General features: G+C 48.9%; 37 protein-coding genes, 1 long non-coding RNA gene and 9 other non-coding genes across 85 annotated transcripts in view; 26 read left to right on the top strand and 21 right to left on the bottom strand.

Moving 5' to 3' along the window:
- The window catches only part of lrrc4ba (leucine rich repeat containing 4Ba), a 44942-nt gene extending 18727 nt beyond the window's left edge, over positions 1-26215 (top strand). Inside the window, exons 3-4 of the mRNA XM_053851004.1 lie at positions 3150-3646; positions 6224-26215. Coding sequence (XP_053706979.1) covers positions 3398-3646; positions 6224-8158 — 2184 coding nt within the window. The 5' untranslated portion in view covers positions 3150-3397 and the 3' untranslated portion in view covers positions 8159-26215. The remainder of the gene's footprint in view (positions 1-3149; positions 3647-6223) is intronic.
- Positions 26216-30398: 4183 nt separating this feature from the next.
- On the bottom strand, positions 30399-47425 carry mybpc2a (myosin binding protein Ca). 2 transcript variants are annotated; one of them, XM_053850968.1, is made up of 26 exons: positions 46835-47425; positions 45952-46100; positions 45409-45526; positions 45169-45217; positions 40979-41035; positions 39787-39953; positions 38997-39129; positions 38476-38600; positions 37854-37959; positions 37094-37263; positions 36183-36348; positions 35966-36072; positions 35862-35891; positions 35102-35241; positions 34884-35043; positions 34702-34806; positions 34462-34650; positions 34263-34397; positions 34035-34202; positions 33884-33972; positions 33617-33812; positions 32807-32946; positions 31591-31750; positions 31272-31408; positions 31020-31206; positions 30399-30505 (listed from the first exon to the last, which is right to left on the bottom strand). In XM_053850968.1, the coding sequence occupies exons 1-26, from the start codon at positions 46956-46958 to the stop codon at positions 30471-30473; spliced, it is 3342 nt and encodes a 1113-aa protein (XP_053706943.1). In that variant the 5' UTR covers positions 46959-47425; the 3' UTR covers positions 30399-30470. The 2 variants fall into 2 exon arrangements, with proteins under 2 accessions (XP_053706943.1, XP_053706944.1); XM_053850969.1 differs by having other exon boundaries at positions 33899-33972.
- A 16627-nt stretch (positions 47426-64052) lies between these two features.
- On the top strand, positions 64053-66742 carry emc10 (ER membrane protein complex subunit 10). 2 transcript variants are annotated; one of them, XM_053851157.1, is made up of 8 exons: positions 64053-64187; positions 64311-64377; positions 64626-64738; positions 64817-64930; positions 64999-65183; positions 65254-65347; positions 65640-65737; positions 66504-66662. In XM_053851157.1, exons 1-7 carry the CDS (start codon positions 64095-64097, stop codon positions 65724-65726), a joined length of 753 nt encoding a protein of 250 aa, XP_053707132.1. In that variant the 5' UTR covers positions 64053-64094; the 3' UTR covers positions 65727-65737; positions 66504-66662. The 2 variants fall into 2 exon arrangements, with proteins under 2 accessions (XP_053707132.1, XP_053707131.1); XM_053851156.1 differs by lacking the exon at positions 65640-65737 and having other exon boundaries at positions 66504-66742.
- Positions 66743-71463: 4721 nt separating this feature from the next.
- zgc:195001 (uncharacterized protein LOC567531 homolog) lies at positions 71464-75963 on the top strand. Its single transcript, XM_053851147.1, has 5 exons — positions 71464-71746; positions 74553-74579; positions 74667-74729; positions 75062-75201; positions 75519-75963. The coding sequence occupies exons 1-5, from the start codon at positions 71518-71520 to the stop codon at positions 75915-75917; spliced, it is 858 nt and encodes a 285-aa protein (XP_053707122.1). The 5' UTR covers positions 71464-71517; the 3' UTR covers positions 75918-75963.
- Positions 75964-77021: 1058 nt separating this feature from the next.
- On the bottom strand, positions 77022-80002 carry akt1s1 (AKT1 substrate 1 (proline-rich)). Its single transcript, XM_053851127.1, has 7 exons — positions 79846-80002; positions 79267-79314; positions 78777-79195; positions 78458-78710; positions 78317-78400; positions 78074-78249; positions 77022-78015 (listed from the first exon to the last, which is right to left on the bottom strand). Exons 3-7 carry the CDS (start codon positions 79155-79157, stop codon positions 77878-77880), a joined length of 1032 nt encoding a protein of 343 aa, XP_053707102.1. The 5' UTR covers positions 79158-79195; positions 79267-79314; positions 79846-80002; the 3' UTR covers positions 77022-77877.
- A 934-nt stretch (positions 80003-80936) lies between these two features.
- tbc1d17 (TBC1 domain family, member 17) lies at positions 80937-86187 on the top strand. The gene is made up of 18 exons (XM_053851015.1): positions 80937-81103; positions 81403-81455; positions 82714-82809; positions 82879-82956; positions 83042-83153; positions 83224-83407; positions 83477-83588; positions 83674-83859; positions 83936-84061; positions 84125-84228; positions 84309-84403; positions 84472-84588; positions 84654-84754; positions 84957-85056; positions 85117-85214; positions 85292-85408; positions 85470-85556; positions 85632-86187. The coding sequence occupies exons 1-18, from the start codon at positions 81064-81066 to the stop codon at positions 85797-85799; spliced, it is 1974 nt and encodes a 657-aa protein (XP_053706990.1). The 5' UTR covers positions 80937-81063; the 3' UTR covers positions 85800-86187.
- ccndx (cyclin Dx) lies at positions 86043-100006 on the top strand. Of its 11 annotated transcripts, none has more exons than XR_008413176.1 (14): positions 86043-86190; positions 86274-86389; positions 86918-91335; positions 91398-91565; positions 91643-91939; positions 92004-92909; positions 92983-93196; positions 93276-93381; positions 93447-93768; positions 93832-94012; positions 94071-94176; positions 94236-94635; positions 94699-94789; positions 97955-98330. XR_008413176.1 is itself a non-coding variant. In XM_053850975.1 (12 exons), the coding sequence occupies exons 2-11, from the start codon at positions 91113-91115 to the stop codon at positions 94629-94631; spliced, it is 2919 nt and encodes a 972-aa protein (XP_053706950.1). In that variant the 5' UTR covers positions 86250-86389; positions 86918-91112; the 3' UTR covers positions 94632-94635; positions 94699-98330. The 11 variants fall into 11 exon arrangements, 3 of the variants coding, with proteins under 3 accessions (XP_053706950.1, XP_053706951.1, XP_053706952.1); XR_008413180.1 differs by lacking the exon at positions 86043-86190 and having other exon boundaries at positions 86250-86389; positions 92004-92324; positions 92388-92909; XR_008413178.1 differs by lacking the exons at positions 86043-86190; positions 97955-98330 and adding an exon at positions 98498-98627 and having other exon boundaries at positions 86250-86389.
- Positions 87028-90488, bottom strand: LOC128750635 (uncharacterized). 2 transcript variants are annotated; one of them, XM_053850983.1, is made up of 11 exons: positions 90322-90488; positions 89746-90250; positions 89381-89686; positions 89059-89323; positions 88811-88916; positions 88342-88741; positions 88018-88285; positions 87852-87957; positions 87541-87785; positions 87322-87480; positions 87028-87260 (listed from the first exon to the last, which is right to left on the bottom strand). In XM_053850983.1, exons 1-11 carry the CDS (start codon positions 90391-90393, stop codon positions 87128-87130), a joined length of 2565 nt encoding a protein of 854 aa, XP_053706958.1. In that variant the 5' UTR covers positions 90394-90488; the 3' UTR covers positions 87028-87127. The 2 variants fall into 2 exon arrangements, with proteins under 2 accessions (XP_053706958.1, XP_053706957.1); XM_053850982.1 differs by having other exon boundaries at positions 87028-87480.
- Positions 100007-100176: 170 nt separating the features above from the next.
- Positions 100177-104501, top strand: nucb1 (nucleobindin 1). Of its 3 annotated transcripts, none has more exons than XM_053851062.1 (13): positions 100177-100276; positions 101055-101169; positions 101413-101520; positions 101600-101732; positions 101915-102018; positions 102330-102515; positions 102581-102671; positions 102733-102791; positions 103058-103150; positions 103222-103311; positions 103653-103823; positions 103887-103995; positions 104061-104501. In XM_053851062.1, exons 2-13 carry the CDS (start codon positions 101059-101061, stop codon positions 104144-104146), a joined length of 1341 nt encoding a protein of 446 aa, XP_053707037.1. In that variant the 5' UTR covers positions 100177-100276; positions 101055-101058; the 3' UTR covers positions 104147-104501. The 3 variants fall into 3 exon arrangements, with proteins under 3 accessions (XP_053707037.1, XP_053707038.1, XP_053707036.1); XM_053851063.1 differs by having other exon boundaries at positions 100189-100286; XM_053851061.1 differs by having other exon boundaries at positions 100252-100389.
- A 1587-nt stretch (positions 104502-106088) lies between these two features.
- On the top strand, positions 106089-126599 carry ppfia3 (PTPRF interacting protein alpha 3). 4 transcript variants are annotated; one of them, XR_008413172.1, is made up of 32 exons: positions 106089-106248; positions 107485-107993; positions 108520-108621; positions 108692-108931; positions 108999-109058; positions 109421-109549; positions 110013-110105; positions 110491-110543; positions 110612-110705; positions 110767-110901; positions 113376-113459; positions 113542-113673; positions 113907-113969; positions 114053-114132; positions 115021-115189; positions 115706-115899; positions 116765-117005; positions 117370-117500; positions 117716-117870; positions 117940-118039; positions 118110-118191; positions 118305-118505; positions 118752-118817; positions 119153-119179; positions 119257-119432; positions 120264-120361; positions 121376-121554; positions 121710-121778; positions 121849-122011; positions 122674-122741; positions 123098-123496; positions 123753-126599. XR_008413172.1 is itself a non-coding variant. In XM_053850955.1 (31 exons), the coding sequence occupies exons 2-30, from the start codon at positions 107646-107648 to the stop codon at positions 122724-122726; spliced, it is 3717 nt and encodes a 1238-aa protein (XP_053706930.1). In that variant the 5' UTR covers positions 106089-106248; positions 107485-107645; the 3' UTR covers positions 122727-122741; positions 123098-126596. The 4 variants fall into 4 exon arrangements, 3 of the variants coding, with proteins under 3 accessions (XP_053706930.1, XP_053706932.1, XP_053706931.1); XM_053850955.1 differs by having other exon boundaries at positions 123098-126596; XM_053850957.1 differs by having other exon boundaries at positions 121379-121554; positions 123098-126594.
- On the bottom strand, positions 124385-135089 carry LOC128750688 (neurotrophin-3). 2 transcript variants are annotated; one of them, XM_053851113.1, is made up of 2 exons: positions 134722-135089; positions 124385-127566 (listed from the first exon to the last, which is right to left on the bottom strand). In XM_053851113.1, the coding sequence occupies exon 2, from the start codon at positions 127545-127547 to the stop codon at positions 126444-126446; it is 1104 nt and encodes a 367-aa protein (XP_053707088.1). In that variant the 5' UTR covers positions 127548-127566; positions 134722-135089; the 3' UTR covers positions 124385-126443. The 2 variants fall into 2 exon arrangements, with proteins under 2 accessions (XP_053707088.1, XP_053707089.1); XM_053851114.1 differs by lacking the exon at positions 134722-135089 and adding an exon at positions 133247-133346.
- Positions 127647-134270, top strand: LOC128750737 (uncharacterized). Its single transcript, XR_008413195.1, has 3 exons — positions 127647-128696; positions 132050-132105; positions 132420-134270. It is a non-coding gene; the product is annotated as an uncharacterized LOC128750737 (long non-coding RNA).
- Positions 134701-158487, top strand: slc1a9 (solute carrier family 1 member 9). 4 transcript variants are annotated; one of them, XM_053851005.1, is made up of 13 exons: positions 134701-134728; positions 141518-141599; positions 142696-142798; positions 149873-150028; positions 150208-150360; positions 150819-151072; positions 151586-151691; positions 151763-151889; positions 153048-153281; positions 153530-153724; positions 155038-155172; positions 155243-155675; positions 156084-158487. In XM_053851005.1, the coding sequence occupies exons 2-13, from the start codon at positions 141582-141584 to the stop codon at positions 156258-156260; spliced, it is 2091 nt and encodes a 696-aa protein (XP_053706980.1). In that variant the 5' UTR covers positions 134701-134728; positions 141518-141581; the 3' UTR covers positions 156261-158487. The 4 variants fall into 4 exon arrangements, with proteins under 4 accessions (XP_053706980.1, XP_053706982.1, XP_053706981.1 ...); XM_053851007.1 differs by lacking the exons at positions 134701-134728; positions 141518-141599 and adding an exon at positions 142932-143047 and having other exon boundaries at positions 142762-142798; positions 156084-158486; XM_053851006.1 differs by lacking the exons at positions 134701-134728; positions 141518-141599; positions 142696-142798 and adding an exon at positions 143239-147845 and having other exon boundaries at positions 156084-158486.
- A 980-nt stretch (positions 158488-159467) lies between these two features.
- Positions 159468-164754, bottom strand: kcna7 (potassium voltage-gated channel, shaker-related subfamily, member 7). The gene is made up of 3 exons (XM_053850703.1): positions 164652-164754; positions 163147-163856; positions 159468-160382 (listed from the first exon to the last, which is right to left on the bottom strand). Exons 2-3 carry the CDS (start codon positions 163834-163836, stop codon positions 159468-159470), a joined length of 1605 nt encoding a protein of 534 aa, XP_053706678.1. The 5' UTR covers positions 163837-163856; positions 164652-164754.
- A 226-nt stretch (positions 164755-164980) lies between these two features.
- On the top strand, positions 164981-170809 carry hsd17b14 (hydroxysteroid (17-beta) dehydrogenase 14). 2 transcript variants are annotated; one of them, XM_053851149.1, is made up of 9 exons: positions 164985-165837; positions 165916-165954; positions 166219-166316; positions 166411-166477; positions 167092-167183; positions 167263-167367; positions 167425-167492; positions 168397-168493; positions 169357-170809. In XM_053851149.1, the coding sequence occupies exons 1-9, from the start codon at positions 165756-165758 to the stop codon at positions 169507-169509; spliced, it is 801 nt and encodes a 266-aa protein (XP_053707124.1). In that variant the 5' UTR covers positions 164985-165755; the 3' UTR covers positions 169510-170809. The 2 variants fall into 2 exon arrangements, with proteins under 2 accessions (XP_053707125.1, XP_053707124.1); XM_053851150.1 differs by lacking the exon at positions 165916-165954 and having other exon boundaries at positions 164981-165837.
- Positions 170810-171416: 607 nt separating this feature from the next.
- bcat2 (branched chain amino-acid transaminase 2, mitochondrial) lies at positions 171417-177244 on the top strand. Of its 8 annotated transcripts, XM_053851081.1 has the most exons (12): positions 171611-172959; positions 173060-173194; positions 173263-173300; positions 173482-173682; positions 173745-173855; positions 174870-174989; positions 175051-175214; positions 175277-175419; positions 175494-175579; positions 176406-176546; positions 176621-176695; positions 176770-177244. In XM_053851081.1, the coding sequence occupies exons 1-12, from the start codon at positions 172938-172940 to the stop codon at positions 176809-176811; spliced, it is 1278 nt and encodes a 425-aa protein (XP_053707056.1). In that variant the 5' UTR covers positions 171611-172937; the 3' UTR covers positions 176812-177244. The 8 variants fall into 8 exon arrangements, with proteins under 8 accessions (XP_053707060.1, XP_053707056.1, XP_053707063.1 ...); XM_053851085.1 differs by lacking the exons at positions 171611-172959; positions 173263-173300 and adding an exon at positions 171417-171566 and having other exon boundaries at positions 173123-173194; XM_053851088.1 differs by lacking the exon at positions 173263-173300 and having other exon boundaries at positions 171611-172364; positions 173123-173194.
- On the bottom strand, positions 175070-180262 carry ifi35 (interferon-induced protein 35). Its single transcript, XM_053851089.1, has 9 exons — positions 180045-180262; positions 179896-179973; positions 178767-178925; positions 178570-178686; positions 178359-178503; positions 178188-178297; positions 177936-178119; positions 177582-177691; positions 175070-177519 (listed from the first exon to the last, which is right to left on the bottom strand). The coding sequence occupies exons 1-9, from the start codon at positions 180210-180212 to the stop codon at positions 177325-177327; spliced, it is 1266 nt and encodes a 421-aa protein (XP_053707064.1). The 5' UTR covers positions 180213-180262; the 3' UTR covers positions 175070-177324.
- Positions 180263-180733: 471 nt separating this feature from the next.
- Positions 180734-184765, bottom strand: rpl27 (ribosomal protein L27). Its single transcript, XM_053851178.1, has 5 exons — positions 184707-184765; positions 184147-184229; positions 181764-181933; positions 180894-181004; positions 180734-180820 (listed from the first exon to the last, which is right to left on the bottom strand). The coding sequence occupies exons 2-5, from the start codon at positions 184225-184227 to the stop codon at positions 180772-180774; spliced, it is 411 nt and encodes a 136-aa protein (XP_053707153.1). The 5' UTR covers positions 184228-184229; positions 184707-184765; the 3' UTR covers positions 180734-180771.
- A 2986-nt stretch (positions 184766-187751) lies between these two features.
- Positions 187752-212068, top strand: cacng2a (calcium channel, voltage-dependent, gamma subunit 2a). The gene is made up of 4 exons (XM_053851140.1): positions 187752-189007; positions 199513-199596; positions 207958-208098; positions 209423-212068. Exons 1-4 carry the CDS (start codon positions 188782-188784, stop codon positions 209953-209955), a joined length of 984 nt encoding a protein of 327 aa, XP_053707115.1. The 5' UTR covers positions 187752-188781; the 3' UTR covers positions 209956-212068.
- A 1950-nt stretch (positions 212069-214018) lies between these two features.
- On the bottom strand, positions 214019-217182 carry rpl3 (ribosomal protein L3). Its single transcript, XM_053851095.1, has 10 exons — positions 217098-217182; positions 216504-216696; positions 216150-216318; positions 215704-215839; positions 215233-215419; positions 214891-215051; positions 214728-214829; positions 214553-214648; positions 214331-214450; positions 214019-214122 (listed from the first exon to the last, which is right to left on the bottom strand). The coding sequence occupies exons 1-10, from the start codon at positions 217098-217100 to the stop codon at positions 214078-214080; spliced, it is 1212 nt and encodes a 403-aa protein (XP_053707070.1). The 5' UTR covers positions 217101-217182; the 3' UTR covers positions 214019-214077.
- Positions 214170-214302, bottom strand: LOC128751702 (small nucleolar RNA SNORA54). The gene has a single exon (XR_008413279.1). It is a non-coding gene; the product is annotated as a small nucleolar RNA SNORA54 (small nucleolar RNA).
- Positions 215482-215577, bottom strand: LOC128751703 (small nucleolar RNA U83B). The gene has a single exon (XR_008413280.1). It is a non-coding gene; the product is annotated as a small nucleolar RNA U83B (small nucleolar RNA).
- Positions 217183-217495: 313 nt separating the features above from the next.
- trnac-gca (transfer RNA cysteine (anticodon GCA)) lies at positions 217496-217567 on the top strand. Its single transcript has one exon. It is a non-coding gene; the product is annotated as a tRNA-Cys (tRNA).
- A 218-nt stretch (positions 217568-217785) lies between these two features.
- Positions 217786-222914, bottom strand: slc25a39 (solute carrier family 25 member 39). The gene is made up of 12 exons (XM_053851118.1): positions 222731-222914; positions 221231-221328; positions 221099-221158; positions 220975-221025; positions 219955-220064; positions 219818-219885; positions 219615-219739; positions 219386-219559; positions 219212-219321; positions 219065-219146; positions 218916-218996; positions 217786-218855 (listed from the first exon to the last, which is right to left on the bottom strand). Exons 2-12 carry the CDS (start codon positions 221325-221327, stop codon positions 218737-218739), a joined length of 1077 nt encoding a protein of 358 aa, XP_053707093.1. The 5' UTR covers position 221328; positions 222731-222914; the 3' UTR covers positions 217786-218736.
- An 870-nt stretch (positions 222915-223784) lies between these two features.
- On the top strand, positions 223785-226340 carry dcaf7 (ddb1 and cul4 associated factor 7). The gene is made up of 7 exons (XM_053851128.1): positions 223785-224132; positions 224531-224689; positions 224785-224896; positions 224975-225093; positions 225164-225373; positions 225466-225583; positions 225656-226340. The coding sequence occupies exons 1-7, from the start codon at positions 223995-223997 to the stop codon at positions 225826-225828; spliced, it is 1029 nt and encodes a 342-aa protein (XP_053707103.1). The 5' UTR covers positions 223785-223994; the 3' UTR covers positions 225829-226340.
- A 712-nt stretch (positions 226341-227052) lies between these two features.
- On the bottom strand, positions 227053-243834 carry kcnh6a (potassium voltage-gated channel, subfamily H (eag-related), member 6a). The gene is made up of 16 exons (XM_053850958.1): positions 243471-243834; positions 241394-241624; positions 240158-240307; positions 239981-240084; positions 238942-239248; positions 238546-238748; positions 234377-234799; positions 233518-233935; positions 232695-232894; positions 231191-231443; positions 230474-230667; positions 229881-229980; positions 229544-229822; positions 229296-229479; positions 228544-228742; positions 227053-228484 (listed from the first exon to the last, which is right to left on the bottom strand). Exons 1-16 carry the CDS (start codon positions 243544-243546, stop codon positions 228200-228202), a joined length of 3606 nt encoding a protein of 1201 aa, XP_053706933.1. The 5' UTR covers positions 243547-243834; the 3' UTR covers positions 227053-228199.
- trnac-gca (transfer RNA cysteine (anticodon GCA)) lies at positions 229191-229262 on the top strand. Its single transcript has one exon. It is a non-coding gene; the product is annotated as a tRNA-Cys (tRNA).
- On the top strand, positions 232459-232530 carry trnac-gca (transfer RNA cysteine (anticodon GCA)). Its single transcript has one exon. It is a non-coding gene; the product is annotated as a tRNA-Cys (tRNA).
- trnas-uga (transfer RNA serine (anticodon UGA)) lies at positions 235766-235847 on the bottom strand. The gene has a single exon. It is a non-coding gene; the product is annotated as a tRNA-Ser (tRNA).
- Positions 239306-239377, top strand: trnac-gca (transfer RNA cysteine (anticodon GCA)). Its single transcript has one exon. It is a non-coding gene; the product is annotated as a tRNA-Cys (tRNA).
- trnac-gca (transfer RNA cysteine (anticodon GCA)) lies at positions 239777-239848 on the top strand. The gene has a single exon. It is a non-coding gene; the product is annotated as a tRNA-Cys (tRNA).
- trnac-gca (transfer RNA cysteine (anticodon GCA)) lies at positions 240356-240427 on the top strand. Its single transcript has one exon. It is a non-coding gene; the product is annotated as a tRNA-Cys (tRNA).
- A 2734-nt stretch (positions 243835-246568) lies between the features above and the next one.
- gfap (glial fibrillary acidic protein) lies at positions 246569-250865 on the bottom strand. The gene is made up of 9 exons (XM_053851070.1): positions 250175-250865; positions 249315-249375; positions 249138-249233; positions 248910-249071; positions 248700-248825; positions 248411-248631; positions 248300-248343; positions 248092-248174; positions 246569-247984 (listed from the first exon to the last, which is right to left on the bottom strand). The coding sequence occupies exons 1-9, from the start codon at positions 250684-250686 to the stop codon at positions 247943-247945; spliced, it is 1347 nt and encodes a 448-aa protein (XP_053707045.1). The 5' UTR covers positions 250687-250865; the 3' UTR covers positions 246569-247942.
- Positions 250866-252113: 1248 nt separating this feature from the next.
- On the bottom strand, positions 252114-262030 carry map3k3 (mitogen-activated protein kinase kinase kinase 3). The gene is made up of 18 exons (XM_053851017.1): positions 261184-262030; positions 259459-259507; positions 259179-259300; positions 258704-258744; positions 258546-258645; positions 258370-258474; positions 258110-258230; positions 257455-257588; positions 257268-257341; positions 256633-256700; positions 256362-256457; positions 255630-255791; positions 255403-255551; positions 255208-255339; positions 255011-255140; positions 254770-254950; positions 254473-254697; positions 252114-252301 (listed from the first exon to the last, which is right to left on the bottom strand). The coding sequence occupies exons 2-18, from the start codon at positions 259460-259462 to the stop codon at positions 252259-252261; spliced, it is 1887 nt and encodes a 628-aa protein (XP_053706992.1). The 5' UTR covers positions 259463-259507; positions 261184-262030; the 3' UTR covers positions 252114-252258.
- A 440-nt stretch (positions 262031-262470) lies between these two features.
- Positions 262471-271867, bottom strand: limd2 (LIM domain containing 2). The gene is made up of 4 exons (XM_053851183.1): positions 271648-271867; positions 264770-264811; positions 264562-264698; positions 262471-264356 (listed from the first exon to the last, which is right to left on the bottom strand). Exons 1-4 carry the CDS (start codon positions 271648-271650, stop codon positions 264203-264205), a joined length of 336 nt encoding a protein of 111 aa, XP_053707158.1. The 5' UTR covers positions 271651-271867; the 3' UTR covers positions 262471-264202.
- A 443-nt stretch (positions 271868-272310) lies between these two features.
- Positions 272311-278823, bottom strand: ddx42 (DEAD (Asp-Glu-Ala-Asp) box helicase 42). 3 transcript variants are annotated; one of them, XM_053850979.1, is made up of 18 exons: positions 278678-278823; positions 277838-278056; positions 277614-277764; positions 277471-277526; positions 277077-277113; positions 276082-276234; positions 275858-275962; positions 275681-275800; positions 275434-275610; positions 274769-274897; positions 274594-274693; positions 274484-274531; positions 274315-274412; positions 273964-274240; positions 273671-273897; positions 273494-273604; positions 273294-273401; positions 272312-273221 (listed from the first exon to the last, which is right to left on the bottom strand). In XM_053850979.1, exons 2-18 carry the CDS (start codon positions 278047-278049, stop codon positions 272655-272657), a joined length of 2676 nt encoding a protein of 891 aa, XP_053706954.1. In that variant the 5' UTR covers positions 278050-278056; positions 278678-278823; the 3' UTR covers positions 272312-272654. The 3 variants fall into 3 exon arrangements, with proteins under 3 accessions (XP_053706956.1, XP_053706954.1, XP_053706955.1); XM_053850980.1 differs by having other exon boundaries at positions 278663-278746; XM_053850981.1 differs by lacking the exons at positions 277077-277113; positions 277838-278056; positions 278678-278823 and having other exon boundaries at positions 272311-273221; positions 277614-277700.
- strada (STE20 related adaptor alpha) lies at positions 278419-283899 on the top strand. 4 transcript variants are annotated; one of them, XM_053851078.1, is made up of 14 exons: positions 278419-278642; positions 278744-278890; positions 279297-279353; positions 279679-279736; positions 280376-280404; positions 281508-281610; positions 281914-282035; positions 282107-282215; positions 282280-282403; positions 282471-282630; positions 282704-282808; positions 282927-283183; positions 283252-283294; positions 283364-283899. In XM_053851078.1, exons 3-14 carry the CDS (start codon positions 279342-279344, stop codon positions 283517-283519), a joined length of 1278 nt encoding a protein of 425 aa, XP_053707053.1. In that variant the 5' UTR covers positions 278419-278642; positions 278744-278890; positions 279297-279341; the 3' UTR covers positions 283520-283899. The 4 variants fall into 4 exon arrangements, with proteins under 4 accessions (XP_053707053.1, XP_053707051.1, XP_053707054.1 ...); XM_053851076.1 differs by having other exon boundaries at positions 278422-278642; positions 282471-282642; XM_053851079.1 differs by lacking the exon at positions 280376-280404 and having other exon boundaries at positions 278426-278642; positions 282471-282642.
- Positions 283900-284546: 647 nt separating this feature from the next.
- Positions 284547-286513, bottom strand: rnf113a (ring finger protein 113A). Its single transcript, XM_053851139.1, has 10 exons — positions 286377-286513; positions 286119-286201; positions 285950-286045; positions 285763-285870; positions 285541-285650; positions 285290-285396; positions 285093-285182; positions 284929-285022; positions 284755-284861; positions 284547-284689 (listed from the first exon to the last, which is right to left on the bottom strand). Exons 1-10 carry the CDS (start codon positions 286501-286503, stop codon positions 284625-284627), a joined length of 987 nt encoding a protein of 328 aa, XP_053707114.1. The 5' UTR covers positions 286504-286513; the 3' UTR covers positions 284547-284624.
- On the top strand, positions 285969-294236 carry LOC128750666 (RUN domain-containing protein 3A-like). Of its 2 annotated transcripts, XM_053851068.1 has the most exons (12): positions 285972-286236; positions 286702-286950; positions 291895-292010; positions 292074-292207; positions 292267-292352; positions 292422-292511; positions 292794-292874; positions 292937-293102; positions 293160-293317; positions 293373-293486; positions 293654-293760; positions 293821-294236. In XM_053851068.1, exons 2-12 carry the CDS (start codon positions 286844-286846, stop codon positions 293961-293963), a joined length of 1302 nt encoding a protein of 433 aa, XP_053707043.1. In that variant the 5' UTR covers positions 285972-286236; positions 286702-286843; the 3' UTR covers positions 293964-294236. The 2 variants fall into 2 exon arrangements, with proteins under 2 accessions (XP_053707042.1, XP_053707043.1); XM_053851067.1 differs by having other exon boundaries at positions 285969-286236; positions 291895-292207.
- Positions 294237-295775: 1539 nt separating this feature from the next.
- fam117aa (family with sequence similarity 117 member Aa) lies at positions 295776-300995 on the top strand. 2 transcript variants are annotated; one of them, XM_053851108.1, is made up of 8 exons: positions 295776-296119; positions 297344-297489; positions 298853-298948; positions 299213-299323; positions 299488-299598; positions 299711-299930; positions 299991-300126; positions 300196-300995. In XM_053851108.1, the coding sequence occupies exons 1-8, from the start codon at positions 296008-296010 to the stop codon at positions 300407-300409; spliced, it is 1146 nt and encodes a 381-aa protein (XP_053707083.1). In that variant the 5' UTR covers positions 295776-296007; the 3' UTR covers positions 300410-300995. The 2 variants fall into 2 exon arrangements, with proteins under 2 accessions (XP_053707083.1, XP_053707082.1); XM_053851107.1 differs by having other exon boundaries at positions 297341-297489.
- Positions 300996-301445: 450 nt separating this feature from the next.
- slc35b1 (solute carrier family 35 member B1) lies at positions 301446-304880 on the top strand. The gene is made up of 9 exons (XM_053851138.1): positions 301446-301936; positions 302495-302598; positions 302708-302838; positions 302918-302948; positions 303029-303189; positions 303247-303373; positions 303928-304034; positions 304095-304248; positions 304424-304880. The coding sequence occupies exons 1-9, from the start codon at positions 301812-301814 to the stop codon at positions 304474-304476; spliced, it is 993 nt and encodes a 330-aa protein (XP_053707113.1). The 5' UTR covers positions 301446-301811; the 3' UTR covers positions 304477-304880.
- Positions 304881-304999: 119 nt separating this feature from the next.
- On the top strand, positions 305000-308754 carry LOC128750736 (cytochrome c oxidase subunit NDUFA4-like). The gene is made up of 4 exons (XM_053851186.1): positions 305000-305168; positions 305710-305798; positions 307127-307187; positions 308516-308754. The coding sequence occupies exons 1-4, from the start codon at positions 305127-305129 to the stop codon at positions 308570-308572; spliced, it is 249 nt and encodes an 82-aa protein (XP_053707161.1). The 5' UTR covers positions 305000-305126; the 3' UTR covers positions 308573-308754.
- Positions 308755-451581: 142827 nt separating this feature from the next.
- LOC128750708 (neurexophilin-1) lies at positions 451582-470283 on the bottom strand. The gene is made up of 2 exons (XM_053851148.1): positions 469920-470283; positions 451582-455421 (listed from the first exon to the last, which is right to left on the bottom strand). The coding sequence occupies exons 1-2, from the start codon at positions 469974-469976 to the stop codon at positions 454654-454656; spliced, it is 825 nt and encodes a 274-aa protein (XP_053707123.1). The 5' UTR covers positions 469977-470283; the 3' UTR covers positions 451582-454653.
- Positions 470284-509499: 39216 nt separating this feature from the next.
- Positions 509500-530711, bottom strand: ngfra (nerve growth factor receptor a (TNFR superfamily, member 16)). Of its 2 annotated transcripts, none has more exons than XM_053851125.1 (6): positions 530563-530711; positions 528282-528444; positions 522838-523200; positions 515624-515861; positions 514732-514913; positions 509500-512190 (listed from the first exon to the last, which is right to left on the bottom strand). In XM_053851125.1, exons 1-6 carry the CDS (start codon positions 530599-530601, stop codon positions 512138-512140), a joined length of 1038 nt encoding a protein of 345 aa, XP_053707100.1. In that variant the 5' UTR covers positions 530602-530711; the 3' UTR covers positions 509500-512137. The 2 variants fall into 2 exon arrangements, with proteins under 2 accessions (XP_053707100.1, XP_053707101.1); XM_053851126.1 differs by lacking the exon at positions 530563-530711 and adding an exon at positions 530422-530488.
- A 13416-nt stretch (positions 530712-544127) lies between these two features.
- On the bottom strand, positions 544128-547887 carry LOC128750522 (GTPase IMAP family member 8-like). Its single transcript, XM_053850702.1, has 5 exons — positions 547863-547887; positions 546996-547655; positions 546215-546910; positions 545592-546143; positions 544128-544717 (listed from the first exon to the last, which is right to left on the bottom strand). The coding sequence occupies exons 1-5, from the start codon at positions 547885-547887 to the stop codon at positions 544128-544130; spliced, it is 2523 nt and encodes an 840-aa protein (XP_053706677.1).
- Positions 547888-550306: 2419 nt separating this feature from the next.
- LOC128751188 (migration and invasion enhancer 1-like) lies at positions 550307-552859 on the top strand. Its single transcript, XM_053852056.1, has 4 exons — positions 550307-550466; positions 550644-550741; positions 551881-551957; positions 552305-552859. Exons 1-4 carry the CDS (start codon positions 550438-550440, stop codon positions 552386-552388), a joined length of 288 nt encoding a protein of 95 aa, XP_053708031.1. The 5' UTR covers positions 550307-550437; the 3' UTR covers positions 552389-552859.
- Positions 552860-554250: 1391 nt separating this feature from the next.
- slc4a1a (solute carrier family 4 member 1a (Diego blood group)) overlaps positions 554251-556825 on the top strand; it is a 6920-nt gene continuing 4345 nt past the window's right edge. The window contains exons 1-7 of the mRNA XM_053851261.1: positions 554251-554372; positions 555010-555076; positions 555141-555190; positions 556178-556284; positions 556354-556400; positions 556468-556633; positions 556702-556825. The exon at positions 556702-556825 is cut by the window's right edge and continues 12 nt beyond it. Coding sequence (XP_053707236.1) covers positions 555050-555076; positions 555141-555190; positions 556178-556284; positions 556354-556400; positions 556468-556633; positions 556702-556825 — 521 coding nt within the window. The 5' untranslated portion in view covers positions 554251-554372; positions 555010-555049. The remainder of the gene's footprint in view (positions 554373-555009; positions 555077-555140; positions 555191-556177; positions 556285-556353; positions 556401-556467; positions 556634-556701) is intronic.

The raw sequence follows: 556825 nt of genomic DNA, 5'->3' as shown, positions 1-556825 counted from the left end.
AGACTGGGCCACTGAGAGGCCCCAGGCCACGTTTGACCGGCCACGCTGAGGTCTGTTTGGAAATCATGCTTTCAGTTGTTGCTGCAGCTTTTTATTGGATGAATCACTCGTGAGTCATTTCAGTTGGACTCAAAACGTCTTGTAGGTGTCCTCAGTGAGGGCACGTGGCTCACTGGGGATCTACCAACCTCAGACCTGCTCATCTGTTGGGCTTTCCATTTCCACTGATGCCAGGAGGGTGTGTGCGAATCTGTTGTGGGGCTCACTGTCGTTGGACTCACTGTCGTTGGACTCACTGTCGTGGGACTCACTGTCGTGGGACTCACTGTCGTTGGACTCACTGTCGTGGGACTCACTGTCGTGGGACTCACTGTTGTGGGCCTCACTGTTGTGGGACTCACTGTCGTGGGACTCACTGTCGTGGGACTCACTGTTGTGGGCCTCACTGTTGTGGGACTCACTGTCGTGGGACTCACTGTTGTGGGCCTCACTGTTGTGGGACTCACTGTGGTGGGACTCACTGTCGTTGGACTCACTGTCGTTTGACTCACTGTTGTGGGACTCAGAGAGCTTGACAGATCTGTGCTGGTTCCTGTTCCTGTTTGCAATTTTGGTTGCCTCCAGAAGGTCTCTGAGCCAGTACCCTTCATGAGCCCGGCTGAAAGCCGACTGGAGCCCATCGGTGGAGCACAGAAGGCTCCACTCTCCTGTGGATCAGCCCCGGTCACGATGTTACGACTGTTTGTTGTCACCTCCGTTTGAGATTTGTGATAGCAAAGACGTGTAAGACGGAGGAGAAGTTTGATCAATAATCTCATTGATCGTATTTCAGTGACACCGGAGCGCGACAGAACACAGCGATAAATCAAGTCGTCGCCAGCAGGGGGCCGTGTGGGAGACCGGGTGCTATTTTTACTCCCACCTTTTCATGGATTCTGACACTTTTTTCAATCGCCAAAGCTATTTCAGGAATCAGAGCCGAGGTGTGAAGTAACAGCTAAAGGGATGTGGGGGGCGGGGACTCCTTGCAGGAGACCAGTTGGATCTGACACTCGTGCTCGCCTCACTAAAGTCCACATGTTCCAGCTCTGCTCCTGACATTGTCTGTCCGCGTCCTCTTTTAACGTACGACACGCTGGGCTTCCAGACTTCCAGGAACTTCACAAACAGACCAAGGATCTCGAAGATATTGAATGTGGTGAACTTTCTGATGAACTTCTTAAACCTCAGACACGCCAGCAGTTTGAAATGGTATGTCTGATGATCCAGACGTAAGTGTCGAGCTCTTAAACGTAGCCACTAGCATGACTATGCTCACCGACTCATGCGACACTAGGTTCCTCTTCTTATTGAATGAGATGCAGAGATTTCTAGGCAACTCTCTTTACTCCATCCAACTCACCGGCGCCCCCCCCGACCTGCCTTTATTCCTGTGACCTCAGTTTGATCAACCCTCCACCGTGTATTAACCCGTTCACCCTCTCATTCTGCTGCATCACAAGCCCACTGCGGCGCCTCCCTCCCCTCCTTCGCTTCGTTCACCGCATTTAAATCTTGGCCTGGTGGGTTACCATGGTTACCTATTCACCGCTCCGTCCAGCTGTATCCCTCCAATCCAACGTCCTCCTCCGTCATTAGGAGCCTGGACACTCGCTCCCTCACTAACATGAATGGCATCAACGCTCCCTAAAAGCGGCGGGAGATTCTGGACAAAGGCACCACGTGTGACCTGAAGATGAGGAGTCATGATGGGTCTCTGACCTGATCCTGTCATCTGAGATGTCAAGAGCATCGGACCGCGTGCTTTAACTCCTGCCAGTGATGGTTGAGAGTAGATGGCTGGCTGCCTAGCTCTACTCCAAGTCTCTGGATGACTCAGCTCCTCGTCTGTCTAGGACATGACAGCACTTACATGCTTGTCACTGTGTAATGAAGTCATTATTACACTTGGCAATATCATTCTCCCCGAACTTCTCAATATGGCCGCCGTACCCGCTGCCCCACTGCTCTGCCTACACTGTTATGAGACTCCACCCAGAGCCCCTTTTGAGTGTGTTTGTCAGGGTTTGGTTCTTCTTGCTGGTTTTTGATAAATGGTCTGTCTTGTTGTGTCCGTTTCCATGTGATATTAGTTTTCCTGATGTGACCAGGCACTTGCTTTTCTACTCCATTTTTTTAATGTCAAGATTTTAGCGAGATTTAACTTCTTCATTTTGCTCACATTTGTTCTGTTATTTCTCTCTATTTGTACAATATTTTACTGAAGAATATTGTATATATTTTCAAGACCTCTGGGCCTAGACTGCGTTTTTTTTTCTTTTTTTTTGTATAGTGTATCTTCATTTCACGTTGAAAAAGTCCTCAAGTTTGACACATTATATTTAATTAGAACTATTTTCTGTTTAATGTTGACATGAAATCCGACTGCTTTTTTACTGGTGTGTTGGTTAAGATTTAATCTTTTGTTTTCCTTTTTCCTTGGTTTTAAATTTTATTTTTGTCATTGTGGGTCCTGCATTTTAGCAGTTACTTTTTGCCCTTTTGCTTTTCAGGATATATATTTTTTTTGCTGTTCTTTTCATTCTGCCGGCTGATGTTCGGTCCCACTGTGGACTATTATTTAGCGGGTGACTGTTTTCTGTCGTTGACTCGTTCATGTTCATTTCATACCTCTGACTCGCGCGTGATTTCCTGATGTGGAGGGAGAACACTTTCCAGCTGTTTGCTGGAGGTCCAGTGTCTGCCTGCAGACCCGAATGTCCATGTGGTGTGACCACATCCTGAGAGCTCCAGGACCTCCTCAGGCCCCCGAGTGATAACCACAAACTCTGATCTCAGCTAGAAATATTTCTCCTGGTAATATTCCTGATGTGGCGCCAGTGAGTCAGAATATTTGTCAGCAGCCGCTTCCACCGTTAATTACAGGAATCCACCTGCTTGGATCTGATTCCTGACAGAAGCGCCTGCTCGGGGATTACGTGGGATTTGATGTGAGCGGAACCGTGGAAGTTCTAATGCAGATTTTTGACAATCCCTCCCATGATGTGCAGAAGTGTTTGCTCTGCTCGTTCTCGGCTGATGGAAAAACACTCTTTAATATCCGTCTCTCTCTCTGTCTGTCTGTCTGTCTGTCTGTTCTTCCTCCGCAGTGACTCCTGGCTCCGTCTCACTTCACACGCATCAAGTCCCAAATCGCAGATGAAAGAGGAACCGCATCTTCCATCCGCATGTTTCTATGTTCTCACGGCGAGGAGCAGAAACGTGGCTGGGATCCGACGGTGAAGTAGAACCAAGAAATTGAGCTGGCGGGAATCGAACCCTGGCTGTCAGATCCACCAGCGTGGAGTCCGCTCACCTGCACCTCCAGATTAATCAACAGGGTCATGTCCCAGTTGCCATGCGCATCGCCACGCTGACCTGCCTCCGCGGCCCCTCCCCCTTCCTCTTTCTGCTGGCCCAGCTGATTCTGCCTCTCCTCCTGCTCGGGCCGGAGCTGGTGGGGGCCGCCTCCTCCTCCTGCCCCTCCCTCTGCACCTGCTCCAACCAGGCCAGCCGGGTCATCTGCACCAGGCAGAACCTGGACACGGTGCCTGAAAGCATCTCGGTCAACACACGATACCTCAACCTGCAGGAGAACTCAATCCAGGTAACTCTTGATCTGTCGTTGCTCACATGGTCACTGGAGCTCTGGATTCAGTCCACCAATCGTCCACCCACCTATGGAGCGGAAGGCATCTCACTTCCACATCCCACCTTCACCACTCTTCCAGTTGTTATTGTTGCGCCTTGTTTTCCTGTGTCGATCCGAAGCAAGTGTAACGAAGACGCACCTCATGTCGCTGCCAGAACATTGGGTCACTCAGGTCCTCTGTGTCATGTCCCGGGTCTTAACACTGGTGAGGAGGATCATGACCTGCATCCGGGTCGGTACCACCGGCCTTTGGACAGCATGGACAGAGAGGGCGAGTGTATCTCAGGACAGTGAATAGCAGTTATGATGATGTCAGTCTTTGAGGCAGGAGCACGGTATGATTTGACCTCTGATCTTTTTTGCAGACCCTGATCTTTTGACCCATGAAAACGGAGCTTCATTAGCTCTTATGGTTGCCTGAGAAAGGTTCGGCTGGTGCTGAAAACCAGTGCAGTAGATTTGCCCCATGTGTGCATACATACATACACACACGCACACACACACACGCTTTTATTATCCTCTATTCTATCTTCCTTGTGGGGACATTGTGAGGTCTGACATTGCCACAACCCTAATCGTCCAAAACACATGGTTAACCTCAACCAGGACTCACCTGAAACCCATTTTAATGAGCCAGTTATTTAAGTCTTCATCCTCAAATTGAGGCTTAACCTCGTGGGCTCCAGCCAAATGTCCCCACAATGTCATCACAAGGATCGTGTTTTGTCAAGAGTTGGTCCCCACAAAGTAGGGTAAACAAGCCAGCACACACGCAAGTCCGGCCTTAAAACAATGGTTCCCTGGCTTTGCTTTACCAAAACCCTGGATGATTCTGGTCATGATAAAAAAGTCGATTAACATGTTTATGTGGCTTTTATATTCTTCTTATTCATTAGCAGCACAATCCTGACCAATATTCACTCAGACACGTCTTGCTTGAGCTAATGGAGATTGACACCCTGCTTATTCTTTTTCTCTTTCATCTCATCTGTCTTAGCGAGTCCTTGGGTTCCACTCATAGCTTTCCTTTCTATGCTCCAGTCCAAACTGAGGTTTGACTCCTGGCTGCTCCGGTGCTGTTGGATCAGAGAGGGCGTTTGTCTGGGCGGCTGCCTGTGTGAAACTGGGATGCTTCGGTGATGGAGGTGTTTTGTTATGAGAAACATCTGTGAGAAATCGCGCTCCGTAATGAGAGCGAGGGCCACTTAGAGCCGCACAGGACTCTGGGAAAGTGTGATAAATGGAAAGGAAGGAATATTTCCATGACTCCGCGCCGACTTTTGTATGCGTTGACGATTTATCTCCGGTCCCTCGCCGGTGTTTTGTGGCCTCACAGCTGCGGGAGGAGATCATTTAACCAGCCAACGTCGATACAGACTCACAGGCTGCACATTTACTCACAGAGCAGTGGAGTGATCACGGAGACTCTTCTCGCTGTCGGAGGTTTCATCTGTGCGTGGAAATGTCTTTGTTAAGTTCTGTTTTCTGGAGATGAGAGGATGTAGGTCGGATGAGATGAAGGGCTGGTAATGATGGAGGCCTCAGGAGACGGATGGATGTGGAGACTGCGCAGATCAATGGAGATTTATAATGGGTGGCTGGACAGACGGACTGACGGATGGATGAATAGAGGAATGGATGGAGGAACTCATGGGTGATTTGATGGATTTCACTTGATCAGAGAACCAAACGTTGTGGTTTGACTGACGCTTGTTTTGTTGCATCCTGCTGCCTCCACTCCAAATGATGAAAAGTCTAAAAATGTTGGAACACCTGCAGGCATCCAACATTCTTATTTTGTCCTCTGCTGAGCTCCCTCAGAGGAAAGCCTTGACAGCCCCCCCCACCGTGAGCTTCTTCTCTAACCACCCCCCACCCCCCGGTGCTCCATATTCAGAGTCGACGGTGGCCTGACTCCAGGACTTCCTGTGTCTCCACCGTCACACACAACACGCCGACTGTGTTTTGACTTCTGACAAAGAACATCATCTCTGTGGAGCCATGAGCTCAAAAACAACCTTAACCCTCCGCTGCCTGAAAACACAGCAGAACCAGACTACAAGACACAATCTGACTGATTATTGTCAGTCTTTTGAAGAGCAGGAAGCAGGAGAACTGCACCAGACCTCGACACATCACTTGTTACTGTGTTTCATCCAATTTTCCAGTGTGCGGCCGTTGCATTTGTGTGCAATATTTACGGCTAACTGCTGCTGCTGAATGATCTGTTGACATGTCTGTTAGTCCGAAGACTTGTTTCAGCAATTAGACCGGGCTATGTTGTTGTGTATTTCATGAAAGTCTTACTTTCAGTTTCCTCTAATTTGGCCAAAATCAATTTTAACATGGTAAGTAAGCCGAGGAGCCTCGTGGATGGCCCCGCGGGGAGATTTCCGTGTCCTACCTGGGTTCAAATGAGGACGTGATTTTCTGCTTTTGTTTCTTTGTGTTGCTCATGTTTTCACCTCCACATCATAGAAATATTGTCACGATTCGGCTCCTTGATGACACTTCCCTCCTGTGTCTCATCAGGTGATCAAGTCAGACACCTTCAAGCACCTGAGACACCTGGAGATCCTTCAGCTGTCCAAGAATCAGATCCGTCAGATTGAGGTCGGAGCGTTCAATGGCCTCCCGAACCTCAACACGCTGGAGCTCTTCGACAACCGCCTCACACTGGTGCCATCTCACGCCTTCGAGTACCTCAGTAAACTGCGGGAGCTGTGGCTGCGGAACAACCCGATCGAGACCCTGCCGGGCTACGCTTTTCACCGGGTGCCCTCCTTGCGACGACTCGACCTCGGCGAGCTCAAGAAGTTGGATTTTATATCTGACGCCGCCTTTGTGGGCCTCATCAATCTGCGGTACCTGAACTTGGGCATGTGCGGCCTGAAGGACATTCCTAAATTGACTGCTCTCGTGCGTTTGGAGGAGCTGGAGTTGTCCGGGAATCGGCTGGAGATCATCAGACCCGGCTCCTTCCAGGGCCTGGTCTCTCTGAGAAAGCTGTGGCTGATGCATTCGCAGGTCTCGGTCATCGAACGCAACGCGTTTGACGACCTTAAGAACCTGGAGGAGCTGAACCTGTCACACAACTCCCTGCACTCTTTACCTCACGACCTCTTTACCCCCCTGCACCAGCTGGAGAGGGTCCACCTGAACCACAACCCGTGGGTGTGCAACTGTGACGTGCTTTGGCTGAGTTGGTGGTTGAAAGAGACGGTGCCCAGCAACACCACCTGCTGCGCCCGCTGCCATGCCCCCCCCTTCTTGAAGGGCAAGTACATAGGCGAACTTGACCAGAGCCACTTCACCTGCTTTGCGCCGGTCATCGTTGAGCCGCCGACCGATCTCAATGTGACGGAGGGAATGGCTGCCGAGCTGAAGTGTCGCACGAGCACCTCCACGACCTCTGTGAACTGGATTACTCCCAATGGTACCCTCATGACTCACGGCTCTTACCGGGTCAGGATATCAGTTCTGCACGATGGTACGCTCAACTTTACCAACGTCACCCTGCGTGACACCGGCCAGTACACCTGCATGGTGACCAACGCTGCCGGCAACACCACGGCCACCGCTGTCCTCAATGTTACCGCGGCTGACACCAGCGTCAACTACACCTACTTCTCGACCGTCACTGTGGAAACTGTTGAAACAGCAGGAGTGGAAGAAGAGTCGGCGTTGGTCGCCATCAACGAGACCTTCATCCGTGTCCACGCAGATCCCACTCCCTCAGGCCACCTGTGGCCAGATGGCGTTACCACGCCTTCTTCTCTTTCCATTGGCGGCAATTCCTCCACTCCCCGGACGACGCGACCGACCCTCACTGTGCCCATCACTGAACCGGGCTTCTCTGGCCTGGATGACGTGATGAAGACCACCAAGATCATCATCGGCTGCTTCGTAGCCATCACCTTCATGGCGGCGGTGATGCTCGTGGTGTTCTACAAGCTGAGGAAACAGCACCAGCTGCACAAACACCACGGTCCAGCTCGAGCCATCGAGATCATCAATGTGGAGGACGAGCTCGCGGCCGGCAACGGCAGCCGAAGCGGCGGGATCTCAGGAGCGGCGGCTGTGACCCAAAGTGGCTGTAGCGGATTAGTGGGCGGGCAAAGTCTCAGGTTGCACCACCCGGAAATAGTCAACCTACCGAACCTGGCGCGATCGGATCACCTCAACCACTACTACAAGTCCCACCACTTCAACAACAACATGATGGGTCTGGGCACCGGCATGGGCCTCAACAACAACAACAACCCGTGTTCGCAGTCCATATCCTGCTCCCAGGTCCCGACCACCACAAGTGGAGGGCTGCCCACCAGTGGGAGCCTCCCCACGCCCGTGCCCCTGCCCCAGCTGAGTCTCCACAGTTCCTTGAAAGGCCTGATGGGTAAAGGTCAAAACGAGCCGCTGCTGTTTAAGAGCGGCTCCAAGGAAAACGTGCAGGAGACTCAGATTTGAATGGCAAGAGACGCGGTGGGACCATGATCACCGGACTGATTGTAGCCAAACTGTCCAGGAAGAAACTAACAGCACTGGCCCCACGAATAGCACCTGCGAGCGACACACATCCAGAATATTCACAATAGTCTCTTGCCAAAGTCCAAAATCATGAAAACACAAGTGCAATGAACCTCTCTGGGTTTTATACAGATTGGTTTGTACATTTCAAGACACGCTCAGTGTATATATAGAGAGGGAGCTCTGATGTTGGCCAATGAACATGTTGTCGGATTAGCATTTTGGCACAGATGCTGACAAACAAACAGTGTTTCGGGGTGTGGAGCAGTCCCAGGTCTCCAGGACGCACTAGAACACAGGAAGTGGAAATTAGAGCAGTGACTACGAACCAGGACTTCACAGGAAACAACGTCTGTTTGGTTCTCGCTTTTCCTGGCAGTTTCCTAACAGAGTTTTAGGAGGAAGGACGACGAGAGAGTTGAGACTGAAAGTACATATTATATACGTAAATATATTTTCATTCAAAGAAGTAAATTATAAAAAGAGTCTTTATCAACCTTAAGACTCTGAAGAGTATATTTAAAAGAGGCCACCTTTCGGGACGTGGGTCAAGATGGCCGACTCAGCCGCTTGAATTTGAGTGGCTGAAAACTCCTGTGATTTGTTTTGACTTTTTCGTAGCCACAGTTTCCGCTGTCAACAGGGTCATCGGGGGTTTGTCCACAGTATTAATAATAATGATCATAACGATAGTAATGATGACGTCATGTCCGATTCCGACAAAGCTGCTACTTTTAGTTCACGAAAAAAAAAACTGAGGCGGAGATTCGACATATCAGTTGTTATTGTGTTGTCATTATTATCATGCTATGACTATTATTATCACTACTTGTGCCTACCAATAGCAGAGAAGTACATTGTTTTGTTCCATTTGTGTGCGACGCTGGAGTTGTGTTGTGACTTTGGGACGACCGCAACAGAAGGAGTTTAAAAAAAAAACAAAAAACAAAAGGACAGCCCTCAGATTGACTCCACAGACTTTTGAAGACTGCTTCAGTGGATTATTTCACAACTGTATCTCAGTGTTGTCGCGTTTGAGTGGATTGTACGGCAGCCGGACGACAAAGGTAAGACGAGCTCGCTGGGTGACGGACACACAAGAGCAGTGGCGGGAATATTTTTCAACAACAAGGACATATAACTGAAAAAAAAAGATAATACCTTATCAATCTCTTTTAAGAAAAAAAAGTCATTATGATACGTGTTTTTGAGTTGAGTTTTTATCTAGTTTCATTTCTGTTTGTTTTTTTAAACCGAGTGTTCTCTTTATTGTAATATTGTTATTGTTATTATAATTAGACGATTACACTGGTCATAATTATAAGAGATGTTCTGTTAGCAGAGGTCACTTTGAAAATTAAAAAACCTGGCACATAAAAGGGACTTTCAGGGTCTTTTTTTTTCTTTTCCCATCATTCTTGCTGTGTGTCGCCACGTTGCTTTTGGGAGAAATTCCTCCGTTTCTTTTTTTATAGGTTCTTTAACACAACTATTGAATAGTCTTAATAGAATCGCCCTCAGTTTACTGTACTAGCAGATGATTTGGGTGGTCCCTGGTTTTTACCAGTGTTTTGGGCTACTCAACGTGGACATCAAGCAGGCCACGGAATGTTTTGTGGTGGGCTACAAATGGCCTGCAAGCCATGAGTTTGAGATCAGATGCTTCTCTATTATCTACTATCATCCTCCCACCTCCCCTGTGGTCGCTCTCCTCGCTGCTACACTGAGCAAACATTTACATTGAGTTGGAACCAGTTTATGAGCCGAGGTCCCACCGGGTAGGACATGATTCTGGTGCGATGCTTAAAGGTGCTCAATGCTCATGCTTTTGTTTATAACAACAATTCAATTCAATTCAACAAGAATCTGAGCAAATGAATTTACGACAGAAAACTTGAGGAAGGCCGTCATCACCACTGGCCAACAAGGGCCTTGAGAGGACGTGTGGAGCAGAACGAGCAGGGTGGTCCAGAAGACATCACGGGTGAGTGTGACGCGTTCCTAACACCGCGGCTCAGCTCTGCCCCGACATCACTGCTGTGTTTTGGATGGGTTCTGATGCACACCGACGCAGGAGCGGCCATTTGTGTGTGGCTCAAAGGTTGTAGTGTGTGTTTTGATTTCAAGACTTTCAGGACTTGAACTTCATGACGTCATCACATCATGCTGGCAGCGGGCGCCAGCGTGTGAATGACCAACTGAAGTTCAAAAAGATCTGGAGACAAATGATGTTTACATTCACCGAGTGTGGCCCCAGCACCTTGTGCACCTTCATGGCCCTGAGAACCTCAATAGCTGTCCTTCTCTTCTTCCGTCCCTCACTGTCTCCCCTCGTCACACTTCTACTGAACAAGTGCAGCATTTCACTCTCTTTGTTTGGGCTCAAAGCCGGACAAACATCATAAGGATTACACGGCCAGCTCATCGGAACATCTCGTTGCCATAACAACTCTCTCTGTCTTGGCTGTTAGGAATGAATCTTGGCGCACTCCCATCTCGCTCGAGTTTTCCAAATCAACCTGAGCGTTGTCCTCTTCTCTGGCTGCATCCTGCCGGCAGGTTGCCCTGGCAACTGTTGCCGCTGCGACAGCCCTTATCAGCGTGTCTTGATTCTGAATGCTAAACACTGACAGCCGACGTTTTCTGCTCCATTTGGTCTGGATGTGTGGACTTGTGCTGAACATGTATGTTTGTCAGATGTTAACACTGGTCATATGATTTCATGCTGCCATGGCAGTCAGCCATCTTGACGTAGGTTTGGATCATTTAACGCCTGATGCTCACGTTATGATTTTGGAAAACAGAAATGAATACATGCTGCTGGAGTCCAGTCATGTTAGTGGTGCGTCCTCTGTCTCTGAAATGAAGCTTCACTTGTGACGAGTGAGTGAGTTTGACTACGAAGGGGTGCCACATGGAATCTGGAGGATGCCGACGGCATTGGAGTTGGACTGGAAAGTGAAAAGAGCCCTAGTCTGTTGTGCCATGTTTGTGTGTCTAGTTGTCGTTTTAAGTGGTCAGGAACTCTGGGCGCACGGTGCGCGGCTATGACTTATGCCCTCGGAGGAGCCGCGACATGCCGCAGAAACGCCGGCATTTATTAATCCTTGAATAAATACTGCAGCTAGTGTTGTGTGTTACTGAGTGTTGTGGGTCAATTTTGGCATTTTTCGGCTACTCAAAAGTATCCATAGGAATGTGATCAAAAACGTGGACAAATTATTTTCATCGTCAAAATGTGCGGTGATATTTCCCGGTACAGTGAAGGCATTGACTGGACATGTGCTGTGCTGCCCTATCAGGAACCCTGGCTGGCCTCACGAGGGTTTGCGCTTCCCGACAAACATGGCGCTAGTTTTCGTTCACATTCCACCAGAGCTGCAGTCAAACTCAGGTGGTCATAATGTGGATTGCACCGAGCTCAGAAGTCAACGATGCTAGTTGTCCTGTGGAGCATCCTCATCATCATCCTCACCTGAAGAAGAAGACGCCTCCTCAGCTTGTATCCCCTGAAACACGGCGATGTTTCCTCGCGCGGCAAATGAAAGGATGTGTTGTTGAGACTCGGGTGTGAGCCACACAGTCACACTGCAGCAGTGTGTGAGTCAGAGCGCACCACACTGCCACTATAATGGAAGTGCTGTGTTTCCACGTCGGGCTTGTTCTGACTCAGATTTGGGCAATAAAAGCCTTCATGTCTTTCAGGTCTGATTGTAAAGTCTGAGGAGGCACTGGATCGCACCTTTGCTTCCCGTCGTAAATCCCTGTTTCTTCATCTCGATCAATTAAACATGTCTTCCTCTTGTCAGCTTCGAGTGCCACAGGTCTCCTGTTTTTTCAGGTTTTTTTTGGACATCTCCAACTGCAAATGTGAATGTATTCGCTGTTAATGGGCTTCTCACTGGCAAATTCATGATGTTGTCGGAGGGTGTGTTTTGGAAGCTTCTTTTGCCCGGTGTGTGGATCCTCCCTGGAGCTGCTCCGACAGAAGCTGCAGGAGCCGAGTCGCTTCGGTAAATGGTGCCCCGCCTGCTGGACAGCACTGGTACAGGAGGGGTGCCTGCCTCTACGACGTCGTCAGACGTTGCTAGCTGATGCTATGAGATACTTGTATAAGTATCTCTGAGCACGGTGTCGCGCACTGTCTCAGCCAAAGTCAAACCGTCAGAACAGACTGTGCTTCTAAAGTGGCTGATGCTAGCACGGCTAGGACTTCTGCGGCACTGGGAATTAGCGGCTTGTGTTAGTCAGTATTCGCCCTAATGATAAAGGAACAGCAGCGCCGACCGCTCAGCTGACAGTAGCGTGACGAAGCCGTGGAATCTTTGCACGAAGTGAAACTGCGAATGGCTTTTCAGCGGAATCTTTGTCCGTCTTGTTGCCCGCACACGGCATAGTTCTCTTTTTTTCATGAAAGGATGGAGATCCCACAGTCTGAAAGTGATCCAGCATGGAAGGATGACAGCATGGAGTCAGTCACCTTCTGCGGGGTCAGGCTGAGAGGCGCCTGGGACGGTTGCCATGATGTAAAAGTAGGTCCACGGCGGCTGCACGCCTCATCCAGGCAGACCTCCCGACGTGAAAACCAAAGAGACAAGGCGGAAATTCAAGAGGAGTTAGCGTTTGACCGAACTGCTACCGCAGAAAAGATTAAAGAGAGAGACAGCAGATAATTGGACAGTTTTGAGCTTCAAGGTTGTTTTCCTCAGCTGTAGCGCGCGGAACACCATCCACCACTGTCCACGCGCGGCGCAGACCCCCAGGGTGGTGTTTCACACTGCTTCCCTCCGCCCCTACAAGCCCTCTCCCCGCTCCACACGGCTTAATTTCCTCCCTGTCAGCCCTCCTCCTTTAAATATAGCAGTCTAGTGACAGCAGAGCTCCATGCATTATTGATACGCTGTCAATGATGCATGCTCTGCAGCGCTGGTGCTAATTCTCTCCCGATGGCTGAGGCCAAAACCATCCGACCTCTGTCATTTATACGCATCATTATTGCCCTTATTTGTCACGTGGCCGTCAGGATGGCAGCTTGTGGGAATCTGTTGCCTGCACCACTGTGTCACCCGGATTCCGCCGGTCCCGCTCGCCTCGCTGTTTCCCTCCTAAACCAGATCATTGCTGCGCCTCCGAAGCCGACCTCCCTTTATTGGATTTAATCCAGATGTATTATTTAGCTGGTTCTCATTTCCAAGTCCTGGATTTGTACTAGCCGCCTGGCGAGGACGGCCTTTTCTGAAGTGTGGCCGAGCAGCTCCTCAGGTCCTCAGACCTGCGAGCTGTCCTTAATTTGACTTGAGCACGGACGTCTGCGCCTGTCTCCGGATGGCCCGGGGAAGCCTGCTGTTGACGTCTTCCTTGCTCAAGTCGGGCGCTTTGAGACCCGCGCGGCCGTTCGCTTGTCAGAGTGTGTGTGTGGGCCGCGACGTGAGCGTGATGAGCGGCGCCTCCTCTCGGGCGACCGACTCCCCCGCGACGCTCGGCGGCCTCCGAGGAGAATTCCCCTGAAACAGTCAAAGCAGCGGCGGCGGGTTGAAACCTGGATTAATGGGAAGAGCTGCGGCGGAGCTGCTTAACATAGACTCCTTATCAATGCTTTATGGAGGGGGATGTGAGTGTGACGCACCTCGTAACTCCTCTGTTGAACACCGGCGGAGTTTGAACGCTCGGCGCTTCATGCTTGTGAAAGCCCTCAGACGTCCTGTGGGAAACTTAGGAAAAAAAGATGGGCTGAGGGGAAGCTGTTTTTCTTCCTTCCTATGAGCATTTGAAGAGACCTCGCTGACATTTGGAGTTGCATAACAGGCATGACTGTCATTACAGCATCGTTCTGTGTGGAGGTGACCGCGGCCGGCCAGTTTGAAGTCTCACTCAGAGTGAAGTTCTGTGAAGCCGTCTTCATCAGAGCAGTCGCATCAAAGGACAACTTTATGGTGAGGATGTGGAAATGACTGAGGATAAATGAACTCAGCGATGTTCTGGTCCTCAACACACGAGCAGTGTGTTCATAGAAGAAGCTGAAGTCATCAAACTTCAGGGAGACACCGCCTGTAGTGCCAGTTTTGGGGACACACAGGCCATAGATGCAGCTAACCATGGCAAGGTTTGGGGCGAGTCGACCTCTCAGATTGTCCTTGCCGCGGCCATAGTCGGCCACCTCTCTCCCTGACGGCCAGTCTTCATAGCCAGGTTCACCTTCTGCTGCAGGGTGTAGTCCCTCGTGGCTGGTCTGCAGTTCGCTGAGAATGGAGCAGGTCTTTGACCTCCACTGTGAAGGCCCTCAGACGACCAAGTGAAGTGACTGACGTCCCTAAGACATGGGACAACACTTGATGACGTCATGTCACCGTCAAGCATTTGGCTCGCTAACGTGTGAAAGTCAACAAAGAGAAGAGTGCTCCTGGCTACTAACATGTCCCTGTTGTCCTGTCCAACATTGTTTTGAAACGAAGTCCTTTGGTCTCCTGGACATCTCTCCACACTTCATCTTCCCACCTGGTTTCAAGTCAGCTCCGGAGCTCCCTGGGTTTGAAGGGATCATTTCCAGTGGTGAGCGGCCAGTGAGGAGGACTGGGACACACCACACTGACACGTGACGCTCAGAGCCCAGTGTTAAGGGTGAGAAATGGGACATGAGCCTTTGTCTTGGACTCACCTTCACCTGACTGGCTCAGTTGCCTTCACGGTCTACCAACATGAAGTGAGTGCTGAGGTGAGGTGGACACTCTGACCAGTGAGGAAAGCCCTCTTGCAGTCTCGTGTGTGTGTGAGCGCGTGCGTGCGTGTGTGTGTGTGTGAGAGTGTGCTGGGACTTGAATCTCCTGGAGCATCTGTAACTATTATAGGAAGCGCTGACCCAGCAGCTCCGCTCCTCTGAGAGGAAGCGTTCACAGTTTAAAAGCACATTTCTCTCTCTATCGACAGAATCCCGGCCCAGATTTACTTTACGGCCACCTTGGCTCGGCATCATAATCACAGTCTGCTGCGCATGATGTTCGCTGGAGGCTGGGCGGGCAGGCGGGCACTATAGGACTTTGAAGTGTAAATCCCAGCCTTCGAGAAGTCAGTCAGACGACCGCGGTGGATGGGAGCCGTTATTGGACGTGAGAGCCGGCTGGAGGACGGCGGGTCCATCCCGCGGCGCACGCCGTCTCCGCATCAGGAAGCGGTTGTAAACAGTCATCAGTGGGGAATAAACTTGCACTGGCGCTATCGATTTCTCTGCACCTTCATTGTCTCCGCCCACACAGCCAGGCAGAGCCGTCGCTGCTGATTTATTTATCTTCTTTGGGCTACAGTTGAATCACCCTGAAGTAAAAAGGGGTTCAAGTGAATCACAAAAACTCCACATTTGATGATTCAGCCGCGGCTAGAACCAGAACTGTGGTCTTCAGACTCTCCGCTCTGAGAGCAGTTGAAACTACAAACAACTCCTCTGCACCTTCACGTGTGTGGCGCTTTCCCACGCAACGACTTATGTCGCCCGGGGAGTCCCCACCTCCCGGGCCCGGAGAGTGACGGGGAAGGCCCGAAATAGAGGAGGACTGCGGAGGAAGATTGAAGAGAAACATGGCTGACAGGAGGAGAGATGGCACCGAGAGACTCGCTGTCACTGCTGATCCGTCTGTGTGGTGTGTGTGCACGTGTGCGTCACATTTGCATGAGTGGCGTAAGTGTGCATAATGATGCACATGTCCCAGTGAGTGGAGTGGGCCTTCGTGTCGGCGTGCGTTGCTTATATGTCACCCAGCGCCCGCGGGGTGATGACTCCTCACTGTCCCTGGCTCAGGAGACGCAGGGGAGGAGGTGCACGGCAGACTTCTCCAGCTCCTCTGCCTTTTTTCTGGCCCTGCGCCGCAGAAGAGGCTGCAGTTCAGTTCCCCTCTTCTCAGTGACACACCGCTCGGCGCTGTGGCTGCTTACCTCCTCGCTCACTCCTCCCACGGCCTCCTCCTGCCACGTTCACCCCCCGCAGAGATGCCTGAGTCGCTCTTCACCCCCTCACATTCAAACGCACATTATTTTGGACTTTTTGCGTCAACACACCCTGTGACAGACTCCATTTACCGTGGCTTCCATCTCTGGCATTCACAGTCCGAGCTGAACACTGGGTCCCGAAAAAACTCAACTTTATGGAACTGCAAGTTCAAAGAAATCATTATTTGTGTTCACACACAAGGCCAACAGTATGTAACGGATGACTCGAAATGAGAGTAATATTTTGGCAATTATCAGCTCACAACGGTGATGGACAGACTGATGTTCATGGTGTGGTCCATGATGTTCACTGATGATATAGTGATTCACTGTTTTGCAGAAGCTTTGTGGAACCGTGCAGGAATACAGCGGAAATGAAGGCCGAAGAACATTCACTCAGAGCTGTGTGTGTCTGTCGTGAGTCGGCTGGTGTCATGTTCATCGGTCGAACAGAGCCTTCCAGATGTTGAGCAGCAAGCTCTCGAGTCTTCCCGTGAAGTGGACGAGTCACTAGGATGCATCATCTGTTTCACCATCTTTTTCAGCATTTAAAACAATGTGATGTGAAAAGCAGTTCATCATTTTTGTTTCATAAGGCCTGATAAACCATACGTAAAGTTTTTCAACACCTCAAATATGCCATCATTGTTTGTAGCCTCCGCGATTCTCTCTCCATCTTATGAGAAGTGCACGGTTTTACAAAAATGCTGATTCAGTTTTTCGCATGAATCAGCAGGACAGCGAACAAGTGTCGGTTTAATGCTCTTTTCCCCGTCTGTTTTCCGCAGCAGTGTGGTGTGCGTTGTGGACTCAGTGTGTCAGTGTGTCAAACCTGCTTGACACCGAGCCTGTGGGCCGGCTGGCTGGAGGGTGTTAGTGATGACCCGAGCTGCTGACCCACGCCTGCGCCTTGCACTTGAGTGTGATCATGAGGCTGCGCTGGTGTTTCTGGAGAGATGCGTGTTGTTTGACGGTCATGTTGAGCGCCACATTTAGGAGCATCCTCTCTGCTTCTGAAGAGGATTCCAACTTCTGACATGCTGTCATCCTCTTCTTCCTTCAACAAATGTGGTTCATATTTTGGTTCCTGATGTGATGCGCCTCTGGTCAAAATTACAGCTCAGGTTCAGAGATAAACAAGGGTCTGATGTGAGTGTAGCAGGAAGTGCTAACGGTGTGAACAGCTGCAGGGATGAATTGAAATGCTGTGAGGTATTGGTGGGGTTTTTTTTGGGAGGTAGGTGGCGTGGTCAAGGCGGGGATCCGTTCCTTGAAATGTATTGTGACATTGTGCTCAAACAATCGAAGCTCTTGTTCCGCCTTTCGTGGCATGTCTTGACGCTGTGGGCAGCGCATCATGAGAGAAAGAAAGACGGCGGTTGGGGTTATATGTCACTTGTTTTTTATGGCCCCTCAAATGGCCACCTTCTGACATCCCATTAAACTCAGTGGGGAGAGCGCCTCCTCCTTTGAGATGACGCGGGAGGCTGCCTTTAGCGTCAGCATGTTACGCAAAAGTCCTCTTTCCCAAGGCCAATACGTGACGCCATGGTGGTGAGGATGGGTTGGCTGAAAAAGCAAGGTGGAATAAAGGCAGAGCTCTTGTTCGTCTGGGATAGAAAAGTCAAGCGCTCGCCCAATCCTGGCTGGCGCTGATGTCTTTCCTGAGCAGCAGCCAGGAAGCCGTGAGGTCCGAAGCCCCTCCTGCCTGCAAGCAGCCGCGGAACCATGCTGTTTTCAGAGGGAAGCACGCTGCAATTTGGTTGCACTCCTCCCAATATTTAAATCGCTCTCCTCAGACGTGGGAAGACTCCTCCAGTCATTGTGCAGCTAAGAAGCTTTTTTTTTTTTTAAACTGGTCTTCTGGCTTTTCTATTTTCATCGGCGATGTTGTGTAATCTGATTATTGTAATCCAGTTATACACACATGTATCTGACTCCCGCAGCCTTGACGTGGGTGCCGACATGAAACCGGCTCCGGCTCTTTCTCCTGACCCCGAACGGCTGGCATTAGCATACACAGAGGTGAGAGACGTGCCTGCACCGTGGGATGGGAAGTCTTTGGCAGTCGGCTGATGTGCCGCGGCCTCTCTGCTGTCACGCTACATAGATGACGCTAAAGCAGCCAGCCATTGTCATTTCCATATGATATCATGGCTTCATGAACGGAGGGTTATATGCACATGTATTTCATATCACTCTGTCCACCAGAGGGCATCGACTCAGCGTGTCACTCACACTAGAGTCCAGTCCAGGTGAATGCTGGACGCTGGACTGAGCTCATGCCAGTATCGCACCGACAACTCCACCGAGGGAAGACCCAGTGCCAGACCCTTGACCTGGACTGGCACCTTCTTGCTGTCTCAGCTGAAACATTCAACAGAGTCAGATGTCTCACTTGACCACGGTCATCGAAGTGGCGGGGCCGAAGCCAGTCGGAGGTGCTGTTCAGGAAGTGCTTCTGACGCGCTAACCTGGAGGCAGACTCTGGGCTGTACATGCCCCAACTGGTCGCTGCTGGGGGTGAAGTGGGGAGGCCAAGGATGGCACCGTGCCTGGACGTGAAGGTTCGCGAGCCGACACAGGTGCTTCTGTCGCTTTTAATTTCATCTGCTGTGATGAAGGACCCGTGTCAGCGCTCCTCAGCTCCCGCCACAGCTTCCCTCCACCTCGCTGCTGGGACACAGTTGTACAGCGTAACCTTGGAGACGCGGCTAATCCTCCAACCCCTCCCTCCGACTGACCGTCTTCCTCAACTCTCCTCCACTTCATGAGGTTTACAGTGTTTTCTCAATTATCCAGCGACTTCTTTACCTCCCCTCCTTTGTTTGTCCTGTGGAAGGACGTTTGTTTTCCTGTGGGGGGGAGGTAAATCGACATGGAGAGATGAGTTATCGATTAGCCAGCAGGACGCAGGCGAGTGCTAATGCCACTGGAGAGAGAGAGAGCGAACGAGAGAAGATGCAGCGACAGGTCCTGCATGATGTCCAGGCCTGTGCACGCCACCACTGTGACACGCTTGTGACATGCTACAATATTCTTTACCTTCCAGTCACTTGGCCCAGTCGGAATTATCGGAGGTTTTACAGCGATCGTTGGTGTTTGCTTTGCCAGAGAAGATTAACTCTCGGACCATTAGAGCGACTCCCAGGATCCATGAAATATTCTGCTGTTTAGATTCCAGACCACTATCTTCTCTCACTGTGAAGGCTGAATCATGGTATTCATCCACTGACTTCAGCGCCGGCCTTGGAGGCTCCACAAAGGCTGTGACGACACGAGTGTTCGACTGGAAACACGCCAGAGTGGAGCTTAAAACTGGCTCGAGGTTATGAGATAACAACGTACGGCAAGGTAAGCTCTTCCCCAAGTATGTTGGGGTCTTGTTCTGGAGTGAGGGAAGGGTGGCGATGGAGAGAAAGATTGGCACAGTGTCTTCAGTTTGAGGACCACTGCTTTGTAGAGAGGACTCTCAGTTATAGCTCAGGCATCCAGGAGAGACTCGGAGTAGAACCACTGCTCAGTTAAGGTGGCGTCTTGCAAAGATGTCTGCTGCAATAGTGGTATGGTCTTCAACGGATGGATCTTGATTCAACCTCAAGTAACTCTATAGAACTATTCTGAAGTTCACAAGTCCGTTGGCGGCTGGCTCTTTTGTTTCAGTGGCTTTGGCTTCATGTTGCTAAACTCACTGTGAACTTCCCAGATTCTGCTGAATGGAGCAGATTTTCGAAGCGGGAGATGACTGAAGCGCTGCGAAGAGAAGTGTTGACAAACAGGTGTGTAATCTTGTTTCATTTCAAATCCACGACTCTCTGGGAGAGAAGGAGACTGGAATCAGCCGAGGCTTGTGCCGAACTTTGTCTAAGCCACTTAGGATGGCGCGTCCTCATTGGCTGGCTCGTGAGCTGCCGGGTCCAATCGATTTGCGGCGGGAGTTTTGGGGATTATGGTCTTCAGGAGAACACACATGTTGTGTTTTTCGGAAGGCAGCGGGAAAGGAAGCACTCTTGCTAGCGATCCACGTGTTCCTCCGACTTCCCCGGAGAACAGCGATAAAATCCAAGGTGCCGTTTATGACAAGGATTTATCCAGGGACACCATTTCACGCACGGCTGTCCGTGAAGAGACGTCTTCACTCAGGCAGCGTTCTCTCCGACACCAGCCCGGTGCAGTCGTGGCGACGGGTTGACGTGATCTGCAGGAGCCATTTTGAAAAGCACCATAAGTGTTTGTGGCAGACCGGAGATGATTGACATGCACAGCACCCTCTGGGATCGAGCCGAGTCAGCGTGCACCTCCCTCCCTCCCTCAGCTTTCCTCCCAGAGCCTCCCTCTCTCTGGCTGTCTTCGTGCCGTTACGTAATGGTTTGTTTCCCCCAAGGTGAATCGACCGGCTCAGCGCTGCACCCCAGAGTTGATTGTTGAACGTTTTCAAGTGTGTGTGTACGATGCACTACGTGCAGCCCTGGTGAGCCGGTGTCGCCGCAGCAACCCCCCCTCCACCACCACCCCTCGCCGCAGCAGAAGTCGTTGCAGTAATGAGCGAAGGTGAATCTGACTTGACTGTCTTCAATCCATGGATTAGCAGCGATGAGGTCTGACTGCCGCAGCAGAGCTCTGCACGTGTGTGTCTCTCCAGCCGGGCAGAATGAAAGCGTTATTTACTCCTCGACCTGCTTTATTGAGTCCACCGGACTCTGAGTCAGCTGCCTACAAGTCTGACACCTCCGCTCCTACGACGTCGCTAATTTCCAAAACTGGTGCGGCGCTGCCTGCTAGCTGCTCCCATCTGGCTCGGTGGAAAAACCACAAGATCTAAAGACGGAAACTGGAGGAGCCCAAGGAGCTGGGGACGAGGTGGTTGACATGTGACACCGACCAGGTCAGGCTCACATCACCAGCCGTTTTGTTTACCATCTATCACTTATTATTCCTGTCAAGAGGGTCCGGGGGGCCTCACTCCATCTCCGATAACCACCCACAATGTAGAGTCAGCAATTCCCCTCTGAGGAAAACACATTCACCTCCCTCAAACACAAACCCAACACGCTCAGTTGTTTTGCAGCATCAAAATGTCGACCATTTTTTTCACCCATAGGGGGCGGAGTTTTCTTGTCTTGAGTCGAGAATGTATTTCCAAAAATCCAAAAATTAATGTTTGAGTCTCAGGGAAGTCGTGTCTGTGGGAGAGTGTTAAGCACTACCCTTCACCACAGAAGCTACAGCGCACTCCACGCTTCCAAGTCACCTCACCAACCCTCTAAAGTCAGCACTAGCGTGTACGGGCTGGAGTTCAGTTGTATCTCCTTCATCCACAGGTCCGCTGACTGTCGCTGTGGTCGCACCACCATGTCACCTCTGAGTCTCAAGGAAGTCGTGTCTGTGGGAGCACTACCCTTCACCACAGAAGTTACAGCACACTGGACCCTTCCAAGTCACCTGACTAGTCCTCTAGGGTGGGAGCGACCGTGTCCTCAGTTCAGTTGTGTAGCGTCTCCTTCATCCACAGGTCAGCTGACTGTCGCTGTGGTCGCACCACCGTGTCACCTCTGAGTCTGGGGAACAGGATGGATGGACTCATCGGCACACGCCGACTCGCTGGAATAGCGCTCCATCCTGGCGTATCTTGCCTAATGACCCAAGAACAATAACAATGGCCGCGGCATGCGGCGATTCAGTCTTAGCGGCACGGAGAGCACGGAGGAGCGGCGAGTGACGAGGATGGAAAGAGACGGATGCAAATGAAAGGAGGCAAACAAATGTGGAGCGGAGGGAAAAACACACAATCGATGATCAGCTAAGTAGCATTAGCATTGTTCACACATGCCCAGCCTCGCCGGCCCACACCCACTCACCCAGCCAACCCCTTCCTCTCGCGGCCTCTCGCTCTGTCTTGCTGCAGCGTTGCCGTGGTGATGGAGAAATGTGGGAATACCTCTGTCCTTCAGAGAGAGAGCGAGCGAGCGAGAGAGAGGAGGCAAGACAAAGGGCAGGAGGAAGGCATCGAGGAAGAGACATCAGTCATCGGCTGAACATTAATAAAAGCCTTGTTAGCTCTCAGAGGAGCCGCCAAAGTATGAGACACCGGCGCTGCACACAAACAAATGTGCGTCAGAGTCAGCGCCCCGCTAATGCATTCAGCCCTGCTCCCTCGCTTCCACGAAAGAGAGTCAGTGGAAAGTGTTTGGACGAGTTAGCGTGCACACGCACCTCGGCTCACCGACACACGCAGACGTGATTGCGGTGGCACACATGTTAATCAGCGGCCAGCCGAGCGCCTATGTATTTAACTGGGCTCCTCTCTGTGTTGTGAGGCCAGTTACCATGACAACACATCCAGACTGAAATAGCCTCATTGCCTTTTACTTTCCATTAAGAGTTGCGAGCTCGCCGCCGAGTAGCCAGAGCACTGGCGGATATGTGCGATCGAACCATTCATCCGTAAGCTGCTGCTGCCTTATGTTTGCGATGCAGCCACCGAAGGTGCAGAAACGACACATATATGGATAGATATACATACATACTGTATGTTGACATTGGGAAAGTGGACGTCCCATGCTGACGCCAAAGTCAGGCTTTCGCGTTGCATGTTCGGCCACCCGTGGCATATCCCGAGCCCATGGGCTTAAAAGAAGATCGAGGGTTGGTGTCAGGGTTTACCATGGGATGGCGCTCCGCTCACTCTGCACGTGGTAATGTGTCACTTGGTATATATGTAACAAGTATGTTCTACTATGTGTGAAGTTCGTCAAAACTCCTTCTGTTGCTGTTGTTTTTCTCTTTTTGTTTTGGGGAGCTATTACTTTATTCATTAGGCTCTATTGGATTTTGCTCGAGGACTTTGATTTTGAAGGGCAAAGCTCTGCGTTATGACGAAGTTCAGCAGTTTGCCCCCTTTTTCGCTGGACTCAGTCAGTGGGTAGGTGAAACACACCGCTCTGCTGAAAATCAACGTCGAAACCAGTCACTTTAAGTGAAGACAAGAACTCTATTGTTAGTATAAGCACCATGAGATTTCGGTTTTGTGACCAACTGCTTCATGGAGTTGTCGTCATGTTGGGGAAAAGAGTGCTAAACTGTTAGCACCGTGGATGTGCGTGCTTCACTGTGACTGTGTATTTTAATGTGTAGGTGAGCAGCGGGTTTGTGGACTCGAGACCCCAACCCGGTGTGACTTGTGTGTGTGACTCGGTCTTTTCTTTTGTCCAGTCCAGTTACATATACAAGGCCTCAAAATACTTGGACACTCCACCAGTGAGGATGGAGTCAGCATGCGACGCGGAAGGCTGACTTGTGAGTTGGCATGGGACGCTGAAGAATGGGTCAAGGGTCAACACTGGATCGCCATGACCGCATTCCTTCCTCCTAAACAGTCCGTCATGTCTTTCCATCTGGTCTATCCCACCAATCGGTATTTGAGCCGAGGTCATTCGCCGCTCCTCCTAGTCTGGCTGTTTTCTAGATAGACCTTGATGCTGACTGGTCTCTTCTCTCGCTGCGGTCAGAGGGCAACATTAGGTGGTAAAGTATGGGAGACCAAGGCACTGTCCCACCCTGCCTCATGGCCAGGCACTGCCCACGTGAGACAGGCTCTGTCTGGAGGTCTTTTTTAAAAGCTGACAAGAGACCGGAAAATGACTCCTATCGAATTAGATGACCAGGAACTACTCCTCTGGGGGGCGCTGCCCATGACAAGATGTCGCTGGTGTATCAACATCTCACTGACGGTGTCTGAGAATCTCTGTCCACAGTTTGTGCTTCATTTCCCAGACAAGGTTTGTGCGATGTCGAGTGCTGACAGGCCCCAAGACTGTGAGCAGCTGTCGGCCTTCAGGTTGGAGCGGCCGGCGGAAGCCGTGTGCGTCAGGTCCGGCTATAAATGTAGCGTCCACGTCGCAATTATTTCATCTCAAGAGCCTCGGTGGTGATGTTTTAATCCCCCCTTTTTTTTTCAAGCAGCTGTTGGTGCAGTATCCAAGTACCCCCCTCCACAGTCCTTGTCCCCGTCGTCCTCCCCTCCCACATCGCCCTCACCTTCCTGCCAACCTGCTGCACAAATCCTGCTCAAATTCATTTTATTGGCAGCTAGCATTTCCATGGAAACATCTCGAAACCATGGCAACTATTTGAATGAAGCGTTTCAAAACCGCAGCTCTGTCTCCCTCCACTTCCCTCGTCGACGTCCTCACGTCCGTGCGGGAACGTGGCTCACTCTTCAGGCCCTGTGTTGCTGTTCAACACACACAGATGGTGAGTCTTCCTTCACCTCGTGCTCTCATGAGCTGAAGTGTCTGGTGCTGCCATCAAACTTCCGTCTCCCCCTCGCTGAGCAGTCTGATCCCCCTCTCCTGACTGGACTGGCTGGACCCTCCTGATGCTTCAGGCCTCTGTTGCTCACTTGTTTGTCAGAGTGGCACCGTTTCAGAGGTGAGCCTTGAGGATAAGAGCTTTCATTTAACATTGCTGTCGTTGCCATAGTGACTCTTGAGAGGCCAGATGATGTCACTGAAGCAGCATTTGAACAAGTATGAGAGAGTCTGATGGTAAGCCACGCGTCTTAGCTTGAACACCGCTGCTTCCTGTTTCAGAATAAGAGTCTGACCATCTTCTAAGGTCCATTTGTGCTCCCTTTTTCAAACATTGTCCCCGTCACTGACCACATGCTTCCATGCGTTCTGGTGTAGTGCAGCTGTGTCAGGTCAGGTCACCACAGGCTCTCAGATGACACAAATATACCAGCAAGTCCATGTTCACCAGAGGGTTTCCTCCACCGTCACCTGTCCTGATCACCCTCGACTCACTCCTTCATCTGTTCATTTACCCGTGAACCTCACCTCATCTTGTCTTCCTCCTCTCTCCACATGTCAAAACCATCTGCCCTCCCTGCTTCTTCTTCTCTTTCTTCCTTGGCCTTCTCCCTTCAGGGGTGGCCACAGCTGATCCTCTTCCTCCATCTCACCCTGTCCTCTGCTTCCTCTTCTCTCAAACCGACAAACTTGATGTTCTCCTTCACCTCATCCATAAATCTCCTGTTTGGCCTTCTTCTCCACCGTCTGATGTTCTCATCATCTCCCCCTCAGGATCTCCTCTAACTTCCTGCCTTCATGTGATCAGCAGGTGGTAAGCAGATCTCCTAAATGACCAGTCTGCCTACATTCCTCTGTTCTCCTGCGGTCACTGAAGTGACAGTGAGAAGTTTCACGAATGGAGCAGAGGTCTGATAAACCCTTTAAGGATATTAAGGACTTTGTGGTGGCAGTTTTGTCGGAGCAACTGTCATCAGGAACACCGGCCCAGCAGGGAGCCCATCGATCACATTGGCTGCCCTCTGAGATGTTGTGAGGTCATCCATTCAGGTCATCCTTGAAGGAATGAGATCAGGCAGATACGTCTCAAAGGAGAGGGAGCGAAGGTGAGGTCTGGCACATTGCTGCCCTCGGACAGGCTGAAGATAATGGCATGGTGGAGTCTTTTGGAGACCATACCGGCTGAAGCCTCGGGGGTCTGGCATGTGTCGGAGCAGGTACTCTTGACACAGCATTCTTTGTCTCCTTGAGAATAAAGGTCAGCCGTCCCGGCGCTGTGGTCGCCGCTAACCCAGCCATTGTTCACCGAGACGCAACATTTAGCCGGAGAAGTGAATATATTGTTCGGGGGACAGATGAAGATCCGTTTACATCGGCGAGGAGCAGAAAGCAAAGACGTTTTTGCCTCAGATGTCTTCCAGCGCAGACACAATGTAGCCACATACATTTAGAGCCTCATTTAGCAGCCCAGAGAAATTCTGCCTCAGATGGATGGAGACGGCGGCGAGGGAAAGGTCTGACGGGGAGGACGAGGAAGTGGATCTCGCCATGGAATTGAGCAGTTTTTAAGAGAAGAGCGGCGTCGCTGGACGTGATCTCGGAGCTATTAAAAGTTGTTTACTTCTCTTTTTCCAGAGTGGTTCCTTTGATCGCTGACAGCTCTGACGGAGACCAAAACATTCCTGCAGAACTTGCATGACTTCACTTTTGTGCCAGGGAAGTGGAGAGACGGGGGGAGGGGCGTGGTGGCTGCGGCGGCGGCGGCGGTGGGGGGGGGGGCGAGCTTTAACTGTGAAATTGAATCTGTCCTATTTTAGATCCATCTGCAATAATTGATATCTCGGCTGCCGCTCTCAAGCTTTGATTCTTATCTGACTGATCTCATTGTTTAGCGGAGGTCCAACAAGCGCGCGCAGACTAATAGCATCACTCCAAAAACAGCTCAGATGAAAGGATCAAGTCGGTGTTAATGTTCCCCATGCGAGGGCTCAGTGGTGGCTGTTCCCAAACAAGACAGCTGCCGTCGTCCTGACGCTGGCCCCGGAGAGGTGAGGGGCCCAAAACTCCTCAACCCCACGTGGTTTGTCTCGGGGTCCCACTCTCCAGAGATGCTTGATCCAAGAGCCCCAGCGGGGAGCTCTTGTTTCAACATGACCTCTTTAGCAGGTGATGCTTGAGCGTCATGACTGTCTCCTTCACCTGGTCCTTGAAGGGTTGCACTTTCTCTCTTCTCATTCAACACTGGGTGCTTTTCCTTGTGACATTTGGCTCAGGTTTGTTTGAAGATGCCACAGAGGCTGCCACCTGGAATCATATTCAAATTGTCAGTAGTTGGGTTACAGTTCTTGAGGAACCACACTACGAGACTTGAAGATGCGGGACCACGTCGGTGATTCAGGTCACTCTAGTCTGAGTCTGCCTGCTCCTCTGCTGGTCGTAATGACAGAGTGGTCAGCTGCCTGGTGAACCTTTGATGGCGGGATCATGCTTGTGTTCACCTCCTGGCATTTGTTGGCAGCTCAAAGTCAAAGTGACTTGCCTCCAGTGGGTGCAGTTGGGAATACCACTGATTCATTTCTGCTTCTGCTCCCTCCGACTCTCCTCCTGCATTGTTGATGTCCCGAACGTAACAAGTGCTTCAGAGACGTTTTCGGAGGAGGCAGCACTTAGTGTCGTAGTCACAGCTAATGAGCATCTCGGGCGTCAGAAGCTGCTCGCCGAGCGACGCCGCGTTTCATCCTCATGCTTTTGAGACTTTCGTGAGTCGAGGTGCCGGGGCGGCTCTCGGCGTGCAGAAGGGTTTCCTGGTCGACCTTGTAGAGCGGCGGGGTGTTGGGGGCGGCGGAAGCCTCTCAGGTTTGGATGATTCATCTCCGGCTGGGAGCGTTTGATCATCGAGTCCTCACCTCTGCTGGCAGCTCATCTGCCAGTCCTGTAGCAAGTTCGTCTCAGTCAGAGACGCAGGCGGCTGCACCTTCTGCCTGGCAGTTCCAACATCTCAACATCTTCATCTACCAATGTACTGGCTCTCTCTCTCTCCTCTGTACATGTCCAAACCATCTCCATCCAGCCTCTCTGACTTGGTCTCCTAAACACCTGAGCACATGTGCTGTCCCTCTGATCCTATCACCATCCTGCTCTCACTCCCAGAGAGAAGCTCGGCATCTTCATCTCTGCTACCTCCAGAACGCCCGGTGTTTACCTGGAGTAATTCTCCTGAGCACCCAGCTGGACGGCGAGTCTTTTTGCTCGCCGTTTGTGGCGCCAACAAAGACTCGAAATGACTCCAGATTGCAGCGTTGAGTCAGTGCCTCACAAGGAAGTCTGGACCTGGTCTCGCTGAAATCCTGTGGCCGACAAAGCCGACCATCCGGTAGCAGCTTTTATTTGCTTCAGAACTGTGGTGAATCTAACACACACACACACACAGACGTTTGCAGTGGAGCAGCAGAAACTGGCACTTCGAGCGAGTAATCTCTGCACTTTGGGAGTTTTTCTTGTGCAACAGAAATCCCTGGCTGCTGAATTAGATTTGCTTCCTGGTCCTCGCTCGTCTTCAAAGCCTGCGATAACTGAATACACCTTTTATTCATTTCATGCTTCTGTAATTGTTTTTCCCTCCACCGAGCAAATCCCCGGCCGCTCTTTGTGGAGTCTGGGCTCCTGGTGACGCCGACACTTTCATCTGCATTTGTCTTATAGCGTTATTATTTTGAAAGTCTTGCAGCGTGTTCGCTCCCACCTCTGTTTATGTTATATATGTTGGGCCACTTCTCCGCGAGCCTCCAGGTGAGAGGACTCATCTGCTCGCACGCGCCGGAGAAAGCAGTCGAAGAAGACGAAAGCCCTTGGGTGGTTTTCATTAGAGCAATTACGCTGATAGCTCTTCACTTCAGAGCTCAGTTTCATCTCCGCCAAATATGTTTCTAGAAAAATGGCTTCATAATTCTGAGTATTTTAGAATGCTTCTTTACAATGGTTAAAAAAAAACAAACCATGGGAAAATGATCCAGTCTTTAGTAATATTTCTGTAGTTTTAAAATGAATAACCTGTTGTGCCGTACAAGTACATTTGATATTTCTTCTATTAGTTATACTATGCTTTGTGAAGTGAAAAATATAAAGTGTTTTGAAGTGGAGAATATTTAAAAAAGGACAAATTGAGGAACAACTCATCTAGAGGGCGGTCTAATATGTGAATTCATAATAAAAGGTGAAGTGGACGCAGTGTTCAGGTGAGAAGCCTGTCACGTCCTCCTCGCCGTCCGCTTCATTCCGCCGGTCGTCTGGGAGAGTGGGCGGGGCTTGCTGATGACCGACATTCACTTCTCGCTCCGAATGTTGGCAGCTGACTCGGCCGCACATGCCAGAGCCTCCCAGGTTCCGAAGCCCTCCACGGTCTCTCCAGGTTTCTGTGCCACTTGCTCTCGATGTGAGGGTCCCAACATGTTCCCAAGCCAGAGCGACGCCTCACAGAAGGGGCGGGGCCTCCACGATCAGCCCCATCAGCTAAATGTGATCTGTGGCGGTGCACATTTCCCTCCATTTGTGGTTGTGTTGACCTTCCAAACGTCCAAACTTTGCTGGGTGCTGTGCACGTGGTGACCAGCAGGGGGCGGCTCGACGCCGACCTCTGCCCTGGTGCCGCTGTAATTACCCGGATGGGACTCAACTCAAGGCGTCTTCCCTCCGGAGCTCTTTCTTCCCGCTTCACTCAAACTGCGAGTGATTTCATGTATAATTACTCTCATGATTGCGGCTGCTTCCGTCCCGCTGATCCCGGACTGTTCGCCGTCTGTCTCCTCCGCGTCTCTTTCCGCGGCAGAGCCCGGCTCTCTGCGGCCCGGATTGTTCTAATATTGAAGTACAGGAGCAGACTTCAGCGCCTTCTCATCAATTATGCATCGCCGAACGTGAAGCGCCTCCAGGTGGCGCCTGTGCAGAGCCCCAACAAAAGGCTTCTTATTTTTCTGGGCTCATAATAAGGACGAGGCAAGTGCTCAAATGAAAAGTTTCTTCTGGAAGGAGCCTGCAGACACAATTAGTCAGATTGCTCGGCAACACGAGCGAGGCGTCAGGTATCGAGGTTACACGCTGTTCCTGTAGCGCGGCACGTCTGCGGCGCCGCTTTCATCCGTCAATCAGCCGCTGAGATCACATGGTGGCAAACAGAAGCCAGAGTCCTTCACGGCTCACCGGGGTTCAGCCCGGGAGCCTCGGCGCCGCGCTGCAGGTCCACTGTGCGACCAATCCTGACCCACTTTCCATGCGCCACAGCGGGTTGATGCCGCTGCTCGAGTCTGACTCGACAGGCCGCGATGGAAACATGTCACTTTGTGTTCATGGCAGCTGAGGTGAGCGAACACAACCTAAAACTAGTGAAGCCTCACAGTTCCCTTCCCAACAACTCGACCCAACAATGAACCCCAAGCCTCACAGTTCAAGCCGCGGTCCAGCCCTCTCTCACCCCCTCTAGTGGTCGCTACTCTCCGGGGCAGCTCTGCGTGAAACGGTGGTGCTACATGTGATGCCGAAGCCAGTTTGCGGCACATCGCAGAGGCTTTAATTCACGTCTCTCTCTCTCTCCCAGCAGAGTCGGCGCTGTGTTTGTTTTGCGGGTGTGTGAATTAGCGGTAATTCGTTTGCTCAGTAATGACGTGGGAGAGCTAATTAGGGCAGCGTCGATGGGTGCGTTAATTAGTCTCTCGTGCGCGATGCTAATGAGACCCCGGTTCTGTGTGTGCGTTTGCAGGAGTGTGTCTTTCTGTTACGGGCCGATGAGCGCGGGTGGAGACAGGAGCGGGGATCGGTCACTTCGCTGCGACCTGGCGGCGAGCATGAATTCTAACACATGGGACTCCGGGACTGGATTCCAGGACTCCTTTATTTTTAAGGGTCACTTCTCTAGCGTGGTGTTCCCCTGTCGGAGTGTTAACTTCATCCAGGGCGGGGCTTTGGCTGTGGTTTCACTTCTTTGCTTCCTCACCCTTTTCCTGGGCAACTGCAGAGAGACATTCAGGTCAGACCAGCAGTCGTCCCTGAACATGTGTCCACTTGTGGCTGTTAGCGTAAGCTTTTAGCGGTTTGTTGTATTAGAACAATGGTGAAAACACGCTTGTACTTTCTTTAACGTCAGTTCAGTTTGTAAATGTTTTTGTTTGAATCAACCAAAATATTTACACAGAGTTGGAACACAACTTAAGCTAGCGACACTGACCAAACATCCTTAGTATCTGACCTAGTAGTTGTGTCGTTGCTGTCACACTTTTGTCTGCAAAAGAATCTGAGCTAGGCTAGCATCCAAACAAGGTTGTATTTTCGTTAGCATTAAAGGCAGACAACCACAGAGAAGGATGGACAGAATTCAACCAGTAATTTTGTTGCGTTAGCCTTTCCGCCAGGCTAGCTTTTTTGCAAACGTTCATCTGCATCATGTCAGGTGAGAGGACTCCACTCATGCGTCTGATGGTGTCTGTCTTCAGGAAAAATGGCCATGAATGTCAGTGTATTCGTACCTCGGACCTCCAGGCGACACTCGACCTCGTCCTGGCCAAGGTCGTTGACGGCTCTGCAGGTGTATTTACCACCATCAAACAGACTCGGCTTGCGGATGTTGAGCGTCAGAACTCCCTGATTATTCTGCATCAGGAACTTGGGGTCTTCACCAATGACCATGCTGTTTTTCATCCAGATGATCTTGGGCTGCGACGACAGGGAGGAGCGGTTCAGGTCAGACAGAAGCTGTTCCCTCATGCTGGGGTGGGTACCTTGGGGTAACCGCGGACGGCGCAGCTGATGGCAGTTGCATATCCTGCAACCACTGATCTGTCCACCAGGGGTGCGGTGAACTTGGGGGAGGTGCTCATGTCAGCCTCTTTGAAGGGTGGAGGGGCGTAGTTCAGGTCTGGAAGACATGAGGTTCTAGAGAGGGTTTCTGCAGTTGAAACCTTGCCACCATCTTATCGGTCCGATGACTTTTTAGGTGCCATTCATGTCAAGGGAAACCGGTGGTCATAATGTTCTGGCTGAGTGGCGTGCACTTCTGTTTGATGCAGCGACGATGTCTTGGTGTGGTCTGCGGGTCACCTGTCTTGCTGATGAGGGCTGTGTTCTGGCTGACTCCCGGGTCCTCGCTCAGGCCGCAGATGTTCTCGCTGTAGACTCTGAATGAGTACTGGTTCCCCATGACCAGGTCCGACACGGTGCAGCCGGGCCGCCGGTTGTGTTCCAGCACTGTGAACCACTCCTGCCCAGAGAGAGCAGGTGAGTGGGGACATGTTTTCACGTACAGAACAGAAGCTTCTTTGTTGTATCTTCAACATTTCAGTCACCTTCATATTTATTATTTTTACTTTTGAACATTTTGCAATTCTCATTAAATACTGAAAGACTTGTTTGAAACATGGGTGAAACTATTTTTATGGAGGCAAGATTTAAATTTTCTTTATAAGGTTTTGAGGGTCCACTAAACTAATTTGAAACGGGACTATGGCGGTCAACAAATGTGGATTATGCCACTGCTGCCATGCTCTCAATGTGGAATCCTTCCATGATCATTTATTAAAGATCTCTGTTTTAAATGAAAAGGCCTGTGTCATGACTCTGCTCCTGTTCTGTCCCTTCAGTCATGTTTTGGTTTCTTCCGCCTCTCTTTCCTGGTTCCGATGTGTTCGACTGCCATTGTTTCCTTTCCTGAGATTTGGCCTCCTCTCGTTCCCTGTGGTAACTGCTGGTTCTCGTGGCTCTGCTTGTTTGTTTCTCTCGCTCCGTGCACTAGCTAGCTAATTTTGATTCCTCTGTGTTAAAGTTGAGTGTTTTGTCTCTTCGTGTTTCCTGGTGTGTTTCTTGACTATCTTGGTTCATTGTGTTTTCGTCTCCTCTAGTTCCATGTGATTTAAGTTAGTTTTCTCCCGGTTCAGTGACGTTTTCTGTTTGGACTTCTTAACTCATGTTTGTGGACTTCTGCCAGTTTAGTTTCTCCCTTTGGACATTTAGATTTTGCTCTGTTTTCCCCCGGTTCGGTGACGCTTTCAGTTGTGATTCTGTTGTTTGTGTAATTATTAAATATTATTTCTAACTGGCTCCTGCCTAACTCTAACCTTCACCACTCGCACTTGGGTCCAGTTCCACGTCCTCAACACGTGGCATTCGCTCCTCGTTCCCTTTGACTCGTGACAGCCTGGTTTGTTTCTCTCGATAGAATATTTATCGTATATGAATGTCATCAATTGCCTTCTATTAATTTATTTTCAAGAGTAGAGTCAGTGGTCACATGATTTATCATCGACAGCACCGTGCCCACCTTGGTCTTCATGTCGGCCTTCTGCACTGTGTAGCCAATGATCTCGCAGTTCCCGTCGTCTTTCGGCGGCTTCCACTCCAGCGCGGCGTTAAATCCCCAGACGTCTGCGACCCGCACTGCGATGGGAGGCCCGGGCTTCTCTGAGGGGAGGAGAGAGTTTGAAGCTTTTTCAGAGAAATGGGAACAAATCAGAGGGTCAATGATGGAGGATTTTGTCTCGACGCAGAACATTGGTACGTCATTGTTTTATCACAGAAGAAAGTAAAGTAGAATTAAAGCAAAAAGAACACTCATGGAAACGCGACAGTGCGTTTGATTCTATGACCACTTGGAAGAGCCCGTTGCGACCTGGAAGGTCATGGGTTGGACCTGCCAGATGTGTCTGAACAGTCGATAATCCCTCTTGTATGTCCCTGAGTGGAGAAAGTGCAGCGACAGCCAAGCCGATGGGACAGGAGGGGGCGGCAGAGATCAGAGCCGACGCGCCGCCTCATTAGCTCAAGCTTCCCGGCTGAGGAAGTAACAGAGTAGCCGTCAAAATCACAACCTAATCCCAGTCCGGATGCGAATAATCCATGTGGAGCTCTGCGGAATAATCCGGCGGCGTTTTGACCCTGGAGGATGACGAGTGAGCTGGCGGTCACGAGGCCGGCGGGTCCGGGATTAAACCGGCAGGAGCGACGAGTCGGCGCTTTGATGCCACTTTGAGCCTTTGGTGTGCAGGACTTATCCTGACGGACTGACAGCGGCAGCGTCCAACAGGTGATTAGTGAGCGCTAATGCTAACCCAATCATCCGAGTGCGACTCACCCACAATCTGTATGTGGATATGGGCGCTGTCCGACATGTTCTCAATCTGGACCGTCAGCGTGTACTTCCCGGAGTGGGCTCTGTCTGCTGAGCGGATGAAGAGGATGGTGTCGATGTCGCTGGTGCGACTTCCCACTGACTTGTCTTCCAGCAGGACGTCGTCCTTGAACCAGGTGACGACCGGACGTGGTTTCCCCTGCAGGAGGATGAAGGTCGCAGAGCAGATGTGTCCGTCAAAGACTCTAATATGCTCGGATTGAAGCCGACCTGAAAAGGGATCACCAGGTTGACCTTCTCGCCAACCTCCCTGACAAGTTTGGTTCTCAGATGGCGGGGAAGTCGGATCTTCGGATGCTCTGTCAAAGACAAAATAATGTCAGTCTACGCACCATCTTGCGTCGGTCGTCATCAAACTCACCCATGATCTCTCTGATGGTAACGGCCTGTGGCAGCGAGGCTGGAGGGCTACGTCCTGCTAGGTTGACCGCCACCACTCTGAACAGCACTTTCTCTCCCGTTGGAAGATCTCTCACTTTGAACTGGTTCTTTTCCACCAGGCCCTCGTGGGCTGGTACCCACTGGTCACCTGACAGACGATCGACATCTCAGACATCCGCGGAAGACGGATATATTGAAGAATACTCACATCCTTCTTTGCAGTACTCAATGATGTACCCATCGATGCCGCCAGCACCGATCTTCTCTGGTGGACGCCACTTGAGGGCACACGTTGTATCGGTCACATCGTCAACAGTGAGGCGGATGGGTTCACTGGTGGGAGCTGAGAGAGAAGACCGCTGGTCAACTCCGGATTCACCACCAGGTGGAGACAAATTCAGACCCACCAATAGGCATGAAGGGTTTGGAGGTGGCGCTGGGCAGTGAGATGCCGGTGCCGTTGACTGCAAACACCCTCATCTCGTAAAGAACGCCCTCGATCATCTTCTTGGCCTCGTAGGTGGTGGACTCGTACATGTCAAAGTTGAGCTTGGTCCATCTGGACGAGCCGATCTTCTTCCTTTCTATCAGGTAACCTGGAACAGTTGGTCATTAGAGAGGCAAAGTCAGGGGTGGTGGGAGGTTACCTTTGACTGGCACGCCGCCGTCAAATGAGGGCGGGTCCCATGTGATGCTGGCGCAGTCCTCTCCCACTGATGTGCACTTGACGTTCTCAGGAGGGTTGGGAACATCTGGAGAGCGAGCGAGGGAGGGTATGTGAGGCCCGGTGAGGACGTCGATGTCTCAGCCGAGCCATGAGACCACTGACCCACGATCTTGACGAAAAGTTCTGCCTTGTCCTCCCCAGCCGGGTTGGTCACGGTGATGGAGTAGTGGCCCTCGTCCTGCTTCTCCGCCCCCTCGATCACGAAGCTGCTCAGGGTCTTTCTGGTCTCCACACGCACCCGTCCCTCCGCCTCCAGCACCACCTAGCACACACCCAGTTCCTCACTCGTGCCGTCAGAGGTCGAAACACTCAACTCTCACTTTATCGCCCTTCATCCAGCACACGGTGGGGGCAGGGTCTCCAGACACTTCCACGTCCAGGCGCAGCTTGTTCCCGGCCACCACCACAATGGTGTTCTTGCTGCCGGTGCCGCTGGTGTCCAGGTGGATTTTGGGAGGATCTTTCATGTACAAAACACAGAGGTTAGGCTCATTGTATTGAACTGCCCATGGTCCTATCGCCTCTGTGCTGTCGGCGTCCTACAGTACGTCCGATCACGAGTTGGCTTCAGGCTGACACCCATCTCTGCGCCTTCGTCGTTGAGTCCCACTCCAAAAACTTCCAGAGTGGAAACACATTCAGTATTGAAATCCTTTGAAAACGTTCTCTGTCAGTGTGGGGCCTCTCCTGCTTGGGGAACGGAGCCTGGATACTGAGTTCCTCTCATCGAGAATTTCTTCTTCTTGAGTTTCTCATGCGAATTACAACTTTAATTGACGTATATGTGATGTTTGCGTGTTGAGAAATAAGGCTGAATGAGGCTAACAACAGGAAGGTTAGCGACATAGAATTCTATAGGTTGTTTTGACTGTGATGAGAGATGTAACTCCATTGTCTTGTTATGCTAATGGCTACATTGAAGAAACATTTTTCTCCATTCACTTCTCTTCCTCTTATTCGCGGTCAGGTGGCGGGGAAGCTTAGTATGTCAAACTAATTGTGTGTGTTTTTGCTGGTTTGATCGCTGAAGAAAGTATATTTTTCAACTTGTTCCCACCGAAGCGTCCGTGACAGACTCACCTTGACGTGGAACATAATCAATCTTGATCTCTGCAGGGAGGAAGGAGGAAGTAAGGACGGAGAATCACGTTAACTCGAAGACTCCTGACAAGTTGTCTTCTCACCCAGGAAGTTGAGTTTAGCCGACAGAGAGAGCGCGTATCCGTTGGGCACAAAGGTGTAGTCGCCGGCGTCTGACGGCTTCACGTCGTTGATCGTCAGCTTGTGCGTCCTGAGGAAGTGTTAGTGACAGGTTTCCATGGAGATGCACAAGTTCCCACTTTCTGTCATTTGGATTTGAGTCGACGACACAAGTGAGTCAAGATGATGGAGCTACGAGACCTTCCTATGTGCGTCATCTTGATCCGCTCGCTGGCCTGGACCTCCACGCCGTCCTTGAACCACGTCCCCGTCACGTTCTCGTCAGACACCTCGCACTTGAAGACGGCCTGCTCTGTGGCCTTCACCGTCAGGTCAGCGATGCTCTGAAGAACCTGCAGCTCCTTGTCTGGACACAAGAGGAGACACGTGATGAAGGTGATGAGGAAGACCACAAGAACGCATTAAAGGAGAGACCTCGAGGGCATGAGCCTCACTGGTTGTCCTTCCCTTGTCCATCTTCTGCGTCCTGGGTCCAACACTCTCTTGTGTCCACCCTAACTTGGTCTCCAAACATCTGCACATGACCCTCTGATATACTTTAGCTTCATCTCTGACTCTTCTGAGTCTCTAAAGATTCCCTTTCACTGGTGCTGCCCAATCGCAGTCCTCTCCACCTGGCCTGCACGCTCTTCTTCACCTCCCCTTGTCTCTGTTCATTGCTGGTGATAAGGCCGAATTTGGCAATAAGGAAGAAAACAAACATGAGGACGACAAAGTCGATCAAGCTGAAGAAGTGAAGAGGAAGACGACAGAGATGTGGTGATGACTCTTGAAGAAAAGAGGAAACTAAAGAGGAGGGGCGGAGGAGGTGGGAGTGAAGCTCAGGTACGCTGCGTGTGGGCCGGACCGGCGCTGCCCGGCGGGGCCTCATCTGCTCAATAATTCTGGTGTCGACGCAGATATCCGTGACAAATAACGAGCGATTCCGAGATGAGCGGAAACGGGTTCATTATGACTCCACTAATTTGTTGCCGGTCGCGCTTGTCAGAACGTCGAACGTCACCGTGAGCCGAATTTTTCCGGAGCTTGTAATGACGGCACAGAACTTTCCTGCGGAAGAAAACAGGTCTGGACTCTGGGAGAGAACCAACCTTCCACCTCCAGCTCGGCCTTGGACTGGCCCCCGTTGGTGACGGCAGAGTAGGTCCCCAGGTCCTCCTTGGTGACGTCGTTGATGATCAGGACGTGCCTCTTCCCGTCTTTCTTGAACCTGTACTTTGATCCCGCCGTGTCTTTGCTCAGCTCCTCTCCGTCCTTCATCCTGGAGCAGCAGAGCAGATTTACAGCTGTCAGGGATCGGGTACTTTTTTGAGAGGCGATCAGGCGGCGATCGATGAGAACTGAAATACTGAAGTACTTTTGTCCTGAATTGACATCCAGCACTTTTTGATGATTTGTTAAACAAGAGCAGACAGAAGCAGAGTAGAAAGTTAACGCAAAGCAGAAACAGATGAAGAAGACAGAGAAGGTTTGAGAATGAAAGAATGCAAAGCAGGTATGGAATAAAGCCTGGAAGCAGAGATGAGGAAAGCTGAGGAGATGTTGAAGAAGGAATGAAACATGAAGGAGCAAAAATGCAAGGGCCAAGTAGAAAAGAAGCAGGAAAGGGAGTAAAAGAAAGGGGCATGAAGTGGAAGAAGAAAACAAGAAGACTGTCGAGGGAGGCAGAAAGGATCACTCAGGAGGGAAGCAACAAGAAGAGGAAAAGAAAAAGGCAGAGAAGAATGTGAAAAAGGACCAGAAGAAAGCAGAGAATTCGACACGTGATAGAAGAAGAGACAACTATAAGAAGAAACATGAAGACGTGGTGAAGGACGTTTGGTGGCAGAAGTGAAGTCTTCAGGTCCTCACCATTTGACGTGCGCGCCTTCCTCCGACACCTCCACCTCGAACTCCACCTTCTCGCCCACCACTGTGTGGACGTCGTCCAGCAGCTTGGTGATGGTGACTGGAGGCTCTGAGGGGAGGAGCATCTGTCAGTGAGTGCAATGCTTGAGGTCATCGCAGCTGGTGACCTCGGGTGAGAGGAGAGCTGGCTCATGGCTCAGCTCTTTTTTTTCCTGAGGTAGTCCTCCGCAGCAATGTGTGGTTTAAACATCACAGGCCGCGTCTTTGTTTCCTCCTCTCACGAGGTTATCCGCCAGGAGCTCATCTTTTTTTAACAAGCCCCGACTCCACCAGACGAGAGTGAAGTCTTCACTCCTCCACTGCTCGGTGACACTCTTTATTAATACTTCATGGCATTCAAATAGATCTTCAGAAGCAAAGCAAACACAACAGCAAGACAATAAACAGAACATAAACATGTGAGGGGCGGCCATTAAAAATGAGCGAGCCGACAACAGAGCGCAGCGTGGGGCTGCGAGGCATCAAAGCCGCGAGACGGCAAAGACGCAGGCGACGAGGGAAGCGAGCCGTCAACCGGAGACGGCAGAAGAAAGAAGGCTTCCTCCGACGACAGTGACTCATCTACCTTTGACAAAAACCTCGGTGAAGCACTTCTCCTCGCCCACCACGCACTCGTACGCCGCGTCATCCGACAGGTTGCACTTGTTGATGGTGAGCGTCCGCTTGTTGCCCACGCTCTCAAAGACGTACCTGGAAGATGACATTGGTGAGAAATGGCATCCTGAGTGAACCTGAAGGCCTGAGTGAGTCACACACACACACACACACACACACGCGGTGACGGAGCATCAGGCACATGAGAAGCATCTCCATGGAAACCAGCTGCAGGTCTTCACCTCAGTGAGCCGTCAACCGATTGTGATGAAAACAAGGACGTTTCAGACCAGATGAGGATTTTCATGCCTGTTAGCGTGTGTGAGGAGGAACATGGGACACGATTTAACCGCTGTCTGATTCAGCGCTGCCGCGACGATAAAGCTAATCCAGTAGTGAAGCATCTGGGACAAGTGCTTCGTCCAGGAGGATCGTGGGTTTGTTACCCTCAAAACTCTCATGCGATCCGCAGTCACGCAAACTCCAACTCACTTGGCCGACGGTTTGATCTCCTGCCCGTTCTTCAGCCATGTGATCGGAGCGCTGGGGTCGGCCACCTCCACTGAGAGCTGGATCTTCTTGCCTTTGTCCACCGAGTAGGCGGACTCCAGCTTCATCAGGAACGCTACCAAAACAGCACCACATTCTCATCACTGTCCAATTTTTCATCATATGTAGGAGCAGCAAGGGCCGCGAGAAGACGCCAGCTCACTCCCCGGGGAGCGCCACACCGAGCTGGTATTTACCGCCACACGCCCAGCTCCTCAATTAGTCTGCCTCCAGGGACGAGTCCTGGCGAGCAGTTGAGATGAGGAGACTCCTCTAATTCTACTCGCTGCTGCAGTTAATGTGATACATATTTAGTATTTTCACTGTGAACCTGCAGAAGATGCTGCAGATGAATCTTTTGGATCTAAAGTTGAGGTGCAATGATGCTCCAATGAGGTCCAGCTGAAGTTCTCGAGTCATGACTGAAGTTCACGTTTGTTAGTAGGAGCCAAGAGGTTTGGCTCCTTCAGAAGGAGCAGAGTCTGCGTCATCTGCTGTGAAGAGGAGGCTGAGTGGCCTGCTGCTCCTCTGGGTCAGGCTCGTCTGGTAAAGGCCGCCACTCTGCTGCGTGCCGACACGCCGGCGCTGACGCACACTCGCCCTGGCGTGCGGGAAGCTGCTCTGCTTAACTTGACCTCATCACACGCTCGACCTCAGACTCTCAGTGACTCCAGTCACGTCGGGTCAGCATCTGACGTCAGCGCTGCTTCTGCTGGAGGGGTCGGTCTCCTACCGTCGCTCTTCTTCGTCTCCATCTTCATCTTCTTCAGCCTCTTCAACATGCCCCTCAGGTCGGTGATGCCGTACTGGAAGGCGATCTTCTCGTAGTCGCAGGGCTTCGCCGCCTTCAGGATCTCCCAGACATCCACCTCCTCCTTGGGCCCCTCCTGCTTCTTCTCCCTGAGCGTGAGCAGAGTCCTCGTCACTTCCAGAACCTCAGGCTGCGCTTGCTTTAATTACTCAAGAACATGGGCTTCTTGACCCTCATAAAGAGGCCCCCGAGTGGGGGCTGGGGGGCCACAAGCAGACAAGTCTGAAAGTAATCACTGGCAGCGGAGCGGAGCTGACCTTTATGTGAAAACATCTGCTTCATAAAGAGTCAAACCGAGCCAGATCAGGTTCTTCAGTGGTCTTCCTGGTGAAACTAGGAGCTGTCAGAGCTGAAGATGGCCCTTTTCAATCATGACACCTGATGCAAGGTAGCTATAGAGATATAGTCAGCCAATGGCGCGAGCGTCAAACCTGCGGGTCGGAATCTGCCCGTACCATTTGAGACCTGAGATTTGGCCACAACTTCAGCTTGACACATGACTTGGGAACCTTTGCGCCATGGAGCCTGTCTAAACTCCAAAAACACATGACCCTTCAACTGCCATTGTTTAGAGAGTCGACACAGGACTCTTGAACGATCCAAGATTCAAGACTCCTCCCTCCTGGCGCCTTGGTTTCCGCCCACAAAAACGTGTTCAGGTTTGGTGGTTGGCCTGTGTGTTCCTACCTGCTGCGGCTTGTCGTGCGACTTAGTCCTGGATAGACGCCGCTCCATATCCACCAAAGCGACTTTCCCACACCCCTTAAATCACGTTAAAAACGTGGGTCAATCTGCTGGGGGGGCGGAGCTAAAGTTAGCGGACAGTCAGAATTGTAGCCCTTAATTTACTGTGGTGGTCTATGGACAGATCTGGGTCCCGGTTTGTGGCACGTGTGTTTGGTGTCGTCGTCCCTCTGCGAACACCGTGAATGACTTCAGGAGACACAGTGAGTCTCATCCTTAGACTGGAGCGCTTCCGGCAAGAATTTAGGTCAAATTCAAAATTGCCCATTTCGCTCGACTTCAGCCCATCTCAACTGACATTTCACTAGATATCAGTTCAGCAGCGTTTAAAACAGGTCTCCTTTGAAGGCTGAATGGAGAAGGGCTTTACCTTTTCTTGAGCAGAGCGCTGAAGTCCAGGTCCCCCGCGTCCTCGCCAGCGTCGCCGCTGCAAGTGAATATCAGGACAGTTACAGCTGTCACAGCCTCCAATGACTCGGACAGAGCTTTAGGAAATATAATCACCCACTAGGAGGCAGCGAAAAAATAGAATAATATCAGAAAATGAAAAGCATTGAGATCCAGCAAAACAACAGCGGTGTTACTCCAAGATGCTGCTGCATTCATGCAAAAATAGACAGAGATTTGTTGAGCGTGAGCCGTAATGCCAGCGTTAATATTGGAGCTTCGTGAGTTATTCCTGACTGTGTCGGTGAAGTTGTTAAAATTTCAATTTATGGAGGGAGATTTAGTGGGTCACTAAAACCGGTTCATAAATAACTGGAGACAGAATCCTGCTCTTTTGTGAGCAAATGTTCGCTACAGTTGTGGGCAGGGATTAGCACCACCAGGAGTCGCACTTATCCTCGGTGGATTAGGACGCGTCGCCAAACTGTCGCCCAAGCAAAGTACCACGAGGAGAGAAGCAGCGCAAAACTCACTGATTTAGGTTTTTCTTTTCTGTGGTTGACCTTGGTGTTTTTTCATATTTAATGCCAGTCTTATTTGCATTATTTTCACAGTAAAAGATTTAATGTAACCATTTTTAATGTCCACCCTCATTTTTTTATGTCCTCAGTTATTTTATTTCTACAGTAATTATTTTTCACTGTCCTGTTATTTTTTTCAAGAGTGTTTTTATTTTCACCACAATCAAACGTGTCCTCTTTTTGTCAACACTTTTTTTTTCTTTTTTAAATTTCTACTCTTGTTTCTACCATTATCATGTTTTCCACCAATAAATTCCTTCACCCTTTTTTCAATTCTCCAACCAAATATTTCAATCAAATAATCACTTCTATAGTCAATTTTTTTGAGATCTTTCTTTTGACCATCCTTGTGTGTGTATATATATATCTATATATATTCACTAGGCCAAATCAAGATTGTAGGCTTTTCTCAGCAATGTTTGTTTTATTATTATTAGTTTTTATTTTCAAGTTTCCAGAGTTTTGTTTTTTTTTCTCCTCACGTCAGTTTTATTTGCTGCTGCCGTTCCTTTTGCGACTGACACATGTTGTATTCAATATATTGGTTCATTGTGTCTGAAGCTGAGTCTGTCTAAACTTGGCTGCTTCGTTGCTGCATCTTTGACTCGCTCTCCAGACTCCAGTGTAGCATCATCACCCTTCCAAGATTATTCAACTGCCTGGAAAGTGATGCGCGACGTCGGCTGATAAATATGTGCCAGCACCTCTGATGCGAACGCATCTGGCAGCAGCTTCACCGCGTGGCCTTTTTTTTTCTGACCAAACAGGGCTGATAACTTCCCAGTCCCTTGCTGTGATCGTCTTCCCCCGGTGGGTGAGTGGTTCATCCGAGGACACCATCCTTAAGCCCTAGCCATGGCAGCCACTGCTCCCGCGGTGGTGATGTTCTCATTTACAGGACACACCAAATCAAAGAATGGACGCGTGAGCACGTCAGTGAAGCTAATCTGGTGAAGCCGCGCGCCTGTCGTGTCAGACCTCCATCAAAGAGAACGGCACCTCGCTGGATGGGCGCGCGTGCAGGGTTTTAATCAGCCGCCCAGTCATGATTTTACTTGTCATGTTTGGAGCACCAGCATCTGCTTCATTAAAATATAATGCAGCCCACTAAAAATGTGCAGGAAGAGTGGGAGCCAGCTGAAGCGTGGAGTTTCTGGATTCTCCCAAAATCCGGAGGAAACGCCAGCCACGCACCAGCGCCCCCGCGAGTTTGACTCCAGAGAGTGAAATGGAGAAGCCGGACGTGACGTGAACATATGACGACTTGATTTTACTTGATCAGCGTCTAGTGCCTCAGTCCTCCAGCCTTTGGATCTTCAAGTGTTTCGCTCTGCAAGTCTTATGGTCCACGAGTGCTTAAGTCTACAAGTCTATTGATCCACAAGTGCACAAGTCTACAAGTCTTTTGATCCGCGTGTGTTCTTGGAACACAAGTCTTTTGGTCCGCAAGTCCCTTGGACTGCATGTGTATTGGTTTTTGTTGCTTAAGTCTGCAAGTCTTTTGGTCCAAGTGTGCTCTTGGTCCGCGAGTGCCTTGGAATACAAGTGGTTTGGTCCACAATTGCCTTGTTTCATGAGTCTTTTGGTGCATGAGTGCCACAGTCTTTGGTCCACAAGTGTCTTCGTTTACCAGTCTTTTGGTCCTCAAGTGTCTTGGTCTGCAAGTCTATTGGTCCACGAGCGCCTGCCTCAGGAGCCGTCAGAAAGGTGCAGCAAGTTGCGTCGCTTCAAAGTGGGCGTGTCTGTGGGCGGAGACTCGTAGCAAGGCTAACAAGAAGTGGCTGCCTGCCCGGCAGTCTGGTAACAGCCTGTTCAAACGACAAGCTAATAATCGCTCATGGAGCTCAGTGCAGGAGCGCCAGTCTTTGAACCTCCTCATCGCTGATGTTTTGCCAAGTCTTACTGCCAGTGTGAATGAAAGGGTGAAACACAATCCAATTCCAGCTTCTCTTTGAAGATGTGAAGTCTTGTAAAATCCATAATTTAGCGTTGATCACACCTCCTCAGCCTTTGTGCGGCAGCCGCAACAAAACCGTGACCCACATTGAAATCACTCACTGACAGACGTGTGAATGAATGAGGTATGGTGTGGTCGCCACGCGGCGCCCGCATGCTAGCACTCTCTTTACTGTGGCCTGGCATGTGAGGACGGGTTCCACCTCATCACGAATGCTGGCTTGACGTGTGTCCAAGTGTGGCGCCGGCCCATTTGATGACAATCAACATGGACTGCAACGTGATGTTTGCGAGATGAAAAGAAACAGGTTTTTTTTTTCCACTTCTGCAGAGCTATTTATGATCAGTGATGGCGACAACACCCGCTGTGACCTGATTAGGAAATGCACCGCCGACACAGTTCTGCACTTGGACGGCAGTGACTGCAGAACCTTCAGAGCCTCTCGTGTTTGTGGATGATGCAGTGATCTGAGGAGGAGGAGGTGGAGGAGAGGAATGGTGGGCGTGAGAGGGAGGAGCAAGAGTGAAGGTGAGGGAGTGAAAAAGGTATTGGAGCAAGGTGAAGAAGGGAGTGCAGGCAGGGTGGAGATGTTTGACAAGTCAACGACAAGAGCCAAGTATGGGAGGAGTAGCAAACACCAGGGCTGTTTTGGGGGCTCCTTCAACTAACCCCTCGTACAGCGGTCACTTCTCAGCCGACTTGTTCCCGTCTCTCCACCCCTTCCTTGGCCTGTCGCTTCTCCAGCTCCTCTCAGTCTGATGAAAAACATCAGATGTTAGCCGCAGGAGCACATTGTGGGCGTAAGTCAATAATTGGACCCTTTGCTGTGACTAACAGGATTACGAAAGGAATATTTAATGAGCAACATGTGTTCTGAAGGAGCTTCTCCTTCAGAACCAGGTCAAGAGGTAAGATGCTGCTGAACGTTAGCAAGAATTCATGTCTTCATTTCTACCACCGAAGCCGGCAGGAAAGTAGGATGCGCGTGTCTTGGAACGTTGGCGGTCCCTGGCCCTACAGACAAGCCCCACCCACTATCGCGTCGTGACGGATGGCGTGGCGGCGCCGACGTCTTCAGCTAATTGGATTCTCCACACCTCCTCTGAAAGTTGATCTCCATGACCTCCACATCTTCCATGTTCTAACGCACTCCTCCATTATCTCTCCGGGAACATGTTTGACAAACTTTTCCCACCCCTCCTCCCACGTCCTCAAGCTCTCGCTGACAGGCTTCGTCCTCACTTCAAGAGAGTTGAAAGACGGTGCCTCCTTTCGGAATGGGAAATAACAAAAGTTTTCAGGGTTTAGACTTGTGTCTGGACGTGAGGTGGGACGGGTTGTTCTGCTCAGAACAATGGTGGACCCCGGCACTCCCTCTGTAAACCCCAGTCCCTCTCAAACAGGAATATGTTAGCTGCTTCACAGAAGTCAGTAGATGACAGGACGTGCAGAAGGAACACTGGAGCCATGCTGGTGGTTGGAACCAAAGACACGACAGAGACTTGAGCTGAGCAACAGACAGACCCTCAGACAAAGAAACTGGTTGAGAGTGACACATGCCCAGAGGCAGAGATGGAAAGCCGAGTGCATGGCTGACACTTTTGACAGGTGACACGCCGAGCCGCTGACACTCACGATCGTTTAAACGCCTCCAAGATGTTGTCCTGCTGCTCCTCTTGTGCCGCTGCAGCCAGACAGAAGAGACTGGTGAGGCGGTGGAGGAATTACAGGCTGATGACCCCGGCAGGCTGAGATATGATCGGACCTAATGTGCGTGGCGCTCGCTGAGTTATTGGCTGACAAAGCCAGTTACATGCTAATGGGGCGTCCTATGAATGGAGGATGACAATGCCGTGATGAAGGGGGCCGACTCACCCTGCACCGACACCTCAAACGTGCAGCTGTCGCACTTGTCTTTGGAGGTGACCTCGCAGCGGTAGCCACCCGCGTCTCCGTCCACCACTTTGATGATGCTCATCTCGTAGGTGTAGACCTGGCGAGGCCACATGGAACAACATTTACATTCAGTGAGGAGAACTGTTCCGACGTCACTGTCTAACCTCGGAGCTCAGTATCTGGCTGTTCTCTTTGAAATGGCTTTTGTAGGATTTACGACGGGCCAATTGCTGGTTTATGTTGGCAGTAACCAGGGCGCTGAACACTTTTATGGTGAGAGGTATTTCGCCAATCGTGGCACAAACGAGAGCGGAGCCACAGCTGAGAGGGCTCATCTCACAGCTGTCTCTGATGTTTTAAATCTCACTCGTAACAGGATCTAAACGTGGCCGATAAAAAGTCCCAAAATAATGTGCTAACTTGGGTGTAAAGTGGACTGGTTTTCGTCTTTCAAAAGTTGGAGCTGTTGTGGACGTGTAGCCTCTCGGGCCGTGACCTTGAGGTGGAAGCAGCCCCACCCACCTTTGTGTTCCGGTCGTAGGTCTCTTTGAACTGCAGGTGTTTCCCGGCTTTGCTTCCCAGGTCCAGCCACTTCCCCTTCAACCATTTCATGCTCGGCTTCCGCGTCAGACTGGAGGAGTCCACCTTGGCCACGAATGTGATGTCCTTCCCTGCGTGACGATAAAACACCACCCGTTTGAGCAAATCCGCCTGAAGAAATGAGGCAGTGCCACCGTGCCTAGTGTCAGGCAGTGTTTTGGACTCAATATGAGTCATGGCCCTATCAAGCTGGATCACATATCTGAATCTTCTCTTGGTGATTTTTGATCTCAATAAAGAGGCCGGGTGACCGAGTCCAGGTTAAGGCTGCACAAACTAAACTTGGCAGTGACCCTCTCTTATCCTGCAGCGTTGAGTGCCTCCCGGCTGACAGCCCAACATGGATCTGCCCATTTGCTAGGGGGTCACAAAGGTTGAGGGATGGGGTAGAGACCTCGGCGGTACGACGACCACGTTCCTACTTTGATTCTCCTAGTTGAGATGAGGTGGGCACCTTGGCTCTCTCTCCTAGAAGAGGTTTTTGGGGGACAGTCTGGGCATCTCTGCTTCAGCCTTCCTCGGACAAGCAGTGTAAAATAAATGGATTGTCGCCATGCTTGCCATTGTTTGATGGAAATGAGTCCTGGGCTGTTGCTTAGCTTCCTACTAGTCAGATGGTTTTGCTTTGAATCAAATGCCAAAAATGGATCTGGTCCACCATGCTGCTGTTGGACTCCATATTTTGCTCTTTGGTTCATAAAACTTGATCTTTTTTTTCTTCCCCAGGCTCGTTGTTGTGTAATTTGTCGGCAGACTTGGATTAATTTGGCTTTCATTTTACGCTGGGTGATTCCGCAGACAGGACCTTTTGTTGCAGTCACACTTTCAGGCTTCAGCACGAAGAGGCCGGTCAGTTGGGACAGCTGAGGATCCTCTCCTGGGACGTGTTCTGCCAACAACAATACAAGAATTAGAAAGGTTGTAAACATGAGCAGGGAACTGCTGAAGCCTGTGGATTGGATATAACCCTGCTGTAGTCTGATGCAGAAGTTGGATCTGGACTTCAGCGCAGACTACCACCTTTGCCCGCTCACACTCAAGATGCAGCCACCTCATCCTCATTTATGATCATAGAAACCACGTTGTTGGTCTTGTTACAGCTTTGTAGTCACACCACAGCTGTCACTCAACACTTATTGGGTGCAGGCCATTTCAAGAGCGAAACAACCGAGGTCAGCGAGACCTAGAAAACCACCAAACCACCAGAATCTTCAACCTTCCATGTGGCAAACGATGGAGCCTTTTCCTTGACGGGCAAAGTTGACTCCTTGAAGACACTTCAGTAGAGGCCGCCCAAAATAGTGGCAGCTCAGTAGCTTGGATGGTATCTGTCTGCCTACTGTGGAGACTGTTGTGGTTTCTTGAGCGATGTTAAAGAAAAACACAGCTCCGTACATGTCAGCCAGTCACAAAATGCTAAACACTACGCATGAAATCCTTGATTTCAATTTACTCTGCCTCATTAAAACATAAAAAAAATATATATCGTTTTTGCCGGATGTGACGTCATCACTCCGCGGCAGGTCGGACACATTTGGTACCCACACAGGATCAACATCACGAGACCATTTTAAAGAAGTGCCATCTTGAAAGGACAAGTCCTGAGCTTTACGGCGATGCTGATGCCTTGTTTTCTTACCGTCAGGAGGCAACTCTGTCGCAGGCGAGGAGGGAAGACGGTTGAACATTAACGGACACAGTGACAAATGTTGGCTTCAGGGGGGAACGTTTACAAGTTAAATCATCGTCCAGAAACATGTCCTCTTTCATTTTTGAAACCATTAATGAGTTATGTAGAAGTCACTCCCAAATGTGGCAGAAGATGTTAAATACTTTCCAAAACAAACGTCAAGCGGGAAAGTCCAGTTCACATGATGCGTCATGATGAATACCGCAAGCAAGGGAAACCCTCCAAACTGGCCCAGACCTCAACAGCACAGCAGACCTCTACGCGTCTTCAAACATTCACATCATCTCGTCTCCATTACTTGCACGTCCCGCAAGTAATACACAACACAACACAGGTGTTATATTGACCGCATTCAGTCACGTCTGTTCATTTCCACCTGCAGTAACCAGGTGAAACCACTGTGCGGCGACGGTGAATGTACAACTCTGCCATTGTTTGCAATGCAACAAACATGACGCTTCTTTGTGTTTCAGAGCAAGACGACACCTTCGCACTCATGCCCAGTCTTCGTCCGGATGCTCTGTAGCCCTGTGTCCTCCTGCCTCTGAGAGGAATGGCGTCTCTGCTCACTCACTGTCAGGTACGCCGAGCCGATCACACAGAAGACCCCCGCAGGGGGAGCCATCAGACCAGCCTGGATCCAGGGTCATCAGTCCACTGAGGTCATGCACCAATCCAGCGCTGCCTCCCCCTCCCCCTCTTTGCCTGATTTTATGGGCTCAGTTCATTTCATCTTTTAATCAGAAGTGGCCCCGAGGGCGGATCCGAGTTCACATGTTCTTCTCAGCGATGCTGCGATGTCTCACGAGACATATTTGTGCTTGTGCTTAAACGTGTGCTGGACAGATGGGCTGGTGTTTGTGGAGCACTGCGAGAGTCTTTTGGGCCAAAGGGGCCAACTGGGGTCTGTAAGGCAAGGACTGGATTTGCACCATCTGAACCTGGACTTGGCCTGGCTGAGCTGAGACTTTGGCCCACTGAACTGGGGCTTACATTTGAGTCTGACTGAAGCTGGATCTGTGCCTCGACACTGGCTATTGGAACAGGGACTTCAGACGTGTGCTGCCTGACCCAGGTCTCTCTTGCCCGGAGACTAGTCAGACAGAGGCGCGGCTGTTTCTTATGGCAGTGAGACTGTCGCCTCAGAGCCAAGCCGGTGCCAGAATCAGGGCTGAGAGACGATGGTAGTGAAAGAGAAATGAAGTGTGGTCGGCTTCCAGACATGTGAAGGTGAAACAACTGTTTTGTTGTCCACTGTTATGATTTCTTTATTTGGACAACATCGGGAGGAGTGATGGACGGGGTCAGTGGAGGGGGTTCTACCGTCCATGCAGCCAGTGATGGTTATCGCCGTAGCAACCGTGGGCTTCAGGGAGGAGCCATCACTCTGAGTGACAGGCACTCATGTCCACTAACACACAAGGTCAATGACACACAACAAGCGCCCGGTAAATCATTCTTACCGTCCCGCGGCTCACTGTCAGCTGGATGAAAACAGAACAGCGTGAGGACAACATTCCCCTTCACAAAGTCCAAAGTGCGCCGCACTGTCGCCTTAACGGTTATTGAATGTTTGGAGTTTAAAAAGCAGCGATGAAGAGAGAGCGAAGCGCTTACCAACAGCAGGCTGGACATCTGTTAATGAAGAGTGAGAAGATGAGGTTCAGCAATGAAGCGTCATTGACACAGCAGCTTTGAAAACTAGACACCTTATGTAACGTTTCTACCTGTAAGTTAGGAACATCTCCTCCTCACACCTCCTCTCATCTACATCCTCCTCACTCTCAATAAAGGTCACTATATCATGAGGAAACATCATGGTTCTTGGAGACTCCTGCCTCACTTCATCCTCATCTTCTCTCACTGTGGTAGCACATCATCCCCGTCCTCATACGTGTGCTGCACCAATCCTCACTTCCTGTCCAGGATCTCGAGAGTGCGACTCCACCTCATGTCATGTCATGTTGGTGACTGAGACATAAAATGTAACAAAAAATCTGAACTGCACCAACAACAATCTCGAGTTCACAACACAACAGCCTCATGTAACTCAAGCCTTATCTCTACCACAAATTTGAATGTTTTCTCATATGTGGATTCTAAAATGAGCTGCATTACACGAGCGACGACCTACGCGTCATTTCCTATTTCCAATGGCTGTGGTAAAAATATACATTTATAATGTGCATATAATCCAACAAATCCCCTCTTTGTTCTGACTCAAGTCAATTAGCGTCTTTCCGCCGCCGCGCACTAAATAATCCGTACATCATTTATGGAAAGTAGCCGCCGTCGTGGCGCTAGCTCGCGCGCACCAACGTTCATCATCCTTTATTCTGGATTGGATCTGAAAGGCCAGGATTTCCAGCAACACACTGAACTGAAATGATAAGCCATTTTCAATCTGACTCACAACGTTTTCCACACAAACAGTATCACTTCCAAATCCACAGCACCCTGAGCACGCCGTGTGTGTGCCATGTCACGTCATCGAAAACAATTCAAGTGTTGATGACATGCGGAAGAGAGCTGTTCATATTCAGTGTTGATTGCAGGATCCCTCAAGTGCTAAATGATCAATGATATTACGCCAAAATAACAAAGTTAGCACAGTAGCTAACAGCATTTCCTCCATTATAAACTACGCTTATGACGACAGTGAAGCTAATGAAGCTAACCGCTAACAGCATCAGATTTGCTTGATGGGGTGCGAACGCAACAATTCTGTGATAGCTCGACTGTACAACCATTTATATGGTAATTCAAAACATTTGTTCGTGTTGTCAAGGTGAAATCCAAGGACGTTATTTGAGGTTTTAATAAGCAACTCCTGACGTAAACCCGTCTCAACTCAGACCTGCTCAAAGCCTCAGGGACTTTGCTAACAGGACATTTTCACTGAGGCACCTGAAGGACGCATGAAAGATTTATTCTCATGTGCTGCACCTCGGAATTAAGCAAAAAGGCTAAAACAGGAAAGTGAAACACACACACACACAGCTCCAGTCTACCTTTGCTTTTAACAACCATTTTCCAAGGGTGTTGGCGACAGACACAAAATAGGCTTTTACATCATTCAAAGACGTCTGTGTCGTGTACAGTCTGACGCATTAACGATCAATTTTACGACCTATAATTTTGGACAAATCTTCCTTAAAGTCACTCCATGCGTTTTGGTTTGTGGCCCTTCCTCAAAAACATCCGTGCCGAGTGTTGCAGCCGACAAGCACGCCACTGCCGGCACCCACCACGGAGCCCATAGCATGGACACGTCAACTGTAAAGAAGATTTCGACATGTCAAGTCAACCCAAGTGGTCCGGACATTGACTGGTGTCTGAGACAACGTGGCTGAGATTGTGTCCAGGAGTGTGTGGGGTCATGCCTCCACGCTCCACCACAGACGCTTCTGTGCTTGTTACGCCTGCCTTACCTTCGCCCTCCGCTGGCAGGTCTGAGTAGGAGAACAGATCGTACGGCCAGGATGAGGACGGTGAAGCTTACGGTTGCCGCGTGCTTCTCTTACCCTTGTCTGCTGGGAGAGAGCAGAGGAACAAACTAAACGCTCTTTACGTAGCTAAATCGCCTCTTCATTGACTAATGGCCAATTACTGTAAGCGTCATATAAATTGGATTTTTTCTCACCAGCAGGGGCTGCTGCAGCCTTATCGCCCGCGGCTCCTGCAATTACACAACAATTATGTGATTCATTTGTGGTTCTCATTACTTCGTATCAAACCTCAGCTGCAGCATGTTGAGAACAGCTCTTCAGATCGAAACCTCGGGAGCTTAAACCTCCTGCGTGCGGCCCCCGGGATGGTTCACCAGGGGCGTCGCTACGTTTCTGTCGGTAATTTGTTCCAAACACTTGGACTGCTTTGGACCTTCCACCTGGGTTTGTCCCATGGACCCTGAAGTGACTGACACTGCCAGAAACCCAACACCATATAAACCAGACCTGGGCAAAGTGCGGCCCGGGGGCCATATGCGGCCTCATGTCTGTATTTTCACGGCCCTTTTAACTGATATGTTGTGATTTTTCTGCCTTTTTTTGTTCTTTCTCTTTTCATCATCACCACCACTTATAGCACGTTCTTGTGTGAAGACCACAATTCTCTTCTTTTCATTGGCCATTTTTGTGTTTGAGGAATATTGAAAATATATTTTGAAATAAACTGCCTTTTTATCTTGAATGCCTGGTCCATAGTTGATTTATAGTCAAATCAAATGCAGCTAAAACTCAGTATTTCAATAGGTTTCATGGTATATTACTTCTTAATATCCTTATTTATATTCAATCTTTTTACTTTTATTTTGTCCTTGTTATTTAAGTATTTATTTTGGATGTTTTTCCGTCATGTTTTGTCGTCATTGCTGTCTGTCTATTGACGATGGCCCCTCACAACAGTTACAGTTTCTCAAACCTGTTCATCTGCCAGTTGAGTCGGAAACGTCCGCACTTGCTGGGAACACAAACCAGACTTAATGAAGGGAGGGTCTGAATTTAGTTTAACTGGCCCAGAGGGCAACACTTGAGACCAGCAGACAGGTGCGACTCGGACTCGCACGCCTCCTCTAATGAGGGGAACATTAAAAAGCAACGTCACATCTCCACTGAGCTGAATATTTGGTTGGCAGGATGTTTCCGGGCGTCACTCTACCCGGAAGGATTAGAGCCGGCAGACCGCAGTCATGAATGAGGATTCCGTTTTTACAGCCCAGTGAGAACAAGCGTCCCGTGAGAGTCTTTAGCGGCTCCGACGTATCAGTGTTGAGCTTTGATATCAGTCGCCGGAGCTCAGGACTGCGCTCGGAGGAGGGAGGGCAACACTTCTATTTTGGATAAGGTTTGTTTCTCAGCCATCTAATACCTCCCTCTGCACACCCATCTTACCGCGGCAGCTTCCTAAATGCTGACTAATTCCACGTCTAATTCACTGCGATTTAATATCTGACTCATCTGATATGAGAGAAACGCTCCCGAAGACACAACTGGGGCATGAATTAAATGTCATAAAATGGGCACGGAGACCGCCTGCTGCTTGGTGTGACGAATGATGCGACTGTATTTCTGTTCGCCCTGAACTGTAAAGTCCCTGCTGAAGAGCCAAGGCCCCGTCAAACTGCTGCTGTTTTTAAATGACAGTACTGTCATGGACGGCAGATCGAGAACAGGCATCCACCAGAGACTCGGAGTGGAGCAGCTGCTGCGTCTCTGGAAGCAGGTGCGGTTTGGACTGCCCTGAGTTTGAGCTAGAGAAGGAACATCCTTGCTGGCCGAGAAACCAAGGCTTTGGAATTTGCTTCTGTTTCATTTGACATCTTTTTATGTTGTCGTAACTTGATTGCATTAACTCCTGCGTTCTAGTGTTCTAGTTATAATGCTAAGCTAATCGATGAACTGATGCTATGCTAATTGCTCAACTAACTGAATTCATTTTCCTGGATTCTATCATTCTTTCAGCTGTTAATGTTGTCAACATTTTCTTTACTAACTTGCTCTTGAGAGCACGAAAACGTTTCCGATGATCGATAGTCGGACTGGTCAGCTATCTGGTTCCAGTAACCTCAGAAGTGGGAAGTTGGAGCTGCGAATACCATCACAGATGCGTTCCACGCTTTCCAGTTATCCAAATGGGAAAAGAAAGTTTGCGACGTCCACAGAAGCTATTTTCACTCCTTCCTGTTTACGTCCGGGGAAGCCATCTTGGATACACACACAGCACTTGGTGAGGATTCTCCTACTTTCCTTACATCAGGTGATGTCACCAGGAGGGTGGTAATTGGGAATTTCCTAGTTTTAAAGGAGTAGAAGAAGCCCTTTTAATGTTGTTTATATTTTCAACTCTAATGAGATCTAGTTGCAGTTTACGCCATAGTATTGTTTGACACCTTTGTAAATGTTTTCATCATAAACGTGTGCCTTGTGTTTCATCACAGTATTTTAGAATTGGACCTATCTTACATGCGACTAAGGATTTTCTAATGTGTTATTTTGTGTCGTACAACTGTGCTTTATGTCGAGTGAGAAAAAAGTCAGTGCTGACCTCCTGGTTTCCCGTTCATCTAAAGCCATCGTGTTTGTCGAGCTTCACACCGGCGTCGTCCCGGATTTGCCGAGACCTTCCTCAGAACGAGACGCCGGGAATACAAATAACGACAACATTTCAAAGGTCGACTTGAAAACAAGCGCAGGAGGCGTGAGCGGCGTTGACCTGGCGGCTCCGACTCTCCCTCCATTACTTCCAGCAACAGTTCACTAAATTGACTTTTCCTCGTTGACAGTGAAGGTCAGCTCTTCCACGGATGATTACACCGACGCCATTGGACTCATCCATTCATATCTAATTCATAAAGTGTTTAACACCTACCGCTGTGCTTTTGTGTGGTTCGTAGTGAGAGAGGGGGGGGGAATGAGAGGAAGGAGGAAGGGTTTGGTGCAGATCGGCTGGAGACGAATGAGGTGAAGAAGAGAGTGCAGGCAGGGCGGAGCCCGTAGGACAGGAGAGACTCCGGAAGCTAGAAGAGTGATGCCACTCGACCTTCACTCGCCTCACCACCCGACCATGCAGGAGGTCATAATGTTATGGCTGATTACCCGAACAGTGTGACGCGGCGCGCGGCGATAAAAAGACGCTGCATCATCACTCCCTCCTCAACACTCACTCTCAAGATAACAACGGTTTTCTTAATTAACCACGGTTTCCTACCACGTTCCCACGATAAGAACTCAAGTGGCTCACCGCACACGAGCAAGTGTGACATCGCAGCGCTGACCTACTTTAGATGCAAATGTGTGTGGTTGTGGTCGTCCAGATATCGGATCATCTCGCGCTCGCTCCAAAGTGCTGAGCTCGGCGTCCCTCTGTTTCCTACTTCTAATCTCATCGCCGTTTCATTCAGACGCCGCTCGGAGGTCACCCGAGGTCAAGGAGGGTGTAAAGCCCGAATTTAAGAACTGGCGTTTCACTGACTTCACTCGCACATCGCAGACAGTATTTTTAAATAAAGTTTAGTAGAGGGTTCATTTCATCAGATTTCACTGGCGACTTCCATTTCTCCCCTCATATAAATAAATGCAGCTGCCTCAGTACTGCCTTGGCATTCCACTCCGAGTACTGCTACCACGACTTCTCCCACTATAGTGTCTCTACCGCTGTCACCACTTCTTCATTGTTGTGATTGTTATTGTCATAATGCAATGCAGTATAATATCATACAACTGTTAATACACATAACACATACCACTACAACTGAATTAGCTCTCAGTACTGCTACCACTCTCACACCTTTACCAGGAGAAAACAACTTCGAGTGACACTTTCTGTTTTGAATACTTCGACTTCAGTTAGTACTATACAAGTGCTGGGGGTGTGCTCAGAGTTCACCTGCTACTGTAACCTTTTCCCGTGTGTTTCCACGTGGCATGTTTGTGAGCCGGTTGAAGGCCTCACTCGTCCAGCAGATGACCCCGTCTCTTGGAGGAGCAGTGCTTCTGCCCGGGGTCTCTCCTGGAGCAAGAGCCTCTCGTGTTTTTGGACTGCAGGTGAGAGGAGAAAGCCACTGTCTTTTGCTTCAGCTCTTTCCTCTCCACCCTCCCTCACTTGTGAACCAGACCAAAGATGCTGGAACTCTTTCACTCGTTTACTACTAGGAATAAGTGATGCCAAGACCTGAGGAGGTGGCACTAACATGCCCTGAAGACCTGCTGTAGGACTTGAATAAACCAACTTGATGAGTCATGGGATTTGAATTTCACGGCCCATTAAATCCTGCGGGTCTAATTATATACAGTGATATATACATCGCTCTCGATGACAACAATTTCACACTGCGTCCTGCCTCCATGCCATGTTCAGAAATAAATGATGACGTGTTGCGCGAGCAACAATTCACTTGTGTTTGTGTGGATGTCAGATTCAATGGAAGTCAACAAGACCAGCACTGTGAGCAGCGTGTGTTGGCTCGACGGGATCAGGAGGGCGAACCTCCGAAGCTCCACCGCCGCACTTTTCCCTTCCAGCCCTGAGCGCCATAAAAAAGTCTGTTTTAAAAAGCGATAACTGGTAAGAGACCTGAATTATGGAGAGAATTCCTCCCCACAGGGGAACCTCTTGTTTCTTAAATGGTGCCTCATTCAATTATCATCACACGACGGCGAAGCCGTGACTTTTGTATTTGCATAATGTTCAAATATACATCAGGATATGTGGAAGGATGGAGCGAGGATTAATATTCACCACTCCAGAATCAATAGTGTCGATGGCACTTGGCGGGAGTGTGACTGATGGAGTGCGAGCGTTTTGCGGCGCTGTCGGCGGGACGGGCGACACCTGAGCCAGCGCGCTTCGTTTCTGATGATGTGATTTTTTTGGTGTTATAAAAAGACGTGGGGGGAGGACGATACACTGAGGGGTGATGGAGTAAAAGTGTGACATGTAGATCAGAGGCTTGTACAGTGAACCTCAGAGGGAAGTAATTATCGTGACGCGATTTCACTGTAATCTAGTGTTGCAGTGTGTGAATGTACTGAATATATCACAGGGACAGCTAGGAACCATCTGCTCCGATCTCCTTCCAAAATGAGACAATCACCCCAAGACAAACTTCACGGTGGACACCGAAACCAACGTGCTCGGCGCCCCTTGGCTGCAGTACCATCTCTGGCCACAGGGGGAACTAGAGCACCTTGCTGGGCGGGTCTGGATTCTTCCAGGAGCCTCATTTTATTTTAGACTAGCATGAGTTTCCTCCCAAACACGGCTTACATATGATGGGTCCGAATTCTATCTACTCATGCTGATGTTTTCAACTGCGCAACGGAGGTGGCCTCTGGAAGATCTGCCAATGATCTAACGCAGCCAGTGCTCACCACGTCTGCTCGGAGAGTGAAAGAATGAGATCTGAAATAGTCTTCCACTTGTAGCTAACTTGCCACGTCTTCTGCCTTTCACAAGGCGACCACAGACTGAAGCTAAAGCGATTCCCCAAGTGTTCCCAGTGTCTCGGCTGAAAAGTGCCAGGTGAAGACCAGAGAGGAGCGGTCGTGCTTGCGTCTTGTTGCAGCACAAAGACCTGGTTCAGAGCATCGGGCAGCTCTTTATTTCAGACTTTTAAACACAGAGTGGAACCGAGGAGATTTAGATTGACCTACTTTTTGGGGCTGAAAGAAGTGGGTCAACTCTTCTGTATAAGTTTTGGTCCAAGGCGTAGTGTGCTTACTGTTTGTTGTGATGAAATAGAATGTAAATACACTTTTGCTGGGGTTTGTTTTTCAGAAGTCGCTTCAGCTTTGACTCCCAAGTCATCACCAGGCCAGAGTGGAGATGTCACGATTAACTGCTGTGGTTTGAGCGCGACAAACAAGGAGCTCCACTCCATCGTGCTCATGGTCGCGGGACTTTCTCCCAGGCTGATCCTCGCCCCGCGTGCTTCACACTCGAGTCCATCCAGACGACTGAAAGATGATCAGAGTGTGTGCATCACTCTCCACCATGTCTATTGCAGAGCTCCACTCACGTTGTCCACCCACTAGCATCGAGCTACATCACTCCACTCCCTGTTCCTGCAGCAGGAAAATTGCATTCTTCATAGTAAGTCATTTATTATTTATTTATTCATTTGCTAAAATCAACTTTAAAGCAAGAAACTTGTCAGAAAATGTATGTAACTTCTGGAATTAGCATTCAGATTATCCTTGTTTTTTTTTAAATTGTCCATTTTCCTACAATAACCTCAAAACGTTTTTCTCCAAATTTTCAATAGTTTTTTTGACTTTAATTCAAACATTTCAGCAATTCTAAAGTCATTTTCCAAATTAATGAAATGTCTATTAAATATACTAAATTTTGCACTGAGTTTACCATTTTTTCTGTCCTTTTTTCTAAATGTAGCAAAATTGACTTCCTTCCTGTAAACATTCAGGTTTAATAAAATTCACGTCATTTTCATCAAGACGACAGGCCGAGTTTTACAGTGAGGCTTGGAGCTTTGCAACGTGAGCAGGATGTTGAGGTGCGACACATAGTTTGAGTCTTGTTCGCTCGAGCGCTCCAAACCCACATTGACGGTTGAGCTCTCAAAACAAATGCTCTCAAAGCTTTAAATAAAGTGCTAATCTGTCATCCATGTTGGCTTGCCACTCATCTCCTTTTGTCTTCCAGCTCCAAATCTCTCCAATGAAGATCTCGCAGTCCTGGGGGACGGCGGAAGGCTCATGACATGTCCGCCTTTAATCCATCACATACCTGCGGGAACCTGATGATGCCGATGGAATGAGGTGAGGCTAAACTGTGGATGGAAGACGGCGGCCTGGTGCAACCTCGGAGCCCGAGGAGGTGAAAGGTTTGATCTTCTGCTGTACAGGCGTGTGGGAGGAGCCGGCAGCCATGTTGCTGCTGCGTTTTCCACTAATGGGTTATTTCTGCTCGCTGGTGGAGCGGCGCCAGGCAACCCGCGCAGCCTGACAAGTGACTTCTCAACAGTTTACAGTGCAATTCCTGAAGCGTTTCCTTTTGAACACCAAGTGGAGGATTCAGACGAAGAGCCTGTCCAGTATAGCAGGGAGGAGCGGATCCTTCCCTTGGTGGAGATGCTCACCTATCCAGGGGTCTTGTTCATGAGTGAGAGAAAGATGGACAGGATGTTGTGATAGAACCTCAGCCATCCAGGAGAGATTCAGGGTCAAACCGTTGTTGTCCTGAGAGAAGGTGGCCATTGTTAGATGTGTCCTGGACTCGTCCTCAAATGGGTGGAGGCCTTGGTCAGACCCAGGAGGAGTTTGGACTCTATTCAGATGACTTCGAGGCATGACCTTCTGAGGCTCTCAGCTGACCTTGGAATGCCCTGGTGCTGGCTCAGAAGAGCGTGAGGAGCTTGAACGAGGGTGCAGCCTTGGGCTACGATCTTCCGATCCGTTTAGTCGACCTTACAAACAAGAGCTCGAGCAAACTTCTCAAATGGTTGCCAGAAACAAATGAGCTTGTGGCTCCTCCATGAAATATGAGGAAACACATAACAACCGAGTATCAGAGTGAGGATCATGGCATGAGGTGGAGTTAAAAAGGACCTTAAAGAGTCAGAGTCACTTCAGTCTGGGGTCAACAAGGGGCGAACCAAGTGCAGCCCCTTCCTCCTCCCGACTCGTCTCTCACTTCATAACCCCAGCGTCACCTATCCGGTCCGTCTCAAACTATTCCTGTGACTGTTTATTGGGGTGCATGATCTCCCCCCCCCACAGTCAGTCCGACCCCAACGTGGAGATGGGGAGACGCCGAGAGCGTCACATGAGCCGCAACAAGCGGATGGACAGACGGCGGGGGCCGGGGGTCGGACACTGAGGAGGTTCAACCTGGGCGGGATGGATGGAAGGACAAGAAGAAGATGTGATGTGGTGTGAGAAACCAGATCCAGGCGACACATGGTTCAGACTCATGAATTGTGAGAGTAGAGTTACCTACTGATGTGAGGTATAAAAGTAAAGGGTGCAAAGTCATCACCAAATGTTTCATGGTCATTTTAGATCTTCAGAAGTTCAAGACCTTTTGAATCCGAGAGCAAGGGAGTCCTGAATTGGCTCAGAGGACACGCCCAATGCGCCACCCACCTTTGTTTTGAAGAATAGAATCCCAGTTTTCCAAGCGTCGTGTGGTGACTTCCTTCGGACTTGCTCCTCAGCAGAAACTCTTAGAGCTATTCTGAAGGACATCATCTCTCCAGGGTGTCCCAGGGCCTCCTCCAATTATTGGGGAGGAAGAGTGGTTCTATTCTGAGGCTCTCCTGGATGACTGAGTTTCTCCAGAGAGAGAAAACTGTGGCAACCTCATGTGAGAGTAGAAGTCCTCTGGTCAATGGAGAGCTTTGATGGTGGATCCTGGTTGAAGATGACATCTCCATGAACTTTCACCCGTGAGCAAGACTCCAACTTTGATTTTTGAACACCAAAGTTGGATATCAGCCCGGAACATTTTCACAAATCTGAGTCAGCAGCTGAGGATCGGATGCTTGGAATCGAACCAACAACCTTCCAGACTCAGGCAAGTCACTGGATCAGCAGCAACAAGGTCGATCCAAACAAACAGCGCGACCCGGGCCAGGCAGATGACGAGGTGGTTCCACCTGACTTGGCAAAATGTCTGTCGAACAAATGCTCCTCCAATGCACCCCATCCCTCCACCGCCCCCCCACCAACACCATTCATCTCTCAGGTTTCAGCGTCTGATTTACAGTTCTTTGAGGTCGATGTTGACAAAAGCAGCAGGGAATACTTCAGAGTGTGACAGATACAAACACATCTGCGTGTGCGCTCGCGTGCATGTGTCTTAATGTCACAGCATATCGATGGCCCGTTAATAATTCAGAGCTACAAGTTATTGAAGGTGTCACATACAGTCTGAGGAGAGCTGCTGTTGCCAGGAGGGATTCTAACAGCAGATCACAGCTGTTTACTGACTGATGCTGGTGTTTGGCTGCCAATTTATGAAATGAACGATAAAAATAAACAGAAGAAAAGTCAGAATTCAATAAACCTAAATAAAAAAGTTACATTTTTTTAAATAATGTTTATAAATATCTGATTTTAAAAGTCAAGATATTGTGCTATTTTTGTCGTAAATTTTAAGGAAAAACAAAATGTATTTTGTGAAAGACAATATCATAAAAATGACATTTTCTTTGATAAAACACAAGAAAAATGATCAATTCGTTTAATAAAAGTTTCATTATTAATCAGTTATGTGTGGTATCAAATTGGCTTCCCGAAATAGACAAACATTGCTGCATTTTAAAGTATCCTTCATCATGGCGTCACAACAGTGTCGTCCGCAAACCAACTTACCTGTCGTCTTTGGTTCCGGCATCTCTGAAAGTTTGGACCTTCGTCGGTAGATCTGTCCACATCCGCTCCTTGGTTCTCTTTTATCATGTTGGTCCCCTCCCCCCTCCCCTGCGGACCCATCCTCGGAACAAGGACGGAGCAGACACTTGAAACTCTTGGCAGCACCTTCAGAGCAGATCAGGCACAGGTCGGACCCAGTTGAGGAACTCTGGGATCCAGAAATGTCAAACCTGATGAAGGACTTTTACAAATCAGATTAAATAGAGAAAAGAAACCCTTAAATTTAGATTGACTTTTAATGAAATAAATCAGAACATACTTTAGTGAAATGATATTGCTCAATAAAAGTATCCCAAATAATTGATGCCTAAAATGAAATACTACAGTGGAACATTTTGAGAAAATTATCTTCAACAAATTAATAAAGAATTTGAAATAAAAAATACATTTTGCCACGATCAGTGAGCACACTTTAAATTTACATTAAATATTAATGACATAAAGTGGTTAAATAAAAGTATAATAAATAATACATAATATACAATAGTATAATAAAAATACGTGAATTGCAATAAACTAAATAAGATCATCCATGTTTCTGAAATGCAAAAAAACTTTATTTATATTAAGTGTTCTCAATAACTATAATAAAGAAAAATGAAAGAGATAAAAGATGTCAGCTGGAATTTAAAAGGTAATCCATCCATCCATCCAAAACAGTAAATCGAGTACATCGATCAATAAATCCGGCGCACATCATTCTTCTCTGTGTACTCCACATCAAGTTCATGATCCCCTGCAGGGAGGGGACCCGGAAGGTCACAGACAGCGGTGGGTCGTCATGGCTTCCGGGAGGGTTCAAACCCAGCAGAGAGATGAGCGTTTCATCCTGGACTCACCTGCTGGTCATGACCCCTGCGCAGTCACATTCACACAGAGAGCGCTGCACTTCAGCTGCACGGGAGCTGATGGCTCACGATGGCTGCTTCCTTCACGACTGCTCCATATAAATAAACAGAGTTTCATATTTGCCCAAGAATAGTAAGGTGACACCGTTGCTGAGAGCCGCTGACAAAGAGTAATGAGCCGCCCCAGAGAGGCGGGGGGGACTACAAAGAGCGAGCACGGGGGAGTCACTTCAAGCAGTCACCATATGCTCGGAGCTCAACGGCCGACTTGAAGCTCGCCGAAAAATATGTTGTTGGTTTTTACAGAAAACATTGTTTAAGAGAAAAAAAAGAGTTAAAAAAAAAAAGTGAAGGATGCTAAACTCAAAAATGAACATTCTGAGTCACAGTGATGCAATTCAAAATCCAAATGTTGAGCCCGGAAAATGATGGAAATGATGAGATTAAAAGTGAAAGTGAAGTGAGTTATTATGCATCAAAATGGTGAGAATAAATATCGCACTGATGAGATTAAAATTCTGAATTTGTTAAAGTGAAAATTATGAAACTAAATGTAAAGTCAAAATACGGAGTTCAGAGGTTATTGTTAACTCATCACAGTTTTAAATCCAAAATGATGAAGTCAAAAGCCATTGTGTTGAGTTCCACACCCAGAATGGTGCGTTCAAAGATCGAAATGTTGAGTTAGCATTTCAAAATGATGAGGTTTAGGATGGTGAACGTGAAAGCCAAGCTAGTCAGCAACAAGTTAGTCGGAATTTGGAGTTGACGGGTCAAGTTGTCAAAGAAACTTTTGATGTCAAAATGATGAGTGGAAAAGTGCAATGTTCGAATCCCACTGCTGTGAGATCAAAAATTCAGCAACAAGTGAGTTAAAATGTTGAAAACTGGTTTGCCGGAATGATGAGATTAAAAGCAAAAATAAAGAGCTCTACTGGAAGGAAAAGAAGTTCAAAGGTCAAAATCGTGACTTTCCTGGTTGTGTAAACGCAGACAAACGTGACTCAAACACAACGATGAGACGTCACAAAGGGAACAGGATGCATGTCTGGGGTCAAACGTGAGAATGAATATCCGCTCCCTCCGTGTTCCTCACCTGCCTTCTCACGGTTCAGCAGCTCCGGAGGAGGATTATCGCTGAAACGCTCAAAACTAGAAGTTGAGAATGATGGATGTGTCTCTCTTGTGTCTCGTCAGCAGAACTTTTCATCCAGTTCTGAGCACTCAAAAATAAATCACATCAATCACATTTGTCAGGATCACAGAGCCGCAGCTTCCTTCTTCTCCCACTCTGATGTTTCCATTATTTTTTGGGTTCACCCTCCAAATCCTCCTCAGATCAACCCTGACTGTTTGAAACTCAGACCCACAGAGAGACTGGGCGCCTCTGCGCATCTTCAGGGCTGATGATGACGAGGAAGAGGAAGCAGAGGGGGTTGCGGCAGGTTGACCTGGTTGAGGTTCTAGTGGATGTTTCTAACTCTGAGGCCCCAATCTGAAGAGGAACCCTTTGGTGCCCCCCTAGTGGCTTCTTCTCTGTTCACAACTGACTTGCAATTTTCCTCAAGAAGTCGGAGTCATTTTTGCAATAATGTGCTTGACCCCTTTTAACCTCTGCAGCGTCCCCGCCATCTTGCTCAGCAAGAAGTGACTGTAGAAACAGATCTGTGTGTGATTTAGGTGAGAAGTGATGTGGAGACACTTAGCAGAGAATGATGTCATCTGATGAAATGTATTGGACGTGTGATGCAATAGGGAAAAAGACGTGGTGTTGTTGAGGAGGCGAGTGTTTCCTGCCTCGACTGCAGCGTTGAAGACAGAGGGTTGGATCACACTGTGTAGAGGAAGTCGACAACAACAAGTGTCTCGTTCGGGAGAAAGTGCTGTTGATCGTGAACTCAAACGTTTAGGAGACGTCAATGGGGAGGCGAAGCAGAGGTGTCCTGGGCAACACCCACTGCTTCCTGTTGGACAGGAAGTGTCATTCTTTTGTCGTGCTTTGGCCAAAATATACAAATCTACCCTATAAATAAGTTTGATTTCTATCACAAAACGTAATATTTAAGAAACGAAATGGGGACGTTTGAATACAGAACGTTTGCGTGAAGTGAAAAAAAATCAAAACGTGCAGCACACTCATTAGCTGAAAATAAATAAATAACCAAAAACGACCCACCGTTATCTGAAGCCATGGCAGTTCATTTCATTTAACAGTTTGTAGTCCTATAGCGCCCTCTACAGGTTATTGTTGGTCGACTCCAAATACCGTGTGTTTTATATATATATATATATATATATATATATATATATATATATATATATATATATATATATATATATATATATATATATATATATGCGTTTAAACAACGCAGATTATTGATCGTTTTATTTATATTTGTTGAATTTCAGATAATTCTAATGGTAGTTAGCAATACTTTCGAGTCGCCAGACTTAGATACAAATACTATATAAAATAATTAAATAGCTCCATTACACAGAAGCTGTTACTGTAGTCATAGCAATAATATTTTCCGTCCACCATATCAATGAGAGCACACAAACACCGTTCTTTTACTTTGAAAAGTTGATCCGGAAGTGCTAGGCCTGACTGACCTGCTTCTCCTTTTTGAAATGGCTCGTCCCTTATCGCTTCGTTGTCTTTCCATAGCCACCGTTTTTGTTTTCTGTTTTGTTCACATAGTGTCCCCCAACAATGGCCGAAGGGTGAGTGAATGTGTTTTGGAATCTGCAGCGGTGTTGTGTTTAGCTGAGGCGGAAGTTGCGCCTGGTAGCTGCGCGTTAGCCGGTTAGCTCACGCGTCTCGCTTCTCCTCTTTGTGATTCTCAGGTCGGAGATACTTTGGAGACGGAATTGAGTGGCTTCTCTGTGCCACTCGAACATTCATTTGAAGTTGGTAAGGCTTTTTGGGGTTTAATTCCTTGAGTTTACGTTGGAATTCGTTGATATTCTACCGTGGTCAGCTAACGAGTAACGAAATGCTCTGGGCAAGTACCTGCTTTCTGCGCCTCCAACATCCTTGGTGCAACTCTGCCTCCCCTCCCCTCCCCTCCCCTCCACTCCACCTTCCCCGTGCGACCGCTCCTTCACCTGCCTGTCAACATTGTTTTCGACTTCTGTTGACTGACTGAGATTTGTCCTCAGATGATGTGGCGAAGTTCAGCCTTCGTGGCTCGCTGCTGCTGAAAGCTGGCCGAGAGCCTGGGGTGTCACTGAGCCAGAGCCAGCTTTCTGAGGAGGACCGGGTCAAGCTGAAGGTGGGCAGTGGCGTCACGGGCCAGAGAACACTGTGACCTGCTGGACAGCGCGCTCAGTGTTGTGTGCTTGCTCTGCAGGAAGTTGCTGCAGTGGACGGACTCTACAGGATCCGGGTGCCCCGGGTCTTCTTGCAAGCCGAGCGTCAGACAGAGCGACAGTTGGAGGGTCACCTGACGGCTTTTGTCAGAGCCGTAAGTACCCGTGACTTTGAGGTGTCTCATGTCAGACGATGATATGAGCCCACTGAAAATATGCTCAGTGTGCGATGGTGGAGTCTCACCTGAGCGACGTCATCACCCTCCACACCGACGTCTCCGGCTACTTGATCGGCGTCTCCATTGTGACGCACCCCGGAGCCTGCCGAGGCACCGAGGTTGAGGACGAGGTGGATCTGGAGGTTTTTAACACCACGCTCAGCGTCGTGGCTCCCGTCAACGCACCCGGGTGAGTCCCAGCTGGAGCCCTCCACTGGTGGACCATATGGATCCTCCTCTGACTTTCGTGTTCCCCTCAGACCAGAAACCGCCTTCTTCCTGGAACGGATGGAAATGGAAACTGAGAAGAAAGGAAAGAATCCACAAGAGCAGAAGTCTTTCTTTGCAAAATATGTGAGTACTTAAGATTCTCTTTTTATTCACCTTTTTGTGCATTGTCTGACTGAAACGTGTCCTGGTGACTGCCTCCTCTGTATCTCATCTGAGCTGTGAAGTCATTTAAACTTGATCAACACCAGAGGTTTTTTTTTTACTTTACTTGAGGCATTTTGGACAGCAATATTGTTTCAGAGATGATCACAGAGTCTTTCCACTTAAGTGCCTCACTCGTCTTCCACCTACGTCGATCTGTTCAGTTCTATGTGTGTGTGTGCGCGCGCGCTGACCCGGCTCTGCTGTGTTCCAGTGGTATTTGATTCTGGGAGGTGCCATCTTCCTCATGGCTACCAGTTCGTCACAGCCCCCAGCAGGGGGCGGCAGAGAGCAGAGCTGAATCCTACTGAAGTACTGTTTTCTCTGTTTCTGTCCCGCTTGTTTGTTTTACACGAAGCCCCTTTCTGCCTGGAGATGAGTCTTGAGTCTGTGAAGTAGCCAACTATGACCCACATGACCATATCGTGACAGGGCAGATCATTTACATCAACGTTGTTAGCTGATTGTCCTGAGTCAAAAAAAAGCCATACATGTTTCTCCTCATTTACATCAACGGTTTTTGAAATTGTCATCTTATAGTTCACCATGATTATTTTACTGCTCACTTATTGTAGGAAAACAATGTTCGTTTCACTTCTCGAAGTTAATATTTGAAGCCTTTTGAACATTTATTTGGTGTAATGAAGCAATTATTGAGCTGTTTTGTCAGTTTACTTTCTTCTCACAAAATACTTTCACTCATCATATCCAGTTCACGTCTGAGGCCATGTAGAAGGCTGTTTCCTTGCGAGGGGTGCAGATTTCTCTCTCTCTTCTGGGCAGAAGAGGGTTTCTCCATCTTCTCTCCTCCTGCTGCTGCTGCTGCCACCACTAGAGGGATAATGAATCTAACACATCCCACTTTCTCCCTCCTTCCTGCACTCTTCAAGGTTCACTGCCAAATCAGACGTCCGACATGACGCCAACATTTTCAATTGTTGATTCTTCCTCTCGTAGAAAATAACTTCATCTAATCCTGGACGACCCAATCTGGAGTTCTTAACCCGATTGTAAACTTGATCCGTTGTCCACACTCAGTTCTGCGCGCTCATCCACTGCGTGTGTTTGTTCTTTGCAGTGGATGTACATCGTCCCCCTCGTTCTCTTCCTGATGATGTCCGGCGCTCAGGATCAGTCGGCTGGTGGCGCCGGAGGCGGAGCGTCCAACGGCGGCGGCCGATGATCAGCGTACTCACACGTGGATGAGTTTTAACTGCTGTAAATATAGTATTTAAGAGAGCGATCATGTGACCTGCAGGGGACTGCTGTTTTAATATCAAACTGTGAAAATAAAGTATTTATTACTTGGAAGCACTTTTTTTTAATGACCGGGCGAGGTAGCGTTTTCTCAAGCCGTGTTGAACGGATCCATAACAAACCATTTCATTTCCCTTCTGGATTGTCGCAGCAGCTGAGTGGTTTTTCTGGACCCAAGCCTTATTGTCAGTGGCTGGTTTACTTTCACGCTCAGACAGGTAAGTTTGACCTTTACTCTCGCTGGTCCTCATTAAGAATAAAGCCTGTGTTCTGGATTCAGACCTCTCATTGATTCCAATGGAATGCTTGTTGACAGAAGTGAAATGCCATGTTGCGGGAGCTGTTCAGACCACGCCTAGTCAGCTTGTGTTTCTTTGTTTATTTGGAATCACTCTGGACAACAACAAACCCAATGTTGTGCTTGTCATCCTGCCTGTTTTTAGTCCGGCTGAGGACTATCCTCGTATTCCAAGCAGCGAGCCTCAACACCTCCGTTGTCTGTGGCCTCCTGGAGTCAGCAGGCGGGACCTTCTGAGAAGAGCACGGCGCTCGACCTTGCCGTCCCTGGCTGCACGACACGAGGGAGAGCGGAGTTTCAGACAAGGTGAGCTTGGCTCGCGGGTCTGTAAGTGGATCTGGTTCTGCTGGGGATCAGAGTGAAGCCGGGGATCAGTCATATTATCATCAGCAAGATAAGCTGCAAATGCATATGTTTAAATTGTTTCCTATGGATCTGCTGGGGTCTTGTTTCCAGCTCCGTACACTCCAGATCAGCACAAACCCAGGTGCATGATGCGCCGTCTATCAGCATGCAGAGTGATATACGATCGTGTACAGAGAAAGCCGACTTGCTGTGATCTGGTGAGTGGAACTCTATACGTTGGTGGTTACGTTGAGGCCTAAAGAGAACGTATGCTGCTTTCACCACGTCAGTAACTCATCGCGAGGTCGAACACACAAGTGGATAACCTCATGCGAGCAGCCCGCATGTTTACATAAGCATGTTTATCACTTTACATTACGACCACCTTATCAAAGACCACGTCAGTAATGCGCCGTCTATCGCCTTCTACTTGCTCACATCGAGGACAAACCGCAGTCGCTATTGACTCCGGCTTGTCCTAGATCCTTGTGGCCAGAGTTGGGGGTCACCCTGGATGGGTCGCAAGACCATCTCGTTTTTGCAATAGATTTAGCTTCCAAATGTCGCTCAACAAAATCTGATGGCGAAGTATGATGCACGACAAGGTAAGTCTGTATCTTGGATCTCAAATCCCAATTGGGTGCATCGTCGGTGCATCGTTCACAAACGTTCGATGAGATTAAGTGCATGAATTTTTGGAGCTGTTTTTCAAGGCTGAGGAAAGAATGGAGAAGGTGGGTGTGAAGAACGTAAGTGCTGAACTGAAGACTGGGGTCAAGTGAGGTTCTGATCAAAACAGCTCCAAGGCATTGGTGCAAGAGGTCTGTCACACAGTAGCACACGTGCAACAGACTGAGACGACCCAGCTCAAAGACTGAGCGCCACAGGAGCTCCTTTCCCCCTGTGGCAGTAAAAACGTACAATTCATCTCTGAAAAAATCACAATGAAGGATTCTTCTTGAACTGCATTTTCTTGCACATGGTTCACATGGTTTCTAAGCTCTTTAGTATAGCTTTGTTTTTGCACGTTATCATATTGTTTCTTTTTAATTTGTTGTGATATGTGTATGAGTACAGAGCATGTTACGAACACAATTTCCCTTGGGATTAGTTTTTCTGATTGTTCGTGGACTTTCCCAGCGAGATAGACTGAAGGATCAGGATAAATGGTGCAATGGAAAACATGCTCTGGTCATTTAGTTCCAACTGCAACCAGATGCTAAGTGACATGAATGTTCATACACATAACTTCAGGATCATACTCCACTTCAGTGACTCTGCTTTGTATTTCCAACTCAAGATGTTGAGTGGTACCGAACAGGAACTCAGAGACTCGACCGTGCTTCATTTTTAAAAACGGCTCTTTGGAACTGTACCATGTTTTGACCCAACACTACAAGTATTTCCTGACCTGTTATGTCCTGGATAGCAACATTGATCTTCAACAGAAGCACATAGAAGACTAAAACTGATCCGTCTCAGAGAGAGCCAAAGCAGAAATGTGGTCGGAGAGATCTGAAGCCCGACTACAGTCACAGCAGTGACCCATAAATCTCCTCTTCATGTGTCCTCAGCCAAACATCGGCATGGCACCATGTGTTGCCCTGTAGGATGACACCCGGTGATTTAGGAGGAGCTGTGAGGTTTGCGTTGCAGCAAAGCTCCCGGGGTCAGATGAGTCTAGCCTGTCGTTTACACTCTGTAAATCTGAACACCTGAGAACGCCAGACACGTAGCTGAAGTTGAGGCTTTACGAGCGGCTTCTTGTTCACCACCGATTGGCAGCGATTATGTTGTCAACATTGGCTGAAGCCTTTTTATGGAATACTTGCTTAAATGGCCATTGAAGTGGATGGTCAACGCTCAGGTCCAACAGGGAACTGTGGGAGGGACGGTTCTGTCTCCTGTGACTTTGAGTGCGAGCTTCCTTGTTTCTCCACTAATGTTGAGGGTTTGGACTTATTCCGCAGGGCAAGGTCAAAGCGGTTCCTCTGTGCTTTGTTCGACTTTCTGTTGAGGTCTTCATGTCTAAAATGCTGCTGAAGTTTGGGAGGCAATTCCATTGGTATTGCTTTTGAAGAACCCCGTTTTTGCTCTCAACATTCGTCGTTGACCTTTCTGATTTCAGCCCATTCAAGGTACAGAACTGATTCATTGCATTACATTACATGAATCTGCTCACACATAAACAAACCATAAACCTTGTGAACTGAAATGAAACCATTGTGACCATATTTGTCATTGAAAAGTCCAACCAGCAGCATAATCATCAGATTTACTAAAGAAAAAAAAATACACTTGATGCAAACTGTTGAGAAAATTGGAAAAACTGAATAAAATTCTGAATAAAGTAAATCAAATAAAAACATGTCTAAATATCATAATAAAAATAATATTTTATTTAAACTTCAAAGAAGATATAAGTAGTAGTAAGTGTAAATGAAAGTATCAAGTATAAAATGTTCCAATTCATTTTCAAAACTGCTTCAACAGATGCTTTCCTGAACGGTTTTTACTGTTGGAGAGGAGAAGTTATTTTCAAGATCTTCTCCATAGTCGTTGACTATCACAGATGTGCAGCTGTCAAGTCAGTTCAGAGACTCACTACTGTTTAGACTTGTAATCAGAATTAGAATAGCAGGAATGCTAGTTAGCTGAAGATGCTAGCAGCGTATGGCACAGCGTATGCCGCATTTTCAATTCCCAGAAGTCGCTGCCAACAGTGGAATAATGTGTTTGGCCAGGGTCCCACAAGATGCAGCTCAACTTTTAATGGCCACTACCAACGTAACCCCCAGCCCCCTCTGCCTCATGCTTGAACTGATATGGCTGGAGCTTGTGAAGTGCCAACAAGCTGCCTTCGTGTGCAAAAAGCAGTACAGCACTTCTCATTCTGAGACCGCGATATATAATGTACAGCTTATTAGACGTGATCGGCATATTGTCCCGCCCACCTGTCCGTCATCTCCCACTTGTAAATATGGCGTGACACTGGACTCGGAAGACAAATGTCCGGAGCCTTTTTCGAGGGCCTCAGTCCAAATCTGGTGAGTGCGGCTCACACGTGTGGACGCACCTGCCAACTGTCCGTCACAGCCTGAGAACTGCAAGTGGAAGTTTGGGGTCTCGCCCCCCCACCTTGCTTCCCCATTCGCACCGCACGTAAATGTCATGTTAACGTGTAATGAAGCAACTTGATCGTGCGTTTCACAGCCCAGCTGCGGCGCCCGTAAACACTCGACGGCGCGGCGGGCCGCCCCTGGCCGCGGCCAAAGGTCAAGGCACAATACTATTTAAGCAGGCTGACTGACAGCGATAAGCAGCAGGTGCTGAAGTCGGTTTTCATGAGCACATCTGGGATTAGAAGAGTGGCCGCTGAGCGGGACGTTACACTCCATTAAAATTCTTCCTCTAATAGCGGCGCAGCTCCAAAATCCACTGCCACCTTTTCACTTTCTCGTGACAGGAAGTTATTTTCTGATTAAGTCAGGGGATCAAAGGGAGTCCTGCATGCAGACCATGACGCTGGAGGTTCATCCACAACCTCCAGCCTTCCAAGATATTCCTGAGTCGCATGGGAACCAAGCGCGTCTCCGGTCCCTCGTACTTCGTCCAACCGCTCGGTCCAGTTTGAGTCATCATTTTGCATTGGACAGCTTTGTTAGTTGAGAATCTCAAATTTGTTCGCATGAAAGACAAACGCAGACCTCATACTTTTTGTGAAGCTCTTATGGGCTGCTGTCACTTGGCTGGCTTCGACCACTAAACTTTCTCGGCCGTTGTAGCCACATAAGCTCACGCATTTGACTGTTGCCACATGAAGGGGGGGTTACAGTGCCCCCTAGTGGCTGGCAGATCTATGATAATAGCTGTGATGTTGATATGGATCAACATGTCAGTATTAAAATATGAGCAACAGATACTTAAACCTGAGTGTTTCTCTGAATTGTTTGAATGAGCTGCAGCATTCTGGGTCTATTACATCAGAAGACGGGTAAAACTGAATTGTTATTCTGGAGACCAATGTGCAGGTAATCTGTTTGTCTCCATTGCAATCCCAACAGAATTCTCCTCCACTGAAAGTCAGGCTGTTTTTAAATCGCAGGGGTCAAAGGTCAGCGCTGCAGGGAAACAAAACAAGTCAGAAATACTCGACCATTACGGAGCGACGTCCTCCACACATGCTCAGTCCATGTGTGCGACGCACTGGTCTCATCCCTGGAAGGATCCAGAGTCTCATGTGACAGCAGCATCCCAGCGGGCGACTTCCAACCAAAACCTGCTCAGATTCCCTCCCCAGCTGGCTCCGCCCCCCCGCTGCCGACTTGATAAGATCGTTGAAGCGGAGGCGACACACAGGACGTGCGAGTTTGATACCCATCAGCCCACAGGAGCCAACATGCCAGTGCCCCGGAAAGCAGGTACCAAACTCGCCAACACACCCGTCTGCTGCTCATGAACTTAATATGAAGATTTATGATGTTTGGAATCGATCATTTGGCAATTATTGCACATTATTTTTGAGTGTATATCCAAAGCAGTATCACTTATTGAAATGATTTAGAGTGCTAATAATGTGATGTGCCTTTTATGTGAGAGGAATTATTCTTTCTTTGACCGTATGCAGCTCTGTATATCATTTGTATTTAGGTTGTTCAGTGTCCTGAAGCGCGAGCTTGTAAATCTGTTCCGCTTCCTGTCTTCACTTTTCTGCGCTCAGTAAATCAAGTCTACCTCCTGCGGGGCGTTTAGTGTTTCCACGGCACCTTTCTCAATCCTCCACATTTCACAGCTCCAGTTTCTCTTTGCCAGCACACGTCTCTCACCACACTGCAACAATCATCAAGAACATGTCACAAATGTTGAACTAATATGTGAATACACAGATTCAAGGGTTGGAAAATAACAATGTTTCTGTTCTCGTCTTTGTAATGAGTATATTTATCACATACAGAGAAGCGGGTCTGAAGCCACTGAGGCCCTCATGACAGTCTGGATGCCTGAACAGTGTTGCTCTTTGGACCATTATGATAATCTGATAATATAATATGGAACAAACATTGACCTAGGACATTTCAAAAAGCTTTAAAAAAAACAAAAGACAAACTTGTACCGATGTGAAAGGAGACCCAGTGGTGTGGACCCGCCACAGACTGGCCTCCAGAAAATGCCACCGCGGCGCTGACCTTCTATCCGCGCTCTGAAAGAAATCCGGCTGCTCATCACTTTTACTTCTCATTTTCCTTCTTGGAAATCTCATAAGATCATCTGGCATTCCCAACCGGCTCATGGAGCCGTTTTAATATCGGTGTCAAGCTCGAATATAATCCCTCCCACTGTGTCCAGTCCACGTCTGACCTGCAGTGATGAGGAGTCATCAGTCTCTCTGGGTATCCGCTCACCTCTGCGGGTGATTTCAGGCCAGTCCGGCTCCATTTGGACTCCTGCAGGGTGGCGCATCTCCAGTCCTGGGACATTTCGGCGCATCCCGCCGCGCGCCAACCAAGACAGAGCCTAGCATCCCTGCTGCGTAAAACTCCAGAAGAAATGTTGATGGTTGAAATCATCCTCTTCATGTGTCCGTGACCTTTCCGAAGCCTCCGCTCCAATTCCCGACTGCTGCGGCAAACTTCCCTTCACAGTCGTATTTAGACACGCTAATGCCACCTTAAGGTTCCTGCATTCTCCCATTAATTAGCAGATCGTTTGGTCTTATGGGCTTTGAGTGGGGAAAATAGTTGGCAGCTAAATGGATGTGTAATTCCAGCGCAGAGCAACGGAGTGCGGAGTCTGGAAAAACGGCACAAGATGGCCTACTCTCCGGCACATGAACCGAAGGAGGGCAATGCTTGTTGGCGCGAGCCCTCATAGTGGAGTCCAGCACTCTTGGGTCAACCCCCCCCCCATAGCGCCCCGTTTCCCAAGACATTCCTCAGAAATGCACGACTCTTGTTCAGGTGTATCCTGGACCCAGGGAACCACACTGCCCCCTCCAGTTCAGTAAGTTGCACCTGTATTTGTTACCAACGGAGACATCCAGAGTCAATCTAGGGATCAAGAGCTCAGAGGTGCAGCCTGGTGCCTTTTGAAGTGCTGAATAGCTGTGCCCATCCAGATCCAGTGACTTAAATCTCAGTGGGGTGGTGCGTGCCCAGCGCTTGGGGGAGCACTATTTGTGTTGCCGTGTCATCGCCTAAACAGGTTTGTTTGTTTTGCACCCTTGTTCTGCTGAAAGTCCAAGGGTTCATGTTTGTTGTCCTTCTGTCTTTGTATGAGGTGCCCACCATGGGATGACAGGGGCTTTTTTCTGGTGACACAAGTCAGGCGGATTTGGAGTCTTCGAAGGGCCGCTGACGGGAGCCTTTGGGTCAGAGGCTCCCAAGACTCCCCTTGGTTCCAGTACTCTCCAGAAAAATGAAATCTCTTGGGCTGGTGTATTACCGTTAACAGACACAGTCCAGGTCGGGTATTTGTGGAGCTGAAGCAGCGGTGAGAGGTGCACACAAGGGAACCTTCTGTACGTTCCAACAGGACCACGCTCATGCATGCCAGAGGACACACGCTTCTGCAGGGATGTAAACATGGCGATGTAAAATCCTGGAAGCTGAAGATGAAGGATGAGGCATCATGCGAAATCCGAGACTCTAAGTTTAGCAGACGGAAGGTGGTGGCTCATCAGCATCGGCTTTCGCAGAATCTCAGAACTCAACAACTGGAGGGCCGGCGCACACATGACGACATCTCCCAGAATGTTCGGAGCCCCCTGCTGTCGGAGGGCCGCGGTGCGCGTCCTCACTCTGGGGTCCTCCCAGGCGGAAACCTAAACTGGGCAGCTTCATGAATCAGTGTTTGGACACCGCGGTGGACGTTCTTCCCTGACAGGTTTGGAAGGTTGAGAGCTGCTGTTATTCAACGGACGAGGGACCCTGAAGGAAAGATGAGGAGGTTTGAAAGTGATGGATAGAAATTCCTGGTCCTGATGGATGAAGAATTCCTGAGAGGTTGTCAAAGAGCAACGCCTCCCTCTGGCTCCTCAGCGCTGCTGCTTGTTGGTCTGTCATGACTTCAGACCTGCACTTTTCCTTCAATTTCAAACACATCTGTCCGTGTGTGTGAGAAAGAATCATCAGCTTCCAGGCTCAGATGTTGAAACATGCTTTATAAATCAACAGTACTCCTCACTCTCTTCCCTGTCAATGCTAATGAAGCCCTTGTCTTGTGTCACAGGAAGAAAGAGCAATGCAGGAGTCGAAGGTAAACAACAACAACAACAACAACAACACTGGCGCGTGTTGAGCCTATTCCTGATGATAATCTCTCACTTCTCTTCTCCCACCTCAGAGAAGTTGCCCCCTTACGAGCCCAACATCCCAGAACCTACGACCCGATCTGACTTCATGAGCCGTGAGTCAGTTTCTCATGTTGTTCGACTCAAAACGGAGGTGGAGAATAAACATCAAATACATAAACTGCCATCTGTTTTGGTTGTAAACAATGGTCTGAATCATGTTGCTTTTCTAAATGTAACGTTTGATGGCTTCTTTCCTGCTTCTATTCATTTTATTGGTCTATCTCATTTGTATTTCTGATAATGTATTATTTTATGTTGTCAAATTGCATATTGTTTTCAGAAATATACTGCTATCTGTCTTTATCACAGTTTTTTTAATGGCCCTGTTAGAGGGGCACCTAATACACTCCCGAGTTTCGTTTGACTCTGGTTGCTTCATCCTCAGATTGGTTCCCGCTCACCCTTGATGACAAAACTGCACAGAAGCTTCTGTGGATTTCGGAGGGAGGGTCGAAGGTGGCTCGATCTGCCGACGCTGTCTGTCCATACCCCAACAGGCCCGAGAGATACGAGCACTCCCCGCAGGTGAGCCCAACGTCTGGATGAGCTAGCATAGCATAGCATGAGCAACGCTGGCTTGTTCCACCAGACATCACAAGTAAATGACGTTTTTTCAAGATTGTAAAAGAATTGAAGACGTACTGAAGAAAATTAAAACGTAATTATTCACTTTAAAAAATGGTAACGATGATAAAAAAAAATGACACATTTTTTCACCGCATGCAGTGCAAGTAGACGGCCATAAGCAAACAGGAGCTCAAAAGCATCTTGCAGCGCAGCAAGCTTCACCCTGGCTCTCGTGCGCATGTGAAACCCGTCACTCTGCTCCCTCTCTGGTCCAGGTCCTGTGTAAGGAGGGGCTGCTCGGGTGTCGTGGTTACTGGGAGGTGAACTTCGAGGGCTGGGTGGTGGTCGGGGTGGTGGCCGAGAGCGCACCCCGGAAGGGCAACGAGGGCCCGTCCGGCCTGGGCGAGAACGACCGCTCCTGGGGCGTGGGCTGGTCCGGCTCCTGCTACCAGGTGTGGCACAACAGCGAGAACACGGACATCCTTCTCCCGCTCACCCCCGTCATCGGCGTCTACGTGGACCAGCCGGCCGGCATCATCAAGTTCCTCCTGGTGGAGGAGGATGGCGAGATGCGGCTGCTGCACAAGTTCAAGGTCAACGTCCAGGACAAGCTCTTCCCCGGGGTCTGGGTCGGCGCCAACTCGAACTGTGTTCTTCGGAAAAAGGAACAGTGACTCACTCAGTAGGTGGCACTGCACAGTTAAGGTGTCAGCTGGGAGATCTGGGGGGAACAAGGACGTCCCGACATCTTTGTAGACTGGCGTGACTTTACTCTGTATTTATTTTCTATTTACTGATGTGTTGATCGGCGTGACATTTTTACTCGCTTGTGGAGCTTGTGCATGAACCAGTGTTTTTTAACTGTAGCTAATAAAAACTGTGGTGAAAACACTTGTTTAGTCATTGACTCATCATAAAAGGGGCACCACTGGGATCGACCCTCGGGCCTTCGTAGTTCACCTTCAGTCTAAAATGTGTTTTTCAGTGCAGCTTTTTTTGTTGATGGGACATGTATTAGTGTGGTAGTCCAGGTGGGGCACCATCATTCAATGACCAAAACACAGACGTGTTTATTGCATACGGGAGGTTTCTCCAGTAGTTTGTTCTGTATTCGGTTTCATCTCATTCTTGGTCTGGAGCCACAGTTTCAGTGGTGGGCTTGCTCAACTGTTCCCACTCCAAGCACCAAAACAGGTCACGTTAGTTGGTTGTCACAAATTACAACCAGCTCAAACCTTCAGAAAATTTGCAAACCTCTGGCAGTGTCACTCAAGCGTTTGTCCTGGATTAGAATGGAGGTTGTCAGTGTGGGGAAACAACCCTCAAGAGAGACCAGGCGTGTGATCTTAGCAACAGGTTCAGAACCAAGGAACTTGCTCCGCTCCAATCAAGTCGTCACCGCAGCTTTGGGTTGAACTTCTAACCAATATAAACTACTGCTAGAACACCTTGGAATCCACTGCAGTCAGAAATATAATCATTCAAGCAAGCCAGGGCGTGATATTCCTTTGACGAATGCGTCAACTTTTTTTTTTTTTTTTTTTGCAGGTCCGAAGCCTCGACCGTTCAACTGGAGCCCGACTGAGCTCTGTCTCCCTCTGCAGGCCACCTGAGGTACTGCATCCCACAAGTAAGCAACTGCACTATTGGTTCATATTAGATTTCCACTTCTTGTTTGACTAGAATGGTCTGGTCAGTTTCCATCAGCTGCCCCTCAGATCCTCTTCTGGGGTAAAACAGTTAATCCAAGTCTTTAAGGACTGACACAGAGACAGCTGTACTTGACGTTGCTCCTTTTATTTAAAACAATTTTCAGTTTAACAACTTTTTCTTATCCAATTTGCTTTCTTTACATCATGCGGTCACATGGAGATTTAGGAGCCAAAAAGAAAGTCAATTCTACAATCATTCCATCAGTCATATACCAAAAGCTAACAGGCATGTTCATGTGCTGGTGGTTCAAAATGTCTCGGCCACAAAATGCTATCGTCTGGAGAGTCGATGGCGGAAAGAAAGAGCCGCTCTAGTGCGGCACGCTAGCGCTTCAGCTAATGTCATTCGCAAATCTCAAAAACCTGTGTACTTGGTGTTGAGTGAACTTAAATTTGGGGGCAATTTCTTTCAGGTGAGTGAATGCCTTGGTGTTTCAAATCAGTTGTGAAAAAGAAAACAAAAAGGTGCTCCAGATTTAACTATCAGGGGTTTAACAATGCTGGTGAGCATCGCCAGAAGGCGCGTAAAACAATTAAAACGTCAGATAAAAGCGGAGGCATCGACATGGTGTTGTACCGTCAAAATTAAAAGGTAGAACTCTTGGACATTTGGAATTTAGGGTGGTGTGAATGCTATGGTGGAGGTTTAGCGCCAGCTCCAGAGTGGCTTGACAGGTAAAGCGCCAGTACGCAGCACTAGAGCAGCCCTTCAGGGCAGCTTTGATTCAACTTGCAGGTCACATTTGTCTTAGTGTTTGATGTGGCGCATTAGTGTTGTTTTTGGTCAGTGAGTCGTGTTAATTTTGGTTAGTTTATAACGCAGGGAAAAAAAAGATAAAATAAAAATGGAGGTACTAGTATTTGCCCGGCCTTCACTGCTCACCAAAACCGTGACTAGCCTCAACTCGACAGCTGCCTGGTCTCAGTGTTTGAGGGAGAAATCCCCGGTGTTGAGACGTGGCCGAGGTAAAGCCCCGAACATCTCCGTCCCGTCCGTAGCGCCGGGGACGATCAGAGCCTTCATGCTGGCGGCGATGTGCTCCAGGTCAGCACAGCCCACCTGAGGGGACAACGTCAGCGCACTCGTCCAACAGCCAGCTCCACTGAATTCAGCTCACCCTTTCGCCGCTGTTGCCGTCGCCGACCGGAGTGTGGTTCCCTTTGCAACCCCACCCCGGAACAGACACTGGAAGAGAGCGAGCCATGGCCATGGCGTTGGTGTGGCGGGACGAGTGAGTCGGCTGGCCGACGGCCATGCTGCGTAGAGGAGGAGGCGCCTCCTCGCTCAACGACCCTGGAGCAAACACGAGTGAGGGACCGATCTGCCGCTGAACATGGCGTCCTCAAGAATCCAGACTCACCATCCGTGCTCTCCTCCTCGCCGTCGGACTCGAAGAAGGGCTCACAGTCGCGGGACAGCGAGTCCTCGTCCATGGAGAAGACTCCTGACAAACGCTTTGATTTAGTGCCTCTCAAGAGCTGAACCAAGAGCAGTGACCCACCGGCACTTTCATTCCCGTCGGGCCTCCTCTCATCCATGTCGTCCTCCTCTTCCTCATCCTCGCACTCTTCTTCCACGTCCACAATGCCAGACCTCTGTCGCCCCCTCTTGGTCGCCTCCAACGCAGCCTTTTCCCGTTCCCGGTCTCCATTCTGCTCACCACCCGGGCCCGTGGTTGCCCCCGTGCTGTAGATCGATGGGTAGCTTTGGGAATACAGTTTTCCACTGGGGCTGACTCCATCACTCGTTGGGTTCTGGAACAATAACTCACATGGTTAAACGTGAGCAAGCTACGTGGGAAGCTCAAGGAGGAGACCTACCCTGTGAGCTGGGTCCGTGTTCGAGTCCGGCACTCCGACCCCACCGCTCTGCCGCGTGTGCCTCTGGGCCGTTAGCATAGTTGTCGAGTGCAACACCCCGATATCTTCTACGTAGCGGCGTGCCGACTCCGCCAGGAACCCTTGACCCCACACGCTGTAGACGAAATCGCAGTCTTTCCGAAAGGCACTGCTGCTGCTCACCCGCTTCTTCATGCCGTCCCCGCCTCCCGCTGAAGAGCGAAACTTCTTGCAGGCTGTTAGGATGGCGAGGTCGCAGCCGGACTTTTGGCAATACGCTTCCGCCGCCGAGAGCAGCGCCAGCCAGCTCTCTTTGTGGTTATCGGGGATTTCAGGCTCAGATGAATGGACGATGGAGGCCATGGTGGTTCAAGGTAGTGTTTGTGCAGCAAGCTGATGGACTGGTGGCGAGGACAGGCAGAAGTTAGTGCACCTGTGGGACCAGTTGGCATTTACCTACAAGGATTCTCACACGTGAAAGCCAAGGGGAGAGAAGATGTTCACAAGATGCTGGTGATACCTGGAACAGAGAGACATGTCAGTGGCAGACCCTGGCAAAATGGGACACGAACATCACACCCAGGTCAAGACGTCAGGCACGATCGTGCTTGGTAACCAGGTGAATATCATCACATATCTACTGCTCCAACACACGTCACTAGTCGATACGCGCTTGACTCGACAGCCAGTGCACGAGCTCAAAACCTCAAGCCAGGTGCAAGGACAGCGGGCGTGACGAACGAGAGGGTCGCATGTCTCAGTGATCTGTTTAGCAAGGAGCTCCGAGCACGGTGGGCTGCACAGTGGGCGCCCCAGCGGTGACAGCGTCCGCCAGCACTGCTGCACGGCAGACACGTGTAGCAGCCACTTCCCTCCACACGCTCCTACAGTCAAGTTCTGTTCGTGCACCGTTACTGTCCAACTGTTGTTGTTGTTGTTGTTGTTGTTGTTGACCTGCCTGTGTGCTCTGTTGTCTGCAGCCCTGACACACTCACCTCCACAGCTCAGCGACAGCAGACGCGGCGCGCGCAGCGGCTCAGGTGTCACCTACCTGTTCGCCTTCTGAAACCCGCGTTGCTCGATGTTCTGACTTCTTTTTTGGATCCAACGCGTTCAGCCCTTTCCCAGTGGTTCTCTCCCCTTGCTAGGCTGCTCAACAGCGGCAAGCGAGCAGTGCTGTCTTTTATAGCGTCCTGACGAACCTTTCAAATTAAGCATAATTATGCTCAGCTTTTCAGCCTCTTGGTCCCGTAAAATTGCAAGATCGCTTCTCTTTATTGAATAATGGCTTCAGATTTACCTAGAGAACGAAACGCCTCTTTGTATTAAAGGCGCGCGTGTTCGTGGAAGCGCTTGTTGGAATTTGTGTGCTTTTATTGTGAAGGGTCAGATTGTTCGTTCCGCTGGGATGTAACTCCGCCCGGCTTCACCAAGCTCTGACGTTAGCTGTTTACTGCCTTCCCAACGAACGCACGTTGTGCACGTGACCCAGGCGGGCACGTCCTCGCAGTGCCTCGTGCACGTGTACGCCCCGATCGCGCCCCCACGTCTGGACCGCTCAGCTGTTGCGTTTCATGATTGCTCCGTGACGCCGGTCATCGGCCCTTAACGAGCGCCAGCTGCGGATTATACCTTTATTGAGCCAGATCAATGAAATATAACAGTCACCAAAAGGTGATGAACCAGGAGCACACACACACAATCACACGTATTTACAAGTTGTCTTTTGTAGTCACAGTTCCGCTGATAGGTGGCGAGTTTAAGACGATACTTTATTGAAATATAATCTGAATGTGTGTTGACTGTTTTGTGTGCTTGATAAAGCCATAAGTCACCAACTGGCATCACTGTAAACAAACACAGGAGACACCTGGGCCTCTCCTGACGCTGCTCCTGCCACCTGACCTGGGGTCACTCGAAGAAAGTCAGCAGGGGCCAAAAGTGAACTCATATGAAGCACAAAGTTCTAACGTGAGAACGTCGAGGTCTCGGGTTCCAAAGTCATCTTGGACTCTCAATGATTTACAGGGATCGATCTGTGAGGCTCAAGAGCACAAAATCAAGTGCTCTTGGCTGTGTCATGTGACTCTCTTGACCCAAATAAACACTCTTGCTCGCTTCTTTGTATGAAAGGTAACAGAGGTGAGAAGGAAATATTGACCAAATAAAGGCCATAAAACGAGGTTCCGTTCGACCTGTTTTCAATACATATCTTAGGTTTGGCAGCAAAAATGTAAGAGAAACAAGCGCACACATGTGATCACTGGGAATGGAGAGTGGAGTGCAGAAGTGTTCCCTCGCCAGAGGGGGTAAGTGATCCTGAAGGAAACATTATTCTGACCTGAATCGCGATTGAAGCATTTTGACGCCGCCATCGAAACCTGGACGTTTGTACCGAATTTATCCCGACAATGCGCGGATTCTGCTACACGACTCAGCCAAAAGAAGAAGCTAAACACGGCAAAGAGAAAGTCTTGTATTTATGTGTTGCAATTATTCATCGTATTATGATGAAAATATGAAACGATTTGTTCCGTCGACCCCGCCCCCTCGTGACGTCAGTCTCATCAAGCAGGAAGTGTGACGTAACATTTGTTTTGGAACACAGACGGAGAGGTTCACATCGGCGCAAGAATGCAGCAAAACCATGGGGATTATAAGGTATTTATGTCGTTGGACTGCGCCTTCTGTCCCGCTTACTCGGTTTCTTTATTCTAAAGTTAACGTCGGACTGAGTTGCGGTGTTTTGGTGGAATTAAACGGGCGTCCAGTGCTGGAGTTAGCTACTGTTCGCCAGCTAGCATTTTCACTGGCGTCACTGTAACATCTGGATTCTTCCAGACGACCTGTTCCTGCCTCAATGTTCTCTGTTAACATCACTGAAAACACAGCGGCACACGGTGTCTGACAGCTCCACAGTGAAATGTCTTGTCACCAACATGTCATTGAAATTCAGCGTCATTGTGCTTTCTCAAAGTCATGTGACCTACTTCGGTCGTTTATAATTAGCCTCCTGCTCAACCCTTGACTACTTGCTCCATTAAACTACGTGGAAGCCAACCCACCAAGTCATGGGGAAACATTGATGACTCTGTCTTTATAGGTCCACTCTATAAAGGTCTTAATATTCTACCATTGAAACACAAAGAAACCATAGTGTCTGTTTAGTATGTTTAGTAATATGTGTGCATCATTAATTGCCATCTGTAAATGGATCATCTTAGGCGACAGTTTCGAAGGTACTGGATTACCTGGAAAGTCCCCTCAAGGTGAGGTCGGACAAGAGTGCCCAACCTGCCAGAGCTGGTTCTCCTGCTTGGCTCTAGTGTGGATGTTTAAAGCAGAAGCTGAAATATATGAAGTTTCCAAACATATTTCTGATGAGTTTCACTTCAGCTCTGAATCTGCCAAATCAAGGGAGCGGTTCTTGCTGCTGATACTTCCTCTGTAGCGAGCCACTCCAGCCACATCAGTAAGAGTTACTTGGTCTCAGCTTCGCCAAGAACCAGTCTGACTTCCTTCCCGAGCACAACACCTGGTCACACACCTTTAAATCTATCCTGTAGTACTCGGCAAACACACCGGTCAGTCTGTTCCGAATCTCTTGGATTTGACATCCCACAGTCTCTAGAATCAAGGGCTGAACCTGACCATGGGTGGTCACTGGTAACCTACAACAGCCTGTCATGGAGTAGAAACATGGAACTGTTGAATGTATTGAATTTGATGCCCTTTTTCAAATCGTGTAAATGGTGCTACAATTGGGCATTCTGGCTTCATCTGTTTGTATTCACTTAATTTTGAAACCTAATCTTCTGAATCAAATCCGCATCAGCTCTCCTTTGAGATCACCTCGCACCTTTTGTAACATCACGCATGTCATACCTCAGGACTAAGTTTTGCTTTTGACCATCCACAGCTGATATTTGAGAAGGAGGGGGTGTATCTGCACACAAACGCCAAGAGGAGCAACCAGGACACCAGCATTCCAGGCTTCATCCGCATCGTGGAGCGGGTAAGAGAGTCATCTGTGGTCGCGCACCGTCAGTCCATTGCGCTGTTTATGATTCGTGAATGTATTTAGGCTGGAGTGCCTGCGTTGGAGTGGTGCCCTCTGGAGGACGCGGGAAGCAGCGCGCCTGCTGTTTTATACTCGAAGAAGGTGAGAGGGTTCGCAGACCTGGCGTCTCGCTTCCACGTTTGTTGTTCCCCTGGACAAGTTCTATTCAGTCTGTTTTGTTATTCAGGATGGAGAAGGAGGGGTGGAGGACACAAAGTTTGATCCGGGATATGAACCAGACTGGGCAGTAATCAGCACCGTGAAGAAGGACCGGGAACATGTTCCGGCAAAGCAGTCTGGTGACACATTAGAGTGTAGTGAGAGCAGCATCTAGAGAAGCATGACTGAAGTGTCTCGCTCCTTCCACAGGTCAGTGGTCCTTCTCTCTGCCGCTCTCAGAGCTGTACTCCCTGCGAAGGGCGCGCTTCTCCTTGGGTCGAAACTTCCTGGTGTTGACCAGTCGCGGCGGTCACCCGCTTCCTCCTCTGCACTTCCACCGAGGAGGAACCAGCGACTTGCTGCGGGCGCTGCACATGTACATCACCCTGGACCCGTGAGTTTGCTGAAGTCGCGTCGATCTGTGTTTGCTAAAATGAAACCTGGCTGCACGCGCGCCTCACAGGTCACCAGTGGACGGACGGCTCTTCCTCGCTTATCCTCTGGACCCTCGCGATTCTGCTCAGGCCTTTGACAAGATGAGCCTGCTGGATGACAGCAGCGCAGATTTTGTCACAGTAAACATCTCTTTTGTTATTCATTTTGGAAGCTTTGGGTTCGGTCTTGTACAGGCACTGATCTCTCCATCTGTCTGTTGAACAGAGACTGATCCATGACCCGTATGCAACCACATTCGGAGGATTCTCCAAAGTCACCAACTTCTTCAGGGCAGCCCTTCGCCCGCCAGATTCCCCCAACCACCACAGCCACCAGCACACTCGCCCCCCACGGGATCCCAGTCTCCCCCCACAGTCTGAAGAGGAGCCTGGCTTTGAGCTCATCACCTGTGTAAGGAACCTGTTGGTGGTGTGTTCGCTGGCTTCCTTTTTTAGCCTGCGAGGTCCAATGGCGTCTCTGTATGAAGGGGGTGGAGCTTGGCCCGAGACCAGACGTGAGCAGGGGCCCGCCTCTGGATAAATGGCAGGAGTTTCTGGACCCAGAGGGCCGTGTGACTAACCCGGAGAAGATCAAGGAGCTTGTGTTCAGAGGGGTAGGCTGCTCAGTGTGGTCCACCCTGAGTGTCGCATCTTCACACTGTCCGTCTTGACATCAGGGAATTGAACCCTCGTTCAGGAAAGAGGCCTGGAAGTTCCTGCTTGGCTTTTATCCGTGGAACAGCACCAGTGAAGAAAGAGAGGACATCCTGCGGGTCAAAACGTGAGTGTTGTTGGTGCAGATCCATCAACGTGATCGGGATTCCTGGAGAAACCACGTTGACTCCAGGTGTGTGTCTCCAGGGACGAGTACTTCAGAATGAAGGTGCAGTGGAAGTCAGTGAGCGAGGAGCAGGAGATGAGAAACACCCTCCTCAGAGGATACAGGAATCTGATTGGTCAGTCGGCCTGTTTATCTCAGTCAGCCGAAGATCCCGGCGTCTAAACGTCTGTCGTGCTTTGTCAGAGAGAGACGTCAACCGGACAGACAGACACAACACCTTCTTCTCTGGGGACGGCAACCCGGGCCTGACGCTTCTTCACGACGTTCTGATGACGTACTGCATGTACAACTTTGATCTGGGTAGGCTTTAGTGACTTTCCTCCACCTCCGTGGGATTTGGAAAACTGAAGCATGGCTCGGTCCAGGTTACGTCCAGGGCATGAGCGACCTCCTGGCTCCTTTGCTGTTCGTCACCCAGAATGAAGTGGAGTCGTTCTGGTGCCTGAAAGGCTTCATGGAGCTGGTGGTGAGTGGCCATTGCACTGCGTCTTCATCTGGTTCATTTCCATCATTTTAGGGGGGAGGCAAGTAGTTCAGCAATAGCTTATAACTTCTAGCAATATATAAAATGGACACTGGATGGCGCTATTCGGCAGCGTGCGTCTGCGTTTAGCGCTGTACGGAGCCACACAAACCCGTGATGGAATAACTCCTTGTTGTGTTTCCAGCATCACAACTTCGAAGAGTCTCAGGAGGCCATGAAGAGTCAGCTGTTGGATCTCAGTGTCCTGCTCAAAGCTCTGGACCCAGAACTTTGTGACTTCCTGGGTACGAGTGCACGTTTCTGAAGATGATGATGGGACGTCACAGACCTTCTCTGTGTTGCAGAGTCTCAGGACAGCGGCTCGCTCTGCTTCTGCTTCCGTTGGCTGCTCATCTGGTTCAAGAGAGAGTTCTCCTTCGAGGACATTCTGATCTTGTGGGAGGTGAGTTGTTTACGTGTGGCTTGTTCACACCGCAGAGACCGGATGAGTCATGTCATCGCACCATTGCCCCGGCTCAGGTTCTCTGGACTCGACTTCCGTGTGACAACTTCCACCTGCTGATCGCCTGCTCCATCCTGCAGTCGCAGAGAGGAGAGCTGATCGGCTCGGACCACGACTTCAACACCATTCTCAAGGTGAGTGTGTTTGGATGTGTTGCTTTGTGAGATCATGCCTCAAACCGTCCCTTCCCTGCAGCACATCAACGAGTTGACGATGAAGCTGGACCTGCAGAGCATTTTATGTGGCGCTGAGGCCATTTACCTGCAGCTGGTGCAGTGTAAGGTACGACTTCGTGCGACACAACAACAGCTTGGTGTGAATGAACTCTTGAGCCAGCAGGTGTCTTCCTCTCCTCAGGAGCTTCCCCTGAAGGTGCAGCAGGTCCTTGGCCTCTACGTCCCCGCCAGCTCCTCTGACGCGAGTCCCGACTCGCAGGCCGACGAGACCGAGCCTTTGCTCAACGGCTCCCAGGCAGGAGCCTCAGCGTGCAGTGCCCCGCCTGGTCCTGCTCCCTCCTGCCCCTGAATACAGTTTGTTGTGGAGCCACAAGGAAATGAAGGAGACTCTTCTCTATGTCAAAGCTCTATATTGTGTTAACGATCAAATTTTAGCGCGCTGTGGCGGCCAGTGGGGTGGAGGTGTTTGAAGGATTACATTTAATTTAACTTTGTCCCGTGCGTGTATGTGTTTTTCATCACACCTCTGTTTGATGCTGCTCCTTGTTTTCTACTTTTTCCACTGTGAGTCACTTAACAGTTTTATTTTCCCGCCTCCCCGCCACTGTATCCAAAGAGGGAAGTCCGAAGACGCCGCAGCTTCTGACCTATGCAATTGTTTTTTGCATGCTTGTTTATCTCTTTACAGATACTTTACCGTTGTAACATTTTCAACCAAATAAACGGTTCACACCCGACAGGTTCTGCTGCTTTTCTTTCCATCTTCATTTCATCCCCATCATCCATTAACTTCCACATGTTTTGCTCATTCTCTCCTTGGCAGTCTCTTTCCTGGAGGGCGGCACAGTGATGAGAGTGACTTGTCCGCCTCACCTGGGTGTCTCAGCAGCAGCTCTACTCCTGGTCTGTGGAGTCTTCACTTTCGACAGTGACAACAAGGTACGTTTTTGATAGAGCTCTCTGAAGTGTAAACAACACAGGTCTACATTGTAAACGTGACTTGCCAAGTTCAAGCATGTCACCTTCAAGTCAACACAAGAGTCCTATTCCTAGAAGCGCCGATGAGCTTTCCCCATCATTCAGCATCTTCTCTTCCATCTGTGTTTTTGCGTTTTGCGCTCTGCTCCAAAATGTCTAGCCGAGCCTTGCATTTAACACACATGGTTAAAGCTCTTCCAGATAAACCTTGCTTCTCTCTTGTCTTAATTTACTTGAATGTCTTTTGCTCTGTACCTGGTCCAGTTATTGTTGAGAATTTGATGCGACAAATCCCTCTTATTGCTTACGAGCTGACTTGAACTTGCTGTGATGTTTTGGCAAGTCTCTGTCAAAGCTTACGTAAGCGATGCCATCACTGAATCTAGGAAGTGAACCGCCATGTGAGGAACGTGCACCGATAAGTGGTGCCCAAGCACCGGCTGGAAAAAGTGCCCTTTTTGCTGAAGCTGTTTTCTCTTCATCCTACAGAAAAAGATGGACTTTCTTTGCACCCAAATGTATTTTGGTATTCGACGCAGTAAGGAATGGCCTTGAAGGGTTTTCTTCACCATGGCGGTGGATGACTTGGGACACTTGAAAAACACGAGCACTGAGATGTTTATTGTGTGGAAGGACAAGGAAAGAATCGAAGCCGTGTGTTTGTTGTGTACTGTATCACACAAAACAATGAAAGCATGCTCATCGTCTCCACAAAATCTTAGTGAGGACTTGGTCCAGCTGAGGCTTGTCTTTGTAGGGGACAATCTTGACCCACAAGTCTCGACACCGCCGTGGAGGATCCAGACGCCGGAGCATCTCCCGTCCATGGATTCTGATCAGAAACATGTCTACAGTGAAATAGAACATGAAAAATGAAAGGAGCAGTTACTGACCTGACTTCAGCGGCGCCATCTATGGCCATTTTACTGACCGCTCGGAGATATCGCTCTGCAACCATGTTCTCTGCTGTCAAGATGAACTCCTCACCCACGATGTCGGCCAGCTGGTGCAGGTGTTTGGCTGTACTGATTCGCACCGTCGGACACCAGTGACTGCGGGAGGAGGATGTTTTTTCACGCTGCGTTGAAGCGAGTGCAAAGAAGTGGTTTTACCTGAGTCCGGGGCTGACCAGGGAGCTCAGGACTTTGGCTGGACTGCAGCCCTTCACCAGTGCTTCCAGAGCAAGGTTGACCTGCAGATGGATGAGCTTGTTGTTGGTGTGTGCCAGCTTCATGAGCAGGGTGCGGCCGGTCATCTCTGCCTCCTGGTCCATGGCCTTCCCCAGGTGCCGATGCAGCGCAGCGATGGTGTTTATGGCCTCGCAGGCCACTATGGAGTGAAGTTGCAGTTTCCCCACCTGAGATAACACTAGTTAAACTCCATAACATCACCATGTGTTCAAGATGGCAGACGGAACACGAACCTCTTCCCCGAGGACTCGACACACTTGATGCAGCTTTGCCTGCAGGATGCCAGGATGCCGTCTTGCTAGCGCCTTCATGGTTTTCAGCCCCTGTAGTTTCTTATTCCTGGATGACAACAGAATCGTTTCCTCACCTGCCCGTGGAACCTCGAGCACATCATCTCACCAGTCATCTGAGCTGAGCTGCTGGAAGAAAAGCGCGAGGTTTTGAGAAGGACTTCCAGCTTGCTGGGCCTTCCGAGACCGACTGCCGCCCTTCTGAAACTGGCGGTTCCTTCCGTGACGTGGTCCTCTTTTCTTCGACGGAGCTTCCCCGTAAGCAAGGACGGGCCTGCCACAGTTCTTTGCCTGGTTCTTTTTGGGAGCATTTGTGGGTTTAAGAGGCGGATGGTGTTTCAGTGGAAGCCCCTTGTCATCCCCTGGCCGTTTACCTCCTGTAAAGCAATCACTTGAGTTTGGTGCTTTGATATCGTACATGTGACTCACTTACTCGTCTTCATTTGAACTTGAACTGTGTGTTGTGCAGATGGGGGCGTTCTTGTCGGAGGTTCCGTTTCTTTAGGACTTGCTCTCGGAGAATCTCCGCCCAGTGCTTTGGCGGTGCAGGTCCTCGATGCACTGCTGCAGGGTTTTGAGCGCACATCTGCCCGACTGGGACACGACTCTCCGTCGGCCTCAGTGTTGTCAGGCTCAACCACAGAGTGGTCCGTCACTGCATCAGCCGCGGGCTCCTCCTGCTGCTGGACGATCTTGTTGGTGATTTGGGCACACTTCATCAACAAGGAGAGACACTTGCTCTCGGTGTCACGGTCCATAGCTCTGCCCAGGCCTTCGTGGAGCGCAGAAATCGTGTCTATCGCCTCACAGGCCACCGTGGAATGTTTGTTCACCTGCGTTTCAAATGGACGTGCAATTAGACATGCCACTGGTGGAGACCCCAACAAAAGAGCAGACATCACCTCTTCTCCAAGGACCTGAAATACTTCATGCAGCTTGGACTGCAGGAGATTTGGGTCCTCTCTTGCCATTGCTTTAATATTCCGTAGGCCTTGAAGTTTCTCTTTCCTAAATGGAGAACCAACATCACTGAATTTGGCAAAAAGGTTGGTGCAGGAAGATCCAGAAGTGAGACAGGAAATGCAGATAGTATTTACATGGCAGTGACAGCGGGTGTTCTTAAAGAAGAAGCAGGAGTGGTGTTTCATACCAGTTGTCCGAACGGAGCTGCAGGAAACACTTTGAGATGCTCTGCGAAGGGTCAGAGAACTCATCCAGCTCATTGCTACAAGACCTTCGGACCACCTCCTGGAATGGATGGACTTGTAAGGGATGTGGTGTTCCTCCTTTCGTGGGTGCCGTCGAAGTCAAGGGCGCCACCACAGTGCTCCTTTTCGGAGCCACGGGAGGTTTTGGGAAGGTATGAGGAACAAGTGGGAATTCTGTCAGTCTTCCTGCTTCCCCTTCTCCTTCCCCTGCAAACACAGTTGGGTTCAGGACCAAATTTGTGGACTTGCTTGTTATGTACTTACAGGAGTTGAACAGGATTTGTGAGCGACTCCTGCTTATTGTCTGTGAAGAACACGGTGATGTGGTTGAGGTTTGCTGGGAGTAAAGAAGCGAGAGGGCTCTCAGCTCACTGGGAGTGTGAGTGTCCACGCTGCTGAGACTTGTATCGGGCCTCTGGTGGGAAGTCATGACAGGCTCCCGACTGGTCATCTGCTGTCTTCCCTCCCTGGCAGGTCTTTTTCTCTTAGCAGCCATTGGATGCCAGTGGAAGGTTTGGGTGATGATTGGTAGTTCTGAAGAACCCCTGGCATCAGTGTCGTCTTTTTTTCCTTCGATCAAGAGAATGTAAGCTGCGGTTACCGTCGCAAAGAACTGAGGAGTGACTTACTCAGGTTCGAATGGATTCGGGCGCTCCTTGTTGATGAAGCTAGTGTTGGAGATGAGCAAGCCGTTTTTGGAGACATTGGAGTTGCTCTTGAAGAAGAAATCGTCGATTGTGCCATCAACTCATTGATCAGCAAGGTGTCGAGAGGTTGAGGGCTGGTTTCTGAGATGGCTTTCATCGTGGCCAGCTCACTGGCTGCCATTCTCAGTGGACCTTCAGTGGGCAACTTCTCCTTTTGTTTCTCCATGGCATTAGAGCATTGCCTCCTCAGGACCCGGAGCCTCGTGTCCAGGTTGTGAGGAGGGTACCTACCGATCAAACCTGATGGATGCGGCGAGACACGCCAGTGCATCGCGTACCCGGATGCTTTCTGCACAAAGTCCTCATAAGTCTTCCGGACACTTGACACTATTTCCTGACGTCTCAGATGCGAGGCCCGTTCAGTCCTTCGGATTCTGAGGAGTTCCAGAATTCTCTGCTTGTCGAGTCCATGACATTGACTCCCCAGCTGCCAAATGATTGAAAATAGTTCAACTACATTTGAATTGTCTTTATTATTTTGAAGACTTTACAACCTACCTCAGCTCTGATGCCACCTCCACTGTCCATGTTGAGTTCATCCACTGGACCATCACTGACACCACTCCGCATTGACCAAGGAATGATCCAGGAGGTCACTACCCGGACAGGCCACCTGCGGGTCTGAACGCTGAAGCCCCTTGAGCACACGTTATGTATCCAAGAGGCTTGGTTGCCTCATGGTCGTGGCTTTTTTCACAATGCCATTGATTGCTTTGAAACTTCATCTGCAGAAGCCAGATGGCTGTATGACACTCCACCACGGTGAGAACACAGGAATGCCTTGGCTTTTAATATGAAACAGTTGGCAGAGGATTCAGTCATCCTTGACTATGGGTCCAAAATCCATGAGCTGATATACTTACTTCTGATCTTATCCAATATTCTCCTCTACCCCTCCTGCACTCTCTTCTTCACATCCCCTCATCTCTGTCTGTTCCAGAACCTGTTTAGGATCTCCGAACCCTGTCCTCTTTTGGAAAACGGATGAAGCTGCCTGTCTCGTATGGTTTCATCAGCAGGTTGTGTCTCTCAACTGAGGCACAAGGACCGGATTGTTACCCCTTCATTATGCTTCTGTTAAGAGTCTAAATACAAAGATTCTCATTACACGATGGTTTTATTGAGGGTGCAAACACGACGATGAGTTTGTGCTACTACGATGTCAGAAGGCCTGACGTTGTTTGGAGCATGAGCCACCAGGTGTCAAATCCCAGATCAAAGGTCTGAGGAGCCCTGACTCACCAGCACTGTAAAGAAGTGAAAAGCGTTCCCTGAAGAATCTGTTGAAGATGTCGGTGAATACACAATTCAGCAGGCTGTCGTGCTCAGAGGAGTATTTACACTGCAGCCACAGTCAGTTGGAGGGCTTGGCCCTTTTTCCTTCCTCTGAGGCGGTGGTGTCCTCCCTTGGAGAGCTTCCCTCTTATCTCAAAAGGCTTCCGTCTTCCTTGATACCCCAGCCTCCTCTGTCTAGATCAACAAATGCATCTCCTTCTCGAACCCCCAAATCACGTAAGAGACCAAATGCCTGATTTTTTTTTAGTTGGCCTTAACTGGTTTTATCACTTTTCCAGGGAAGAAAGATGAAAACAAGGTTCACCCAAAGCCAAATCCAATGACGGCAACATTTTCTCCTCCACGATGTCAGTCCCCAAAGAAAAGTGAATCTCTGACAGACAGAGCGGATTTCCGACCTGCCGTGCCTTTAGCCAGGGGAATTTCTCGAATCCCGTATTTATCAAGTAAACAATCCTAAGCATTTAAAGCCAGCATCAGTGTGAGCTCCTAGAATGTGAAACATGTCTCTTCTCTATTTCAGGATCGAAGGACATAAAGGTGACTCAAAGTCTGGAGGAACAGTGCACCATCTCAGATCTTCCCAGATCCTCCTACTATGCCGTCTCTGTTCCAACATCACCTCAGCTGTCATTGACTTCTTCTTCTCAAAAAGTATCGGTGGCTTCAAGCGAGTGCATAAAACCCAGGAAGCTGAGAGAACCTTCACTTGTCACCAGTCTTCCCCCTCATTGCTCAGTGGAATCGAAGCGAAGCCCATCCAAGATCCCTCGTGCTTCTCCGTCGATCAGTAGACTTTCCCGATTTCGTCTGCTCCCGGGTAAGTTCCTGCCCTTATTAATGATGGCAACACTGGACCACAACCTATTTCTTTGAATGTTTAGGAGAATCTGAGAGAAGAAAGACTGAGCCCACAAAGCACAGAGAAAACTCTCAGAAGAGAAGGACCAGCTCTGCCAGTCCTTCACCATCAAGCAAGCTGTGGAACATGGCGACATTTCACATTCGGAGAGAAGACCCAGCTCTCTCCAGATCCAGCTTGTCTCCGACGGCTGTATCACTACCTCTAGCAACGTCCGGGTGGATGTCAGATCTGGACACGCCGTTCTGTGGGAATACTGTGACCGCAGAGATCAAATCTCGGCCGAAGAGAGCTGTGAGGTCTTCAAGCTCAAAGAGGCTGTTGGGAACATTTACCAAGTCAAGTGAGCTTTTGTTGATAAAGTTAATGCTGTTTAAGCTTCCACAAATGTGTTGTTATCTTTCAGAAGGCAACGATGCAGGAGATGAGTCTGGAATGCTGGAAGAGGTATCACTGCAGCCACAGATGACCAAGAGTGGGACATTAAGCAGGACTCCAGGGAAAGGGCTTCTGCCTCATATCAGAGCTGAGACAACTTCAATAGAAACACCATCTTCTCCAAGGATGTTGCCATCTCCAGAGAAGGGTGCTGTTCATCCAAGGGTGTGTGCATTTTCTCCAATGGTTCCTCCGCTTATATCCTACAGCTGTCTTCAAGAAGAGTCACAGACTCCAGCTTTGTCATCTTCAAAGTCCGCCCCATCTTCTTTCATGCCAGCAGTGACGTTTCCCAGAACGGCTCCCACTTCTACCCTTACAGCTGCGTCTTCTCTCATTTGTGCTCCTCCTTCCCCTGGAGGCGCTCCACTCGGCTCCCCTCCGACCTCTCCCAGGTCATTCAGTACAGCTCCATCATCCTCAATAACCTCCCCATATTCCCCTGCTGCCACACCGCATCGGACCCGTTCGCCAATCCTGACTGCCTCAGGTTTGCCAAGCTTTGAAATGCCAATGAGTTGCTAACAAGCAGAAATGTGTTGGTGTAATTGGAATTTGAATAGTTGCAGGAGTGGCAGAAGCCATCGACCAGGAGGGACAACTACTAGTTCCCATTCCTCCAACTAAAGAACCTCTGGCCTCCAATGCCCCACTGAGAAGAGAAGGACCTCTGTTTGGACGGAACCTTCGATTCCCACATGGTGGCAATGGCTCATGCGCCAAAGACCCTGCTGAAAACATGTCCCACCTCTACCATCAGCTCCGCACTGACAACTGGTATCGCACTTCACGTTGTCCTCCCGCTCCAGACAAGCAGACCTCTTCACCCTCTTCAACGTCTTCTCTCCTGGCTTAGGAATGTGAGACTGATGGGGTTGAAGGGCATCCAAACTTTGGCATGGCACAATCCGCATTACCTGCAACCGGAACTGGAGGAAGTCTGTAAAGTCCTGGCAGACGAGGTGCGGTCCGGCCTTCGTGCTTGTCGGGAACAGGAAGGATCTAACCAGTATGAATTCTTCTGCAGGTGAACAACCTGTGTCCCTTGGCATGTGAAGCCATTGACACCATGGCTTCTCTCTGTCTGCACCTCGGTAAAGCAATGGATGGCACAGCGGGCAGAATGTGTCTGGATGTGCTCCTCAAGCTTTCTCAGACCACCAACAAGTTCATTCTTCAGAAGGACGTGTCCTTTCAGGAACTGCTGGTGGATCCCAGTGTGGAGGGGACATTGTCAAGAGAGAAAAACGGTTTCACAGAGCCAGTCTCAGAGCTCATCTCCAGTGATCGGAGAGCAGAGGCTCTCCCTCTCATAGATCCCGTGTCCTGCCGTGTTCCGGAGAGTCTAGGTAGGCTGCTGTAGACCATCAAGGTAATAGAGGCAGGAACTTTCATGTTCATTTTCCCCGTAGATGGCGACAGTGGAGGGAATTTTCTTGAATATTCTGCCCACCCTGATCCTCACCTGCCTGTAGACCTCCAAAGGAACAAGACAGCAGAGTCTGACATTGTGTTGACGACAACCTCCAGCTCTGATCAAGACGTTGCCACTAATCTCTATGTCTTCTTTCGGCACATCCGCTCAGACCAGTGGTGAGTGCTGAACACCGCAGTCGCTTTCTCCTCGTCTAAGGTCTGTATCTTAAAACAGGAGTGAGAAACTCAAAGGTCTGAGGTCTCTTCAAGCAGCTGCTCACCTGGACTCTGATCTCTTGCAGTCACGGCTGCTTGAAGTCTTCCGCATCCTTGAAGAAGAGGTCTCTTCACTTTTCGCTGTTGAATCGGCAGCTTATTTGAAAGCTCTGTTCATTTGTAGGTGAACAGCCAACACTGCATCGTGGTCTGTGAAGCCATCAACACCCTCGCTGTGCTCCACCTTCACCTGGCTAAGGCCATGACCTACGAGGAAGTGCAGACCTGTCTTTCCTTGCTGCTGAAGTACGCACAGATGACCAACAAGTTCATCTACCAGCGAGAGCACTTTGTTTTCGACATCCTGATGGACCCCTCTTTTGAGGAGAAGTTGCGTGAGGGGAGTCAACTCGCCGTGGCTGCTTGCCAAGAGGCAGAAGTGAACACGGTTTGCGTGAGTCCAGGCGACGGCACTGAAGCTGTCCCCCACAGGAGTAAAGGAAGGTCCACATTCACCATCAAAGAAGCTTCAGTCTGTCCTGGACTCCCCCTGTCAGCCAGGGGTCTGATCCTGATCTAGTCCGGTAAGTGACAGATCATTATGACCGTGGTAAAAAAATCAAACGTGATGCATGTATTACATTCAGGGTCTGGCTCAGTCGCCGTGTATATGAAGGCTGCCAATGAACTGGGCAAGGTAGTCCGTCACCTCCTGACAGCTGACCTGGGCCAAGAAAGGTGAGATTCATAACTCCATTCCTCCATCTATCACCATTATCCTATGACTTGTGTTGTGACCGAGCTGCTCTGAGTTCAGATGTTCTCCTCCTGCTGGTTTCCTCTGGGCACTCTGGTTTCCTCCCAAAGGGTTAACTGATGACATTTCACCGAGTGTGAGTGCTAATCTCTCAGGAGACCTGTCCACTGTGTCTCCTGCTTCTCACCTCCTGTAGCTGGGAGCAAGACACACAGATGACTGAATTAACTGTCCGAAACTAGTTTACTTTGACTGAAATTGTTTTGATGAGGAATTGGTGCCACACAGGCAGAATTACTGTCACGACCGTCGCACGGAAACATCCCAGTTTCTGAATAATTTGGACTCGTATGTGGATCTTAAATGGCCCAGGAGTGATCTGAATTATTGTCGATGTAGCGGGTGGAACAAGCCTGAAGCCAGTCTGAAGTTGCGCTCAGTGGAGCAGGCTTCGTTGCTGTGACACCGCAGCACTGAGCAGACTCTACCCATCCACTCGAGTCACTTACTCCTCTCCTTCTCTGGAAGTCGTAATGAGCCTTGTCAACTTCACTTGTGAACTGGTTAAACTTCGCCCTCCCGCCGCCCCTCCCCCCGGCAGCCAGCAGGTGTCTGCATGAGCAAGAGAAAATAGGACCTCTGTTCTCCACTGTGCCGGGAAATGAGCTGGAAAATGAGGGGCGGAGAACCACGCCCCCTTCTCAGGACCCGCTGCACTCCTCCTGGGCCCGTCGCTGTCTCGGTCCCCCTCCGTGGTTGGTGTTTGAATACAGCTGCGATGTTTTGAATTTAGTAGCCGCCTTAAACAGGCGGGCGATCTGTCACGGTGACCCGTCGTCACCTCCCTCCTCCATCACACTGTCCGTCCACCCCGACCTGACCTCACTTGACCAGGGCACTGACTCCTTCATTCTCTCTCAAGCTGCTTCCTCTCCATTCCCTCTTCATGTAAGAGCTGCGGATGAGAGGAGGCAGGAGCGAAGCCTCGAAGCTCCGCTCGTCACAAATCTCAATCTTCACCTCAGAACCAGCAACAAACTAGTCATCCTCTCTTAATGCTCCTGTTGTTGGCATCAGCAGCAGTAGTTGAGGAACTTCTACTGCCTCTACTGCAACTACTGATACTTTTTTAAACTACCGCAAACAATTGCTCCTGCTACACTATTGTAACTAATACCACTGATACTTGTAATATTGTCACTAATACTTCTGCTACTACTTGTAGTACCATGCACTACTGCTACTACTGTTTTTTCTTCTGCGACCAATGCTATTTGCACGGATGCTACTGCATTTACTAATATTACTAGTACTCTTCTTCTCACTACTAATACTACTAATACTACTATTACTAGTACTACTATCACTACTATCACTACACTACAACCAGTACTTCCACCACTTCCATAATGTTGACTGCTATAACGATTCTAAAACTGTATAGTACTAGTATGACCATAATAGTACTGGTACTACTTCAACTGCTGCTGATACCATTGGTCTCTATTACTCATAATAACTTTTTGGTATCTACCAATTTAAAGAACACAATAATCGTCATCAAACTTCAAACTGTGCTATGACTTACAAGTATTTTATGTCAGACATATTATACTTAACTTCTCTAATGGCCAGTACTTCGTACCTCATTTGGTACTGCCTTGATTAAGTCCGGTTCCTATATAGATTAAGTTTGCAGTTTTTCAATGCTTTCATTTCAAGAATTGCCATCACTGAAATCTGAGGGCGTCATGGACTGTGTTTACTACTAGTACTCCTGCAACATCGGTCACAGTAACAGCTGCTAAGTAAACCGAGTCAACTTCAGAGGTTTGAGTTGCTCTTCACGTACTGCTTCTGCTGCAGCAGAGTGAAGTGATTAATGCTGAGTATGAATTATTGATGCTCCACTTGGGTCACATGACCACAGCACGTCCATTTAACTCTCATTTGAAACGTGAGTCTCCATTGAAAGTGTAAAACGTGTGAAAGCCACCTGTAATGACTGTGTCAAATACAATCTGTATCCTCGCTGGAGGGAGTGCGACCCCTTTGTGACACCGGCCGCGGGCTCCCGGGGGAGCGTGTGAGAAGTGTGTGCGTGCGTGTGTGTGTGTGGGGCAGCAGGCAGAAGGCCAGAGGCTGCTGTCTGACACAGATTTGTAAAGAGAGACAATACGGCTCATTGACCTGCTGGGCTCCACTGTCTGTTGCACATACCTCGACCGGCCCTCCCCGCTGGCCCTGCGCTCTTTAAACACGAGCAGCAGATTGCCTGGAGGCCTGGGAGGAGCCCCGACGTTGCTTTGACAATGAGCATCCTCTGAGAGGACCGGCGGCCAGGCCCGAGCCCAAACTTTGATCTGTGATGGATCAGGGGATTCGTCTTCTGTCTTCACCTGAGGAGCCCCGAGATGTTCCTCGGCAGGACCTAACCTTTACATCGTGCTCCATCACCGGTTCTCCACTACTTTTACAGTTTATATTTACTGATTATCAGGTTCATATTTCATGTTCCAGCAGAACAGTAGTGATCAGATATATTCCAGGAAGGTCTCAGGCTTGACCCCATTGCTCATTTAGAGTTGGCTGAGGGGGGTTCCTCTGGAAACTCTGATGGTTTACTGAACTTCTGATCAAAATGAGACACAAAAGTTGAGTGAAGTTGTCTAGCAGGAGAGGAATGTGAAGGATGACTGCTGCAGTGCTGTACAGTCTTTTATCATAATAATTTATCATTCAAGCTCTAATCTGTGTCACAACTTTTTTAACTTATTATTGTCAAAATTACAATGTTATGATTTTGTGTGTTGAAACATTGTCATTCATTCATTCATTCATTTCATTTCAAATGAACATTTTAATGTCAAGAATGTGGATAAATATTAAAGTAATACCAGTTAAGTATTTTTAAACGGAATTGTTTTTTGGCCTGTACATGATTTTATATTTAAAAGTCAATCAGAAGTTTGGCAAATATTCAGGAGGTTTTGATTCCCACTCGTGTGTCCCTCAGCGCTGCGGGTCTGTAACTCGGGTCGTAAACAAACACCCTCCTCCTATTGTCTTTCATTCCCATTGTCAGAGTTTGGAGATGACCTTTTCTCTCTTCGCACTCTTTTCTTTTCCTCTTTTCTCTCTTTCAGTGTCGAGCACAAGCTGTTGCTGCGTCCCTGCGGGCCCCTCCCTCTCTTGTCTGCCGCCCCCCGCCCCTCGCATTCTCCCACCTGTTGAATTCATTATTATTCCTGCCTGTCCGTCACCCGGGTCTCCGCCTTTCCATCACGCCCCCTTCCTCGGGGTATAAGACCTGAGCGGGGCAGTGAGGTGTGAGTTGAGACTTGGACTTAAAGCGCTGCACGAATGGACATGCCGGTGTCTCTGTGGTGCACTGAGGTGGAGGAGACGGAGCTGCTCTGCACTCCGGGGACCACAGCGCCGTCAGGGGGCCACGGTGGATCTGTCAAAGCGGCCTTCGACCCCACAATGTCAGGACACCGTGTGATCCAGAGTCTCCTCCACCTGGAGGAGCGCTACCTGCCCTCCATGCTGTACATCTCACTCATCCAGCGGGACCCGGAGCGCAGGGAGGAGCTGGCCAAGTGGTCCCTGGAGGTGCGACTCCCTTGGGCCCCTCATGTTCCTCCTCGTCACCATGCCGACGCTCACCTTCTCTCCTCTGTCCTCAGGTCTGCAGCGAGAGCGGCTGTGACGAGGCTGTCTTCCCTCTGTCGGTGTCCCTGCTGGACCGCTTCCTGTCGGCCTCGCTGTCGCTGCCCGTCTCGCCGTACTGCCTGGCCGCCGCCTGCATCCTCATCGCCTCCAAACTCTCAGAGTGCGACAACCTCACGGCCGACACGCTCTGTGCTGCTGCTGAGTACAGTTTCCAGCCATCCAACCTGCGGGTGAGTTCCACCCTCCAGCTTTACCAAAACAACTCATGGAAAAACAACTGCTTTTTTTCTATTTCACTTGCATAATTTGATTTAAAAAAATTAATGCACTATAACACTGTTGTCCTTTGAAAGTTTGAAAGGAGAAACACTTTCTTTTTCTTCTAAAATATTGATGTTTCTCCTTGTTTTTCTACTTACTATATTCTACTACTACTATATTAACGTGTTGTTCCTCATCCTCACCAGGAGATGGAGCGTGTTGTCCTTGCCACCCTCCGGTGGGATACAGCCGCAGTGACTCCTCAGGACTTCCTCCCTCACATCCTGTCCCACATGGTGGAGCACGACGAGGAGCTTGCGGCGACTCTGCGGCGCCACAGCGACACTCTCGCCGCCATGTGTGTGTGTGACTCCCGTTTCCTGGGAGCGATGCCGTCACTTGTTGCCGCGGCGTCGCTGAACTGTGCCCTGAGAGGACTCTGCAACAAGGACCCTCACCAGCTGACTGGAGTCCTGGCGGAGCTGTGTCACACTGACCCGGTGAGTTGCCCTTCACCTGTCTCATCCTCTTCACTTTTATTTGTGTGTTATTGCTTGGTTTCTCCTCATCTTCTTGATCTTCATCGCTTTTATCCTTCTCTCTTTCCTCCTTTTTCTTATCATTGATCCTGGTCATGTCTATCTTCCTCTTTGTTCTTGCCTTCTTTCATTTATATGACTTTTTAAAAATTAAAACACAACTGTTACATGATTTGTTCTGGTCTTGTTTTTTTTCTTTTCTTTCAATCCTCTATTTCAACACACTTGTTTTTCGCCGGACTTAAACCGACGTTTGTCACCCTTCTGACTGCAGGTGGTCCTGGAGGCCTACAGCGACATGATCGAGCACGTGCTGCAGCAGAGGCTGAGGACGGCTCAGCCGGGCGCCCTGCAGAAGGGGGACGAGGTGGAGGACGAGAGAGCCGGCACGCCCACCGACATGAGAGAGATTGATTTGTGAACACTCGAATCTGACTTTGGTGCCTGTGGTGACTCAATCAGCTGTTTCTGCTCATCAGTCAAACTGATGTAAATGACCTCCAAGATCTTAAATGTATTTAATTTATTTCTTTATTTATTTATTTGAGAGCCGTTTTGTAAGTTTCTCCCAGACGCCATATTCTATTATTTTATTGCATACTATTTATACATCTTTAATTTATTGTCATGTGCAATTGCCAATGTTAATTTATTCCATTCCGCCATAACTTTGTGTTTTTGTACTGGTGACGCTACAAAAATCTATTTTTCGAAGTTAATAAAAAAAACGTTGTAATAGTTACGAACGTCAAGTCTCTTTTCTTCCAATATATACCTGTGTAGCTTGTGTTTACGCGAGCATTCGTTATTTATGACAGAAAGTGGGTTTCATTAATCATCTTATTTTAAAGCGTCAGTTATTTCGTTTCCTGCGAAAATGTTTCCAACGGTCCCTGAACGCATCGCGACACATGGCTTCTTCCTGACGCCGTTACGTTAGTTAAATCACGCCGATCCAGCTACGTGAAGCGGCGGACGCTTGAAACACCTGCGGTGAGACGAGGCGCGTTTTGGCATGATGTCGTTGTGAAGATGATTCCTGATGTTCTCGAGTTCTTTGTCAGTTTCTTGGGTTACATCAAGAGAAGCGGAAAGGTGCTTCCTCTGTGAGTGGAGGTGATGGCGTCTGGCTAGTTAGCCGCATGCTAAAAACACTGAATGCACTGCCTTTTCTCGCCTGAAATCGTCCCGTGTGGACGTAAAATCGCGAGCCCCGGTAGAGCACACACAGTCAGAGTAGCAGAGAATTTGTTCCTCTTCAAAACATTCGGCTTAAAATGTGGAAATGTGTTGGGTGAATCAGCCTCCCAGCCAAACTCCTGTTAGAAAACGGCTCAAACAACATCGATGCTCGTCTCTGTCTTTACATTATGTCACAAATGATCAGTTTCATTAAACTGGTGGTTGAACAATCGATGAGGAATAATTCGGAGGACATTAAAACGCGCTCTGTTGTTTTAAAGGATAACTTTGCCAGGTGCCTGTCAGCTACTTTAAGTCAAACAGCAATTCACCAATTTATCCACGTGATTCTCTAAGCTTGAATTAACGCAACGTGACTCCGTCTTCTGATCCTCCTGTTAAACTCGTTTCTGAAAATTCAGAGTGGGTCGAAATAAAGTGGTTTGGCGTCTGTAGGCATGAGACTGTGCAGTCAAACCTCATGCACATTCGTGGTGTCTGGGCCCACCCACACTCAGTGTTTGCTTTGTTGTTGTTGTTGGACCGAGCCGTTCATAACACTCTCTTGCGGCTGCATCTCTTGTTGAAGGAGGATGAACTTGAGAGCTGCCTGGCTGCTGCTGCTTCTGTCCGTCTCTGCCGGAGTCTGGTCGGTGCCCATCGATCGCAATGAGGTCAAAGAAGAAGGGCTGGAGGAGAACATGGTGAGAGTCGCCGGTGTGAGGGGATGTTTTTGGTATGGCATTATAAATAGATCACAAGAGTGCTCGGCGCGGTGTCACTTTGCATGCTGGGAGTCCAGCCAGGAGAAGGTGGCACCAACCCGAGACGCCGGCTCCGCTTTTACTTCTGGTTTTCATGCCTCACATCTGATTCTTGGCATGAACGCATGTGTGCAGCGCCAACTCTGAAAGATGCTCTCTCTAAAATGTGTTGCCTTCAATCAGGACACGGGTCTCTATTACGACCGTTACCTCCGAGAGGTGATCGAGGTGCTGGAGACAGACCCCCACTTCAGAGAGAAGCTTCAAACCGCCAACGCCGATGACATCAAGGTGATCCCTTGACTTGACCTGTCACCCCCCGGACGGTCTGTGGTGCTGTGTGTCTGACTCACCTGTGTGTGCGTGTCAGAACGGCCGTCTCAGTAAAGAGCTGGACCTGGTCAGCCACAACGTCCGAACGCGTCTGGATGAGCTGAAGCGGCAGGAAGTTTCTCGCCTCCGGATGCTGCTGAAGGCCAAACTGGACAGCACCAACACACAGAGTAAGCCTCCGAGCTCAAGCACGGTGTAAACGCAAGGCAGCTGTTTGGAGTTTCTACAGGAAAGTTTTCAGTCTGCTGTGAGCAGATGGCTGCAGCGTACTGAACGTTGCTGATAATTCCATGTGACACCTGAATGCAGCGCATCAGAACCTGCGCTGGTCTGACTCGGCTCTGTCTGGCAGGTCTGCAGATGGACCACGCGTCTCTGCTGAAGCAGTTTGAACATCTGGATCCTCACAATCAGAACACGTTTGAGGCCAAAGACCTGGAGCTGCTCATCACCACGGTGCAGCCTCACTCACACATTCCAGCCTTTTACATGGATGAAACTAAAGATGTTGAGAGGTTTAAGGATGGAATATTTCCCCAAAGTTTTCTTTGATTTTTGTAAACATTCTTGTATGATTCAAATAGTAATTCTGTATTAATATTTTGAATTGTTCTGATAATGTAATAAGAAAACAGGTCTTTCAAACACACAATCAATGTTACTGCCAAGCAAAATTTAAATCAGGCAAAACAATACCTTTTGGTTTCAACTACTCAAGTGAAATGTCCACGGATGGACGCGTGTGGAGTGAAATTCTGCTCCGGCAGGCCACCAAAGACCTGGAGAACTACGATGCCGAGCGGCACGAGGAGTTCAAGCGCTACGAGATGCTGAAGGAGCACGAGAGGAGGGAGTACCTGAAGGGGCTGGACCAGGAGAAGAGGGAGAAGGAGGAGAAGAGGCTGCAGGAGCTGAAGGAGAAACATCAGAAGCATCCCAAAGTCAACGCTCCGGTAGGGAAAGAGTGGAGGGGATGCAGGAAACACTGACGTGATCACATGAGAATGTTCCCTTCCAGGGAAGCGTGGCTCAGCTCCGGGAAGTCTGGGAGGAGACCGACGGTCTGGACCCCAAAGAGTTCAACCCCAAAACCTTCTTCAAACTCCACGGTGACTCGTCCACAAGCTTCTGCTCTGGCCAAGGTTCTGATTTGTCAACGTGTCCCCTCAGATACCAATGGAGACGGAGTTCTGGACGAGCAGGAGCTGGAAGCGCTCTTCACCAAAGAGGTCACCACTGTGACACTGCGATCGAGATATATATAGATATAGATATATAGATAGACATGTTATTATATTATTATGTATATTATTGTTATTATTTTTTTAGTTTATTTTTTTATGAATTCTGAATGATCAACTTTAGTTCCAAACTGTTTTTTTCGATTTGTTTTTATAATACGTTTTTAACTTCTGCGTTTGGAGCTGCGGCAGCTGTGGCCTGTCAGTTGAGGTTTGAGGTCTCACCGCTCCCACATCTGCTCTCCCTCCTGCAGCTGGAGAAGGTGTACGACCCGAAGAACGAGGAGGACGACATGATGGAGATGGAGGAGGAGCGGCTGAGGATGAGGGAGTACGTGATGAAGAGTGTGAGTCCTGCTCTCGCCTCCGCACCTCCAGCTCCTGTGACGCGTCAGGTTGAGTCAAGGTGTCGTTGCAGGTGGACACGAACAAGGACCGGCTCGTCACCATGGAGGAGTTCCTCAAGTCCACAGAGAAGAAGGAGTTCAACAACCCCAAAGAGTGGGAGGTAACATTGCGGTCGAATCACATGATCTAACATGTTCATGAGGTTTTCAGATCATCTTCCCTTCACACACTTCAAGTTATACCTGGTCAGCACTCGGAGCAGTTCGAGTCGCATGTGTCGCAGAACTCATGAGTTGGATTCACTTGGCTTCAGATTGCCTGAGTCACAGTAGCTCAGTCGAATGTGTGTGATCCAGAGAGTTGAATTCCACGTTTCTGTCCCGCTGCTTGGGTCACACCTTGGTCATGTGACATTGGTGGTCCAGGGCGCCTTCTTGCGGATACTGAAGTCACTGCGTCTAAGAAACATTGTGACAAACTGCGTGAGGTTTGTGTTGTCAGACTCTGGACATGAAACCCGTCTACTCAGAGGAGGAGCTGCAGAGGTTTGAGGCAGAGCTCCGCGACAAAGAGGAGGAGCTGAAGAGGAGAGCGGAAACTCTGCGTCAGGAGCAAGAGCTGCTGACGGAGCGAGGCAAAGCTCTGGAGGCTCAGAAGAGGGAGTACCAGCAGGTACTTGGCACCTCGTTGTGATGCTGTGATGCCAGTCATGACAAACGTGTTGAACCCCGTCAGGCCGTGATGGAGATGTCCAAGAGACAACAGGAGCCTGTGGCTGCTGCACCGCCTCCTGCTGGCCCGCACGGAGAGCTGCAGTTCCAGCCAGAGGCCAAGAAACTGGAAGGTGAAATGCACAGCCATCTTGGACCGGAACTGAGAGGGAGTTGCTCATTTCTCTTTCTGTTTCAGAAGCGAAAGCTGCTGAGGAACACGAAGCTCAAGTGCAGAACAGCCTTCCTGCCGAGCCGCCGCAGAATCAGCCTGTACACAACTAGACGCACTCCTCAACACACACACGTCAAACACACTCGCTTCATTACTGTAATACAGCAACAAAACACAAACCTACGTACAGCGCAACATGAAAACACACCACCCAAATTCATGATTCACAACACACACTTCACATTCATGCAGAAACATCAGATCAAAACACACACAAAGGGACATATGTTAACTCACTCGCTCTGGTTTGCACTGACACAGAGGTCCAGAAGGTTCTGAGACTCGGTCATGTGATCTGTGTTTGTTTTTAGAGAAATGTTTTGTGGTGCTTTTTGGTTTTTATGATGTTATGGCTTGAACTTGTTGCAACACACAAACGAAAAATAAATGCTTTTATTTAAACAACTTCTTCTTCTCCTCCTTCACTTGAACTGTTCTCACTCCTCCTCCCCTCTCTGTCACATCTTCCTTCTTGCTACTGCTTTACTTTAAACGTCGCTTTCCAGTGGAGAGCAAAATAGCATGAGAACGTCGAGCTGTCCGCTCAGACTGTGGTGCGCTCGCCACTCCAGGAAGTGTGAGCCACACTCTTATTTGAGTTGTCAATAGCTTCAGCCAAAAAAACCTGTGTATCTTTATTATTTATGATTCCTAATTCTCTTTTTATTCTATTTCATTTCAAGTCTCAAGTCACATCTTAAAATATATTTTTATTGTTTGTACATTTTTATTTGTTTTATAGTTATCCATGGTTTTAAATTATGTGTTGTTTGGGTTTATTTATTTATTTTTTAATTTTACTCAATACTTTTTTTTGCCGTTTTCTGTTTTGTCAATCTGGTCTGTAGCCATTGATTATGTTTACCTGCTTTTAAAAAACTCCAATATTGAATTTCAAGAATTCTTGTCGTTTATATTTCATTTTATATTTTTCTAAACACCTTGCTATCAAACGTTATTAATTACTCCCTTGCTTTTATTTGTTTTTCCTTCTTTATTATTTACTTTACTTTTTTTCTTCAGTGAGGGGACCGGCTGTTCATTGGCCTTCGCTAATTTAAAACCAAAAGTGTTCATGTCAACGACCTCAAATGGCGCATCCTCATCGGCGCCCCTTCTGTCTCCTCACATTCTTGTGTCCCCCAGAGATCCACTTCCTCATTGTCCGTCAAGATGCTTTTCTGACCCACCGAGGACATTCCAGGCGAAATTCCTCCAACCAGCTGACCTCTTGTGACCCCGCATGGCCCCGCCTCCCCCGGTGCTGCGGCAGCTGCCTCCTGTCAATCAAGGTTGTCATGACAGCGGGATGAGAGAAGAGTTTATTTGTACAGTTTCCGTTCCCATGTCGTCACCCTCGAGTGGCATGAACCCACGACGTGTGCTGTGATGTAATGCGCTTATATTCTGATGAGCCGTCATTTATATGGGGTTTCATTTGTTCTACATTTTGCTTCTCCACTGGTCAAACATGGGTGTATTAAGTTAGGTTTACTGAATTAGTTTCACTGTAGAACTATATTTTTATTGAACACACTGTTGTAATTTTATGCTGCTGTGGCGAGCAAGGACATTACGTCACCGCCTTTCCCAAGCCCCGCCTCTTCCTTGCACTGATTGGAGAGACTGTTCGCAGTCACTGCCAATCAGACTATTTTGACTACTTTGACGATTGCTCGTCCGGTTGACCCGATTTAAACCTTTGCTGCGTGATGACCCTGATAACTGAGCACTCTCACCAACATTGCCAGTCAGAAATATACATTTTAAAAGCTGTGTCATGTTGCGGGAATGAAGAGTTATTTTTTTGTATTCTTTCAGTAAGAAAATGAAATAAAAAGAAAAATAACATGAAAGAATGTTTATTTTTTGAAAGCACTTTTCCAAAAAGTCGCCCAATAAGTGAATTTAATTCCAATGAACTTCAATTAATTCCAATGACAAGCTTCCGCTTGGGCCATTGTTCTGAAAGTCTTCGCAGGATGTGGCTCGTGTGCAGCGCGTGCGCGGTGACGCAGCGGAGGGAGGGGATGGAGTTCGGCTGGTAACCGGGTTGTTCACGGGGATAACCTGCACCTGCCTGCGGCGCTCCGATGGAGTGAACCGGGCACCGATGCGCCTTCCCTCCCCGCCTCTGTCGACCATGGACACGGTAAGACGCCGCCGCTCTCCTGCGGTCGAACCCGCGGTGACATCCAGCTGTTTTCCTGGGTGGGGGAGCAGGGTGGAGGGGGGAGGCTGGGAGGGGGGGCAGACGGTTCCGTTCCAGCCTCCCGTCTCGGCAATCATCCTTGAAAACACGGTCTTGTTGGCGGTTGGAAGCTCGTAATTGGGCCTGTTTCACGTCGGACCGGTGGCACCTCCCTCCGTGATGAGAGAGCGGTTCGACAGATGCACTCCGCTCGTCCGAGGCCTCTCCATGATGCCACCTCTGGTTCTGCTGTTCGCTCCACATTCCCCTCCAACTGATTCATGGTCTTCTACATGTGAGGCAGCGCCGAGGCCTGCGAGAGCGCGTGTTCGTGCGCGCGCCGGTGCCGCCGAGGTGAAGGGGGCCACTCGGGCTCATTTCCGTACATCACGCGCGTTCATTATTCCCATGATGACCACTTGGTGCTGGCTACGTCAGGGTCCAGACACGAGCCGCTGATGGATGATGGACTCAAGTATCGCGATGACAGACCGCGAGGGCGAGGCCCCCGCCCGAGCCTCCGGGAGTTCCTCGGAAACTCCCCGTACCTCCGAGATGACTGACAGCACGGGAGCCTCGGAGGGTGTCTTCCTCCGTGAAGTGCCAGCGCGACTTTGCAGGTGCACCGCTTGACAGTCTGGTCCCACAAGAGACTGTTCGGGCGCTGAATAGCAGTTGAAGCGTCGGACACACACACCATGTCGAGTGAGTGAGTCGGTTTGGTTTGGGAGCCACCGAGCCGAGATAAGCTGCCGAGGCTTCAGCTAGCTGTCGCCCAAGACTGACCGCTCGTCTGTTTCATGAACCCAACATATCTTCAAGTCTTCTCTGCTGGCGTCCAGCAAACCTCAATTCTAGTCATGTATCTGGGCACTTCACCTCCAAGTTTCAAGGCCTTTTCGAGTCAGCGGTAAGCTCCATACCACCATTAACTTTCTCCCGCCTGAACAGTCGAATGTTCGAGTCATCTCCAGAAACGTCTCTCCTTAGCGTCCTAGTCCAAGTCAGGTAGCCAGAGCGAAGTTAGGACTTGGAATTGGATCGGTACCAACTCGCCCACCTCTCGGTGGTGGTGTTGCTCATAGGCACATCAATAGTAGACCCAGTATTATGGATTTGAACCGCTGACCACTTTAGCGATCTGGGAATTAAAGTTGAACCAGCAACCTCTCCTGATCAAGCGCTTCTCTCTTTCAGGTTACCTCCTGGTCTCAGTAAGTCCTGGACGAAGGGTCAGAGGTGGTCTACCTACCTGCGCTCCTCCCTCTGACCCGTGTGTCCCGCCCCTCCCCCCTCGTGTCCCCCACCCCTCTCTTATCTGACGGCATCAAGACCGCTTCCCAAATCCAGCCTTCACCATGATGTGCGAGGTGATGCCCACCATCTCCGAGGACGGCCGCGGCGGAGGCCCCGGCTCGTCCTCTCCAGCCGGTCCCGGCACCGGAATGGGCGGCGGAGTGATGGGAGGAATGGGCGGCTACGGAACCCGGGACCCCCGCGCCGGCGGAGGAGGAGTCGCCGGAGATGAAGGTGGAAGCACGGGAAACCTGGAGTCTTTGATGGTCAACATGCTGACGGAGAGGGAGCGCCTGCTAGAGAGTCTGAGGGAGACTCAGGAGAGTCTGGGCACGGCTCACCTCCGCCTCCGGGAGCTGGGCCACGAGAAGGAGTCTCTGCAGAGACAGCTCTCCATCGCCCTGCCGCAGGTACGACGCCCAGATGTCAGATAGACTCCAGTTGGAGGAGTTAAAGAGGCAGACAGTGACTGAGTGAGTCACTGTAGATCGAAGTCTGATGGATCTAATGATGTGTGGAGGTTTGAGGACCACGTTGCCATGGAGGCCAAACTCTCACTCATGATTGGTGAATCTGACCAATGATTGGACTCGACACTGTTGGCATGCCGCTATGCTGGATTGAAGACGAACCACCAACCTTTAAAAAATATATGTGATGCTCATTTGGACTGTGAAGATACACCTCTGTTTTCAGAGGAATTTCTCTTTTCAATATATTTAATGAGCTTCGATACAAAATTAGTTTAAAAATTCAATATGAAATAGGCAAAAATGACACTGAATTTTAAATGTATTTGACTATAAATTGTTTGTATTAGTTGAAATATATTTAGGAATTAGTATTTATGATGTGAACTGATCTTAAATGGAAAAATAAATAGCTTGTTAAAATAATTTCACCAACAACCTTGTTAACTCTCCTCTGGTGCTGCAGGAGTTTGCGGTCCTGACCAAGGAGCTCAACCTCTGTCGTGAGCAGCTGCTGGAGCGCGAGGAGGAGATCGCCGAGCTGAAGGCCGAGCGGAACAACACTCGGGTGAGTTGTGCCGCCGAGCTCAGAGCTCGGCGTCTTCAGCTCTGATTTGTCTGTGTGTGCGCGAGCACAGCTGCTGCTGGAACATCTGGAGTGCCTGGTGTCCCGACACGAGCGCAGCCTCAGGATGACGGTGGTCAAGCGGCAGGCCCAGTCCCCGGCCGGGGTCTCCAGCGAGGTGGAGGTCCTCAAAGCCCTCAAGTCCCTGTTTGAGCACCACAAAGCTCTGGACGAGAAGGTCCGGGAGAGACTGCGGGTGGCGCTGGAGCGGGTGGCGGTTCTGGAGGAAGAGCTGCAGTCCTCCTCTCAGGAGGTGAGCTGGCAGAGGTTCTGAGCTCCACCTCAGCTGCTGCTCATGGTTCTGGTCCCCTCTCCTACAGGTTGTGTCCTTGAGGGATCAGATCAAAAGGCGGCAGCAGGGACTGGACTCCGGCAAAGAGGTGAAGCAACACGCCGACAAATCACCCGTCTATCGGTTCATAGTTGTGAAGTGCAGTTCTCCAGAAGGCCACAAGATGGTGACAGAACGACGCTGCAATATTGAAGGCTGGGGGCCCGCAAAGTCTCGAGGAGCCTCTTCCAATCTTGGAAGCTGCGCTTTGAGTCTCTCACGGACGACATAGCTATTGAGTCAGAGTTCATCACTATTTTTTTTCACTTAAGACGAACTGGTGAAACTGGAAGTACTAACACATTTAACACTGAAACTGACAATAAATGTTGAGTCACTACTGTAGAGTGAAGTCAGTGATTATGACTGCCTGTATGTACAGCAAATGAACTTATGACTTGTGATTCACAGCGACTCCCAAACGGACCGTCCTCCATCTTGGACGATGGCGAAATCGACCGGCAGAGAGAGGGAGAGATCGAGCGCCAGCGGTCTGAGCTGGGTCAGCTGAAGGAGAGACTGGCCCTCATGTGCAGACAGGTACGACTCACGTTAAAATCTGCTGAATATACAGGGAGAATTCCTGTGAGAATGTCTCATGTTTTTGAGGTAAGTTTCTTCTATAGTCAGAGTTCAGCCAGGGTGGGTACAAACCACGTCTTGAGGGCCATTTCTGAGCCTTTTTATTGGGCTGTTGCCAGTGACTCGCAATCCTTCACTCCTTGCAACAATATTTTTTTATTTTCTTATTTTCCATGCAATGAATGCATTCCGTCACTAGATGGCAGGCTTGTTGGGGTGGTGCTCTGTTTCACCCTTTATTTCTGGGCACCAAAGAATCGGGAAAGGTGAAAGTGATTGTTGAGATTTCATGAATGAAGTCGGCCTCTGAAAATGTCATGGTTATCTGTGTTATGTGTCTGCTGATCCCTCGCTTGATGTTTGGGGCTTTTCCTGTGGATCTAGTGGAGTGAGTTTCATGTAGGGTTTTGTCCTGGCTCAGGTCGGAGAGATCGAGGAACAGCTGACGTCGGCTCGCAGGGAACTGGCCCGTTCAGAGGAGGCCAACCAGAAGCTGCAGAGAGACGTGAAAGAGGTACAGACAACAGTGGTTTTGTGCTCTGGTATTATGACATTGTGAGTCGACATGAGGTGCTACATTGCTGACCTCCATGTCTGTTGAGTTGTTTCAAAGTTGTGGTGACAGGACCACCAGCTGAGCTGCCCTTCATGGTTATTAGATTTGATGAAATACTGTCGTGTGATCATGAGGGTTAGCTCGCCCACCCTCCGCACACCCTACCACCCTCCTCTCGGCCTCTTGTGTAACTTAAGTGTCTGTTCCTGACGTCTGTCAACAACCATTAACTGGTGATTTTCATTCTTCAGCTAATAGCTGTGCGAGTCAAGTGTGCTCCGTTTGAACCTGACACTTGTCCACCGCAGCTTTCTCCTACACGTTTCTGTTCTTCATCTTTCAGGCGCTCTGTCAGCGGGAGGACATGGAGGAGCGGATCACCACGCTGGAGCGCAGGTCCTTCTTCGCTCGGGAGATTTCGCTTTGAGCTTCTTTTAGGCTTCATGCTCATGTCGTCAGTGCAGGTACCTGAGCGCCCAGAGGGAGGCGACGTCTCTCCACGACATCAAGGACAAGCTGGAGAACGAGTTGGCCAGCAAAGACTCACTCTACAGACAGGTGAGACCTCCAGGATGCCTGTGCGTGCACGCATGCGCTCATCCTCGTTCCTTCCCTGCAGAGCGAGGAGAAGAATCGGCAGCTGCAGGAGCGTCTGGACGACGCCAAGCAGAAGCTGCAGCAGACTCTGCAGCGAGCGGAGACGCTGCCGGAGATCGAAGCTCAGCTCGCACAGAGAGTGGCGGCGCTCAACAAGGTGTGTGTGCTGCTTCAGGCGGCCTCCGCACTCCTCCTCTGCTCTAGAACACAGCGTGCGTGAGGCTCACCTCTGTCGTCATCAGCCCGCCACCTCTCCTTTCCTCAATCAGGCTCGCTCCGTGTTAACAATGCACTCCGATTACAAAGCTGGAATTTCTTGATTCCACAAATCTTTACGTACATTTAAATTGCTCTGATTTAAATCACAATTATGTTGTCGCTACTGAGTCTGCCCGGACAGGTATTGAGCTGGAGAAGTTCTCAAACAGACAGGCTTATGAAACGCTTTACAAACACCCTTGTTTTCCCAGGATTTGATTCCATTGCTTCAGTTGCGCTCAGCTTTAGTCACTCTCAATACGATCCTCAAAACTTTACTGAACAGGAGCAGCTGTAGTTGCTTGGTTAGAATTTACAAAGTTTTTTTTTTTTTAATGTAGCCTGGAATAAACTTGTTAACATGGTAAAATCCGGTTAGCATCACTTTAACAGCCCTGTTTGTTGTCCACTATGTCGCTAACTCACAGTGGTACTTGTGAGGTCAGCCTGACATCCAATCCATCAGAATGTGAGACTTGAGTTCCATGACTAACGGACCTCAGTCATTATGATGTTTTTTTTTGGTATTTTTCCGTTAGAAACATGCTGAAAACTTCATCTTCATGTCCTCCTCCATGATGCGTTGTATGTTGTCTGCTTGTTTTGATGTTTCCACTTCATTTTAATACGCTCAATCACGTGCGGTTTCCGTCAATTTTCTCAAGTAGTGGCATCTCTCATTTCAGCCGTGGCAGTACGTTTTGATCACTGATATGAAATTTTCATCCTGTGACATCCCTAAATGTACCACGCTTCTTCTTCTTTGAAGCGTTTACAGAATTAGCTTGTCAGCTACAGGAAGTCAAGTATGATTGTAATCTGGTGGAGGTGCACGTGTTCGACTTGTCCTGTCTCGACATAAGCTTAGCATGTTTGAGAAGGCTTGTCCGTTGTTTTAGTCCAGCTGAAACCACTCACTCACAAATGTTGCATGAGTGACTCCCTGCTGAAACCGAACAGAGGGGCTTAGAACTCACTGATCTGAGCACTGGGCTCGGCTGTTGTCTTTCCTCTCCGGCAGTCATTTAAAGCATCCTCTAAATGGCTTCCATGTTTGTCAGTTCATTGTCGAGTTCACAGGAAAAACACGATGACCTCACACCACTCACGCTAAATCCACAGTTATTGTTCAGTACAACAACATTGGATCTGACAACAGTGTTTGTTTGCGGATGACAATGGAGCCGCTCCTTCACCTTCTCCTCAACTGTCAACAAACTGCTCCAGCTGGTTTGAAGATGTCACCTGTTGTGATGTTATTGTTCCTCCCATGTGAGTCGATCACCGGGGTCCGTCCATCAACAGGCTTCCTTTAGCTCCTCCTTCCAAGGATGTGGAGGAACAGATTGTTGCTTAGGTAGACCAATAGACGATTCGGTTGAGTGCTAGTGAGGGTCAGGTCAATGTATTATTAGTAGAAGCAAAAATACTCAATGCAAATATCTACTCTGGTTCATCAGTGCTGTGGTTAGAGTCTCCACAGACCATGATGTTTATTGATGATGTGGTGATCTGTCGTGAGAGTATGACTGTCAGTAGTGTGAGTGACAGGGGTGAAGAAGAGAGTGCAGGCCGGGTGTAGACGATTGTGAAGCTTTGTTGGCCAATCACTGCCATGATGTTTGGTTTCAAGAATGTTCCAGAAGAAACTCTGAAACCAAGAGAATTTAGTGCTACAGTTGCATGCGCTAATAAAAGCAGTGTGTGGTGCCAAAGAACTCGCTGCTTCACTCGTCAGCCTGAGACTTCAAATGCTATTCAGAGTAAACAAAGTAATTGATGGTCGAGAAGTAATCAAATAATTGCAGTTAAAAGTTGCCTGTGCTTAATTACTTTGACTCCACCGATGACATCACTTGGTTTCCACTTCAGCGAGTTATAGTCTTTTCACTTGTGCTTGTCTGCTGCCCGAGCGTGTGTGTGTGTGTGTGCGTGGGTGGGTGTGCGTGGGTGTGTGTGCGTTTGTGTAACTCCGTGTCTGCGCCTTCACGCTTGATCGCAGCTGAATATCAGACGTCATGACAAGTGCCAACAATTTCTCAGCGATGCAGATGAAAACATTCGGATCTTCGCTGCCTCTTTCACCTCCAGTGTCGACTTCAGACACTGCCAAGGAAAACGTGTTGGACGGGTGTTGTGATATCAGAGGCATCTGCTAGCATGAAGTGATGGAGGAAATCATTCCTGAAGCAGCCTGACAAGTCGTTTCCAAGGCTTCATTGCAGCCCATCTTCTCCTAGCTGTCTTCATAATCCTCTCGTCACACCTTCATGTCCTTCTCTATTATGATCGTCATCGATTCTTCTTCTTGGTACAACACGGTCTCCTCTGTACGTGTCTCTCGATTCACTTCTGTTGGTCTCCACCGTCCAGGCTGAGGAGCGTCACGGGAACTTCGAGGAGCGACTGCGCCAGATGGAGGCGCAGCTGGAGGAGAAGAACCAAGAGCTGCAGAGGGTGACACGTCTCTTTCCCTCATCTTGTTATGCTCCCTGAACTTGTCTTCACTCTTCTCTCATCCTGCCTCATGTCCCCCCAGGCGAGGCAGAGGGAGAGGATGAACGATGAGCACAACAAGCGTCTCTCTGACACGGTGGACAAACTGCTGTCCGAGTCCAACGAACGGCTGCAGCTCCACCTAAAGGAGAGGATGGCTGCGCTGGAGGAGAAGGTACCATGAACGTCCACAGCATTCCCAAAGATGTAGGCTACATTAGATCTTTAAATAAAGATAAAGGATTACACTAGTGACCTATTAATGACCTCTTCATGAATATTATTATTATTTTATATATAATAATGAATATTTCACCTCATTCCTGAAGTGGTAATTTTGCATAGGAATCACTTAGCATTAGAGTTTTAGCAGTGCTAGTCGTCTCTAACCCGCTTGTCTTGGTCCAGAACGCTCTCTCAGAAGAGCTGTCCAACATGAAGAAGCTGCAGGACGACCTACTGACCAACAAGGTAACAGCTCTGCAGCGTGTGACTCTCCCCCTGACGCGTTGCTCACCAGCTCTGCCTCGCCTCCTCACTCCCACCGACCTCAGGACCAGCTGATCGCGGAGCTTGAGCGGCTTCAGCTGGAACTGGACCAGCTCCGAGCCAGGCCCGGCAGATCCTACTCCAGGTTGGTTCAAAAGACTTCATTCATCTGCATGTCCCAACTCCTCCGTCAGACAGGAACCGGCTGTGTCACGTTTGATGCCCTTCTTTATTATACCATGCTGATTGATTCAAACGTTCATCACTGCTTTTCTTCTTCTGCGTTCCTTCCGGCTAATCCTTCCGTGCTAAAAACCTGCTGCTGGGGTGGTTCGTTAAACGTTGTTGTTGATGGCTTTATGATAATTAAAAACAATCTAGAGCTCGAGTGTCATGTTTAACGTAGATCCCCAAATTCCTATTGATGCCTCAGGGTCGCCTTGAACCCACTCAGCTCTTTGACCTGAGACCCCATCCCTAGGTGTCTTGGAGGCTCCAATTAATAACGGAGCACTTGGAAGTTTTGGGGTCTTCCAGAGTGAAATGAAGGAGGCGAAGAAGAGTGCATGCAGGGTGGAGACAACTGTGACTCTAGAATAGCAGCAGGAGAGTATAGCAATCAGATTTGGAAGAGTCAGAGATGAAGATACTGAGGTCCTTTTTTAGGGGTGACTGGGAAATACAAAATCAGAGGTGAGCATATCAGAAGTAGAAGTTTGGAGACGGCGTAAGGCACTTGAAGGTGGGAGGATGATGAAGGAGGGGGAAGGTGGAGCTGGCCCCTGATGGATTGTGTCACTCCAGTTTGTGTACAGTAGTAGAGAAAAATACTTTCGTTTATGACGTTTGAGAACTCTGAAACCTGAACTGGCTCACTCGTCTTCAGACAGTTGTTTGGCACCATCCACCGTGTTTGTTTAGCAACATGTCAGGTGTGTGCGCTGCTCGCTGCTGTGTGTGGCTGGAGCTCCTCTGCACCTCAGGGCTTCTTCGTGTCTCGTCTCATCTGCTGCCATCTCATCTGTCGTTTCAGCCGCTCGCTGCCGGGAAGCGCTCTGGAGTTGAGATATTCCCACGGAGGCGGGTCCCTCCCAACGGGCTCCACCACTCACCTGGACCCCTTTGGTACCGGCTCCTCCGGGGGCGTGGTGAGGCGGAGTCACCGAGCTCGCTGGAGCTCGGCCCGCGAGGATTCCAGCAAGGTAGATGGAGTTCATGCAAAGCTCACCAGCATGGACACCATTCTTGTTCTACTGATTCTTTTATTTACTGACTTGAAATCCTTTTCATCGTTTGCACCTTTTGGTGCGAACACACTTGAACCTTAGACCAAAACCTCTAACTTTTGATCCTTCATAACATATCTGAGATATTCACACTACTGACACTGTTTGTAACAGTGTTATTTGGAAGTCCTTCACACTGTCCTTCAGCGCCTCAACCAATCAGAGCCCAGGCTCTATGGTGACAATGCTGAGAGGGAAAATTTGTTAGTGTAGCTATGGAGGAAAACCTAAGGTTCAGCAACTTTGGTGGGATACTTGGTCATGATCCACCCTGAAGCAGATGACCTGCTTTTGAAGAGTGAAGCAACCATATGGCAGTGAACACTAGGACGCTGCATGACAAGCGACACCAGTTCACTCAGTATCCTGGTTCTCCTAGACAAGCTTTGAAGTTTGACATCCGATTTGTGACATTCTTCTCCTATTCCTCAGTATCCAGACTGGGAAAGCGGGGCTCTGTTAGGGACCGGGTTCGAGCCTAGCATGGACGTGGGTTGCTCTGACGACGAGGACGATGGTGACCACCGCTTCGGCTCGGAGCTGCTCTCGCCAAGCGGACAGACAGACGTACAGACCCTGGCCATTATGCTGCAGGAACAGCTTGAGGCCATCAACAAGGAGATCAAGTGAGGATGGGAACAATGGCGGGAGCGGCTTGTTACTGTGTTTGTACAACCACTGCTTCCAATGTCTTCCTCTGCTGACTTTGAGCTGTGCATTATTTTAAATATTGTGTGTAGGAAAACTTTTTTTATTCACGCTCAACATGCCTGAACATGAGCGCAGTAGTGAAGAGCTTCTCACTCGCAAACTGACCACCTGCAGAACAAAGTGGGCACGAGTCACTTCTCAGCTCAACACACAGCAGCAATATGAAGTTATGTGAGATCCTGTAGTTGTATCACCGGGCCAGTTGCTCCTCACTAGCTCCAGCTTATCTCTCATTCTTCTGTCATGAGCCAAGTTTTCTCTTAAGCGATGTGTTAAATCCTCCTGAGACGCTCATAAGTGATGCCTGATGTGACAGCTTTCCCTGCGGATGCCCATCCTTCGGTAATTTTCCTGGTTGCTATGAAGGCTTGCTAACATCCTGTAAACATCCTGTTGTTAGATCAAGTGTGAACACGAGATGCTTGGTGTTAACTGCCCAGCTTTACTGTCGCCCGTAGCTTTTACTCCCATACCGTTTCCCCACAGGTGACTCACAACTGAGGCTTTACCGGTTTTGCACTGAGACGTGAAGATGAGGAGAAGCAGATTGAGTTATGAATTATTGAAATAAAATTGTTATTATTATTAATCTGCAATTTTATAACAATACAAAATAGCATTTTGTGTAATGTTGTTTTGAGCAAAGAAGTTACTTCTAAATTATAATCTGAATGCAATGGAAAATAACAATAGAGATGCAGAATCAACATGTAGTAAAGAACAAAAGCGCTCTCCAGACTTGGACACTCTAGGGTTTCTGAGCGTGTTTTTCCGCTCCAGGCTGATCCAGGAGGAGAAGGAGAACACGGAGCTGCGGGCGGAGGAGATCGAGAGTCGGGTCAGTAGCATCGCCTTGGACAGTCCGCCCATCCCACCGTCCTCATTAGGGAGGGACAATACCGGACGGAGCTACATGACCTCTTCCATCACCTCCTCCACCCTGGCCTCCCCGTCACCCCCGAGCTCTGGACACTCCACGCCACGCCTGCCTCATTCTCCTGCCCGGGAGAACGACCGACAGGTAATGCAGACCACCCTTCTCTTCTTCTGTACTGTCCTAAATTCTGGAGCCAAGTGGACCTTCAGAGAGTTGCAGCTGCTCCGTCTTCTTAGACTGTTGAGTGGCTTCGACTCATTAAGATTGTTGCTGGCTTTACCTGAACTTGTTCCAGAAATGAAGAGGCCAGTTGTGTGTTTCAGGCCACAGTCATCAACCAATCGGGGTTAAGATAATGTTAGCTTCGTGCAAGAGCTGCTCCCTCTACAGGGCTATCTTTAACTCGCGCTACGTTGAGAGGGCAAACAAATGCTGGAATTTAGAATCAGGAGCGACCTGACAAACATCAGGAGCGACCTGACAAACACATGAATTCTGCCTGCTCTAGAACCAAGGTGACGAGCGCTCCCTAGCTCTCTTGGACGCCACGCCTCCCCCGACGCCACGAGCTCTGCGACTGGACCGAATGGCCCTGACTCACCCCGGGGCAATGCTGGACGACCCCCGGGAGTTCCGCAGGTAAACACCCCCCCGGATACATAGTGTGTTTCTGATTGTGTACCGCGACAGGCTGATGAAGTTTTGTGACGCCTCAGTTTTTGAGCCACCTGCAGGGAACTTTCTGCTCGAGAATATGGATCCTCACATCATATTTTTATCCCTAGAGCACCACCTACTGAGCCCTGAAAATGTGAGCGTATTAAGCTTTAGTGAGACGAGGATATCTGTTTCAGTCTCTCTGCAGACGGTAGCAGCACCAACAGCAGCCAGGACTCTCTCCACAAGTCCAGCAAGAAGAAAAGCATCAAGTCTTCCATCGGACGGCTGTTTGGGAAGAAAGAGAAGGGCCGCATGGGGCAGCCCGGACGCGACGGGTCTACCTCGCTCGGTAAGCAGACCATGGAGCTCTCCAGCCATTGGTTCTTGTCTTGAGTGTTTCCTTCTGTGACTCCTCCAGCGTCCACGCCCTCTGAAGACCTGGCCTCGGGTGACTCCATGGGAATAAACAAGACAGGAACTTTAGGTCCGGCAGACAAAGACCGCCGCAGCAAGAAGAAGTGAGCAACAGTCATGTTTCCATTCTGTCTGTTTCTCCTTCGTCTGGTCAAAGACGTCTCCCTCTGTCAGACACGAACTCCTGGAAGAAGCCTGTCGCCAAGGTCTCCCCTTCGCCTCCTGGGACGGACCCACTGTGGTCTCCTGGCTGGAGGTACGAGTCTTAGTCACCATAGCATCACCTAGGAAAACAACTTCATCGTGAGCTATGTGGTCTTTGAGAGAAAAATGGGACACACTGGAAAAGGTTTCCATTTCTGCTGGCAGCTGTGGGTGGGGATGCCGGCCTGGTACGTCGCTGCCTGTCGTGCCAATGTGAAGAGCGGCGCCATCATGGCCAACCTGTCCGACACCGAGATCCAGAGGGAGATCGGCATCAGCAATCCGCTGCACCGCCTGAAGCTACGGCTGGCCATCCAGGAGATGGTGTCCCTCACCAGCCCGTCAGCCCCGGCCAGCACCCGCTCCGTGAGTCCAGCCTGTTCAGTGTGCTTGTGATGGGGTGTGCTGACATGACTTGTATTGTCTTCGCTGATGAATAAACCAGCGAATGACTTGAGACTCGGTTACGTTAGCTGGCTTTAGATGAGAAATGGGTGAAAATCTTCAGCAAGCTGGAGAGTCAGTTCCGAGCAGCACCCAAAAGGATCTGGGATCCAGCTCTCTTCAGTCAACGTCTGAATCCTCATTTTCTCTCTGTGATGTTGTCCTCAGTCCACCAGTAATGTGTGGATGACCCACGCTGAGATGGAGTCCTTAAACGCCGCCAACAAACCTCCGGTCAGTCTGCTGTCTTGACTTACCACTTTTAATTTCACTTTTCAGTATGTTGATGTCTCTCTCCCCCTCCTCCTCCTCCTCCTCCTCCTCCTCCTTCCTCTCCCTCGTCTTTGTTCTGTCTTTATATCGATTGATCTCTCTCTGTGGACTCAGACCAGACAGTGGAGCTTCACGCTCCCCCTGGTTGCTGCTTCAGTGTTTCCGACTAATAACCCGTTCACTAACACACTGTTCCTCCCTTCTGTCCCTCTCTCCTCACCTCTGCTCCTCATTCCTCTGCTGCTCCTCCATCTCCTGCTCCGCCTCCACACGCTGCATCTTTTCTTCGCTCTCAGGAGCTGAAGGAGTTCAGCTGGGATCAGGTAAGGACCCCATGGGTTTTTCAATGCTCTGAGTCATCACAGTCTGATGTGAATCAAGCCCTCTTGACGGCTTCCAGATTCTGGCCTACGGTGACATGAATCACGAGTGGGTGGGCAACGACTGGCTGCCCAGTCTCGGTCTGCCGCAGTACCGCAGCTACTTCATGGAGTCGCTGGTGGATGCTCGCATGCTGGACCACCTGACCAAGAAGGAGTTGCGAGGACAGCTTAAAATGGTTGACAGCTTCCACAGGTAGACCCAAGTCCTTCTGATTCGACAATGAGTCATGAGAAGACTCCTTATTGTTTTTAACAAGTTCAATCATCCACTTCCTGAGGGTTCACGCCGTACTTGAATCTCTCTAGCTTAATCGGATGTTGATGATTTTAGCGATTCCTTAGATGTGACTCACTTCCTGTTTAGTTTGGCAAGTCTGCGAGGAAGACATGTTTAAAGTAGAGTTTGGTGACTCACTTCCTGTCAGTCCACAAGTGAGAGCTGAGCCACTAAATGGAAGATTCACTTCCTACTGAAACCATTAGTTGGTCGCGAAGAGTTCGGAGAGCGCCTGAGTCAGATCAACTTCCTGTCCAGTCAGTTATAGCTGTTTCGACGCAGCTCCTTTTTGTACATTGGAGCCCTTTCGTTGACACTACGTTGTTAAATTTGATCCCAAACTGGTTTGATTTGACGTAGTGACTGGGACGAAACAATTGTGGGATCAAAACAAGATTTTTTTGTTCCTACTGGAGGCTAAAAGGAACACACCTGTAGGACAATCCCAGACCTCCATGACTCGTAGCCAGCAAGCGCCAGCACACATTCAAGCGAGTCACCGCACAGTGTATTCCAACTATTCAGCGGTGAAAGCAGGTCCGAATTCTCGGGCGCAGGTCCAGAACTGTCCCGCCAGAGGAGATGTGCACCCCTGCGTCGTGTCTCTTCTTGACAAATATGAACGTGTAACTCGACACATGTAGGAAACACTTGTCAGGTGTGTGTCTCCAGGCTCCGGTGTTTTCTCTGCCGGAGCAGGTGAGCGTGGAACCCGCCTAACCCCTCTGCCTCTCTGACCTCTCCCAGGGTCAGCATGCATTACGGCATCATGTGCCTGAAGCGCCTGAATTATGACCGCAAGGAGCTGGAGCGCAGGAGGGAGGAGAGCGTGCACCAGAACAAAGGTGAGTCTGCTTCACACCTTCAGTACCTCGGGTGTGGTCGCCTTTTGCTCTTTAATGACCCTCCATCCATCACTGGCGGCCATGATGGTTCCCACCACCACATTCTACCGCAGCTCCTCAGATATCCCTTGAAATTAAACCTGTATGACTCTGTGGGAGGAAACCAGAGTTCTCTGAGGAATTGTGAAAAATCGTAAATCGTGACCTTCTTTCTGCAGCACTGACCTCAGACAAACTTTTTTCAAACTGGTTTTCAGTACGTTATAAACATCTGCAGACAATAACTGCACAAACATCTGTCGGTAGTTGACGGCGAGGAAACGTCCATCCTACGTCGTAAACCATCACCGCCACTTGAGCTGTTTCTGCTCTGGCTTTGGCACAAACAAACTGGGTAAGGTAAACAAAGACTTGGTTTATTTACACGGTACCACATTTCTGGACAAGGATGTCGACCACCTCGTGTGATCTTGTTTCCCCCTGCTGATCCTAAGAAACCATGGCAGACCGCAGCAATTACACAAATGTCAACACTCTGGAGCTGATGCTTTCTCAGCTTGGCACCCTCGCAGTCATCGTTGTACACCCCCATACACTCAGCCGGAAAGTGATAAGCTCCGTGATGCAAATCATCCCCGTAGTGATGCGTCACAGATTATCTAACCTGAGCTCCTTCAAATATTTTGATAGTAATTGTTTATCACGAAAAGTGTAATTTGTATAAAAGTTGAAAAAAAACGTTACTATTAGATTTCCATATTGACAGTATATTTTGAATTGTGGTATGTAGTTGAAATTGTAAAATGATTGAATTTTTCATTTTTACAAAGTCCACAACGTTCAGTTTAATTTTCTTTTCAATGAATCTTTGTGAGAAATCTTCCTCTGGACTGGTGGGCTGAGGAGTTTCCCAACTAAATTAAATCACCAGGAACATTTCTTGCACCACCCTGATAAGAAACTCCTCCACACCAAGGAATTCCTGAGGGACTAAGACTGGCGATTTCTGACCAGCAGATGTGATGGTGTGGTCGAACGAGCGCGTCATGTGTTGGGTCCAGTCCATCGGGCTGAAGGAGTACGCCGACAACCTCCGAGAGAGCGGCGTCCACGGAGCTCTGCTGGCACTGGATGACACGTTCGACTACACTGACCTGGCGCTCCTGCTGCAGGTCCCCAACCAGAACACGCAGGTATTTACGACTCATGAGACCAGACTGAGTCTTTGTCAGTCATCCTGAGTGAGGTGCAATGGTGAAGAAGAGAGTGCAGACAGGGTGGAGACGACTGTGACGACGACATTAGTAGCAAACGATTAAAGCGTTGTGACTCTCAATTCTTTCCTCAGGCTCGGCAGCAGCTGGAGCAAGAGTACAACTCCCTCATCTCCATGGGAACCGAACGACGACCAGACGAGGTCAGCGTGTCGCGTCACAGCAGCTATTCGCCACCTCCTCCCCTCTCACTGTGTCTCTCCGTCCACCCAGGATGGAACCAAGACCTTCACCCGCTCACCTTCCTGGAGGAAGATGTTTCGGGAGAAAGACCTCCGGGGCGTGACCTCCGACTCTGCCGAGACCCTGCCTGCTAACTTCCGTGCCTCAGCCATCTCCACTCCCTCCGTTACCCTGAGAAAAGTTCAGAGCGAAGGTGAGTCGACCCCTGACACGCTCACGGCCTTGAAGTCTCGATTTAGACGTTGCTGCTACTGGCGCTGGTGTCGGTCACATGAGGGGAATGACAAGAATTAGGGTCGGAGGATTGTCGGATCGTCGACCCTGGAGTGGCGTCTGTGAGTCTGGCTGAGTCACATCTGAAGGTGATGTGGAGGACAAGCTCCTCTCAGGCCTGTCTTCGCCCATGGTGGACTCCAGATACTGAGGGCTTTCATGACGAGCCTGTGAAACTGTGTAAGGTCGTGTGTCGTCCCAACGCGGCGGGTTGAGACTGTCAGTTAGCAAACTCAAAAACATTTGAGAGACAAACTGGAGCGGGAGTTGAAGGTTCCACGTAAACACGAAGCTGGAAGAAGCTTCTTCATCAAATCTCAGCACCGAATGTTTCAGCAATGAGTCAGCTAAAAAAATATTTACAACCCATTTCTGACCTTCAGGTTCTGACTCACCTTCTCACACACACACACACACACACACACACACATTGTAAAAACTAAAACCCAGCTATTATCCGGAGTGGAATTTTCATTTTCCGCCAGTTTCAAAGAAGAAGATCATTATCCCTCATTCCGTGTAGACGAGAGGAGAGTCCTGCGGAGAGTCAGGGCTAATAACGGCGTCTGTTCTCTACCACAGCCACCTCTGGAGCCCGCGGTGAATCTGCCTCCGTGAGGACGTACTCCTGTTGAGGAGCGGCGCTGACGGTGAGCAGCATTCACACATGTGGCCCGCACACTCATGTCCGTTTTTTTTCAATCATTTATTCATTAGTATCCAATTGCACATCTGCCCTTGATCCTTTTTCAAATGACGTTTTGGCTCATTTATTAACTGTATTAACTATACAGGAGATTATGATGTTAATATATAGCAATGTATAGCATGTTAAATATTAATTTAATTATCATATCTGGAAGTAATTTTTTTTACATAACAGAATTCTTCAAAATTGAAATCTTTATTTCCTGATTACTTTATCATTTTATTTTCACACGTGCTCATCAAAAGACTAGAAAGGCTACGGCCACAGCGGCGCCTGACTGTAAGTTTGCCCCTGCAGGACCGGAGCGGGACCACAACTCTCAGCCACAGAGGAAAACAGACTCACACCCACAATTGAATCCAACCGGTCTGCAATAACCAGAAGACTGAAGAATGTAGGAAAGAGGTTGAGGTCAGCCGTTTTCTCGCTCTGTCTCTCTGAGGTGAGGTTACTCCAGGTCAACGTCCCCGGCACGGGATCGCCACGTCGACAGCAATACTCCCAACGCTGACTCTGACTAGGCAATATTCCGGTCACTCACCTGTGCGCGTTAGCAATAATCCTCGTGAAAACACAAACTTGTGTGAAGCTTCGACTGTTCCGCGTCACGTGATGCACAGATGGACCGAGGATTGACCCCTGAGGAGCACCACAGGGACAGTTGGTAGAGAGATGGCAATTACAGGAAACAAACTGGTAAATATTTATGTATTTCTGTTCATAATATTCTTCATTTTAATCTCAACATCAGAATACTTATTTTAAATTTTTGCAAAAACAGATATTTATTGATTTATATCTTATTTATCCTGAAGAATTTTGCTTTAATAACGCTGGTAATAAGTTCAGGACTAAATGAACTGAGCTGTATATGGGTCAACGTTCAGAAAATGGCGTCTTGCTCGATGTTTTCTCTTAAGACGACTCATTTTCCTCGTCTTTCACGTTCCAGCGCCTGAAAGCTGATGACACAGAAGTCACAGTTGTAGAGATGAAAGTCGTGGTGCCACTTCACGACGAAAGATGCCGTTCACAGAAGGTCAGGAATGACTATTCTTCAAGCACATTAGTCAAGATGAGCTCTTCTTCTGAAACTGTAAAAACGGTATTTCCATCACTGATCTCAAATAACAATATAAACAATTGGGGTCCATGGGATTAGATTTACTCGAGCATCTGTGTGTCCACGCTATTTCAAAGGACCCTCCATGCAAAGTCTGTCGGTCGCATGTCCTCGCCCTCAGGCTCGTGTCAGGTAGCCAAAGTAGTGACTTGGTTGTCGTGCGAGCTCGGCAGGGCTTTTCTGAGTGAGAGTCCTCAGCGCTTGACGCGGCGCTGCCTCGCTCTGCACTCTACCTCCAGCACCGTCCATATGAGACCCCTGCAACGACACATGACAGGTGCCCGTACTTGGATTCCAACCCACAACAATGCATGAGATGAAAAAGGCGGTGCCCTCCAGCTCATAAAAAAAGAGCAAATCCAAACTGAACTGAGCTCAAGCTTTGGCGCGATCCGCGAAACCAGTGGCCAATTCCGTGCCTACGGTGGCCGGAAGGTCCAAACACATGAAAGAGTCCGAGTGAAGAACTGTTGCTGCTGAAGACCTGTAATCATCATCGAGGAGAGACAGAGAGACAGAACCAGAACCTGGACATTTCACTGCTCACACAAGCCATACCTGAACCCGGAGCTCTGTGGGGGGGGTGCGAGACCCGCTGGGACGTCCAGGAAACAAAACCTTTAGTGTTTACGATGCATGTCCAACAAACGACCTAATCTCCTTTGGTGGTGAAGCTATGAGGTGTCGTTTGAAAATATCTATCTGTATGATAAACGAGGACGGGGCGGGAGGGGTGGGGACAGCCTGGGGGATCAATTTGTATAACGTGTGTATTTTTTTCAGTTTTTTATTTTCTACGATGAATATTTTCTTTAGGTCTGTATTGGATAATCGTACGTACACGTCCTGGTCCTTCTTGATTCGTTCGACAAGTGCGACTTCTGTGTGTGAACATTCGAAAAACCTCTCGACAGATTTCCATCTTTAAAGTGAAAATATCATACAGAGATTAACAATAACAATTATTGACAATGGTGATGTAAACGGAAAAAAGAAATAAAGCGGTCCAGCTGCTGACTGTCGCACTCCTTCGGCCTCTTCTGTCGGCCGATGCTCGATCGCTGCTCGTCGCTGTTTCTGTAAATGATTTTGCTCGTTTTGAGTTGAGAAGTGAACGCAACAACATAGCAACTAGCACCTTGGTGAATGGACAACTACAACCTACTTGTAGTGTTCAGGGGAAAATCACTGGACACAACAAATCGGAAGACAACACATTGCACACGAGTAGGGCTGCAACCACTGGTCAACAGAGTCGACTGTAAACAGCCATTACTAGTCATGATGCCATCATTCTCTTCCACCGTAAGAAGAGAAAAGCCTGAGGCTCTGGGACCACTGTGATCCAAAACAATGTTAACAAAGGACACGTCAAAGGACTCATGCCTTTCATGACACATTGGAGCAATTCAAATTCAACTATGAAGTTCCAAAAAAGATTTAACACTACACAGGTCAACACAACATTTTACATACATTTTTTTATTAGATCATATGAGATTTGTCCCACAGTGCAGTACTTCATTTATATTTCACTGTATTTGCAACACTGCGACCAGCCACGTGGGCGTGTTCGTCCACCCGTGCACTTCGTACAGCAACTCGTCGACTAACTGTCATCACCGGCGGTGACTAGTCGACGACCAAAATAATCGCTAGCTGCAGCCGTACTCAGTAAACACAACAACAGGTCAGTTAACACAAGAGCAACGCAGCGATCAGAAACGGCAATCACTTAACACAAAAGAAAACCACTCAGTAGTAATGGACGCACACAAAGTCTGTGCAGGATAAACTACTAAACAGTGACTCGAAAACAAAGCAAGAAAACTGAAGGGTGAACTGAAACCAGTGAGCGCAACAGCAAGTTTGTAAAAGCCAAAATGCTCGACAATATGAACCAATATGCCACAATAGAACAAGCTCAACCTCCTCAAACAACAAATAGCCCACCGCACAACACACAAACAGACAGATACACAAGCTGTTCCTGTATAACTGCACAATAAAAAACTATGAGGTAGCATCACACCAAGACTGCAGTTTGGTGTTCAGTGTTGTGTAGGCGTCACAAATCACCAGCTGAAAAAGTGCCGAGTACAAAGACGTTTATTACCGGTTTGGCGTTTACAGACCTCATGCTTTCATGAACAGTAACGACATCATCATCGTCATCATCAGCTGCTGCTGCTGCGTTTGTGAGGGAACAGTGTGCAGCATTAACGAGGAGCCTCAGCTGGGGGCGCCGCGTCCTCTCAGACCTGCGGCAGGCTGGAATTATCATCAGACACTGGAGACAGCTTCCAGCCACGTGTCTATAAATACACACAGATATACATAGCTGCATACATGAACGTATACTGGTGTCACATTTATATCACAGAATATATTAATATCATACATGCTTACGTACTAGTCAAATAACTTATGAGTAGAAAACCTTTGAAAAATCTAGATATGAAATCGTCCCTAAGATCTGGAGTTGAGGTCTTGGTGTTTTATTAAGAGAAATAGCATTGCTTAGCCCCTCCCCCTCCTGGTCAAGACCTCCCTCGCCGGCGTGCGATTGGCTCTGGACAGCAGCACGCAAACACAGGACGAGTCGATGCGGATCCACCGCCAGCCGACCCGGTTGTTGGCGTCTTTGGTCAGCGCTCTGACAAACGAGTGCTTCTCCTTGCACTGGCTCACCCACTGCTTCTTGTCCACGCCCAGGCAGCCGGCGCCAGCCACGCCCATTTCCGGCGATCTGGCAGCGGCCGCCACCCTGTTCCCGTCGCCTGCCGGTTGTGCTTGTCGGCAGCGAGTCTCAAAAAAGTATTGGTTTATCTGACCTGTTTGAGTTTGGATTTTCTTCAAGATGGTGACGTTTTGGCCGTAAGAGTCCGTGGCCGTCACCTTGTCAGTGACCCAGCCGCTTTCCGAATCACACACTGACCGCTCCCCTCGCCGCCTGTCTATCTCTGAGCGTTTGTCCCTCCTGAGAGCGCGGGAGCTCTCCGCCCAACCAGTCCGATCCGTGGCCCGGTCCCCGTGACCCTCGATGTGTCCATCTATATCCTCGCCGTCTTCCTCCAGGAGGCCGGATTCCAACATTAGCAGGAGTGGAGGGTGCTTGGGGGGCGACGGAGACGGCGAAAACAGGACTCGAGGATGAGCGTCCAGAAACATCCCTCCTCCTTCAAGGATAGTATTGTCCAACCAGAGCCCGTCGTCCATCGTTCTGGGGTCTGAGATTGGCTCAGCTTGAGCGCCAGCAGCAGGAATTGCAGTACTTTTGCTTTGGGTTGCGGGACTCGCCAAAGACTCTCTCCAGTCCTCAGTGTGGCCTTGTGGGTCCCTCGAGTTTAAATCCAGAAACATATTTCCTTCGGAGGTGCTCCTAAGCGCTCCTGGATTCTCTGAACCGTCGTCCCGGAGTTTCTCCGCCGGGTCGTAATCCGTCTGCGAGGTGGCGCCGCGGGAGAGCTCGCTGGAAGGTCGCTCCATGAGGCTGCTGGCCCGGTCATGACGGCGCTCTACGAAGCCAGGCTCTGTCGTGGCGGCGGCGATCCTGGACACGGGGCTTTGAGGGAAGGGCAGAGCCGAGGCGATCACCATGGCAACCAGGGGAAGCCAGTGCATCACTCCCAAGACGTATCAGCTGCAGGAAGGAGGACAGGAAGTTAGTTTTATACGATCAGAGAGCTCAATTAAAGGCCAGCGCAGAGTTTTACTGCCGGCTCTCAGATCTTGGCAGCACTTGTGGAAAACTTGCAGCCTGGTCACTCTTCTTCATCTGGGTACAAACACTGACCTTCAAACGGATGCACTGACAAGTTGGTATGTATGCAGAGGCAGAAACTTTACAGCCCAAAGCTCACTCCCTTAAAAACGCCCCCGGTTTCCGACGGGTTCTGTCGACCCGGAGCCCAGCTCTTTTGTTCTCGAGCAAATCGTCCGTAACAAATCAAGGAGAGGAGTGTAATGAGCACAATAAGTCAAGGCTAGCAACATCCGACGATGAAGTTCTGAGCAGGAATTTAACCTCTCGGTTGGCAACAATACGTTTGTAAACAAAGCATCAGCAAGAACACAATTCAAACAGTGAATCACTTCGCATGATGGAGCACAACCACCATGACGTTTATGGACTGTAAAACTTTATTAGCACCGCAAACACAATGCTGTTTAGCAGGAAATTGCGATGTATTGTTCTGCATGTCTGCCTTTTCCACTCTGTTGCGTTTGAGCCTGGACTCCAGAGCTACTCCCCACTCTGGTTAGTCAACAGTTCAGGCATCCCAATCTGTAGTTTCTATCTTTCGAAGGAAACATTGTTGCGCTGAAATGGCAGCAGCATTTTTGTCCAGAAGAACAGGTGCAAAGCTCTGCAGACACTTGGCAGGTTGGAGCGTCCCCCAGTAGCCAGGGCAAACAGGAAGTTGCTCTGATGTGATTTATCGACACGCCTGAAGCGCGCGCATGATTGACAAGCAATGACTGCGGCATTGTGTCCAGGGTGCGGCCCTCACACCTGAACAGCCCTGGTCTTCGTTCCCACACGGCATCAAACAAACACGCTGACTTATTTCGGTTCCCTGCAGGAGGAAGCGGGAGGAGCCCCGCCAGTAGAGCGGCATCTCTGGCATTCTCCTCATTCCACCGACTTTAACACTTTCCAAGTGACCTCCTCCCTTCCTTCAAACGCTGACACGCAGACGTCTGACACGCCACGCCACCGTGCAACGCCGCATGGACGCATGACTGGCATAGCTGCAGAGTTAGTCACAGGTGAGCCTCTTTTTTTTACCCGGTGAATCACCCCGGCCCACGTGACGTCACAACGTGTCGCAGGATCATCTTTGACTCGTGTCCAGTTCCTGCCGAGTAACGGTTACCGCACTGCCTGTGGTGGGAAGTCAATTATCAGAGACAAATTGCTGAGCCTCCAGTGATGTCACCTTTTACGAGGCGACTGGGGCCTGTTTTCGTGGGTACGATCGTCCTCAGGTCGAAGGCGGCACTTAGCTAGCGCCTAACTAGTCTGTGCTTGCTCACATGTCGAAGGGAAAAAATCCCTTCATTCTGCCGACAAAATGGTCTCAAATGCAGTTCAAAAAAATCGATTTTTTTATTGTGTCGTCCCAAACAAAATAGTGAGACAAATAAGTAAAAAGGCAATTGGCAGAAAATATATGACTATTATTGGAACTATTAAGACAAATGCTGAAACATGCTTAAACGGAATGAGTAAATATGAAGCTCAACACAAAAAAATTGAAAAGGAAAATGTGAACCAACAAAAAATAAAATGAATATCTGCTTATTGTTTAAAATTTGGCAAACACTTTTTTAAAATCCATGAAGAAAAACAAAATGAACAAACAAATTGTCATGAATGCAACAGATTTTTTACGCCATCATTATTAGCAGGGTTTTGTTCCCATGGTAACTCAAGACGTTTCTAAAACAAGGCAACCTTCTTGTATCACTGCAGTGTGGCTTTGCTCCATTAGCCTCAATGACACGCATCATTTATGCGGCTGGCAGACGCCTGAGACCACCCTCTCCACCTGCCCGGCACCATACTGACAAAGAGTCTCCCCAAAGTGCCGGCAACAAACCAGAGCTCCAAACATGGAAGGGTTTCCTCTGAGTTTCTGCCTCATTTAGCATTCGTGAATATCTTGCTGATGAATCACAGAGCGTTTCGGAGAGTCTGGGAACAAACTCGGCTGACGCTCAGAGTGAAGTGTTCTAAAATTGAGAATGTCACTGGTGGCTCTGGGAACTCTTGATGCTTGCTGCTGCACAACTGTGGTTGTCAAGGAAGTGAACAGCTGGACTGAAGAGCGCACGGGCCAGATGCTAACACTTAGCATTGCTCGCAACATCAATGACCAGTAACACAGAAACAACTCAATGTATCCATTTCAATAGTTACAAAATGTAAATGAAGCAGAAAAAAACCTTGACATTTCTGAAGAAATAGACGTTTGAAAATGGGAAACGATCAATGAAAGCAAATCAAAAGGTCTCGAGGGCAGGAAAAGAGTGTGAGAAAAGTTGCATAAACTTATGAAAGTAACGTAGACAGAAAGCTGAGTGAAAGCGGTCACTCTGGCTCAGGCATGTGTGGAACACCTACACCAACATTTGTCTTTGCTCAGCCGGCTCCACGCAAAATGGAGACCGGACGTGCTCGGACTCTGAAACGAGTCCTCGAGTGTCCTCTCCTGACTTGTTAACAAGACGACACACTCCCAGTCAACACAAGTTGCGGCTGATTTTCAAGTTTGACGTGCGTTCCGCTGGCGTTTCCTCGTTAACCAGGACGACGCGCTTCCCGCGGGTCCCACTTCTGAGCCTCTGCGCGAGGAGTCCTGGTCGGAACTTCCACGATTAAGCCATTTGCCACTCGAAACATCAAAGTGAAGCCAAACGAATGCTGTGTTGGTGATCGTGCGACAGCTCTAATAAAAGGCAGAAGGACACGTTCTTTTAATCGCTCTGGTCTTTGTCTGAGTTTTATTAGCACCGCTAATGCGACGCGTCTGTTTCATGTCCGACAGAGCAGAGTCATCGCTTTGTTCTGCCTCCAGTCGTCGCTGCTCTGCAGACATCGATTAGAAGAGACACTCCATACGTTATTACCTTGACCTACTGAGCCCCGTGATCCAGCATTTGTAATAATGGCGGGGTCGCCTGGGACAACTTGTGTTTCGGGCAAGTCGACCTTTACTCCCACCTTCTTGTGTCGATTCACTAGACTCTGTTCAATCACCCATGAGTCACATCCTTTCCTCCGACTCAGGTCACCTGTTTGTTATGAAGTTTCATATGGAGCTGAAAACAGCTGAGTCAGCATCTTCTGATGACTCAACAGGAAGTGCCTGTCACTCATTGCAGTGAGTCATGATGACTTGAGTTGCGAGAGTGCAGTGACTAGTCAAGGTGGACTCCAGTTCTAGGAGCATCCCTCGAGTCAGTGGGCTCAAAGGTGTCACCTGCTGTCCATTTATTCAAGGTCTTGGGAACCATCAGAGCGGGCAGACCTTTTGACCTTGACTAGTTCCTCACAGGTTCACGGTGCCGGCTAACTTGTCACCCGTCACCGGGGGTCCTCGCTTCCTTGCCAAACCAACACCACCCCAACAGATGCAGCGTTAACAAGGCCCCTCTCCTCGAACACACACACACACACACGGGAAAGAAACAATAAAGTCCAAGTATTTGAGGGCTAAATCTGGCACCTGGCAAATTGGACTGACTTCTGTACAGAGGAACCACAGGGGTCTAATCCCTGAGAGACGGTGAGTGAAAGAGGAATCAAGGGGGACTTATGGAGCCGAGGGGCCTCTGGCTGCGAGACCCTCCCCAGGAAACAGATGCAATAAAGCAGGCCCACACCTGGCGGTGGCTACTGTGCTATTAGCTTGTTAACTCAGTCGCCCCCCTGCCCTTCCGTGTGGGGCGCACGTCTGGGGTCCATCTGACAGGGAGATAATGTGCTCTGTGTTAGCGTTAGGACCCGTCTCGTCCTGATCCGGCCCCATTCATGGCGGCCAGACGGAAGAGTAACTCAGATTGTGTTACCAAACACATGCTAGCTTGTGACTGACTTCAGGCTCCGGAGCGTGTTCTGAAAGAACCACGCACTGGCCAAGCCTTGGAGAGTAGGAGACTTTAGAAGTTCACTTGGGCTGCTTCTCACTGTAGCGCCGACCACCAACCCTAATCCTGACCCTGGAACTCGACACCTAACCTTTGTGACTGGCAGATTCCTAAACAATCTGCTGGAGCTCTAAATTTAAAACAACAGTCATGGAAAACATCCATTCCCCGAGGTTGAGTCGTCAGGGCAGCAGCTGGAGTGAAGACACCAGGTTCACCGTGTTCACAGGTCGACTGAGAGACATCATCTCTCCCATGGGGCCTCCTGACAAGAGCCACCTCTGCTGCCTTCTCTTGGTGGAGCAGTGGTTCTACTCTGAGTCTCTCCTGCATGACTGAGCTTCTATCTCCAAAAGAGAGTCCTGACGTCCTTGTTCTTTCTTGGTTACCACAGGTGATGAAGAAATCCACCAGTCAGTGGAGAGCTTTGTCTTTCGGCTCACCTGAGACGGTCTCTATTTCTATGACAGTATCTACCGCCACTCACCAACCACAATCATCCTGAGAGTGTGAGGCTGTCAGACAGGTGAGTCCACTGTTGGGTCCAGATGAGTCCTTCATGGTGACTCAAGTCATGGCGCGGCATACTGTCCAAGCCGTCTGCATCTGTACGCAAGCTGTTAGAGGGACCTATAAGGCCAAATGCAAACCCCTTGCTCCGAAATGTGTCCAACCAACAAGAGCATTTTGTCGGTTGGATCTCCATTGTGGCAGTTGCTGACCTGCATCAGAAGCTTGTTTTCTCTAGAGATTTCCAAAGAATCCCGCTCGCTGCCTTTTTTCCTGTCAACAAACATCGGTAAAACAAGTTTGTGTTTTTTTTTTCATGACGCACTGGAGGTGGATTCAAGGAATTGGCAGCCCAAAGCAAGGACCCAGGCGCGGCCCGTTGAACTGGGAACACGCGAAGAACAAACTAGTCGTGTGTTAAAACACAGGAACGTACGCAGATCTGATGTGGAATGATGAAAGTGATTGATCTAAGGGAGGAGACGCCTTGAAAAACACCTGTCGCCAGAAGCGACCAGCTAAGTACCTGACCTCTGACCCCTTTTAATTGCTCTCTTGCGCTAATCGCTTCAGAATTGACCAAAGCATTTCGCAGCTTGCCGCGTCCCTCGACTCAACGTTGAAACGTTGACCACTGAAGGTTTCTGGCAGGTGTTAGCATCAACCCAGGTTTTCTCAGTTTTCACTTGCGCGCTCCGGTTGCAATGCAAAGCACCCCAGCGCTCACGACAGGAGTGCTCCAAATCTCCAAAATACCTTATGATGAACCGCACCAGGAACACATGCGGCCACCTTGCCTGAGACCTGTTGATACTCACTGCAAGCCAGGATGGCATTTTCCTCCTTCAGTGCAAGCTTGCCCGTACGATACCAGGCTAAAAAAGTCCCTGTTCAACAAGACACTCTACACATTGTGCTCCCCTCTTTGGGGATAACATGCCTCTTCCAATGCCCTCTTGGCTTGGTACTCACAAAAGGCTCCGTCAAACTGAAGGACACCCTGGAAAGCTGTGAAAGTTGCGTAATCGCAAACCTCCAGCCTGAAAAAGTCCCGCGTCCTTCTGTCCTAGTTTTGAACCTTTACGACCAGCGTGTGTGGCACGGTGCCAACTACACTCTAGTTTTTCTGATTAGACGAATAATAAAACTCTCATTACCGATGTGAATCTGGTTTCCCTCGTAAACCTGGTGGCGACGGAGGCAAAGCTGCTCCGAGGTGAAGTGAAATCACGCTGCAGATGCTTTCTCATGAATTCCACGAAACTTGTAATGATTTATCTGCGACCGGAGCGCAGGGTAGTAAACAGAGCCAGATATTTGCCCTCCCACCCATTACCCCGTCACCCCTCCCCCCCCCACCCCCACCCCGTACAGTAAAAGCTTTTATTCTACATGTGCTCATTTACAACCTCGCTGTCCCACTGAGCAAACACGCCATTAATTCCAGCCCTGTGATTGTTTCATTCCGCTCAGCTACGAGACTCGAGCAGACCCAGTGAAATGCTCTCATGTCATTAGAAGCTAGCGTGGCGTGACACGGCGCGCGCTGATGCTTTCATTAACAGATATAATTGCAGGCTGCGTCCGGCTCGTTATCTTCCAGGATATGAAATTACAGCTGCGAGCTTCGCTCTGATCTACCTGCTCAGGATTGCGAGCGCTCACCTCACCTGACTGCCAACAACAACTCCAGCTACAAGCTTGCGTTCGCCAAGGAAAACATCGGCGTGATTGAAATGACTTGCAGTTGTGCAACCTGAGGGAAGAGGAGTCAGCACACTGAACATGAAAGGTCACAAGGTTGCCTCGCTCATGTTTGTAAATCGTATTATTGGGAAGGAACAGATGAAGTTTAGAGGTACATTCACACACCCAAAATAAACCCTGGCATTTCAGCAATATTTAGACGAATCTTAAAACACATCTACACAAATATTTTTAATAGCAATATGCAATACACTAGAAATTTTAATAAATAATTCCATGTTAGATCATTGATTAAATATGCAATAATATTGCTTCATTAAATGTGAAAATGTGATGATAAAAATAAATATAATTGAGCATATTTTTAATAGAATGTACATGTGAAAAATAAATTATAATTATTAATATAATTTTATGAATATTAATACATGAGATTAAGCCCCAAAAATGACAATGTATTTAAAAAAATATATAAATAACCGTGGTCTATTATTAATGAGAGTAATGATGAAAAATCTGTATTTAAATCAAAACACTGAAATAATGTTAATTATTATCGAGGACTTATTACATAAACATGTGATATATGTTGGAGAGGTTTGGTGAATATCCGACTTCCGTTTAATGCTCTGTAGTGTTCAAATTAAATAAACAGAAGTTGCGATTTAAGAGCAGATAAAAACACAGTTAACTGCTCCTGTCACTCGTGCACATTTGAATAAACAGTGTGACATCGTTTGGAGTAAAAACAGGCTACAGATGCGTGTGTTGCGTTTGCCAGGTAAACAAACAAACCGTAAATGTCGAGGAACCAGAGCGACTGAAGTGTGTTTGGAAGTGGTTGCTTCAGCAGAGCCGCTCGCCTCAGCGCTTCAGAGCAGTGAAGGTGTGTGCTGGCGCTGCTGAGCGGATGAAGGACTCCTACCGTTTAGGTGAGATCCGGACCCCGCGTCCTTCCAGCTGACACCACATTGATTCCACAGTGCTGTCGCTCAACTGCTTTGACTCAAAACACCTTCGCTCGGCGGCCACGCGACGACGGTCTTTCTTCGTCTTCTGTCACAGCGTGACATGACGGGGACACTTTCCCATTAGAAGTGAGCAGATCCGACGTGAAGTGGCGCGAGCGCCATGAACCAGGGCAGGGAAGTGAGCGCTTGGATCAAGTATCCCACTGTCGTTAGCGGCCCATTCGTTCAGAGGAAGGCTGGTAACTCAGTTCCAACTGTGGGGTGAGGAGGTGAAGAAGTTTGTTTTAAGACCTGAACTCCGCCTGAAACGCGTAAAAGTCGGTCGAGTGTCAAGTTAAAGATGGAGACAAGAGCGTGCACCAGTAGCTCCTTCAAAATAAAACGGAATTACGGAACAGTTACCATAAACATTAGCCACGTTTTCGCTACGTTATTTTTCTGGATTTTAAAATGATATGCTGGTGTTCAGAAACATGAAAGGTGGAAATCACTTGCAACGCGTGACCGCTAAATCAGGGGGTTGTTTTACAACAAATGCCGCTCGGGCGACTTCCGGTAGAGCTCGCAGTGTGCTTGACTAGTGAACTCCTCCGGTTTCTCCGTGAAGAGCTCGGACAAGTTCTCCTCCCTCGAGAGGTCAATCCTCCCTCCACAAGCTACATCTGCTCTCTCACGCACACATGTGGACAACGCGAAGCAGGAGCCCAGACTGCACACATGCTGCGTTCAAGTACCGCCGTAACTGGCATTCTTCCTGCCAGTCCTTGTGAAAACGACGTGAGGAGTCGCAGATAGCGCGGCCTGGTTCCGAGTCCAAGCCAGTTCTCGTTCTCCTCTCCTAAATGGTTTCAGAGGATCTGTCAGAGATGCAGCTCGACCCGCTTGGCTCCGTCAGACCTGGAGCCGTCACCTGGTGCTCCGTGCCAAGTCTTCGCTCACTCTCGTTTCGTGGAAAGCCCGACCTTCTCTCTCTGACAGACTAATGACACCTACGCGTTTGTTTCATCGGCGCAAATGTGTCGAGCGACGAGACGCGCCGGTGTTTCAGTGTTGCTGCTGCTGCTGTTGACGTGATGGAGATGAGTTGTAATCCGACGTCTGACTTTCACTTGGCCATCGTTGTGCAGTGAAGATTTCATATCTCTGGAAATATAAATAACGTGCGCATGGGAAAAAAAGAAAATATATGGCCAAACAAAAAAATCCGGAAAATCAAAGTTGATGTTAAAAATGATTCAACAAAAATTTGTTAGGACGGAAAAAAGTGTGGAAAAAATAGAACTGCTTGAAAATAGATTAAAAATATGAATCTTGGATTTTGGAAAAAAAAATGTAAACAGAATTATAAAAACATCAACAACATTAAAAAAAAAACAATTTTAGAAGCATCACAAATACAAAATTAGTATTGTCACAAACTGCTGGAAAGTAAATAGAAATGGAAAAAATATGAAAGAAAAAACAGCCGTTGACTATAATTGGATCAGCAGGTGATGGAGGTTCATCTCCTTGTTGACTCGTGTTCTCCATCACCCAGTCCACGTGGACGTCGGTCGAAGTTGGTCAGGAGTCTCTGACAATAAATCATATTCCGTGGATGAATCACGTCATAAATGAGTGTTTGACTTGTCAGGGAAGCCTCGTCCAGTCCGCTCCTTTATTAGCCTGCTCAGTGCTTCAGTGCCGCTGATGGTTATCGCCGTGTTGACTTAAGTTTATTGTTTACAGCGTTTATCACAGAGTCACATCCGCAGCTGCAGTCCAGTCATTTCCACACCAGAGAGGCTTTATCTCTGTAATTAAAGCAAACAGGCCGGAATATTGCGTCTGCTCTTCCACTGTGACGAGACTGTTGCCGCGCATGATGGGCCTTCATCATGATCTGAGTGGTTGTCTTCCTCCTCTTCCTCTCCACGTGTCCCAACCACCTGACCTCCCTTAGCATCCAAACATGAGCAGTCCTCCTTGGTCCCCTCCCTTCACCCTGGTCCATTACTCTGGACCAACGAGCCGTAGTGCTTTTTCGTCCCTCGTCGCCACTCATCCCTCTCTTATTCACATTTGTATTCCGACTTTAGTTCTTCTTCTCCCCTCACACATCCTCCTCTCCAGCTTCCTCTCTGCCTCCTACAAATCACTATATCATCCGCCAACGTCATGTTTTCTCTGAGCAAGCTGACGTCTTTCATTGTATAACCAACGTCTCAAAGGTTGCCTCATTCATTGGCACTTCTTCAAAACATGGAGTTTTCACTGCAGAACCGTGCTCAAGCAACGTCTCTCTGAGCTCATGTGGCATGTAAGAATCTGAATTCCTGAAGAGCGCAGCCAGATAAGAAACACTTTCGGGACAGTTTGGGACAGTGAAACAGTTTCACGCTTCCTTTCACACGTAATGTTCTCATGCAAAGGACGCGGTGCACCTCCGACGCAACTCTGCAAAGACACGTCTTCTCCAGACGTGATATTGTCTGCCATTGTAAACGAAAAGTCCGTCCAGCTTGTCTGGACTCGCCCAGATACCTACACATCGACTGGCTGCGGGGAGGCTAATGGGCAGAAACGTTAGCTGGCGGCTGGCAGGTTTTCGGCAGAAACCGAGCAAGGTCCCTGGTGAGACATAATGGGGGTCGACGGAGAACAAACAGGCCGACAGACAGGTCAACGGGTCCTTGGCGTAGATAAGTCGTCTCTTTACACTCCAGATGAGGGGCTCGCTGCTATTGACCCGCGAGAACAGCACGTCCACTGAGCCTCCCCACCTTGAATGGTCTTGTTGAAAGGGAGCGCCATAAACCGGTGGATGAGCACAAGAAGGGGGGATTGACTGGACTTCCCCTCCCTCCTCCGCCAGCCCGTCCCCCCTCTCTCTCGCTGTCTCACATGCTATCTCTTTCTTTCCTTTACCAAGTCGTGGTTTCCATCTCACCAGACCCTCTTTGCCCCCTGAATGTTTAAAGAGATGAAAGGATAAGAAAAAGAATGGAGACAAAAGAGGGGAGGTTTGTGTTACAACCCTGCCCCTGTGAGACTGCTCATGAAAGAGTTTAGGGATGGGAGAGATAGGGACCAGAGAGGAGAGACAGAAAAGAGGGGGATCATGAAAAGAGGTTTTTCAAAACCCCAAGCCAGTGAAACGGGTCACTTCTCTATAGAGTCAGACCAAAGTGCAGTCTTGACTGGAGACATTTAACACTGCGATCAGAGTCGCTGCACCCGCTGACACACACACACACACACTTACACACTTAATGATACAGTCAATTGCAGCCTCTTCAGCATTCCTCCCATTAAGTGTCACTTGAAATCCGTAAAACCCTCCACCGTCCTCCAACATCCCTGCCTGAACTTGCCCCGCGTGCACTTAAATATTTCTGCCCTCAGGTGCGTCAGTGAGAGTAGGAAAGCCAGGGAGTCGGAGAAAGTTGTCAGCTAAGCGTGGACCGGAGTGACGGCGCAACAAAGACGCCAAATCGAAAGGCCTTTGTTTCCGCCGGTTGCCCTCCCGACCCTTCTCTTTCAAACATCTGAGGAGCCTTAAGAGGTTTATTAGAGGCAGCCATTCAGGGTTCCGCCTTTTGATACACTCAGTGCACACACACATCTTGTTAAAATAGTTCTTAAATCCCTGAGTCACCACAAGCTTTGCTGTATCGATGGCCCAATACTTCGGTGGTTTTCCTGTCTTCTTTGGCTTTGAGGATTTGTATTTTTTTATGAACCGCAACAGATTTTCTCATGACTTTGGTTGCTTATTGACTTTAGCACATTGGTTGGTCCAGATGTCTCTCCTGCCTTTGCTGGCATCGGACGTCCTCCGTCACCAGGGATCTCACTGTAATCAGAAGGTGGCTATTATGGCAATTATTTCTAATGGCCCAGCAGACGGGGCGAAGCCGTCTGTCGAGCTGAGTTACAAATGTGCGACCTACATGATGCACCCGGAGGAGTTCTGTACTTTCCTGCGCTCTGAGTGTGGAGATGCAAATGCGGTCCTGGGTTTGCCCCTTGGCCTCCTCCCATGTGAGCATGAAGCTACCTCACTCTGCCCTCTCTGTCCAACCTTTCCGCCCCACTTTGCTCCACCTCCCAAGGTAGAAGCTTGATCACCAATCTCTTAACTCCTAGCTACTAATACAGTGGCACCTGCTTTGGTCTCAGGTCCACCCTGCCCTTCACTTGCTCTACTGATGCGCCCTTCCACACCAATGCTATTGGAATGGTGCTTCTTCTGAGGTACTCTAATGTAATCCTACGATGAGCTGAGTGTTTCCGGGTCTGCAACTAATGGGGTGAGTTCTTTTCTGTGGTCAAATTGCCGAGTTACGAACGTCCAACCTATGATGCAGATAAAGCCAGGTACCATTATAGCATTGGTGAGCTATTTCATAGTCCTTAAAGTGAAAGTAGGAAATCTTTGTTGGGTGGTTAGACGCGTACACGTGAACGTGTACGTAGCGAGAACTCTGGAAAAGACTGTCTGAAAGTGTAATTGGATGGTGGCTATTATGGCAATTATTGTCAATAGCGAGTCAGGGCAAAGTCATCCGTCTGTCTGCTACATTCTTGAATATAAATGTTCACCCTCCACCTGGCGGTTATCCTTCACCACCTTCTATCTCTTTTTACTGCTGTTGGAGGACATTTTTGTTGTCTGTCCTCACCTCATCCACCATCTCTGGCGTCTGTCCTGAGAGTCACCGCCATCACGGAGCACACACTGTGGCGTATTGTGGCATGTGTTTCCAATTCTCTCCTCGCTGCAATCTAACCCAATTACCTCCTGGAAATACCCCAACCTGTTTGCCAAGCGGTGGCACAGAGGTAAAGGGTCAAAGGTGACTTCATTCGCCTCAGGGGTCAAACGCCGGGATGGATGCGTCACTTCCCCAGCCTGTGCCAGCAGCATACCTGGCTGCCGAACTTCCCCACGGAGACATTCGGCCCAGCCGGAGGATCCAGCGGCGGCCGCTGGGGCTTGAAAAGAAATTTCACAGTTTACTAAAGGTCAAAGGCACGGTCTGCCGCCAGACCACACAACAACACGCGAGCGAGGCAAAGTATGCACGCACTGCCGCTTTGACAAACAAACAACACATGCGGCTACAAGTCGCCGCTGCAAGAAACTGAAATTAGTGTATGGAATGTTCACCTTCGGGAAAATGCTATGGGTGGGAGCGGGAGCTAAGCTCTCATTAGGGGAGCGGACCGTCGTAGTTGGATACGTAATGAGAAACAGGTTGGAGAACGCAGGCCGGAGCTGCTCTGCATGATCAGGCTGCTCTCTCAGGTCTGTTTAGATTGCAGGCAGGTTTGTGCAGGAGTGGCTCCGTGGAAGCGCCCCAGACGTGGCCATACAGCTCAGGCACACACTTGCAGGCCATGTTGGTCTTGTTGACATGCTCTGGATGGCTGCTCCTGCTTCTCTGCCGCACCACGCGCTCGCCCCAGATCGCCTCTCCATCACTCCTCCTTATCGGTGCCCCTCCAGTGTCTCCTTACAGGACTCTGCAGCTACACTTTCATTCACTTGTGACAGATTTGTTGCCGTCTGGACGCCTCCCGCCCCCCCAGATCAGACATGTGATCAAGTGGTCTATTTACAGTTACGTCTTGCTTCATTTTGCTGTCTTTGACACTTCCACACCGACCCCTCGCCCCCATGTGTCGCCTGGCTGCTTCCTGCCGAAGGTTCTGTCCCCGTCCTGCCAGCGGGGAGAAATGTTGCACATTGTAAAGCTAACTCGGTGTACAACACCCGCACGATTGGGTTTCACAGGCAGACTTTGTGTTTGAAATGCTCCGGCAATTAGTCGAGGATTGACTTACAAGGCACCGGCCGCACAAAAGAGTGGCAGGGCCCAGTTGTCCGAGCCCCCGTTTTGGTGCTGCCCCTCCATCTGTCAGCCCTGTGGGACGGTGTGTGTGTGTGAGTGTGTTTAACTCTCCTTCGTGGATTCAAAATTCCGTGTGCTTCAGTGTTAAACACCCCACTCAATCGTTCGTCGAGTCCTCTTCGAGCCACGATCTCTGGCGGAAGGAAACGTCCTTCCTAATGCCCGAACGTTGTCCCCTCATGTGGTACAATTTCACTGTTTTTGACTCAAAATACAACGGACTGGTCCTTATTCTGTTCCGAAGTCTAGTCTCCAAGTGGTGACTGGGAATTTATGGCCATTTTCAGATGTCAGTTGGACTCCACCAGGAATGACCTTTGACCTCCTGCCACTAAGGTTCATCCCATTAAAGCCCACAATTTCTCTGGAGGGTTGAGATGAGGATCAACTCCTCTAAGTCTGTGGTCAGAAAAGTTGTGAATAACCTGTCCAGTTTGGAGATCAGTTCCTTCTTGGGGTCTTGTTCACGAGTGAGAGCAGGATAGAGCCGGACGGGCACGTCACTGGAGGACTGGTGGAGGGTCTGGATAAGAACCAAAGATCCACCTCAATGGTGAGCAGAAGTGCTCACTGGTGCTGGTGGACAACCCAGGAGAGGGAACCCTCAATCTAGCCGTTTCAAGACGTTATTTCTGCTTCCTGTCTCTGTTCGTGTTTGTTATTCTCACACCTGGCTTCGCAGGAGGAACCTGTGCTGGGTCTCAACACTCATAAATCAAGCTGCCTCCTCACCTCGCGTCCCAAACAGCTGCAGCGCCTAGTCTCCACATGAACCACAACGTTCCTGCCTGTGTGTCATCTCATGGTCGATCACCTGTGGTTACACTTAACCATCTTGTGTCGATCCATCCAGGTGGCTGCCTCCTGTCTTCACTGCAGAGTTGTAGTGCCCTCCAGTGGACGGGAGGGTGCCACTGATGTGCAGCATCCGCCAGGTAAGTAAATCAAAGTGGTTAAAAACGTAAACATACCTGTGGTGCACCTGTGAGCACAGACTGGTGATTCATCAGCAGGTTTACTCAGAGATGTGACGGGTGAGGAATGTTTTCCAATGTATTTGTGTTCATCTGTCTTCTGGTGTCACGCTGCTTGAAGGACGTCAGCCGACTTGGCTGGAGGTGAAATGAAAAGGGAGCGAAGAAGCACGACAAGGTCAGGATTGGCTCCTGGGTGTGAAAAGCCAGTTACCAGTGAGAGTGGCTTTTACGAGGTGATTGATTTATGTGGAGATGTGGGAGTACAGTCTCCCTTTACAAGCCTTCCCACTCAGGAGCCCGGCACTCGGTCAAATTTTTCTTTGAGTTGCGAGCCAGAACTTGAGGTACAAGCGAGATTCAGGCATTCCGCTGCCAGGTTGTCCTAGCGCTGGTCGACATGCGGAGGTAGTTTATATCAAAAGTGAATTAAAAGTAATGACTCGTTGCAGACCTCCAGGAAAACCTTCAGGACCTGCTGATGGGGCCAATGACAGTGAAACTCTGTGACGGAGGGTGTCGTAACCTGGCCACCTGGAGCTGAGCACAGGGCAGTGGAGAGGACCCTCGAAAAGGAGCGCTCCTCGTGATCCCGTTTAGTACGCCAGGGGGAGGACCCCCTACTAGATTATGACCCCGAGTACCTGCCCAAGGTGCAGCATTGGACCATAGCGAAGATCCACCAATTCAGGGTTTTGAGTCCGGATGAGGTTGACGCAGACCTTCCTCTGAGCCTAAACCAACAGCCTGTCACTGCCACGTCCTCCTCCAGGCAGTTGCTGCCCTGAAGATTCATGCGTTCATTGTACATTCCTAAATCCCTTCGCCATAGCTCCATGGATGCTTGTGCAGTCCTCCTCACCTCACCTCACGTTGCTGTTCATCAGCATCAAATTCCTGAAGAAGACATTTGTCTTCTCCGTGAAAAAAAAGCTTCATGTCAACTTCCCAAATGAACTGTGACTGTGGAAGCGAGCGAAGAGTGGAGACGGAGGGAGGGAGGGAGGGAGGGTGGTCAGCGCACAAAGCTGTGGCATTAATCTCCAAATTTCCTCAGATGACGCAAAAGAACGTGACTGGTCATCTCCCACATCCCTCCTCTCATCCCGACACTCCTGACGCCTCAGTCTTGTCGGATGGGAGTCCGAGACACTCAGCAGGTAAGAGCCTTCCTGTCCTTTCTCCTCAGGATGCTGGTGCTGCTTTGCAACTTTGAAGGATGTTCCAGGATGTTTAGAACAGAGCCAACATCACATCTGCTGCGCCTCACCAGCTGTTTCACTCTGCCGTCAGGAAGCAAGAGAACGCAGCCTTTTCTTTTCCAAAGTTTCCAGAAACAAAGGATGGAACGTCCTGATGTACCGAGACTCACTCCGGTGGAGGTTAAATATAGCCAAGCTTTTACAAGGGTGAGGAGAGCAGATGTGATAAACAGTCTGTGCTTAAGGAGTTGAAACGACAGATTAATACACTCAGATTATCGGCAGAGAGAAAGAGGAGGCGGGTGGAGAGGGTGGGGGTGGTGGGGGGGTGTCATGTGCATGCACACACGCGCTTGTAGACCCTTCAAACACACAACACTGGCCAGGGGTCTTTTGACAGAACCACCCTGCTGCTGATGGACCAAATCCTGAGTGGGGAACTGGATGAGCTAGCCGTCATTAGCATATCAAGCTAACCCTCTTGTGTATCGAGGTAAACAAACAAGTCCGTTAATGCTATTTGCTGACAGAATTATATTGATGTGAAGTTAGTGAAGGGTTCAGTGTGTTGACTTGCAGCTCAGGGGCCTCATGCGGACCCTCACTATCTTGTTTGTTTTTAAGACTTCCCTGCTTTTTTTATTAGTCAACTTGAAGTTGAAAAAGTTGATGCAGAAAGAGGGAATTGCAGGAAAAATAGGAAGTGTCTTCTACCTCACGAGTCAGAGGTGGAGGTGAGGGAGGATGATACTGAGGGTGGACGAAGTATCAGCTCGCCTCTTCTTCACTGTCCTGGTCTTCACCCTCCGTGAGAGCTTTTCTCACCACTGGCCTCGTCAGTTTTCCCCCCTCAGAAATTCACGAAAAGTCCAGCGTTTTACAAAGTACGATGGAGAAATAATTCAAGGATTTAAGTTCCACATTAAAACAGGAGGATGAAATCATGAATGTATCTGTAATCTAGACTCAAAATCAGGAAGAGATTTGCCGATTTGGAGAAGTCAGCTGAGGACACGACTCAACGCTGATGAGACTGGCCCACACTGACCTGCACCGCCAAGGTTAGCACACAGCGGCAGCAAATCCCGGCCGCAGACGCGTCCCGGCTGCATCTGCGGAGGGAACGAGTCTCCCTGCTGGAGTTTAAGTGATGACTGGCTCAGTTACTATCTGTGTTTACATCGCACAGCTCCCTCTCTCGGGCATTTCTACTGACTGCTGCTTATTTCAGGAGGCGGACGGGTCATTTTAGGAAGCACTTGGCTGTCGGGCATCAAGCGTTCATTTGACTGATGAGTCTTGAGGATGCTAGAACATTAGAATGTCAGCACACACTTTCTGGCGTCTTGTAGCCGTTTTAGTTCATGACATCTAATTCTCAGTCGTGAGAGGCTTCTGTTCTGGTTGAAGATGAGATCTTCCCCTGGCGGAGAAGGTCAGCTATCTTGGAGTTTGGCTCACGAGAGTGGGAAAGGTGGAGATGCAGATGAATAGGTGCAGCTTCTTTAGTCATGAGGACGACTTGGTATCATGGTGAAGAAAGAGCTGAGCCTTGAGACAGAGCTCAGCTGAAGAGGGAGTAGGACTCTCTCTCTTCGAGAGAAGCTCAGTCATCCAGGAAAGACTCGCAGTAGGAACGCACAGCTGAGGTGTTCCACTGGGCGGAGGCCAGATCAAGCACAGATGTCTCTCTGTGTTTACTTCAAAAATATATGTTTTTAAAAAAAGTATAGGCAGGTAGAACTCTTGTGGGTGTTCTTGACTCACTTTGGGATGCTGACTAGCATTTTGGCATAGCGAGATGTGTGTTCAGCAGCGGTTTACATGTGTACATGAGTGAGAGCCACATCTGCCTCTAGTGAGGCAGGGGTGCAGTGGAGCAGTGTGTGTGTGTGTGTGTGTGTGTGTGTGTGTGTGTGTGTGTGTGTGTGTGTGTGTGTGTGTGTGTGTGTGTGTGTGTGTGTGTGTGTGTGTGTGTGTGTGTGTGTGTGTGTGTGTGTGTGTGTGTGTGTGTGTGTGTGTGAGAGTGATGGGCGAGCGGATTATATCTCCATCTCCTTGCAAAGCTCACACCAAACAATCAACCAGTGGCAATAATCCTCTGAGACACACAGACTTGAAACACACACACACGTACATGACAAAGCCTAAAAAATAATGTAGACACTGTACGTCCACATTTTAATCCTCAGGTTTCATTTTCGCAGCGTAGCATCGCTCCATACGGTTGGAACTCAGATTAACATCATAGCAACACCCCCCCCCGCTGTCGCAGCTCAGCAGGGCTCCTTGTTCTTCTTGTGGAGCTGCTGGACTCAGCCCATCATTTAGGACCTCCAACAACCATCTTGAAAAGGAGGATGACTCACAAACCGGGGCTGAAGCTTAACGCTGGACCAAGGGTCCTTCAACTGGTGGGGTTTGAGGAGGCAGAACCGGGACGTTCATCATCCAAAATGCTGCAAACTTCCTGTGGCTAAAAACAAACTGAACTTTTAACCAACCTAAGAAACCTCCAGTGGAGGGTCCAGCTGAGGGTTCAGTTGTGTAAACTCAGTTGAAAGTTGAAAAAAGCTTCATTGTCTGTTCAAGTAAAAACAGAAATGTGTCTTTTGTCACGTCTGTTGACAAGTTTAAAACCTCAGTCACACATGAAGAGCAACACTGTTGGTCTGTGTAGGAAGGTCTTGACCACCAGTCTACACAGTGAAAACACACTTAGCTCTGACGAACTCTTCTCTGTGCTCTGTTTGTACTGTTTTGGCATCAGCGATCGTGTCCGTTTCACGTGGCCAGCCTCCCTGTTCCTCAGTCTCATTCCCTTCATATGTCGGCCATTATCACCGAGCTCTCAGGCTGACCCTTCAAACTATGAATTCATTTCTTCTGAAGATCCATTTCCAGACACAAGAGCGCTCATTATTCCAAAACTCCCGATGGAGATCTTTTATCACTGTCTCACTACAATGCCCCGAGACAGCCAAACGTTCTCAACTGGAGTGATGACTTCCATCTGTGTCAGCTTAGGGATTCTCCTTCCTTTATTTTCAAGGCTTGCGCAGGACTTATCTCTGTATGTATATCTTCTGCGAGTCTCTCTTATCCTTTAATGATCTTCAGCGGCCGGATCATTGATGCAGACATGTATTGAGACAGGAGGTTTGATACACATCAGTCTGTTACAGTCGGCTGGTCCAGGAGGTTCGTTGGTCTGCTCCTGTGGAACATGCCCTTTAGTGCGTCGCCTGCTTCCTCTGTTGTAGCGTCCTGTCGCCTCAGAAACCATGACCATGAAGAAGATATGTCGTAAGTACTCGTCGGGCTGGAGAGCGTGTTTGAATGTTCTGGATCTGTCCATGAGCTCTGGCATGTGTTGGCAAGACTCGGCTGCTGTACCTGCGCTGTGTTGATGCGAGCACCAGGATTTACTGGGATTTACCGGGCGAACTGTCTGAACTTGACTGTTGTAGTGGAAACACTAAGCTGTAACATGATGTAACCCGAGAACGCTGGTCAGCGCTCCATCGTCAGATCAGCATCTGTTTCTTGAGGTCTTTTTCTCTGATGGAAAGAAGAGACGGATACTAGGCTGCGATTGTGCTCCGGTTCCTCCAGGCCTGCTATGATTCAGCTTCGACCTTCCCTGCTCTCAGGAATCTCTGTAAGCAGAAGACTGTTTCGTATTTGATGTTGAGGGAACACATACTCATGAAAGGTTCCATCCAACCTAAAGGTTTCCCCCCCAGCTCAGGCTTAGATTCCATACTTACTTTCCTCTGTGGAGATCAACTGATCCATGGAGTCCTGCCACCTCAAGGTGGCACATAAAATGGCCGGACTCTAGACCAGTTGGACATGATGTGAGACAGTCCCTGTGGCTGAGCTTCCCTATTCTGACCACAGTGTTTTGGGGTCATGCCGTGGTGTCTCAGGCCGTAGAGTTGGACAGCCTTGGCCTAAGGGATTCTAGTCTGGCTGAGCACCAATAGTAGTACAAGCAGGGCAGCTACTACAGTACTCACCGTTGGACCAGTTCCATTGATCTATGAACTGACTCAAACGAGACAGCCGTGCGCTCTACTGACAAAGTTCCCTGCCGTGATATACCAGTCTTTGTCACCACTGTGGGTTTGCTTATCGAGGAGCTTTGATCGGTGGAAAGCTTCCTGTAGTTGGGATCTGACAACTGCAGATTTCAAATGACTTTCAATCCCCTCTGTTCAAAGATCTGACAGTAGAGACAAAGTTTTCCTGAAGGCCGAGTTGATATGCACCCCTGTCTAGATTGTGGCACATTGTCACCAAGGTCTGACCGTGTGCTTCGCCTTGCCCGACCTCCTGCTCCTCCGATGTTGGTGATTCCTTCCACAGGTGGCTCAAAGAGCCCCTGCCTTACATGGATGAGTATTTCCCTCTTGTGGAAACGCTGAAAGAACTTCCCAGAGACCCTACAAGAGCCTTCTTCAGGATGTCAGGTGGTTGCCGAAGGGTTTTTCAGGTGTTAAACCTGTGTCTGGACAGGCGAGGATTCAGACCCTAGACTGGTCTTGACTCAGGGAGGCGCTTGACGAAACAGATTATCGATGTTTCTACCTACATGCCCTGCCCAGAAAGAGATGAAATTACGCCGCTGAGACATTTATTTGGGACTCATCCCAATAAAACTCACTTTGGAAAACGTCATTCCTGACTTCAACTTCACTTGTGCGTCCAGATCGAGCTCCTTTGAGTACATGCGCCGTGCGACATAGCCAAACAATGTCCGAGCAAAGAATGACATAAGGATCGGAAAGAGGATTTGTGAAGACTATGGCAGCAGACCCTCCTCCCCCTCCTCTCCTCCGCCGCGGATTATACTGTATCTCTGCAATTGAGACTTGATTCTCCGCCCCCCCAAATATACCCTTTCACAATCCGACTTTGCGCAATTATTGGAATCTGCTACGTTTGCGAGGAGCCGGGGTCCGGAAGATGGTTTTCAGGTGAAAGGGCAAACCATATATAGGTAATGTTTGTTCGCCGTCGGGTATTTTCTTGAGTGACTCATCCCAGCGAATCCTCCAGGGATCGACTCATCTGATGGATTATAATCATGTGTGATTGCAGTTGTCTCGGCGAGTCTGTTTGGGAGTGTAGCGTTTTGAGCCGCGCTGCTCTCCAGATGTGTTTATATACCATTCAGGGACTTGTGTGCTCTGTTATTGTTGCCCTTGGACTCGCTCAAAATGTTGAGGATGACGAGTTGGCTTTGGCGAAGACGCGAGAGACTTGAGATAGATTGAATGGTTTAAAAATAAGGTCAGTGGATTTCTGTTTAAGCTGAGTATTTCACGTCCTGACATCACTAGAATTCAATGTTGGAGTTGATCTGCCACGGTGGTGTTGACCTCGGGACTGCAGGAGCAACGGTCCACTCCCTGTTCTCTGTTGAAGCGGTTTTCACGTTTCGCAACTGAAATGGCTAATGACACAGCTGGACTCTGGAGCCAGTCATGTTGCGCTGACTGTGAGGTGATCCGTCAGAGAGAAGGAAGGGTTGATGGCAGCCAGTGTTACCCCTTGTTTCACACCTCAGCGTTTTCTGCATTTGACTCGTTCCTCTTGACACAACATTGTGCGCCTCCCAGTCATCGTCCGTGGCACTACCTACTCGTCCCTTAACCTTGAAGGAAACTTGAGCAACGTTGGCGGATGCATTCTTTTGTTTTTATCCTTGGATCCCATCGTACTCCTGGGTTTCGTAATACATTTTGCAATATCTTTTTCGCCAAATGCTGCTTATCCCTCACATCCCTCTGTATCAGTGCTGCCAGTTCTGGGACAAACCCTCTCCAACCATCACCTAGCCGTACTAATGCTGGCCTCTCCTCAGACCGCTCCTTGTCATGTCGATCATCCATAGGTGTTTCTCTTGCCACGCCCTCTCTGCAGCTGCCAGATTTGGATTGATTCAGGTGTAGAAATGATACCATCTGATTCCAAGATGAATGCTAAGCTAATTGCTGTCCTAGCTGTAGACTGAGACTGCACAATTGCAAACAATTTATTTAGCTTGAGGTGAAAAGTGACTTGAGAACTGCTGCTCAACACCACTCTTCCTCTGTATTTTCTTCGCTCTACAACTCAAAACAACATGCTAATGTCTAGTCTCCATGCTTGTGTCCACGTCTGAGTGAGCAAGTCCAGAAGTGCCGTCGCTCTCCTGGCTTTCAGGCTTCTTTCTTTAAAGCAACATGACGCTGCTATTCCATAATAGCATAATGTTCTTTCCTGATCCGAGCTCATACGTAGCACTCTTGCCTTTGTGCACGCACTAAATCGCTCTGGCGCACGGCACTCTTTAGCATTAGCATGTAGCATGTGCAGTGGTTTCATTAGGATCCAAAGCACATGAGTGTTCCAGTGTCTAAAGTCAAGTCTGATTCCACCGTACGTTATTTAACCGACCAGGTTTTATTTTGTCCAACCATACTTGCGTCATGTTTTCTTATTGAAGTAGAGACGTGTACGTCTCTTTGGTGTGTTTTGGATCCCATTGAAAGCAACGCTCATTGAAGTCATTGAAGTGAAGTTGTCAAGCCGCCGAATCCTCCAAACAGGCTTCAGATCCTAGGCTGAATAAGATAGACACGTATGTGTGTCGTACACAGAAGCTAGAAAACCATCCTAACATGGTCCTAGCAAGCTCTCAAGCCATCGATGTGACCGTTACCCTGCTGCACTGTGATCCCCGACACAGATAGGATTGTTCCCCCACGGGTAGCTCCACGCCTTGTTGACGTAGATGAAGGATGACAGATTACCCCTCTTGAGTTGATGCTGCTGTGTTTGGCTTTGTCGGCAGTCATGCCTCTCCACCTCCCTAAGGAACTTAAACCAAACACCTGATAGACATTCCTGTGAGATTGGTGGTGCCGGTGCCTTTCCTTAATCCTTCACCTCGGGGAGACAGGATGTCTACGAAGTCAACCCCCGTCCAGCGGAGAGGAATGCAGCGTCTGTGCGTGCTGAAGTTCTCTTCCCGTCCTGCAGGCAGGATGACAAACCAGCCGGCGCTCAACCAGTCCAACGCGCACAAGAAAGGGAAAGAAGAAAGCCAGCGAGATGACAACACGGAGGTGGCGTACAAGGATGCCGGTCACTGTAGCCGCAACACCCACAACCTGCTGCTGGGACTCACCGTCATGGGTGCGTACCAAGACCAAAACACAGGCCGAGACTCGGCGGGCGTGTCCAGGAATTCCTCCTGTCACTGCCATGCCATGTTAGGTCTGGAGGTTCAGGAGGGAGAAGAGAGATGAAGATGACAACGTGACGAGACGCAAGAAGTTAGTAAGGGCAACCCGTGTGGTGCGGTCTCTCCTCAGGTGTGGTCATGGGTGCGGTGTTCGGGATGCTGCTGCGTTACATGCATGTGAAGGACAGCGCCGCGCTGACCATGGTCTCCTTCCCCGGTGAGATCCTGATGAGGATGCTGAAGATGCTCATCCTTCCTCTCATCATATCCAGCCTGATCACAGGTGCGTCCGCTTTCACTTCCCCTCTCTCCGGTTTGGTCCCTCCCAGTCGTGTATGTGACGATACCAAGCCAGTCCTGTCAGTCAATATTTCTGTTGGTTTAATTTCACATTTGTGTCGTATATTTTTAGCGTTCTGTTTTAGGAATTGTATTAATTTCTCTTTTATTGGATTATTTCCCATTTCTGTATAGCGTCATATATATATATATATATATATATATATATATATATATATATATGTATATATATATATATATATATATATATAGTTATTGTTTTACATATAGATCATTTGTTTTGTCATTTTTTGCGGTTGATTGTAGGATTTTTAAAGACTATTTAAAAAGACTAATGTTTTTTTTTTGTTTAAATAAGGATTAGTTCCCAGTTGTGCAGAGGCTTGAAGTCCTGCTGGAACTTGCTGTCTTGTGCTCCACCTGTGTAATTCTCTCCTCCAGGGCTGGCGGGTCTGGACGCCCGCTCCAGCGGCAGGATGGGCAGTCGAGCCATGGTCTACTACATGAGCACCACCGTCATCGCCGCCATCCTGGGCGTCATCCTGGTGCTCAGTATCCACCCGGGGAACCCCAAGCTGAGAGGGACCAGCTACACTGTCGTCCCCAAGAACCAGGAGGTCAGCAGTCTGGACGCCTTCCTGGACCTGCTCAGAAACCTCTTCCCGGAGAACCTGGTGCAGGCCTGTTTCCAGCAGGTACAGAACCAAACTCAGGCCACTGGCAGCTGCCGGGCTCTCTACAGTGGTGTTGGTAGAGAACTCCTCCAGAGCGCCGAGTCGCTGCATATCCCAGATGTTGTGCAGCACGTGTGTGTATGCGAGTGTGTGTCGGTGATTAGAAGAGTGGTGTACGCTGGGAGGTGAGGGTCAGCACTTGTGATAATCTCCACATCTGTAATGCTGCTTCCTTATTTAGCACAGTCAGCTGCGCACGCAGACCTTCGTCTTTGTGTCTCCTCCTCGCACCGTCTCTTATTTGGAGTGGAAGCCACCCTGCTTTTATCCCACTGGCTTCATTGGTTGATGGCCCTCAAATGAGGCTTTGATAGATAGAGATATAGACCTACATATATATATATATAAATATAAATATAAAATAGTTTCTTTTTCTTCCTTTTAGATGCTTTTTTCCTGCCATTGTATTTTTTCTTTTGAGGAGCATCAACCCCAGTCACTTGTGCGTCTGAGGTTCTGAAACTGTCCCTGCAGGTCCAGACGGTTCTGAAGAAGGTTCCACATACGCTTCAAAACCAGACGGAGCCGGTCCTGGTCAACAGGAAGCGGCTGGAGTACAAATGGGGCATGAACGTCCTGGGTGAGTTGCTTGCGTCATGATGCCCGCCCCCCCAGCTAGCTGGGCCAACGCCATGTGGTCTCCCCCTCCAGGTTTGATCGGCTTCTTCATCACCTTCGGCATCTGCATGGGCCGCATGGGCGAGCGCGGGAAGATCATGTGCGACTTCTTCAACATCCTGAACGAGATCATCATGACCATGGTGTCCATGATTATGTGGTGAGTTTTTCGGGCCGACTGTGTTTCTGAGGGACGACTTGTCTGTACCCTGTTGGACATGGAAAAGTATTTAGGTCCTGGTTCTGCTGAGCTCAGCACATTTCCAATTTTAATTTGACCATCTTGTGGAGGAAGGTGGTCCCATGTCAGATGGGACTCGTCTTCTCTCCAGCATGTCCCAGCTCTGCCCCGCGGCACAGGAATCCACCAGAGGCGCAGCTAGAGTGTGTCAGGTTCTCGCTCGCTGAAACATTGAGATCTGTGGCTGCTACAAAGTGTGTGAGCAAATGTTGAGGAAGTCTGTGACGGCGCATCAATCTTCATTCAAAGCAGCGTTTTTCAGCGCGCGAGGACACATTCTTGGATCTCGGGTGTCGGACGTCGGTGAGCAGTTGTTCGTGAACACTGATCCGAGTGTGTGTGTGTGTGTGTGTGTGTGTGTGTGTGTGTGTGACCTCGGCGCCTGGCGCTGGCTGACAGTTGTTTGCGGCCTCCTGGCCTGGATGGATGCGTTGCTCCCATGTTCTTGTATACACTGGACTCTGTGTTTGGCCGGCTCCGCGGGCGCGTGAGTAATCTGTTTATACAGCGTGAGTGATGCGAACAAGCACACGGATCCTTTGGAGTCCAGCTGCACATGTTCACTTCCTGTTCACTCACTCACTCACACACACACACACACACACACACACACACAAGACCTGTGCCGGCTCAAGACCGGCTCGATTTCACTCTGAAGCTCATCCATTGCAGCTCCCTCGGGAGGTCATAACATTATTCTGGGCGCTGGCTCCTGCTCCTCCCGACATTCCACAGACCGTCCCTCTGATGGACACAGGGAACCCTGATGTCTGTGTCCACCCATCTGTCCACGTCCCTCAATGAAACTCTCCAACTTTTCAGTCCATTTCCACTTCTGTCGATGCCTTAAATGCTTTTGGACTTGAAGAATTCATCTGTTCATTTCGGAGCGATGAGTCTTTGCTGAGTGTTGGAGTCTCACCCTGCTGACACTGGACCGGTGTCCAGTCTATCACTTGCAGACAGGTGCTGTTAAATAAGGATCAACAGACTCGTATAATAAGCTCTTTTGGACCGTGGGAGGAAACCAGAGGAGAAAACAGCTCAGCCTTGAGTCAAACCTGAGGTTCTCTGCAGGTACTCCCCCGTGGGCATCGCCTCTCTGATCGCCGGGAAGATCGCCGCCATCGGAGACCTGGAGATCGTGGCCCGACAGTTGGGCCTGTACATGATCACGGTCATGGTGGGCCTGGCCATCCACGGCGGCCTGATTCTGCCAGCCATATTCTTCGGCATCACCAGGAAAAGCCCCATCACCTTCTACTCTGGCATCTTCCAGGCTTGGATCACCGCGTTGGGCACCGCCAGCAGGTAGCTTTCTGTCGCCCCGCTGAACTGTGGACGGCCCATGTTCCGCTCCGTCCGAGCTCATCCAGAAACCCCCCCCCCCCTCAGAACACCATCTCTGTTTGTTTCCCAGCTGGTGGGAGTTTCTGTGCAGCTATTCAGGTCAAACTTGACGCAGACATGAGGTGGAACATGTTTTTAGGCTGGGTAAACAGCCTGGCACTATCTGCAGTTGTAGATGCTCCGTGACTCTCGTGTGGTTCTTCCCTCAGCGCTGGGACGCTGCCCGTTACCTTCCGCTGCCTGGAGGAGAACCTGAACATCGACAAGCGTGTCACTCGCTTCGTGTTGCCCATCGGCGCCACCATCAACATGGATGGCACGGCACTGTACGAGGCCGTCGCCGCCATCTTCATCGCCCAGATGAACGACATCACGCTGGACGGAGGACAAATCGTCACCGTCAGGTACCGTCGCCGAAACATCCTTAAAGAAGTTCATTTTAGAAATAATGGATGATTATTTATCGACATGATAATGTTAGATATCAATAAAATATTGAATGAAAAGGGATGAAACAAAACTGCTACAGGATTTCAAGCCTTGATGAATGGTTGCGTATTTAATTGTCGTTTTTTTTTGGCTGAAATCTGAATTAATTTAAGCAAAATTAAAATATGAATATGTCATATTATATTACTTAAGTCAGATTGTTTGTCTAATAATGTGATATAAAATAAGACACAACTTAACTTGATGTAAGGGTTTGATTTGTGTACAATGACAGGTGACTTATGGAAGGTGTAAATATTCCATAAATTATTGTGTCAATATGAAAAGAAAAAGAAAAAAAACTAGAGTGAATATAAAACAGACTATGATGAAAACGTGTTCAAGGAGAGTGACAAAACAAGAAAATATGTAAATAAATCTCTTAAGAATAAACAGCATGATCATGAACATATGTTCCGTTATATGGGTCAAGAAATGTCTTTCCCAAATCCTTTATTGAGCTGCTGTGAATACATGAAAAACATAGATGGTAATGATATGTTTATGTGTGCTGAACATAAACTCTTTTTGGCATTAAATAGGTGGATTAGCTTGACTCATTCAACAGTGAATGACAAGTTATTGAAACTGTCTCAAGGTTCATGTGGAATCTTGGAGTTGTGTCCAGCTTCTGAAAGTGTCTGCAGCACCCACCCTCCCTGGCTAGCTGGGCCGGTGTCACATGTCATGAATGGATGCCTGAAAAGTGGGCCAAGCTTTGAAACCCATTGACTGGGGATTGATGGTGTTTTGACAGGCCGATTGGTACCAGACTTGTTTATCTCACATTTCCTGTCAGAAGGGAAACAAGTGTGAGACTGTTGTGGTCCCAGCCGAGGCCCCAGACGTTTGAAGTCACAGCAGGGTGACGATTGGACCTGAGCTCATGCTGAAACAGGTGTCAGACCTAGGAGTCCGAGTCACACTGCCTAGTTTTCACCTGTCATCCCCGGCTCAGACGCACACGTCTGTCCAGTTTTGATTTACTTCCACCCTCCTCACAAATGTTTGGCCGGAGATGAACAACTTCTCTCATTCACTCATTCATTTTCGACTCCATCATGGAGTCGTCTGGTGCTGGGTGGTGAAGGACATGCTGGAAAGCTCTCCAGTCATCACTTGCTGTGAGTTTTCTGTGAGAGGAAGCCAGAGTGCTCTGGCTGAACGAAAGCACACGTACAACATGCCAAATTCCCTGCTAACTCAGATCAATCTTCTTCCTCCCCAGTATGACCGCCACCCTGGCTAGCGTCGGCGCGGCTAGCATCCCCAGCGCAGGACTGGTGACCATGCTTCTGATCCTGACGGCGGTCGGTCTTCCAACCCAGGACATCAGTCTGCTGATCGCCGTCGACTGGCTCCTGTGAGTGACTCAGATTCCCTCCCTTCGTGTCCCGCGGCTAATGTTACGCTGGAACTGTTTGCCCACCCAGTGACCGAATGCGAACCTCCATCAATGTGGTGGGCGACTCGTTCGGTGCCGGGATCGTTGACCATTTGTCCAAGGCGGAGCTCAATGAAATAGACGCGGCAGAAATGCAAATCATCCACCCGGAGGAGGAGCTTGATTTTATCCCTCCTCCCCCGATCCTGCCGGAGATGGACCTGGTGGACCCTCTAAAACCGCCCGAGCTCCCGCCCCGCTCCCCTCGCCCTCCCAAACAAAACCACCACGTGCTCACGCAATCCCACTCCATCACATACTCTCCCGCGTGCTCCGTCCGATCCCCGTCCCCGCGATCCATCCGCTCTCCTTCCCCGCGGTCCGTCTGCTCCCATTCCCCTAGGCCTTTCCGGACTCATTCGCCCCGCATCCTCCACAGGACGGAGCCGGGATACTGCGCCCTGCCCAGCCACGAAAACCAGGTAAGACTGCACTGTCTGTCTTCCTCAAGTTCCTAGCAGCCTGAATATCTCAGGAGCCAACACTTGGGCTTTCACCCTCCCTATCTATTTCACACATTGACCACTAGATGGTGTGAAAGGCCTCAAGTCTAGTACAGTTTATGTAGTTGGTATGTAGTATATGTAGTAGTTGGTATCTCTCAAGGAGACTTAAAATGTAAAAATGAAAAACCTTGTTTTGAGAAAGCTACCACCCAAGACGTTGCGAGGATGTTTTTGAAATAAATGTTTACGACAGATTGTGGTAAATGCTAATGCTATTGTTGCCAATGTCGAGTTTTATTTTTAAACTGCCATTTTGAACTGGGGTTTGACCATTTAAAACAAGTTGTAATCCTGTCTCACCTCCTCCTGACACACTTCATTCAGATTCCCACGCTACATCGCGGCTACCGAGAGCGAGACAGAGAGCGAGAGCGGCTGCATCGGGAAAGCGAGACAGAAGAGGACGAGGAGAGAGTCTTGGGTGAAATCAGCGACGGCGAGGAGAGCGACGACACGGCCTACGACCGCAGACATGCCCTCCCGCCAGTCGACCTGCCCTGAGCCTCCTTTTTGGCGACGGCTCCGCCCACTTTAGCATGCTGCTAACTGTTGTTGAGCCAGCAGAGATCCCCTGTGGGGTTTGAGTTAGCTTGCGGGAGGTATTTTGTCGTCACCTTCACTTGCTGACTGACACGAGACGAGATGATTAGTTGATACTTTTGCTTTCAGTGCAGAAGCTGTTTGAAATTGACTCTCAGTGAGTTTTTCTCGGCGTAACTGTGATTGATTTTTCTCCCCAAATGAACATCACCCATCCGATGGGTCACGCCCCCCTCTGACCCCTGTCTCTCTCCTCATCACCGACCATTGTTGTGAATATTCTTTCAATTCTTTGATGGCGTGTCTTTTCTTGCTGTGGTCTGCTGTGTGAAACGGAGATTAGTTTGCGCTGTTTTTATTCAGTTTATGTGTAAATTGAATGCACCATGAGGCTACGTCCACTTTGCTACATCTTTAGCGAGTTCTTCTGCATTGTTCACCAAGGCTAGCATTGACACAAACGGGGCCGGGTCTCCCTGAACCGTCGACCGTTCCCCACTCTTCAGGTCATTCTGACAAGTTGCATCATGGTCACGCCAACGTTCGCACCCTGGTTACACTCTGAGTCTCTCCTGGAAGACTGAGCGACGACCTCTGGGGGAGAATACACAAGCTACGATATCGCAGTCTCAGCTTTTATGTCACCCAGAAATTGATTCATTTCCTTCTGCGTGACAGACCTGCTAACTAGGTGAGCTAGCTAGCGCAGAAACTTCTGTTATCCTTACTACGCTTATTAGCGCCATCCTTTTTGTTGTTAAGATTATCATGTCCCTCTCATGAATTTATTTCACCAAGATGAAGTTAGAGTTGTGTTTCTTGAATGTAGCCATTAGCACTGTGATGTTGTCAGGGTAACAAGGAATCTTAGCAAGACATTTAGCGGGCTGCAAGGGAACACAAGGACGTAGCAGTTTGGTCGTGTCCTCGGTGTCACATCTTCAGTTCTGTAAATGAGTCATCACCTGTGTCCCGCCAAATTACGCATCGAAGTCCAGCTACTTCCTGGATGCATCCGCTTCACGGGCTGTGTATATTGTACCTAATAAAACCGTAGATTTTATTTAAAACAGCGGTCTGTGTGTTTCCTCCGCTGCCTCTTTGGCAATCTGGGGAAGGATTTGCAGCTGAAAGGGGTCACACGTCAGTGTTTGGTTACTAAAGACGCACGGGGGTAGAAATCCCACAGACAAAGAAATTACTGGTCGGACAGTTGCAACAGACACGAACGACACGGCGCAGATTACACACGTACTTTAGCCATTGATGATGACAAAGATACACAGAGATATCAACACACTTAATCCTCTCAAAGAAGAGTTAGAGTTGGGCGAGGCGGCAGAGGAGGGGATGGCAGATGGCCACAAAGACGTCAATCCTTTTTCATTCTTCCCAGACAGCATAAGGGCATGGCGCGACTGACGTGGGCGTCCGCTCCCCGCGCGTCACAGAGGAGCTACATTTATGCAAACAGGTAGAAAACAAGAGTCAGCGAGCGGAAATTTGCTGACCTCGCGGCCCCGCTCCCGAAATATGTTTGGCAGGGATGATGTCATGGCAAGAAGCGCTAATCTGAGGCGTAGCATGAGAGCTGGCGGTCGCCGCGACTCATGACACGACTGGGCGACTGTAGGGTCAAGAATTTAATCACCGCTGCATCATCTAGTGTGTGTGTGTGTGTGTGTGTGTGTGTGTGCGTGCGTGTGCGTGCGTGTGCGCGTGTGCGTGTATGTGTGAAGGGAGTGATGAAGAGCAGGGTTATGTAACACACCCCCAAGTTTTACAGGAAATTCTGAGGCTCATATTGGCTCCTTTATCAGCACATGATCGAAAAGACTTCCCCAATGTTCCGCCACATCACAGAGAGAAGCCAATTCAGGTGGCATCTTCTTTGGATACACAGGGAAGTCTGGGGCTCTTTGCTGTAGTTGCTGCCCCGGCGACCCGACCTCAGTAGCAGGTGTTATGTGATGTGAACTGGGTCAGCTTTAAACTAAAATACAGTGTGTTATGTTTGCACACGTATGAATGGCGCTGAGTCAGTGGGTGTTACCTGAAGACACCACTGCAAGTGAGGTCGCCAAGCGTCACCCTGTAACACTTAAACCTCAAGAATCCGCTCTAGTCTTTCATCCTTAATTCCACACGTGTTCCTTGCTCGTACCGAGATACTCGGAGGGTTACATGTGGCGGAGAGCATCACTCGAGGAGAGCTCATGTGAGAGTTGCTGTGTCTACTGTTAATGAGAACCAGCAGCAGCGGTGGGAGGCAGATGTTCTCCTCCCAGAGATGTTTCAGCGCTGAGTGTGCCCTCTAGAGGCAGAATCAGTTGGCACGGGTGGAGAAAATGATGAGTTTGACGCCCCTGACTCACGCATCTTTATTGTTTGGGGCGGGAATTAGCATTAGCGTTAGCTGTAGCTTACGCATCGACTCATCACATTTTCTAGGTTAACAGGAAAAGTGTCTCTCCTGAGACCTTGATGGTTCGTCAATGTGGTGTGTTGAAAACAAGTGCAGCTCTGGTGCTCCATTAACTCCAACAGAGAAAAGCAAATATATGTTTCACATCATGAGGAACACAAGTGTTTGTTTGTCTTAAAAGAGCGAGCCAGGTCCCAACGTTACTTATTAGACGGCCGAACCTGTTTGTTGTTTGTCCGAACATGTCCATGTGACGCAAATGAAAAGATGCAAGCGTCATCTGCAGACTTTGGCTTTTATCGAGCAATGGCCTTTGATCTTCACAAGGCCTCTAGAAGTAGATGACGTAGACTCCTGAGAGTCTTTATGACCCGCCCTGCTTGGAAACAATGTCCTTCCAGGAGCGGTTTCTCGTCTGTTTCACCAGTCTTCCTCAGAGATGGGTCATCTGTGAGAGGCTCAGAGTAGAAGCGCAGCTCCAGTTGGGAAACAGGTGGCTTATTTATCTCCACCTGGAGAGGTCTGGCACCCTCTTGTCCTACTCCAGTCAAGCTTCTTAAGGCGTCCAAGCATCTTCATTGGTGGGCTACTTGAGGCTCTTTAAGACTGTGTTGGACTCCTGGTGAACTGGTCACTTTATTAGCTGGTTCAGGCAACAAGGATCAATAACTAAAAGCATGCAAATCATTCATAAGACATCCACAGTGCCTTCAGCGCAACTGTCATGGAGTGGCACCAGGTGCTCAAACCTGAGTGACCAGAGGTTCCCCAGCATGGGGCAGCATCTGCTCCCCATCGGGTCCGACGCGGAGCCCTGAAAGAAAGTGGGTGTTGAAAGGGGGGCAGGCATTCAGGTGATGATGTCCATAGAGGGGAACGACATCTGTGTATTCAGAGACGCCCTCCTCTTCCTCGCCCTCATCATCGTCGCCTTCTTTTTCCCAGAGCGCCGTGTCGACGTGGTGGTACTCGGTGTTGTCCTCGCATTCCATTTCGCGGTGGTAGAAGTAGCTGAAGTTGGACACGATGACTGGCACTGGCAAAGAAATGGTGAGCACGCCAGCGATGGCGCACATGGAGCCCACCAGCTTCCCCCCGACGGTCTCTGGGTACATGTCTCCGTAGCCCACTGTGGTCATGGACACCACAGCCCACCAGAAGGCCTCTGGTATGCTGGTGAAAGCCGTGCCCGGACTGTCCACCTCTGCAAAGTAGACGGCGCTTGAAAATAGTATGACGCCTATGAAGAGGAAGAAGATGAGCAGGGCCAGCTCCCGCAGGCTGGCCTTCAGAGTCTGACCCAAAATCTGGAGGCCCTTGGAGTGGCGAGACAGCTTAAAGATCCTGAAGACCCTAACCAGTCGGATGACTCTGATGAGGGCCAGTGAGACCGAAGGCTGCGTCCCCTTGTCCTTGGCGAGCTCTGTGCCCAGCGTGACGAAGAATGGAATGATGGCGAAGAAGTCGATGATGTTCATGAGATCTTTGAAAAAGTTTTTCTTACTTGGCGCGCAGATCAACCGAACGACCAGTTCAAAGGAGAACCAGCAGATGCAGACGGTCTCCACGATGAAGAAGGGGTCCTGGAAGGGAGTGAATCCAGGTGGTATCAAGATGGTTTCGTTGGCGATGGTGGGGTGAGGGGCGGTGGTGTACTGCTGCAGGACAGACAGTGGAGAAGCTTCAGGGTGGATTTCATTGACAGTTGAACGGCAACAACAGGACATTAGCATTTGTGTTTATGCGATGAAATAACGTTAATTATGTGCCACAATTTCTTTTTAAGATTTTCATGAACATCCCGTAAATGATCGGAAAAAGAATCAGATATCAGTGTCCCTTCATGGTTGAAGGCTTATTTTAGCACAGGATTTCTCGTTTTTTAGCTTCAAAATTAATCCTCTAAACCAGTGGGGCCACACAAGAAAGAATTTCTGTTTTACCTATTCTCTGAGTTTGAATGAGCTTTTATTTTGAAAAATGACCGGATTCTTTTGGTTAAGCCTCAGTCACATGACAGCCAAAATGTAACCCACAAGCTCGCAAAATGAGAAACAGCCGTCTTTGGAAAGTTTCTATGCTCGGAGGAAAAGGCCCAGTGAAGAGACAGGAGAAGAAAAGTCTTCTCCTGCTAACAGACACTGGCAGGCGTCGTACTTGAAACATGGATTCATCGTGGTCGGTGATTGCCGCGAGCCAAGCACACCGACATGCAGAGGCCTTATCTGGCGGTTCAAAGTGGCAACTTCTCACCCCCGGGCCAGTTCAAATGGTCAAGTGTAGACTGGTCCCCGGTGAGAAAAAGGTTGTGGACCACTGCTCTAAACGACATCAGTTTTTAGGAATTTTCCAGATTCATTCTTGATAGTTATCATCTCCGCTTGCTAGCTTGATGTTTGACCACTAGTCTTTGTCATGTATTGAGGTACTTTTCAATGGTTTTGAATTCAAGTTCATCAATATGAAGTGCTGGGCCAAATTCGGCCCCTAGACCTTGAGTTTGTTCCGTGTTTTGTCTTGAAAGGAGCACATCATTCACCAGTGCTGTGGATCAGGTCCCTAGAGTTGACCATCTAACACCGTCTCACAACCTTCAACACTGATAAAACACAGTCATCTACCAGTGAAGCCAGGAACATCTGCACCCCTCCTCTGAACAGTGGAAGGCCACGCCTCCACTGCAGGAGCTGATGGAGGCCTTCCAAAATTGTTGGCAGGTTTTCCCCAACATGATGAGTCCCTCTCCTTCTTCAAGAGATGTTTGAGGAAACACTCGAGCCCTCATATCTTCGGTTACCACGAAGAGAGCGTGGTAACCAGAGAGAACCTGGACTCCACAGCTCTGCTGATAAAAGCTCATCCTCAGCGCTTTGGCGAGTGAGACATCTGTCATCAGAGTTTTAACGTAGCCTGTGATACTGTGCTAACTTTTTCCTCATCTCCGTTTTCACTCCTCTTCCCCGACACAGCCCCCAGACTTTGATATAAATCAGTTTCACTATATATAAACGCGTCTGAGGATTCTCTGGTTTGTTTTTCTCAGAATCTGCTGCAGGTCGGTTACTGACGGCGGTTTGCGTTTCAGAGTCCCAGTGGATTTGGCGTTTCTTCGAACTGGTTCAGTCGACATTGTGGATCCGAAACATTCCGTTAGTTCCGACACATGAAGCCTTTAAAGTGGCTTCTCTTGGGGTTATACTCCTGGATGACTCCCTGCAGGAAAAACCTCTTCATTTGCTACGAAGCGAGTGTAATGCAGTGATGTCTTTTGGCTCAGCTCTTTTTTACCATTCATCTTTCTATCTATCTCCTCCTGAACATGTTGAGGAAGTGACCTTTGAAAGCTATTATTGGACCCTGAGGTCTAACCTGCGAAATCAACAAAGCAAATGTTGGGTGCGAGGCCGGTGGCAGGTGCGTGCGGCTCCTGTTTGTTTGTGTAGCAACCGAGTGTCCGGTGTTCCGATCACATGAGCGTATCTGTGGCCGCATGGTTGTCATAGATTGGCGGTGCTGCTACTCCGCAATGTCTTTCACATTTCCCCCGCAGAGGTCTCCGCTCACGCGGGGACTCTTCATAAAAACTGATCTGCCGGGCTTTTTTTCCACTCCGTTTTGAGTGGAGGAGTTTATTAATACTGACGTTTGTTTATGAGCTGGAGTCCATGCGCACTGGTCATCGTTCTATTTGTAGCTCTTTCGATCTCGGCGGGGTAAAGACAGCAAGAGAAGTCTGCCTCCTTCCTCCTGCCTTCACCCCCGTCCCTCCGGCTCCCGTATCTCAAGCATGCGCTTCATGCTAATGTAATTGTTGGCGGTCTCCAGAAGAGCAGGTGGCGCTTGGATGGCCACGTCCCTTCTCGTAAATGGCTTTACTTCATCCTCTCTCCTTCCTTTTCCTCGGACTCAGCGTGTCAGATTTTAGTACTGGCTGTAGTCGTCACATGATCGTCTTTAACTATTATTGCTGGATAAAATTGGGAGCTAGCTTCGCCAAACACTATTTGAGTATCAAGTGTGACGTAATAATTCTGACTTCCTGGTTCGTACCACCGAAGTCTTAACTCCGAGTATTTAAAAAAAAAAAACTGTTTGTTTTCCTTCCTCCTCGCTGTCCGTCGATTACGCTTAACGAAGTGGGACTTTTGTACGATGTCCTGTCCATGAACCAGAGCAGAGAATACCCTCAAACTTTGGTCATTCATATGTGAAATATGGACATTTTTCTGTCTGTGTTGTCGGTGAAGAGAACTTTAGCTTTGCTCGCACCTCAGCTGTTAAACTTTTAGCATTGTTTTGAGTGTTTGCACGAGCCGCTCCACGCCTAATTGAACAGCAACAGTGTTTTTCTTTGGCATTCGGTCAACTGGCGACAGCACCGAGCCCCTCTCTCTCTGGATCGTGCTGCACGCCGTCGCTCACCTCTCTTCGCTCCTTCTCGTTCCTAAACTCCGGCAGCGTCTCCAAGCAGAAGATGAGAATGGAGATGACGATGACCATGACGCTGATGATGGCGATGATGCGAGCGCCCCCGGACGACTCGGGGTACTCAAAAAGCATCCAGAGGTGGCGCTGCACGGCGTTGCTGGGCAAAGGCTTCTCCTCCTCCTTCTGGAAGCCTTCCTCCGCCTTGAAGCGGTCCACGGTCTCATCCCCCAGCTCGTAGAAGCGCAGCTCCTCCATGAACACGTCCAGAGGCACGTTGGCCGGCCTGCGCAGCTTCCCGCCAGACTGGTAGAAGTAGAGGATGGCGTCGAAGCAGACCCGGCTCCTGTCCAGGAAGAGTTCGTTGCGCAGCGGGTCAAAGTAGCGCAGACGTTTCTGCTGGCTGCCCAGCAGCGAGTCAGGGAACTGGGCCAGTGTGCGCAGCTGGGTTTCGTAGCGCATCCCCGAGACATTGATCGCCAACCGCTCGGTCAGCGCCCAGCCGCTCCGTCTCTTCAGACGACGGCTTCTTCGCTTGGCGTTTCCATTCGCCACCATCTGCCTGCACTCTTTCTCCAGCTTGTTGTGCTGGTCCTTGCTCCACTTGCCGTCATCGCTGGCCTCCTCAAAGTCCTGTTTTTCTTTGCTTTGTCCTTCCGTCCCGCCTCCTTTGTCCTGGTCGTCCATGACTCAGCCTGGGTGGTTCTCTAGAGGAAGCAACGATAACGCTTTACGTTCATTCGGCTGGAATCAAAGACTTTATCCCGACTCTTTGAACCTGAACCTGGCAGCTTCCAGGACCTATAGAAAAGTATATACCTCTTGTTGAGATTCTTGGGACGGTTTTACGTCGCAGACGTCCCATTCTCACCTTGTTCATTTCCTCCTATGCATCATCAGAGTAACCTCTATATGGTTCCATTCACATAGTTGTTTGGAACTCACCCTGGACAAACTTCAGGTCCCTGCGAGGTCTTCATCTCCGGTTGCCCATCGTTGAGTTTTATCTTGAGGTGCTCAGTCACATGGCATGAACCGCATGCGAGTCACTGAGGAACCCCCCGACTTTCTCTCGTGGGGGTGAGGAGACAATTTTGCTGGACACTGGTTTGTGAGACTGATGAGTTGTAGATGAAGAGCTGAGCCAGAGGGCAGCTCTCCCAATACAACAATAGCAATTACAGCGGCGGGTGCTTCTGTGTCGGCTCCCAACTGACCTCCCTCTGCTACATTCTCCCTCTGCAAGTTTTGGGTGAACCTTTTTCTGCTACATGTGTTCTCATGCCCTGGTGCTCTGGTTTCCTCCCCCAGCTCCCCTTGCATACGATTTTCAGACTGTGTGGGTGAATGGGAGTACCTAGAGGATACGCACTCAAGCCTTGATGAAGAAACAGACCCCAACGACACAGTAGATTGTGGTCAGTAGATTGGAAAGCTGAGGTTATGCTAAACGAAATAAACGTGTTAGTTCAGAAGCAGACAAGCCATGCTTCGCTTCTCACCTCAGTCTCTGTGCTCCTCAGCTCTGAATGTTAAAGGAGAAATATATGGTCAGTCAGTGCAGTCGGATCACGCTCCAGCATCACCATGTCCCTGGCGAATCCAAACCCGTCTCCTCAAAGCTCCAGCTGGAGCCCGCGCTCCCTTAACTCATGGTGATGCCCCCCCCGCAACCACCCACCCTTCCTCAGGGGAGGGAGGGGCCCTGGCCTCTGGCTCCTTTGGGGCCGCCGAGGCGTTAATCCTCCTGCGGGGCGAAGTTGAGATGGTTGTGCTTGTTTGTAGGTCACTCACTCTTTACCGCTCAGTTGCCTGGAGGAAACGCTGTCAGGCCGAAATTTAATCCCGGAGCTTCTCTGAAGTCCTGGAGCACCACTGACTCCTCACGGACCCTCGTTTTAACCCTGGCCCGCTGGCTACCTCTAATGCCTGTGAACGGCGACCTCTGACCTCCACACACCTTGCTGTTTGCAGACTGGTGACCTTTCACACACCACAGAAAACACGTGAACACGTGGGTTCACATGTCCTGCTGTGATCACATTAAAATGATGTTACAAACAGTGGCTGAAAGTTTAAATCGGAGCAATCTAGCAATCAAAACAAAATAGAATAACAGCGAATAATGGAGAAAATCATTTGTTTTCGTTTGATAATAATACAATACGTAAAATATGTTTGATTAATACGTGATTAAAAATATTTTTAGTCAGATAAACTTGCGTTTTGAATTTTTAAAAACAGGTTGAGGGGGAAAGCAACATACAAGGTTTTCTCTTTTTCTCGTTTTTGAAACGACACCGGAAGGACGAGACGGCTGCTGCTTCACTGTCAACACCGCATCTTGGTTTGACCTCGCTCCGTGTGAGTCGCTTTTCAGTATTTAACTAAGAACAAACAAAGCCTCCGCTGTCTGGTTTAGTGACATTACGTTATTAAATGAAACGATTTTCATAAACTGAACGTCTGCCGCGTTGATCGTTCCGTGAGCACCTGAAGGCACCGGAACTTCAGGCCTGTCACGTGACTGAGAACTGCGCCCCGCGGGTGACACGAGCGAGCCGAAGTTCACCACCGCCCAGAATCGTCGTCCACATCGCGCTGTCATGTCTCTGCGTTATCTGAACAAGGTCGTCGTGGTGACCGGCGGCTCCAGGGGGATCGGCAGAGGAATCGTCAAAGTCTTCGGTATCAGATTTGTGCCTTGAAACGTCCCGCTCAGCCCAATTCTCCTTTCTCACCTCGTGAACCTGCTTGTTTGTGCAGTGGAAAATGGCGCAAAGGTGGTTTTCTGTGCGAAGAGCGGCAAGTAAAAGGTTTTTTATTCTGTTTCACGACAGCTGTTGAACCTCGGTGACTGGGTCCATATTGTATTTGTCAATAAGGCCAAGTTCAAGTTCACGTCCGTTCATCCTCCCAGTGCCTTCTGCCAAAGCGCTTCATACACTGTGATCATTGGCATCCTGTTTCCAAATCATTATCTGGGTTAACTGGCTTCCTTGTGAATGATTGAGCAATATCAAGAATGTGTGTCTTGACATGTACCGTCCGTCTGTTGGGTGGTTCCAGAAGCCGAGCGCGGAGACCTGGAGCTGCTGCTCAACCGGACTGGACCGGGCTCGTGTCACTTCGTGCCGTGTGACGTGTCCCAGGAAGACGACATCAAGGTAGAGACGCTGACGTGTGAAGCGGGACGCGGCCCGGCTGGATGCTCTGAGAGTGACCCTGTGACCCTGTAACCCTGTGACCGTCCGTCCCCAGACTCTGATTTCCAGCACGGTGCAGACTCACGGACACATCGACTGCCTGGTCAACAACGCTGGCTGGCGTGAGTGGCCCGCTCCCCCGGGGTCAGCTGAGGCCACAAGTGGAACCAGGAAACCTGGCTCCACTGCACAGTCGCGTTCATCCTGCCTCCACACAGAGACCAACCACCACACGCACCTGACAGACAAGACTCCTCCGTCTGTTTGTTTACATCCCAATAACTTCATCACTACGCCATCAGATGTGTCCGTCCTCACCTGCTTGCATTTTCTATATCAAGTCAGTGTCAACACCGAGTGAAAGCGTCGGTCTAACTGACCTGCCTCCAATGAAACAGTAACATTAAACACTATTACGTTGGAATGAAATATGCCATTGAACCTCGCTGATTCCACTGCAGTTATTTAAATTTTTCACATATATTCCTTAGATTTTTAAGAAAAAATCGAAGTAGTTTTTCGACCCAAATGTGACCGCTTTAAATCTTTTAACAGGTGAAAACTAAAAGTCTGATCAAATGACCAGTTTGTTGATGTAGTGGCGTAGTGTCGCCGCTTGGGGGTGCCGGTACTGTTTCAATGACTACAATGAACCGCTGGTCATTTCACGTGACTGGCGCAGGTCTGAGGCGGTCAGTGACGTGATTCCTGAATCTGATGCTGAACTCTCTCTCAGATCCGCCACACAAAGCCACGGATGAGACCACGGCAGAGGAGTTCCGGGAGCTGCTGAACCTGAACCTCCTCAGCTGTTTCCTGGCCTCCAAAGTGAGTGGTGTTAGGCACCTCGGGCTCTCGGCACACACACACACTCACTGACTCCGCCCCCCCCCCCGTGTGGTCTCAGTACGCGCTCCCGTTCCTGAGGCAGCGACAGGGCAACATCATCAACCTGGCCAGCCTGGTGGCCACTCTGGGTCAGAAGGACGCCGTGCCATACGTGGCCACCAAGGTGAGAGCTGCACGCTGATGACGTCACCACGTGCTAATGTACCGTTTTAACCACAAGGGGGCGATCGTGTCAATGACAAAGGCCATGGCCGTGGACGAAAGCCGCTTCAATGTCCGAGTCAACTGGTGAGAGAAGGTTTCTCTAGTTTCCAAGTCTGTTTGTTTGTAGCTCGGTGGCTAACAGTTTGGAATATTGCTATTCCATTGCATAAATCTTGATTTTCGTACCCTGAAACATTTTTTTAATATTCATGGTGTAATTCATGGTGTAATGGTGTAAGAATATTTGCCACATTCATTCACATTTCTCAATGTGAATGAATGTGGCATATTACTGAATCCAATGATGGAGCCATTCAGACATTTAAACAACAAAATATTGTTTATTTTGCATCAGTTTGACAATAGCACAATAAACCACCATGGTGGCTATATTCACGTTTTTATATCACCTTATTTCAACTAAAGCTCTTTTCATGTCTTGAAAATATTTGTATCAGAATTTCAATGTTATAAGAATTTCAAGTCCATTCAGAGTCGTGGAAACCCTGGACATTGTGTAGCAAAAAACACCCCTGAACAAAAGCAACAGTAAATATAAATGTAGAAAAGTTTTTTGTAGATTTTTTTTATTGGTTTGTATTATCATTTTTGTTATTACATCATGCGTTTGATATTTATATATATATATTTCTATTGTTTTGTGATTAAAAATAGTAAAATAATTTTTCATTTTCACGTTTCTTCACGCTGTATTATACATATTTGATTTTCTGTGTGTCGTGTTTTGCTCATACATTGATTTAGATTTTTTTTTGTTTTATTCTTTAATTATTTTACATATAAAATTTTGCAGGTGTGTAGATCATATATTTTTATCGATACATATAATTTATAAATTTTTAGGTTTGATTTTGTATTTATGATCATTATTTTTTTATTATTCTATGATTGACTAGCAACACTTTTGTTTTGTTATTTATTTTTATTATTTGTTATTTTCATGTTTTTGTGCGTGCGTGTGTTGCAGTATTTCCCCCAGTAACGTGCTGACCCCTCTGTGGGAGGAGCTGGCGGGACAAACTCCGGACGCGGCAGCAACCATCAGAGCAGGCGAGAACTTCCAGGTACTGACATCAGCTTGTTTGTTCCTTGAGGGGTCACATGACCTGCTGAACTTCAGAACCCCCCCACGCTCCTCCTCCATGGGAAATGATGTCAGCTGACGACAGTTAAACTCACTCATCGCTCTTGACTGACTATAACACATTAGTCACCATGATTCTTGTGCAGCAGGATCTTCATTTTAAGGACCTTTGCATTCCAAAATAACATGAGAAATTCAACTGCAACAGACTTGAGGTGATGAAACGAGTCGCAGCGTCTTAACAAGTCTGAGCTCAGTCGTGTTCGGTGCCACCAAAGTAGAACTGGAGACCAACCAAACTGGCTGGGCAGAAACTCTCTGAAGCTTTTTAAAGGCAAATGCAAGACCTGCTGCCTCAGCGAGCCTCAGCGAGCCACACCTGCCAGCGAGGACGAGGCTGAGAGCAGACGCCGCTGCTCCCAGGTCGGCAGACGGAAGGGACCAGACTGGGTCTGGGGACCCGGCCGTAGACTTTCTGTCTCCTGCTTTCTGCTTTCATCATTTTTATTTGCGGTGCTTGTTCATATATATATTTTTAATATTATTTTCCTTTTATTTGTACTCACAAATTTGTACTTTGTTCTGCAGACATTTCAAACAGATAATTAATATTCAATTTTTAATTTCTAACTATTATGTGAACTATGCTGATGCATCAATATTTATTTTTCTCATTCCACTTGGTCAGACATCTCCAATGTTTCAATGTTCTCTGATATTTTCATTTTCTCCTCTTCATGGTTGAGTTCTTTTCACACTGCTATCATCGGATGTTTTCATCGGATGTTTGCAGCTCACTGTCACCTCACCGTCCTGACTGAGGTTCTCTCTCTCTCCTGGCAGCTGATTGGCCGGATGGGCAGCGAGGAGGAGTGCGGACTGGCGGCCTTGTACCTCGCCGCGGACGCGACCTTCTGCACAGGAACGGAGCTCCTGCTGAGTGGAGGAGCCGAGCTCAACTACGGCTTCAAGAGCCAGGTGTCGCCGTGCACCTGAAGGCATCGCTGCCCACCACCCAGGTCTTAAACTGACATCAGTTATCATTCGGGGACGGGGGTCAGTCAGTCGGCCCCCGGGCCTAACTTGGGACGCACCTGTTATACACCTGTTCTGAGGCTGCAGTTTCACCCCTGAAGGAGGGAAAGTGAAAGTGGCTGTGAAAGTATCAACACTGAATAATGCGAATAGCTGGACGAACTTTTCTGACATGTCTCACCTTAACCAGAACCAAATTGAAACCCAAGTTATCTTGAAAATGCCATCCTCAAGTTGAGGCGTGGACTTGGAACCGTCAAAAGGCTGCCCACAAAGTGTCCTCACAAGTATGTGTTTTTCCCAGACTTAGTCCCCACAATGACATTCTTAATGCCGTGTGTGTGTGTGTGTGTGTGTGTGTGTGTGTCTGTGTGTGTCTGTGTGTGTGTGTGTGTGTGTGTGTGTGTGTGTCTGTGTGTGTGTGTGTGTGTGTGTGTGTCTGTGTCTGTGTCTGTGTCTGTGTGTGTGTGTGTGTGTGTGTGTGTGTGTGTGTGTGTGTGTGTGTGTGTGTGTGTGTGTGTGTGTGTGTGTGTGTGTGTGTGTGTGTGTGTGTGTGTGTGTGTGTGTGTTTGTTTGTTTTTGACCCAGGCCATGGTTCTGGAACTTCTCGAGCCGGTCCAAATCCGACCTGCCAGTGGAGCTCGTGCTGGTCACCAGCGTGAGACGACATTTGCTCGTGGAGTTAGGAACCATGTGTCAATGTTTGGTGACAGTGAGTCAACATGTTGTGATGCTGATTGTGACTGTCATTTTCACCTTGAAAGACAATCTCTGTTCCTGGGGGGGGGTTAGTGTTCCAGGATCAATGTGTCTCTGTACATTGCACCATCAATGTTTTAGCACAACTGAACAACAAAACAACAAAAATGGTGACAGATGAATTCTTTAAAATAAGTGTGGGGGAAAAACCCTGTTGGTAGTTCTGTTTGTTCAAGTCATGTATAGAATTCCTCAATATTTAATGTTACAATCAATCAGTGTAACATTCTTGTCAAAGCTAATTATTGTAATACAACTATTTATTGATATTAAAAAGCTGTTAGAGCCACTGTTTTTAAAAAAATTACTTTATTTTCATTATTCTCTCCTGCTCATTTTCTTTTATCAAGACATACTTTTTTAAAAATCATTTAGTTTTAATTTATTTTTTGTGCTTTAAAACCAATATATTATTTTAATATATATTTTGTTTTTTAATTTGTCATCTTATTAATTTCTTAAACAGTAGATTGGTAAAAGTTATAGAAGAATAATATAAAATGTATTTATTCTTTTAAAATAATTACGTACGAATAAGTGATATTGTTTCACAAGTGTATCTTAAACTGTTTTAAAATGTGTTATTTTGTTTGTTCCAATTAAATGTAATGCTTTTTTTTTTTTTTTTATATTTCTGCGTTTCATTTAAATTTTCGTTAAATGTGTATCGTAGAAATTAAAAAACAAGTAGAACGACACCCTAAAATAAACTATCTCTATTTACTATCTGTAACTATTTGTATGTTGGTTTTAAAAAATGTAAATGTAGGCGCTAAATATGGATGTAAAGAAAACAACATTACCCGCGTTTCCACCTGGTGACGTCACTCCCGTCACAAGCTTGAGCGTAAATAAGGAGCCGTCAATTACAATGCTGTCCCGCCCCTCCTCTCCACCAATCAACGCCCTCCGCTCTGACCTCATTGACTTCCCCGAGTGGCGTCAGCAGCCAATCAGACGGCCCGCACGCGTCACGCCCCTAACCCGCATTAATGTGTTAAAATACCAACACGTGTGTTCAATTTAACCTACGACACTTTGACTGATCCCCCGTGAGACTCGCTGTTACCCCAACACGCCGCGGTGCTTTTAACAAGATTTTAACCGGTTCATTTGATCACTTCCTGTTGTGTTCCGTGTGATTGTTCCACTGAACGGCGGCGTGTTGGCGAGTGTCCAAGCGGAACTGAAGTGCGGCCGCTTGTTTCCACCCGAGCAGACCTGGTTAATCATCAGCAGAGATGGCAGCGCTCCGCTCGGTGAGTCCCTGGACGGAGCTGATGTCTCCTCTTATCTGCGGCGTGCGTGTTATTCATTGACGGGGTCGGAAGTGTGTCAACTGATGCCCGCACTCGGAGATGGCTCGTGTTTAAACGCTGCTGCGTTCAGGGCCAGTCGTGAACGGGAGCGCGCGGACGCTGAAACCGAATCCTATTGAGGAAAGCGCTGGATTTAAAAAAAATATTGCCACTTTCGAAGAAATGTGAAAGAAATTCGCGAGTTCTGGTGCCCGGTTCGAATGATTGTGGATCCGTCTTGGTATCGGGGTGCTTTTTAACCGGCTTCACGCCCGGTCTCTGGCATGTCACTCATGTAAAGGGTGGCGAACCACAACGATTCGCTCGGCAGCAACTTCTGAATGACGCCGAACTAAGACACTCGGCATCTCAAAGTCAGTGCGAACTGGCCATTTCCAATGATTAGTTTGCGGTAACCTCACGCGTTCGCCTGTGTATTGCTTTTCCATGTTCTGTGTCGTGACGTAACCGTCTGTCGCGGTTGGCGTGATCCGAGCCAACTCTGCCCAAACTTGCGTCAGCTCGCCCCCGTTACTGGCCCGTCACTGGCCGCTGTAAGCACAGCATTTGTGGGTAGGGTTTGGACTGGCACTGCTTTGTGGCTTCGCAATGTTCATCCAAGTCAAGGAGGGACCAGGTGATGGACGTCCGTGAGGAGAGCCGATGGCTGTTGTCACGTGATCTTGCCTTTGCTTGATCGCGCTCTTTTTAGGACTTCAATCTGCCGTCATGAATGAGATGAGGCTTTAAAAGAAACATGTGAGACGTCCGTTCTGATCGCGAACTTGTCCGTCACCTTGACCTGGTTCTATTCCGAGTGAGTCACCCGACACACACCGCCGGAGTCTGAGCCCGAGTTGGACCCGAACCTAAACGCCCGCTGATGTGAATGTTTATGCCGTCTTTTAAGTGTTAGGGTTGGTGACGTCACGGTCGAATGAACAAGACAAACGACTCGACAGCTTTCATTTGTCATTGACGTCGAGATGTCGGTGTTGTTCTGCAGGAAAACACGACACTGAACCGCACTGTGCGTGTTTATCCATGTGGTGATGCGCTGATTGACGGTCGGCTTGACCAATCAGCGCGACGCTCTGTGCCGCTTGGCCAATCAAACTCGAGTCCCTTTCCGATTATTCTTCAGCGTCTGTGGAATGCCTTCATTTCACCCCAGAAATTTGAGTTTAAAAAAAAAATTCTGCCAGTCGTTCTCGTTGTTGGTTAGTTCAGATCTTCCCGTTCTGTGTGAAACGCTTGGTTTGACTTGGAATCGAGAGTGGAATTACGGTCAGGGGCGGGGCTTATTCGTCCGATGACACCGGAGGAAGTTGGATGCCGTTAATTTGTCAGACGCGTGAGTCACCGCCGCCCCAAACACATTGTTGAGCAGCCGCCGGGTGAAGCAAGGCGACGCTTCGTCTGAATGTTTTCCGTCATGAATATTTCCTCTTCAGCACTGCAGCGGAGTGCGAATGGAAAGCGTGTCAACCGAGTCGCTAAACGCCTGTCTCCCGCAGCTTGTCCACCGACGCCTCGCCCAGACGCTGACCTGCTCCGTCTGGTCGCAGCGGCTCGCCAGCTCCTTCAAGGTGAGAGGTCACGTGGGGCGGGCAGGTACCGTGGCTCCTGACTGAAGCTGCCTGGTGTTCTGTCGCAGAGGTCCGCAGCCAGGAGGCGGGGGGCTTTTGTTCCTCGGTCCGAGCCTGGATAAGTTCCGAGTCCTCACACTTGCTCCTGCTGCTTGACTCTTGTAATTGCTCCTCTGAATCACCGGCCCCGGCCGGCTGACTAACCGCTTCCTCGCATGACCAATCCACGGCGCCTCCTCTGCTCCGCTTCCGTCTCTCCCCTCTGACCCCCACCGTGTCCGCCGCAGGCCTCCGACCTGAGAGTGGAGCCCAGCGCGGCGCCCAAGCCCCGGCCCGACCCCTCCTCGCTGGTGTTCGGGAAGCACTTCTCGGACCACATGCTGACCATCAGCTGGTCGGAGGCCGGCGGCTGGGAGGCGCCGCAGATCAAGCCCTTCCAGAACCTGTCGCTGCACCCGGCCAGCTCGGCGCTGCACTACTCCATCGAGGTGAGACTCGCGGTCCAGACGCGCGTGTCCCGGGTCCGACCCGCTTCTCTCTGCTCCCGCAGCTCTTCGAAGGCATGAAGGCCTTCCGAGGCGCCGACAACCACATCCGGCTCTTCCGGCCCATGCTGAACATGGAGCGGATGCACCGCAGCGCCGACCGCAGCTGCCTCCCGGTGAGTGATGCCAGTAACGCGTTACTCTAGTGTCATCTAACGCGTTGTTACTGTTTCAAACACAGTAATCCAATTACAGTCACTGACCTGAGTCACCGTGCCTTACTATTGCTGCCATTGTCGGGACGCGAAACATGACGTGACGTCATGAGCGGGACACGCCACTCACGCTTCCAACACGCGGGCAGCTCCCGCTGCACGGCGGGAAATAACGGAGGCGTGAGACGCGCGTTTCTAGCTGGAAACGCAGCCACTACTTTGAATCAGTGTCTGCTGTAGATGACGCTATCAACCCTGCAACGTCCAGCAACGCGCGGAAATCACCTGTTACAGAGAGCGAAAGAAGTCGCCTCGCAAATGTGTCGAAAGTGCGGACTCAAAACGGTGTACCGGTTAGTTAAATGACACTTATGATAGATTTTTAGAATTTTTTTCCTTCGATGCAGGAAGATACGGTCCTGATGTGATGTACCGATGTTGCATTTTCTCTCGAAAGTCAGAAATAAAACGATCCTCCGGCGCGACGGAGCGTAGCGGCGAGTAACCGCAGCCACTTCAGTGCAACTACTGCCCCCAGGTGGCCAACAGGAGACACGACACCCTGAGACTTGATAAACGTCTGTCTTGTAGGGGTAAAATAATGGGACAATCCCTACATTCCATTATGTAAATGACAATGTATCACTTTGTTTTGTTTTCATACTTGTCACTTTTTGTGTGATCTTTCGCTCCAATGGGTTCGACTGTCAAAGCAAAACATTGACTGTACATTCACATCACTGGGATGGTGCCAAAAACTGACCCCCAGACGTGGGAACCGCTGGAACTCACAAGATATTGTTGAGGCGATGACAGCTGTCGTCGGCTGCCAAATGTTTCAATTCAAGTCATCAAGTTACTCTTAGAGGGAGTAATCAGTAGTCGGATTACTTTGCCAAAGTAACTGTGGCGGGTCACGTGACTGGGGGAAGGCGGCGGCTGAGCCTGTGTGAGTCTGTGCTCCTGCCGTTGCAGCTGTTCGACAAGGCAGAGCTGCTAGAGTGCATCAGGAAGCTGGTGGAGGTGGACCAGGAGTGGGTGCCTTACTCCCAGCAGGCCAGCCTCTACATCCGACCCACCTTCATCGGTACTGAGGTGAGCGCCTCAGGGTTCTGCTCTGGGAGGCGCATCGCTGACCCTCCGCCCCTCTCTTCAGCCCTCGCTGGGAGTCAGTCGCGCCGGACAAGCCATGATCTTTGTCATCGTGGGCCCGGTGGGGCCGTACTTTGCCACGGGCTCCTTCAACCCCGTCTCTCTGCTGGCCGACCCCTCCTTCGTGCGGGCGTGGAAGGGTGGCGTGGGCGCCTACAAGATGGGAGGGTGAGTCTGGCACTGAGCCGTGGGTCTGTGAGTGACGCTGCCGCCGTGGCTCTGCTCCTCAGGAACTACGGGCCCACCATCGCAGTGCAGAACCAGGCGGCCAAACGCGGCTGCCAGCAGGTCCTCTGGTTGTACGGCGAGCAGGAGGAGATCACCGAGGTGGGAACCATGAACCTCTTCATCTACTGGACCAACGAGCGGGGAGGTGAGGCTCACGTGACCTGACGCCGGCGTGGGCCGTGTCCTGACGCGCTCCTGTGTGTATCGGTGTGTGTGCAGAGCGAGAGCTGCTGACGCCTCCTCTGGACGGCATCATTCTGCCTGGAGTGACCCGCCAGTCGCTGCTGGACCTGGCCAGGGACTGGGTGAGGCCTCTGCCGCTCATGGACCCTGTTTCTACTCATGGTTTACTAGTCTTCCTTCTTCCTCATGTCCTTTCAGTAGTGGCTTCTGTATTTGTTTCTAATTTTTTTTTTAGAAATATTTTTAGTTGGACATTAATATGTAAAACTGAATTTCTTGGGCTGTTTTATTGTCCTAGTTTAGTCTCTTATTCCTCAACATTATTTTAGTTACAGATATGTACCTTGTCTGTATGTTGTGAGTCATTTCTTAAATTTGTATTTTTCAAATACTTTACTTGTTTCTTGTAAGTAGAAAAATATTATTCCACAAAATTTTCTAAATATTTTTTCCTTTGCAATACTGTTTTATAGTACTGACTTTCTGTCATTTTATTTTTTTTAAATATTTCAACTGCATATGAACCAGATTTTTTTTTTTTTTCAATTTAAATCCAGTAAATATTCAAGACCATTCACCTGTTCAAAGTCAGAGCAGGATGTTTTTTTTGTATTCATTATTTTTGCTTAATATTTTCAGAGTTATGCTGGAGTTTGTAGTCATTTTTTGATAGTTTTGGTGAAAATGCCATGTCTTTCCAGACAAGACATGAAAAGCAAGTTTCACATCATTATTAAATTTAAACGTTAAGTTACAAAATGCACCAAAAATGGTACAGAGCTAAGAATAATCTCATTGAACTGGTCTGTGTTTAACTCCCTATTGTGATTGTGTTGGTTTCTGTGAAGAAAACTTTTATTTATTTTTTTTTAAATCCATGAATCCCCTCGACGGAGGTCACATGACCTGCCATGATGTCGTCACAAAAGCCTGTGTGTGTGTCTCCAGGCCGAGTTCAAGGTGACTGAGCGAACGATGGGCATGCAGGAGCTGCTGCAGGCTCTGGACGAGGGCCGGGTGATTGAGGTGTTCGGGGCCGGCACTGCCTGCGTGGTGTGTCCGGTGGGCAGCCTCCAGTACATGGGCCAGGTGAGCGGCGGCGGCCACGGCTGGCTCCTCTTCCCCCTCCTCCTCTCCTCTGACAGCGCCCTCTTGTCTCGCAGACCTATCAGATCCCGACCATGCAGAACGGTCCGGACCTGGCCAAACGGTTCCACAAAGAGCTAACGGACATTCAGGTGAGACACGGCGACCTCTGACCTTACCTTAGGCCCCGGCGGCTCCTCTGACAACGGCTCTGGCTGCTCCACAGTACGGCCGGACCCCGAGCGACTGGGCGCCCCTGGTGATCTGAACCTTGTAGCACAGATGCCCTTCACGCACACTCACTCTCCTGCCCCCTGGTGGACGGATGCGTCTCCGCGGTGGAATGTAGCGACTGGATTTTAACGGTATTTTATGCAGAGTCATATTTTAGGGGATTAGTTTCTTCCATAGCACAAGTGGCTGGTTTTCATGTCAAACTTGAACTATTTTAGACGTCGGACCTTCCTGTCTCCGGGAGCCGACTTTTAGCTGTTTAAACTGTACCTGTCCTCACGGGGGCGCTGTCACCTGTCACGGCTGAGATTCTGGGCACCAGTTTGAGATTTTAAATTATTGGATGTCTTCCGAAGCGTGTGTGAATGTGTCTATCGTCCCTCTGAAGTGCCTACAGACGTTGACCCTCGACCCCCGTGACCTTCTGTTACGTTCTTTTGTTTTTACAATAAAGTGGTCTGACTGTGTTCCAGTTTGGCGCTTTATTCGTGGACAAACCTTTAGCTAGCAGCGACGTGACGTGGGCTCAGATCCCGCCCCTTCGTCCTCACTCCTCTTTGACGCTCTCGAACTGCGCCATCGCTTGGTGACCGAGGGGATTGTAGAGGATGGCTTCGATCTCCCCGCCGCCGTTCCCGCTCTTCTGGAAGTGGATCTCCAGCAAGTCCTGGAGGGTCTCCTGATCCATCACGTCCGGGATCCCGGTCAGCAGGACGGTGCGAGGACACGGCATCAGCTTGTTCTGCAAGACCGACGAGAGTCGGACGGGAAGCTGGGTCGACGGCAGCGGGAGGCGCGACTCACCTGGAGGTCGGAGGGTCGTCCGTGCAGGAAGGGCGTGACTCGGACTCGGTGCGTCCTCTTCTGCTGCAGCTGGATGTCGTGGAACTCCGTCTCCGTCAGACCGGCTGAGACTGGAGGCGCAAACATCCTCAGCTGGGCTCGGTCTGGTTTTACTTATGATATTTAGTAAACTTTAAAGTGACTGTTCAAGTGTGACAGCTAGAAGCTGCACGTGCCTCGTAAGTATGAAGAAACACTGTTTGCGCCACAGATTAGCATTTGCTGGGGATTGTGTTGCCAAAGCATCTAGCCTAGCTAGCAGCACGCGGGGCGATGCCACGTGCCTGGAGCAGCTCTGCGTCGCGGCCCACTCACCGTTGTCGTCCACAAACGTCACCACAACCGTCCCGGAGTCGCCCAGCAGCTCGCACTCCTCCACTTCGCCGCCGCCGTGCCGTTTCTTGGCAAAGTGGATCTGCAGCTTGTCGAGCAGGATCTCGGGGTCCATGTCGGGAAGGTCAGAGATCAGGATCTTCTTCCGACTCACTTCAGTGTGGATCTGTGTGTCGGAGACAGACGTGTTCAGCGAAGGCGATGCCCAGGCGAGCGGCGTCGCTGCAGCCGCACCTGGACGCGCCGGGGCAGCAGCAGATGCAGGGGCCCGGCCTCCACCGTCATGCGACAGTCCTCCCCCAGGCTCACCGTGTGGCGCCTCATCTCCACCACCTTGGACGCAGCTGGAGGACCATCACCCGTCAGTGTCGCCCCAACCTGACCCTCCACCTGCCCGTCCCTCACCTGCCGCCTCCTCGAACGTGACCAGTGCCGTCCCTCCTTCCATGGGGTAGAGGATCTTGGCCTTCATGCTGAAGACCTTGCCGGGGGTCACGTCGCTCGTGCGCCCGTGGAATACCACCTCCCTCTGTGGCGCGGCCTGGAACACCTGCCGGCACAAGCACAGGCTTCAGCGGGGTCATGGCTCCGGGACCTGGGCGGCGTGGCTGCGTACGCTGGCCTGCTGCTTCAGGAGGCTGCTGGCGCACTCCTCCTCGGCCAGCGCCGCCGTGGCCTCCTGGATGGCCAGGGTCAGGGCCGCCTGCTCCTCCTGCAGCTGGCTCAGCTGGACCTGCCAGAACGTTTGAAACGGTACATGTCAGACAGCGATGTCTCCACTGAAGACGCTGTTGAGTGAAGACAAGGGCTCGCCTTTTCATGTGACAGCTGTCGCTGGAAGTCTTCCTTGTCTGTCTTCAGACGCTGGGTCAGTTTCTCCGAGCGCTGGTTGAAATCCTGGCTCAGTTTGCGCTGCTGGTCTCGATCTGCTGCCAGCTGCTTCTGCTCTGCCAGCAGCTGCGTGTGCCGCTCCTGAACACACACACACCACCCGCCATGAGATCAGACTCAAGGTGGGTCGACTACACCCGGTGAGTCAAGACCACCAGCTGAAGAGCGAGCGACCACACCTGCACCACAGGGGGGCGCCGCTGCTGACTGACGGCAATGTAAACGATCAGAATCTGCCGAGGTCAGTGAGGAGCCCACCAACAAGGAGAAGTGCTTCAATGAACAAAAGAATTCTATTCATAACAATAGCAATAATAATACGAGTAACATTAATAATCATGATCATATCATACAAATAAATAATATCCGTTAATAATTGTAATCATAATACTAATAATTAATTAAACCCAATAATAATATTATCGTAATCATAATACCAGTGACAATAATAATAAAACTTAATAAATAATAATTATATTAGCATAATACTCATAACAACCAGCACCAATAATAATAATAAATAACAATTATAATAGTAACAATCATAACATTAATAATAAAATAAAATGACTAATAATAAACAAAAACAACAATAATAATAATACCAGTAACAATAATCATGAATAACAATAATAATAGTACTATAAACTAAAATAAAAATAAGCAACAATAATAAAAGCGTTTTTAAACAACGTTTGCTAATAAAAACGTTTTAAAATCAAATCACTTCCTTTTCAGTGGTGTTTGCAGAGAAGCCTGAAATTGTGATACAGATGAGTCCAGTCAGCTCCTTTGGTTTTTAAGTGACTTCCGTCCATATGTATTTTGCCACTGCCGCCGCACCCTCTGCTCAGAGTAGCGCACGCCCTCACCAAACCTGACTCCGACTCATTCCGAGATGTGACGCCATCGTGTCACATTCCGACCGATCACGAGTGGGCGACACCTAGTGGCGTCATACGACATCAACACAAGGGTAACACAAGTAACATTCTCCGAGACGCAGCTCCGAGACCAAGTCAAATCGCGGCACGCTCGAAACGAACTTTACCTTGTAACTTTGGATGAGCTTTCTCAGTCCTTCCTCCGTCTCCTGCTCCACACCGTCGTCGGTCACCAGGGAGAAGTCCTTCAGAGAAGCAGTGGAGGAGAAAGTCACAGTTATTGTGGCTCCATGCTGAGACGCCTGAACGGACTCACCTCGTCAGAAGACATGTCGACTCGCGCAGGACCAGAGAAGCAGCCGAGGAACCGGGCGACTGGTTTCCTTCCCACCAGGCGAGTTCGTCCTGCTGTTTCCTCCGGGGCGAACTTCTCTTTCACTTTCTGTTCATCACAAACAGAAACCAATCCGCCAGAGGGCGCCATCGGCGCACGCTGCCTTCAAGGACAGTATGACATTTTAATCCGCTGCTCTCACGGAGATGACGCGTCAACGTTTCATGCTTCACCAACAGGTGAGCGGAAACGCGGGACTCTCAGCTGGTTTAGACAGCAGCCGGAGTCAGTCGTTAATGTACCGACAGCTCAGACAGAGCGCCCGCCCCCGCAGGTCAACCTCTGTCACCGCTCGTGAGAGTGAAGTCATATTGAAACCACGAGTAGCGATGCTTAGTTTCTCTCTGACACGAGGTGGAAAGTCCCCACTATTGTGTACTTTCAGCGACTATCTCAGTTTGGACCAGTGGGTGGCGCAGCCACTGCGGAGCCGCAGACACCGGAGCTTTTTAGAGCCACGTCCATCACACAGCTTGATCTCAGTTCTTTGGTCCCATGTTTTAACTGAGCTTCAACAAGGTCCACCTCAACCCTTCCATGCTCCAGTACAACACATTGGACGACTGTAAATCAAGTTGCAGACCGACATGTCAATCAAGACTCAAGCCAAGTGGAGTTTTTGAGACATTTATTGAGAAACCAGGTGAACTTAGAATCGCAGCTTCTGGAAGAACCACTTGTTCTTGCCTGTCTTGTACCTGCAGACACAGAAGAGTGAATCAGCGTGAGAACCACAGAGCCTCGCCCAGCCGGACTGGACGCTCCACTGACCTCTCCTCAAACTTGACCTTGGCCTCTCGCCTGGCTTTGCGCTTGAGGGCGGGGTCTCTGAAGACATCCTTGTTGACGACAGCTTTCTCCAGAGGAATGTCCACAGAGTATCTGCGAGGAGAGCAAAGCCACACTCAAACACCGGGGGATCCGCGGCGACGACTATCAAAATGCTTTCACCTCTCAGGAGAACACTGCATGATGACAAACAACCCGCCACACAGTCACATGACAGTAAGAGACGAATGACTTGAGCAACTTTTACGTGTGTCATGAGATATTAGATGGGGACAGAAGAGCTACTGTCAGGCGATCATGCGGGTCCTTCAGGTCACAGTGAATTTATATCACAGATTGACAGCGATCAAACTCACACCAACTTCAAAGACCTTCACGCCAGAATGACCCACAACCCAAAGAGGTCCTGCACCACGGAGCTCGCAGCTTCAAACCGTCATCTACACTCATCGAGCATCTCAGTTCACCTTGTGGTTTAATAGTTGGCTTAAAACCAAATAAATCTGCTCTGTAAACTCTGATGAAGGGTCAGTGTTAAGGAGCAGCTGAGGAAGGTGAGATGTTGCCAGCCAGGCTCAACAGCACAAGAGTTTGTTCTCCTGGCTTATAACCTGTGACAAAGACGAAACCCAGAAGAAGATCAACAGTAACATTGTACTCAAGCTGATGGACTGAGCGCCTTGCTGCACTTGAATTCTCTCCTGAAAGCCAAGTCATGTCTTCACTGATGTTACAGTGAGTTTCATGCTTATGGAACCACCACCCAGTCGTGTTCCATCAATACACAACAGTGAGATTCTTGGTGCATGTTTGCTGCTTCAGAAAGGCACATGTCAGCAATACAACACTGACCTGGTGGGCATGAGGTGGTTGTAGTTGTACACTTTAACAAAAGCCTTGATCTTCGACCTCTTGGCAATCTTCTTCTTGCCCATGGTAGTGGTCACCTTGCGGGGGTAGCGGTCGATGCCAGCCACCAGAGCGTGGCTGTAGGGACGGTCGCTGGTTCCATCGTCAATGTTCTGCAAGCAGGAGAGGCAGGTGAACGGAGGCGCTCAAGAGGAATCAAACTCCAGTTCTGACGCTGCGTGATTTAACAACTTCAGAAGATGCAGAATTTGGCGAATGATACGACGACAGCACAGACTGGACTGGTGGTGATGGCAACACTGCCAGCTGACAACATGTGAAACATGGCTGAACAAGAGATAAGAGAGACAAGTCCATCACATGTTGGGAAGCAGCAGACTCCAACTTAAAGACCAGAACTACGAGTCAGTTTAGTCAGTTAAGAGACACTGAAGCGTAGACGTGCAGAACTAAAGTGGCAGTCCATACTGTCTGATGATCTGGACTAAATGTCTTATCTCCACATTTGCTTCATGTATCTCTACAGCAGGGGTGGCCAACCAGTCACAGGCTAAGAGCCACATAGTTTTACTTTGTTGCTGAAAAGAGCCACATTCTACAAATATGTGAGGACAATGAATAACAGGTGAAACACATGCCATACGTTTAGTTTAGGGAATGACAAAGTTTGGTGAAGAGCCGCATGAAACTGGGAAAAGAGCCGCATGTGGCTCGGGAGCCACGGGTTGGCCACCACTGCTCTACAGTTACAATACTACTATGTGTTCAGTGAAAACAAAGTTTTACAACAGCTGATGTACTACAAATACTAAACCAAGTTAATGTGCAATAACAAAACTGAATAAGAAATAAAACAATGCCTGTGGTCGCAGCTGCCCGCTGAAGGATGTCATCACTTACGAGGCATCATGAGCAGCATGTACATGCAGTTGACTTTGCAACGTTAACACCTGGGACGTTCATATCGCAATACAAGCACGATAATAAAGACATCGTTCAGCCCTGATACACAACATGCTGCCCATGAAACAAAAAGCTCTGAGATGAACCGCAATTACAAAAGTCAGTCGATAAATAAGAACACTACCACACAATGAGCTGCGGCAACTTACACACGATACCGCCACGATGACAATTCTGCATTTCACGATGAATTTGATAAACACACGGCTCACTCCTGCATTGGACTTAAAACACGGGAACATGACAAGACCGCGACGGCACATTGCGCTCTCCAGCTCTGCAGCCTTTGACAGCTGACACCGGCGTGTGACAGTTATGGAGAGTGTGGTGGACTTTGCTTCACCATGGCAGTGATGACACTGGTCGATTCTGAGTCTCAGGATCCGTGTTTATTTGATGAGATGGAGTGGTCCTCATAGGTTCTCTGACGCGCTCGTCTGTCTGTTTGTCTGGCTGTTCACATCATCACATGCAGGTCTCTCGCTGCGCTGGTGAAAATAGTTGGATATTTGACGGAGCTCCGCTTCGGTATTGGCGGCAGCATCCTCTTCCGCGTCCCCATTAGGCTTCACTGATCGCGGACACTCTCACAGGCAGCGTTAAGGCTAGGAGGCGCCATCAGTTAGGCACCATCAACAAATTCTAAAGCCTCAAAGTATGAGTGACATCTTCAATAAGGCCATGGAATACAAGCATTTTAGGAGAGAGAATTGTGAAAATTGAGTTTCTGATCTCTGCACTTAGTTCACTATTCTATTGAAACATCAACAAATAATGATGTTGGAGACAAACTCCACTTATACTTTTCATCATAAAACAGTTTCAGGGAGACTATAGTGTCCAACACATGGAATAGAATGTAATGTATCTATTAAAATTATCGTGATCGCTGAAATAACAACATTTAGCGCGACAATTTTTTTGTCCATATCACTCATCCGTAATTCAGACACATGCAAACATCTATTAAAAATACATACACCAAATTTGCCCACTGTGGGAGGAATAAAGGCGGCCGAATCTAATCTACATGAGTTTTGAACAACAATCTCAGTAACATCTGACCACTGACAGGGTTTTCACACCCATCAGTCAGTCCATGAAAGATGCTGGTGCCACTGATCTGAGAGAACAGGACAGTAGACACACCATGCCGTCTACTCACAACAGTGCTTCATCCAAAATCTATAGAAACACTTTGGCTTCATGGTTCACCACAGGCAAAAATAAAAACAAGCCTCTCTCAAACGTACAGTATGTTTCTAATACATGTCTGCGTCTCGGTTTTAGTGCCATGTAGAAAACAAATGTAATTTATCGCAACTTCGCTGTGGCGCTAACGCACTGACACGACACACGAAACATCCAGTCACATCTTAGCTGAAGTCAACTGCGAGCTTACCTTGACGATGACAGCTTTGCGGCCGGCGTAGCGTCCAGCCAGCACCATAACGGCCTTCCCAGGCTTCATGAACTTGCCCATGTCTGTCACAAAACACACAAACTATAAATTGAATAATATAGTACGACAGTCTTCACACCGGAATTGATTCAGTGACTGCGGTCCCGTTCGAAGGTGCTAGCAGACCTGGGTCAACTCTGGCCGGGAGAGGAGCGGTGTCATGTATTGACTTCAGATACTAACATGCAGGACATACTCTGAAGCAAATATATTAAGATTCCATGACACGCAAACACTATAAAACCAATGAGGCGTAAAACAGTTGGTTCCAAACCGAAGGCTAGGCTAACGCACGCACAGGTCTGCCATGTTGGAATCGCCGCTTGGCGACCGCTGTGCACAAATTGAGGAGAATAACGTCTCGTTTACGATAAATACACCAAATCAAGGCAGCATCTTGTGTATTAGAAGGCTGACAATGAACCTGGGGTGAAGACGCGAGGCCAAAGAGCACAGGAAAGTCGATGTTGTGGGATGTGTTTGTAAGATAATTCACTTACCGATGCGCTTCTATGGCCACCGCTAAAAGGAAAGGAAGTTGAGAAGGCTAATGTGAACTTTGACTCGCGAGGAGCTACGTCACTTCCGGATACATATAACGCCGAAAACTAAGACGCCGAAGATTAAAATTGCAATTTAAACACCAAACCCTCAGCGCGTAAATATATCAAATGATGCGTATTTATTTCAGTTTATATTATATAACAGTTTATTTTATAATTTTATTCAGTGAAGAATTAGTTTGGATTTCAAATGTAGTTTCAAGTTGCTACATTAAGAGTCGCTCGTCGATGTTCAGTTATGACACTGTAAATGACATGAACTTAAAAGCCTGTGTTGTTTTTTTTTTTTACATTTTTCGGCTCATAACATTTGGTTTCAAGACACATGGGGAGGAGGGGACCAATGAGTAGCAGTGCAAACACAAGCTAACGGTGACATAAAACCTGTTTTATGTCACCGTTTTTTATGATTTATTTAAATAGATTTTTTTTTATTAAAAACGTAATCATGAAAACATTTATGTACATATACACGGGCCATTTGTGTCCCACATCATGCAGCACGGCGGCCCGCCACTTGATGTCCAGTTGGGTCGAGGAAGTGGTGTGTCTTCCGGCTATTCATGCTCGGCTTTACAGCAGTCTGTAGTTCAGTTCTGTGGAACTACTCACCGCAGGAGCACATGCATCTGAATCAGACATGAAAACTGGGGAGGTTTAATCAGATTGAAGAGCAAAAGTGCCCACCTATGCGCAGGTACCGTCTTCAGGCAAGAGACGTCACCAAGGTGACGAGAGAGAGGAGGACATCCTCACACTCTGAGACACTCAGACAGGCACCTGGGGAGTAAACGAAGGCTGAACCCGCCGGCTGCCATGAGTGTGTGTGTGTGTGTGTGTGTGTGTGTGTGTGTGTGTGTGTGTGTGTGTGTGTGTGTGTGTGTGTGTGTGTGTGTGTGTGTGTGTGTGTGAAAGCGCTCACTCAGCTGGCATCCACTCACGGAGGGCAGAGGCTGTGAACGCAGCTGACGCAGCAGTGTCCGCACCAACGCAAGACAGAACACAGAAAACACAAGAGGATTATGGAAGACGTACGGCGATATTGTGGCGGTCACTCACATCGGAACAGGATCCAGGGGTGAGGTTTGGGATGTTGTTATTGTTTCGTCTTCTCAGCACACCGCAGACACAGGCCTGAAGACTGATCTTCCCCTAACAGTAGTGAATGCGTGAAGCCATCTCCAACCTCAGACCAAGAGCCACAGACTCAGACTTCTACTGAGGACTGAAGGAGTCCACAAATATTTGACTGACTAACAGTCCCCATTTCTCAGCAGCTATGAACTGCTCTGAAGCCATCCTTCACCATGAATCCTTATTTCCTGGAAGCGCTTCACTGGCCATCACGCTGGCCAGCACCTCAGACGGCGCTGGCATCTCTCAGCCACCAGGGACCGTGGTGGGTTCCGGCCCAGGATAATTGTTTAATGAATAAATGTTTGCCCCAAAATCCTGGCAAAGGCAACATCAAAGAGCAGGCCGGCCTCTTTCAGGGAGAATCAGACAGAAGGATCCGGTTTGAAAAGGCGTCATGAGTGAAAGAGTAGAGTCAATGAAACTCCCTTGAAAACACACATGAAACGATGAATTCATCTACGTGACAGCAGCAAGGTGATGTACACCGCGTGCGAGCGGGCGCTGATCTCTGACACCTGACCCCCGAGGCACCGCGCCAACGTGACAGCCCGCTTTTTTCATTTTCAGAGACGCACAACCTGCGCTCTGACATCTCTGGTGACATGAGCAGCACAAAATTTCAGCTCCATCATCAGAGCCTGGGGGGAGGGAAGAGGACAAAGGGAAAGCCGATATCAGCATGAATGACCGTCAGCCTCATTGTGTTCCTGCTTTTTAATTCATCCAGTTGGGTGCGAAATTTCACGGTGAGTATCGGTGCGATACAGATATTTTGAGCTAAAAGTCTTTGAAGTCAAACTTCTTTTTTTCCACTGATTTTTTTATTCGATTTTCTTCAACATATAATAATAATACAAGAGCAGTATACAAATGGAAAATATGTGACATTTTTCTCCCCTATAATAAAAAAAACAAAACAAAAAGAAAACAAGAACAACAATAGAAAAAGAAGGGGTAAAAAGACTGCCATCTATTACCACGGTCAAAACAGATATTTCAAGAAACAATGTACAAAGAATATGACTTGTTCACACCAAAACAAAACCCACCAACAGACAAACAAACAAAAAGAGATGCATAGCAAAACTAAACCAATGACAACCAAAAATACACCTGTTTATCATATTTAAAATGAGGATAACTAGATAATAATTTGAAAATAATCTGGTACAAAAGTAGAAGAGAGTCTTTCCAGTAGGTTAAAAATGAGCCACAGACCTTCTCAAATTTATTTGATGTATTTCTGAGAGAAGTAGACAAAACCATTTAAATGGCTTTTTCCAAAAAGCTCATGTGGTGGGGGGCAGTCTTGGCAAGTGTGGAAACCTTCCCCCTCACCTGCGAAACAAACCCTCTGACAAGGACTTAAAGACGTTTAAACAACATTTGAGTTGGTGGTGCTGTATCTTTTGAGGAGACAGGACCAGATCCTGGTGAGGGACGTAACAAGGGGAGAGACCACTGCTGTTAGAGGGGAAGCAGAGCACCAATGAGGTCCACGGAGGAGGATGAAGCTGCGAGAGGGCGACACCTCCGCAGGCTCGGACGGGAAAGATGAATGTGTAATTCAGGCAATCGTCCGGCAGGGGGAGGCAAACGCCTGCAGCGCGGCTTGAACCCGCGCTCTCGGCGCAGCGTCAACCTGGCAGAACAACTAAACGGGTTCGGTTAATGCGGCGGATGTCGCGCTAATTGTGGTTTAAGAAGCAGACACGTGATGCCGGTGAATTCGTTTCGATTGATTGCAACAATTGGACGGTGATTTACGCAGATCCGAGTCCATCCAACCAGAAGAGAGCACGAGCGCGCACACCGTGGGTGAGAGAGAGAGGGAGGGAGAGATGGAGGGCGGGGGGGGCACCACCATCGCAACACCCCCTCCTTCCGCCCCCTCCACTCACAGGAAGCGAATTAAAAATCTTTCATATCTTCACCAGCCAGCGCTGCTGCAGCACACGCGCTCACCGCGGGCCTTGAGCAGACCTGAGCAACAACCATCAGGGACCCAGCGTCACCGGGAGTCTTCTTCATTGGCGCCGAGGATTCTGCCTTTTACCTCCTGTTCCATGGTGCAAGGGCTTCGCCACCGGGAGCGTCAGGGATTGCGCGCCGCGCCACCGTCCCCCTCCGTCCGCCGCCGCCGCCGCCGCAGCGACTCGCGCTCCCGGTCCCGCTCCTGGCCGCTCCGTGTCGAGTGATGCTCGGCTTGCAGCGCCGGATGCTCCCCGCTGCCTCCGGATCGTCGACGAGCGAACCTCCACTGACCGCAGACCCCCATTTTCGGCGGAAACCTTCCCAGGGCTATAGGGCTACATATGGAAACTGGGGATCAGAATTTTAGGAAAAAGCGGAATCCAATCGGTTGACTTTCATTTCTCTTCCAATTCTCTCCGTCCCTGCAGTTGATTAGCCGCCGGAGCGTCAAGTGGGTCATGGTTCTGGTTCTGACCTCACGATTTTAGACACAATCTCGCTGTAACTCCCGGACTCCTCGCACTATTATGTCATCGCTTCTCTTCTGACTGGAGCGCCCCATCACTCCGTGCGCGCAGCTCAACTGGTTCCATTCCCCAGAACCACCGTCGGGTTCAGGCCTGTGGAGTCCTGATCAGAGTCTGAAGGGGAGTCAAAGTTAACCCGGGCAGGAGAGCGAGGCCACAGTCTGCTCTCCCCACCACCCAAACAAACCTACCACCTTTTTTTCTCTTGTTGTGGTTCTCACCCAAACGCAACCATAAGGTTCCTACCGCATCCTCCTCCTCCTTCCTCCCTCTCCTTCCGCACCGGTATATCCCGCTTTTTCGGTTTGATTTGGTCCCGCAAATTTTCAAATATTTACTTCCTGTACATCAAGAGGAAAGGGGGTCCCCCTTTCATGGAATGCGGAAACATGGGTCTGTTCGACCGCGGAGTCCAGATGCTGCTGACCACGGTGGGCGCCTTTGCGGCCTTCAGTCTGATGACCATCGCGGTCGGCACGGACTACTGGCTCTACTCCCGCGGCGTCTGCAGGTCCAAGTCCATGAACGACAACGAGACCAGCAAGAAGAACGAGGAGGTGATGACGCACTCGGGTCTTTGGAGGACCTGCTGCTTGGAAGGTAAGACCCTGGCTAGAAGAGGTGGCCTTTAAAAGTTTCTCATCTCGAGAGGTCACTTGACGGTGTCCGAGGGAAGCACTGGGGAAGAGAATGAAACGGTTCCTTTCAAGATGAGTGAAGTTGAAAAGCTGTCCCACCGTGGTGTCGAAGTTCTGGGACGGAGCTTAGTAAAAAGAGCTGAGGTTATTTATCAGCTGTTTTTGGGGTCACCCTTCAGTTTCAGTGGAAAATCTCCCCAGCAGTGAAGACGTCCCAGTCGCTTTCACTCAGGTGACTCTGGACTATTTCGCGGTGAGCTGTCTGGGTGCGAGACGTGGAACAGCAGCCTGGCAGGTTCACGGCGACCTCTAACGTCTGGCCCGTCAAACGGAAGCTTCTGTCACGGCCCGCTGCACTGAGCGGGGAGGCATCAGGTGCTGACACGGAGGGCAAACGCGTCGCCTGCTGCCAGACCTGCCGTGACCACGTGGAGCCTGGCCGCTGTCAGCAAAATCAAGTTCAGAGTCTGGCGGACCGAGGAGCAGCTTTGGGGTGGAACTATCTGAGGTGAACTTTGACCCTGCTCTGGACTCCTCATGGGAACAGGAAACCTGGTTGTTTCTCTGAAGGTTTGGTGCGTGCTCACCTGTTAGGTGACATCTTCAACACTCCCACTAAGTTTAAGAAGGTTTCTGGCATGTACCACTTCGATCCTAGACATCCATCATCGTCGGCTCAGGGTGGGTCTTGGGGGCAGCAGATGAATGAAAGAGACCCAGACACACTCCTCTTTGGGAACATGTCCTCGGATGTGGAGGAGTGAGGGCTCTACTCCTGACTGTCAGGGAAGGATGTGGGTCCCGTCCAGGGTGGAGGTGGAGGGCGACTTTAGATGCGCTCCAAACCCTTGAGCAGCTGAGAACTTTTATTGCAAAGCCATTCACGCTCCCATCATTTCTCACTCCAGAGAGAGGGGGCGCCACGTTTGCTCGGCCAGGTAATTTAAATTGAAATGACTTCCTGTTGCAGGAAATTGGTTCTCCAGCACTGAGGACATTTCATTATTGTTTGTGCATTTAAAAAATTGCAGGGGATATTGGAAGACAGGGGATCGTTTTAGATGTTAATGAAGGCTCTGTGCGGATGAGAGAGGGGGAACTGGGCGGCAGAGATTCTGGATCGGCAGCTCCATGCCCACACATCCTGCTCGCCGAGTGGACGCAGGTGGGCGAGGGCTTGTGTTTGTATAACCGGAGAACCTGTGAAAAAAAGGCAGCAAAATGGGAATACCCACACCTCTGCCAGAGGAGCCGTTGAGCTGCAGCGCATCGATCCGCAGCCAGGAAGGATTCTGCTGCTTTGTATAAAGGCAAGAGTCCTGTTTAGGAGAAGCCGTATTAAATCACCTGCACCGCTGCTGAAACCAAATGGCAGGGATCCTGCTTCTTCCAACTTCTCCGCTCACTTTATTTACTCTTGCCTTCGTTGAGCTAGCTTGTGTTGTGGACATGCGTAGCCATGCTTATGAGGAGGACATGAAGCGGCCCAGAAGGTTTCTCCTGTCCAGTTTCTTAACAAAGCTCATTTGACTTTTCTTGGCCAATACATCGGCAACATGGTTCACCCGTGGCTCACCTCCCTCCTCTCCTGTCAGGACCTTTTCGCCGGACTGTGACAGCAGGTGCGTGTGAAGCGCCTGGTCTCCATTGCGCCTTGTCACCGTGCGCGGCAGCCGGCGATGGATGGGCTTCATTTTGGCCTCAGCTGCTGCTGATTGGAGCGTGGCTGAGGCTGCAGACTGGTTTATCAGACTCGGCAGCTTTGTCCCCACATTGGCGGGAAAATACTTAAACTTAAACTGCGTAGTGAAATACACGAATGATCTATCCACAGACAGCGTTTAGCTATGCACTCACAAGTGTGTGGCATAAAAGCTGGCCCTCCTAGTGGCTTGCTGTGATATTGCACCATGTTTAGCGGCGTGTTTCTCGCAGGTGAGGCGTCGGTACTGGGGTGGCGTATAATTAGCGGCTCCGACAGCGTTGATCGATGTTGGAGGGGCTGTAAACTTCTTTTCTCCCGTAAAACCCAGTCATAGGGTTGTAAGGTCGGCTGTAAACGAAGGCGAACTAGGGGTGAATAAAACAAGCTAGCGGCGCTACGTCTGCGTTCCAGTGAAGGTGTTACGTCTCCTGAGTTGACGCGCAGCTTGGCCACTCGGAGGCCACTTCTCCAGCAGTTGATTTTTCAGGCATGTTTTAATGCTGGCTGCCGGCAACCTTGCCTGGGTGTCACTTGTTTTATCTGATTTGTTCTCGCTGTTTTCCATCCTGTCGATGACCCATATCAAACATTCCCAGGCCAGAGTGGAGCTGCCATTTTGGCCAGGAAAGGTTGGCGACTGCAGACAAGCTGGGATGCTGGGAAGTCTTAGCACGGTCATGACCACACCTTCAACAGAACTGATCAGAAAACGGATCAGGTTGCATGAACTCTATCGGGTGTGAGTTTCGATCCCACTTTTGACACCTCTTGTGGCGGAGGCCGACCATTACTTGGCATGCTGACCGCTGCAGAAAAGCGGAGCCACGTTTCGCACCAACTTTCCCACGTTCGGCGGGGCGATCTCTCAGAGACAATCTGCGCCGTGATTAATTGTTTGTGTCTGACGGTTTATTTGGAATCCATTTGCTGGGAATGAAGCCCACACATCCCTGAGAGTGTTCGCCGCGAACGAGACCAGTGGCGACGATCACAAGAACAACAGGAGAGGGATGTGATGGAAACATCAGAGGCAGATTTATCACACTTCTGCTGTTCATCACCTCAAACAAAACACGAGTCATTCAGCTTCAAACAGCCAAAAAAGCAGTTCCTTTCTCCTGAAATGAGGTCATTTCTTGCAGCTAGAACATTGTGACCCACAGAGGGTTGTGGGGTTCTTTTCAGTTTCCTGTCCAGTTTGTTGAAACACTTTCCAGATACGTGACTCAATCATTTTGCTACAGCAGCTTGTTCGGCAACTGTCCTCTAGGGCGGCGACAGAGACGTTTTCTAAGCGCTTAGGGCGACCCCCAGATGAGCCTGCTCCCCGACAGTGGTCGAAGGAGAGGACGGGGCGACACCAACCGGGAGGTCTGATGGTGACAGATGGAGGAGGGAAGAGGACGGAGACAGAGGGCAAGAGGGAAGGAAGCTAGGCTGAAGGTGATCTTCTCCAGATGGCGCTTGATGTCGCAGAAGCAGAACGAAGACGTGGCGGTGTTGGCTTAAAATGTCTGCCGCGAGCTGTGTGCCGCAGCCCTAGTGGTGACTGAAGGGAGTTCATGTTTGCTTCACCTCTCAGGGACAAAGAGAGCTGTTGTGTCTCATTATTGTCCATATCCCCCACTGTAGATGTTGGCGAAGCAGATTAGACAGAAGAAAAGTCAAATGAAGCGAAAAAGTCATTCTGTCAGGAACAAAAAGCCAATATTTACAAACAAATTGACGGTTAGGTTGATAAGTTGGAAAAACTACGCGACACTGAACCCGCTGGTAAACGCATCACTCACAACAGCTCACCAAGTGTGACCTGTGGGGGACTAGAAGACGACCAGGGTGGTGTGAGGCTGGGAGGCAGCGCCCCCCATCTGGGACTGCTGAGGTTCTGTAGCACTGGAGGACGTGGAGCTGGTTGCACAGCTGAATGTCTCTGAGAGCAGCTTCCACACACTGAGGTTCCTCAGTCACAGAGACATGCGGTCGGGAGGTGATGCGGTGCCGGGATTCGAACCGGCACGTCACAGCAGCAGCTGTGATGAAGCCTCCTGATGTGGACCAGGACCGCGTTGTCGGCCCGCTGAGGACGGTGATGTCATTTCCAGTCCAGTGTGCTGCTGATTCCCCCTCTCTGGCGTGTGTGTGTGTGTGCGTGTGTGCGTGTGTGTGTGCACTCACCTTCATGTCTCAGTGTTTTTCTGAGAGTGGGGATGAATGTTTAATGAGCAGCAGCGTGGCTTCCCTTCACTCCCTCAGATCGCTTTCCAGGACAGAGACTTTCTCGTGATCATAGCAGCATGGCAGCGCTGGGACAACTACAAACACACACACACACACACACACACACACACACACACACACACGCACACACACTATTAGGGCTGCCTGATGCAAAGAGAACGATGTAAACATGGCAATACATGGAACAAAAAACAGTTGATTTTGATTTGTCGCTTTGAATCCAAAACAGTGCTTCTACAGGTACTCTGATTTCCTCCCAAAAAAGATAGTATACTTAGTTCTGTTTGGATTTGTCTTATTTTTAAATGCAGTATATTTTTGTCTAATGTCTTGACTAATGCTGTGGAATATTGAGAGTAAATTTCACTTGGCTCATAATGTTGGAGGAAGAAACCTCACACAGTTCGCTCATTACTGGAGCACTTCCTTTAAGCTCGTGTGGACATTTTTCATCTGACAAAATGTGTCACACACAGAGACATGGCCATGTTTTGCCATACTTGTGAGTCTTGACAATCCACCTTCTTGTGAGGACATTTTGCTTTGTGAGGTCTCACAAGGTGTAGAAGGTTAACACCTCGGTAAAGTAGTTTATTATAACTGGGTTTAGGTTGGAGTCCTGGTTAAGGTTAGCCACTTGTTTTGGATGGTTAGGTTAAGGGTGAGAGGCTGGGGAGAGGCATATGTCAATGTGAGGTCCTCACAAAAATAGCAGAACAAACGTGCACACTTGCACACACATGCATGTGGAGACGCACACTGGACCAGCAGTGTTTAGATGGAATGAAAGAGAGAACTGCTGGCGAACGTTCGCTCATTCATCTGGCCAGCTTGCCAGCCCACCAGCCTCCTCCCAGCTCTGCTTGCCGCTGCAGCACAACCGGACATGACATGTGGACACTCTGTGAATCGCCAATCGCCACAGAACCGAGGAGAGAGTGAGAGCCGAGCACGCAGAGAGAGAGAGAGAGAGAGGAGGTTTGACGCATCCAGACTGCAACCATTGGCTTTTTCTACCTACATTAAAGATTAGAGGCAAAAAAGAACTGCAGAGAGGCACTACACTGAATACTGGATGTACCCCCCGTCTCTCCCCCTCCTCACCCCTTCGCCTCTCTGACCCTCTCGCACGCTATCTCTCCCTCGCCCTCTCTCACATAGTTTGCTCTCAGGAAGAGAAATCAATAGCCACAAATTAATCATTCCGCCGTGGGCAGGCCAAGAGAGAGAGGAGGAGGAGGAGGAGGAGGAGGAGGGACGAAGAGGAGGAGGTTCAGAGAGTTACAGCCAGCTATTAAGAGTCATTTCAGCGGATACTTATCGGAGATTTAACACACAGGTGGAGCAGTGAGGCCTCAACGTCATGCTGCAAATGTTTATTTTCAGTCACACCATTGTAATATTACGTTTAAAATTGGATTTGGCTTGCTCTTCCACAAGTCTGGGGTTTCTCCGATGTTAAACGGTCATGCTGCGGCCAGGGCCTGGTGCTGCACCACTGCAGAGGTGTCTTGCTCAAGGGCAGGCTCAGACCGTCACTGCACCTCCCGAGTGAACACCCTTGGCTGAAGCACGAAAGTGACTTTGATGGTGCAATTCTGGGGTTTCTGACCGGCTTTAGCGGACACTCTTTGAATGAGTTGACAAAGTGGAGCGTGATGACATCAGAGAGGAGGAGAGGACTCTCGTATCAGGTCCAGGATCTCTCTGAGAGCCTCCGCTGACAATGTCAGCCTGGGCCGTGCTGCTATTCGTGGCGGAGTGGAACCTCTTCACCTTCAATGATAAGTCGTGTCCAGAGTTGGTCTCCCTGCTATCTGCCCTCGAACCTTATCTGTCCTTCCTGCTGAGCTCGGCAGTTTCCAGGAAAGAAGTTCTTTCAAGTCATTTTTGGACGTCCCAGCTGAAGGACTTCAGCGTCCATGAGAGCGGACTTGTTTAAAGGCTTCGTTACGATGAGCTTGATGAACGATCATATGGCTGCTGACGGTAGTCGCTAGTTAGCTTAGCGTCACAACATCATCATCATACGTCAAAGAAGTTCTACTGAACATTACTCAGCATACTGTGTTCCAAGCAAAATAGCTTCTCTTTTCAATTCAAGTGTCTTAAACACACCTGTGCTTCGTGTTTCTGCCCATTAAGCAGCGTGTCTGGATAGAATGGGAACGCGGTGTCACTGGTTAGCTTTAAGCTACCTCATGCGCAGGCGCTAACTGCTATCTCTGCACACGCAACCATTCCGCTCCATAAACAAAGCATCCTCAAACAACAAATTCAAGTTCAGTGAAAACATATTTCAGACACTCAGAGAGCCACCACATGCGCACATACTTCTCCAAAAATAGCAAGTTTAATGAGCTAATTTAAGAGTCAATTGTGAAAAACTTTGCATTAAAGGTGACAGACATGGAGTCCTGCTGGTTTGACCTTGTAGATGGTGAGTCATCCCGCCATCCTGAAGGTGGCGAGCCGCTCGCCCAAGCTTTTACCCGCCGCGTTGATGACTGATTGTCGAACGTGTCATTAGACAGAGATGGATAAGCAAAACATCCTGTCGCAGAGAAAGGCTGGCATATGAAGGCAGAGTGAGTCATGGTCGAGCGCTGTATCACCGCTCTCCGCTGGGACCGGTTCTGGTCCAGCGGTGAGGAGCGGCTTTCACATGCCTCTCAACAGCGAGCCCATCAGGTGCACAGACTTGGCTCATGATTCACTGTCGGTAGAACTCGATACGCCGGCAGAGCCGCAGCAGCAGGAGCCAGTATTAACAACGTGATGGCTGCGGTGTTTGTTTGCAGGCGTCTAGCTGCAAATCCGTGGCCCGGCAGTGGGAGGAGCCACCAGCCAGGGGCCCAGAGCTCCCCGCAGTTCGCAGCCATTTCACAGTGCAGATCTCAAGCCGGCGAATCAATGGATTTTCTCGCACCTTCATGCATGTTTTGATTCGAGAAAGTCAAAGGTCACCTGGCTGGGTTAATCGGCAGCGCCCTCTGGTGAATTTGAAACAACCCTCATACGGAAAGGATCGGCGTTACCAAAGCTAACACTGACACAAACTTATCCAGAGCTCGGCAAGTCTCGCTTCAGGCTCTTGTTCAGGGCCGCTTTGTCGGGTCGGCTGGTGGGTGTTAAAATGACTGTGTAACATCTGTCAGTCATCCTCCAGGGAGTCCTGACGGCACCTTGCTGCCTCTGTTAGTCTTCCACCCACATCACCTGCAGCTGCTCACCTGACAAGTTCTCTGACGTCACATGATTCATCACTGTTCCGGAGGCCGCCGCCGCCGTCCTTTTTAAATATGAGCCTACAGTTTTACATTCATATCAGCTGCGCATCACGGCGTTCACGGTCTGGACCAGGCTCTTGGAGACGTCATGAGGTCGTAGATTGAGGGCGTTACTAGGGAGCAGTCCATGCCTCGTGGTATTGAACAAACAGGTCTTTGAGGATATTAACTGAGGGATGTTGCGTACGTAACATGCATGAGGGCGCTACAAGGGTGCAGTCGATTCCTGGGAAAGAACACCACAGGACATGTGGATGGTGTCACTCTTGAAGGTGCAGCCACTTCAGATGTTGAGGTGCTCTGGTGGGAGGTGGGATGTTCTCCGGACCGGCAAAGGTCTGACCCTGCATCCAGGGAAGCAATGGACCCAGGTACTCGGGCAGTTTCTCTGGTCGTACCTGGTCCTGGACTCTTTGAAGACCTCCTGAGCTCGTACATGTGGGGGACAGCAGCAGCAGCAGAGCTGAGCAAGATGAATACCACGATTAGGAGGATGGACGAGCCGTGATTATGAAGATGAATAAGGAGATTATGGCTGGTGTCGCTGCTCTCAGGGCAGCGGCTCATTAGAGGGAGATGGTGTCGCGTGTAGCACAGGTGAAGTCATTACCGCCTCATCCACCTGGGACTCACACACACCTGCCGCGCTGGAACCAGATCATTTGTGTTCATTTGAGCATCTAAATGATGGTTTTCAGTGGAGAGTGGGGGTGGGTCGCCGAGGTGGCTGGCCTTCTCACAGCGGGAGAAGACCACTGAAACGGCTGTTGTCAGGACTGGGAGGAGGCCCCGGGGCAGACCAAAGAGATGCGGATTCTTGCAGAGGAGAAAGGCATCTGGATCTCTTCACTGCTGAGAGAGCGAGAGGAAGAAAGAGCAACTGGCCAAGCCAACTCAGTTCAGTCTCCAGAGAAGTCAACAACTGCCTGGAAAGTTTGGGAGGCCACCACCCACCTGGGTATCAGAAGTGTCTGTGACTCTTCAGAGCGACGCCCACGCGGCGGAGAGTCCTCCTGGCCCCCCCGTCGCTCCGGCAGGCTCCACACTGTCTCATCAGACGCTGGCCTGTGATGACGGCGGGAAGGTTGCAGCGGTGTGGGGGCGCTCCTCACCCTCCTCCATGTTTCAGTCCAGATCGGAGAGACGGAGAGGAGGCTCTGTGCCGTCGATGCCGAGGTGCAGTTATGGAATGTGACAGCGTCGGTTTGACAAGCATGAAATCAGTCGGGAGTCAAAACTCCAGCGGACGGCAGTGGTGCAGCCGCTGGCTCTTCAAGAGAAGTGCCCTGTTTCCATCATTACTTTCTTGTAGATGATCACAGCATGTATTTCAGGTATATTTTGCATAGGAAGAAAATAAATATTGAAATGTATTTATTAAACCTATGTTTTATCGAATTAGTCATGTATTCATAATGAAATATTTCATTATTAACTGACAGACATATTTTCAATTATTCAATACAACAGCGCATAAATCAAATAGTAAATCAATTAAAGCATAATTTAAATCATTTATAAATATTAAAATCTTAATAACTATAACAGTACATAGTTAACGTAATTAAATATTTAGAAGCGGATCTTTAAAAATTATTTAAAAATCTGGAATCGGCCTAAAAAGGCACAGAAACTATTTAAAGCAGCTAAACAATTATACAGTTAATAGTTATATAATAATTCTTAATTGTATTTAAAGTATGACACAAGAAAAATCAAGTAATTCAAAGACATGCAGATGAACTCTTTTTAACATAATATTAATATTTTTTTACTCAACATTTTGCTATTTTAATCCTCCACCTCAGTTTTTATTTGATGTATTTATTGAAATAAAGAAAATGTACTTCTACTCAATTCACTTTTGTTGAAATGTTTATACTGTCAAATGTATTTATTTGTACTCATTTTTCATCTCTTACATGAACATAAGTTTTGTTTTACAGTCTCACAAGGAAATTCCCAGGTTTACATTTCTGAACACATGAACAATGTGTGTGTATGAATATTTAAATAACAACAACATATCAGTTCAGTTGAACACGTCTGCCTGTTTGACAGGGACGAAAACGCGCCATCAGGTTTTCATGAACGTTTCCTGATGAGATATGATTCCACGATCAATATTTAAAAACATCTCGCTGACGAAGCGAGCGGAGCTCCGTGGTGGTGGGCCACAATAAATCTGCCCTGTCGCTCCCCGGCAGGTCGGCCGTAATGAAGTGTTTTATGGAGCTCAGAGCGAAAGGGGAAGCAGGGGTCACGGGGTCGGACCATCGCTCATCCCGGTACGGTCCGGCCCGGTCCGGTGGGGTTCTGTGACGGCTCTATAGCAGCGCCAGCACTTAGGTAATCTGCTCTGCCACTTAATCGCCGCAGCCAAACATTATGACCACTTTATTTACGAGCGGAGTCTGCAGCTGAAACTGGGGGTCATGTCGGAACATCCTCCCCAGCAGTGCACTCAAGTATGCTTAGTTTGCCCCTGTCTTCAATTCTGACGAGTAGTAATGCTTCTTTAGAATAACAATTTCACATGACATTTTGTTGTTTAGCTATGTTTTTTTGTTAAAGTTTTCCTTTTTTCTTTCATTCAACAAATTTGATTTATTTTTGTACATATGCATGGCCATTCTTTTAGGTTGAAAATGAGTGTTTTCAATAATATGATTTTGTCAATTATTTATTTTATCATAATTATATTGACTTTGATAGCCATCTTTTTTTCATCATTTTCTCTCTTTTTTTGGAGCCGTTTATCTTTTTAAAGCCCAGCCCTGACCACCCAGCCGGAGCTGGGATGACAGAGGGCGAGACCAGGCGAATCTGTCGGCGAGCTGCGTGTGAATGAGCTGCTTGACGTGAACAGCACTTCCCATCTTAAAGGTTGTGTAATTACCATGCAGATGGAGGGTGTGTGAGGAGAGTGTGTGAGAAGCGGGGGGGGGCTTTCCGCTCTGCTGGAAACACGTTGCACTCGATGACATTGAGAAAATCCAAACAAACAAATCCATCCATCTGCGACTCTCTCTGGGCAGCGCGCCTCGTCTCTCCTCCTCCACCTTCACTCGGGGCGTCACAGAATAAAACTGGATGTCACCCGTCCGTGCCAAAACGCCGTGGTCAGCTGAAGGAGGACGAGCGCTCGTCTGTCCCCGGCTCCTGAAGGGGCTTCCTGCTGGTTCTCCTCTGTGAGCATCTGTGGCTGACATGCTCTTGTTCTTCTCTCGCCAGGAAACTTCAAGGGGATGTGTAAACAGATCGACCACTTTCCCGAGGAGACGGACTATGAAGCAGATCCATCAGAGTACTTCTTACGTGAGTGTTTGACTATTCAGCTGAGGACCAAGTCGAGTGCGCCACCTAGGGACCACATGCCACCTGTTGACCTCACATGGCCCACCTGGACACACAACCCTCATCACACAGGACACTCACAACACCCAGTCCCAAAGCTCACAGACCTTCTAGTTCTGACCCGGTGACTGCGTACATCTCTCGCCCTTCTGTAAATCACATCTCGTGGTCCGGTGCTTTTGGCTCTGGAGTGAGAGCCCTGGCTGCCAGAGTGTGTGTTGCCACTGAGTGTGACACAACGTGCAGTGTTACAGTGGTGTGCGCTGTAAACACAAGTCATTGATTTCTGCCTTCTGTGTGCAAGCAAGACAGACGCTTGTTTGACTCAACTGCCCGCCACCGACACCCGACTCACCAGGCTGGCGGCCGAACTAGCGTCAGCACTAGTATGTGTAGCTTGTATGAATGAGCTTCTTCACTTCCATCACGAGTCTCCTGAGGTCATTAACCCATGAGTCACTCTGATAATGACTCTCTGCTACACAAACTAACGCTGGCGGTGTGAAAAGAGCTGCATCCCATATCTCTGAGGGAGTCCCCAGTGAATCCTACCCCAGATCAAAACAGCCCGGGTTCAGCCCCCTCAGCAGCCAGTAGGTGGCAGACCAAAGGGAGACAGGTCACCCTGAAAGACAGGAAACGCTTATGAAGGTGCGCTCACCCTTTTGCTGAGGAATCAGCAGTGCAACATGGATGTTTTATTAGCCGTACTCGTTCTTCCTTATAAAGTCTCACTCATGAGAAACGGCTCCAGCTGATGACATCACAACTGAACTCAGCTTCATGCCTCACCAGCAGGAGCAGCACCTTGGCCCAGCGCTCCTCTCAACCCTCCGACCCTCTCGTGACCGGACAGTCCGTCAGATGTGCGTGCCGGCGCGAGACAGCCAACCGATTAGAGCGTTTGACTGGGAGCGCCACTTCCCGTCCTTATGTGCAGAGAGCGCTTACGCTAACAGTCGCAGTCATGAGGCTAACAATGCCAGGCGAGTCTGGCGTGTAAGGACGCGTCACTCTCTGACAGGGTGGCGGGCCGTCGCTGCTCCCTCACCCACTCCACACGTGTGTGTGTGTGTGTGATCCTGTCCTGAGCTCTGATTGGAGGAGGAGGGCGCTGTGCTCCCAGTGGCTTGCCAATTAGGACACTTACGTCCATAAATATTTCAGCCTCCTTCTTATTTGGGTCGGGCTCCGCAATCTCTTCTGGCCCTCACGCTCACACACCTGCCTTCCTCCGTCACACACCATGTGGACATGGCATGCTCCTGAAGGATTCCCAAGACCAGGGAGCACCAGATGCAGCGGATAAGGACGCTAGTTTACAGAGGTGCTGCGTCACTTTTGGAAAAGTTGGAAACGCTGGGTTCATGTACTTGAGTTAAAAATACAAGGCAAGCTTGAATTTAGAGGAGCACTGGAGGCATTTTCCTTTATTGTTTTTATGTCCTCTTTTGCTCAGACTATCACCCTTTTTCTCTCAAACATAGCGGCTTTTATAATTTTATATATTTACTTTGTATTGTATTTTGCATTGTGCTTGTATTTTTTATTTCCCTTAATGAAGTACAGTTTTAATTGAATTACTTCCATAATTGGTAATACATAATACATATTTCCTCTTGTCTATTATGTTTATTTCCTCACATTTTATTGCTAATTTGTATTGATCTTTTGTTATATTTTTTTCTCCTCATATTGCATTTGTGGTTCAACTTGAAGACATTTTTTTCTTTCACTTCCGGCAACAGTCACGTCAAGCCTGCGAGTTGGAGCTCTGGTGACTGTTGCAGAAACACATGAGCTTCCTGTGATGCTCACCTCTCCCAGATGCAGTGAAAATCCATCTCAAACTCCAAACCGGTGGTCTTAATCTTTTGACCCAAACTCTTCTTGAACAGGCGTGATGCCACTTTAGGAGAAGGCACAGTTGTAGTGACATCATCAGGGAAGCTCACCATGGTGAGGGCACACCGATGATGTCATCACACAACGTGGAGGAGGGGAGCGATGGTCTCTGTGTGTCTTTGCACATCCACCCGGCATTATGTAAGGCAGCTGAGGCGAGCTGAGCGCCGCCGGCTCTTTAGATGATGCCGGAGCTCCCATCATCCTCTGCTCTGTGAGCAGCTGAGAGGAGGAAGAGGAGGACGAAGACGCCCAGTTATGCAAGAACGCACACAAAAGTGACGGACGGAGAGGGAGACGTGGGAACAGCTCGTCTGCATGTGTGTGGGGAATCTCCCTTTTCATGCCACTTGAATACACGTTTCTGTTTCTGGGTCAACAGCCAAGTCAACTTTCTTACTTCTTTTCATCCCTTACTGTTCACTTCTGGTTCATTAGTTCACACATTGTTGGCCATATTTTGTAGATGTCTTCATCAGAAATGAAGGAAATCCAATTTTAAGGTCATTGTTCAATTATTACATAATATTTTGGTCCCATTTATATCAGTTTGTTGGCAAAAAACAGGAAGAAATGGCGGTTGGTGGCTCAGGTACTGTGTTGTGCGAGCGAGTTCTAGAGAGCTGCCACCACCTGCTGTCCGATTGAGCTCACTGCTAGCAATTATATGTTAAAAAAAACTGTATGAGATTCTAAAATAGCCTCAAAGTCCATTGAAAAAAACCAATTGCTAGGTTCGAAAAAATCTGTGGCTCGGCGGAGGTCTGTCGTCTCTGAGTGGTGCAACTGTCCCCTGAAAACTTGATGCTCAAAACTGTCATCGATTATTATTATTATTGAACTTGTTTGTTATGGGACGTTTGATTCTGTGTGTAAAACCAATTCCCTCCCAGAGCTGCGCTGTCTCTGGTGTTCACATGTGTGCGCTGACATTGATGACAGAAGGACAGACCTCTCGCTGGCGTTGCTGCCCGGGGCCCCGCAGGAGACTGAGCGTTAGCCTCTACTGGCACTGGCGTGGCCCGATAAAATCGATGGGTCTGGGGCTGCAACATGCACGGGAGGGTGAGGGGCCGGCCGGGGGGGTGGGGGGGGGTGCAGCAGTAACACCAGCTTGTTGAGCTGATCTCACTTCTGACGCCTCCCTCTGGTGAAGAGGTGGCTTGTTTGAGTCACATGACCTGGCGGTGTGGTTACTGTGGTGCGCGAGGGCTTGCTGGAAATGATGACAAGAGTCTGGAGGAGTCAGATCCAGAAAAAGGGGCCAATAAGAGGAAGGATGATTTCAGCGGTGTTCTGCAGGTCCGTTCTCTGGAACTCAAAGTCTGGGTCTTGTCTCAGTCTCGGCAGCAGCAGTGATGCTAAGTGGAGAGAGTCGCTCCCGAGTGTTGGCCAGGTTTAACTGAGTGGACCTGAGCATCTTAAGTTTCGGGCCCTCTGCCCAGTAAGTTATGAGCCAATGGTGTACGGCGACTTGAATACAGTCATTCAACACACACCCTCAGAAAGTGACATCTGAAATTAGCATTCATGCCAATTGACGCGTCGCCATGGTGACATGTTAGTTTTGCTTGACATTGAGCGTCTTGTGTGTAAAATCCATGGAGTGGCGCTTCAATCCCGCCGCACGCGGCCTCGGCCCAGTGAATTAAAAGCCAATCATTTTTGTCCTGGTTGACCGAGTGAGCGCTCGCACTCTGACTTTATATCTTATTAAGCGGCGCTATAAAGGCGGCAGAGCTTGTAAAACAGCGAGGTGAGACAGTGTGTCCTGCTATTAAACGCTGCGGCGGCGTACGTGACCGGCCTCGGCTCCGCGCGCCGTCCCCCGGTCTCAGAGCGGCCTTGAGCTCTCCGCTGCCGCTGGAGCCAAATGGAAAACGACACACTTGAGTCCGTTTTATCTCCCGACGTAAAACAGCACAGCGTCAGGTCTGACAGCTCGCAGGCTTGCGGTGCGAAACCGGAACGAAATACGAGCGGGTTTTAGTGTCGCGGGGCCCTGAAGCCGAACGGAAGCACGAGCGCCCACATGAAAAATGAGCTCCGGCTGCTGTGAGATGAAGGAAAACAATTGGTGCAGGATTCAGGAGCAGTACCTGGGATGGAGCTGTTATCCTCCATCCATCATCGCCCGCTGATCCAGGGTCAGGTCAGGGGGGCCAGACTTCCCTCTGCTCAGTCCTCCAGCTCCGGTGGTGGACCACCTGAATGTTCCCCAGGTGAGGGGCACTGTTTTTCAAGATCATCCACCTGCCTTTAATATCGACCTCTTCTTTGTCCGACTGGGTTGTACCTTGTCTCAACCAGAACCCGTGGTGACCCTTGACCCCTGACAGTCCAGGTTCCACTTGTGTGCTGTTTCTGTGGAAGTTATTCTTGTTCATTGTAACTTGAGTCACTTCTTTTGTCTCCACTTTCCCACTTGGATTCGTGGCTCCACCTTTCGACTCCACGTTGGGTGACTCTGCACTCACCCGTCGAGCGCTGCAGTTGACAGATGAAGACGGCAGGGCCGGTGAAATATTTATGAGAGATAAATGATGTAGAAGGCAGCTCAGGTACAAAGTGGACAATCTTCTCGGTGTGCAGTTAGCATGACTCGGCTATTCATCAGGGCGGGGAACCGAGGTGCCGAGCTTGCAGTTGCAGTGGGATGGATGGCGGCGTGTCGTCAGGCTCTGGTGCGTTCAGGCGAGCTTTATTCATACGGAGACGGATGACAAGGCCGGGACGGGCCCGAGTGGAAGAGCGACGACTCTCTCAGACTCAGTTCAGTTGCATGGAGCTGTTTGTCAGCCGGCAATTGGACAGTCACGCCAATCAATACAGTACACAGAGTATCAGCCGCCTCCCTCCTCCTCCTCCTCCTCGCCCCGTGCCAGCGTGAGCAGGTTGGCACGAATGCTGGCAGGGTGGCAGTGGCCGCAGGGGCCAGCTCGCCATCCGCCAGCACTAATCAGCTGGTGTGGCGGTGCAGCCAGCAGCAGCGCGGCTGGATGGGAGCGCACGGATTCAGGCGCCTGTTTTCGACCCTCGCTGACCCGGCTCGCCGTTCGTGGTGCCGAAATCGCACTCCGCTGGTCTCTTGTGGGTCACTGAACGCGCAAACAAATCCAGACGCTGAGCGGAGTTTAGCTCTTCAATCGAAGGTACAAGAGACTGCGCCTTCGTTTTACACCAGAGTCTTGCTGAAACACACTGTGTTTGGCAGGTTATTTCTATTCATTTTCTTCCTCTTATCCGAGGTCGCTGGGGCAGCAGCTGAAACAAAGAGGTCCAGTCTGACCTAGCAACTCAGCTGGTGTCTTAATGTTGGCATGTTCAGTGTCAATACATAACATTTTTCAATCTTTTGTAATCACACTGAAGCAGCGCACTCGCATTTAATCACAAATGAATCACTCTTTAAAATCATTTTTTTCTGTTCGAAATGCAATCTCAAGCCAGATTTGATCAAGAATTGAATTTGTACATACATTTTTACAAAATTATCTATGGACAGCTGTGTTGGTTTTTAATCCAAAATTATATTAACTTCTCAACATTTCTATTCATTTAAAAATTTTCATTTTCATTTTCCTTTCTTTTTTTTAAGAGTAAAATGTTTTTACTGAAGAAAATACTCTTCTCATACTGGTGCTAATTCTCCGCTCTGACAACCAGTTTAACCAAAAATGTCGACACAAATGTATCACACTGAATTTACTGCCTCAGCTTAAACACTGATGAGGTCATCACTCGAGGTATTATACAACCTGCACGCACGCACACATGCACGCGCACGCGCACACACACACGCACACGCGTTTTTTACACCAAGTTCCTCGGCGCAAGTCTCTGAGCGCGTGACCTTGACCCGAATCAAAACGGTGACCTGCCTGCTAATCGCGGGCTAAGGGGTGCGTCGCTTCATGTGGTCCCGAAGAGAAACACAAGATCAGGTCAGCGGAGGTCAGCGCTGCCGTTAGCCATTAGCGGCGAGGTCACAGCTTTGATTTTAGCGGGTGGCTGTTTCCCAGCAGCAGGAGATTGACAGACCACAGGAGAAGTCACCGCAGAACTCTCCCAGGACGGCAGACTAATGCAGCCCAGACACTTGATATCCAAGTTCTACTTTATGGATATGATTCAGTCTCGCCCCTCGCCAGCTCGCAGCCACGCCGGCGTTGGCGCTAGCACTGCATCCCTGCCGCAGCTCACGATCAGGACGTAGGAACCAGTACTTTGAGTACATGGAGGCATTTTGTTTCTCTGCCACTACCTGAGGAAGAGTCGGGGTGTCATGCCAGCGCACGTGCGCGGCTCATCTGGTATCATGGTGCTCCAGCATGTCCACATCAGGTGTCTATGTCAAAGCTCCTGCTGCTTCTCTTGTCGTTTGAAGTTCTGCTCAGGCATTGTTTTCCACGGACGTTGACGCAGTAGCGTCCTGCTCACCAGCCTTCAAGGTTTCTTCAACTTTCACGTCTCCTTGGCGACGCCATCATTACTCCTGTAAAGTGAGGCTGACGGAGAGTAAAAAGGGCCCGTGTGAGTGGTCAATAGAAGACGAGACAAGGAGAAATTTGGGGGGGGTGGAGCTGGGTCAACTCTCAGGACAGCTTAATATTTAATCAACTCGCCCTACCAGTAACTGGAGACCCCGCAATCCCCTCGGGGGGCTGCTGGGAGAAACACGCGTGGAGGACGGGACGACTTTTAAATGTTGGTGACAGACCTGAAATAAAGGAAGAAGGATGAGGCGGAGAGAAATAAAAATGGAAGCTGGCGCGCCGTGCCTGCTCAGCTCTGCCCGCATCCCGACAAGGTTAATGTGGAGGCTGAAATATTCAACTGTTTCCAAAGGCTTGAAAGTGGTTGGAGGCACAGGCATGCTGTAAAAGGCCCGGAGCCTGGTCTGGACAGGGTGACTGGTCCTTGGTTTGACAAAGCCAGAACAACCCTCTCAGTACGCCGCTGCACCTTTGAGTCATGGGCTGAGTCACACACATCTGAGTGAGTCCCAAAAAAATGAGTCTTTCACACTGTTGCCCAGGTCGACATCAAATCACACACTGAAAATACCAGCGAATAAACAGATATGAAACTCTATATATATATATAAAACAGATATGAAACTGTATAAACCGGAAGTACCAGATCAGATCAGATGAAGTCGAATGTTTTAAGTGCTGGGGACGATGATTAGAACTGGATTTAATTCATTCTGCACAGGATGGAGACAGTGTTGTCCTCCTATCTCAAGATTCCACAACAGGCATCACATAATGGAGCTAATAACAACAATAACAGCTTCTCATGTTGAGCCTGTCGTTCCATGAGAAGGTGATCTTACCTCGTGCTGTCGCTCCAAAGGTCAGGTGTCACACTGATGAACCTCCATCAGGTCTTGGATCCATTTCTTCAACAGTTTCTCCGACATATTCATGAGTGCAAGGTCTCTGGGGGCTTCTCCACTAAGATCATGGCAGGCAGTGGAGACCCTGGTCCGCCTCTTGCTGGTGGTCCCAGTGTCTTCTAGTGAAGCAGGGAGCAGCTCCAGTGCTCTCTGAAGATGTGACCCGACCAGGCACTTCAAATGTTTTGGGCTCTTTTGAAGTGCAGCTGTAGCCCTGTTGCAGTTTGTCGACCTCAAGCCCTCACGAGTGCAATTCTGTGGGGGAGAGAATGATTGTGTCAGTGGAGGTTTAGCTCTGTTTCATACAGTAATGTCCAATGAAAGAGTCATAAAAAGGTACTATGTACTTATTTGATGTGTCGGTCAACTAACACGTGGTGTCTGGAATTGGCTCGGTAAAATAATGACTCAGAAGCAGGCAAACTCAAAGCTAGATAAACACAGACATGTGTTTTTAACTTGAACGTTTGGTGTCGGGACTCATCCCTCAGTTTCGCTGAGAAGCTTCCAGAGACGATGAGAAGACCCAGCTTGTACACCTGACCCTGACATCAGCGTATCTCTGACCTCAGCCGAGCGCGCAGAGGTGGTGATGTCAAAGCAAGCCACTAATAAAAGTCCAGTTTCCATGGCAACGGGGCGCACCAGTGACACTCATTTCTCCTGACACCCCGGGGCAGAGCGTGGCTCTCTGCTCGACCCCGGCTCCTTAATGAGCGGCGAGTGAGCGTGGAGGGCACGGCGGCGGCGGCGGCGGCGCTGCACTGTGGCCTGCGACTGGCGAGCCGAGCAGAGCGGCGGACGCTGGGCTCCAGCAGCCGGTTGGCGCGCAGAGAAGAGGCTGAGGGGAAGTCAAGCCGTGCGATTACATAAGACTGGTAACAGGCTCTCAGCGGGTGAACACACTCACTAGACGGTGTTGATGGACTCTTTCACAGGCCTGATGGGGTGTTGATTAGGATGTGCTGGCTGGGACCAGGCGCTGAAACAGGTTCTCCTCCTCTCACGTGCTGCAGGTGCGGTGCGGGCTTCCAGCATCTTCCCCATCCTCAGCGTCATCCTGCTCTTCATGGGAGGCTTGTGTATAGCTGCCAGCGAGTTCTACAAGTCACGCCACAACATCATCCTCAGCGCAGGGATCTTCTTTGTGTCCGCAGGTGAGTCACACACACGACACGTCACAGCAGAAGTGACAGGTGACTCATGCTCCTGAAAACCGTTCGACTCCTCTCCATCCATCCTCCATCGAGGAACAATTGACACCTCTGATCCTGAGCCTTTGACTCAGGATGGTTGGTGATACATCCACGTCTGACTCATCTGGACTCTGGATCTCACTGTCTTCCCTAAGATCCCCATGGTGACCTGGACGAACAGAAGCTGCCACCTTCCCCAGAGACTAAACATGTTAGGAATGTCATATATCATTTAATATTTAAAAGAAATAATAGAAATATCATAAAAATCATATTAGCTAAGTCACGGAAATCCGCCACATCCAGCTGCAGCCACCATCCGGCCCCGCCCTCAATGCTGGCTTCAACATCGAGGTCAGATCGGGCCGATTGTTTCTGTCAATTATTTTCTTAGTGTCTCCAATTTCCTGGAGGCGGAGCGACTGACGTCCAATACGTTTATTTATGCTTGTCATGTACAGTCAAAAAAGGCTGTTGCAGCTCGTCCTTTATGCCCGGGGAACAACATACACGCAAACATCAGAGGCTTGCTCACGGCATGTCGCTTTTTCAGTGACGTCATCCCACAGCGGCAAGTGGTCATTGTGCGTTGAAGACAAACAGCAAAGCATAGTCAGGCCAACATTTACATTATCCTAGATGCTCCAATCTTTTGATGTTCGACAAACCAAAAGGAAGAAAATAGCAGCAGGGCAAAACTACACGCAATCGGAAGTTTGGACACCAGCACCAGCTTGAGTGGCGCATCGTTTACGAACTTCCTGCGTCACTTCGCTCAGAGAGCATGTCTCACCTTTGCGCTGGATTTTCAGACCCAGCTGTCAAGCAGACGTGTCGCTGGTTCGATCCTTTATGGAGGATCTGCCCACTCAGGTGACAAATTCCGTCTTTTCTCACTGGCGCTGGGCCGTCTTGGTGCGAGAATCACACGAGTGTGTTCAATGAAAAGATCTGAACAGCAGGTGAGAGGAGCCGACGACGACGACGACAGGAAACAACATCCACCTACCTGCACAGCCAACACTGGCTAATTAGCACAGTGAGTCGCTGCTCCATCCGTTCAGGAGCGCTGAGTGGAAGAGCTCGTAGGTGGATTACATTACTTTGTGTAGTCGGACTGTGAGATCAGTTCCTCTGCTGCCAAACTTGGCTCTGTCAAGGAGCCGCTGCCCCCCGGCACACCGCGCTTCCTGCTGTGATCTCTTCATTAGAAGGTCAGCCCTCACAGATGGGATCAGGACTTCTTCATTTGGCTTTCTTCCCCCTCCCCCCCATCTGTCCGCAGGCCTGAGCAACATCATCGGGATCATCGTGTACATATCAGCCAACGCGGGCGACCCATCCAAAAGCGACTCCAAGAAGAACAGCTACTCGTACGGCTGGTCCTTCTACTTCGGCGCCCTCTCGTTCATCATGGCGGAGATGGTGGGCGTCTTGGCTGTGCACATGTTCATCGACCGCCATCGGCAACTGCGGATAGGCGCGCGCGCCGCCGACTACCTCCAAAGCTCTGCCATTACACGGATCCCCAGCTATCGCTACCGCTACCGGCGCCGCTCGCGCTCCTCTTCCCGCTCCACAGAGCCCTCGCAGTCCCGCGACGCCTCACCGGTGGGCCTTAAGGGCTTCAGCGCACTGCCATCCACAGAGATCTCCATGTACACGCTGCCTCGGGACACCCTCAAGTCTTCCGGCACGCCCACCGCCACCTACAACTCGGAGAGGGACCACAACTTCCTCCAAGTCCACAACTGCATCCAGAAGGAGAAAGACTCGAGTCACACCAACACAGCAAACCGCCGCACCACACCGGTATGAGGGCGGGGCCTGGAGCACCTGAGGCGCGACGGATCTCCATGTTTATAGACGTTTGTTCTTTTCGTCCAGCTGCATGACTTTTCCATTAGCATTGTTGCGAGGGTTCCGACAAGTCTGCCGAGATCCTGGAGGTTGGTTCCAAGGTCAAGGCCGTTTCCACGAGGGAGTCGGCCATTACTTCATTAGCTTAGACTGTTTTGCCGACAGTTGGTTCGGCGCCACTGGTCAAGCTAGCGCGCCGCTCATTTTTTTAATTTCATTTTGTTTTCATTGAAACTGTGAATTATTACAGTTTGGGATCGAGTAAGACGTAGCCCAATCTGTAATCAAACAAAAGGTACTATATAGATATATATATGTATTACTTTTCTATATAAATGAATAATACTGAAGCAAAAAAGAAATATTCAAGTGCTGTATACGGGAAAGTCTTGTAGGTACTGACGCCGCCAGTGGCAGTAGAACAATATCTATCTCTCAACGGAACCTCCTCGTCTTTCACTCGCACACTGCCGCACGTCTTTCCGCCCGCGAAAAGAAAGCGGCGGAAGGGAGCGCAAAGAAGAGGACGCCATAAGACGAAAACGAAAATAAACACGGAATAGTACACCAGAAGCTCACAACTACAGAAATTAAATGCATGCTATGAAATTACTGCAAACCTGGTGAACTTTCAATGAACTTGAGTTTTCAAGGGGAGAAGCAGGAGTATAGATGCGCTTTTCATTTCTAGTCATTGATTCTGTTGCTTTCTGGAGAGAAACCAAATGATCTTTTCGAGGAAATGATTTCATTTTTGATGTTGGTTCTGTTTGGTCCGGGATGAACTCACACAGCCTTAGCCATTTCTTTGTTTTTGGTTGTTCAAATTGAAAATCTTTAAAGGTGCCAAAAAACCGAATGATCCTTTACTTGGATGCATCAAGTCCTGATGAATAAAAAACAAACCCTAGGGGGAAACAAATGTGGCGTGCGTGGCTGTGTTTTCACGTCGGAGTGAGGAGGTCTGGCAGCCTGGTGCAACAGGGAGGGAGGGGATACAGACAAGGCCTCAGAAGGCTCCGGGTGAGGATGTCCAGTTGGGGGAACAATGTTTGGCAGCCTGGTTCAGGGTCAGAGGTGCGCAGCGGAGCAGGCCTCTTTAAGATGGTAAAGGCAATGAAGGGGTCGTGGAGGCAGCAGACCTTAACACCCAGTCCGTACGGAATTGGTGGCGTCGCTCCTCGCGCTGACAACAGCTGACTCTTTACGCAACACCGGCCTGAGAACGCTTGGGAGGAACTGTGCTGAACAACACCGACCTATTTGTGGGACAAAAAGTCTCCGGCGGGTTTATTATTCATGGCGCGTGTAAGGTTGAGCTGAGTGCAGCGAGGGCTCTGGTGGGAGCTTTAAAAATGAATAAGGGCATTCCCAGCATAAGAGGGACGCTCCTGTGAGCAACGTTGGGCCACTCCACCTCGCACACCAACCAGCAACAGATCTGACAGCTGCGAGACGGCTTCTCCCAAGGGTCGACCCTTCCTTGCCGAACTGTGGCGGGAGAAGCTTGACATCACCCGTTCATTTCAGGCTGCAGTGAAATCGGCTCGTGCTAGCGTCTCCCATGCTGGGACCGGATCCGAGTCACAGGCCAAAACAATACACACGGCACACACCCACCAGGCCGGACGCACAGGACAAGAAGACAAGAAGCCACCACAGTCCCTCCCCAAGTTCACGGACGTCTGTCCAGGTCTGTTCCTCTCCTCTCTGTATTCAAGTGGTGAAGCGGCTGAAACAAATTCCCCGCCTCATCTCGGGGCTCATGGCAGAGGGAGGCTGGATTTAGTGGAAGTCGGACGTGCCCTTGAACGCTCAGCTCGGTATTTTGGCAGACGTGCAGAGTTGGACACTGCTCAATAACAATGTCGGCGAGGTGGATTTACTGTCTATGAAGAGATTTCTCCAGCCCAAGTCTTAAAGGGATCACACAGACCAGACACAACTTTGGTCGGAATGGGAGCGGATCAGACGGTTGTCCTGAGCTGAGGGTTTCATCTCGGGTTACATCAAAACTTCTCCACTGGCGACTGCATTTATTTCTTGCCAAAGTGAATATTAAATAGCATTGTTCCACTAACTTGGTGAATACGTTATATGTCAAAGATGAGATTCTTTTATATCAGCCACACAAAAACCCCAGCTCCTGACTCAAGTTTCAGGGCCCAATCTGGCGGCCCCTGGTGCTGGCGCATTTGCATTTGACTCACTTCTTGTGCGCTGCAGTGATCAGAGCGGTGGGCGAGCGGCCGGGTGGCAGCAGGTGGGGAGGAGGGGGGGTCTATCAGGGTGAACAGAGCAGCGGGAACACGGGGCCCTCGGGAACAAACTGTCCCCCTCCAGCTGTGAATATTAAGAGCTGAAAAGCTCTTTGTGTCTGTGGCAGAATGTGAGGTTACATAACCCCACATCAAAGCCACTAATGACCTCTCGCTGATGGTTCCGGGCATCCAGGATAAAAGGCGCCCTTGAGAGTTGTGTAGGCAACTCGCAGCTCCCACCTTTGCAGTGGGCTTTCTGACCGGGTCGTAGGTGTGACGTCACCTTTGGCTCCCTCACAAGGTTGCGTCTGTCTCGATCATCTTGGAATCTGTGGGTTGACTTCAGAGGCCCTTGTGTTGTGATGACTTCTGTGACCCTCGTGTTGTGATGACTTCAGAGACCCTTGTGTTGTGATGACTTCAGAGGCCCTTGTGTTGTGATGACTTCAGAGACCCTCGTGTTGTGATGACTTCAGAGACCCTCGTGTTGTGATGACTTCAGAGACCCTCGTGTTGTGATGTTTGTCAGATATTTTAGAATAACTGGACATATGTTTCATGTTTACCCTGACAGTCGTTTTGACTTTTTCTTGAAAGGTTGTAGCCAGTTTTGCCTCTCGTGAGGCTGCCAGTCTCTTTTGCGAGCACCCAAAATGTGGACGCTGTCATCGATCCATCTACTCAAGTGTAATAGCATGGGACATATTCGTTCAATAACATTCTCATTTGTTTCAACTTTCCTACTGAATTCAAGCATTCTCTGAAACATGCAACAGCGGTGCGACAGACACATTTCCGCTGAGAAATAAAGCGCCACGGTTTCCTACAACGGACCAAACTATTCCACCATACAGTAAACGGACAAACACGTTCCTCACTCGGGCACTTTACCTGATTATAGGCCAGGTCAGATGCGATCTTTGGGTCATGTAGAGTCACGGCTGCTGACACCGGCGGGTCCGACGCATGCGGTGGCTCAGCTGCGCCCCCAAGTGGTCAGAGACGGAACGGCTGCTGCTGTCAGCTGAATCTTCTCCGGACGGTTTTGGAATATTGATGCTTCAGTGCAGCAGGGCGCTGCGGTCTGGCCACCCCCGCAGGAACCCGTTTACTGATGCACTGGGAAGTTTGGGCTCCGCTGCACTGGGCTGACAGGAATGATGGACCTGGACAACGCACTTCGTCCAAGGAGCAGAACCGGAGAGCAGCTCAGCTCAAGACACCAGCTCCTGACAGGTGCAGTTGCCGTTTCACGTTCCAACAGTGGATGTGATGAAGCCAAGATGAGGGCTCCAGCAGTGGCATTATGGGATGGCAGTTCTCGTGACCTGAGCAGGACTGAGGGACCAATTAAGGCTGTGCTGTGGATCATTAGAAGTTATCGGAACAATGACACGGCGACCTGCAGGTCTGCTGGCCTCAGCAGGGTCAAGGGTCAAAGAGTATGACGCACTGCATAAGAGCCAGAGGTGAAGATGACGTGGCAGATTCATTCCTCCTGTGTGAGCCAGTAACAAGGATGGAAAGAAAGACAACAGGAGGAGCCACCATGGTTGATGGCACCATCAGCTGAGCTCAGCACAAGCTGGGGACTTCCTGTTAAGACCAGCAACATTCATGAATTTGAGCCAACAAGAGCCAGTTTGCCGACTTGCCCTGAACAACTGACTGTAACCCAGTAAGGGCTCGGAACACACCTGGAAGTGACAACGCTCTGCACCTGGACTAAAGGGGGAGAGGAAAAAAAAACCAACAGCAGATGGATTTTTCACTTTTATTGGCCGCAGACAGGGACAGGTGCGGTTCCAGTAAAACCTCTTCAGGCCGTCTCCTCCTTGGCGATGCGATCCTTCTTGAGTGGACCCTGTGAGGGGAACAGTAGAGGTTAGCAACAGGCAAGCTGGCCATGGCCCTTGTATCCAGAGAGTGAACAGGGAGTCAGCACAAACAGGCACTGCTCCCCTGCCTCACTGGAGCCTCGCTGTGGCACTGGAATGGAACCCAGAGTTCACACTGAAGGTGAACCAGGTTACGAACAGTGCGGGGCACTACAACAGAAGAGCCGCTCTCACCATGAAGGCCTTCTTCTCCTCCACCGTCTGGAAGCGACCGTGACCAAACTTTGAGGTTGTGTCGATGAACTTGAGGTCGATCTTCTCCAGGGCACGACGGCTGGTCTGCACCAGCAGAGACTGCAGCAGAGGAAGGACGTCAGCGAAACACCAAAGCCGCTTGTACACGTGACCTCAGAACACCCTCATGCAAGACCCCAGTTCTTCCACTTGGCACCTCACCTTGCGCAGGGTCAGCACCCTCTTCTTGGTCCCGACAACACAGCCCTTCACCATCACATAGTCATTGGTCACCTCACCGTAGTGGACAAAGCCTCCCTGGTGGATCAAAAGACAAACATTCAAGTCTCAGGCCAAATAAATCCTGCTACACTGCGAGTGACTACTGCCGACTCACCAGGGGGTTGATGCTCTTGTTGGACAGGTCGTACTCTGTGGAGGCGTTGTTTTTCACCAGCTTGCCGTCCTTCTGGTGGTAGCCCTGACCGATCTTGTAGATCTAGCAGGAGAGTCAGGTGAGTCCAGCGCGCCAACTCGACACAGACAAACTGGTCGCCCACCTTCTTGTTGATCTCTGTGCGGTGGTGGTAGCCCTTCTGACCAGCACGGGCCACGGAGAAGGCCACGCGGGCGGGATGCCACGCCCCGATACACGCCACCTTGCGGAGACCACGATGAGTCTTGCGAGGAAGCTTCTTGGTGTGCCAGCGGCTGGTGACGCCTGCAGACACGGGAATGTCAGCGCACGCTCCAGGTTTCCATGGCAACGGTCACTCCAAAGCGACGCTCAGTGCTCGACATTCAGCAATGGGGTGATTAAGCCCTTTCTGTCCGCCCGTCGAGGGTCTCATCACAGACAGCCGCGCGACCAACACCACACACACACAGGAGCGGCGCCTCACCTTTGTAGCCGTGACCCTTGGTGATCCCGATGACGTCGATCATCTCGTCCTGAACGAAGACGTTGCTGACGGGGACGGACTGCTCCAGCTTCTCGCGGGCCCAGTCCACCTTGTCAGAGATGGTGCCGCCATTCAGCTGGACCTCCATGAGGTGAGCCTTCTTCTGTCTGATGGGCAGCAGACGCATCTGCGGGGCCAGCACAAAGGTCAGAGGGTACCAAGCAAACGCCTCAGAGGGCGATGGCGCGGCAACGTCTCAGAAGGAAGGCAGCATGGAAGTGTATCCTCATTGAGCTCGGGCGCCATGCCTGACGCAGAAGATCCACTTTCTCATCACTGACACAGTAACTGCTCCGAGACTGCACGACTTCAAACAATCGCCTCCAAGGAACCGTTCAGCAACCGACAGTTTCAAGCCAGTGGTGCAGCACAGAGCAGCGATCAGGTCCAGGAACCGGCTTCTTCCCTCACCTGAGTGTGGGTGATGATGCGGATGACTTGGCAGTACTTCTTCATGGCAGCAAAGTCCTTCTCCAGCTGCTTCTTTCCCTCCTCATCCTGCCACTTCTTGCAGTACTTGGTGAAGGCCTTCTTCTTGGACTTGTACCTGACAGCGAGAGACGACACCATGTTTGCACCGGTCCATCATGACCCCCCCCCCGGGAGGGGTCAGCGGAAGGACACGGCGCCCAGCCGTTCGCCCATCTTCATGCAAGCACGAAGGCAGGCTTCATCAGCTTCAGAGGTTTCGGCTCGTGACTCGGTTTCTAAGCAGAACTTTCCACCGGCCAGAGGAGCCTGGAGCTCATCAGGGCACCAGGCGCCTGAGCGGAGCTGCCACAAGGGGGCACCGTACTGTTAGACTCACTCAGTGAAACTAACGTCCGCAGCGTGCCGTTCTCACTCCAGGGACTCACCAGTTCTTGTAGAAGCGACGCTTGCACTCGTCACTGATGTGCTCGGCGAAGATGGTCTTGAAGGAGCGAAGGCCGCGGGGGGTGTTGACGTAACCAGTCACGCCGACCACAATCATGGGGGGAGTCTCCACGATGGTCACAGCCTCCACCACCTCCTTCTTGTTCACCTCTGGTGAAGACATTAGAAGAACATCAGGTCCATCCATGTCGTAGGTCACAAATACCCAGCCATTATACAAGTTAAACACACTGACGACAGAAAGCTAAAACACAAGTGTCCAAATAAAACGCCATTCGCTACATTGTGTGTAATGTGAGCTCGCATATTCGACTATAGCGTGCGTGTGTACGTACTTGATCCGGGTCTGTCGACCTCACGCACGATGTGGGTCATGCCGGCCTTGTAGCCCAGGAAGGCGGTCAGGTGCACGGGCTTGCTGGGGTCATCCTTGGGGAAGCTCTTGGCCTTGCCACGGTGACGACGACTCCTCTTGCGGGGCAGGAAGCCAAGGGATCCGTGGCGCGGAGCCGAAAACTTACGGTGGGACTGACGGGAAAAGAGAACGATCGAGCGGCGTTTAGACACGTTTTCACTGGCAGACGGAGAGATCAACACGCAAAAGCCGGATCCCGGTCTGTTAGCTCCGCTAGCACGCGCAGCTAACAGACGCTGCTCGGTGCAAGTGACGTTCCACTGACAACCTGAAGTCATATTCACGTTCAAAAATCAGTTATAATCGACTACAAGTCAAACACATGACAGCCGCCATTTTGGACCATGAGTCGCCGGTCACTAGTCACACCCTTGAAACCACCTTTATCGATATGTGCGATTAAATACAGTCACTAGCTGCTAAATCACGTTTCTACAACGCAACATTAGGTATAGATGCAGCTTAAATATGACGGATGGCTCTGATGCGACACGGATGGAGCTCGACCACTCACCATTTTGTGTCCAATCCGACTGAAAGAGACCCAGGAGCGGGAGGCGCCTGACTATATAGTCGAGGACGTACCGCGAGGTTTTGCGTGACTAGCGTGTGGCAGGCCCCGCCTCCTCCTCCTCGGAACTTCCCGTTCCATGTCGCTGACGTCACAGTCAAGTAAGTTGTGTGTGTTTAGCCCTAAGCGTACTTTTATTACAAGTAAATAAGGAACAAAATCATATGAGTAACAGGTGGTTTGATCTTCAATAAAGTCTCACAGACAATGTAGTCCTCCATGCCAGTCTGTACACAGCACCTCCTCAGTCGCAGTGCAACTTTCACAGCATCTGTGAGAGGCTCAGTGTGGATCAGCTCCACAACTGTTTCAGACATAACCAGCGGAGACAGTCATGTGCAGGGGGTATAGCTCAGTGGTAGAGCATTTGACTGCAGATCAAGAGGTCCCCGGTTCAAATCCGGGTGCCCCCTTGCTCCACAGGCAGTTTTTTTTTTAAAAACATGTTTGTTCCTCTTCACTCTCACATGTGTGGGCTCAGCTCCCATCACCAGAGGGGGGTATAGCTCAGTGGTAGAACATCTGACTGCAGATCAACAGGTCCCTAGTTCAACAAGACACCTGTGAGTGTCGGCTCCCTCCTGCATCTACAACTGCTTAACTCATGTGAACCAAATCAATCAGATGACGAAGCAAAAAAAGACTTTATTTCTGAGAAACTGCAGGACATAAAACATTTTAATCCCCTCTCACAATGGAGTAGAAGTGGAAAACAAACTCTGAGCTCTCAGCTGAGATGGTCTGCTTTTCAAGTACTGCCAAATCTGAAAAAAAACAAAAAAAACAAAACACACACACATTCACACGAGTCACACTTTCCCGGACACCCTTTGACCACCATAGAGGAATTAGCAGAGTGATTTACATTCACTTGTTCCTTAAATGCTACCTTGAGAATGAATGGATCTGAGTCACGCAGGCGCTGGAGAACGTTAAAAACAGCACATAAATCCATGTAGATTACATGAGAACATTTCTCCTCTAAACTCATGCTGAAAGAAGATGCACTGGATACTGGATTTCTACCTCAGTGATTGTCATGATCACTTCACAGACGGGTGCTATTGCTAACCTGCAAGTCATGCGACTTCAGCATGTTTTGTATATGCACTGCCATTAGCATCCACCAGAGGGCTCTGTGGGGCAGAGAAGATTCTCTGAACACTGGTGTAGCAGACCTCAGTGAAGAAACATGTCCAATGAAGTCACCGCCATCTTTTCTGAAGGATAAAACTGGAATGAACGTGAGGAGCATTCAACTGCAGCTTCCTGAGAGTCCAGATTGCTCATTGATCCATGAGTCCCACACACCCAAGTGAGTCCAGGTGGCTGCGTCGTGGCACTTCACACTTCGACGGTCCAGTGGAGATAAAAGACATGCAGGCAACCCAGAAGCAGATTCTCTTCCAGGTCTGTTGTTCCTGTCCTCATCTTTGGTCGGTGGACTTCAGTCCCAGTCCCAATGTCAGTTTCCATAAAAACAGAAATATAAAACTCCCAGATGCCTTTTTCAGACTGAAACACCTGGAGGCTGGCTAAAAGAGTTTGTGGTCCCCGTCAGTCATGAAGGGCGACGCTTGGTTCAGGGCCGCCGCCGGTCCCGGTCCAGGTTCATCTTCTGGAAGAAGGCTTTGCCGAACTCGTAGGAGCTGATCATGACGGCGCAGGCTGGGGCGACTTTGATGACTCGCGGCATGAATCCTGCAGGACGGGGGGAGGTTGTGACCCGGGCTGTGGTCGGTGGGCGTCCACAGCGCTTACCTGCGAAGAGACCTCGGTAGCCCACATCGGTGCAGATCTCCTTCATGATGTGCCAGGTGGACGCGGTCTTCCTCAGGGGAACTGGAGGGTGGAGACGCACGCGCGTGTCAGATGGGTCAGAGGACACGCGTGAACAGAGGGAGACAAACCTCCTAAAGTGTCCATTTCGCCCAGCTGGATCTGCCTGCGAGTCTTCACCACGTCGAATGGGAGCGTGAGGACAGCGGCGATCTGGCGGCACATGACAGCCACGACATGAGCCTGAGCGTCAGAGCGTCGGCATCGTGCCAACTCACCGCTCCGGACACGGCTCCTGAGGTGAAGCTGATGCTGAAGCTAGCTTGCTGCGTCTGGTAGTGCTGACAGAGGCGCGCTTTCATCAGCTCATAGTTGAACCAGTAGAAGGCTGCAGAACAGACAGGGACTCAAGCAGGGCGGCTGTGGCTGAGGGCTCGGTGCGTGACTCTCACCAGAGAAGGGGACGTCTCTCAGGACGGTGGGGCCCCAGCCCCTCCATAAGGACAGCAGTCCGTCCTGAGCCACGGCCGTGCGGATGCACACCCCCAGCTCCCGGTACGACAGGCGCCGTGACTGCATCTTGGTGCGCACCAGCTCCAGAGGGCTGATCACCGTCACCGCTCCCACTAACAACACACGCAGGTCACTTTCCCACCGAACATCAGCGCTTGCCATACGCACGTCTCGCTACTGCTCCAGCAACCAGTGGCACGTGGCTCCCCTGGAGCCCCAGGCCAAACTTGAGGAAGTCCCGCAGCAGGTCGTAGCAGGTGAAGTAGATGACGGTGGCAGGAACAGCCATCATCCTGACACACACACACACACACCAGCAAACAGTGCTGTTAGCAGCAGACTCTCCACCTTTCACACAGATGGCGACTCACAGAGTGGGAGGCAGCCCACTCCACAGAGACCGGAGGCCTTCGTGCCGGGCGATTTTCACAAACGCGTCCTGGACAACAAAGCCACGATCAGCGCTCCACCGATCACAGTCAGACAGAGGGGCGGGGCAGCCACTCACCAGTGTGCCGCTGAACTGGGTCTGAGTTTTGTACCAGCTGGCGCAGCTGGCGCTGTTCTGACACACGTAGATGTGATCCATCAGTCCGTTACAGTAGAGGAAGCACTTCCCTGCGAGAGACAACAAAGTCATCAACTGGTAAAAAGGGGGACCTGGTTACAACGTTTCTATTCTCGTCCCCTTCGATCCGCTAACTACAGAGATACATGTTCCTTTAGTCTGAAACCCAGAGACCTACACAGCCTGAGATGTCCAAACAGCGCCCGGACTAAATGACTGCACAGGTCTTTGGGGTCACGAGCAGCAAAACAAATGAGCCACTGCAGTGAAACATGGCTAATTCACAGGCTTGGAGGCTGAGAATTTTCTTAGACGGAGGAATATTGAGCGTGAAGGCAGTCAACTGCCAGAGATGACAGTAGACACAAAGCAGCCTGAGAGGAAGCGAAGTGAGAAGCTGCAGGAGTCCTGTTGGAGCGCAGGACACCGTGGAGCGGAGATAGGAACAGCGCAGCAGTAAAATAACAGCCATCCATGTGGACTGGATTAAGCCAGAAAGGAGGTCAATGTGCTTTTCTCGCTGACTTTAGCTGAGTCAGCGACTGTGTGGAAGCCTCCAGTCTTGAGTTTCAGACAGACTTTAACAGCTCAAACGACATCTAAAACATACATATTTCCGATTGAGATCCTCCCACTGCTATATATTTACCTTTTTGAGCATTTGAAAAACTTGACAAAACTCAAGGTGAAGAAAAGATCCTTGGGTAGTGGAGTAAGGAAAGACTAGCTTTGGGATTTGAGACTAAGACACTTAATAGGAGACAAATGGGTCAGGAAACCATGAGAAATCAAGGTCATGGATGAACCCAGGAGACGAGTTGAGGCTAAAAGCTTGAGGGGACCAAAACTGGAGCAATATCTTCCCAACAAGACCAGACCTTTAAGTGACAGGAGCAACAGTCGGACACAAGCTAGTGCAGCAAACTGGAGCTCTCAGCGTGCGCGGACATCTGTACTCACATCTGGACGGGCGGATGACGCTGCTCCATGCAGCAGACTCAGATGTTAGAGCTAAAAGCAGACAGACGTTAGCACAGACACAGCAGGGTTAGAAACCACCCGCCAGTGAGGAGCGAAGCCGTACCTTGGTGGAAGGGCGACTGCTGAGCCTGCAGTCTGATCTTGACCACATCCAGAGGCGTCACTGAACACAAACAAACCCTGAAGAAAACATTCTGCTAAACAGCATCAATGTCATTGCTTCTTTGCGTCTCACCAAAAATGGACGTGAGGAGGGCTCCGGTGCTGGACGCCAACATCTGTTGCACCGGAGAGATGGCGGCCGAGGGCCCTGAGGTGGCTCGATCCCCCATCCTGCTCAACAAAGACATCGCTGTTACCATTATGACTCACTAAACCTGAGGGTGTCACTAGTTCGAGCTGCATGTTAACTATCACAGAGAGACACAATGGTGCTGCGAGAGACAAGGAGAGTCTGATGTCTTCATGGCTGATTCTTCACATCGAGCTTCAGAATGAAGTCCCACTTTAGTGACGACTCAAAGTGACTCAGAGGTGGAGTCAAATATGTGAAATCACAGATTTACATGGGAAAATAAACAGAATACATGACTCATGATGTAAAACAAGTATGTAGGCTCCACACGCTCTGTCAGTATGAGCCTGACAATAGCATAAACAAGGACGTCCTCGGCTGCTCCCGTCTGTCTAGGTGGAGTCATGATAGCACGGTCGCAGGAACCAGATAACATATCAATGACAAACACAGACCCACCAGGAGGTGGGAGAAAGACACACTGTAGAATATAGAATGCAAATTGATACAGATGGAGAAAAAAAGAGCTGAGTCAGAAGCTCTTGACTTGATGGCCTATTGTTCCTGAGCAGGGCAACAATGTGATCCCACCACTTCTAGACAGATAAACAGCATGTTCCACATATGGCGAAGAGCTAAGTCAGAGACACTAAAGCTGGTTTGCTGGTGGACACTCACCAGGATCAAGTCTAATATCCACCGTTGTTTGAGTCGTACAGGAATATTGAGTGACTGAACAGTACAAGCTATTTGTTCTGCAGAAACATAAGCCTGTTAAACAATCATTGCCGAGCAGGCAATAAACAAGCTTCTCACCACCACAGAGGAAAAAACACAAGCTACAGAAACAAAGACTTTGCTCTGGTGGTACCTGCACACGACTGTGAGACATGTGTCTTCCACAAACAGTTACCTAAAAAGTGTCAACTATTCAAGCTACTTGGGCAAACAGCCTGAGGTCGGGTGAGTCATTAAAACAGAAAACAGCTGAGAAATAGACCTTTGCATCAACATGTTCACCATAGAGTGGCACTGTTTTATGGGCCAGTCCGGTTGGTCAGGACGAGGTGGAGTCCTCGCGAGGGAACCTTCACAAGCGTGGAGGACGCTTATGCAAAACCCTGGGAGCTGAAGTCCAACACAGTCCAAAGTGGCGGTAGAATAAGATGAATCAAGAGGATAAATAAAAAGTACCACCGATAAGCTTGACGTGATCAAAATGAGGTTTTATTTGTCACAGAATAATCTGCATAACAACGAGTCCGAGCAGGTTGTGAGTGGGAAATGAATGAACGTATTCGCTTGACAATAATAATGTGCGCTCTGTGCTGTAAAGCAGATGCAACGGCCGATATTATTCAAGGTTCTTGTGAAAATGAAACGCGTGTAAACGTGAACTTGAATAACACTGGGATGCTAACGCTAGCTAATGCTACTCACCTCGACACGGCAACCGGGGCTTCTTAGTGGAATGAAAACGTTTCATTCCATGCCGTTAGGCTCACTGTCGAACCGTGCACGGTTCTGCCGCACAGCCACCGACATGGGTTCTCCATTTCGGAACGGTTCTGGCTCAGAACCGCATCAGGGCAGTTTGGACTCCAAAACATGTTCGCTGCGCAGATATCGATATCATATGTCGCTACCAGCGGTAAGCGTGAAAGAAGTTGGCATATGATTTGTAGATCAGTGGTAAGAAGCGTACAGTTACGTAGCGCACTGCAGTATTTAGATGTAAACACGTAACTGAACGTCATCGATCGCTTTCACTCATGTCCATGTATTACTACATTATGATCGCAAGGAGAGAAAAACTGAACACTCAATCACATCAATGTCATTATTTTAACAGGGACATCCCATATCCAGAACGCCACATTTCCCAAAAGCCTTCCCTTTTCCTGCGTTTGTGAATTACCTTGAGTGAATGAAAAGTCATTGACAACAAGAAATGTGTGCATACTGTCAATATAATTCACATAGAACTGTGACGTGCCCTGCCTGTCCTCTCTCCCTCTTTGTTCCTTTCTCTTCAATATTGTTGTCTTATTAAGTGAACTTCTTATTTGTACTGACCTACTGTATATTCTCTATATTACCTATATGTTTCTGAGAATGTCCCTATTTAAGGTTAGACCGAATGCCAACCTTGTTCTCTTTGTATAATGTTCAAACCCTTGTTTTGAAAATGAAACATTGTCAATAAAAAAAAAGTTTACTCATGTCCTGATTTTGGTGCACACGGATATATAGAATCTACTCATCATTAGATGCTTTTATTTTTCTATGAGGGGAATGAATTAAATGTAGATTATATATTTGGGGTCATTACTGGGGCAGTCGCCATCAGAACGGAACAAACTATAACAATACTGTAGTTTAAAAAAGGATTTTAGTTTGAAACGTTTCAGCAGTGGAAGAGACGTCGGAAATGGTGTTTTAGTTTGAAATGTACCGCCGGAAACGCGAGTGTTTCTGTCGCGCTTACCGGAGCTCGGAGTCGCTTCGAGCTATGCTGCTCTTTGTTAGCTAAAGTGGTCAGATCGTCTCGTCCCATCGGAGTCCGTTCCATCCGATGTTGACCGCAACTCCGCCTGCTGTCGTCTGTTCCCGCGAGCGCACGGATTCCTCCTAGTCTTGCTGCGAAGCGGCGCGGTTGGCAGTCGGCCGTCGAGAGCGTGTTAGCGGCGCAGACAACGGCAGGATGTCGCTCCACGGCAAGAGGAAAGAGATCTACAAGTACGAGGCTCCATGGACCGTTTACGCCATGAACTGGAGCGTCCGCCCGGACAAGCGCTTCCGACTGGCCCTGGGGAGTTTTGTGGAGGAATATAACAACAAGGCGAGTTATTTCTGGTCAATTATCGACTAAAAATAGCGACGTTACTGGGCTAATGCTAATGCTAAAGCTAGCTGCGCCGCGCTGCTGCTGCTGCTGCTGCTGCTGCTGCTGCTGCTGTTGTTGTTGTTGTGATGAGGAACTAACGCAGCAGTTTCAAAACTTATTTGCCATAATTCCGCAATAATCTGTCAACTGTCATGGTCGTTTAACGTGTGCGGACGTGTGTTTCATAACAAGTGAATACATCAAGTGTTTGCAGTGACTGTTTTCAGTGTAGCACAAGTTGCTAAAACAAAATAGTTGCAACCAATACATTTGTTAGCTTCCGCTTTTCTGGCGACTGAACGAAAGAGCGGCTCATTCCACGTCTAACTGATTTCAGAGACGCGTGTCTTCAGGTTCAGCTGGTGGGCCTGGAGGAGGAAAGCTCAGAGTTCGTCTGCAGGAACACCTTCGACCACCCCTACCCCACCACCAAGATCATGTGGATCCCTGACACCAAGGGGGTCTACCCCGACCTGCTGGCCACCAGCGGAGACTACCTGCGCATCTGGAGGGTAACGGCTCCTTTTAACAGACTGTTCCGTGCGGTTTCTCCTGGAAACAGCAGGATCAGTGGACGCGTGGTCTAACGCTTGCTTTGATCCGGCAGGTCAGCGACACAGAAACCCGTCTGGAGTGTTTACTGAACAACAACAAGAACTCCGACTTCTGTGCTCCTCTCACCTCCTTCGACTGGAATGAAGTCGACCCCAACCTCCTCGGTAACATGCCGCCTCCGTCACCGGCCGTGTGGACCGTTCCTTCCTTTCGCATCTGACCTTTGTGTGTCTGCTCTTCAGGAACCTCCAGCATTGACACCACTTGCACCATCTGGGGCCTGGAGACGGGCCAGATTGTTGGCCGGGTCAATCTGGTGTCGGGTCACGTGAAGACGCAGCTGATCGCTCACGACAAAGAGGTGCGTTTCCCTTTTGAGACATATTTTTTTGGTCTGCGCTCCCTGAAGCTGAAGTCCTGGCCTCCCCCAGGTGTATGACATCGCCTTCAGCCGGGCCGGCGGCGGCAGAGACATGTTTGCCTCGGTTGGCGCCGACGGTTCTGTTCGCATGTTCGACCTGCGTCACCTGGAGCACAGCACCATCATCTACGAGGACCCGCAGCACCACCCTCTGCTGCGACTCTGCTGGAACAAGCAGGACCCCAACTACCTGGCCACCATGGCCATGGATGGCATGGAGGTCGGTGCTCCAGCTCTCCTGGACCCAGATGCTGTGATCTCACTGCAGGGTGCGTGAGCTGGCACTGACATCTCTGGCTTGTTTGCCTCCAGGTGGTGATCCTGGACGTCCGCGTCCCCTGCACGCCGGTGGCCCGGCTCAACAATCACCGCGCCTGTGTCAACGGCATCGCCTGGGCTCCTCACTCCTCCTGTCACATCTGCACAGCAGGTAAATCCCCACCCTCTGCTCTCGGCCTTCTCCAGCCTTCTTCTCTGTAAAACTCATGGTCCCTCCCTTCAGCCGACGACCACCAGGCCCTGATCTGGGACATCCAGCAAATGCCCCGGGCCATCGAGGACCCCATCCTGGCCTACACCGCTGAGGGAGAGATCAACAACGTGCAGTGGGCGTCCACGCAGCCCGACTGGATCGCCATCTGCTACAATAACTGTCTGGAGATCCTGCGTGTCTGAGCGCTGCACTGACTTGAGTTGGACTCGGCAGCGTCCCCGGACTTCCACCACAATAACCTGGTTTACATTTGTCTTGACAGCGCTCCTCTTATACATGTGGTTTTGCTCTTATTTATTTGCTCACGCAGTAGACAAACCAGAGCTTTTTGAGACGTGGAGACAAAAGTCACCGCTAGGGTCTCGTCTTCGCGTGGACCACGTGACCGTGACAAATACTCGACGATACACACGGCAGCATCTGCTCTGACCAGACTGAAGTCACCACGGTGGGGTCGAACATTGTCCTCCCAGTGTCCAAACTTTTCTTACTCGTACAAGATTGTGATTTGACAAAGTTGTTTCTCTTTGTTAAGCTGAAGTGTGTCCGTCTTGTTTGCAGCAGTTCTTGTAGCATGCCATTACAAGAGCGATGTACATACATATAAATATATCCACTGAAGCAAGTGTTGATGTTGTAGCCTTTTTCATAAAGTTTATTATTGAATTTTGCTCAAATAAATGGTATTCCTCCGTGTCTTAGGAAATGAGGTGTTTGTTGCCATCAGTGCTAGAGGCAGAAATAGACCGGTGCGCCATGCTTGAGTTTCAAAGTCAAATACAATTGAACTTATTCAAGTTATTCATCAACAACCTGCACAGGCGTCTTTCCTCGTGAAAAGACATTTGAGCTGCGACTCTCCTGCTGGTTTTGCTGCAGCTGGAGCAGCTACCATACACTTTATATATATCTATATACATATAGATATATATAGTTATACTAATAGAAATGTGACGTTTTCCTTAATTTTATTACGTTATCGTATGTACTTTTTAAAAATACATATTTGGGTCATTACAATGAATATTACCGTTACTACGGAAAGTATTATTGATCTAGTAGCAGTAGCGATGGAGTTGAGTGATTTATTCACTGTCAAAAACTGTTGCTTTAAACACAATGAAGCGCAACAGGCCAAATATGCATTTGATCATACGTCATAAATGTTTCCCTCAGGCGCAACACTGTGTAAACACTGATATCCGGAGTCAAATGACGTCCCTGTTTGGGCATCATAATGAAGGGGCACCTAGATTCGAACTAGGGACCTTTTGAGTTGCGCTCAAACGCTCTGCCACTGAGCTATACCCCGGATTGAGACGACTAGAATGTGCTTTGATGACATGTCATTCTTTGTTATAGACATGCAGGTGGGGAAATAGGACTCACAATCCTTCAGTGTTTTTTCCTTTAATCTATAAAATCGACAGGAATTTGTGCTTTACAGAAGGTTACACAGAGTTACACTTGTAGAAGCGTCAACCCAGTTCCACAGTCGTTCCACTGCAGTAGCATCGCGTGGAGAGGTTTGCGGACGGAGAGGAGGACAAACGGTTTGGACACGTGGAGAGGAGAGGCAGTTGGAGGGGAAGACAACCAGCGGCTTTCGTGATGAAGGAGGTGAGAGGATGAAGAGTGAGGAAATGAGGAAGATACATGTGTGACATTTTCCATGGAGAGTTGGTTGCTCTTCTGCTCCAGTACCTTTGCTGTCTGCAGCCGCACTGATATTCATCAACAAACTCGAGAGCCTCAATGAGAAGGACGGCACAGGTGTGCAGGTCTGTGCTCCTAGGATGCGCTTCAAGGCCTTCAACTTGATATAACCTGCAAAACAAGTGCAAACCCACTCGCTAAGAAGGAAGGACGTCTCCTCCATGTTGTCGCTCGTGTGCCAAAGACCCTTAGAATCGTGTGCAAAACAGTGAGATATCGTGGGGTGAGCTTCCTCTGTTGAGTTCCAGGAGCCTCCTCAAACATGAGTTTGGACATTGGAGTGTTTAGGGTGTCACCTCTCACGGCTGGTCAGGGGGCACCTGCAGTTGAGCCAGGGACCTCTCGATCTCTCTACCACTGAGCTATACCCCCAGAGGGGGAAACCGTTCCTGACTTCATGATGTGAAAGCGTCCGCCTCAGGTGGTGAGGAACATTGCCAGTGAGAGCGACAGAAAGTTGTGAGTTCACAGTCGCAGTTTGCAGCTCCTAGCTTCTGAGTTAAAGAGATTCAAGAAAGATTCTGTGAGACTGAGAAATTCAAAGTGAGAACTTTGTCAAGTGGCATTATTGCTGACTTTCAGTCCATCTCCCACTGACGTCCCCCTGAAGCTTCTCTGTCGGAGTGGACAGGAGAAAGCGACGTCATCGAAGCTGCACATGCGCTGAGGAGTCTCCATTCCAACACAGTTGACAGCAACATCAAATGTGCCTCGACTTCTTCTGAACCCAGCAGCTGTCCTGTACCCCCCATGTCCGACCTCTTTCATCAACAGATGGAATAACTTGAAGGGAGGAGGAGATGGTCACGAGAGGGCTGTTGTTGAAGAGGAGCTGTCCTAGCTGCCCGGCAGCACCGGGTCAGAGACGTGCCTCTGGATCTCCAGCACACCGGCCGAGCACTCCAGGTTCTCAGGCAGCGAGGGGAACCGCTGGCTGCCGTTCATCAGTCCCAGGTTCTCTTCAGTCCCTGACACCTGAGGGGGAGGCACCAGGTTCACGGTCGGGAGGCGGGGAGGGTCCGACTCTGGGGACAGGGACATGGTGTCGTCAGAGGCGGCGGTGAGGTGGATCCCACTGGACATGGACTCTTTGGATTTGTGCTTGAAATCGGAGCCAGGACTCTGCAGGACAAACAGGGGAGTCAGATCCCGAAGCAAGGACTCGCGATTGTGCGACCCACCTGCAGCAGTGGGGGGGGACTGTCGATCTGCACGGGAGGGACGCTGTGGATGGCGGCGCCGCCCGTGTTGTACAGGGTGGCGGGGTGAGGCGGGTGAGGGGAAGGAGACACGGCGCTGTAGGCGGGAGGCACCGGGGTCAACTGTCTCTGCAGCAGCTGCAGGATCACGTTGATGTCTGCAGTCATCCGGGTCTCCAGGCTGCAACGAGAATGGTTTCAACACTGACCACCAGGTGCCGCTAGAATACAAGATGTCGTCGTCGTTTTCAGAAAGAGAAGGTACCACGTGCTGTATATGGCGTTAGAACTCTATGTTTAATAGAAATGTGAAATGTTTATTTAGACATGAAACAAAAAGGAATCTTGATATCTGTTTAATGAATTGATTTTAACATAATTCAAAATGATAGATAAAATTCAATAAAAGGATAGAACCCATTAATTGTGTTATCGTGTTGACCTCCCACCGTGGTCTTAGAACAGTTAACATCATCACTCCTTCCTACTGAAACTCCAGTTCAAAGCTTGATCACGTGACACTGAGCACATCCCTCTCCTGTGGCTCCTCCCCCCCACACACAGTCAGGAAGTGGTGTGTACTCAGGGATCAGCTGACCTCCAGAGCCAGGCGGTGCCTAGACTGCAGTGGGGGTATAGCTCAGTGGTAGAGCATTTGACTGCAGATCAAGAGGTCCCTGGTTCAAATCCGGGTGCCCCCTCACAACCTTTTGTTTTGAGCCCAGTAGCCTCACCGGTTCAGCTGTGACTGCAGCAGCTCCAGTCTGGACTCAAGTTCGCTGGGTCGGTCCTCAATACATGGCGGGTGGTGGAAACCAGGTCGGACGGAGGACGAGCACCTCTGGTTGTCGGAGAACTGGCTGGAGCGGTGGTCGGGCCAGTAGCCGTAGAGACCTGACATGCTGACGGGAGCCGCTGCTGCAGTACAACACAACACGACATGACTTTCCCGACTGTGGAACTGTGTTTCATACACAACTACCTGAGTACGGCGGACCTCCAAGGTCCACAGGAGGTCCCATCCCAGCCGAGGGTCCACTGCTATGAGGCAGCAGGTTGACCACTGCTGGAGGGTAGTCTCTGCTGTCGCCCCCTAGTGGATACAATTCAGCACGGCTGTTCTCCATCAGCCTCATGTCCTCGTCGCTGGACTGCGAGCAGACGCTGCCGCTGCTGCACAGGTCGTCCCAGTGAGAGCCCCGAGGGTGGGTCTCTGTCTTGCAGGGCTGGTCGGGGTACGAGTCCTCGTCGTCCATGCCGTCTGTGAACACGTGAGACGGCGTCTTGGGAGGAAACCGGGCATGGCACTCGTCACTCACCTGGACGGTTGCGGCGTCTCAGCGAACTCCTGCGGCGCCGGCTCGGGCGGTAGCCACAGTCCGAGTCCCGGCCCGGGTCTTGATGGTTGGTTTTGTCTGCCTGATACAAACCAGCATCAGTCGCATGTTTTGCTTGCAAACCCTTTGACAGTGTTTAATGCCGTATATACGTTTCATGCCAACAATATTTGAACATTTAAACACATTTATACAGGATTTTATTTGGAAATTGGATAAAAACACAGGTTGAATAAATAAGTAAAACATGAAATGTATTGTTTTATTATGTTTATTTTTTACGGCTGTTCAGTTAAATTATTTTCTTCCTTAACATTAAAATATATCATATTATAAAACATTTTACTTTTTGCCCATTTTTGAGGACATATTTCCATTGAATATAATTCTAAAACAAATCTCAAAATTACCATCTTACAGGGACAAATAAAAAAGCTTACTAAAAGCCCAAAGTAGAGGGAGAAAAACAAAAACAAATCATGTTTACAAATTGCTTTTGTCAATTATTCATTCAATGGTTTTCACTAGTTATTGAACATGAAGTGACGCTGTGAAGATGGCGAGGCGACACTCACATCTCTCAGGCTGAACGTGACCTCCAAGTTGCTCCAGAACTTCTCAGCAAAGTCCGGGTACATGTCCAGAACCTCCAGCAGGTCGTCTCGCAGGATCTTGTGAAGGTCGCAGTAGGTCAGAGCTCGGACGTCAGCGCTGGACTTCCCCGGCCGCCCGTACAGACTGAAGGACTCGCCGAAGATGTCGTTCTTGCCTGGAGAGAGTCGAGGGCCGGATCAGTGTGGAGGCATCTGTGAGGACCTCAGAGAAGAGCTGCTGCTTCTCAGTGATACAGCACAGCAACAATAGGGGCAATGAAGGGGAAAAGACAGACAAATTCTGAGCAGTAAGTGAAGTAAAACAACAGTTTTCATGATTTAAAACTGCATGACAAATATGCCTCAGTGAGACACAAACTGGGTCATCAGTGGTTCTATCATCGATCTGGGTGACAGGAAACAATGTCACTTTTCCAAGAAATATCGGGAGTGGAACTGGTGAGATTGGCGATGTCATCCTGACAAAACAAGCTCGGTCATGTGATGTCTTAAGCTCGGGTGAGTAGCCTTCCAGCTCTATTTCTGTTGACGTCAGATTTAGAACCAAGCACTGCAGTGTGGTGGACTGCAGCATCCGCCCTTTTTGGAGATCAATGTCTCAGTGGAATGGATTTGGCCGTGTTCCCAAACACCCCTGGCAAGGCTGTGTGTGTGTGTGTCGGAGGTCGAGTCACTCACCCAGGATGGCCACCACCACGTCGTCTCTCAGGATCTCTATAGAGCCTCTGGAGATGAAGTAGAGCGCCGTGAGGATGTCGCCGCTGTGGACCAGGGTGTCCCCGGGGGGAGCGTGGGTGGTCCTGAACCTCATGGCCAGAGCTCTCAGGCAACCCTTGTTGGCGCCTCGGAAAGCCTTGCAATTCTGCAGCAGAGTTCTGTTGAGGTGGAGGCAGATGTCGGCCTGCAGGCACTCGGGGAACCCCTTCAGGACCTGCGGGGGGTGGGGCATCCAGAAGTCTGTGAGCTTGAGTCAACACAGCCGGGGGCTCCAGAGGAGACTGTGTGTGATCAATGTTTGGAGTGATTATCCGGCGTCAGATTGAATTGGCAGCATCTGATGCGAGCAGCGACAACACAAGCCCGGGTGACGCACATCGCTGTTCCCATCGCTGCCACTGTTTTGGAAAATAAGGAAAGTGGCCCCCAGATTTGACCTCGGGACATCTAGATCTGCACTCCACTGAGCTCTTCTCTTTGATAGACTTGCACTGCTCCCATCCCGTCAGCAGTGCATGATGAGACCCAGACCGTAAGTTATTCGGGACCAAAATAGTCACGGAAAACGGTCAAGTTTCAACGAGAAAAGGGGGCAACTGAAGACGAAGGATGAAACACTGACAGTGGGAAAACATGGAGTAGGCCCGCAGTCATAGGCTACACTTTTCAGCTACATCTGAACTGTCACGACAAAATGACATCGAAGGATGAGGTGAGGGGGAGGCCCCCCAAAGTGCTGTGTTGCACTTGGATCAGGACCAGGGGCCTCTTGATTTGTCAGAAAATACTCAACCACTGAGCTGTGGTACCAACCTTGGAGAACCACTATTTAGCTCATGATCTGGGCCATTCGGCAGCAGACTTCTGGGTTGGTTCTTTCCAGGTGGGCCCAAGAAAGCGCAAAAGAAAAGGGGCCACCCAGATGTGAAGTGGGGACCTCTTGATGTGCAGTCAAATGCCCTGCCACTGAGCTATACCACCAGCTGCCAAGCCCATCCAGTTCAACTGTTGCTAGAGCGTAATAGTATGTTGACCCTCGCTCGCAGCGTCGCGGTGACTGATCAACTCGTCTGAGATGTTCAGGGCCAGCACATCGGAGCAACAGCATCCTGTCATCACAGTCAACACAGTGGAGGAGCGCTTCCTTATTTATATGGCAAGATAACGATGACAGATGTCGAGTGGAATTTAGGTTGAGCTCAGCAATACTGGCAGTATCCTCCGGACCTGGGGGTATAGCTCAGTGGTAGAGCATTTGACTGCAGATCAAGAGGTCCCCAGCTCAAATCTGGGTGCCCCCTTCCACCTTGAGTGGCTCATCAGTGCTGAAAGCCTTGTCTTTTGTTGCTCAACTTCTGTCTTTCAACCTTTCCTGTCATTGGTTGTAAGTCTTCTTCCTCACCTCGTCTCACGTGTCTTCTTCCTTTAGTCCAAGCCAGATGATGCAGAACGAACTTTGACTCACCGCGTTCATGTCGATGCCGTTGGTGTACGACCAGGCGTGTTGGAAATACTCCTCCAGTCTCTGGCGAAGTCCTCCTGGGATCTGATGGAAACGAATGAACTCTTTGACCCTCAGCATCTGGGTGTGGTATCGGGCCGTGCCAGAGTAGAGTCTCTGAATGATGGCCGACACGTTGCCGAAGATGCTGGCGTACATCAGAGCTGGAAAAGAAAGCAGAGCATCACCGGATGGATTTGCTGACAGATGAGCAGCAGGAAGCCACGCAGGTGACAGAGAAAAGAGGTGAGTTTAGTTTGGTTTTCAGCAAAAATACATTTGGATTGACTGAAGATGAGGATCAGCAACCCTCTTTGGTAAGGTTTCGAGGTGATGGCGTGAGAGCATGGGCTTCATCTGGTTGATGTTGGGCTCTGGTTTTGAGATGAAAAATGTGGCATCTCTGTTCTTGGATAAAAAATGGGCATCACAAAAGAACCAGTAAGTGACGCTGCAAGCAGGGTTCCAAGCTACGTGGGAAGATCCCATGGGATTACAAGTCCAACGCCTTAACCACTCCGCCATCGCAGCACACACAAAGACCTCTGTGAGGCTCCTCCCACTGGGAGTAAACAGTCAAAGAAACGCCAGAGCACTGCAGGTCTGTTGACTCAAACTGAAGAATCTTACCACAGCAGGAAGCTGGTCTCACATCGCTTTGTAAGTGAAAGATTGAAAGCTCATTAAACACAATGGCTTCACATCAGGGGTGAGACACACCCTCCCAGTCTCACCCCTGACATCAAACAGAATGTGCTGTATATGTTTCAGAATAACTCTGACTTACAGCCAATCAGCATGACGCAGATGGAGAAGATCTTCTCGGGGTTGGTGTTGGGAGAGACGTTTCCAAATCCCACACTGGTCAAGCTGCTGAAGGTGAAGTACAGTGCTGTGACGTATTTATCCTTGATGGACGGCCCCGAGGTCAAGTCGGTGTCGTTGTACTGTTTGCCGATCTGTTCGGCCAAGTTGTCCAGCCAGCCGATCTTCATGGCGCCGATGCGGGCCGTGCTGGTGCGCTCCACGTTGCCGATGGCGTACCAGATGCACGCCAGCCAGTGAGCGATGAGGGCGAAGGTGCACATGAGGAGGAAGAGGATGGCGGCGCCGTATTCTGAGTAACGGTCCAACTTGCGGGCCACACGGACCAGTCTCAGCAGGCGGGCAGTTTTCAGCAACCCTATCAAGGTCGTTGTCTGCGGCTGAAGGAGAGAGGCGCATTTTAGAATAACCAGTTAGAAGACATCTGCACCGCGGTTTGGAAGTGAAGGAGTCCCAATGTGTGAAGGCAAAAACCGAGCAGGCAAAAGGTCATTATTTAAAAAATCGGTCATTATTTTGGGTCCAACATGAAGATTAAATGCTTTACTACAACCAACAGTCACACAGAGGTAACCCAGTTTAATGTTTATAAATGGAAAGGTTAGAAGACCTAGACTACAAGCGGATCTTTCTGAAATGGTTTTTGGATTAGGCTACGTAGTGGACAATGGCGTCGTGAATTGCAGCATGCAAGGTTAAGGTTTTTAACCTTTATCAGGAAATAAAGGGTGCAGCAAGTGAGGTGGTAAATATATACAACATTCCATTGAATGAGATCTACAAGTTCTTTCATTCATTTCATGGACGGTGGTGTTCCTCACCTCCTCTGATTCCGAGCGAAATATGAGCAGATCGAAGGGGATGGCAGCAACAATATCGATGAGGAACCAGCCCTTGAAGTAGTGTTGGGCGATGCGCCCGGGATGGCTGACCACCTCGTCGTTGTGATTGACGTAAGTGGTTCTGAAGTTTATGATAATGTCCACGATGAACATGATGTCCACCACCAGGTCCACCACGTTGAGGGGGTTACAGGTGTAGCCGCAGGTTCTCCGATCATCTTCCACTTCGTTGAGTAAAAAGGCGGCAGAGTACGGCGTGAATACGGCGGTGTAGATGACCAGCAGCAGGATGACCCAGTCCCAAACCGCCTTGAAGGGGCTGTAGTGGAGGATGGTCCATCTGTGGATACGTGGCGCCTGGAGCTTGTACTCCGGCAGAACATCAGCACCAAGAGACAGCACCTGAGGAGGTAGGAGTGAATCACCTTAAATATGTTGACAGCCTTTGAAAACACCCACAGAACCAAGTCCAATATCACGCAGAGTGAAAGAACATGGGAAATTCCAGAATAAAAATTTGACTTTTTTCAAAAGTTTTTGTAAGAAGCCTTCACATGCGTCCGCCGCAGACATTGGGTCATAAAAAAACATCGGTTGTCAGAGGGAATCACAATGACTGACCGGTACAACGGTGAACGCATCCACCTCCATATCAATGTCCAGGTTGTGTCCACAGCAACAAATGAACAGATTAAGGAAGAGCTTCCTCATCTCAGAAGTCCTGTTGCCAAGCGACCCCCTCCGCTCTGGCACCATTTCCTCATCAGCTACCGAACCCAACTCCAAAACAAACAGAGAGCCCGCCACTTTCGTCTTCCACTGTTGACTGTCCGCACGATAATGGCTGTGTTCGGGCTGTGGCTGCACCTTGCCCATGTGATCCCATTTAGCCTGCATATTTCTGGCGGAGCGGTGCTCAATCACAGAGCCACATTAGCACCAGCATTGATTGGACACCACGCAGGGATGCTAGTTGTAGTGCCATTATCGTTACATGCAGGGTCATCATCATAATTGGATCCCAGGTCCACCTTCCCTTCATCGCTTCTCGTCTTTAAAAATTTTAGGAGTTCATGGTCTTCAACCACCTTCTACCAGACCGGATGAGCCTCAAAAAGACGGATGCTTGAGGATTACCGTTCAGGCCTGCGGTCTCTCAGTTATGGAAGGCCATGTGGTTACATTCTTCACTTTTCAGAGAAGACTTTGACCAGGTGAGACCATGAGAACACTTCAATGCCCTTGAATGGAGACATGTTTGTGGTCGTTTCAATGATCCTTTGTTAACATCTGTCGTGAGGTGACACACACCACCGGCTGAAAAACAAATGGCATCTCAAAGAAAAGATCATCTTCAGCAAGACGGACCGCTGCGAGCAGGGTTCGAACCTGCGCGGGAAGATCCCATTGGATTTCAAGTCCAACGCCTTAACCACTCGGCCATCGCAGCACACAATGCAGTACTTTGTTCTTCACAACAAACGGATACAATCTGTTCAATATCTGAAGGAAGTACACAAGTTCGAAGATGGTTTTCCATCTTCCAGTCCTCCTGATGGAACATGGCCATGGTCGCCCAGGTTTAATGGTGCAACACGCATCACCCACTACCCTCTTCAAACCTTTGCAAGGGTTAAGGTTTCTCACTCCAACGATCCCGCACCGCAGACAAAACATGACCCAACATTTTCACGTGGCCACAGGCGGTTGTTAGCCTTCATTTGCATGGCAGTTTGAATAATCATGTCACCGAAGCAGCTCGAGCTGAACAAGCAGTTCCTCCACAAACAAATACAGGCGGGCAAGCAGTCAGCGAAACACACTCTCGACAGCCAGTCAGGGACGAAAGTGAAGTGAAACTAACTTCTTTCATGTGTGATCGATGGAAGAGAAACAGAGCCAGGTGTGAGCCAGTGTTGGTTTGCAGCAGCTGCACAGATGTGTAGAGGCAACACAGCCATGAGGATGTAAACAGAGGAATCATTCGTCCCACAGATGTCAAGCTCGGTTATCTGTTTCATAATGCAACACCTCGATCTGCAGAGGCTTTTAAACAATCATTACTTCAAACATTAGTAGGAAATAAAACATAAATTCCAGAAAAAAATGTCGATCATGTTCATTGAACATTTTATCAATTATATTTGCAGGAAAATTCAATGTCTCCCCTTTTTAAAATTTATTTCCAAATTTCTTTTTATACCAACACTTTTCTCCAGACAGTTTTCTGTATGAATGAAGCTATACATGCAGATATCAGTAGTCATTTTACGAATATTAAGCCAGTGTCCAAGTGGAGTGAAAATAAAATGGAAAAAAAGTAGATAGTTTAAAATTTAAATTTGTTAAAATAATCTATATTTAAGAATGAAAGCAGGATGAGAGAAAATGATGGATTGAATCAACAAAATAAAGAAATATCTGTAAACGAATTGAACTGATTTAGAAGTTGTTTACATGGTCAATGAAGCGATAGGAATCACCAGCCTCCCTTCTCTCCACGTTAGCCAGCTAGGAATCCAAAACGTTCTTACGTCAGAGTGGAAATGTAGCACTGTTGTCTGAGTGGAGTCTTGACCTAGACAGCAAACTGAACCAGTGGAAAGGCTGTAACAAACTACTCACAGGCTGTAGTTTCTGCTTGAAGCTCATGCTGGTGAGGGAGCCGCGACACTACCAAGGAGGGAAGTCCATCTCTGTCTCTCTGGCCACTTATCCTCCTTGCCAGTGACCGGATCCTCACCCGTCCTGCCGGCCTCTGGTCCCTCCCTCCCTCCCCCACCTCCCTCTCTCCCCGTCACCTCTGGTCACCACCCTCTCACCCTATCGCCTATAGCCATACGGTCGGCTCGGATGATGCTGCACGAGTGAGCTGACTGAGAATCTGATTTCAGGTCATAAGCAGATTCCAATCATCAGTTCAACTAAAGCGAGCAGGGAGTTACGCTCGAGTACATCAAAGCCAATGGTCAGCAACCGTTGAAGGAAAAATGAATGCCATAATTTATGAATGAGATTACCATGAATTAACTGTCATACTACTCATAATAATGGAGAGGGGAAACAATTCACAGATAAATGTTCTCCCTCAACCAAAAAGTTAAAATATAAATACAAATACAATGTTGTACAGAATTACTCGTGAAAGTCAGGACAGCTACAGTCACACTTTTGTCCACATCAACATCCATAAAACATCACTTTAATCTAAAATGCTTCTGCATCTGATAACAACCGCGACTGTCTGTAAAGCTCTTAATGATTCTCTCCTTATTCACACCAACCGTTCAGAAGGACGCTGCATGTTCATGAGAGAAAACGTGTTGCCAGCGTGCAGGTTTCCCACAGCCAGAGGGCGCCACATGAGCGCATATCAGCCACACTGGTTCCGCGGCAGCATGAGCCGTGTTACGCAGACCAATCTATGTCAAACATGGATCGATACAAACCTTCATTTCCCTCTTCACAATCGAAGTCCAATTACAAAGGAGGCAGACAAATTTCAGTGCATCATTTAAAACGGCAACAACTCCACTCCTCAGATCGTGACCCCCGTGGCTGACCCTCGTCCGTCCACGGTCGGCACAGGAAGCGGCCGGACTGGCGTGCAGCAGCCGAGGGGTAGAGTCAGAGTTGAAATTTTAGCAGATGACCTCCATGTCCATTAGCACAGCAGACCAAGGTCACCATCTGTGCCGCTCGATACTCACTGGCTTTCATAATGGCACCACAAAAAACTGTATCTTCAGCTCCCAGGAGAACAGTCTTTCATTTGAAACGAACAAGAAGTATGAAGTGTGTGTGACATGCGTGTGCCTGATCCCACTCAACTCATCCTGAACTCCACAGACCGGTTCAGGGTGTGGTGTCGGACTGCTTTTGGTTCTTCAGGAACCCGTGCCACGACAGATGCTGCGGCAGCCGTCACACCTGAGGTGAGATTACTGCTTCACACGTTCACCCTGTCACTGCACATCAGCCGCCATCCTCTGTCAGCCAGAAGCCAAAACACCGTGAAGATCCGAGGCAGGAATATGGAAATGATGTCACACTCACTGTGACACTGAATGTAGATTTCAACACCCACGACTACATCTGAGTTGAAGCTCGAGTGTTGGCGCTACACAGCAGAGCGCTCACCTGCTTACCTGCGTGACATGGGTGACCTTCTCTGTGACGTTCTGGGTCCGGTCTTTGATCTTACTGGGAGCGATGATTTCGATCTCGGTGGGAGAAGGGGGTCTCATCCGGTCTGAGGCGAAGTTGAGGGTCACCTGTGGGATGCGGCTGACGGTTCTGTGTCTCATCAGATCAGAGTCGGAGGTTGAGTTCAGAGCGTTGGGTTTCAGATCTGCAGCAGAACAAAGCAGACTGGTTATCTGCTGGTACCTGATCAGCTCCAACCTGTGACCCCATCATGTCCCAAACCTCCCCTTCCTCATCATGAGGTCCAACTCTATACATCTGGCCCGACCACAGGAGGCTCTCCAGGTCGCCCTATTTAAACTTGGTTTCCCTCCAGGAAGGACCAGCATCAGACTCACTGCTGCAGTTTCGGGTGTCTCCGGGGTGACTGCTCCACTCAGCTCTCATTCCGTCAATGTCATCCAATGAGGAGGCGCGGCGGAGGCTGCGGACGCTTTCCCTCGAGCAGCTGCGAGGGAGCGGCCCTCTGGGGAAGGAGATGCTGGGGTCCAAGCGGTCAGTCAGCAGAGATCGCCGCTTCCCTTGTTGGGCCGCCGGGGATGGCGGGTCGCGGTCCTGCTCTATCAGGGCTTCGGTCTCAGACTGCATACAGCTCTCCTTGGATGGAATACGGAATTCTTTCAGCGGCACATCCTCGCTGTTTGGCTGTCGGGGAATAGGAAGTTAGCACATATCACTAAGTCTGCCAGTACACAGGAACATGGGGGTATAGCTCAGTGGTAGAGCATTTGACTGCAGATCAAGAGGTCCTTGGTTCAAATCCGAGTGCCCCCTTCCTTTAATTTATCATCAGCTAACAAGCAATAATTGAAGACCTGGGTCCGTAAAGACCTGAGGGGCCGTCCTCTGCCTTGCTCACATTGAATTTTGTCGATCTATTGCAGTGCTTCCTGAGTTGACCAATCAAACCTTCCACCTCTCACCTGCTGATATTCTCTTTGTCTCGCTCTCTTGTTTCAGGCGCACGAACCCAGCAGGCTTCTTTGGTCTGCCACCTCTTTTGTGAATTTCCACAGTCCCTCCTTCCCTCTCATCCTTCCTCCTCAGTTGCTTTCCCTTCCCACATTCCCGGCTTTACTTGATTTCGTTTCATCTTTCTTTCACTCGTCAAATCAGTTTTGCAAAACACAAAGCCACAGGTCCATATGTCTGTCACTTTAGAGCTATAGATGTGGGGGTATAGCTCAGTGGTAGAGCATTTGACTGCAGATCAAGAGGTCCCCGGTTCAAATCCGGGTGCCCCCTATCTTTCCTTTTGTTCTGCTCTTTCTCTGATGTTTGGCTGACTTCATCAGACGGTGACAGCACCACGCAAAACAAACACAGTGCTATCAAGGACACTAAGCCAACGTGGTGTGTGTACAGCTGGGAGCTCACCTGCAGGTAGTCCACCACCACACCTTCAAACTGATCTTTGGAGAGAGACGGTCTTCGTAGCGACCGGAGCACTGGCAGCCGCATTTTTAGCCTTCGATTCTGACCTGCGAAGACATGTTCAGGTTTATTAAAATACTATATAACATGGTCATGAAAGTTTAACCAAATGGCACTTACAGTAAATCCACCCCTGGGTGACCCTCTGCTTCAGCCCAGACTTCTTCACTGTTGGATCGACCAACTCCTGGAAGTCCAGGATGAACATGATGACAGAGCCTTCCTCGTTTTTCACCGGCACCACGTCCACCAGGCACGGGCGGCATGTGCCTGGAGACACACAGTCCAACCTCAACAGGAGGGAACTTTCCCACACCTGGGGGTATAGCTCAGTGGCAGAGCATTTGACTGCAGATCAAGAGGTCCCTGGTTCAAATCCGGGTGCCCCCTATCAGCTAAATGTTTCTCAAGAAAGCTAGAAACAAAGCCAAATATTTTTCAACTGCGGTACACCGGCTGAGCGTCTCACTCTGGAAGCAAGGCACTCTTCTGGCACCGCTAACAATGAGCCCAACCCCCTGCAGCTCAGTGATTGAGGAAACATGGGTAGCAGTAAATGAGCAACACATCAAGTGCAACTTTGCTGTGTAATCAGCGAAGTCTAAAAATAGATGTGAGATCACAAAACACTCGTCATTCGTGTCAAACACACGCTCCAGCAGACGGACTCCACAGTCAGGAGCGGGCTGGCGGGCCGGCCTAAACAAATGGATGTTAGTTGGAGTCATGCTGGTCATGTTTCCATGACAACAGCGCCCGACAAGACAAAATAAGTCAGAGCCAGTTCTGGAGGCCGTGCCAGAATCTTCGGTTCGTGGTCTTCACTTCGACACCATCCTGCGGCGACCACCAGGTCGACACCTCTTTCATCTTACCATCAAGTCTTTACTGGGGTCTCAGTTTGACCTACATGTTCAGCAATGAGTGACTTGTCAATAAAGACCGAATGGGCAAGCTTCTTCAGAAAACTGATGCTCAATCCATCAGCACTGAACTCTGAAGAGTCAATATCATTTATCCCTGATAAAAACATGAGGAAAATGGAATGAGGTCTGTGTTCATTTATTTCATGGTCAGATTTAAGCCATTACATTTGATGTGTGAGATGTATCTGACAGCTGACATGAGCAACGGACGTATGGCAACACAATACAGCCAAGAAACAGCATCAACAGATTTCAGTTTCACATCATAGAATCTACACGAGCATCCAGTGAGTCCTCATCACACAGAACTCAGAGGTATGACGTGAAGAGGAGACCAAATGCAGCAATAACAGCTGAGCACTGACGCTCCAAAAACATGGGCATCATTTGTTTGTTCTCGATCCTGGAATCCAAAATGCCGGCATCGTACCTTCCTTGGCGTAGTAGAGGATCTCCACCTTGCGCTCCTCAGAACCCATGAGGGCCTGGGCCAGCTGAGTAAGGGCACTTTTCATGGTTCCAGGTCCAGCCAGGAACTGGCAGGTGCCCGACTGCTGCATGATCTCGGCTCTGGTGAAGCCGAACATCTGGCAGAAGCCCTCGTTGCAGTAGATGATGCCGCAGTTCTTCATCTGGGCATTGGCGATGAGGAACTTGCGATCTAGAAACATTAGCGGAGCGACTTAGCATTCATGACTTGGATCAGAAAGAAGAAGACAGTGAAAATGCTTACGCTAAACTTCTTCAGCGTCGTAACTGAAGAAGCACCACTGCTCTATAATCACTCACCACCAACGCTAAAGTGAGCGAACATGCTGTTACGAACTCCTGATCCTGTTGTCGGACGTGACATCTTCCTCCATGCTGCTCCACAATCTTCTGAGTGGAACTAATCAACTTCGCTGCCTGAGGCGCTAATGTGGTTACCGTCACAATCGCTCCCACGGGAGCAGCGCGGCAGCTTCTGGAGGGCTTCACGACTCCTGAGGGAAATCACATCCACCTCTGTATGTGATGCTTCCATCCTCCCCAGCAAACAAAAAGACAATAGCCACACGGCGCCATTAATGACTTGGCGACGGAGGGGGAGGATCCTGACGAGATGAAGTATCTTCCCAACACCACATGGTCCAACTTCCTGCTGTTACTGCTCTTTTCTGAAGACTTTCCTTTGCCATTTTTCAGGTTTCACACTGGATTTTTACCCTCGACGGCTCACATGGGGTCGTGAAGAGGACTCACAACAGCCAGGACTCCTGACAGCTGTCGGAAAATGATCCCAGAGGAGGAGAGCAGAAGACAACATAGTGAAGCACTTGCTCTGCTCTGAAGCACTGACTGAGACCACCAGTGAATGAGGGCACCAATTCTAAACATGCAACCAGAAAATATGTCTGACCTGGACGCTGTGGGGGTCACAAACAGAGGTGGGAGGGGCTTGGAGGTACAGCAATGTGTGTCAAACTCAATAAGAGAGCTACAACTGCCACTTTGTGGCCAAATAAAAAGAGGTATTCTCACTGGGAAAAGATAGGAGAGATCCAATAGCTGTTTGATATCAGTTTGGCGGCCATTACTCTGGGCCCAACAGAACCAATTAGATGTGACTTTGAAGGCTGCCCAAAAACTACATGCATAACCTTCTTGTTATCACAGTGCAGACGACTGATTCTCTCTCAAAAAAGTCGGCGAGCGCCTGCGGACGTGCACCCTGTCCGGTCATTATCAGGGGCTCGCCGTCGCTCGGTTGCTAAGCAGCAAGACTCTGGCACTCTCCTGATGGTGCACATGCTCGAATCTAACTGGGGGAAAATGCTTGTTCTAATGGTGAACTGACCCAAGAGTCTGACTCCATGTGGAGTAATTGGGATGAAAAATGGAGCTCCTGCTTTCATGTGCCTCTTGTCAGTGGAACATGTGATTTAATGGAACATGATGTCATCAGGTGAGTGCTTCCCGACAAACAAGAGCGGGAGGTGTGATAGCGCCAACAAATATGAATCGAAGCCCACTCTATATTGGACAATAAACTCTGTAGCACGTGATGCCTAACTTTAGCGTCAAGTGTCTTCAAATCTTCATGGGAACTAAAAAGTAAAAGTGGCTCAAAGGCTCAGTCAGAGTTGCTAAATGGACCACTGTTGCCTTTGAGTAAAACGTCTGGAGAAGTCCTTCAGTTTCAGACGCAGCCTCCGCCCTGCCTGCACTCTGCTCTTCACCTCCTTCATCCCAGCCGTCATGACTGAGCCCACTACTCCCTCATCTTCACTCTTCTGACTACTTTGTTTGGTCAACAGTACGGCCCATTAAGCCCATTCAACTTTAAAACAGGTTACTGAATATGAAGTTTGGCTTTTATTTTTTATGTTTGGAAAACAGTGACTGAGGCTACTTGAAACACGTAACATAAATATATACTAAGACTTTCAGCTCATTTGAAGACTGTCACTAAAATTATACACAGTTATTACGGAACATTGACAGCATTTTTTCGAAGCGTCACTCACTTTGCTCGTCGAATTTCCTGATGATGGTGTCCAGGTAGGTGTTCTGAAGAGCGACGTGACCGCGTCTCACCGGCATCGTGCTGCTCCAACAGTGGACCCCCTCGACACATGAACCTCTTCAGTGGGAAAGTAGCAACGTGGACGACGGACGGACGAGTGGCGAGCGAGCTGGAGGGAGCGCTGGTTGCCAGGGAGACGAGAGATGCTGGTTGTTTTGAGGACAGTCAAAGTTTCGCAACATGAGAAGAGAAATAAAGCCGTCGCTGTTGAAGGAGCTGCTGCTGGGGAGAGGAGTTGGGGCTGAAACGTCCGGAGCGAATCATCCTGTTTTCAGCCCCACAAGAGCAGAGACGCCTCTCTCAGCCTGATCCCCTCGTCAGCCGCCTCTCCTCGACGCCCCCCGATTCAACAGGAGGAGCGACAAGTCCACACGAACACGCACGGAGCGGATGTGGCGTTTAATTGGCCCTTCAAAACAAAAGCGAGATGGTCCGGTGGCGCTTCCAGGCTGCAATATCACGTGCTGCGAACAATTTAAATAAATCAAATAGAGAGCAGCCGCAGGGTTGAAAAGGTAAAATGACTGATTAAACCGAGGGTGTCAAATAAATATTTTGTGTCACATTTTATTTTGCTGCTGTTCTCCCTTCAGGCAAATGTCTCCTTTACAGTTGGTTCAGTTACCAGAGAAATGATGGACTGAAAGGTTTCACCAGCCACGGCAGAGAACGTCGCAGGGGGAATCCAAAGGGCGAACCCAGCCAGGGCCAGATAAACACCGGCTTGGAAATGGAACTTGATTCAAGCAATTAAGAAGACATGTCCCACCGACTCACAGAAAACGTCTTATTCTGAAAGCCTCAGCTTCATTGTGAAGCTACCAGCTTGACCACTGGCTGACACTGACAGAGAGCAGACCCTCATCAGTCTCCTCTGTTTCACTCCACATCACAGGTCTGAAAATAGCAGCATCCTCCCTCCACAGCTGCCATCACACTTCACGACTTTTATATTTATCTATTGTCCCGATAACAAGGCTCATGTGGCACCCCGCGCTCCTGTGATGGGGTGCCATCCGCACGGTGGCGAAATATGGCCTTGAAAACTGACGAACCGTGACAATAACACCAAGCAGACCTGCGCTATTGTGGCTTGTTCACTTTTGCAGTGGAACATTGGTGGTGAGTGAGGGCAGCGAAGAGGAGCATGATGGCAGTGACGGTGTTTAACTCCCAAAACAGACACAAGTCGAGCACATATCCAAAGAATGCGCCAATTAAAAGCTGAAACCAAAACAGCGGCGAAGTCAGGTGCTTCAGACTTCTTCTTTACAGCACCTTGCTGTCAAACAGACGACTTCCAGACCCGGGGTGAGCGCTACACAACATCTTACGAGTCCAACTGACTCCTTTCAGTGCAGTGAACGAGGCTGTCTGAGGCCCAATCTCAGCGTTTCCTCGTCCACAGCAGGAGCAACGGAGGTCTGGCAGCCGGTCGAGACAGAGCACAGGCGCTTTCGACACTTCAATGTCACTTGGACTCATACAACGTTGTCTTAGTAGCTCAAGAGTTCTTAAATCAGCTCGGAACGCTGCAGTCCTCATTCTCTGTCCTGGCTTCGCCTAAATTGCAGGAAGAACATCTCATCTGCTGTGACTGATGAGCTTCTCCACGCTTGAGGACGAGTGGAAAGGAGAAGAAGGAAAGAGAACCTGAGTCATGACGACTTATCTTAGCCTGCTCTTCTAGCATTTCCAGTCCACTTTACAATGGTAACTTGTAGAGTTTGTTATTGAAACAACAGATCATCCATTTCATCCAGTGCCAGCTGGTGTGTCGACATGTGCGGCTTGAGTACAGTGTTTATCTGTTTTGTCCAGCTCTTATCGGAAGAACAGAGGGTCTCGGGTCGGGAGTCGAGCCTGAGCTGAAGGAATTCCAGTCCGATAACAGTCTCCGACCCTCAAGTGTTCCACGGCAACTGGGAAGTGATTCCCTTCAAAGTTTGTTGTCTCTCGACTGCAAACTTGAAAAGGTAGCTCATTCCGGGATTCTGATTTCAATCGCGGGTTCTATGATGCAGCCTGATGAAGGATTACCGCTGAGATCACTTTGTCTGTCAGTGTCACATTCTTGTCTTACTTGACCTTACCACCGTTGGAGTCATTGCGAGGCATGTGGGCTCGCCGCGGCTAATTTTGGCATCATGGCGACAGAACACAGAGCAAACACCTCGTCCAGAGCCTGTGGAGCTGACGGCACAATGATCTCTGAACACCTTCTCCTGACACAGAAGCACCTCTTACTGTGGAGCAAGTGGAAAAATAAGGCTATTGGTGGCGGGAAGGGAGTGATCCTCAGAAGTGTTGGAAGCTAGAGTTACCTTTGGAGTCACACATCTGACTTTCAACAGGCTCATCCCCTCACCAGTTGGGTGAGGAACACCACACAGATGTCCAGAAGGCAGGCTAACCTCCACGTTCTCCAGATGTGGAGGAGTAGCTGTTCTACTTCGAGTCTCTCCTGAATGACTAAGCATCTATCTGTCTTCGGACTTTGGTCTTTCAGTCGCTACTTTAAGTTTAAACGCTACCGAGACATTCGTTCATCCACAAGTAAAGCCTGGAAAACATCTGCTCCTCGTCGGGGCTGAATCTCTGACACACTGCGAGTCTGGTTGACAGTGAGAATCAGATAGACAACTGAAAATCTGTAAAAGTGAAGTGTGGGGGAGAGGATGAGCAGCAGGTGGTGAAGCTGAGCGGGAGAATCACAGCGTCGCCGTGGCGACTAAAAGCCACTCTCTCATTAGTGACGGTGAGGTTTCAGGCAGCAGACTCGGAGGGATTACAGTCATCTGTTCCCTCTCCTCCTCTGAACACACTGTTCAGTAAATATGTTTGTAAGATGACGATTCTGATTTCCTCTCATATTCTCCAGAGCTTTCATACATTTTCAATACCATTATTTTATATATTCCTATTAATATTAGGATTTTAAATGGAATATTAGCAGAACAATTTGAACATGTTCTTCAAATGTCCCATGAAGACTGCATCATCAACATTCTTCACCACAGAAATAATCCAAGCAATGAGTCCAGGTCAGTCAAGATTTAATCCAATCGGCAGAGAACAGGTTAAGTCGAATAGCACCGGAGAGATTCATCACTCAAATTCACGCTCCTCCATCAAACACAGGTCTCCATCTCCTTTCATCCTATTTTAACTCGGACAGACTTCCTCGCGACACTCCTTCACCACTTCTCACGAACATACAGTATAGCGACGTACCGACTACACACCACATCAGAGACACGTACAACACATCACATTGATTTAAATCATGGAAACCATTTGTCCTTCACATCAGTTTCAGAACACTATGATAGCAGAACATGTCAGACGTCACATGGCACTTCTTGTTTTCAAAAAAAAAATCCTCTGCCAACACTAGTATTTTGGTTGACAAAAATAAAGTCAACACAAAGTTACTTACATTTCTAGAGTTAAAATGTCAGTTTATTTAGTTAGTTCTCATGGCAGCACCTCCGGAACAAAACGGGTCGTCCCAACTTTAGGTCCCAACTTAAATCAAATAACCAGTTTCATATATCAAGCAAGCACCATGATACAGACTCCAGCTGTGACTCCAACCGCAACGGGCCAAAAGGTCAAACGCTGGTGGCAGGCCAAGTCCCCGGGTCCTCTTTACCACGGGATATGAGTCAAAAGACAGATCAGTCCACATGTTAGATTGTTGAGAGTCGACCACTGTGTTTAGTGTCATTACATGTTGATTCATGTCACTTAAGACATTCTGGTTTTCCTCTTTAAGCACAAACATAAATACACTTCCCGTCCTTAAACGCCTCGCACCTTCAGCGTGTCAAGTTCACCATGTCGAGATGTGACGGGCCATATAAAAGGACTCAGCTGGCTTGGATGTGGCTGCGCGCCCCACGTTTGACACCTGCGACTGAAGGTTCTTATTGTAGGCCATATATTTTTTACGTTTTCACACTGGTGTGTGACAGCAGTTAGGCCCAACCTTTGTCAGCCAGGTCATGTCATGTCACTAACTAAATTCAGTGATTCATTATCGTGCAATATCTACCAACGTGCAACACATAACGAAAATCTGAATTTCTCTCTCTCATTACAGAATAAAAAAAACAAACACTGCACTAAAGTTATCTTGGCTGCTATACAGATTATTCCAGTAAAAGGTTAATCTTTTGGTGTGACAGAAATGGTAGTCTGGTGCTGGTCAGATGGTTTTATGACTTAGAATGCATGTGTTGAAATGTAGCTGCTGTGTTTCTTATAGATTAGGATAATAACAGTTGCATCTACATAACTCTAATTCTAGAACCAGAGCTCAGTCTTCTGGTGACCGTGTTACTATAGTCAGCGTTGGTATGACTCAAGTTGACGTTATCATCAGATTATCAGCGAGAAATAGTCCAGAGATTACGGGAGATCTTTGTGCTCGGTGGTGGACTCCTTGATGATCTATAAATGAAAGTGTTAAATGTTAAACGAACTCACACGAGTGTGTTGATAACGGTGAAATACTGCACCCTACTGGCGGCCTGAGGCTGGTGCATTGTAGAGTTTACCTCTCCGTCTCTGGTCTCCACTGTTCGGACCAGGATGCTTCTCTTCACGTGAGCTTCCGCAGTTCTAGTGTCCAGATTAGTGTCTGAAATTGAAACACAGAAATTCCTTACATGTGATGTAGACCTCATTGTGTTGTCATCCTGGAAATACATGTCCTTTATGTATAAGAGCTCTGTGTTACTGATGCGGCACGAACATACTACAGACCTCGGATCTGCAGATTGGAGAAGCTCTGGACTGGAATTGTGATCCTGGCACAAGAAAACACATCAGCGGCAGGTTCTTGTAACCAATCTTTCCATCACAGACGCCACTCACCGGCTCTCTTCTCCTTCGAGCAGCTTCCTGTAGGTGGCGATCTCAATGTCCAGGGCCAGTTTCACATTGAGCAGGTCCTGGTACTCCTGCAGGTGTCGAGCCATCTCCTCCTTCAGTGCCTGGATCTCCTCCTCCAGACGGCCGATGTTGTCCTGGTAGCCAGCCGTCTCCAAAGTGAAGCGGTCCTCCATCTCTCGCAGCTGACGCTCCAGAGACTCATTCTGCAGCAGGCCACCGCTTTAACACCAGCTGAAGAACGTTGAACACTCCTCATCATGAGAGAACTTACGGTTCCTCGCAGGGAGTCCAAATCGCAGTTGAGCACCTGGATCTGACGGCGATATTCGTTGGCTTCCTGCTTGGCCTGACGGAGAGCTTCTGCGTTACGAGTGGCCGAATCCGTCAGGTCTGCAAACTGTCCAAACACCAGAGCATTGATGATCACTGGCATCACGACTCAAATCAGTATCTTCAAGGTGGACCCATGAGCAGCTCTGACCTTGGATCGGTACCACTCCTCAGTCTCCTGCATGTTTGATGACGCCACGTTCTCATACTGGACACGGATCTCTCTGAGAGCCGCCGTCAGGTCCGGTTTGGAAACATCCATGTCCACGTGGACCTGCTGAGCCATGATCTGCTCCTGCAGCTCCCGCCGCTCCTGAGAAGCTCTCAGCTAACTCCACCACGTGATGGCACAGATATTCCCGTCGTTGTTTCTCCTTACCTCCTCGTGAATTCTCTTCAGGAAATCGAGCTCATCCTGCAAAGCTTCAATCTTCCTCTCTAGCTGGACCCGACTGAGAGCCGCCTCGTCCACATCCTGCTCGGACCAGAATCACATCAATACAAGCGGTTTTTTAGAACATTATTCAATCCACTCCAATAAAACTGATGGAACAACCTGTCTGAAGGTCTTCAAGTTGTTCTCTGCTTCCTGCCGCTGCCCAGTCTCCTCCTGCAGCCTGGTGAAAAATCACACAAAATCACTCAGACCAGAATGAGAAGCCCTCACTACAAAACCGTCACATCTCACACATGTTCTATTCCAGGGATACCTGATCCAGAGAGGTGCAATATGGGGGGTTATTTTTACTATAGATGAGTGGTGAATGATACATCTCGGTTGCTTGTGTTGCTGTCGCAGACACAGACCCCCAAACCCACGTTCTAATCACCGATGAGGTGGTCACTTCTTGCCTTGCGTGTCACGTTTACACTAATCGAATCACAGATTCCTGTCACGCGTGAGTGGATCAGGGGTTTTCCGTACAGGAGAACATCTGCCAGGCTCCCTGCACCATTGTGCTTCCCTCATTCCTCTGCACTGACTCAATAGTGGTGGGGGGGGATCAACTTTGTAAAGAGGGGATCCAGGGATAAAGCTGGACGGAACACAGGGTGGCACATTCCAACGGGTCCGATCTGCATATAAATACATCTTTTTGTGCATTCAAAAACAGAAAAGGACGAAACAGAACCAGCTCAATTCAATAAAAACAGCGGACGGTATGAAGTTATCACAAGAGTTGGACAAGGTAAGGAGCAGGATGTCGGGAGAGCATGGTTCAGCTAGCGTCTGTTTGATGTCATTCTGAATTCAGCCCACGAAACATAATGGCGCACTCCACTCTGCAGAGAAAGACTTGAACGTTGCCTGTGAACTGCACGAATCACTGGAGCAAAGTTGATCCACTAACACTGCAGTAAACACTGCTCGATGCCTCCAGATTTAGCACTGCACCATGATCCCTCCACTCCTACCTCTGCTTGAGCGTGATCACGTCGGCCGCCAGGTTGTCCCTCTCGATCTCCAGACGGGCCTTGCCGTTGGTGAGGCCGTCCACCTGCCTGCGTAGCTCCCTGAGTTCCTCCTGGTAGACGTCACCCAGACGGCTGGGCTCCCTGCCCTTCAGCTGGTTCAGCTCGGCCACCAAGACCTTGTTCTGCTGCTCTAGCATGCGGACCTTCTCGATGAAACTGGCAAAGCGGTCGTTCAGGCCCATCATCTCCATCTTCTCGTTGGTGCGCATCTCTTTAAAGTGGGCCTTTATAATGGAGTCAGCTGTGAAGTCCAGACGGTCCACTGGGCTCCCCGTTAGCAGGGTCATGTTGGATGAGACCCGAGACGCCGGGCTGGAGAGGGTGAAGCTGCGAGGGGTGCCATGCCAGGAGAGGCGACTGGAAGACAAACTTCCCACTCTGGCTGCAGGACTGCTGGAACTGTGAGGCCCAAAGCGCTTCCTGTATGAAGACTGGACTCTCTGGCTCTCCATGATGTGGACTGGATCTTGCTAGGGATTCAAATCAGGCTTTTATAGGAGCAGACAACACCCCCCTGAAAAGTCCACAGCGGAGGGGCCACAGGGTGGGGCCGCACAGAGGGAGGGTGGCAGCCGTGAAAGACACAAAAAGCGGGCGAACGAAACATTAACATGAAGCTCAGTAAGCTGTGTGCCAGGAATTGTCCGTGCTCGTCCACTCAACTACAAATGTCTCCCGACTGCCTCCCTCTCCCTCCTTCCGCGGCCCACACTCTCACTTTCTTTCTGTTCCAGCTGAATGAGAAAAGGAATGTGTGTGTGACAGAGCCTGGGCACACACCAACCCTGACCACACATGCACAGACAGACAGAGGACAGACAGGAACGCAGGGATGAAACAAAGGGGGAAATCAGTATCTCAAACTCCATTAGTTCTGAACAATAACTGAACTGAAAAAGTTCTTCACTCTACACGAAGAGGTCGCTCTACTCCAAGTCTCAGGGTTTCACCAGGCAATCTACAGTCCAGTTAAAAGCACATCCAGGTGAATAGTCGATGCTGAAAAGCCACTTCCAGAACCTGACATGAACTCCAGGAGGAGCAACTGACGCAGCGGCACTTGTTACCGTGGCAACCAACCCGGGTCAGCCGTGTCGCCACACTTGAAATGATCTTTTCAGCTTGTTCTTTTGAAGAAAGTGTTTCAGCGTGAGACTTGAGATTTTGATTTTAGTATTGAAACTCTGGTTCCCGGTCTCATCTTTAAAATCCTGCTCCTCCAGCACCACTCTCTGGCTCAGACTCAACATTTAACAACATAAAACACATAATAGACTTCACTCTCACTGGGCTGTTAAGTCTCCAGGACCAGGTCCGAGTCCGAGTGAATGAACCTCCCGTGATTTTATGAGCCGCCTCTGTTTGGTCAACAAGAACAGGTCGACGTCGACTAGAATCCTAACTGAGTTGGTTAATGAAGGTGAACTTGTGACTTGAAGGCCTTCATCTGGAGGATTCATGGAGCAGTTACGTCACAGAGACGACAGTAAATGTGTCGGGCTGCGGGATGTTTCCGACCTGCGTGGTTGTTGCCTCAGATATGGTCACTGAGGTAATGTGCCAGACAGATGAAACATCCAGAGGAGGAGAAGAGGAGCCAGCGAACTCTCCGCAGTGCTGCTGGAAATACCGCCGGGCCAAAAAGCCGATTCATTTGTTCGACATCAGGAGTCCGGCTGAAAAGTCGGGGTGTTAATGGCGCTGGACTCATCTCAGGCCAAGCAAACATGGCAACACAGTGCACCAGTGAGTGTGGAACACCACCAACGAGGAGGTCGACAAAAGCAGCTGAAAAATAAAACCACGACTGCCAACCATGGAAGGAAAAAAGAAGCTATCAGTCATCAAATGTCTCTACTGCTGCATTTTCACTGCCACAGAGCCATTGACTTGTTTGTGTCGTGTCTGGCACCATAAGACGAAGAGTAAAACGGTGAATTAGCGCCAACATCTGGATGTCAAACTACATACCTGGCGATAAATCAGCCAGGAGGGGAACAAGCGGGTCTGGCAGAAGCCCTCAGTCAGCAACATGACTCAGCAGGTGAGGTCAACAGCCACGTGGTACTGGAACAGGTAAGAAGGCCACGTCAGCAGGAATGCCAGGGGCCAAATGTACAGCAACAACAACAGTCAACAGAACAATGCGCATTAATTTCTCCTTTCCTGAAAACATTTGTTCACGAGAATGGACGAGAATACGATTTACTTCAGCGCTAATTTGTTATACAGTTACGAATGATCAGAACCATCTGGGCAGACATGTTTGAGCGTCTGTCCTCTGTTATCACGAATACAGACAGAACATTAACCGTGTATTGGAGTGATATACGCTTGGCAAGTTTCAATGATAAAACGTTCTCAACGTTAACCGCAGAAACAGGGTGCGAACACCAACATTTTAAGATCATGCCCCAGCACACCTGCTGACTCACTGCCCTCCGCTGACTCGGCGCATGATTCTCGCGCCGCCTAGCTTAAAACACCGTCGCAAAATCGGTACTAGCCACCACTATTAGAACCATAGGTGCATTTCCTGGATGTTTAACAACATTCGTGTTTCTGATAAATAACTTAGAACTCACCCGGGAGCGAAAAAAAAAGAGCTAGAACGGTTAGCTTCATGTTAGCGGGGTAGTCGATGACGTACTCGAGTAATTACAGCAACATCGTTCATACCACTTTGATATGGCACTTATTTACACTGAATGAATGAAAAACAACCTCCCCCGTCCACAAATGGGCGCGTTACCGTTCTACCCGTCAGTTCAGGTTAAATCGTTACTGGTAGAAAACCCATGAACTGAGGAGTTATCGCTGCAGGATCAAAGATGAAAGGGTCTCTTGTGTAAAGCCAGGCTCAGTGTCCACTCCTTCCTGTCTCTGCCTCCTGTCATCCCTCATGAGAACTGAGACCCGGGGTCAAAACAGGAGCATCAATCAAGGCGCTTCGACAATAAAGCCCCAGTGTTCACACAAAGACAACACAACTCCATTAGACACAGGATTTCATGTATTTGTTTGGAGCGAAGGGCAGATGAACACCAGGACCAACTTGAGACTTGTTACTCTTTCTTCCAAAAGAACTCGTACGAGAGACGCTGCACTGCAAGTCCCGTCACGGTTACACAATCCTACAGAAATCTATAACTAGATTCCTTTGTCTGCCCCGGGGCTCAGGCGAGGAATTCACCCACGGTTTTAGATTAGCTGCCTTTAACTCGAGAGATCAATTTGAAAACGAAAATATCAAGAATATAACTGATACAGGGCCCAGAAAAATCTTTAGGAGGTGTAACTCAGCATCATCGTAGGACGTTCATGAAATAAAAGGGCATTTTGGCGAACCCCGGGGAAAACAAAGTCGTCTTCAGGGTCGAATCTGCGAACCCCACAGCTAAGAACAACGATGAAATCTCCTGAAGAACACACGCTCGCATTAGTTCAGCTGCTTTCATTATAAAGTTGAACACGGTCGTCGAGACATTTTACAGTTCATAGTAAAGCACAGGAAAGAGGACCAGCCATCCACAGTTCCATCATCTATATCTTCCGCAAAACCAGTTGCTCATTTCAAATCTTCAGATTTGTCTGAATATAAAAAATAAATCTGCTTTTTAAAAACGGTTCAAACACAACAGCGTTCACATTAGAAACAAAGGGAAGGTACAAAATCACGGACGAGAACTTTCGGACTTCAACCCTGGGCTGCACAATGTGTTGGTGTTTTCTTTTAGCATATAAACGCTAATGCTGCTATGAGCTAGGAAACGGAGAGATAACAGAGCTAAGACAACATATTTATCACAAAATCATTTACTAATGGATTAGCAACTAACAACTAAAGCTTCAGCGTAGCTAACTAGAGCATTACTCAGCATATGTGGCGTGCTAGCTTTTGTTAAGTGCTGTTAAAACAGAAGGGCTATCTGACATGCTAAAGTTAGCATGGGCCTACGCCAACATTGCGGATGGCTAAAGTGCTAACATTTAGCTCCAAAGACATGAGAACACGGCTAGCGGTGTCGCCAGAGTTGACACTGTGCAGCCCGAGTTGAGGTCTGAACTGAATTCATCATCAAATGAATCAATATAAAAATAGATTTTTGTTTTTCTTGTGAATCGACCAAAATAGACAGTGAAAAATACTGTTGTTCTGAGAAGAGTGACTTTTAAGAAAAGGCGAAGGAACAGGAAAGAACCAAGCGGGAATCAAGTCCGGACCATGGAGAGCTCACAGCATGATTTGGGAGAAGGGGTGTCTGAGCAGCTCCTCGGCACTCGGCCGGCGTTTGGCCTCCACGAAGATGCGGAGGATGAAATCCCGCGCCAGCTCGGAAGTCCACGTGGGCAGCGGCGGGTCGGTGGGCTGAGTGGCGATCTTGAATATGGCTGCCATGGCCTCATACTCGGCCCATGGAGGTTTTTCTGTCAGCATCTCCACCACGGTGCAGCCCAGACTCCTGCAACAGGTCAGAGGTCGGTCCACCCAGTCTCTCAAACCCAGCAAGAGAGAGTCGCGCTGCAGCTCTCACCAGACATCGGCCTTCCTGCCGTAGCCCTCTCCGCTGATCACCTCCGGGCTCATCCAGTAGGGGGTACCGGTCACCGAGCGGATCCCGGCGGTGCCCGACATGCAGATGGTCTGTAGCCTCTTGCTGGCTCCGAAATCTCCAAGCTTGACGTTCCCTTCAGAATCACGCAGGATGTTGGCGCCTGAGCGTCAAGCACCCGTGAGTCGGACATCAAACACATGGGTTAATCTGAGAGTCGGACCTTTGATGTCCCGGTGCACGATCATGTTGCTGTGCAGGTACGTCATCCCCTGCAGAATCTGCCTGGTGTACTTCCGCGTCACGTTTTCCGTCAGAGCTCCGTAGGCCTTCAGCTGGTCCTTGACTGAGCCCTGATGGAGTGGACTCACAGGTCACTAGCAGGTCGCGTGTCTGCTTGTCTCCAGCGTCCAGACTCACCCCCGGCATGAACTCCATGAAGATGGAGAGGGTCCTCTCACCGCGGTCCCGCAGGCAGCCGTAATACTGAACAATGCGCTCGTGGCGGAGGTTCTTCAGCAGCTGGATCTCACACTCCAGCGCGCTCACCTCCTGCCAGGTCACGCACTCGTCAACAGAGCAGGTCATTGCCAACACACTTGTCCTTGTAGTCACCTTGCTGGTCTCGGGGCTCTCTGGGTCGTACTGGACTTGTTTCGCAGCCAGCTCCCTGCCGGTGTCCACGTCGTAGCACAGGTAGACTTGTCCGAAGGCCCCCTGGCCCAGAAGCTTCCCCCGCCGCCAGGTCACCGGAGCGCTGGGCGCTAAAACAGCCGGGACCGTTTCAGCTCAGCACCACAAGACTCACAAGACTCGTTCCTCCGCTGGTCGGCGTGACTCACACTTGTGGGCGACGGGTCGGTCCTGCGGCCGCAGTTGTACCTGCACGTCCAGCAGCTGCCAGCTGCCCAGACTGTCCTCGCTGCCGTTCAGCGAGCGGCACGACGGCACCAGCGTGAAGAGGTTCCCCTGCGGGCGGCGGATCCTCGGGAAGGTTCGCCGCCCTGCCGCGAGGCGAGGGAAGTGGGTTGTATTAATACTGAGGTCACTTCACTCCTTCATCTGTCTCCTTGCTCTCCTTTCTGCTTTAAGCTTTCCTTAACTCCCCCCATTCCTTTCTTCTCTCTCAACTTTACACCTCCTTCTGGTCCTTCCTTTCTTACACGTGTCGATCCTCCTTTTGCATGCCCTGCACTCTCGTCCCCACGTTCCTTTTTCCCCATTATTTCCCTTGCTTTACACCATTCCTTTCATTTTGTCTCTTTAATGAACCCCTCCATTCGACACCTCCACCTCTCACTTTATTTACTTTTCCTTCCCTCCTCACTCTTTTTCATTCCTTTCCATCGGACTGTCAGTGTTCCTTTCTTTATTCCTTTGTGTCTCTGTTGTCTCCCTAGCTCTTCCTCACCCCCCTCAGCCCCACCCATCATTCTCTCTCCTGCTCTTTCTTTTCCTCCATTCTTTTCCAATCCAGCACAAATGTTTGTGCTGGATTGTGCTGGCAGGTCTAATGCCTCAATTCACAAACAGACAGTAATCATGCAGACCTACAAGGATGAGGAGCCTCTAACCTTCACCGAGGTCCTTGTGGTGCAGGGAGACGTGATACCTGCGAGGATAAGTCCCTCCTTTCCCCACTAAACGGCTGCTCGCGTGATTTTCCCGGTCTACAGGAGGAGGTCGGAAGTCAGTGTTGGGTCACCACATGTCAGCCACTTCTGAGTCTGAGATGATGGTGATCATGTTTCCACAGGAAGGTTCTGGGACCATCCCATCTGAGACTGATCTGTGGCCGGGGAAAGGGCGGTGAGGACTGATCGTTGGTTGAAATAAAAGAAGAACCTGAGAGGTCCTGGCGGTTGTCCGGGAAACTCTTCACTCTGTGCATCCGAGTCTTCCTCGTGGATGGGCTGAGAGGTGGATGGGAGGAAAGAGGAGGAGGAGAGGGAGAATAAAGAGGGATGGGGAAATGATGAGAGGAGGGAGGAAGGTCGAACATAGGCGTTTAGAGAGAGGGGAGACGAAGGAGGAGAAGAATAAGAGAAAGGGTGGGGAGAGGAAAGATTAAGTAGGAAACAGATGAAAAGGGGAAACAGTGAAATGAATGCATTTTTATTTATTTGGATCCCACATCGAACACGCATCCATTTGATTTCCAGAGTCCCATAAGTAAAGAATGAAAGGAGAAAGAAGAACAGAAGAGGGGAGAGCAGAGACAAGGTGAAAGACAAAAGATGACAAAAAGGAGGGAGAGACAGAGAGGAAGAACCAAAAATGTGTGAGAGAAAGGAGAGAGAAGGAAAAGATGGAAGGGGCGAAGGAGACGAAAGAGAAGAAGAGAGATGTGAAAGTAGAAGAGAGGAAGAATAAAAGGAGCGGCAGGAAAGAAAACACTTTTGAATATTTCAGTAAAGGTACAAAGGTTCAAACACACACCCACAAGCACACACACACAGGAAGTGGAAAAGTCTCCTCACCTGTCTGAGCCCGCGTCCAGCGACTGGCAGCTCCCAGAGACGAGGTTGTCGGTGCTCCGCCAGGGATCCAGCAGCTGCAGCGACAAAACAACGCGTGAGGAATTTTTCCACCGTCACAAACTGAAGACGGCGACGGGGAGAGGGCGTCACAGATCTCTGCGGCTGACAGGCGGCGGCGCTCACTCACACACGGGTCGCTGGTCTCCGGGATGAACTCGCCCTCGCTGTTGACGCTGGTGTAGGAGCCCTGGCGGGCGATTCTCTGCTGGCGCTCTGGCACGTAGCCGGGAGGCGGCGAGCTGCGGCCCGTGTTCTGAGAGCCTGGCAGTGAGTTACAGTGAGAGTCACATGACAACGCAACATGGAGGAAATGCTCTGTGATGACGGATCAATCGATAAAGATTTAAAAATGACTTTTTTGTCGCTGTCTGACAGACAAGATTAGATGCTATACTAAATATGAAAACAATAGCAACACCCAAAATAAATACAATAAAATATTACAATTAAAATAATGCAGTTATTAGTAATTACTATTGAAAACAATTTGATTAAAAACAGAATATACATAGCTTTGATCATAAATTAATACAAAAAATATGATAATTATAATTCGCTATTTAGGTGTGTTTAAATATTGATAGGGAAAATAATGAAATGAAAAAAATGAAAATCACATTATTGACGTATTAAAATTAGCAGAAAAAAAGAAGAAAACATTTCGTTACCATTGAAACTTTTCTAGAGGTCATTATTATATGACAAATGTATTTATAGTTGCAATCCCGCTCTCTAAAGTGACTCAACTCATTAAAATGACGCTCCCCTTGGGTGACAGTTACCTGTCGACAGGTGGCGCCCCCTAGGTTCGGAGGGCGGGTACTGCGTGCTGATGTCACCGGTCGACTGTGAGGGCTTGATCCTAACCTGCCTACACGGAGGGTGCTGTGCCGGGGGAGGGGCCTGGAGGAGGACAGGAGAGGAGGGGAGGAAGGTTTCACAACAGGCGAAAGAGGAAGCATCTTTTCACAACAGTGACACAAGGTTTTAGTGCAAGATTCTCTGGTCTGTCCGGGACCAAGCGGCCGAGTGTGTGTCTGACCTGGGGAGTGAGCAGCAGGATTCTGATGCTCTTCATGCTGGCACTTCGGTCCAGCAGGTCCACAGCCTTGTCCAGATCGTCCTGGTGTCTCAGAGGGATGGAGAGCTGCGCACACACACACGCGCACACACACACACTGTTACTTTGTCTCTCCAGCACACCAACACACACCTCACCTCATTGTTCATGTAGTTGAGCTCCAGCTGCTGACCGAACACAGATAGCACTTTCTGCTGGATCTCCTCCAACTGCAGCGGCCGAGGAAACGCCAGGATTCTACACACAGAGACGCGTAACACACGAGCAAACACACAAAGAGCGGCACCACGCTCACCTCCGCTCCCCTGAAAACTCAAACTTGACCCGGATGTTGTCCTGTAACACAACACGGAGTCAAGACGTCGTGGGAGCTCTGATGTTTATTGTTCATCTGTCCTTCATCCCCTTTTCACTGTATGGTTCCCTCCTTTCCTGCCTCTTGTCCCGTCTTACCTTCCACTTGCTGTTCACTAGATCCTCCCCACCTTCCCTCCTTCCTATCCTATGACCTCCCTTCTGACTTTCCTTCCTTGATTCTTTCCTAAACTCCCTCCTTCTTTCCTTTCATTGGACCATTCTCCCTCGTTTCCTCTTCACTTCTCCCTCCATCTATCCTTCTCTATTCCCCTCCTCGTTCATTTCCTTCCTACCTCACTTCCTAAGCCTCCCACCTCACTCTTCACTTTGTCTCAATCATTCTTCATCCCTCCTTGGTTCCTTCATTCAACTGTGTCGTCTGAGTCCACCTGTCTTCTGGAGCTGTGACTCACCTGTCGGCTGACCGGCGCCGGCATCTTGGGTTTGCTGCAGTCGTACGGCAAGACTGGCTGTCGCCGAGTCATCTGCAACGCCACCAGGTCCTTCATTATGGAGTGAAGCGCCTGGCGGTCGTCTGCAGAAGAGAAGGAGTCGTGAGAGAGCGGCAGGTTCTGACTCGGCCAGGAGAAACATTCCGCTCGTGCGGTTTGGACAGAGATCAGATGAGAGACCTGCAGAGTCTCTGACTTCAGCAAGTGTGTGTTTGTGTGGACCAGTCAGAGCAGGACTCACTCATGGTGGTGGAGGCTCCTGGACTAGAGGCCAGCGGTCAGACGGTCACCTGGGCGTGGAAACAGACATCAAACATTAGACTGGAGGACAGTTCCTGATGCTCACAGTTCTCCACGAGGTGGCGCTCTATCACTTGCTTCACATAACTGGAGACCCAAGTTAAGGCACCGACTCTGTGTATTGTGAGAAGACCTCGAACATGAGCCAACACGTGGTTACATAACGGCTGCAACACAGTAAAAGTCTGGTTCTCATGGTGAGAAAGTTCCACATGTGGAAATGTCTGCAACCGAATCTGCGCCGGCAGCCGTGGCCCTGGCACTCCTGGTGTTTTCACAGGCGCCTGCTGTCCTGCTGAAGGTCCGGCAGGTCTCTGCTGTGTGAAGGCAAGCTGAGCGGCGCAGAACTAGGCTCGGCGGTTACAGTGAAAAACAAACAAAACAACAAATCTGAAATGAATCAGCGACCTGCAAACACTTTGCTAACTTGTAGCGCATTACTTAGCATCAAAGCTACATTGACGTGAAGCGCACTTCCTGCTAACGATTTGGGTGATGCCAATGACTCATGGGAGAGCGATGAATTATCGGACTGATGCTTGTGTATCTCTGCATCATCACCAATCATCTGAGACTGTTGCAGTGCATCATAAGACTCATTCACAAAAGGCTTAAGAAAATGAAGACGGCGGCCATTTGCGATGACAATAAGGGCTGGATTTGGACCGCGGGCCTGGACTTTGACAGGCCAACGCTGAGGCAATATTGCTTCAGTGATGCTGCTGATTCTTCCGTTTGTGTTTGATGGACACAGAACTGCTGACTCTGGGCGCGCAGCAGCAAGTCGTGGGTTCGGAGGACTCTGGGTAATAATCACCCGCAGGAATGCCCGGCACGTCCGTCCACGGTCGGACCAGCGTCGACACTTCCGCCACTCTCATGTTGCAAACATACACTGGGTCTCTGAGTCCTGGGCTTCACCTCAGGGCAGCGCGGGCGTGCAGGACCAGAGCGAGCGAGCGCTGGTTTTAATCAGCTCCTCAGCAGAATGACGGGAATGTGGAGAGTCCAGTCCCGTCAGCTGTGCCCCTCCACTCTGTTTAGTCTGACAGCGTATTCCCACTCCTGCTTCGCGGCTCATGTTTCTGCTCTGACCGCCAGATTTACATTCTGCAGACCAGACAGTTGCAGGTCTGACCCTGGTCACCCTCATGCTCAGCCTCATCACAACCTTCAACCCCCTACCCTGCCGTGAATCCCTCGCAATGTAAGAACAACAATAATAATAATAATAATATTAATAATAATAATGGTTGTGCTTCCAATAGACTTAATGATTGCATATTTAGCAACTTTAATCTCCAAGTTAAATACAATCTCAAAACTAATATTTTCTCTTTTAATACTGTTTCATTACACTAACATATATATTCACGAAAAGAAAGAAAACATTAAAAATAGATACATTTGATTAATTGAACATGATTTTTGCCTTATTATATTTCATTTTAATATCTTATTGTTTTTCCGGGGAAAAAAACCCCACAATTCCTTTATTATGAAATATAACACACTTGTTCAAACAATGAATCGAACTGTATTGAAAATGACAATAAATCTTCATGAACTCCATAAATGGCAAATAAATAGGTGAAATGACGTCATCTTATCTGCGTCGTCTGTTTTCCCGCGCCACTTGACGTGGTCACGTGATCCAAACACTCACCTGGATCGGCTCGTTATCCGCCGGTGCTGTGCCATGAGTGTCCTCAGTCGAACCGACACCCCAGGTCTCCATGGCGGGAATCGGAACCCTCCTCCTCCCCCCGCCCCCGTTCTTCAGGTAACCGGGTTCTCGATGTCACGGAACAGTTCTTTACTCTTTCCCGGGTTCCGATTTAAAAAAAAAAAAAATCACATCACATTCATGTGACAAAAAGTTCCGATGAAATCCAGGAGTTTGGACGGGACCATATCTTTAACCCCGTCCTGGAGGAGTTGGACTCAGGCGACGTCCAAAAGCGGCCCAGGAAGAGACCATGGTTCTGGTCCGGTTCCCGGGAGACGGACCGACCCGAGTTCCGTCACAGTCCAGCGGCGCCGATGATCGACCAAACAGTAACGAAACAGTCGAAGTCTAGCTCGACCACACGCGTGAACCCACCAGAGTGTAGTTGCACGGGGTCACGGAATATGACAACGATCACAGCGTAAACCGAATTCAGCCTGGCGACCGACCGAGTTTGACTTCGGAGCAACTTCGGGCATCTTCGCTACTCTTTGTCCGTTCAGAGGCAAAAAAATGTCCCGACTCGACTGAAAAGTGAAAGTTTGGGTTTGAACCCGCAGAAGCACGGAACGTCCCCGAACCTCAGCGGAGTCGAACTTCCTGACTGCAACAACAAACAAACCGGAACCAGCTTCTCAGTCTTCCGAACAACCCGGAAGCGGAGTTCCGAAAACCTGCGTCCTGGTCGCTGACATTTCGACATGGGCCACGGCCCAATTGTCCAGAACGCCTTCCGAATCGCAGGGAAAGTTCCGTCTCGGCTCGGGGACGCGCTCAGCAGAACAGAAAGTCCCGGGGGCGCGCGCGAGCTCAGCACAGGGGCGGAGTCAGTGTGATGATTGGTGCGTTCGCTGACAGGCGAACAGTTCCCGCCACAGCTCAGGGAAACACGACAACAGACGCTGAAGAGGACACAGTCGTTTCAGTGACCATGTCAGTGCCCCTTTCCTTTCATCAATGATGTAAAACTAAATACTTAATACACAGCGTTTACGATGTTAAATGGTGTCAATTCGTCACTTATTGAATCAGTTGAAATGTAAAAATATGAAATCAACAAGTAAAGAGGCCGAGTTTAACATCAGTTAAACGAAATCTGCTCTAAATGACTGAGGGAATTTACATTGGAGTGAAATGATCTGACTTGGAGTGCAGTTTCTAAAAGCACCACTAGATGTCTCTGCATCCCCTATAAACACACACACACAACAAGGTAAAACCAAACACCAGCTTTAATGTTTTCTCCAAAAGCATGTAAAAAAAAAAAAAAAACCCGACAAAATTTCAAATCCACAAAATGATTGTGAAGACTGATGTCATGACCGAGCGCTCCAATTTAAAAATGGTCCAGGGACAGAAAGTCTCAGCGAGTCCTTGAGCTGTAAGGCCACCTCGTCCACAGGTCAAGTAAAAACACATTTAAAACAGTTCACACAAATGAAGGGAACATTTGAAAGCCTCACGGCGTGAAGTGTACCATCGCTGCTCAACAATAGACTCCTGTACCTTGGCGGAGGACGGGGACAGCATCTGGATACAACACTCATGATCTTGGAGCATTCAGGCGACAAACTTAGCATCGCACACACCACAGAATCAGCATCAACGTGCGGAGTGACACAGCTGCATGAGGGTCATTCCACGTTTATTACTTTAAAAAAAAAAGGCATGATCGATAAGGCTTTACTTTGAGAACTAAACAGTCCAAGACTCAGACCAGCGCGAAGTAAAAACTGAGTCTATGAAATGATGCAGGAGTGAAGTCCATTTTAAAAAAAGATAAAAAAAAAAGGCTTCAGATGGAATGTTTTCAAACACTGGGGTTCGCATGCAGCATGCATGGTGACGTGGAACAATTAGGTCCAGGCGTTTAAGTATATTTAGCCTCAAGGAGGGACGGAACGTCTTTCAGTTTCAAACAAGAAAGGAATGTTTCATGTCGACTAAAAATATCTTTAGAATGATAAATCTCCTTGTGCTTGCCAAGCAGGGAGCCGATGTTTTCCCATGCAGTTCTGTTTTTCATTTGAAAGCGACTGCTCTAATACTCACATGTCACTTGGTAAACATAGTCGGCGTGACCTTCGACAAACCGGATTTTTTTAGGACTCACTTCAAGCCATTTTAGTCCGTGAGACTGCAACATTTGTTTTCAAAGCGATGCTAATGAATCCACCAGCCATGAACGTATCATGATACCAGCAACATGGAAAGAGCCAGCGCGATAAATATCAGCTCACCATCTTTCCATTCACTGAAAATGGCTTCTGTCTTGATACAGACTTGTTGACATGAGGCAAGACAGACAAGCCTTCACCATGGCATGAAGCTTTTATAAAAGATAAGAAACGATTTTAACCAGATGAAACCTCAATCCCGCCAACATTTACAAGGACAAACGTCTTTGGTCCTAAAATAACGGTAGATGAGTGTGAATACTGATCTATTAGAATCAGAGTTTTAAGGGGCGGGGCTTTACTTTCTGGTGCTGCGCAGGACGACATATTCACAAATCACAAACCACGGCTATGTACAGGTCGGTTCTCAGCAACAGCTCAGAGGGGATGCACTCGGTGGTGCCCGCTCAAACCCAAGTGCTTCGACAGAAAAGGGGGTGACGCAGAGCTGGGAATAAAAACAGAGAGGAAGAGGGGGGAGATCCTGGAAATTGACCTGAGTACTGCTGTTGTAACGAAAGACGCACGGAGCCAGAATGACAGAATGACAGAACAAAACAAAACTCCCCACACCAGAGAAGGCTTTTGGTCACAATCAAGTACCAGCTCCACGCCAGGAGCCGGGGACCTAAAGGGGGCGGGGCCAGTCAGTGGTCAGCGTGGCCCAAGACTTGTACCTGTTCACATGGAAAGAAAAGCTAGTGAGTGATTCAAACAGTGTCCCGGGGGTGGTCGTGGAGGTGTGGAGGAGCGGGGGGGCGGGGCCAGCGAGGACGCCATTAAACCGTCTTGGTTTCCGTCTCCTTGGCGGTCCACAGCTCTTTGTGCTGCTTGCGTCCGAATCCCTCATCGTAGTTCCCTTTGCTCTTGAACAGCTGCTGGAAGTGCGGTTTGCAGTAGAACTCCCCCTGGAGAGCGGCGAAGGTACCCAGGCTGAAACAGAGCATTGAAATGAACAGGTTTTTTCAGATCAAAACAAAGTTCCATGCTCGTGAAAGAGTCCTCAGTTAACATATCGTGAATGCCAAGATGCAGATGTGTTAGCTAAGATTGAAGTGCAAGCAGCGCTGACTTGGCTGAAGCGTTTGAGGTGCCACTGTGTCACGTGTCAACGTAGCACCGCAGAGCCTCAACTCACCTCAGTTTGGCGTTGCAGTGCTTGCAGCAGAAACAAGTGGAGTGAAAGACCAGGTTGTTGGCCACCAATCTCTCCATGGGGTAGACCGTCTTCTCACATGACGAGCACAACTCTTTTTGGGTCTTGAAGCTGAAAGACTGGAGACCAAAGGTTGCAAGTTGAGAACCGACAGAGCGGTAAAACAAATGATCCGTCTGAAGGGACTTACCTTTGATCTCTGGACAGGTTTCTCCTCAGAGTTTCTGGTGTCCTGGAAGACAATAAACGTGGTCAGGATGCAGGGAACTGACCAGGAACCCACGACGGTGACCATGGTTACATGACAGCCCAGTGTTCCAAATAAACCGCAATTGGAAAGCGGCGCTATCCTGGACTGACCATCACGTAGATGAGGTCAACATTCTAGTTGGCCATATTAAAGACTATAGTTCAACTGTCTGTTCTGAGACACAACTAGCCACCACTAAAAGCACTCCTTCCATTTACTGTCTCTGGGGGATGTGCCATATGGACAAAAAAAAGTTATCATGATAAATGCTTTCCATATGTTGGACACTACAGTCTCTCTTGAAACTGTTTTATGGTGGAAGTTATTAGTGGAGTTTGTCTCCAACATCATGGTTTGTTGACGTCTCAATAGAACAGTGAACTCAGTGCAGAGATGAGCAACTCAATGTTTCAGGTCTCTGGTAGAAGCCGCTGGTGTTTATTTAGGGGTTCGATGGAGCCGTCTGTCTGCTGTATCTCATGTCTCTGAACAGTTGACTTGAACTATGGAGCAGTCTGGACACAGTTCCTAGATGCTACTGAAGAAACATTAGAAACCATCAGGTGAAGAAATGATCATGGAGTCAGAGTCTATTCTCCAGATCATGATCCAAACTGTTAGTCCTTCTAGTGTGATGAAAAAGCTTGTCACAATTCGCTCTCCTAAAATGCTTGTTTTCCATGACCTCATTGAAGATGTCACTCAGACTTTGAGGCTTTAGAATTTGTTGATGGTCCCTAACTGATGGCGGCTCCTAGCATTAGCGCTGCCTGTGAGAGTGTGTGAGAATGGCCCATCCCTACTGTCCACCACAACCCAATGGTGACCCCAGAGTCCATCATTCCCCCTCCCATCTGCCTGGCCGGGAACTCCAGTATCAGTCTGAGGGCCAGTTTCCGTCGTCCACTTCCTCCCACTCACGCTTCCAAAACAGATAAAAGCAACCACGAAAGACAGCAAGGACATAAAAAGTGCTTTTATCAATCACTTGATCCGTTTCCAGGCTTGTGTTATTAACTTCCCTCCCTGCGCTAGCTCCATCTGTCTCGGTGGAGATCAGGTGCCTTCTGTCTGCTCATGTGAATCCAGCGCTCAAAATAGCCTTCAACATTCCACCACTTTTCTCTGAGAAAACACTGGCAGCCGGTTCCTCGAGCTGCATGTCACATTTCAAAATGTCACATACAGCCGTGATCCAGGTTGTTTTTTCCCCGGCTTTCTGACCTCAGCTGATGTAGGTGTGAGTGCTGCTGTGTAATTACTGACATGTTTGAAAGTCCTCTGCGTGCTGACGAGATCGGAGGCCGCAGGGTGAGGATCAGGGGACGTCCTGGAGCAGGACAAACAGGTCCAACCACCACACACAGGTAAGACATGAGTCCACCGTGCACTTGTGAGATGCAGCGAGAGGAGGTCGCCACAGCAGCAGCAACAGCAGCAGCAACAGCAGCAGCACAGCCCGCGAGCGTCAGTCAAGTGCTGCTCTTCTGTTTGCAGGTCTGTTTGTTCTGGGACTTGCAGTTCCTTGACAATGTGTATCCTCATGTGTGGTTCGAGTGTATCTTTAGGAAGACCAGGATAACGTTGGCACACACAAGCCCTATCAGCAACAGAACTGAGTCAAAACTACAGTTGGAGGTTGATCCATGTCCTTGTGAGTACTGAAACCACACCTCCAGTTCTTGAAGCTCGAAGGACACTAGTCTCAATTTCACTTGATAAAAAAAAAAATGACCACAGTAAGGTAGAAGTCTTGATTTATTTTGACAGTATTGCGATTGAACGAAATTATTTATTAAAAAATCTGATTCAATCCACATGCAATGACTGACAAACCCATTCATGGATGAGGAGCACCTCCACCCCCAGAACTACGACACACACAGCTTCTATTTCTTTCCATGTCTAGACCAGGTTCTGCTTTCATATGGAGTCCAAAGGATCGCTCCAGCGGGGAGACAGTCGATGGACAGCAAAATGGATCCAGTAAATCTTCTAAATTCAACACTGTGTGCAGACTTGGAATCATATTTGACGCTCAAGAGCTACCACGGCGTTGGAGCCGGGCGCACTGATGATCTCACTTGACACCACGAGGCACATTATCAAACAAAGAGCAAACGTGTGAGACATGGGACAGACAGTCCAGACAATCTTGGGTCATCAGATGGTGCCGTCACTGCTGAAAGTGGAGGAGTGGGTTGCCAGGTTTTCAAACCATGGTCCTGTGGAGATCGCTTCAGACCCGCAGCTCACTTTTCTCTTTGAAATTGCAGCCTTTACGATTAGAAAATCTCATCCCACTACATTGCAATGTCGATTATAATCACAAAAAATAAATAAATGAATGTGGAGTCAATGAGCACTGCGTCCTAGAACCTGCGCTGATTGGCTAAACAGTATAGGGGAAGGATTTGAGCTGGTGGATGCCAACAGTGGCATGGTTGTTAGCGGTGACCGCCTCCTGCACACTTGACCACTTTGGAAACATGTTTGGACACCAATACAACATGTTCCTCTACGACTCAAGCCAGAGAACCATCTGCTGCAGTCTCCTACACACTTGATCTTAAGACACTGCTCACAACAACACTCATCTTCTCGTATAACTTTGGCATTTAACTACTCTATTCTTTTGCATGCAAACCTACTGAGTGGCTACCACAACACAGTACAGTCCAGCTCCATGTGACTGATCATTCACTCAATAAGAGCAGACCAAAGCTATTTTTGACAGGAGAGTCTGAACCCGCCACTGAGTGGGATGTAAACAACAGTGTGATGGAGACGACTGGCCTGAGCTGTCATCAACGGTAGGTAGCTCACAGGCTTTCCCCCTCTTCCTCTGATCACTCTCTCACAGGACAGTGACCGAGTTTGACTGACAAACAAGTGGGCTCACACCAAGCGGGACTTATTTGACCTTATATGTACATGTGCAGGAGAGCGATTGCAGCAGGAAGTTGTGAAGACATGAGCGGCTTCCTCCCATCTTCGCAATTTGGTGGCAAGACAGTCATGACGCCGCGTTTACATGGCCTCTGGACTGTGAGGGAAAAGACAGTCGGCATGAAAGACAACAAGCTGTTTGATTTCAATATAAATAAACTGCAGTGCTGCATGACTCAACGACTCCAGCATGAAAGAGTGTGTGTGTGTGTGTGTGTGTGTGTGTGTGTGTGTGTGTGTGTGTGTGTGTGTGTGTGTGTGTGTGTGTGTGTGTGTGTGTGTGTGTGTGAGAGAGAGAGCAGAGAGACGGGTGAGGAGATGCTGATGGCGTTTATAGACTTTTGTAAACATCACAATGAAATAACGTCTCACAGACTCCCAAAACGCCATGAGCAAACTAAGTGTTTAAATGTTCTTCTCAGGCAGACCATGATATACCTGCTGACACGACCACATCACAGGCTAAAGCTAAAACACAGACCGGATTCGTGGATCCACGCACATCTCTTTGCAAACGCAGTTAGCCTTATGGAAGAGTTCCCCTCCAACACCACCTGACTCAGCAGCCTCCCTGGCACACTCAAGTTCTTCACCACCAAGCAGCAGTGTGTTCAGCAGCTCCCCAGTTGGGAGGCCTTCAGGATACAAGCTTGACAGTGTTTGAATAGGAATGTGTCGTAATTATATGAGCTCTTGCGTGACTGACAGCTACATGAGAGCAGCTCTGGACCACAGTCGACATAAAGAGACAAAACCCAAGTAGTAGAGTCTGCTGTGTTGAACCGACGACAGCTGTTTTCAAGTCCAAAGGAGGATGTTTGATCATCCCATATATCTCCGCCACAACGGCTCTTCTGCATTTCAGCTTCCTGAAGCAAGAAGAGAACAGAGCACTTTCCTGCAGACACTCGAGGCATCTTGTTTCTTTCCCTTTAGTCAGCTGATTGTCTAGTGGTCAGCTTCCCGTCTGCGGCGGCGGACAGCCCCTGGAGCTCAATTAATCGGAACATGTGAAAGTGTGTGTAAAGGGCTACTCAAGTGCTCATGTGCCTTTCTGAAGTTCGCTTCAGCATCCATACCTAGATGACTACGACCATCGACAAGGACTACAACACTCAACAATCTGCACGTAGTTCAAAGTTAAACAACCAAGTTTTCCGTTTTCACCCCCACATTCTTTTGTCACTTTTCTTTACCCCTCTTCCTCAATAGAAGGCAAGTAAGAGTTCACCATCAGCGCTCACCACTTCCCGACACCTCGTCATTTTTTGGTGTCGCCTCGCATGCCGATGTTTTTACTTCACGCAAAGTTGAATTAACTCATACTTGAAATGTACACATTAGCTACAAAGCGCTACACAGCTAGCACCCAGTCCTCTTGACAAAAACATCCACGGCCAAAACATTTGGGTAGATGCAGCGATGGCAGCGGAATCATAAGCACCAGCTTTTCTCAGCTTTTGTGACCAACTTGTGCAAACCTTTACTGAAACAGAGGCTCTGCAAAAATACAAGATCAAAGGACGGGCTGATTGATGAGATTTATCAGGGACACCAAGCTGCTCGTAACCTCAATCAAGATCTCAACCCAGGTCTGCTGAGATTCTCAGCCGTTTTGCAGCCGCTGCCTTGTTTAGAGTCGCCTTCGGATTTCAAGGGGCACGGACACTGATGGCTTGCGAAAGCATGTAACAGGGAGCTTGTGTCGACTTGTAGAAGCGCAAGGCATATTTTTACTTCCAATGGCTCCATCCTTTCATCGAGACCGCAATAAAAAGTCGGCTCTAAAAGCTAGCATAGCCTGGGGGTGTGAGAGGATCAGATGCTATCACGGACCGGAGCAGAAGGAACGTTTAGCTTAGGAACACAGCTCCAGGACAGGAATTCAGGAGAACATGTCCAGTCTAAAACAGAAGATGCACACGCCGTTGGGCACATCTGCAACAGATGATATTTTTCCAAAAACAATCCGCTAGCAGACGGCGGTGCCGGGACTACAGTGACTCTGATACACTCAATTGAATCTCACTGACAGAAAATACTTTTGACTGTGGGATAGTCACTAGCCTGAAGTGCGTGGTGGTGTTTCATTCATGCAACAGCTACCGGGAGAGAGACCTAGAGCCCAAGTTTCAGGGATCCTGTTGCACTCAACAACAACAATAACATGTCTCAAACAAACAATTGTGGCATTCATTTTCATTTAATCTGACAATAAAAAATGTTCAAACACTTCCTGGTTCAAACACCACACTTCATCTTGCCTTAATTCTCTTCAAACCGACATTAGCACTCACGCAAGCCAGCTCAAACAAAAGGTTGGCCTGCGACTGGGCCAGCTCCACAAACAGACTGACATGAGGGCAGATAATGAAGTGGGCTCCTCGTCTCTATTCATCTGCTGCGGTAAATGGAGGGCAATTAAGTTCAGGACTGGTACGTTGGACAAAAGGCCAAAAGACTGGATCCAGCGCAGGTCTCGCTGCTTCCCTGCAGCCATGTGCCTTGGACCTGCTGGCGACCCATTTTTAAAGTCCACATCTCGCAGCAGGCAGGACACCCCGCCCCTGACATATGGCGCTCCTGACGACAATCTGATTTTACTGCTATTGAAGACAATAGTTGGTCTGAAACACGAACATATGCTCCAACCAAAACAGATATTATTAGCATCTCCTGCTGCAACTTGCAACGTCTATATTTACTTTCAGTCTGGGCGACAGACTTCTAATCCTGGTTTGCTGTGCCAGCCCAGCCTGGTGTCGATCTGGGCCCACGTGGAGAGAAACTGGTGTGACAGTGGCAGGAAATGAAAATGATGGTGTCCTTAAGCTTCAGCACCATATGCCGGGGATCTAATGACAGACTGGCAGTGGCTGGCTGACCCGGATGGAGGAAACTGTGTTTGGGCAGCAGGTTGTGAACAAACAATGGTGAGGGTTTGTCAACAAGAAATGGGCTCAAACAAGTGGCACTAATGTGCATGTAAACCAAATCACCTGAAGGTTCTAGAGGGACGAGTCAGAGTTCAGAACCCGTGTTGAGACGGAAGGGAGATCAATGAAGATGAGGCCAGCTTCCAGATTAACCCACAGAGGAGGCACTGAACATGTGTTTCAACAAAGCTTTAGTGCATCTTCAGGCTTTCGGCTTACAGAGGTTTGATTTGGCTTCCGCAACTCTGGTCCTCATAGGTACAGCAAGTTAACGTGTTGCTCAACAACACACCTGCAAAACCATGTGAAACTCCAGGCCTTGGGGGGGAAATGTGACAGGTTAGCCTTTCTTTTGCACATTAAAATAAATGGTTTATCCATTTAAAAGGTCTTCTTTGAGCCATGTTTTGTCAGTTCACCCATGTTGATGATGAGCCAAAAACAAGAAATGTGTCAAATCAAACTGTTTGTCTCTTTGTTGGCAGCCGACAACGAGACAAACATCTGTAGTCGTAAACAAGCACCCGAAACATACGACCGCGAATGGTTTCAGAATTGACTTGAGTGTATATTTAAAGCACAGGCGTATGCACTTCCTACAATGAGATTTACGCTGTGTTTTACCAACTGCACACAATTCACCTCGCAGCTTTAATTAGCATTCGAGCTAACCCACTGAAGCACAGTTCCACAAGAGCCGCTCTGTTAGCACGTCGACCGACACGACGGCGGCATTTCAAGCGGCCATTTAAATAACGTTTACACAGACAGACGCCTCTTTGTCGGGGTCGCAGCCTCGCGTTGGCTGGCAGGTTTCGGGGTTGGAATCAGCGTGAACGACAAGACACCATCACCTTCACCCACAAAAAGCAGCACCGAGCGGCAGGAGGGAGGGAGGGAGGGGGAGGCGGCGGACCCCGGAGCGGCGCTCACCATCTGGGCTTCTTGGAGCAGCGGTGGCTGTTGATTTGCTCGCGAACCGGTGGTGGACGGCGGTCTCGGGTCAGATGAACAGTCGGCAGTAGTAGGAGGATGCTGGTCCCGGCGCCGGTCGGTGCTCTATGACTCGCTGCTGACTCGGTTTACAGACCGTTCTCTCTCCGGCAGGATGTGGACTGTGATTGGCTGGCCGCTTTTAACGAGGCGTTCACTGCGAGTCGGAAAACTGCTTTATGTCCCAAATTTATGTCCCTTTAGCGCTTTTTAACAAAAAACAAAACGTTCTTAGTGACTTAACAATGCGTCCTTCTGTTTGTTCAGCATGATGCGCAGTTTTTGCTTTAATACCTTTATGAAGTGATATTTAGAGTGGCCTTATGAGGAAAGCTTTGTTTGCTTAGGTAACGTTCCACTTTACAAATCCGAGCCACGAACATTGACCCTGAAGCAACCAATCATTAAACAAAGGCAGCGCTCCTGGTGATTAACATTTTGACCGACATTTTTAGTCAGTGTTTTAATCGATAACGGCTCTTAAATTAAACAATCGAATGGATAACTGGCGAAAAAGATACCATTGGAATTAAATAATGTAATGTATGTAGAAATGTATCAATGGATTATTATCAGCCCCTTTTTTATAATAAAATACAGAGATGAAGCAAACATGATGTCAAAGATTTTAATCCAAACACAGCTTTCACTGACAGAACTCTCTTCCACACACACTTCATCCTGCAACCTCAGTGGAGAAATAAAAGTGAACAAAAGCGCAGACTAGCTCACAAACACGACGCACCGCTTGCAGAGTCAACGCGTTAAACACTTGGCAATGATAGAAAAAGTTAGAAGCAGAAAACAACGAACGGAAAACTTCACAGCTCTGATGTTCCGACTTGTGATGCTTCATGTACAGTTGTGTCTTCAGGTTTGGCCTCTCTAGCGCCCCCTGTCTTCTCACCATGAGCTCAGACATGATGCCTCAGATATGTATTTTGCTTCTAGTTGTCCCACCTGCTCTTTCTACGCTTCGGCGGTTCGGGGACAGCAAAACTATCGTCGCTTCTGTCGCCCCTCCCCTCACCACTCCTGTCCTCCCTCTCACTCCTCCTGTCCTCTCTGTCCCGCCTACTTCCGTCTCCGTTGCGACTGTCTCCGTGACGGCTGTGGCGATCTCGGTCACTGTGGCGATCTCTGTCACGCTCTCTGTCTCCATGGCGGTCCCGGTCACCGTGGCGGCCCTCACCACTGTGGCGCTCACTCCTGTCCCGATGGTGACTTTCTCCATGTCGGTCCCGGGCGCTGTCTCTGGGTGAGGGAGGGGCCGGAGGGGCGGGCGGTGCGAAGGTGTTCGCCGTGCCGGCTGCACTGGCCGGAACCGAGCTCAGAGAGCCGGCACTGGTGAAGCCGGGCATGCTGAAGGTGGCGCTCCGTTCAGAGCTGCTGTGCGATTCTGTGGGGACGGAGCTGAGGCTGCCAGCGCTGGTCCAGCCCGAGGTGCTGCTGGACTTGGTGCTGAGCTTGGGTGGGCCACTGGACGCTGCAACAAAGTGACTCTTGTACTGGGCCTGGAGGACGAGACACCAGGTCAACACAGAGAAGACCTTTACGAAGCAAGCGTTTCCTGAACCCGCCGGTACCTGGAACGCCTGTCTCATGGCAGAGATGCGGTCTCCCATCGCTCCCGACGCTGGTTTGCTGAACCCTTCAAAGCTGCTTGTTGAGGACAAGATGCTGCTGCCGCTTCCCTAAAACAGACGTGTTTTGGTACCAGATCAGTTGTTCACAGCTCAGTCCAGTGACTGGCGACGCTTGAACACAGAACTCTCCAGTGACTCACAGTGCTGTCAGATCCCAAACCCGGCCTCTCCTTGTACCCCAGTCCTCCTCCACCGATATTCAGCTTCTTTCCTTTACCTCCTTTGAATCTGGACTTTCTGAACCAGGGATTCTAGAAACCAAACACTCATGAACAGAAGAACAAAACACCTTTGTCACTGATCATCTCCTCACAGACCTGCATGGCCAGGTCCATCAGTTCTTTGGAGACAGCTTGGTTGGCTCCCTCCAGGTTCCTCACGAGGTCACCGGCGAATGATGTGTCCTTGCTGGTCAGCAGAGTGTAAGCCACACCCTTTTCTCCAGCACGACCGGTTCGGCCGATCCTGTGGGTGTGCGTGTCGATGTCTCGCGCCACATCATAGTTGACCACGGTGCGGATGGACGGGATGTCCAGACCTCGGGCTGCAGAGGAGCAGAGCGTCAGGAGGAAAGGAGGAAACAGCTTGAATCTGCAGGTGCGGTTCTGACCGGCGACATCGGTGGCCACCAGGACGGGCAGGTTCTTCTTCTTGAAGTCACTGATGACCTTGTTCCTCTCACTCTGGTCCATGTCTCCGTGAAGCAGACCCAGACTGTAGCCCTCCTGGGTCAGGTTGGTGGCCAGCTCCTCAGAGTTGGCCTTCTTGGTGACAAAGATGAGCACCGAGCCGGACGAGGTGAACTCCACCAGCCGCCGGGTCAGCCAGGTCCATTTTTCCGTGCCACTGGGCAGCATCTCCACCACCTGGGTCACGTCCTCGTTGGCCTGCAGGGAAATCAGACACCTGGTCAAACATCTCAGCTAACGCAGGGGTCAAAGTAGCAGACCGCGGCACGGACCTCTCCGATGTCTCCCTGCACCACTCGAATAGGATCAACCAGAATATCTCGGGCCAGTCGCTCGATTTTCTTACGAAACGTGGCACTAAACAGAAGAGCTGAGGAGCAGAGAGCCCAAATTAACGCTGACTCATCAGGAACAGACAGTGCTAAATCAGTGCAGACTCACTCTGTCTGTCGGGCCGCACGTGACTGGCGATGGAGCGGACCTGGTACTCTGCAGGAAGAGAAAGTTAGAGCTCTGGTTTCTAACATGATGGAGCGTGACGTTGTACGCACCGAATCCCATATCAAACATGCGGTCGGCCTCGTCGAACACCAGGTAGGTGACTCTCTGCAGGGACGTGGCCTTCTTCTTGACATGGTCGATCAGCCGACCCTGTCCACACACACACACAGGCAGATCAGAGGAACTGCGCTACAGATGCGCCACTACTCGGGCGTGAACGCTCACCGGCGTGCACACGACGATCTCGGCTCCCTCCTGCAGAGCTTTAGCCTGCTCCCACATGCTGCCACCTCCGTAGACAGCCACGGAACGCAGCGAATAGGCTTTTCCAAAACGCTTGCACTCAGCGTGGATCTGCAACACAAGCGGCAGCAATCAGAAACCTGATGGACTGTGACTCAAAGTGTGATGCAGAATGATACTAACTACCAACAGAAAGTACTCCCTTTGGCCTGTGGGTGCTGCTGCATTTTTGCTCGCACATCAACATCCATTTTTGTCCCTCATGCTTCACTCGATGACAGGCGGATGCATATTTATAACATCAGAATTCCTCAGGTGCACGTGTGTGCAGGTCAGGGTGACCTCACCACGCTAAAGGAAAATGTATTTTAATGCTGGCAAAGTAACTTCAGTGGAGCTTGTAACCTGGAGAGCTGACTCATCATCAGTCAGAGGGGAGCCAGCACTGATCACCAGGACTCAGACACAACAGACCTCGTGAGTGACCTCCCACCAGAGGCACAGTTCCAGCATCACGTCAGCTGAGCTCTTAAGTGGTTTGGTGTCAACACGAGCCGGATTAGCTCGGCGCAGGTATTTAAACCCAGAGGCTCAGTCGGCCAAATCTACTTTCCGTCTGGTCGGGTAGCAAACGTTCTAAAACCTACCTGCTGACAGAGCTCTCTGGTGGGGCACACGATGACTGCGATGGGCCCCTCTCCCGGCTGCAGCTCCTTCTGGTCCATGATGTGGACCAACATGGGCCAGATGAATGCTGCCGTCTTGCCGCTGCCGGTTTTGGCGATTCCGATCATGTCTCGTCCGGAGAGCGCAATGGGGACGCCCTAAACCAGGACAGGCCTTTCAGCACCGGCGGTCCAACAGCCGATGGAGCATGTGCAGACTCTGGCGTACCTGGCACTGGATGGGGGTGGGCTGCGTGTACTCAGACTTGCGGATCTGGTGCATCAGCTGCTCGTCGAAGTTGAAGTGGGCAAAGCTGGTGCTGGGTTTCGGGGGCGCGGCGCCAGACACCTGTCAACATTAACCTGATTATCAAACTACCAATGTCGAAGAGAAGTCTGAACGTACCCTCAGGTTCAGCTTGTTCCTCAGCTCCAGAACCTGAGCACCAACCAGGCTGCTGAGCTCCTCGTGCTCATTGTAGAAGTTTTTCTCGAACGGAGGATAATCGATCTACGAGACAGATGAGGTGGATACATCTTACACACAGGAGAAATTAGCCACAAATAAACAAGGCGCTTCTATCCACTCCACTCAGATATTCACAGCTGATCCTGAAAATATACAAGTACCTCGGAGTGGTCGATGGGAGGGAGGGGCATGATGATTTTCTTGGTGGTGGAGGGAATGGGGTTCCCGTCACTGTCATATTCAACGTTCTCATCCTCCTCCTCCTGGCTCAGGCCCGCCGTGGGATTCTCAGCCATGTAGCGAAAGTAGGCTTCCTGCAGAGAGCACAAGGGGTCATGTGACCAGGAGAACTAGGCTGCAGAGCAGAACCAGGTTCTATTCCAGAGAGCTCATCCACACTGCTGCAGTTTCATCATGACTGTGTTCAACTGTCTCTGGGTTTATTTTGAAGAGGACTGAGGTCATCTGGAGGTCAAACACTTGACTTCTCCAGCCTGTATCAGATCAATGTCAAACTGGAAAAACAACAAACCATCCAAGTGATATGGGGCAAATCCACTAAGTGAAAAGCCTTTCTGCTTCATAAAAAGAATAAAAAAACACCTTCTTATAAAGCATTCTCTCACACTCCCTTCACCAATGTTTAGGAGTTTCAATAAAAGGATAAAAGGCATCTTCCTCTAGAACCCGAGTGATACTTGTCATTTTAGGGCATCAAACAAATCCACAAGTTTACACAAACACAGCACAGCAAAACCATATAACAACAATAAACCAACCAGTAGGGGGCGCTTGCATAAACTAAAGCAGTAAGGCCCCAACTATATCTAGAACTAAAGCTGCACAAATGGGGACTTGAAATCTTTTCGTAAATAAAACAAAAGCAACTATTTCCAAAAATAAATTGCTCTTCACATTTCATAAATGCATGTATGAAACCTCATCTGTGTGGATGATGTGAATAGCTAACCAAATCAACTCCAACAAAACATGCTCTTCCAGTCCCTACACATGATTACAATGCTGCTACATGTGGAGCAAACATGGACAGAGGGGGGAAGAGGGTGGGAGAGTAGGTGGGAGGGGGAATGCTTTGTTCTGCAGACCGCACTGATCAGCGATGTGGAAAATGAAAAACCTTGGAGGGCTCACTCACTTGTTCATCTTCCTCTTCAATGTCATCTCGGATACCCCTGAAATGTAAAGCGGAGAAAAAAAAACTTCCCTGCGACTCGTTCATACACCCAAGTCAGCCCTCACCCCTCAAGAGTTACAGCTAGCTGCTGGCATCAGTAAAGTCGAGCTAAAATACCAAACATCGGGTGAAATCCAATGTTTTTAACAGTAGTGTAATGGTGGAAATCTGTATTTCTGTGTTTGACTCCCTCATACATTCTAACCCATAACGTCACACAGCGGAATAATACATTGTTTTGGTTTCAGCTCGACTTTAACGCTTAAGTTATGACAAAACGGTGGCCATTTTACTTGAAGTTGGTAACAAGTTAAAAATAATAAATCTACTTGAATAAACAGAGATGGGGTCTTACTTGGCACAATTTTTCTCTATCTCCTCAAGTTTCCGCATGTCTTTGGCTGCTTGATTCTGAAACAAGAACAGATATGGTTTGATAGCGTTCACAGAACATTTCAGGCTGCAATAAAAAGCCAAGAGAAATGCTTGGTGTCGTACTTCCACTTCTGCCATGAAGGCGTCCAGCGGGTCGTCCTCGCTGTCCGAGTCTCCACCAGACTTCATCTGCTGCCGTGTGGGAGAGTTTGCAGCTGGGATGTACGGTAGATCCACGTTACTGCCAGCCTCCTCTTCGTCATCCTCAAAATATCTGATGGAGGGGACAAAACAAAGATGTAAAGCTCTGATTCCACAAGCCAATAGGCGTTGCAGCAGAAACTCACGAATTTTCTTCATCAAAATTTGCTCTTTTGGTGCCGATTTTGTAAAATGATGGCAATTGTTGGCCTTTCCCGTAACCGCTGCTGGATCCGGCTGGCACAAACGATGTGTGCGATTTGTTGGGTAGTTGAGGTTCCTCTTTTTTTCCTCCAAGAGCAAACCCTCCAAAGCCAAACCCTCTTTTAACACCCGGTCCACCTTTGTTCCAATTCATTGCTGCACTGTGGCGACACAAATCCAACAAGATTGCACAAATGAAAACCAATATTTACATCAGCTACTGAAAATAACATGCAACATGTTTTCAATATTCAAGTCTTTGCGAGATATGAGGGAATATAAAGTGCAAGCAGACAGTACGAAACATATGACTATCAAACAAAGAAGGATGTTAATGAAAACAGTAAATTGATCGACATATATGTAGTCAGAAGCCTAAGCGGAATGATTTTCCGCTCAGTGAAATCAAACTGTTGACGGTGACTAAGCACAAGTCGTTTCACGTTTCAAGTTGTAAATATTTAGCAACGCCTGCAACGGGTGACTGACGCGAATAACGTGTGTGGGATAAACACAGGCCAAAGAAAATTGACGTGAAGTATAAGGGACGTGTCAGAATGTGTAAACGTACTGAAATAACGGCGTTACAAAATGTAACGGACATTATAGGTTTTACGACGGAGAACGTCATTAGCATTAGTTAGCTTGGGAGGCCTCGCGGGATGTGGGTGTGTGCGCAGACGTGCAGAGAAGAAGGCAAAGCTGCATCTCTTAACGAATACGAGGTCAACAAATTGTTTCAAACACGTAAGTCATGAGCTACCTACAGATAATTCCTTTACCTGGTCAGTCCAGACGCCGATAGCTGCTGTTTATTGCAAGACGCTTATGGCATCTACGTCATCTAGGCGACGCTCAGTATGACGCAATCCATATGCGACACGACGCTGTATCAACCGAGCTGTCAACAAACTGAGGGACGATGACTCACTGAAAAGACAAATGTACAACGAGGCGAAGATATTTCCAGATTATTCTTGACTTAAAAGAAACGGGTAAGCTGTGATTGTTTCTTAAATTCATGTGGTGCATGTTTATGAAGGTAACTAAAGGCGTGGCAGCGGGTGAGCTAATGGTCTGAGCGTGCACCTTTTCCTTCGTGACAACAAGAGCGAGCACTCAGCAGGGTTATAGTTTCACCAGGATGCATCATTGTCTTTTGTTATCGCAGCCATTTCACGAGTGGTGAGAATAATTATGCAAAGCAGAAGGTGGAAATTCCATAGAATGGATTTTAATGTGACCTCGACCGCACACAGTGGGTATTTTTCAATTAAAAACAACGTCGTTCAAATAAATGCAAAAAAGTACATTTGACGTTGGTTTGAAATTAGTAGTGCAACCTTTTAGTGAGGTGAAATAGTCAATATTCGTCTCATATGTAACGGTCTGTTTCCACAGATATATTCAGACGGTGTTTTGTATGAAACTTCATCTCAAGGATCCATGTCTTTTCTTGTAAGTGTTTCAGTGCAAACTTGACTTTGTCGGCCCATCTGTCTATCACCCGATGGTGTGGCTCATAATGAGTGGTTTCGTTCGGCGTGAATGTTCTCAGCCTCTGTCATTTTCCATTTGTTTATCCCAGTTCATACCGCCCGCCTTTCCTTCACTGTTCTTCCCACTTTATGGCATCAACAAACATCATCAATCATCCTGCTTGAACTACCACGACAAAATTAAGAATCAGAATCATAAAGGAGACACTACTGTCAATGTTCAGTTGTTCTGTATTTGGCGCTAACGGAAGTATTCTCTCTCACTTTTTAATGCCAATCATTAGCGCTGGGTGTCAGAGAAACTGAGCGTGGAGAGTCTTCGAGATTTGGACTTATTTGGAGGTGAGTAATCATTGATGCAGCGAACACCATTGATTTACCTTTTTATTTTTAAACTGGACCATGAGTTTGATTTACTCCAAATGTTTAAGTCATTCTGTAATGTCCCAGCTTTGGATCAAACAGGTTTTGACATCAAGTGGTTTGACTGTTGCTGGAGAGTTTTGTCTGAATTGTGGTGCTGCCATTTTGCAACAAGAGACTGAAGTGGAATTTTTTTTCCACTGCAAATCAAAGTACTTGTGGTACTACGTGGATCCTTGCCTCTGTGCCCTCTTTAAAAATATTCAGGTGACCATTCGCCATCAAGCCTGGAAATCTTTCAAAAATTGCTGCAACATCATTTTCATCTTGTGGGTGAATCTCCATTTGCTTTACCTCATCGTCACCTGCCATGTTGATGTTAGCAGTGTGATACTATTGTTTTCCCTTTTGTATTCTTATCAGATACAGTGTAAAATGAAAGGTGTGTGCGGGTGTCCTTTATTTTGAAAGACAAGGTCTGTGATTTAGAAGGCAGTGAGTATTGGACGGACGAGCAATAGGCCACTTGGTTGGAGGTGTCCTGGTTTTCGTTGAAGCTCACTTGTGGCCGGCTGCGTTCTGTGTGATGATGTGACTGACGTGGTCTCTCTGCTCCAGAACCAGCTCAGGGACTCTCTCCCAGGAAAGTAAGTTCAGTCGCTGCACTCCCATCCCACCTTTTGTCGATGTGCAACCATGCATGTGTGTGCTGTTTGTATCACACACACCTCCAGGCTGTGCACATTTGTGTATGCATGAGCGTCCACACACGCTTTGCTGCGAAAGCCTTGCCACTCAAATCTGTTGGAGTCACCGGGACGTTGCTCAGAGGCCATTTTTTGAAATTGCTGGAGCACAAGGTGGATTTTGGAGTCCCTCATCCGGGTCCTTTATTTTTGGACCACTGTTGATCTTGTGCAAACTGGATGTTGAGAGTGCGGGTCACTCTGATGGTGGCCAACATCTGTCACTGCAGGTCAGTGTCTTCTTCTGCTGCCTGCGTGACCCGTCACTGAAGTAGTGTTTGCAGGAGACAAAACATTTTTATTTGAATTTCTTCTGTGTTTTACCTAAAATAAGGAGGTTGTTTGAATATGTTTGAAATTAAATGACCTAATATTTGGAGAAAACACTGTCATGTAATATCATATTTGTTGTTTAGAATGGTAGAAACCTACTAATTATTGGTCCTTTTATGTCACTAGTTCTTAACTATTGCAATTATGTTTTTGTGTGAAACTATATTATGCACTTTGAATCAAAGCAATCAATGTTTCATGTCAAAAATGACAGCTGTAATAAAAATAAAATGATATGGACAGGTGGAAAGAAACAGTGCAGTCGAATGGGAGCAATACTGTTGAGATGGTTATAAATGAATTTTTAAAATGCGATTTTTCTCTCATACTGGAACCCAATGTTCTGTCACCAAGTCAGGATCTTGTCTATTGGCTTCTTTCATGGTCACAAATGATGAGAACGAAGGCTTCCGTGGCTCATGTGTCGCACAGTTTCCTCACAGTTCTGCGTTGTGCTGGACATCTAAAGCGGGTCAGTGTTAGAATTGCTTCAGCATGGCGGGCTTTGCTGAAGTGTTCGCTTGTTTTCAATAACTCTGGGATGAACCGCTTCACATCACTTGTTTTGATTTCCAAAATGAAATCTGTGACGCTAACGTTTCGCCTCCTGGATCAGAGCTCAATTACACATCTCAACCTTTGCTCCCCTTCTCTGCCTCTTGCTGCTTCAGGCCCATGAGGAGAGTCGGGAGAGTCTGACCTCTCTCCCTCGCTCAGACACCATGAGCAGCTTCCCCCCTGACAGCGCTGCCTATGAGCTGCTCACCGTCATTGGTAGGTACAAAGCTCTTTGGTAGGTAATGGCTCTTCTTAATCTCACCGCCTCTCTCCACATGTTCTGATCTTCTGGGTTCATTACATTTTCTCCAAATGTCTCCTCCTGTCCCTCTGATAAAGCTTCATGACACTCTTCTTCACCTCCCTTCATCCCTTCCCACCTCTCAAAATGATTGAGCCTAAATACTTTCACAACATGTACCTTCCTTCCATCGTCTATCTCATTCCTCACCTACTTCAAATCACCATATCATCAGCGAACGACGAATATTTTGTATTTTGAAAGCGGCTGTGTTTCAGGTCGCGGTCTGGATGGGTTGATGACGGTGAACTTGGCTCAGTACATTCTGACTGGGGAACATGTGGCCATCAGATGCATCGACCTGGAGTCCTGCACCAACGACATGGTCACCTACCTCCAGGTCTGGATCTACAAGTCACCTTTGTTTGTTGGTTACAGTGGCACTTAATCCGACTCTCCTCCCGCTGCCAGGCTGAACTCCAAGTGTCCAAGCTGTTCCACCACCACAGCATTTTACCCTATAAAACTGTCTTCATTGCCAAAAACGAACTGTGGGTCATCACCCCCTTCATGGCTTATGGTGAGAGAGATGCGGCTGACATGAGAGGAGGGCAGCGGTCAGTGTGAGTTTCTGTCTCCTCCAGGGTCGGCCAGAGATCTCATCTGCTCTCACTTCCCTGACGGCATGAGCGAGCTGACCATCGCCTACATCCTGCTGGGCATGCTCCGGGCGCTGGAGTACATCCACCACATGGGATACGTGCACAGGTAGTACATGCTGACGCAGGCAGAGATGAGGCCAGTCACTGAGCGCCGCGTGTTCCCTCCCGTGCAGGAGTGTGAAGGCCAGCCACGTGCTGATCTCTGCCGACGGTCAGGTCTGCATGTCCGGCCTCCGCAGCATCTTCAGCCTGATCCGACACGGTCAGAGAGCCAAAGTGGTCCACGACTTCCCCCAGTACGCCGTCAAGGTTTTGCCCTGGCTGAGTCCGGAGGTGCTGCAGCAGGTGCCGACTCCACTCCACCGTCACCTCAGCAGGAGTGAAAGTCAATGTTGTTTCCCTTCAGAACCTGCAGGGCTACGACTCTCGCTCGGACATCTACAGTCTGGGCATCACCGCCTGTGAACTGGCCAATGGACACGTTCCTTTCAAAGACATGCCGGCCACTCAGGTGAGCCAACACCGGATGACTCTTGTTTTCAATGCATTCACGAGGTTTCAAATTGGATGCAATAGAAACTGAATAAGGAAAATCCATGAAGTGATCATCCTGAAACCTGGCTTCACAGATGCTTCTGGAGAAACTGAATGGCACGGTTCCATGCCTTCTGGACACCACCACCATCCCTCCGGAGGAGTTGTCCTTGAAGCCGTCTCGCTCTGCTGCAGACTCTGGAATCTGTGAGGGCTCCGGAGCCGGAGGGGCCCGGCCCTCCAACGGGGAGGCGTCGTCGTCGTCGTCAGCCGCTCACCCTTACAATCGGACCTTCTCCTCTCATTTCCACGCTTTTGTAGAGCTCTGTCTGCAGAGAGACCCGGAGAAGAGGTTCGCGTCCTGACACCACGATGGGTGACACTTTAAAGGTACTTTAACCTCTTCTTTGTGACCTGCAGACCCTCGGCCACCACCCTGATAGGTCACCCCTTCTTCAAGCAGGTGGGACTCTATTTCACTACCGGCGAGTCGTAAAACCTTCAATTGTAACTGATGTTTTTTGCCCCTCAGATAAAATGGCGTCCGTCGGAGGCCCTGCCGGAGCTTCTGAGTCCCGTGTCTCCGATGACCAACTTCAGGAAGTCACGGTCGCAGGACTCTGCCTCCGGCCTTGCAAGTCTGGAGTCCGGTCTTAGTCATCTGGATGTGGACGACTGGGACTTCTGACAGCGAGGGGCGGGACTGTGTGGACGTTCTTGTGCAGCCGTCATCAGAGATTGAGGTGAAACAGCCAGCAGCCATCTTGCCTCCTGTTGGATCCGTGGCCTCTTGGAGAAGTGGAACTCAAGAATCGACAGTGAAAGTCGGCATTTTTTCAAATGCTTTCCATCTCTACGTTTAAGAAACAGAGAGGTTGCCGACCTCACTGCACCAAACCTGGCTCCTGTCAGAGCAGCATGCCGACACCGCTCCTGCTCGTTGCCTGTCGCTTCATGCTTCACTTTTGTCGCACGGCGGTTCCATCTACCTTAACGTTACTCTTGTTGTTACATCGCAGCTGCTTTGTCTGCATGATAGTTGAAAATATTTCTGTTGGATTTGAATAAATAAAGCAAATAAATCAATGTTTTTGTCAGCAATTGGGGTGGAGACCAGCATCACCTCGAAGTTGCTCTGGCACGTGAATGTCTCGGTGACCCTAAGGGCTGCTGAGGTGCCCGAGGATGGTGAAAACTTTGTATATCGTGACGGCCTTTCCACTTTTAGGTAGGGAGGAGGTGGGAAGAATGAGTGTTTCCATGGAAACTTAATGTGTCCAGAATGCCATGCTGTAAGTTATCAGCACAGATCGCTCCTAAATCTGTCAATCACAGAACAGTTAAGCTAAGAAGATATGTAGCTTCCAGATGTACAAACATACCATATGCCTTGGAATTTATTCATTTGGTCTCAAAACAGAAATCTTGTTTCAAGAAGAAATATACCTAATTTTTCCACCATACGTTACTGGTAAGAGCGTAAGCAGCAGCCACTCGACGGAGGACATCCATCTGATGATGTGCACATTGGCCTCTTTTTCCTTAATGAACCACTTTTACTTTTGGCTGTTCCCAACTTCTAGTTTTAGCTGGATCTTAATTGAATAAGGCGCTTCCATTGGAGGGATTGCATCTAAAATAATTCTACTTTCAGTGACAGCATGCTCTGCCTCTGTAAAGTTGGTTTTCAGTTTTAAAAAATTGGGATCAAATTCTGATGATGGACAACATCAAAGTATTCCACTATAAAAAAAGACTTTAATCGAGACAGACAAACACAGAGGAGGGAGGGTTTAATCTTCATCGGACGGAGGCTGATCCTCTTCAGCTTTCCGTTTCTCGATTTTCGCCATCAGCTCTGAAGGAATCAGACAAATAAATCAATCGTGGTTGTATTGCAGCATATGGTGCTCTGCGACGCACCTTTAGCTGGGTTGAAGACACCGTTGGTTTGAGTGTTGCACACGTAGCAGCGCTTGGACTTGCGGTAATGCTGCAGAGCGCAGGCCTCGCAGAAATAGTGACGGCATCTGAAACGACAGCAAGCCTTGTATCAACATGGCAGGAGGTTGAACCTTGTCACATTCAGATGCTTACTTTGTGATAATAGGATTCTTGAAAGAATCTCGGCAGATGAAGCACTTGAAGGGCAGATCTTCTTCGTCGCTGCTGACCTCATAGTTCTCTTCCTCTGAACGGTTAACATGAATAAATAAGAAGAAAAATTATTTCCAATAAAATTATTTCAAGTTGAAACTCACCGTCGACGCCGTATCGACCCTCCTCTAGCTCTCGCTCGATCTGCCAACCGTGTTTGTAGTCAGATCTGTCGTGGAGGAACTTGCAGCTGTCTGAGTGGAGGGAAAGAAAAGCCACAAGTGAGTTGAGGGAAACCCAAAACAGACCAGGTGGAGATGAAAGCCATGTCAGCGCCGCAGCATTCACATCTTTTATTTACCTCCAAAGCCACAGAAGCCGGTCTCCTTGTAGTCTTTACAGATGTCAGGCTGGTAGTCCCACCTGACCGTGGCCCTCAGGTGCTCAGGGGCCCGGATTGGCCCTTTCCTGTGACAGAACTCTCAACCATCATCATCAATGTTACAAATTGTTTTGGTCTTTAGTGATGTGACGTTTCTGAGACACGCTGGGAAAGTGTGCAAGCCTTGAGCCATGAGTGTCATGCCTGATGTTTCGTGGTCCTCTGCTCACCTGACCATGCCTGAGGAGGCGTTGCCCATTGTTGTGTCTTTGGGTTTGATGAACTTCTGGTAGTTGTTGATGCCCCGGTAGATTTTGTCGTCCTCTTTCCCTGTCAGCTCCTGATCAAACAGAGTGAAGGATTAATGTCGGACTTGCACTCATTAAAACACAGTGAATAATAGCTCATGGAATCATCAGTTTATTTATTTTTTTGAGACACAGGTGTTGTACCTCCTGAATTTTCTGGCTCCTCTCAAAAATGGCCTGAGCGTCTTTGTCCCTCTCCGTGTCCAGCTCGTACGTGGCAGTCGCCCCCATGTCCTCTGGACCCTCCGGTTTCTGAGAGAAGACCGTGTCAGTTTAAAGCCCAGATGCAGCTCCTGACACGCCACCACGTGACACAACCGGGTCTGCTCACCGCGCAGCGTGAGGATTTGTAGGACACCGTGATCTTGTTGGCGTTCTCTTCGTCGCTGTCGCTGCACGAGACGTTGCCACGCTCCACTTTCTTCGACTGGTCAGGGAAGAGGCAGCAGGGCATTAGATCAAGTGCTCCAGACGGGTTTCCTGATGGCTCAGCCCTTTACCTTCTGGATCATGGGATTGACCCGCGTGTCTCTCTTCTCTTTCCTGACCACAGAGCTCTGGTCGTCTGACCCGCTGCTGCCATCTGGGGAAGATTTGGGGGTTTGATTACCTCGTCAGGTGAAGAGCTGTAGCGCCGTGATGTCGCGCTCAACTCTCGTGCACTGTCATCTGTGTTGCGGACGCGCGCTCACAGCCACCCGGAGGCCGTGTGCGCTATACACCTGCACATAAATGGCTAGTCAGAGGGAAATCCGTACCTTTGTCGCTTTCGCTAACTTTTCGCTTTCGGCCTGCGAATTTTCTTGTTGTTTTTTTGAAGAGAAACGTGCAGGAAGGTGCCGTCGGTTCCTCGGACTCCGCCATCTTCCTCTGCGTGATAAACATTGAGCGCCACACGAACCATAGCGCCCCCTTCTGTCCGGATGTCTCCGCCTTTTCGTCCTTTTAGTAGGGACACTTTTTTTGTTAATTGTATCCATTAAAGAACCGCAGCGGCAGCAATAATGATAACAATAATAATACCCAACTCTAAATTGATGTATCTGTTTGTTTGTTTTTTAAGTTTTTTCTTTTATTTGCAAGGCATCAACCGGAAGTACTAGAAGCCTGACCGCGTCACGTACTCCAGCATCCTCAGCATCATCGCTGGTCCGCGGCGAAGGACAGCGGCTGCTGGTCGGATTCCGAGCCCTCGCAGGGTGGATCCTGGCCGCGGGGCCGCCGCATGGAGCCTGGCTGCGTGCAGACAGCGATGGCGATGGGTCTGACACCGAAGAAGGCGTCGGTGCGCAGCGTCGGCGTGGAGAGGAAGAACCTGATCACGGTGTGCAGGTAGATCCATCACGACTCGCCGCTCAACAAGCCGCCCGGCTGTGCCCTTGTCAGCTCGCCTGTCTTTGTACGGGCCAGGTGGAGGGTGTTTTGTGTCGAGCAAAGGATCATTCTCAGTCAGAAATACGCAACAATGTAGTCGTGTCCAACACTGACATTTCACCCAATGCCTCATCAGAAAAACCCATTTTCTCTCTCAACTAATACGCAGGTGTTTGTGGTTTTAACGACACTAACACTAGTTAGTTCTTCAATTTGGCGTGATATAATATTCCATTCATCACAATGTCCACCTGTTTTGTGGATAATGGACTCACCTTTTCACGTCGATTCTATGGACATCAGAGAAATGAAGTCGCAGCATCATAGTGGGACAAGGGCGTTTGGAGCAGGGTGAGGACTCCTCCCCCATCCGTGGTGCATGAGGACTGAGATGGAGCACTTCATTCATGATGACTCCTTGGGGCACAGACACATCCTGGACTCAGGAATGAAGAATTCATGTCCCCTTTCAGGGGAAACACCAGCAGCGTTTTGAGGAATACGCCAGCTACATAACCTGATCTATAGTTCTTTCATCTTTTAGGGAAAAATGCTCGATTAAAAGCCAAAAATAGGCACATAGTCAGATGCACAGATGAACAGCTCTAATGGCATTAGAAAATAATATAAAAATAAATAATATATATATATATATAGATGATAGTATTGTGGTTAAAAAAAAAAGCTGACACAAGATCAAGCAGTTTTATTCCTTAATGTTTCCTTCTTTAGTGATACACAGAAATTAAAACACACAACATCACGGAGACTTCAAAGTTCAGAAACAAACTTGTCACTTTTTCATTTATCAACAAACACACAAGGACAGGACGGAAATAAACATCAAACGATTTGAAAACACTGCACAGGATTAGGATGAGAAGGGTGTGACGCTGAGTTTGGCTTGCAGATATGGTTTTGTTCTCGGAGCTGATTGAGGTGGTGCGGCGCTCCGGCTGCTCTGAGATCAGTGCATTAGCTGGGCGTCATGTTGCTGCAGCTGCGGTGGTTCTTCCGTAGGTGCAACACACTTTCCAAGTTAGTCATCAGTTAATACTCCCGCTCGAGCTTCACCAGAATACTGTTAGGTCACCTTCCAAAACAACACTGATATTAACATTTCAACACTTAACTTCTGCTTGGGCGGGACTGGACATACTTTTATATTGGTTTTTTTTTTTCATAATTTCAATTGTTTTGTGGACCAAGCTGCCGTGTACAAAGCTGTGTCTCTGACATCTGAGCTGTTGCCATTAGCGACGGGATTCATCTTCACACATCAGAAAGCTGAAGCTGCTCCTCAAAGCTTTAGTTAGTTTTTATTTAATTCCTACTATAGACCGGGTCCTCGTCTGTGTCGTGGAAGAACCTGAGGAGAACATAAGTGAGATGAATGAGAGTGGGCTGAGGCATTAAGAAGCGCTTAAGAAGTTCGGTGGCTTCCTGTAAACAAGAGGAGGCAAATGGAGACGTTGTTTTTAAGCTGGAGCCACAGCGCTTTTTGGGTGGGGCTCAGCAATTCTTCTTTGACAGTAACTCTTCTCTGCACCAGCCCTGTCTGGCCTTCTCTGGTGGGTTGCAGCTTTTTACCTTCACAACTGCGACGACTGTGAAGTCACTTTAGATTCTAACATCAGGGGGCTCGGTTTTTGACCTTTTAGATGACCTCTTCAGCCGTCAGATGGACTCTACACAAACATCTCCACTTGTGATCCGACCACTCAAAGACCACTCCTAGCTATCATCTTTCAGAAGGACATACTGAGTTCATCTGGAGGTTTTGAAAACCATCTCAAATAGCCAAGTTCGACATGTTAATTTAGACCAACTCTTCAACCCATTCACATCTCAGTTCAACCTCCTCAAAGACCCCGTGACCATCAAACACTTGCTCAGACGTTTAAGTGAAACATGCCCCCCCACCAGTCCAGTTCAGATCTCCACCAGTGCTCCCCTCAATGCTTCCTCCAGTGAGTCCACGTCAGCTGATCCTGCCGGTAATGGCAAGACTAAAAAGACAGACAAGAAAAGGAGGACAGAGGTTTGAGTAGTAAAATCTGGTCTGTTGTTTTGCGGTTGCATCTGAGAAAGTACAGTAGAGGGTTGAGAACAAGAGGGCCTTTAACCAGGACCGAGAGTGGGTTTGGAGCTGCTCCAGTCTGACTTTGAGGGGGCACAAAAGGGTCGTTTGAATCGGGTGTTTTTCAGTGTCAAATTGTACCAAGAGCATGTTGCCATTCCACTCCAGGCATTTGCATAAGAGGCACGCCAGCGATTCCTCTCATGATCGAAGGACTGATATGTCCACGCTCCTCCGTGTTAGACAGTCCGTTGAAGATAAAGGTCTTAGCCCTTTCAACAATACCTGTAACATTTCCCTGATTTGGCCTTGCAGAGCCACATCCAGGATCTGACTGGATCAGCTGCTCGGACCTGTCAGTGGTCCACAGCTTCAGTAGTCTACTACTCCTCAAGTGGCTGAAGATCAGTCAGTCACTGAAGAACGTCTAAATTCTGTGGCAGTTTAAGGATAAGAACCCACTTTTTGACACCTCAGTTCTAGCTAAACAAAGAGTGTGACTTCACTGACCTTTTTTTCTTGATAATTCCGGTGTGGGCTTTAATGTTTCAAAATATATTCAATCCAGACTGGGGTTTTAGCAGATAAAGCCCACCTCCTCGGTGCTGCTCCCCTGCGGCTGTGTTTGCCAGTCCCCTGTCCTCCAGCTGAGGTCCCATCTCGTCTAGAGCGTCTTGCGTTTGGGTAGGAGGGCTTTTCGAAACGAGGTGGTGGTGGTTCCCCGACTGTAGGACGCGCCACCCAGGGAGATCTTGGTCTTCCCGCTGGTGATGGTGGAGTTGCCCAGTGACGTGGTGCTCCTGCCCCTGGAGATGGATGAGTTCCCCAGGGCGAGCTTGGTCTTCCCTCTCTTGATGCTGGTGTTGCCCAGGGTCAGCGCTGTCTTCCCTTCGGTGAAGCTGGTGTTGCCCATTTCCGAGAGCTACCTCTTCCTGGCCCGCAATTTTTGGCAGGGTTTGAGGCTCAGTCGCCGCCGAGCATCGCACACTCATGCAGCACGCCCGTGTCTGAAACCCCTCGGGGTTAACAGGAACATCTGCGATGATCCGAGGCAGACCACAGTGCTACGTGTGGATAGCAGGAGCCCATGTGGCATAAAGCCTTCGTTGAGCTGGTAGACGTGGGCTCTGGAAGGCCACATACCACCCATGTGTCCCTGTGAATGGACAGAGGCAGCCGTAGGTGGCCTCAGCCGATCAGGGCGGACTGGGACAGTCGGGCGATTGTGCCTCTGCCACGACGACACCGGCTGGTTGAAGGACACATTGTTTTGAGGGGGACAATCTGCGGTGACATCACTTTCTTCTCTGCTATTGTTCCACGCTTCTGACTCCAGCACGCTCTACAATTGTATTAACCATCTGCCGAACACGTTGAAGGCAGGAAGACGCCGAGTTCCTTCCTTGGACTCGCAACTGCTTCTGTGCAGCGTTTTATGGTCATGTCGGTGAACCCCCAATAAATCAAGCCAAAGCAGCGTTTTCATCCTTTTATAAGCAGTTGCCACATTTACAATTGAATGAAGAGTTAATGGAATTGCAAGCTTCACTGATGTCATGTCTCTCTCTACATGCTTCACACGTCTGATTCACTTCCCCAAACATGCCACTGTCAATGCCGGTAGCACCCCGCAACTTACTCAGCCCCTTTATTCTGGTCCACCCTCGCGACCTTCCCATCACAGCACACTTTGCTTTGTTGCCACCTTTTATTACTGACCTGCGAACACTCATTTACAAGTCCTCGGTTGTTTGTGTTTGGGAACGTGTGCGGTTTTCAAGTGTGAAAATCCCAGTAGATGTTGCTGTGGGTCTCTTTGCCCCTGGTGAGGGTGGTCCTGACCACAGACACAGACTTGGTCCCGTGGGTGAAGGTCAGCGTTGTCAGAGAGCTTGTAGTCTCTCCTCTGGTGACAGAGGTTTGCCCCACTGCCACACTGGACTTTCCCAAGGTCGCCGTGGTTCTGCTCCATGAGATCGCAGATTTACCCCAGGAGATGGCGTACTTGGTCCTCAGGAATGAAGCCGAGCCTTTGGAGAAGGAGGTCTTGCTTGACAAGTATGTGGATTTCCACTCGTTGTTAGAGTCTTTTTTCTTGGCGCTTTTGCGTGTCTTTGCTTGGGCGCCCGGGCTCCTCTCCATCTAGGTGTTCCTGCGCTTGGGCATGAGCGCTTTCCGGAAGGAGGTGGTGGTGGTTCCCCGGCTGAAGCTGGCCCGTCCCAGAGCGACCGTCGTCTTCTGCCTCTGGATGGTGGAGTCTCCCATGGAGGTGGTGGTCACTCCCCTGAAGATGGAGGAGTTTCCCATGGAGACGGTGGTCTTGCCCCTGGCTATGGAGGTCTTCCCCACAGCCAGGGCAGTCTTCCCCTCTGTAATGCTAGTGTTGCCCATCGAAGTCCCCCAGAGCCAGATGGCTAGCTCCTACCATCCACACTGCATTGCTGAGCCATGCGTGAAAGAGTGAGGTGGAAATCCATCACCGAGCTAAATAGATCAGGCCAGGGTGAGTGGGAGGGAATGATTTGATCATGCTTTGATGCCAGCTGGCCCCTCGGAGCACCAAGAGGACCTGGAAGCCCAGCGCGCTTCGAGGACAGGGGGTTATTTGTGTTGTCTCCATGATAGCATTGTTCCGTACACAAGACAATTGAGGTGAGATAAGAGATGGTGCGGTGCCAACCAAAGAAAAAACCCTTCACCCTTTATTGTGGCAGAGCTCAAGTACAGTACTGTTCCAGTACAGTGTGCCGGTGGGCGGGGCTTGACACTTTCATCGAACTTCTGTTTGTTTTGATTCCCTCATCCTTTGTGCTCCATTTTAGGTTTTCGGTGAAGACGCTTCTGGAGAAGTACACAGCTGAGCCCATAGATGACTCGGCAGAGGAGTTCATCAACTTTGCCGCCATCTTGGAGCACATCCTGACTCATCGCTTCAAGGGTAGCACGGCGGCTTTGACTGTGGCTATGCGAACAAGAATCACCGTGATGACTCCTCCTGCAGGTTCCGGCAGCTGGTTCAGCTCGGACGGCCAGCGCAGCTTCTGGGAGTACATCCGGCTGGCCTGCAGCAAAGTGCAGAACAACTGCATCGCCAGCATCGAGAACATCGAGAAAATCAGCACGTCTCGAGCCAAGGTGTGTGTGGCGTGTGTGTGTGTGTGTGGCCTCTCTCACTCGCTTGGTTCACCCCGCAGGGGCGAGCCTGGATTCGAGTGGCGCTGATGGAGAAGAGACTCTCGGAGTATGTTTCCACAGCGCTGAGGGACACCAGAACCACCAGGTGAGGTCCACGCTTCCACGGCGGAGCAGATGCAGTATGCTTGTATCACCCTGTCTCCCGCCATGACAGGAGGTTTTATGATGATGGCGCCATCATGCTGCGAGAAGAAGCCACGGTTCTTACCGGGATGCTGATCGGACTCAGCGCCATCGACTTCAGGTGAGTCTCATCTTACGTTTAAAAATAAAAAGCTAGAATTTCTACCACAACCATAACAGTCTGACGTCATCTCCTGCTGTGGAGTAGTTTCACTTCCATCCACTTAGCTGAGGTCAGGTTCTGGGGGCAGCAGTTGGAGGGAAGAAGTCCCGATTTCCATCTCCCACAAACCTAACACAGCCTTGTTATCTCAGGTCACCAATCGAAAGAACCTCTCCACCAGGAAACTCCGAAAAATCCTCCCCAAACATTGATGTTCTATCTCACAATTTTGACTTTCAGTTTCTGCCTGAAGGGTGAAGCCTTGGACGGGAAGTCGTCAGCTGTAATCGACTACACGCCCTACCTGAAGTTCACTCAGAGGTCAGACTGACTGGAGTGGGCAGGTGTTTGGGTCCGTGTGAGACGTGTCCCTCGCTCCACAGCTACGACTACCTGAGCGACGACGAGGACCGCCGCAGTGTGGACAGCAGCAACAGCGAGGAGAGCGTCCCCGAGCATCCCTATGTCCCCCTTGTGACCGATGAGGAGAGCTGGAGCAACAAATGCCGGAAAATGGAGCAGAGGTTCAAGATCGTCTACGCCCAGAAGGTGAGTCGGAGCGGTGAGTCCAAGCTCTGGCCCTGACTCACCTGACCTGCGTGGCAGGGTTACCTGGAGGAGCTGGTGCGTCTGCGGGAGTCTCAGCTGAAGAACGTGGAGACGGAGAACAAACGTCTGAGAGCCAGAGTGGAGGAGCTGACGGTGCAGGGGCAGCAGGAGAAGAAGGAGCTGGAGGCTGTGGTGCTGGAGCTGCAGGCACAACTGTAAGACAGCATCAGTTGGTTACGACATGTTCTGAACTGAGCCTTTGCTCTTCAGCTCTTCGCTCATGCCCCCTGACTCGTCTCACCTGTCCAAGGACCTGGCCATCCCGCTGGTCAACCAGTGGACCACCGTGACCAACAACCAGCGAGACGTGAAGCTCTTCCGCAGGTCAGACCTCCAGTGTCTCCATGTGGCAGGTTTCGATCAAGACTTTCACTCCGTAATGGGGTACCTCAGGGGTCGAGGCTTGGATCCTTTGTGATGTTTTCACTCACTGTTTTGAACTTCCGGGTGTCTGCTTGACCTTTGTACGATTCATAGGTCATCTGTTTCAGGAGGAGCTTCCATAGTCTGGAGCAACTTTCCGCTGAGGTCAGCTTGAACTCGGACTCTCAGAGGACGGACGAGAGGCAGAACGGAGATGCTGCGTGGACGGCGGAAGGTGAGGCAGTGTGAAGTAGCACACGCAGCCTCACACTGAGAGACCCGACTCTCCTCGCAGGAAAGGACACCACCCCGTCCATGCTGGGTCTGTGCGGCTCCCTGGCCTCCCTGCCCAGCTCCAGGTCCATGGCTAGCCTCAAGTCCAGCGAGTGTCTGGTCAACATCAGTGCCGAGCCCAGTCCTGCGCTCTCCCCCAGCTAGGGGCCAACGAGATTCCACCTGGTGATGCTGCGTCTACCTGGACCTGCTTCCCCCTCTCCCCCTTGTCCCCCGACATCAGCCCCAGTTTCGTGTCTCCTCCTTGGTTTCAAACATCCGTGCTTGAAGTGGCATCACTTAGCAACTTTCAACATCCAGTACAAAGAGGATGTCAGTTCACAGGAAGACTCTCAAATCACGACCCAGTCAGACTAATTTCCACGGTGATCCTCCCTCACAATCTATTATCTATTTTTGTTGGTTTGTGTTGCAATAAACGGCTTTTTCCATGAGTGTGGATTTTTCCACCGCCTGCTGCTGGGGCTGCTCTGCAGCCATCTAGTGGTCTGATGTAGTATTACACGACTCTTTCAACCACTGCTTTTGAAATCCTAACTTGACTTGTGTCTTGTTCTTGGGGTTCTTGCAAGAAATGATCGGGACGAACCAAGATGAAAATACGGATACTTTATTAACAGCGCAACATGCTCACCAACTTCTCTGGCCCTTCTATTTCCCAGAATCCTCTTCTTTCAATCACACCCATATAAGTCACGTCATCAGTCAATTACAACAAACATATCACAGATGGCGCCACACTAAATGAAATGTAAATACTAGACTGCTACAAACATATTCCAGGAATATTACCACTTGCACTAATACTAACATTACAGTCAGTACAGCTGTCACTTCCTGAAGTGCTCCTTGTCCCAGCACTTTGGTGCTGCAGACTAGTACTTGGGTCCAAATAAAAACCTCTGCTGCAGCTGCTCCCACAACTGCAATATCTACCGCTGCTGCTCTTCATTCTGCCGGTCCTGCTGATGCTGCCAGGAGTTAAATGACTACTGTTTCTCGTGGATTTTTACAAAGCAAATAGTATTCTAACTGCATTTACCTTTACCCATGCAAAGAGTAGGAGTACTATGACTGCTGTTACTCCTGATACACAGATGTATTCCTAACACAGTGTGCTAAAAACTTGCAGTCCTTCACAACTCATCATACTAGTACTGCTACTACTTGATACGACAAGTCAGCGGATGACAATCACCCCCAGTTTTACTGCTTGGTACTGCATTCACAACTAAGAATTTCAGTACTACTGGTTTGTTATAGATATGCTTTTACATGTGTACTTGGGCTAGTGCTTTATTGAGTCCTCCAAATACTAGTATCACACCTACTGCACAGTACTCACAATACTTGACAAACTACTGCTGATAGTTCCACCGTTACTGCACAGTACTGCTCATAAGGTACTTCATGCACTGCAGTCCACCCAGTACTGCTGGCTGAGTTAACTGTCGAGTACTGAACTAAAAACGCTGCTTTTAAGCGTGTATACTAACGCCACTCCTGTTAGAATTATAACGAGGGGGACGTTTCATAATCTGAGCGCATCTGGAGTTACTTTGGTGCGGTATGTTTCAGTCATTTCAAAGTAGAAGTAGTTGTGTTATCACCACCGTTGAACTGAACAAGTACTTGTACACTGGTGTTTGCTAGAGCAGAATAATAAATCTGTAAATCATAACTGATCCTTCGCATAATAGAGCCGCCGAGCTGCCGCTCTCAACTCACAGTGACCTTAAGAGGTCTTCGACCCACATTTCGGGGCCACACACACACAGAATGGGGGTGATGAAGAGGAGGAAGGGAAGGAGCCACCATCGCCAAGGGAAAAAGTGGGTGGTGTCTGGAAGTTTTCGCCTTCATCTGACAGACGTGTCGACCAATCAGCGCTCAGTAGTAGCCTGCAGGGACCAATCAGGGAGCGAGTCTGCGCCTCAGCCACTGCACGAGCTCAAGTTGGAGCAGTTGAGTGTCACTTTTCCCCCTGAAGAAGCTGAAGCAGCCTTCACCGTGGACCACGTCTGTCGCATCACGACGAGCTGACACTGCGAGGTGCAAACTTTGAATGTGCGAAACAAACTCGAGGGCATCAAAACAAAACAGCCATGGGCATCGTGACCAAAGGCCGGAGAGCGGAGGAGCTGTGAAGGCAAGATAGACGGTGGAAGGAGGTGAAGGCCGAGAGGAGATGTCGAGCAGGAGCGGAGGAGCTGCCCGGGGGAGCCTGCTGCCTCTCAGAGCCACCGTGCCGTACCAGCTCCAGAGCGGCCCGCTTCTGCTCAGCAGGGAGCTCAAGACGGGTAAAACACACGCCGAACCGCAGCTGGCACTCACAACGACACCCCGGTGTTTTTATTCTCTCCGCTGCGCTCTTTTTCATCGGCAAAATCACGTATATAACTTAAAACAAGGCCATTTCCAACGGAGTTCTGACAGTGTGAGTCAAAAACAGGAATACCAGATGTTCTTTAGTGACGGATCGTCTTCATGTTGAAGTGTTTCTTTGTGTCTTTGAATTGGCGGCGTTATCATTTTAATTCATCCAGCACTTCTCCCCCCACCCACTCCAGACCTCCACTCATATAATCACCAAGGATTGGCGCATGTGTTGGCCTCCTCGACACAACAATGGCTCTCCAAGTTGTGGACACCGAGCAGGAGGAGCAGCAGGGAACCCCTGGATTCATGAAGTAGCAAATAGATGGCATCCATTCACGCCTCAAAGCGGTCTAGATTGATGTGGAGAGGTGCGTCACTGATGTGACATGACTGAGGCCAGTCCGGTCCAACATATCTGCCTGGCCATGATGGTGTAAAGTCCTGGGTAACTGAAGCCTCTTTAATGTAGCCATGAGCACGACCGTTACCAAGCATTTTTTTTTGGATGACTCCAAAGCCAAACAGGTTGTTATAAAGCATAATCTTGATCATAAACTTGGACTGAACACCCCGGAGAGAGAGAATTATAGTGAATCATGAATGAATCTACATTTTTATTGAATTTATAATTTTTATTGGAAATATAAATTGCCAATTTCTAAACTTATAAGTGGAGTGGCGTTCATAAAATTTTGTTTTTATTTTTATTCATGTTGACACACATGTTCACACTTTTACACGTTTTGTTGATTTAAATGTATTTCAAAAGTGATTCTTTTCTACACAATCGAAGATAATTATGTAATTTTACTCAGTTTAATTGTACACGTTTCTGCTTTTCAATATAGTATATTTTTCTATAAACCTAAATCATACATTTAAAAAAAACAGTTTTTGAATAATAAAGGAAAAAAAATTAAATACTGTCATTGAAGATATTTTTAAATTAAAAATAATTACTGCAAGCTACAGAAAAGGTAAAATAGTTTTTAATATTATATTAATTTTACATCTAAGTTTTTGAGAAGGGAAAAAAAGTTAAGTAAACGGAAAGTAAAAAGGAGCTGAAATTTGAAAAAACTCGAATGAATTATAAAATATATTATATGATCAAAAAAATGATGAAGGTTCTGGTTCTCCAGCAGCCGACCGCACGGCCGCCCGCCCACCGAAGCCGACCATCCGTCGCGCCCTCTCCCTGGATGGCATCGTGGGCCCGTACCTGCAGGGACAGTGGCCCAAAGAAGCAGAGCCCCCGAGAGTGACGTGTGTCAACGACAAGGCCACGCAGGTAAACTTCCCGCCACACACAGGGTGTTGGCTGTGCTGTGGAGGAGAGCAGATGTGTGATGTGGTGGTGCAGGTGTCTCGCAGCTCCTCAGTCAGGCCGACTCCCCTCCACCACTGTATCTGGTGCAGCAGCAAGCTTCTTTCCTGACACAGTTTAAAGCCCGGAGAACCCCCTTCGCCTCCATTGTGAGGAGCAGACCCCTCCTGACCTCATTATGAGGACACCCCATCCCCCACGAGCCACCCCGACACCACCCACCCGCCCACCACCTCCTCCTGCCTCTACGGTTCTTCTGTTCATGCAGCGTCGCTTGGTACAAAACGTCTATCAAATGCTATTTCTCTATAGAGCTGTGTATCATTATAACCACTTGCTTTTGGGAAGTTCCTTCCGAGCGCATGATGTCCCTCGGCTCTGGTGGTCACAGGTCATGTCGGAGCTCAACTTGTTGAGTGACTCGTGGTGTTTCTGTGTGGTGTCGTGAGGAGTGGTTCATTGTCGTGTTGTGTTTGTGGTGATAATCTGTTATGTCATTTGCATATGAGTCAACGGTTCATTTTGAGTCGTTGTAATTGTCGATCGCTTCACAGACTTCACTCGTCGGTGTCCGCGTCTGGATCTTTTTATAGGCTGCTGTCCCATGATGCCCCTGTGATTGGGGGGGGTCACGGTTGAATAATCTCTGGAGGGTTGTAACTGTACACCGGAGTCTCTGTGCCACTGACTCACACTGTCCTGACACATTTAGCTGGCCGCTCTGGACGGACGCAGCTGAATCCTGCGGTCAGCTATGAAGTCGGGGTCAGCGCCTGGAGACCAGGTTGTATTTCAGGGCCCGCATGACGTAATGAGAAGCCGACTGGGTATGTGAAGGAGCCGGCCTGGGAAGTGCGTGCAGTTTCAGAGTGGGAGTGGGGATGGACCCGAGCTGGTGGTCGAGTCGGCGGGTGGTGGACCCACAACCCTCCGTCCGGAGGTCCAGAGTCAGCGTGAAGAGACCGGTAGGGGTCGGAACCGGCATGTGTTAGGAAGTGTGTGCGAGCTGGTGAGCGCGGGTGTATTTATAGACGAGATGTGGTCGTGTGCTTCCTTGTGAGTTCAGATCTGCTCTTATCTTGATCGGCAGATGTTTCAGGCAGATGTGCTGCTCGGGTCCGTGTGCAACTGCCGGAACCTCAATCTGCTCTGACAACTTCTTCCTCTGTCTCGGTTGCCTTCACTAAGTCATGTCTGTGTGGACATTTATATCTGAGATGTTCCTGGACCAGAGTGGAGCCCCTCCCTCTCAGTCAGAGCCAAGCTCTGTTAGCCGGTCCTCCTGATGGTTCAGTTCATGAAGGTCCGATGTCCTTCTGTTTTCCAGACACCGAGCTCTTGGGCGGAGGAGGGTCAAGGAAGAAGGGGCCTCGGCGGTCACAAGCGCTCGGCATCATGGGGCAGCGCTGAGCACCTGAGAGAGGTGATGTATTGAGTGATATTCTTAAGGAAACTGGCATGTTCTCATGAGGAGTAGAGAGGAACCAAGATGTTCCACAACACTCACAGCGAGGCTTAAAATGTCACCACTGACACTTGAACGCAGCTGTTAGCGAGAAGATGCTATCTTGCTAATCGCTAGCTGTTGCTGTCCTTCGTTCTAAATGGACGAACCAGACTCTACAGAATGTTAGAACAACACAAGTTGGATGGTACTTCAACACTAACTCTTGACCTTCTTCATCAGGTGGCCAAACTACGGCAGCAGCTGCAGAAGCGGTCGCGGCACGCTGCCCCCTCAGGGGGATTTGAGCCACCGCATGACACTTCAACTGGACAAGCAGCAGGAGCCACCCAGGTGAGCAGCTTCACCCAGCGCTGCCTCTTTAAAAGGAACTGAGGTGCCACTGAAACAACCTGAATCTGCCAACTTTTGAAAACTGGGGTGTCCCAGAGTGGGACCTGAGCATGACAACAGCGCAGACGCCACGGAGTTTGCTCATCAGTTTTCTCCTCTTGCAGACGAGGATCCCTCTGAACCAACTCACCCCTCGACTGCGACGGAGCGTGGAGGGATTGAACCTGGAGCTGGAGGAAGTGTTTGTGTCCGAGAAGCCAGACGATCAGCAGGAGGTGAGAAGCTTGAGATGAAGAAAGGCCAGGCCATTGAGGCATGGAGATGATGAGCCAGGCTTTCTGGGATGAGGGTCAAGGTGATGCGAAGACTGATGCATTTCTTCTCCAGATCTTGGATATCCCAGACGGCCACAGAGCGCCGGGCCCTGTCCAGAGATGCAGCAGCGGGTCACAGAGCGAGCCCTCCCCAGGACCACTGGACCCGTCCCTCCTCTCGCCATCTGAGTCACCATGTCCCCTGGAGCCGTTGCTGCTGTCGCCACCAGACTCGCCCTCTCCGCTGAATTCCCTGTCTCCGTTTCAGTCTCCTTGCCGCATGGTTGAACCAGGTCTGTGACTCTTGCACTGCTCCGTGTGTGTTTGGTTTTAAATGTGTTTTCTGTGATCAGATGCAGGCAGATGTGAGGTTCTGTGTCTGTCTCCGTCTTCCTTGTTGCCTTCTACAGCGCCACCACGACCCAACAAGACCTTCCAACGTGAGCCGCCTGAGGGCTGTGAGCGGGTCAGAGTGTGCGAGGAGACGATGTATGTTGCAACTTGAAGGCTGTCAATAAGCTGCCTGGCTAACTTGTGACTGGGTTCCTCTTCCCTCAGGTGTGCCGGCCAGGATGAGCCCCTCCTGCAGCCTTCTTGTCCAGACTTAAACAAAGTCAACTTCACTCCCCACGGGGGCTCTGCCTTCTGCCCCGTCAGTCTGCTGAAGCCCCTCCTGCCTTCCATGGACCTTCTCTTCCGGGGACTGACGGTGTCCCCGGTCACCGGTGCTCCGGGTCAAGCCTCTCCGACACGACACCTGAGCATGCAGTAGGTCAGCAGGACCCAACACTGCCAAGACGCCTTGAGAAAACGGAAATTGCTGTCGATAGTGACAGAAGAAGAACTTTGAGACAAGAAGGGACAATATTGAGACGCCTCCTGCTTCATGGATTTGAAGCCAGGGGGCGCTGGCAGCTGATCACAACTCTCTTGGCATCTGAAGTGACTGGATAAGCTGAAGTTGTTACGATTATCAGGTGCTAGTTTTTGACCGTTAGTCTGATAGATGCTTTTATTTTGAAATGTCAACCAATTGTCCTTTAAAATGCTATGAGAAGCATTGAGTTTCTTTAGACTGTACGAGTGACAAAAAAGTGTTCAAGAAGGCAAAGTTTCAGTTTGCCATACGTGTTTCTCAGGCTTTTCTACTCATTTGTTTTGGGAAGATGTTTATTTTTGTATCTTCACTGACGTGCTATATTTTTCTATTGAGAAAAGAAACGCTTCCAGAGGAATTTACTTTTGGGCAGGTTTGGCCAGATGTTGCTCTCTCAAAATGTTGATGATTAAAAACTCACTGACAAACGGTCTGTCAGTACTGTGTGGCTCAGAATGTTTGTTTATTGGAATGAGTGGACTTGATTAAATACGCAACGCCGACTGTTGAGCGTGAAAATAACATAAAAGCATGGATTATTCTGTTCTATGTTTTGTTGACGTTTCTACAAATGACACGTGGGTTTGCGGTTTTTAACTACAAGGCCCACCTTAATATGTCTTTACAGATAAGTGATTGGCTAATGATATCGTCAGCGGCAGAACATTGGCCAATGAAATCACTCCACATCTTGGACGACAAAAACACCGCGACTGTGGTTTCGCAAGGTCCAGGTCTATTTCTTTAGCTGTCCTTGGATATGCCGGAACAAAAATGATTCATATAAAATTAAAACTACTCACATTCAAAACGTTTCCTATCGCAAACCGTGTAGATAAGAGAAATTATATACTTAAAAAATAATTTCAAGATTATTCGCGGGAATGTATCGGACTTCCTCATCAGCCGGCGGTTCAGGCCGCACCACGAACACATCAGAAGTCAAATCTAAAAACCCGTAATTCTGAGGCGGAATTTGTGTTTGGACTAAATATAGGTTGAAATTGTTGCCCAGAAAGCGTACATTTTTGCCATTAAGTGATTCGAGTCGGCGTTGCTTCATTATTTTCTGCTAAAAGATCAATTCCATCAGAAAGCGTTGCTCAAACGCAACAAAGCAGCGGAAGATGGCATCATAAAGTCCACAGCCCCCGGCGGTTTCTATGAGTGTTGTGTTGCCACCCTGAGCGCCACCTTCAGGCTCGGAACAGCGGCTATAGTGGAGCGGGACGTCGGCGTGCGGGGAGCCGGGAGTGCGGCGGTGTCGGTCAGCATACCTGCATCAGTGGACGGCAGCATGGCTGCGGGTAAAGGAGCTGGGAAAGCCCAGTCCAGTTGGCACAACCCGAAAATACGCTTCATCGTTTGCTTCCTCGGTGTGTTTGTGTGCTACTTTTACTACGGAATACTACAAGAGACGATGTAAGTACAGTTTACAGCTCGTCTGAGATAATAATAGCCCACCATTGTGTCACCTTCACTCGACTCTACCAAAGTCCGTTGACAAAAATCTAACAACCCTGGAGCATAAATACAACGTGTCACACGATTAACAAGCGATTTGGGATCAAAGAATCACGTAGAATTGTATGAACATGAAAGGCTGTCAGGCTACTAAATCTACCAGCGTCATGAAGTTAAACGAGCAGCTTCTGATGTATTTTACACTCAGTTTACAATTATTTTTCATACTTCCAGACGGTTTCTTTTGTCAGTGTGGCCGTGACCATCTGCTTGTTATCGTGGCATGTTTTACAACAGCAAGCACGTTGTGTTGAAGCACTCAATCATCTAGCTGCTGTCAGGTTTCCACAAGATAAAAATAGTTTCTGTGATTATTAAACCCACAAGTGTTCTTTTGGTATGCAAATAGATGTTGACGTTTATTGGTCACAGCTGTGTCATTCATGTGGCTGTTGCTTGTTTGTGTTATGATGTTGTTGGTCAGTTGTGTGATTGATGTGCGATTTTATTCCCCAGCACTCGTGGTGACTATGGGGAAGGAGACCAGAAGGAGAAATTTAGATTTGCCCGAACGTTGGTTTTCATCCAGTGCATCATTAACTGCCTGTTTGCCAAAATCTGTGAGTGTTTGAGGAGTGTTTTTCACCCTCATGTTTTAACTGTGTGAATATTTGATGAAAATGGTCATGGCGGCTCCATGAGGTTCAGCGCGACTCTTTATCTTATCAGTGATTCAGTTCTTCGAGGGCTCCAAGCCTGACCACACCAAGCACTGGCTGTATGGGCTGTGCTCTCTCTCCTACCTCGGCGCCATGGTGTCCAGTAACTCCGCCCTCCAGTACGTCAACTACCCCACGCAGGTGAGCGGTCGCTTCATTTCCACAGTCGCTTTTTTCAAGTTCCTTCTTAGAACTCTTGATAAATTATTTTTGGCTGCAGGTGTTGGGGAAGTCATGCAAGCCCATACCAGGTAGACATGGAACACATAAAGTGCCATTTGGGTTGTACTTAAGGGATCATTTGATGACTCCTAAATCTGTATGGTTGCAGTGATGCTGCTCGGCGTCACCATCCTGAGGAAGAAGTACCCGCTGGCCAAGTATCTGTGTGTCCTCCTGATCGTCAGCGGCGTCGCTCTTTTCCTCTACAAACCCAACAAGAGCTCCAGTGTTGCCGACGACCACATTTTCGGCTTTGGCGAGCTGCTGCTGGTGAGTTCTGGGCTTAAGTCAGATGTTGACCAGAGATCTGACACTGGTGTCTGGCAGCTTGCGTCACTGACGTTGGACGGTCTGACTGGCGTGGCCCAGGACCACATGAGGTCTCGCTTCCAAACCAGCGCCAACCACATGATGCTCAACATCAACATGTGGTCCACGCTGGTGCTGAGTTTGGGTAAGATCGTCTTCATTGTCTTCTAGTCTTGTTTAGATCGAATATATATATAGATATAGCTATTTAATTGGGCTTGGTAATGTGCTCTCATAATGATGACTTTTTCACACTTTTTTTGAGTAAAATCTTTCGAGTTTACTTTGATATACTGATGAATAAAATGCAGAAATTTAGTAGTGAAAATCTATTAAAAATAGTCGTAATTTAATGCTGGAAGAAGAATTGCTTTTTAATCGAGTTCCACATGACCGCATCTTGCGGCTCACAATGAGATGTAGTGTCACTTTAGCCCCACTGGGGGGCACCAAACACCCGCTGTACATTTCTGTCCGCTTCCGCTGTGCGCCTGGTGAGAGTAAATATGATCAGCCAGTCTCACAGTTGCTTCTCTTGTAATAAGATTTGCTTTGTAAAGTAAACTCTGTTGGGACAAAAATGGCTGGCTTTGGTACAGGATGTGATGTCCAGGCCAAAAGCTCTGTTGTGCAAATGTGTTAGCCCATTATGGTTGAGCTCATTCATGGCTGGCTCCAACATCCTCTTCCTTGCTGCAGCTGTGCTGTGGACTGGAGAGATTTGGGAGTTCCTGAGCTTCACTGAACGTCACCCGAGCATCTTCTACAATATCCTGCTGTTTGGACTGACCAGCGCTTTGGGACAGGTGAGTGGGCGGGGCCGTGTATCCGGCTGCTCTTCCTAACCAGGCGGGTGTTTGTGTCAGACCTTCATCTTCATGACGGTGGTCTACTTCGGACCACTGACCTGCTCCATCGTCACCACCACACGCAAGTTCTTCACCATCCTGGGCTCAGTGATTCTGTTCGGCAACGTCATGACCAACATGCAGTGGGTGGGAACGGTCCTGGTGTTCCTGGGTAAGTCGTCGACTCTCGTGGTTACATGGTCGCCATGGTGACAAGTGAGCTCTGCTCTCAACCGGAGCTAAAGAAAGAAACTGCAACTTCATTTACACTTTTCACTTTCAAGTCACTTTGTCAGTGGAAGCCTCTTGATGTATGAACAGTTAAATATTCTTCGTGTCGTTCACAGGTCTTGGACTGGACGCTAAATTTGGGAAGACCCAGAAGACGGCAAAACGCTGAGTCATCAAACCAATCCAACTCACCTCCATGCAAAAAAAAAATGTCATTAAATGTTCTACTCAGTTTACAGCTGTTCAATATTTAATGTGGAGTTCAAATGTTTTTAATTGTGTTTTAATTTTATTTACGTTCCGTTTTGAAGAAAAAAGGACCGGCACAGCTGGGTTTTTTGGCAAATCTTTGGCCAAATGTTAATAACGGTTCAACATATCGCTGCTTATGTTGCGTCCATTTTATGAATGATATTGTTTCACTTTTTTTTTTACAAAGTGAGAATAAAAAGCAAATTGTGATATAAAATGTTTTTTTTTTTGTTTTGAAGATTGGTCATCTTCATCATCCTCCAATAACACATTTATCTTCCTCTTCTTCATCTTCAACATACTTACGTAGTTGTGTCAGACAGTTCCAGCGTCAAATTGAAAATGAATTGGACAAAATTGGACAAATAAAAAGCTAAATTCGCCGTCAAACAATCGACTCTCCCAGGTTTCCTCACTCGTGTAAACAGCGCCATCTGGTGACTCAATAAATCGGACGGTTCTGTTCTTCCGCTTTCATATTAAGTCGCGCACGAGTTTTGGCTCGTCGTTCGATAATCCGGTTACTTCTGTCCGAAGTCACTTTAGTCGACTTTCACAAGCGTCGATATGTTGGCGACTATCAGGAAGCAGCTCAGACACCACCCTGCGGTGAGTTACAGTCTGTTATAATGGAACAAAACACAACCATAAGGTGGCGTTAAGAAGTTGGATGGTGTCCGAGGCTAGTTGCTAACTAGGTTAGCATAGCTGGCACTCCGTTCGACCGCGGGACTTTGTTTAGTGTGTTTTAGGTGTTCGGAGCAACTTTTCTGCAGTCGGGTGCGGTTTTTCCCGCAGCTTGTCCGCCGATGCTCCGGTGTCAAACTGGGTCAGACGGAGAGGCATGCCAAAAATAGCCACCGATGCTACCAGTTAGCCTCTCGCAGCGTAGCTTTAGCAGCACGCACCACCTGCGCTGAAACTCACTCGACAGCTGGTGTTGGACACATTTCGGCTTGTTCACTTGTTTGAATTTTTAATGTGTGGCATCAGTCAAAACACTTTATACTCGTCTCATGGTCCGTGAAATGTGTCTAACCGCCTTTCTGCCTACGTTTTGGTGGTTTCCGTCGCTGTGCACCGCTGTGATTCCACGTTGTTTGGCTCCAATGTTGCCGAGTTTGAGGAGAGTTTTCCACTTGTGTTGCAGCTGATCCCGCTCTTCGTCTTCATCGGTGGAGGAACCGCCATGTCCCTGATGTACCTGGCTCGCCTGGGCTTGAGGAACCCCGATGTCTCGTATGTTCCGCTTCTTACTCGTTATTCAGCCCGTAAACGACACCAGCGGGGTTTTAAACCGTCGAAAGTGCGCGTTAAACTGTGTACCGTGTTCAACATAACCCGTGAATGCGAGTTTTACTGGCCCCCTGTGTATTTTCGCTGGACATCCACCAACAATAACTGCTTTTCTCTGTTCAATTTTTCAAATTAAATTTCATTTAAATTCAGGACAGATGAAATGAGCAAATAAATGTGGAAAAACCGCACTAATATGCGATGGAAAAGTGACAAAATATGCAGTAAAAACTGACAGAAGTGTGAGAGAAAAAGACAAGACCGCAAGGATGTCTATTCACGTCAGGCTCAAACTACGCCTGTCACAATAATTATTTTGGGCCGATAAAGTGTCATAATAGCAATATTAATATCAACTTTATTTCGAGACCATATGAATGACAATAAAGACTTTTTGATATGTAATACTTTTCTTTCTTACCAGTATTTTTTACCAGAGAAAAACCCCATAAGTCCCAGAAATGCGTTCATTGACAGACCTTTGGTTGAGGTTCAGGTGGGAATGCATGCGCGTCTGATGTGTCGTCTTTCTCTGTCGTCACCCCTCGTGAACAGTGTTTCACACACGGGCTCATCCATGTTGTTGCTGCTCGCCTCAGCCCTTTCTCCAACGTTGGTCCTGATCATGACTGGCTCTAAGAAGATGACCGACAGGAGGGTTCACTCACTGTTCATTTCTCAGAGATGCATCTCAGGCCAGTGCAGAGTGAACCCTCCTGTCATCTGACTCACGCAGGCTGCCACAGTTTGGATTAGATGAGATGAGATTAGGGGATGACGATTGACATGAAAAAATGCTCTTGCATTTTTCCAAACTAACGTTTCCTCAGACCGTTTTGTCAGCCAGTCACGGTGACTCTCGACGGGCCAGTGACGTCCCAGTAACCAATCAAGGTGTCAGTGATGACAATGACTTGAGCGGTGCGTGTCTTGAGAACATGAGCTAACCAAGTATTTGAGGTGAAATATTGCAAGTCATTTTTGAACTGGCCTGTTTTTCATAAATCACACATTCACCCTGCTGCTGAGTGTTTTGATGAACAGGACTCACTCTCCCTGCTGCAGTTGACCTTGCTGTGTCCTCAACAAACTGATCAACAGTGAGGCGGCCTGGAACCACGATAATCAAGCCACTACTGTGTTTTTAATTTCAGCGCCTGATGAGATAATTGTGGCGCATTATTCTAGTCTGCTGTTGATGTAACGCTAACCTTGCTCCTGCTAACTTTGTGGCTTTAATTCATGTTGAATTTCTCCTTCTGTTTTTCCAGCTGGGACCGCAAGAACAACCCAGAGCCCTGGACCAGGATGGCCCCCACTCAACAGTACAAGGTCAGTCTCCGTCTCTGGGAGGGCCACGTCTCATGCTTGACTTTTCCCCGGATGAACTGGCGTCGGCGAGAGCGGCAGGAGCTCAGCTGTGCTCTTTTTGTTAACACGTTTGAACCGTCTTGCTGGTGGACATAAAAGAATCCTCACCATTTCCCAAACAGGACATTTGCAGTCGTGACAGCAGCAGCGAGCAAATGTTGACTAAGTCTCTTGTTTACTGTCTTCGCTCTCTCTGAGATGGAACAATGCAAACAACATTGGTCGTGGCTAATTCTGGGACTGTGGCAGAAAAGTTCTGTGGCGGAATATTAATGAGCAATCGGAGGTTTTAGAGAAGGGTAAGGTTCTACTGAGGAGGAGGGGAGTTCTGGTGCGAGCCTCCACCGACTGTCAGCCACGCGTCACAACAGCTTTTTGGCAGCCTGCGGAAACATAGCGACTCGAATCAACAGATAAAATTTGGCTGGCAGGCGCGTGTGCTGGCTGCGGACCTGCCAGCAGCGCGGGCCATGTTTGCACACGACTCGTCTTGGACGACTGCTGAGAGATTTCGCAGCACAATCAGACTAAACGGATAATGACTGCGACGTTGTGAAGCAGCAGCAGCAGCCACACGGCGACTGGGTTGACCTCTCCAACACACACAGACGGAGGAGGCCTCTCAGACAATCGAGGCTGTTTGCCAGCGTCCGCCGCTTTGCTGTCCAGTTCCTCACAAAAGAACCAAAAATATCATCCACGTCACGCGACGCAGTCTCGCACCCGACTCGCTGACAGACTGGGGATCAGAGCCGAGCTTTGCTTATTGTGCCACTGAGCTGTGGATTACTCCCGCTGACTCATTTTCTCATCTGATCTGGTTCATTCTGACCCCAGTGGTCCCGGAGTTACTGACAGTTGCCATGATGCTTCCTCCCAACTGGGGCTCTGCGACCAACTTCGCTTCCTTTTATGTTTCGGTCGGAGCCAGTGTCCTTAAACAACCGTTAGTTTGGAAGCACTCGAGAGCATTGCCTGTCAAAGAAGACCAATGATCTCTTCATTTTGTTGTCGCATACATTTCCTCCTCCTCCTCCCTCATACGGAGGTGAGTGCACGCCCAGTACAGTCCAGCAGGGGGCTGTCACACGCTCAGCTCCTGCATGGTTTTCGCCAAGTTTACTGCAGTCTTCAAGTGTATGGACAGCTGGAACTCATGGGTCCATCACTGAAACCTCAGGGCGGCAGAGATGCGCCCGTTCTTATCGTTCACCTGAAAGAGCCGCTCCGAAGACTGGATTCGTTCACGACTACCTCCTCCCTAGTTCTCATCCGATATGTCTTTTCAGTTCTACACCGTCAACATGGACTACAGCAAGCTGAAGAAGAACGGCCCAGACTTCTAAACATCCGGACGGCTGGATCCCAATAAAACCCCCAAGACCAAGGTCAAGACCTGGGAGCGATGCAGAGGCTAAACCCGCACAACGTATTTAAGTGTCCTCAACGTTGCATCCTCGTGAATTCACAGTTGTGTCTCCAGTTTTTGTCAATAAAGTGCAGGAGTCTTGTCTCCTCTTTACAGAGATGTCGGCTGCACGCTTTCTTTTGCTAGAGCATCTTTCACGCCGCGCTTCTGTCACCTCTGGCTCCCTCTCGTGGCCATGCCAGGTTCGACCCTCCGTGAGCAAGCGACTTCCATGAGCAAGTCCCTGGGTGTTGACACGGGCGGCTCCGAGCTCCTGCCTCCGGAATGCCAGCGCTCTCGTCTTGATAAGTTAGTAAATGTCAACAGGGCGCGCTGTTCTATCAGGCGGGTGGAGGCGACGCGGGCAACTCAAATGTCAAGGAGACGTTTGTGTTTGGATAGAAGCCCACGACTGGATCTTAACCCTCGCTGCGGTGATGAGAGTTCTCGCCGACCTTCTGCCCACACGCGCTCAACATCAACTCCTGAATAGAAGCCGCCGCCGCCGAACCCGCTCCTGTTCCGCAGCTCGCCATTTTAGCAGGTTCATCTATCTTCACTAAATAAGTTTGTTGATGGATACAAGTGTGCCATGTCAGGAGCAAGATGCTAGCAGAAGCAACAGCCTTGTAGCCTCAGTAAAATGAATTTAAGTGAAGATAAAATGATTTTCTCTCCCAGCCCGTCGCTCGCTGCACTTCCCCTCTAAATTAAAAATAAACAGAGCGCAGCAGATTTGTGTTTCTCGAGCGATCGTCTCCGTCTGACTGATCTGCTGGGAAAACGGATGAGAGGAGTCTTCAGGGAGGCGGGCCAGCCAGAACCAGGACCCAGTCCAAGAGAGCAGGAACAGAAGCGGAGGATAAATGCTGCCAGAAGGTTCTAGAGAAAGACCAGCAGAAGGACCAGCCAGAGGGAGCACAATCTGGTTTCGAGTGTCCGAGCAGTTCTGGATGGAACCCGAGCTGCTGCCATCCAATCGCTACAATCACCAGTGAGCAGAGTGTGGAGTCCAGTCATGTGACGCGTTCCAATCTTCGATCCGGGTGGACCACCTGCAGGTCACATCCCAGGAGGGACGTCTGCACGGCCTCGCCCTGACCTCTGACCTCGCCGCTGGAAGGTTAAAGAACCGAAATAATGGTGTGGGTCAGACAGGCTCTGGCGCTGCTGCTGCAGCAGAACCGTCGCTCCGAAGGTTGGCCAGGTCCAGAGGGACAGAACCAGCTGTGGAGATGACAGAAAAGAGGCACGGTTTCTTCCTCTTTGGTTATACACCTGCGTTTTGTCTGGTCTCGTACCAGGTGTGCCACTTCTCACCTGCATGTTTTGCTGTGCTTTTGCGAGCTCGTAGTCACATGATCGTGCCAAACGTCCAGAGCAGGATCACATGATTCCCCCTGAGCTGACTCTCAAATATTGCCTGCGAGTGCTGAACGCACACTTCAGCCGCTTCATCCGCCTTAATCTGCGAGTCAATATTTCTCCTCTTCTGTCTTAACAGTGTCTTCACCTCATCCCTCTGAGCTTCACACCCTCTCTGCTGCTGTCCAAGCCTTCCCACCTCGTCCCTCACTATTTCACCAAGTTCATGAAACACCAATACGGGTTTATTTATTTTCATGTCTATCTCATCGGAGGAGTGAAAACTCAGTCGGTTTCTTTGTAATCCAAATCCAGTTTGTAATCCTTCATTAAAAATAAATAGAAAAATATATCATAATTAATTTTAAATGTTTATTAAATATTGTGTTTAATAATTAATAAAAATATGTTGTTTGTATATCTCTATTATAAATAATAAATAAAAAAAAATATAATATTTTTTCTTATAATATACATATATTATAAATAGATTGTACCAGACTGAAGCTTTCAGTGCTGGAAAACACAGAGTCAAACTCGAGGCCCCGGGGCCAAATCTGCTTCACTACAGCATCTTTTTCAGGCCCTTAGAGTGACACACGTTGTACTTTTGATGGCTGTGTGCTACGCCCCCTGTCGGCGTGTCGGAGGCTCTGAGCGGCGCCGTCAACTTTTCCATCCTGCCTGACTTTCACTCCGCACTCTGACGAAAACAGATCCTTGAGCGTCTTCACTCAGGAAGACAAAGTGCCATTTATTAGCGCCAACACAAAAAGGTCACGGTTGTCGATGTATTTTTGCATGAGGGATTGAACCGGCGCGCTGCAATTTGCCAGGCATTCGGCGGGAAGACCGAAGGAATGAATCACGGCCGGATCTCAGGGTCGATGCGGAGCTTCACGCTCCGCCGTGCAACATGCATCACTCACTTAGCGGCCAATTTAGCGGCAGCGCACGCCGTCGTAAAAACAAGGTCCCCGGTTTGATGCTCTGTCATGAGCTGCGCGTCCTTGAGCAAGCCGGCGGATCCGTCTCCGCGCCTGGAAATGCAGGTCAGAATTTGAATAGCCGAAAATAGAACATCTGGCTGGGCCTTGTCAGTCAGTGACAGGCAATGAAATATGGAAATCGGGCCGCGTTCAAAGAGACGCGGGTCTTCTGCTGCCCCCCCGCCGCTGCCGAGGCCCCGCCCCTCAGAACCTCGCGCTACATTTCCAGGTGCTGCCGCCGCGGCCCGCTTGGGCTCTGCTGCCAGCTCGTTAGCGCTCGCAGGCTGGCGGAGCTGGCAGCTGGCATCATTAGACTTCAAACCGGCCCTCGGCCCGGGGGGCGCTGCGGGGAGAGACCACCCTCTCTTCCTGCTGCCAACAGCTGATTAGAGACACCAGACGTCCGCAGCGGGTCCAAACACGCGGCCGCTATACAAACACACACACACGATCCCAAACAAACTCCGGCGCCAAGAAAGTCTTCATCCACTTCCACGGTTTTCTCCCCAAACAAAAACAAACTTTGGAAGATCTGTCGGGGAAAAGTCAACATCAGGAAAGGGGAGCGTCTGAACCGATCAACTGCACACGCACAGCTTTGTGGGGTCCGCTCGCTGCCATCCCAGCCTCTCAGCCTTCACTGAACCACCCAAAACACACGGCTCGCCTTAACCGGGACTCAACCATGTTGACCCACTTTTGAAGTTGTAGTCCTCAGACTTGAGGCTTAACCTCGTGGGGACCGGTTAAAATGGTGCGATGCCAAACTGGACTCACAAACAGAACCAATCCAAACATCCCTCGACATGGCGAACGGTCGCACACATTAATAAACACAACGTTGTTTCCACACCAATGAAACCAGAACCGCGACGACAAATTGCTGAAGCAAACAACAAATCACAAAGCATCTCCGCGCACACAAATCAATAAAACACGCAGCAACGCATTACCATGGTTGTAAAAGGGCTGATCCTGTGAAATGCCGGCCTCCCATGATGCCTTGCAGTCACGGTGGAGCAGCAGAATTCGGCCCATGAATCGTCCTCAGAACAGTTGCGCGCTCGGGAACGAGGCCGCTGCCGCCTCTTAGCAGTGAGACGGCATTTAAGGAGTCTGGTATTTAAATATCAATACCTGTCTGGGGATTTATTCTCTTTCCCTGCGAAGGAAGCGCTGGCTTTCTTTGCCGCCACAAACCGTAACTTTCCTGCCGAACAGCGCTACATTAAAGCTCAGTAAAGGCTCCTGAGGGAGCCGTGAGGGCTGGCGTGGGGGGAGGCGGGGGGGTGCACGGCTTATAAGTCGGCTCTAATGAACACACAAATATGGAGGATGATTAGAAGAACAGAGGCAGGAGTATCATTTCCTGTGAATCTGATGAGTCACCGCCGGCTCGCTGCTGGTCCAGCGGCAGCCGAGGAAGCCGCTTTGTTTCCCGAGGTGCTGCCAAAAAAACCAAACAAAAAGAAGTCATGTGGGAAGAGCAAAGGCGCTCGAGTCGAGTTCCTTCCGACGTGAGACGCAGGTCTGCAGCTCTCGTCCGAGTCCCACACCTGTGACGGTGACTCCCAGCCAACCCCTCACGTCGCGTGTCTCCCTCCCGTGTTTCCTCCCTCCGTCTTTGGAACACAATTCCATTCACTCTGAGGTGAAAAGCACAGAGGTCCGCACACCTACAACTGGTGTCAGTACTGGTAGCACAACTGCTGCTAACTGCTATTTGTTTGTTTGTGATACAACTGCTGATTCTATAGCTACTGCTAACACTGCACGCACATTCGTCACCGTTACTACAACCAACACAACGTCTTCAAATACTTCTAATACAAACACTGCAACTTCACCAGCAACAAATGCATCTAAATGCAACTACTTCAACATATATATTTGGACCAATGCCACGTTGACGTGCTGCCTCCTCTTACTATGACGACTACTACTCCCTCTCTCCTACAACTTCTACTCTCATCATGGCGAGCGCCATCACTACGGAGGTGACTAACCCACCTCTCCGAGACAGTACCAATGATTCTGCAGCTATTACCACTTAACAGCAACTTCAGCTACTGCGACCAATGTATCTCTTACGCTGCTATGACAAGTACTGCGACAAAAGCTGAATGTACGGCAACAAAACTGCTTCCACTGAAACACTTCAGCTATGGCAAGTACTCGTACTCCTCCCCCATGTATCACTGCTCCAGCAGAACTACTGGTGGTATCGCTGCCACTCCTGTTGCTACTGCAGTGGCTTCAGTGGTCCTGCCACTGCTGGTACTACTGCGAGCCCAGATGAAGGATGAATCCAATGATGGAAATGAAAGCCAGACAAAGACAACTGTAGAAGCGGCGGCGGCGTGTGACCAGAGTTGTGTGTGTGGAAGTGGCGTTTTTGAAGCTGGTCTTTAATGAGCGCCGTCATTAGGAGCAAATGAGCTGCAGGTTAATGGCCGCTCTGTGAGAGCGACCGCTCCTCTTACTCCTGATCCCATCTCTAATGAGCAACCTGCCTGTCGGCGCCGGCCGCACGCATTGATTTCTCCCAAAAGACGCGACACCCGGGTCGGCGGAGCCGCGCTGTGACGGACGGCGGCGCCTCAGAAAGTGACGCCACAGCACCACCTTCCGCCGCGCCACATGTGACCTCCTGCCCCGCCGTCGTGGAGCGTCCGCGTCTTCACGTGTCTGTCTCCATGAGTTGTGACTCACTTGTTAACCCGTGAGCCACACTCACGCAACATTGTCGAGGCTCATCGGAGTGAAGGACGTGTTGACAGGACTGGCCCCAGACGTGCAACATACAGTGTCAAAGGTCAACAACTGGACACACGTCACAACAACAGGACCATCGCTGGATACTTCACGGATCAATTACAAACAGCGCCTGGCTTAAGAAAAATTAACAAATAACCACAAAGAAGAAAAGCCATCAGCACAAACACATCAACAACAAGTCACCAAACAAAGCAACTGCTGCTACAAGTTATTCAACATAACCACGGTGACTCCAGCGCTCATTATTCAGACATGGCGTACTCCTTTGCTGGAACACCCGCCTCCTTCGCATGTCCTCCACACAGGGGCAGCAGAGAGCCGGCTGCCAGCTGACCCCTCTCCCTGTCAGCGCGGACGGGGTCGACCCGAAGGGTCGGGGCGGGCTCTCGGTGGTGGGAGCTGCACAGACCGAAGGAGCAGCATTGCGCTCCATCTGCCACTGCGTGGACGAGAAGGGCCAGAGACAGGTGGCCCACCTCCCACCAGCCGGCGCCGCCACCAGCATCTGTCCACAGTCCGCAGCACTTTCCTTCCTCCTTGTCATGTCTGCTCTCTTCCCTCCTCCACGCCTCTTCCTGAAGCTCCAAACTCTCGAGTGAGAGTTCTGAAGATGGAACTATCTCCTCCTTTCACTGTGGAGCACCGGTACTGCCAGCACATCTTCACCCGGCCCTGCTGACCCTCCTCTGTCAGTACTACTCCTACCTCTACCTTCTGTGTCTCCTGCTCGTACTCACGCTGCTCAGTACCATCACCACTACTTCTCTCCTGATCAAAAACCTACTGACGACCGACTACTCCATCTCACCCCACCATTCATACTTCCAGTGATCCTCTACTCCTATAGCTCTTTCTCTACTACTATCACTCCCCTTGTTATGAGCATACCTGCAGCAGTTCCACTCCCAATGTCAACCATACGTTCCCTCTTTCATCAGTACTAGTACACTGCTACTGTACAACCTCACTAACTCCACCTTTACTATGACTCCTAGTAGTACCATGAGCTAATCCTAGCAGTATTACTCCTGTGCCACTTGCACAGCTGCTTCAAGCATTAGCTTGTAGGTTTCACCGTGTGAGTGTGTCCATCAGGGGGCGCTGTAGCTGCTGGGTGAACGACAGCGGGTTGACGTCCTGTTTCCACACAAACACGATGCGGCCGCCGGACCAAACACTGGCCTCCTCTGCTGCCTAATTTGCTCCCTCTGCTGGATCTGGCTAATTTACTTGAGAATGGATCGCGGGACCAAGATAACACGTTAAAACAAGACAATCCAGCGGAGTCTGATCAGGCAGCGTGTCGCCAATTAGTCCGGGCGGCTTCCATTTGAAGTGGAGCGAGCGGCGGCTGCTGGGGGGCTTTTAGTCGTGATTATGACCTCGCGCTGACATTTCATCACGCCGCCGCTGACGTCTTGAAAGTGCAGCGCGGGAGGCAGAAGGGCAGAGAGGAGGGCGGCGCGTGTCTCCTGGCCCTCCACACAGCCTGGACCCCCACCGCACCGCCGCGGCTGCTCTCTTGTTCCGACGCCGAAATCTTTTTCTTTCACTTACTGGAAACGCTGGCGGCTAAATAGTGCAACCTGGTCTCCCGTCTGAGTGACTCTTTGGGTGAGTCAGTTGAGTTCTGCGTCGCATGAGTCTTGAGCTTGTCTTGAGTCTTGAGTCCGTCACACGACTCTCACGCTTGTGTTTTGGCAACTCAAGTCACTGGGCTTCATCATGACTCCCAGGGTTGAGGAGTCTTAACTCAACTGGGCCTTCCTCATGAGTCAGAACCACTTCCTGGCTAGCCACTTGAGTCACAGTGACTCTCTTGAATGTCTGGTATTTAACGTTTCCATGAGTCTGACGTGCTTCCTGTGAAACAACGTCAGGCCCAATCAATCAATGGAGTTTGATTCTATGAGTCAGCATCAGTATGTTCTAACTACTCGAGCCACCAGCTCTGAGTCCAATAAGAGTGAGTCAGCGATTCCTTGACTTGCCTCTGGTCCTGTGACTCAAATATGTAACGAGCCCTACTTCCTGTCTTGCAACAGACATTTTGACATCACTTCCTGCCAGGATCAGACCTGCGATTGTTATGGCTCTGCGCGCAGCTATTCCATGAGTCAAATCAACTTCCTGTTGAGTTGCTGATCCATGAGACTCACCAGGAGTCTCCACTGCAGTTGAGTCACATGTTGTTGTGCTGTGGCCCAGGCAGGATTGGTGACTCATGGGTTCATGTGTCTAAGCGACCATTTCCTGCTTGAATGTCACTTGCTAACAAATGAAAAGTGAATTGTTCCTTCGGATTTCTGTAACTACGGAACCGTCGACTCTGTTTCCTCACCTGAGCTACTTTGGCTAAAGTCTGAAATGGCTGTTGCATCTTTGCTAAAGCGCCGTGACATCTTGCATTAGCGACGAGCCTTTTTAGATCAAAGCGCTCTCCGTAGCGGCGCGGCATGAGCGGGATGAGCGGGATGAGCCGGCGGCACATCGTGTACCGCAGTCACGATCAAAGACAAATGTAGATTCATCAGTGGGAGACACGCACAGCTGATCAGCACATTGAAATCAAGTCTGTTTTCGTCCGCATATTAGCGCTTGACGTCGCTGCTTCCTGCCGGAGTCCGTCTCCGCCGGACCGAGCCGTCCATCCGCCGTCATTAGGCCTAATGCGCGCGGCGCTGCAGAGCCAAATTGTTGACCGCAGCAGCTCCTGATGGAGGCCAGGAGTTTGGTATTCACGCCGCGGCGCTGAGTCGTAAGGCTTTATGGAGCGGGTTTATGGTTACAATAGGAGACGTGGAATGGATGTGGGACAGGAGGACGGGAGGAGGCCGACTCGTAAATAATACAAAGCACTAAATTGCAATTACAAGTCGGAAATTCCGCGCACTTTCCCAATTAATCACACGTCTTTGAAAAGCCGCGCTAATGTCAGGCGCCGTAATAAATGATATGTGACATCGTGAATCACTGGAAGTGAAATGAGGTGGAAACGCGGTACACATTTCAAGGTGTGATCACGCGCCGCCACCTGAACACATGGTACTATTATAGATCCTCTGGAGCGAGAAGCAGCCGGCGCAGACAGAACAAATTACAGAGAGAAAATGGGCGGAAGTATCAGACGGGAGGAACATTTCCAGAAGTTTCAGTGCCGGCGGGAAGATCCATCATCCCAGAGGGACGCGCTCGTCCTGACAGGCTGTAGAGGTCGACGGTTGGAGTTTCACGTGCGTGACGCCGAGGGGAACTGTCTGTGGGACTCAGTCGGACTCGCTGGCCTCCATGTTCCTCCACCACACCAGGAGACGCTCGAGTCAGTTTGATGTGGAAACCAGAGTCCTTCCTGTCATGCGGGAACACAACACGCTCGTGAAACACAACACGCTCGTGAAACACAACACACTCATGAAACACAACACGCTCATGAAACACAACACGCTCGTGAAACACAACAGGCTCGTGAAACACAACACACTCATGAAACACAACACACTCATGAAACACAACACGCTCATGAAACACAACACGCTCATGAAACACAACACACTCATGAAACACAACACACTCATGAAACACAACAGGCTCATGAAACACAACAGGCTCATGAAACCCAAAGTTGTGTCGACCCAACACTGCGGTCCAACTCCAGCGAGGGAGACAAACGTCCCAAATCTCCGGCTCCCCCGACGTCCTAATGCCTAATCCCATTGCTGGTTATTGCCGCCATCCGTCTCCGCTGCTCTCATCTCCGGGTGATTGACAGCCTCCAGAGAGGCACTTTGGCAGCCCTTCTTGCCTCCACTGTGTGACGGAGGCGGCTTTTGGCAACGTGTAGCACCTATCGTGGGATCATCTGTTATCTTTGACTGAACATATTGGATTATTGATCCGGACAGGGGATTTGTTTTTCATGGCGTTCAAGGACTGGAATTTGCCTCCAGAAAGCCATCAAGCTTGTTGCAGCTGAGCAGTGACCCTGACACAGCGGAGGGAATATTCAGTCCCTGCCACACTGGAACAGCCAGACACAACTGAAACACGGTCCAGGAGCTCTCCACATCATGCCAAATAGCTCTTCTCCTGGGGCCGACCTGGGGCCTCCACCCACCTGGACTCCTGACAAACACCTCTGAATGAAGGTAAGTGACAAAGTAGTGAGACTTGGTGAGTCCCGAGCCTCCCTGCCTGACCCCCTCGCTGATATTTCAGGATTACGAGCGCCGCTTTGCCTCGCTGGTGTCTGTAGATTCCAGTATTCCGAGCTGGACATGGGAAGATTCCAGCGGAACTCAAAGTGGCTTCAATGCTGGCCTCATCCTCCGACTGGGAGGCGGAGCACGGCAGCAGAGGTCGGAGCGGGAAAAGGAAGGAAGAGGAGCAGAGGAGAGGAACACTGCCCCCATCTGGGAGGAGGGAGGTGAAGTCCTGCCCTGCCCAGGCGGGTCAGTCTGAGACACACACACGCTCGCCCATAAGCCCCGGACACACGTGCATACAAAGTCACGCAACTACAGAGCCCACACACACATACTGTACTGGTCCCGCTGTCTTTGTGGGGACATTTCATTGATGTTTTTTCATGCTTTCCCAGCCTCTCAATCCAAAGCAAATGACTTACCTTAACCAGGACTCTGACCCTGTCCTCAAATTCAGGCTTGTGGGGGCCATCTGTCCACGTTCCTCACAAGTAGGTGTGTTATAGCCAAGCCACGCACACAAGCCTCACACACATGCTCATGAAACACAACACACTCATGAAACACAACACACTCATGAAACACAACACACTCATGAAACACAACACGCTCATGAAACACAACACACTCATGAAACACAACACGCTCATGAAACACAACACACTCATGAAACACAACACACTCATGAAACACAACACACTCATGAAACACAACACGCTCATGAAACACAACACACTCATGAAACACAACACGCTCATGAAACACAACACACTCATGAAACACAACACACTCATGAAACACAACACGCTCATGAAACACAACACGCTCATGAAACACAACACACTCATGAAACACAACACACTCATGAAACACAACACACTCATGAAACACAACACGCTCATGAAACACAACACGCTCATGAAACACAACACACTCATGAAACACAACACGCTCATGAAACACAACACACTCATGAAACACAACACACTCATGAAACACAACAGGCTCATGAAACACAACACACTCATGAAACACAACACGCTCATGAAACACAACACACTCATGAAACACAACACACTCATGAAACACAACAGGCTCATGAAACACAACACGCTCGTGAAACACAACACGCTCATGAAACACAACACGCTCAGGAAACACAACACACTCATGAAACACAACACACTCATGAAACACAACACGCTCAGGAAACACAACACACTCATGAAACACAACACGCTCAGGAAACACAACACACTCATGAAACACAACACGCTCAGGAAACACAACACACTCATGAAACACAACACGCTCATGAAACACAACACGCTCGTGAAACACAACGCGCTCGTGAAACACAACACGCTCATGAAACACAACACGCTCAGGAAACACAACACGCTCATGAAACACAACACACTCATGAAACACAACACGCTCAGGAAACACAACACACTCATGAAACACAACACGCTCAGGAAACACAACACACTCATGAAACACAACACGCTCATGAAACACAACACGCTCAGGAAACACAACACGCTCATGAAACACAACACACTCATGACACACAACACACTCATGACACACAACACGCTCATGAAACACAACACTCATGAAACACAACACGCTCATGAAACACAACAATTTAATGAAACACAACACGCTCATGAAACACAAGACACTCATGAAACACAACACACTCATGAAACATAACACACTCATGAAACACAACACACTCATGAAACACAACAATTTAATGAAACACAACACACTCATGAAACACAAGACACTCATGAAACACAACACACTCATGAAACACAACACACTTATGACACACAACACACTCATGAAACACAACACACTCATGAAACACATCACACTCATGAAACACAACAGGCTCAGGAAACACAACACGCTCATGAAACACAACACACTCATGAAACACAACACACTCATGAAACACAACAGGCTCATGAAACACAACACACTCATGAAACACAACACACTCATGAAACACAACAATTTAATGAAACACAACAATTTAATGAAACACAACACACTCATGAAACACAACACACTCATGAAACACAACAATTTAATGAAACACAACACGCTCATGAAACACAACAATTTAATGAAACACAACACACTCATGAAACACAACACGCTCATGAAACACAACACACTCATGAAACACAACAATTTAATGAAACACAACACACTCATGAAACACAACACACTCATGAAACACAACAGGCTCATGAAACACCTCAGCGATGATCAACGCGCACGCTCTTGTTTGGCTTCAATATGTGTCACGTGCCTGTGAAGCCCACACACACAGTGAGACAGTAGGTGAGACTTTGATGCTCCTCAGGAGGATCTAAGAATGAGGACAGATGAAGCTCAACAGACGGAGGAGGGAGGAGTCTGTGGTGCGTGCGTGTGTGAGGTAAAGGAGGGCGCCCTGTGTTTGCAACGCTTCCATCTGAGTCATCATCCCGACTTGTTTCCCTGCATGTGAGCCGGGTCCTGTTGTCGGAGCCAGCCATTTCTCTGTGATGGCAGAGGCGCCCCCTGGTGGTGCCCGATCCTTGAGCTCCCCGGTCTGATCAGTACAATCTCTTCCATCTGGCTCTCTCCCATCTGTTGGTTCCTCTCTCCTCTCCTGGCCCTGCTGCCAGGCCCGGCTCCGCTGGCTCGCCGCGCATTTACATATGCAAATGTGGCGCCATGTTGCCCCTCGATCTGCAATTAGGCGAACAGCTGAATCTCAGCAGCGCCACTTCAGCCATGATGGAGCAGCGGTGCCCTCCGCTAGCAGCGCTAGCTTCCGTCAGCGTGGCTGACTTGTTATGCGCTAAAGCTAATGAGCTTGCGCTCTTCAAAGCACCGCGCGGCTGTTTGCAGCGACAAAGAGAAGCGGCTTCTGGAAGGAGGTCACAAGTCATGACCAAGACTCTTGTAAACAAAGTGGAAGCCGCTTCTGCCACTCCCGCGCCAAACACGTCCAACTGTTTCTGGAATCCAGCCGACGTTCCAGTCCACCAAGTCCAGATGGAAAATCTCTTCATCTCATCTCTCGCAAAGGTCGACACCAGCCAGATCGGCCGGACTGTCGGCAGGGAAAACACTTTGTGGACCATAATCCCAAAAAACGCGGCGATCCGGATTAGGACTGGAATCTTGTGTGGAGCTCCCGCAGCAGAACGAGAGGCGGACATGATGCTGGCACGCCGACTCAGCGGTCGCCATGACGATTCAGAGAGACATTTGAGGGATGGAAGTATATGTGCAACGTTGATCCTTAATTCATCCATTGTATTTTAGGATATCATTTATTTGTTTGGTTTTTTTTTTTATCCAGTCATAGTTATTACACAGTTTGTTTACTTTATTTTGAGCGTGTTTTACTCAAATATTATTATTTTTTCTTTCTTTAATTAATGACATCATTTCATCATGACCTTAATTTTGTATTCTATTCCCTTTTATTTTAGAAATATGGGAAAAAAAGAAGTGAAACATCTCTTTTAGGAATGTGTTTATTGATCCTTTATTCATTTTTTGGTCTGTTTTTTAATTTTGTAACATAATAATGATACATTTAATATGAAGATATTAAATAAAAATAAGATTTGGTGATGTTTTATTTATAAATAGAAAAATACATATATATTCATATATTTTGGCACCTTCTAATGCTACAATATTTAAGAACACTTTTATATACTGATGTGTGTGTGTATATATATATATATATATGTATATTACACACATATCATATATAGAATATATTAATGCATGAATTGAACCCTTGTGAAATGAACAATATATAATATGAACAATCTATTCACATGAGTTATTACAAATACTGTAACAATTTTTACAGTATGGAGAAATATCTTATGAATATATTTATTTCAATTTATTTTAGAAATGAATTGCTGAAATATTAAAATCTATCACTATTTTATTTGTATATTCTATTCATATTTATATAATATAATATTACATTTTAGCAACTGAATTTGTTCATTTGTTCATGATTGATCATTTTATCAAGTATTTCTTCCGACTTGTTCAATTATCCATCAAATATTCTTCCATGACTTCTTCTTGAAACTTCTGCCGGTCAGTGGAAGCATGCCTTGATGGGGGAAGGTGACGGAGCGCTCATTTGTTGCTGCTGACTGACGGTCGTGTTCTGCTGCTGACTCCGGAGCGAAGCCCCCCGTGTTAAAAAGCAGGTCAGAGACTTGGTGACCTGGATGGACTGGAGGACATTGGGAGCGTTCCTCTGCAGAGGAGCGCTCCGGCGGGAAGGGGATTCTTTGGAGAACCTTCACACGCCGTCGACTGTGACCTGGAATATCAAGACGGCTGCCTGGGTTTGGATCCAGACCCGGCTCCGCATCTGCAGTTGGCGCCGGCTCCGACTCCTCATCTCGGAAAAACACATTTCCTCTGAGCTGCTGAACAAAGTTGATTTGATGTTTGTTCTCTTATCTTCAATTTCACAGCTGCTGCCATGAGCCCGAGTTATTTCTGGTCACGAGTCTCAGCGCAGGTTCTGACGGGAAGCATGTGAACGCACCACGCCGTCTGAGTACCACTGAGGCAGACGTTGGTGGAGTCACTCCCAACCACTTTCTGTCTCACGCAAGTACGTTGTGAGTCTGATCAACTTCCTGTTACAGTAGGACTCACTTGGATGTGTAGGATTCGGTGAGTCCTTCTATCAAGCAACTCGACTTAGATGATCCACTCTAGGTCACTTGTAGTGAGTCAAATCAGATGAGTCAGACACACTTCCTGTTGGATTCACTCAGCTATGAATCGTAGGACTCACTTGGATGTGTATGATTTGGTGAAAGGAAGTCACAAGGACTCACTTCCTTTTTAGCGCCCTTGGAAACATGGGCCAATTGAGGCAGGAAAGAGTCATTGATTCAGTGTGCTCTCATGTCACAGACTCACTCGGACTGGAGGGAGTCCATTCCTGTGCAGCCAATCCTGCTGAAAGAATCAATGAGTCCAGCTCAATTCTTAGATATTCAATGGAGTCTCATTCACTTCCTGAGTGGAACAGACGAGTGCAGTTCCAGTCCACAGTCCACAAGTCCGATCCACCTCTCTGACTCTGACTTTCCAATGTGAAGGTCTTCATCACAAACGCGGCCGTCTGATTGGCGAGTCCTTACAGCGGCAGTGCAAACCTCCGTCTCCTGGTGAAACGTCCTGGACTTTTATTGACTGTGGAAATAAACTTTCCCTGCTTTGATGTTTGGGAGGAAAAAGAGAAAAAAACAAAGCGATGTTGCAATTGGATTCGGCTGCATGATGAGAAATTAGCGGCGACTCTGCCGAGACGTTCCACTCCCGGAGCTTCTCTAATAGCGTGAAATGAGAACGGATCTGTAAAAGCCTCGGCGAGCCGCGAGATGGGCTGGGATTGGCCCGGCTCCGTCGTACATTACCGCCCTCGCGCTGATCGCATCTTAATTAAATCCTCGATGGCTCCTCTAATGGCCTCGCGCTGCGTGTCTGACTGGGATTTTAGAAAGCTGCCTCCCTAATGACCTGCCTCATGTCAGCGCAGCGGGTTTGGACCTGTGGCCTCGGGTCATTTTGCCCGCGGGAAGGAGGACGGAGGGGCCCACTCTGGTCTCACACCCTGGCATGAATGTGTTTGAGAAGGGACCTTCAGGGGGCGCCACCAGTCCACGTCCCTAAAAACCAAACACACCTTGAGTCCGCCAGCGTGTCCTCGCACTGGACCTCTTGTTGACCTTTAAATCCCACAAGCTAGAGGAGAATTAGTTTCTCCCGTCGATCACGGCAAGTTTCTGGCGTCTCACTCCGAACCACTCCCTGTCTCACACAAGTGCGTTATGATTCTGATCAACTTCCTGTTGAAAAATCCAGAACTCACTCACTTGGATGTGTAGGATTCGCTGAGTCCCTCAATCAAGTAAGTCGACTCAAACTTGCTGAGATGTATGAATCTACTTTAGCTCACTTGCAGTGACTCATTTCTGTCTAGCAAACCAGATGAGTCAGACACACTTCCTGTTGGAGTCACAAGGCCTCACTCAGTTGCGAACTAGGGGACTCACTTGGATGTGTAGGATTCGGTGAGTCGCTGTATCGAGCAGCTCCAGTAAAACAGCCTGGCATGAACGCGTTTGAGAAGGGACCTGCAGGGGGCGCCACTAGTTCACATCACTCGAGTCACGCCTCAAGGCGACAAGCGTGTCCTCGCACTTGACCTCTTGATGACCTGTAAATCCGACACCGCCAGCTGAGAATTAGCTTCTCCCGTCGATCACGGCGAGTTGCTGGCGTCTCACGCTCCTCACGTTAAGCTGCTGCACATACAACTTTTAACATTCCGTCCAGATTCGGCGGCGGCGTTGACGTGAGAGCATCATTAACCCTTGGCTGAACCAACGGCGTCGAGAAGACGCTGACGCCTGACAAAGAGGAAATTAATTAGAAATCACGGCGGTGAAGTCACGACACCCCGGAGTCAAATCCGCCTGATGGGTTTTATGTTTTCCTCTCCAGCCGTCAAACGCGCCCAGCCGCTTTCCCACCTTGGATTTATTTGAGGCCGAGCATCGGCGCCCCGTGAATAAATGATCCTCATTTAGACGCGCTGTCTTCCGCAGGACGACTCGCGTTGGAGAAGGAGCTGCTCTTCTGACGGTGTGTGGAAGGAGTGGTGAAACATGTGCTTGAATCCGCTGCTGTGATGAAAGGAGGTGGCGCTGTGGAGCCCGGGTCTGCGGCCTGATGGACTCTGGCAGGAGATGAAACGCGCTGCAGCGATACATGGCTGGGGGGGGGCCATGATGCACTGCTGCTACATTCCAAAAGCTTCACGCACCACTTGCTTTTTACAAACAGTGGTGCTGGAGGAAAATTCAGCCTTTTTAAAATCTATATTCTGATTTATTTTTAATGTACAGTCGCTCACCTTATCTGCATTTCTCCCCAGAGAATTATGTATGAATCTATACATAATTATGAATCCATATGATAAAAACAAGTATAATCATATTAAATATCTCCATATATTAAATTACGCTTGTTATTATTTAGCATGAAAATATAATTACATTGTCATAAAAATGTTTTATTTTAGTAATGTTTCCCTTTGAAATTATATTTTAAAAAAAAAAAGCGCTGTTATTTTGCCATGTTTTCCAACCTCTGGTGTATGGTACATTTTTTTCATTCTGTTTCTTTTGATTTATTTAGTACTTCTATTATTATTGTAATTAATTTTTATTATTACTGTTCATTTTTATTTGTTGATTTTCTTATTTTTTATTTTACGTGTTTTCATTTGTTTATTTTGTACCGAAGCTCTTTCCTAGTTGGTGGGATCCTCACTGGCTATAAATCTTTTCTGATACTGATGATAAAAATTTAGCTTGAATCTAATCTGAAAATGCATAATATTGTATTTATTTTTCTTCTTTTAAAAGTCCATATTGCATATTAAAAAAAAATGTTTTCACTCAAAGTATTCTACTATGATGTTCATTATTCAATAAATGTTTGCTGCAGAGGTTCTTCAGGCAGACTGGGTTTCCATGGTAACCGTGGCTCACAGGGAAGGCTCCCAGACAGGGGCCACACTCTGGTTTGGGAACATCTCGCTCTCTTGTTGATGACCCCTCTGTTTCTGACAGAAAGAGGAGGCAGGCGGTCATAATGCCCCTCTCCCCTCACCTCCTGCTCCACCCAAATCCCGCTCACCTTCCCGACTGTCTCCACAGAAAGAGCAGAGTTCCCACGGCCCTGAAGGCATCGCTCACGCCGCGCTCTCATTATCACTTCAGACCGGCTGTTTAGGCCGACTCCTCCGCTGGGACGAGCGCTGCAGGCCGACTCGCCAGGAGGAGAAACAAGTGCAGGGAGGAGGGAACAGTCAGCAGCCATGACTTCCCTCTGGAGACAAACCCGTCTCTGTTGCTCAGAACCATTTTCACATCACAAATTCTAAATGATTTTGGCGTCCTATCTTTGGACCTCTTCTCCACCGGCCCTCTGGTGGACATCTCTGGTCACACACCTGCCCCCTGGTGGATACCACCTGCGTGACATATACAGATATAAAATCAAAAATGTTTGACCCTTAACCCGACCATGATTGTATTTGTAATGTCGGGAATATCGGCACCAATATCGAGCGGAAATCGGCAAACACCAACAATATTTTGAGCTGAGCTATTGAGTATCACAAAAGCCACACAACGTTTCGCGCACCCACTGACACGGAACAACCAGCGTCCAGGGTCGTGGCAACAATATTCACCGCCGCAACACAAGTCGCTAGCTATTCGCTACGACAATAGCCTCCGCTACGTCCCACCGCGCCCACACCAGTTCACCATCTGAGACAATGTCTTTAGTTTGTGTATTCCACCCTCATAAAAAATGCCCTTTGAACACAAACTCCATGGTATTTCAAGTCTTTCCAGGACAGCTAGCATTAGCCAGACGCAGCCTGGAGCTCCTCCCTCCGTGGCGGCGCTCCACTCCTCGCCCTGCAAACACGGCTATGAATAATTAATGAGCCAGATCAAGCCAGACCACTGGATTCTTCCCTCTTCATCAGCGTCCACCTCTCGCTGCCAGCAGCGCGTCCTTCAAGGATCTCCTTCTCTGAATCAAGCGGCTCAGGCGAGCGGCGGTTTATCGGCGTCTCGCAGACAAATCCATTCTAAATGGACGGTGATTTTCCTTCATTGACTGAAGAACCCACTGGAGAATTGACTGGGCCACACTGTGGTTGCGTCTCCTTCTCCGTCGCCTTCTTTCAAATGTGAAGGAGACTTGTTTAAGCACCGCGGAGCAGGGAAATTAAAACTCAACACGAGGCGCCGCCTCGGGAAGTGGAGCGCTCAGGCAGACGCCGGCTTGTTGTCGGACGCCCTTGATTCATCAGTAGAGTGTAAATATTGACGGCGGACCAATCAGGACGCCCGGCGCAATCACACGCCTCTAATGGCCGTTTGATTGGATTGATTTCCACTCACAGGTTGAGGGTTCGAAACCAGTTTGAGGCGGCTTTCTGCCCCTGTGCAGCACATGTGATGGACTGGAGGCCTGTCCAGGGTGTCCTCAGCCTTCCAGCCCTGGGAGCTAAGGAATGAATAATCTTCAATCCTGGAGCTGCCAATAAAGTTCATATTCAGTTCAAAGTATGAAACAGGACTGTCATCATGACGCAGTGCAACCTGTTCAGCCCCTCTAGCGCCTCTAGTGGTCATGCGCGTTCAGACAGTAGCCTGAGGACATGATGTTCAGGAACACCAGAGCTAAAGCAGTTTTTTTGATTATAAAAATCGCAGCTGACCATGTGGAAACTTGTATTTGTTCAACTCTATATTTTAACTTTCTTGCCCGTGAAAGAGTCACCTGACTGAAACCTGGCCTCTGAAGTCGTGCTAAAAAAGTCGGTCAGTCATCTGGGGGCGGGTCCAAAACTAACTAAACCACAGAGCAAACTTTGACGGTCCATGTGCATCAATAAAGTTTGGAAGTGTTAGCTCTGTTAGCTCTGGGGTGCAGACAGTCTTTGGCCTGGTGGTCACCTTGGTTGTCACCCTCATGAGGTGAAAGTGGATCATTTTCCCATGCCACACCTCACTCGTCTGCCGCAGCACCCTGGTGGAAAAACGCTGCTCTAAAACACTGGTTCTTAACTTGGGTTCGATTGAACCCACAGGGTTTGGTGAATCTGTCTCAGGGGTGGAGGTCAAGACACACCCGACTCTTGGTGTCAATCCACGGTGACATGCCCCACTCGGCCATCACTGGCTACAGATGATCACGTGACGCTGCTTGGCCAATCAGCACTCAGGGAATTCGGTGCGCTCAGTGGAAAACATGTGACTGTGGTGGATGCTGGACATAACTGAAGTAGAAGCCTGGCATATCTGAACAGGTCTCTCAAAGCACAAGTCACGGTGGCGATGTTCATGCATGGTTGTGCACCAGTTATTTTTCACCTAATAAGGGTTTGGTGAACGCACATATGAAACCGGCGGGGTTCGCTACCTCCAGCAAGGTTGAGAACCACTGCCCCAGAGGCAGGAGTCGGGCTCCCCGTCGCAGCGCCCTAATTGAAGGGCTACATCGACAACACTTGTGTAATTACAATGACGGAAAATAGCAAACACGGTGGCGGCTGGTGAAGTGAAAGAACAGGAGGAAGAGTGTGACTCTTGTATTTCCAGTAAACACCAGCCGCCGCTAATAAGGCTCATATTACGGCGTGTGTGTCGCCGCATGTGGGAGTTTGCAGCTTTAATTAAACTTCCCCTATTTTCTTTCAACTTGCTCCCACAGGACTTTGTCTCCTTCCAGACCACATGCTTATTTATTTATAATTGCATTAAAGTGCCGCGCCGCCGTCGCCCGTGCGCCGGCATGGTCTAATACGATGTGGTGTAGCCGAGCATCCCAGCGGCGAGGCGCACGTCGGCGTTATGAGCCGATGTCGAGCTGTAAACGCGGGTAATTTCATAAACGCGTGGAACGACTCTCTTCTCTCGCACAACAAAGATCTTGTGAATTTGCTCCCCGCAGCATTGTGCCATGGCAGAGAAGAAAACAATCCAGGTGTCAGAACAACTTTTCTCCTTTATTCGGCTGCCAGACTCCCTCTTCTTCTCCGCTCATTTGCTTCGCTGCAAAAAAGCAACAGCCCACCGACAACCTCTTTTGGATCGACATCACAGCGGATCTGTTCGCCGTCCCGAGTGCTTCTGTTGAAGATTGATGAATGCAATTTAAATCTTCAAAAACACATTAGGATGTTTTTTCTTCTCCTGCTTCCTCTCTGCCGATCCATCTTTGCTGGATTGCCAAGTCGCCCAACAAGGGCATCAAGCCACATCCGCGCGCCGCCGCTGCCGCCGCCGCTGCCTACTGACTCCTGCAACATAAATAAACCTGCGATTCTCTTCATAATCCTGTTATCAGCCGTCACTTCTGCTAATCTGAGCTGAACCTCAATAACCCTGATTGGATCCACAATCTCTGGGTGTTTTTCCGAATTTGAGGAAAATCCTTCCAAACTCCGAGGAAATGATGGTGAAACCTAATTAAGAGAGAAATCTATTTATATTCATGAGCTGCAGGAGCAATAAGGTGTGGGCCTCTGCCTGCTGACAGGTCTGGAACTTGGGCCTGCTACAGTTCATCGTTCCGCCAAATGAGTGCGAGAGATTTTCATTGGCGCCTGGTTGCGTCTCGTAACCTAAACTCCTCACAAAAGACAGACACATGCACCAAAGTGCCCTTTTTGCTGGAGCTTTTTTTCCCCCACTTCATTCTCAGTCGATGGGGCACTCATGAGAGCTCTGATCCGTGTCGCTTAAGCCCCTCCCACTGCTCCTCATGCAGTGCTGAGTGGGCAAAATGGTTCTGAATAAACTGGCCCAACAACCGTAAAGAGAATGGTTTGAATAACAATGAGATTATTTTGTGACAGGTGCCCCTTTTTTTCTGGGCTCTCAAACTGCCTTTTTGGCTACCCTGTCACAAACCCCCTCGGTCTAGTCATATTGTTTTGGACAACTTCCTCTCCTCTTTTCTCTTCCAGGATTGGGGGTCTTCTTCCCGCCATAACAGGCTTCACAGGCACACACACCTGAGCCCAATCTTCCAGTCAGTGACTGCGCAACTTGAACGCCGGCCAGAAGACAACCGGCGTTTTGCTCACCCTGGTATGACCCTCCGTTCCCCAGTATTGTGGATGATTCGTCTCCTGAGCAGGGACGTTTTTTCCATGCGCTTTGAGTTGGTGAGTTCTTTCTGGTTAATCTCCTTTGTTTCACGGTGTGTCTGTGCCTGCTCTCCGCTGTTCCTCTCTCCAATCCTGTGGACTTATTTCCGAGCCCCGGACTCTGGTTCCTTCTCCTGCGTTTGCGCTTATGGACACTTGTTTCTTTCTCTCGGTTGTTTTATTTTATTTTTATTTAAGGTCGAGTTTTCGCTTCTATTTGATACTGTCTTTAGTATTTTTTGTTCTTTTGTTATTCTAGCTTCCTTCTAGTGTCGAAGTCCAGTGTAATTCTGTTTGTTGTGTCATGAAATGTGTGCGTCCTTTGTTCACCTCCTTCCTGTCGTACTTGGGTCTCCCCGTCACAAACCCACCCAGCCAAAAGTAAAAATGCCTGTGGATGGACCTGACCATAGAAATGAGGTGGGCACTTAATTCGTTCCAGAATTCCAGCCCGGTAAAACGCAGGAAATGCCACAGCGTGAAAACATACGATTCATTTGACAGTTAGCTGGACGTAAAATCGGCTAGACAATCATGTGACGCCTTCGGAGAGAGAACCTGGTCGGCTGTGGAGGCGGTACGATGAGAATTTGAAGGATTGCCAGAGGAATTTATGGGAAAATCACCCCGGAACACTGCGATGTAAAACTCTGTAACCCTCTAGCAGTGCAGGGCCACAACTCTAGGAAACTTTAGAAAACCTCGGTAGAGAATTGGGCCAAGAAGGCACCTACTGGGCAACGTGACGACAACAAGAGCTCTTCGCAGGGAAAATGTAGGTTGCAGAACCAGACCGTCCCTGGAAACAGGTATTCCTCCTCAGACTGGTTAGCTTAGCCTTAGCTCCATCATAACTCTTGTGTACTTTCCAAGTTCTCCCCGATCTTTTACAAGCCTCTCTCAAACTACTCATCAACTTTAACTGGAATGTCATAAAGCCACTGCAGCGGTCCCTCCGTCATGCAGGTTCAGCTCCACGTCCGGCGCCTACATATATATCCTGGGCTTATCACGCCTTCCTTTCTTTCCTGCCTCATTGCCTGCTTCCACTTCATGCCTCTGCTCACTTTTATACACTTCTCATCTTAATATTGAAATTCTCTTCCTGTGTTTTATGGCCCTGATTGTGGCCCTAAAGAAACCGTAAAAAGAAGCCACTATGTCGCCCCACACTCCTGATATCACATTAGCTTCAGCCGCTATGATAATAAAAGCCTTGCGAGGCGGCCCTGAATAATAAAATCCACCTATAAATGAGTAAAGTGGAGACACTCAGGTGTAGAGCTTGTATTATTTTATGTATGAAAACACAAAATGCTGCTGGAACTCCTCTTTAGATTGACTCTCTTGTTGTCCGCCGCGGCGCAAAGATCTGCTCACTGAGGGCGTATTTTGTCCTGCAGCTCAACGTTAGAATTCACTGTGTGTTCATTCTGAGTTTTTTTCTTTTTTATATAAAATAAGGATAAATATGGAAAACGTGCTGCAGAACAGGAAGTTAGACCGACCTCTGACCCCCCTTTTTCCTGCCTCTCTGCAAATAGTTTGCTTGAATCAGACGGATCCTGATCTAGTCTGACTGGATCAGACTTTGACTAGTAATGTCTGGTCATCACCCTGCCTGCACTCTCCTCTTCACCCCCCCCCGACTCTCACCACATATCACTATATCATCAGCAAACATCATCAGCTGGGGAACCTCCTCACTAACCTCCATAAACGTTCAATTTCATTTTTAATCTAGAAAAGCGTCCCCCTCATTTTATCCTCTACATGGGAATGATTTCAGATTGAATTATAAATAAATCCAAACTTCACTCACTACATTTGACCCGGACTCTTCAAGTGCTCGTTAGACTCAGCTGGCGTCATCAGGCAGAAGCAGCTCCAGCCGGGACTGCGAGCCCAAACCTCACTTGTTCAAGGCCCTTCAGCGAGCAGGTGAGACTCACACCGTTCTTATTTTGACACGCACTGCATTATTCACTTTGGTTTTTTTGAGTAACTTGCCTCGCTCGCCGTGCAAAACTAAAGGTTCAGCTGATAGCTTCAACAACCAGCTGTGAACTTCTGCCTGCTTCCGTGGTGTGACATTGCGTGGGCAACAGCCAACTTCTACATGCGTCTCCGCGTTTATCTCCGATTTTATTTACTGTTAGGGACTTTTTTTCGCGCTGCCAAACAGTGACACCTCCGTTTTAACTATCAAGGTCCACTGTGTGCGCGCGCTGCCAAATAGTGCGCCAAGCTTCATTGACTGCGCCGTTCAAAACTCGCTCTCAGTGAATTAACGCAGCTCAGACGAGATCAATGGTTGTGTTTGTTTTCCTGATTCATGTGAAAATAGTCCTCTGTGGAGCAGTTTCCAAGTACAGGACGAGCAGGTGTTCCGTGTGTGTGGGTGATGGTGTTATTGAGTTAGTTATAAACACTGATGGTCTGCTCTCAAGCCGCTCGGCAGCCACAACTGAAGGATCCTGCTCCTTCATCCTGGTGAGACTTCAGCTCCCCAGACCTGTCTGATCACCTCAGGTGTCACGAGCTGTGGAGGTGTGCGAAGCCGGTGTCACTGTGCCACACGGCCATCATGATCGCTGCAGTCACAGCAGAGGAAAGACGATTTTCTACTGCTGGCATTAGCTCTGTTGTTGCGAGTGGCTCCTCGGGATAAACCTCATGAAGCTGTTGTCATTTCTTCCTGCTTTTGATTGAAACGCTATTGAAATGAAGTTGATACTGAGGGGAAAATTGATGTGACTCACCCTGGAAATATGACGACACGCAGCGGAGACATCATTTTTTAATTCATGGGTTTGCAAAGAGCTTACTTAGTAAAAGGCATTTAACACATTTTTATTCCGTATTTTGGGAAACTATTTGGAAAATGTTTTCTTCAATATTTAATTTATACAATTTATAATAAAACACGTGACACATCCGAACTTTGTCGCACAGAAACCTCCCCTGGTCATGATGCATTCGTGGACTGTAGGAAACACACGTGTCAGTGTTTTGTGAGAAGACGGTGGCAGCGAGGCTCGCAACATACAAGTCACCCTAAAAAGTCGTGGAATGACCAACCGTTTTAACCCGCCAAATTGAAGCTGGTTTTGCTAAAGCTAAAGTTGCAGTGTGAAAAAAGCTTTTAATATTTACCAAAATAATCGAGTATGCGGTTTCTACTTCATGGTTCCCAAATGGGAACGCAGCCAAAAGAAGAAGTGAGAAACCAGATAGTGAAGGGGGGAGTTTGACATTTGTATATTGTATAGTTTTTATTTGCTATTTGTTGAACTAACAACAAACACGGCGGTTTGTAATGATAAGGAGTCAATCTCTGTTCCTTCAGAAGACCGGACGGTTTTGTTCAACTAGCAGCCACTCTGTTCTTGTTTTTCAGTTATTATGATGCAGGGTTTTCCTGTTAAAAGCAGGTGGAAAACCACCATAGTCAGGTTTTGTTTTCCGCTCGTTTCAACTTTCCACGTTGTTTTGTCATTCATCTAAACCTAAAAATCATCATTCTGAAGGCATGGCGGCGTTCATTTGCCGTGCTGAGCGTTTACATGCAGCGGAAACTCTGATGGGTTTTCGCAGGTGATGGGACGCCTGTAACGGACCCTGCGATCGTCGAAGGATGACTGTATTGATGAAGTAAACAGGAAGAACAATGAGGCGTCGGATGGGAACAGTGCGCGTCCGTCTCTCGCTCTCTCACCTGGCAGCCCCGCGGAAACAACACTTGAGCGGTGTGAATATGGAGACGGCTCGTCTTGATTTAAAACGTCTGCGCCGCCCCCGTTCTCTGGAATACAATCTAAAGCCGTGACAAACGTCTCCCCCTGGTCGGCCGTGTCCACTGTTGTGTATTAAACAATCCCAGCACTTTGTCTGATGTCCCTCCAGCGGAAGCGTCCAGCTCCCCCCCACTCCCCCATCCTCCCTCCCACCAAACCCCTCGTCTTCATTTACCACGAGTAGCAGCCATTTGGTTTATTTACGGGAAGTGCTTCTGTAACTACTGGGAATAGGCGGCGAGCCAATCGAAGCACATGGCGGCGGCCGAGCTAATCGAATCTGACAGGAACCGAGTCGTAGAGGACGCGCAGCAATCGTAAAGCTGTCGCTGCTTAAACCTTTAAATTTGTTGCCATTGCGCGCTGGCTTTTTCCTCTTTACATGACGCGCGCGAGGCAAAGCCAAGTGGCTCTCTGGATACGTTTGTGTGTTGCTGCCTAATGACATCATCTGTGCGAAACTGAGTGTCGCATATTTTGCCATAATCACAAATATCCGTCCGTCCTCATACCTCATTCATAGTCATTCATATTAGAACATTTGTATTTCCCATATGCCCAGATATTTCAGTGGCAGTTTTTCCTCCACTCCAGCAGGAGGTGCTAATGTGACAGATAATGAACAGTGAAATACAAAAGCTTCATTTCAATGCACTTGAAAACACACGAGTGTGGAGTTTTATTTCTGATCAGATTTTTTTTTCTGTGCTACAACAATAGTGTCATTGAGCAACAGAGTGTGTCAAAAGAACCATTAAATGGATGATGTTATGTGATCGACTCGATCGATGTGGGCGCCCACGCTCGAGTCACATTGACTGTAGTGGGTCATATCATAGTTCATCATTAGGTTCTAGTGGGACGGGCCGTGTTCTTATTCAGATCGTCGTGGACCTGATCTGGTCATACCGAAGGAGATTTGGCAACACATGTTGCGCTGCTTGCATCTGAGTGGTCATTGGTGTCCGGCGACAAAAGCAGCTTCCAGTCTCAAGTCGTGTTCAAAATGTAGTCTTCTGGGGGCGGGACTAAAGTGTGTCAAAAAAGTGAGTCAACATAAAGTGAGTCAACATGGTGGAAGGGCGGGGCAGAAATACAAGTAACACTGACTTACGACCGGGATCGGTTCCGACCAATAGAGGAAAAAGCATCTGCTGGCCATGGTCGTGAGTACGGGTGGACGGAAGTCGAGCAAGTCGTAAGTCGGATGTTACTTGCATAGCCCTTCATCTACTGTGGAAGTATATTAAAAAGACTTGGACGCCCGTCAGATCGTTCTGAGGAGCGTTCAGTTCAAGTGAGTCGTGAATGCTAGCAGCCGCTAGCTTCTCTTCCATTTCGCTTTATCAATTTTCCCTTTCCGCATATGTGATAAGTTGTTGTCGAGGTTCCAGTTTTTCCAGTGAACGATTCATATAACAGTCGTGACACCGTCGGCCCAGATGTGCCACATCCCCGGCGGCCATATTGTAGTGCGCCGGTTTGTCGCGCCTCACAAGTCAGTCAGTCACTTTGGTGCTTTTACTCACATCTGCAGGGTGTAGCTGAAGAGGCCAACATTTATTTTCCCGGACGCCCTGCCGTCTTCCCGGTTTTGCTACGTGGTCCGGAACGGGCTGAGACCTACTTGGACATAATTGGTATATCGGCGGGGGCTGGCGCTCTGATTGGGCCTTTTATGGATGCAGCTGTTGAAGAAGCTCATTTCTCACATTGCAGATGGCTTGTGAGCCAGGGCAACACGTATTGAATTAGTTTGCATGAGAGGAGGGAAATTGAAATATGGATTGAGGTCGCAAATGCCTGCCAGTGCTATTGGCTGTTTGGGATCTGGAGGATGAAATGTGTTTCTCTGCGCGTACGTGTATGTCAGCGTGTGACGGATGCGGGCGGCGTCGGACGGCTTCTCTGTGCGCCGCTGTTTTTCCAATAACAAGCTGGGAGGAGGAGTGACACAGATGAAGCCAATGTTTTAAGAGGAAATGTAATCTTAAAGGCAAGTGATGCTATTCTTCAAACTAATGTGCAGCACTGCTGCTCCCACCGTCTGACTGGCAGCCAGACGCGCCGCAACACTCGCCATCTGCCGCTCCGACGTGTTTAAAGCCTGCTCGCACGCCGCCTTTGGATTGGTGGTGGAAGGCGGTCAGGTTTCTGGACTCCGCCAGCCGGCCCGCTGACCCTCCCGACACAAGACACAGTTGGGCAAATGTGTCACCGTGAGATACTTTGATCACATTTGCTGACGTTTGAGCAGCGAAGTGAATGACAAAATAATCCCAGTCTGTCGTATGGTGGGATATTGGCTGAAGGATTTGGCATCAGGTCCGGCAAACTTTCTCATCTAACACGTGTTCGTCACCGTAGTTAGCATGAAACACTTTCATCATAATCTTTAGCTTTCTTGGCCGCAGACCACAGCTGCTTCATCTTGGGTGATGGAATTCCGAGACATTACCAGGTCGGAGTGGAGAACCGAACAGGCTACAGGCCCATTTATGCTGCCTTCAAGTACAAAATTGTACCCTTCTGTTTCAAGCAATGTCACCGTCACTGATCACATGCTTCTATGTGTTCTTTCCATTGTATTGCTGTTCCCACCGGGGGCCCAGCCCACAGCCTAAGACAGTGGTTCTGGACCTTTTTGATCTTGGGGCCCACCAGCAAATGGACCCGGGGCCCATTCAAGTTATAGACCTGATTCATGACTCTTGACTTCATTTGTGAGCAACAACCGTATTTAGTCTACTCACACATAAACAAACCAAAACCTGGTGAAATGACATGAAACCACAAAAATATTTATTTGTCATGGAAAATTCCAACCAGCAGCAGAACCAAGTGCAAGTCATGTTCATCAAATTTACTAAAGAAAGAAAAGAACAACGCAAACTGTTGTGAAAATTGGAAAAACTGAATACAATTCTGAATAAAATAAATATAATAAACATGTCTAAAATCCATAAAATAAAATGTATGTATTTTGTTTAAACTCTAAAGAAGATAAATAAAATGTAAATGAAAGTATTGCCATGAAACGTTTTTCAAAACTGCTTCAACAGATGCTTTCATGAACAGTTTTTACTGTTGGGGCTGCCATCACTTTCTTTATCATTTTTGCTTTTCAAGACCTCGTCCATAACAGTTAACTATCACAGATGTGCAGCTATCAAGTCAATTCACAGACTCACAACTGCCCCCATACGTGGCTCATGGATTAGAACTGAGCATCTTGCGGCCCTCACGACCCAAAGGTGTAAAACCAAAAAAAGTTAGGAGGAGCTGGCGGCCCCACCATGGGCCCCGGCCCTGTGGTGAAGAATCACTGGTCTAAGGTTTATGACAATGACAAACTCAAGCATGGCCACTGTGGAAGAAGTATTGATTATGTACCTCTTGAACAAAAGAGGAAACAGAGTCTGTTAAATATATTGCGATTCTTCAGACTTATCCAGTGTTGGACCAAATCATTACAAGACGGCGAAACAATGACTGGTAAAGTGTTGTAGATAAACACATCAGAACAACTGAAATTGACAGGAGTTTGCTCATGACAGATGGTAAATGTCCTGGTGTTCTGTGTGTTGGCTCGTGGGACTATGTTCCGAAGACCACCGCATAAACACTGGTGGAAGATGGAAGTCGAATGTTGCAGGAGGTGGCCCTGAAAGGGTGGAAGGCCGCTCACGGTCCGTGGTAAACTAGAAATCTTTAGAAATCCAAGTCATGAGAACTGACGTCTATGAGGTTTCCCATTGGACGGATGGTTGACCCTTGTACTGCTCCCAGTCTGGCAGAATGTTCTGTCCGTTTTATTTTGGGGTGAAATTGTGGCAGGGTGAGTGAAAGCCAACATCTGCCCAGCAGGGAACCAGGACATGGCCACCCATCACCTGTTTGGCAACCTAAACCCAATGCACCATGTTTCTCTTTGTGTAGATCTGAGCTTGATTGGAAAAGAATCCCATCTTCCCAGAATTGATTACTTTAGATTAGACAGACGCCGCTTGATGTTTCTTCTTCTGCAACTCATCCTGACAGAGAAAACACATATTGGACATAATTGTTGACAAACGTTGAATCAATTGCATCGTGGCCGTGCTGCAAACAAGGAACAATTGAGGCTGATTTGTTTGTGTGGTAGACGGCGAACACTCTCCTCAGTCCTCTCAGCCCGCCGTCTGTGTGAGCCACTCTCCGCCGCACCACACATTCAGAGCGGGGGATTATTTTCTCTTCATCTTGTAATGCCAGTGAATCTCTTAACAGGAACTGCCAGCGGGGGAAATCTCCCATCCTGCAGCCGAGTCCTCTGAGAGACTCTGGAAACTGTAGAAGCAGCAGACTCCATTTCCTTGACTTCTTCCTCTTTGGCTGCGGCGAGAGAAGCCGCTCGGCCGCTCGGGGAGGAGGACGTGAGGCGGTGTTGGGGGGGGAGGGGGGTCCCAAAATCTGGGAGCCGGGCTTTTGAAAGGTCACTAACTGGACAGGACAAACCTCACGGCACCAGGAGGCGGTGGAATCGATGCGGCTGCAGACGTTAGAGGATTAAACCAAAGAGACTTTACATTGCACCTTCAATACCTCGTTTCTGATTTGAAAAAAAGTTTAATTTCAGAGGAGTATGAACTATCGATTTTACAGCCGCAATTCTCCACTCGCTCTCCTCTCTGTTTTGTAGCCCTCCTCCCCTGGCGCTCTCTGGCTCCATCCAAAGAACACACAGGTATTGTGATGGAGCCCGGCAGAGCGAACCATTATTTTCATCAGAAATAAAGACGTCGTCATCAATCTACAGCACAAGAACGACAAAAATATGACGACATGAAGAGCGTCCTGAGGTGTATTTCCATTTTGTGGGAAAAATAAAACCTCAGCAAAAACGGATAAATATTCAATGAATGTGCCTTTAATTGAGGGACCCCCCGAATAATTTGAGTGTGAACATGAGATTTAATGTGAAGAACAAACGAGTGAAAAAGAAACTTGAAAGGATAACATCAAAGCAAAGATTGACAAACTCCAAAACCAAGATGGCGACTGTGGAAGAAGGATTGCTATTGATAAGGGAGGCAGCTTTGTAGAAGTCAGTGGTCAGTGAGGCCACGCGTCGAGGACAGAGGATTCTCGCTATTGCCATGTCTTCTTCGTGTCCAAGCAGAGCTACGTATCTCGTATTAACAGCAACACTGCTCCCTACAGTTTCCTGTGGTACTGCACTGTTTGGCCCATATTTGGGCCAAAGCTTTGTGAGAATGTGGAGAAATACGGTGGAAATGAACGGAGAGCACTGCATCTGCAAGGTTGAGCATGAATGGGCCCTAAAAAGGCTGACATTTCAGGGCATTTTTAATACATTACAATGTTTATATTTTCGTATTCATGTTTTAATATCCGCAGCAAACATTACAGTGTTGAGTAAATACCGGCGCTCATCAATTTTAATGCGATCTGCGTCATGTGACCTAATGATCCAGGCAGCTGTAATATGAGACATTTGACTGGGGTTTTTATTTATCTGACACTGTTAAGCTCACCATGAGCCCTAGCACACCTGCTGTGTGAGTCAGGGTGCCATGAATGTGCGGTGCGAGTTTCTAATAAGGTGCATTCACACATGTCCTCCACAGTTAAGCAGCGAGACATTAGTGAAGCGCCTTTAAAGCCGCTATCACTGGAGGATTTGCCGGGTAAAACGCTCTGTAATTCCCAGCGTTTGTTCCCGCGGCGCTGTCCTTCTGCTGACGACGCTGCTTCTCACCAGACCAGGACTGGCTTCATCGGGAAGAGCGACGGGAGGGAGACCTTCTCCCAGAACAATATACCATGTTTTCCCGATTCAGAAGCTGCTGACAATAAAAACAAGTCCCCTCGCCCGCTTTTGCTCTTTCGCTAATAGTCCTAATGTCTTCTCGCCACTCGACTCCCTCAACTATCAGGAGTCTCTCGCAATACGCTCCATTTCCCCACTTGAGTGTTAATGAGGCAGATGAATATTCATGAGGGCTGTTGTGTTTGTGTGCTCGGGGATTGTTGTGGCCACATTTCTGAGGGGCCTGTGAAGCTCACAAACATCAGGAGACTCGGGCATCATCTGCTAATGAAGCCGTCTTCCTTGCGTCTGTGGCTGGTTGTGGATGAAGCCCCCTCTCTCCTTTGATAGCGTAGTTAGCGGAAGCCTCTTGATACTCAGGGAGGTCGTGGAAAGGCAGCGTCTCTTGTCGCAGTCTCTCTGTGCCCTCCTCCTTGGCTAGTTAGGAAGGGATGACCGGAAATCATTCACACCTTTGACTGTCCGTCTCCCACCTTGTCGTCACCTCTTTTCATTTGCAGTGTTGTTCCCTGGGAACATATTGTGCTGTGATGTCTGGAGCAGCCAGTTCCGCTCTCTGAAGGACGAGCAAGAAAGCCGACTATTTTAAATGTGAACAACTCCGTGATGCCAGTCTTGTCTCATGTGCTTCCATTTCCTTCTTGATCCTTCCCTGACATTTTCTTCTCCTTCAACTTTGGCTTTGTTGCTCATCCAATAGTTCTCCCAAACTTTCTTTAATCTGTATTCTGTTCTTCTCTCTTCCATACCCCTTGTGTACTTCCCTCTGACTGTTCCTTCCTTCCTGGATGAACTTGAAGAGAGACACTTTTAAAAGGATGCTGATCATCCATCTGCACATTATGTCCTCTGATCCTCTATCAGTCATCTGTTTGGAGTGACGCATCCTTGGCCTTCACTGGGACGTAATTGTGCATCACTCGACAAGAATATGTTTTAGAGACAGCACACCGTGAGGCTGTAAGAAAGCTTGGAAAGGTTCACCTGCTGTTGGTGTAAGAGTACAGATAATGGCTTGGTACTGTAGAAGGCACCCAGTTTTGTACCAGGCTGTGCATCTGTAGACTCTACCCTGTAGTTTCTGCATCTCTGTTGTGGGTTCAGCCCACTATATCCTTGCCCTAGCTTCTCCTGGACTGCCCCTCACTTCTCTTAACCCTCATGGCTTAATAGCCTCAACCCCCTCCTCTAACCTACCACCTGGATTTCACTGCGTTCCACATCTCTGGGCCCGGGTGCTCGCCTGGTTCCTGGTGCCAGGGGATATTCTGGTATACCCCTGATCTTACTGCTCATTCTGGTCGAATGTTTGGGCCATTCTTCCGGCCCTTTCCGAGCCATTTGAGTACCAGATTCCTTGTGCAGGACAAGGCTGTCTGTTCCACACAAGGCTTCCTGAGGAAGGTTTTCCTTACGGTATGAGGCTATCCAATGTCCTCCCCTGACTTTTTGTCAGCGAAACGGTGTCTCTGCTGGGAATGCAATGTCTGAGTTTGTCATCAGGGGGTGGGCCTACGAGAGACAGTCTACCTTATGAGGCCGAGTCCTTCTCAATTGACTGACGGTGAGGAAAGGGTGACATTGCGAGTGGGTAAATCCCACCCAATGGGGACCTATTTTGCTAAAGCGAACCCTGCTTTCCGGGTGGCTCTTTGTCCCCCACCATTGGAGGTCTTAATGAGGACCATCGTGGTTCCTGCGGCTGTCCTTGGTGCACCGCTACATGCTGTTGTCAGTTCCAGTCAAGCAGGTGGCCACGATGATCCTCCCGCAGTTAGTGAGTCTGACCAATTTATCAGCTCTCTGAGTGTGTGACTCGTGGGAGCCCTCCATCTTCATCAGCTCACTCAGCAGATCCGCTCGCCTTTGTCTCTGCTACTTAAGTGTTTCCTGCGTTCTGTACTAACCCTATATCCGGACGGCTCACTCGCGCTGATGACTTTGGTGGTTGACAGTGTTTACTTCGCTAACGTTTAAATGAAAAGCACGTTGATTTGATAGTGATTTCATTGTCAGTTGATCGATAATTGTTATCGTAATATCCACCAAAATGCTTGAGAATTTTGGATGTCTTTTGAGAAGAAGAAAATAGAACCCACTCATCGATGTAATTACTGCTCCCGTCTACCTGCACCAGTGCGACACGTGACCGAGCTGATTAATCGTATTAGACAGTGTCAAGTAACAGCTGTGACCTTCCTTGTTTCACACCCGCTGCCTCTGCCTCACCGACTCGACCACGAGCGGCGTTTGTCCTCTGCTGATTTTTCTTGTTCTGGTTTGACGTCATCGATCAACATCCAACTAGGGTGGAAAATAGATCGTTTGATTGACAGAAGTGTTGCAAACAAATCTTTGGCTGAATTCCAATCCTTTTATCCACAACCTCAGTCTTCAACCTCTGCAACCTGCAGGGGCCGTAAAGATTGCCTGTAAGTTAAGTTGAGGAGCAAGAATGAGGGAAGTATCTTCCTCGATTTTACTAGTATTGGGGAATGTCCCTGCAACCCAGAATGCTTTGTATACTTTCAGCCAATAAAATTTGGTGTCCTAAGCCATGGAAAAAAGCAAGCTTCAAATCTGAGTATTTTCTCAGGGCCACATGTGGGGTATTACTACTGCTAATGTTCATTCTCTCAAGGAGCACCAATGCTCAGTTGTTGACCTGAAGGAAATGCTGTGAGCAACCAAGGTGAGGAGATCACATGGATTGGCTGCCATTCTTTCTCTCCACTCTACTGTAGAGCTCCAGTGTGTTGATCTGTCCATCAGTCAAAGCAGCGCTGCTGTGGTGCGCCGCGCTCCTCTTCCCACACACTCACAGCCAAGAAGCCGCTCACATGCGCAACTTCCTGCTGTTTTGTAAGCTGATGCGCAACAGCAAAATAAATGTGAAGAGAGAAAGAGTCATTGTTTTTATGAAGCAAGTTCAGGCAAAGAGTGCTCAGGATTTGTGTGGAAACCTCAAACTACAATCAAATCATGCAAAAGAGAAGTGATCAAATTGAAACCATTATTGTAAGTATGTTCGTAAAACAGCCTGGCAAAATAACAAGCAAGTGTCGCCACAGTTTTTCACCGATGAGTAGGGATTTTCTATAGGACTTTGGCCCAGGTTCCCTTCATGGTGAGGCCAGAACGAGCCAAGGCTGCCGTGGCTAGAATAAGGTTGAAAAACACTGATATCGAAAACGTAAGCTTTGGAGGTTGTTTCGTGAATCACAACCTCCAGCATCAGGACAAACAAAGGATACAAATCGGAGGTCAAAACCAACATTTTTTCCTGAATTGCTCGCGAGGCAACAGATTTACGTTCCGACTGTCGCCAGTCGTCCAAGTTAATTCCGTATCTAACGGCATCCTGGTCCAGTATTTGCTGGAATCAAATATCCACCCAGACAGTTTGCCATCTGTGAAAATCTGTGAACGTGGCCTGCAGATTAATAACGGGGCTTTCTCATGTGTTTGTTATTAAAAAGGAAAAAAAAGGGATGAAAAGAGATGCTGAATGCTTTTGTGTTTTTAATTTTCTCCTTCATGAAAGAGCCTTTGTTGCTGTTTTCTTTTTGTCCAGTTGGATATTTCATGGACCTCTGACTCCTCCTGTCTTGGGCTCTTGTGTCTCCGCTGTCCTTGGCCCGTGAAGGCCCTCATCTCCCGCCACCCTCCGCTGCTGATCAAAGCCCCTTTCAGCTGTCTGAGAGCCTATGGCAACTTGATGTCATCCGTCTGAAGAATCTCTCACTCTTGTAGCGTGAGATGGCGTGTGACAGGCGACGTCACATCGCACTGCGGCCACCATTTTTATCCTCTAATGTCACACCTTCATCAGCGGCCAAATCAATTATCAGTGATTATGTTAGTGTCAAAGTCTTTAGCGCACGGCTGAGCCTGCCGCCGCCGCCGCCTCCTCCTCCTCCTCCCGCTCTTCATCTCTGTGTGGCCCAACAGAAGCCACGCTAGGCTGATTTCCTGTCAGAGCTTCGCCGGCGCTGAGGGACGGCGTTACAGACAGCTCTAAGTTTAACCTTCCTCTTCAAGAGTGTTGTGACAACGCAAGGGGAGCTGATTATGCCTGGCAGAGTTTCGCATAGAGACTCCGCGAGGACGCTGCATAGTGATGAGGCCTATCATGTTCAATTTTGGGTGTCAGTGTTTGTGTTTTTCCGTCCTTTCAGAGCAAAGCCTCATATCCCAAACTGTTGTACAGTAAGAGCACTGAGCCTTATTTGTAATATCAACCAAGACCAAACAGGAGCCCGTGCTGCTTGACACTTTGGTACCAGTGAACCAGTATGGCAGTATGGCTCGCCCTCGGCTGCATACGTGCGTTGTTTCCATCGTAGTTCACAAACTGGTTCAGATACAGTGAAGAAGGGTTCGTATTTATGTTTTATTGCTGTGTTTTCTCTTTTTTCCTTCAATGCCGCAACATATCAAATATATCTAGACCAGTGGTTCTTGACCTGGGTTCGGTGAGTCGATCTCAGCTCAGCTGAGCCTTCGCAGCGGAGGTCAAGACACAGATGATCACGTGACGTTGCTTGGCCAGTCACACTGCAGGAATTTAGTGCGCTCAGTAGCCACGGTGTGTTGGTTTTGTTTTTGGAGCTGATGTTCATGCATGGTTCGTTTTGTGCACCAGTAAAGAAACAAAATGTCTTGAATTTGAAATAAATATATTCCGTAATTTCCAGACTATAAGCCGCTACTTTTTTCTTGCAGTCTGAACCCTTCGGCTAATACAACACCACGACTAATATATGGATTTTTACAGACTGAAATCAGATTAAATGCGCGGCGATAAATGCAGCAAAATGTGGTGTTTTGTGAAAACGCCGCATTCTAAGGGCTTTAATGTGAATAAAAATGTGAGACGCTGTCTCAGGACAGAGTGCGTTCGGCTGAAAGGTCCCACGTGAACACCAGCGAGTCGGGTTTTCTCCCGGCTGGAGAGCTGCACCTTGTCGGTGCGTGTAAGAACAAGATCTATTTTTCTGCTTGAATTTAGTGGGTGCAGCTAATATTCCAGTGCGCTCTGTAGTCTAGAAATTACGGTAAATAGATTATTCACCTCATACAGGTTCGGTGAATGCACATATGAAACCTCCAACAAGGTTGACAACCACTGCTCTAGAATTGAAAGTCTCATTGTCAGGTGAATTCTTGACCTATTAACAAAAGACTGACAAAAACATTGCGCTTGAACAAATAACATGGAGCTGTTTTTGTGGTATTGCATTGTGAGCTTGTGTTTGTGTGTTCCACTCCGGCACACAACAGTCAGCGAGGCGGCTGGTTAAAACCCCTCCAGGCTGCAAGGTCATGGAGCTGGATTTTCCTGGCTTTACGGAGTATTGATGTTCCAACACGCAAACACACACTCACTCCTGGACTTGCTGTCACAGCGAGAATACCAAGTGCAGTTCTGCCTCACAATATGAGTGAAACTTGGGCTGCCATTACGAACCTCTTCAGGACCCAAACTTGAGTTTTGCTTTTTGCTATTTGGGATAGGTATTTCCTGGAAGGAGTGGCAACTGAACTTTGTCTTGCAAGGGAAGTTGTTTTAGCAAAAATGGCCTTGTTTGTAGAGAATTATTTTCAACAGTGCTGTCATCAGTAAGCGTTCCTTTACTGCATGCATTGTATGTGCCATGTTTTCTCACTGAAATGGCTGCTTCAAGATCAAGACGGTGCGGGAAGTGTCCCTAAATGTATACCATGGTGCTGAAAGGCAAACGTATCCTTATAAAAGGCATCAGTACTCTGGCTGAAGGGGAGTGTGTTTACCTGTCTGATGCTGCAGGTGGGAGGAGGTGTTTGGCTGCCGCTCTGTGCGGCATGAGGTGGAGTGGGAGGGGCTTGTGAGGTCATTCTTACTCAAAAGAATGTAGGAAAGGCAGGGAGAAAGGGCTCCAGAAGAGGCACTTTTCTCATGCGGGGAAAAGGGGTTGGTGCTGGAGCTCCACTAGGGCTCAATGTGAGCGCGCCCCTGCTCCACCCTTCTCCAGCTCTCCTCCCCGTCCTGTCTTCCTATTGACCTCCTCCTCTGCATCTTCATTAAGGAGATCAACAGATGAGAATCAGGATGCCAACCAAGTATCCCGCTGCCTTCAGCCATGGCAGATGTAGCGGCAACGTTGAAAACACGGCGCCACCCACACTGTTCAAAGACATGGAATCGTCTCTTCAGAAGTTAGTTGCTATTGAGCAGCTAAATAAAATCATCGGGTGAAGAGACTGTCAATGAAGTGATTTCCCGAAGTGGCGAAAATCCATTTTCAGCAGCCAAAGTGGAGCTTTTGTCTTTCCATTAGCGCCGCTCTCTGAGGAAATAAATGAAGGGTCCGGTTTGCGGTTGCCAGTTAGGATGAGAGTTTTTAAAATGCAGCCGCCGCCGCCGCGCTTGGTTACTTGACGGAGACACTGCTGTTGACAGGGCTGGAAGTTTGTTTGAGGCTGTTAAGATCTAATATGTCCGCCTGCTATCTCAGATTGTCTCTTTGACTCATTCTCGACCCTCCCCGCCTCCCGCTCGGCCCACTCTCCCCTCCTGTGTGTGTGATCGAGTGTTGAGCGGAGCTAAGAAGAGATAGTAATCTGCTGTAGCCTTGGCACTCTTTTGCACTCTGCTCTCACTGAGGAAGATTGATGGCCCTCTCCCTGGAAAAGCTGTTGTTGTGGATGGAGAGGGGGAAAGATGGAGGCAGAGAAGTGGATTTGGAACCAAGTGAGGAAGGCGGCGGAGGAACCAGCGGGGGGTGGCGGGGAAGATGGAAGTGGCGTGAGTGATAGTTGTGAAAGATGGAGGAATGGCGGAGGAGGAAATGTCAGCGCGGAGGAGCTCATTAAATGTAGTTGCTATTTCTTCCAGTCGGCGTTATGCATCCACCTGTGATTGCTTTCAGGTCCGTGCTCCCCCTTCTTCTGATGCGCTTGTGGGCTCTGGAATTGGCTGCGCGTATTTTGCATGTCAGCGGGATTTTATTTAAATGTCAGCTTCCTCACCACGTGTAGATGAGCGTGGAACGTGTTGAGTTGAGGCCATTTCCAACAATTGGCTTGAGTTTGTGACACGTTACATCTAATACTGGATAAAGTGGAGATGTGCGGCTGCCTGACAGCCCACTCAACATCCTGTTTTGTTGCTGGATTTTGTGTTTTTTGCCAAAATTCTGAGGCGAAGTATTTGGACTGCTGTGTTTAAACCCGGTCAATATCATGTAGCTTTTTGGTCCTCCAAAGCATTGAATGTGGTTCCTTGGTCCTTTGCGAACCCAGATGCCCATACCTTTTTGGCTTGTTAGGTTCTAAATTTGCATGTCTTAGGTGGGATGGGACACAACACGCTCACCCTAAAGTGTCTTGTGAATGTTTGTGATGTTCAAAAAGTGGGTGCGGAGGCTCCCATTGTTGCTACGCATGAGATGTTACTTGAATGTGCGTGACTTAAACCCATGACCACACAATGTACGACACATGCCAAGTGACATGAAATTGCAGAACATTAAGAAGTGGCACCCCACGTCTTGTCCCAAACACATTTTGCTGCCTATGGCGCCAGGGAGCGCCTCAGGAGGGGAAACACTTGAGTCAGTAGCAGGGACCCGGGGACGAAAAACCTTCAGAGCAGCTGGGGTCAATCAGTGCTTTTTAGGGCCCAACATTTTGAAGGGGACCTGGATGCCATCGTGTGTTTCCTCTGTGTACTGGCATGTCCAACACAGACTTACCCTGAGGAAGACTCGAGCCATCATCTGACTTGCTGTGGTGTGGAGAGGTGGAGAACATCTGGACTGCTTTCAGTGAGTTGCCAAACCTTGCAAACGCCCTGCCAATGAGCCCCGCCTCTCATTCGCACTTTAGTGGCCACATCAGCAGCGTGGTCGTGGCCTGTAAGCAGGATCAGGTCTCCATCCAAGACAAATCTGTTACGAGTCAAACCGCGGCCGACATTCACATTTCTCCAGATTTTGGAAAGTGGTTGTGATCCCTGCAGGGAAGGTTGGCAAAGCTTGTCAGAGAAGATGCCAATAGCAATTAGGAGATCAGTGTTTTGCAGAAGGATGCGTCCGCTGTCGCCGCAGGAGCTTCACATCGAGTCAGCAAAGCGGCCCAACGCAACGCTGGAGCATTTGAGACTTTCAGGGGGAAGAATAAAAGGAAAATCAGGCGTAGCCTCTTCAGTTTGACTGTTGTGGCTTTGGACCCACGCAAATGCCAAATCCATTTTACTCAGTGGTGAGTTGAGGAATTAACGGAGGTGTAGTCTGACAATGTCAATATCAAGCACTGTGGTTTCAAGTGATGTTATATTTCTCTCCTCAGCCAGAAGTGTCTGTTTAGCATGTGGTAATTATCTACTCGATGACTCTGGTGGACAGTAATGATGCTGGCGAGAAAAGCTTTCTTCAACCCAGTTTAACAGGTTTAGGTGCGGTGGGCTTTGGCCCCACTTCCCTCTGTGCCGTACCTGTCTCCTGTGAAACTAGTACGCCCCGCAGACCTCTTTCCCTTGCAAGTGAGAAACGTGCAGCATTTTCACTGGGATGTCTTGGCTCAGATCAGCTAATGCATCTTAACAGTGACATGGAGTTCTATTGCGTGCCACCTTTGTCGAGTGGCAGAGAATGATCATTTCGTCTTCTGCACTGAGCCACTGATCTGAAGCTCTTACCTGCCCATGTATGCATCACAGTATCCCGCAACCTTCTTGGCATTTCTCTGAAAGCTCAACCTCTGTTTTCGCATCTGATTGACATTTCCTTGGTGTGTGAGTGTAGACATGCGGCTTTAAGATATTTCACTCCTTCATGTCGCCGTCTACCCCCGAGGGGTAAACCCTTCCGGCAGTTTGGCTACTGGTCTTGAATGCAAATGAAAAAAGTCACCTGTGCTTTCTGTCTGAATTCTGAGACAACAGTTTCTCGACCGCACCGCCCTTCTCTGACTGTCCAAGTCCACCCCATGTACTCGCCCTCTAAAAACAGTCTGGCATGGAACAGCTGCCGTGGAATCCAGAACATGAGCTAAGCTCAAAATAAATGATGATAAACGTAATACCTTCTTATACGGAGCCCTGGAAGTGACATGTGTTTATTTTTGGGGGATGTGACATGCATGACTTTTTTTTTTTTTATCCTGAGATGACAATTATCCTGAGATCATTTGTATCTCCTGATAATTCGTATCTCGATAACAGTTATCTCGAGATCATTTTTATCTCCAGACACAATCGCATGCGTGACTGCCTCTCTGGCAAGGCATTTGTATACATGCTCCTGTAACCACCATGTCTGCTATGGCTTCGGAACTGTGTGTCAACGTTGTCCCAGTCAGAATATAGAATAAGTTCTTCTGCTCAAAATTAATACCGTATGGGACAAAGCCATATAGAGTCTCCGTGTGAGTCATACCCAAATGAAAAAAAGGTGATTGTATATAGAGATTTAGTCACAAAATACGGTAATGTTGAGATCAAAATTATCTTGAGATGCAAATTATCATGAGATAAAAGTGATCTTGAGGTAACTGTTATCACAGGATTCATGCATGCATGTCACTTGCGTAAAGTGCTTCCGTACTATGAGGGCTGCGTAACATGTAGAGCTGAGCCACATATGGTATTATTTTGAGTAGAAGGCACTGGATCACAGGGCTAAAAGCGCAACGACTTTGCTGTAGGCTCCATTCTGACTGCAGACAGTGACGGACAGCGTCAAACAATTAGGAAGCCATGAGAGACAATGTGGCTACAGGTGGATGTACACAAATGCTATGCTAGAGAGGCAGTTACACATGTGCTGACGTTCACGATTGTATCTTAAGATTCAAGTGATCTCAAGATACTAGTTACCTTGAGATAACTGCGATATGGGGATAAGAATAATGCGCACATGCACGTCACTTCCAGGGCGGGGTATTCTTCAACCATTTAGAGATGGTTTTCATTTTCCGTTCATTCATTTTTGTGCACCATGAGGTGTGAGTTAAAGGAGGTTGCCACCACTCTCAAGTGATGTGGCATGCATTGCGGGAAGCTTGGGGTCAGAGGAGGGAAAGAAAATGGCTGACCTCCCATCAGTCGTCCTCTGTGTTTTGTTGCTGGCTGAATAGAATGCAATCTTCCCAAATCAACGTGACGGACTCCACTGATTTACAGCGTTTGATCATGCAATCAGCTGAATATTTGTCTGCAAGTGCCCCCGGCTGGATAGTGAGATGACTAGGCTGTTCGTCTGTTGGTTGATTATGACTTCCACAAGCTGAATTGTTCAGCTGATGTCTGTCAACCCACGTCTCTGTTCAGCACATCCAGATTTCAAGTCTCCTGCGCCCTTGTTTTTCAACCTTATTCAAGCCGCGGCACAGTTGTTTTCAGTGGAGCGGGCACCGCCCCGGTGTAACCTCAGCCAAAGCGCGCTACATTTCAGTGGTGACAATGTGGCATTTTGTGGAAAACTTCAGCCAGAGAAACTTGACTATGAATGTGGGCTATTTGCAGAAGATGATGAAGATAACTGGATCATTTCCCCCGGCACACCTGGCATCCTCCGGTGGCACGCGCCACACGGGTTGAAAAACAGTGATGGACACCACAGATGCAAACAGCCGACTGAGGGGAAAGGCCATGAGCCGCTGGGTTAAGCCAGGCTGACTCTTTTAACTTCATTTCTTTCCTCTCTGTTTGCAGCTGGCCAACAAGCCCAGGCCTTGGACAAACTCAGCACTGACACACCTACTGAGGAAGAAAGAAAGGAGTCCAGCTGGAGAGTGGAGGCAGAAGCCAGCAGAACAGATGTGAGCGCGGCTTTGATCTAGGTGAGAATCGGCAGCGCTGCCAGGTGCTGCTCGCTCCCCGTTTTACGAAGGGTACCGTGGAATGGGCGGTGCTTTTTTTCTGATGTTATACTGGGTTTCATAAACATAGACGCACTTGACTTCACTCTGTTTGGAAGCAGTTCATTTTCAAGGAACTCCAAAAAGTATTTGGTCCTTTACTTCAATTAGCCACTTTTTCTGCAGCTTCCTTCTCAGTGCAGACTCAAACAGAAGCAAAGACAAATGTCTCGTGATGCGTTCACCGTATTGGTTCAGTCAGCACGATTGACAGACTCGGATAGTTTGAACAAGTTATCCAGGTTCCTGTCAGACCCTGGTGGTAATACAGGAGAGCCTGGGAAGCCATTCAGCATCTCCAGTCTGAGGAGGAGAGAAGAAGAGTGCCATTGTGATAATGGTTAGAATTGATCAATGTTAATACCGTAATTTCCCGACTATAAGCCACTACTTTTTTGTTGCGGTCTGAACCCTGTGGCTTATACGATGCGGCTAATATATGGATTTTTACAGGCAAAATATTGAGCCTCATCACAATAAACCAACGAAATGTTATCGTCCTTAAAGCGCTCAAAATGTGCTGTTTTTGCCTGCATGTCCGCAGCTCTGCCCACGGAGCCGGAGATGAGACCGGCTGTGGTGACGGAGCACTGAGATCTATTTTCCTCTTAAATCCAGTGGGTGTGCCTCCGGTGCACTTTATAGATTTGCGGTCTACATGCTACTTGTGACTTTATTTGAGATGACTCTGGCAAAATAACCCATCATCTCCACCGAAGGCGTTGTGCGCCACTCTCTCGCGGCTGCAGCAGAACATCTAGGTGGTGTTCCAGATCCGCTCTGTCTCTTTGTTTCGCTTTAAATACGCAGTGCTTGAATTTTTTCCGTGGACCGCAGTACAGTGGCTCGTCCAGGCAAGAGTTCATCCGATGAAGAGCAAACTTGCAGACTTTGAATCGCACTTCACGTTGGTGCGTCACCATGACGACAGAGCCAGTGCTGCACGCATCAGGTCGACCGATGAAAGACGATGTGACTTGAAACCTGCCATGGTGCGCAGCCTTTGAAGGAATAGAGGACGTGTTAGCTCCAATCAGTTTGGGCGTTCAACTGCGCCTCTCCCTGGTGTGTTCGTGCTCGATTTGGTGTTGGATTTGACTTCAACAAGACTAATCGGATGCCGGCGGCATCTCGGTGAGTGTCGGCTTTCTTTACGGAAGACGGTCAGTTCCGTACACGGCTTCACCCTGGAGCCCCTCTCACGATTCAACCTTTGTAGCAGTTGCAGATATTAGGGGGCACCTGTTCCAAACATGCCATGTGGGCGAACACTGTCAAAACACTTGTATTCTCAAGTCCAGGTCGCCTGTATTGGTCAGTCAGTCAAAAATAATCTGACATTGAAACAAAAGAAATGGTCTAAAATAGTTGGTAAATAAGGGCGGTATTCTCTGATGCGGATTCATTTTGTGTGGGGCAGAGGGAAGGAGAGATTTGAACCGTGGCCCTGAATTTATCATCCTCCCTTGAAACAGAAATGAAACATTGTCTTTTTTGTGCTAACTTAGCGTTTGATGAAACAGCACACAGAACTATCAGCACGCGGCAGCTGGCTAATACGTCACATCAATGCCGCACGCATCACTTACCTTTATCTGCTCTCGCACAAATAATGTATATCTCAGGGAGGCTGGCGGAACCGCCGAGCGCGTTATCTAACGTTCGCTCTGTCTGCGTCCAGCTTTTGTTCTTGCTGGTCTTGCTCCTTTTCCTAATTAACAAGGAGAAAGTTGGTGTGTTTTTTTCCGGGGAACACACAGACAAACAGACCTGCGTGGTTTCCCCTGGAGCGAGAATTCTAATGTTTATCCTTTTTTGGCCTCTTGTGTTGGCGCCTCTGCCCTCATTTCCCCTTCTGTGGAAATAATCGCTTCCCTTCTTGGACTTTTTTGTACCTTTATTTGGAGCCGAGTGGTGTTTTTCCGACATGTGTGGGCCCCGCCTCCACATCTGCTGTCACCTTCACCCGAGAACGAGGGTTTTTGTCATCCTTTTTCTTTGAAGTCGGCCTTCAGCAAGGACTGGCTGTTGATTTGAGTTACCTTCAGAGGTACCTGCTTCACAAATGTCTTTCGGGCCCACGTCCGTTTCAGGACCCCGTCCTGCCACGTCTGTCTATTCTGTACTGTGTCCAACTGATATATGTGCTGTTGCCTGCAATCCACATATGTTTGGTGTCAAACTTTCAGTGGCTGAGGTCACATGACGGCTCAGAAAACCAATTTATTGTGTTAGTTTGGACTTTTAAAATGCATGTAAACAGCTCAGTCCGACCCCTGGAGAGAAATTTCTTTTAGTCGGACTACATGACCTGGAGCCTCAGCTACGCAAACAAACTCCTCGACGACTCACAAATCATAGCCTCCATGTTGGCAACCGTTGCATGGTTGCTAAGTGAGTCGGGGCCCGCGACAGTCTTTAGCTACTCCACATCTATAATTCTTGTGGTACACAGACAACACAACCTCTGGAATATTGAAATTTATTCAGAAACGTCTGGCGAAGGAAGCGTGTTGGCCGTGACAGCTCCTTGACATTGCCATTTTAGACGTCCTTCTGCGGCGCTGCCTTGAGTAAGATATCGCACCGTCTGTTGTGCGTCTGCCAGAATAGTGTGTAACAAAAGCAACTCCTCAAGTCTGAGGCGGAGCCCTGTACTTTTGTGTTCGCGGCTTGGATTTTTGAGTAAAACAAACTGTATATGAGCATCGTGGGTTCAGGGCAACAATGGCGGAGAATGTTCCTGGTTTTACTGGGAGAAAAACATGCTTTATTAGTATAAAATTAGGGGTGAGATTCGATTTAAAAAAATAAATAAATAAATAATAGAGAATTTGTGATCAATTAATCACACTTTAATGGTATAATTAAATTAAATATTTGTACACTTTTTTGTTGTTATTAATTAATCATAATTAACTTGTTAAAGTCCCAACACTAATAAAAATATGTCACTGAAGTTTTGCTGAGGAGAGTGTTGAGGTGGACCATGCCAGCGTCGGCACCCAGCACACACAGATGACATGTCTTATTCCCTTCAGTCCACTTGACATTCGTCTGCTGGTTGCATTCAGGGACCTCTGTTACCATCAAATCTGAACATGTTTCCCATTTTATCTTCACTCCTCGCGCCCAGCGCCAACGATTTATAGCGGGTGTCGGGAGGAGTGAATGAGTTGAAGGAATAATCCAGGACGCATTAGGGGCCATGGGGACGGCGCACAAGTGACCCTGAGATGTAGTGTAACGTCTGTGAGGAGATGGATGCTGTCATCTTACTGCTGCTGAAAGCTAAATGGAAATAAAAGCAAGGGCAAACTTGCTGAAGATCCGCCGCCCTTCCCCTTACAATAATTGGCACATTCCCAACCTCAGACGAAGAGTGTCAGAGCTCATGGGCCGTTCCATAAAACCCAGTTGGATTCACTTGGACCACAGCGGCTCTGACAACTCGCTGCCCTGCGGGGATAAATTGTGTCTGAATGTGAAATTGACTGTGTTGAGAGCAGGAGTGCGGCAGCGAGGCTGAAGACTGCTGACGGCCGGCGCCGCCTAGACTTCGGTTGAACAGTCCCAAAAAAAGGAAGAAGTTATGAGGTTGCTGTTTAACTTTTTTTGTTTTTGTGTGTGTTGCTGAGCAGCGTAGTGAACCCCCAAGCGACGCAGTCAAAATGAATGTTTTTCTTAAATAGTAACACAACCCATAAGTCCAAAAATGACACCTCAACTTTACGCTTCAGTCAATGTGACGTGGCTTAAATGGCTTGCAGGGATCCACGTCAATATTCGCCAGCGGGAACGTCGATGTTGATTGAAAATCCCTCCTGTGGGTTTTCTAATTGAGGAGGGGTCTTCAGTTGCTTCATGAAGACATTTGCTGCCAGATATATTGAAGTTAATGTTGCCAAACCAGCATCCATTAAGTGGAGGTGAAGTGATTCATTGTTTCTCTCTTTTAACAACGGGCTGCGAGGCGCCGCTGTGGATGAGGGGATCTGAAACAAGCATTGTTTTCGAGACTCAGCCTTTTCGCTCTTGGCCTTTTTAGAAGCTGCTCAGTCAGCTGACATTTAATTCTCTGCCTTTATGTACTCTCTTGCTGCTCGACTGTAAGAGCCTAATACGAGCAGACAGATGCTGACAGCTGGCCAGCCGCATGTGACAAGCCTCTTAGATCTTTATGCCTTAATTATTCCCTCCCTGGGGACCAATATTGACATTTTAGGTCTTAACAGGAGCACATTACAAAGTGTGAGCTAGGACTTGGTGTGATCTGTCTCCTGGGCTTCCTCTGGGGCCAGAGAAAATCTAACCTCCTGATAAATGCTTGCAGCTTTAGGAACGCAGAAATGGCATAGTTGCACCTGTGGTCATAAACTCGATCACTCTAATAAAATGAAAACGAGTAATTTAACATCAGTCCTCTGTCAGTCTTCCTTTATCGGTGACAGCATTGTGAGTCTGCTGTTGTGGTTCCTCCTCAGACTCGGTCAAATGGATGGTCCGTTCTGCGTAGAACAAGATGTTCAAAAGCCTATAAGTGCGCAACGAATGTTGGATGGTCCCCCTGCAGGGGCGGGGCGGGGCGGGGGGGGGGTGTTTGTCGGTGACGGTGATGATGGCGATGGAAGGGAATGATTCTTCACCTCAGGACCTGGGGCCCAGTCCCGAGACAGTGTTTGTGGGGTTTGAAACGGCGTCACTGCAGGACGGTTTGGATTTCTGAGGATAAAAACCTATTTCTGATCTCAGGCATGTTTGCTTGATTGGAGCCAATCAGATTGTTTAAAATTCCTCTCATATTCTCCCCGCTGATCAAAATCAAGGTGCGAATCAGTATTCCCTCCCCACTCCGGGTCCATCCAGGCATTCTCTTCTCGTCCCAGGGTCTCGTTTCAGTTGCCGCAGCAACTGGGCCCCCCCTTCATCTCGTCCTGAGAAGCTAATAATCATCTTCCGTGTCGAATTTACTTTTGCTGTATTTTTCATTTGCTGGGATCAAGGCTTTGTTGTGCTGCTGTGTGTCGTGTCTCTGTTTTACTCGGCTGGGTTCTCTGCAGATCTCCTCTTTATTTCTCTTCTGTCGTGGCCGTCCGTCTTTATGCTCCTTGTTATTGTGGCAGCGCTGTCGGCTGCCAGTTGTGTAGTAAATTGTGGCCACTGAAGGACACTGGAGATGGACTGCGGCTGCCTCTGTGGAGACGTGTGTGTATTCTGCTCTGTCCTCTCTTCTTTACATCCTGTCAAGGTTTTCCATCTCTGCTGGGATCCCAGCTCCGGCCAGATGTTGGCCCTGTAATTGCTCGAGTTGCGTTGAAACCAAACAACCTCTTACATAACGGTGTAAATGTTTGGAGCGGAGGAAAGCTGGTTTGTCAGTAGCCACATGCGAATTGGCGCTACATTTGTGTCCAAATCTGTTTGGAACAATATGAAGCAAATTAGCAACAGTCGGCTTCTGTGGAATCAGTGGTGAAACGATGAAGGTGGTTTTGTGGGTGCGGCCGTCGCAGTGTTGTGCGCCCCCCTCGTTCTACCCCCAGCCACCAGAGTCTCCCGGAGTTTGGGAGGAACTTCAAACTTAAATAGGAAACATCCCATTTGTCTTCAGGTTCCCATCTGGCATTAAAGCGCCGGCTAAGATGGCGGCAGGAAGCCCAGTCTGGCGGCGCGGCGCTCTCACACTCTGCTCTCTGTCTCAAGTTTTTGTCACTGCTCTTTTCAGCGATCTTCAAGCGAGACGAAAGGTAGCACCGCTAATAAGTTCAGGTCTCTGCGCTGGTGGGACCCGCCGCGATAAGGGTTATTCCTGCGGGTGCCCCGACGTCACTCCGCTCCCCAATTACCAGGCGGGCGCTCATTTACAGTCGGGGAGGATTTAAATGCTCTCCATTAAATTCATAAAAGATGAAGTGTCTCTGTAAAGGCAAATGTGAAATCCCCACCTTTGCTTATATATGCACTGCATGCCATTATACAACGAAGGGATGTCATTTACACACATTACTGGGAAATAATAATAATGTATGCTAACGTGGTCTGGCAGACGCCGAGGAGCCCATACTGACATGGAGTGATGTCAAGGTCCAGCGACACCCCCAGGTTAGTCACTGTTTTCCATGTTATTGGTGCGGCCCCAGAGCCCTCATCCTCCCTTCACTCATGAACCAGAGTCACAGACTTCCTCCGTGCACAAGTCCATACTGGTGTTGCTGAACCCTCTCATGCACCAAATGGTCCAAAAACTAATGATTAGTTTTGCTATTTACATCTAATTCCCGGGTGACATTTTCACGATTCACCCGCAGCATCACCAGAGTCAGAGGCGGGTCGCCGATGTTTGGCCAGCAGCGCGTAAATGCCAACGGAAGACGGCCAAGATTTGGCAATAACTGAATAGGCTGTTGATTCCAGATCAGTTTATTAGCGACTCCCACTTCCTGAAAGTCCAGCCACTGCTAAGATAACGGCGCCCAACTAACCAGTGGTGTTGGTGAAAGGTGACAAAACCTTGTATTTCATCCTCTAAATACAAGCCTTCCTTATTCATGTGAAGGTTACATGTGGTCCGGCCAATATTCCGCGCAGCACACAGCCTCTCTCAGGGTCATCAGATGCTGGCCGGCGCCGGTGTTGGAAATGCCAGGCAGATAAAGCAGCGAGACGACTATAAACACACACACACACACACACACTCACACTCGGTGACATTTTAGATCTCGGCAGCGATTCTGGGAGCACAAGCAGCCGAACGGAGCCAATCCAAGCCTCCCTAATTCATCTCGCTGTCTGGCGCTATCTGTGTGAGCGCCGCCCTGCCGCTATCAAACTTCCAGCCCTCTTCGCCGCCTCTTGTGCCATTTCAAATTACTCACGTTAACTCCTCCACATGAGCCGTCTTTGTCTGGAGTCGCCGCAAAAATCGGGCCCATCAGGTGGCCTTTGGAAACTCCGCCACATTAGCCCCCTGTCTGATGTTATCGCGCTCTAATGAAGTCATTTGAGTCTCTGATTGACCAATCAAAGCCTCGCAGGCGTCCCGTAGCAGCGGTGGAATGAAGAATGCTGGGAAGAAAAGAGAGGGATGAAAAGAGTGAGCGATCTCAATCTTGACTCCGGCGCCGTACGTGTTGTGCAATCACAGAGTTTGAAGAACGCGAGGATGCGTTCTTACATTTCATGGCGTTTTCCTGGTGACGGCCGCCTCTCAGCCGCCCAAGGAATGATTCTTCAGGTGGTAACCTCGGGTGTCCAGGAGACTGTCGAGGACCAAGGCTACTGTGAGGGACGTGGAGTGGCGACCCCTGGAAACTCAGCGTCCTTTGTAGCTCACAAGCTCCTCATAGTTTGGTCCTCATTTTTAGAGCCTCTGACCAAGTTTGCTGAGAGGAGCTGTCGTTTCAACTGCACCGTTGGCGAACCGCCTCCAAACTTCATTCCGGCTGTCCAGTTTGGTCGTCCATGGTAATTACATAGTTGTTGTACGGAGATGAGAGGGTTAAGAAAAAAAACAAAAGGTTGTGTCACAGACCAGTGATGCCTCCATCCGCTTCTTCTTTTTCTTGTACGATGGGTTGCAGCTGATTTGCAGGAAGGAGTCGCCAAACGGTATGAAACGTTGCCATGACCACACTACCACGAGGCGTGGCATGTCTGTGACGGAGCGCAGTGTCTCAGGTCGTTTTTCCATTTGACCTGAATTTCAAATGAGATTTTAAACACTGGCCCTTTTCAACGACGGTATGAGACGACAGTTTGCTGGTCCTATTTACTTTGACTAATTCCATAAGAGTTGGTGGAGGAGTTTGCCCCTGTGGTTTCTCAGCTTCTCTTCACGATAAACTGACTTTTCGGATGTAAATAAAGACTGTTTTTCCCTGGTTGATTTAGCTTGCCGTGAAAGATTACAGCTACAGGATTGAGAGACGCGGCTTCTCCCAGGATGTGCCGCCGTCATCTTTGGGAATAATACCAGACATCTTAGACTTCATTTCCTGGAGCCAAAAAAAAGCGCAGTGACTCTGGAGTAAAGACTGTAATAACGCCCCCCGAGGTGCAGGAGAGGGATGCTCACTTCCCTCCAGCTTATCGTCAGATCTGCCTTTATCCTGGGATTTGTGGCTGTATCGCATGTTAAGCGGGCACTTAATCCGGCTCTGCTCCGACTGATTTCTCATCAGGTGTGTGCGAGTTTAATCGCTTGAACTCCTGCGTGCTATTCTGGATGATAGAACCAGTCGTTATCGGTTCGTGTCTCGGAGATGAATTTCTCCACGAAGCAGAGCGTAGAATGTGTTTTTCACGTCTCGCACCTTGAGGAGTCATTGCTCGTCCAGCCCGCACATCTTGTTCCACCCCGTCTGCACTATCTTCTTCACCTCACTATTGTCTCCTGAAGTCCGAGGTAGTGATTCCTAACCATCGGGCTGGGCGCCCCCTAGAGGTGTAAGAAGGTCTAGACGTTTTTTGTTTTGCACCTCTGGGCCGCGAGACGCTCAGCTTTAATACATTTGCCACGTATGGTGGCAGTCGTGTGTCATTGAAGCTGCAAATCTGTGAGAGTTACCAACTATGGAGAAGTGATAAAGAACGTGATGGCGCCCCCAACAGTTAAAACTGTTCACCTGTTGGTGCAGTTCTTAAAATGAATCAGAACATTTTATGGCGATACTTTCATTTACGTCTTATGTAACTTCTTCTTTATTTATTTATGAAAATATATATGATATTTAGATGTTTTATGATATTGATTTTATTCTGAATTTTATTCATGAAGTATAGTTTTTCCAATTTTCTCAACAGTTAGCATCAAGTGCATTTTTTTCCTTCTGATTTTGTCTTGTAAATTTGATGAACATGACTTGCACCTGCTTCTGCTGCTTGTAGGACTTTTCGATGACAAACACATGTGTTTGGTGCCATGAAACCATGTGTATGTTTACATGTATATGAGAGATACAGTATAGAAACTGTAACGGTGGTGAGGGGCCATCATCAAAAGAAAGGCAGTGATGACGACACGACATGATGGAAAAATGCCCAAAATATATACTTAAGTAACAAGGTCAAAATGAACCGTGTCATTGTAAATCTAAGGATATTAAGACGTGTAACTGCGCCGTGAAGCATTGTGAAATACTTCATTTTATATGCACTTAATTTGAATATAAATCAGCTATCGACTACACCAAGATAAAAAGGCACTTTATTTCAGAATATATTTTCAGTACTCCTTGAATGTACTTTGAGGAACAAGAAAAACACCAAAATGGCCAATGAAAAGAAGAAGATTTTAGTCTTAAAACAAGAACATTCTATGTTTACTGCTGAAGTGTGGTGGCGGTGGGAAGAGAGAGAAAATAAGCAGAAAAATTGGGACATTTTTGTTACAGTTTTAGTTTGACGTCAAATGGGCCACGAAAATACAGGCATCGGGCCGCGTATGGCCCCCGGGCCTCGCTTTGCCCAGGTCTGCTCTAATAGATGACGGCATACGAAGCCAGCCTCTCCTGTCCAGGATGTTGAGCCACTTCAGACCCGCCCCCTGCAGACTTGCATCCTGGCCCAGACCTGAGCGCTTGCCAGTGAACATTGGGAAAGCGGAGAGCTATCGGGTGTGTGACAAGTGTCACCAGGTGAAGGGACCGTTAGATTACCTATTGATTCAGCGGCTCATTGGTGGACTGATTACCCAGCAATTTAAATCCGAGGGCGAGTGTTTAATAACTGGCAGCGTGGAGAGACTGCAGCTGCTGATACACCTTCACTGCTGCGCCTGGACTTCACCTGCCTGGGAAACCCAGTCTCTATGATCCACATCCTGAACTGCCATTCTGGGGAGAGTCACAAGCATTCCAGGGGTGAAGCCCCCCCCCCGCCGTCTCCAGCCGATCAAACTCCAGGCTTGTGAACCAGTTCCTGCCTGCCATGTCTTGAGATAACCTGCTCCTGAGCTTAATATAAAGACCGCTACCTTGGCCTCCACTGAAAAACAGCTCTCCCCTGAGCGCACGCACTTCCTGTCCGGCGAACCCCTCTGGCCACAGGAGGCAGCGATGCAGCCATGTTTCTGCTTGAAAGGCTGCTTTCCCATTTTAAAATGTCCCAGGAGAGAAATACTGAGGCAGAAGGAAGGCAATTAGATGCACGCTGGGAAAAGAACTGGTTACAAGTGTTTCATTAACCAACACTGAGCCTGGATGTTATGAGGAAGTGTTGGTGGTACGGGAGGACGCCTCACGTCGGCACTTTGAAACCATCGATGGAGACTTAAGCAGCATTTCTCCTCTAATATTGAATCATAATTCTGACTGCCCTGCTACTGACACTGTGTTTTCTACTGTGGCCCCTGCGGTGGTTGAGTTTGACACCCCTGCTTGAGTCTTTAACTCACCGTGACCGTGACAAAGGGGGCAGTATATTTGGTCCTCATTTCAGTTGAACATACTCGGATACAAATACCAAAGCTTGAAGATGACTGCAGCATCTTCATTTGACTTTTCCCTGCTGTGGCCGCGACTGCCCTCTAGATGGCACTCTGCCGATGCCCCGACCTTTGACTGACTGACATATTACTCTCTCTATTTTTCACGTTGTCAAGTGACAAGCCCAACATCAGAGGACCTGATGTTTAGCTCGGAAGCTGCTCTTTATCATCCGCAGACGTTCACAAACAAAAGCTGTCCTTCACACTGCGGGGCTAATTGACCAAGGGAAGCTGGTCCACGGCCAGTGTCTGACTCAGTCTTGACCTTTTGCGGGTTGTAAATGATATTGATTTATATCACACCACAGATTTCCCTCGCTCTCTCGCTCCCACTTGTGTTTTAGGCTCCAAAATAAAGATATCAAACCGGATTCACGGGTCATGAATCACCAGTTCTCTGACCTTTTGCTCACTGTAGTTGGTGATGAAAGTTTTTTTATGGCTCACTCAGAGAGCGGCGATGGTTCGAGGTGTGTGTGAGATTATTGTCGGAGACCACAGTTAAAGTTCATTACTGTGTTCCCGCTGAGGTGAGCCGCATGCTAGCTTTAATGTTTGACGGCGGCCCTTTAAGTGTCAAGTAACGTGGCACATTCCTTCCAGAGGAAATGATGTCAATGATGGAGCTAATCCAGGATGCGCCCCATCGTCCACATGTAGCAGAAGCCCTTGAAGTGTTCCATGTCTTGGAGCCGGAAAGAAAGAGCCACCTGCCACCCAACTGGACTCTTGTACGCTCGAGTGTTGGTTGTCTACACTCTACACACAAGGATCCACAGTGAACAATTCAGTGACGTTTATTAGCAAAGCTGTCTTCTCACAAGTCTCCATCAGAGCACTGACTTGTAGTGCGGCAGGAGACATGGGCCTTATAGGAAAACAGCAATAGAAAGCGAAAAAGATCCGTATCAGTTGAGTCATCTAAACTGACCCGAATCAAATCAAACTACCCTGGTGGGGGTGTGTGTTGGCCGGGATTTGGTGATACAATATGCATCATGAGGTGGGTGTGGCGATATGATCAGTATTGCGATGCTGCAACTTCTGCAATATATTGTCATATTTGTAAACAAGAGCCAAAATTTCTGGGGAAAAACACTGAACACTAACAATATTCATCTCAAAGTTGTCTAAGTAGCATCCACTCGTTCATCTTTACCTGTTAGCTGTAATGCTAATGCTCCGTAATGCTAACTGGGAAATTCCTAGCTCCGCCCCCCCATGACGTCTCCTGTCCTTGGTGTCTTAGTGCCAACAGGAACTACCTGCCACCCAACTGGACTCTTACACAGTAGATCGTGTTGGTTATCTACGCGCTACACACAAGAATGAAGCTAATCTTCCACTGAAGTTTATTAGCAAAGGTGCCTTCTCACAAGTCTCCAACTCATCTGAGCACAGACCTGTAGTGGTGGAGGAGACACGGGCCTTGTAGGAAAGCAGCAGTAGAAAGTGAAAAAGATCCTTGTAGGTTGAGTCTTTGCTGCAACTTCACAGCCAGTGTTTGGTGTTGGTTTCCACTCCTGGAGCGAACACGTGTGATTTCTGTGCGGCACCACACTCTTCTTGTGGTGGATTTCTCTGATTTCCTCCCACCGTTGGAAAGCACACCAAACACCAACTGTAATTGATGCGTGCAAATAGCCCACAGGTGATGTGAGTGATTGTGGCTGGTGGGACATGAAGCAGGCGTTGTGAAGCGCCTCCTGTCGTCTGAAGTCTCATTTTTAATTGACACATTTTCTGCCGTGTTTTCTGTTCAGTCGTGTCCGACAGCCTCTGTGGAAAGCCCAGGATCAAAAGAGATTAGAAGAGCGCGGCGGACAAAGATAGCACTAAAGATGGGCTTTGTTTATTTGTATCCTTACGAGCTCCTGCTAATTACCAACTCCCCGGTCCTCGTTTAATGTGTCTGAAATCCAGTGGCTGCAGATAATTGAGCTGGAAACGTGTTACATGACAATGTCAGTGTGAAGGACGAACACGAGCCCCTCCCCCCGTGCTCTGTGCTGGTGTAAAAGACGTGTCTCTTTGTTGCGTGTGGAGATCGATGGAGGCTCGAGCCGACCATCACAGTGGAGCTTTAGTGGAGGGGCAGACGGGCCGACGTGTCACGTCACATTGTTGCTGCAATAATTGCTTTCAGCTTCAGTTCAAAGCTCTGGAGATAGAGACGAGTGTGTTGAGACTCACTCATTATAATTAGCCTGCATCTGGATGCCTCCCTGTGACTCACACATCTGCATGATTCCGTGATGAACTTTAATATTTGTGGTGTCCATCAGGGAAATGGCTTGTGTTATGGCGGATGAGAGAACTTCGGTGAACCCACTGGAAGTGGTTCTCTCTTGCCTCACTCAACAGGGAACAGCAGGCGAGGGGATCCAGGAGAGACTCAGACGAGAACCTGTGCTCCTCCTCCAAGAGAAGACAGGTGGCTCTTGATGAGATGAGAGCCACCTGTCATGTTGAGAGCCTTTTTTGGACTCAAAGAATTCAAGTGACTCACTCCGAGTTGCACACCTTCCAACCATCCAGCCTTCTTCGTCCGCTTATTCGTTGCCGGGTCACGAGTGCAGCAGCTTCAGACGGCCTCGCCATACACCCGTCTCCTGGTCAAAACCCACCAGCTCCAACTGGGGGATCCGGAGATGCTCCCAGGCCAGTGAAGAGATACAATCCTTCCACCTGGTCCTGGGTCGACCCCTCGGTCTCCTCCCAGCTGGCTGTGCCTGAAACTCCTCCAAAGGGAGGCCTCCAAGGGGCGTCCTCATGAGATTCCTGAACCACCTTAACTGTCTCCTCTCAACGCGGAGAAGCAGCAGCTCTACTCTGAGTCTCCTCTAAGGGAGACCCCCACCACCCGTCGGAGATAACTCAGTTCAGCCGCTTGTATCCGGGATCTCATTTTTTTGGTCATGACCCACAGCTCATCGGGATGAAGCTTGTCTGTAAATAGAGAGCTCTGCCTTTTGGCTCAGCTCTCTCTTACACACAACAGTGTGGTAGAGCAACTGCAATATCACCCCTGCAGCGCCGATTCACCAACCAATCTCCAACTCCCTTAACCCCCCACTCGAGAACAAGACCCCAAGATACTTAAACGTCTCCACTTGAGGGAGGGACTCATTCTTTACCCGGAGAGAGCAAACCATTGTTGAGTTTCACACCACTGTTGGAAAAACTTCCTGCGACTTCTAAAGTCACACGTTTGTTCTCAGTTCCAGAGTTCTCTCTCAGCTAAGTCTCAGCTTGTTCTCTGTCTGAAATTGATTAACTGGCTACGCTACACAGATTCCCAGCAGAGATGGAACTCCCCTGAGAATGTCAGTTTAGAGTGAAAACAAGGTGAGGAGAGACTCCCTTTTCCTGTTTATTTGCATTTTAATTACAACTTGCATCACTGCACCTCTTGCACTAACAATGCAGCGCCCCGTTTCTTTATTCACTCCTCCCTTTTGCCAGTTCCTCGTCTCGCTTTCACGACGGCGAGGCCTCATGTTGAGAGCCTGCAGGGAGGAAAACAAACGGGGAGGATAATACCCGGTGTAGTGACATCTGTGTGGATGAAGGTTAAAGATACCTCAGTGGTGCATGTAAACATGGCAGCTTTTATTCTCAGGCAAAGGAAGAAATGGATTTCAGCGCCAGCGTCGTGCAGTGAGTGGAAGCAGCTGATATCATTTTGGATCGGCGCTCCGTCTTGTTGTTACGGCGGCTTGGCCTGTGGTGGTTCCATTCCTGCCTCTGCAAGTGTGTCACTTCAATTATTTCAGGGTTTGCTGCGGTGAGATGTGTTGTGCGTACAGAAGCCTAATTGATCACACCGGAGCTGCGTTGCAGGGCGAGAGATTGACTGGACGGGAGCACTTCATGTGTGGTACCTGGCTAGCTTTCTGCCCTCATTCTCTGCCAACCCCTGCACACACACATCTGTCTAAACTGACCTGAATCGAATGCATCAAACTAGCCTGGTGGGGGGGTGTGTTGGCGGGAATTCAATGATGCCGTATGTATCCTGAGGTGGGCGTGGCAACATGATCAATATTGCGATGCAGCAAGTTCAGTAATATTTTGTCATATTTGTAAAGAAGAGCCAAAATTTCAGAGGAAAAACACTGAACAATATTAATCCCAAAGTTATTTGAGTAGCATCCACTCATTCCACCGTACCTGTAATGCTAATGCTCCGTAATGCTAACTGAGAAATCCTTAGCTCCGCCCCCAGATGACATCACTCGATGTCAAAGGATTCTCACCATCTTGAGCATGCAATCCAAGATGGCTGCTCGCAGAGCTCCTGTAATATTGCGTATGTTCGACTTCTATTTTTTTTTTTACGTATATATATACATATATCGATATATCTATATATATATATTGGAAGATTTCTGTTGTGTCATTTTAAATGTACATGCTATATATGCAAACTATAATGTGGACCGTGCTAACAGGTCGATGCCTGCGAGTCCGTTTATGGAGTGTCTTCTTTTGGTAACTGGAATGCACCGAACCTGGTTGCGATGTTATTCCCGCCTCCGACTCTAAATGGACTAAATGGAACGCAGCATTAGCTGAACGCCTTCATATAGCTCAAATCCACAAATCCAGATATTACTGCATATCAACATAGCGTACTTAATCGCTCCCGTAACGCTCCATCGAGTATCTCGATATTTGAGTCTATCGATATTTCCTAACACCCCTATGAGTCACAATGAAGAATTTGAGCCGTAAAGAGATCAAGGAAGCCAACACTAAAATAACAGAAACGTATACCCGTACTCCACAGATTTAGTTGGCAGAAAACATCGTAGATTGAGACAGAGCCCACAGATTGCTTCTGCGACCTTTGAAAGATGTGTAACGAACTTTCCAAAACTTCACTGTCTCATACTCTCAATCATCAGCCTTTCTTGCTGATGGGCGTTTTCCAGAAGCCTGCAAGAAGGAAGATGGACGGCGTAAGCCTCCACCGTTGATGACACAGGCATAAATATTCCTGGGGGTATCTACGGGTGTTGTGGGCTACGAGCAAGTGTGTGGGCGGATCTTGCTGTTCCTCTCTTTGAGAGTTTAAACACGTTTCAAAAGTGTTGTTAAAGAGTGAGGGAGGGTGTTTAGCTGGTCAACACAAAAGACCACAGTAGCATCAGCGTGTTTTATTCCACATTCCATGATGTATTTCTTAAGCTATTTCAGTGTTGTGACAGTTTGGACGCCGCCCACCATTGTGTGTGTTGTAGTTGTGCTGTGGATTACAGGCATTTTAGGTGGCCACTGAAAAGTGAGAAGACTGTATGACTATTTTTGGAGTACAAGTAGATGTAGTATGGCACCTGGAGACCACCTGGAGTGGTGATGCGATACGCAAGTTCAGTAATATATTGTGAAATGCATTAACCAGCGCCATCATTCTGAGGGAGCAATGCATCCGATAATGCAGTACAAGATGATGTACATGACAGGTTTATTGTCAGTCAGTCCAGTTAGACATTCAGTTATTAGATTTCACAGGCCAACTGTGGCAATACAACCTTACTGGTATTGAACATGTCACAAATGCAGCAGCATATCTAAGTATTCACATATGAATATGAATAATATAAATGCTGAATATGGATATAGGCGATTGAAACACAATCAAGTATTGCAATACATCAGCAAAAATATTGACACAATATTGTGCAATCCAGTATGGCATTTGAGCGTATTTTATTCCAGCCCTACAGCACGTCAGCAGCTGAAGATATCCAAGTATTCGAGGTACTCTAATGAACATCCCTTTTTTCAGCCATTACAGAACTGCTGTATTTGTCATGCTTGCTTTGACTGAAATCCGTAGTTTCCATCAAAGAATTTTCTAATGAGAATCACGAATATTTTCTGCCTTGTTCCCTTGGAGGTCAGCATTTTTCAAGACTTTTGGCACAACACCTGTCGCCGGTACTGTTGGAGGCTCCAGACCGTTGAGGAAAGTCTTCCTGGCTCAGTCTGTGTTGCTTGCTGAAGAGCCTGAAACATTGGACTGTTTGAAGCGGAGCTTGAGATATATATAGTTCGTTTGCTCCAGATTTCTGATCAAGTCCGAGTCAAGGTAAACAGGTGTGTTTTCAATTCTGAAGCACTCGAGAGCGCCTGCGGTCGTGATGTAGATCGGACCTGGGAGCCTGGCCAGCACACAGTCCCGACGTCGTGAGGGCACAGCAGGCTGTTTGGCGTCAGGTTTACGCTTGAAATTGCGGTCAAAGGTTCCCACAGTGTACTGATATACTTGTGCAGTATTCACCGGAATACGTTAGCTTTCTTGGCTGGTGGCATATTGGAAACAATTTGATGGCGGTTGGGCGTTACGGGGCTCATTTCCAATCCAAATGTGTACAGTTCTGACATATATTGGGCCTTTTCTGCTGCCATTATCAGGCGCAACATTACAGAAATCATGGCCACAAAGTAAAGAGAGAAATTCTATTTGAAGCCCTGGCCTTCTCTTCTGCTGTTCTGACACCGCTCTAGAGCTCCTGCTTCGATTGTCTCTCGGCCTAAAACCAATTGTTTTTAAGTTAAGCCGTGACTGCTGGAATCCTTGAAGATTGTTTGCCATTGAAATATCATTCTCTTCTACTGGAAAAGGGCGTAAAATAGAAGCCTGTTTGAGCGGAGGCCAGTGGAAGGTTGAAACAAGAGAGGAGAGCGTCACTGATGTGAAGTGAAATAGCAGCGCTCTTCTTCAGCGCTTGGCTTCATGGTTCAGGGAGGACCTCTGTCTCTCCCAGCGCCTCTTAATCCATCACGACTCCCGCGGCCCTGGATAGGACACACTCCAGTGTCTTCCCAACCTGCCTCTGCGTTTGTGCCGAGCCCCGTCACGCATCCCTGCGCACACTTCCCTCTTTTTCCTCTCGCTGAGTGAATGTCAGGGCCATCAGCGGCGCCTGAGGCGCGGTGGACTTTAGAAGCCATGTTTTTTTTTACATGTTGTACCTCCCACTCCCACCTGAGAGATTATTCTGCTTCTCTTTGCATATGTTGCCTGGAGCCGTTTCTTCTGGATTTGAGATCTCTCTCTTCATTAAAACCAGACGCACCTCCGTGCCAAACGCCCAAACTTCTCATCAGAGAGTTTGAATCATTGCCCTGATGTGATCCCTGTGTGCTGCTCCTGCAGGCAGCGGTCTGAGGGTCAGGGGTCCTCAGAGCTTTGGTGGAACCATATAGTTCCGCCTTGACTTCTAAAATGAACTGTGATGCTCTGGTTAATGCTTTCTTGGTTTTTGATGGCCATGATTTTTGTTCACTTTTTTCTGCTGACTCGTCCTTGGCCAGTAAAAGCCTGGGTGCATTACAGCCTCTGGCACTTGCTAATACTCCACTTGCTAATAGCTCATGCGAACTAGTTAGATTACTCCTTATTGCTAATCCACGCTGCCAGGGCAGAGGGAACGTCTTGCTCTGAGACTTCTGGTGAGGAGGGCCATGGGTGGGACCACCAGGGGCCACCGTGGTGCCGAGAACAGATAGGTATTCACAGTCTGACAAATGTTTTAATCCGTGCCACTGAATTTTAGACCAAAGTCGATACCAAGGCCAAAGCATGCTAAACCGAGACCAAGAATTTGTTCCAATTCCTTCCTTCATCCTCAACCTCAACCCTCAAAAATACACATTCTCGCGAGGAGCAAGGACTGTCCCAATTCTTAGGGAGTTAAATTGAACTGCCTCAGTATTGGGGATTACCCAGAATCCTTTGTGTCGTATCAAAGATGGCCGATGTGATCGACGAGCTCACAGGAGGCAAGATGCAGAGAAAGTTCAATATTTAATATTGTTAGAGCGCGTCACCGAACCGGGAGCTCAAACAAAGGTGAAACAGTGTAACAGAGAGACAAAAACACAATGAACAGCAATAACAAAATCACAGAACAAACCAGGGAACAGAGGAAGGAACAAAACAGTAACTCGGGCTCCAGGGGATCATCAGGAAGTAATAACACAATGAACCGAGCGAGCGAATAGCCAGGACGAACTAGGAGAGCCAATATACAGAGGAACGAATGGAGTGGATCTGGCACACGTTACTGGAGTCCAGGTGCTTAGGAGATCTAGATCATTAACTCCAGCCGTGTGCCAGTAACCAGGAAATGGAGAAACGCCAAACGGAAGTTACACTACCAAAATAAAAGCAAGTCATGACAAAAGGTGTCAAAAACAAAGAGGCCGAGCCACAAATGTACATATTTTCTTTGTCAGCGGTGATATAAAGTCACGAAAAACCTCCCTATTATGCCCATTTTATGGATTTATATCCCATCATTCCATGATATTCATTTTTATTTTACAATGTTTAGTAAAAAACGGCTGGTGCGGACAAGCTATGTTGCTATTGTTAGTTATTTAACCCTATAAAGTGGTTATTTTTATCAGTTGTAATTTGATTTATCGAGATTGCAGCCTTAAAGGAGTGTCTCATTTCGTAGAGAGAAAGTCTCCCTCAACTCCTGGTTTTGAGGAATGAGGTAGAGGGTTGAGATTAAGGCCTGAGGTTGAGGGCTGAGGAAGGAATTGGAGTTGGAACTCCCATAACAGCAGCATTGACTGGGCGCACTTCTTAATCAGAGCAAGGAAGAAGTCAGGCATAATGGCTGGGCTGGCATGGCGACAGGCTGCCTCTTGTTCTAGCAAACACTGTTGTCATGCATGCAGTGTCTCCGTCACTCCACTGTTTGATACCCAAAAACAGTCGTCCCCCAACCTTTCTAGTCTTCGTGCAACCTTCATGACTTCACTTTGAGAAAGGAGCGGCAGCAGTTCCGCGATGCCTCACGCTGGGACTCACTTTTTCATGAAGCAGCTGCTGTTGCATCAGTATTCACACCGTTTCGTTGACTATTGACTACATCACTCTCATCTAAGATTGAAGATCAGCTCTGACTCTTAATATTTATCCTGATGACATACCTTTGTGCTCAGGCAGAGGCCCTCTGAGCACATTGCTCGTAGCCGTTGGCGCGCGACCGCCGTCCCGAGGTCCACGCTCACCTCCTCAAAGCTGTCATTTAGCCTCAGCTTTTTGGGGTGATTACATTCTTTTTAGCAGTCTCAGCAGCACGTCTCTGTGGATGGTCTTGCTCTTGCCCAAGGTGACCCTCCGCACACTCCGGGCCTCCTGGAGGCTTATCTGCTGCGGCTACAACAGGCAGCTCCACCCACCGTCCACCTGGTGGCGGTCGCTCAGCACCTGCCTTCTTCAGCAGCAGTGGGCTGGGCACGGCCGGGTGGGTGGTTTCTGATGTGTCCCTTTATCTATCAGATGAATGGGAGCTTACATGCCGGGCCTTTGTGCACATACTTTTTCATGTATTCCTCCTCCGAGCGTTGGCTAATGAACTCCTGAGGGGGTTAATCTCTTTCCACGGCGGTGGCTACCTCCAGCCTGGCACCACAGGGATCATGTGACCAACGGACGTTGTTCCTGATTTAGCATTACGAGTCTATTAATTGAAGTCGGGGTTGAATTGAGCTTTGTTTTACCACGTTGACACGTCCAACGATTATCGCTCTCCTGCCTTCAGGAATGCTCCTTCACTGGGGTTTACGATTGGTTCTGAACGGACTTGGAACTGAAAACAGTTTTGACCGTGAGAAATATTCCCAGCCAGACACATCGGTTCCAGACGAAAACAAAATACCTCGGGATTAGATTCCAGAACTTGGATTTGGAGGCAGCAGCAGGGGCACAGAGGTCGACCGCTGGTGCCCGGGATAGAGAGAGAAGAGGAGGACGACGATGTAGTCATGGAGGCCAACATCTGGATGAACCAAATAGAATCCAGTAGGGCAAAGATCCAATAAAAAGAGCATCATTTTTGAATTTTTTAGTAGGAAGTGGTCCGCCAGATGGAAACTCCAGCTCCTGACTGGTGACTGAGTTTATCACAATTTATACCAGATGCTGAATGCTGATGTTTTTTTGTGGGATTTAATCCATTATTTTTCCATGTTTTCCAAGTGTATTTTTGATACTCCTGCCTGTTGGTACACGCGTCCTCCACCACACATGTACGTCACCTTCCGCTCTCGTAGTCGTGGGCCCAGATGGAAACACTGAACAAGCACTTGTCCTCTGGGATAAATACGCATTGTAAGCTGTTCACGTTCCCATTTCTGCAGATGGAGATGACATATGTGTAGAAATGGAATCTGTCCTGATCTACAGACGGAGGTGATAACACCCCGCGTCCACACGATCCTGTGCAGACCAGGCCGGGTCCTGACAGCGGTTAGAGGCTCACCTTGCTCGCCGCTTGTTTATACACAGGAAGTGGAATCTATCTGTCTGCCGGCGTGTCAGACTCTTCCCCGGCGTGTTGAGGTGTGTGACAGAGAAATGGAGGCCGGACTGGCAGAGTGAGAGCAGACTGTCTCTCTGTAATGAATATAAATGGGCTCCAGGTTTCACTTTCCTCATCGGTCCGTGAAAGCAGGGAGGAGAGCGGGAGTGTGGGAAGGAGGCGGTCCAGCTTCCCTCGCTCAATGCTGGCGCGAGAAAATGTACAGCGAAGCAGAAAATAGAAGAAAAGTGAGGAAGATTGTTTTTGTCTGAACTTCTTTCATAGTGAAACTTTGGTCACACGCTCACGTCTTGACTTCGGTGTGTTGTTTGGTTTGAAGGAGAGAACAGTCTCAGTGCTCCACCTCCTCCATGTTCACTGAACATGAACTGAACACTTTTTCCCATTCTGACCAAAATTGCGATGTAAAACAACACGAGATTCTGAGATTGTGAAAGCTGCGAGAATGAGAGACTGCGTCAGTATCCCATGTAAACAACGACTAAAAATGGCCACCGCGTTTTCGTTCTTGCCTTAGTGACATGTGATATTGAAGTATATGGTGAAATAATGTCAAGAGAACAAGTAGTACAATGTGATAAAAATGGTGGATGAAATTTAGGGCCTATGACCTGTGCGGGTTGGCAAACGTGCCAACATCTTTAAATGGTCTTGGCCCTCAGGACCTCGTAGAGCTTTTAACCCCCGATGTTCCTCCGCGGTCCTTGAGGTCAGCTGACCAGCTGCTCCTGGAGCTACCTAAAACTCGGAGGCGGAGGATGAGAGGAGACGCCCTCCTCCCCATGTTAGACAGGCTTAAAACACACTTTTACTCTTTGGCTTTTCTACAACCACACAGCTGATCTTTTAAGTAATTTTTAGTGTACATTTAATTCTATGCATTTACTGTTTTTAATGTTTCTTTTATCCTGGTTTTACGGTTGTGCAGCACTTAGTGACGATCTTGTATTGCTTTTTTAGGTGTCTTTCAGTCTTTCCCTTAATTCCTGCCCTGACATTGGCTCCATGATTCAGTGCTGCAATTGTTGTTCTCTGTGACTTTGCTTGGGGTCCTTGCTTTTGGAGTCTGTAAGTGACTGTCTAACATATTGTCGTAACTGTCCCGAACAAACTCCGGTTATAGTTTGTACTAGAACAGTTCTCTCCTGAGAACTTGCAGATGAGTTTGTGGTTTAAGTTGCCGGAGATCAGTCATACCTCGGGTGCCCATTATCACTCTACTGCAAAACAGCAGGACACCGAGTGGATGACCTGTGATCTCAGACCGAATCTCAGTATTTAGGTCAGAGGTGGGCAGTTAAATTTCCTGGGGCCACATTATAAACTGCAACTGTTGTCAGGGGCCATCATGCCAAAAGAAGGGCGGCGATGACTACGAAGCCTGACGGAAAGAAATCTTAAGTAACATTGATGAAATGAACCATTAAATATTCAATGGAAGCAAGGATATTAAGACGTGGAAATATGGCATGAAACCTTGAAAGAAATGTATTACATGCATCTTATTTCAATATAAATCACAGTAAAACTATGGACCAAACCTCCCAGATAAAAAGGCAATTTATTTCAAAATATGTTTGGAAATTCCTTTCAATGAATTTAGAGGAAAATAGTCATTGAAGAAATGTTGTCATGAATGATGTTGAACCATTGCTGACACAGATTTAAAAAATGACGACTTATCGGGAGGGCCACAAAAACACAAGCAGAGGGCCGCATCCCGCCCCTGAGCCGCACTTTGCCAGATTGTCTGATTTAAGCGCTTTGCCTTCCAACAATCGCACCGCTGAACCGACCCTGCTGCCGAAGTTTTGGGGCGAGTGGAGTTGCTGCTCCCCTTGAAAGATGGCTGACTGCTTCCCGGGGTAAATGGCACAGGATGGTGTCAGGCGTGGAGAGAGGCACGTGTGAAAGTGCGTGTTTGTTGGCCCCTCGCTCGCTTTCATTAACCCAGAGCGTGTCATTAAAGGAAGTCTCAGGTCATTTGAATTGCAAATGCTTCGCCCCAACTTTTGTGATTAATATTTCATTGTTTAACTGAGTGAAAACGCCACCAGTGCTTTTCATCAGTGTTCAGACGAGGAGATGCCCAAACAAGAGTGAGACGCTGAACGTCGCCCAGGTCCTGCTCGCCCTTTCACCCCGTTTTTTCATTTTGCCACTCTGTGGCTCTGCAGCCCGCTGGCTCTCAGCAGGTCCTGAGCGGCCCTTTCATCTGCCGCTAATGAAGCGGCCAGGCGGACGCTTCCTTGGGCCGGAGATCTGCGGGAGGTCGCGCGGGTCGGCTGAGGGAAGCCCGGCACCGAGACCCGCCGCTGACTGAAGTGAGCGGGAGGAGCGGCAGCGTGGAAATGGAGCTTTTGAAAGCCAAAGTGTGGCGCGTGGCTTTGGCTGGTTTTTACCAACAGGATTTAACCACCCCCGGAGAGCGGCGTGTGCAGCAGAGGCGCCCAAATGAGAGCAAGAAATAATGAGGAGGTTTCTTCTGCTGCAAAGTGGAGGCATTAAAGGGAGCAATTTCAACCGCTGCCCGCCTGAATAGGAGAAAATCCTTGTGGAAGAAGAAAAATAACACACGTGGCTGGCTTTTCAAAGTACAGTACAAACATGCTGTGTGTTTGTGTGAGGACACAAGGACACGCATGAAGGTTCAGATGAGCTGCTGAAGTCTTGCCCTTCGCTGGGAGACGCAGCGTTGGCATGGTTGCAGTCGCATGGGGAGGGGGGCTGAGATTTTGGCTTCAGTGGGGGCCACTCCAGGATCAAGCGCAGCCCGGAGGGTGCTGAGCCGCCACTTTTTTCTGCCACCGTATTGAAAATGTTTCTGAAACTCGGTGATGATGACAGAATCTGCCCACTGACCTGTGAGACACATGGGGCAAAACAAGCATTTTGATGGTGGTGGAGTTGAGTATTTGTAATGACGTGAGTGTCCAGCAGAGGGTTCCACGGTGAGCTCATGTTGCTTTAGAGATGACAGGACATGAAGAAAACAGGTTAAAAAAAAAAAAGACTTTTCATGAAGCCAAATAATAGAAAAGAATGAATTACTCAAGAAGGCAACACAAAGTGTGGACCTACTGAGTCATCGTCCACTGGTGACTCAAGCATCTCTCACATGAGCTCCCTCCAAATGTACAGGATGTGAGTCGAGATGGTTCTGGACTGGAGAACATATCAATACCATGTTGGTTCTGGTGACTGACACGTCGAGTCCTTGCTCACTCGTGACTCAAACTGATTCATTCGCTCGCACATCTGAATGAATGTGAGAGCGTGATTTATCAGCTATATTTCCTTTGGCTTTGTGAGTCTTTCTTTCTGACTCATCTGGGTTTCTTGATCCCTACAAGTCTGGTGGCTCGGAGGCGCCTCTGTAGTTCCACGCGGGTGAGAACGTTTGAGAGTGTGATCCACATGAGGGACCCGGAGGAGAGGTTGACCTCCTTGTGCAGGACTCCGTGAGGTGCGGGCACTTGTGGGACGGGTGCAGGCGGGCGGATGATGTGTCAGTGAGTGTCTGTACCTGAAGCGGAAAGGTCTGCTGTCCAAAGGGAACAAGGTGAGTGCTGCCTGGATGGTGGACCAGTGAGGAGGACTTCTGACCACCTGCATAACAATGGGCCTTCAGATCCAGTCGGCCCGGTTCAATGTGCATTTGGAACCAGTTGTTGATGCACGGAGAGACGAAATCTAAGACAATTCATGAGGCCTATAAGAGCAACTGGGAAGTGAAGTAGTTTTATTGGTTTACGACCAATTCAAGTGGAGCGATGGCGCTGGTCCGAGATCTGCTGATCATGTCTTCAAGTGAGTCAGAGCCTTGTTTCAGGGATTCAGCGCCTCGTGATCCAGTAAAAGACTTTACGATGTGTTGAACTGTTTCTGCCCGAGCTCACTCGCCGTCCATAAAACCCAACTTGTGAAAAGTTCTGAAAGTTTGAAGCAAAGTTGTTTGGCTATGGCGAGGCGGTCGGTGGTCACATGAGGAGACGCGATGGAAACATCCTCATCTGGACTGTCCTCGGATCAGCCATGTGGCCACGTCGGCATCAGCACAACTCTCACTTGAACACACCATTTTCAAATGTGGTCTGTCGTCTCTTTGAAGCCTCTGCTGGTATTTTGTTTTTAAAGGTGCCCTTCGTGTACCCTTCTCTTTTTTGCCGTCACTTTTACAATCTGCTTTCTTCTTCTGTTTGTTGTGGGTGTTTATTTAGATGAAAGGCGAGTTCGATGCGGCGTTTTTGAAGTCCAGATGCCTCAACCATTCTCACTCGTGAATGAATAAATAACAACAAAAGAAGAAAGAGGTGCTTTGGCATCCTTCCTGTTGACAGGAAGTTGTACAAGAATCAGCATCTGGATTTTATGGCTTTGCTTAGAAGCGAATGTCGGGAGCATCTGAGCTGAGCTTCTTGCCTCGACCAGTAAAAAGAGTCATCCCAGGTATCTTACCAAGCCACACGAGGCTCAAACTGTCTATGATATGTGGGATTCAAAGTTATCTGATCTGGTCTGGTCTGGTAGCCTTATCATGATACTAAAACGATAAACTCCATATCGATACCTTTTGACTTTTTTCGATGCCGCAGGGATATAAAAGTTCGATTTCTTAAAAAGGCACGTAGACAGAGACAGAGAATGAGTCAGACAGAACCACAGGTCACTAAAATAAATACATCATATATAAATGATAATGAGAAAATCGAGACAGGTCTTCCCTCAGTGCAAATCAATGCAAAATAAACAACTGAGATATTGTTATTTGTAAGTTATGGATGCTTGGTCCTCTCAGCCACAGCTCTTTATTTTCAAAGCTTCATGAAACTCAGGGGAGTTGTGAGTGTTGATATAGTTGACCACCTCGTGACCTGGAGTTCTGAAGTATTTCTCAGTCACATGGAGCGAGTTACAGACCTGCCATCACATGCTTACTGTCTTCAGAAAAGAAAACCCTCATTATCTGACATCCGGCTGGCTGCACGTCCACGCTCACATGCCTTTGATATGGAAAAGTGTGGGGAGAAAGTGGCTGGTTGTGGTTCACTGCCGACCAGTGGAACGCTCCCTCGCAGTGATGACGCGCGCCTCGGGTGAAACGGCTCCGAGTCGGCGGCAGAAGAGGAGCTTAAATTAGAATCACTTTGAGAAGAAAACTGGGCTCTCTTTTTATGAAAACCTCCTGGAAAATTGTCTTTTGAAATGATGCCGTCGCTCTGTCCAGTTCTGAAAGCAGCGCCCTGGTTTCTCTCTCTAATGCGTGTCAACAAATCTGTCTGAGAGCTTGTTTGTTTCCTTTGATGTGTGGTTGGAAGCTTCCGCTCACATGACAAGCAGGTCTCAGGTGAGGGGCCACATAAGGACGGGGCTCCAGGGTGGCCTTAGGGGGCGCTGGCCGAGGCCTCCACCAACATGGGGAGGAAGGAAACTTGGGTTCCGCCGTCAGAGCGGTTTGAGAAGAGCTAGATGTTTCTGGGTGAGAGGTCTTATTCTACATGTGGCGATAGGAGGTGTCCACATCTGTGGCTGCTCTACGCGTGTGAGGCAGTGTGCTGTTATACGTGTCAATACTGTAGCAAAATGTTTTCCAGCCGTTTCTTCAAGATAATATGCTTTTTGGAAATCCACCGCCGCCTCCCTTCTAAACACTGACTCATCCAGTCGAGCGGCTGCGACGTGCCTCTGTCGTTTAAAGGCTCGGCGAGGCCTCTGGAATCCAGGCAGGTGCGTGGTGTGGGACCAATCCAAACAGTCCCATTCATCACAGTTGAGACCGTCCCCCTGTCAGTGTTGATGAAATCTCTGCCAATTTGAATGAAATTTAATTTAGACTTAATTTTGTCAGCAGCACATTTTCAAGGTACTTTGCTTTCTCATTTATTTGTTGACTTTAAATTTCACCCGTCATTACACCCAATTTGATCTGAAGTTGAAGTGGACGGCCTCGTTTCTCTCCCCACCTCGTTTTACTGTCTGCTAATGGAAGCAGCTTTAACCCTTTGCGGACGGCGCCAGAAGGTAACTGACAGTTTCAGCTGCAGCTCTTTGGAACTGGATCTTCTGTTCACCCTCCTGTGCCATGTCTATTTATCACAGCTGATGCATCTGGTCGCCACATTGAAATATAACTTAGGTGTCATTCTAAAAGATCAGGACTCAGACATTTCTGGCTTGAAGAATTCTGCCTGCTTGTGAGACGGTGTGTGATGCTAGAGACCCGGACGTTGGAGTGACCCTCGCCAGTAGGTGTTCCCAGTCATCAGCTCGCCTCACAAGTCCAGGAGAAGTCCTGAGAAAAAGTCTAAAAATCGAACCCTAACCCTCTCTTGGTGGAGGTGGGGCTCTACTGACTGAGCTTCTATCTCATAGAGAGAGTGCAGACACCCTGGGAAAGCTCTTGTATCTGTGATCTTTCAGGTGGTTTCAGGTGACCAGAAATTGACCAATGATTGATCAATGGAGGCGCTTTGTCTTAGCTCCGCTCTTTCTTCTGAAATGAGTGAAGGCTCCGTCTTTCCCTCACTCGTGAACAAGACCACAGGATGCTCCTCCACCTGGGGAAGATCTCATCTCACACCTGTAGAGGTCGGTCCAACCTTTCCTGAGAGGAGCCGGTCCAGTCCAGAGAGTTTCACAACCAGCGCATCCGTCGGGAAAACAAAAATGGGAAGAAAGATTCCGGGTCACACACACGTGAGGGTCAGTCAGTGGTCCAAACCAGGTGGAGCTCTCCATTCAGGGAGGAGACTGAACAGCACGGGAACTTGGTAATCTGGCAGGGATTGCGTAGCTGAGGCTGGGATTATAAAGAGTGTGTGAACAGGAGGCAGGAGTGGCGAACAGGTGGTGGGGAGGTGAATAAACGGAGCTCAAAGTAAACTGTGACAGAAGTTCTCAGTCCAATAATAGATTCAGTGAATCCAGAACTCTGCCAAACGAGTGATCCGGCCGGCGTCGGCGGCGGAAGCCCTGGTCTTAAACGCGCTTCCACGTTCAAGTTCAGTGTCGGAAACGGTGTTTGTTGATGGTTAGCGAGTCACTTGGTGGAGATCAAGCTCTCACGTCCTCCTGCTGGCAAACACCAGACCCACTTTTTACTTGCACTCTGGGAGACTGAATCGAACCGGACATCTGCTTCCTCAGATTTGCTCGATCACATTCCTGGACAACTCAGTGCCGCTTAAAAGTTCGCTCCACAACTTTAATCATTTCTCTTGGCTGGCGGTCTGTGGAATAATTCCTCCGTGCGTGCGTGATATGAGCAGAAAATTAGTCATTTCTCCGAGTTTGTGCCGCTCAAATGTAAAAGTGCTCTCCCACCTGTGTCTTTAGGGGCCTGAGAGCCGAGTGGCGAACAGGCCGAGTGTGTCTAACCGCGTCGGCTCCTGATAGCCACATGGGTCTGGCTAATCACTCCCAGTAAATATATAATTCAAACGCGGCGCAGGGCAATTTTTGATTTTAATTAAAAAAGCCAACCTTCTTCAGAAGCCCGCCTCTCTCCTCGCCTGATGAGCTGCGCCTCTAATTCCTGTTTTTTTAATGAGGTTATGTTATGGGAAGCAAACTTGGATTGAATTGGCGCCGGCCAGATGTGGCTGCTTCCTGGTTGCAGGGCTTTCTGGCCGCTCCCCCACTTTATTTTCGGCTGCCCTGCAGCAGGCCGCGGCGGAAACATGGGCGATAAGCCACGGTGGAAGAGTGTTTGTTTGGTGAGCGAGCGCGCAGCCCCCTGTGGCGGCGCTTGTGTCGACAGCGGAATCTTTCGTGCGCTCCCTCGTCTAGACTCTCACTCGCTCATTCCACTTTCCAACTTTGTTTTATTCTGCTCCCCGGGCTGAGAGTCATCCAGGAACACACGCTTCCTTGTGGTGTTGGCTCTTCTCTCCACACTTCAGGTCTCCATTGGCTCGACGGGTTTATGGTTTCTGGATCTGTCTCGATAACATTTGAAAAGATGCATGTCTGTTTAGGTCCATCCATCCGTTTTCCACCTCTTAACTGCCACTTCCTCTCTCAAGGCTCCTCCTCCGGCTCATCGAGGGAGTTGCTTTCCAGTTCACATATTCTTCATCATGTCCTCCCTCTACCCGTCTCCTGAAAAGATGCCAGAGCCAGCACTACTGGTTTCTCTTGGGGGAGCAGCGGTCTCTGAGTATCCTCTGAGAGTCCAGACACCCTGCAGACCACAGATGAAAGGGAAAATCCACTGGCAAATGGAGACCCAGGCTGTGTCCCATTTCTCACCCTAACGCTCATTTTTGGCCCCAACACAGGGACCTGCGCGTCACGTGTCAGTGTGGTGTGTCCCAGTCCTCCTCACTGGCCGTTCACCACTGGAAATGATCCCTTCAAACCCAGACAGCTCCGGAGCTGACTTGAAACCAAGTGGGAAGATGAAGTGTGGAGAGATGTCCAGGAGACCAAAGGACTTTGTTTCAAAACAATGTTGGACAGGACAACAGGGACATGTTAGTAGCCAGGACCACTCTTCCCTGTGTTGACTTTCTCTGGTGTCACACGTCAGCGAGCCAAATGCTCCACCGTGTCCCACAACATGAACAATACAACAGGGATGTTCCACAGTAGGTTTGGATTTCTTCTGAACAAACAACAGTGGGCTAGCATCCAGGCTAACGTTAGCATCCTCACACCTCTGACACATCTATCGCCGCAACATAGGCCCCGCCCATTTCTTCTCCGCTGGTTCACCAAACCAAGTGAGATGATCAGCGCCGATGCAAGAGGTTGCAGAAACGTTGGAGCTGCCATTTCCAAAACGTTGTCTCCAACACTGGACGTGCAGGAAACAAAACACAGCAGCCAATGACACGCCGTCTTTACGCGTGAAGTGTCGTCCCAATTCTGAGGGACATCAGTCACTTCACTTGGTGGTCGGAGGAAGCTTCATAGTGGAGGGAGCTTCACAGTGGAGGAGCTTCATAGTGGAGGGAGCTTCATAGTGGAGGGAGCTTCATAGTGGAGGAGCTTCACAGTGGAGGGAGCTTCACAGTGGAGGAGCTTCACAGTGGAGGAGCTTCATAGTGGAGGAGCTTCACAGTGGAGGGAGCTTCACAGTGGAGGAGCTTCACAGTGGAGGGAGCTTCACAGTGGAGGAGCTTCACAGTGGAGGAGCTTCACAGTGGAGGGAGCTTCACAGTGGAGGGAGCTTCACAGTGGAGGAGCTTCACAGTGGAGGAGCTTCACAGTGGAGGAGCTTCACAGTGGAGGGAGCTTCACAGTGGAGGGAGCTTCACAGTGGAGGAGCTTCACAGTGGAGGGAGCTTCACAGTGGAGGGAGCTTCACAGTGGAGGGAGCTTCACAGTGGAGGGAGCTTCACAGTGGAGGGAGCTTCACAGTGGAGGGAGCTTCACAGTGGAGGAAGCTTCACAGTGGAGGGAGCTTCACAGTGGAGGAGCTTCACAGTGGAGGGAGCTTCACAGTGGAGGGAGCTTCACAGTGGAGGGCGCTCACAACCAAGAGATAGTGTGAGGGGCAGAACATGGGACACAGCCATAGTCTTTTGGCTCAGCTCTTTCTGACATCCCGTGTGACTGAAACCCAGTTGTGCATTCAATCTCACTGGCAAGTCAGTACAAGGAAGAGGAACGGAGGCTGAATAGAGTTGCGCCCCCTGCAGGCGTATTAAAGCTATTGTGTTTTTGGCAGGACTTGCAAATGATTCACATTATAATACTGTCTCATTGGCATGACTGTTGAGTCCCGGACCGTGATGAGATGAGCGTCAAATCCTGAGAGCTTGCTGGTTGTGATGTTAAGTGTTAAGACTCAGAGGAGGGGCGGGGGGGGGTTACAGAGACCTTCATTTCACAGTTCAGCCATTTTGTGAGCCGGGGAAGATGCGCGGGAATACAGAATGAATTGGCTCTTCTTCTGCCTCCTCTCCAGGGGCTCTGGGCTGTAAACACTAGCTTGGCGGTTCACAGCTTGTCCTGTTTTCTCCATCTGCCCTCCTCCAATCTCCCTGCCGTCCCCGTGGGGAGACCCCAGCCCGCCACGCCGCCCGGCTCCGTCGCCAGAGAAAATGACCCGACTGCCAGCATATTTGCGACAGTTTAGCGAGCACTCCGTCTCCGAATATGGCAGTCGAGATTGCTCCATCGGTTCTGGATCATTTAGAATCCAATTTAATTTGGGGAAAATAAAAACAAAGCACCTTAATTAAGAAAGCGGCTGGCTGACGACTGTGGCGCCTCCACGACCGTAACCACGGGATTCTTTAATACGCCGTGTAAATTCCCACTAGTTGGAGGAGCGATGGAAATGAAAGAGTAAATGGAAAGAAAATAAAAGAAGATTGTGGGAAGTCAATGCTGGAAACTAAAATCTAGAGGAGCTGAAGATCCTAAGGATTTGATGTCCGTCTGTCCATCTATTCATCTATCTATCTGTCTGTCCATCCATCCATCCATTGTCTGCCCGTCTATCCATCCATCCATTGTCTGCCCGTCTGTCCATCCATCCATCCATCCATTGTCTGCCTGTCTGTCTGTCCATCCGTCCATCCATCCATCCATCCATCCATCGTCTGCCTGTCTGTCCGTCCGTCCATTTATCCATCTGTCCGTCTATTCATCTGTCTGTCCATCCATCCATCTATTCATCTGTCTGTCCATCCATCCATCTATTCATCTATCTGTCTGTCCATCATCTATCTATCTATGTATCTATCTGTCCGTCTGTCCATCCATCTATTCATCTGTCTGTCTGTCCATCATCTATCTATCTATGTATCTATCTGTCCGTCTGTCCATCCATCTATTCATCTGTCTGTCTGTCCATCCATCTATCTATCTATGTATCTATCTGCCCGTCTGTCCATCCATCCTTCTATTGTCTTTCTGTCTGTTCGTCCGTCCATTTATCCATCTGTCCGTCTATTCATCTGTCTGTCCATCCATCCATCTATTCATCTGTCTGTCCATCCGTCCGTCCATCGATCTATCTGTCTGTCCATCCGTCCGTCCATCGATCTATCTATGTATCTACCTGTCCGTCTGTCCAACCAACCAACTTTGTTTTTGTGGTTTTCGACAGACTTGGACTGGAAATTAGAATCGACATCTCCACCCATCCACCACCCATTTTTCCTCCTTTGAAGGTGGTGAGCCAATCTCCTACTGTTCAGACACATTTGTCTGCCAATGAAAATCTACGTCCAGCAGCCACCAGCGCAGCAGCGTGGAGTCTGTGCTGTTCACAGCTGCTGAGGAAGATGGATTCAGGTGCAGTGGCGCTGTGGTGGCCACCTGGCTGCACGCACCTCGTTCTTCTCACCTTAATGCGCCGCTCCTTCTCTGAGGCGTCGGCAGGTTGTTACCTCTGACAGTTCTCGCGCCTGAGTCAGAGAGAACAACTTCCCCCCCGCGGAGTGCGGTTCAGGAAGAGAAATGGAAAACACACATCGCGGCGGCTGCATGCTGTTTTGTATTCAAATCTTTTCCTTGTTAAACCTCCAAATGGACGACGGAACCTCTGCTGCTGCAGGCGAGCAGGAGATTTAACTGGAATGAGATCAGATGCTGAAAGATTGAACAGTCCAATACATAACTAAAGATAATTGGAGTCTATTTGGTGGCATGGAATGATGCACCTGGGTTGTAGATGTGGTTCAGCTCCTCTCAGTCTGAGAGCGTGGTTCTCAATTGGAAAAGTCGGAATGATCTTGGAGTCTTGTTCATGTGTGAGGGAAAGATGGAGATGGATAGACACATTAGTGTCTTCAGTCATGAGGATCTGGTATGAAGAAAAAGCTGAGCCAGAGGACAACACTCTTCTCTGAACTGTGAGCTGTGAGAATCCAGTGGAGGTGACCCTTGTCAGAGTGACTTATCCAACACAGACGATGACCTGGGAGAACCTCGCTTCTCCAGCCTCTGCTCTGTGGTCGTCCGTCAAAAGTTCCGGCGCCAACAGCGGGATGTGACTCAGACTGCCTTGTTGGTAATAATTCAGCACTTTGTCTGCTCGCGACCTTCTTGTTTTCGCCGTGCCAGCTGTGCCCGAGTCCTCCTCTGCCTGAATATGGATAGCTCGCTTCAAACACGCTGGCGCCGCTCCCGCTCTCCTCGTCTTCTCCTCGCCGTCGCCAGCTCATTTTTCTCACTTTGCCTCGTCACCTTCAGTCTTCCTTGGCAGATTGACAAACTGCACTCATCAGCGGCTCAGATCCATCACGGCGCGACTTCCAGAAAGTTTCTGACCAAAGTGGTGGCGCGTCATTGTAACAGGGTCTGGTGTTGATGCTCTCATCCAGATGATCCCGGTGCTGTTGGACTCCTCGAGTCCCTGGTGTGAAGAGGAAGCTGAAGCTAGCGCTCAGTCTTTGTTCCTCAGTTCTTCACACATCCTTCAGTGTGGAGACGCCTTTTCAAATGTTGCTCCTCCTTGGTGCACTGCTACGGCTCTGCAGCCATCAGGGGTCACTGTGGTCAAAAGAACACAAGTGTCTTCACCGTGTGATTTGTAGCTCAGTGTGATTCTGATCATCGACTCGTGCGAAGCGGAGAATCAGTTCTCACTGGAACAGGAGCGTCAGCCAGGAATTGTCTGGTGTTAATGAACTGGGTGGTGTTTCTGGCCAAAGTGGAGACATTCACGGCGCGGTCGTTTACAGGCACACCGTATATTTAGAGGCTCCAAAGAAAGCCCTTTCTTTCCGTCCTCCTTCCTCCATCAATTCTGTCATTGATTCCTCGTCCGCGGACTATCTGAGCCGAGCAGACCTTCCACAACTGCCAGAGCTTTTTTGTTATTCCGGCTGAGTTATTGCTCCCCTGCCAGCCGCCCGTCTCCCTGAAAGAGTGAACACCGGTGATCTGACCTGCACTTGATTCTTTGCCAGCGCAGGTTTCTGATGCCCCGCTGGATCTGGCAGAGCCGCGTTCGCTGAGCTCAGCACCTGCTCACGCGTCATCATCAGCAACACCTGCGTGCAAGTCACACGCAGCGGAGAGGTCACACCTCTCATCCGCTCCTCGCCGCTGTCTGCTTTTCCTCTCGCCTCTCTTCCTTTGTCTTCACTCACACCCCAAATTCATGGTACAGCAATGACTGTCCTTATTTAGAGTCATCGACGGACGACGTCACGACGGGAGGTGCTCAATGATTTCTGGTCTTCCAAGTCAGACCAGGGAAACCTCCTTGAGTGTCAACCCTATAACCGGCTCCCCAGGTCACAGGTCCGGTGCACCACTGGGGTGTACCACGGGCTGCGCAGTCGCTGGATGACGTGCATGTCTCCACTTGGATGTGTACATGATGGATGGAGCACTTCTGACTCGGTGGCTCACTGAGTCAAGTGACTCAATGTCTTGGACGGAACAGATCACATAGGTCAGGGGTGGGCAGTGAAATTTCCTAAAGGGCCACGTTATAAGCTGCAACTGTTGTGAGGGGCCATCATGCCAAAAGAGAGGCGATGACTACGAAAAAAAAGTAATGTGGATGAAATGAACCATTAAATATTCAATGGAAGCAAGGATATTAATAAGTGGAAATATGGCATGAAACCTTAAGAAACATTTTTTACGTGCATCTTATTTGAATATAAATCACAGTAAAACTATGGACCAAACATCTATGATGAAAAAGGCATTTTATTTCAAAATATATTTGGAATTTTTCTTGACAAATTTCGAGGAAAACAGTAATTGATAAATGAAAAGAAGAAACGTAAATTTTGTCATGAATGTGTGGTGTTTACTGTTGAACCAGTACTGGCTAAAACGGAATCCGGATGAAAAAAAATGACTGAGAAATCAGTTGTATAATTTTTTTGTCTGACCTCAGAAGGGCCACAAAAACAGAGGCAAAGGGCTGCATATGGCCCCCGGGCCACGCTTTGTCCAGGTCTGACATAGGGGTTATGTATGAAATGGATGAACTTGGTTAAAGTGAGTGGACAGCTGCCCTGTAAATGGCATTGTTACGTCACTTCCTTCTTCAGAGTCCAGTTCCTGTAAACAGCTCCTTGAGGGAGTAATGTTAAAGGTTGATGACAGTGGTTTCCTCTGTTCCTCAGGTCTACGGACCTGCTGAGTTATTGGCTTGGTTGGAAGCTCTTGTGGAAACACATCTCAACGGACCTGTCCTGGAGAGTGTCTGAGTGTTCAGATAACTCGGGGTCACCTTGGATTACAGGGCTGTAAAGATGGAGAGGGCTGTGGTGAGCTGGTCAGCAGGTCCTTCCTGTGAGAGTGATGTTGTGTCGTCTCAAACGGATCCGTTGGATCAAAGCAACATCAGAAGCCTGTTTGTTCACGCTAAATAAACACACCATGTTCGTCTTCTAAACACAACAGTATTTTTGCGTTTGCCGGGGAGTGATGTGTCAAAGCCGAACAATCGGCTTCTTTGTGAGTCCGCGGCTGATTCCTGTCACTTTGGTGGACTGCATGCGCTCCAGTCCCGGCGGATTACAGTGAAAGACCCCTCGCATGAGCAGCGGTGGGAATAAGTGTAAATGCACTGCACTTCTCCGACAATCCCTCCTCTGGCTGCCGGCTTCCTTAAAAACCAAATGAGGGGATTTGACACGGGATCTTAAAGCTGCATCGACACTTCATGTTGGAGCTCCCCGCTGCGATCTGTCAGCCGATTTCCCGATGGCATCTGACGGCTGCGCAGGAATCCGTTTGAACCTGGCTGGTTAAACATGTATGCTGAGTACAGGCTGCACTCGGGTTTGTAAAACCTGACTCAGTGTTTTTTAGTGCCCTTTGAACCTGCGTTGAGGTGACTCTCAAGTGGGCCATTGATGCAACGTTCAGAATCGCTTTAATTGGGCGCGTTATTGAACAAAAGTTTAGTCCGAGATCGGTGTTGTGCTGCCGACAGATTCTCCACCTCTGAGGTACATTCACAACAAACGTGATTTAAGTCACAAAAACACTGACTGATTGAGATGAAAGGTCTGCGCAGAGCTCTCTGGACTCAACCACTCACCAAGTCGTAGCTCCTCGGGAGGATCTGATGGACCCAGATCCTAAATACCGCCTCTACGATCTGCCACAAACCCGCCCCGGCAGGTCGGGCTGCTTTTTTAATGCAACTTGAGACACGTGGGGAAGTAGTTCTGGTGACTGGGAACCGGCGACGACTCAGGTAGGAGTCGTACGTCGGGAAGTCGTGCTTTGTGCACATTAAAATCTTGCCATTGTTGAGCGCTGCAGACCTTCCATCTTGCTTCTGTATTATTGCAGTGCTGCACCTCGGCACTCTCAACCTCGTATACATGAATACAATGAATTCTTGAAGCTGTGTGCACCATGGATGACATTGCATTTATCAAAACTGCTGACTCATGCCAGCCTTGAAGCTTTTTAATTTCGTCAAATTTACCTTCATGTACTGCCTTTTATTTAAGCCGCCATCATGGCGTGGCCAGGATGTACCTCACTTCAAATGAAGCCTGATGCACTGGTACTTACATGAAGGGCAATCTTGCGGATGGAGTGTGGTCTCAGGACATGTTGCCTCAGCACATCCTCGCTCCCACGGTGACACGTATTGACGTTGGAAAGGGACTTTTGCGTCTGATGCTGAGGTGAAAGGCCGTCCAGGTTGCATGTTGACCCGCAGGCTGGAATGAGACTGGAGTAAAAAACGTGTTCCTTCTAGCGTAGCGTTCCAAGCGGGAGGTGTGGTTCACACCTTGTATGGACAGGGGAGGGTGGTGAGGGTCAGGGGTCGGGGCACAAGGAGCTGTCTGCAGGCTGTTTGAGGAGCTTTAAATAGTCAAGGACCTGTTGTCATGGGCCGAACGTAAGGAGCACCATCCTGTGCCTAACCCCAGCCTGGATTTGAGGTGAAGCACTGCCCAAGGCGTCAGGATAGACTGGACGGCCGAATGTAGCTTCAATTGAAAACTTAATGCATCTGTATGCAGCAATAAACACTGCCCTCGGCATCATTGTGGGACACAAAAGCCCACTCTTACGCCCCATTCTTACGCGATGGGAGAGAGGATGGCTCGGTGGCCTTGAGCTTTGGTGAAATCAGGGACAAACACTTGTCATTCCACAGAAGACGTTTGTGGGCGCTCCTTGGGCTCGACCCTTGAGCCGTCTGGCTGCCACTCACTCGAGCAACTCTCACTCTGTGTTGTTGACTCACTGCTGGAACTGTCCCGGACATCACGCCGCACTGGAGCTGATGTACGACATCACCACTGAATGTAGCTCCTGAGCGAAGCGGCGGTTGAGTCATGTTTTATTTTCAATGGCCTCGCTGCATGTTGATCTGAACTAAGCGGGTCACCCAGGCGCGGATCCTGCTGCGTTCCGGCTGAGGGATGAAAAGCCTCCCCTAATTAATGGGCTCCTTGTGCTTCTTCTTCAGCGCGGGGAACATTTCCCAGAATTGTTTCAAGCTGCTCGATCCCTGCGGGGCGCGGAGACGTATTCCTCCGTCGGAAAGCTTTAAGGTTATGACTTTCATCAGGCGGAGCCATGTTCTGGCTAATAAAAATGGACGCCGCGTCTCTGTGCTGGGACGGGTTGGACGACACTCCCTCAGCGGTGCCCAGAAAGCATTTCTGTCTCATTAACAAAATGGTGAGTGATGTCATCTCTCCAAAGATGGTGGCAGCAGCCTCCAACAGAGCGGCGGCTGCTCGCAGGCCTTCCGTCTTTGCTCCCCTTCTCCCGGCAATTAGCTTTTATTTGCTGTGATCTGGGCAGCCGTCGCCATTGTCGCTATCTATTACCAGCTGACATAATAGGTGGCTGCGAGGTGAGCCTGGGCGCCGGTCTTCACACCAGAACCCCAGCAGCCGCGCCCCGCGCCTCACTGCTACAGGACCCTTCCTGCCACTGTCAGAGATAATTGGCACTCCATAAACACATGATAATTGGGCCGCTTTGATCCCTGCTAGTTCTCACTTCTTGGCCAAAGAGGCGCCGCGCTTCTCTCTCATGTTTACCACCAGCCTTTCGGTGGCGCTGCAAGCGAAGAAGAGATAGATGGTGGTCCCCTCTGAAGTGTTAAATGTTCCCTGCAGGCAGCACTTCCTGCACCCTGCCTCTTTCGCCATTGTTCCTCCGCTGCCTCTGTCCGTGACTCATGGCAAACCTTCTCTTCGTTACTCATGGTGCTCTGAGAGTGTCTTAATGATGGTCGTCCTCCTTCTCTGTCCGTGGCTGGGGGCTCCAGAGAGCTGACGGTTGTCTCCATGTGTCCAGACAAAAGACTGTATGTCTCCAGGAACTGATGCCGGCGAGGAAGGCCACATTCATCCACATCCCGCCATACGTCTTTTCATAGATTCTGCTCTTATAACAGCTTGAAATAACAGCTGTAAATCGTTTTCCGATTATCTTGAAACAGCTGAGCAGAACAACTTTTGCGTGACCGGCTTTCAAGCGTTCAGTGTGGAAGCTAAAAGGTCATCTGAAGAAGGCACTGTGATGGAAGTAGTTTGAGGCTGAAGCTATTAGCAAGAGAAGACCGCCTGTGGCCTACGGAGATACGCATTCCACACATTGTATCAGCAGCGTTCTCCTCCATCCAGTGGCCAGAGTGTGAAATACAGCCAGTTGATGGAAGCACCAGATGATAATTTGGCCACCTGGTAAAGGGGTATTGCCTAAATCACTACCTGAAAGTCCCCTCGGACCTGTTTCTACACAATACTGCACTGTACGACTAGCAACTGAGCCGGGTGCCGCCAGTGGGAATCCCGAGATGCTCCCAGGCCAGTGAAGAGATACAATCCTTCCACCTGGTCCTGGGTCGACCCCTCGGCCTCCTCCCAGCTGGCCGTGCTTGAAACTCCTCCAAAGGGAGGCCTCCAGGGGGCGTCCTCATGAGATTCCTGAACCACCTCAACTGACTTCTTTCAACGCTCTGAGTCTGTCCCGAGTGACAGAACTCCCCACCCATCTCTAAGAGAGACGCCCGCCACCTGTTGGAAAAAACTCATTTCAGCCGCTTGTATCCGGGATCTCATTCTTTCGGTCATGAGCCACAGCTCTTGACCACAGGTGAAGGTCGGGATGAAGATCGGTAAATAGAGAGCTTTGCCTTTTGGCTCAGCGACTGCAGTACTGCCCCTGCTGCCTTGATCTACCCACCGATCGCCAACTCCCTTACCCCCTCACTTGAAAACAAGACCCCAAGATATTTAAACTTCTCCCCTTGGGGCAGGAACTCATTCCTCACCAGGAGGGAGCGAACCTTGGACTTGGACTTGGAGAGCGGGTTTAAGGGCCTTGACAAGACCTTGTTATCTGGAGGTACACCAAGCTCATAAGAACGGACTGGCCTCCCCTTGCACTGTATCACTTGGTTGGACATAGGCCGTTACTCCATCTGGCCAATGGGGTCGGACACCATCGGGGTCGACAGAAAGCAGCGGCGCTGGTAAGTCGGGCTTTCACTGCGGAGGCCCTATTTCTCTGTTTGACAGTCAATGGCCACAAGCGGCAGGTGGAGGATCCTCTTCCCGTCTTGACACGTTTCAGGTGGCTGTCATGAGGGCTCGCTCCATCTGCACGGCTGGCTGAACAAGAAACTCGTATCATAAACGACTGCACCATTAAAACAAATAGGAATGAGTTATTTATAGCTCCAAACTCAGGAGAGCAGCCGGAGTCGACGTGAACTCACACTTATCACTCTGCGCTGGTTTTAATCTCCTGCTCCCCGGGTGCAGTCTGCACAATGATCATCCTAATTATACGTCTCCATCAGATGTGTTCAAATCCATCAGCGGGCGCCTCATTACTCTCTGATCTGACCTTAAAACCCACAAATTCTAATCAGCCACCGTCCGCATGTTCTGCTCTGCTCTGAACTGGACCGTTTTCAGCCCGCTTGTCCTTGTTGCTGAATGATGTGTGTTCTTATTGGTGCCGCCTCACCTCCACTCATCGGCGAGCCCATTGTCATTCGGCCGGCGCCGGCGCCGCCTGCTGCCTTGTTGTTCTCCCGCTGTAACACAGGGGGCAGCAGAGGTCAACTGTCCTCTCCCTCCCACTCGCCTCTCTCGCAGCAGGATCCGGGGTTAAACTTTCTGGATATGGTAATGTCTTCGTTGTAATGCATGTGCCCATAAATGTTTCAAAAGGCCGGTGCTGGCTGTTTAAAACAATTCTAATTAACCCTGCGGGTACAGAGCACGCCGCACGTCTCTTTTTCTTTTTTGTAGCCGAGCCATGTGCAAGTCTGTTTAAAGTCTTTCCAAACTGGGCTTATTGACAGAGTGGGGGGCGGGCGCTCTGCTGCTTCACGGGGTCCATGTGGAACGAAGAGGAGAGCAGTGTGTTTGTGTCTTTTGCATATATCATGGGCCTCAGTGGGATCGGTCTTTTTTTCCCCCTTTGCTGAAGATGCTGATGTTTTTTCGACTCGTTCAGTCTCCACTCCTTAGAGGGGGATCGCAGGAGCCAGACGTGTCGTGCACCCTGGACAGCTCAGATCTCACTCTATGCTGACTCAGCTTTTTCTGTCACTGCCTCAGTTGATGCTTCATTGTTGTTGTTACCATTGGTTCATAATAATTAGGGCTGTCAGTAGCATCTGTATGCAGACGTTAGCTCCATTTACTGACTGTTTTTTCTTCATATTGAGGTGTAAAACCTTCCCTGTCTCTGCACTGGACCGTGGTAGAGTGTCACAGGGGAGGTGCTGGTGCGCTCACTCTGGGGGCCCACCTTTTCCAGAAGGAGTGGGTCCGGGGCCCTTTCAAGGAATAGAACTGATTCATGACTGATTTTCTTTGTGTTCAATAACCGTATGTGTAAACAAATCGTAACCTTGTGAAATGACATGAAACCATGTGATATTTGAAAAGTCCAACCAGCAGCAGAAGCGGATGCAAGTCATGTCCATCAAATTTACTATAGAAAAAAGAAGAAAAAAAAAAGATCCAAACTGTTGAGAAAATTGGAAAAACGGTACAGCATAAAATATAATAAAACAACATCTAAATATCGTCTATTTCATAACAACAGTTTGTACTGTTGGGGGCGCTGTCACTTTCTTTATCATGGTTATCATTTCGGCCCCATGGCTAAGCATCACTGCTTCAGAATAACCTCAGGCAACATGCGAGCAGCGGAACAGTGGAGGCATTATCGGACACTCTGGTGTTGATCCAGTACTTACATCGAGAACCGATACAAAATGTGAGATGGTTTTGTCTTTCATCGTGAGTGAACTCAGCTTGGGCGCCATGAATTGAGATTAAAAAGTGGTCGTAAAGGTAAGTCAAGTTGCCTTTCATTTCTCTCTGGTACTATTCATCTGCTCGGCATGACTTCCTGCTTCAGAATAAGAGTCTGTGTGACCCATCACAGTCTCATGCTGCGAGGGTTTCATTCTCTCTCCTGCACTTCCATTATCTTTATCAGCGGCGGTACAGAAGCGCAGCCTGCTCTGCTCTCTGGAGTCGTTCATCTAGTTTGACACTGAACAGAAGTAGCGCTGCCAGACGTGAACACAAACAAACAAAAGAGGTCTCTCTTCGTAGTTCCACATTTCCTCGCAGCCTCACATCCACCGCCGGCTCTTCTGGAAAGTGTTTTTTAAAGAGGCTCAGCTTTTTATTATGCCGCTGCGGCGTGTGAGATTAGGCTTCTTATTTAACACCTCAGCACTTGTTTGTTGTTGCTTTCATTACATACTTTCATTATTATTCTTCACTCTTCTCCCTGGATTGAACAAACCTTAATTAAATAGGCGGATGACGAAGACCGAATCGCTCTTCTTCTCCAGTCACGGTTTTAATATCTTCTCCTCAGAACCTTCACGTCAACCAAGAGGAAATAAAGAGAAGAAAAAGTCTGGCAGTTATTTCACTCAACTGCAAGCAGCGAGTGGCACCACCCAGTGAGTCCCTGTGATGCAGGAAGCCGTTCTGCCTGGTGGAAACGCTCTGAGGACCTCACATCCAAACGAACCGAACCGACCTATTTCAGTCACAGTCACCTCTGGTTTCGTTTCAGCCACAGCGATAAGCTGCTACACTCCACTAGGGGGACTCCAGGTGACTCACTAGAGGAGTCCCACCAATCTGTGAGCTTTGCTTTCTGTTCTCCCAGTTGGAGTCACTTCCATGTTCCTTGATTCACATGAGCTCACTTTTTGGCGAGTCAGGTCCAGGGAGCCCTCCGTTGGCCAATCAGGTCAAGGCATGCAAAAGCGTGTTGGCGGTCCACAGGTGACTTCACTCGGGTTGTGCCAGGCGATGCTAACTTGCTAAGCTCTTCTGGGCTCAACTCAACTGAGTCAGTGGACGGGTTCAGCCGCGACTCACGGGTTAATCAGCTGGTTTCCGCCTGAATCACACCAGCATGTTACAGAAAGAGCAGTTTGAGTGTGGGATGCTGGGAAAAGTCTGCCAACAGTGAAGTCTGGACAGATTCCCCACCAACATGTGGCCAGGATGATTTGGCTGCGGGGGGCGGGGGGTGGGGGGGTCTGTTTAACTGGTCGTCTTCCATGTGAAAGCGAAGCCCAGTGTTTACCGTCGGAGACCTGGCTCTGCTTCCGTGCAGATGGTCTCACTCCCGCATCTGAGAGCGCCCCCGTCGCCCCGCGCTCCTCTCCCCCATCTTTCGTCTCATCTCTCATTCAAACCCCACGTCTTCTCCTCCTCTTTCCCCATTTTCTTTCATCTGCGACTTTGAGCACCACAGTTTCTACCTTCAGCTCTGGCCCAGTGTCCCTTGTCTGCTGTCAGCCCACCCCAATCCTGCTTGCCCTCCTTCCCCTTTCGTCTCTCTCCCTCTTTCATTCTGTGTGGAGTGTCAAACAGAGGCGAGAAAGGCTATGAGGAGCAGCCAGCTCTCGGTGGGAGGCTGGGTTCTGGCTCTCGCTCTTCTGCTGACCCTTGTTCCCTCATGTTCCGCTCGGTCCTCTCCAGAGACATTAGTGATTCAAATGCACCACCAATGTATGTCATGTCGGGAGGGTTCCTAACAACAGCTCCATGTCTCAGTCTCTGTCACTGCCGAGGCTCGGAGCAGCACCCGCCGCTGGTTCATGAGGAGATGGCTCCCATTAAGGTGTGATGCTGGCTGTCAAGTGGGCCGGCGAGGTGCAGTGAGGGGAGACTGGAGGGGTGGGGGCAAGTCAGGACGGGGATCAGTGAGAATTTTACTTCAACACGTTTCACCGCCGCACTGAACCTCAAGCCTCTGGAATCCACGCTGCAGGTGTGGATGGGACATTAGCTGCTCAGTTTGCTTCCGGGTCGGGCGAGCTAACGCGAGTGACTTGTCTCTCTCGAGTCACTGGGAATTTGCCATTTACAGGTCAAAACATTTCCCTGTTTCACAACCTCAGTCAGACCCACTTGGATGTGTGCGATTCAGTAATACTGTACACATCAGCTTGGATCTGTGGGACTCACTCAGATGTGTGCGATTCAGTAATACATACCAACTTGAGTCAGCAGGACTGTCTTAGAATTGTGCGATTCTGTTATCCATGCCAACTCGAGTCAGCAGGACTGACTTAGAACTGTGCGATTCTGTTATCCATGCCAACTCGAGTCAGCAGGACTGACTTAGAACTGTGCGATTCTGTTATACATGTCAACTCGAGTCAGCAGGACTGACTTAGAACTGTGCGATTCTGTTATACATGTCAACTCGAGTCAGCAGGACTGACTTAGATGTGTGCGACTCAGTTATGCTTTACACATATCTCACTCACTCATGACTACTACATGACTACACTCACTCATATATAGGGGAGTCAGTCATCTGCATCTGCTGAGTCAGCAGGAGTCACTCAGAGTTCCTGTAGTCAGACGTGTGCATCATGCTTCAGAAGGACTCACCACCTGTACGGTGGAGCAATTCATGACTCAGCTCAGAGCACAGGGATTCACTCAGAATTGTGGGATTCACAGATTGAGATTGATGAGGATAGTTACGCGGCGTCGTTCTGATGGATCGCATTGAGCTTTCATTCGTTTGAGAAGCAGATTTGTGTCTCGGGGTTTCACGTTCAGAGCGGGTCTCACCACGCACGCTGGACTTTGTTGTCATCACTTGAAAGACCCTGAAAACGGTGTTTGCTCCTGCTGATCTGTTGTGTTGTTGTTGTTGGTGTAAACTTCACAAGCCCGACACAGAACACACATCTGTCCTTCAAAGAGTCAAATCCCAGTCGGGAAAATCCATAACTTCAAGTTTCTCTTTCAGAACTTCATCACTCCATCGATTGTTTTCTTGCCTCACAATAGAGAGAACGATGTCTCTGCAAATGTTCCGCCGAGTGTACAGAGGAGAAACGACGCCTGATAATGACGGCGCTGCCATCGATTTTATTGTCTCTCCCTTTAATTTGAGAACACGTCTGAAAGGACGGCGCGCTGTATGTTGTGCCGCTGCCTGATTTGCACATAAATGAAGCAATAAAAGGAGAAAATAAAAGTTCGCATTCCCACAAAACCGCACGGCGCAGCGAGCTGACATTTACTGTAGCGCGCCGACTTGTTTGTCAACAACTCCATTTCAGTCTGAGTTACTTGGACTCTTTTGATCCAAGCGATTCCATGACTCTAACCCATGAGTCGCGAACCGTACATGTGTGTATAAAATTGATAGGTTTTCGTGAGTCATGAAGGATGCGATGAGTTGGACTCAGGCACAGTAATTCAGTGAGCCATTCCCCTCCTGGTCTAGAGACCCAAGTCGACAGCAGTCAACTTGGGTGACAGGGACGCACTTGTGGGGTTGGCGATCCTGCGCAATCCTTTGCAGTGCCATTTGACTCATAGATTCACTCTGAATACATGAGTTCTTCAGCCACTTCCTCTTAGGCTGCTTGATGTAGGAAGTCCATGAGTCATCTCTGAGTCACAGAGACTGACTCATGTATGTGCATTTGAGCAATTTAAAACTGAATCAAGAAGTCATCTCGAGTCACAGGGAACCATTTCACAGTGTGGCATTCACAGAGCCAACTGACTGTTTCCAACGAGTCAGTGATTATTCCAGTGACTCGTTCAGGTTTGCTGAGCTCAGCAATATATCCATCAACTCGGCAATGAGTCGTCTGTGCGGGATGCCCCCTAGAGGACACCGTGCTGCGACATGCATCTGTCCTGCAACTGTAGGTCTCCGCGACTCCAAATCTGATTCATTCAAGCTGATTTACATGATGCTCTGTGGAGCCATCTTGAGTCACCAAGCAAGTGGGTATGTGCCTGCGTCCCCCAGGTACCTGGGGCCGGTGATGAATACGTCGATGGCGTCGGCTGATTCAATCACCAAACGCGGTAATCGCTGGCTGGTCTTTCCTCCAAGACTCCCGGGCCGTGTCCCCCCCCGGGGTGAGGCGGCATCGGGGAGGATGGATGGCGGGGGGAGCTGATGTTCAGCTGTTTCCTTCTCTTCCTGGCGGTTCTGCTGCTCCTGACGGTGGGTAAGCACTTTGCTGGGTGACAGCACCCATCCTTCACCGGGGCGCGCCATATGCCGCGCTGCTGTCAGAGGAGACGACTGCAGATGCTCCAGCTGCTCGCTCCCCGCACACACACACACACACACACACACACACACGCGCGGTGCAGAGGCGAGGAGGTAGCAGGAGGAAAAATTGAAGTTTTTGGTCGAGTAGGCAAAATATCATCAGATTCTTTACAGTCCAGAGAGTTTCCACGTGATTTTCGCCGCTAACGTTACGAAGGACGTAAATGAATTCATGTGTGTTGCAGATCAACCTCACCCTTCGCTCACCAGTTTATTCAGATCATTTTATTATTTTTCTTCGCTCTCACTTGAGAATTTACCTCCAGCTGTTCCACAGCTTGTCCCAAAAATTGCTGACGTTATCGGATTATTTTTTACACTGTGGTCTTTTGTGGATTAGGATTTTGGTCGGTGGCAATCCACCATGTCGGCACCTGGCTAAACGCTGACGGACACCGAGACTCATTGTCCACATCCCCCTCTGCCTTCATCCTTCAGTTGCTGAAAGTTTCACTCCTCTGATCTTCTCTACTGTCAGTGTGTTCCAGGAGGATCTGCCTCCCTCCTACAGTACAGGGGGGAGGGACACAGTGTGGTTGCATCTCTGGCCACGCCCCCACTCAGATGTTCTTTTGTGACACTGTGAGTGAAGATCCCAACCGAATTTGACCCACATCCCCAGGATGTTTTCATGATACCCAAGTGGTGCCCCCTAGACTTGATGGTAAAGAGACTGGCTGCTTTGACTCATGTGGGCTGCGTCAAAACGTAGATTGACTTCTCCTTCCTGATAAAGTGTTTCTCTTTGAAGAGAAACATTGAGTTAGCTTCAGGTGGGTTCAGCAGGAGAAAGAGAAGTTGTCACGTGCAGAAGCTTGACCACGGTTTTCTAGTAAAATGTTGCTGACATGTCAGTCGTCTGGAGACTTCCAGCCAGAATGAGAGACGGTGAAGCCGCTCTACAATTGATGTGCTGAACCGGATTGATGGCTCCAACCTCTTCTGTGAGCTGAAGACCTTCTAAATCCAGCAGCGCTGTGGTCAGGCCGGTGTGTGTGCGTGCGTGTTAGACCCCGGTCCAGTGGTCACGACGCTCCGTTCAGCAGCTTGACTGCAGCTCATGCGTGTGATTCGCCCGGTGGAGCAGATTCACTCAGACACCTCAGTGTCTGCTGCCTGTCGGTTTGTGAACGTTCCACTTAAAACCACCGGCGCCATTAGACAAGAGGGCCGAGCCGACCGTGCACCTGCTGCCCTGGGCCTTTCAAATGGTCCCCAGCTCTCCCTGTCATTTGGTGGATATTGATTTCTTTGATTTCTTATTTTTTTAAATATTTTTTTCTCTGTACAAATTCTTTGCTAGTTTGTTATATTGAAATGAATGTCCGTTTCTTTATTGACTTATATTTGGACTATTTGTTGCCTACTGTTGTTCTTTTTCCTTTCTTCAGTTTGTATCATGTTTTATTTGAATCACCATTTGTATTCATTTTTAAGACAATTTTGTCTTCAACCCCTTTCACTTTTTTTCTCTGTTTCTCTCATTCTTATTTTTATTTCAATAAAACATTACTTATTTTTATAATTTTTTTTTTTTTTACACTTTATATCCGTTATTATAATTTCAGAATATAATAACATATTTGACAACACAATTTGACATTTCTCGGGGGTGTTTTTTCTGCAATATTTTCCTCTTTTGGAATTTTTATTATTATTATTATCATTATTTGGTTTGTGGAACAGCCATCTGAGCTCACTTCACTTCAAAGATGACTCCGTTTCCTACAGTGCGACTCAACTCAATGCCACAGCGCAGTCATCGGTCACAGTCGTGTAGCAGAGCTGCTGCTTCTCCTTCCTGGAGGTTTATCAGGTGAGCACTAAAAACAAGGATGGAGATTCTCGGTATTGTTCCTGATCAAGCGTCCGACTGGTTTCCTCCACAGCAGCCTCCTGATCTTCAAACCTGTCGAGTGACCCCTGAAAACCCCTCGCCATCTACTTCCCATTCAAGTCTGGCCCTCCTGTGCAGCTGGAGCAAACACACTCACCCAGCCAGCTCCCTGGGCGCCCCTCTCTCTCTCGCCGCACCCGAGTCCGGACTGGGGGATTCGGACCGGACGCGTGCACAGCGGGCCCCGGTCGGCAGCATCAGGTGAGCGGGATGATTAAAACGGAGTAATTGCACAATATGATTTGGTCGTGACACCATTAAACAAACACGGTCCCAAATCCCCGAAGCTATCAGACAAAAGCCAAAAACCAACAGCACTGCAGCTCTCCGGAGACGGCCCTTGCTGGATCCTCTCTTTCCTTAATTACACTTTATTCCTGACATCCTGCTTGTTAGAAATTGGGTTTCAAACTCTCCATTAACCCGCAAAGAGTCTGAATGAAGTGGGGGAGGATGTAGTGATGACGGGCCTCATCGGTTTCCTCAGTGTTGACTGCATCAGGTTGGACTCACGGAGCGAACCAACAGTGGAGTTGTTCCGTCGCCCTGGAATGATCGAGAAGCTTTCTGTTCTCGACTAACCTACAGTTTCCCATGACTCCTGAGCCAGCTGCTCGACGGTACGTGCAGATCCGGATACAGCCTTGCCCTTCTGTTTGTGCTCTGCGTTCATTTCCGCGAAATTTCCACAATGCTTACGGACACAGACCAAAAGGGCAGCACATAGCAATGGCAGAAATTCTCTCACCACCCACCGCCTCCGACGACGCTGCTTCCATTTCCTCTTTTGTGGAACAGCGACATGATCGGTACTTCTTCCACAGTCGCCATGTTTGTTTTGGAGTTTGTTGCTGTCATGAACTTTTGACTCTGGGCTGCTCCCCCTGGTGGATACATTGATGAACAACACCAACGTAAAGAACACATAGAATCATGTGATCATTGACAGTAACAGTATCCTCCCCTCCAAGTATCCACTCATATCCCGCGGTGGGCTGTACTGTACGAGGTCGATGTCGCCTCCACCTGGTGGTCCCCACCGCCTGACTCCCTGTCTCCCCTTTCTCCTTGCACGTGGTCTTGGACCTGCCCAGGTGTCCAGTCTGTGGCTCACCCAAGCGTTGGACCTTCAGAGGTCATCCAAGGAAAATGGCTCATTTACGTGTGGTCATTGAGCTTGGTTCCCCGAGGCTTGCGAACCACGTCACGTGCGCTGCCTTGGCTGAGCGGAATCCTACAGGGGAGTTTTTCCATCACCGCTGCCGTTTCCCCTCAATTTCCCCCTAATTCAAAGCCACATTGTTCCAAATCTGAATCCGAGCGGTTTCTCTGTCCGACTCAGCGCGCTGACATTAAGAATGTAAACAACTCATGACGACCTTTATTGCACAATCTCGCTTTCATCTGCTGCCGATTTGCAAATTCATTTTTAATGAATCTGTCCGGGATTCATTCGTTTCTTCTTCCTGGGTGAACGTGCACGTTTGCGATGCCTTTTCTTTAATGTATGATCATTTACTGGAGAGTGTTTGCTCTGTCGTCACACGTGGTGATTCTCTCACTGCAGAAGCTCCCGGCGCGTTGCTTTGAGTCAAACTACAACGATTTTTACTGCTGTTGAACCTCGTCTCAAATCTGTGTGAAATGCATCGTTAAATGCGACTTTTTTAATTCAGTGATCCACATTTTTGGTTCGCTGTCCGGCTGAGTTCAGTCTCCCAGAATCCTTCCCCAGCGCTTTTCAGGGAATACCATTGAGAGACATCATGTGCATGGGGCCTTCAGCCACTCCAACACCTCACTCATCCTGGACTTCTCTTTGGAGGAGCTGAGGTTCTGTGCCACAGAGAGTCTCTTGCACCGCTGACCTTTTCTACAAAGCTGGTGAGCACAGAGGACAGTTGAAATCCTGTGGAGAGCTCGGTCTTTTGGCTCAGCTCTTCCTCAAACCTCATGAAGATGGCTCTCCAGTTCAGGACAGTCCAACCCTGCTGGACTGAGAACCATGGTTCCTGATTTAGAGGAGCTGATTCTCATCCTGACCACGTCGCCAGTTTCAAGCCCTACAACGACACTTCTTCTTCTGAAGCTAAGCTCCAGAGGAAGGTGATATTGAGATGGTGAAGGGAGAGCGTGGGCAAGTCAAATCTATTAATACATCAACCATTTTATCGAGCGGGCGACCAATAAATCAACGTGATTTTGTCAGTGAAACCAGTTTGGCTGATTCATGTCATGAGCCCTGACAGCGGTCCACCAGCAGCGAACGGCAGAAAAGGTGGCGAATGACAAACCACTTTTTCTTTTTATTGACTGAGTTTCATTCACTCCCTAATGGGTGTGACCATCCACACACAACCTTCGGTATCAGAGTCATAATAACCAGGAATTATTGTCGCTCCATCACCGCAATCATCATTTGTTTTGGTAATTAAGTTTCCAGGATAAGTGCTCGCTAAAGCGCTCGCAGTCGACGGCGTGGAGATGGATCTGTCGCCAGCTCCCGCTCAACCCTGCAGGCGACGCCGACTTAATATTGAGACTGTGTTCCCTGATGATTTATTCATCGCGCTGCAATCTTTCCCTCTCAGCCCGTGTGGATGTTTGTGAGTTTGCCGTGTTCCGCCGGCCGTGAAATGGTTGGAGAGAGAGACGGAAATAATCTGATTCAATTAATGAAGTTATGGGACGCTTGTTCTTTTACCTCCAGAATCGCATTTCTCTGTTTGAACGTGTGAAGTGACGAGTCAGGTAAAGGTCAGAGGTGTGAACGCTGAGATTGTTCCGCTCTCTGTCGGTGCGATTGGAAAACAGTGGAGCGACTTGCGAGTTGAGACCAGCAGACCGAGGCAACAGTGATAGCTCGGGGGAAGGAGATCTTATCTGCTGCGGAGAGAGTTTTGATGTCGGGCTCGACGATAGGCCCTGAAAATATACTGTCAGATTCTTTTCACCCCCCAAAAAAAGAAAAATTCATTGATTTTTTTTTCAGATTTTTTTGTCACATATTTCAGGAAACAGTCAATAGAAATTGCTGGTAACTCAGAATATGTTTTGCTTTTATTTCACCCAGAAAAGAATGAAGTAATAGAACTCCTTTTGAAGTTGAGAAAATGTCTATGAAAGCATCGATGTGTCCCATGTTCTCCCTCTAACACTAGCACTGAACACTATCTCTTGGTTGTGAGCTCCCTCCACTGTGAAGCTTCCTCCACTATGAAGCTCCTCCACTATGAAGCTCCTCCACTATGAAGCTCCTCCACTATGAAGCTCCTCCACTATGAAGCTCCCTCCACTATGAAGCTCCTCCACTATGAAGCTCCTCCACTATGAAGCTCCTCCACTATGAAGCTCCTCCACTATGAAGCTCCCTCCACTGTGAAGCTCCCTCCACTATGAAGCTCCCTCCACTATGAAGCTCCTCCACTATGAAGCTCCTCCACTATGAAGCTCCTCCACTATGAAGCTCCCTCCACTATGAAGCTCCTCCACTATGAAGCTCCTCCACTATGAAGCTCCCTCCACTATGAAGCTCCCTCCACTGTGAAGCGCCCTCCACTATGAAGCTCCCTCCACTATGAAGCTCCCTCCACTGTGAAGCTCCCTCCACTGTGAAGCTCCTCCACTATGAAGCTCCCTCCACTGTGAAGCTCCCTCCACTGTGAAGCTCCTCCACTATGAAGCTCCCTCCACTGTGAAGCTCCACTATGAAGCTCCACTGTGAAGCTCCCTCCACTGTGAGGCTCCACTATGAAGCTCCACTGTGAAGCTCCCTCCACTGTGAGGCTCCACTATGAAGCTCCTCCACTGTGAAGCTCCCTCCACTGTGAAGCTCCCTCCACTGTGAAGCGCTCTCTGACCACCAAGTGAAGTGACTGATGAAGAGACTGTCCCTCAGAATTCGACGTGTCATTGGCTGCCGTGCTGTGTTTTGTTTCCTGCACGTCCAGTGTTGGAGACAACGTTTTGGAAATGGCAGCTCCAACGTTTCTGCAACCTCTTGCATCGGTGCTGATCATCTCACTTGGTTTGGTGAACCAGCGGAGAAGAAATGGGCGGGGCCTATGTTGCAGCGATAGATGTGTCAGAGGAGTGAGGATGCTAACGTTAGCCTGGATGCTAGCCCACTGTTGTTTGTTCAGAAGAAATCCAAACCTGCTGTTGAACATCCATGTTGCATTGCTCATGTTGTGGGACATTTGGCTCGCTGACGTGTGACACCAGAGAGAGTCAACACAGGGAAGAGTGGTCCTGGCTACTAACATGTCCCTGTAGTCCTGTCCAACATTGTTGTGAAATCAAGTCCTTTGGTCTCCTGGACATCTCTCCACACTTCATCTTCCCACCTGGTTTCAAGTCAGCTCCGGAGCTCCCTGGGTTTGAAGGGATCATTTCCAGTGGTGAACAGCCAGTGAGGAGGACTGGGACACACCACACTGACACGTGACGCGCAGGTCCCAGAGTTAGGGTGAGACATGGGACACAGGCAGAGATTCACACGACTGCTTCTTGCTTGCGTTTTGCTTGGAGAGTGAGGCTCACCATTATGTGGCTGTTGACCCAGAGTTCTGCTGTCTCTGGCAGGGAGAGTGGGACTTCACATCCCAGGGCAATGACCTCGCCCTTTACTTTACTGTCGTATCAAGACAAATTTCACAAAATGGCTGAGGTTTAGTGACAAAGCGTCGGGAGGATTCCATCCACACACTTTTGACTTCATACGCAGGAGCATCCTCCGCGTGACGTAGACGGAGGTTGACAGCTACCGGGGCGAAGACTCTCGGCGCCGCGTCCAAACAACCAGGTGCCGCCGGCCTCTTCTTCCTCCGCCCAGTTAGGCAGTAGAATAATTGGTCCAGTTAGCCAGTCATTAGAGCGGCTCTGCTGCCCAGCGTCGCCGAATCCATCCACGGCACCACCGCAGCTAATTGGGCCATTTATAACCGAATTACGCCGAGCTCGCTGCCTGGATCGCCGCCTCTACGCTGTGTGTTTGTCGGGCGCTCGTCTCCGGCTCCTCCTTGTCCTCCGACGAACCATTTACTCTCCAACTCACTGACTGATGTCCTCTCTGTCTGTCTGCCGCTCTCTTCCTCCCACTCCGCTCCTGCTGATGCTCATCACATGGATGTGTGTGTCTGTGTGTCAGCACGGAGAAGCACGGAGACCTTCCTTCATTCAAAGACCTGGCAAACCTCGACTCCTCTTGAAAAGCCATGGAAGGAGTCGTAGCTGCGCTTTTCTTCACATTCTTCCGGGAGCTAAATTGATGCAGCTGGTTCTGGCTGGGTGTGCCATGATCCAGGGTTCGGTGTGGGGTATTCAGGGTCAGAGGGCAGCAGACAAAGGTTTTCATTCTAATCCATCAGGCTCAACCAGTTTGGCCAATGAGCTTTCAGATGAAGCCACCTACACTGTGCTACGGTGGCTGAGAAGTGCCAAGCATATTTGCAAACTTTTGAAACATTTTGTTTCTTGCGTTTGCAAAATTGTTTTCACGGTTTGTAAATTTGTTTTCTGAGATTTGTAAATGTGTTTTCGGAGTTTGTAAAATGTTTTTTTACTGTTTGCAAATTGGTTTTCACAGCTTGTAAATGAGTTTTTGCAGTTGGTAAATTTGTTTTTGCAGTTTGTAAATTCTTTTTCAGAGTTTTGTCAATGTGTTTTTGCACTTTGTAAATGTTTGTAGAGGTTGGAAATGTGCTTCCTGTGTATGCTAATTTTCCGAGGAATCATACGTACAGGGAGGGGACCAAATTACGGACTGGGAGACTAAATGCAGATGCTAATATTTTTTTTTAAAAAGTACAAACTCTGAACACACATTTACAAACTTACGGTTACAAACTATGGAAAAATTATTTGCTAATGAAGTTTGTAAATTTGTTTGAAATGTTGAAATGAGTTTCGCTATTTGTTCATTCGTTCCAAGAGTCTGTAACTTTGTTTGAAAAGTTTGTACATGTGTTTTGCACTTCTCAGCCACCCACCTCATCGTGCGTCTTGGTTACCCAACATAACCTTCCAACGCGGATCCCAGATTTGGGAAGACGGATGACGAGTGGGGTCTTCAGAAGGGAGGACCAGTGTGGCCAGTCCCAGATGAAGACCTTCACCTGAACATCCCATCAGTCCTTGGTGGCCTTTGTGAGAGGCATCCATCTCTGTCAGTGTGCATCTCCCGAGTCGATCCCCTCTACTGTATTCTCTCCTTCCACTCTTCCTCTGTCTTTCATCACTCTTCCTTTGTCTCTCCTTCTTCTCCCGTCCCCAGCAGGCAAACGCTGGGAACGTCTGTCAGGCGCTAAACAAGGCTCCTTGACATTCAATTTCCTGCTTGCCTCGCAGTTCTCCATTGTGCCGCCTTATCCTTCTCTTCTCGGACTCGTGTTTTTGTGCCAGTTGAATAGGTGGACGGATGTAACGCCGCAAGGAGAGACAGGCAGCAGCATGTGATGGATGAGGATGGAACTTTGCTGTTTTTTGGGGGGCTGTTGTTTAGTTTGGCTGTCAGTGGCTTTTGACAGGGACCTCAACTCTGAGGTCACGTGACTTGTCTAAGTGGCCTGTTGTTGATGCGGAGGCGCTCCGTCCTTTCATCGTGGTGTCGCTTTGATTTTTCCGTGACCAAGTTGAGCCGACGGGAATTCCGACTGCGCCTGAAGGCATCACCACAGAGAGAGAAGCACCCGTTCTTGTCATGATGATAACTGCTGATACGTCATCACGCTTCGCCAACTCAGGTGCGAAGGTGCGTGACGTTCCAGCGCGTCTCCACGGTAACCGCAGAGGTTATTAGATTTGCTGAAATGTGTGCAGGGAGCCATTTTAATTACGTGCCGTTGCGGTTTGGGGTCTTCCCCTCGTCCCTCTGGCCTCGCTCTGCTCGGCTCGGTCCAGAAGACGCCGCCCCTCCCTCCTCCTCATTACTGGTCCGCTCCCGTGACGACCGTCAATCGCCGTGGAGACAGACAGGAAGGGATCCAATTGGCTTCACACGGCAAAGTCTGCGTCTCGCTCATGTTTTCACGTCCGTGCCCACATCTGTCCATCTTGCTTTGTGTCGTGGCCCTCGCTCTTCTCACTTGGCCGTCAACTTGGGGCTGGAGTTTCAACTCGGCTGCTCTTCTTCCAGCAGCCAGGAGCTCTTAAATCACTGAGCTGTCTCTGGGAGCACACCTCACCACAGACGCCGCATAAACACCCTGGAGTTCTGGAAAGTGTTTCATTGCAACGCTTCTCAGCCTGATAAGTGACTTTACCCATATTTATTTACACAGTTTTGCCAGTGTCACTGCAATCCATATTAAAAGTAAGTCATTATGTAAATAGGTATATTTAAAAATCCACGTCCTGTCTTTCTGCTCTGCTCCCGAACTTTGTCTCCAAACTGTTCCTCCTCACTCGCAACCTCCCACGCCTCTGAAGGCCACTGCACCCAGCCCCTCGTGTTCTTCAGAGCTGCCCTCACTTCCTGTTTGAAACCCATGCGGCGAAAATGAGGGGGAGAGGTTTCTCAGCACGATCCGGCTGCACGACACAAATGCTTCAAACCCACGCGGAAGGCCGCTGCAATTTCTGGCAGGTGAAGCGTGAAACCTCATCAGAACCGGGTCAGGAGCGGCCGGCCTGTGAAGGCTGCGTCTGCCGCGGCTCTGATTTCATACTTGCTGGTTAACACACTTGGTTTGCTAATTGGAGCCTGATTGTCTTGACATTAATTTATTTTTAACGTTATTAACTCGCGTCTGAGGCGCTGATGCGCTCATTAATTCCGCCGCACGTTAATGAGCCATAAAGCAACGAGCAAGACTTTGGTGACAAATGTGTTTTCATCCGTCAGGAAGAAATACCACACGTACGGCCCGAGTCAGAGAAGAGGCGAGGGCATCCGTGTCCTGGTCTGTACAGGCGGGGACGCTCCAGACAGGAGTCCGTGTCCCGGTCTGTACAGGCGGGGACGCTCCAGACAGGAGTCCATGTCCCGGTCTGTACAGGCGGGGACATGGAGTTGAGTTGAAAGTCCAAATGATCAGATCAGATTAGAGGCCTCAACCATCAGTAGTACGTAAACACGTGTCATGAGTCGACCAGCGCTGACGGAGCCTCTTCATCTGCTGCCACAGCCGTCCATCACTGGCGATGGCAGGCTTATAACTGCGCCCATCAACATCACACACACACAATAACCAGCCTCCTGTCGTGCCTCCTCATGTGGCAGAAATGTGGGCCCTTCAAACCCTTCCTAGACACTGTTGATGCAGCTGCATGGGCTTGAGCCAAATGTTGTGAGGGGCCGTCAAACCCAAAGACAGAAGGGACGAATCAAATAGAATGAATAAGAATAGGGAAATCGAGGCAAATTGTTCGTCTTTCAAAGTTAAACGTGATTCAAAGTCTTTGAACAATAATTTGTGCTTTTACTATTTCGTCTTATTTCCTGTATAAACAATCATCTCAATAGCAAGTTGTCCAAAACCTCAGCCGGTTCGGCAGTTCATTTGGTGAAGAGCCGCAGGAAACTGGACAAAGAGCTGGATCGAATCGATAGCTGTGTTTTCCTAAAAAATTTGGATTTTTTAAACAGTGCTATAAAAGGTTAGTAAGTGGCACTGAGGAGAAGACAGGAGGCAGAGCTGGAGGTCGCAGAGATGAAGATGCTGAGCTTCTCTCTGGGAGTGAGAGCAGGATGATGATAGGATCAGAGGGACAGCACATGTGCTCAGGTGTTTAGGAGACCAAGTCAGAGAGGCTGGATGGAGATGGTTTGGACATGTACAGAGGAGAGAGAGAGAGAGCCAGGACATTGGTAGATGAAGATGTTGAGATGTTGGAACTGCCAGGCAGAAGGTGGAGAGGAAGGCCACAGAGGAGACTGATGGAGGTGGTGAAGGGGGACATGAGGTTTGTAGGTTTGAGAGAAGAGGAAGCAGAGGACAGGGGGAGATGGAGGAAGGTGATCAGCTGTAGGAGGAAGGAGCCCGAAGAGAAAGAAGATTGGTACCTGCTCCCACGGGCTGGTAGTTGCCTTTGTTGCCAGTGTAAGAGAACTCAAAGCTGAGTCGGGGCCAGTGTCACACCACCAGACAAGGACATGACTCCGCGACACAGCTCCAGCCGAGGACGTAACTCACGGACGGTCGCATAGCTGAGGGTCCTGGGTGTGGTGTTTCGGCTCATGAAGACCTCATCACTGGCTCGAATGTGTCATACACATCACGCTTGAGTTGTACGCCTCGCACCATGGCGCTCCGACCAATCACGTGGCTCAAAAAAAGAAGCCATCAAAGGCAACAACAAGATCACATTGTGTCTCCAATCAATGGCATCACTCACGTCTCCCACAAATCACAGCGCCTTCAGTCAAAGAATGAAAGTGTTTGCGTATTGCAGCTGTTGTTATAGATTCTACTGAAGACTTTTTTTGATTTGAAATCTCCCACTGTGAGGCCCGTGCTCGTGCTCGCCTGGTGCGTGCGCGGGGCGCGCGTGCGTGTGCGAGCCCTCGCGCCACAGTTGCTCGTCTTCATCTGACAGAGGGTGCAGAGATTGAACCTGGGTGATTTAGCCGTCACGTCAGCGGAATATTGATGCCCGCTCAGGCTCGAATGGGGAAATTATAAAGCGGGATAGCGGGAAATGCATCTTAATTGCTGTTTAAGTGGGCGTCTTCATCAGAAACGGGGAGAGAGGCAGAGAGACGTGGTCTTGTCCCTGTACAATTCAGAGAAAACAGATAGATAGGTCTGTGGAGCTCCATAGAGGGAGACAAATGAGCTCATAAAGGAAGACTCTCACTGAGGGCTGCTCTGTGGAGCCTCGGCCGCTGTAACGACACCGTCTGCTGAGCACTCGCTGCGTCCTGTTTCACGTTAGGCCGTCCCCTAAAGAGCCCCCCTGAAAGAGTCCTTCACAGTGTCCTGCATGCATCTGGACGTTGCTGCAGCATTGTTGCTACAAGACATTTCAGACAGCCTTCTCTCACCGAGCTGCTCCTCCTCGACGCCACAAATCCCTGTCCACGTGGGAGTTCACTGGGATCTGTTAGGATTTAAATCAGACTCCGGCTAGGAGAGCATGAATCCAAATCCATTCCTCGGATTCTAGTCCGGGAGAGGGTCATAAGAAGCAGAGTGGGGCCTGGGAACAGCCGTGAGCATGAGGGAACGTAGGAAGTCCTGAGCCGGCCTTGGTGCGCCCTGGTTACAGTCTTGTCGGGTCTTGAGCTCCAAATATCTTGGTCTTGAGTCAGTTTGGACCTTCAAATGTCTTGGTCTTGTCTTGGTCTTGAGCTCCAAATATCTTGGTCTTGAGTCAGTTTGGACCTTCAAATGTCTTGGTCTGGTCTTGGTCTTGAGCTCCAAATATCTTGGTCTTGAGTCAGTTTGGACCTTCAAATGTCTTGGTCTGGTCTTGGTCTTGAGCTCCAAATATCTTGGTCTTGAGTCAGTTTGGACCTTCAAATGTCTTGGTTTGGTCTTGGTCTTGAGCTCCAAATATCTTGGTCTTGAGTCAGATTCGACCTTCAAATGTCTTGGTCTTGTCTTGGTCTTGAGCTCCAAATATCTTGGTCTTGAGTCAGATTCGACCTTCAAATGTCTTGGTCTTGTCTTGGTCTTGAGCTCCAAATATCTTGGTCTTGAGTCAGTTTGGACCTTCAAATGTCTTGGTCTTGTCTTGGTCTTGAGCTCCAAATATCTTGGTCTTGAGCTCCAAATATCTTGGTCTTGAGTCAGATTCGACCTTCAAATGTCTTGGTCTTGTCTTGGTCTTGACCTCTAAGTATCTTGGTCTTGAGCTCCAAATATCTTGGTCTCATCTCGGTCTTGAGCTCTTGGTCTGAACCTCCAAATATATTGGTCGTGTCTAGGTCTCAACCTCCAAATATCCTGGTCTATTCTTGGTTTTGAGCTCCAAATATCTTGGTCTTGTCTTGGTCTGGACCTCCAAAAATCTTGGTCTCGTCTTGGTCTTGAACGCCAAATGTTTTGGTTACATCTTGGTCTTACGCTCCAAATATCTTGGTCTTGAGCTCCGACATCTTGGTCTTGTCTCTGTCTTGATGTGTTCCAGTCTCGATAATGTCTTGGTTGCTGTGGTCTTGACTACAACACTCAAGTCCACAATTGGATCGGTTCTCCGCCTACCCTCTGGTGAATCTCTTGGCTCCTCTGCTCTCCTCAACATGACCTCCGAGAGCAGAGCACCCCATAGTTACTTAACCGAGTCGCCGTTGGAGAAATGCTTTGAGCATTCGTTCAGGCGAATCTTGAGTCTGTCTCACCCCAGGAATCAGGGTCAGCCTTATGTTTCATACCACAGATACCTCTCTGATAAACTCCCTCTCTCTGAGGTGTGAGGTCCATGAGTTGGTTCACATCCATGTGTCAGGTGTTGTCCTCTCACGTCCTCTCCTCCCGCGCCTGTGCTGCTGCCCGATGGCTGAGTTGACACAGAGCTGTCGGTACACCGCGGCTGACCCGGCGAAAACATTGCCACCGGTCACCGTGGTGACGATAAAGCTCGGCCGTAATTGCTTTTACCGCCGCTTCTTCCTCCTCTCAGCATGGAGCAAACACTCGGGTCACCGCGCCGACAAGTGATAAACCCCGTGCCGTGACTGCAGGCGACCAACAGAATGAAATAAAAGTTTTCTTCACCGAACAGGGGACGGAATATGAATTGATTATGAACAAAAACAAAAAAAGTCCCGGTGAGACCCACATGAGATGTGTGTTCCTGCCGTCCGGCTCTGAGGCCGGCGATGACGCCAGATGTCTTCAAAAAGACGGGCCGCTTCATCTTCACAGGCGAGACCCCCGACCTGGACAAAATGGCTGATGACCTGCCGGCCGCAGCTGCGGCAAGGTACAGAGCGAGTGCGTGTGTGCGCGATCTCATTTGCGCTCGCCATGTTCTGCATGGTAATCCGCCAATAAAACACAGAGCGACAACAAACGACTGTGATTCACAACCAATAAACTTGAATCAGAGACAGTTGTGCCACGTTTTCAGAACGTGACTGGAAAGTCAAACAACTTATTCATTCATTCGTTTTTATCTGACATTCTTTTGGAGGGGGTCAGTGGCGGGGGACCCCCTGGACAGATCTCCAGGCTAACACCAACTACCCCTCCCTCCCTTTAAAACAGACAGGTACCTCCTGATGAAGCATTTTCAGTCGGCAAACTCATACGCTAGAGAAACACAGAAAGCCCAGCAACATGAAACAAACGCATGGAAGTGATGAGAAATACATGATGTGTTTCTGTCCAGTTCGCCAACTCAATTCTTCATCACCTTCTCATTGGACATTCTTTTGTTGGCCTCCCTCTCATCCTCCTCAGCATCCACCCCCCTCGCCCCCCCTCCCCGGCCCGCGCTCAAGTGGGCCTGAAGGTGTTCAGTAATGCAGATTCCAGCTCCTAATCCCGGTCATTAATTGTGGTTATGGCCGTTATGACAGTTTAATTTGCTCCGGGGTTGTTGTGGTGGCGGCAAAATTGGCCCCGGGGGACGTTATCAACCCCCCGACACACTCACACACACCCCCGCCAACACAATCGACAGCAACAAGAGCAACAAAACAAAAATCAATTTGGAGGAGGAACACAGAAAACATGGAGGAGCCAATAAGCCACCGCTGCTCTGGACTTCAGAAGGTCTCCTTATCTACAACTCCCTCTTTATTCATCCTCGGAGGAGATGGAGTGGGGTGAGGTGAGGTGGGGGGGGCTGACTGTGGCCTCATGCAGTTGGCGAATCTACAGCAAGAAAACTGGTGATGACTTTGGACTCATGGCTGGACCAGGGAGGAGTGAGATCCAGAGACAACACAATTAGATAGCTCACTCTGAAGGTCAAAGCTTCTCCTCTATATGGCCCCGCCGCCCCTCCCTCTGTAGGCCGTCCTCTCCTGCTGCGGCTGCTCCATGGTGCCCTTTTTCCCGCCAGCGCGCTCCTCCTGGCCATTACTGTCAAGCAAGAGGTCACTTCCTCCGCAGAGACTTGGGTCAGAGGTTGGCTGCTGGTCTGCAAACACACATGGTCACGAGGAGAAAACACACACACACACACACACACAGAGTTGTTGTTTGCTGACGCACAATAAGACTAAGAAATGTCATTAAAGGCCACACAGCAACCAACGTGATAGAGCAGGCCAAACCTTGCTTAAAGTGCCAACATCTGCGAGATCTCATCATATATTCCATACACTCATGCCTCCTGGACATCTACCTTGTTCCACTGGGAGGAAGCCCTGGGCAAGCCCGAGGTACAGAAGAGTATCTGGGCTCATGGGGGTCTGGCCTCTTCACTGAGACACCAACCAAACGCCAGGAACATGACAAACCATGGTCCCTCAGGCCAGGCCTGGCCCGCAGGCCGTGACTTTAAGACCTGTTTTGAAAAGAAGGGCCCAGCAGATGTATCTTCCCCAACCCTCCGTCTGTCTCCGACATCATCCAGGGATGTCCGACCGTGAGGAAAATAAGATTGTGTCTCGGCCGGTGGGGATTTAGCCAACTGAAGCCGGAGAGCCGACACTCCTCGTCTCCGCCGGCGTTGATGAGAGGATCTATCTGATCTCGAACCCGGATATTTCCGGATTACACGCTCAAATCTCTGTGTCTCCCACGTAGCGAGAAAAATTGACGGCAGATAACACGGTTGTGTTTTCAAGACGGTTGTTGTTCACAGCAGCGTGGAAACAGTCGCGCTCATTCACCTTCAGCAGGAATGTTTCCATTATTTATCAAGCTGGCTTCCGCCGCTGCTTGACCTCCAGCAACTTATCTGAACTCAGGAGCCAGTGGCTACACCTTCGGCTCATTGAACACGTTGGCACGCTCAGAACAGGTCCGACCAATCGAAACGTTCGTTGCTGACAGGTTGCATAGCAAAGCATTGGCACTTGGTTGTGTTGAGTAGCTTCCCTCCTCCACACAAAACATTGTGTCAAATTCCCCGGTATTCCATGTGAATTCTGTGACCAATTGAATCGCAGAGAATTGCTGAGACTTGCGTATTAAATCTTGCCTCCAAATGTTTTGCTATTTTGTGCCGGCAGCCATCTTTGTTGCATTCAGAAGAAGTATCCGAACAAAAAGTCAGCGACCTTGAGCTGCTCTGTTCCGTCCTCAGCTGGAAGATTCTGTTTATACCGACCTTCCTTGGTGCCCTGCGCAGATTTGGGCCGCGCTGCCCCCTACTGACGCGCCCGGCTGGACGTCTTCTAACTGTGCGTGTGCATGCTGGAGTGTCCGTGTTTGTGTGTCCAGGCAAGCTGCCTGGTTCTGATCACGTGAAAAGGTGTGGCAAGTCCATGTCACAGAAATATTCTCTTTAATCTGTAAGTAAACACAATGTGCATCATATGGTGCAAAGTCACGGCAGGAGTCGCTGTCAGTCCCTCACGTTACGTGACGTTTTACTACAGCGGTACATGGAGCACATCGGTTTCTAACGTCGACTTTGTGGGAAGTTGCCTTGAACCTGGTGCGGCTGCGTGAACAGCAGCAGGGAAACAGATGAACGGGCTTCCTCGTAAAGGTCGGGGGACGATGGCGGCTCTTTGTGGAGTCTTTGTTAGCAGGATCATGTGACCTTCCCTGTTCCGCAGCAATCCCAAGATTTATTTCTGCAGCTGTGATAGCTGTGTAGCAACCTTGTGAAGACGCCGGGGAGGGGTGTTGTTATGCATCACCCCTCACCTCCTCCCTCCTTCGCCATCCCATCATTCACTCGGCTTTTTACGGGAGGTCGGTGAGTCGGCATCTGCCGGGGATCACACAAGAGCGCGCAGATTGACGGCTGCCGGCACGATGCCCAGCAGGGGGAGCCGCCGCGGACGAGTGGAGCGGTCGGATCGTGTCTTTCTCCAGAAGTAAACAAACGTACTCTGTCATCAAAGCCGAGGAACAAAGCGCTGTCGCATTATGACCATGTTTCACAGTCACTTTGATGAGTCACAGGGACTCCCTCGGGTGTGTAGGACTCCGTGCTAGCACACCTCACCGCGCGACCAAGTCCCGACTCGCGTTCTGTGATGCAGCCGACCCAAAATTCAATTATGCATTAGATGCAATTAATGAGCCTTCAATAATTCATCGCTCATTATAGTTTAAAGACCCGTTTCGTGGTAATTCACGGCTGTACAAGTGGAGCTGTGGAAGGTGACAGGTTCACCCTCTTTCTTTTGTGCCTTTGAGCACGACAGAGGGCTGTTTGTAGCTGGAGTGTTTGTTAGGATCATGAAACGTGACAAAGTCATTCACTTGTTCCTCGTACCATTTTCTTATTTTGACGATGTGGCGATCTCTTTTTCTTATCTTTTCTGCTCCTGGGTTTGATTCATTATTATGCATTTCTGGTGTGATGAACAAAACCTCTCTCTGGCTAATGTATTTTTATCCTGACGATATCCTCTCTTCACCTTATCTTTTCTTGAAGTCACGTCTCCGTCAGTATCCGATCCTTTTGAGATTATGATTATTTATCCATAAATATCTTTCCTTGTCCTCCTGAGCTATTTCTTCATTCATCACCTGGGTTTTCCTGAACTGGAGGTGTATGTCCTTATACTCGTGATTCTTCCTCCAGTTTTATTAGTTTTGTTATTAGTTTGGATTCATTAATTACAGTTAATTTGTCAGATTAATTATGTATAAAGTTTCAACAATGTAGATTGTGGCGCATTTATTAACTATTATTAAGATAATAACGAGCTTATTAACTGTTAATAACCAGTAGTTATGGCGTTGTGTAGCATGAACCTTCAGTGACTGTTGCAGCTCAAGACATTACAGGCTATTATGTTGCTAATATACATGTGAATCACTAGTTTATTTGTGGTTTAATCTAATGTGTAACCAACATTCTTCAGTGCAGAAATTCCAGGTCCGCCACATTAAACAGCAGTGCTTCTCAAATAGTGGGGCGGGCACCGCTGGGGGGCCGTGGAGCGATGCCGGGGGGCACAAAAACAATGTGAATAAAGTTATCCTTTATAGCAAGTTGATCTATACTACTTTCTTTTTTCTTTTCTTATGTGTTTACAAGGATACAATGTTATGCAGAGGTGCACTTATAAGAATTTGATCGACGAATGATGCTATTTACAGAGGCGCCGGAGAGTTGGGGAGCGCGGAATGTTTACCTCTTCCTGGGGGGGGCGCGCAACAGGAACATGTTTTTAGAAGCTGCCCGATGATTTCATCAGCAGGTACAGAACTTCAATGTGATCATGATGTCAATTATTAAAATGCTTTTTTGAAACAGATTCCCACGTCTAGTTTGCACGTCTCTCTCCGTCCACTTGGTTGTGTTTGACATCTTTCTTTAATCTTGTTACCTTTTCTTACACTTGTGTTTTCCTGAGTATTGTCACCTTTTACGTCGTACCTTTTCCCGTGTTTCCGCCCCCTGTCTGCTGACAACACCTTTTCCACTGAGGAAGCATGTTGGCTCATCAGGATGTGTGCCATCTTGAAATAACCACAAATAAAGGCGTGAATCATCCAATCCTGGCTCCACCGCGCAGGTCTGAGCCGCCGCTCTCTCTGATGCATTATTAATAGGGCAGCGTTGTAACCTTTGCGAGGGAAGTATTTGACCATATATCCCGAGTAATCCTCTCCGACGGTATCATCCCTGACAGCCGCGCAGGCTTTGGGCCTTGGGGCAGAGAAATGGAGGGCTGTAGTGACAAGGGTAATGGATGGATGGAGGGATGAAGAGTGATGGCGTGTCATACAGGTGGGATAGGGCCAGACGGATGGCGGGCAGAGGAGCGATGGACGGCCGAAGCCACTCCGACACTGACAACGTTGAGTGATTTGTCTTCTTTGTACTCCATTTTTCTCTTTCTCCTCCCCCGCCGCCGTGTCCGAGCGAGTTAAACCTCATAAAAGTATTTACTCTGACGACGGCGGCGGCGGTGGCGAGGGCTTTACTCGCCGCCTTACTCAGCAAACACCAGCGTTGGAAAAATTCTTAGCGGATTTTATCCCGGATTAGTGGCCACGCACAAACAAACAAACTGTAATCCACGATGAACTGTCGGCTAATAACATCGGATGTAGATATTAAGGGAGGAACACACACACACACGGACACACACAAATATATGGGCTGCTAATTGCTTTGTGCCCGGGAATCCGTCCTGGAACGTCGGCGGTGTTTGCCCGACTTGCGGACCAACATGGCGGAGACCATATTAAGATAACCTCCGAATGAAATGGTATTTCCCCGGTGGTGACTTGTGTTCCTGTGAACTGATAGTGGATGAGATTTAATGAAGCGTCTTATTGTGCGGCAGAGAGAGGGAAGAAGGTGTCATTATTCGACTTTGCGCGTCCATTTCTTTCTCCTAACAAGCGCCGCTGCTGTCTGCGTGATGACACTCGCGCTCGGAGGAAGCCGCAGACCCAGGATTTATTTGGCCTGAAATAATCAAGTGAAAGTTTTCCCCCCGCTGCTCCCCAGTGTCGCCTCGCTCAAGGTTGTGTGCGTGTAGGAGCCGCGTGCTCATCTGTTTATGAGAGTGTTCCCCGCTGGCCGCGCCGTAATGAGACCTGGAGTGATGGAGGTGGACTCATCAGCGAGGAAAAACCATCAATAGACAGCAAGAGACGGAGAGTGGAGGGAAAATCCCCAGCCCTCTTCACTCATTCATTATTATCACAGAGACGTGCCGCTTCAATTTGGGAGTCCGCGTGTATCTGGGTATTAGTGAGTCTCAGGGCAAACACTCGTGTAGCCTGAGACAAAGCTTTCAACCTTCGGGTGCGTCAGGCTGGGTTGATGTGCTGAGCACCAACCTCACGTGGATCCACCCCTGAACGTCTCGGTCCGTCAAAGGGAAGAAGTTCCCGATGCTCTCGCTCCAGATCACTGGCTCATTTTGAAGGACCACCCCTTCAGCAGATGGCCGATCACGAATGACCATGACATCAGCTGTAGTTCGAGGTCACGTCTTGAAATCAGAAGCAATAAAATGGAAGGGGCTGAGAGCAGCGCCCTGAGGTGCCCCAGAGTCCGGCCTCCCAGCCCCAGCCGTCCCCTCAGCATCTCGTGTCATTGCTGTTAGCCACATGCTAACACTTGCAGCCAGAATGAATCTGCGCGTCCTGAAGTCGACCAGAGTCGTCCGCACACCTGCCCCGCGAATCTGCGGCGTGAATCGTCTCCAAAAAGGAAGCGGTAGTTTTGTGTTTGTGTGTGTGTGTCATCCTGCCGACAAACAAGCCGCCGGCACACTCATAATCTCCGCGGCGGATGTAATAACTTCCCTGGTTTCGGGTCTGTAGTTTCCTCTGATGCAACTCGGTGACATCATGGAACTTTTCACAGTTTCTGCAAGTGGAGAAAAAGAGCGTGAATATTTGTCCGGGTGATGCTGCATGCTGTCGAGAGGGAAATTCATGAGGAGGCGGGCCTGCGACTTTTGGGATGAATCGATTTTGGCTTGAGAAAAGCCCACATCATCAGTCAGCGCCCGGCCACCTGATAAACTCTGCCGCCGAGCGTGTTAGCTGTCTGGAAGTAATGGCGCCTCCCGCGCTGATCCGTCCGCCGCGTTCACCTTCTGGTGGAGGATACAAATGAATCTGGAGCCGAGTCAGCCACGCTGCCTTCACGGGCGGCCAGCAGAGTGGGAGTTTTCTTGGCTTGGCCGAGGTGCGCGCCATCAAGTGTGAGGCAGATGTTTTCTGGTTAGCGCCTGAAACACTCGACATCAGAGTTTCACCTTTTAACTGAGCGGCGTTTGATCTCCTGAGGGGACGTCTGACATGGCCGTCCTGCCGCTCTGATATCCGCCATCCAATTTCCCTCCTGGCTTTCTCTTCTTCGCGCCGTCGTTTGCATCCCTCCCTCCTCCCAAACCAATCTCTCCTTCAGCGTGTGCGCTGCCTCCACGTTCGCGGCCGAGACTCCTTCATCTTCATTCGCTCTTGTCTGGGTCGCTGGTGCAGGTCCGGCGAGGTGTAATTGGGTTGTGGTCTGTTAGCGAGCCGCTTTAATCCTCGCTCCGGCAGCAAATGTAAAGTGAAAGCCTGCAGGCCACTCGTGAGATTTTACCTCTCCATTTGCATTTCCCTTCTTTTCTCCAACCGTGGATTATTCATTCATCCAGCTCCTCCAAAACTATAATGCTCACGGCACTTTCATGTCAATGTCAGCGCGCACCTGCTCCGTCTTCAAGACTGTGTTTGTCTTTTTTTATTGAGGATTTGTTTGTGTGTATTAGATAAACGCAGTTCGTATTCAATTATTTTTAAAAAAATAATAATTTGTATGTATATTCTATTTATTTGACTTTTTATAATTCAGAAAATAATGTAGAAATGTGAATTAAATGACATTAAAATAGTGTCATGTAAATTTAAAAAATTATATAAATATATATCATAGATTAGATTTATTTGTCCCACGTTGGGGAAATTCCATGATATAACATCATATAGTATAGTACATCATTTCTATGCATATTTCATGTTTTTATTTTATTTGTACTTTTTTTGTCGTAAAATTCCTCCTATAGCTTGTAACATCTGTGGTTATCAACGTATTATTTCTCTTTCCTGTATGGCAGTTTGTCCACACGTGTGTTTGAATATCCTGATGCATTCTTATTTGTTTTGATGCATTTTTCACAAACTGCATGGACTCAGGTGGACACATGCCTGACTTCCTTCTGCCCTGGACTAGCCTCATTCCGGGCCCATGAATTTACACCATTTTTTCCGATGGCTGTCAGGAGGATGGAATGACCCTGAACACTGTGGATAACGGCGTCGGCGCGTCGTGTCACTTTGACATTTGCCGTGCTGCTCCTGTAGGCGACGCGTGAGTCTGCCCACAGCGAGCGCGGCGCATCAGCGCGCTCCAGGTGGCGTGTCGACTCGATAATGAGCCTGGACTTAATTGATTGGAGGTTGTAATTAGCGTTTTGCTGTCACTGATTAATCACGCTCTTCTGCCACGGTTTTCATCGAGCGTCCGCTTGACAAGGCGACCGCCGTGTCGTTCATCTGATGGTTGACCCGCCGTTGCATCACTCTCAAGCTAGTCATGGTGGATTTGTGGGCGACAGAAACCCTCACATGTTTGTTCCACTTCACTTTGTTCTGGTTCAGTGTGCGAGCGGTGTGTGGAAGTCCAGGCCCGGGGGCCAAACCCCGCCCCCTGAGTCGCCTTTCAATGGCCCGGGAGAGCCTCGCATCCACTTTTGGATTGGATGTTAAAGCAGCTCATGATGATCCCAGAGTTTGAGCTGTGTCGACAACCATCCAGAGACTGACTCCAGCACAAACTGGAAATTTACCTGAGCAAACAAAAAAAAGCCTGTTTTCTTCCGCGTGTGTGTTGACTCCTAAACTCCAAACACAAATGCAGCTCTTCCTATTGTCATTTGCGATTAGCGCGTCTGGCGGAGTTAGCCCACTTTAATCTGACAATTAAATGATTTAATAAGACTCGCCGCAGTATCAGATGGAACTTGTGTAAGTGACTCATTTGTATGCTGAGAAATGGTTTCTGTTAATGGGATAATTCTGCTGAGAAAGCTGAGAGGAGCCGCCGCTCTGCCTCCTGCTGCGTCTCCAGATCGCTGACAGATAGAGGCGCTGGTGCTCATGCTAGACTCGGAGGCAGAGCTGTGACGTGGAGGCTGGGTTGGCCGCTTGCTGGCTGAAGGTCGACCCTCGTGTTGTGTTGTTTCTGGACGTTTCTGGAGCGTCTGCCGCAGAAGTGAGCGGCCAGGCGACATCAAACACCACTCTGTGTTTTGTTCCGATTTGGTCTCTGGAACTCAGGAGCCCCCGCAGGCTCAGAGCCCGACCTGCATATGAGCTTTACAGAAGGTGATTTTAGAAAAGAGTGAGGTAGAAAATCCTCCTTTTCAACGTTGTTCAGCGAAGCTAGCGTGATGTATGAGGTCACCAGTCCTTCAAGAGGCTTTGCTCCATCTGCTGTTATCAGCCTCATACACACACACACTCACACTCACACTCACACGCAGTTAAAAGGTCAGCGAGAGGGATGTAAGTCCGGCTCTCCTGCCATTACCTGTCATTAGTCTGGTGTAAATCTGCTGACTCAGTCCATTTCTTGCCACTTCTGAGACGTTTCCTGCAGGAAGTTCTTCAAACGCCGACTTTTCTGCCGGATCCCCGAGCGGCTCGGGTCAGGCCCGTTGGAGTCATCAGGTATTCCGCTCACACAGGTGCGTGTCAGCCCTCCAGTGTGCAGCCGTCACACACACACTCTCTCTCAGCCGGATTGAAATCCCATCAAAGCAGCTTCGTGTGCGGTTGTGTTTTGTATTTGCAGGAATCTTTATTTAAGTCTGAGTTCTCATTAAAATGCAAAGGATTGTTGTTGTTTTTTTGCATTCTCATTTATTATTCTTCAATCTGCCAATTTCCTGGCGCCACACTTGAGAATTGTTTGTAAAGCTTTGCAAGTTTTTATTTCGCAGTCGTCCTCAGGCTGCGCTGCGCCGCAGGAGGCCGGTTATTCCTCGCAGGGGAACCACAAATGTCTGCTCACCTGCAGCGCTGCTGGAATTTACATCCGACGGCTGCTGCCACTCTTCCTGGCTTTAGCCGCTGTGCTAGCAGTTGTCCCTCCGTTGTTACGCTCCGTCCGCGGCAGGCGGAGTCTGTGGATGGAGTGTGTCATGCTTTAACCTGTGGTGCTCCACAGCCACTACAAATGGCGTCACAGCTAGGATCTTGGAGGACAGAAACTGATCCAAAGATGATGCGTTGTTGGTTGGCGAACGACAGATTGAGAAGAGGGTGAAGGTTCACTTCTCAAAGGAAGAGAAATCGGAACTACCGGCGACCTTCATCGCTATCATCTGTTCTCTTCATCTCATGAGCATCTTTCCGTCACACAGCAGGCAGTGTGCATAAAAACTCCCCAAAACAAACACCGTCGTTCCCCTCACACTCTACCTGAACTACCTCTGAGGAGGAACAGATGTTTGGTCCGGCAGAGATCTGAGAAGTGGGGGCGGATATTTAGAACAAAGTACAGATCCTTCCGTCGAGAGTGGACTGGATTCTGAGAAGGCGTCTTGTACAATAGAAGTCGTGCTCCACTTCTCAGCCTGACTCCTCACCTGGTGGTGAGGGTGGTCAAGGTTGTCCTCATGGATCCTAGATTCCTACCACATATTCTCTCTTGGAGCAACTTCCAGAGAAGGGCTACCACATTACGGTCACTTGGATCGTAAAGTGGACTCAAAAAAACGGCTGCCTCAATAGGAAAAATCATTGGTGTCCTGTTCACGCCCACTGAAGAGGAGGCCCTGGGGCGGATCCAGGGGAGGTCAGACATTCGCATCACCAAAGACCCGGGCGCCCCGTAGCCATAACCACTTCCTGTCTAGAAGTCATAAACTGGCTTACATTTGCTGGACTGAGTTACACCAGATACAGGTCTGAGTCGTCTCATTTCCCTCCTGTCTTTCAACTCGAGTCATGAGTTGGATCCACTTCCTGTTGAAGAACTCATGACTCACTCAGTGGGTTCTGGCTGTTCCATGTATTCCTGCACATCAAGCAACAGGGACTCACACAGATGAGCTGGTCGAGTCATACACATTTGTGAGTCCCTAGCTTGTACTGCAGGATTGTTGTGGTGCTGCCAGCAGGTTCCAACAGACACATAAAACTTAATAAAGCTTTGACGCCTCGCGACTCAAAAGACTCATTTTAGATGTTGGACACAGTTGGACTCGAGGCCCATTTATGCTCCGTTTCCGCTTGAAATTGTTGATTTCATGCGTTGCTTGCCTTGGTATTGCTGTTCACCCATGTATCCACTAGGTATGACGACAAAACAAACATGCATGAATAATGTACGTGCACGTGCAACGTCAAATATATCGCGAGTGGAATGGAGAACTGCAACGCTATGTCTTCTTCGTGTTTCATTAGAGCTTTGCCTGGGCAGCAACAATGACACCGCCGCCCTTGGTTTCCGGTGGTACTGCTCCGTTTGGTCTGAGTCCGTAAGCTTTGTGGATAGAGCTGCGTACATAGGCCGTCACTGTGATGGTCCACCTACAGGGCGGCGCTCCTGAGCCGACTGCCAGGACTGAGTCTGTGAAACAGTTGTTCTGCATAAATAAGCGCAGAGTTTGTGTTGGCATCATCTTTCTCTCTCAAGTCACCTTGTTAGTCGAGTGTTTGGCTTCGGCCAATATCAGTCAAGAGACCCGTCCAGAGTGCGCACGCCTTCGGGGCCTGTGCGGCTGCTGATATAAGCCCGACTGGTCTCCCAGCCTAGACAATATTGGTCTTTAGCAATCGCAGCGGTAATAAGATAAAGATGAGACTGGGCCGCTGATATTTACAGAAGGACAATGCGATTACGAGAGGACTGTCAGGTTGGCCGTGCAGCTCCTGGCCAGTGATGAAAAGCACAAGGAGGATATTAAACTTGAACGGTTTTGTAAAAAGACTGGCTTTTGGCATCAAAACAGGCCTCGGAGAGCAGCCCGCTGCCATGTAAATAAAGACGAGGAGAGGATGATTGCTTTGGAGAAGAGAAGCACCGGAGAGAGGCGGCTAAAAAAGTCTCAGTGAAATATATGGAGACGGTAAATGGAATCTTCTGAGAAATGAAGGATGAAGGACGGCAGGGAAACCTCGCAGATGAAAAGTGTGTGGGTGGGAGACTGACAGTGAGCCGCTGCTCAGTATTCGGGGCAGAGTCGAGCTTTGGTCAAATGAGGCGCCTCAGATCGCCGGCTTTTATCAAGAAACGACAAATTAAATATTTCTGAGCGACGTGGAATGATCATAAACACAGGTCATTTCATTTCGCCTTCAGCCGGACCTCTCCCTAAAGACCCGATCGAACGGCGCCATTTCAATTAGCAGCCACCCTCACATCCGCCGCGTCGCCGTCCGGTTGAATTGAGTCGTGAACCTAATTTTATGTCATTTACAGTTATCGCATCATTAGCTGCAGCGAGTGGAGATCGCTTCCTGTAATGCACGGTGGAGGGGGGGGGTCAAACCCCAGGCCCGCGGGCCAAATCGGGCCAGCCAAGTCTTTTTTGGGGACCGCAAGAGCCGGAATCGGAATTGAACTGCGACTCATTCGTCCATCTTCAACTGAGGTCCTGCGCTGCGACTTCAGCAACAGGCGGGAAACTCACCCATTGAACCATATCGATATTGCAGTTTTGGTACCGTAAGCCAGGGAAAACATGAAACTGAAAGCAGATCATTTTGATGAGGTTTGATAGATCCAGAAGTGACAAATGTGAAGGATCATAAAGTGCCTTCATATTGAGTTTAATTTGGGCTCAACTGTGACTGCACAGATTCAGGCTCTAGTCTTCATTCTGACCTGGCGTGGTGCTCTCTGACTTCACAGGCGACTATTAAACACACAGCTGGTCCCCTGACAGGGACTAGTAGATGCCCCTAAATATTAGTGTCTCTCATGAATGGTTGAGTGCCGCTAATCGTTGGCAGTTGTTGCTCACGTCCAATTTATCCCCGGCCCTTCACGAAGGGGGGTCAGCAAGAGTGTCGCCGAGAGGGTCTGAAGGTCAGAGGGCTGAAAGCCGTTCGGCCATTCTCGCCCTCCTTATCGAATTAGCCCGCCATCTGTTTTGGAGTGGTGTGCCAGCCCGGAACCCCTGCTAATGATGTTATAATATCTCGTTCAGCGGCAGCCGTCTCTTTAATATTCCCCCAGCCGGCACTCCGGGGGCGCGCTCCAATAAAAGCAGGTGGCTGGAGACGGAGAAGCAGAAACACAAACCCACATGCCCACTTTTAATGAAATAACACTGGAGCTGTAAGTGTATATCTTACCCCGAACTGGGAAATATGTTCGGAGGCTGCGCCGCGACGTTGCCAGGCGACCGCTGCTTGGAATGGTGAGGGTGTCAGTGGTGACAGACAGATGGAGAGAGGCAGGACGCGTGGAAGCCAAGAGACCGGAGTCTCTGTGTGTGTGTGTTTAGATGTTGATTTTGCTGTCGATGGCAGCGTGGCGCTTCCACACGCGGTCTGGCCAAGTCATCTGGCACCTGCGGGGCTGTAACCAGGCTTCCATACTCAATTTAGAAGGGAGAAAAAGAGCTGACGACCGAGTGTGTGAGGCCAAGAGCCGCCGGTCTCTGAAGGGGTGCCACTCTCCAACGGCTGATTAGGGCCCCCCCGCCCCCAACTCATTCATGACTGAGACGTCTAGACGCTCCCGGACAGCAACCTGCAGGGGGCCCACACTCCTGTATTGGGCGTAATACCACTCAAAAGTGTGTGGATGTTCAGTGTTAGGTGGGTCAGTTTGGAGATGAATGACTTGAACTGGGTGGTTTGATCGCACTTGATCCTTAAGACCCATTTATGCTCAACGTTGCGTATGGATCCGGGCTCTCTGTTCATTTCGTCTGTATTTCTGTATGTTTCCGAAAAACAGAGCAGTACCACCGGAAACCATGGGGGGCAGTGTTGCTGTTGCTACCCATGAGACACGAAGAAGACATTGCAATAGTGGAAATTAAAAAAAAGAAAAACAGCTTCACCGACCACCTCCTCCTACAGCGCTGCCTCCGTTCTGTCTTTTGTGCAAGCGCTACATGATCAATACTTCGTCCACAGTCGCCATGCTGGTTTTGGAGTTTGTTATTGTCATAACCTTTTGACGGTGGGCTGCTCCCCCTGGTGGACATATTGGTGAACTGCAATACCAATGGAAGAATGTGATCAGTGTTGTTTGAAACGAACGGATAAATTTTTGCATTAATGGGCCTTAACAGTTATGGGAGACCTCTCTGTGTTTGCCAGTCATGTGAGATAAAGGGGCCTCACTGTTGGAAGTGCTCTGAATTCTCAGGTACCTGTCAGGTATTTCTGACCTGGGAGCTAGTGCCACTTCCTGGCTGGGGAAAGAGGTTTTTATTTTCTCTGCCCAGAGACCTGTGAGAGCCCTGACCAGAACCTCCTACCCTAAGAGGCCCAGACTTGCCTCTGCCCAGAAACACTCCATCTGTTCTGGGGAGGTGCAGATGTGTTCCCAGGTCAACCCAGTGACATGTGTTCTCCAGAATCTCTTGGCTCTGCCTGAGGCCTCGTCCCAGCTGAACACGAGTCCAGGAGACGTCCTGGCAAGGGCCACCGCCACTGTCTTCTCTTGGGGGCGGAGCTTCTCTCTCTAAGAGACCCATTCTCAAAGCTCATTTCCGAAATTTTAAATCTGGGGGTCCTTCATGTGATGTTGCCGTGATTCTATTATTGTACGTTGCTTCTGAATCGCTCCGTTTTAGTGTAGTCTTCAACCGCCGCCTCTTGTTGCCGTTGAATAGTTGAACGTCTCTGCCGTGCCTTGTTTGCTGCGTCTCTGCCTGGTAATTGTGTTTTACAGCGCTCCGCTCGTGTTGTTGTCGTCTGCTCTGCGAGTCCTTGTTGTTGCACGTTGACCTTGCTCAAGACAAAGTGAGACAGGGACTCGGCCGAGCGCTCGCGGCGCGCCTCATTAAATTACTGTCATCGGGGAGTTGAGACGATGCTGCTACACCCTCTCGCCGTGCCGCTCTGTCATCCGCTGGATGTTTTCTCTTTCTAGTGGAGAGGGAGTCGTTGGATCTGCTGCCCAGTCAATATAACGTGGCGAATATGCCAGTGCCTCTGACTCGGGCGGCTGAGCAGGGAGTGGGTTTGACTCAAGGAAGGCCCAAAGTCAGTCCGACTCAAATTCACAAAATCGTGTCTTGACTCGTGCCATTGTCCAATCCAACAAACGCGATGGAGTCCCTGGGACTCATGGATCCAACACACTCAGGTGTGGCATTGTATTATCCTACAATACGGATCTGACTTATACCTCGAACTGAAATTGATGAATCCAATACATCTGTGTGAGTCCTTACGACTCAAACTGTTGACAGGAAGTGAGTCTTCCTTGCGGAATCCACGCAAGTGAGTCCACGAGTCTCTACTTGTTTGCGTTGTAGATGTGCAGAATCCAAGGTAGCGAAGAGAATCCCTGTGACTCAGCTATTGCACGAGTCCTCAGTTTGCCCTTCAACTGGAAGATGCTTTGACTGATGGAGTTGTAATCGAGTCCCTCTCGGGCTGCGAGACAGGTGGTTAGTCTGCGAGGCAAAGTCCGTGCGAACCAGACTGGTAATGGTTTTTAATCCCAGATTTGCACTTGCTCAGGTGATTCAAATGACCGTCAGATCTGTTACTTCCCCACGTCTGTAGCGCCCCCTTATCTCCCTACATGCTTGTTAGCGGCCGGTCTGGCGGCGGGGCCCCTCCGCCTTTCATCACCGCCCTTGTTAAACGTGGACAAATTGGAGGCTGATGAACACGTCAGGAGAGCGGCCGACTCGCCGCTGCTCCACAATGACTGGGCGAGAGCAGGCAGATAAGAGGGAGGAGAGAATTCAGATCCCTTTGAAATGGATGCGCTGCATTGCTATGCGGCCGCCGTGTGCGAGCAGGCGGCCTGATTGGGAGTGTTCCCTGCCCCCCCTGCAGGTAGAAGACCCCCGTCAGGATTCAGGCATCCAGCGCCGGGCGCTAACTTGTGATTACAGCCGTAGCAGGAGGCGAGTCGGGGATTAATTCAATCCAACATAAATCTGATTCCTCACATTTGCATATTAATGAGAAAAAATGTGGAGAGTTTTTGGCAGGTGGCGAAGGAGAGACGCTTAAAACTTAGGATTTGGATATTTACTGCTCCAGCGTCTGGCGAGTCCAGGTCAGAGTCCATTTTGCATGCATCTGCATATATTTACATGGGAATGACTCGCAGGAACTCTTGTTGCCTCCCGCCACTGTTTCTTTCTTCAGCCACCACAACAGGACTGGTTGACTCTCAAGACCTGTGGCTTAACCCCAGTCACGGATCCATTTCCAAATGACCTAAAACGCTGCAGATTAGCGACTCAGACTCAATTAGGAAACAGGAAGTGACTCACTTCGGACTCCGCAGTGATGATAGGTAGGTGGGTTTTCTCAGGCGACTCATAGATCAATATGAAATTACTGCTGATTCATTCCAGTCATAGTGACTCAGGAGGAGACTCATGCAATCACGTAATCCAACTTACCGCAGTGAGTCCTCTTAGTAGCATGACCAAGCCAATCCAACAAGTGAGTCCCTGAGAGCAGACCTGCCACAGCGACTCATGGAGTGACTTATTTCCACATATCTGAGTTTTTGAGTTTTATCTGACTGAGTCCCTTTGATTCGGTTTGGTTGGCAGGAAGTGCGTCTGACTCATGATGTTGAATCCCATGACTGTGGCTCCGGAGCATGAATCCAAATGTGACTGTCCCAATGTGAGTCTGTGACTGACTCATGGGTTAGCTTCATGTCTCAGCGATTCAAACCGAGTGGAGTGGCAGAATGTGTCCATGATGAAGGCAGGGATGTGAGACAGAGTCCAACACATCTGCGTGAATCCTTGTAACATTGTTTAGTAAGATCACGATCGAAGCCCACCTCTCTAATTGGAGCCTGACTCATCAGTCGGCGGCGCGCTGATCGTAATCACGTGGAGCTTTGTTCCGACCGAAACCCCGGGCAGGACTCCACAGAAGGACAAGGACGCCGCGATCCATTATTCACATCTAATCTCCGTCTCACGGCCGCCGACCCACGGCGCCGCCGGCCGCACAGAGCAGAATAAGTTCAGGGAGATTTCCCCGGAGCCTCCATTCAAAACACCACTTAGTCTGAAATGTGAGTCGCCGCGCTTCATCATTTCACGAGACCAAGTGTTTTAAAGGACCAGCGTAAACACTTTTATTGTTGCAGCCGGTCCAGGAGGAGCCAATTAAAGGAGCGCGGCACTGGCGAGGGTTCGATTGCTCTCCGCTCCAGAGCCTCCACGCGCCAGAAAAGGGCTCCTGTTCTCTTCACCTGCCGCGTCCGGAAGGTTGGGATTTTCCATTCGCTCCACACCCCAGCGACTGAGTCCTGACCTGTCCGTCAGTGTTAGCTTTGGTGGAAGCGTCTCTGGGGCCTGTTAGCTTCTAATGTCGCAGTTGTTTATTGATGTGTGGACGCGACAAAAGCCTTTAGAATGTGAGGTTGAGAAAAAGAAATCCCAAGCCTAACTGTAAACAGGAGAATATGATGGATAACACTCTCGACTGAATGCCAGAACCAACGTGTGTCGTCCTGCCCAGTGTGTAATCGTGACCCGCGCTCTGAGCCGGTGAGGCCGGTAATGTCTTCCCGTGCCATGGCGGTGCTTTGTGTGCCGCCCATTTGGCCCGCTGGATTTTCATAAAGGTTGTCTGCCTCTCAAACGGCGTTGGCTTTATCCGACTCCAAGTCAGTTCACCTGGTTTCCACGTCAGACCCCGCTCGTGTTTGGTCACATGACCCTCCTCGCATGGCTCATCAGTTATATGCTAGCTTCGCCCCCGATTGTTTGTGCAACGCCATCTGTCCATGCTTCGCTTCGTAGCTTTATATTAAGCAACGTGCAGGACAACGTGTGGCATTTTCTCCATGATGCTGGTCTGAGGTCGTGCTGGGCCGTCCCAGCTGCACGGGGCAATTCACAGGACTCATTATGTTCCTTTGAAGTTTGACTTGTGTCACTTGTATTGACTCATCTTTCTAAACATTTCTAAAAGTACAATGAACTTATTTTTATTTTTAAACAGGACATTCATTTCTGGTTCTTTTTAACATAAACAAGTTAAAATAATAATAATACATATTATTCCCTTTGTTTTTTCTTTTCGATATACTGTATTTATTCATAGGGAAATTTTGCATACATTTTTGTTTTAAATGACGATTATCACTGTTCATATTAGCATGTTTTCTGCTAGTGCTGCTGTGGACCTAAAGGGAACTTTTTAATTCTATTTTATTTTCATATTACAAAAACTATAGTCTCATATATATATATATATATATATATATATATATATATATATATAGAGAGAGAGAGAGAGAGAGAGAGAGAGAGAGAGATAGATAGTTATTCATTTGAAAGAAATACAGGAAAATATCAACAATATAATCTTAAAACCTACTCCCCTCCAGTAGGGGGTGCTGGACCGTGCTCTCCTCCCCAGACATGCGAATGACCAGAGTTTTGGAGCTCCTGCTCTCAAACATGTCCTCGGATATTGAGCTGCCGATGACAGATGAGGGTCAGTCGAGGGGTCTCAGGACCTTTAGCAACAGCGTTAGCCTGGTGTGGACCTGGCGTCTGTCCCAGCACCCGTGTCACCCGACCTGGTCCGGTGCTCCTGCTGTCTTCACGCCGCTGCTGCGGTGGGCCGCCGTGCTTCTGCAGCTCACCTTTGACATCAATTTCAGAGCCAAATATAAATGTGGAGCAATAACTCCAGCTAAGTATCGATCCTCCGGGGTTTAAAGACTGTTAAGCACTTCATCTTCAATCACTGCAGTAGATGATGTCGGCGGTCCAGCGGGAAGCAGCCATGATTAGTTCTGTCGTGTTGTCTGGTCCCCCCTCCGGCCCCCCCCACGCTCCCCAGAGCTGTTAATGACTGCTAATTGTGACTCAGCGGGGTGAGCCGGCTCAGACCCGGACCACAGCCACTGTGTCTGGTGTGTTGGACCTGAGCATCAGGACGTTCTGAGGATGAGTCACAGCTCATCGCCTCATAACAAACCACTTGAGTCTGGGAGCCTTTGCATGTCAAGCCTGGAGTCAAGGAGCTGGGCCGACCTGGGAGTCACTGACAGTCGAGTCATCGAGGAACTCCAGTCAAAAAGACTCATTACAGATGACTCATTAAGCATTTCAGATTCGGATCCAGATGTTGAGATGTTTACCTGATACCAACTTCCTGTCTTGGATGGATGAGTTTTCCCCAACTCTCTCTGGTCTTTGGAGTCAAACAGACCCACTGTGGGCTTGTAGGATTCAAACTACTTCCTGTGGAGTGGCTTGCATCAGAGGGATGTGTGGAATTCAGTGGCCTGGTGACTCTGGGCGACTTGTTTCAGCAGGACTCAGGAATGTTGGTGAGCTGTTGAGCCATTTGGAACCCTGACCCAGGATTTGACCTCACAACCCCGGGCTCCATGGCCGTGGTAGCTGCCCAGCGAGTCATCACGCAGCAGCTGTATGGATGTTGGCCTTTGTCTCTGCGCCTGAGGGTGACCTGCACCCCAAACCTGGCTGCCTTCTGGGTCGGACTGAATCAGGTGTGGGGCCTGAAGTACACGTGGCAATCTATAACTCAATTTGTTTTCCCTTCTAATTCCATTAAGTTAATTGCAGCCGCAGTAAACACGGTGAAACGGCTGGAACACACACGCACACACACACACACACACACACACAGGGAGAACCTCCTCCAGTCCACATCTATTAGCCAGGCATCAGCCTTGGCCTGGCGCCCAGGTTAGAGGACGTCTCCTCCTGGCCCTCTCCCACCATCTGCTCCGTCCAGAAGGTCTGCAGCTCTGAGGGAGGGGGAGCAGCAGTCCAGCGCCCAGAGGAGAGGGGAAGGGGGCGGGGGGGGATGTGCCAGGTCTGATGGAGGAGCGGGGCGGGGGGCTGGAGATGCTCCGAGGCCCGGACCAGGAACACGCTGGAGGACGGGAGCGCTCTCCTCTGACCGACCTGTCCTCCTCTGACCAGCTCCATCTGCTGCGCTGCACCCGGGGAGCTCCGGATCCAGTTCATAACGCGTGTTCATCATTCCACTTTTTTAATCACAGCTTCATATCGGCTCAGGCGAGTCTGTTTTGGTAACAAGGCCCTGTAATTGGGAGTTGTAATTGAGAACAGAAGGAAATAATATCAGTGATGGATGGAGCGCGGGAAGGAGGGGGGCGGGGAGGGGGGGAGGAAATTATTCTCTACTTTTATTGCCGGAATATGAGAGTTTAATTGGACAGAGAGCGGGCGGGGGCAGGGGGCGGGGGGTGCGGAGGGAGGTGTTCGGGCAGAATTGGGTTTGAAACAACACTGGGGTGGAGAGATGGAGCGATGGGAGCAGAGAGGCTCAGGTGGAGCTATCCGTCACTTTTGGTGAGGAGCGCTGGACTAGCCAAACAAGACGCAACCGCTCAAAGCCAGAGGGAGTCAACCGGAGTCAAACACGAGTCGACGGTACCAGGAGGAGCTAGGTTCTGCTGGACGCGCTGACGGAGAGTGAAGGACTGGAGGAAGCAAACTAACAAGCAGCAATGACAGAGGAGGAGGATGAAGTGTACGCAGCAAAATGAACAAAAGTGAACTCCAAAAGATGAAGAAAAAGAAGCACCATCACCAGAAAAAAAAAAATGAAACAAATGAAACATATTTATATGGAGTTATGCACCAAAAACAAAAAAGAAAAATAAAGACGAACAAAAAAAGTCCAATTACGATTATAATCTTGAAGCAAAGAAGATTTTACTTTTGGGAAGAAAAGAAATCATATATATATATAAATTTTCTTTTTCTATGCGCATTTCTTTTCTTCCCAGAATTAAAATATATAGATATATGTAAGTTTGTGTGTGTTTTATTTTTAAAACAAATTATATATATATATAGATATAAACAAGAGGGAATACAAAAATGCATCTTTCATTCCAAAGTTTGACAATGGTGAAAGCAAGGGGAAAGAATGTCCCTGCAGAGAGAGAAATCCTCATCAGCTCGGGGTCCAAAGTAACTTTTAATTAAATTGGCAGGACGAGTATAGAAATGCGTTGAACAGCCAAAGTCCGGATTAATGTTTGGAGCGGAGTCAGGTTCCGACGCGTGCGAGGACGCCGCCGCGTGTCCAATGCTAATTGGGCATCTGGTACGAAGCGTCGTGGAGACGTTGCTTGGAACCTTGTGAGCAGTTGCTCAGCTGCTCCCAGCCGCGTGTGACGTCCAGCTTTGACTCCTGCGTCGTGGAGCTTCAAAGGTTGGAAACTTCACATCTTCTCCTCCACCTCCGCTCGTCGTTTCCGACATGTATTTACCGTATGACTCGGCCGGCTCAGCCGAGGCTCTTCTAGTCCGAGCGGATTTGTCGATCTCCTGCATATGAAATATTCAGATCTGCGGCGACTCGCTGGGGACAGAGCTATTAGAGCCCAGATGATTGCTGTGTTGTGCTCTCACTCCGCTACACGGCTGCGCCGAACATAAGCAGAGAAAGGGTTTGACCAGCGTTTGCTACCATGGACTCAGACCTGTGAGCTCCTCCGAGTGGTTAGGGTTCAAAGGTCACACAGACAAACCACTTGAGTCTGGGAGTCTTAGCATGTCCAGCCTGGAGTCAAGGAGCTGGGCCGACCTGGGAGTCACCGACACAGATCACGACGAGTCATTGAGGAACTCGAGGAACAAAAAGACTCATTACAGATGACTCATGAAGCATCTCAGCATGAAGCATCTTTACCTCATACCAACTTCCTGTCTTGGATGGATGAGTTGGCCCCAACTCTCTCTCGTCTCTGGAGTCAAACAGACCCACTGAGGGCTTGTAGGATTCAGCAACAAGGTCCGGAATATGGCGATATTGAGAGTCAAACTACGTCCTGTGGAGTGGCTTGCAGAGGGACCTGTGAAAGTCTGTGGCCTGGTGACTCTGGGCTCTTTACGTGAATGGGAGCTGTGTGTCCGGGCGCCGGTTTCCTTCTGCGTGACGCAGCCTTTTGGTTTGACTCGGACTAAAGGGCCGCTCGACAAGTGAATGAGTCCATGCAAGGATGCTGACTCACTTCCTGTCAGGTTTAGTTATGACAGGAAGTGAAATCTTTGCAGTTTGGCTCCCACCCCCTTCTTCACATGGTGAGCACACAGTCCATGTGGTGGCGCCGGGGACCCCCCGCGGCCAGGTCGGCGCCCCCCCTCCTCCACAGGCCGGCAGGTTGGAGGTGCTGGCTAATGGGCGGCTGACTGAATCACCCCCCGCCGCTCCCTCCCCGTCGCTCGCTCCACTCCCACCGGAGCGTGGCGGCCGCTCTCATTAAGCCGCTGGTTTTGAATTCGCGGTTATTAGAGGAGGCTGCTCGTGTTTCACTGGCACAGCAAACCACAAACGCCCACTGGAGACTCCAGCCAGGACTCGCTTTCACACCCAGGGCGCGTGTGTTTGTGTGCTCAGGGCTTTAAAAAGACTCATCGTTTCCAGTTCTCTTTGGCGTGTTGGAGCCACTGCCGGCCAAACTTGCTTCCCACATCGAGGAGGCGGGCCCCGGAGCGCACGCCAGAGCAGCGGCCCTCACTTGCTGTTGGAGCCGCGCTAGCAGATTTTAGCTGTCCCTCCGAGAAGCCACGAGTCAGCATCTTCTCAGCCTTTCACACACCACGGAGAGGAACCTCTTCCTCAAGACTCCCAAACAATTACGAAGTGAAACGTGATACCATGGGATCATCGGAAAAGTTGGTCCAAGAAAAGGACACCTGAACTTATTAAGTAGAAGAGTAACAAGGAGAAGTGGAAGGGGAAAAAAATCCAAAGGTTTTCCAGTCCACATAAATGTAGTCGTTGAAAACAAGCGACTTCCTGTGAGAAAGTAAAAATAATTCAATAAAATAATCTTGCGTGATGGCAGAAAAGAAATATTGGCCGTGGAAATGAATGAAAGTTGACAGATGACTACAGGAAGAAAAAACAATGACTCAACAGAAAACAACTGAATAACTGAAACAAAAATTACCAACAAATAACACATATATTCTGTAATGCATAAACAATATTGCTGACAAAATAAAATGAAATGAAATAAAATAAAATAGGCAAAAGATAAAAAGTTAAAAAATAAAAGGAAAAAAATAAGGAAGTGTCAAAAGAGCATTTTGAAAAGAGTATTCACTGAGTAGTTCCAAAGGTGTACATATTACATAAACAAAATAAATCAATAAAAAATGAATTTTACACAAATATTTAAGTTAAGCTAAAAAATAATAATAATACTAATCATGAAACAAATAAAACAAAATAAGAGTAGCCACCAGGTTGAAAGCAGAATTGAAAATCAAAGGTGCAGCACAAAAGCAAACCTAATATTATTATTACTATTATTCCAACAAAATGAGGCGTAAAAGGCACCTGACAGAAGCGAACGCTTCCTCCAGAGCCGCCTGCGCGTGTGTCGGGACGGCGGGGTGCCTAGCCCCGCCCCCAGACCGGGGTTGATCTCCAGTGACTGAGTGAAGCGCTCATCAGCTGCCCGCCACAACACAAGCACTTCATCAGCGCCTCGGCAGGTCGCTCGCCCAGTGATGCTCATCAGACAGTCTATTGTTGTTGACCCGCGCCTCCCGTCCCGCCGTGTGCCGCCATCATCACCCCCCGCCCTGCCTGCTGTGTGTCGTTAGCCTGATATTGTCTCCAGTAATAACACACCTCGCTCCACGTCTCCAGCAGCAGCAGCCTGGACCACAGAGGCGACGCCAGGCGCCAGGGTTTGGGCCCGTCCATCCAGCAGGGAGCGCTCCTGTCACAGACAGACTGGCAGGTGCCAGGGGCAGTGGTGAAAGGATCCGTCCGTCTGTCTGTCCATCCTCCTCAGCACCTGCCTTGTCTCTCCTCTCTCCCTCCATGACACCACGACCCGTGCGCTCACCGTCCTCTGATGACATCAGCACCTATGATCTATTAGCCGTCTATCAACGATCCATCAATTACCCGTCCATCCGTCCGTCATTCTCTCCATTATTCGTGGCGTCGGATCCGCAGTCGTGTGTGGAGGAACTCAAACATGAGATCAATCAATCTCAGCCGCTCATGGCTCCACCCCTCCCTCCTTCTCTCTGTTCCAGATTCCTCCACTTTTTCATCTTCCTCCTTCTCCCCCACTCCCCCCACCCCATGTTTGAGTTTCCGTTTGCTGAGGCTCGCACTTGTTTGACGACTCACCCCGCTCTCTTTCTATTGGCCCTGGAGAGGCCTCCCGATACGGGACGGCGCCACCTCTCCTCTCACTTCAAAACCTTTTTTTTTACGTCAATTACGCAGACTACAGTTTGGAACTAACAGGTGAACGAGGAGTGAGCTTGTGGACGACCCTAATTTAAGTGGCATTAGTCGGTTCTCAAAGGCATGCTAGCTAACATGCTAGCTCAATTGTGCTGATAATTGAGCAGGAAAAAACACACTGTGATGGTTTTTCGGCCTGTGCCGTGACATGTTTGCCGTCCGCTGGACCCACTTCCCCAGCTCCCCTCCACTCTGATCCCCACCCGCCACCCCCACGCTCGTATAACTTCATTACTTTTTGATGCAGCAGTAATTACCGCGGCGTGTTGTAATAACCGGCGATGTGAACAGAGCGAAGGATGTCGGACGGAGGAGAGGATCTAATTGTGGGTTAATGATATTTGTTCTGCGGCTCTTTTTCTTCTGAGTCATGGCTGTCGGCTCGGCTAAGTGGAGGATCTCTTGGGGGACACCGCCCCCCATCTGTTTTCGTCGCAGAGCAACAGCGTATTAACCTCGGATCAGATTAAGAGCGGCGAGTGAGCCGGGTCGAGCCGCGGCCAAACGTCCGAACTCCTCCAGGCTCAGATTAGACCCGACCCTAACCTCGTGTCAGCACCAGCAAATGAACTTAGCTTCACCTGCCTGAGGGTCCAGTCTCTCATCCTGGGCCTCCCTCCTCACCCACTCCTCCCCCTATTCCTCCGTCTCTAGCCCGACACTGAAGACACTCTATTGTATCCCCTTCAATCTATCCATCACTCTTTCATCCATTGAAATTGTCAGACCGTTATTACACCACTTCATTTATTCACTCCCTCCATCCACACGTCTTCATCGGAATATCCTTCATTTGTTCATCTATACAGCCATTCATTCCCATCCATCGATACATTCCTTCAACACCTATGCATTTCATCCCCCTTTCCTCACCTCTAACCCTCATGTGACCCCAAGACGGTGACCAAAGCTGCCTGGTCCTCTAAGAGTGGACTCTGACCATGCTGCGATGTTCGTGTCACTCTGACAGGGGAACACTTTGTTACCCTCCCTGTGGGTCAAACACGACTGGAAGCTTTCATTAAACCGATTTGGGCTCAGACAGAGCAGTTTATCTAGTTGAAAGCAAAGTGCGTTTTCGCCCCCTTGTTTTGTGAGCGGAAGATCTGTCGCTAGCATCCTCCCTGCGGGAGGAGGGTTGTAATCACTCTTCAAAACAAAACCATGTATCTTTCTTCCATGGGGGGACGAGACATCTTTTTGTATGCCGCAGTTACACCACTGTAGGCTCAAAGGTTTGGACCCAGTTGAAGACCTCCTGCGATCATCAACGAGTCACGTCCTGCACATGTTGCCGGGACAAAGATCCAGCTGTCTCAGTATAAACAGACATGTGTTTTGTTTGCTCGCTGTGCCCCCGGTGTCGCCGCTCCCCTCTGTCTCCAGTGTGTCGGGGTCATCACTCCGCAGTCAGCGCTCCGTCCTTAGTCAGCTGCCGTTATAAATCTTCCCCCTTATTAGAAACACGGAGAGCAGGAGCCACTCGCCAACACTCTATCAGCGCGCCTCCTTATCGATCCGCCTCCCCCTCCTTCACCTGGACTCGGGTGAATGGGCGGCGAGTGTCAGTCAGGCCTGGAGTCTCCCGCCGCCGCTCCCCGTCGCTCCCTGCTGTGACTGGCCTCCATCAAATGTCAGTGGGAACATGGCGGTCGTGCTCGGTGCTTCAGAGTCCGGAGACCCCCTGCTGCCCTGGCGGGCTGGGTCAGCCTCCCACCGGCTCTCATCAGTTAATGATGAGCTTGTTAATCATCAGACTTCTGTCTGATGGGCCACGCCACGTCCCCCTGGTGATCGTCTGCTGGTTCTGATTTGCCGCTGACGCCATTGGAATATCAATTGTTCAGCCCTGTACTGGTCAAACCTGGGCAGCCGTCTGAGTGACCCATGCCGGGAGCTTCCTGAGTGACTCGCATCTCTGAACCCTGCGGGATCGACGGGACGTCCTGGACCCTTCACCCACTGGAGGACGAAAGCTGATAGTTCCCGGGAACATTGGTTTGGGCTGGATGGACCAGAGTGGAACCAGAACTGAGAGAGTTTCCCCACTGGGGGCTGATGGACACACGTCTTGCTGGAATATGAACCTTGAACTTCGGCATCCTTTGATCAGCCTCAACAGCTCTTGACCCAGCACCACTTTACTCTTGGAGAATATCATTGTGGTTTGCCGCTTCAATAAGAAGATCAATCCGATTTCTCCAACTCTCCCAGATCCAGATCGTATTTCTTATTGGCTGCAGCCTCACTGTTTTTATTCAATCAAATTAAATCTGCTAGCCCACATGCCCCCCGCCCCCCACCGGCTCCCGCCTCCCCTCACATTCCAATCTCCCCAACTCTGTTCTTGCTTTCATGTGGCACAAGCGCTCCGAGATCCAATCAATCAAACGGCCGACAGAACAAAAGCGCTGGCGAGGTTCTGGGCCGGCGACCTCCTGCTTGATATACTCGTCCTCTCCGTGGACGATGGAGCCGCGGCGCCGCTGAAGTGATCACGCTGTCGTTTTTAAAAGGTGGTAAAGAGGAAATTAATCTCTCCCCGAGCGGCCGTGGCAGGATATTAATCTGGCGGCTTCACTCGTCTCCTTTTCTGATAATCCTCCTCTCATCAACAGCGTATGCAGAGGTGGACCGTTGGGTGATGAGGAAGTGAAACTGCCCCCGTTTATTCGCGCTCATATCACTGCGTCCATCGCTAAACACGATTCCTGTCCTCAACACTTCTACTCACTGAAGTCATCGTGGACCAATTATCGGACTGGCATGTCCCACCACAGGTAGGGATGGGCGATAACTATCGTACACGATGTTCAGCCACCAACAATTTTCACGATAAGAATTTTGCATATCACGATAAATTCAATAAACACACGGCAGCCGCACTCTCCAGCTCTGCAGCGTTTGACATCCGACACCGGCGTGTGACAGTTGTGGAGAGTGTGGTGGACTTTGCTTCACCATGGTAGTTTAAAAGTGATTTTGAATCCAGGGAACCTTTGATCACAACACTGGTCGACTCTGAGACTCTGGATCCCTGTTTCTTTGATGAGATGGAGTGGTCCTCATAGGTTCTCTGACGCGCTCGTCTTCCTTGGTTCACATCAACACACGCAGGTCTCCCGCTGCCAAGGTGAAAACAGTTGGATATTGGCGGCAGCGTCCTCTTCCACGTCCCCATGAGGCTTCACTGATGGAGGACACACTCTCACAGGCAGCGCTAATGCTAGGAGCCGCCATCAGTTAGGGACCATCAACAAATTCTAAAGCCTCAAAGTGTGAGTGACATCTTCAATGAGGCCATGGAAAACAAGCATTTTAGGAGAGAGAATTGTGACAAGCTTTTTCATCACACTAGAAGGACTGACAGTTTGGGTCATGATCTGGAGAATAGACTCTGACTCCATGATCATTTCTTCACCTGATTTCTAATGTTTCTTCAGTAGCATCTAGGAACTGTGTCCAGACTGCTCCATAGTTCAAATCAACTGTTCAGAGACATGAGAAATAATGATGTTGGAGACAAACTCCACTAAAAGGTTTCATCATAAAACAGTTTCCAGTGAGACTGTAGTGTGAAAGAAAGAAAAAGATGAAAATGAATTCATCGTGATCATTTTTTTCGTCGCCATATCGCCCATCCCTTGTGTCGGGGCATGAAGAAGCTCGCTGTGAAAGAGCTTGGCATCCAATATTTGCATGAGCCATGTTGAAGACCGGTGCCCTGCAGCTTCAGTCCAACGCCTCACACCAGTCTCGGAAGAGGAAAATGACACCTATGAATAGGCACTCGGTGCCAGAACAAGTGGGTGTTAACTGCGGGTGCGAGGCCTTTTAAGGAGCATCGGTTAATCTGGTCATTTCTGTTGGACAGAAATCACTTTACCCCCTTGTCTTTTTCCTCGCACGCTTCCCGCTCCATCCCACCATCCTCCCCGGACGGCGGGAGCCATTGATTGGTTGAGCCGCTCCCCCGTCCGACCGATCGATATGCAGCGCTCCGGCTCCCTGCTCTGCCGTGCGCGCGCTCATTTGCCCGTCCCTGTGGGAACAGCGTTGATAAAACGCTCTAAAGTTTTCAAAGTTTTATTCCATCAACCTTTGAAGACACTTAATTCCTGTGTAAATGATAAACGTTTTAATTGGCGGCAGGATGAGCGGAGGGGAAGCCCGGCGCCCTTTAACGGCGCATCTCTGTTATCGCCGCCTTCTTTTATCAAGCCAGATGAGCCGCGCGTGCTATTGTGAGATAATGAATTTCTCTTGATTAAAAATTCTCGCGGAGAGAAAGTGCTCACAACCTTATTGATTTCCATTGAAAGTAATCAAACTTCTCGTGCCGCTCCTCGGCTCTGGGAATTTCTCCTCTTCTCTGTCTTTTCGCCTGAAAAAGAAAAAAAAACCTTTTGAAATGACCACCCATGGAGGAGCTGGAATCAGCCCGCTCATCAGTCCAGGCTCCGGTGACCCGCCGCCGACGTTAAGCGTCCGACGGGTTGGGTGGAACGTTTAAAGCGGTATCTTCTGATTCATCAATCTCGCTGCGAATCGGTGGGCGTGGATCCCCACCCTCCCTCCTTCCCCCCTCTCCCTGTCGAGCACCGGATCGTTCGAACCATCAATCTCCTCTCTGGGAAGCTCAGACCATCTGCTCCGGGGCCACTTCGGAGCCGTGGTGGAGGCAAGATGGAGATGAAGGTGCTGAAGTTGAATGCCGTGGTGCGTGGGCTGGTGACCGCCTGACATCGGTCGCTGACCTATTGTCCTACCTGTCAGCATCAGTCTGAGGCCAATGGTTTCCCAGAGCTCCACATAGTTTCTCACAGTTGGAATAAAGCAACCGCCTCTGAAGCAGATACATCTCCCCCCGCAGTCTCTCCAGTGACTGCTGCGTTCTATTCTGGTGTTTTTAAATGTGGATCCAAAGACACTTGGAGATCCCAATGACCTACACTCACCTTGCAATGACCTCTGAGACCAAGATGCTTACCACAGCCTCCCAGTGTCCCCTGGCACCGACGTCCACCCAATGCAAGCCAGAGTGCCGAACCCTTGACCCAGGACCCGCACCAAATCCAGTTGCAGTATTCTTGCAAATTAACAAAGGAAGTGCGACTCACTCCGAGTCTCTACTGCCGCACAGCTAAAATGCTTGGTGCGGATCAAGTTGGAGATGAGAGGATCTGGTCTGAATGTAGGAATGCAAACCGCAATCAGCACCTGGATTTGTCTTGAGTCTGGGGTAAGAACGATGAGCGCACTTCTGAGTGCACCTTGGTCGTTTCCGACAGTATAGTTCCAGAGGTGCGACCAAATCCAGATCCATACCGTAACTGATGTTGTTTACTACGTCTCCTCTAAGAAAGTTCATGTTGCGTTCAGTCAGGAAACAAGGTTGAGAAAGTCTCTAGAAAGAGGAACATGAAATCTGGGTCCTGGGATTGACGCATTCCTTTTCATTTTTCAAATGAAGATTGAAAGTAACTCTCGCTTGGAAAGAAGTAAAACATTTTGCTTGATCCAGTCTATCAACGGCGCAAGAGTGAAGTGGCCCCCACCCAGAGCGGCGATGTAAATGGAGCGCTGCCGACATAAATCTCGCTGATGAACGGATGGACAAGCCGGGACAGAGACAGACGACGGGCGAGCGGCGATATGCTGGCCATTTAGAGGCGGATACATGAGGAACGAGCATATTTGTCACTTCCTGTCCTGCCGCCTTCACCCCGCTCGTCCCGCCACTCGCTCATAAAGAGTCCGGCGAGGCCGCCGCCTACCAGCCATAAAAATCAAATTAAAATATTAAATCTGTCGCGGCGCCACTCGTAAATAAAGTCGTATATTACTTCTCCGTCTATAAAAGTGAGGAAGGGGTGACATTTTACAGGAAGGAGAGGAGCGCTCTCATTTCACCTCCCGGCAAAGAGCGAATTATTCAGCGGCGAGGAGATATGTCGTCTGAGACGTAGTTTGTCTCATCAACCTCTCTTCTCTTTATTTGCTGCGTTTCAACACACGACAAAGAATTGAGTTTTTATAAAAGACAAAACCACACGTCAACGTTACAGGGCAGTATTTGCTGAGGAAGTTCTTTTTTGTGCGTATGCGTGTGTGTTCTTCTTTGTGATTGTGTCTCTGTGTTGTTGAATCTGTTTGCTCCAGCTATGTATTTGTTATTCCTGGCCAGTTTTCTCCCTTGGGTCTTGAGTTTTTTGGGCTTTGCTAGGTCACATGGGAGTTTCGCTCTCTGCTTTTGCTTTATGCAGTTGTTTCTTTGGTGTCGAGTTGTGGCTTTGTGTTCGCTGCTTCAGGAGTTGTGCCTTTGATCCTTTTGCTGTCCAAGTGTTTGTGTTTTTTGGTTCTGGCATCTGGGTTTCATGATGTTGTCATGGCTGACAGTGACAGTGTATTTATGGTGTAACAATGTATATTGGCCATGTAGCTACTGTGTGGCATACGTTGTATGGAATTGATGGAACAGCTCTTCTGCTTCTGCTCCAGATGCCTCAGTGGTGTGTGTCATCCTCCTCCTCCTCCTCCTCCTCCTCCTCCTCCTCCTCTTCCGGTTGACACCCCGGTTCTGTGGCTGCCACCTGCTCACCAATTATTTTTGTTGGGCACCAAACAGCTGGACGTCCAGTCCAACACCTTCACCACCTGCTCATGCTAATGGTTCTGATCTGAGGGAAGTTCCGGACCGGACCGTCACAGTGGGTCGGTTCGAGTGATGAAGGGGAGCAGCAGGACCAGGTGAGAACCTGAAACTGCCGCAGACAATGGAGCGGAAAGTTGAGCGAGTGAGACAGAGAGAGAGAGAGTGTGTGTGTAGCTGTTTTATCCTACTTGTGTGGACCAATTCTTGGAAACACGTCTCATTGTGGGGACAAGGTTGAGCCTCAAATTGAGGATTTAAACTTTTGGCTCAGGCCCCGGTTAAGGTGAGCCATTTGTTTTGGGTGGTCAGGTGTCCAGTGGGAGGCTGGGGAAAGGGTTATGGAAGTGAAGGGTCCTCACAAAAATAGTGAAACAAACATGTGGGTGTGTGTGTCTAGCTGTTTTATCCATGTGGGGACCAATTCTTGACAAAACACCTGAGAACCTTGTGCCTTTCTTTGGGCCATTTGGCTGGTCCCCACAAATTCAAGCCTCAATTTGAGGATGAAAAGGCCAAAATAACCGGGTCATTATAGTTGGGTTTAAGTTCAGTTCAGAATCATGGTGCAGGTGAGCCATTTGTTGTGGACGGTTAGGTTAGTGTGAGAGGCTGGGGAAAGGGTTATGGCAATGAGAGGTCCCCACAAGCATAGAGCTACGAACATGTGTGTTTGATCACTATTTATATCGGAGGGCCGGAGTTATTGACGCGAGAATGCTCCGATGACGTCACTGAAACTTTCCTGCACCCACACAGTGTTGGAGGGCTCAGTTCTCCCACTGTGACACACACACAAGTCTTGTCAAATCTTCTCTCTTCCACACACACAGGATGTGGTGTGCTACTCGTGCTACACACACACACACACACACACACGGACACACACTGCAGAATAACCTTGGCAGCAGCGTGGCGCCTGCTTCCTCAGCCTGGTGGATGGATGGTCCTCCACTGAAGCTGGCACCGACTTTTCATTATGCTCCCCAGTAATCCAGAAGAACTGGCCTTGAGATTTTGGACTCCTTCCCTCCTTCTCTGCCTCCTTCCGTCTGCACCTGTGCCGTTCTTCCCGCAGCGTCAGTGAACGTCTTTGTCCGGCTCCATTGTTTGCTCACGCTGGTTTGGTTTCCTCTCACCTCGGAGGAGAGCGGCTTGAACGGCGAAAGGTCAAAAGACGTTTGGAAGTGAAAAACAGGTGGACGACTGGTGTTGGTAACCAAGTCTTGAGTCAGACTTGGCCGGAGAGACGAGGAGGAACAGATGCACGGAGGGATGGGGGGAGACGGAGGAGTGTTGGAGTGAATAATGAGGAGAAGTTGCCGAACAAGTGTTTGATGCTTCATCTCTGTAGCCAACGAGTCATTAGATCACCATCATTTAGTTTGTTTTGTTCAAGTGAATTTAGTTCTCTCGCCCTTCTCTTGTTGTTTAAATTGTTTTGGCTTCTCCAGTTTGTGCTTTCTGCCTCCGGTTTTGAGCTACTTTTGTTGTTGTGTTTGCTGAAGTTAGAATCCAATTTTTCTGTGTGAATTTTTGCACTTGTTATTCGAGTCCTATTTTCTGTTTTGGCTATTTTTTCTGAGCTTAGCTTCTTAGCTTGTATCTTTGCTAGCTGCGTTACGCCAGCGGTGTATCCTTCGAGGATTATCTGCTGACGTGAACGTGATTGCTGTGGTCAGCCGTCCTCACCGGAGTGACGGTCAAACCTGGTCAACTGTCTGAGTGAGTCCCACCTGGCTCCCCTCCACTCTCTAACCCCCAGCAACAGACTGAAGCAGCTTTTTCCTGCCAGAAAATAGTGTTTTCTGCAGCTCAAGAAAAAAAGACTTACCAAATGATCTGTTCTTATTCAGAGGCCTCTTCCTGTTTCCCGTGCCGTGGCTTGTGAGTGGTCACGATCTCGCTATCAGATGATTAATTGCCGGCGGGGGGTGCATGAGCCGGGGGCGCGGTGGCGCCGGGGGGGGGCGAGGGAATGCAAGGTTACAGGATGGAAGAGCCCCCTCCTCTTCCTTCAGCAGTTCGCTCTGCCTTCGCCTCTCTACATCTCCGTCTCATTTACCTCGGCTCTCCTTGCTGGTGTTGATGTTGGAGCGAGCTTCTCCTCGTCTGACCTGCGTGTTGCGGGCGCCTGCCGGTCGGAAACGCCTCGCAGTGGTCGCACATGTGCGGCCCGTTAATTAAGATTAAAGGCTGAAGGCGGGCGAAGCAGCTGTTCGTCAGCGCCGCCACCTTCGCTAACAAGCCCGGGTTTATGTTCCGAGAAGTTCAGCTCCCGCCGAGATCCCGGCAATTCTTTGGATTTGGGAGCAGCGATGCGTTCAGGGTCCGCTGACCTTCGCTGCCGGCAGGTTCGGGGGGTGTCAGGCTGCGATTAGTTTGCAGAGAGCAGACCTCGTCTCCGGTCAGCCAGAGGGCAGAAAATCTATTACGTGATTGGTTGGTGGGCAGCGATTGCCGCGCGGCCGCGGCGCCGCTAAATTTAGATGAATGCAAGAGAGGCGAGCAAAGTTGGTAATTAATCGCAGCAACCTGCAGGGACAAGAGATCCAAGCCAGAAGGCTTCAGCGCTCCACCTCAGTGCTTCTCACAAACTTTGCAGGAATACGAAGAGCAGTAACACAACGCTTGAGTTTCCTTTGATCTTTCCATTCCACACGAACTTGTGTTTGCTTGGACACCAGCCACGTGTGAAGCTGCAGCGATGGGGATCAGCTCCTCCTAGTCTGAGGCCATTTGGATCCAGGTGGAGGAGTTTGAGTATCTCCAGGTCTTGTTCACGAGTGAGGGAAGGACAGAGGTGAACAGACAGGTCAGGGAAGCGCCCTCAGTCCCAACGACCCAGTATCTGTGATGATGAAAGAGCTGAGCTAAAAGACAAGTGGCTTTCTCCTCCCTGAGAAAGAAGCACCCGCTGATGTCGGGGTCGGTGCCTCCTTGACTGGTGATGTGTTCGACTGGACAGAGGCCTGGGTCTGCTGGAGGTATTTCACGCAGAAGACCAAGTATAGCTGTGACCAAACTTTCTCGCGAAATTTCGGAGGCGGGCGTTAGATCATTATCCCGCAGAAAGATTTGATCATCTTTAATGTAGGTTTAAATATACATTCATTTCGATAAATGTGTTTGATCTGCTGAAAATGAGATGAAATAAAAGAAAACTCAAAGTTAAAAATGAATAATTAAAACAATAAATTGTTTAACTGAAGGCGTTTATTTCAAGAAAATGAAAACTAAAAGACAAGAAGTATCAGGGAAGTGAATCCCAAAGTAAGTCAGTGCTTAAAAGGATGGGATTCCATTTTAAAATACCACACGTGATGTTAGAAAATACGCACATAAAGGACTGTGTTTCTGACCAACAAGGCGATGTTCACTGCAGTTCTGCTCGTGGTGGTCATTGTCTTGGGCTCGACCCAGTGAGGATTCAAAAGTGACGCCTGATGAAATGATCAAAGCGCTGTGACTGCGCCATTTCTGGAAGCGCTGCCATCGGAATCGAACGTTTTAAATATTGACATCTTTGCATTTTCCAACTGACTTCCAATTTGCGTTATTTACTGCTCAACATCACATTTACATCCAAGCGGCAGGACGGGGCATCGATTATGTTGCGACGGCGCCACATTTCACTTCATTCCTCAGCGCCCCCTGCCCCCCTCCCTCCTCCACGCCCGACTCTCTCAGTCATCTCCGGCTGTCGGTCAGCGTCTCCGTGTTTGATGGATGGGGACGGCGTTGGAGCGGCGGCCGTCCTTAATAGACATGGCGGATAGAAACGCTGGGAAGTAAATGTTAAGGGCCTCATAAAACATCCCCCGCCCCTCCTTCCAGGCCCCACCCCCCCTCCGTTTCCTAAATCTCCACCTTATCAGCGGCCTGCAAGGGTGCGCGCGCCGCCCGGCTATCGACGCGGTGCCAGTGATGGATCGAGTCGTAACAGAAGGGGCCACACATGAACCCAATTTGCCTCGGCGTTGTAGATCAGATGATGCGACAGATTCCACGAGTGACTTGTCACGGCTTGTATATAAAGCGACGGCGCTCGACCTCCGGCCCTGAACCCCAACGCTTCCGCACAGAAGAAGGCTTGATTTATCTCTGGCCGCCGCCGGCAAAGACAAAAGGGCCATGTTAAAGAGGCGCCATCAATAAAGCGCCGCTCCAAAACATGTTTGCGATGGGCGGCGAGGTCAGACGCTAAGGTCACGGGATGATTGCCGTATTACCGAATAACTCAATTCCCTCGGAGGTGGACGGGCCACGAGGAGTCAAGGGCGGCGGAGAGCGAATTGAGCGGAGGAGGAGGTTGGTGTTTCATCTGAGGCGGTGACCCCGACCCGAATTTTTAACGCCTGACTTGTTTGGTGCAGAAAGCAATTGTTCTGGGCGAGAGTTTGATGTGTGTGTGTGTTGAGGGGCGTGAAGGAGTGTTTAACTGCTTTTATAAACAAGCAAATGTAAGGCTCCGTGGAGTGAAATTCCACTCTCACACCCTGGTTTTATGGGAAGTGGTTCCGTCGTCAATGGAGCCGATTCACCTGCCTGAACCCGAGTTCTGCCAGAAACACCAGACACACAGCAGCAGAACTACAACTGTCCCGTTTGAGATTTAGAGTGTGAGGGACTGAACCATGGACCATGGTTCAGTGAAGAAAGTGTTGGAGTCTGTGGTTTCATGGAGAGTTTGGAGAGACTTATGAAGCTAGTCAACAGTTCAATGAGCAGGAAGAAAGAGGAGCACACAAGGGATCAATGCGCAGAAGAACCAAGGACCTAGACATCAAGGGGACTAGGACGTGGACACCCTGGAGACCAAGGCTTGCAGAAACCCAGGAACTAGGACCGAGACACAGACACCCAGAACCTGGGCTAACAGTGGCCTATGGCCGGGCCCCGAATGTAGGAGCCCAGGCCAGGGACACAGGCAGGAAATGTGAGGAGCCAGTCGTGAAAAACGGGGGCTCAAACACCCAGGACCCAATGACCAGGACCACAGTCTGTAGACCCAGACACTCAGGGTGGAGAAACAGGGACTAAGAGACCCTAGACCTAGGGACCATTTGGAGTGGACATACAGAAACATGGGGACTAGAACGTCAAGAAGCCCAGGCTATGAACATAGACACCGAGGACCTTGTATCTGGCACCAAGATGCAATGGAACTGGAAGACAGAGGAACCGAGACCCCAGACACCAAGGATAGGTGGACCAGGGCCCGGGAAATGGACCTGAGGAATGGCAGCAGACTCTCTGACTCAGAAGCTCTCTGTGTGAGGACGGCTGGAGATGAGTCCCTCTCTTCCTCCCTCACCTCCACTTCCTCCGTCCACAGATCTCCCGCCAAACGTGGAGGACAAAAGTGTCACAGAAGCTGCTAATTACCGCGACGAGACTTCTTTTTCATCCGTCTTTTTTAAGCCATTGCTCTTCATGTTTGGCGGAGTTCATCAATTAGTGCGACGAGCTGAACGTGATCGCAGCCAATTAAGCTGACAGACGAGCACCGGAGATGTGAGGCGAGAACTTCACTGGAGACCTGGTGGAGGGACGGGAGCTGCGCCGGAGCTTCGCTTCTTCTCTGTCGGAAAACACATGGAAATGCTGGAGACGAAACCCGAGAACTAAGATGGGAAAACAAGACAAAACTGAATTTGTTGAATTTTCTTAAACATTTATAAAAATAACAAGGAAAGAAATGAATCCAAAAAGTATTGCCATTTAAAAAAAAAGAGTTAAAAAATAAGTCTATTATAATAAAAAATAAATATATATCTATACATAAATGAAGTGAAATGAAATTTATTTTTATTTCAAATATATATATTTGAAATTTGAAATGGTGCCACTTATTTTTTAAATGGAGTCTTAAAAAAAAATGAACTCAGCAGAATGATAAACAAACTTTTAAAAAATCCTCAAAACAAACTAAAGCCTATAAAAACATAATAAAATAATATGCAGAGGAAAAAAATATAAAGCAGATTCAAACATTTTCTGCCTAAAATCAATCGAAATACATATAAAATAAATAAATAAAATGGAATAAATATAAGCCGACCTGAAGCTTGAAAAATCCCAAATATTGAAATGGTTGCTGTTGGTTAGTTGGGTTCCAGTGAGTTTGGGGATACGTGCTGCATCACATCAATCCATCCGTGTTTACGAAGAAATAAGGAACAATATTAGTCGCCATCCATCACGATGAAAAACGACATGAGCAGTTTGGTCTCAGCTGGTGTGATGGAAGCGCAGCTCTCCTCCTCTCAGCCTGGAGAAGTTGGAAAGTACACGCCAAGTCATTTGGCGGCCTAATCTTCTCAAATGTCAGCGGCAGAACCAGCATCCATTGTCATTGAGGGTCACGTTAATGTCTCGCCATTACCTCCCGCCGCCGCGCCCGGCCTTTCCGCGCGCTTGTAAACGTGAAAACGCAGCGAGCGGTTTCGCTTCATCCTCTGCAGTGGGAAACAGGCCTGCAGAAATGTATTCCGACGATTTTACCGCAGCGGGAGCTCACCAGCGCTGAGAAAATGATTTGTTGCTCTTCAGAGGAAAAAAAAGCTCTTCTTCTCTGTAGTTCACTGCCGATGCCGCGCACGTGAGCTGGTGGTTTGGAGAGCGGCCAGATTACAGGTTTGTCTCCATGAAGCATGACATTTAAATTGAATTCTCTCCAATAAGGCACGTGTCCAACTCAAGGTCTGAGGGCCAAATGTGGCCAGTGGTGCTTCAAATGTGGTTCAAAATCACGACGTACGGATGAAAACTGCATCAGGATTGTCAGTATGGTAACCCACCTGTTACGGTTGAAGACGCGGGACGGGACCCAAGTGTGTTTAAAATGTGTTCTTATATTTTTCTTTTGATGATTATGAAAGAAAATTGTATTTTTTTCCATCTATTTCAGATTGCGTCATGGTTCCGTTCCACGAGAGAGGTCCCCTGTCCCCACTCTCTTCCTGAGGTCAGCTGAGGGACATCACCTCTCCAGAGGGTCAGACCCAGGGCTTCCTCCCTCTTCCATGAGACATCCTGACCTGATGTCTCCTGAACTGAGCTGTGCTGCTACTCTGAGTCTCTCTGAGTGACATGCTGCTTTGGCTACAAAGCTGCTGACCTCCGACAGAGTCAGCTCTTTCCCCACACCTGTCCCAGTACCTCATCTCTATTCCACTGCTGCAGAGCCCCACTGAAGTCATTGCGAGGATGACAACACCCAGGAGAAGTGGTGGTGGTGAGAGCGCTAACCTTTCTGTTTTGCCTCCCCTTTTCACCATAAACACGCTGAGGCGTTTGGCACGACACGACGAAGGTTTCTCTGCGGTTTCTTTCAGAGCGCATATCTCTCCTCACCTAATCGTCTGCTGCGGAGTGAATAATCACCCTGCCAAAGGGCACAACTGTGATCCCAGGCTGCTATTTAAAGCCTTGTCACTGGATTTAAATCACGGCTATCGCTTTAGTTAAGTGTCCTCTTTGCAGTGGCGTCTTCATCGGAGGCCGTGCTGTCTGTTCGTAGCCAGGACCACTCTTCCCTCTGTTGACTCTCTCTGGTGTCACCCGTCAGCGAGCCAAATGTCCCACAACATGAGCAATACAACATGGATGTTCAACAGCAGGTTTGGATTTCTTCTGAACAAACAACAGTGGGCTAGCATCCAGGCTAACGTTAGCATCCTCACTCCTCTGACACATCTATCACACAACATAAGCTCCGCCCATTTCTTCTCCGTTGGTTCACCAAACCAAGTGAGATGATCAGCGCCGATGCAAGAGCTTGCAGAAACGTTGGAGCTGGCATTTCCAAAACGTTGTCTCCAACACTGGAAACAAAACAGCTTCATAGTGGAGGAGCTTCACAATGGAGGAGCTTCACAGTGGAGGAGCTTCATAGTGGAGGGAGCTTCACAGTAGAGGGAGCTTCACAGTGGAGGGAGCTTCACAGTAGAGGGAGCCTCACAGTGGAGGGAGCTTCACAGTGGAGGGAGCTTCACAGTGGAGGGAGCTTCACAGTGGAGGGAGCTTCATAGCGGAGGGAGCTTCATAGTGGAGGGAGCTTCACAGTGGAGGGCGCTTCACAGTGGAGGAGCTTCACAGTGGAGGAGCTTCACAGAGGAGGGCGCTCACAACCTAGTGCTAGTGTTAGGGGGAGAACATGGGACACAGCCATAATCTCTCAAGAGTCAGTGCTACATGGGCACCATGCACTGCTCAACGGATTTTACCTGGAGGGGCACTTCAGACGAGTGAAGGGGGAAAGGTTCGGGATCCTAAAGGAGAACCCTTGGCAGAAACATTGGAAAGTAAAAGAGGCCTGAAGTATTATGGTTGGACCTCCACAGCAGGGACGGGCCCTGGTCCGACAAGTGTCTCCTCCGGAGCCTTCTTTTTTCTTCTTTTGAGAAGGGGGAGCTGGCACGCCTGCGTACACGGTCCAGGTAGCGTTGCGACTGGGTGGAGCTCAGTTGAGGACGGAAGTGAAGTGAAGTGAGGAGCTCAGACCCAGGGAGCACCAGACGAGCAGGTGAGCTGGACTCACGTGAGACGAGGGATGATCAGGAGAAGGGAGCAGAGCCCAGACAGAAGCAGCCAGCCAGAGGAAAACCTGCAGTGTCACAAGATGCAAAGAGAGAAGATGAAAGGCTTTATTTCCCGAGTGGAGGAGGTTGAGTGTGGAAAGATGGAGGTGTGTGTGAAGTTCTGCCCCCTTAATGAGATTGCTCTTCTCTCCTGCAGCAGCCTGAGGCCATCTGTGCTTTCTTCTCCTTCCTCCCTCAGCCAGCTCTCGCTGCCTCCCGCCGCTTCTTCTGCCCCTCGTGCGCTCCGTCTTTGACGAGCAGGCCTGACCTTCTCCTCGCTGGGCTGTCGGCAACCGCCACCTGCCGCCGCGAAGACGAAGCTCCTGGTCCAGGAGGGTTGGCAGGCTCTGCTGTCGGCGTCCGGAGCCGGACCAGTCGGACTTCCTGTGTGAATATTGGTTTGACTTTGGCCTCCTTCGTTCAGACTCAAGTGTCTGAGATGTGAATTCAGACCTTCACCATGACTCAGACCTTGAGTCAGACTTGGACGTCCTTTTGCTTCTCTCAGAGTTTGTGTCTCAGATTCTCTCCACTCACACTTGTAGTTCATGTATTTTTATTGTCAACTTTTTTGTTTTTTTGATGCAGACTTTTGTAAACAGACATTGATCTCTTCTCATTTCGTTCGGACTTTCTTACATTCAGACCTTTATATCTCCTCATTCTTAATTCAGACGTAAAGCTAGCGCATATTTTTATTAAAATATTCAGCCCGCCTTCATAACTCATTCTGACTCCTAACGTCCGAAGTCTGAATTCAGACATCCTTGATTCTGACTCTTATTTCTCCCCACTTCTCCCTCTTAATTCAGACTTAAAGCTCTTTTTAATTTAGAATTTCTTCATTCAAACGTCCTTTATATGTCAGATTCTTTCAAATTCAAACCTCTGCATTTTGTCCTGTCAAACTCCGTTTTAAAGTCAAACTAATTCTTTCATTTTGAGTGGCTTAATTCAGCCTTTCTTCATGACTCAGACCTTAATTCCGTCTCATTTCTCTCCACACAACTTCTCCTCTTTCTCAAATTTGGACTTTATTAATTCCCACTTCCTGTGTTTGATTCTCTGATTCATGACTTGACAAGATGGAGTGACTCATGGGTTAATGAGTGCGTTGACTGAAGTCTGGGATTCTGTGACCCGACCTCCCTGTGGTGCTCGACCGGGCCGAACCTGCTGCGGCGTGAAACCGCTTTACTCTGCATTGTGAATATAAATCCAGAGTTGCAGCAGGTACATTTGGGTTTACGCTCCGCAGCCCTGTGTTCAGATGGAGGCGTGCTGTGGAATGCCAAAGAACACGGCGCCAGTCCAAGTTCTCCGAGCAGAGACTCGCGCTGCATCCGTCTAACACAAGCCCAATTACCGCCCGGATGTGAGCTCTGCAGTCGTCTGTCCGTCACGTGAGCTACATGATGAGAATCCGCTGAGTTGCGGCCGCTCAGGCCCACGACTCCTTCTGCTGCGGGAGGAGAAGAAGCAGCCAAATAGGAGCAGAAGCTCCCAGACTAATGAAACCCGCAGCCGTTCTGAGGGTGACCCGCCACACCTCCTCCATATCCCTGAATAAATGAGTCTCCTGGATCAAGAAATGACTTGAGATATTGTCTGCGCCCAGATCACGAGGTTCCCGATCCAGTCGTTGGGGAGAATCGTATTAGTCACAGGTGACTGATGGAATGTGATTTTTAATAAACGGAGGTATCGGACCGGCGCCGTCCTGACGAGGATCTTCAGATTTGTCAACGGAGGATGTTGCATATCTCCATATTTTAATGGAGTATGAAACGAACTCCGCAACATGGTGCTCAGCGACGGATCGGGGACCCTCGGGGGTCGCTCGCTCGCTCGCTGGAACGATGAATGGAGAGGCAGCAGCCGCTCTGGAAGTTTCCCTTGCTTTGGTTTCTGACTGGGAGGAGAATGACAGGAGCGTGTATGACAGGGATCAGCCAGGTAAAGAATGCAACTACTTCAGTATACTAAAACATAAGTTCGTAATGTACTGAGAGCTCAAAGCTTGTTGTCTCTTCAAATGTATCATGATGTTTTCATGTGTGATGTATTATGAAATATGTTTAATGAGGCATGAGGTGGAAAGAAAAGAATGAAGAGACAGTAATATGGAACTGAAAGATGTGATTATAAAAGAAAAAGACCAAACACAAAAATGTTTCTGAAAAATGAAAACATTGAAATAATGACATTAATGTTTCATATCATCATAATAGATAAGGATTCCTTCATGACACAATTTGTAAATAACACTTGAAATATAATTATTATTTTGAGCAACTAATGATCATTATTTGATTATTTTATTTATTTTATTTATATATAAAATTTTAATAAAAATTCATCCTTATGTATTTACTGTTAGTGACTTGCAAACTATTCCTTTTTTATAGATATAGTTTGTGACAAAGTATGTGACGTATTAATGTGCTAAAGATCATTTTTCATAAGCATTTTCAATCAACATTATTGTCTGAATTTAATGAAATCTATATATTATGTATTTAGATTTATTGTATGGGACATAATTGACTTTTCTTTTCAATTATAATGTAATTGAGAAAATACATTTATTATCATTGTATTGAAGTAGTTTTGTTACTAACAGGAAAATAAAGATTCTTTTTCTCTTTAAAATACTTTCACTTCCCCACGAGCCTCAGGACTAGCCTCAAGTTTAAGTATAGTTTCGGGGTCAGGGAGGTCAGGTCACGAGTGGGGAGCGGATCAAACACCCCGGCACACTCACAAGCACGCAGCGACACCAGACAGGACCGCGCTGTGTTCCAAGTACTTCCTCGTACTTTATTTTCAAAACAACCACAGTCACTTGCCGTCGTGTTTTTAATCATCCACATGACACCGAGGAACGAATGAGAAGATAAAACCTCCACTGCATGACCCCACATTTAGATACAGCTTTATTCAGGTCTTTAAATATTCATCTATATATGTGTGTTTATAATTCTCTTTTATTACTCTGCAGATGTCCACAAATGTCCGTCGTAAGGCCGCTGCTCTCGTCCACAACAAGTCCTTCCATCTGAAGGTGGAGTCTCTGAAAGTATTGCTGTAAGTCGGAGCGGATTGTTGAGGATGGCGGGGGCTTCATCCAGCCTGCAATCCCAATATTGGTTTCTGCTGAGGCTTCTCTCAGGACGCCCTGCAGGATGGCAGGAGAGAGCGTTGAGGGAAGAGTATCGAGGTTACTGGGGCATGTCTGTGTCGAGCCGGCGCCTCTAACAATCCTTATGTAAGACGGGAGATTCCTCAACTGCGCGTTCGTCTGACGGCAGATAAGAGAGAGAGGATGCTGAGCAGTGGGGCAGGAGGGTTCAAGAGGAGGCCGCGGGGTCGGGTGACAGGCGCCAGGACCAGATGACACCTTCCTTTGATGTTGGGAAGAGAGTCCAGGCGTCGCTGTCCAGTTGATCTGATGTTTCAAATGGAGCTCTCTTTTTGAAAGTGGCTTTTGTGTGATCAGTTAGATGAAACCTGATTCATTTTCGGGCTATTATTTGATTTTCTGTGATCTTCAGTGGAGCATTTTAGCTTGGACTCTTTCTTTTGAATGACCACTCATTAACGTAGATCCGTTTGTCCTTCCTCATAAAATAAACAGATGGGCACTCATCATCCAACCAAAGGTTCCTCAAAGGCAAAGCATTGGAAGAAGGGACGTTATCGAGATGTTCTCTTCACTCCAGGTAGAGTTGACGCTTGACGCTCCAGGTGTGTCGTACTTGCTCCGCCCCCTAACAGGCTCAAGGTTAAAATAGTAGTTACCTCTAACTCTAGTTCTGTGAGGACTGGCTCGAGGCTCAAGGATTTTCAACCGTACCAGAACAACAACTCCTGATTCAGCAGGGTGAGATGGTGCTTCGCAAATCGAGCTGAGCCAGAAGGCAAACTCTACGTTTAAGATGAAAATACTGGATGTAACTTGAGTGCTATGAGAATGGCTGGTGATTGGTTTGAGGGTTCACTTCTTACTTATATCATCACGATAGTTTTTGAAGTCCGGAAAACCCTCTCGCCCACGTGTCCCCTGATGTAGGCTGCAAAAGCAACTCTGATCACTCTGATTTGGTCTCAAAGGAGAAGCCCAGATCAATACAACAGTCGCCTTTGCACGATCATAGAAAGGTTTGAAACAGCCCCCACGCTTTCCTCGCATTATTAAAACGCCCAGGCGACATTTGTGTCCAACGAAGCAGCTCGGAGTCAAACAAGAGCCCAGAGAAGGCATTTCTCAGCCGAGGCGAAACAGAGTGTTTCATATAACCCGCTCACACCTTGTTAATCGGCACCCCTCTCCCCTGAGGGGGCGCAGGGGTTGAGACGGCCTCATTGCGGCTCAGAAAATCCATAACTGTGGTATCGCAGCGCATCGAGCGGCTTCTCCTGCTGGCGCCCGTTCACACCTGTCCTGCCACTGTTCCCTCCGTAATGAACCGAAGAGTCACGGCGACCTCGCAGGCACAATAACCTCTCGGCTGCGAGAGCGCTATTGTCCGCTTCCTCTCCCGCTTTTGTTTGGCAACACGACACGAGCCGCCCGGCGGTCATTTATCTTAATGAGAGCAGTTAGCCGGGGACGGCACGGCGACATCACGCCGTCACGTTCTTTTGTGACCGCTGATGAGACTTTTTTATTTTGTGTTCCTAATTTGTTTTAAAGATTCAACGTAATTATCATGATAATATTTTCATTTCTTCCGGATGGTGGGAGTGGAGAACGGCGAGTTTTTCGGTCGAGAGAGAGCGAAGTCAAAGTTATCAAGGCGTGAAATCAAGAATCCTGACGGCAACAAAATGTAATCTTTTTCATGCAGAGGGGACAAAAGAAGGGGCCGCGTTCTCCACGTCTCCTTCTCCACTTTAATTAAAAGAGCTCACCGACTGGCGCCCCCCGCTCCTCCCTGACTTCTTTCTTCAGAGCTAAATTCTATCTGCATGCAGAATCTTCGTACTTCTCTTCGGCAGCAAACTTGACTTGAGCTTTTTAATAAATCCATTTCTCCGTCTTTGTCCAGGTGAAGCTGGAGCACAACAACTTTGGATGAGATAACCACTGCGGCCGCTTGAGATTTCAGCGTTTTCGAGGGGAGCGTTAAAAAGATTTTTCCCCCGGATACGACCTTCCAGGGCTCAAGGTACGCGTCGTCAAACCTGCAACCTGGTTTTTATGCCACTGCTGATATGAACTGACTCATTTTCCAATTTGACTTTTGATTCTTGGAATATGCTCGAGATGTGTTCCAGTTGTAGGACTCAAATTCACAACTGCGTTTGTGCGACTCATAAAAGGGATTTGAGTCTTTCGTTTTAGCAGTCTGGGGCTGTTCAGTGCTCGAGTCAGGGCTTGGTCTACCCACTGCCTGCCATGGTGGATTCTGCCGTTCAGTTTTGTTGTTTTGATGGTGGAATGTAAATGAGGAGCTTCAGGACTGTGGAGTTTTGGGAGAGGCGGATCGGTGCATCACCTTCAGACAGTCTATCAAAAGAGCTGAGCCAAGAGACACAACTTTCTGCTGGAACCTGGAGTCACCAGCTTTGCAGTGACTGAAAGAGAGAAGAATTTCCTCTGCCTGGACTCTCCTCAATATTAGAGCTCCGTCATCCAGGAGACTCAGAATAGAACCACCAGCCCTGTGAGGTGCAAACTGTGTTGGTAAAACAGGCTCTACATAGAAGTTGAGTTAGCTAGCCATGCTAACGCGCTGACGGATTGGCTAATTGGATAATGGCGTCGCTTGTTTTTTTGTGTATCGATGTTGTTCGGCGACGGAGAGGTGCTCTGCCTGACGTCATGAGACTTCCCGAGGCCCCAGTTTTCCTCTCACACTCCTCCTCCCACCCGGCGGGTACTCTAGCCCGACGGCAGGTACGGCATTTCGTTGTGGTAGTTGTAGTCCGGGCAAACCTTCTGGACTAAGCGATAGTCTGTGCTGTAGAAGGAAATGTAAATGCAGATGACTTTGAACGGCTTGGAGCAAATCCAAGACACGTGACTCTGGATCTGCTCCTGGAAGCAGGTCTTGGACGGGTCGTAGTTGCAAAGCGAGGTTCGTTTGCTCCGGTCCACCTTCTCGTAGTCCACTCGACAGTTGAAGATCTTGGAGTCCTTTGGGTAGACCACGCTCTGGCGCTCCAGGTCAAACTCCACCGCCTTGACCGGCGGCACCAGGCTGACGGAGATGTTGCCCTGGCCCGTGGAGTTGTGCCGGAAGTAGACGCTGAACGTGCCGTTCCCATGGTCCACGATCTTGCCGGTGATCAGCAGGTTCAGCCGCACCGTTTTGATGTTAGAATAAAAATCTCCCCAGCCGAACATCTTCTTGAACTTGCCGGTCTTGACGATGGGCCGCCTTTTGACCCTGGAACTGGAGGAGTCTGGCTTGAGCAGGTCGCTGCCCAGCATCTCCCAGAACTCCTGTTTGGAAAACTCCTGCTTGGAAAAGGGCCCCGGGGAGCGGTAGGGCAGCTCCAGAGAGGTGGCGTTTGGCGCTCTGCTTTTGCTGTGGAACATCCAGCGGCTCAAGGGGGACAGAGGCGCCTGTCCGCCCAGGACCCCGACAGTCTTGGAGGAGTCGTCAGAGGAGCTTTTGGACGAGCCATCTTCTTGTCCCAGTGCCACCTGAAAGCAAACAGAAACAAGTTTTTATGGTTGAGTCGATAGTTCATTTGCTCTTCACACCTGCAGTGGGTGCCGCACTGACGTTTCATCAATGATATCTACAGTTGCAGGTGTTATTGCATTCTTTTGTTTACTCCTCCCGCGAGCGCTCATTTACGTTCTGGGAGAACTTCTCCGACCGCTCTTTCCCAGCCGCTAGCAAAGCTGGAGGGATCAAAGAGCGTGTCCCAACACCAAAACTAAATTAAAACTCTGATACGCCCGCGGTGCCTGACTATTAGATCAATATTTGGGAGCCAAACCAATTTTCTTCAAAAGGCTTTTATCCTGTTAAACACATAAATCAACATTTTCCAAGAAGGGAACTTCAAAGTGGGCCAAGGCAGGCGCTGTGTTTCACTCTCGCAGCTTTCCCTGAACGAGAATTGTGACCATTATTTTCCACAATAAAAGCCATTTTTAATGAAGCAGAAGGCAGGCCTGCGTGAAGTGCAGCCGGGGGTCCACATGTGGCCCCTCCCCCCTCTCCATTTTCTGTCTATTGTCCCACCGTGGATGAAATCTTTCATGATATCCTTTCATTTCAACTGCAGTTCTTGAACAACACGAGGAGCCCCAGGAGACATTCACTTGACTGAGCTACAGGGCGACTTCATGATGATCGGTCTAAGGTCCACTGGGCCTTTACTCAAGCTCACTTCGCCCCAGTGCCTCCAGATGGGTTCGTGACCACCATTTTGAAACATTATAAGGAAACTTGGAATGGAATACAGCCAATCAAGAAGCAGCAGTGAAACAAGGAAGAGTTTTGACGTTTATTGAATCGGGGACTATGGAAATGCTAGTTCTTAATGGTGAGAAGTGAATCTGCAGCTGTCCTCATGCGGTCCGTCTCTTCATATCCAGAGTGCACGTCTTGAGTTCCGCGAGCAACGGACTTCCATTATTATGATGTTTCTTGCCTTGTTCACGTCCACCTCCATCTCCATGATGCGTTGCATGTTATCCGCTTGTTCTCCACTTAGTTGTAATGTGTTCACAATCACGAGATTTTGTCTTTAAAAGGAGACCATTTTTCGGAAGATATGGCGGAACTTATTTAAGGCGCGCCATGCTACTTTATATCTCCCGAAAACCTTGTTCAACAGTGAAGGCTGACTTCGGTGCCAATATTGGACGTAAAAGTCCATTTACAAGTGCCAACATATTTGGCCATTGGAGTGAGAGTGGGTTGGCCTTTCGATCCTCTCACTACGTTGACGTTACGCTCACTTCGATTGTGAGGATAAGTTCATCATATTAAGCTAGCGATCCGACTGTTGCCGTGAAATGTGGCCCTTGAACCCGAACCTGTATGAAAAGTAAGACGATGTTGTACGTTATCGGAATGGCGTTTCAATGACGTACGAGGAGTTCGCCATCCCTGGTCCAGATGGGAAACTGGGCAAGACAACGATGAGAGTTGGGCCATAACTCGGGTGAAAGTTAGAGCAGCGTTGTTCCTGTCAGGATGAACGTGTGAACACTAGTGAGCTGCAGGAATAAAGTGCGAGGGCCAATTAGGTGACTTAATGAGAGCCGGGGCGTGCAGGCACTCACACACTCGTGAGGCCAACGCCGCCGAAAGGGTGAGGAGGAGAGATAAGCCGGTAACGCTTGGCTCAGCAGAAGCTGTGCAGAGACTGTGAACAGATAATTATTCAGCAGTAATGATCAATTAACAGGTAACTTCTGTTTAATGTTCCGAGGAAACAGTCTTTTCTGAAATACTGTTTCACTGAAAACAACCAGCAAAAGCCTGCGAGGACGTCCCCACTTCCTGGACGGAGTCGGACTGGACTTGTCTGAATTCCAACCCAGTCAGCAGGGTCAACTTTCAGTCCAGAATATTTCCTTTCTTAGCAGGTTGGATCGCATTTCCACTGCCTGGCGATGGTTCCTGCTGATGTGCTTTGTCAATGTAACACCTGCCTTTTCTTTTTTTTTTTGGCCCAAACGTCCAGAGGGGGCGCCCTCGGTCTCTCACAGCTTCACTTTCAGATCCAAACGTACATCCCAGGCTGGAAAATTCAAGAGCCAACTTTCTGAAAATAATTTTCGGATCACACATCTCGACAAAGCTGCACCCAAAATCTGATATATTCCCAACATTTACAAATGTACACATTTACATTGACAAAAAAAGCCCCCACAAACGTGACTGGTGAGACAAAAACATGATATATTTTCTCAATATTTAAATATATTTCATAAACATTGTGATTTGAATTAGTGGCAGGACTCAGCGAGTCATTTCAGTGATTGACTTCCGTTGTTTTTCCTTCAGTTGAAGAGATGGAAATGCTAAGTTATAAAAGTGACAGAGTTAATTTGTGTCTTTGTCTCACACTGTTCCTCCTCCGAAGCGCCACAATGTTCTACCTTAAATGTCACAGCGCCTCTGTAAATGCCACACCGCTATAATAAAGACGAGTATTAAAAGCACATTCACGCCTGCGACTGCAGATATTGTGAAGATGAGAGAGCAGTTAATTTCTGTTGTTAAGATGCCGCTGGACACAGAAGTCTGCTCTCCTTGATAGCGCTGAAGAACCCCCGCGGCGAGCTACAGAAGGAACCCTCAGGGGTTCTTCAGAAAAACACCACTCGGCTTCCAGAAGCAGCTCTGTGCTTTTTAAGATCCCCATCGGTTGTTTAAGAAGCAGCCAAATGCTCCTATCTGAGGCCGACATATTGCGGCGGCCATGTTTGTCCGTCTCGTGCCGGGTTCTGCTGAAAGCACAGGAAGTCTGAGTAAGTCTGTCGCGATAACGCCTGTTTGGCCTGTTGTACGATAAACAGAACGACAGAAAGCTTTCGGCAGAATTGGAACGTTTGCACAGATAGTTCAAGGAGCATGTCTGATGGAACACGGACCGCGGTCACGACGCCACTGCTACAAAGCCACTCAAAATAACGCCATATTGCGATCACGCCGGACAAAACAAACCCTTCCAAAATGACTTTGTCTGACCAGAAAAAAAGCGTAAAACATAATCTTACAGGGAAAACAATAGGAGAGTGATGTAGCATGTCGCGTTTAAAATTTTATTCTGAACAGTTTATCCCTCACAAGTCATTCTTATCCTGTGCACTGCTAACATGTTGCTAACCGTTACAGTGGCTTGGCACGAGCTTTCCACTCATACCTTTTCACTATACCTCAAGTTTTTATTTAAAATCTACTATCTGGTGGGAAATGTAATACTTTTTAATACTTTTTAAAAGTCATTTATGACGTTTTATAAAAGTCATTTATGACTATGACGTGGTGTTTCTTGTGTAAAGTATTTCTTTTGCGTTCAGAAGCGCATTATTGTTGATATTTTCGCGCTGTGCATAAATGCTCAAAATGACTAACTGTTGAGTTGAGTGTTGTAATGTGTAGGTGTGTTTTCAAGTGCAGGGTTTCTGCTACCTATTAGCCGTCGTGGCGCAGTGCCACGGCTTAAATGTTAGCCGCAACACCTTCAGATAAAAAAAGCATCTTTTAACAGATGAAATGCTACGTGATCAAACGTGTTAAGACAAAGTGGAAACATTCTTGCATTTAAATTGTTATTCTTCGTCTCTGTGCTGCTAACATGTTAGCTTAGTGCTAGTTTTCTTCTCATACCTTTACACAATGGCTTCATAGAAAACAATCCACAATCCTGGGGGGGAACTTATAACAAAGTCACATTATTTTTTTACTTTTGCTGTTTCTGTTCACAGTCAATAATAAAATAAAAACAAAAACAAACTTTTTTTTATGGCTATTTATGGTAACATTTATGAAAAACAACCAGTGGGTCCTACGTGGTGGGATTAGAATAAATGAGTGAAAATATAAATCATGAAAATGCAACAGTCTGACTCCTTCGTGACGTTTTTCAGCAGTTCCCATGAAGTATCTACAGGGGGCGCCAGACATCCTTCAACATCTCAGAGTCCAGTGGCGAGTGGCGGATTCATCTCCATCCAGAATGTGGTGAAGTGCGCTCATCTGCATGGGTTTGAATGGCTCCTGGTCCGCGCTCGCTGAGGTCACTTCATAAATGGAGTGGTGGGCACTGAGCAAATGTCTCGCCGCTCTGCCTTTAACTGGGGAAGTATATGAGCTGTGAGATTCAGCACACTTGTGCCGTGTCAGCGTGTTTGTTTTTTTACTGCCGTCTTCTGCTGCTACAGTTGGAGAGCTCTGGTTTTGCCTTTATGTATTTCTTTCACTCCTGCTGAGAGAGTGCAGGAGGAGGAGGGGAGGGGGAGGGGCTCCTGTCGTACGTCAGGTGTAATAAGAGGCGGCCGCGGCGGACAGTTGGCGGCCACCAGCTCCAGATTTCAGATAATTGTGAGTCATTCAGCGGGGAGAACGGCGGCCACGGGGCCGCGTCCCAGCGGGAGTGAAGGGAGAAACGGAGAGCGGTGGCCGGCACTCCAGGCTGCCTGTTACTGTGACAGATGCACAGCTCTGAGCCGAGTCTCCGGCGAGCGGGAAACTCTCCGCGGACCCACCACTGTGATTCATGGACTGCTGAATCACTTCACACCCATTTAGAGTTGTGTGTCATTTCATTTAGGATTCACTGCTTTGAGTCACTACTGTGTGTCAAGACTCACTGGTGTTTGGCGACTCGGCTCTTGCGTTGGCTTGTGTTTATAGATTGCTTATTGATTCTGTTGTTTTCAGCCTTCAAGGCGGCGCTGTTGCCAGCGCCTCATATTTAATTGTGTGTTAAACGGGTCGATGGAGAGAGGGAGAGTCTGGTAGAGGGAGACTCGGCAACTCACTTGGCCCGAGAAGATGAAGCGTCTCTCCCGTGCGCTCGCTTCACTCAGCGGCCCACGGATATTGTGAAGGCGAGCAGAATCAGAATCAGCGGAAGCTAAGTGAAAGGGTTCAGAAGAGTGATCCGATCGATTCCCGACTCCTTCAGCGTGTCCATGTGCCTTTCAACAAGTCATTAGCTGCTGATGAGCGAATGTTGTCGACGGTGTGTGTTGGAACAGCGGTCACCCCCCAGCCCTCACTTCAGAACCAGACCCAGCCATCTCAGAACTTGGAGCGGTGTTGGAACCTGTTTCAGTCACGACATTTGTCTGCTTTACACCAGTTTCCTTGTTTGTCTTTTGCTGCTGTTGTGTCTCGTCGTGCGTGGTTGTGTTGGAGGAACTGGCTCGGACCCTTCACTTCCTGGTGTTTGATCCAGAATTGTCATGTGATCGATGGGCGCCCGAGTGCGCCGCTGCGCTGACATGCTCAATAAGCACTTCCCGCTCGCCGTGAAGCCTCCATCTCTCATATGACATCAATGTTTGATGAAGGAGCGGCAGCTCACGTTGCTCCAGAGCTCCTCCAGAGCTAATATGCTCACAGCGGGGGACTTTGTGTAGCATGATTAAAGTGCAAAAGTGGCCGACGCCTGAAAACTAATTATTCTTTGAATCCAGGGAGAGGTGGGGGTGCGAGGGAGGGGGGGGCTCTTTGACTCTAATGAATAATTTACTCTGCCAGGTCACCGGAGCTCAGTCCTGCGTTAAGGAGAATAAACTCTCGCCGCACTTCTTCAGGAGCGATCGACCGGGTTCAGGAGGGCCGCCCCTCCTCGGGCCCCGGCTCGCCGGCGGCTCCAGAATTGGCTATCACATTTTTACATTATGAGATATCGACGAGTCGGCGAGTGAGGACGGCGGAGGCGGCGCAGGGTTGGGATCAGGGGGTCCGGTGGGTCACCGATCTTTAGAGGCTTCGCTCCGCTTTCATTCAGTCAGGGCTTGGCGACAAGGTCTCTGGGAGTCCAGTCCAGTCAGTCGCAGTTTAGCGAGGGTTTCGTCGCGTGCGGTCGAGCGTTAAACTGAGCTCCTTTGTTATTCAAATTTATTTTGGAGTTGATTTTTGTGATAAGAAATATAATTTCAAGTCACAGTTTGTGAGTGTGTTGCACTGAATGTTTTGTAAATTGTTGGCGTGTCTAATGTTTGCTGTTTGTTGAGGCATCTGGCGTTGTGTTTAGTCATTTGCAGTTGCGTGAGTAAGTTAGTAATGTGACGAAGTCCGCCTCCAGTCTTGATGTCTGAGATGGTTGTGTCCATGTGTTGACGGCTCTGCTGCATGAGTTTGCGTTTCAGTGTTAGCAGCCAGTTGTGTTGCCTTGTTGCGTTGCCTGGAACAGAGTGAGGTTGTGAGTCTCTGCGAGGCTGCGACGCGGCTCAAGACGGAGGAAGTTAGAATTCATGTTCTTCACAACAACACAGTGGAGGACGCAGCACAGACGCCTGCTCGACAGTTGACACACAAGGAGGCGCCGCAGCGAGTGTCAATAACACATGATCTGGTGATGACTTATGTGTGACCTCTCGAGGACACAAACTCCTGCTCTGATGACAAACAGGATGAAAAGTTTGGACAAAACAGACTCACAAACATCACAGCACCTGAGCAGCAGCAGCAGCAGCAGCAGCAGCAGCAGCAAGAAAGTAAACACCTGACAAGTGAAGCCTTTTCAAGGAAAATACAATTTTTTAAATTGTATTTGTATTTTTTTCCCATGCTAAACATACCATAATATTTCAAAATAAGAACAAATTATTATTTTTCTGGAATATTTTTACAACATACAAGTATTCAAAGAAAACCACTGTATTTTTTATCATTATTATATTTAAAAAATCAACATAATTGCAAATATGAATAAAAAACAACATGAGAAATATTTTAACTGTAATTATTATACATGAAATAAACAGAACATGCTGAACAAAATATTCAAATAAAAATATTAAAACATTAACATTAAACAGACTAAACAAAAGAAATAAAACTGATCAGAAAATTCAGCTGAAAATGATAATAGAAATTAAGAAGGAGAAAATGAGATTGAGAAACGATGCTGATCCACAGCAGCGTCTGCTTTACTCAAGAAAGAATCGCCACGTGACAGTGTCACGGCTTCGGTAAAAGTCGGCTGCTGAGAACAATGGCTTCAGACTTGCTTGCGAGGGCCGGCTCAAGCCAATCAAAATTCAAATATCGGCGCAGCGGCTCGGAAAACTAATCTTCCTGGGTAATTCTTTAACTGCTGTTTTCCATTTACAAAATATATTTTCGCTCTCTTCATTTAGGCAGAGGAGGAAGTGGAGCGTGGCTGGTCTGATGGTTTGACTCACGACGGGAGATTTGAATAAATCAATCATTTCGGGGACTCACCCGGATCGGCCCGCCCCCATCTGGCCTCTCTAGGCAATGGATGTGGCCTCGTGTTTTACGGGCGAGGAGAGGGACACGCCATGTTCTGGACTGGGACCAGGAAGTGGAATTGAAAGGATCTCCACCAAAGCCAGAGGTGGGTCCATCCCCTTGCTTCCCGCACAGTCAGGGCCTCCGGGTCACAAACAACACTCGGGAACCAGAACGGTGGTGTAATTTACTTGTTCCCGGTATCTAGATGTCCAGTCCTCCACGTCTCCTGAGCACTGCCCTTCCCCCGGTAACCTTCAGAGGCAACCAAAGGCACCTTGACTCCTCCAACCCCTTGCACCAAGAACCCCTACACTCCTTGGCATAGTTCCTATGTCTTAGCCTGGCCTTTGACCAACTGGTCCTGGAGACCAGTGTGAAAGCGGAAGACGTGGTCCCCCAGGCTACTTCGACCTTGGCCACTGCTCAGAATCCCACCATCGAAACACCCATCTCTTGACCTGTCTTCACAGCCCGGGCTCTCTGAGGTGGACCTCTCAATTCGTCTTTGACTACCTTCAAATGCACCTCTGGAATGAGGCACGCTACAAGGAGGTGCACCTGACTGACAGCATGCTTCCCACCTAGAAACACAAGGACTTCCTTCAGATCTTTGCAACCCTTCCAGCCGTAGACCTCCAGGCCTGGGTGACACCACAGTCCTTGACCTTGGTCCACAGTGCTAATGGGGCTTCCAAGGGGATTTAAGGATCACGGACATCAAGTCAACCAATTCGAAAATTCAGACAAGTGTGAAGCCCTTCTAAACTGAGTCAAACACCGGCGCCATCTTGTGATGTGACCGGAGGTTCCAACTCTGTAAACAAGCATGGCTGAGTCCACGGATGCAGAGGAGGCCATGAGCAATATGTATCTATCAGTGGTTTTGGAGGATGAAGAGCAGGTTCTTGTAAACACATTTTTATTCAAACCACGTCGTTCTGGAAGCGGCGACTCGCGCTTGTCACAGGATTAAGGATGTTGGTGACTCCTTAAGACTCTCGCTATCAAGTACACCCCCCACAGTGCCACCTGTACGATGGCCAAGAATCGGGAAACCCAGATTCACTGAGGCTTCCTTGGTAGACCAGGAGTCACCTGCTCTTATTCAGTGGAGCATTCTGGGAGCACGGTCCTCTGTGTACTGCGAGGATAACTGCCTCAGTGGAATGAGGTGTTGGTTCTTTCCGCCTGTGTGGAGTAAAAAGTGTGGAACTTAGTTTTGGAGATTCTGACAAAAGCCCCTACTGACATGGCCAAGTTACATCTGTAACAATGTCTGTTATGTTTCTTCTCCCAGTTTTAAGTTATTCCTTCATGTGAACTGCATCTTGATCTGCATCTCCAGGGAATTCCACCCACACCATCCACTCAAGGCTGCCAGTGATTTCTCTCTAAGCTGCGCACTGTAATCCACCTTTCACTGCTCAGCCCCAGCTGATGATTCCTTCCAAGGTTTTTCTCTGTTTCACCTGCAGACTGCGCCGCTCATTTGCACTGGACAGCGCTTTCCGGACGGCTTCTGTGTGAAGGACTGTCAACCTGTCGGGAGAGCTGGGCTTCTGCCTGCCTCTCTGAGGGGCAGGAGAAGGACTGAAGACGAGGGGGGATGTTCCCCGAGGTCCCCCGGAGGTCAGTCTGGGGAGAGTAATAAATGTCATTTCCTGGACTCAACAGCGGGGAGTGCTGTGGGTCACGGTCTGAACCCTGATTCTTACTTCAGCAGCAGTGGTTTGGAGTGTCAAGTCTGTTTGATGCCCCTGTGCTTGCCTGGGCTTCTTGATGGCACTCTGATTTGGTCTCCCTCCTCTTCTCTATGTAGCTGGGAGAGACTTTAAGACCCATGAATCACGAGCGACTCCCTCTGATCTTGCTCGACTTGCTTTGATGCTGGTATTGGATCGCAGCAGAAAGTGTTGGTGTAGCGTGTTGGGGGGCGAGAGGCGGTGGACACCCTGGACAGGTTGAAGCTCTGCATGTTTTTCAATTCTGGGAGGAAACCTGAGTGTCACAAGAATCAGTCGCCGCTCAGAACAAAATTCGTCTGAACCTCAATAAAGGATGGCATTGCATTCCTCCGCTGCCAAGGCGTGAAACTGTAAGAAGTAGCCGGCGCGGCGGCGGCGCTCAGGGCCACCGAGAGGCAAACCTTGGTCTCCAGAAAATTCTTCAGCAGCAGAGGAGCTGCGGCCTCAACGTGACCACATAACTCCCCCTCCCGCTGTCTCCCTCTCCGGCTTCATCCTTTTCATCTCGCCGCTAAGTGAGCGGTAAATGTGTTCACATTTTGCTTTAAAATCCAATCAATGCCGTTTTGTAAGGAAAGGAGCAGTCGCAGTTCAGTGCCGCGCCATCGAGTGCTCATTGTGACTCGGACTCTCATCGAGTTCCACTGTCATGTAACAGTGCCGCCGACCCATACGGCTGCTCTCTGAAGGTTAGCGAGGCCAGGGATGTGGTGAGACTTGAGAGGGTTCTGGACCGGACCGGATCCAGGTTTGTGTTGTTTATGCTTTGATTCACTTTGTACTTTGTAGCGATTGTCACGGAGGCAGCAGCTATTGTGAAGCAGCCCACCTCCTCTAGTGCGATCACCTCTGCTAAGGAGCTAATGTTTCCAATGTTTGTCTGTCTATAAAATGGATTCAGTAATATACCAAATTCATTCAAATTGAAAAAATGTGGCTTCTTGTGGCAAATATTCTTAGACCATGAAACTGCGATTCATTGAGATTAATTCATCACAAATTCTCCAAATAACTAGGAATTTTTTTTTTATCGAATCCCACCCCTAAAAATATATATATATATATATATATATATATATATATATATATATATACATACATATATATATCCTATAACCACCATACGTCCTGGTGGTCCAGGGTTCAAATCCCGGCTCGGGAATTTTAGTTCTTTAAAGGATTCTTTATTGGTGGAAGGTTGCGCACTCTGAGTATTTGTCTATGATGATGATTCATTCATTCCGTGTTTAATGCCACTACACTGAAGCAGCTGAACAAGCCACCGGCTTTAGATGGTCCAATACCTCGACACCAACACATCGACACAACTTTTGCGTCCCGTACTGACTCAGAAGAGGAAGCTAGCTAGCCTGAAAATGTTCAACAACTTTTTAAATATCTTGTTTTGTTTTCAGCTCAGCTACAACAACATGGCGGCTCATCCTCCACACGACATGCTGAGGTCTGAGACCTGCCAGCCTCCCTCGATGCCTCAGATGCTAAAGCTAGCGCAGCGTGTTCCAGGATGCATCGTCCTGGTGCCAGAGGTAATTTGCTAGTGTGTGTGTGTGTGTGTGTGTGTGTGTGTTTTGATTCAACACACGAGTGTGTTTGTCAGCAGCGTGACCAAGCTGTCTAGCTAACGCTAGGCAGTTGCTAACCATCCGGCTTCTCTCATGATGAAACTGAGTGAGCTACATGTGGCTCAGCGAAACACACACCGTGAGTTTAAAGCTGCTCGGCGGCTTTAACCACAAGTATCCAACCTTATCTGCCTCCTGAAGCAAGCGAGGGGTGCAGAGCGCTCACAGAGCCTTGAAGTCAGCGAGGACACGAGCGACCAGCAGGCTGCTCCCAGCCGACCTGACTGTCAGGGCCGCGTCCCTCGCTCCCACCACAACAGTGGCACCTTGTGTTCGGAGCCAGAAGGAGGAGGGAAAAATCATCCCCGGGAGAGTTTTGATTTCGGAGAATTGCAGAGCTATTACGACAGAAAATCTTAATGCGGCGTGGGATTACGCATTTGTTAATCACTGCTCTGCTTTTAAAAGTTACTTAATTTAATAATGGCTGCATAATTCATCAACGTCACGGGACTAATGAATCAGCCGAGCCTCCCTGCTGAGGGGTGTCGAGCTCAGGAGGGGGGAGGGGGGAGGGGGGGGCAGCACAATTAATTTCATGATGGTTTCCTTCAGACCTGGGGGGCGAGTGTCGCCCCGCAGCTCACAAGACACCGGGGCGGGAGCGGTGCGGCGCGTCGTGGCACGGCGGCGCGGCCCATTAGCCCGCGTCCTTGCGTGGCACGGCACCGCGGATGAAGAAGAAGAGCCTCCTCGCAGCGTGTGGTCGGGTCCGCGGGTGCGACTTCAGATTAGGGAGCATCAACACTGACGGCTTCTGTCAACAAAGCAGCGTTCGGGAACATTACGCTCACATTTAAAGCTCATTTGCAGCGTCATCCAGACAACAAACACAATCAGCTCGGAGCTCGCGTTCGGCTGCAAGAGACCGTCTATGTGGTGCGAGAAACCGAGGCTTCACCGGGAGGTGAGGTGCTCAGCTGTCATGGCAGCTCCTCAGGCAGTCACTCTCTCTGCTCCTCTGATGCCACAGCCGTCTCCTCCACCCTGCCTTCACTCTCTTCTTCACCTCTGTCCATCTCTCTCATGATTCATGGGTTTATCATGACGTTTTAGCTGGAAGAAGAAGCCTACCTACATTCTAGTCACGACCAAGAAAATGTTTTTAAAAATGAATTACAATTAGAATGCTTGGGCAAAATCCCATAAAACTACAAATACAAAGATATTGAAAAAATAAGCAGAGTTATTTCAGTTTTTTTGTACCCATTATTGTTATTATTATAAATACGACTATTATTATTAAATACAAAAATGCAGGCTCAAATGGGCAAAGCTTTGAGGGTCATAAAATAATTTTATGATTTAAAATAACAGTTAAGTTAAAATTCTGTAGAGAAATGAAAACAATAAACATCAATAAAAATCGTACGAAGTGAAAATAACTGTGATAGTCAAAAGTGCTTCCTCTGCGCAGGAATGCACCCGAGGATGGAGCGGTCATGTGACGGGGACCAAACTTTCGACCCTGTCGTGGGGTACGTGGGCGCTGAGAGCAGCGCCAGCCGAGCGCCATCATAAAAACAGAAGCAGCCTCACAGGGCGGGAAGCACAATCGCAGACATCAAACATGCTCTCAATCTCTCCTCCACGTTGCCTCCTCATCTCCTGGGCCGCGTGTCAGCCCCGAGCCTCCAGGATGTTTTCCAGCTTCCTCCTGCGAGTCGGGAGACCATTCCTCATTAAAAACGCTGCTTTTTAATAAGTCGGAGAGACGCAACATGAAAGAGGAGCCGTTTGTCTGCGAGCTTCACACACTCCAAGTGCTGTCAGTCACACAGCCGGGCTTTGTTGTTCAGATCTGCTGCTACCTTCAGAGATGAGCCAGATGGTCATTAAGGGCTGTTGCCAGACGCTGCACTTCAGCAGCTGAGGTCACATGACGTGGCTGAACACAGCCAGGTGTTCCTCACCGCTCTGGCAGGAGAACACCACACATACATGCTGAGGGCTAGACGGTGGGTCTGGAGCCCAGAATGGGTTCAACATCTACGGTGGATGCCATCCTACTCCTGACACCAAGGATCCAGCTGTAAACACCAAACACTCGCCCCGCCGTGACCCGGAAAACCTCGACCCTGACTCAGCGCCACTTCTCCTGGGTCCTTCACTATACCAGTGAGACCGAACACTGTGGTCCCAAGAGACACTTCTGCCATGAACCCAAACTCCGGGGCGAGCTGGGCCAAAGGCCCTCTTTTTTTATCGCCCACTTCATGGCCGACCCAACAGTGCCCATTCAAATCTGCCCAATCAGCAGACAGCCGCCCGCCACACATCGATGACTCATCACTGAACGATTCTCTCTCTCTCGCTCAAACATGAGAACAGGAGAAACACTCCCATCGTCTGAGCTACAGCGCCCCCTACTGCCGCTGGGTCCATATCAGAGCGACAGGGAGAGGAGGAGTGGAGAGTTACGGCAGATAAATTCCTGGTTCCTTCTGTGGATGGCGCTTCACATCAGAGCATTTATCGGCCTCACTTACTTCCTTCATTAAAAACCATCCTTCAGTCTGCCACTGCTGAGTCGCTTCACAGTTTTTTAGGTTTTAAACTGTATCAGTTTTCTTCATGGTGCTATATATTATGATAAAAATGAAATGATATTGAAGGAGGTCCTGCGCGATAGATCGTTTTAATTCAACATGAATGTTCATATTTAAAGTTATTGACACATTATCGTCAGTATTTTTAAACAGGTTTTGTTGTCTTTCAAACTTTTAAAACCCAAATGATGACTGACTATGTACATATATATTATGAAATTAATTAATAAATTCTGAATTTAGGTCGTTTCTCTGTTGCCGTAGCAACTTGAGATTTGAGCTGTCATTACACAGTGGAGAAAGGTTCAAACTGTGGCCATTCGAGGCCACGTAAAAGCACCAGCAGGCCACTCCCTAGCGCCACCTAGGCAGCGCTGCGCGCACACTTCCCCGAAGACTAACGTTATAGAGTGGGGCCCAAGACCTTGCTGTCTTGCTAGGTCGATGTCCGGAGTGTGTTTTCGTGAGCGAAGTCGTCGGCTTTAAGAAGTGAAGCCACATCTGCTTGGTGTCAACACAACAGCTGGGATGGAATGTCACTCGAACCTCTTCAGGGCCCAAAATGTTTGAGGTGGAAATGAAAATCGACGCCACCTATTCTTTCTATACACTTCTCATTCAACATATTCATCAGCAAACTTTCCTGCCAATATGCCATGATTCATTGATGAGGCCGATGCCTTTTTACGTCCCATGAGTGGCTCAGTAACAACAGTGCTGTGTGTGTGTGTGGTGCGCTCCACACGCCTCCGTCGTCCCAACATCACTGTCTGGCTGCTGCTGAATAAGATCCTTCATATGAACCCTCTGTTCAAATGTGAGAGCTGCCAAACTGTGAAGCGTCCAGAGGAAAATTCAAGATGATTGTGCAACGAACAGAGGTTTGCTCGGCAGGACTCGGCAGCGGTCCTTATTTAATACAACGTAAAGAAAACATGACAGTCACGCTTTCATGCTGGGCAGGGGATTAGTGTTGCAAACATCCCAAATGAATGTTGCTCGGTAAATACAGCCGTTTTACACAGGAATTAAATGTCATTATTGATTGAACTGAATGAGACTCGCGGGATTTGCGCAATAATCGGCTGGAAAATTGGCTGCTTTTAAAGTGCTTCTCTGCGTCACAACTTTAAGGATTTAAATGGCGTTATTGTTTTTTTCTTTTTTAACTCTGTGTTCGGTCCACAACTGCTGTTAGATGAGTAGCTTTTTCAACAAAAGTTGTGTTTTTTTATTTCGTGCGTGTGAATGCACGCGGGTCGGCTCTCGAAGAAGTGAGCGGTTCGGCTGGTTCTGGACTCACCAAACACGCGGTTCCGTTGAGGAGCAGCAGGATGAAGCCGCGGTTGGGACGCATCATTCCGGCGCGTCAAACCCCCGGCGGCTCCTGCTGACCCGGCGAGGCTCGCAAGCGACTCTCTCCTCCTCAGGACCAAGCTCTCGCTCCGACTCCGGATCCCTCTCGGCTGACTCTCGGTCCCATCTCCGCCAGGAGCTGCCAATCACTTGGGGTGCGAGAAATCCATCCGCCTCAAGCGCTGCTATCATCCGTACGCAGGCGGCCGCGGGTCCCGGTTCAAGAGCGGGTGAGCCGGCCGGGCGCGTGAGGCATGTCTGGCGCCGGGGAAGATCCAGGAGCGAGGAGTCGCCGCCGCCTCCTGCCGGAGCTGAGGATGCTGAGGATGCTGAGGCGGAGGAGACGCACAGGTTTTAAGTGTGTCTCCCTCTCCGGGTGCCTCCCCCTCTCTCTCTCCCTCTCCCTCTCTCTCTCTCCCGCAGCCAGGCCCCGGCTGGAGCAGGATCCTCCGGAATCGATAGCCATGTTGCAGCCTGCACAATATGAATATGGATTCGGTCAGAAGCTGGCGCCCACGCGGGTCAAATCAGAGGGTTTAGAAAATGAAGAAAATGCTACCAACTTACAGTCCTGATCACATTTAACCAAAACTAACAACCAACCAAAGTCATGTTGAAACTTTGCTCCAGTTAGTCTTAAGGCTGGGGGACTCGCTCCCATCTGCTGGACTCTTGAGTCTCAGTCGCTCACTCACCGTCTGTCAAAGGACTCACGTAGCTGTTCCATTCACTCCGCAGATGAGTCCAGTCCACTGCAGCTCAGGTGAGAGGGACTTGCTTGGATGTGTTGGATTCGGGGACGAACACCAAGAGGGACTGACTTGGATGTTTTGGTGAGTTTCCGGGACTCATTCAGATGTGTATGACCCGATTCATTCATAGCGACTGATTCAGACATGTGCATATCAGTGAATCATGAGTCTCACCCGCTCACTGTTCAGTATTGCTGAGACTCATTTTGATGGGTAAGACTCCATTTGAAGGGACTCAGTGTTGAATGCACTTCTTGGATGAGTCCAATCCAGGGCAGTTGAAGGGGCTCAGTGACTTCACAAGTCATTTCATGGTCTGTTTACACAAGTCTAGGTCACGGACTTTCTATGACCACTGGGACTCCCTCAGGTGTGTTGGAATCCATGACTCATTTCAAAGGTTACTTGTGTCCAATCCACTGCAAAACAAAACTGTTCACGACTCAGACATGTTGGAATCTAACTTTGATTTGTGGACTCAGCTCTTTCCTGAGTCAAATCCAGGAACAGTCGCAGCGACTCGACTCACACATATTTGTGATGCTCCGCAGTCCAACAGGTGGAACCCACCATCCATTAACATCAGTCCAGTGAGTCTGAGCAACTCGAGTCACAGATGAATTCTCATGGTTTGGACTCATTGTCTCATGAGTCATGCTCTTTTTACACTCTGCGTCATACGCCCTTTGTCAGGCCGGTTGAGTCGCAGGGACTCACTCAGATGTGTTGGACTCCAACATTTGAAGAGAATGTATTGTTTTTACGTATTATTATAGTTATATTATTGGAGCAGTAGTCGTTTTTTTTTTTTTTTTTGAGGATTACTGTTGTGCTGAGAAAAAAGCATTGAATCAATGCTTTGCTCACAGCTTTAAATCAATTGCTACTATAATCTGTTTTTGTTGTTGGAACTCATGAGCTGTATTGTAGATTTTTATCTCAGTGTGCGTTGAGGAGGCGAGTGAGCTCTCGCTCAGGTGATTCATGCCGGGTCTCCAGGATGTCAGAGTTTATGAGGAGCCAGTGAGAGGACCCGGATCACATGTGGATCCCAGCGGCTCCTGCTCTCTCTCACCATTCCCACAGCCGAGCAGCTGTTTCCTCAGCAGTTTGGGCTCTGACTCCAGGAGCGACGTGAGAGCTCTTTGACTCGATCCTCGAGTCCTGGCTGGGTTCTTCCGACTTGGACCCGCTGCGGTACGACCTGAGAGTTGTAGCGTGGTGTGGGGCTCACAACTGGTGGAAGCCAAGTGAGTGACTGACTGGCGCGGGTGGATGAGACTCCGGTGACTTCTGGTTCACCAGGTTCACGCTCCTCTTTGAGTGGTGATTTGTTTGTTCCATTAAGCAGCAGGAGAGTTGACGACCTGCAGGTTAATTGGCTCAATAATCTCATTTGGTCTGTTGGAGGTCGTGACCTCTGACCCCGGGTTGCAGAGTCACCTGAGTGTGTGTGCGCGTGTGTGTGCTCACTAACTTCCTTTGCCATTTGAAGTTGTGTGTCAGTGCTCCAGCTGCGAGTCAGGTTTGCTGTGCGTCTGCTTGGTTGCAAGTGTTGAGGGGACTGTGCTTGATGTCTGGGTGTCCGCTCGTGCGTGTGTGTTCCCACAAGGCTTTGTGATTCCTGATCTGTCTGCTGTGTTTTTATTAGATTACAGATGTGTGTGTGTGTGTGTGTGACGGCCAGTCAGGGAGCGCGCGTCCCTTTATAGACTCCAGACAGACTGACACACACCATCATCATCATCATCACCATCATCATCGCCTCCTCCTCAGGGAGCGACTCGACACCGCGGCGGGCTGCAGAGCGTGATCACGTGACACCGGGTACGACTTCTCTTCATCTTGTTTCGCTCGCATCAACATGACAAATGCGGGCTTGTGTGTCCGCCTCGCTCCCCGCGCCAACCATCGCGCTCAATCACGGCGCTTCTCGACTCTTAATCCCATTTCACATTTTAATCCAATTTAGACGAGACGCCGCGGGGCGGAGATCACGTGTCGCCGACGGGCCTCTGTCGCCATCTGGAGTCCGGATCTGAAACTGCAGATCCTGCAGCTCCTCTCAGCAGGTGATTCGGTGGCGGTGGTGACGTCTGCAGCGGGTTCACTGAGGTCAAAGGGCAAATCTGTTCCCCAAGTTGTACAATTATAGTTATTTTTTAGATTGAGCAAAAGTCCAGGAATTTTTTTGTCCTTTAATAATAAAGACGTGTAAAATGATCTATTTATTTTTGGATAATTGAGAAGTTAATAAAAATCTCGAACATAAAAAAGCTGCTTGAAAATAGAATTAAAGCGAAAATGAAGGTATAATTTTGAACGTATGTAAAATAGAATCAATCGCGCTACACAGAAAGTGAAATCTTGTCAGTAAGAACGTGAACCACTGGAGGTCACTATTGTTATATAAATAAACCCTAACAGAATGAGCGTCTCCGTGAAGGTCAACAACCCTAAAACAAGCTGCACAGTCAGTCATTCAATCGTGACTACATTTTGTGAGGGCAAATGGAGAAAAAAAAAACACAATTAAAAGAAAAAATCTTGATAAGAAATGAGGAATTACAAGACATGCTGCAGGCGATAAATGCCTTTGTTGAAGAGAGTCTCATGTTTTGGAAGAGTGTATGATGTTGTGTTGGTGTTTTAACATGTGAGGAAGAGTGGGAGGGTGTGTGTGCACTCAGCAGACACACACGATCAGATGGGTGATGTCTTCATTTCACTCCCATCTGGAGTGTAACGGTGCAGTGACGCACTGGACTGGTTAGAAACACTGTCATCATCATCTTCATCACCACCATCGTGGTTCCTCAGAGGAGACGTCCAGGCGGAACTTGTTGGAGAAACTTGACGTCACATCCCATTGACGTCTCGGTGTTGAGTGCAGCTCATGTGGTTCTGATCTGCGGGCCGTCAGTGGGTCCGTGTTTGTGTCCGGCTCGGCTTGAACGTGTTAGCGACTGCCGTCTTCACGCGCGGGATCTGTGCTGCGGCACTTCCAAAAACAAACACGGGCAGGAGCGGAGAACCCCGCTGAGAGTCAGGACCTGCTCTCAGACGCACTTTTGGGTCAATCACATGACATGGTTTACCACGAGCGGGCTTTTTTTGTGTAACCTGTGACCTCCCACGAGTGAGTTGGACCCCTCCACGTTTCCTGGACCGGGCCTTCACCCCGGGGCTGAACACATTTGCACCCTCGTCGGAGGAAATCTGTTGCGACACAGGCTCACTTCATCAGTCTGAGAGGTCGGCGCAGTGAGGGCCGTCCGTCCGTCCGTCCGTCCGTCCAATCCTCTGCAGTTCATCCATCCAACTTTAGAGCTTAACCAGAAACTCCTTTCATTCAGCACCATTTTTACCTTTTCTTCTTCCATGTATTTATCCATTCATCTTTCCCTCAACCGTCCATCCATCCACCCGAGGTTCATCCTTCCATCCATGTGTGTATTTATGAATGTGTATTCGTCCACCGTTGATGCTTTCATCCTAGTGAACTCAAATTACAGGAGAAGTTTTGGGCCTGAAAAGCTGCTCTCCATCAGAAGTCATCTCATCATGGAGGCCTCACCTCACTGCTTGGGATTCATCACTCAGCGCATCCTTTCATCCTCAGAACAGCCGTTCCTTTGTTGTGGTCTTCTCCTTTGTCCTGATAAAAGCGCGCCCTGCCGTTGGTCTCGACCTATGTGTAACGTTAGAGCGCCCTCAAAGAGGCCGGTCCATATGTTCGGTGGTGTCACATGGGTTCTGTCCTGTTGGCCGGGTTACAGCTGAGATGTTCAGGTGTCCGGCTTCAAGGCCTGTTGGTTGCCATGGAGAGAGGAAGCTCTCTGAAGTGGACCCAAGCTGGACCCGCTCCACTCCCACTCACTGGGACACCTCTGGGAAGGGCAGGCCCTGGTGGGTGGAACTCGAAAGCTGCTGCAGTCAGCCCCCCCCGATGGTCCACAGGACGACCTTGGGACGCACTGAGGTCGGACCTGACCTGATCAGATTTATGTCTTATTCCGGTCGGACAGCTTTGTGGCACTCAAACAGAAACCAAGTCTGAGCACCGAGTCATGGAGGCGGAGTTCAAGGACAGAGTTAGGGTTAATGCTGTTCAACCATGGGACACACCAGGGAGGTCATCTGAGACGCTCTTGGAGTGAGACCTGAGGAACTCACCGGATGCTCTGAAAGAACGATGCTATTCTCCTGAAAGAAGTTCTTCTGGATCAACTCCACCCGAGGAGAGTCCACCTTCCACACGACTGGACGACAGAGATGGCGAGTCCCACCCCGTCCGAGTCCACCTGTGACGTCACGGCTTCTCTTCTTCAGGAGAATCTAAAAGTGCCTGGATGAGTCATGGCTTTCGCCGCTCCCCTGGTCTATGTTTAGCGCTCAGGATCCAGCTGCGGGCCGACACTCAAGCAGCAGCCGGTGCCAGCCGGCTTGTCTGGTCACTTAGATGAGTGCGGTCCTGTAAGTGCGTGCATGAGGCCGGCACAGCGCCATCATTCACAGCGTAATTAAAAAAGCTTTTAAGGAGCCACTAAAGGCGGAGGGGGGCTGGACATAAAGTGATCGACTACAAGTTACCAAACGCACACTTGTGCAAACACAAGCCATCGATCCCATGCGCTGGGAGGTTAATGGTAGAAGTGCTGGAGGCCGTTCCCCGGGGATCATCGCAGCGCTGGCCGGCTTCATGGCGTTTACATGTCTGAGCAGCGTGCTGACTCGGCTTGTTGACCGGGAGCCCCGAGCGGCTGAGGAGTAAACACTCCGCACAGAAACCTCCCTGAAGAACCAACGTTCTGCTGGCGCTGGGACTTCCTCACTCACAAAGGGGGAAAAAGAAAAGATGTTTACGCAATAGCAGAAGATGATTCTCTCTAAAAACGTTACTTTTTAAACTGGAGAGGCAAATATTTTTGAGTAAACGCAGCCTCTGAAGCTTGAGAATCTTTTTTTATTTATCCTCTTTGGCACACTAAAGATCATTGATCAAGTTGTCAAAGCGAAAACCGACTTTTTATCATCATTTTAGGTTTCAATCGTTTTAAGTTTGTGTCTTTGGTGACGTCAACAGGTGCAGCTGCTTTGCTCTTTAGCGCAGCTGAAGTCAATCTTCAATCAGCTCCACTATTTGAACCTTCTCAGCACAGCCACCTGTTTGACTCACACCTCTGCGGCTCCCTGTTGTTTAGCTTGTGTTTTGTTCTTGTTCCTTCTGCTGTAACTGCTCATTTGTGTGTGCTGACTTCAGCTCTAACCTTAGACCATCAGATGAAGGTGGACTCCACACGTCTTTAAGCACACGCTTGACATGAAAAGAAGCAAGAAATGGAACCAATTTCACCACAGAAAACCAGTGTTAACTCATGAGAGACTGTTTTTTGGAGACACCAGTGTAGCTATGAGCAGAGTGTGACACATCACGAGATGTTTGCAGCAGCCGGGCTGTTATCAGTTTTATTTTTATTTTATTTGTGACACTCTGAACTGAATCTCACAAACGGTGCCCAGCAGAGTGTATTGTGTTCACGCCCATTTATGCTCCTGTTACGTACGAAATTGTCCGTTTCAAACAATGTTATAGTCACTGGTCACATGCTGCCACGCATTCTTTACGTTGGGCTGCTGTTCACAATAGATCCACCAGGGGGAGCAGCCCACAGTCAAACGTTTATGATGACACCAAACTCCAAAACAAGTACTGATCTTGTAGCCTGCAAAAGAGGAAAACAGAGGCAGCGTTGCAGGAGGTCGTGGTCAGTGAGGCCATTAAATATCGTGACTGCAGGGCTGAGAATTTCCACCATTGTTCTGTCTTCTTCATGTCTCACTGGAGCAGACCTGGGCAAAGTGTGGCCCGGGGGCCATGTGCGGCCCTCCACTTGTATTTTCGTGGCCCTTTTGACGTCAGACTAAAACTACAACTGAATTTTTTTTTTTTTTTTTTTTTGCCTTTTTTTTCTGTTGTTTGAAGACTAATTTTCTTTTTATTGGTCATTTTTGTGTTTTTCTTGATCCTCAACAGTGAAGGAATATTGAAAATGTATACTGAAATAATTGCCTTTTACACTTGAACTTCTGGTGTGTGTGTGTGTGTGTGTGTGTGTGTGTGTGTGTGTGTGTGTGTGTGTGTGTATATATATATATACAAATAAAATGAAATATTTCAATAGGTTTCATTGTATAAGCTTTGTGGAAATATGAAGGAAATGAACTCGGAGCACGGGCAGCAGGCCCGGTCCAGTTCCGTTCATAACGTGAGCATAGATGGGCCTTTCAGCTGGTGCTGTTCTGCTCCAGGCCCATGAATGACGACAGCCGAACCCGAGCCTTGGTGCTAACGGGCCTGAACAAGCCGGCTCATGTCTCTGACTGAGGGTCCGATCGGGTTTGTGACGCCGAGCGTCTCTGACACCGCCGCTCCATTACGAGCGTGGGATCATGTCGGACCCGGGTTTCCGTGGAGTGGGAATGATTAGCCGGCGCTTAACTGCTGCCAGGTTGTGAAAACATTTGAAAACACTTTTCATTTCCTCTGAGCACCGCAGAGCATCCTCTGCTGCCCTGCTTAGCCCAGGCCTCTGGGGTCACATGTTCAAGACCCCACCAACTCCCCATGCTCAACGGAGCCCTAGCGTGATGTGCCGAGGCTCGCCACGACTGTTCCGCTGATGCCTCAGCAGAACCTTGGCTCCTCCCCTGAGCTCAGGCTGCTGTGGACGGGTCCCACCAGGACCACAAACCCGGGTTCCCCTCTCATCTTCTCCAGATGTCAAAAGCTGCCGACATGAAAAGTGGTTTTAAACACCGCAGTGTTGATTCTTGTCCCACCAAACTTCCCGACTTCTCCGGGTCGCTCTCTCTCTGGACTCGACTTGGAGCTCCGCGACCTCCCGAGGAATCGATCCAGCAGAAGTCGCTCTCATTATATTCATAAGTCGGTCTATTTATGGGCGGCACGCAAGCTGTACAGGCGTAGAAGAGACTTGAGGTGTTGATGGAAGCTGTGAAGAGGTCTGATCTGTGGCGCGTCATTGAGGACGGCCGGGCTGGAAATGTGCGACCGTGCTTGGCTCTCCACACCAAACGCTCAGACTGAAGTGAAGAGTCCTGGTGTTTCATTGATCCCAGTCACGAACAAGAGTGGCTCGTGATGAATGAGCTCAGGAGCCAAGGAAGTTTATTTATAGAGCAGCTGCTTCTCTTCACCACCTGCAGGTAGAAGAGTTCCATCACAACCATTCGTCATGCCGGGCCTTATCAGCTGACCTCTGACCCTCAGCACAGTGCCGACGTTCCGCAAAACACCTGTCGCATTCCGGAACCTTCCAGCTCAGACTTCACATTCTTTACCGCTGTAGTGACGCCGGGGTCCACCAGAGGTGTGTCCCCGTCACTGGCCAGCTCCAACTAGACAGGAAGTGAGGTCACAGGGTCCTGCTCACGGTAGAAAACAACTTGGCTCCTCCCACATCAATGTGCTATCACCAATAAAGTCAAAGAAGTTCAATATTAAAGCCTACGCAACATTTACCCCACAATACATATTTATCGAGTCAGTAACACTGATGTCAAATGTGTATTTTGTCATGCTGAAGATGAAGCGATGACTCACCACCTTTTAAGATGACATCACCCTGCAATCCAACCTTCTCATTAATTTGGAACCCAAAGATGTATTACTATGTTATGATCCATCTGAAGGAAATTCCATGTCCACAGAATATGAATATAATTCCAGGATTATTCAGAGAACTGTGACACGCCCTGCCTGTCGTCTTTTTTTCCTTTCTCCTTTTGACATTGTTGTCTCAAGTTAACTTTCTATTTGTACTGACCTACTGCATATTCTCTACCTGTTTAAGACTATTCTGTGTGTGTTACACTAAATAAGAGAACCAGAAAGAATCAATAAAAAAAATGGAGCACATCAAAACAGAAGGTAATGTTGAAAGGCGTTCTGTAATATATAGTTCAATCTCATGAGTTCAAATAAAAAAGCCAGTGGGGGGGAATCAAAGGTAATTTGCCAAAAAATGAAGCAGTAAATATGAACCCCAAAGAAGAAAAATATTGGAAATATAATGCGTAAAATAAACCCAGCATAACATGAGCAGCCTTGTGAGAGTTTGGCGCTGGCGTTTGTTTACGCGCCGCGGTCACGTGACGTGAGCCAAGGTGACCTCCGGCGGAGCGCGTGTCGCCTGGGTGGCCTGTAAAAAAGCCACGCAGGCTGAACAGGAGAGTATTTATTTACCAAAGTCAGAGTGAGACTCTGGGGCTGTTGTGGGACCCCGAAAGGCGGTGATTTGTCTGGCTAATGCGGCTGATCCTGCTCCCGGAGACGACCGGAGGTCTGCTTCGTCTCCGCCGCTCTAATTCCTTCCAGGCTGCTGTCGGCCGGGGCAGAAAATAATTTTTATGAATCTGTTTTTAAGGACCAGTGATGATGCATTTGGAACACTGAGGTGGCGCCTCCAACTATCAGAGGTCATCCTGTGAAGGTCCCCCATTACTTGCTCCACCACGAGAACCTAGTTAGACGCACTGTTGGCCTGATTCAGTGAAACATCTGAGGCTGTAAACGCCGAGTCAGACGCTCCGCGGGTCCAAAGGGTTCCGCAGAGAAAGCACTATTAAGAGCTTATCTTTGTTCGGGAGCACTGAACTGTCTGTTTAGAGACTGAGCCAGTCAAAGCCACCAGCCTGTGGAGATTCTGTGGCTCTGGTTCCTGATGATCAGCAGGTCTGTTTGCTAGTTTCTCCACGGATTTGTGGGCTTCTGCTGTCGACGTCGGGGTTGGATGATCGCCACTGGCGCTCCAGAAGAAGATTGTTTGTTTCACTGGGTGGAGCACACGCTTATCATCCGGGCGTAGTTCCCGGCGTGATTGAGGAGTAAATTCCAGAACACGGATGAGTCCCAGGTGACCAGACTTCCCACTTATTTCAGCCTTTGTAATTGAACATCGTGTTCCCTCGCTCCAACGTTTGCATGTTCCCCCTCAGCTTGCCTCTTTTGGATGCTCTGGGTTTCTCCCTCATTCCTAAACATCCTGAGCAAAGGTTCAGGAAGTGAGCACTTCAGTTTGTCTCGTCCAGCAGCTCAGGGCCCTGGCTGGCTGGGACAGATGGCGCTCGGAGGAGAAAGGTCTGACAGGAAGAGGAGGAAGGAGCTTTCTTTCCTTCATCGTGCCTCCATCAGTGGTTTTCTCCTCACGCGCTCCTCGGCAGCATCCGGCTCCCGACAAACAAAGACGCAGCTGCTCCGGCTTCTTTATCTCCGACCCGGCTGACGCAGTCCGGCTCCGGAGCAGGTGGCTCAGTTGGACTTCCCACACAGACCCGGTCGGCGAAAGCTTTTTTTTAAATTCCACTTTCTTCTTCTGAAGCTGGACAAACGTCTGGGATGGCTCCCAGTTAGGGACACAGTTGGGAAAACTCTATGCTTCCATGTGAGGCAAAGGCAGCTGGATCCGTGGACCAGCTGGATGAGCCTGCCTCAGCCCTTTACCGGGGCAAGAATCCACCTTCAGAGCGATCTCCCCTGGTGTCTCATTACCACATTCCTGTGCCGATCCTACACACGATGGAACAAGAAAGCAGTCTCAGCAGTCCTGCTACTTGAGTGCGTTCCTGGGGTTTCTTGAGGGACCATTTCAGATGATGGTTCTGGGTGACAGCCTTTGGGAGCTCCATGAGTTGGTTCACCGAGGGTACGTTTTTATGGGTGAGTCTGCGTGTGCAATATTGGGTTTCCACAGGAGAACCAGGTCGAGGAACGCTCTCTGAAGGGCCTCTGAGTCAGAAGAGGAGCCTCAGCGGAAGTTTACGGAAGCAAAGACTTGGTCCTTCATCATCCACCTGAACCTGTCGTCCTCGCTCCTCTCTTCCCCCCGATCCGTTTCCTGGCTGTCACAACAGCGCGGCGTCTGCTGTAAACACACGTGCGGCTCGCAGGAAGTGGCTCGGTACGTGTCGGCCGGGTCCTTCTGTTAATATCGCCCGACTTAGGAGAGATGAAAGTGGACAATTCGGAGCCCGGGAAGTAAATCTGGAGCTTAATATCTCTCTGGTGGCTCGTTTCCTGGAAGCTCTGATTCCATTAGCCGATGACACTAAACTGATTTAAGGCCGTTTCTGCAGCTGTTTACATGTTTACTGGGCGACGCCGACGTCTTGCTGTGGAGTTCTGCCTCCAGGTGCACGTCTGGACCATTAACAAGAGCCTCTGTCATTTCAGCTCACTGCTCTCGCGCTTGGTTTCCAACCGCGTATCAACATGCAAGTCACTTCATTCAAATGATAACCTTGAATATTTCCTTCAACTTGAACCCTCTCTTCATCAGGAATTTATGTTAAGCTTTGATTTTTTTTTTTTTTTTTTTTCTTTTTTTGAGACTCAAACTCCTCATCACTCAATCTCTACTGTAAAAAACTTTCATTTTTCTAATCCAAAATATGAAAATAAATTTCAACTTTTTTCCTTTTGTCCCCTCATATCAAGTTGTTACCATTAAAGTCACAAGTTTAAATTCAATTTTTAACATTAAAGAGCAGAGAAGCAACTTCTTTTTAACCTTTTTTACCTCCTTTTCAAAGAAAAAATCTTGATCTGTCTGATTCATGATTTGTTTTCTCAATCTCAACTTTTGATCTCATTTATGACACACTTGGTTCCATAAAACCTTCACTTTAAAGTTTCCTTGTCATGATCGACTGCTCTCTTGACCACAACTTTCTTCCTTGCTGTTATGTATTCTTCTGCATCTTGACTTATCTCAAGATTTTGCATTTATTCAACATGTTATCGATGTTTATTTCAACTTTTTATCTTTAAATGTCATCAAATAGTTACTTTTTTTTACCTCAAAATGTTGAATTTATTTTTCAGCTCACAAGTATCTTTTTCGTAAAATACAAAATTTAAATTTTTTTGACTCATCTACCTGAAAACATTCAACCTTGTTATTCTAAATACCTCTCCCTCTGAGCTTGACCCGTGGTTTCTCCTCTGAATTCCTTCATCAATATCTCATCTCCTTCTGTCTCGTGTCGGCTGCGGCTCGCAGCTTTTCTCCCTGTGACTCTGCTCTTCAGTGACGCACGGCTGATGCCACATCCGTCCCGTCCTGCCGCACCTTCCTCCTCCTCCTCTGCGACACTTTCCCCAAACAGAGAAGCGTCTGATAATGACTCTAATTGCGGCTCAATTGGCCCCATCACCTCGGTTCCTCGTCGCCAGGCCCCCCGCCCCCCCCAGTTTTCTCATCCAGTTACACGCCGCTGTTTTCGCGGTCTCCGTGGCGACCTTGACGGATAAACGCCAACGATCTGATAGCCGCGGTGCTTGTTGTTTCAAGAAATCTCTCCATAATGCGTCGGTGTTTGACCTTTGACCTTCTGTGTTCTTTGGGATTTGAAGGGAGGTCGTTCCCCACGCCGCCCCCCTCAGTTCTGCTGAGGACCTCACGGACACTGAAGCGGGTCGGGTTTCAGCGGCTGTGATGACAAGTGGCTTTGAGGTGGGATGAAGACTTTCACACCAGCTCCAACAAAGAAGCTCGGAGCTGACAAACCTGGGAGGCCCTTGACTCGGATGGTTGAGCGTGAAGAAGAGGGCGGTCTGCGGCAGCACCCGTGCAGCCCAGTCTGAAGCTCTGAGTTTAGCGTGGGCCAGCGTGAAAACTTTGCAGCCATTTATCGGCTCCACCGCAGGAGACTAACAGGGGAGGCGCTGTAATTACAACAAAGCCCGCGACTCTGTCACCCTGGTTCTGGAAGCTGAAGTGAGGAGGAGGAGGAGGAGGTGGGGCGGCGCGAAACCGGCAGCTTAAGCTGCTAATTTAACAAGCTTGTGGTGACCCAAGAGTCTTTCACCCACACACCCAGCATCTCCCCCCGTGAGAAGTGAGGAGGACGAGGGAGATTCTGACCACGATTACAAGTGTTGTTCTTTGTTTTGGATGAGATGAGTGGCGTGGAAATGGATTGGAAGATTTGCGTGTCTAAAATATGTTTGGAAAATCAATGTGTGTATTATGAAAGCAACATGACTCAGACTTTCCCTTAAAATGTGTGTTGGTTCACATTGACAATAGAGTTATTGAATGAAGTTTTGTGCCATGAAGGAAAAACGGTTGCATTTAGACTAGACACGCCGACGTACGCCTGTTTAGTTCTTGTGCTTTTATTTTTCACACTTCCGGTCTTCTTGTCTGTCTCCTCCAGCTTCCCGAGCGGCGCGGCTGGCAGCGATCTACTGATCAACACACCATGGTTGTCTACACCTTGGTGCCAGCGCGCGTCGCCAGATGGTTACTTTGTGTCCTCACGCTAAACTCCCGTTTGTGCTCCTCACTCACCGATGCTGTCACGTAACTCTGAAGTCGCTCTCGTCAGGAATCGTGCTGTGGTGTTAGTTTCTGGTGAAATAAATCAGAATTTCTGTGTTTTCTTTATCATGTTTCACATTTTGCAGTACTCTAACATTGGCGGCAACACATGGAAAACATTATTTTCACAGGATTATTTTTGGTGGGAATGCGCATGCTTGCTACAGCACACTTTAGCTAGCATGCTAGTTTAGCTAGCATGGAATGAGCCGCCAAACACGAAGCACAAACCTCTGCTCTCCAGACTCGACCCAAAGTGCCACACAGTGAATCCACGAAAGTCAGCGGTCAAACGCATGAATCAACCGGAGCCATTAGAGCTGCCGCCAGGAAGCGGCTCCACTGGGTTTGGTGGAGAGAATCTAAGCAATTATGATCAGAATCATGCAGAGTATCGACGGCTGCGTTGAGGGTGCGGGGGACCCCTCTTCCCAAGATTGATGGGGTGTGTCTGAGCCATTCCAGCCTGGGGTGACTCGGTTTGGACCTGTGATTAAGAGGGCACCGCCAACAGCCCGACGGCAGGAGAGGGGCGCCACGGCCGCCGCTGCTGCTGCCGCTGCTGCTGCTGCTGCTGCTCGGCCAAACTCAATTTGTAATCTAATCCCAAGTGCTGGCGATCGATGGGAGTTTTCTCCGGCAGAACTGAATTAGATCGGCATGTTGTCCCGGGTTTTATTGTTTCCTCAAATAGCCATGGAAGCGACTGAAGGCCCGGCGATGAAGACCGTCAGAAATGATCATTTCGGCTGGAATTGCATTCCAGTTATCGTCGGCTGATGGAGGGAAGATGCTCTCGTAAGAATGTAGGGTTCAGATGAGGACAGGGGCGGAGCTACACGTCACAAGAGCTTCCTTCCTAAATGGCCACGACTGTTGCAGTCAGGGTGACCACGGTAGAGACTCGGCTGCGAGGTGAGGAGTCCGGTGAGGTTGACCTGTGTGGGTGTGCGTGAAGGTTCAGGTGGGTCAGCGTGATGCTTCTCCAGGTGAAACACAGACCAGGTCACCACTCAGGAGCGTGACAGAGGGAGGGAAAGACGAGCTTTGTTACGGTTCAGCAGGCAGAAGACGTTGAGCTAAACAGCCTGGACGTTCCATACCATAAGGTTTCGGGTTTGGTTGGGTCATATCAGGAACCCAGGAAAAGGTGACTCAGCTGGTCCAATGCATGTCTGCGATCAGCTTGTTTTGTTTTTTTTTTGTTTTGTTTTTTTTTCATTAAAATTTTCTTTCTGTCTAAAATGCTCTGATTTTTTTCATGGTTCCATGTAGCAATTAATGTGGAAGTGCAGTCTAGATCAGGAGCTCTGAACTGTTTTGATCTGGGGGCCCACCTTTCCCAGAACACATGGTCCCGGGGCCCATTCAACAGAACTGATTCATGACTCTTGATCTCATTTGTGATCAACCATATTTCATCTACTCACACGTAAACAAAGCTAAACCTTGTGACATCACATGAAACCATGTGACCATCACTGAGATATTTGTCATGGAAAAGTCACACCAGCAGCAGAAGCAGGTGCGAGTCATATTCATCCAATTTACTAGAGAAAAGAGAAATTCACTTGATACAAACTGAGAAAATTGGAAAAACTGAGTAGAACCCCGAATAAATCAATATAATAAAACCGTGTCTAAATACAATCAAAATCATATGTAAAGTGAATGAAATGATCACTATAAAACTGCTTCAACAGGTGCTTTCATGAACAGTGTTGGGGGTGGAGGGTGAGGGAGCAGCCTCACTACCATTTGCATGATTGATGGGTGGCCTCTGCTTCTGACTGCGGGAGGAAACCAGAGTGCAAGGAAGAAACCCATACAAGCACACAGGGAGTGAGAAAACCCTAAACCAGGACGGGACTTGGGCGGCCATCATGCTGGGAGGGCAGCAACAGGTTCCTTATGTCGCTGAAGTTTTCCATCCAGAGCTCTGAGGAGAGAGAGAAGTAAACCTTCCTGTCAGAGAGCTCACACTTTGCCACCCCTGAAGACGTCAATGAGAGAAGGAAGCGAGGCCGGGCACAGCTCCAGGTGAAGCCTGTTTGCCTCGCGAGACCATTACCAGAGCCAGTCGGGCCAGCGGGAGAGCTGATTGGCTGAAGCCATGCAGAGAATTCAAGCGCCCTGTTCCTGACTCAGATCAATTGCCTTTCCATTTTCTGACGAGAAACACATGGACGGGCCGCAGAACAAAACAGACGGACGACACGCCGAGAGAGGAGCAGGACCCAGCGAGGGAGGACGTCCAGCCGTCCTCACTATCCAGTCCCCATCCAGGTCATTCTTCTGGTCTGTCGGGACGGAGGAGATGTCGGCGAGCGCGCCGTGTTTTACATTAGCCTCAGAAATGTGGCACCTCCGACCCAGTGGCTCTGCGCAGGAATAATGGCCCCTGAAAGTGATTTTGTTTTCAAGAAGCTTGTTAAGCAGCGGGACAGTAAAAGCAAGCGGGGTTTTGCCAGCCCAGCCAGCAGCCAATAAAAAACATGTAGGGGAATATCATCTGACAGAAAAGCTGCCGTGCGTTCGGGCCTTTCATGGTCACAACCGTAGCGCGCCGTATAAACTTTTAATTGCTCCACATGGCTGGCGGTTCAGTTGGAGTGCATGACGGGAAGTGATCCGTCGGACTCCCCGCGCAGCTTTGCAACAAAGATCTAGGCTGAGGTGGAGAAGCCACCAGGTTCGCTTGAAGGACGCTCTTGATTCTACAGCAGGGGGAGGCCAACCAGTCCGTTTCACTGTGTTGCTGAGAAGAGCCACATGCTACAAACCTGTCAGGCTGCAAGGCTCACCTGAGCAGCTGCTCACATGACTGCGTACAGCGGTTCAAGCACACGCCCGTCAGGTTGCTGGGTCACGTCCGGCGTATGTATTTTTTAAATTCATACATTTTACTGTGACCCTCCTCTAAATATCAAGCGGGACAATTAGAATTGTCCGCACCGTTTATGTTACATATACATTTTTTGGCACATTTTCCTTTACACTTCACTGATATCTTCTATGGAGTTTAAATATTTTTTTGGTTTGATTATATTTTATTCAAAATTGTATTTTTCCAATTTTGTGTTTTTGTTTTTTTTTTTATTTTGAACAGGACTTGCACCTGCTTCTGCTGCTGGTTGGACTTTTCACTGACAAATATCTCTGCGATGGTCACATGGTTTCATGGCATTTCACCAGGTTTTGGTTTGTTTACATGTGAGTAGATTAAATATGGTGATTGATCACAGATGAAATCAAGAGTCAGTTCTATTCCATGAATGGGCCCCGGGTCCATTTGCTCTGGGTAAGATGGGCCCCGAGATCAAAAAGGTTCAGAACCCCTGGTTTAGCGTATTTCGTGGATCTGAAGACGGTCCCAGTCGGAGGACCGCGACTCTCTTTGCCATTGGATTGGTCTGGTTAAATGCATGGATTTAATATAGGCTGAGTCAGAAGGTTTAAAGAGGAACCATCATGGAATGAAGAGCTTGCGGCGGATATTAGACTCCTAATCATGATGTATTTATGGCACCAAATCGGCCGATCACTGATGATGTCATCTTCCCCTTTGGCCTCATTTTATGGTGATGGCAACATCCAGAATTAGCGAAAGAGCTGGGGGAGGGGAGTCATTGCCAAGCTTGTATTTCAGGTTTGTTTTGCGTCTCACTTCTTCTCTCCTCACGGACGATTTACGCGGCGGCTAATCCGTCACAATCTCAAACTGGGAAAGATGTTTGCAGCGCCGTCGCGCGCTGTCAGGGGCCGCCGCGATGATTTAAGACATGGAAGCGCCACCGCTGTGAGGGCAGGAGCTGCTCCGGCACGGATCAGCGCAGAGGGGAAAGAGCCGGAGGACGACGACGCGTTTGTTTTGGCAAACGGAGCTGGTTACGCTCCGAATGATGAGAGCCAACGTCGTGTTTTCATTCATGTGCCGACACAAATGCATGTCACCGGCCTCCAAACAAACAGATGAAAGCAGCTCTAATGAGCTGGCTGACGGTAATGGATCGCTCCCGAACTGCGACTCAGTCGCTCGTCGATTCATCAAAAGGTAGAAAGCGCCGTTGTCAAACAAAAGTTGGAACTTGATATTGAGATTTTATGGCTGCAGGTTGCCCCCTAACTTTGATTTAACCCTCTGATGGCAATAACGCCTTTCCATGCTCTGTGGGGAAAAAAAGGGTCTGAAAATGTGGGCAGGTTTTTGGGGGGTCGTCACTGGGGGAATATCCTACTGTACCGGTAACACACGGTATGTTGAAGGATGACGCCAGCGTAAGCACGACTTCACTCTGCTTTTGTTTGAATAGTTCCCACAGTCTATTGAAGTACCTGATACATTGAGGACATGAAACCACGATCTGGTGAGGGATTAAGATCCATTCATGCTCCCTTGTGGCCGATAAATATATCGGCACTGGAGGATGAAGAATTTCCGCCATTGTTATGTCTTCTTCGTCTGTCATTAGAACTACGAATCGGGTAATAACCGCAACACTGCCCCCCATGGTTCCCGGTGGTACTGCTCCGTTTGATCCGTAAGCTCTCTACACTGTTTATTTTCAATGGAAACCTGATGCTTTTATTTTGTTACTGTGCTGCACTGCTAACTTTGTGAGATGATTTTATATTTTTTGCTCCGCCTTCAAAAGTGGGAGCGTTGCGAATCATCTGTAGCACTGCGGCGCCACAGTTCATGTATCTTTCCTGGTTCCTTGTGGATGAGTTGCTGGGGGGTCGTGAACCTGTGGCATGTGAACGCGGTCAGCTCCACTCCGCCGGTAATGAGTGGTTCTTGAAGCTCGAAACTCTGAGGCTCATTTTTCAACACAGTAGAAGAGTTTTTTTCTGACAGAGAAATGAGTGCTTGCTAGTTAAAACTGACCCTCTGGGACTCGGATAATTAAAATAGCTTACGCAAACTTGTGAAATCCACAGGAAATAAAAGCAGCTCGCCACTGAAATCAGCAGATGAAACACGAAACTCTTGATGCGCCGCTCTTTGAGAGGTGTTTCGTATGAAGTGATGAGTCATCGCTTGTTTTTCCAGAATCAAACGAGTCTCACTCCATCGTCGGTAATGAAAGTCGTCGTGACAGACGTAAGTCAAATCTCTCTGGTGTTGCAGCGCGTGTCACTCAGTCGACACCGCCAAAATGAGACCCTCATCTGGACCCCACAAGAGTTGAGCCCAGCACCTGCTGTGTAATGACGGATACGGGGTCAGCGGAGTGGAAAGCCCCGAACATGGCCGCTCTCTTTTGATGTGAGTGGACAGGACGTGTGTGTGTGGGCAGTTTGATGGTGTTTGGAAAGACGTCAGGTGTTAAGAATTACACTCCCAAAAGCCGTGTCCCCGCTGTGATCCGCGGCTCACCTGCTTCATCATGTTCTGATGCCTCAGAGCCCAGATCTTTGCCGATCAGTCGCTCCATCACTCAAGTGTAATAATCACGACACGTTCCTCCCTCTGAGTCCTGGAGACTAAAGGTCTTCAACAACTCTACAAGTCATTGCTGAGAAAATGAGCCCGCGTCCTGTTGTTTACAACTTAGTGGCCGACCAGATTGTTCAAGGAATAAAAGCAAAGGAGTAACACCAGAATCCACAGTGCTTTGATCCGCCCTCACCTGAGTCAAGACTTGCAGGGGCACCTGGTCTTGAGTCTTCATGGGTCCCTGACTGTTCCTCCTGAAGGAGAAGAGTCTGGAAGGTCCCCTTGTTGGCTGGTTCTTTCCACCTGAGGTCCACCATAAGCTCCTTGGTCTCACCGGAGAATTCCACAATACCTCATGCTGAACTGGGACTCGCCTAGAACAGGGTCATGAAACATGTGTCTTCTTCACACGTAGACGGGGAAAAGATCTTTTTTTTTAATGGCAAAGCAAGTGTCAGGGCCACACCTGGAGGCAGGGGAGGGAAGCTCCACCCTCCCGTCCTCCTCCCAACTCACACATGCCCAGGAAGAACTTGAAACAATTAGGGCTCCAAAGAAACCAGCTCTCTGGCAAAATAGATATAGAAGCTCACTCTCCATTCTTAGATTAAAGCCACAAATTAAATCAAGTGGCATCAGAGCGTGCCAGAGAAGGGTCTCTAATGGCGGCCGGCCCATTCTGTTATTTTATTAATTCCTTGCTGAGCCGTCTCCTGCTGCCTCTGACTCATCTGCTGCAGGAGAGGAGAAGCACCCGAGAGTGGAGGAGTGGGGTTGGGGGGGTCGGAGGCAGAGTGAGTCACGACGCACCGCAGGACCCATTCATCACGACACGCCGCTGCTGGCACCGAGTGCCCGCCGCAGCCAACCTGGGCAGCGGTGGGAATGATCCCCGGCTGCCTTTGTCGGATGTTTATTAGGACGCCGCCGCTGAGTGATTCTACTGTAGATTACAGTCATCCGTCTGAATTATTAAAGAAAAACGCTGCAGCTTTTCAACGGCCCAAATTACTGAGCTGTTATCTGGCTGCGTGTAAAAGAAGAGTCTGGCCACTGAAACAGTTGGTGTCATCGTGACTGTCGGGACGGAAATCCGCACCTAGCTCACGCCCCGAGACGACCAGCGTTTTCAATGGAGACATGGAGGAAGAGGGAGGCCAGGTTTAGCCCGCTGTTTTTGGACACTAAAAAATGTCCGCCTCTAGAAACGGCAGTGGCTAGTTGCTGCTGCGGCTATTTTCGGGATTCTGATTGGCTAACGTGGCCTCCAGCTTCTTGTTACGGTTGAGCGCTGCCTTCGCAGCTGACATGCACAGGTTACGCAATCTTTACTGTATCCATGTGAAGAATTGTTTTTGAAAACGGATCGGATCAATTGTAGCAAAACTAAACCGCTAGCGCAATGTAGCGTCTGCTGTCCTGAACTTGAGGGTCCAGTCTTGCTAACGTCCCTGATGAGAACCGAAGAAGCGCATGAATCACTGAGGAGAACTTCTGAAGTTTACGTCGACTGAAGCGACTCTGCTAGCACTAGCTTCACGGTCCAGTCCAGCACCATTATCTACTCCAGCACGCGGACCCCCGTCTCCTCCACCCCCCCCGGTTTAATCTCATAATAGCTGGTCCTGATATAGAGACGGCTTTTAAGTGGTATGGAGGTTGGTGGAGTGATGGGTGGAAGGCAGGTGCTTCCTGTAATGGAGGCCCCTCCCCCCTCCATCCTCCGTTAATGAGCGGGTGCATCGCGGCGGTGAAGACGGCGAGGCTCATCGCGGAGTCGGTCACTTACTGATATTGAGCCGCATCAGCTCCAGCGTGATCGCTGCGATTCGATTTCGCCGGGGAACAAAGCGAACTGGATAAAAATCTGCCGCATCAATGAAGAGGAGGCTCGGCTCTCCAGCGCTGAACACGCCGTCTTTCTCGCGTTTCTCATGAGCCGGAGCGCGTATGAAGACACCAACCTCCCTCTCCTCCAGTCCCTCGGGCGGATGGTCCTTGTTAGGGTTTGAAGATGAACGTCCCCCCCTCTCTGCTCCCAGGGGCAGGCTGCAGTCTGGGTGGTGGGCTTCCCCACTCACTCCACAAGCACTCTGTCTTCTGCTTCTCATTAGACCTGACAGCACAGCCACATTTCTCCCGACGTCCTGAGAACCGAGACGTCAGAGGGCGAAAGGACATTCATTCGAATCCATTCCTCTCCATCATGTCGGAGATCCTTCATCGCACAGGTCCTCCACCATCTCCATCGCCTCTTCACGTCCATGAAGCCCATTGGTCGTCTTTTTCATCTCATTTTTCACTTTCAGCTCCGCCGTCAGATTCATTCACAGACCTCCGTTTTGTTATCCTGCGTTTGCCCTGAGCTTTGAGCTCCTCTTGTGTCGTCTCACTCGTTTATTAAAGCGCATCTTTTAAGAATCTCTGCTGCTTGTGAATCCTTCCCTTGGACCCCTGGGTCTCCATCTGCTCCATGGACTCAGCAGGCATCAGAGCCCCACCAAAGCAAATGTTTATCTCCCATTGACAACTTCATCTGTTAAAGTCTACTGGTTTATCTTTGGGCCCTGACCTCTGACCTCCCATGGCCAAGTGATGGACGGTACCTGGAGCAGCATGTTCCTGGATGAGTCTAGAGTCTTTTTTTTTTTTGGAACCAAAGCAAGGTGTTTTTTTCACAACACATAGACCTGGAGTACTTGAAGGTCACAGCAGTGGTTCAGTGAGTCAGAGCTCTCACCGGCAGCTGCCCAGATTTGTGAGGAGCTCAGGTCCTGTTTGCTCGACTCGGGTTTGAGTCACTCCGCCAACAACAATGATGTAAACCAAACACCGACGCTGAGACCATCAGGACGGGACGATCCCCTCACTCCCGCACAGAAGGCGAACTGGATCAGAGATGAGCCGGGAGGCCGCTCTGGAGCCCGTCCAGGTCTGAGGCCCGGCTGTTGTTGTTACTCCCCAGGCCCACGGGGGTTTAGAAATGAAGCCGTCACAGCCACCTCGTAGATCAGAGCCATAAGCTTGGATAGACTCATGGGAGGGTGGGTCGGGGGGGTAGGGGGGTTACAGTGTTCGCATGGTGGCAGTGAGGGATCGTGACGCTTTAACAAGCGGGACGTTTTGGACCTGAATCCTGCTGCGGTTTGTTCCGCTGCGACACACTTGTTAGTACCACAGACGGCCCTTGCACGATGAACAGTCAGTGTCAGTGCTGTTTCTCAAGTTCTAACAAGGAAAAAATGGCTTGTCAAGATCAGAAGCCTTCGCTCATGCTAACCACCTGCATGGTTTGAAGTCGCCCTCAAGCTTCTGCGTCAATGCCCCGCCCCCTTACCGTCCTCCCTCATTTCCTAGTTTGGATTCATCTCATATTTCTGAGCCCAATACATTTGACACAATTCCTCATGTGTTTAGCGCAACATTCAATCCAGCTGGCCTCTTCATCTCAGCGTCCTCTTCATCAGCTGAGATGTGGAAAGCCGTCTGATTCGCTCCTCGCTGGGTTGATCAGCGTGTTTACCTCGGCCGCTCGCCGCTGATTGAGTCAAAGTCCAATTGCCGGAATCAGCAGATCGGAAGTGTAAACAAGCCATTAGCGCTGAGCCGCTGACTTCCGTGTCCACCTCGGGCAGGAAGCAGGTACCACGCCTTGGTACGCTGACCTGTGGTGACCTTTGCTCTGGCCATAATGGACACAGTCATCAGGGCAGGAAGTCGCCAGTTGATCTTTCCCACGTGTTGCACAAACACACGGCACTTCCAGTCTCTCGCGACAAGTTCAGGATGTTTGCGCTTTGTAGCCTCCTCTCCTCTGAATCCCGGCGAAGCAGCTCAGGTGCAGGAGGTGGATGTGGGTCAGAGTCAAATCCAGCTCTAATCTTTGCCGGAGTCGCTGAGATCATCGCGTCTCTGGTGTTGAAGCCAAAGTGCCGCTCACTTTCCTGACTTCCTCACGAAGGCTGGCCGCCAGCCGCGCTGGTCCGTCACCCTGGTAACGCCCCCCCTCCTCCCCCGTCCGTCATCTGAGGGGCCTCGACAGCCAAGAGTCGCTCAACAAGAGCTGGGACGTTAGCATTACCCGCCCGCCTCAGCCAGAGCAGGAGTTAAACTCTCACAAGTGGTAAGGGGCCATTCTTGTGGTTAGGATCGGTACGGTCCATTCTGATGGACCCGCCCGTCCCCCCGGGGCCCGTCTCTGTTTGGATGGACGGAGTCTTCCAGTCTGTGGTCTTGAGGGAGCAAATTCATTTCCAAGACGAGAGGTCTTCACCCAAGCCCTGCAGTAGGTTCTCTGGGTTCTCGCATGTGTATGTGTGTGAGACGGTGTTTAACCCAACACAAGTCAGCGCTTTCAATCACTCGCAGTCTGCCAGCGATTAAGGAGACGACCACGTTTGGCGGGGGCGGTCTCAATTGCTCAGGTCTGAAGAGGGAGGACCATAAAACTGAAAGACAGAGGGAGACCTTCGAAGCAGTTTTATCATTTGAAGTTTTTGTCTGAATGTGACTCCAACCTCAGGGATGATGGACGACAGTTGGAGCACTGAGGCGGTGATGGACACTTGATCTTGTGAGGATGGTGAACACATGAAGAATGCACGAGTGGTCAACTCCATGATCGCCTGAAGAATTCATGAAAACAATGAAGATGATGAACATATGAAGAGGAACACATGTAGGCAGTGAAGCATGAACATGAGAGGATGGTGAACACATGAAGATTATGTGAGAAGGATGATGGACACATAAGAGCACGTGAAAACAGTAAACACATGAAGAATGCAAGAGTGGTCAACACAAAGAATATGTGAGGACGATGAACACATGAAGATGATGAGCACATGAAGAACATGAGAGGATGGTGAACACACACCGTCACCTGAAGAATATGCGCAGACGGCGAACAGATGAAGGACCAGGAGGATGCACCGTGATGAACACATGAAACCGTGATCACCTCCAGGTGCTTGATCCAGTCACCTCCAGACTTGTCGGTGGCTTTTCTCGCCAGCAACTTTTTGGGAACCTCAGCTGGAGATTTCCCACAAACATTCCAGTGGGATTACTGAAGCGAAATGAAAGAGTACTTTTGAAAGGGGGGGGGGGCACTATTCCAAATGAGGGCCCTGTGGTCCCCCGAGCTGGTGGTCCCACCGACCGGCAGCTGCTTTCTTCCTTCAGCCACAGGAACATTGATGTCAGCATGGAGGCGTCGCCTGTGAGCAGGTGGCTGGAGACGACTCCAGCACGACTGTTCCATTTCCTCTCGTCAGCATTTCACTCTCATTGAATGTTTTTCCCCTCAAATTTGACATTCAGTCATTCATTTTTCATCCATTTCCAATGATGATATATTTTTTCAGGTTATATCTTGAATTTGCGGTTGTTTTTTTAACAGTTTAACTTGATTTACTTCTCTTTCCCTTCAACTTTTATTATCTGTTTATCCTAACAGTTATGCAGGATTCATGTTTGTCTCTGTATTTTGCTTTTCTTCATAGTTGATTTAATCCTCACCACAAGTGTATTAGTCCTCGGCTGCTTTTCACCGTGTTTTACCACTGGGGTTCTCAGTGTCTGGTGAACTGGGGTCGCTGCTGCGACTGACTCCGTTCCTCTCCCTCAGGTGAGCTAAACTTCTACCTTGACTGATGACACAGTTTTTTACCAAACAAGTTCCAAAACTTTTTCATATTTTGGAGTTAACAAGTCACCGGAGCGTTTAATTATTTGGCCCAAACCGGAGCTTTAATCCTTGGCTGGCGAGGAAGGAGTCCTTTGTTTCAGCGGGGAAATTCTCCAAGTAATATCTGGCTCCAACAAAGTCCTTCTGGAGGAGTTTTACCACCATCGAGGTCACGTGAAAGGAGGGCGAGGTGGAGGGGTCGGGGGTGGGGTGTCTCCTCGGAGAGTTGCCGGGCTGATTCCGACATGGATTGGAGGAGGTTTAACGCTCTTAAGCGCCACATTTATATGGCAATTACATGAAGCCGGCATCTGAAAGTCGAACGTGTCGGTTCCAGTCAGAGCGTCTGGAGGGCTCGTAAAGACGGCGAGACGCGGCGGCGTTGGGCCGCGCAGCTTCTCTCACGTGGCATTTGGAAGCACTTTCTTAAACCTGGGAAATGTTTTCACGACCGACAACTGATAGATCAGCAACTTTTATCGCTTACATTATGACCGCCTGCTTGATACGCGCCACACATGGAAACACTTGTGTTCCCAGTTAAGCAGCGGCTCGAGTCGGGATCACCTGGCGAGGTCCGACCCGCCTCACGTGGCGACCTCGCCTCATTCTACCAAGTCTTCTCATGGACTCTTGCTGTGACTCATCCTCCAAGTCACCTGACGTTTCGAGGCTCGGGAGGTCGACAGTCGTCCTCTGACTGGAGTGACTATGATTCCGATGAGCCACTTCACAGCGGCGCCACAGGACTGACACTCCTGAAGGAGCCACTTGACTCGGACTCCCTGAAGGCACTTCAACCCTGCAGCTTCCACCCAGGCACCGCAGCTGCACGGATGCTGGGTGATGGATCAGACCTGTCACTGACGCAGGTAACTGGTATTGACCTCCTCACTCCTGCCTTTGTGGCTGTGAAACTGATCCGCTCAGGTGGATATTGAGCGGCCGTTCCTCGGGCGAGAGCCCATCGATCCCATCTTTTAAGTGCTACCGTAAATGCACATTAGCTCGCCTGGGTGGAGGAGAGCTCTCCACAGCACTTCCGCGACTCCTCCACCCAGGCTTCGTTGAAGCGTTCCTGGGCGTCTGAGTCACTGGGGCAGCAGGAGTTGTCGAGCCACCTGAGGCACATCGTCTGGCTGCAGTGTTTAAGGCTCGGCTCCACTGAAACTTTCTCCCCAGATGTCCACTTTCCCCTGCAATGGTCACCAAAGGTTCGCTCTTAACACCGAGACTATTGGTTATTACGGTACATAAGCAGGTCACTAGGTTCGTTTCAAACTGTAACTGGCCTTTTTTTTATTGTCAATTTTAAAGATTCATAGTCATGGTTCACTTTTGTGGTGATTTCTATGCTTTTGAATGAATTTTATCTGTTTTTATGTTACAGTTGTTTATTTATTCTACTTTTTTCTTCCCAATAGAATTCATTTTTAGTTCTTGTATGTATGTATATGTGCATATATGTACGTGTGTGTGTATAATAGCGGTGGGATTCGATTAAAAAAATAAATCTAATTAACAGAATTTGTGATGAATGAATCTCAATGAATCACAGTTTCATGGTATCAGAATATTTGCCACAATAAGCCACGTTTTTCAATGTGACCGAATGTGGTATATTACTGAATCCAATGATGGAGCCATTCAGACATTTAAACAACAAAATATTGTTAATTCTGCTTCAGTTTGACAACGGCACAATAAACCACCATGGTGGCTATATTCAAGTTTTGATGTCGCCTTATTTCAACTGAAGCTCTTTTAGTGTCTCGAAAATATTTGGATGAGAATTTCAATGTTATGAGAATTTTGTCTTCTGTACAACTGAAGGCAGTACAGTTGCAGCTGGAAAGACGACGTCCTGAAATCTGGTCAAAGGCATTTAATATTCGTGGAACTGAAGCCATTTGTGCGTGTGTGTGTGTGTGTGTCAGCGTCACATGGTCAGTTGTCAAATCCAGAAACCACTGGGCTGGACTGGTTTCCTGCTCTGGTTGTATATCTCCCGATCAACCTCCTCCCTCCCTCCCTGGACTCTCAGGTGTCATGTGATCGGCGGGTCCGAGAGGTCAAGTCCCATCTGGGTGTTTCAGAACGTGAGAAGGGCTGTTTCATATCTGGGGACAGCGGGATCAGAGCTGGTCCTCGGAGCAGCAGCAGCAAGCTGGGAAGCTTTTCCCGACTGATCTGCGCTCAGGTGCGCTTGCTCGCAGCATGCTCATCACTGCGGCTAGCCAAGGAGGTTGGGACTAAAACGCCGTCCGAGGTGCCGCCAACACAGAAGGTTCTCAGGATCCCTCGACTGTGGCAGCTCTGACTGACAGTTCTGAATTCTTTGCGCCCTTTTTGTCTATTTCATGGTAAAAAGCGAAATTTTGTGGGGAAGAACGAGTATAGCTACGTGTTAAGAGGCAGGTCCAAGTTGACTGAGAGACATTGGGTCTCCAGACTGTCCTAGGTCTGAACTGGAGACTGTCTTCTGTTGGGGGAGCAGTGGTTCTACTCTGAGTCTCTCCTGGATGAGAAATCTGCGGGGACCACAGTCTTCTGGCTCAGCTCTTTCTTACTCGTCCTGACTTGTGACTCCTGTCTGACTGGACCCGACCGTTCTGACTCCACTTCCCTTACCTCCTCCAGCCTGTGTGTGGGTCCGTGAGGAGCTCAGTGCCAGAGTGAGAACATTTGAAAGAGACAGCAGAGATGTAAACAGAAGCATCTGGAGCTCGGTGGAACTGGCGCTGTTGTGAGCACCGGCTCCTCCAGTGCCTCCATGAGCTGCCAGTCATGGTGTTTTCATATGTGTGCGACGGGTTTCGGTTCTGACTCTTGATCTCCGTCTCGTGTTAAGCTTACTCAAAACCTCAGACTCCTCAAAGAGCCTGACTCCGCCGACCGTCCTCTCATCTCTGAATGAGTCAGTCCAAGATGTTCCTGAGCCAGAGTGTGACCTCTCCAGACTGTCTCTTTTCAGAGACCCATGGAGCAAAAGAGCAGATCTGAAGCCTTGCGCTGTTCTTCAAGACTCAAGCGTTCGTCGACACGCGTACTTGAGGTCCGCTCCTGCGGGTCCCCGGCATATCTGTGGCTCTGCTTCTGTTTTGACTTGGGGTGGCAGATTTAAGAGGATGATTGTTCCAGCCGCTTGGGAAAACATGCTGTTGGTCACCAGAACACTTGGTCTGCGTTTTACATCCAGAATGTGTTGTGAGAGAAGCCAACACAAAGGATCACGCTTGGTGTTCACACACAACGCATAGTTTAAAGTGCTCACTGAACGCTAATGCTAACAGTATAGCATGTCGTTTTTTGGGGGGGGTTTTTTGTACATTGCTTTTAAGCACTAGTTTTTTTGTCATGATCCTGATCCTGATTTGTTTTCTTCTTTTTTGGTAACAGATTATTTATTTATTTATTTTTTTTGTTTTGTTTTTTTTTTTACCCATCATGTTTTTTACAGGACTTTTCTTTTACCCACATAATATTTTTCAATCTTTCTTGCTTCTATCAATTTCAGTTTTTGGGGGGCTGCTTCTTGCTCTGTTTGTCTCAGTTTTTCAAGTCAGTTTTTGTGAATTTTTTTCCTTTTTCTTTGACAATTTTTATTAGAAATATTTGTTTGAACCAGTTTGGCCCTTACATATTTTTTTTTTTACTTCAATATTGTTTTTTGCCAGTTTTTTTGTTTTGTTTTGTTCTACTTGCTTTTATTAATATATATTTTTTAGTTTTTATTTATTTTTCCCTTCAATTATTTTTTTTTGCTTTTTTTTAATTAACTACTTTTGTTGTATAACTTTTGCTTTCTTTCACTGAAATATAAAATTTTATTTATAATGTGCTTTGACTCATTTTTAACGGCGTAATTTCACAGAGCACCTGAACGCATCACCACTCATTTGTGATCAAACATTGGTATTTTTGAATCTGTGTTCCCAAACTTGACGCCGCGAACAGTACCACACTCACTGACCGACACTGTCATGCACAGTGCGAACACACACTGGCCGACAAATGAAAGTCGTAAATGTTTTACATCGATGAGGTAAGTGCTTTTACTTTAGGGTCTGATGTCCACGTAAACCTCTTTAATTCAGCCGACTTTAATGGGGACGGAATGGAAGCGTGCGCGGCGGCTGTCTTTGTTCCGCCGTGCACACGCGCACTGACCCGGTTCTGAGTGATCCATCACCTGATTGTGTTCGCTGCACCTCCCTGGAAGAAAGAAGATGATGGCGGGTCACAGCTTTTATCCAGCAGCTCTTAAAAACACAACCTAACCTCAGGCTTGACACCAACAAAAGATCCGTGTCAGCATTTATGTGGAGTTAAACCAGACTGTAACCAGGGTTGATCCTCGCCATGTCAGCAGCTCGGGAGTCAAGACAATTGCTGGCATCAGTCATAGAACTGGAGTTACATCCGGGTAACTAGTATTTCACTGCCTTCTCCTCATCCAGTGAGAACTTTAACTCATGTACAGTGTTTGAAATCTCAGTGGCGTCACAAGAAATAACTGTAAGAAACCAACACTGCTGCATTTTTCTTTTTCATGTTTTACTTTCGACTCCCTCGATGGCTCGTCTGTGCAACTACATTTTTTATGTTCTTTTAATTTTCATTTTTCAAGTTTCTTCATTGTTATTCTTTGAGGTTTTGCAGTACTTTCCGAAATTTGTGTTTTAAAAACTATTTTATTCTCCGACAATAAGGCCCTCAAATGTGGCTTCTTTTGGTCTTGTTTCATTTCGTTTTTTCATGACTTTTTGTGAGTGCTTCCACCTCTCTGTGATGATTGACTTTGTTCTTTGAATGTTTGTAAATGCACTTTTGACGTACGGTGCTCAGAATCCAGCGAACGAACTGAATGCTCTCAGGATAGTGTCAATAAAGACATGGAAGGGAGGAAATGTCCTGAAGATGAGACCAAATCAGAGTGCCATTTCCAACCCAAGATGGTATCAAGGCTCACAAATGTCCTCTCCTCCACTGTAAGTACTCTTTTACTGGCTCGCCGTGTTCCTCGGTGGAAAACAGGAATCGACCCCCGGACCGGTTGAAAGCTCTGTGGTTAGCCGCCGCGGCTAATGCTAATGAAATCAGTTTACGATTCGGAAAGTATTGCAGCCAGGCAGGTTCCAGCTTTGAAGACACGAGCGAGTCTTTTATTGTTTGGAACGAGGGGAGGAAGTTTGTTGTTTGTGACAGTGGGAGGATGTTGGCCAGCTGCTGCGCATTTGCTCGCATCACATGTTCAGCAGGTGGCGCATCAGCGCGCCACGTTCCCCGCTAACTCTCACATGTATTGCATGCAAACGGGAAGAAAAGGATTCATTCGATTCATGACACATGACTCGTCCTCTGCAGCTTGTTTGTGAGTCGGCGTGTCGTCGAGGGGAACTCGAACGTGGGTTGAAGAAACAGGGAAGTGGGGCTGGGCTCTCTGGAGTTGGTGACATCATCTTCTGCACTGACACGATGAAGCGCCATAAAAACTCCCTTCAACTCTCCCGGTCAAGTCGTAAACCTGCGAGTGTTTCATTTGCAGGAGCCCACCAGCCTCATGCTGGGTCCAGGAGCGGCCAGAACTGAGCCGTCACAGGGACTGCGGTGGCCCCTGGCCACTGCCAGCACAGATGGTCCTCTGGGAACCATTGCACTTGCTTTTATGTCTTGATCTTTTTTCTCTCCCACTGAGCTTTTTTTATCTGTCTATTTTTATTCTTCCTATTGTCTTTCTTTTATTGGAGCTTTTTTTGTGAACAATCGTTTTTTTCTGAATTTTGATTTTCACTTATTTTATTCATATTTAATTTATTTATATATATTTTATTTTATTTTTATAGTATTTCCACTGGAAATACTATGGGGTTTTTTTCATTTTTTGTGAGCAGTTGACGTAATATTTGTACCATAAATGTTTATCTTTATACATTTATAATGTATGTATATTGTATTTTCTTTACTCAGATTTGCGCCATCATGTTGCTAACCGCCAGCTGCTCCGCTACAGCCGTGACAGTTCCCACGTTTGGGCGGGCGAGTCAGAGATGTTGAAGAGTCCCTTGTTCGAGCAGGAAGTGGAGCCGCACCCAGCGGAACACGGGGGCAGCCGTCGATCAGCAGCAGGAGAGGTGGGAATCGAACCCCGACCGCTCCCGAGAACACAGTGACGGGGCTGTTGTTGACGTGACAGCGGCGGCCGTGTTCATTCATCAGCCACCGCAGCAGATATTTATTCAGTCTTTGGTTTCCTCTGGCCGCCGGGGTCCGAGGCCTCCACTGTCCACTGCGTTCAGCCTTCACATCCATCTGCAGTCGTGTTTTGGTTGGACGTCACCGGAGACGTTTTCTTTTCCCCCCAGAGAGGGGAGCACCTTCACACCTGCGACTCTCTGCTGCACAAGCCACTTCTCACTCAGTCACAGCTCCACTTTGAAAAAGTGCAGAATTTGTTTTGTCTATTGTCCTAAAAATGATTTATCTTTTTGTCTCTCCCCATCCCCCGATTTTATTTATTCTTTTTTTTAATCTATTTTTGATGAACTTCTCCTCCTCAATTTCCTTATCTGTCACAGTCAGTCCTTGTCTTCTTTATCAATTTATTTCTTTACACTTATTCCTTCCTTTTTTAATTTTAGTTTGTCCTTGCAGGAAAAAATAGTCATATTTTATTTTCTCACATTTGTTTTAAATGTCATGATGCTGCTTTTATTTTGTCCCGTGATTCATGTTCCTTCCTGTCTGTGTGGCACACGGCTGCAGCCAATCACCCTCTCATCACCTGTGTATAAAGACACCTGGACTCCAGCAGCGTGTGCCAGATTGTCTCCTCTTGTTCCATTGGTGAATTGACTCTCCCAGTTCGTGCTTCATTTCTGTGTGCTTGTTATCTTATTTGGATCACTCTGTCTGAAACCCTGTGGCCTGACTTAGTGTTTCATTCCTTCCTCTTTTTCCGCGTGTTTCCTGGTTTGTTTTGTGATTGTTTGTCATTGTGCTTTTGTCTCTCTGTTTCCAGATTGAAGTTTGTTTGATTCTCCCGGTTCGGTGACGCTTTCTGTCGGACTCTTGGTCATGTTTATGAACTTCTGCTGGTTTTGGTGACCCTTTGATTTTGGACATTCTGACTTTGCTTTGTTTCTCGGTGACTCTTTCTGTTGATGATTAAAATATAGTATTTGACTCGCTCCTGCCTCCTGTGACTCTTTTATCACTGCACTTGGGTCCCACGCCACGTCTTGAATCACATCATTAAAACTTTTTTGTTTTGATTTCTGTTCATATTTTTTCTGCATTGTCATTTTTTTTTATTATTTTACATGGTTAACTTTTTTGCTTTTTTTTTCTTTAAAAATTTTGTTTTTCATCACTTTTTTCGATTCATTTGAAACTTTTTTTTTCTTCTGTTTTTTGTTGTTTTTTAGCATAAGCCTGTTTGAGCTTGACTGACTCCCCTGCCTCTGTTAGGACCACAGACCGGTCTGGATGAGCCCAGTTGAGTCCAGCCGACAGACCTCCATCAGGGTCAGTCGTCGGCCGGGACAGCGGTGCCTATCTTTGGAGCGCTGAGTGATACGAGGCCGGTCAGACGATCGATGTTGAGTCTGTTAGAGCTCCTCGATGAGTTGATGCTGCGAGTGCGTGAAGAGCTTTCAGTTGTCTGACAGCTGCTGGTTAATGAGAGAGTCACAGCGCAGCATTTGTTCTGGACACTGGAGCTACGTGGATGGACGAAACATTGTCACCTGGTAAAAAGACTTCAACAAAGAGAGAAAAAAAGAGCAAATGTGATGGAAAAAGTCGTTCCACATCTTTGCCCTGACTTCCTGTTTTCTCCTCCACTGGAGCTCGGCAGCCACTTAAAGACTCATTAAGACAAGTCAGCGATCCCAGTATGTCAGCGGAGGATTGGTGGAGCGGGAAATAAAACCCGGTTTACGGCCGCGTGCCGCCGCGCCGAGCCAGGGTTGATCTTGTTTCTGTGAAGCATAAAGGCCGGCGCGGTCGGCGTGCGGTCGGGAGTGGGAGGACGAGTCGTCCATTAGACGTGTCGAGTCAATTAGAGAAATGTGAGTGCGGGATTTTGTTTTGCTCCAAAACCTTAATGACCTGAGGAGAGTTTTAATGGAAGAGACAAAGTAGCGACGGTCGCGCGGCCAAACGTCCGCGGTTTCCTGGTCGTGATCGTGCTTCAGCTCGTAGTTTCTCCAGGAGAAACTCCTGATTCTCTATTATGATGACGACGGTACTGAGATTTAAACAACCTGACATTACCGCTTTGGCAAGTTGTTAAGACAAATTGATAAAGTTTCAAATTTTTATGTCAATACTACAGGTGGGATTCGATTTAATTTAATGTCTTAAATATTTATAGAAGAATTTCAGTGTGATAAGAATCTCAAGTCCATCCAGAGTGGTGGAAACCCTGGACATTGTGTAGTGAAAAACCTCCCTGAACCAAAGCAAACAGAAGCTTTTGTTTGCTTTGGTTCAGGGAGGATTCCTCCATGTTTGTTGTTGTTGTTCTCATCCTAGCTGCCACGTGTCTGCTGCATCAGTGGGATCAGTGGAGTAGGAACTCCTGCGCTGACAAAGGTTCCCTGTTGTCTGGAGAGCACACTGTTGTTAAAGTCCCACCACTAGTAAATATATTTGACTCATTTTTAAAATCTACAGCAGTAAGAAATATCAAAGACATTAGTAAAGTGGTAGGAAACACACAAAGGAATTTTAAAAAAATTAAAGATGATTGTAAAGGGGGGAAAAAGAACTACATTAGTACTTATATTCAAGTACTTATACAAATTGCTGATACTGTAAACTGAACAAAAGAATCTGTGGGGTGAAATAAATCACTGTCATGTAAAAATGGCGGCATAAATCACTTTTCAAATGAGTATATTTTGAAAGATTATAAATGTATAATGCTGCATCAAGGACCTTGAAAGTCCTGCTGGGATGAAACCTACTCGTTGGCCCGACAACAGTTCTGTAAACACAGAACGCGGCTCCTCTCATCAACAGGACGTTTGCGTCCGGAGCTGCCGACAGACGTGATTTAGAGCCTCGTGCTGCCAGAGTTTGTTGCTCCTCACTGTCGCTCGGCGTCCGGCAGCTGCTCCTAAATCTGCCCGACACGTCCCGGGAACCTGGACTCACATTTTCTCTCCGCGCACACAGCTGAACGCGTTGAAGAAAAAAGGCTTGTGAAGTGAGATAACATAACTTGAGTCGCCTCTCACTTGACCTTTCAGGTTCACTGAGCCACAGCAGCTCCAGTTCCACTTCCCCAGCAGGAAAACAAGTGGAACACTCCACGGTGATGGCTGAGTTCAGCATCTTCTGGGTTAGTTGAGTTGGCTCGCCCAGATGAAGAAGGGGGGAGTCAGGGAGTGTAGCCCCACATTTTCAACTCTGCCTCACCAACACTGAACATGGAGCCAAGTGCAGGATTCATGTGTGTGTGTGCGTGTGCAGGAGTGTAGATGATGCCCCGCTCTGTTTGTGTGTGAGCCACGCTGCAGACTGGAGCGGCTCATCTTCACTCCACTGAATTACACAACAATGAATAACAGGTGAAACACATGCCATACGTTTAGTTTGGGGAATGACAAAGTTTGGTGAAGAGCCGCATGAAACTGGGAAATGAGCCGCACGTGGCTCGGGAGCCACGGGTTGGCCACCACTGCTCTAAATGTTTGTAGTTATTGATTTATTTTCAGGTTTTTATCGATTCATTCATGGCCCTTTGAGTTGGCTCATATATTTTTAACACAGCACTAAATATGAAATTTTTAAGCAGATTTATTTCTGACAAAGTACCATGCCTTTTTATTTTGCTTGTTGCTTGTTTGCTCCTGAAACTTTCCCAAAAAACAAGAAATAAAAATCATAAACAAAGGACAATATATATATTTATATGGAGCCCTGCAAAGCAGAAGCCAAGTGTGTGTGTTGTGCACACGGTGGTCAACACACACACTCAATATGACCATCATTTTTTTCCCTTTGATTTCCCTCCGTGGGTGTTTGTTTCTCTCTCCTCTGCTTGTTGTCTCAGCATAACTCTCGGCCTCTCTGATTCTAATTTGCAAAACAAACAGTCCAGCTCCTGGAAAGACTCGTCCCGACTGGCGGTCATCGCTGCACGGGCCTCCAGCGGGTGAGAACATGAAGTGGAACACGTCTGGTGGGAGTCGGCAGTGAAAGGTGAGACGCCTGTCTGACACTTTCACACTCAGTTTTCGGGCTTCTCCTCTGCTGAAATGAGAAAAGACAAGTCTCAGAGCAGAACGTTTGTCTCTGGTTTCCTCCTCTGCTGTGCCTCGACACGGGTATTGACTCAGTGCTGCGTCGAGTCGTCGGCGCTGATTCCTGTTAAGAGGTTTTAATTCAAACATTCATCTTGTTTTGCGTCGACACGGTTCCTAATGAACCTGTCCATGACTCACTCGTGATGGAGTCGCTGATCGTTTGATAAACAGACTTCACAGTTACTGTGTGTGTTAGCGACGACTCGTTCAGCTCGTGCAGACCTGTGAATAACTTACTACCCTCCATCAGAGGGCGCCCTCCTGCTGACAACAACTGAATCATTATCCGCGTGACTCGGCTGAGAATACTCACCAGGCAGGGCTCACGCGTGACGAGTCAGACCCATCAGCCACAGTCAGTCCCAGTCACTCCACTACAGAAGACATGAGTCTCTCAGATTGCTGACCAGGTTTAACCTTCGCAACGAACTTTGGATCGGAGACTATCAGTTTCCTCCGGACGAGTCTGAGTCCTCCGCCTGTCTACGCTAACAACCGTGTTACTGACTGAAGCTAAGCGATTCACCCTCAACAGTGACTCTGTCCTTTGCGTCATGAGAAAACCAGATGCTTGTCTCTGAGAGTCTGTCTGTCTGTGGAACCTGAGTCTTCTCAGCGTGCGAACATGTGGCGCAGGTTTTCAGGAAAGATTCATGGCTACGTTGAAGGTCGTATTTCTTCTTCCGGGCCGAGTCCCAGAGCTGCAAGTGCAACGTGAAGCCCCAGAGTGAGTCTTGGTGATGAGTGTTTGTGGTGACTCCCTGGGTGACCGCAGCTGGCCGCCATCCATCCGCCGTTCAGCCGACTTCAGCGATGTTCCCAGGCGGTGTGGTCGCCCCACTTTCCACGTGGGATGGAGTCCGTTGGGCGAGGTCGCTGGTTGATTGGTTGATTTGCTGAAGCGGTAACTGCTGCTGCGCTGGATGGGTTCCTCATGTGCCCCACACATGGTCCAGAGAACCTCCCGAAGAAAAGCTCATTCAACAGCCCTGGACCTGGAACTTCTCTGTGACAGAATGTAAAATCTACGGCTCAGACTTGCCAGGAGTCCAACAACTTGGACCAGGACTGTGGGAGTCAGTGTTTGAAGGAATCCGACTGACCTCCCATCTCAATCCGAGTTAGTGTGACTCAATCGGATATTTTATGGAGTCAAACTCACTTCCTGAGGACATGAGTCACAAACACAAATGGGACCAGCATTTTCAAGAGTCTGTGTAGGACTCACTACCCATGAGTCTTACTCGCTCTTCTAACAGCTTGATTGACTTGTATACATCCAACAGGATGTTTACTTGAGTCCCGAGTCACAATTTAGTCTGAGTTTAAATCGGTTCCAGCCTCTTAACTTGAGTGGTTGAGTGGATAGGAGTATTTTTTTCATTCAATCAAACTCACTTCCTGCAGGATTCAGCATTTTTCCATTTGACAACATGAGTCACAGAAGCTTGCGTATATATCTGGGCTTCACCCTCTACACATTTACCCCCAACTGGAGTGGCTCAGCTGCACGTGTAGGATTCACGAGTCCTCTCTGCCACCTTCAGCCACCAGGACTTGCTCTCCTGCACTCTAGTCAAAATCACAAGAGTGGGATTCGCCGTCCTCAATGGAGACTCACTTAGATGAGTTGGATTCTGACTCACTTCCTGTGTAGATATTCCACCACTGGGTGAGACCTGTTGAATCAGATGTTGGCAACATGTTTGCATGGCGAATCCAAACGCTGCAGTTTTCTCATGTGATCACGAGTGCCGCGTCCAGAGTGGTGTTTGTTTACCTGTCACGTCGCTCGACATCATATTTAGCTGTGGCGCAGCAGACTATGTGAACAAGGCTGCAGAGCTCCAATTGAGCCCAGATGTGAGCGGCGTCTTTCCTTGCGCGTCCCACAGATGTTCTTCAGCCACACGCTGAGCTTTATTTGGAAATCACTCACATTTTTCATTTGTCTTGGTTTAAAACATTTCTGTTGTCACATCAAAGAATGGCTGTCAATAAAGACGGGATGGGCAGGAATTTAAGCATCAGGAGGGGAGTTTGCTCCACATCTGCTCGGCATCAGCCCGTACATAATAAAGAGCTTTTATTGTTTCAGCAAGTGAATTGGACAAAATGTATGCCGGAGCTTCGGTGGAGGAGTGGGGAGGTCCGGCGGGCCCGTTCAGGTCCACTCCCCAGAGGGTGTTTGCTGGGATATATGCATGTTACAGACACTCAAGAACCTTGTGATGGTGGTGTCCCGCTGGGCTCACGTCAAACTTCGGACCCACCTGATTAGTTGCAGGGATTTGTGGCTGGACAAACAGCGAGGCTAATGTTCCGTGTGAACATGGAACTTTACACTTGATCCGACATAAAAACCTGCTTTTCCAGATGTGTGAGAAGGAATTGTGAGCGCGCTCATTTCCCAATTTTGGTCTACGTTTTCCACATCACTGGCCTCTCACGGTAACAGAATTCTAGGCTTCGCTCAATCCGATCCACCAACTCTGACCCCCGGTTTCCGTCAGAGGTGCCATGCTAGCAGCTGCTAGCGGCACCATGTTCACCACTGTATGACAGCAGCACCGGCTGCAAGCCGACAGATGAAGGATGACTAACATGGAAAGTGTCGATGTTAACCTGTTCAGCCATCGCCTGAAAGTGCAGTGATGGGGGGAGGTGGCAACAAAGTGAACTGCTGCTAAGGTGGAGGGTCGGTGTGGCACGGTGTAAGGGACAATGGGCGCTTCAATAGAGTGGCACTTGGGTGGAAACCAGGCGTTACCTGGTTCAAACTAGTCCCTCAACCTGAGGGCAGAGGGAAGCCACCCTGTCATAGACCAGGAAACCTCCGCCCCAAAACAGTGCAGGGTTCAGATGGGGTGGGTGAGGTTGGAGGGTGGTAATGTGTTTTGTTCTATTTGGTGACTGGTGCCTAAAATAGGCCGCTCAGCGTAAGGTAAGGCCGGGAGAAGGCAGAACCATGGAGATCCTGGGGGTACCGGCTCCATGGTGGACTGATGCATGATAGAGATGGTGGAGCATCAAGGGTGCATCAAATCTGCGTCCCACTCTGAAGAAACCGCGAGTGAAGACTGACTTGGGCACAGTGGATTCCCTCGTACAAGCTGCGCCTCCAATGTGCCAAATGAATGGCAAGCCGTCAAAGCGGCGGTGACTGATGTTCAGTAAAGCATCTGTAATCTTAATAACGGCATAATTCCCCTCACACGTGTCACTTCAGCTTCCTGCGAGCATTCATCACTGCACCAGTCCGACACGTCGCCGGAAGGAAGTACTGAAGCTGTGAATGTTGAAGTGGCGATAAGCCCAGGGAGAAACATGTGGGGCCGCACATGTGGTCCTGCTTGCGCTGCGGTCGCGGTGCCGCTTCATTCCTTCGACTTTTCGATGACATTTGTTTTCCCTGATTGAAAAAGCTGCTTTGAAGCCACGACTGTCGGGATTGTTCAGCGTTGTTTCATTCATTTAACAGCCGACTCCAACAACGCTGTGACCAGCCCCGAATACTAAACCCTCCACATGTGGATGTGATCGACCGCAGCGTTATTATCATTTAGCATTTACTGCCTGACCCCAGTTCCAGGGGGAGCACTCCGGACTGCTGATCCTCCCGGCTCTCCAGGAAGTCGCTGCCTCGTCCACATGTGTGTCTACATGTCGTCTGCAGTTCAACTGGTTCTCACAAGTGAGTGATGGTTCCACGCCACACGGGCAGGGCGACAGAGTGCATCACCAGGGGGCGTGTGCTCCTGAATCGGCCGCACCCTTCTTCTTCTTCTTCTTCTTCTTCTTCTTCTTTGGGCACCTGCACTGCTCATCCTCCTCGTCTTCCTCCTCCAACAATCCGGGTCCAACTTGGCTTGGCTTTCTGGTCGTGACTTGGCTCTGCTGCAGCCAAGGTTCAGACAGTTAGTTCAACCATCAGAGAGTGCCGGCAGGCAGGCTGAGGTCCAGGGCCACATGTGGAAGTGAAGCTATGAAATCAATCATGAAGAAATGTCAAACAATAATTTCATCAATATTACCAATTTTTTGTTCATGGAGTTTTATTGTGAAACGTTGTTTTTTCTTTATTCTTATTAAATTAAATTTCATTTTTTGATGTTTTTTTTCTTATATTCTATTTTTCTTAACTTTTGTGGTCTATCATTTTTCTTTAGTCACTATGATCTTCTGGAGGTCCTTCAGAGTGACTTCAATCTTCAGTGTTACAGTTGATGGTTTGAGTGAGAACCACGTGTGGCGACTAGAGCTTGACTGAAAAGTCAGTGGGATTCTTGGTCTCCTGCAAGCTGCGGACCGGAGTTTCCAGCCACCTCTTCACATGAGGACCACGTCACAGCCAGACTTCTTGAAGCAGAGAATGCAGGCCGGCTGGAGACCAAGACAAAGTCCAGGGGCCCAGTGAAGCTAAGAAATCAATCATGAAGAAATGTCAAACAATAATTTCATCAATATTACCAATTTTATCATGGAGCTTTATTATGAATTATTAGTTTAACTCTACATATAACGGAAAGTTTTCCAACTTTTTGCTTGTCTTTCTTTTCCTATTTTGTCCTTCTTCTTTTCCCCTTGCAATTGAAAATGTTTCTGAATCTAAATAAAAGAGCCAAATAACCATTTTGTAGTTTAACTGAACTCTTTTTTTCCCTCCATTTTTGTTAGTTCCGTCAGTCATTCAGCTCAATGGCCCCCTCACAACTGTCCCAGTATCTAATGTGGCCCAAATTGCTGCGACTCAGGAGTCAGAGTCAGCGAGGTTGTCATGAGGAGAAAGGACAAGATCGTACATGAGAGAAGTTCGGAGACAAAGGTTTGGAGGTGGAATGGTCTGGGGAGAGGTGAGACGGAGTTGGACCAAGGATGAAGGAGAGGAAGGCAAGAGAGGGAGCTCCGGATTGGTCCAGGAAGAAACAAAGACTCCAACGCTGCAATGACATCTGTCCTTTATTGTATAACAGATGTTCATTTCATTTGCTCACATCATAGTTCTGTACATTATAGTGTTCACCGTGAACATTCCCTCTAAGAAGTTCACATTTACACTTGGGCAAGTTTCATCCACAGAAAGTCCTCATCCTGGTGTTCAGACCAGAGAAATGGAGGATGAAGCCCTGCGCATGCAAAAACCTTCAGCACGCAGACGTCCACCAGGACGTCGACGACGACTCCTGCGCGTCACGCACACACAAGGCAACACAGTTGTGGTGTTATACAGTTTTCTGGAGTCTCCTACTGAAGTACTAAAGTCATAACTCAAGTCACCTGACGCTGTATACAGGCACTTAAAACGTGGTCCACACTTTTGAGTGCAATCATCTACCAAGTGCTACAAAACAAGGTTGAAAAGAAAAAGCTTGGATATTGTTGCATATCTTCTGGTGGTACATTCTGGAATGGGGGGGCTCGCCGCTCAGACCATGGGAGGTGAGGTGGGGGGGGTCGAGCCAATTCACTTTCCATTCCGGGGACGGGGCTGATTGCGGCTCCCAGGGAAGCCGAGGTTTTCTTGTTCCGCATTCTGCTCGCCGCCACTGCAAGAGCAGCCGCTTGAATGTCAGCGCCGCAGCTGGAGTGAGGATGAATCACGAGTGTGTGTGTGTCAGCGTGTGTGGGTGTCACATGATTACGCCTCATGCTCACAATAAAGCCGCCGTCGCTGCTTTAGAATGAAGTCCAGAAGGTTCAGGAACATTTGGGACGTGACCGAAGCTCTTTGTGGGGCGCGTCACGCTGGACTGGACTAGTAGATGGTCCATGCTTTCATCACTCGATCATCATCATCAAGCTGGTAGTTCATGAGAGCCTCACATGTAGAAAAAAAAAACCCACACAACCTGCTAGAACCTGGAATGACTTCTCATTCCAGATATTCCTGGAAATCCCTGCAAAACCCCTGGAGCTAGGTCGACCCAAAACAGAGGTACTACTCTCAATTCCATCACAAATCAGGTGTGAGCTCACAAGGTTGAAGAGTTCCCCGTGACTCATGTGACAAAGTGGACCCATCTGGACGCCCAACACGTGGGTCAGGAATCTGGACTCTATCAGGTCTCAAACACCACCATGAACCATCGGAAAACCCTGCAAACCCCTGCCCCTAGATGGTCCGTGAGAGGATCTCCGTAGTTTGAGGTAGAGGTCCCAATGTCCTCAGAGACGGGGCGGCACTTGGGCTCCCAGCGGGTCCCTTGTTTTGAGAGGGAAAATAAAAACTTGGGTTTTGAGGGATCTCATGTCGTGGATCAGAAGAACCTCCTTTAACTGACCTTAAAAGGAGGGCGTCCTATGCCAAAGGGACGGGGTGCTGAGCGGGTGGGTTGTTTTCTCCAGTCAAATTTGGCTGGAGTCTTGGTGAAACAAGCGTATTTCAGCTCTGGCAGCAGCAGCACGGGGTTCATGAAAGAGTTCCACTCCGATAAAAGAGTCCCGAAAGTGCCCGCAGGCTAAGTGCTTCTATATCACAGAGGCCGTTCACAGAAAGTTCTGTAACGTTATTTTCAAAGAGGCATTTTTTCCCTTATGACCTGCACCAAGCCGCCCCAGCATTTCAGCCTGACAAGAGGCAAACAGAGCGGCGGTAATTACGACCTCCCTGTCAGAGCCTCTCTCTAATGGGAAGCTTAGCTACGCATTAGCGCCTCCACAGTGACAGGTGCGCCACGTTGCACTGTAACCACACGCTTCTCTTGGAGGTGTTCCCCGACTACAGGTCGTGGAAAAAAGGATTTGTCGTGAGCGGCTGGAACTGGCTTTATAGCCACGTATGCTAACAAGAGCGCAGCAGTGTGTGTGATGACCGGAAACCAAAACAAGTCTCAACTTTGGCGGGGGAGTGTGGAATGTAGTGTCAAACCGAGTTAACGCAGGGTTTGCTAATTTAGCTTAGCACTAGCTAAAGTTGGACGGGTGGGACTGGATTGTCGCGAGCGTTGGGCCGCCTACAGGTGACGGCGCAAGAGCATGTGGCGCTGTGGTGCTGAGTAAACAGACGTATGACGTGTTATTGTTGGTCTGTGTGAAGGCACCCTGCTGAGTCGGCTACGTGGCCCGGACCACGAACCCGGACACATTGGAGAGCACAGCAGCTGAAGAAGCTTTTCCAAAAGTTCTTGGAGGATAAAAAGAAAAAACAGGGCTTTGCAGTAATTGACCTTTTTCAAATGTGAGTCACTTTCATCATCAGTCGCCCGCCGAGCTCCAGCGCTGACGCAAACATCTCACAAGGCAACCTGCCATGAAACGCATCTGTGGGAAATGAAGAGAAAGTTGGGGGAGAAGTTGGCGCTGAGTCACGGCGTGAGAACATCATCAGGCGGAGAGAAAAGGTTGATGCTTCGGAGGGGATAATGGAGCTCTTCCAGCTCACACCGGACGGTGAGAGCAGCAGTTACTGTAGCTGGACGCGATGTTCCGCCAGTGTCTCTCAGGAGTCGGTCAGTGTATCTGAGCGCACCATGACAGTCATGTTCTCCGGGGCTGGGGCCTTTATCTCTCGCTCTCTGGCTCTGCTCCTCCCTCCCCGCCTTCGCTGCAGCTCCCTCCATCCTCAGACCTGGGGGGGGGGTGAGTTGGGTTGTGAGGCGCCGTCGACTCTCACCACTGTGGAGAGAAGTCAGGCAGGTCAGGAACAGCGTCGACTGATCAATGACACGACAACTGACGACCTTTAGTGACCTCTCAGGACCTCCGAAGTATCACTCGACGACCAAACACACATTTGTACACCTTTATGTTGTTATTTTAATGGATACATTTCTTTTGATTTTTACCACAGTCAGCTTTTTTAATGAAACTTTTTATATCTATATCTCTATTTTTTTAATTGAAAATTATTTTTTATTTATTTTATTTTTTATAACGATTTTTAGTATTAAATTCTTTTAATATTACAGTGTATTGTGATTTTCTTTTTACTCTATTTTCAACTCATATTTTTAATTGTATAAAAATGTATCATATACTTTTTATTGATTTATAATGGCTGCTTAATGTTGTAATTTGTGGAAAAATAATTATTTTCATTGTTTTTTCTTTATTCTTATTAAATCAATTCTCATTTATTGTTACTTTTTTTTCAACCATAAAGACTAGTTTTTTTTCTTATCTTTTTGTGGTAATTTTTATGTTTTATTAATAGTTTTTATTGATTTATTATGGCTGCTTGATATTATTGTAATTTGTGGAAAAATAATTATTTTCATTGTTTTTTCTTTATTTTTATTAAATCAATTCTCATTTATTGTTACTTGTTTTCAACCATAAGATTAGACTTTCTTTTTTCTTATCTATTTGTGGTCATTTTTAACTATTTTTTTCTTAACTTTTGTGGTCTGTCATTTTTCTTAAGTCACTATGATCTTCTGGAGGTCCTTTAGAGTGACTTAAACCTTCACAGCGTTACAGGCAGTTGATGGTTTGAGTGAGAACCACGTGTGGCGACAAGAGCTTGACTGAAAAGTCAGTGGGATTTTTGGTCTCCTGCAAGCTGCGGACCGGAGTTTCCAGCCACCTCTCCACATGAGGTCCAGGTTACATCCAGACAGATGATTCTCTCGTGGCCGTGTCTTGGATTTTCACATCCATCCCAAGTCTTCTTGAGCAGCCGGTTCCTCCCTGCAGGGGGCCCCGCGGTGTCACTCACTCATCCAAGCCCATTAAACTGCGTCAGGAGTGGAATGAGGAGACAAACGTTCTCTATTCCCACAAACCTCTCAACCTGTTGCCAATGGAGCGACACCATGGAAACCAGCGTGGAATGCAGCGCGACACCCCCCAACGATGACTTCATCAGTGCATCCCTGTGAGCTTCCAGCTCTTTTGTCTCGCGTCTATGTTCTCCACTTCTTCTCCAGCGATGGCCACCTGGCTGTCGGCCACGTTCCCAAACCCTTTCAATCAGCCCGAGCTGTGCTGCACGGAATCAAACCAATCTGCTGCCGAGCCACCAATCACAGAGGAGGAAAATCAAAGGCAAACCAGATCTCTGACTTTCATTTGACCTTGACTCGACTTGTTCTTGACTTCAGATTTTTCCTTTCTGATTTTTTTATGGTCCTGTAACTTCGACATAAATTTCACAGGTTTACAGGTCTTCTTTAGGTGGAGCTGGGAGTCTGGTCTGAGTCTCAGCAGGATGACTGAGCTCCTCTCTCTCGCTGCCTCCACCTCTCCGAGTCAGAGCAGTGTTGTGGGAGAAAGCTCAGCATCTTGTTTGTTCTAATCGCCTCCCATAAGCTTGTGAGGCGGCGCAGTCGTGGTGGGGGTGGGGGGTAGGGGTGCATGTTAATGTGGGGGGGGGTTCATTCTAATGGAGATGAGAAAACAAGCCGGCGCAGGAGCCCACGGCGGTGACTCACGCAGGGAATCCCTCTCTGACTGTTGCCAGTCAAAACCCTCTCAGCAGCTCTGGATCACGTCCTGGTTTCTCTTCAGAAATCCTCGAGCCTTCCGCGCTCTAATGGCTTCCGCCGCCTGCACTGATGCTAATTAGCACGTGATAAAGTGTTGGGCTCGGCCTGGGCCTCGTCACTTGGCGCCTCCTAATGAGCCGTCGAACGTCCAAACCGTGAGTCGGAGCGGTTCTATCGCCGGGAGCGCTGAGAGCGGCCAGAATAAACAGGCGGCTAATGAGCGAGAGGCAGAGGCGGCGGCGGCGGCGGCGGCGTGAATGGCCACGGTGAGAAGCTTCTTTCACAGCTCCTCACTGAAGGTTCAGCCTCAGCAGGAAGTCCACAAGGTTCTCCTGGAAATGCATGATCAATAATTCCAGGAGGCAGCGGAGCAGAAAGGGCATCGCAGAACCTTTGCTGGGCCTCGAAACCAGAGCCTCTTGACATTTGTTCTCTTTGCCGCCATATTTAGCTCAATTATCAGACAGTAGCTGTGTGGAGGCGGAGAGGAAGGTGCACACGCCAGTGATGGATGAGCTTCTGGTTCGCGCCACCAGCAGATGTTCCTGCTACCAGTCTCCAGGGACCGATTTAGACGCAGACCAGGGATCGCGCTTCTTCGGTTACGAGCGATACATGACATTTCTAACATGTCCTCCGTCTCAAGATAGATGGCGAGTCACCTGTCAGCCGCGTGACGCGCCGCCTGGCAATCTTCCAGAGGAGCAAGTGGAAGCGTGGATTGACTCACCGATCTGCTCCTGCGTGTGCGAGCGCGAGGCCTCAGCCTGCGCCTGCTGCTCCTGCAGGCTCTGGCTGTCCACCGAGATGCCGCTGTCGCTGTGCAGCTTCTCGCCTTCCGGCGTCACCATCTGGTTCTCCGTCGCCGCGCGGTTGTTGGCCGCCTGTTTGTTCTGTTTGCAGCTGTTCCACCTGCGAAGGAGAGACTGGTGAGGAGCGACAACCAAACGTTCATGAAGGGACGCAGACGGGCGGCACGTCTTCTGCCTCGCAGCGCCGTCCTTCCACTGCGAGTACTCGTGTCCGAACTACAAGTTCTGCTCATTCAATTCACAGCACAGCCTGGTCAAAACCACACGACAAGATTGAACCTGATCTGGTTTCCTTCTTCTGTTACCGCTTCTTTTTGTCACCTGCTTTTAGAAATATATTTTTCTTTTCTCTTTTATGGAAAAGATTTTTTTTTTTTTTTATCCAAACACTTTTTTTTCTTTTGTTTTTTTCACTGTTGACTGTTTTTCTTATTTTCTTTTCCCTCTTTTTATTTGTTTATTTATATATTCATCATTGTTGCTCATTTTTGGGGTATTTTTTTGCTTAACACTTCCAACTAATTGAACCTGTCAGATTGTTAAAATATGTATTTTTGTTATGATTGTTTTTGCAACATGTTATTCATTTTTATTTGTTGCATATTCATGCATAGTCAGTGCCAAATCTAATAGTCCTTGCTCGCGATTGTTTGTCTTTGTAGCTGACTGATATTTTTACTTTTTCATTCACAGTATTTACACTGAATGTTTTGGTTTAAAAGCCACAATCCAATGGGTTGATTTGTCTATGTTGTCAGACGGAAATGACCTGACTCTGCAGCATCTGTCGCAGGAGTGGCCCCAACTCACCTCTTGAAGACGATGTAGGCCACCAGGCCCACCACCACGGCAGGGATGGAGCAGTAGACCGGGATGAGGTTCTCATTGAAGCCGTGTCCCAGGAAGCGAGGAGAGCCGGCACTGGAGGTGGTGGTCTCCCCCCCTGGGGGCGGGTTGTCGGAGCCGTCCAGCAGGAAGAAGTTGGTGGAGGACGCAGGCGTGCTGGGGTCCGTGGTGGTCAGGGGGTCGTCGGTCGGGAGGTTGGGGTCTGTCGGACAAACATGAGAATATTAGGACACGGTCTGCTTCATTACAATCGCGGGACAGTTCAGATCTAGTTCTTCATGATACAGTCTCAAATGAGAGTCCTCCACCCAGTATAGCATCCCAGCTGTCTCCTCACGGAGGAGGAGAGGCTCTACACTGAGTATCTCCTGAACGACTCCCTCAAATCTTCATTGTTTTAAAGCAGTGGGTTTAGCTCGTGGTCCCTGTGCAACCTTCGCTCCAGATGAAGCTGAAACGCTTGGTTCTGGTTCACATCAGCGCTCTGGACAGTCTGGAGCCCATCCTGAGATCTTGACACACTGATGAGCTCGGACTGTGGAGCGTTCTTCGGCGACGTGTCTTTGATAGCCAGCTCCGCAGAGCTCGCCAGCTGCACACGGCAGCTGTTTATCCGAGATGGCTCTGGATGCGGCGACCGCAGATATCTGTCGACACACACACTTTCTTCCTCCGCACTCCTCTTTCTATGGGCCCTCTGTCTGTGGCGTGACATCAGGGCCATGTGGCTCCTTGGGGGACACAAGCAGGACCTTTGAGCGGGTGGTCACTTTGAGTTCAGCCTTTCGTCTGGTTTCCGTCATCCACTGAAGACTCATTCAAGACTCATGAAGTCCATTATGGATCCATCAGAGTCGGGTCAGTCATCTCACCGAGTCGGCTCCACTGAGCTAGGCACTCTGGCTGTGAAGCTCCAGCCAGGTTGGGGTAATTCGCCCCAGCACTGCGGGCTGCTCCTCATTAGCTCCATCCTGCTGCACACCAGATTAACCCCAAAGGTTTCTCCAAGGGCAAAGGCTAGAACGCTTCAATCCCTTTCGGCACGACACGTTCTCCATGTTTTCGTAACGCAGCGTCCACAAAGTTGAACTCGACACACGTGGGTGTTTAGTTGGGTGTTTTCCACACTGATCCTGTCAAGCTCTTCCAGATCAACTTGTCTCGCGGACGTGCGTTTATATCGACCCCACGTGGTCTTTAGCCTCCATCAGCTCTCTGTGATGATGCAGCAGCGCCCTCTTAGGCCTCGCTGCAGCACAAAACGTCATCACGCTCAGTAGGAACCATTTCAACTGCATGCTGCCAATGATCATAAACAAAAATGAGGCTAGGCCAGCGTCACCTTGACTCCAACCTGTTGGTGGTGACCCTCACCTGAAGGTTTGTCAATACCTTTCATGGAGATCCAGAAACCTTCTGCCTTAGTGGCCCCATAAATCCTGAGCCAAGCTTCCACAGTAACACTGACACCCCTGTTGAAAGAGTGAACGCTAAACCAGTGGTGAATCGGGCCCGGCAACCTCTTCCTTGACCCTGGAGCCTGTGTTGCACACTGGGCTGAACACTCTTCCTGAAACCTACCTGACCCCAGCTTGAACTCTGAAACCAGTGCAACCATCTGAATGACAAACCCTCAACCACAGATGACTACGGCTGAACCCTGACATCAATGATGACCTTTGCCTGAACTCCGGATGATACAGGGTTCACCCCAGGATTCTTCCCCCTCCCTCAAAATCAAAATCCTAGTCTCGGGGGGGTAGAACCCTAGAACAGTGAGCGCGGCCTGAACAGTAAGCCTGAACCTTCACCGTTGCTCTGACATCAAAGCAAACCTTGTGAGAACAACATATCCTAAACTAGCGGTAAGGCTAGTGCTGAAGGATAACACTCCAGCTAGCAGTGACCCTGAACCATGACCTGACACCAGCAGGAAGCTTGCCTGACCTTGACTCGAGGAGCTGAAGAGGCGGTTCCCAAGATACGTGACAATTCAATTGGACATTCTTTCCCATTGCTTCCTTCCACATCAGTCTCCAGTATCATCTATCAACAATGCCCCATGAGACTTTTCGGAATAAAGTGGGAACGTTGATGAACAATTGTTCCGTCTGATGTGGTTCGGCGACTGATCACCGGACCATCACAAGCCTGTCACATCACTCTTATTTAAGCGGCATGTTCCCTTCAGAAGTCTCATCGATGGGAAGCTGATGCGGACGAAGACCTTCTGTTGGACATTAAAGGCACTTTGGTGATGACACGGCATTCCTTCGCCCTGCAGCGGGGGGGGGATTGGTTTACTGAAATGTCAGACTGTATCTTTCGCCGACAGAGCAGCGCACTTGTGCCAGCCAAACTTAGAAACACAGAAATAATGCAGAAGCCTATTTAAAGCGGCATTATTGATTCGGACCTGACTGAAAGGACGTGGCCTTCAGAGGAGAGGAGCACGGGCGTCTGCATTACATGTGTTTCTTGACCTTTCTTGGGAGGTTGTTCCGTTTCTAGCGGCGGACTTGAGCGGGCAACGTGAGCGTGTGCGAGTCAGGCGCGCTACAGTGAATCAAAGACATCTGAATGAACCAGAGTTCATCGGTCAGTCCGGGTCGTCCCTCATCCGGCAACGTGTGCTGAAGGTGGATTTACACCACAGGCATCGATCGCTCCGAGAGCAGGAGAGTGTTTTAGGAAGAGGACGAGGAGGAGGCAGCTTTGGTTGGCACACGCGAGGGCTCTGCAGAGGACACAGCAGGGAGTCGCTCTCCAGGATCACTGTGACCCAACACTCCTGTTTAACAGGAGAATGGACTTCTTGGAAACTTCTCTGTGATCAAATGGAGCTGTGAAGAAGAGGCAGCAGGTGTGGAGAGGGTGAGGAGAGACGAGCCACATGGAGAGATGTTCTGAAGGTGCCCGCCACTGTGTTAGCACGGCGCTACGCATGAGCGCGACGAGCCTCAAGACAACAACAACCGGAGCGTCAACCTAACAGGAAGTAACGCGTGAAGTCGGAGCTTGGACTGACAGAAGTCGGAACAGAAGATTGACAAATGCTAAATACGAAATTACTTATGCTCTGTTAACAACTATATTTCCTACAAGATGAAGAGGAAACACAAATCACGGAATGTGTTTCTTTCCTTGATTCAAAACTTGTACTTCCTGTTTTCATCCAGGGAAGCCATCTTGGATTGGGCGCTCACTTTCTGACTTACATCAGGTGACATCATGGGAGGAGCTTTGCTGTGAGTCTCCCAGTTCCCAGCACATCTGGAACACACCGTTCGCACCAGGCTGTCGAGTCAGGGGTGGAACGAGTGGGGCAGTTTGATGAAGCGGTGAGCTTCAGGTGCTCAGACACTCAAGGTCATCACTGGAATTCAAACTTGAGGGTGATACTTTTTGGACCAAACTGAAAGTGGAAACTGCAACGTTAAAAGGCGAAGGCGCGCTTGATCAGGGCAGAGCCCCGAGGGTCCTCCAGTTAAAGATCTTGTTTGATGGTTGATGTCACAACATCCGTCAGCTCAGCTCGGAGATGAGCAGAGCAGCACACACACAATGACCTCTTTATCAGCCGCCACACACGCACCCTCCCTCTCCGTCACGGCTCTGTATCTCAATCTTCCGCCGTGGCCTGATGCTCGGTCCATCCATCACGCTCCAAGCCAGCCAGCTTTCTCCGGCTCCTGAGGGTTAATGGATGGACGGGGGACGGGGGAGGGGAGGGAACAGAGGGCTGCTGTGAAGCGCTCTGATGAGCTGGAGTCATTAGCCTGCAGCGTGAATGAACACTGGCCAGCTTCTCGTGTCGGCGAGCGCAGCTGCCGCAGGACCAGGCGCTTCATTCATGGGGCTGAACCTTTATCGACTTGGGCTATTTACACAGAGACGGTGAAGACGCTCTCATGTAGCATCTCTGAGGCTGCTCATTGTTGCCTGCTGGAGGTCCAGGTTGTTGTACACTGTCGCTGCTTGACTACACAGACACGCACGGCTGTTTGAGGTCAGCCTTCCTTTTCTCTTCTCCTCCAGTGTCAGTTACTTGGCTGCAGTTGACTCTTTATTTAAGAGTCAATGAGCTTCCTGCTTCGACAGTTTCACTGCTTGTCCTCAGTTTATGTTCCACTTTAATTCAGTTTAGTCAACTTACTCAGTATGTTTTGGATTTTCTGTTATTATGTTGGTTGTGTGGGTTTTTTTTTCCGTTTTTGGTACAATAAAACTGCCTCCTGTCCAGTTCCTTTTTCTTTAAAAACTACGGACCTTTAGGTTTTATTTATTTCTTAATTTTAGATTTGGTGATATACACAATTTTTGTCTTCTTCTCCAGAGTGTTATTTTTAGCGAAATTTGCACTGAAATTCTAAATCACAATGAATGTATTTTTTTAAATAGATTTTCTTATTGTGACTTTCATTATTATTTTTTATGTATTCTGGCTCATCACAAAAATCTTCTATCTATCTATCTGTCTGTCTGTCTGTCTGTCTGTCTGTCTATATGTTATCATTTCCACGATTTAAATGTGTAATGCATGTGTAATTACTTCAATATTTCAGTCTTGTTGCACTTTTTCATACGCTGTTAAAAGCCTCAGCCCTGACCTCAAACTTCACAGCTTTGTCTGTGAATCAAGTTAATATGATTTCACTCTTTTATCCCTGCTAATCCCCCCGACCTCGCACCCTGCCGACGCATGCCCAACGTTTATTCATTGAAAACTTAAAAAGCCTCGGCCATGACGGAGTCGCAGGTGGTGCTTGAAATTACACATCAAAGAGGGCCGCACATGCGTCGGAGGGGGAGAGGGGTGCCGCTTTTGTTCGGCCCTCGTCCTCTATATTGATTTTGGAAAGAAAAAAAAGGTGTTAGCGTCGTAAGCTGGAGTGTGGAGGTCACTCAGCGAAACCTGATCTGAGGATCAAGTCGTCCCTGGACTCGTATCAGACTCCCACCAACACAGCACTTAGAAAGTCTGGCCGCAGACATCCATCTATCAAGAGGAGGATTCCAGACACTGCACAGGAAGTGACCATAGCTTTGTATTCCTCCGAAAAGGTCGAACGAGAGGCGTGGTCGGGTTTCCTGTTGCTTGATGCTAGGTGGCGCCATTCATGTTTCAGCTCACCTGGATGAGCCTGATGAACACATGAGACATTTAGGAGAGGTTTGCTTTCACTTTTCGTTGCTGCTTTCCAGAGCGTCACTTGTGAGAGAGAGGTTGTTTCGCGTCCCTCTTCCCAGTGCTCAGAGCCAAGACTGCCCCAGAATGAGACGTCCTGTTTGGTCACTCGGAAACGCTGGGCCAGTCAGAGAGTCTGGAAACCCCATCTCGACAGGGCGACCACACCCGTGACCCGCTGTTGTCGCGGGACAGGGCTCCTCTTTCATCTGTCGCCTGCGGTGCCATCTCCGCTCTCTCGAGTGCGACTCATGTCTCAGGTCACAGCGGGTCAAAGGTGAGCCGCGTGGGTGGCCGACGAACGGCTGCCACAGACCGTCACTGTACTCGCTGTCGTCGCTCCGTGCGGATTCAGATGTTTCCATGGCAGAACTGAGGAGTTACGGAAAAGCAGTGTTCCAGCTATCTGGGACGGGAGTGTCATCGCAGCGTTGGAGATTTATGACATGAGCCCTTGGACGAAGCCAAAGACGGGAGGGGACACTCACAACTTTTTCTTTCCTGGCAGCCATTTTGATTCCCTTCCAATCGACTGAACTTGACACTCAAGATTTATGTTGCCATGAATTTAATGATCGTGTTTTGAGTCTTTTTATGAGACGTCTACAAATGAGGCTGGAACCAGTGAGAAAGGTGGGGACGTCTTTTTAATGACTCGGCACAGCAGCAGGGCGAGTCGGTTCTTTGTGGCTTCACCAAACAGCAAGTCAGTCCGACTCTTACCTCATGTTACTGAACAGGAAGTTCAGTTGTAGCTCGATGCTACTGAACTAAAGTGACTCATGTTCGATGAGTCAAACTGGACTGAGTGTGTCTCTATGACTCAAGCTGCTCTACAAGACTCGTTCATGCCCCTCAACACAACGACAAGAATAACCTGATGGCTCTGGCTCAGAATCGCTCGGTAAAAAAACAGGACGTGATGTCTACTTTTGCTTGCCAGACAGGAAGTGAGCCAGAATCACCTTAATGAGTGAAACAACAAACTCTTCTGAAATATCTGCAGCAGGAACAGGAAGTGATGCCACCGTTCTTCGCATTGACTCTAAGCGCAGTTGACTCATGGACTCAGACAGGAATTGTATCTGACTCAACAAAGTGAGTGACGTGTTGAACCTGAAATGATTCTCCCTTTGATTCATGAACAATAGTCGCTGATAAACCCTGAACGTTTGGGGCCATGTTGGACAGAGGGAGGGGCTTTAGAAACGCTGAGAGCAGCCCATTATCTCGTGTGTGATTTTGGAAAAGGTTATTTTGTTAAACTTTCCTCCTGAGTTTCTTTCTTCGCAGAGCGTTGATCTCTGAACTTGGGAGCCTGGCGGTTATTTCACGCCTCGTCCGGCACTCAAGGCTTGAAGGCGTCCTGCGTTTGGGCTTTGTGGGCGAGCGGCTGATTCATCGTCGGCGCGTCAACAGTCTTTGACCTTTCGGTGCCAAAGCTTTCAACTTCCTGCTATTCTGAGCTCCCAGCTGACCCGAGCTGGCAGCATGTGTCGGGTGTGGAAGTGGCAAGTGAAAGCTCGGCCCTGAAAGTGTTCATACGTGGATCCCTGCGGAGCGAGGTTAGCAGGAAGGAGCTAGCATTATTATTTTCTCGCAATTATTTGTTACTCTGTGCAGTGTATTATGGATGGAGTGGAGGAGCATGACCCTCCCAACAGCTGCAGCTTCACTGAAACCCAGCAGAACATGTGTCCAACTCAAGGCTCGGGGGCCAAATCCTCCCCGCCCAGTTATTTAATGCAGCCTGGGAGCCATGAATAGGCTGTGCGTCAGGAGTGAAAGAGGATTTGGCTGCGTCTTTTGAATCTCACAGCGACACTATATGCTAGCTAGCGTGAGCCTTCAATGGGGACACTGACGTCTGTTGAAAATTGCTTTTATTTATATTTATATTTTAGAATATAATTTGCAGAATATGACCTGTAGACATCTGTGTCTGGAATTTTGAACACCCCCCAAACCCTGCATTGTATTTTCGACTCACTGTGGCAGACGGAGTCGCTGGTGGGCGTGCAGACGTCCAGCTGGATCTCGGTTTCGTCGTCGCAGATGGTGCAGGGCAAACAGGGGTCCAGCGAGCTCTCCCGGTCAGAGAAGGTATAGTCCACACACTCCTCGCACACGGTGTCGTGAAAGTGCTCGCAGTGCGAGTACACGCCCTGGCCCGCCGGGCACACGGTGCAGGGCTCGCAGCGGCCGCTGATGCGGTTGAAGAAGAAGTTGTACTTGCAAACGCAGATGGCGTCGTTGGAGTCGGTGCAAGGCGTGTCCATGCGCATCAGGCCCGTGCACTCGGTGCAGGGCCGACACACCTCGGTGTGGCTGTAGTTCTCAGAGAAGGTCTCGCCTGAGGACAGAGGGAGAGAATAGAAAGAACGGGCAACGTTACTCACACTCCCCGCAGGTTCATAAAAGGAGAGCACACGTCGAATTGTGCAGAAAGGTGCTCTTGTGCCGCGTGTCCTGTGTGCAGTTATGATATTGATCCTGCTGCTCGTGGAGCCGCAACAGAACGCCAGACACTCCATGAGGAGGTCATTGGTCCGGTTGGTGAGCGGAGTGGTCGGCAGGTCACCAAGTTAGCAGGTGAAATATGTTGTACTTGGCGGGTTGTGAATGAAAGAAAGGTAGTTGAGGAACTAGGTAGGTCAGTCAGGTGCCGCCGAGGAAAAGGTTGACCAGCAGGTGTGAATAATTCATCGTTTGGTTTCAAACACTGCTGGACTAGCGGCCGACTGACAGTGAGGCTAAGCACATCAAGTTTAGGTGGAATTATTTGGGTTATAATTGGATGCCTGCTGAATAATGGATGGCGTGTGAGCGGGTGTGTGTCAGCACTGATAGCAGTTCGGGTGTCTGAAGGCGTTGCCGGCTCCCAATTTTCTGTATGTTTGTGGGGCGTTTGAAATGAGAGCTGTCGCGAGTGTCAGAAATATGTCACACAGCCGACCAACTTTGTTCCAACCGGTACGTGTATCCATCCATCTGTTTTTTCCATCCAACCATGAGTGTTTTACTGGCTTAAAATCATCTTTCCAACCATTCATCCATTCACTGATGAATGGATGAATGAGTTGTTGCTCCTTACTGCACAAGCTCATCCCCTCATCTGGTCGAGTCGTGCTCCAACTGCCACCACGCTTGTGTAAGCTGGTGACGACTCACTGAGGTGGTAACACACTCGGAGCACTCCAGTTAACGCTGGTGTTACTCCAAACAAACCGGAGAGTGTGAAGGAGCCCGACAACGCTGTGAGTCTCAAGTGCGAGTAAACCCCGACACGCTCTCCAAACACCTTGTAAACAGCAGTGGGAAGCCGAGTGAGTGACCGGCTGAGTGAAACCGACCGGTCCATTTCGGGAAGAAATAATTGGAAGCAGTTCATTTGTAGAGAAAAGCCTGAAACATGACGGAGCAAGAGATGATGGAAGGAGGCGGGGCCGCGGGGCGAGTCGGGTCCTACACGCCTTGTGTGTCACCGAGTGGCCGCAGCCAACAGCAGAGCTCAGAGGCCAGGCTGTTTTCTTTGTATTCGGCGGGTGAGGCTCCCATCAGTCATCTCAGTCGCTGCGTCGCGCCTTGCTAATTTTGACTCGCATGCTTGAGCAGCCTTGCTGTGTGTAAACACATCTAAACACCACCATATGCACTGGTTTCTCAACAGGAAGTGAGAGTGAGTTTCTGCGTGGGTGTCCGGTGTGTGCGCCAGCTCTTTCATCTGATTGAGGAGTTGGAAAGGAAAAGTCCCCAGGGATCCACATCGCCAGCAGCGAGTCATGCGCTCCGCTCCGGCAGAGAGCGCGGACCTGGACCAGGACCTCAGAGGATGAGCTACATCAGGATGTTTGGGGGAAGCACGAATGTAAACGGAGCGGCCACGGTGACAGGAGCTTTCACGTCCACCTCTGAACTCAGATGGAAAGAAGGACGGCGCTGGAGGGAGGGGTGAATCAGAGCCCGCTGCCCCCTCCTCCTTTCAAAAACACGGATGCCTCTCAGCCCCATTAGCGCCATCAATAATGTAGCTCTGGCCTTGAAGCCGCGCTGCGACGGCCACAATCAGCACTTTAGGTGTAAAGCTTTTAGCGTCAGTCTCTCTGTGGTGTCACTTTAGTGTCAAGGCACTTTGATCTCATCAAAGATTTCACATTTGTCTGCGTTCGATTATCACCTCGACGCTCTGATCCGCTCTCCTTCCCCTCAAACGACAAACAGATGTGTTTTCCGATATGTTGTTGTTAAACAAGACTGGTTATTAAACTTGTAGCATTAGCGATGCTGCTCATGTCTCTTGTTATCGTACATGAAAAGAAAAGTGTCCCTGCCAGGAAGAAAATTTAAAAAATGCAATTTCCTCTTTTGTTGTACTCAGAAATCCAACTTTGGACTGACTCACGCGAGTCCCAGCTGTCACTGACGAGTGAGTCCAGTCCACCAGGCGTTTCTGTTTCAGTGCGAAATCCAATTTGTTTTCTGATACTGAAGTGTTTCACGTCAGAGTAGTGGATGACTGTTACAGCCAGGGTCCAGAATATGGCCCCCATGATCGCCTTCCTTAGGAAGCCCGACCCCTAACACGGCGCCAGGCGCGAGTCCTGTCCTGTGCAGCAGGGTGGGCCCCCAGCTGAAGGGCTGCCTGAGGGACCCTGGCTCTTGTGAATGAGAAGAGAGAGAGACACAGCAATGTTGTGAACGCCTCACACCAGATAAGCTGTGGGCCGACTCCAGTGTCATTCAGTGTCAACCCATCCTCACTCACACGGCGCAGCATATTGACCTAGGGAAGGTGGCCTTTAGCGTCGGATGCTGACGACAAAAGGAAGCCTTCAACACAGTCGTTTGGTCGAAGCCTTCCACGGCGCATCCTGGCAGTTGGGCTGAGGAAAGGCATGGGATGGCGCTTCCTCGCTACATGAAGTATTGCATCACTTGGTATATTAAGCCCCTCAAACTACCGTTCCAGTCACAGTGGCTTGGAAGACGACATCAATAAGGAGGAGAGCCACATGAGGGGCATTTAATGGACTTCATTGAAGAGAGCTGAAGGAAGTCTCCGGTACGCCTCTTGCCCCACAGGGAAGGAAGACGTTTTTACTCCATTGAAAGGGTTGATGATCTAAGAGGTCCATCTTGAGACACGCCTCACTCTGACGTTGTGGCGTCGCCCGCTCACATAGGGGTGTGATCGGGTTGAATGGCCTCCACCCAACCGCTCTTTAAGGGGTTGAACAGGCTTGCAGACTTCACAACAGTCCTGCAGAGTGACATTAGCCTGTTCATGTTCTTGGCTTACATGGCTAGCTACAAGCCAGAGTGACACATTCGGGCGAGGAGGGTGGCGAGGAGGTGGGGCCCTTTCGATGGTATGTGAGTGGAGTACTGCAGAGTGCTGCGATACAACAGGAAGTCTTTAAATTCCATGGTTGTCCACACCAAGTAGAGACAGGTGAAGGGCGTCAGCAGAACTGTAGGTGGAGCCAGTGTGCAGCGCCACCTTCGGGGATGAGGCTATCCCAACCTCTGTTTTGCCAGAGGGTCTCAGGCGGCCATGGAATATTCTCCAAATCTCAAATCTGGCAAATACGTAAAAATGTAACCCATCCTTGGTCGACGTGACAGCAAGCAGGCGGAGATTTCCAGGAATCCGTGTTTGCTCTCAGTCTGCTTTGAATCCGAGTCGACTAAACGGAAAACAAATCTGACACATTCTGGCAAAACAGTCAGGCTTGCGAGACCCTCCGGAGCGGCCCACGGCCAGGCCTGCCATAGTCCCGTGATGGCCCGTGAAAGTGGAAGAGACCCATAAATATTTCAGCAGTGCTGACTCCAGCACTCGTCCCAGGCCAAGATCAAGAGTCTGTGGCGTGGAGAGGGGGGCAGGGGAGGCAGGAAGTGGTGAATTAAGGCGAGTCGTGGTAAATAAGGAGTCACCCATATTTACCATGAAACAGGAAATGGACGCGTTGCTCTTCTATTATTCATTTCAAAACACACTGATGGGTTTCAGCGTCGAACACGGCCGTGCCGCCTCAGCGCGGAGCCTCAGGTGCATTAAGATGTAATCGCCCCAAATTAAAACTATATCGGATGCAGAAACACTCGCAGCGGAAATTGAAAAGGACCTCCGGAGGGTTGACGTGTTTATCAGCGGGAGGGAAGGGACGGCGGCGCGCGGCTCATTGTTGCGCCGTTCCTGGCACAATAAGCCTTTTAGCAAGTTTCATTAGCCGGATCAGCAGAGTGAGAATGTGTGAATGTTAAATGAGGAGGTCGCGGCCTCCAGATCCTCCGACGCCACTCAGCAGAGCTCGTAAATTGATTGGCAGCCTCACGGAGGAGTTAATAAACCTGAGATAAATGTATCGCGTCCGTTGGGAGTCCACGCGCGGAGATAGAGGCCTGTTATCGGCAGCGTCTGCAGCTTCAAACGGCAACACAATAACACGCCGTCATTTTGATTTGTTGAGGTCCGTCTATTGCTTTTCCATCGAGGTCGGGGAGGCAGCCGCCGGAGGAAAGAGGCCCAGGCTTCCCTCTCTTCAGGAACCTGTGACCCTGGGTGCGGCGTGTCACAGGTCTGTCCCCGGGCCTCCCCCCAGTTAAAGCTAAACCCACAGATGCCAATGGTTAGCCTCATTAGCCTCAACAATAAATCCTCTTTGACACGACTCGATGTTTGAAACGTGCTGTCAGTCACTGGTGCAGAGCTGACATGTCGAGTTATTGACGCACTTAACTCTAATAATTGACTGCTGCTTTTGGACGTTCATCACACAGCGCTACACGTGTTTTCACTTATCCAGCCCAAATGGCCAGCTCGGCATTTTTCAACCCGCCAGTTGAGACTCATTTGTCTTGTCACGGCTTCGCGGCTCCTCCCTACTCCACAGGGATTGTGAGGTGAAGTGAAACGCTGTGACGTGGACGGAGTGAATCCTGAGCGGCGCTTGCACCTTCCTCTGTGCGGCAGCGCCGCTGGCCCCTGGCCCGGAAGAGAAGAGCGCTAATCGTTCACAGCCCGAGCAGAGATGTAACCGAAACCATTTGGAGACCTTTACAGGGATCGAATTCATGAATTCCTCCCTCAGATCAGCGCATCGAGTCGTGTAAACATAAGGAAAATCAAACTTTGCAAGTCAATGATGTCACTGCGCCAACGTAAACCTGCTGATGAAGATGATGACACGCGCGGTTACAGTCCATCAACGGAACATTAGCGTGTTTGGACAACGTGATGGGAGCTGGGCAAACCAATGAATCGTTTCTTCGCCGAGACGAGTAAATGTTTGGATTCTTGTGTGGCGCAGTTGAAACTTTATGGACACAAACTCACACAACAGCATTTCTGCAAGTCGCTCGCGACAAGCTAGTTAAACCTGGTCAATATGAAGAGCAAATCGATGACGCTGTGAGTCTGTTGGGACTTACTGTCCAAGCACTGGGCGCAGACTGTCTGCTTGGCGCCGCACTTCCTCACCACACCTTCCCCTGGTGGACACTCCAGGCAACACTCGCCGTCCACCGTGTACTCGCCCGACTCGCAGGGGAGCTGCACCGCCCGCTCAGTCTTCGACGCCAACAGTAACGCCATCTGTGGAAGCAGCCAGACACACGTCATTCAGCAGGGAAACACGGGTCACTTTCCGACACCAACGCCTCGGCGAAATCACTTCCAGTTGTCCAGCTTTGCCATTTAAATCCGACCGGCATCAGGACCTGTCGTAAATCACGGTGACCGGACAATGTTTAGCTTCAAGGGCTCCCCCTCGGGGCAGCGCTAATGGTGAAAGGGACGAGGCAGTAGCCGTAAAATCACGTGTGAATGAGCTCCTCATTACAGCTGAGAAATCATTTACACTCTGACACCAACTACTGAGCGCAGGAAGACCAGGGAAAAAAAGGTCAAGAAGGATCCGGAATCTTGAGAACTGTTCCCTATTTTTTGTCCTCATACTGTAGCTGCACTCCTCCTTCCTGGTAAACTCATTTTCTCTGGCTCTTGTTTGCTATGGCGATGGACCCCAACTGACCACAACAATGCTGACTGGAGTCACGATCTGCAAGTCTTTCATGTTCCTGTTACGTAACGCTCCAGCCTCCATCTTTACGGCGTCTGCTAGAACGATACATTCCAGCATCTCTGGAGAGTCGCCACGGAGGGAGCCTCCCGAATTTACAGCATCCTTTCCCTCCGACTTCCTCACAAAACATTCCAGCTGTGTTGCACTCTCAGCCGATTTCACGCTCCGTTGTAGAGTTTATTTCTAAATTTAATTTGATCCCAAACACCCGAAAACCAGCTGCCACAACAGCGGCCGGGGACGTGCGCGCGAATACGCGCGCGTGATGACGGAGGCCAATTGTGGCAGCTGCTGCCGACCAAACGCGCCGCCGTGTTGCCGGCTTTAGCCAATCCAAACATTTGAGTGCAGAGGCACGACAGGTCGCCCTAGTGTCTAATCCTGAACATGCCATGAAGAAGAACTGTTTTGTAGGTTTGTAGCCCAGAACTTGTATCAGCATAACCACAGCTTTAACTGGACTAGCTTCAAGGCTACGCTCACAAAAGGGCGCAGAAAGAGAAACGGTAGGGAGGAGCACAAAGTGATGATTTGAGAAAGATGGGCGGAGCAACCGTAGCGGGACGCTCTCTCTGCTGTGCCAGCGCCCTCTAGAGGTCGACCCTGGCGCGGCACCACTGCCTCCCTCACTCTATTTTAAGACCCAGTAAAAGGGCGGATTCCGTTCCAAACTGTCTCCTGGCACCTGTCGGCTGGAGCGAGTCTGCAGCTCCAGTCTCAGTTTGACACACCAGCAGGAGGCGCTCTCTCCAGTGTGCAGAGCCGCCGCCACAAGTTCCCGCAGCTGTGTGTGTGGAAGACGGAGGGGTTTGAACTTAATCAGCTCGGGCTGCTCAGCGTCAACGTTTATTCAAAGCAGACTCGGGCAGTAATCTTGTTACTGAATCAGACAAAAGCCTCCAGATGAAATCTCATTCTTCGCCGCGCAGTTTCAGCCACTGCTGATCTCTTCATCACAGTGTGTGAGAGTTTAATCATTTAGGACTCGACTGAGAAACCCACTGGGCATAAATTACACGGATATAGAAACAAAACAATGAAATAAAACAATGAAAGTGAGATGGAGAAAGACAGGTGAAGAAAAACTCCATCGTTTATTCAGTTTTGAATTTGATTTTTTTTTTTTTAATTCAATGTTATTAAGACCCAAAAAGTATTTGCTACATCTTTTTCACAGTAAAAGAATTTAAAGTTAAATAAAAAACAAATGTGAATATCAAACGTATAAAACAAACAAAAAAATCATTTTGGGGGGAAAATTCAGACAAAATCCCCCTACATCCACTAAAAACGTGAAAATTATAATGAAATTGAAAATATTAAATATTAGAACTTATAATTCAAGAAACAATTTATTCACTAGCGTGAAGAAAACGTCAATATACTTTTGGAATTTAATAATTTGATCATGTTATGAAAACGCTGATTTGAAAATACCTGTTCTCACTCATGAAAAATGAATTTTAGACAGTAAAAAGTCCCAGTACCTCGAACCAAAAGTGCTGTGAAACTGATCAGAGTGGAGGCCAGCGCTGGAAACTTCCCTCGACCGTGGCGTGCGAGGTGAACCGAGCTGACATGGTCACATCGAACCGAGCGAGGGCTCCCCCTCCGCACTGACGACTCACCGTGGCGCACAGAAGCAGCAGCGGCAGAGCAGCCGTCATCCTGCGTCCGGTCCCGCGCGGATGATGAGCACAAGCACGAGAGGGAGCGGCGCTACGTGGAGCTCCGTCCGGGAGCACAACTCATGGTGGTCCAGCAGCAGCAGCAGCAGCAGCAGATGACTCCAGAAGATGAGGAGGAGCAGGAGGAGGAGAGCGTCCTGCGCGGAGGGACGCTCGGATGCGAGTGCACTGCAGAGGAGGAGAGCAGCCAGAGGAGAGGGAGGCGCGCGAGTGGGGGGTCGACTTTATTACCCCTCATTCTGTTGCAGTAACTATAAACCTGCTCCTCTCCCTCCCCCTCCTCCCCCTCCCTCGCCCGCGCACGACATTCTCAACCGTAACACTACAGTTTTGATTTGCTCCGATAAGACGATGAAGAGGAGTTTGTTTCTCCAGCAGCGATGACTCACTCAACCCCAACATGAACCCGTGAGTCACAGTGACGCAGGCATGAGTTGAAGATTTTAGAGTTTTAAATATGTAACTGCGTCTGCGTCCACCAGGGGGCGACAGCTCTGAATTTCTGCCGACCTTGACAGGACGGGACTCAGTCATGTTTGACTCAATAGATCCACTTTTATTGCGCTTCAACCAGTGAGTCAGAATCTAGTACTTCAGCTGACTCACTTGGAAATGACTCAGGAAGTGAGATTGACTCACTGAACATGAACATCGTCATCTCCTTTAAATTCAAGTTGAGATCCAAATGAACTCAGACTTAACTCATGACTCACATCTGCTACTGAGTCAGGTCCCCCTGAGTCCCGATGGTTTGTGAATCTTAAACGTAGAATTGTGATTTGCATTTAACACGTCATCAGGTGAGCGAACAGGAAGTCGTTCTCACTCACTGACTGGACAGGAAGAGACTCGCTGAATTCAAGTCTCCTTGATCAAAGATTCATGTGATGATTGAGGACTTGTTGTTGTAATTAACTCGTGATTCCTCTTGATGAGTCTTGATTGAACAATGACTCAGCAAGCTGAGCTCTTCTGTTTGTGACTCGCGTGTGGCTCTGTCACTGAGTCAGTGGATTGGTTCGCGGGTTCAACACCACTCAGAAGAGTCGTTGGGAGGTGACATAGGAGCAGGTTTTCCTGCCACGTGACAGCGCTTGACCGCCACCTGCAGGCTGTGACGCCAGCGCGCCTTCATGTAACAAGTCTGAAGTCGTCGAGTCTTTGAGAAGATGAACCATCTGGGTTTGACCCGTGACCTCCTCCCAGCTGCGCCAGAGACGTGACGCTGGGTTGTAGCCAGACTGACTTATGGCGGCTCATCTCCTCCTGGATCTGGCGCGCTGGATCAGATCATCTGGACATGTGGAGTCCGACCTTCCTCTGCTGCTCCACATATGTAAATGAGAAGTGAAGGAATTTAAGAGGCTCTTTGAAGACGCTTTCAGACACTTGGACTCAAGTGAAGCACTCTCTCTTTCATTTCTTCTCCACATGCGGCCGATCACATTAGAAGCCCTCGGTTGAGTTTGACACCACTTTGTCTGCAGTTGTGGGTGGAAACGGAGCAGCGGGATCGTCTCTAAAGCCTGTGATCTACTAGTTACACGTCCTCCACGGGACGGCGCACGTGACAGAATTGAGGATGAGAAGATGAAACTTGCTTTACGTGACGTCATCCCAGCTGGACCCGACCATCGATTTTCTTTCTTCCCATTTAAAACAGAATCATTATTTCCATTGACTCGTGTTCTGAAAAGTAGATTCTCTGTGTGTTTACATTTTCATTGTTTTTGTCATGTCATAAATGACAGTCTGATACAATATAAATGCATACATATGTTTGGTTTTTTTCCTTTCATTCCATGAGCTCTCCCAAATATTAAAAAGGAGCATTTTATGATACATGCTTACATTGAAGTCAGAAATATTCAAGTCAAAAGGCTTGAAATGCAAAAACTTCTTTTTCTTTCCAGTTTAATCAGAATTATAATTTTCAGTACGCAACAGATAATCCTAATATTTAGCCTCATTTTTCCATGATAATATTTCACCCTCAAAGCGTTTTTTATTATTTATATGTATTTCTTTGTAGGATGAAGATTGTTTTGAAAAAAAAAAAAATCCCAACTTTTCTCTGAAAATACTGTATTTTTTATCATTATTTTTCATTTATTTAGCTCATAAACTATTTGAAACAATTATTTTTTTGTTGTATTTTCCTTATGAATTTCACTCATCATGGCTTCTCAGATTGTCCTGTATTTTTCCCTCATCTTTGATCTTTCATTTTTCTGACGACATCATGACTAATATAATGAGATCCGGTCAGATTTAGTCCAGTATCCCCAGCCCTCCACTTCAGCTCTGGACGGTGCTTCTTCCTCGAGGGCAGCGTCAGCGTCTCTCGCAGCCTCCTGGGAGACAGAAGCGAGTGACAGCGTCTTGATCCGCCTCCTCGCCGTATCGATCTTCAATGCTCCTCTTCCTCCATCCTCCTCTGAGATCTGCAGCTTCTGATGACTCGAGCAGACCGCCGTCCTCGTCAATAACATCTGGACCAGATAGGAGGCGACTTGTTGTTGACATGGACAGAGATGTTGAACACATGAAATGGATCTGCGGCCACAAACAGCTGACTCAGCAAGGACACATTCTTCTGAGTTCGTATCGCATTTCCTCCGCTCGGTCGTCGGCGGAAGGACATGTCCACCGAGCAAGGTCGCCGTGGCAACATCTCCGGAGGTCCAGGTGAGGCCCACAGGTCAGAGAGCTGTGTGGGACTCAATTGGGTTGAAGTCCGAATCATTTTGTTGTGGTCTCAGTGAGCAAGGACTCACTCAGGTGTGTGGGACACAGAAGTGTCACATGAGTTAGATTCACTTCCTGTTGAGTTACAAGTATATTGTTCAGAATCTATGACTCAAAGAGAAGATCACGACCTTTTACTCGAAGGACTCACTCAGGTGTGTGGGACTCTTGTACGAATGTAGCCTTGATTTCTCCTGGACTCTTCTTGATTTGAAGATTCTATCTGGAGCCGTCGAGTTCGCTGGCCGGACTTAACATGGCCGATGTTTTCGGAACTTCAGATCCAGGATTTGAATCTCAGTGGACGAACTCTGGACGACTTCAGGTCAACGGGAAAATGACAAGGAAGAATTATAGTTCCTCGATACCAGAACTAGCTCCAGGTTGGCCACGCCCCCTTCCTGCCGACAGATTCGGCTCAAATGGTTCAAAGAAAGCCACGTTCATGCCGCAGGTCCCGTCGGAGTTGTTCGCGGCGTGATTTGGGGAGTAGCCCGTCGAGTAAAAACGTCCACACACGTCAGATATTGATGCGAAACAGACGCCGTAAATGTCCACCCAGCATCTTGAACCTGTTTGTTCCAGAGCTGCAGATCCCTGACCCGGAACGTAGCTACGCTCCGGTGCGCCGCGCTGTACTGTTAAACTAGTTTCATAAGAGCCAGCAGCAGATGGCGATAAAGATTCTTCAGTTCCTCAAAGGTTTTTATTTGATTCAGGAGTATTGATCTCTGAGAGTGATGTAAACTTCATCTTACGTTTGAATGGGTCTTTTCTTTTATTTGTTTATTTTTGTCATGATTGTGATGTACCATTACATCTCCAAATCAATTTAAATATTACGGCATCACCTTAGTTCTTTTTTCTTTTTTTTTGTAAATCATTAATCAACTTTCCATCCATTTTTTTTTATTTATGTTGTTTTTATTTTTTAATAAGTTTTAAGAAGCTTCATCACATTTTTTCCAGGCTGTTCGTATCCAAATTATTTTGCAAAAAAAAATGTTTTCACCCCTTTCACTTTTCTTTAAATTTGAAAATAGTAGAATAAATAAAAATATGATAAATACATTTTAATTTAAATATGACACAAAGGCTCGTGAGCTCGACTATGTAGGACGTGTTTCATGGCGGTTCCTCGGGGATGAACAAAATATACGTTTAATAATACCTTGGAACTCGAATTTTCGCTGTGCCTCAGTGTTGGGATTTTGTTTTTCAACACTCATCATGTCAACGTCTCGGTCAGCTCGCCAAAAAACTCGTCAATCGCCTGAACCGGAGTCACCGGAAAAGTTGGATGCTAATGCGGCTATGCTACGAAGCATAAAAACGATGATGGAAGATATGCGGTCCGAAATTATTTCGAAATTTGAAACCATCATTGCGGAGACTGTTAAAAGAGAAGTCAAGTCAGCTGTGAAATCTTTTGAGGAGAAGCTCATGACACAGAAGAGCACTGTCGACGAACTGGAGAGGTGTGCTAATGAGCATGATAACAAGCTGGCGGAGCTACAGGCTAAGGTGACTTCATTGACAGACAACGTCGAATCACTGAAAAAGACATGTGAGGACTTGGAGGCGCGCTCCAGGTGGAACAATATCAGACTCATTGGATTGCCTGAAGGGACAGAAGGACCTCGCCCGACTGATTTCATCGCCAGTCTACTACAGGAGTTGCTTGGGCTGGAGACGGAGCCGCTTTTAGACCGGGCTCACCGCACGTTGCGTGCCAAGCCGAAACATGACGAACCTCCTCGCCCGCTTATTGTTCGGATGAACCGATTCCAAGACAGGAATCTGATTCTACAAAGTGCAAGTAAAGCTTCACCTTTGATGTACAGAGAGAAGAGGATCCATATTTTCCCGGACTTTACGTCGGCGGTGGCCAAGCAGCGTGCGGCTTTCAGTCCTGTGAAGCGTGAACTTCGCAGTCATCCAGATATACGGTTTGGTCTCCGGTACCCGGCGATTCTACATATCACACTACCTGACGGTCGGGTGAAGAAGTTCGACAACCCAAACTTTGCAATGGACTTCGTCAAGAGCAAACTTGGAACCAAATCCCCAGCTCCGAGCTCTCCAACTACACGTTAGCAACTGTTTTGAATTGCTATTTTTCTACAAATTGCTATAACACTTGACGTTGTTTGTTTTCTTTTGTTATCATTTTGCACAGTTTCAATATATTATATTTGCATACACTGTACAGTTAAGGTTCTATGAGGTATTGTGGACATTTATTTAATCCCCAGGGTTAAGCATAAGTAGGTTTTGATCCACTTATGAAAGTGTGTTTAGGTTTTGTTCGGTGGGTTAAGTGGGCACGTATCTTGGATGCTTCTGCCAGGGGAGGGGGGGATGCAGGGATTTTGTTGTGTGAGTTTTGTTTTCTTGTGTTGGGGTTAGGAAGGGTACATTTTACTTGGCTCGTTTTTGAACGTTGGGGCAAAATAGTAATATCATTATTACAAATGTGGTGTTTAATGATTATTCAATGACCTCAGGTTGTGATATTAAGTTTACAAGTTTGAATTGCAGGGGCTTAAACAACCCAATCAAACGTAGCAAAGTTTTACATTATTTACAGCATGTAAATGCAAATATTGTCTATTTACAAGAAACCCACCTGAGGGACTTGGATAAGGTCAAGTTGAGGAGAGGCTGGGTGGGACAGGTTTTTCTTTCATCCTTTTCAAGTCGCGCTCGAGGTGTAGCAATAATGCTGCACAAGTCTATTCATTTCATTCATTCCAAAACTATCACAGATCCCTCTGGTAGATATTTAATCGTTATTGGGAAAATATATGACATTAAACTCATCTTGGCGAATGTTTATGCACCCAACTGGGATGACGATAATTTTTTCAGACATTTTTTTTCACTATTGCCTGATCTTAACTCATTCAATTTGATTTTAGGAGGTGATTTTAACTGTTGGATCGATCCTAGTCTGGATAGATCATCCAGTACTCCAACTTCAATCTCTAAATCAGCCAAAATAATTCGAAGTTTCATGGAAGAATTTGGAATGATAGATCCTTGGCGTACTTTGAATCCTTTAAAAAGACAGTTTTCTTTTTTTTCACCTGTCCATCATACATATACCCGAATAGATTTTTTCTTAGTCCATAAGCGTCTCTTAAATTTAATATCAGAATGCAAATATGAACCAATAGTTCTATCAGATCATGCATGTTTATCCATGAATATATATGTTAAAAAAATGCTGAGAGTACGCACCCCTTGGCGTTTAAATCCTCATCTGCTTCTAGAAAAAGAATTTGTTGAATTGATATCAAATCGCATTGATCTCTTTCTACAACTTAACAGGACCCCTGGTATTTCTCCTTCCTTACTTTGGGAGACTATGAAAGCTTATATACGTGGTGAAATTATATCCTTTGAGACACACAAAAAAAAGAAATGGAAACAGAGTTTGAATCAACTAACACAACAAATAATGCAGCTAGATCAAGAATTTTCAATATCAAAATCACCTGACTTGTATAAAAAGCGAATTATCTTACAAGCCGAGTATGACTCACTGATGACACAGTGCGTTATAAAGCAATTGCTACAGTCTCGATCAACGTTTCATGAACATGGTGACAAACAGAGTAAACTATTGGCCCATAGACTCCGTCAAATAACATCTTCACAATTAATTCCTCAAATTCAAACAAAATCAGGTGCAACTTCGGATACCACAGAAATTAATAATAGTTTCAAAGAATTTTACAAATCTCTATACACATCTGAGGTCAACCCTACAATAACTGAATTAGATGCTTTTTGTGATCAACTTATTATTCCTACTCTAGATTCAAACTTATTTCAAAAATTGGAATCACCAATTACAATGATAGAACTTGAAATGGCAGTAAAATCCCTACAATCTGGCAAGAGCCCAGGACCGGATGGTTTTCCAGCTGAATTTTATAAAATATTTTGGGACAAACTAGCTTTGCTGCTGTTTGAGGTTTTTACTGAATCATTTGATCAAGGTTCTCTTCCACATACCATGTCCCAGGCTACTATATCTTTACTATTAAAAAAAGGGAAAAATCCGTTATTCTGTGGATCATACCGCCCAATAAGTCTACTTAATGCAGATTATAAAATACTTTCAAAACTGCTCGCACGACGGCTGGAAGACGTATTACCTTCAATCATATCAATGGACCAAACTGGTTTTATTCGTGGAAGGCATTCTTTCTTTAATTTGAGGCGGGTGTTTAATGTATTGTATAATGGCCATTCAAACATTTCTATGGAAGCTCTTGTCTCATTAGATGCGGAAAAAGCATTTGACAGGGTGGAATGGAATTATTTATTCTTCATTTTGAAGAAATTTAACTTTGGCTCTAACTTTATAAATTGGGTTAAATTACTGTATTCCTCACCACAAGCTACTGTAAGGACTAATGGCTTGCACTCAGCCTCTTTTCCACTTCAACGATCCACAAGACAGGGATGTCCACTCAGTCCTCTTCTATTTGCCATTGCCATAGAGCCTTTGTCCATTGCAATCCGTTGTCACCCAGAATTTACAGGAATTACCAGAAATGGAGTAGAAGCTAAGATCTCTCTGTATGCCGATGACCTGCTGTTATTTACGTCTAATATAGCTCAGTCTATTCCAGTGGCTCTTACAATTCTTGATTCCTTTGGAAAAATCTCAGGATATAAGGTGAATTTTGGGAAAAGTGAGTTATTTTTTGTCAATGGATTATCAGAAGATGATTCCTCGCCAAATTTACAATTTAAAATTGCCAAGACAGGCTTTTGTTATCTAGGTATTCATATCACAGATGCATATAATAAATTATTTAAAAGAAATTTCAGTGCACTACTGGCTCAAACTAGACATGATTTTGATCGATGGTCTCTTTTGCAATTATCGGTTGCGGCCAAAATCAATACAATAAAAATGAACATCTTGCCTCGTTTTATGTATTTGTTCCAATGCATACCAATATTTATTCCCCGTTCCTTTTTTCGAAAACTAGACAGCATTATTTTAGAATTCATTTGGGCCAAAAAGCCACCGAGATTAAAGCTGCAGTCTCTTCAAAGAGCTCGAGAGTTGGGAGGCATGGCGCTTCCAAATATGCAATTCTACTACTGGGCGGTTAACCTAAGAAATTTAAATCTTTGGATTCAGTACAACTCTCTTGAAGATCCACCGATGTGGCTTACTATAGAAGCACACTCCGTACACCCAGTCTCACTACAATCCTTGTTGCACTCCCATATTTCTTCATCTATTTCTAGGTATACGAGTAATGTCATTGTCAGGTCATCAATGAAAATATGGGTGCAGTTTCGTCGCTACTTTGGCTTTCAATCAGTGTCCACTAAATGCCCACTCAATAACAATCATTTATTTCCTCCTTCATTAATGGATAAAGCCTTTTCAAAATGGGCCGAACTGGGAGTGAAATGTATCAAAGACCTGTTCATAGATGGGACGTTTGCCACCTTTCAACAATTAGTCAATATATTCTCTGTGCCTCAGAGGGATTTTTTCCGATACTTACAAGTACGAAGTTTTGTCTCCAAAACATATGCTTGCTTTCCGGCTTTACCCATTGACTCTGAAATTGACATATTTTTGAGTGCTCTTTCATCCTTTAAAGGTGCTATATCGTCTATCTATTCTAATATACAGGCACTTAGATCCAGCTCATTGGGCATTTATAAAACAACTTGGGAAGCTAGCTTAGGAATGGAAGTGTCTGAAGACACTTGGAGTGAAATATTACGGAGAGTGCACAAGTCCTCTATTTGTGCGAGACATTGTTTTCTTCAATGCAAAATTCTTCATCGAGTTCATTTCACAAAAGAGCGACTGGCAAGAATATTTAAGAATGTGTCTCCTTCTTGTGATCGTTGTCATCAAACACCAGCAAATTACATCCACATGTTTTGGGAATGCCCACATTTATCCAAATATTGGCGAGAGATTTTCTCTTTTCTATCTAATTTGACAGGTATCATAGTTCCACCAAACCCACTGACAGCCATCTTTGGGGTCACACAACCTTCACTCAGCCTCTCCTCCGTACAAAAAGATGCCATAGCTTTTACCACTCTTCTTGCTCGAAGATTAATATTGTTAAGATGGAAATCTAATCTACCTCCTACACACACACAGTGGCTAAAAGATGTTCTATATTTTTTGAAGCTAGAGAAAGTTAGGCTGGCTATACGTGGACAATTGGAGAAGTTCAATAAAGTTTGGAAACCTTTTTTTGTTTTAATCAATAGAATAGAATTTACATTTGAACCAGAAGCTGTTGACAATTAGGTGGGTTTCCATAATTTTGTACACTGAGGTCAAATTATTTGTCATTTATTTATTAATTTATTTTCTACTGTTCTGTATATTTGCATGATCATTAATATTACTTTTTTCTGCTTAAACACCATGCGCCTTGGTTGTCTCAATGCTCATAATTTTGAATGTACCATAAGAGGGTGGGAGAGAGGGTTGGTGGTTTGTTTTTGTTCCTTCTTTTTTTTTTCTTTTCTTTTTCTTTCTACTCTGTTATTTGGCAGAATTCACCTCATGGCCTTGATATCATGTTTTGCTGTTTTGTGTTCTGCCAAAAAAACCAATAAAAAAATTATTAAAAAAAAAAAAAAATAAATAAATAAATAAATAAATATGACACAAATTACATTCAGCTGAACTCAAAGTTGAATGAAAATAAATTGATTTAAAATGGATTAAGTATTTAATCTATTTACAATAATTTGTGAATACATGTGAAATAAAAAAAATACTAGAAAACATTTTCTTTAATCATAAGTCATGTAACTTAGACGCAAAATAAAAAGAAATTCAATAAATGCAGAAGTGTATCCAGAGTATCGACATGAGGCTGCGTGCCGGTGCTGGGTGGTTTGGGTGTTTGTGTTTTGTCTCTGCAGAACGGCCCCTTGCTTTCATGCGAGCTGCGGTCTATAGTTCTACAGCCAGTAAACTGAGCCGCTGCATAACAAATCCATTCCCTTCAACATGAAACAAATGAGATCGGTCCAATCGGAGCTTTTAATTTGAAGGGTGGTGTTGGAGCAGAAGGTTGTTCTGGACCAGGAATGTTGGAGAGGAAGACAACGGGTGAGGTTCATGGATGAAGGTGGAGGACTTGGCTTTGTGTTGGGAAATAGCTTGGACAGCAGGTGAGCATGGAGCGTGTTGCGGGTGCAGAGCCAGTCCCCTGGGACCCGGTGTTCACAGAGGCTCAGAGGCTGCGGCTGCGCTCGGATGGTTCAGTCTTACTCCTTGGTGTTCCACTCCACATTCCCCAGAGTTGGAGCAGGCTTCGGAAGGGTCCGTCACATCCCTACAGGTGCGGAGCGGCGGCCCAGCGGCCTGGGGTCGGACAGGAAGCAGCAGGAAAGCCGCCCGGGAGCGAGAGCGGAGTAATGAGATTAACTGGCCGGTGTTGAATAGCAGCAGCTGATAACCCGATCCTGCACCTTCACTTCCTGTTCCCATCTTCAGGAGCTGGACTTTCACAAGCAACTCGATAACGGGGATCCATATCGACTGTCAACATCAGGAAGTGGACGGAGCGTTCTTGAACACATCGTGTCACACACAGCGGCACCTGCTGAGGAGGAAATAGGAGAGAATCCCGCTCATTTATTGATCCAAGAGCTGGATCTTGGACGTCAGGAGAGTCTCCTCTGCCTGGACTCACGCGCAGTGGTCCAGGAGAGACTCGGAGTGGTGACTGTCAGTGACAGCAGAGCTGCGAGACACCTGGAGGTCAAACCTCTGATATAGGACCCGTCTCTCCGGCTCCTGCCAAAGCAGATGGCGACCATTTTTTCCCCCGCCGCTGCCTTTCCTGCCGTCGAAGGGTTAATGATTTAAGGAGCGCGACCCTCTGAGAAACGGACTGGTATTGGAAGCGAAGCCTCGTTATTTCTCTTAATTGTTTCCTGAACTTTGACCCGGAGCTCCTTTGGTGCGGGCGGCTCCGAGGGGCGGCTCAGAGGGGCGGCTGCGAGGGGCGCCGCGACGGGCGAGGATCGAGGAAGACAGAGGGTTTGGCGAGGCCAGTTGGGGAGACGGGGCCCACAAGCCCAGCGGAGGGACAGCCGCCGTCGCCATGGCGACTGGGACTCCAGCTCAGGATTTGGCAGCGCCGCTCCCAGTCTGACTGCCATTACTTTGACTCCCGCGTCCCGGGACTGAGACGGCACTTTGATCGCACAGTTATCAGTGAGACACGATCATGTGACCAAACACTTGAAGATCAAAGATGGAGGACGTCGGAGCGAAAATATTTAGTTGTTACCAACCACACCGGACGATTTAGAAAATCCTCGTCCTTTTACTGCCCCCGCAGGACCTGGGCCCTTTTTGATTTACCGTTATTATTCTGTTAATATCCTGAATACCCCTCTATTTTTCCAAAGAGCTTTTCATAAAATATTGGCAAAATTATCATGTCGGTGTTTTACATTTTTCTGATTATGGTTTTAATTTCTTATGCATTTGAATTTTAATTTCATTTGTGTTTTTTGTCAATTTTGTCTATTATACACACAATTATTTAATGATTTTTGTTGTTTAGTTGTATATATGTTTTTTTGTTTTCATATTATCATTTATTTTTCAGTGTGTTCTCATAAAAATGTATTTTAATGAACAATTTATAATAATTTTATTGTTTGTGGGTTTTTCTCTTTTTAATTTACTGAAATTAATGTTTTGGAGATTAAACAGAGTAAATGTTTTTAGCAAAATCAAAGACATTTTCTGAAAGTTTTTTGTGTAATTTTCATTCATGAAAATGCAGATAACCTTTTCTCTTCGTCATTAAATCATTTATTTCTTTATTGAGTTGAATGAAAAGACTAGAGCCTTTTTTAGCTCTAGATAATTCTAGATGGAATGTAGTCCTACTTTTGATTGACTTGAGTGGGAAAATGACATGGAACTTAATGGAAATAACGAACTCGTGCTGAGCTGTACTTCAGGGTCTCTCACTTTCCCCTGGTGCTTCTGCTGACGTCGACACTCCTGCTGCGGCTCCGCTCCCATCTGTACTCGCCTCCCCCACCTCCCCCTCCCTCCCCCCTCCACCTGGAGAATCAGCAAGGCGGTGAAACGTGATCGTGGGCGGGAGCTGGGGGTCGCCCGCCGTCCCCCTAATGGAGACGGATGTGTGGATCTGTTTCACCTCCAGCGGCCTTCAGCTGCAGAGGAGGAGCAGGGACGAGATGAGGAAGGTGGAGGAACCTGCCGAGGGAGGACCAGCGTAATGAGGACAAACGTTACAAGCGGGACGTGGTGGAGCTGCAGGAGCCAGAGAAGGACTCCGTCTCCTCGCTGAGCTGTGGCTCTGGATCACATTAGACCGTGTGTGTGTGTGTGTGTGTGTGTGTGTGTGTGTGTGTGTGTGTGTATGTTTCTCATATCTCATATGATGTGCCAAACATCTGAGTGGGATGGACAAACATAGGGAATCCGGAGCGAAGCACAGATGACAATGTTGTGTTATATCATCAACCCGCCGTCTGATCCCTCTGCACCACTTGAATCTCGACTGTGTGTCGTCCACACGTTTCTTCGTGTGGCAGTTATTTTGGCTCGATGAGTTGAGTGATTTTTCAAACCTGTCTGACCTTTGACCTCTCATTTTGACTTGCTATTCTGACTTGAACTCTCACCCTTTGTTGGTGTTGTGATTCCACCGATCGATTACGCTCTCAACGTTCAGAATATTTTGAAGTGAATCTCCAGATTTGAGTTTTGATGGCCACACTTTCCACCTCTCATCTGTCAGTTTGGACTTTCAGTCTCTTTCTCTTCATTCTTTTTTTGCTCCTCTTTTTTTCACTGTTTCACTCATTGTTTGAGTTTTGTTTTTCGTTTCTGTGTCTACAGAGCTTGATCTCTTGACTTCTCAAACTGTTTTGTCTTTTCACCTCACCATTTTCTCTTCTCCTGTTTCTGACTGGTTTGGATTGGATCTGTATTCTCCGTGGTTCTGGTGAGCTCTGGAGCTTGGCTCCTCTCCTCACTGAACCGACCCTCTCAGTGATGTTTACCTTCCACTTCACTGAGGATTCTCTTGTGGACTTGGCTTTCTCTCATCCTTCATCGTCTCCTGAATGAGCGATTCTCACCCCTCGCTCGACTTCTGCTGTCCATTATTCCTTTCATTCAAAACACATTTCTTCACTCTCCAGTCCTGGAAACGACCTGAGCCAAACTGCTGTCTGGTGTTGTTGCGCCCCCTTGTGGCCATGTCTGTCGTCAACGCAAACGTTCTGACATGAACTTACAGAAATGATTCCCACTTTGTGTCTTTATTTTAAATGATTAAACGTCACCGATGGCGGTTATGTTTATGATGGTGAACTTCAACAGTGATGCATTATTCCCTGAACTGGTATCTTCATTGACAAAGCATGACTTTGACTCGGACAATGGCTCCCTCTCGTGGCCTCTGATCACATGATCTCTCACGTGAGGACCCTGCCCCCTCTGATGCCAGCTCATCTCCATCGTGTTAACCTTTCAGATCATCTCTCCATCTCACCCTTGGACAAGCCCTCAAGACACTGGGCCTCCTCCTCCTGAGGGAAGACCTCGTCTCCGTGCTGGACAGGAGAACCATGTTCTGATCCTGAGCTCATCATCACTGCCAGGTGAACGACCCACACCAGAGGCACCAGACAGCGGCTAGACCTCGCTTCAAAGGGGTGGAGCTAGTGACGGCGCCCCCTCAACTGTCCGTCTTGCTTTTGTTTCTGAGCTCCTCCAGGACCTTCCAGTTGAGCTCCATGCTCCTCTTCAGCTCCGACAAGTCGTCCCTGATCTCCTCCAGGACGCCCAGCTGGGTCAGCTTTCTATCGATGGACAGGAGGATCTCTGAAGGGACGGCGGCCCCAGTCAAGGGCGGCGGGGACCCGGTACCTGACGTCTCCACAGTCTGTTCCATGAGCTTCTCACAGTACAGGTCGATGAAGTCCTCCAGCTCCTCCAGACTGCTGTCGCCCCACTGGTCTATCAGGGCCTGAAGGTCTACCGACTCCACGGACCATCCGAGGGCCAAGTCTCTCTGCTGGTGACTGAACTGTGGCAGCGAGCGCCGCAACGTCTGGGTTGAGAAGGTTTGCTCGTCCATGAAGAACCACGTGGGGCTCAGCGCCTCCGGACTCCTCAGTCGGCCCTGACTGGACAGAATGGAGGCCAGGCAAGAGAGAAGGATGTTTCGGTCTGAGACAGTGAGGCGGCGGCGCCGTCGCCTTCCAGCAGGTACCACCGTCAGCTGGCCGTCATGTGACCTGGGGTGGCGCGGTGGCGACGCGGCGACTGCAGAGTAAACACAGACACGGGACCTGAGTCACCAACATTCCAGCTGCTTCCACCATCGTCCGCACCTCCTGAAGCGGCTGTTATCACCCGCCGCTCCCATTACAGCAGTGAAGGTTGCCATGGAAACACAACAGTGAAGCAAAAAGTTCCAGTAGCAACTGAAACATTCCGCTTGTGAACCTCGATACGCTTCATGCTTCTGAGATCATGTGTTGAATTTGTATTTGAGCTCACATTTTGAACGTGTATTCCAAGCGCCCCCTAGAGGGCCAATTTGAATAGGTTGATCTTGCACTCCAGAGGCAGAGACTCTGACTCACAAAACGTCAGAGACATGAAAGTACTGACTCACACATCTGAGAGCCGGAGGAAAACGACAACGTGACAGGACTCCCTCCGACTCTAGACCAGGTTCAACCGTCTCAATATTGGGCAGGAAGTTACGCTGACTCAATCGAGGTGAGAGGCATCTCTGGTTGTAAGAAGTGGCAGTTGTTTTGACTCAGAATACTGAATCAAGGAAGTCTGATTTGACCCATACGGAAGTGGTTCTTACTCTTTGACTCACGAGTCGGTGAGTCTCACAGTCCTGACAGAGTCCATGTCAGGTTTTAGCCCCGTCCTGAATCACACAAGCCATCGACAAAAGTGCCACGGACAACACCAGTGGTCTTTGTTCATAAATAAAATTCCTGTGTCATGTGGTGTCACATGATGCGAGATCACCAAGTGTGTTGACATCAGTGACCATACACTGCCATGGTGTAAACAATGCTTTTTCACGGATCACGGGAGGAAATAAACTTGATTTGCTTCTGGACTTCCCCGCTCACATGTCAGACCCGAGTCAAGGTTGGGATGAGCCACCTACCCTGGTTCCGATGGTCTCCCTGAAGTGTTGAAGGGCTTCTCCACAGACGGGTCTCACTCACGTGACCTTCTCCTGCCAGCATCTCCTCGACCAGCTGCATGAGCGCCACCACCTGACCGCCCCGGCTGTTGTCCAGCACGTGGTACCTGTCCCCGCAGCGCTGCAGCAGCCGTTGCAGCAGCTCGCCCTCGCACTCAATCCGCTGCTCCACCGTGGTGTCTCCCAGCCAGTCGCCATGGCTGAACACCACCACGGCTCTGTTCCACCAACGTCCCCACATCTGCTCCTGCAGGTCCTCAAAGTTCTCACCCCTGAAGGACGAGCTCAAGTTCACGACGAGCAGGAAGACGCACGACGGAGACAGGGAGTCGGCAGCTAGCTTGTAGCGCCCGGGCGTGTCCAGCACCGTCACCCTCCAGTCCTTGATGCTACATTCTTGTTTGGCGCAGGAAGTTTGGGGGTCGGTGGAGTTGAAGCCGGTTCTTCTCAGAATGGTGTTTCCACATGAAGTCTTCCCAGTTTTCCTGCCGCCAACAAGCACCAGAGTGACGTCTCCGTCCGTCCCTGGAAGATCGGTGTTGAACATGAGTGGATAAAGAAGCAACAGAATCGCTGGAACTCACCGTCACACGTTGCTGGCGTCTGCCGCCGGCCCGACCTCCTGACCCGCCTCTCCTCGGCTCTCACCACCTGCGTCCTCTTCGTCTCCTCCAGCCGCTTCACGTCGCTCGCGCAGCTCCAGCTGACCTCACTGCCGGCGTCCAGCTCTTCGATCTTCCCAATCAGCTGCCTCACCTGGAATCCATCTCCCTTCGTGCGATTGTTGAGAATGTGGTACCGGTTGGCGCAGCGGTCCACCAGCCACCGCAGCGGCTCTCCCTCGCTCTCGATGTATTTCTCGGTGGTCGTCCCTCCGAGCCAGTCCCCAAAACTGAACAGGACGATGACGCGGCTCCAGATCTGGGGGCCGAGCAGCTCCAGATGCTCCTGGACGGACCGCCTGTTGGTCTCGCTGAAGGCCCGGTCCACTCGGATCACCAGCAGGAACACGTGCGGACGGACGGCTGAGCTGAGCCGCAGCTCCCTGCGGTCGAAGGCCGAGCTCTCTTGGCTGAAGTAGTTCCTCCACCAGCCCGGCGTGTCCACCACCGTCACCTGCCTCCCGAACACCAGGCCGGTCTCAGCCGCACACTGAGCCGTCCTCCTGCCGGCCTGCTGGCTGTTTTCTCTGCCCAGGATGGTGTTCAGAACCGAGGTCTTTCCAGAGCCTTTGGGCCCGACCAGCACCACCCTCATATCGGTGATGGCCCGCAGCTTCTCTAGAGGACACACACACACACACACAGAGGCCCATGAGAAATCCTACCTTCAGTTCCCTCACTCTCCACCTCAAAACTCGAATACCTCTCATGGCCGATCTGTGATTCTTCATCCTCCTCAACCTCAGCTGAGCCCCCTCCTCCACCCTCCTCTTGTCCTCCTCGATCACCTCACAGATGTTTCCCTCCATTCGGAAGACTTTGTTTCCACTTTCCCCGACCAGCTGCTGAATCTTCTCCAGCAGCTCAGCAGCTCCCGACTTATCGGCCAAACAAACACTGTGGCATCTGCCGCCGCACTTGTCCAGCAGCCAGCGGACGCCGGGCTCCGTCAGATCCTCGGCTCCTCCGTGGTCGAGGGCGAGCACCAGGATGCAATGGCTCCACACCTTCTCGCCGAGCAGCTCCACGTGCTCCTGTACCGCCCGGCGCCGCTGCTCCGACAGGAAGGAGCTGGCCTTGATTGTGATGAGGAAGACGTGTGGTCCAGGAGGACACAGCCAGACGCTCCCCACAATCTCCCTCTTCACCAGCCGCGTGGTCTCCTGAACGCCGAGGTCGCACCACCAGCCGGGCGTGTCGACCACCGTCAGCCACCGCCGGCCCACCAGGCCCAGCCTCCTGCTGCAGGTGGTCCGCTCTTTGGTGACAAACTCCTCCTTCCCAAGGATGTAGTTTCCCACTGAACTCTTGCCAGAGTTCCTGCCGCCGAGAAGGACGACGTTCGTCTGAGACGTGGGCCAGTCTAGAAACACAGACATCAGCCGACGCGTCAGAGCGGCAGCACACCGTCACCTGAAGCAGGAACGCACCCTGGGACAAGTGAAACTTGTCTCCAGGTTTCCTGCTTCCAGAAACCAGAGCTCAATCGAAGCAGATTCCACTCCTCTGTTGAGCGGTCATCACCACCGTGGGACTCAAGTTATGAATCAGAAGACAAGTAAAGACTCACCAGCAGGACCTCCGCTGGACTCCATGGCTCAACTGGTCCAACTGTCATGTCCATGTCGCTGACACGTGCAGCTCCTTCTCCAGGAAGGGCCTGGTTTTTATGGCTTTTATGAGGCTGAAGTTCAACTGTAGTGAGTCACGAAGGAGTGAACCAGCAGGCGACTCCCTCGTGAGATGATTCACCTTTGTTTTCAGTCATTTACTTTTCACAATATTGACAGGATACACTCACTATTTTTCATCCAAGATTTGTGTTATCTGCTGCATGTGTGTGGGGGCGGGTGTCATCACAATTTGGTCGTTTAGTTTGGTTCAGAGTCCTGGTTCAGGTGAGCCATGTGTTTTGGAGGGTTAGGTTGAGGGTGAGAGGCTGGGGAAAGGGTTATGGCAATGAGAAACTTCACAATGTCCTCACTGGGCTTGTTTATTTACCTGTGTGGGGAGCGATTCTTGACAAAACACTCTCCTTGTGAGGAGTGTGGGGACCTTTGCCTGGACCCCACAAGGTTAAGCCTCGATTTGGGGATGAAGACTTCAAAATAAGTGAGTCATTATAAGAAGGTTTCAGTTTGGTTCAGAGTCCTGGTGAAGGTGAGCCATGTGTTTTGGAGGGTTTAGGTTTGCAACTGTGGGAGGTCCACACAAAGACAGCAAAACACGGATGTGTGTGGTGGAGAGAGCGTTTTTTAAATTTTTTCTCTTTTTTGTTATTTTTTTATTTTCATTTTTCTATGACTTGGTTTTTATTTATTTATCGTTATTTTTTCGTCCCTTTTGTTTTAATGGTTGGCTCAGATGCTAACATTTGTATTTCCTTTTATTTTTTCCATTCAAATGTATATACATGTCTCTTTGTTTTGTTTTGTTTGTTTTGTTTTTAGTTCAATTTAATTTATGATGATTATTTACTTGAAGTCTTTAAGAGGCCGTTTCCTACGAAAGATGTTCATCTCTCTAAGGCCCTCGACATGACAAGGATGAACAGGGCTGATGGTTGTTGCTGAGGTGCAGAGAAGCAGGACACAGCTGTGAAGAACCGAGGACCAAGGTCGCTCACAAGTAGGGATGCGGAAAATATGTGGCAAATTTCCATGCGAAGCTAAGCTTGGGAAAGTGGGACATACTACTGGAAAGCCTCCATGGGAATTAATGGGAACTAACTAGGAATATATTGTATCCAAGTGTAAATGAAACTGTTGTCCCTTTCATTAATTCCCATGGAAAGTTCCTCGAGTTTGTGAGAATTCATGGAATTTTGCCAACCGAGTCACGAGTCAGTTCTGTGAAGTCCACTCCTTTGAATGGTCCAAGTCCGAGAGGCTCTCGAAGCAAGCATCAGTCCATGTAACCGGGTTACACACAGCATCACGGTGGGGCAAGGGCACACCCTGAGCGCAGCGCCGAGCGAAATCAGGAGTGCAAAACAGCGTCATTTGTCATACACGTGGCTCTGACTGAGCAGCAGCAGCAGCCCTGGTCTTCAGGGGCTGGAGGCTTCTCAGCCTCTCGCTTCGATACACCCGGACAATAAACTGTTTCACATGTTTCATTGGAATTGTTTATCTGATGGTTATCAGCAACACTTCCATCGAGCAAATACAAATCGCTCTTGGTTTCACAAGGTCCTCATTTGTGTTTCACTCCCTGGTGTTACTCCTGAGGACCCATGAGCACCGAAGCCGCTGCACACGGCCTCCACTGTCAAGTTGAAAGTGCTGACATCTTCATCTGTCAGCTGTTTGGCCGCAGATGTGACAAGCTAACAGCTCATGTACAAGGATAATGCAAGGATTCGTTGTGTTCGTGGTCATTGCACAGTAAAGATGGGACCAAAGCCAAACATCTGTCACAAACCTACCCTGTTGGTGAACATGAAACTTTGAGGCTACATTTCTTTACTTTTTACTTTGCTCTTTGCTATTCATGTTTCTGTTCCCCTTTTTTAAATACACAAAATATTTGTCTGAATATAATCCATTGCATTTTTTTAAACAATATTTGTTGTATTTCACTTTGATTTAGTTGTTTTGATTTCAATATTGGTGTCACAAACCGCACTTTTCAGGGGAAAAAAAAATGCCTCTTTCATTTATTGATCTATTTTCCAGTGTTTTTTTGTATTTTATGTATTACTTTTTCTTCATTTTATATTTCTAAGTCCCTTTTTTTACTCCAAAATATTTGTATTTATTTATTATGAATGTCTCAGTGTTTCCTGTTTGTTTTTTTATGATCCATCGCGCTCCAAACCAGAAACACGCCGACAGCGTCCGCGCCCTGATTGATGTTCTAACGCTGGAATTCCTACACTTTTGATGGCACTTGAACGCATCGTATTTCAAACTAAAGACTAGTTTAAAAATGCCGCGAGAATCTTTTCAGGATTAGTCTGTATATGACTATTTCTTCGTGTTACATTGGGAGCGCCGATTTTTTTTTTTTTTTTTTTATAATAAAAGGGTGTTGACTTCCGGTCTGAAAGCCCCGCCCCTTCGGCCTCTGTAACCCGAACCATTTAAAAGACCCGAGTCACTTGGTGAGCCGCGCAGGAGACGAAGAAGAAGAAGGAGGCTGCGATGACGGTCGTTATCAAAGTGGAATACTGGTAATGATTCTTCCAGTCGTGTCGACAGTTTGCTTAACCCAGAACACGGCGACGCTCTCGTTGGTCGCCCGAGGATGCTGCTGTTAGCATGGCTAGCTCGCCAGCGGATGCTCAGCTGTGAACCTGTTTGTTGGCTGCTTCACACTGACGTTGTGGTGGTTGTTGTTGTGTCTCCAGTGGCGCATGAGGCTACGAGCCCCGCTACCGGGAACTCGCCTCCACCGTGTTGGCCGAGTTCACCGAGGCGGAGGTGTCCGGCGTCGTGGGAAGAAGAGGTGAGCGCGACTGTTGACGGTTGTCAAGCTGCGGTCCGCGGACGGCCGGAAGTTCGTGCATATGCGCCACCGCGCGGTCTAAAGATGTCTTCTCCCTCCTGACTCACTTCTGTCTAGCGCTCCTTTAAATTCGCCCCATATTAAGTGACGTTATGTCCACTCACACGCTGCAAGACGCTGGCGTTTGTCTCATGACTTTTCTGCTCTAAATGAGTCCGTGTGAGTTCAGTGGTGTGTGTGCAGGACTGTGTCGATGAGAGCTCGGTCGAGGCGCTGCAACGCCTCGCATGTTTCCATTTTTGTTCAGGATCTGAGGCGGATCAGGCGACTTGGAGCAGATGAGATCTAGATTAGAGATTAGACCCGCATTCGTCGACTTCAGTCCCAAGCATTTCAGGTCCCATGTGTCCGTCCAGGACCGGCAGCACTGGTGAACCCACTTCCTCTCTACTCTCAACAGCTGCTCCCCCTTATTTTGTGGATTACATGTGGAGACGATGACTCTCTCAGCAGGGTGGCAGCTCCCCAGCCTGGGGTGTGTTGGTTTTGTCAGTCAGCATGGAGAAGGCTTCAGTGCCGCCGATTTAGGGCGTGCGGAACCGCAAATCTAAGTAGAACACAGTGGTGATTACATGGAACAGCGCGGTTTAATTCCATACAAGACGCCATTGTGTTCCTTCCACCCAACACTTGTTTGGCAGTTATGCTGGCGTTTTACCACTAGAGGGAGCGTTTCCCCTTCTGAAGTCATGGCAAGTGTTTTCAATGGGACCCGGGCAAAGTGCAGTGCCTGCGGCCTTCATGAGCTCTGACTGAAGGATACCATCGTTGCCATTTGTCTTCCCTTTTCAGCTGTTGCTAGTGCAACTGTAAATATGGCAAGTTTGAAGTGAAGGTTTTCCTTTTCATTCCCCGGTATTTCTTGTTCCTGAAAATATATATCATGAAATCTTTCTTAATGTTCTATTATGATTAATATTGAGGATAAAATGTGTAAAAATTGAAATATTTTTATAGGTTTCATGAATTATTTATACTTGTTTATATCATTGCTTGCATTTAATCTTCCCAGGTTTGGCTGTTTTGCAGTGAGGTTGTATTGTGATGCAGAGCGTTTCACTGGCTGTTGTGTTCCACAGGCAGCTTTGAGATCCAAATCAATGGGCAACTCGTCTTCTCCAAGCTTGAGACGGGCGGCTTCCCGTACGAGGACGATGTAAGTGAGCGTCGGTTGTTCTGCAGAAGACTGGGAGTCTCACTGAGCCGGTGGAATAAAAATGAGGAGAAGAAACCCGCCCCCCACTGAAGAGTTTGAAATCTAGCCTCACTTTCTCAGAGCTAGAGCGCTTTTATTCGAGGAGGCTGGTTCTTGACTTGAGCTGCTGCCCCTGCGGCAGGATGAAAGTATCGTAGGGCCTTGTCTGAAGAGGCCCAGAAAATTAATAATTAATTATCAGAGAGAACAAGAGAAAGTAGACTGCAGGAGGCGCTCCACTGTTGATCCGTTTGATGAGTCGGACGACAAGGCCTGAATCGTGGAACTCTGGTTTGTTCCCTCCACAGGTGCTCGGCGCGGTGCAGCAAGCCCACGAAGGGAAGCCGGTGGAGAAGATCACCAAAAGCCGCCCGCCGTGCGTCATCATGTAAATCAATGAGCGGCGGCGGCGTCCAGGGTCGACCCGGCGTCTGACCCCTGCCACTGCTCCGGACACGGCTCTCCATGCTGCTCATGACTGCCGTAGCCCAAAATGGTCACGGTTACGGTACGATGTAAACTTCCTGGTGGGCCAGAGTCCAGGATCCGTGGCTGGGGTGGATGATGTGGGTCGACTCCATTTTTTTTTTTTTCTTGTTTTGTCACTGCCATCAGTTTTGTTCTCCACTCACCTGTCATGCGACTTCATCATGTGAAAGCAGTCAACAGATGTTTAATATTTTAAATATTCCAACTTGAACTGGACTGGGATTTGGGTCGTGCTTGACTACAGATGTGTTGTCCTCACCTGGAGACGGGGGAGGGACCTCCTGCTGTGCCTCTTCTACCTGTCAAACCATTTCAGAACAGAAACTGAAGAAAGAAGGATGGATTTTTGGTCAATAAACAATGTTTTTTTTGAACTGGCGTCTCTCATGTATCTTCTGATGATGAAATCAAAGGAACGGGCCTACACAGTTTTTCCCTGAAGCACTCCGAGGACGTCGAGGACAGTGGCCCCTCACAGCAGGATGAGGCCCCCTGAAGGGAGAAAACTACTGTGGCACACTGACTGAACATCCCGCGGTGTGGGCGCCTTCACTTTGGTGATGTCCTCCAACATCCCTGGTGTGTTGGTCTCTCCCCTCATGATCAAGTGTTGGACGTCTGGGTGTGTCGTTGCCCGCGTGGTCTCAGCAGATATCAGTCACTCGGCTGATGATAACACACTCGGGGCCCCGAGTTTCGTCCGCTGAGCTCCAGACATGAGCCTCATTGGTCGATAGACACGACAGGGAGCAGTTTCTTTTGCCTTTTAACGCTTGAATTTTTAAATTAGAATTAAGTTATTTAAGAATGTCTATTTATCTTGCACTCCGGTTGTATGTATTTAATCATACTCAAAACAAGGCAAGACAGCAGTGAATCAACCAGTGTCACGACTGTTCAAGTGCAGCGTTTTGACACTTTGGTGTCAATTATTGCCCCCGATTCGTCTGGTTTTTTTTTCCATTTGACTTCTGAAACGCTTCTTTCTGTTGTGAGGTCACGGGGCGTGGTCTTCACCTGCTCGTCACCTGCTCATCTGTGACACCTGGTGGCAGCCGGCTCCGTTTCACCTGTGAGTGTGAAAAACCAAGTGGCGTGTGAGCAGGTGCACGGAGACAAAACTGAGTTTATATTCACAGATGTTCACTTTGGTACTAACATTGAGTGCTTTATTAGTTTGTTTCTGGGAAAGTTGGAAACAAAGCTCCTTTTCTCACCCAGAAAACCTATTTAACGTAACATAATTGAGCTACAATGTTGTTTGTGAGCAGCATAAACGCTTCCATGATTGAACCTTCATGGTCCAGGATGACGTTTTCCTTCCAGCTCAAAGCTCAGCATGTGCAATTTTTGCTTGGTGAACCAGTGACATTTTAGGAGGAAGAAGAAGTAAAGCTACACCTTTGTGAGCCATGGAGCAGTTCAACTTCCAGGACGGGAGTGAGGAGAAGTGTGGGTCGACATGCGACTGAAAGAAGATCTGGGGACTGTAGTTCCTGGTTGAAATGCAAAGTGGGTGCTGCAGAATGAGTGTAAGAGGGCCTCAGCGCTGTCGTCAGGAGGGAATCCCTGGTACGTAAACAAGCTGACGTAGCAGATGCCCTCCACAGTCCCTGGCCCACAGCGTGGCCCCCGGCTCCCTCCTCACCCTGAGAAGGGCGGTGCAGGTGAGCGGGGCAGGGAGATCCCCGACTCCAGATGTCCCCGTCCGATACCGCTGTTTGTCCGCCGCGCGCCGTCTTATCAGGACGGGCCAGCGTTTTCTGGGGCCGACGTAGATGCTACCAGGGTGTTCCCACTCCTGCGGCTCGCCGTTAGTCTGCGTTCGTCGTCTGGAGCGACAGGTGGTTCGGAGGCCGCCGCTGGAGACCAGGTACCTGCACGCAGGTGAGGGTGTGGCCCTGATATCAGACGCCAGACTCAGCTTCACTGTTTTTCTTTGATACTACAATCAATATATATTTTCTACTTGTTTATACAGAGCTTTCAATTCATTCCTCGTGTTTATATGATTTTTGAATGATGTCTTGAATGTATTATTTACCAAAATATACTTAAATTCAAAACATGTATTTATTTTTAATTGAGTTGAGGTTTCATCAGCGGAAGATGTTCATGAAGTATGTCAGACATTTCACGTTGCTATCCCACCACCGATTCTCCTCTGTGAAATGAATTCATTTACTTTTATTCTTCTTCCTATTATTGTTATTATTATTATTCCATTTTGACTCAGTCAGGTGTGTCTATTTCTCCCTGGGGTTGGGGTCCTCCACAGGGTGTAGCCCGGAGATAAGACCCGTCCATTTAAATGTTATAACGGCTGATAGTTTATCTGCGTCACGGACGGGTGCACGCGGAGATAGCGCCACAATTGCTCGCAAAATTCACAAAAATAGACATATCAGAAAAGATTTGCACAAAATCTCCATATGAGCCTTTTGAATCCATTTTTCTTATCAGTGTACCGTCCACCATAAATGAAGTCTAAGTCAGCCATGAACTTTCTTCTTCTCTGTTCCAGGGAATGAACGGCAGAAGCTGAGGCTGCAAGCTTGATAAGAATGGATGTCAATTTTAGCTTGGAGGAGGTCGGTAGTTTTGTGGAGTCTTGACTGATGGGAGGATGGTCAGTAAACATGTGCTCGTGTCCAGGGCGGCGAGGCGTCGTACGGAGAGTCCACGTTTCCTTCGCCGGGGATGATGTGAGTTCCTCAAGCGCTTGAGCACATGAAGAGCAACATTAAATCTGCCCTCTTAAAGTGACTTGTTGAGTTTCAAACTCGAGTCTCGCCAGTTCAGTGAACCGGTAGCGTCAAATTCCAACTTGCTTCAGTGCTGTAGAGAGTTGTCAAACAGGTGGCCTCATGTTGTGCAGCACTACCTCCCACTGGCCACAGGGAGAGGTGCATCATTTTTAAAAAAATGTTTTCTCACCTATAAACCGAAGTATTAAAAATATTGAAATAAAACTCAGCATTGAATGTTATAAAAGTATTTTAATACAATTTATTCGATTTTTTTTTAATTTAAGTCATTGAGTTTATATTATTTTTATTTATATATAAGATACCAAAATATAATCCAATTCAAAAAAGCTAAGTCAAAAATACGCATTTATTTTTAATTTAGCTGAGGTTTCATCAGTGAAAAGATGTTTCAAGTATGTTATAGAATCATTTTTTAATGGGTTTTTTTTTGTCAAATAAAAATCTGCATTCAAAGAAAAATCAACTCAGCATTGTATTCAATTGATCAAAATAGAAAAAATAGAAATCGCATAAAAGCGCTGCAGTAAAACTGATCATTGAAAAAAATTGTTATTAAAATGTATTAAATGTTAAGCGAGCATCTTGAATGACTGAAGATAAAAAAATAAATAAGAGTCACTGGCATAAATAGTGTCCGGAACTTCGGTTGGATAAAACATTGTAACAATATTTTGAAAAATGATCCAAGTTCAAAAGAAAAACAAAATGAAAGTAGATCATTCTCGGGCAGTTTTTAAAAATACACAAAAGGTACAGCTAACTACTTGAAAAATGGCTGAATGTCAGCCCACTAGGGGGCGCACAAAGACGGAAGAGCAATCACATCACTGTGTATGACAAACGATGGCAGCCCCAACAATGAGCCCTGAGGAACTCCTGTTGTCAAGGGTTCTGGAGAACACTGTCCCTCTGTGTCACCAGGTCGCCTGTTGGTTACAGCGAAATCTACGACCCAGACTTGAGGGCACAGGTGGATCTGGAATGCGAGGCTCCGACGAAGGTTCAGGTCTTGCCCATCGACTCGGGAGGTTGTTTGCGAAACTCGAATCAGCTCTGACGTCTCCAACCCTTGTAGCTCATGTTGCTTTCCTTGCCAGCGTTCCTGAACCTGAACACCAACGCCACCACCCGAGGAGACGCCCAGGTCAGACGCTGGCCTGAAGCCGACCTCCGTGGCCCAGCTCCAGTCTTAACCTGCGGCTTGCTTGCAGGCCTACGTGGAGCTGAACCAGCTGCTGGGAACCACCTGGCAGCAGACGGCGCGCTGGGCGGGCTACGAGGAGAACCTCAACACCAACACTGGAGAGTGGAGCCCGTCCCACGTGTCCTACCTCACCTTCAAGAGTCTGATCCAGCTGCGGAAGGTCATGAGCACAGGTGAGGGTTCTGCCCCGGGAGCCCCAACGCCACGCACCATCACCTCTAAATGACTGTTCTCCACGCAGGCGCCGTCATCTTGGACCTGAATGCAAGCAGCCTATCAGCAGTGGCGGAGAAAGTGGTGGACGGGCTTCTGGACAAGGGCGAGATCCGACCCAGTGACCGGGACAATCTGCTCAGAGCCTTGCT

The sequence above is a fragment of the Synchiropus splendidus genome, chromosome 19, assembly GCF_027744825.2.
Source record: "Synchiropus splendidus isolate RoL2022-P1 chromosome 19, RoL_Sspl_1.0, whole genome shotgun sequence".
In the NCBI taxonomy this organism is placed as follows: domain Eukaryota; kingdom Metazoa; phylum Chordata; class Actinopteri; order Syngnathiformes; family Callionymidae; genus Synchiropus; species Synchiropus splendidus.
The sequence above is the reverse complement of the archived record's forward strand: the minus strand, read 5'-3'. Positions and strand labels throughout refer to the sequence as shown.

Bases quoted from the DNA above. Each gene is read 5' to 3' on its own strand.
- mybpc2a (XM_053850968.1), bottom strand. From the start codon at position 46,958: ATGTTTACAACCTTTCTAATTCTTGTATTGTTGTTGGCAGAACACGTC. The intron at 36,349-37,093 runs GTTGGTTCTCTC...TCTTGTGTCCAG, and splicing joins GGCCGAGCTGGAGGTGGAAG to ACAAGGAGCTGCAGGTTCTT. The intron at 32,947-33,616 runs GTGAGTCGCACT...TCCTCCCCTCAG, and splicing joins TATCCACATACAGATTGTGG to AGAAGCCCGGGCCTCCCATC.
- emc10 (XM_053851156.1), top strand. From the start codon at position 64,095: ATGGCTCGTCCCTTATCGCTTCGTTGTCTTTCCATAGCCACCGTTTTT. The intron at 64,739-64,816 runs GTGGGCAGTGGC...CTTGCTCTGCAG, and splicing joins AGGACCGGGTCAAGCTGAAG to GAAGTTGCTGCAGTGGACGG. The intron at 65,184-65,253 runs GTGAGTCCCAGC...TGTTCCCCTCAG, and splicing joins GCTCCCGTCAACGCACCCGG to ACCAGAAACCGCCTTCTTCC.
- zgc:195001 (XM_053851147.1), top strand. From the start codon at position 71,518: ATGTGTGCGACGCACTGGTCTCATCCCTGGAAGGATCCAGAGTCTCAT. The intron at 74,580-74,666 runs GTAAACAACAAC...CTCCCACCTCAG, and splicing joins GAGCAATGCAGGAGTCGAAG to AGAAGTTGCCCCCTTACGAG. The intron at 75,202-75,518 runs GTGAGCCCAACG...TCTCTGGTCCAG, and splicing joins GATACGAGCACTCCCCGCAG to GTCCTGTGTAAGGAGGGGCT.
- akt1s1 (XM_053851127.1), bottom strand. From the start codon at position 79,157: ATGGCCTCCATCGTCCATTCATCTGAGCCTGAAATCCCCGATAACCAC. The intron at 78,250-78,316 runs GTGAGTCTGGAT...TGTTTGCTCCAG, and splicing joins CGAGGAGGAGAGCACGGATG to GGTCGTTGAGCGAGGAGGCG. The intron at 78,016-78,073 runs GTGAGCTGAATT...TTGTCCCCTCAG, and splicing joins ACGGCAACAGCGGCGAAAGG to GTGGGCTGTGCTGACCTGGA.
- tbc1d17 (XM_053851015.1), top strand. From the start codon at position 81,064: ATGGAGAGTGGAGTGCAGAAGTGTTCCCTCGCCAGAGGGG. The intron at 82,957-83,041 runs GTGAGAGGGTTC...TTTGTTATTCAG, and splicing joins CTGTTTTATACTCGAAGAAG to GATGGAGAAGGAGGGGTGGA. The intron at 84,589-84,653 runs GTAGGCTTTAGT...GGCTCGGTCCAG, and splicing joins CATGTACAACTTTGATCTGG to GTTACGTCCAGGGCATGAGC.
- LOC128750635 (XM_053850982.1), bottom strand. From the start codon at position 90,393: ATGCGGAGTGGTGTCAGTGATGGTCCAGTGGATGAACTCAACATGGAC. The intron at 89,687-89,745 runs GTAAGTCACTCC...TCTTGATCGAAG, and splicing joins CCGAATCCATTCGAACCTGA to GAAAAAAAGACGACACTGAT. The intron at 87,481-87,540 runs GTAAAACCACTT...CTCCTCCCGCAG, and splicing joins CTGGTCAGCCCCGGACTCAG to TCACTGGTGTCCGACGGTGC.
- ccndx (XM_053850975.1), top strand. From the start codon at position 91,113: ATGTCGGTGAATACACAATTCAGCAGGCTGTCGTGCTCAGAGGAGTAT. The intron at 93,382-93,446 runs GTGCGGTCCGGC...ATTCTTCTGCAG, and splicing joins GTAAAGTCCTGGCAGACGAG to GTGAACAACCTGTGTCCCTT. The intron at 94,177-94,235 runs GTCTCTTCACTT...GTTCATTTGTAG, and splicing joins TCCGCATCCTTGAAGAAGAG to GTGAACAGCCAACACTGCAT.
- nucb1 (XM_053851061.1), top strand. From the start codon at position 100,316: ATGATTCCTGATGTTCTCGAGTTCTTTGTCAGTTTCTTGGGTTACATC. The intron at 102,672-102,732 runs GTGACTCGTCCA...GTGTCCCCTCAG, and splicing joins AACCTTCTTCAAACTCCACG to ATACCAATGGAGACGGAGTT. The intron at 103,824-103,886 runs GTACTTGGCACC...GAACCCCGTCAG, and splicing joins AGAAGAGGGAGTACCAGCAG to GCCGTGATGGAGATGTCCAA.
- ppfia3 (XM_053850955.1), top strand. From the start codon at position 107,646: ATGATGTGCGAGGTGATGCCCACCATCTCCGAGGACGGCCGCGGCGGA. The intron at 109,059-109,420 runs GTGAAGCAACAC...TGTGATTCACAG, and splicing joins GACTGGACTCCGGCAAAGAG to CGACTCCCAAACGGACCGTC. The intron at 113,674-113,906 runs GTACCATGAACG...GTCTTGGTCCAG, and splicing joins TGGCTGCGCTGGAGGAGAAG to AACGCTCTCTCAGAAGAGCT.
- LOC128750688 (XM_053851113.1), bottom strand. From the start codon at position 127,547: ATGCACTGGCTTCCCCTGGTTGCCATGGTGATCGCCTCGGCTCTGCCC.
- slc1a9 (XM_053851005.1), top strand. The intron at 153,725-155,037 runs GTACCGTCGCCG...CTTCCTCCCCAG, and splicing joins GGACAAATCGTCACCGTCAG to TATGACCGCCACCCTGGCTA. The intron at 155,173-155,242 runs GTGAGTGACTCA...TTGCCCACCCAG, and splicing joins ATCGCCGTCGACTGGCTCCT to TGACCGAATGCGAACCTCCA.
- kcna7 (XM_053850703.1), bottom strand. From the start codon at position 163,836: ATGGACGACCAGGACAAAGGAGGCGGGACGGAAGGACAAAGCAAAGAA. The intron at 160,383-163,146 runs GTGAGCGACGGC...TCTGTCCTGCAG, and splicing joins ACGAGAAGGAGCGAAGAGAG to CAGTACACCACCGCCCCTCA.
- hsd17b14 (XM_053851149.1), top strand. From the start codon at position 165,756: ATGTCTCTGCGTTATCTGAACAAGGTCGTCGTGGTGACCGGCGGCTCC. The intron at 166,317-166,410 runs GTAGAGACGCTG...GTCCGTCCCCAG, and splicing joins CCCAGGAAGACGACATCAAG to ACTCTGATTTCCAGCACGGT. The intron at 168,494-169,356 runs GTACTGACATCA...CTCTCCTGGCAG, and splicing joins GAGCAGGCGAGAACTTCCAG to CTGATTGGCCGGATGGGCAG.
- bcat2 (XM_053851080.1), top strand. From the start codon at position 173,029: ATGTTTTCCGTCATGAATATTTCCTCTTCAGCACTGCAGCGGAGTGCG. The intron at 173,301-173,481 runs GTCCGAGCCTGG...TGTCCGCCGCAG, and splicing joins CGGGGGGCTTTTGTTCCTCG to GCCTCCGACCTGAGAGTGGA. The intron at 173,856-174,869 runs GTGAGTGATGCC...CTGCCGTTGCAG, and splicing joins CCGACCGCAGCTGCCTCCCG to CTGTTCGACAAGGCAGAGCT.
- ifi35 (XM_053851089.1), bottom strand. From the start codon at position 180,212: ATGGCGCCCTCTGGCGGATTGGTTTCTGTTTGTGATGAACAGAAAGTG. The intron at 178,298-178,358 runs GTGAGGGACGGG...ATGGTCCTCCAG, and splicing joins CACGTTCGAGGAGGCGGCAG to CTGCGTCCAAGGTGGTGGAG. The intron at 177,692-177,935 runs GTGAGTGGGCCG...TTGCGCCTCCAG, and splicing joins GACGTTTGTGGACGACAACG to TCTCAGCCGGTCTGACGGAG.
- rpl27 (XM_053851178.1), bottom strand. From the start codon at position 184,227: ATGGGCAAGTTCATGAAGCCTGGGAAGGCCGTTATGGTGCTGGCTGGA. The intron at 181,934-184,146 runs GTAAGCTCGCAG...TCCTGCTTGCAG, and splicing joins GCAAAGCTGTCATCGTCAAG to AACATTGACGATGGAACCAG. The intron at 180,821-180,893 runs GTCAGTGGAGCG...CTGTGTCTGCAG, and splicing joins AAGGTCAAGTTTGAGGAGAG to GTACAAGACAGGCAAGAACA.
- cacng2a (XM_053851140.1), top strand. From the start codon at position 188,782: ATGGAATGCGGAAACATGGGTCTGTTCGACCGCGGAGTCCAGATGCTG. The intron at 199,597-207,957 runs GTGAGTGTTTGA...CACGTGCTGCAG, and splicing joins TCCATCAGAGTACTTCTTAC to GTGCGGTGCGGGCTTCCAGC. The intron at 208,099-209,422 runs GTGAGTCACACA...ATCTGTCCGCAG, and splicing joins GATCTTCTTTGTGTCCGCAG to GCCTGAGCAACATCATCGGG.
- rpl3 (XM_053851095.1), bottom strand. The intron at 215,840-216,149 runs GTGAGTCCCTGG...TCTCGCTGTCAG, and splicing joins CGTCGCTTCTACAAGAACTG to GTACAAGTCCAAGAAGAAGG. The intron at 215,420-215,703 runs GTGAGGGAAGAA...CTGGCCCCGCAG, and splicing joins GCATCATCACCCACACTCAG to ATGCGTCTGCTGCCCATCAG.
- slc25a39 (XM_053851118.1), bottom strand. From the start codon at position 221,327: ATGGGGGATCGAGCCACCTCAGGGCCCTCGGCCGCCATCTCTCCGGTG. The intron at 219,740-219,817 runs GTGAGTCGCCAT...TGTGTGTGTCAG, and splicing joins AGTGGGCTGCCTCCCACTCT to GATGATGGCTGTTCCTGCCA. The intron at 219,322-219,385 runs GTGAGAGTCACG...TCTGTTCTGCAG, and splicing joins GAGAGACGTCCCCTTCTCTG to CCTTCTACTGGTTCAACTAT.
- dcaf7 (XM_053851128.1), top strand. From the start codon at position 223,995: ATGTCGCTCCACGGCAAGAGGAAAGAGATCTACAAGTACGAGGCTCCA. The intron at 225,374-225,465 runs GTCGGTGCTCCA...GTTTGCCTCCAG, and splicing joins TGGCCATGGATGGCATGGAG to GTGGTGATCCTGGACGTCCG. The intron at 225,584-225,655 runs GTAAATCCCCAC...CCCTCCCTTCAG, and splicing joins CTGTCACATCTGCACAGCAG to CCGACGACCACCAGGCCCTG.
- kcnh6a (XM_053850958.1), bottom strand. From the start codon at position 243,546: ATGCCGGTGAGACGCGGTCACGTCGCTCTTCAGAACACCTACCTGGAC. The intron at 239,249-239,980 runs GTGAGCTCCCAG...ATTCCCCGACAG, and splicing joins TGGTGGTGGACTACCTGCAG to CCAAACAGCGAGGATGTGCC. The intron at 231,444-232,694 runs GTGAGTCAAAGT...CACCCCCCGCAG, and splicing joins ACGGCATCGACATGAACGCG to GTCCTGAAGGGGTTCCCCGA.
- gfap (XM_053851070.1), bottom strand. From the start codon at position 250,686: ATGGAGAGCCAGAGAGTCCAGTCTTCATACAGGAAGCGCTTTGGGCCT. The intron at 249,376-250,174 runs GTAGGAGTGGAG...ATTTTTCACCAG, and splicing joins GTGATCACGCTCAAGCAGAG to GCTGCAGGAGGAGACTGGGC. The intron at 248,175-248,299 runs GTCTGTAGTATG...TTTCAATTTCAG, and splicing joins CTCCAATCTGCAGATCCGAG to ACACTAATCTGGACACTAGA.
- map3k3 (XM_053851017.1), bottom strand. The intron at 258,231-258,369 runs GTCAGACACACA...GTCCTCCTCCAG, and splicing joins TCCTGCTGCTCACTCCCCAG to GCCCCTCCCCCGGCACAGCA. The intron at 254,698-254,769 runs GTGAGAGCTGCA...GACCTGTTGCAG, and splicing joins GGCAGGAAGGCCGATGTCTG to GAGTCTGGGCTGCACCGTGG.
- limd2 (XM_053851183.1), bottom strand. The intron at 264,699-264,769 runs GTAAGTCCCTTC...TTTGGTCTCCAG, and splicing joins AACCTGTCCAGAGATCAAAG to TCTTTCAGCTTCAAGACCCA. The intron at 264,357-264,561 runs GTGAGTTGAGGC...GCTCTGTTTCAG, and splicing joins CACTGCAACGCCAAACTGAG to CCTGGGTACCTTCGCCGCTC.
- ddx42 (XM_053850979.1), bottom strand. From the start codon at position 278,049: ATGAATTGGAACAAAGGTGGACCGGGTGTTAAAAGAGGGTTTGGCTTT. The intron at 274,694-274,768 runs GTGAGCGTTCAC...GTGTGTGGACAG, and splicing joins AGATCGTCGTGTGCACGCCG to GGTCGGCTGATCGACCATGT. The intron at 274,532-274,593 runs GTGCGTACAACG...CTCTTCCTGCAG, and splicing joins CATGTTTGATATGGGATTCG to AGTACCAGGTCCGCTCCATC.
- strada (XM_053851076.1), top strand. The intron at 279,737-280,375 runs GTGAGTAATCAT...TCTCTGCTCCAG, and splicing joins AGATTTGGACTTATTTGGAG to AACCAGCTCAGGGACTCTCT. The intron at 282,643-282,703 runs GTGCCGACTCCA...GTTTCCCTTCAG, and splicing joins GTCCGGAGGTGCTGCAGCAG to AACCTGCAGGGCTACGACTC.
- rnf113a (XM_053851139.1), bottom strand. From the start codon at position 286,503: ATGTTTATCACGCAGAGGAAGATGGCGGAGTCCGAGGAACCGACGGCA. The intron at 286,046-286,118 runs GTAAAGGGCTGA...TTCCCTGACCAG, and splicing joins TCAATCCCATGATCCAGAAG to TCGAAGAAAGTGGAGCGTGG. The intron at 284,862-284,928 runs GTAAGCATCTGA...CTGTCGTTTCAG, and splicing joins AAGAATCCTATTATCACAAA to ATGCCGTCACTATTTCTGCG.
- LOC128750666 (XM_053851067.1), top strand. From the start codon at position 286,844: ATGGAGCCTGGCTGCGTGCAGACAGCGATGGCGATGGGTCTGACACCG. The intron at 292,512-292,793 runs GTGAGTCTCATC...TTTGACTTTCAG, and splicing joins CTCAGCGCCATCGACTTCAG to TTTCTGCCTGAAGGGTGAAG. The intron at 292,875-292,936 runs GTCAGACTGACT...CTCGCTCCACAG, and splicing joins TACCTGAAGTTCACTCAGAG to CTACGACTACCTGAGCGACG.
- fam117aa (XM_053851107.1), top strand. From the start codon at position 296,008: ATGTCGAGCAGGAGCGGAGGAGCTGCCCGGGGGAGCCTGCTGCCTCTC. The intron at 296,120-297,340 runs GTAAAACACACG...CTGGTTCTCCAG, and splicing joins CAGCAGGGAGCTCAAGACGG to CAGCCGACCGCACGGCCGCC. The intron at 300,127-300,195 runs GTATGTTGCAAC...CTCTTCCCTCAG, and splicing joins AGAGTGTGCGAGGAGACGAT to GTGTGCCGGCCAGGATGAGC.
- slc35b1 (XM_053851138.1), top strand. From the start codon at position 301,812: ATGGCTGCGGGTAAAGGAGCTGGGAAAGCCCAGTCCAGTTGGCACAAC. The intron at 302,599-302,707 runs GTGAGTGTTTGA...TTATCTTATCAG, and splicing joins CTGCCTGTTTGCCAAAATCT to TGATTCAGTTCTTCGAGGGC. The intron at 304,035-304,094 runs GTGAGTGGGCGG...TGTTTGTGTCAG, and splicing joins TGACCAGCGCTTTGGGACAG to ACCTTCATCTTCATGACGGT.
- LOC128750736 (XM_053851186.1), top strand. From the start codon at position 305,127: ATGTTGGCGACTATCAGGAAGCAGCTCAGACACCACCCTGCG. The intron at 305,169-305,709 runs GTGAGTTACAGT...CTTGTGTTGCAG, and splicing joins AGCTCAGACACCACCCTGCG to CTGATCCCGCTCTTCGTCTT. The intron at 305,799-307,126 runs GTATGTTCCGCT...CTGTTTTTCCAG, and splicing joins TTGAGGAACCCCGATGTCTC to CTGGGACCGCAAGAACAACC.
- LOC128750708 (XM_053851148.1), bottom strand. From the start codon at position 469,976: ATGATGCGTCCCAACCGCGGCTTCATCCTGCTGCTCCTCAACGGAACC. The intron at 455,422-469,919 runs GTGAGTCCAGAA...GTTTGCTTTCAG, and splicing joins TCAACGGAACCGCGTGTTTG to GTGGCACTGGGACAAGAAGA.
- ngfra (XM_053851125.1), bottom strand. From the start codon at position 530,601: ATGACGGCTGCTCTGCCGCTGCTGCTTCTGTGCGCCACG. The intron at 515,862-522,837 runs GTGAGTCGAAAA...TTTGTCCGACAG, and splicing joins CAGCGACTCCGTCTGCCACA to ACCCCAACCTCCCGACCGAC. The intron at 514,914-515,623 runs GTGAGTTGGGGC...TCTCCTTCGCAG, and splicing joins GCCTACATCGTCTTCAAGAG to GTGGAACAGCTGCAAACAGA.
- LOC128750522 (XM_053850702.1), bottom strand. From the start codon at position 547,887: ATGGAGTCCAGCGGAGGTCCTGCTG. The intron at 547,656-547,862 runs GTGAGTCTTTAC...CTGTGTTTCTAG, and splicing joins GTCCAGCGGAGGTCCTGCTG to ACTGGCCCACGTCTCAGACG. The intron at 544,718-545,591 runs GTAGGTGGCTCA...TTTACTCTGCAG, and splicing joins GGGAGACCATCGGAACCAGG to TCGCCGCGTCGCCACCGCGC.